Source organism: Schistocerca cancellata, chromosome 10, assembly GCF_023864275.1.
Source record: "Schistocerca cancellata isolate TAMUIC-IGC-003103 chromosome 10, iqSchCanc2.1, whole genome shotgun sequence".
NCBI lineage: Eukaryota > Metazoa > Arthropoda > Insecta > Orthoptera > Acrididae > Schistocerca > Schistocerca cancellata.
This window is the reverse complement of record NC_064635.1, coordinates 122,323,596-122,900,311: the sequence shown is the minus strand read 5'-3', so window position 1 is coordinate 122,900,311 and position 576,716 is coordinate 122,323,596. Positions and strand designations below refer to the sequence as shown.

Below are 576,716 nucleotides of genomic sequence, written 5' to 3'. Positions count from 1 at the left end.
GGTTGTGGTGTGTTTGACTCGTTTGCAAGACTCGGCCACGTAACCCGAATCGAGTCGTGCGGCCCTGACTGGGATCTGTAAAGGATTTCATAAAAGATTTGGTGAGAATTGCTTGTCATGTTTTTGGTGCGCATATTACACTGATCCTTGCTGCCCAAGTATCGGCACCATGACTGGAAACTGTTGTCTTGCCAACCAAAAGGTCCCCTCTATTTAGTGCTGTTTAAGTAAACACGTTGTAAGAGGTTTGTTGGAAAAGGAAGAGACCTATATATGTGCTTCATCGATCTAGAAAAGGCATTTGACAGGGGGGTTGGGACAAGCTGGCGACTATAATGAGGGAAACGATAATGGACTGGAAAACCAGAAGACTTTTAACTCATTATACCTTAATCAAAAAGTTTCAGTTAAAGTGAGAGGAGAAAGTACAGACTGGATCAGACTAGGAGAAGGAGTAAGACAAGGATGCTGTCTATCACCTACTCTTTTCAACCTATACTTGGAAAATATGATTGACAAGTGCTCATTAGATGACAAAGGAGTAGAAATTGGAGGAAGAAGAGTAGCGTGTTTGAGATTTGCTGATGACATGGTCCTTCTAGCCACAGGGGAAAAAGAATTACAGGATTTGGTGGACACCATTGCAACTAACGGAAAAAAATATGGAATGAAAATTAACACAAATAAAACAAAAGTATTGGCACTAGGAGGAAATAAGGAAATAAAAATTATGCTGAATGGAGAAATGGTGCAAAATTTTAAGTATCTTGGAAGCAGGATAGACACCGACTGGAAGTGCACCACATAAATTGAAACAAAGATAGCAATGGCAAAAGAGGCGTTTTATAAGAAAAGGAGAATATTCTACATCGCTCTGGACAGAGAACTCAGAAAGAGACTCATAAAATGTCTTGTATGGAGTGTTCTTCTATATGGCGCTGAAACGTGAACTATGGGGAAAACAGACAGAGAGAGGCTGGAGGATTTTGAGATCTGGACATGGCGGAAGATGGAAAGAGTAAGTTGGATGCACAGAGTAAAAAATGAAGAAGTACTGAGAAGACTGGGACAGAAAAGACAGTTACTAGATGTAATGAAGAGAAGAAAAAGAAATTGTATTGGGCATAATTAAGAAAGGTTGGGAAGGGAGTGAGACAGGGTTGTAGCCTCTCCCCAATGTTATTCAATCTGTATATTGAGCAAGCAGTAAAGGAAACAAAATAAAAATTCGGAGTAGGTATTAAAATCCATGGAGAAGAAATAAAAACGTTGAGGTTCGCCGATGACATTGTAATTCTGTCAGAGACAGCAAACGACTTGAAAGAGCAGTTGAACGGAATGAACACTGTCTTGAAAGGAGGGTATAAGATGAACATCAACAAAAGCAAAACGAGGATAATGGAATGTAGTCGAATTAAGTCGGGTGATGCTGAGGGAATTAGATTAGGAAATGAGACACTTAAAGTAGTAAAGGAGTTTTGCTATTTGGGGAGCAAAGTAACTGATGATGGTCGAAGTAGAGAGGATATAAAATGTAGACTGGCAATGGCAAGGAAAGCGTTTCTGAACAAGAGAAATTTGTTAACATCGGGTATAGATTTAAGTGTCAGGAAGTCGTTTCTGAAAGTGTTTGTATGGAGTGTAGCCATGTATGGAAGTGAAACATGGACGATAAATATTTTGGGCAGGAAGAGAATAGAAGCTTTCGAAATGTGGTGCTACAGAAGAATGCTAAAGATTAGATGGATAGATCACATAACTAATGAGGAGGTATTGAATAGAATTGGGGAGAAGAGGAGCCTGTGGCACAACTTGACGAGAAGAAGAGGCCGGTTCGTAGGACATGTTCTGAGGCATCAAGGGATCACAAATTTAGCATTGGAGGGCAGCGTGGAGGGTAAAAATCGTAGAGGGAGACCAAGAGATGAATACACTGAGCAGATTCAGAAGGACGTAGGTTCAGTAGGTACTGGGAGATGAAGAAACGTGCACAGGATAGGGTAGCACGGAGAGCTGCATCAAACCAGTCTCAGGACTGAAGACCACAACAACAACAACATGTAGAAGGGAAAAGGAAGCGAGGAAGGAAGAGATTCCAGATACTGGATGACATGATGGACGGTACAACATACAGCAGCCTTAAGAAGGAAGCAATGGATCGCAGAAAATGGAGAGGCAAAGGACCTGCTTATATAGCAGATAACTGATGATGATGAAGAGGTCCATGACTAAGTAATTTGTTGCTAGCGCACTCGATCAAATGTAGTTTCGATAGATTGCTCACGCGCTGCCTGCGATATGTAAGCTGTAAGAGACTCTCAGACCAGAGAGCAGTGTTGGCAGCATTAGGAACTGAGTAGCAGTAGGAGTTAGTTGTAGCTAGGACTCGTGTGTATCGAGTTGGCTTCGCCGGTCGTGGGGAGAGATGGCGGTGCCTGACCGATGTAGTATAAGGTAAAAGCAGCCTCGCGCATATGTACAATTGTTATATCAAGTCCCATTTAAATGTTAAAAAAAAATCCTAATAATAATCTTTCTTATAAAAATTAACTTTGGACAATCATTCATCTCAGTTTAAAGAATTTACAAATTTCTCCAATCCATGGTCATCCCGATTATTGTAAAGAAAAATCTGTTGTTTCTTTTATACATGACAAACCTATCGGCCAGCATTGCACTGGGCTGCGGCAGAAAAATTTCTTACAGGAGCAGATATATACGCGTTAACCGGCGACCTTATTGAGGTAAGAATTTTCAGTTTATTCAGTATGATCTTTCAGGGCCGTGACGCAGCACTGCTGACTTCCAAATTTACCAGTTTAGATTCACAGTCAGTCAATTATTGTAAGGTTATAAGTGAGCCACAATTTTATTGAGAGGTTATTATTGCAAGGTTACTGAATAATAAACTATTGCTAGTCATAGCAAGACGGCCGGCGTCTTCATTAATTAAAACTTCCGGGCTGAATTGCCGTGGTCCATATATAAAACGTCTTCTCCTTCCTGACGTTTCGTTGCCTGCTGCGGGCAACATCTTCTGAGGTGAGTCAGCGACTGGCTGCTAGGCGCTGGTGGTCCTACTTATATAGAGCGCTTAGATGGCGCCACCGCTCATCACGTGCTTTCGACTTAAACACTATCTCTGGCTAGTGCCATCTCTCTCGATTACGGGTAATCGATTCTCACTTCGTTGGTACAAAGTCGAACGCCATATCTTGTCTAGTTTTAATCCTTCTTCTTTTCTATTAAAATTATTTCCGTGCTTGTAGATCTCTATAGCTTCTCTATACATGCGAGTATAATAATGTGAGGTCCCAGTTATCACGTTTGTCCCGCTAAATTTTATTTCGTGATCACCGTCTTTGAAACCGTGTTCCGCTACAGCTGATTCATCAATCTGTCCCAATTTACAGTTCCTTTTGTGTTAACACTCCTTTTAGTTGTTGCGCCTAACGGAACTATTGCTAGGTTACGCTAAATGTGAATGATATATAATTAATTTAATTTTTCTACTGGGAGGTTACAACGTGTTATTGTGTTTTGTTAAAGGTTTATCTGGATTTTGTGTTGTGATACAGTCCGAGTAAGCGAGGTGTATTAATTGGTACTTTTGCTGTTCGAAGTGACGGACGCCACATGTCAGTATGGTGAAGCTGCAATGTTTTTCCTGGTACAGTGAGCCGTGTGGACGTTGTTATAGTTGGTTCAAAGCAAAGGCTTAACACTGAATCTGTACGTTCTGTGTTATCTACTTGTTCACTCTTAAACTGTGAAATGGTAGTCTTACTTGACTGTTTAAGTTTATCAGTATCCTGTAAGGGATAATCTAAATGATTTCCCCAGTTTCAGTGAGCATATGTTAATCTAGTAGCGTAGTTTAAATTACTAAGCTAACTTGGTATTATGCTACTCACCCTCGTCCTTTAATGATACGTCAAGGTCATTATTTATTGATTCACCCTTGACTATTAATTTCGATGTTCGTGAAATAGGCTGTTATTTTATACATCGTAGTTATTTTAGGATTGAGGAATGGATGTTTGCCGTTTTCTCCCCCCCCCCCCACCTTTTCTCTGAAATTGTATAGTAGCACGGGCTCTAAGACCTTTTTTTTCCACTGTGTTATAGTGTACTGTGAGCGGCACCCTGTCCAGCTCGCCCGCTTGCTGTGGGTTCGCTGGCCAGTGTGGCCGAGCGGTTCTAGGCGCTTCAGTCTGGAACCGCGCGACCGCTGCGGTCGCAGGTTCGAGTCCTGCCTCGGGCATGGATGTGTGTGATGTCCTTAGGTTAGTTAGTTAGGTTTAAGTAGTTCTAAGTTCTAGGGGACTGATGACCTCAAATGTTAAATCCCGTAGTGCTCAGAGCCATTTGAACCATTTTGCTGTGGGTTCTGGGTCTAGCCGTCTCTGGTCTGGGTCCAGTGGGTCCCCCTTCTGCTACTTGAATTTGCCCGTGCCTATGTGACGTCACCTGTTTTGAAAATGTGTCACGAAGGGGTGTATCTGTTGGTATTTTCTTTTGTGTTAAAAAAATTTTGTGATGTCCATTATTAGTTAAACTTTATCTCATTATTGTAGTTTCCTTTTGGGAGCTTTACTATGTATAGAATTTAATTAACTTGCAAGTCACTTAATGCCTGGTTAAAGATTACTGTTGTTGTTTGAATAGTGCGGTTGAATTTTAAAGATAAGATTTTATTTGGCCAAAGAAAAGTTTAAAAATAGTGTTATAAACTGCGAATGTTGCTTATGTGTCCCGGGCCTCCCGCTGAACAGCAATTGGCTGCTTAGGGTGGATTAACCACCACAAACTACATAGGTGCACAATCAGTGCATTCGAATGATAACTTTTTTGTGGTTTGTTCCAATATTTAAAACACTTAGATACGATACTTATTGATGTGTCAGTTTCTTACATTTTTCTTACTGATCTCCTCTTGCATCTGCAATTGTCGACTGCTTGCACATCTTTCAGGTATTCGTGTGTTGGGCGCTGATGTTTTGGCTCGATTTTATCTCCGTTTGCAGCATAACATATTTCTTGATGTGTGATACAACGTAATACACGCACGTGACAAAAGTCATGCGATATCTCTTAATATCGTGTCGCAGCTCTTTTTCCCCGGCATAGTCCAGCACCTCGACGTGCATCGACTCAAACAGTCTATTGAAGTCCCGTGCAGAAACATTGAGCCATGATGCCTTTCCAGCCTGTACAAGGTTTTGTGCAGGAACTGACCCTCGATTGTGTCAGATAAATGTTCGACGGGTAGCCTAATCATCCGCTCGAATTGTCCAGAACGTTCTTCGAACCAGTCACAAAGAGTTGTTACAATGAAATGAACATTCTTAGCTGCTTACAAGCGTTGACATACGAACTCTTACGGGAATCGGCAACGCGTCGCGAGTAATGAGTATAATGGGCAGGGGGCACTACGAATGTAGTGCGGGACAATACGTTGAGAATGTGGTTTTCGCGGGAGGCGTGCCAGAGATAAATCCCTGCAGTCGCGCTATCCTCTGTATCCTCGGTGGCTCAGATGGATAGAGCGTCTGCCGGTAAGCAGGAGATCCCGGGTTCGAGTCCCGGTCGGTGCACACATTTTCATTTGTCCCCGTTGACGTATGTCAACGCCTGTAAGCAGCTAAGGATGTTCATTTCATTGTAATTTCATTCTAAGAAAGAACAGATACCATCTTAGTATATATATACGGAGAGTTGTTGCCTGCTAACATGGCGCATTGTCATCTATAAAAATTCCATCGTCGGTTGTGAACATGAAGCCCATGAATGGCTGCAAATTGTCTCCAAGCAGGGAAACGTAACCATTTCCTGTCAGTCATCGGTTAAGTTGTACCAGAGGGCCCAATTCATTCCAGCCACGACCACCCTGCACAGGGCCTTGTTGACAACTTCTGTCCGTGGCTTCGCGATGTCGGATCTTACCGACTGAAAGCCGTTCTCATCTCACCAGCGCCGGCACGCCACTCGGGAACAAGAGAGCAGAGAGGGCTGTGAGAAGACGTCAGCCAATAGCACGCTGACCAACCCCTGTACAGGACGACAATGCGACAGCAACGACATCTATGCGAAGAGGACATAAGCGCCGCGCCAGACTGGTCGCGGCCCAGTCGAGCAGCAACCTCAAGACTAGCGACTCGAATAGCAGCGTCAAGGCTCATGAGTACACTTGTATTAGAACTGTTATAGTGAAGAAGCTTGTTCATGTCGGATGTCGCTCTTCGCTTCTGACACATTTAAGTAATTCTCACAGTCAAGTATTGTCATTTAATTTTCGTAATAGAACTCATTAACGCGATTTGCTTGATTTTTGTCCAGCGATCCTAGAAAGCATTGAAACGGTACAGTAGTTTCCGCTCTATAAGCAGCAGGTTTCGCTGCTCGCTCGCACCGAAAAATACAAACAGAGGCGGCTCTGCCGCCAATTTTATTGCACGACGCGACCGGCCGCAGGTGCAACAGAACCCCTGTGGACGGGTGGAAGGAAATGTGTCACGCTTCATAATACGTATTTACACTCCTGGAAATTGAAATAAGAACACCGTGAATTCATTGTCCCAGGAAGGGGAAACTTTATTGACACATTCCTGGGGTCAGATACATCACATGATCACACTGACAGAACCACAGGCACATAGACACAGGCAACAGAGCATGCACAATGTCGGCACTAGTACAGTGTATATCCACCTTTCGCAGCAATGCAGGCTGCTATTCTCCCATGGAGACGATCGTAGAGATGCTGGATGTAGTCCTGTGGAACGGCTTGCCATGCCATTTCCACCTGGCGCCTCAGTTGGACCAGCGTTCGTGCTGGACGTGCAGACCGCGTGAGACGACGCTTCATCCAGTCCCAAACATGCTCAATGGGGGACAGATCCGGAGATCTTGCTGGCCAGGGTAGTCGACTTACACCTTCTAGAACACGTTGGGTGGCACGGAATACATGCGAACGTGCATTGTCCTGTTGGAGCAGCAAGTTCCCTTGCCGGTCTAGGAATGGTAGAACGATGGGTTCGATGACGGTTTGGATGTACCGTGCACTATTCAGTGTCCCCTCGACGATCACCAGTGGTGTACGGCCAGTGTAGGAGATCGCTCCCCACACCATGATGCCGGGTGTTGGCCCTGTATGCCTCGGTCGTATGCAGTCCTGATTGTGGCGCTCACCTGCACGGCGCCAAACACGCATACGACCATCATTGGCACCAAGGCAGAAGCGACTCTCATCGCTGAAGACGACACGTCTCCATTCGTCCCTCCATTCACGCCTGTCGCGACACCACTGGAGGCGGGCTGCACGATGTTGGGGCGTGAGCGGAAGACGGCCTAACGGTGTGCGGGACCGTAGCCCAGCTTCATGGAGACGGTTGCGAATGGTCCTCGCCGATACCCCAGGAGCAACAGTGTCCCTAATTTGCTGGGAAGTGGCGGTGCGGTCCCCTACGGCACTGCGTAGGATCCTACGGTCTTGGCGTGCATCCGTGCGTCGCTGCGGTCCGGTCCCAGGTCGACGGGCACGTGCACCTTCCGCCGACCACTGGCGACAACATCGATGTACTGTGGAGACCTCACGCCCCACGTGTTGAGCAATTCGGCGGTACGTCCACCCGGCCTCCCGCATGCCCACTATACGCCCTCGCTCAAAGTCCGTCAACTGCACATACGGTTCACGTCCACGCTGTCGCGGCATGCTACCAGTGTTAAAGACTGCGATGGAGCTCCGTATGCCACGGCAAACTGGCTGACACTGACGGCGGCGGTGCACAAATGCTGCGCAGCTAGCGCCATTCGACGGCCAACACCGCGGTTCCTGGTGTGTCCGCTGTGGCGTGCGTGTGATCATTGCTTGTACAGCCCTCTCACAGTGTCCGGAGCAAGTATGGTGGGTCTGACACACCGGTGTCAATGTGTTCTTTTTTCCATTTCCAGGAGTGTATATGTAACGCGCATTATACATTTCTTGTACGTGAATGTGAATCTGCACATGAACTTCCCTAATCCTCCTCACACCTTTCCGTAAAGCGTGGCTAAATCTTAGTTGGGAAGTAGTTCTGTAGAATAGTAGCGCCAACCTCACTCCTGGGTAGGGGATCAGAGAGACATCACAGGCAGGTAAAAGTCAAAGACGTTCCAGTGTCACAAGATTTTGGGGTGGAGAGGTTGGTCACGGCCAAGTGGTTCGACCATCCTCTCCACCGGGGCCAAGGAAGACCTCCGGGTGCCCGCCATATTCGTGGAGTGTTACAGAAGACGGGTAAGTGAGCGGATGTGCCCTCAGTGCGTCTGTCTCAAGGTTCACGCATGGAAGAGAGGTATTTGAATATTTGTACTAATTCTTTTATTTCCAGCTTCGGATTGTGTAAGGAAATTAATGTTCTCGTTTAATTTCGGAAATTTGACCCCCTGTGTTAATGTATCTGGTCCCCAGTTTGCCCGTTATCCTCCTCACATAGTGGATGTCCCATGTAAAATATTGGGCGACTTTGGTGGTATACATTTGGTCAACGCAATTCCGTCTTGCCCGTAGACATGTGCGTGCAGATATACCTGAGGTATAAGTTGTAAAACTGTAATATCTGTACACTGGAACAATTGCTGCAATTGCTGTAAAGTCGAGTGATAATGTTTAAAATAAATAGGTAACCAATTGTCATCAATCTTTAACATACCTTAAAAAATCACAAAGAAGTCAAGTTAAAGAATTCATTTAAAATAAAAGCTATAGAATGCAGGGACCCACACATCAGCGTGTGAGCCCTCCAGCCCCTTGCCTAGTATCGTACAGAAAGGTAGCGCTCTCAAGCTCCCCTCCCCAGTTATCCGTTGCGCAATTTTCATTCAGGGCTTGACGACATCAACTTTTATCTGGCGTCCGTAGGCAAGGAGGTTAGACGGGAATCTTTCAGCATGTTTCCTGGAAACCCCGTATTCGATGACTAGGCACGATTCAACAAGTTCCACCTTATATTGCTGGCAAGGTGCGATCTGTTAAGAAGGTGGAGTTCTGTAGAACTCGTTTCCAGGTAGTGCTTTTTCGACTCCATCACCTATAAGCCCGAAGTCACGCAAGACACCTTGCCATAGGCGTCTTTAAGTGGAAAGAACACGAATTCAAAATGATACTTCGAAGGTTGCAGGGATTTGTCTTCCCTGTCGTCGCGAACTCTAGAGACTTTTCATATCCGAACGCGACAAGGGAGAAGCGTGGTTGCTGTGAAAGAGTGTGGCTGTGGGACAGACAATAGGATTCCGGAGGACTGCCCACCCTGATACTACAAAGGCCTAAAAGAGTGGCATGATGTGGTATCGTTTGCTTGACCTGGTTGTCAAATTTAAAAAGTAACCTGTAAATTCATCGTGTGCCTACATGTATTTGATCTGTTCGCCGTACGATAATTGCAGTAATAATAATAACAACGGTATGTCAGCAAACTGATGCGCACTTCTAAGTACCTACCACAGCCGCATCATTTACTTGCGGCAGTGTTACCTGGCTAGTATAGTCCACCATTTTTTCGACATTAGGTTGGTGTTTGAGAAGCCGTGACAGACGATTGCCTACAATGCTACATCCCTCCCTCCTCCCATTCAATTGCAGAGGTGGTAACTGCACAGCATGTATAGAAACCAGAATGCAGTTGGAGATGGAAGGAGAGCAGTGATTGCGACCAGAGTGAGATACTCAAGGGAAACTGCAAGACTCTTTCAGTGAGCACTAGACGGAGAAACGGTAAGCTATAGGCCAATACGTACTGCGTTACCCATTGTACAGGAAGGTGTACGCTGTTGAGTAAGTTTCATTTCAAGTGGATTTCCAGCAAAACTGAAAGAAAAAAAAACTGCGTGATAAGCTCCAAGTACTCACCGTTTTTGAGATGCCCTGCTAAACCCGGAGGACAGGACAGGTAGTTTACATTGTGGAAAGGGGCCGAAATAAGCGGCTCTCAGTTACACTCGAACATACAACTTTATTTGACCAAACATCACAAGAGGCAAGAATATCTAAAAAGAAACAGTTCATTAATTTTTGGAACTTAATAACCGGCTGAATACGCCATACAATCTCATGCCTTAAGAGCAAGACCACCTTAATTTAAAATCGGCTGAAAGCCAAGAACTTAAAACTCAAACCAAAATCAGAAATTTAAAAGGCAGAAGGCCCTATCATAAATCAGGCCCAAACGATCTCACACCTTAAGAGCAAAACAACTATAATTTTTAAAAAATCGGCTGAATGCCCATCTCTTAAGACTCAAACCAAAATAAAATTCTTAAAAGCACAAAGGCCTTACCTTAAAAGAATTCTTTAATTAGGCTGAAGGCCCAAACAATCTGACCTTAAGAGCAAAACAACTTTAATCTAACATCGGCTGAAGGCCCATCAGTTAAGACAACCAAAATTAAATTTTTAATAACGCCAAGGGCCTTACCTTAAAACAGTTCTTTGAATTAAGCTGAAGGCCTAGACAATCTTACGCCTTAAGGGCAAAACAACCTTAATTTAAAAATCGGCTAGAGGCCATACAAATACAAACAACAAGAACAAATAAGAAAAGGCAGTGCTCCCAAGGGCGCGCAGAAGTTTCCGAGGGTCGGCTTGGAATTCAAACACTAACACTCGCTTAGGTGAGACAGGCAGTCGGCCCAACCATTCTCGATCCTACGACAACCCACCGACAAGATAACTTCCGCTCCACCCGACCAGCACACAACAGGGAGTCCATTGGAACAACGGAGAAGGTACAGTAAACACTCTATTAACCGTCACTCTTTAAACCGTCAGTTTCTGTTAACCGTCACTGCTGTAACAGCATAATAATACTGTAATAACAGAATGCTGAAAGGTGCAGTGACGAGTTCGCTTTGTTTATTTACTCTATTTTAGTGGGAAGTGAATGTACCCGCCCGCCGTAGAATGGTACATAAAATATGACCTTCAGTTGACGTCCCCCTTTTCTTGTCTTTGTCTCACTTGTGAGTCAACAACCACCACTGGATCGGTTTCCAGTTGTGGCGAGAAGACAGTGTCTTACGAGTTAGGACCACCTGATCTGCCTCTGAACCTGATGAAATGTGAAAGGGGGCGGTCGTCATATATATGACGAAAGGGGTGGTTGTCATATGTCTGGTGCCATTCTGCTGATAGAACAGCTGAACTGCAGACGAGCTGGATACGGATGGCAGCGCCTGCTGCTGCTGCTGCAGTCATGTGTGTCGCTTAAGATAGACTCGAGAGCGCAAACACTATCAGCAACCGAACTGCTCCATGAAATAGGCGAATTCCACTTAAACATGGTTGCTGTAGGGGCCAAAATGCGTGGTCAGCGACTTAAGGCCTGTTAGTAGGTGAACTTTTGTGCCATGCTGGAATACATCGAATTTTTCTATACTATAAATGATTGTTAAGCCTGTTTATCAATCTGAGAGTAGTGCATCATTGCCACAGTTAATGTTCTAACATGTATGTTGTTGATACGCCCTGCTAAACGCGCAGGACAGGACAGGACAGGTAGTTGGAATTGCGGAAAGTGGTCAAAACGAGCAGCTGTCAGTTACACTCGGACACATAACTTTATTTATTTGACCAAACATTACAGTACAAATTCTTGAACTTAGTTATCGGCTGATTACGCCACACAATCTTATGCCTTAATGGCACAACCACTTTAATTTTTTAAAAATCGGCTAAAAGCCATTAACTTGTGCAGGGAGGAGACCCCCCGAGAGGGATCATTGCCGACAAAATTTTATTAAATAAATTTTCCATGCATAACGTTCGGCCGTAACCGGCTTGGGCATACTGTGTTGGAAGGTGCTGGCCGGAAGACCATGGTCGGCACATTCCTGCCACGTGCTCCTCGGTCAGACTCCACAGGTCGGTTGCGCTGACGGGGGTACGCTACTAGCAAGGCGCTTTGGCGGAATCAATCCTCCAATCAGAGACTAATCGTGTGATCACGTGGGGACGCGGCCGGGAGCGGCGAGGGCGGCTCGGAAACAGCTCCGCACTCTCTTAGCTTCACACCTCGGCCCCGAGTAGTCGCTCCTCTAGCCCCTGCCTCTCTGATGAGCAGACGGCAACCCCTCTCGGGGCTGCTCAGCCCTACGTAGGCACCAATCTATCATCGTTACAGGAATAAACTGGCTCCATTCCACTTCATTACTTTTCATTTTACAACGCCCTCCGCTCCTGACCTCAATCCTGACGAACAAGTGGTGTCAGGAGTGGGATGCGACCCACCTTACGGTCGTAAAATCAACTCATCAGTTGAGTATGAGTACTACAAAGGGGCCGAGGCTGAGTAAGTAAAGGAAACTACACTCCTGGAAATTGAAATAAGAACACCGTGAATTCATTGTCCCAGGAAGGGGAAACTTTATTGACACATTCCTGGGGTCAGATACATCACATGATCACACTGACAGAACCACAGGCACATAGACACAGGCAACAGAGCATGCACAATGTCGGCACTAGTACAGTGTATATCCACCTTTCGCAGCAATGCAGGCTGCTATTCTCCCATGGAGACGATCGTAGAGATGCTGGATGTAGTCCTGTGGAACGGCTTGCCATGCCATTTCCACCTGGCGCCTCAGTTGGACCAGCGTTCGTGCTGGACGTGCAGATCGCGTGAGACGACGCTTCATCCAGTCCCAAACATGCTCAATGGGGGACAGATCCGGAGATCTTGCTGGCCAGGGTAGTTGACTTACACCTTCTAGAACACGTTGGGTGGCACGGGATACATGCGGACGTGCATTGTCCTGTTGGAACAGCAAGTTCCCTTGCCGGTCTAGGAATGGTAGAACGATGGGTTCGATGACGGTTTGGATGTACCGTGCACTATTCAGTGTCCCCTCGACGATCACCAGTGGTGTACGGCCAGTGTAGGAGATCGCTCCCCACACCATGATGCCGGGTGTTGGCCCTGTGTGCCTCGGTCGTATGCAGTCCTGATTGTGGCGCTCACCTGCACGGCGCCAAACACGCATACGACCATCATTGGCTCCAAGGCAGAAGCGACTCTCATCGCTGAAGACGACACGTCTCCATTCGTCCCTCCATTCACGCCTGTCGCGACACCACTGGAGGCGGGCTGCACGATGTTGGGGCGTGAGCGGAAGACGGCCTAACGGTGTGCGGGACCGTAGCCCAGCTTCATGGAGACGGTTGCGAATGGTCCTCGCCGATACCCCAGGAGCAACAGTGTCCCTAATTTGCTGGGAAGTGGCGGTGCGGTCCCCTACGGCACTGCGTAGGATCCTACGGTCTTGGCGTGCATCCGTGCGTCGCTGCGGTCCGGTCCCAGGTCGACGGGCACGTGCACCTTCCGCCGACCACTGGCGACAACATCGATGTACTGCGGAGACCTGACGCCCCACGTGTTGAGCAATTCGGCGGTACGTCCACCCGGCCTCCCGCATGCCCACTATACGCCCTCGCTCAAAGCCCGTCAAATGCACATACGGTTCACGTCCACGCTGTCGCGGCATGCTACCAGTGTTAAAGACTGCGATGGAGCTCCGTATGCCACGGCAAACTGGCTGACACTGACGGCGGCGGTGCATAAATGCTGCGCAGCTAGCGCCATTCGACGGCCAGCACCGCGGTTCCTGGTGTGTCCGCTGTGCCGTGCGTGTGATCATTGCTTGTACAGCCCTCTCGCAGTGTCCGGAGCAAGTATGGTGGGTCTGACACACCGGTGTCAATGTGTTCTTTTTTCCATTTCCAGGAGTGTACAAAGGGGCCGAGGCTGAGTAAGTAAAGGAAACTAGACCGAACGTGGCGAGGCTGCAGCGCGCCATGCGCGTGCCAGCCGGTCGCCTGCGTTGCAGAATGTGCGTGGCCGCGCACTAGCGCGCCACAAGCGTGAACGCAGTTCGCCGCCGGACGCGAGCCGAGGAGGGTCCGCTATGCAGTCCCGCTCGCCGCCGCCGCCGTCGCCGCCGCCGCCGCTGTCCGTAGCTGCCACGGGTCGCCGCCCCGCCGTCGCAGCTGTCCGTGCTGTCGCCCGCCGCCTGCTGCGCCCGCGCGTGATCGACGCGCCTGCCGCCGCTCGTCGACACCGCCGCCGTCCGGCGTCTGCACGCCACCAAATAATGTAAGTCGCTAGCGACGCTACGGTGGTGTAGATGCCCACACTATTGTAACATGCCGATCACCAGGCAGCAATCGGAGGCAGGAGCAGCCGGAGAGGATGAAGATCCCCTCTTGGCGCTGCAGTCCCAATTAAATCAATTAATTTTAACTAACGCGGAGCTTAAGCAACTGATAGATGATCTGGTGCGCCTGACACATCTTGTGAATAACCTGTTAGCCACAACTAGACAAATACAAGTTGTAGCCGACAGATTAACACGACACTATGGTGCACTTGAACAATCCTTTAACCAAGAGTGGACTCATCTTCGCTCGGTATTACGTAATCTGACTATCACATTGGACATTGTGAAGACCACGCAGATTATTTTATTTAATATACACACAGCACAGTTACACGTGCACATGTTACACTCGGCCATTCAACTCTGACTGCAAGGAAAGCTCAGTCCACATCTGTTACCCTCAGAGCCCTTCTTGCACATCCTACTCAATGTGTCGTCGCAAATTTTGGCCCCTAAACGAATGCTTTATGCCGTGCGGGAAAGCAACCTCCACTTTTACTATGCTGCGTTGGAGGTCCGACTTACCCGTAATTCGGACGGTATTCGGATGCGAATGAGGTTGCCAATCACGTGCGCAAATTGCGAATACGAGTGCTATCAAATATACACTTTTCTAGTCTCTTGGGCTACCCTTCACCACCATGTTTGGCAGACTCGAGAATTTTTAATAGTTAGTCGGGATCGACAAACTCACGCCACTCTCTCTCGCGCTGAACTATCCAGTTGCTTCCACACAACACATTACTTATGCTCGACGCTAATTTTACACACTACCACTACTGAGTGCGAGATGTCACTGTTTTTAGCTGAAACTACTACACCTCCATGTCCTCGTCTTCTAGTCTCACTTCGTCAACCAATAATTCAGCCTGTTGGAACAGTTTTCTGTTCGCTGTTCCACAGACTGTCACCGCCACCCTGGTGTGCCACCGTTCAATGTCAGAGACTGAATCGTACCGGGTAACACTGAATAATAGTGGCCTAGTGTATAATCAAGATGTGACGTATACGCTGCTTCTATGAGGATATCAGCTCAATTGCACTCCACCTTTCATGTCACCATTCCCACATTTACCTTATACCTTCCTGAACTCTCTTTTAAACTCCATCACCATGAGAAGCTAAAGAATCTACCGAATACCAATGATCCAGATCTACTCCAATCGATCAATCATCTCCTTACCCAGGAACATAACCAAGTTGCTCTTGACAGAGTGGCCTCACATATTGCTGATTGGCACCAAACCAAGCGATTAACCACCGTTGTATCACCCAGCGCTGGTTCGGTAATCGTCATTGTAATGATTCTGATTATAGTATCCTGGATACTCTGTAAAAGAGGGTTTTGCAACTGTTTCACTTCCTTCCGAGAAGTAGTACCACCCCCACAACCTGAAGGTGAATATCACACCTGAAACTACCTGCCAACTTTGGTGCATGCGATCAGGCATGACCCCCCCCCCCCTCCCCCTTAGAATTAAGTTGTAGTCTAGGTGTCAGGTCAATGAACTAATTTTGTAATGGATTTGTATTTCTATGTAAGTCTATGGAATCACAATTTAACTGTCGAGTCTTAACCCTCATGTAAGTCATTTTGTTTTCTCTTTAAATTTTTGTCATTTTGTAATGTTCTCATTCACCCACTTGGGCAATTACCATTGTAATCCTAGATTTAAGAACTCAAGTAATATTACGGGGAAAAACCCCCTTGTGACTGTTAGGCCTGGGAGCATTCTCTCAACCCCACGAGGGTGGAGTGTTTCAGTGTGCTGTGCTCCGGTGCCCCTCATCATCGCCTGGGTACCCACCACCACTGATACCGCCGACACACACACACACACACACACACACACACAGCATGGCGATGCCCCACTGCCGTCGCACCAACTTCACAAGTTTGTTAGTCAAGAGCCTTCCTTCAGGCCACTTTGTAACTTTTGCACATATTGATATCACTATGTTATGGATGTTAATTTCTGGGACCCTTCATAATGATCTTATATTTTTTTAAATGGAATAATCAATTAGAATAAGCTCATTCATTTTCATCCAGAGAGCCTTCTTCGGAAGAGGAAAGGATGTGCAGGGAGGAGACCCCCCAAGAGGGATCATTGACAACAAAATTTTATTAAGTAAATTTTCCATGCATAATGTTCGGCCGTAACCGGCTTGGGCATACTGTGGTGGAAGGTGCTGGCCGGAAGACCATGGTCGGCACATTCCTGCCACGTGCTCCTCGGTCAGACTCAAGTCCCACGGGTTGGTTGCGCTGACGGGGGTACGCTACTAGCAAGGCGCGTTGGCGGAATCAACCCTCCAATCAGAGACTAATCGTGTGATCACATGGGGACGCGGCCGGGAGCGGCGAGGGCGGCTTGGAAACAGCTTCGCACTCTCTTAGCTTCAGACCTCGGCCCCGAGTAGTCGCTCCTCTAGCCTCTGCCTCTCTGATGAGCAGACGGCAACCCCTCTCGGGGCTGCTCAGCCCTACGTAGGCACCAATCTATCATCGTTACAGGAATAAACTGGCTCCATTCCACTTCATTACTTTTCATTTTACAACGCCCTCCGCTCCTGACCTCTATCCTGACGAACAAACTCAAAATTCAGACACCAAAAGAATATTTAGAAGGCAGAAGGCATCACGTTAAGTAAGTTCTATAATTTGGCTGAAGGCCCAAAACACTGACACTTGAAAAGCAAGATCCTTAATTTAAAGACAGCTGAAGGCCGATGATTTAAGACTCAAGGTAAAATAAAATAAAAAAAACACAAGTCAGAAGGCCTTATCTTCAATTAGGCTGAAGGCCCCAACATTCTGATGCTCGAAAGACAAAGATCCTTAATTTAAAAACGGCTGAAGGCCCTATGACTCGAAACTCATGGTAAAATAAATTTAAACAAAAAAGCCTTATCCTAAATTAGGCTGAAGGCCTAAGCAAGAAACTTAATTTTAAAGCGGCTGAAGGCCCGACTCAAAACACAACGAAAATAATTTTTAGTAGGCAGAAGGCCCAAGGCTTTATCTTCAAACAATATTTTAATCAGGCTGAAGGCCCAAACAAGGAACTTCAATTTTTTAGTAGCTAAAGGTCCATGACTTAAAAAACCACTAAAAACAATGCAACTTTATTTCAAAACCATCGGCTATGAGCCATACAAATGCACGCAGCAGAAAATAAGAAAAGGCAGTGCAGCTAACGGCGCTCAGAAGTTTCGGCGGTCGGCCAGCACTTGAAATACACTCCTGGAAATGGAAAAAAGAACACATTGACACCGGTGTGTCAGACCCACCATACTTGCTCCGGACACTGCGAGAGGGCTGTACAAGCAATGATCACACGCACGGCACAGCGGACACACCAGGAACCGCGGTGTTGGCCGTCGAATGGCGCTAGCTGCGCAGCATTTGTGCACCGCCGCCGTCAGTGTCAGCCAGTTTTCCGTGGCATACGGAGCTCCATCGCAGTCTTTAACACTGGTAGCATGCCGCGACAGCGTGGACGTGAACCGTATGTGCAGTTGACGGGCTTTGAGCGAGGGCGTATAGTGGGCATGCGGGAGGCCGGGTGGACGTACCGCCGAATTGCTCAACACGTGGGGCGTGAGGTCTCCGCAGTACATCGATGTTGTCGCCAGTGGTCGGCGGAAGGTGCACGTGGCCGTCGACCTGGGACCTGACCGCAGCGACGCACGGATGCACGCCAAGACCGTAGGATCCTACGCAGTGCCGTAGGGGACCGCACCGCCACTTCCCAGCAAATTAGGGACACTGTTGCTCCTGGGGTATCGGCGAGGACCATTCGCAACCGTCTCCATGAAGCTGGGCTACGGTCCCGCACACCGTTAGGCCGTCTTCCGCTCACGCCCCAACATCGTGCAGCCCGCCTCCAGTGGTGTCGCGACAGGCGTGAATGGAGGGACGAATGGAGACGTGTCGTCTTCAGCGATGAGAGTCGCTTCTGCCTTGGTGCCAATGATGGTCGTATGCGTGTTTGGCGCCGTGCAGGTGAGCGCCACAATCAGGACTGCATACGACCGAGGCACACAGGGCCAACACCCGGCATCATGGTGTGGGGAGCGATCTCCTACACTGGTCGTACACCACTGGTGATCGTCGAGGGGACACTGAATAGTGCACGGTACATCCAAACCGTCATCTAACCCATCGTTCTACCATTCCTAGACCGGCAAGGGAACTTGCTGTTCCAACAGGACAATGCACGTCTGCATGTATCCCGTGCCACCCAACGTGCTCTAGAAGGTGTAAGTCAACTACCCTGGCCAGCAAGATCTCCGGATCTGTCCCCCATTGAGCATGTTTGGGACTGGATGAAGCGTCGTCTCACGCGGTCTGCACGTCCAGCACGAACGCTGGTCCAACTGAGGCGCCAGGTGGAAATGGCATGGCAAGCCGTTCCACAGGACTACATCCAGCATCTCTACGATCGTCTCCATGGGAGAATAGCAGCCTGCATTGCTGCGAAAGGTGGATATACACTGTACTAGTACCGACATTGTGCATGCTCTGTTGCCTGTGTCTATGTGCCTGTGGTTCTGTCAGTGTGATCATGTGATGTATCTGACCCCAGGAATGTGTCAATAAAGTTTCCCCTTCCTGGGACAATGAATTCACGGTGTTCTTATTTCAATTTCCAGGAGTGTACTAACGTTCACTTAGGTGAGACAGGCAATCGGCCCAACCATTCTCGATCCGACGACAACCCAACCAACAGACAGTCAACGGACCCACCGACAAGGTAACTTGCGCTCCACTTGACCAGCACACAACCGGGAATTCAAAGCAATCGTAAAAGCCATGGACACCCACAACCAAGCATACATTAAGCTGTCTAACTACATACCATGCTGGACAGCGACAACGCAGTGAGGGAAGGACACTGCATAAATTTACGTCAACGGCCAGGGCAGGTAACCGGAACGTTAAGGGTGACAAGGCAGAAAATTCCGCTGGTGCACTTCAATTGCAAATAATGAAATACAGTTAGGCTCCACCCGACGGTGGCTAACCTTCGCCAACTCGGACACACACGTTGTACCTCGCAGGAATGTCCCAACAGCCAACAACGAGAACCAAACGGCACAATGTGAACAGTCTTGACTTGCTGGTAAATTAAATCCAAACTCAACTTTCGTGTCTAGGGTCGGTGAGCCACGGATCCTCGTAGCTATGGGAACAGCCCCACACACTCCGACACTGCATAGAGACCGCCAGCGGGCCCGGCCAAGCCACGCCCCGCAGAGATTTTGAAACGCCCCCTTAGAACAATTATACAAGACTGTGCTTAAACTGACACACAATATTTTTTAGCGCAACGCAATCTGACTTTCAAAAATCCCTACAAAAGAATGGCCCTGACTAGCATTAACCTATACCTTTCACAAATCACTTACCTCACCAAAAATCTTCGTTACTCGAACTACTGCAATACAGCGAGCGCCACTACTGCCAGCTAAATAAAAGATTCAAACTACTGAAGGCACTAACTACTGATAGGGATAGTTAGCAAATGAAAGATATTAATAGAGGACTAACAATGTATTTACCTTAATATTCATAATTGACATCCAGTCTTACAAATTTCAAAACTCCGCCATCTCTCTCCCCACATCCACCACTGCTGGCGGCTCACCTCTAACTGCGCAACGCTACGCGCTGTTAACATCCAGCTGCCCCTCTACAATGGCAGACAACAATGCAAACTAGCCACAGACTGCACACAGCACAGCCAGTGATTTTCATATAGAGCGCTACGTAACTTTGCCAATAAGAAAATATAAACAGCCTACTTACATAGCCCCCATGCTCCCCACAAAAAATTTTACAAATTGTTTTGGCCAGTCGCCAATACAGATTTGAAAAATTTTTTCATAGTTACAGTAAGAAAGATATCAAATGCACACACTGATTAATACAATGTTGGTCAAAAGCTAAAATTTTCTCACAGTCCATAAAGACAGTCCTGATCATTCACCACAGTAAAACTGCCGTTTCTTTTATCAAAGTCTGAGCAGTAAAAGACAATGCACACGGAAGTAGTGGATGTCCATGCAGTCTTGAAGAAGTAGTGTTGTCCTTCCAACAGAAAGACAGTGCTGACTCTTGACATGCTGACAGGTAATGGGCCACAACAGAGCAAACCCACAGCAGAGTCAGTCGAAGTTGATGAATATTGGTAGGTAGGTCATCACAGAGCAGACCCACTGCAGTCCTGGTAGAGAGTATTGGTATTGGTGGGCCACCAGAGGTGCAGACCCACTGCAGTCCTTGTAGAAATTGTGGACAGGCCCACTGTAGTCCTGGTAGAGAGTATGGTATTGGTGGGCCACCAGAGGTGCAGACCCACTGCAGTCCTTGTAGAAATAATGGTATTGGTGGGTCATCAGAGATGCAGACCCACTGTGGTCCTTGTAGAGATGGCCAGCAGCCATCTGTTGCGACTGTGCAGGTGCACAATCACCATCGAAGAGTCTTGCAGAGAAGATAGCAAGTCCATATACCCCCACTTGTGCACTCACAAAGTTTGTGGAATTGTCCTTAGAACCAGCAATGCTGTTATCCAGTCCCTTGCTGAATTATTAACACACGTGCAAACACTATCAGTCCCTACTTCTCACATATTGTCCATATACTATGACCAACAGAAAGGTGTGCAGTGAAATGAATGCTTACAAGTTAATAACTTGATGAACTGGTGCCAATTACAATTATATAACATAAGAATACAATTATAAAGATACAAAATACATCATTAAAGAACATAACAATACAGATAACATTTGTAGTAATAGGGGCTTTACAAAAGAATAGAAATAAACATATACATCAGTGTTACAAATTTCAAAACTCCGCCATCTCTCTCCCCACATCCACCACTGCTGGCGGCTCACCTCCAACTGCGCAACGCTACGCGCTGTTAACATCCAGCTGCCCCTCTACAATGGCAGACAACAATGCAAACTAGCCACAGACTGCACACAGCACAGCCAGTGATTTTCATATAGAGCGCTACGTAACTTTGCCAATAAGAAAATATAAACAGCCTACTTACAATTTCCTTACTGCTACACGCCAACCGACCGACTCCACACATCCATACATCAGCACGGAGACAGCGCTCAAATAACTGAGCAGTCGACATCACAAGCTACACACAGTTTCACGAACTCTTACACGAAGATCTAGACAATACTAATGGCAGCGACTATTCAATAATAAGGACGAATCACGAGTCGGCACATGCAAGCAACACATAAGCGATCGCTGGCCAACATACACGTCGTCCGACAAGACGACCGAACGACGACCAACCGAAGTGGTCCGCACTCAAGTGATAGGTATCGGCAACCGTCGGGCTGTCCGGACCTTACTGCAGCCGCGCCCCGACGGAACTTCTGCCACGTCCTAAGTCAAACACTGCCAGGTCCGAACTGCACTGCTAACGCATCCAAACTCACTGGAAGACCCGAACTCACTCCGAACACACGACAACCGGGAAGTAATAGCAGTCAGCAAAGATAAGACGCCAGGGCTTATATCGATAAACGCCGCTGCTGCCGCTAACGGAGAGGCAAGGAGGCAACTCGGTGACACCTGTAAATCAAATTAACATAACGAGGTGATCGTACAGTATAAACAGGATGTCAATGAGATATGGCACGAACACGAGCCATGCACAGCTCAGTTGTGTTGTGTTGTGTTCTGTGTTGGCACGAAGACTATGGGACAGCACTAGACCAATACCATATCCAGACGTATCAGTAGCTAAAGTGTGATGCATGTCTACATCTACATCTACATCTACATCCATACTCCGCAAGCCACCTGACAGTGTGTGGCGGAGGGTACCTTGGGTACCTCTATTGGTTCTCCCTTCTATTCCAGTCTCGTATTGTTCCTGGAAAGAAGGATTGTCGGTACGCCTCTGTGTGGGCTCTAATCTCTCTGATTTTATCCTCATGGTCTCTTCGCGAGATATACTTAGGAGGGAGCAATATACTGCTGGACTCCTCGGTGAAGGTAAGTTCTCGAAACTTCAACAAAAGCCCGTATCGAGCTACTGAGCGTTTCTCCTGCAGAGTCTTCCATTGGAGTTTATCTATCATCTCCGTAACGCTTTCGCGATTACTAAATGATCCTGTAACGAAGCGCGCTGCTCTCCGTTAGATCTTCTCTATCTCTTCTATCAACCCTATCTGGTACGGATCCCACATTGCTGAGCAGTATTCAAGCAGTGCGCGAACAAGTGTACTGTAACCTACTTCCTTTGTTGTCGGATTGCATTTCCTTAGGATTCTTCCAATGAATCTCAGTCTGGCATCTGCTTTACCGACGATCAACTTTATACGATCATTCCATTTTAAATCACTTCTAATGCATACTCCAGATAATTTATGGAATTAACTGCTTCCAGTTGCTGACCTGCTTTATTCTAGCTAAAGGTAAGGGATCTTTCTTTCTATGTATTCGCAGCACATTACACTTGTCTACATTGAGATTCAATTGCCATTCCCTGCACTATGCGTCAATTCGCTGCAGATCCTCCTGCGTTTCAGTACAATTTTCCGTTGTTACAACCTCTCGATATACCACAGCATCATCCGCAAAAGGCCTCAGTGAACTTCCGATGTCATCCACAAGGTCATTTATGTATATTGTGAATAGCAACGGTCCTACGACACTCCCCTGCGGCACACCTGAAATCACTCTTACTTCGGAAGACTTCTCTCCATTGAGAATGACATGCTGCGTTCTGTTATCTAGGAACTCTTCAATCCAATCACACAATTGGTCTGATAGTCCATATGCTCTTACTTTCTTCATTAAACGACTGTGGGGAACTGTATCGAACGCCTTGCGGAAGTCAAGAAACACGGCATCTACTTGGGAACCCGTGTCTATGGCCCTCTGAGTCTCGTGGACTAATAGCGCGAGCTGGGTTTCACACGATCGTCTCTATCGAAACCCATGCTGATTCCTACAGAGTAGATTTATAGTCTCCAGAAAAGTCATTATACTCGAACATAATACGTGTTCCACAATTCTGCAACTGATAGACGTTAGAGATATAGGTCTATAGTTCTGCACATCTGTTCGACGTCCCTTCTTAAAAATGGGGTTGACCTGTGCCCTTTTCCAATCCTTTGGAACGCTACGCTCTTCTAGAGACCGACGGTACACCGCTGCAAGAAGGGGGGCAAGTTCCTTCGCGTACTCTGTGTAAAATCTAACTGGTATCCCATCAGGTCCAGCTGCCTTTCCTCTTTTGAGCGATTTTAATTGTTTCTCTATCCCTCTGTCGTCTATTTCGATATCTACCATTTTATCATCTGTGCGACAATCTAGAGAAGGAACTTCAGTGTAGTCTTCCTCTGTGAAACAGCTTTGGAAAAAGACATTTAGTATTTCGACCTTTAGTCTGTCATCCTCTGTTTCAGTACCATTATGGTCACAGAGTGTCTGGACATTTTGTTTTGATCCACCTACCACTTTGACATAAGACCATAATTTCTTAGGATTTTCTGCCAAGTCAGTACATAGAACTTTACTTTCGAATTCAGTGAACGCCTCTCGCATAGCCCTCCTCACACTACATTTCGCTTCGCGTAATTTTTGTTTGTCTGCAAGGCTTTGGCTGTGTTTATGTTTGCTGTGAAGTTCCCTTTGCTTCCGCAGGTGCCAAGGTTGCAGTCAGGGAGCAGATTTGAGACAATTTTCTTTTTGTAGCTTTCATGTGGTTTGAGACAGATTTAGGAGTGTTCCTGCAGACATAATTCCTGTCTCAAATAAGTGAACTTCTCATGCTATTAACACACAAAATCTGGCTGTGAGTGAGTGAACAGTAATTGGAGGCTTAACATATCCTGCTCACCTGTGGCCACCATTTCAGTAACGTTGTCAGGAAAATTTCCACAGCTAGGATTACCTTGTAGTAAGAGCACTAATCCTCAGTGAATTATGCCTAGTGCTCTAGCCACGCCGAAAGGTAACGAGTTATGACAGCACATGCTAAACGGCATATTGATCACCAAGGTCTGTCGCATTTACTCATACAACGGTAGATAGCGTGCACCTTCGACATCAGTCTAAAGTCCGCCCCCGGTAGCTGAGTGGATGCCGGCACGGTAGCTCAGCGTGTTCGGTGAGAGGGTTAACTGCCCTCTGTAATAAAAATACTGAGCTAATATATCAACGATGAACTTCAATAAGTGTCATAGGACGTCCGCCACGAACAAATAGAACGATCAATATCGAATAAAATGAGATTTAAAAAAAAAAAAGTGGTCAGCGCGACGGACTGTCAGTCCTAAGGGCCCGGGTTCGACTCCCGGTTGGGTCGGAGACTTTCTCCGCTCAGGGACTGGGTGTTGTGTTGTCCTAATCATCATCATTTCATCAAGTATTGGCATTTTCAAACATACTTGCTGATATAGACGTAATAAAACCTCTATGCTTCTACATCTGTGCTCGCCAATCCACCTTGCTGTGTTTGGCGGACAATACTCGTGGTACCGTTGTCTCATCTCCTCTTCCCTGTTCTATTCGCGAATGGCGCGTGGGAAGAACGACTGTCGGAAAAATCTCCGTACTACCTCTGATTTATCGAATTTCCTTGTTGCGAGACGTATGTGGGAGGAAGTAGTATGTAGTCAGACTCTTCCCACTACATACTCTCGGAATTTCAACAGTAAATCTCTCCGTGGTGCACAACACCTCTCTTCTAGCCTCTGCAATTGGAGTTCGTAGGGCATCTCCAGAACGCTCTTGCGCTTACTAAACAACTCGATGACGAAACGATACGCTTTGTTTGATCTTGTGTACCTCTTCTATCACTTCTACCTGGTAAGGATCTCAGGCTGATGAGCAGTACTAATTTCCTTAAGATTCTTCCTATGACTCTCAATCTTGTATCTGTCTTTCATATTAATGTTTATATTGTCATTCCATTTGAGATCACTCTGCGTGTTCAATCCTAGATATTTTACAGTGGTTACGGTTTTCAACGATTTGACACCAAAAGTGTAACTGTACAGTAGTTAACTTTTTTTCTCCTATGTATGCGCAATACATTACATCTATTTAAATTCAGTATCAACTGCCGGTCCCAGCAACATTTATCAATTATCTGTAGGACTTCCTGCAGTTTGCTACGCTCTTATGACGTTTTTACTATCTTACACGCAACCTCATCATCTGCAAATGGCCTAATGGACCTTCCGAAGATACCCAGTTGATAATTTATATACAGTGCAAAGAGTAATGCTTCCTTGGGCTTCTCCTGGCAGTACCTACATATGTGTCGAGTTTGGTCCGCTAAAAGCGACGTGTTGAGTTCTGTCTGCGAGGGAATTCAGTCACAAATTTAGTGCATTTTTATCAGTAAACGACATTATGCGACTGTATCAGTCAAGAAACATGCCATGAACCTGAGCGCCGACGTCTTCAACTCTGCGGATATCAAGGAGCAACAGAGCGAGATGAGTTTAACAAGATCTCTGTTTCCGTAATCCACGTTGGTTTAAATAATTTTTATACAGATATTCGCGGACATCTCGTGATTCCCATGACGGTATTAGAACCAAACAACGAGAAGTCAGTCGATCGTTATCATTTCCTTCACAGGCTCTCTTCGTCTGATACGTATGTTTGTATTTCACAACGAACTACGGTGTAGGTGAGTGACATGTGGAAGTATAGGTCGATCCGGGTAGCCTGAGTGCTAAGGCGACCGTTCGCGATAAACGCGACATCCGGGTTCGACTACCGCTCGCGCACAAATACACTACTGGCCATTAAAATTGCTACACCATGAAGATGACGTGCTACATACCAGAAATTTAATCGACAGGAAGAAGATGCTGTGATATGCAAATGATTATCTCTTCAGAGCATTCACACAAGGTTGGCGCCGGTGGCGACACCTACACCGTGCTGACATGGGGAAAGTTTCCAACCGATTTCTCATACACAAACAGCAGTTGACCGGCATTCCCTGGTGAAAAATTGTTATGATGCCTCGTGTAAGGAGGAGAAATGCGTACCATCACGTTTCCGACTTTGATAAAGGTCGGATTGTAGCCTATCGCGATTGCGGTTTATCGTATCGCGACATTGATGATCGCGTTGGTCGAGATCCAGTGACTGTTAACAAAATATGGAATCGGTGGGTTCAGGAGGGTAATACGGAAAGCCGTGCTGGATTCCAACGGCCTCGTATCACTAGCAGTCGAGATGACAGGCATCTTATCCGCATGGCTGTAACGGATCGTGTACCCACGTCTCGATACCGGAGTCAACAGATGGGGACGTTTGCAAGACAACAACCATCTGCACGAACAGTTCGACGACGTTTGCAGCAGCATGGACTATCAGCTCGGAGACCGTAGCTGCGGTTACCCTTGACGCTGCATCACAGGCAGGAGCGCCTGCGATGGTGTACTCAACGACGAACCTGGGTGCACGAATGGCAAAACTTCATTTTTTCGGATGATTCCAGGTTCTGTTTACAGCATCATCATGGTCGCATTCGTGATTGGTGACATCGCGGTGAACGCACATTGGAAGCGTGTAATCGTCATCGCCATACTGGCGTATCACCCAGCGTGATGGTATGCGGTGCCGTTGGTTACACGTCTCGGTCACCTCTTGTTCGTAATGACGGCACTTTGAACAGTGGACGTTACATTTCATATGTGATACGACCCGTGGCTCTACCCTTCATTCGATCCCAGCAAAACACTACATTTCAGCAGGACAATGCACGACCGCTTGTTGCAGGTCCTGTACAGGCCTTTCTGGATACAGAAAATGTTCGACTGCTGCCCTGGCCAGCACATTCTCCAGATCTCTCACCAACTGAAAACGTCTGGTCAATGGTGGCCGAGCAACTGGCTCGTCACAATACGCCAGTCACTACTCTTGATGAACTGTGGTATCGTGTTGAAGCTGCATGGTCAGCTGTACCTGTACACGCCATCCAAGCTCTATTTGAGTCAATGCCCAGGCGTACCAAGGCCGTTATTACGCCCAGAGGTGGTTGTTCTGGGTACTGATTTCTCAGGATCTATGCACCCAAACTGCGTGAAAATGTAATCACATGTCAATTCTAGTATAATATATTTGTCCAATGAATACCTGTTTATCATCTGCATTTCTTCTTGGTGTAGCAATTTTAATGGCCAGTAGTGTATTCATATATCGCATTACGTAGCACTTCTATACCTGTTACATTGAAACTGAATTTCAGGAATAAATTTCTATAGTTATTTGCAGCTGGCCGCTGTGGACGAGCGGTTCTAGGCGCTTGAGTCGGGCACCGCGTTGCTGCTACTGTCGCCGGTTCGAATCCTGCCTCGGGCATGGATGTGTGTGATGTCCTTAGGTTAGTTAGGTGTAAGTAGTTCTAAGTCTAGGGGACTGATGACCTCAGATGTTAAGTCCCATAGTACTCAGAGCCAATTGAATAGTTACTTGCATCTGTCCTACGATCCTTCTTGAAAACGTGAATGACTTACGCTTTTTTCCAGTCGCTACATATCCCCTAGACTTAGAACTACTAAACCCAACTAACCTAAGGACATCACACACAACCATACGCGAGGCAGGATTCGAACCTGCGACCGTAGCAGCAGCGTGGTTCCGGACTGAAGCGCCTAGAATCGCTCGGCCACAAAAACCGATATTTTGCCAGAAACCTTCCCCCCCCCCCCTTGTCCCCAATTTTGAGGTCACGTAATTAATGGAAGTCCCCTTAATGTTATTAGCCAAAGCAGTTAGTAAAATTTTACTTTCAAGGTCACTGAACGCTTCTCTCATTGTTCATGTTATGCTCATTTTCAGTTCGTTGAGCTTTTGCTTATCTGTTAGGTTTTCACCTCTCCTAAAGCTGAGGTGGAGCTCTTTGTTTACATAGCAATTAGTTCTGGTTTAATTGCTTGTCGCAAAGCGAAGAAAACAGGACAGGGGCCGCAGAAGCAACGCTGGGCACTGTTTTAACGATATTGCTGCCTGAAAATTTGTGGGACAGCAGTGAGACAATTCAAATAATTGCTCACACTTTTTACACGTTTTTCACCGCCTTTCCACTGGAATCATCCAGGTCACCAGATTGACTTGTGTACCTATTCTGAGAAAAAATTTTGTGACAGCATCTGATCGAAAAATTTTAATGGCTAACGGCGAGTCAAACGGAAACCATGAGTGTACGGCCTGTGTCCCCATAACTTACCTGTTTAGTGTATTTTTATGGCCATTGCTACCTGCCACTTCCTTCAGTGACCAATGAAGCGGTGGTTAGCGGGTGTCCAGATTTATTGGCACACAATGGCTTAAATTTCGAATTGGAACTGCTCCTGCTGATTTGCGAAGATGAGACTGTTTCCAGTTTCGTCGGCTGCTGACACATACGAGGTGTGTGTGAAAAGTAACGAGGCGACAACGTTGTGAGCGATTTGGCAACGCTGCGATGTTCTACTTGTGTAGAGCAGTATGTTCATCCCTTCCAGATGCTCAGGTCGAGTTTCAGCTCCGTACAGCCATCACGTGATGTTTGAGAGCGCCATCAGTGGAATTGTGTTTTTGTTGCGTGTTACGAAAATGAAACAGCGGAATTTAGAGAGAAGTTATGCAATCACGTTTTGTCTTAAACTTGAGGAATGCGTGAGTACGATCTTTGAAAGTCTGAAACATATCTATAGGGAACATATCTCATCAAGAGCATAAGTATTTCGCTGGCACAAACCATTTTTGGGAGGCCGAGAACACGTTCAGAAAGACCCTCACTCAGGGAGATCTTCAACTTCAAAAACCAACGAATGCATCGAACGTGTGGATGTTGTTGTGAGATCAGATAGACATTTAACAATAATGATGATTGGTAAACTGTTAAACACTATCGCCGTACATCATATTTTGAGTGAAGATTTGCACATGCGAAGGATTGCGCCAAAATGGTGGCGAAAAACCTCACAAGTGACCGTAAGGACAATCGAAAAAAACGTGTATGCTAATCTTTTTGATAGAATTGCCAGTGACCTCGAATTGTTCAGTCGTCGGCTCACAGGTGATGGACCTTAGATTTTTGAGTATGATCCTGAAACAAAGAGGCAAAGTGAGGAATAGCTCAGTGAGACATCTCCTCAATCGAAAAAAAAATCGAATGAGCAAATCAAAACTGTGTAGATTTTCTTTTTTTGACAGCAAGGGTATTGCACATAAAGAATTTGTTCCTCCAGGACAAACTGTCAACCAAGATGTGCTTGTAAGGATCAGGAAAAGTCTGAATGGAGTGAAACCGAACACTGCAGACAAGTGGATGCTGCATCACGACAACGGCCCATATCACACGGCTATTTCCATCACGGATTTATTGATCTTAATAGGCATTCCTGTTGTTCCCCAAGCCTCATATTCAGCTAATCTGAGTCCTTGAGACTTTTTCCTTATCCTGAAATTCAAAAATATCTTAAAAAGTCATTTTGGAACTCTGGAGAGCACCCCAAGGAAAGTGACCGACATGTCAAAGTCTCTACCATTTGAAGCCTTTCAGTGCTGCCACCAAGACTGGGAACGACTCCGCCGGTGTGTAGCCTCCGAAGGGAACTAGTTTGAAGGGCCCAAAATTGTTTGAAAAAAATAAAAACCTTGGTAGATAAAAAACCCTGTCTCACTAATTTCTCGCACTTCTGGTTCCTGTGCAGAGGTGTCGTCCACTGTGACGTTGACGCTTGCTTGTGAAGACACACGGAACACCAATTTTCGGACTTCCTGTATACACAACACTTGGCCTCATGGTAGGAGAAGGAGGAGGAGGGGGAAACTAGCGTTTAACGTCCCGTCGACAACGAGGTAATTAGAGACGGTCCACAAGCTCGTAGTAGGGAAGGATAGGGAAGGAAATCGGCCGTGCCCTTTCAAAGGAACCATACCGGCATATGCCTTTAGCGATATAGGGAAATCACAGAAAGCCCAAATCAGGATGACCGGACGCAGGTTTGAAGCGTCGTCCTCCCGAATACGATGGCTCTGAGCACTATAGGACTCAACTGCTGTGGTCATAAGTCCCCTAGAACTTAGAACTACTTAAACCTAACTAACCTAAGGACAGCACACAACACCCAGCCATCACGAGGCAGAGAAAATCCCTGACCCCGCCGGGAATCGAACCCGGGAACCCGGGCGTGGGAAGCGAGAACGCTACCGCACGACCACGAGATGCGGGCCCCGAATACGAGTCCAGTGTGCTAGCCACTGCGCCACCTCGCTCGGTTGATGAAGTCACGATTCAGGGAGATGCGATGCTTTAAGGGGAGTTGGAGACGTTGCGGCGAAAGTGAGGTTTGCATTGGTTGTCACTTGCGCTGAAGGACGACAGTAGCCTTGGAAATTAATTTGAGAGCAGTATCCAAGTTTCGGAGGTGTAATTCGTCTACGTGTTGACCATTGATTCCGACGTCGTCTGCTTGGAGTGGCAGTTACTGTAAAACTCACTGAGCATAAAAACAAATTTAAAACTATAATCACAGGAAGTATATACAGGTACTTCGGTTGCACAAAATTTTGTCAGTTGGCCACGGTTTCCACTGCACTAGGGCAATCTTCATCAGAAAAAAAGTTACATGGAATATCTAAAAATATTATGACATGGACTGAAACAATATACACTTAACAGGATAATTTCCATAAATTATGTACAGACAGACTGTACTTACATGTGATCACATCATAGTTTAAAACGTCTGAGCAAAAGTGCTCTCGTCAAACAGAAATGTCATAGGAATAAAAACTAAAATGTAAAACTGTAATATGATTGTCAACTAGATAAAATACTCCATGGGATATAATGAACATTGGTGCCTTTTTCCCCCTAGAAGACGTTCCTTGAATCTTGTTGCCCTATGTAATAGGCTGGAAAATTCTGAAAATAATTTTATAAACACCAGAATCTTGCAAAGGGGAAACCGTTGGTTTCAAATTATGTATGATGTTACTTTTTAAAGAGTTATTAGTAGAAAAAGGCTTCTCTACAGTTATACCTACTTTGAAGCAGACGCAATATTTTGTAAAAAAACTGGACCCAGAAATGGTATAGAGAAAAATGTTTTTCATTATATTCATTACTAGATATGTTCAGGGTGGTGATTCTCTTATTGCTTATCTGAAAATATTATCTACTGTAGAAGGGTCATAACCATTATTCACTGCAATAGTTTCAATCAGGCTGATTTCAGATTTGAAATTTTTACTAGAAATGGAGATGAAGGTAGCTCTATGGACAGCTGAATGGAAAAATGGTTTCTTATGAAAATGCGGGTGTACTGAAGTGAAAGGTATAATTTGATCAGAACTGTTTTCTTTATGGAAGATACTGAAGCTAATTTTGTCGTTTACTATCGTAAGAGAGATCTAGATAGTTTAACTGCCGAAACTCATTTTCAAGTTCACAAGTGAAAGAAATATTTTCATGAAACTCATTAAAAATTTTGAAAAATCGATCAATACCGTCGTTATGTCCTTTGCAAATGATAAAGATGTAGTAGACGTATCTAGAGTATGGAAGAATGCCTACAGCTGATGCTGAGAAATTACTTAAAAATTTTATTTCTAAGGAATTAATGAACACATCTTCAAGGATTCCTGCTAAGGGGTTCCCCATTGTAAGGCCATCTAGTTGCTGATATATATTTCCATTAAAATAACTGCATTTCACTACGATAAATTCATAAGATCGGTGAATTGCTCGTCACATTAGTCTTTTTTGAATGAATGTAATTTTTTTTCTACTATGTCTAAGATTGCAAATACTGGCAAGCTTGTGTAGAGGTTTTTAATGTCAAAAGAAAGTCGTATTCCTGTCACAGTGAAGGTATTTAATTTCACTAACTAAATCTTGACTATTGGAAATTGAAAAATTATTATGAAAAATGAACGATTTTTTTAATATGTCTTGCACCAATGTGGCTAAGTCGTGATAGGCACTGTTCATACTGCTGGAAATCGCAACGGATGGTCTTTTTTATGGACTTTAAACTGAGCTCGTAACTTACGTGGTTGAGGATTCATGTTGATTAACTCCTTTTTTTTTGTAAAGTTTGGGAAGAGATTTGGCATCGTTAATTGCGGTTCTGACTTCTTTCTGCAAAGTTGGCGTGGGTCCTCATGTGGTTCGGAAATATCGTTTTCCTCAAAGAACTGTAGAGCTTTTGCGACAGTCTTCTTTACTAGCAATGACAGTGGTATTATCCTTATCAGATTTCGTTACCAAAGCATCTTTTTCTACAAGCTTGGTATTTATGATTAGTTTTTGTCAGAGTAAACAGTATTATGAGAATAAGTTAGGTTTCTGCTGACAATATTACAAACGTCATGTGCTACACTAGTCTGACGGGAACTGTCCATTTTTACACTATTTAGGCCTGATGTTAAATCAACAAGAAAATTTTCTAGTATAGTTTGGTTAGATAACCGAGGCTTGACATTATACTTTATCCCTTTCTCCAGTAGCGATATTTCAATTTTTGTAAAATTAATGTCAGGATTATTTAAAAACTTTGTCATAGAATTTATTATCAATTTTTTTAAACTATCCATATTACATGATTTTACAGGCAGAAGGCATTGCAGTTTGCTTCTTTTCATGTCTAATAAGAATGTTTTGTCTACAGTTGTCTAACCTATCGTTAATGTGGAACCAAAAAGGATGAATTTGAATATTATAATGAACCTTAAAATTTTTTGTTAATTCAAAGTACAAGTATTAAGCTTTTTCTTTTAAAGCATCCTTCATAGTATACACGGCACTTATTGCTTCAGACAAGATTTTTTGCATTAAACGTTGGAAAGTATGTGGTTCTTTTTTTGCGCTGCTGAAGGTTCAAATAACGCTTCACACAATTAGATTGTTTATTAGAATTAATTGCCATATCTGTAATCAGTATTTTCATTTTCCAGTCTTTGTAATTCGTAACAGCCATAGATACCTGGCCAGATAGAAATTTTGAAGCTTTAAACTTTTTTTTTTCCTGTGATACAGCAACCGTACGCTGTTTAATTACAGGAAGTATATACAGCCACTTCGGTAGCACAAACGCTTATCAGTTGGCCAAGATCAAGATTTCGATTTCACTAGGGCAGGAGCGCTGGCAAGGGGGGGGGGGGGGGGAATCTATGGGGGCTATACTTCACCCCCCCCCCTTCCAATGGAGAATCATATTACACTGGATAAAAATAATTCAGAAATCAGCGAATATATTACTTCAACAGATTCAATCATTTTTTTATAATTATGTAGCAATAAAGATTGCAATGTATTTCAGACACTTTTAACAAAAGAATAAGAGTGGCAAATAGCTTGCTATCTAAACCAATAAATATCATTTAACTTAAAATGGGCGTCTTATTATTTATTAATATACATTGTATGTATATTAATGTACCACTTACAATAATCAAGAAAGCTAAATACGCCGGGTATGCCTACCAAAAATTACTGAACCCAGACAAAAACTTCGAAATTGTCGGGCGTCAAATCTTATTTTCCTCCCGGGCACACACATTCTGTAGTTCATGTTATCTTTTGGATCCAGAAAATTAATGAAAAGTTATTCGTTGTAAGTTGACTTTTTTATGGTTTATGTAGTTTATAAAATCTCTCTTTTTTTTTTTACCCTGAACTCCAAACAGTTACCAAAAACTACTTTAAGGAATACTAAATTTCACCAATTTGTCGGTGGAGGATCCCAACTTTCCTTTTGTTAAGTGATATTCCATTCCCGCGAACCTCCTCCTTTCCCCCCCCCCCAATATCCCACCCCTTGACCAACCCCTAGAATCGCCCCTGCATTAAAGCAATCTTCATCGGAATAAAAAGCTGTATAGAATATCTAAAAATATAATGACATGGATTGAAATAATATACACTTAATAGGATTACTTCCATAAATTACGTACAATCAGAATGTACTTACATGTAATCACACATAGTATTTCCTTTGTAAAACAGACTGCTACGTTCTGTTGTAACTTTCATACACTGGTTCAAATGGTTCAAATGGCTCTGAGCACTATGGGACTTAACTTCTGTCCCCTAGAACTTAGAACTACTTAAACCTAACTAACCTAAGGACATCACACACATCCATGCCCGAGGCAGGATTCGAACCTGCGACCGTAGCGGTCGTGCGGATCCAGACTGAAGCATCTAGAACAGCTCAGCCACAACGAACACTGGTTCCTGTTTGTTACCAGCAATGTTTAAAATTGTCGTTGCAATGCCTTATTTGCTTGTAAGTTGTCTGTATTTAGATTACTTCCTGCTAGATGGCGCAAATCTGTTTTCGTATCCACTTCGTGGCTGCCTCGGCGTGTTAGACGTTTAGTTTGATCCTAGCGGTCGTATCATGCCGCTCTTGGTCCCAAGTGACCGTGCAATTGTCATTGTATTCCATGGAGTATTTTATCTGGTTGACAGTTATGTTATGCCTTTACAGTTTAATTTTTATTCTTATGACATTTCTGTTTGACGAGAGCGCTTTTGCTACAACGATTTATACCATGGTGTGACTGTATGTAAGTACATTCTGTCTGTACGTAATTTATGAGAGTAATCCTATTAAGTGAATATAATTTCAATCCATGTCATTATATTTTTTTCGTATTACATGTAGCTTTTTATTCTGATGAATATTGCCCTAGTGCAATCGGACACTTGGTCAACTGACCAAATTTTGTACAACCGGTGTGGTTATATATACTTCCTGTAATTAAATAGCATAGGCTGTTTTATCACAGCTAATTAAATATTTAAAATTTCACTTACAATTATGTTACTTAGTGCAAAACCTTAGTGGGTGTTGCTCAACAGTTTTGGAGCCTTACCAAGAAGGATTCATAGAAGAGGAGATCGAAAGAAGAGTGAGTGTTTCATTGCCAAAATTGTTTAGCAAAGCGCAAGAGCGTTACGGAGATGATCAACATAGTTCAGCGGTGGGCGTTACAAGAGAGGCGTTGTGCATAATACAGAAGTACACTAGAGAATTTGCGAGAGAGTACATTCTGAAAGAGTCGAGCGACGTACCATTTTCTCCCACGAACGTCTCGCGGACTGGGGACAACGAGAAAATCCGAGAATTCAGTGCTAATTCGGACGCTTATCGGCACGGCATTCGCGAATGGAATGGGGAAGCGGTGAGCAGAGAGTGTAACCAGAAGCGCCCTCCACCACACACCGCAATGTGACATTCTGTCAGTGGCGGTGACGTTCCTGATTAGCTTGGGTGCGCCGCTTTCTTCCCCAGTCTGTTAACCTTGACAGACGATAATGGAGCACTGCTTCTCCTTTGTGTGAGCCTAGGAATGCGTTATCAGAGGTGCCGTTATCAGCTAAGAAACTCAGAGACTGGCGTATACGGGCTTTCTGGGCAATCTCATTGCAGCAAAAGCTACCTGTAGTGGAAGGAGGAAACTAACACACAGTGCGGCGTCCATTTCACGAGCTTATCGGGGAACAACATGCTGCATGATACACATTCCCGTGTAACAAGCAGGCTTGTATTGTATACGGACTGTGAGATCCCTTTTCGCTGCTCACGTTCGTGATAATTACTCCTGTCCTTGTCGATGGCGGACTATTTTATCGTGAGTATTATTTGATGAACGTCGGCTGATGTTCATTAGGCACAATGACTTGACATGGCACTACTGCTTTATTACACTGGGGTGTCAAAAGTTACGGGCTACCTCTTAATATCGTGTCGGACCTCCTTTTGCCCGGAGTAGGGCAGCAACTCGACACGGCAAGCATACACTCATCAAGTCATCGGATGTCCCCTGCAGAAATACTGAGCTATGCTGCCTCTGTAGTCATTAAATGTTCGAAGGGGTTCATGTCGGGCGCTCTGGGTGGCCAAATCGTTCGCACGAATTGTCCGGAATGTTCTTCAAACCAGTCGCGGATCACCTTTGCTCCGTGACATGACACATTGTCATCGTAAATATTCCATTGTTGTTTGGGGACATGAAGTCCGCGAATGCATTGTCATCTGTAAATATTCCATTGTTCTTTTGATACATAAAGTCAGAGAATGCATTGTCATTCATAAATATTCCATAGTTGTTTGGGGACATGAAGTCAGAGAATGCATTGTCATTCATAAATATTCCATAGTTGTTTGGGGACATGAAGTCAGAGAATGCATTGTCATCTGTAAATGTTCCATTGTTGTTTGGGGACATGAAGTCAGAGAATGCATTGTCATTCATAAATATTCCATAGTTGTTTGGGGACATGAAGTCAGAGAATGCATTGTCATCTGTAAATATTCCATTGTTGTTTGGGGACATGAAGTCAGAGATGCATTGTCATCTGTAAATATTCCATAGTTGTTTGGGGACATGAAGTCAGAGAATGCATTGTCATCTGTAAATATTCCATTGTTGTTTGGGGACATGAAGTCCGCGAATGCATTGTCAGCTGTAAATATTCCATTGTTCTTTTGATACATAAAGTCAGAGAATGCATTGTCATTCATAAATATTCCATAGTTGTTTGGGGACATGAAGTCAGAGAATGCATTGTCATTCATAAATATTCCATAGTTGTTTGGGGACATGAAGTCAGAGAATGCATTGTCATCTGTAAATATTCCATAGTTGTTTGGGGACATGAAGTCAGAGATGCATTGTCATCTGTAAATATTCCATAGTTGTTTGGGGACATGAAGTCAGAGAATGCATTGTCATCTGTAAATATTCCATTGTTGTTTGGGGACATGAAGTCCGCGAATGCATTGTCAGCTGTAAATATTCCATTGTTCTTTTGATACATAAAGTCAGAGAATGCATTGTCATTCATAAATATTCCATAGTTGTTTGGGGACATGAAGTCAGAGAATGCATTGTCATTCATAAATATTCCATAGTTGTTTGGGGACATGAAGTCAGAGAATGCCTTGTCATTCATAAATATTCCATAGTTGTTTGGGGACATGAAGTCAGAGATGCATTGTCATCTGTAAATATTCCATAGTTGTTTGGGGACATGAAGTCAGAGAATGCATTGTCATCTGTAAATATTCCATTGTTGTTTGGGGACATGAAGTCCGCGAATGCATTGTCAGCTGTAAATATTCCATTGTTCTTTTGATACATAAAGTCAGAGAATGCATTGTCATTCATAAATATTCCATAGTTGTTTGGGGACATGAAGTCAGAGAATGCATTGTCATTCATAAATATTCCATAGTTGTTTGGGGACATGAAGTCAGAGAATGCATTGTCATCTGTAAATATTCCATTGTTCTTTTGACACATAAAGTCAGAGAATGCATTGTCATTAATAAATATTCCATAGTTGTTTGGGGGCATGAAGTCAGAGAATGCATTGTCATCTGTAAATATTCCATTGTTGTTTGGGGACATGAAGTCAGTGAATGGCTACAAACAGTCTCCAAGTAGCCTAACAGCCCACACTATTATGGAGCCACTGCCAAGTTTGCAGAGAGCCTTATTGACAACTTACGGCCTTGCCGCAGTGGATACACCAGTTTCCGTCAGATCACCGAGGTTAAACGCTGTCGGGCGTGGCCGGTGCTTGGATGGGTGAACATCCAGCCACAATGCACTGTTGCCATTTTTCGGGGTGCACTCAGCCTTGTGGTGCCACCTGAGGAGCTACTCGACCGAATAGTAGCGGCTCCTGCTCAAAGAAACCATCATAAAGACCAGGAGAGCGGTGTGCTGACCCCACGCCCCTCCTATCTGCATCCTGAGCTGAGGATGACACGACGGTCGGATGGCCCATTGGGACACTTGTCGCCTGAAGACGAAGTGCTTGTTGGCAGCTTGGGTCCATGGCTTCGTGGGGTCTGCGCCACAGTTCAACACTACCAACAGCTCTCACAAACTGAAAGCTGACTTCAACCAATATGGTCACGAACCCAGAAGAGGCACTGCAAGCAATGCCAAGCTGTAGGCAGTAGCGCCGGTCGTCTGTTGCCGTAGCCCATCAAAGCCAAATTTCACCTCAATGTCCTAAGGGATGTGTTTGTCGTACGTCCCGCATTGATATCTGCGGCTGTTTCACGCAGTGTTGCTTATCTGTTAGCACTGTTAACTATACGCTAACGCTACTGCTCTCGGTCGTTAAGTGAAGTCCGTCGGCCACTGTGTTGGCTCTGAGCACTATGGGACTTAACATCTATGGTCATCAGTCCCCTAGAACTTACAACTACTTAAACCTAACTAACCTAAGGACATCAGACAACACCCAGTCATCACGAGGCAGAGAAAATCCCTGACCTCGCCGGGAATCGAACCCGGGAACCCGGGCGCGGGAAGGAAGAACGCTACCGCACGACCACGAGCTGCGGACGCCACTGTGTTGTCCACGGTGAAAGATAATCCCTGAAAGTTGGTATTCTCTGGATATTCTTGACAGTGTGGATCTCGAAATATTGAATTTTTTGCTAACGATTGTAGCGTCTAGCTACAACTACCATTCCGTGTTCAAAGCCTGTTAATTCCTATCGTCGGAAGCCTTTTCAAGTGAATCACCGGACTATAAATGATAGCTCCGTCAGTGTACTGCCCTTTTTCACAATGTGGTCGTGATATTTCCGCCACCTGTGCATATCGTTATCCCACGCCTTTTAACACCTCAGTGTATATCCTTTGCCAAAAAGCATTTTTGAGTTATATAAGGAGCGATCACAAAGTTTCGATTTGATGGCGTTGTTACAGAGTATATGCGACGTAGCGCGACTAAATGGGGAAACGCCCAGGAAATCATCGATAAGACGTGCTGCTGCTTCCATGATAACGCACAGCACCACCTCGCAAATGTCGCAACGCAGAAGGGACGCCAACTCAGCTACATCTACATCTACATACATACTCCGCAATCCAACATACGGTGCTTGGCGGAGAGTACCTCGTACCACAACTAGCATCTTCTCTCCCTGTTCCACTCCCAACCAGAACGAGGGAAAAATGACTGCCTATATGCCTCTGTACGAGCCCTAGTCTCATCTTATCTTTGTGGTCTTTCCGCGAAATATAATTTGGCGGCTGTAAAATTGTACTGCAGTCAGCCTCAAATGTTCGTTCTCTAAATTTCCTCAGTAGCGATTCACGAAAAGAACGCCTCCTTTCCTCCAGAGACTCCCACCCGAGTTCCTGAAGCATTTCCGTAACACTTGCGTGATGTTCAAACCTACAACAAATCTAGCAGCCCGCCTCTGAATTGCTTGTATGTCCTCCCTCAATCCGACCTGATAGGGATCCCAAACGCTCGAGCAGTACTCAAGAATAGCTCGTATTAGTGTTTTATAACCGTTCTCCTTTACAGATGAACCACATCTTCCCAAAATTCTACCAATGAGCCGAAGACGGCTATCCGCCTTCCCCACAACTGCCATTACATGCTTGTCCCACTTCATATAGCTCTGCAATGTTACGCCCAAATATTTAATCGACGTGACTCTGTCAAGCGCTACACTACTAACGGAGTATTCAAACATTACGGGATTCTTTTTCGTATTCATCTGCATTAATTTACATTTATCTATATTTAGAGTTAGCTGCCATTCTTTACACCAATCACAAATCCTGTCCAAGTGATCTTGTATCCTCCTACAGTCACTCAACGACGACACCTTCCCGTGCACCACCAGTATCATCAGCAAACAGCCGCACATTGCTATCCACCTTATCCAAAATATCATTTATGTAGATAGAAAACAACAGCGGACCTACGACACTTCCCTGGGGCACTCCAGATGATACCCTCACCTCCGATGAGGACAACGTACTCCTTTCTATTACTTAAGAAGTCTTCGAGTCACTCACATATCTGGAAACCAGTCCCATATGCTCGTACCTTAGGAGTCTGCAGTGGGGCACCGAGTCAAACGCTTTCAGGAAGTCGAGGAATATGGCATCTGTCTGATACCCTTCATCCATGGTTCGCAAGACATCATGTGAAAAAAGGGCGAGTTGCGTTTCTCAGGAGCGATGCTTCCTAAAGCCGTGCTGATGCATGGACAGCAACTTCTCTGTCTCAAGGAAATTCATTATAGTCGAACTGAGGATATGTTCGAGAATCTTGCAACAAACCGATGTTAAGCATATTGGTCTGTAATTTTGAGGATCCGTCCTTCTACCCTTCTTATATATAGGCGTCAACTGCGCTTTTTTCCACTCGCTCGGGACTTTACGTTAGGCAAGATTGGTTGGTTTGTTTGGGGGAAGAGACCAAACAGCGAGGTCATCGGTCTCATCGGATTAGGGAAGGATGGGGAAGGAAGTCGGGCGTGCCCTTTCAAAGGAACCATCCCAGCATTTGCCTGGAGCGATTTAGGGAAATCACGGAAAACCTAAATCAGGATGGCCGGACGCGGGACTGAACCGTCGTCCTCCCGAATGCGAGTCCAGTGTGTTACCACTGCGCCACCTCGCTCGGTGTTAGGCAAGAGATTCGCGATAAATGCAAGCTACGTAAGGAGCCAATGCAGTAGAGTACTCTCTGTAAAACCGAATTGGAATCCCAACAGGACCCGGCGATTTATTTATTTTCACTCAAGTGAGAGACATTCGATCACCTCACATGTAGTCCTGATCTCTTCCCATAACGTTACCACCTCTTCGGCCCCTTAAAAAATGCCTTGAAGGATCGGCGACTCCCGCCGACCGAGGATGTGAAGCAGGCAGTTGCGGACTTCTTCACGCTAAGCAAGACATGGTGTTTCATCAATCGGATATATTCAACCGTGGTGCGTCAGTGAGATGGGTGTCACAATGCTCACGACTATTTTGCCTCACTGGCGATCCGATTCCAGACTGCACGGCCTTCGAACAGAAATTTTTTGATCGCCCCTCCTGGTAACAATATAATGCCACGGGATGAGAATGAAACATGAAATTTCACGAACGTTTTTCTTGGACGACAGTCGTAACTTGAGAATTACTGTTCAGTATTCTTCCGACACTCGGCCATCAAATTCATTATTCGTCTTTCTTGCAAATTTTTCCTCCTACATCGTCTAAAGATCCCTCTTCAACGACCCTCCGCGCTGCTGTGCGCTCAAGAACAAGCCAACGTAAAACTGAATATCAAAGACAGAGATGCTCAATCGCGTGTCTTCGCACCTCACCCAAGTTTTATTTGTTCTGTTGTCGATGGAGATGTAGGAGCAGTGACCTCACAGACCGCAATGACACTTGGAAGTAAACGAAAGTCGCTGGGGGTTACAACTGGTTGCTCGGCCGGTAATTGGCCTTATGCGGGCAATGCCATTACTGAGTGTACTCTCTGCCATGAACTTCAAAGTGGCTTGCACAGTGTGAGCATGGCTGTCGGTGTAGATTTAAGGGGATCCAAAAAAAATGTGTGTGAAATCTTATGGGACTTAACTCAAAAAAATGTACAAATGTGTGTGAAATCTTATGGGACTTAACTGCGAAGGTGATCAGTCCCTAAGCTTACACACTACTTAACGTAAATTATCCTAAGGACAAACACACACACCCATGCGCGAGAGGGGACTCGAACCTCCGCCGGGAACAGCCGCACAGTCCATGACTGCAGCGCTCTAAACCGCTCGGCTAATCCCGCGCTGCTAAGGGGATCTGATTGTGAGAGTAATTCCTATTGCTTACCTTACTAACACTGGGGCACATTGTTCAAATCATGCTGAATTTTAATCGTGCGTTAGTTGCTATAACGTATTCAAAGTGTAATACTTACATAAGAGTAACGTTGTTCTCACAGCAGAATTCACAGAAAATTATTACTTAAAAATAATGATATCTAAACATTGGCGCACCTTTAATTTGATTGCCATTATTTTAGCACATTTTAATGAAAGTGATGTAGTCATTTCTGATCCAGTTTCATTGACGTAGATCTATTAGTCTCATAGAAAAATATACCTAAATCTGAAAATTTCTTACTTTCGAGAAAATGCATTTTATTTATTTATTTATTGTTTTTTAGTCTGACCAGATTAGGCTCTTCAGCCACTCTCTGACATCTGACCACGAACAACATATACAGAAAATATTACATAGCAATCACAATGATAATAATAATAATAATAATAATAATAATAAGCTACTGGAGAATGATGAATACAAATTATACTGGAACAGAACCATTATAACAGATAAAACAACACCACATAACAAGCCTGACATCATACTCACCAATAAAAAGAAGAAATTAACACAACTAATCGAAATATCCATACCCAATACAACAAATATACAAAAGAAAACAGGAGAAAAAATTGAAAAATACATCCAACTGGCTGAGGAAGTCAAGGACATGTGGCATCAGGATAAATTTGACATTATACCAATTATACTATCAACTACAGGAGTCATACCACACAATATCCACCAGTACATCAATGCAATACACCTACATCCAAACTTATATATACAACTACAGAAATCCATAATTATTGATACATGTTCAATCACCCGAAAGTTCCTAATTGCAATATAACATATACCGTACAGTTAAAAGGAGTCACGCTTGATCAAGGTTTGTGTCATTTCCCATTTTTGACCAGACATAACGTCTGAGAAAAGAAAGAATAATAATAATAATAATAATAATAATCATCATTCTAGCGGTAATAATAGTGATAAAATAACAGATGAATTAAAAGTAATATTAATTAGTAATTACATAACAAATTTAATAATACTAATTTGCATTTTAAAAACAAGTAATAATAATAATAATACTAACAATAATAATAATAATAATTCTGGCATTAAGAATGATATTGATTGGTTTAATAATTTTGAAGCCTTGTTTGGTATTGGAAGAATTAGAAGGGGTAACGAAAGAGGAGAGGATTGAAATAAAAGTGGTAATGGCTGCTAACAAAGAAGAGAATGTCAGTAGAGAACTCTGTAGACAAGGGAGGGAGAAGTGGTGGGGGAGGGAGGGTGGATGAGAGCTGAAAAAAAGGAGAGAGAGCGATTGTGACAGAAGGTGGGCCGTTAGCCGTCTTTTGAAGTTTGAAAGGATTTTAGATTCTCTATCATTTTGAGGAAGATTGTTAGAATGTCAGGTTACTGATACAGAAAATGATATAGAGAACAAGTCAATGTTGTATAGTGGTACAGACAGGATTTCACTTTGTTGACAACGAGTATTTCTGCTGTGTTCTTCAGATATTAGTGTAAGGGTTGAAAATGAATAGGATGGACTGCAATGATTGAGAAGATGATGCAGCAAACACAGGGTATGATAATCTCTACGCGTATCGTCACGCAGCCATAATAACTGTTCGTAGGCAGCAGTGATATGGTCGAAATAGCGCACATCACAAATGTATCGCACACAAGCGTTCATCATCAGTTTCAATCGACGTGAGCTCTCGTACGGAAGTCCATTGAGCGTAGGATAAGCATAATCAGGCATGGGAGCATTAGTAACTCTAAGAGTTTCTTTTTTAGTTCGAGTGGAAATATTTTTTTTATATTTCTGTACTGGATGAAAAGATGCTGACACCTTCCTACAGGCAGCAGTTGTATGTTCAGTTCAATGTTGGTGATCGTCCAGAATTATCCCCAAATTCTTTGCAGAAGAAAAAAAAGCTGATTTCTGTGGCGTTTAGGAGTAAGGGTGAAAGAGATTCTCTGAACTAAGGGGTATAAGTCTATTGTAAGTCACTAAGATTCCTTGGGTTTTAGATGGGTTAAGCTTCAGACCTGCGTTTTGTGAACATTCTGATAAAGCAAGTAAGTAAGTATTTACGTTCTGGATTGCTGTGCGCAGGTTTGTTGGGCTTGCACTGAGGTATAACTGAAAGTCATCAGCATATAAATGATATTTTAATGGGAGATAATATTCGACACATAATTAACATATAATGAGAAAATTAATGGGTTAAATACTGTTGTGGGACTCCTGATACTATATTCTTCAATTCTGACCTCTTTGATCCCATCATTACACAATTGCACAGCACTTGAAGAAAAGTTTAGACTTTTGAGTTTAGCCAGCAGAATATCAAAGTCGACGGTGTCGAAAGCTTTGCTGAAATTCAAAAGGTACATAACAGACACTTGTTTGTTCATAGCTTGTTTCGGTTGGTCAGCCACTTCTATAGGAGCTCCGACTTTTGCGAAAACCAGACTGCTATTCAACTGGTAAGCTGATCGTAAACTACGTATTCTAAAGCCCTAGATACTGCTGCTAAAATGTAGATGGACCTGTAGTCGTAAGTTTCCTTGGCAGATTCCTTTTTGGGTAGAGATTTTATGAGTTTTTTTCCCAAGCCATTGGGAAGATGCTAGAGGTCAGAGAATACGTTACTATTGGTAATAATGGATCGACGATGGAACTTATTGCTTGTATTATTGTCACTTTCTGCAGCTGCAGAACGAATTCACGCAACTGGCTTTCTGACTGTGTAAAGACTCACTGCAGAAAAAAAGTTTTCGTTTGTACTAACTGCAGATATTTCAAGGGATTCGTTGGTTTGCGTCCTTGTGCTTTGGTTAAGTAAAGTTTTAGGCGTGGCAAAATACTCATTTAGATCCTCAATAGGAACGAGAGGTTCAGCTGCAGATTGCAGTTTGCCTATTTCTAGCTGGCTTGAGAAATTCCTCAGTTAACGAGCGAGCATAGCTGGGTTTTGTATTTCTCACTGACTCACTAACGCGTTTGTAGGCGAGATAATCCCCGGAGGGCGGGTTCCGTCTATATTTCCTGGGTGCTGCGTCTCTGATACAAGGTGTTGAATTGATCGACAAGACATTGAGCAGGTTTTCTCCCGACTTACACTTATTATCGGAGCGTGTTTATCATATAACTTATTGAGTCTCTCATTAAGATTAGTTATTTCATAATTCACGTCAAAGTTATAACCTATTTACGATTTTCAATATGATCTGTTCAGTCTGCATTGAAAGTTAAAATTCACAATTTTCGTAGCTGTCACTGTTGCAGGTTTCGGTACCTTTCAGCTTACATTTAGTGGTCCCCTTTTGAATTCTGACCCTTTTTGTTATTTGTATGATGCTTTTGTCAGACTCCTGCCCCGTCGGATAGCCAGTTGACAGAAGCGAATTCTCCATGTTGATCCCAGGTTCACTGCCCATATCACTGAAAAGTTTCAGCCAGTTGATTGGTCCATCATTGAGACACAACACCGCGTCCAAGGGACCAATTTTTAAGGTTTTGAGCACCCACAATTACTGTTTTGGCAAAAGTTTCAACTCACACTTTTCTAAACCTTCGTCGGAATTCACATTCTCCCACGGCTGAAAGCAAGGGGAAAGTACAGCCGTAATTTTTCCCGAGGGCATGCAGCTTTACTGTATGGTTAAATGATGATGGCGTCCTCTTGGGTAAAATATTCCGGAGGTAAAATAGTCCCCCATTCGGATCTCGGGCGGGGACTACTCAAGAGGACGTCGTTATCCGGAGAAAGAAAACTGGCGTTCTACGGATCGGAGCGTGGAATGTCAGATCCATTAATCGGGCAGGTAGGTTAGAAAATTTAAAAACGGAAATGGATAGGTTAAAGTTAGATATAGTGGGAATTAATGAAGTTCGGTGGCAGGAGGAACAAGACTTTTGGTCAGGTGAATACTGGGTTATAAATGCAAAATCAAATAGGGGTAATGCAGGAGTAGATTTAATAATGAATAAAAAGATAGGAGTGCGGGTAAGCTACTACAAACAGCATAGTGAACGCATTATTATGGCCAAGGTAGACACGAAGCCCACACCTACTACAGTAGTACAAGTTTATATGCCAACGAGCTCTGCAGATGATGAAGAAATTGATGAAATGTGTGATGAGATAAAAGAAATTATTCAGGTAGTGAAGGGAGACGAAAATTTAATAGTCATGGGTGACTGGAATTCGAGAGTAGGAAAAGGGAGAGAAGGAAACATAGTAGGTGAATATGGATTGGGGGAAAGAAATGAAAGAGGAAGCAGTCTGGAAGAATTTTGCACAGAGCATAACTTAATCATAGCTAACACTTGGTTCAAGAACCACAAAAGAAGGTTGTATACATGGAAGAATCCTGGAAATGCTAGAAGGTATCAGATAGATTATATAATGGTAAGACAGAGATTTAGGAACCAGGTTTTAAATTGTAAGACATTTCCAGGGGCATATGTGGACTCTGACCACAATCTATTGGTTATGACCTGTAGATTAAAACTGAAGAAACTGTAAAAAGGTGGGAATTTAAGGAGATGGGACCTGGGCAAACTGATTAAACCAGAGGTTGTACAGAGTTTCAGGGAGAGCATAAGGGAACAATTGTCACAAATGGGGGAAAGAAATACAGTAGAAGAAGAATGGGTAACTTTGAGAGATGAAGTAGTGAAGGCGGCAGGGGATCTAGTAGGTAATAAGACGAGGGCTAGTAGAAACCCTTGGGTAACAGAAGTAATATTGAATTTATTTGATGAAAGGAGAAAACATAAAAATGCAGTAACTGAAGCAGGCAAAAAGGAATACAAACGTCTCAAAAATGAGATCGACAGGAAGTGCAAAATGGCTAAGCAGGGATGGCTAGAGGATAAATGTAAGGATGTAGAGGCGTATATGACTAGGGGTAAGATAGTTACTGCCTACAGGAAAATTAAAAGAGACCTTTGGATAAAAGAGAACCACTTGCATGAATATCAAGAGCTCAGATGGAAATCCAGTTCTAAACAAAGAAGGGAAAGCAAAAAGGTGGAAGGAGTATATATACAAGGGCGATGTTCTTGAGGACAATATTATGGAAATGGAAGAGGATGTAGATGAAGATGAAATGGGAGATGTGATACTGCGTGAAGGGTTTGACAGAGCACTGAAAGACCTAAGTCGAAACAAGGCCCCGGGAGTAGACAACATTCCATTAGAACTACTGATAACCTTGGGAGAGCCAGCCCTGACAAAACTCTGTCATCTGGTGAGCAAGATGTATGAGACAGGTGAAATATCCTCAGACTTCAAGAAGAATATAATAATTCCAATCCCAAAGAAAGGAGGTATTGACAGATGTGAAAATTAACGAACTATAAGTTTAATAAACCACAGCTGCAAAATACTAACGCGAATTCCTTGCAGACGAATGGAAAGACTAGCAGAGGCCGACCTTGGGGAAGATCAGTTTGGATTCCGTAGAAATATTGGAACACTTGAGTCAATACTGACCTTACGACTTATCTAAGAAGAAAGATTAAGGAAAGGCAAACCTACGTTTCTAGCATTTGTAGACTTAGAGAAAGCTTTTGACAATGTTGACTGGAATACTCTATTTCAAATTCTAAAGGTGGCAGGGGTAAAATGCAGGGAGCGAAAAGCTATATACAATTTGTACAGAAACCAGATGTCAGTTATAAGAGTCGAGGGGCAATTTGTTAACATCGAGTATAGATTTGTCAGGAAGTCATTTCTGAAAGTATTTGTATGGAGTGTAGCCATGTATGGAAGTGAAACATGGACGATAAATAGTTTGGACAAGAAGAGAATAGAAGCTTTCGAAATGTGGTGCTACACAAGAATGCTGAAGATTAGATGGGTAGATCATACAACTAATGAGGAGGTATTGAATAGAATTGGGGAGAAGAGGAGTTTGTGGCACAACTTGATGAGAAGAAGGGACCGGTTGGTTGGACATGTTCTGAGGCATCACAAATTTAGCATTGGAGGGCAGCGTGGAGGGTAAAAATCGTAGAGGGAGACTAAGAGATGAATACACTAAGCAGATTCAGAAGGATGTAGGTTGCAGTAAGTACTGGGAGATGAAGAAGCTTGCACAGGATAGAGTAGCATGTAGAGCTGCATCAAACCAGTCTCAGGACTGAAGGCTACAACAACGAACAACAACCATGGATGCATTTATCAAGCAAGTTTTTGCGAGCTAAGTTTCTATAGATAGGTTTTATAACATCTACTACTGACATTGGTAGTTGTTAGTTATGTGTTCCGTTGATCAATCTCATGGAAACCGTTAGGATGCGGAACGTGTTAAGTGTATAAGAAATTCACACATGAATCAAAGTTTTTTTAAGCTTAAAATTTTTATTATGTAACCCATTGCCTTAAATGACACGAAATCCATGTATTATACCTAAAGATTTAGTTATTCCTATTCAATAATTCATCTATGGTATAGAGAGAGTTGTCAAGGAGATACGATTTCATTTTATTTTGGAAACTACTACTGCTGTCTGTCAGACATTTTATTTATCTGGTAATTTATATCTTTCTGTGTCAAAGATAGGTTGAGTAGAGGATGGTGTACGTCTTCCTTTCTTCTGGTTTTAAAATCATGAATGTCACTGTTGTTTTTAAACTGGTCAATGTTGTTCAGAATAAATTTCACTACTGAGTAAATGTACTGTGAGGTTGTTGCAAGAATTCCTAACCTTTTAAACAGATGCCTACAAGATGCACGACTATGAGCCCCATACATTATTCTAACTACTTGTTTTTGAGCAGTGAATACTTTTTGCCTAAGTGTGGAGTTGCCCCAAAATATTATTCCGTATGACATCAGAGAGTGACAGTATGCAAAGTGTGTTAGCTTGCTAATTTATATAACCTCAAAATTTGCAATTATCCTGGTAGCTAAAGTTGCTGAACCTAGTCGCTTTAGGAGATCCAATATATTAATTTTTCAATCAAGATTCTCATCTATATGTACACGCAAAAACTTAGTATGCTCTATCCTGCCTACTGACTTTTGTTACTGTGCTTTATTTGAGGGAACTGTACTCCTTGCAGTAGAAAAGTAGATATATTGTGTTTTTTTCGATGATCAGAGCAAGTCCATTCGCAGAAAACCAATAACTTTTCCAGAGACATTATTTGCATTATTTTCTGTTGAAGTTTATTTTGCTGGATTAGTAATGATGCTTGTATCATCAGCAAACAGTGACAGTTTAGCTTCTTGTCTCAGATAAGAATGGAGGTCATTCCCATATATCAAGAACAGAAGGGGGCCCATCATCGAATAATGTGGAACACTTAAAGTAATTTCACCCCATTTAGATGAAGTGGAAAACTTCCGTAAATCACTTAATCCATAGTAAGAACATTTTGCATCGTGTTCTGTAGATATGGCTTAAACCACTCATATGCTGCTCCATTTATACCGTAGAATTGTATTTTCTGTAACATAATGTCAATTTTCATACAATCAAATGCTCTGGATAAGTCAGAGAAAATTCCTATTGATGACATTTTACTATTTAAAGACTCTATTACGTGGGCAGTGAAACTGTATATTGCTGTTTCAGTAGAACAGCATTTTTGAAATCCAAACTGTCCCATTACTGTTGGGACGACTAACCACTCTTGAGCACATTAATTTATCGACGATTTTTGAAAATGCTGTAAGCAAATATACTGACCGGTAATTATTGACATCTGTGGTGTCCTCTTTTCTGTAGAGAGGCTTGACAATGCCTTATTTTAACCTGTCTGGGAAAATACCTTGAGTTGGTGACGGATTACAGATGCGACTCAGAACATCAGCTGTAACTGCTCCACATTGTTTTAATATGTTGTTAGAGATGTCATCTACTCACACAGAACATTTATTTTTCAAATATGTACTGATTTTCACAAGATGTTGTTGGATGAAAATTAATTTGACAAGGATCATTAAAAACTCATTCTTCCATGTACTGCTTGGCATTTTTTAAAACTATTGTCGCCAATTTTTTCACCTACATGTAAGAAATGGTTGTTAAATATATTAGCTACTTGTGTACTGTTGGTTAAGATGGTCTCATTCTCTTTAATAGGAATACCACCTACCCCAGTGGTTAATTTTCTTGTCTCTCTTCAAACAACATTTCATATTCATTTTATTGCCGGAGTTGTTCATTTCATCCCTAATATATGGCTTTTTTTTAAATTTTCTGACAACGTTCCTCAGTATGCTACAATAATTTTTATAGTTTAAATTTATTTCTGGGTCATTAGTAATTCTTGCTCTCTCATACAATTTTCTATTTCTTTCTGAAGACAATTTAATACCTGTAGCAGTCTTTAGTTTCTTTGAAAACTTTTTGATGTTACATTTAATAATTTTTTGGGGGAAACAATGTTTGAAAAGGGATATAAATTCATCAAGAAATATGTTGCATTTCTCATTATCATTTGGCTCATTATATACATCTTCCCAATTAAAAAATCTTAAACTTTCTCTTAAGTGGTCTGTAGATCCCGGGCTTACCAACCTTACACTTTTACTTAATGGTTTCTGAACTGTACACCCTGCTAGGTTTCGTAAGTTAATCAATAGTGCATCATGGTCTCATAATCCATTTATCACAGGGAAAACATGAGTTAGTTTTACACCCTCGTTCATTAGAAATACATTATCTACTACAGTGAGACTGTCTTGGGCTATACTGGCTGGGAAGTTCATCACTCACTCTAAGTGATATGTCATTAATAATATTTCTAGTTCACTTTTCCTGTGAGAATTGCTTAGAAAGTTTACACTGAAATCACCGCTGATCAATAACTTCTTTTTGTCTGACAGAAGGCATCATAGTGAGTCATACTTTTTTATGAATAACTCCCAATCTTCTAATGGGATCTGTACACTGTTTCTAATATCAACAGTACATTATCTAGCTGTAGTTCGCTTCAAAGTGCCGATGGACGCAAAATGTGCTTATTTCTACAGTTTTGTACTTATACCCTTGTTTTGTGTAAATGCAACTCCTGCGTTATCCATGCTAGATCTGCAAGTGTAAGATGCTGAATTATACCCGTTTATACGGACAATTTCCATCTTCATAATTACATGGTGGTCAAACATACGACGTATATCAATTTCATTATTGTTTTGAGATCATCTAAAAACACTAGCAACTCATGTATTATATTTTCTATTCCCCCGATATTTTGATGAAGTAAATTAATACTGCCGTTAGCTTTATCCCTATTTTGTGTACATCAAGTAGCTTTTATTTCATTTTTCTTGATTGTTATCTGTCTGGACTTCGGCTGTAACCGGAAAAAAAACTGTCTGCCTGGTCCCATTAATCACAGGGAAAGGTTGAGTCTATACTCACTAACAGTTAGCCCTCTGATTTACACGACGACTCGGAGCCCTTTGACAAGAGAGAATGTCAGGGGTTCTGGTCCGTAGTAATCCTGCCAAACAAGGTGGCCACACAGATTTTCTCATTTCTTGTACATTATTCAATTCTCCCTGTATTATCCTGTCCATACTTATGATCTATACGGGTGAAGTATAAGGATTATTAAAATGAAAAGGTACGAAACGTCATAACAACCAAACCGGTTGAAATTCGCATTTGCCGCATTGGGATAATGTAGTGCGCCTCCTCCCTCTGGCAAAACTCAAAGCTGTGTCCTCAACGGGCACGTTCACGCTCAGAGACTTTTTCAACGTCCGAGGTCCAATACTGATCGAATTCCTTGAGCACGGAGAAACCATTAAACAGTGACGTGTAATGTGAGACACTCCGCAGCCTATGCAACAAGTCTATCAAGAGCAAACACCCTGGGCTGACCACGGAGGGACTACTTGAGCTTCACGGTAATGTGAGGTCCACAAGTCTCCGAGAATAGTTGCGTTCAGACTTCTGGCGATTACTTTTGAATAAAGACGTCAGTTATACCCACAGTACTGTTTCGTATCTTTTTGTTATGAAATCCCTTCATTAACTACATACAAAATAAGATTGCTTCTTTGCCTTCAAACGGTTCGGTGTTTGGAGACGAAATAGACGATACCGTCGTGTATGATCTGACATGCTCTCTCTTCGATGATGTTTCTATGGATGTAAGTGCACAGTAAGTACAGAGTTGTTATACAATAATAAAGTTTATTAATAATATGTTACACGCCAATAGACCCTTTCGTAGCCTATAGTGGCTGTGAAATCCACCTACACAAAATAAAATACAATTCCTGTCTTTTTTGACATAAAACAAACTAATATAAAGAAAAAGTGAAATGTTTCCAGAAATAGAAAGGAATATCGTATATCTGTATCCTCAATATAAACTTCAGTCACGCACCTAACACGCGACACTGTTTTATGCTCACCACATAAACGTGAACTGCATTTAACACAAAATTCATTTCCCTTTCTGTCTTTCAAAGGACCACATAAGTTACATTCACAGTTGCGATGTTTTACATTCCGAAGAATTGTCTCAATGCCCACCTTCGGATTTTCTTTTTGGTAGCCTTGTCTTTGCAAAATTTGTTCAACCTGCCCACTCCATCCATCTTTCTATACTCCTGGAAATGGAAAAAAGAACACATTGACACCGGTGTGTCAGACCCACCATACTTGCTCCGGACACTGCGAGAGGGCTGTACGAGCAATGATCACACGCACGGCACAGCGGACACACCAGGAACCGCGGTGTTGGCCGTCGAATGGCGCTAGCTGCGCAGCATTTGTGCACCGCCGCCGTCAGTGTCAGCCAGTTTGCCGTGGCATACGGAGCTCCATCGCAGTCTTTAACACTGGTAGCATGCCGCGACAGCATGGACGTGAACCGTATGTGCAGTTGACGGACTTTGAGCGAGGGCGTATAGTGGGCATGCGGGAGGCCGGGTGGACGTACCGCCGAATTGCTCAACACGTGGGGCGTGAGGTCTCCACAGTACATCGATGTTGTCGCCAGTGGTCGGCGGAAGGTGCACGTGACCGTCGACCTGGGACCGGACCGCAGCGACGCACGGATGCACGCCAAGACCGTAGGATCCTACGCAGTGCCGTAGGGGACCGCACCGCCACTTCCCAGCAAATTAGGGACACTGTTGCTCCTGGGGTATCGGCGAGGACCATTCGCAACCGTCTCCATGAAGCTGGGCTGCGGTTCCGCACACCGTTAGGCCGTCTTCCGCTCACGCCCCAACATCGTGCAGCCCGCCTCCAGTGGTGTCGCGACAGGCGTGAATGGAGGGACGAATGGAGACGTGTCGTCTTCAGCGATGAGAGTCGCTTCTGCCTTAGTGCCAATGATGGTCGAATGCGTGTTTGGCGCCGTGCAGGTGAGCGCCACAATCAGGACTGCATACGACCGAGGCACACAGGGCCAACACCCGGCATCATGGTGTGGGGAGCGATCTCCTACACTGGCCGTACACCACTGGTGATCGTCGAGGGGACACTGAATAGTGCACGGTACATCCAAACCGTCATCGAACCCATCGTTCTACCATTCCTAGACCGGCAAGGGAACTTGCTGTTCCAACAGGACAATGCACGTCCGCATGTATCCCGTGCCACCCAACGTGCTCTAGAAGGTGTAAGTCAACTACCCTGGCCAGCAAGATCTCCGGATCTGTCCCCCATTGAGCATGTTTGGGACTGGATGAAGCGTCGTCTCACGCGGTCTACACGTCCAGCACGAACGCTGGTCCAACTGAGGCGCCAGGTGGAAATGGCATGGCAAGCCGTTCCACAGGACTACATCCAGCATCTCTACGATCGTCTCCATGGGAGAATAGCAGCCTGCATTGCTGCGAAAGGTGGATTTACACTGTACTAGTGCCGACATTGTGCATGCTCTGTTGCCTGTGTCTATGTGCCTGTGGTTCTGTCAGTGTGATCATGTGATGTATCTGACCCCAGGAATGTGTCAATAAAGTTTCCCCTTCCTGGGACAATGAATTCACGGTGTTCTTATTTCAATTTCCAGGAGTGTATAATTCAACAATTTCTGGCTCGCTTGATTAATCGTTTATTGTTCCTCTGTGGTGCATTTTTGATATTAGCATAACTTTTTATTTCTTCTAGGGGCGAAAGAAACCACAATTTTCTTGTCTTGATAGATGAACTTGACAGTTCCAGCTGGGATCATTGATAACATGGGTAGTGGTATCTGTCGCTTATTTTGACTTACTTAACCGATTAACGTAAGTTTTCTGTCGGTCAGTTCCTCTGCCAACTCATATGACGTGAACCAGTTATCAGTCGTCACATTTCGATTGCTCCCTGTCACTGAGTCAGTGTAAGAACGTACTGAGTCGGTATGGATAAATCGTGCCTATTGCTTTTTTTGCTCTTTTCCCTGTATAGGGGATGACAGAAATGAAATAGATGGTTCTGACGTCACACATGAAACTGTTTTTAGACAATACTGACCAGGTTTTGGTGCTATAAACATTCTGAAGGGACACCGACCACGGAAGTTCAGTAATGTTTCATCCAGCGTCAAAACCTCCGACGGGCTACAATACTGCAAACAATGACTTACAAAAGTATCCCATATTTCCCAAAACACAATAAATTTATCTGTGGTCTTTCTTGACTGCCTCGTACTTTTATCACGAATCTCAAATTTTGTAGAAGGAATGTAAATATTTTCTGTGGCGTAGTACATGGAAAGACAAGCGGTCCATAGTTTTCGGAAAACATATCATCCAGGCATAAGCGAGAATCTTTGAAGACACTACTGATGAACAGTTTTTATCTCAGTTACGTCTGTAGGATGTAAAAATGAATTGCACCGATCGCAATATTTGAGATTTGAGTGTTACACTTCGTTATTAGTATGACCAACAATGTTTTAAATCATTTCGTCGGTCATAAAAAGTGAAAATAATGTTTTCTTCATCTGTAATCCCTTGCACCTTCCCTTTAATACTGACAGAGTAATCACATTTGAGGAAGGGGTTGGTGAATATTTTGAACGTAAACGCTTGTCGATCCAGATTATTTGCTCGTCCATACCTAATCTATCTTCTGATGCTTCTTCTTCACCCCCGTACCTCTCAACCACATCATCACAGTCAAAAATATCTTCTTCTTTATCACTGCTCGTAGGACTTCCATCGTCAGATTCTGAGACAGACCCTTCCAGGTCAGGGCTACCGTCCTACTGGAGACGTAAATCAGCTAGAACTGCCTCAGGTGTGTGAAACAGTTGTTTTCGAGCTATTTTCGTATCAAAAGTGTGAAACAGATTCGTAGTAAAATTAGAAACGTCGCGTCGGATAAGATCCGGAATACACACAGCACGCCAAGTTCACTTACGAGATAACTACAGTCACTCCGGCAGCTATTGCACGGCCGCCTAGCAGGGTTCCTGTCCTCTTCGACTTCCCGCACTGAGCGGGCAGAGCGACGAAGGCTACGGTTGTGCTGTTTCCTATACGAAGGGCCCCTCAGTTGTGTCCGTCTGACTTCACAATGCGGTAGCGGATTTCGTGAAGGTAAGGAACTGGAGTTGCGTGTGTGTTGTCAGTGTATAATCTTGTGCTCGGTGTTTCACGTGTGTGTTATTGGTCGCTTACGTGACGTCTAAGAGTTAATTTCGGGTGTTTGTGAGAAGCTGCTAGTGGTTCTAGCCCTAAATTTTGAATGAGAATGTGGGGCGTAGTTTGTGTTCTTTCGTAAAACTTTGTGGATTTATCTTGAACAAGCGCGCAGATAGTGCGTTGATCTCAACGGTCTCTTATATGTGTGTTGGGGACGTGTCTGCCGGCGCCGGAGATGATCGGAAAACTTGGTTTTCGAAACGCTGCAGGCTTGTTAGTGCTGCATCTGTTGCCACAGATCACACTTCCGAGCCATACGGCATGACTAGAAGTATGACTGACGCTAGAGCATTTTTCGCTGAAGGATTAGTCCGTCATCTTTAAGGAGGCGATAAAACCTATAGAAAAGACCGCAGCTTTTGTTTGCTGCAAGGGTTGGATACTTGTTCCACGTTAGGCGTCGATCGATCTCAAGGCCCAGGCAGTCAATGGCAGGTTGACGATCAGGGAGCTTCATCTTGGGAGTAAAATAGATCGCCTGGGACTTTGAGGGCTTGATCTTGATCTTCCATAGATAACACCGCAGCGTCCGGTTATAAGTAGGCTGTTTATGGTTTTTATGTTGGTAACGTCACCTAGCGCACTGTATGAAAATCACTAGCTGTGCTGTGTGCAGTCTGTGGCTGGTTGGCATTGTTGGAATATTCGCCATTGTAGTGTTGGGCAGTTGGATGTGAACAGCGCGTAGCGTTGCGCAGTTGGAGGTGAGCCGCCAGCAGTGGTGGATGTGGGGAGAGAGATGGCAGAATTTTAAGAGCGGACGATCTGGATTTTTGTCCGCCGGAAAGAGTAAATTTGTAATACTGGATATCATGAACTGCTAACTATGCTTTCAGTAGTTAGTGCCTTCAGTAGTTAGAATCTTTTATTTAGCTGGCAGTATTGGTGCTCGCTGTATTGCAGTAGTACGAGTAACGAAGATTTTTGTGAGGTAAGTGATTCATGAAAGGTATAGGTTATTGTCAGTCAGGGCCATTCTTTTGTAGGGTTTTTGAAAGTCAGATCGCGTTGCGCTAAAAATATTGTGTGTCAGTTTAGTGTTGATCAGAATAGGTAAAGAGAGTAATGTCTGAGTACGTTCAGTTCTGCTCAGTTGTTTGAAAGTCAAATAATGTAAGAAGTATATCAGCACAGTCATTCATAAATTTTTCTAAGGGGACGTTTCAAGGTGTTGCTGAAGGTTGCAATGTACACTCTTTGACATAAAACTCGACCGGCGGCCGGCCGCTTCAGAGGCTAATTCCGCGCCGATCGCGACATGGGACAAAAAAACTGGCCAACTCACTAATTCTCTAAGTCCAGTTATCTGCACAATCTGGCAACACTGTAGACTGCGGCACTTCCTGGAGGAAAACTTGTCCCAAGATAGAGAGACTCTAGGCTGATTACGCCTGTGGTCTAGCGGTAGCGTGCGTTGTTTCTGTTCATAATGTCAGTGGATCGAGAGCAGCTGGCATAAAATATTTTTATAGCCTCTTCTGTCTGAATGCTCAAGACGTGAATGTAATCGTAGCGCAGATTCAATCTATTTCGCTTTGTGACACACCGATATCAAAATTTTATCTAGTAACGATTTTGCGGCAGATTTCCTGCAGACTGTCCTCCTCTGTTCGCCGTATGCGGCAAAGCTCCGGGATCCATTTGCTGGCTACTGGCAGCGGCCGTGGCGACAGCAGCGGCGCTGCACTCCCCCGCTCTTTATCGAAAGCTCCTGCTACCGCTCATCGCTTTTGATGATTTAAAACGCTTTATTATTAAATGTTGCTCCACAGAAAATTTCTACAATTTCCATTCACGCTCAAAAGCAACGGAGACAGACGCCCTGATTAGTAGGTGGGTAATCGGCAAGAGCTGAGTATGGCCCGAAATTAATTTTATAGACTGTGACGAAATTAAACCCCCTCACTACATTCGATGAATTTATAAATGCTTCATACCTCGTTTCTTTTCCTTTCAAACTTAATTATTTGTGCAACTTTTGGTCAATGTTTGGATGTTTTCGTCAAGCCAGAGTGAGCGTCTGTGGTGTAAAGTGTATTACAGTTCTTGTTTCATTCCTTATGGTAAGTCTATGCGATAAACTGTGTGAATACCTTGCAATGCATGCTCTGTAGCAGTGCAGGCACACTGCACATTTGGAGTTCCATGTATGGGTTCATCAAGTATTTATTGTTGATCAGAAGTGATAGTTAAGGTCATCAGATTTGAACCAGAAAAATTTGTCGTTTTGAAGGTTTCAGAGAACGGAAAGGAATTGCTAACGCCGGTGTTAGAAAACGTCTACAGTTAAATGCTATTGCAAATATTTAGAAGATGGGAACTATATTAATGAACATGTGCACTTCATAAACAACCTTCCGACATGTTAGACCTATATGACGAACAAAGCTCAAATTTATATCGTTGACAGTCGGTTTGAATCTTTTCAGGACCTATTTTACAGTGAAGCACCTTGGAATTTGCAAAGCAGAAATCCATGATATTAACTTAATTTACTAAGTCGAAATGACGAAGATTGATGTTTAAAGGCATTCTTCAGATTTCGCATAAGAAATTTTTACTAGCAGTTTGCAACTCCTAATTGTGTCATCTTGCAGTGGATTATATCGTACGAGTCTTCGATGTGGAAAACGAATGTCAAGTGAATTTAGCGAGGTAACGCCGACCTACACCCGGAAGTAAATGCACTATCAGAGTGTTGACAAATACTTGCTACGACGCTGCCATTTCTCGGCTCTCTGACGAGGCAGCTCTTAAGCGAAATGCTTGCCGTGATTCTCCGATACGGTTCTTCAGAGTGGAGACACGCGCGCACGTTTGGTTTTTATGCGGCGTTCTCCCTTGATGGTTTCTGACGTCGCCTTGTGGGCTATGTATACATATGAGACATTCAATTATCATTGATCCAGAATGATACAAGTTTCAGCTTCCGGCGTGGAAGAAGGCTGTTGACGTCGACGTTATATCATTTCAACGTAGGGAAAGCAAAACGGATCATTCAATGTTTCTCATTCAACATAAAGCATGTGAGATAAATTTCCGTAACGTTCATAATCATCTAAAAATACAAACGAAGTAAAAATACACCGGAAGCTTATTCGAATTGAATATAATGTAAGATACCAAACGCTTTGCACCTCGATGTCGAATTTGTCCACTTGCAATCGTTTGCAGCATGCACATAGAATGTCATGATTACCACGAGAATGAAGAAATATGTTGGTAAGATTGGAAGCAAGAAGAGACGCAGTCAACAAATATTCTATTCCTCATGGCATTCATTTCATTTGACACGTAAGAAGAGATAAAGCGGGAATTTACTTTCGTTAACATGAAAGATATGACGCACATATTGATAACGAGGAAGTCTGCGTCTTCATACGTTTCGTCCTTGAAATCTGTATGCTCTATTATATACTAAGTAGCCCGATCATTGTTTCAGTAATGTTACCCTCTTGTTTGACACCGTAACGATGAACAGATTCCAAATGCATGTCTCTGCGTGAAAGTAGCTGTTCGAACCCTTCCTGGGTTGTTTTTTGTGTTTTATTGCTTAGAATTCCTGAAGCAGACCACTGTGCCTTCCCCCTCGTCGGTTAGGTCTCAAAACTAAACCGCTTTGTATCCAATGGCATAATTTATTCATACTGCATCAGCATAAGACTCTTGCGAGTGAGAGAATGACAATAACAATCGTAACAAGAACAAGCAAATAATGAATGATGTTTATTCCAACGCAGAACGAGAATGGCTTTAAATATAAAAATTTATATCTATATCCATATCTATTGATCTTTGAGATGGCACAATGCAAATATATTCTTAGCATTTAGTTACTGAATTTAGTTCTGGATGTTTGCAGAGAAAAGGAAAAGTCGGTACTTCTCGCTAGTGTAATATAATGTGAACCAGCAACTACTCTTTCCTTAGAACACGACTCAAGCAGGTCCTCAAGTAGGCACTGCTGCATTCTGTTCCCTGACATTGCTCCGATAACGACACCTGTTGCGATTGTTGGCAACACATGAACAGACATTGAAATTGCGCGTTAATTTTCACTAGCAGGTGGGTGTGCACTTGATAAAGCTAGAAATGAAATTATGAATATTTTTGTACTGGATCAGGTTTCAGACCCACATACTTACCTTTGGAGGAGACCTAGAGAAGATTGCAGTCTTGGGAAAAGGAACGAAATGACTGAACTATACTGTTCCGAGAGATTCAGATCCTCGAAAGAGGAGATACGAATTCGAATCACAGTCCAGCACCAAATTTTTAAACGTCTCTAGTTCAATCAAGTACAAGTAAAATAAGAGCCCTGTCCCTTTAAATGGCTGCCGGTTCATCAAATAAAATAAAATTTTCTTATGTAAGTAAGCTTACTGGCGACTGTATTTCTTTTTGCCATGACTTCCGCTGTGTCATTTCCCAACGTAAACCGGCTCTGCCCAGTTGGTAATGAAGGAACGTGATGTTTAATGCGGATTCTGGATTATAACGTCTTTCTCTTGAGGTTACCAGAGGTAAAATAAATCTGTTTGTGCCTCTTAAAAGTAAATGCCTGAACCCACGCATTGCACCTGTGATAGCTCGTTCCACCAGACCATTGTGGCCACATTACCCAGCCCCAGGAGTGTGCTGTAACGGATGATGTGCTTAGCTTACAAAATTAGTCACGGTGGAAAAAATGCGAGTCTATTAAATGGTCAAGTAGAAGCAAGCTTCTGACGCAGAGATTATGCTATTCTCATGTCAGCAGGATGTAAAGACTCTTCTAGGCATCATAGGCTGGATGTGTAGCCATTTTGATTTTTCACAAATTCAGCAAATTTCTTAGTTCGAGAAAATCCACTGTGAAGTGTGAAGTTGCCGGATAATTCGATTATTACTGTTATTTTTAATGTCATTTTATTCTTACTGCTGCTGTAACACAAGTGCTTGAACATCATTTAGTGCCTTTTGGTCACTATAGAAGTAGTTTCCCAAGAGCAGGTTCTTTCCCTGTCTACGGAATCCTTTTCATGTTAATATCAAACACCAGCAATTACTCGTAGGTTACATTAAAACTAAAATAATTGACGAAGACGTTACTTGGTAACAAAAACGCACTGCCTTTCTTCATTTACTTTCGCCTAGAAATGGCTATCGAGTACTGACAAACCAAAAGGCAAGAGATCTTACTGCCTTCCGATATACGTTGCTGTTAGTTCTTCCACATGATTTGGTCGACATGACCTGTTTCAAGTAGTGTATGACAGACAGTGTTTTAGAAAATCTATTGTTTCCCTTTGCAATAAACAGAAGTATTTTCATTCTAAGCTGTCCAAGTACAAAATTTTCGCAATATTAGTGCAAATTTAATATTCGCTTCTATAATGTATAAACGTATTTCACAGTCGCAAAACTCGCATCCGAAACGTTGACCTTACACTTAGTCGCTGACCATAAATTCTAGCTCAGAGTGACACCAGTTTAAATAACCTAATGTAGCGAAGACTGTTTGCCAGTGCTCTTTCTCACCGGAAAATACGCAATTGACTCATTTGGCTCCATAAGTACACTGTAACAGTAATTTCTGTGTGAAATTTGTCAGTAAGCTTTCGCCTTCCAACCGGCAAAATACGGAAGAGTACGGCCGGTAAACAATTCACAAACCACGATTTAGTGCCGATAAGACGATTTCTTTAAACACTGTCGAAGCTGAGGGAATTTAGTTTCTGCTTGAATCGTCTTAAGCAGCAACGTTCACAGATATCTCAAATAGGAAAAAGCTGAATATCCAGGTACGAAGGTTGTAAAACAAACTTCCCACAGTTTGTGTCAGGTTGATCTTTTCGTCTGATAACACTGCTTAAGTATTTTGTCTAAGAGGTATCACAAGTAGTATCCCTGTAGCTGTGGGAATCATTGGTTGAAAACGAGTTTAACACCAATGGGTACAGTGCTGCTATATTTTCAAAATTATTATCAACCTAAGTCTGAGTTCATCCACAAACTGAGGCGTATTTATAATATTGAAGCTAGACTGTGTATCCTTGTCTTTCTTGAGTGGTCATTGGAAGGCGTTTACACACACGTATACAATACTATGAATACTTCGAACGCTATGGTTAACATTGCTCTCATAAACTACTTTTTTTTTTAAATTCTTCTGGGTCTTAAGCGTGCAATATGTGTTGTAGATACAGTCTCAGACCAAAAAATTGACCCCCGAGTCGTTCACGTAAGGTGGACAACACAGTCATGCTCCTCTCAGAATTATATGTCTGGCAATATGCTCGATCTAGCAACATGTAGACTGCGGCACTTCCCAGAGGAAGTCTTGACTCCAGTCTTAGAACATTACTCTTGACTACGACCGTAGTCTTGAGGTTAAACGCGAGACCAGCTAATATGATATTGTAGATTCGCTTGAATTACACTCATAGCTTCAGCACCGAGATAAAAGGGGCGATAAAAATTTTGTCGATATGTGCTTTCGGTCGCCAGACGTCATATTAGCTGGTCTCGCGTTTTACCTCAAGACTACGGTCGTGTTCCATCAGCGGTACGAATAAAATGATAGTAATAATAACAGTAATAATCGAATTATCCGGCAACTTCACACTTCACAGTGGATTTTCTCGAACTAAGAAATTTGCTGAATTTGTGAAAAATCAAAATGGCTTCACATCCAGCCTATGATGCCTAGACGAGTCTTTACATCCTGCTGACATGAGAATAGCATAATCTCTGCGTCAGAAGCTTGCTTCTACTTGACCATTTAATAGACTCGCATTTTTTCCACCGTGACTAATTTTGTAAGCTAAGCACATCATCCGTTACAACACACTTCTGGGGCTGGGTAATGTGGCCACAATGGTCTGGTGGAACGAGCTATCACAGGTGCAATGCGTGGGTTCAGGCATTTACTTTTAAGAGGCACAAACAGATTTATTTTACCTCTGGTAACCTCAAGAGAAAGACGTTATAATCCAGAATCCGCATTAAACATCACGTTCCTTCATTACCAACTGGGCAGAGCCGGTTTACGTTGGGAAATGACACAGCGGAAGTCATGGCAAAAAGAAATACAGTCGCCAGTAAGCTTACTTACATAAGAAAATTTTATTTTATTTGATGAACCGGCAGCCATTTAAAGGGACAGGGCTCTTATTTTACTTGTACTTGATTGAACTAGAGACGTTTAAAAATTTGGTGCTGGACTGTGATTCGAATTCGTATCTCCTCTTTCGAGGATCTGAATCTCTCGGAACAGTATAGTTCAGTCATTTCGTTCCTTTTCCCAAGACTGCAATCTTCTCTAGGTCTCCTCCAAAGGTAAGTATGTAGGTCTGAAACCTGATCCAGTACAAAAATATTCATAATTTCATTTCTAGCTTTATCAAGCTTTATCACCTGCTAGTGAAAATTAACGCGCAATTTCAATGTCTGTTCATGTGTTGCCAACAATCGCAACAGGTGTCGTTATTTCTGGTCAAACACGCACACATCTTACTGTTCATGAGTAAGCAACTGATACTTAAGCTATATTCGTGGATGCACGGTAGGTGTGCAGTTCGATTGTCGCTTAGGCACAAAAGTTTGTATCCTTATTTTAGATTCAGACACCTAGCGGCTCGTAAGAAAAACCGATACGTAACATTTGATTTTTCTTAGTTAACAATCGGATTACGTGTTGGGTTCGTATCTCCGTCACAGAACTTCACTTCATCTTTAAATGCATGCACACTTTGTTACTTCAGAATGGAGGTATATCAGACATCTTTCGTGGTTAGATAACAGGGATGAAAGGGTCTTGATAGGAGTCACGGTTTATTACAAAAATTGTCGTCTTTTATTTTCAAGTTTAGATTTGGTTACTGGTATTGGCAAAAATTTCGGTAATTCATGACTCTTCATGGCTAAACATCAATATGATGTGATTAGATTAGATTAGATTACATTAGATTAACTCTTGTTCCATAGATCATGAATATGACATTTCGTAATGATGTGGAACGTGTCATTTTAATGAAAGATTTCTTTAAATACCATGATTCAATTTCTTTACAACAATTTTTTACACTCTCTCTCATTGCTTTTTATTTCTCTCTCTCTCTCTCTCTCTCTCTCTCTCTCTCTCTCTCTCTCTCACACACACACACACACACACACACATTCTTTTTTATTTTTATTTGTATGTTGTGCTCGACTATCGGCGAGGCACGAAAACGCCTGTGAATGACTTTCTTAGTTTTGAGTGCACTTACGAAAGAAATATAAAAACAACAATGAGAGTTACTGATTTATGATGCTCAGTTTGCAGTCAGTTCTGAGTATTATTAGTAACTACGCTCCAGTCCCTAAACCTAGTTACAGAAAGCGAATCAGACGCATTACGTATTCCAGGCCGTAGCAGCCGCGACTTGGAGACACCAGCTATGGTCACTTCCCAGACCGCTGTAGGATCACATCGGTTCGTCTTCTTCCTGCTGGTACTGTAACTGAGATTTGGCAACAAGGCAACGTATGTTTGGCAACTCTGTGATCGACGAGTTACTTCCTGGTGTGCACGGAATTAAGCCTCAAAGTTCACTTGATTTTACCTGTCATTTCCATTGAATAATCTGAGTTATTATAGCTTGAAGGGTAACAAAAGATTGAAAATTTACGGTTTTCAGCCCAGGAAAGTCGTTGCAGGTGGAAATCGCAACTAATCTCGACCTTTAAATAGCGGTTTACGAGTTCTAGTTACTGTTTCCGTCGTAATAGGAAGCTGAGACCCATACCTCCTCGCCAGCTCTGTGGTAACGTGCTGACCTGTGAAACAGCGTCTGTTAGGGTTCGCAGTTCCAGTCTCACTGACTGAAATGTTTTTATCCCTTCTGTGAAAGAGCTACAAGCAGTCAGATCAAACACCAATAAGGAAATCGCAAGAAAATGCTTTCAGTTCATAGTGCAATGTTGAAAAACTTACAATGCTGCACAACAGGTAACGCCTCTTTCCACTGCTGACAAGCGAATTTTGGGTTTCTAGGAATACGTAACTATATTTATGAAATGCCACATTTGCATACCTCTTGAGTATGACACAGCATACTAATTAAACACAGACCCAATCAAAATCTAAGTGAGTAGTATTTTACTAATTCGTGTCGATAGAGGCATGCTTGCGTACAGATACTTTCGTCGTAAGGTTACCATGGTTAGTTTTATTTCATTTCTTATAATACAGTGCACAATTTTCGTAAGGTTTCCTTTAGTGTTGTTAAAACAATAGTAAACATGAGAGAGAAATTAATCATCAACGATATATGCGAATTCTCTAATGTTACCTATGACAGTCTGACAATGCACATGCAGTTTATTGATTACATGCATGTAGAAAATTTGTTCTGAGTTAAAGCTGCAATCAAAGTTTGAAGAAGAATAAAATATCACTACCACACGACGGCTAATGTAGAAAATACTTTTCTGACATATTATGGCACGATGCGCTCTCCCTGCACATCTTCGAGATGCATCTGCTGCCTGCTGTCTATTAAACCTGAATAGAACAAAATGTCACAGTAGTTAGTCCTTTTTCCACATGCGACTACTTTGGGTTGAGAAGTGAAGGGAATTATGTTCAAAGTTCCATTAGATTGATAACTTCAGCAGAGAGCAGAATTGCGTTTTAAAAAATGTAACACTGAATGTATTCGAACTCGCGACATCTTATCTATGCTACAAGCTGACACGTAGCTACAACAGCTCGGCAACTATTCCTCCAGAACTTTTGGATTCCACAGCACTGTGAGATTATGCATATGGCCAGGTCTTGACTTCTGAGAGACAAACAGTTACAGCTTTTCTTTTGGACTGAACGACGTTTTCTAGTAACAGATAGCGCAATAGAATAGCTCAAGTGGAAAGGAACACTTCCTATTTAAACTTCTGCATCCTACAATGTTGGCAGTTGTGTGTAGGTGGCAGTAACGTGATTTTATTTCTGTGATTACAAAATAGTCGAATGTATGCACTGGGTAGCCGAGGCAGCTAGTTCATGGTGATTCGGTCAACCAAGTAAATGAATTTACTGAACATGCTGCAAATTACTACAGGGAGCCTGTGTGTCAGAATTCTCATCCAGTGTGGCGCAACTGCGTTACGATAGAAAAATGACTCGCAGAGAAGAGGATTTCGTAGTCTGTTGGACGGATGGTAGGTTGTTATACCTATGGTGTGGGTTCGATTCCCACTTCTGTCAATGATTTTAGATAGGGAGAGACAGATTCCATTCTCTCCTGGCTACACCAAGTGAAGGAGATATAATGGCTGCGTGGTCTTAAAATTCACATTAAAGATGATATTCCTTCTTTACCAAGTAGACGGTAGGTTGAACCACAATAAAGTCTGGAGTGGCGACATGTAGAAACTCTGTCACCAGTAACCTTTCTTATACTAGTTATTTATTTCAAGTGACGACACAAACACTATGTATGGTCACAGGACGCTTATTCCATCTTTTATTTGAGTTTCTGTATGTCGATAAAATTGGTTCTGAACTGGGAATGCAACTCAGACCGCCCTTAACGCGGAATTTGATCCCTTCGTGGCAATACAGCTCGGCTACAATTTGTTGTTTGTTCAAAACTGCAGATTCCTCAACACCTTCACATATTATGCGTGAATGGGATCGAATCCTGGCCCGGCACTAAAGATTTAATTATGTATTATCAAGCTCTAGCATGAGAACACCTATCTGCTGGTGGATAATAATTTTGATTTTTAATGTATTTTCATTCGCTGTCAACACTAACGATATCTGACGTTTTTAACTCCCAGTGAGACACAGAACTATTTGCGAGATGACTGTAAGTTCAAGATGCTATTCTGAGCAGCTGGTGGAGAAAAATTCGGTAGCTGACGTCTCTTTGTGTGTAGTCAACAACGATATGTGTGGGGCTCTATTCCCAGTGAGCGCTGAACTCTTCGTCATATTATTTCAGTTCAAACATGCTCACATGTCACTGCTGGTGCAACAAGCCCATATTTAACGTTAGTTTTCTCTAGAATATAACAGCGATAGGTGCCGGGTTGGAGTCCTGGGAAGGAAAACATTAATGTTTCGTCTCGTCATTTCAGTTAAAACATCTAGTTACTGCCGCGAAATTCCGATATGTCACATTTGACTGTGCTTCGATAGCAATCCGATTAGGTTCCGGGTTCGAATCCGTGTCCAACAGACAGCTTTACCTCACGGCATTTCAAGTAAGTTACTTGTGAAGAAGCAATATTTAACATCTCTCGTAGTTCGTTAACAGGGACAATAGATGCTGGGTAGGAATTCGCGTCTGTTAAAAATGTTTGCGTTATGCAATTTAAAGTTGATATTTGCTAACTGATACTGTCTAAAATCGAGGTATATCACTCTCTGTATGCCTAATCAGGAATGACTGTTAGTTTCCGTCAGTCATGAAATCTTTGCTTAGTCTGCATGAGCTGGGTTTGAATCCATATGCAGAACAAGACGGTTCGTCGTGTCATTTAATGTTCATACATATTCTCAACTAGCTGCTCGTGAATAACTTAAATTTTTAATGTCATTTTGTGTTAAATAGTTCAAATGGTTCAAATGGCTCTGAGCACTATGGGACTTAACTTCTAAGGTCATCAGTCCCCTAGAACTTAGAACTACTTAAACCTAACTAACCTAAGGACATCACACACATCCATGCCCGAGGCAGGATTCGAACCTGCGACCGTAGCGGTCACGCGGTTCCAGACTGAAGCGCCTAGAACCGCACGGCCACATCGGCCGGCCCCCACCATCTGGTATCAATGCATTATCTTATAATCCATTATATATAATCATTTTCATAGTACACTTGATATTATAGATGAGTAGGACACAAGACAGGACATAGATAATGTCCGTTTGACGTCAACAGTGTGTAACATTTTACTTTTTTTGAATAGGACAATGTTCCTCTCCAATAATTTTTAGATTAGTTACAATAAGCTTACGCTGCAAGAGAATTCGCTTGTATTTTTCAATATGTGGTCTGTTGTCGGTTTGAAGGCCTTCCATAACATCGGCAACGTAGTGCAACTCCACCGAGAGCTGTCTGGAGTAGGGTGGAGATAGCAATGTGAAAGTTTCGAGCTGTCGAAGACGATCTTCATATTCCTAATGCGATTAGGACATCGTATACTCTTGACGACGTTTAGCACCTGTGCGGTCAGTCACCCAATTTCAGAATTCATTTTGAGTAATCCTACCAAATTCCCGAAATATTGTCTTTTTATATTGATGAGTAATATGGATAGTCGTCACGTTCATGTGCCGTCTACAACGCAAATTTAATGTTACTATCCTAGGAACTAACCTGCAATACGTTTTGTATTTCATAATCGGAACTATCTGCATTAACCGTCATCGGAGCAATGTCAGGGAACAGAATGCAGCAGTGCCTACTTGAGGACCTGCTTGAGTCGTGTTCTAAGGAAAGAGTAGTTGCTGGTTCACATTATATTACACTAGCGAGAAGTACCGACTTTTCCTTTTCTCTGCAAACATCCAGAACTAAATTCAGTAACTAAATGCTAAGAATATATTTGCATTGTGCCATCTCAAAGATCAATAGATATGGATATAGATATAAATTTTTATATTTAAAGCCATTCTCGTTCTGCTTTGGAATAAACATCATTCATTATTTGCTTGTTCTTGTTACGATTGTTATTGTCATTCTCTCACTCGCAAGAGTCTTATGCTGATGCAGTATGAATAAATTATGCCATTGGATACAAAGCGGTTTAGTTTTGAGACCTAACGCACGAGGGGGGAAGGCACAGTGGTCTGCTTCAGGAATTCCAAGCAATAAAACACAAAAATAACCCAGGAAGAGTTCGAACAGCTACTTTCACGCAGAGACATGCATTTGGAATCTGTTCATCGTTACGGGGTCAAACAAGAGAGTAACATTACTGAAACAATGATCGGGCTACTTAGTATATAATAGAGCATACAGATTTCAAGGACGAAACGTATGAAGACGCAGACTTCCTCGTTATCAATATGTGCGTCATATCTTTCATGTTAACGAAAGTAAATTCCCGCTTTATCTCTTCTTACGTGTCAAATGAAATGAATGCCATGAGGAATAGAATATTTGTTGACTGCGTCTCTTCTTGCTTCCATCCTTACCAACATATTTCTTCATTCTCGTGGTAATCATGACATTCTATGCGCATGCTGCAAACGATTGCAAGTGGACAAATTCGACATCGAGGTGCAAAGCGTTTGGTATCTTACATTATATTCAATTCGAATAAGCTTCCGGTGTATTTTTACTTCGTTTGTACTTTTAGATGATTATGAACGTTATGGAAATTTATCTCACATGCTTTATGTTGAATGAGAAACATTGAATGATCCGTTTTGCTTTCCCTACGTTGAAATGATATAACGTCGGCGTCAACAGCCTTCCTCCACGCCGGAAGCTGAAACTTGTATCATTCTGGATTAATGATAATTGAATGTCTCATATGTATACATAGCCCACAAGGCGACGTCAGAAACCATCAAGGGAGAACGCCGCATAAAAACCAAACGTGCGCGCGTGTCTCCACTCTGAAGAACCGTATCGGAGAATCACGGCAAGCATTTCGCTTAAGAGCTGCCTCGTCAGAGAGCCGAGAAATGGCAGCGTCGTAGCAAGTATTTGTCAACACTCTGATAGTGCATTTACTTCCGGGTGTAGGTCGGCGTTACCTCGCTAAATTCACTTGACATTCGTTTTCCACATCGAAGACTCGTACGATATAATCCACTGCAAGATGACACAATTAGAAAGTATATTTAATTTCTGGACTCCAAGAACGGCGTTCTTCACATAAGTAACACCTGTTTGTGTGTGCATTCGGGAGGACGACGGTGCAATCCCGCGCCCGGCCATCCTGATTTAGGTTTTCAATGATTTCCCTAAATCGCTTCAGGCAAATGCCGGGATGGTTCCTTAGGAAGGGCACGGCCGATTTCCTTCCCCATCCTTCCCTAATCCGAGCTTGTGCTCCGTCTCTAATGACATCGTTGTCGACGGGACGTTAAAACAGTAATCTCCACCTCCTCTGTTTGTGTGTTTAAGGTTGCGTTTTGAGGCTCAGGCAACATCGCAGTGACTATAGTCCGCCTCTGGCCGCCAGTGTGTCGTTAGCTCAGAGGTTCCCTTGTGCGTTGCAGTGCTTGTACTATAAGTTAGAATCACGGTAGAAGCTGCTGACTACAACCTGCTATTTTCCATTTTAATTAATGGAGTTGCAAACTGCTAGTAAAAATTTCTTATGCGAAATCTGAAGAATGCCTTTAAACATCAATCTTCGTCCGATTTCGACTTAGTAAATTAAGTTAATATTATGGATTTCTGCTTTGCAAATTCCAAGGTGCTTCACTGTAAAATAGGTCCTGAAAAGATTCAAACCGACTGTCAACGATATAAATTTGAGCTTTGTTCGTCATATAGGTCTAACATGTCGGAAGGTTGTTTATGAAGTGCACATGTTCATTAATATAGTTCCCATCTTCTAAATATTTGCAATAGCATTTAACTGTAGACGTTTTCTAACACCGGCGTTAGCAATTCCTTTCCGTTCTCTGAAACCTTCAAAACGACAAATTTTTCTGGTTCAAATCTGATGACCTTAACTATCACTTCTGATCAACAATAAATACTTGATGAACCCATACATGGAACTCCAAATGTGCAGTGTGCCTGCACTGCTACAGAGCATGCATTGCAAGGTATTCACACAGTTCATCGCATAGACTTACCATAAGGAATGAAACAAGAACTGTAATACACTTTTCACCACAGACGCTCACTCTGGCTTGACGAAAACATCCAAACATTGACCAAAAGTTGCACAAATAATTAAGTTTGAAAGGAAAAGAAACGAGGTATGAAGCATTTATAAATTCATCGAATGTAGTGAGGGGGTTTAATTTCGTCACAGTCTATAAAATTAATTTCGGGCCATACTCAGCTCTTGCCGATTACCCACCTACTAATCAGGGCGTCTGTCTCCGTTGCTTTTGAGCGTGAATGGAAATTGTAGAAATTTTCTGTGGAGCAACATTTAATAATAAAGCGTTTTAAATCATCAAAAGCGATGAGCGGTAGCAGGCGCTTTCGATAAAGAACGGGGGAGTGCAGCGCCGCTGCTGTCGCCACGGCCGCTGCCAGTAGCCAGCAAATGGATCCTGGAGCTTTGCCGCATACGGCGTCCAGAGGAGGACAGTCTGCAGGAAATCTGCCGCAAAATCGTTACTAGATAAAATTTTGATATCGGTGTGTCACAAAGCGAAATAGGTTGAATCTGCGCTACGATTACATTCACGTCTTGAGCATTCAGACAGAAGAGGCTATAAAAATATTTTATGCCAGCTGCTCTCGATCCACTGACATTATGAACAGAAACAACGCACGCTACCGCTAGACCACAGGCGTAATCAGCCTAGAGTCTCTCTATCTTGGGACAAGTTTTCCTCCAGGAAGTGCCGCAGTCTACAGTGTTGCCAGATTGTGCAGATAACCGGACTTAGAGAATTAGTGAGTTGGCCAGTTTTTTTGTCCCATGTCGCGATCGGCGCGGACTTAGCCTCTGTAGCGGCCGGCCGCCGGTCGAGTTTTACGTCAAAGAGTGTACTTCGAGGAGGCTGCGACCACTTTTTAGAATGGCGGTGTCATTGATATAGAGAGTAATCTCTCCTCCAATTTGCTTAGGAATGTCATTCATGTATGCAGTATAAAGCACGGGACCTAAAATCGAGTCTTGTGGACTTGTGTCCGTTACTGACGGAGGTATGACTTCCTCTAATGAAGCAGTCAATGATCCAGATTATGTGTCCTGGGCAGCCTATTTAATCTAGTTTGTAAATTAGGCCATCGTGGTAGACACAGTCAAATGCCTTCTCTATGTCCAGGAATACTGCTCCTGTAGTTTCTCTCCTTGCCGTGGCCAGGGAAGCGTGTTCTACCAAGCGGAGGGATTGCTGGGTAGCGGAATGCTCAGCGCAGCATCCACACTGCTCATATCCATCTGCATCTACATACATATTGCGCAAGACGCCGCACGGTGCGTGGCGGAGGCAACGCTCTTCCATTATTAGTTATTTCCTTTCCTGTTACACTCGTAGATAATATGACCTCCTTATGAGCCCTAATTTCTCGTGTGTTATCTTCGTAGTTCCTAAACTGGAAATTTGAGGTGAGGACTATGGGGCCAAACTCCTTAGGTCATCGATCCCTAGCTTACGCACTACTTAATCTAACTAACTTATCCTAAGGACAACATTTGCAAAAACAGACATAATGTCTTATGGGATAACAGCTATCAGTGATTTTATAATGTTACTTAAAATCCGTCTTGATTGCAAAATTTTTTTTATTATTCATATGACCGGTTTCGGTTCATTCAGAACCATCTTCAGATCTGTAAAAATAATTATACTAATTTACTATTTCACGGAAGCAAATCTTTTTCATCCTATCTAATCAACATCAAATGTACCAGAACGTACCTGATATTTCAGTTACAGGAGTAACACGTCCAAATCCAGCAACTTTCACATGCTACGTCACATAAAATTGGTTGGCAGAGTGCACGTCATTTATATTAATTATAACACTATTACCAACAGGTGGCGTCTGGTACATTTGTTACATTCCATTTGCACATACTGTATTCAGTAGATCTTTTTTATATTAAAAATATTTAATTAAAATATGTAGATGTCAAAGTTAAAATCTGTACTTGTCAGGATTAAAAAACAATAAAATTATCGTTTTTATACGATCTAAAAAGCATAGGGCGATTTATATATCTATGGTGCTGGTGTGAACTTGTTTTCCTCTACGGGCTGCTTCCGTGGTTCCCGCCATTTTGGTGTTGTGCCGCGGTCCGCTCAGTCGTCTGATGTCCATCGCCGCGGGCAAGAGGGCCGCACAGGGGGGCCCCGTCAACGACGCCAGGCGCTGCACGCGTCTTCCGGCTTCTCCACCGCGCACCATCTCTCATCCCTCGGCCTGGATCTCCACACGTACAGTTGTCATCTTAGTAGGTCGTCATAAATGCTAAAATAGGCGTTATGATTGAATTCACTTTGCTCGTTGAGGATTAAATCCGGATCTTTATTTTTGTGGGTGTATATTTCGATCTCCTCCAAAATTTTAAGAAACCGTCCCTTATGAGCTCTATGCAGGATGTCTAAATTGTTTTCAATATTCGTGACTGAGTGCTTTGTCGCAGCCATGTGCGCCCCAAAAGCTGTTTTGTTTTGAGAGTAGGTGTACTCCCTGAATCTGGTTTCAAAGTTCCTACCAGTCTGCCCTATATATTGTTTACAGCAGTCATTACATTTGATCTTATATACACCTGAAATTTATTCCTACTATTACATTTTCTATGCCCGAGCTTCAATTTTAACGTGTTATTTGTTCGGAACCCTATTTTAACGTCGGATTTACGAAAGCATCTTTCAATTTTGTCTGCAATTCTTCCATTGTAAATGAGAGCTACATATTTTTTCTTGTTGTTCCTTTTAACTGCTACTTGACTTCCTTCTGTTTGTTCCATTTGCCTCTTCTTTATCTTCCTATAAATATTCATCACCTGCTTACACGTATATCCGTTCGCTACGGCCACTTGTTTTAAAATACTTAACTCCTTTTCTACTTCGTGTTGGCTTAGTGGGAATCTTAGTAGCCTGTATACCATCAAAGTAAAATATGCCCATTTGTATCGCGGTGGGTGACAAGAGCGCTCATTGATAACTAGATCTGTACACGTAGGTTTTCTGAATATGCTAAATTCATGCTTCCCATCTTTCTTTATTAGTGTTAAATCTAAGTAATCTATACGGTTATTTTCTTCAAATTCCATGGTGAATCTAATTTTCGGGTGTTGAGAGCTCATTTTTTGTGCTAAGTTTTCGATATCATTTTTATCTCCTTTGTATAATAAAATGGAGTCGTCAACATATCTCCTGTAGTATACAATTTTCTCAGCGATATTAGGATTTTCATCAAAGAATTTGTTTTCTAAGTGATTTACAAAAATGTCAGCCAGCGTCCCAGCTAAACTGTTCCCCATCGCCAGCCCGTCTTTCTGTTGATAAATTTTACCATTGAAAGTAAAGTAATTGAACGACAAGACTTGTTCCAACATTTCCACTAGTTCAATCACTTCTCCCAGTGCCAATTTACCATGAGTGAGGAGATTGTTCTTAATGATCTCAATCGTTTCTTTTACGGGAATGTTTGTGTACAGATTGGTGATATCCAATGAAGCTAGTGACGCATTCTGAGGTATAAGTACGTCTTTAATTTGCTCGGCAAATTCGTAGCTGTTGCTAATGTTGAAAGTCCGACGATATGTATATGCCGCCTTCAATCTGTTATTTAGCTCTTTATTTAATTTATAACTTGGGCTGCTGGTGTTATTAACGATTGGGCGAATCGATTTTTCAACTTTATGGAGCTTTGTTTGTGACCGTAATTCGGGGATTCGCGGATTCATTATTTTCAGTTTAAACTTTTCCTCCTCTGTGAATAGAAACACACTGTTATCTATTTGTTTCCTTATTTCTGTTTGAAATTTCTTGGTTGGATCTTTCTTGTCTTCTACTATTCCGTTTTCCATAAAGAACTTAGCATTTATGACGACCTACTAAGATGACAACTGTTGCATGTGGAGATCCAGGCCGAGGGATGAGAGATGGTGCGCGGTGGAGAAGCCGGAAGACGCGTGCAGCGCCTGGCGTCGTTGACGGGGCCCCCCTGTGCGGCCCTCTTGCCTGCGGCGATGGACATCAGACGACTGAGCGGACCGCGGCACAACACCAAAATGGCGGGAACCACGGAAGCAGCCCGTAGAGGAAAACAAGTTCACACCAGCACCATAGATATATAAATCGCCCTATGCTTTTTAGATCGTATAAAAACGATAATTTTATTGTTTTTTAATCCTGACAAGTACAGATTTTAACTTTGACATCTACATATTTTAATTAAATATTTTTAATATAAAAAAGATCTACTGAATACAGTATGTGCAAATGGAATGTAACAAATGTACCAGACGCCACCTGTCGGTAATAGTGTTATAATTAATATAAATGACGTGCACTCTGCCAACCAATTTTATGTGACGTAGCATGTGAAAGTTGCTGGATTTGGACGTGTTACTCCTGTAACTGAAATATCAGGTACGTTCTGGTACATTTGATGTTGATTAGATAGGATGAAAAAGATTTGCTTCCGTGAAATAGTAAATTAGTATAATTATTTTTACAGATCTGAAGATGGTTCTGAATGAACCGAAACCGGTCATATGAATAATAAAAAAATTTTGCAATCAAGACGGATTTTAAGTAACATTACTAAGGACAACACACACACACACCCATGCCCGAGGGAGTACTTGAACCCCCGAAGGGGGGAGGGGGTGGGGCGCACGAACCGTGACAATACGTCCTAATACCGCACGGCTACCCCGCGCGCGTGGTTCCTAAGCGAGATGTATGTTGGCGGCAGTAGGATCGTTCTGCAGTCAGCTTCAAATGCCGGTTCTCTAAAACGTCTCACTAGTGTTATTCGAAATGAATGTCTTCTTCCCTCCAGGCATTTCCACTTGAGCTCCCGAAGCAATTCCGTAACACTCGGACGCTGATTGAGCCTACCAGTAACAAATCTAGTAGCTCGCCTCTGAAATGCTTCTACGTCTTCCTTTAATCCGACCTGGTACGTATCCCACACACTCGAGTAGTAGTCGAGAATAGGTCACACTAGCGTCCTATATGCATCTCCTTTACAGATTAATCACGCTTTCCTAACATTCTCCCAATAAACCGAAGATGACCATTCGCCTTCCCTACCACAATCTTCACATGCTCGTTCCATTTCATGTCGCTTCCCAACGTTACGCCCATATACCGGGTGATCAAAAAATCAGTATAAATTTGAAAACTGAATAAATCACGGAATGATGTAGATAGAGAGGTACAAATTGACACACATGATTGGAATGACATGGGGTTTTATTAGAACCAAAAAAATACAAAAGTTCAAAAAATGTCCGATAAGTTGGGCTTCATCTGATCAGAATAGCAATAATTAGCATAACAAAGGAAGACAAAGCAAAGATGATGTTCTTTACAGGAAATGCTCAATATGTCCACCATCATTCCTCAACAATAGCTGTAGTCGAGGAACAATGTTGTGAACAGCACCGTAAAGCATGTCCGAAATTGTGGTGAGGCATTGGCGTCGGATGTTGTCTTTCAGCATCCCTAGAGATGTCGGTCGATCACGATACACTTGCGACTTCAGATAAGCCCAAAGCCAATAATCGCACTGACTGCGGTCTGGGGACCTGGGAGGCCAAGCATGACGAAAGTGGCGGCTGAGCACACGATCATCTCCAAACGACGCGCACAAGAGATCTTTCACACGTCTAGCAATATGGTTTTTTTTTTTGTTCTAATTAAACCCCATGTCATTCCAAGCATGTGTGTCAATTTTTTCTCTCTATCTACATTATTCCGTGGTTTATTAAGTTTTCAAATTTATACTGACTTTTTGATCAGCCGGTAGATTGAAAGTAGGTAAACAGATAAAGTGACGAGCAAGTCAAAATAATACAATATCCAAAAATATGAATACGGGAGAGGGTCTAAAATCTTATAAATAGGTGAAAGTAGCTGTCCACATACGTAAAACATGCGCAAGCAGTATATAAGTGTAGGAACGGCGTGAAGTAGTAATAAACTTAGCATGGTGTAGAAGATTTGTTGGGATTAACTAGGTTATAAGATGTGCGTGAAGCAGTCCAGCAATTTCGTATTTTTACGGTCATTCTGGCTGGTTCCAAAACGCCCTATAAATTTCGATCCCTTCTAAATAATCAAGCTGTCTCACTTATCATATTCTATGGAGAATTTGTAAAGAGTTTTCAATGTTATACAACTTGTATTTAGTTATGTGAATACGGTCCACAAAGGATGATTTACAATTATCACTGGTGCTACTGTGGTATCTAAAGCGAATATTAAAACTTTTCCACTTTGTTCTATGTAAAAGTTATGGCATTCGCCACAGCTGATTTAATAAACTTCAGATTGTGTGTAAGATTTATTGTGTCGGATACTATGATGTATGGTCAGACCTAACGTGTTGTGAGTGCGGAAGCCTATTCTTCCTTTGGTACGAAACTGTTTACGTATTCTTTCAGAAACAGATCCGCTAAATATAAGTTTCAGGTTCTTCCTCTTTCTGCAATGTTATCTCACCAGTAGTACTGTGACCGAGTAATTTTGCAGCAAACATTTAAATTATTTGTGGAGGGAAATCATTTTTCAGTACTACATGTGTAAAGATCCCTAATTCTTCGTTAGTTTCGCTTTTTGATAGTGGAATCCAGATTAGTTTGGGAATCACAGAATGGAAATATGCCTTCCTGTGGGTTCATGGGTGGCAGGAATATGTCGAAATTGCATTCGCAATAAATAATATTTTGACAGCCAACAAAAAATTTCATAAATGCTGTGGACCCAGTTATCAAGAAACTTCCGTTTTTGTTTTCCATATTGGTATCCAGTTGCTATGTGTTTATTTATCGGTTGTCCTTTTTTTATCTTTAGCTCACTTTTACTATTTGAGTTTACATGTTGTCATTTTGCAAATGGTTCAAATGGCTCTAAGCACTATGGGGCTTAACATCCGAGGCCATCAGTCCCCTAGACTTAGAACTACTTAAACCTAACTTAAGGACATCACACACAGCCATGCCCGAGGCAGGATTCGAACCTGTGACCGTAGCAGCAGCGCAGTTCCGGACTGAAGCGCCTAGAACAGCTCGGCCACAGGGGCCGGCGTTATTTTGCCATTTGGGTGTAGTGAGTGGAGCTGTGGATGCTACAAAATGGATTTCCCTACAAAACGGATTTCCAAGTAAAGAAATCGGAGTATTTCTAACGTTTTATTATGATCCAGTTTAATCGTGGGGTAACAGCAGCGGAAACATCCACAACCATTTGCGCCGTGTCTGGGGATAATATCATTGGGCAGAGTGCGGCAAGAAAATGGTTTCTTCGTTTTAAGGAGGATCGTTTTGACATTAGTGACTCTCCACTTTCAAGAAGACCTTCGGGGTTTGACGAAGATAGTTTAAACACATTACTCCACAACGATCCTTGTTAGTGTACTCGAGAACTGGCAAATGTGGTAAACTGTTATTTCACCATCGTGCGACATCTGCATGCAACGGGGAAGGTTCAGAAATTGGGTGTATGGATACTACATACTCTAATCCAAAATCACCAAAATCGGTGGGTGGCCAAATGTGCACCTCTGCTTGACCGTCATCAATTGCTTCGTTACTGGTGACGAGAAATGGAGACTTTATGATAACATAAGAAAGAGAAAGGAATGGTTGACCTCCGGCCGCTGTGGTCAAGCGGTTCTAGGCGCTTCAGTCCGGAACCGCGCTGCTCCTACAGTCGCAGGTTTGAATCCAGCCTCGGGCATGGATGTGTGTGATGTCATTAGGATAGTTAGGTTTAAGTAGTTCTAAATCTAGGGGACTGATGACCTCAGATGTTAAGTCCCATAGTGCTTAGAGTCATTTGAACCATTTGAATGATTGACCCCAAACAAAGCAACAACTCCCGGTACAAAGAACTGCGCGCATCCACAAAAGATTATGTTATGCGTCTGGTGCGATGGGGTGGTGTACTAGAGATTGCTTCACCGAGTGTAATTCTGCTGACATTTATCGTCAACAAGTGAGATGGCTTGGAGATGCAATCCACGAACAGTAACCAGGAAGACGGCATGAAGTGATGCAGCTCCACGGTCACACCTGCCCGCATTCTGCTAGACTGAAAAAAGACGCTCTACAGGAGCTGGGTTGGAAAGTCATTCCACACCCACTTTATTCACCCGACCTTGCGGCCTCAGGTTTTCATCTTTGCCTCTCTCGATCGAACAGCCTTCAAGGAACTTTCCTTTCCGGATGAAAATGTGGTGTCACCGCCAGACACCACACTTTCTAGGTGGTAGCTTTTAAATCGGCCGCGGTCCGCTAGTATACGACGGACCCGCGTGTCGCCACTGTCAGTAATTGCAGACCGAGCGCCACCACACGGCAGGTCTAGAGAGACGTACTAGCACTCGCCCGAGTTGTACAGCCGACGTTGCTAGCCATGGTTCACTGAGAATTACGCTCTCATTTACCGAGACGATAGTAGCCTTCAGCTACATTTGCTACGACCTAGCAAGGCGCCGTATTCAATTGCTATAATACTTTTGTATCATCAAGAGCAATGTTCTACAAATGTGGATTAAAGTTAAGTATTCCAGGAGCTACGTACTTTTCTTTATAGCATTCATTACGTATCCTGTTTCAGACCTCATGCCAGCCTGCTTGATTTTAACGCGTGCATTTCGGCCTTCTCTAGCTATACAACAGAATATTCACTCCGAACATGCCTCGTCTTATTGTGCCTCTCACAAGAGAACCTCCCCATCGCACCCCCCCTCAGATTTAGTTATAAGTTGGCACAGTGGATAGGCCTTGAAAAACTGAACACAGATCAATCGATAAAACAGGAAGAAGTTGTGTGGAACTATGAAAAAATAAGCAAAATGTACAAACTGAGTAGTCCATGCGCAAAATAGGCAACATCTAGGAGAGTATGGGTTCAGGAGTGCTGTGGTTAGCGTGGGCAGCTGCGGAGCGAGAGGTCCTTGGTTCATGTCTTCCCTCTAGTGAAAAGTTTAATTTTTTATTTTCAGACAATTATCAAAGTTCAGGCACTCATACATAATCAACTTCGCTCTCCAAAATTCCAGGACATGTTCAGATTTGCTTGGAAATATGCAGGATTTGACGGTCTACACATGGAAAAATTTGAAAACGTTAAAAACATATGTTTTGACAGAGCACAGGGAAACTGTGCGACTGTGAAACTTTTGCATTCATTTGTTGCAGTTTATGTGACAAACTCTTACGTTTTCATCACTTTTTTGGGAGTGATTATCACATCCACGAGAAAACTTAAGTCGGGCAAGGTAAAAGAATCTTTTTACCCATTCGCCAAGTGTACAAGTTAGGTGGGTCGACAACATATTCCTATCATCTGACGAACATGCCGTCACCAGTGTCGTATAGAATATATCAGACGTGTTTTCCTGTGGAGGATTTGGTTGACTTATAACCTTGCGATCAAATGTTTTCGGTTCCCATTGGAGAGGCACTTCCTTTCGTCTACTAATCGCACGGTTTTGCGGTGCGGTGGCGAAACACAGACACTAAACTTATCACAGTGAACAGAGACGTCAATGAACGAACGGACAGATCATAACTTTGCAAAAATAAAGAAAGTACTCACTCGAGGGAAGACTTGAACCAAGGACCTCTCGTTTCTACATCTACATCTACATTTATACTCCGCAAGCCACCCAACGGTGTGTGGCGGAGGGCACTTTACATGCCACTGTCATTACCTCCATTTCCTGTTCCAGTCGCGTATGGTTCGCGGGAAGAACGACTGTCTGAAAGCCTCTGTGCGCGCTCTAATCTCTCTAATTTTACATTCGTGATCTCCTCGGGAGGTATAAGTAGGGGGAAGCAATATATTCGATACCTCATCCAGAAACGCACCCTCTCGAAACCTGGACAGCAAGCTACACCGCGATGCAGTGCGCCTCTCTTGCAGAGTCTGCCACTTGAGTTTGTTAAACATCTCCGTAACGCTATCACGGTTACCAAATAACCCTGTGACGAAACGCGCCGCTCTTCTTTGAATCTTCTCTATCTCCTCCGTCAACCCGATCTGGTACGGATCCCACACTGATGAGCAATACTCAAGTATAGGTCGAACGAGTGTTTTGTAAGCCACCTCCTTTGTTGATGGACTGCATTTTCTAAGGACTCTCCCAATGAATCTCAACCTGGTACCCGCCTTACCAACAATTAATTTTATATGATCATTCCACTTCAAATCGTTCCGCACGCATACTCCCAGATATTTTACAGAAGTAACTGCTACCAGTGTTTGTTCCGCTATCATATAATCATACAATAAAGGATCCTTCTTTCTATGTATTCGCAATACATTACATTTGTCTATGTTAAGGGTCAGTAGCCACTCCCTGCACCAACTGCCTATCCGCTGCAGATCTTCCTGCATTTCGCTACAATTTTCTAATGCTGCAACTTCTCTGTATACTACAGCATCATCCGCGAAAAGCCGCATGGAACTTCCGACACTATCTACTAGGTCATTTATATATATTGTGAAAAGCAATGGTCCCATAACACTCCCCTGTGGCACACCAGAGGTTACTTTAACGTCTGTAGACGTCTCTCCGTTGATAACAACATGCTGCGTCCTGTTTGCTAAAAACTCTTCAATCCAGCCACACAGCTGGTCTGATATTCCGTAGGCTCTTACTTTGTTTATCAGGCGACAGTGCGGAACTGTATCGAACGCCTTCCGGAAGTCAAGAAAAATAGCATCTACCTGGGAGCCTGTATCTAATATTTTCTGGGTCTCATGAACAAATAAAGCGAGTTGGGTCTCACACGATCGCTGTTTCCGGAATCCATGTTGATTCCTACATAGTAGATTCTGAGTTTCCAAAAACGACATGATATTCGAGCAAAAAACATGTTCTAAAATTCTACAACAGCTCGACGTCAGAGATATAGGTCTATAGTTTTGCGCATCTGCTCGACGACCCTTCTTGAAGACTGGGACTACCTGTGCTCTTTTCCAATCATTTGGAACCTTCCGTTCCTCTAGAGACTTGCGGTACACGGCTGTTAGAAGGGGGGCAAGTTCTTTCGCGTACTCTGTGTAGAATCGAATTGGTATCCCGTCAGGTCCAGTGGACTTTCCTCTGTTGAGTGATTCCAGTTGCTTTTCTATTCCTTGGACACTTATTTCGATGTCAGCCATTTTTTCGTTTGTGCGAGGGTTTAGAGAAGGAACTGCAGTGCGGTCTTCCTCTGTGAAACAGCTTTGGAAAAAGGTGTTTAGTATTTCAGCTTTACGCTTGTCATCCTCTGTTTCAATGCCATCATCATCCCGGAGTGTCTGGATATGCTGTTTCGACCCACTTACTGATTTAACGTAAGACCAGAACTTCCTAGGATTTTCTGTCAAGTCGGTACATAGAATTTTACTTTCGAATTCACCGAAAGCTTCACGCATAGCCCTCCTTACGCTAACTTTGACATCGTTTAGCTTCTGTTTGTCTGAGAGGTTTTGGCTGCGTTTAAACTTGCAGTGAAGCTCTCTTTGCTTTCGCAGTAGTTTCCTAACTTTGTTGTTGTACCACGGTGGGTTTTTCCCGTCCCTCACAGTTTTACTCGGCACATACCTGTCTAAAACGCATTTTACGATTGCCTTGAACTTTTTCCATAAACACTCAACATTGTCAGTGTCGGAACAGAAATTTTCGTTTTGATCTGTTAGGTAGTCTGAAATCTGCCTTCTATTACTCTTGCTAAACAGATAAACCTTCCGCCCTTTTTTATATTCTTATTAACTTCCAAATTCAGGGATGCTGCAACGGCCTTGTGATCACTGATTCCCTGTTCTGCACTTACAGAGTCGAAAAGTTCGGGTCTGTTTGTTACCAGTAGGTCCAAGATGTTATCTCCACGAGTCGGTTCTCTGTTTAATTGCTCGAGGTAATTTTCGGATAGTGCACTCAGTATAATGTCACTCGATGCCACGTTCCGCTGGTGCCCACGCTAACCACGGGACCACGGCGCTCCTGACCTCACATTATCCTTGATGTTTCCTGTCTTGCTCATGGACTACTCAGTTTGTATATTTTGCTTATTTTTTTCATAGTTCCACACAACTACTTCCTGTTTTCTCGATTGATCTGTGTTCAGTTTTTCAAGGCCTATCCACTGTGCCAACTTATAACTAAATCTGAGGGGGGTGCGACGGGGAGGTTCCCTTGTCAGAACCACGTGATTTCTACAGTCGTGGAATCAAAAAATTACTCCAGCGCTGGCAGACTGATGTAAACAGCGACGGAGAATATATTATTGATCTCTAAAGTCTCTGTAAAGCGTACATTAACTTTATGGATAAAAGCTACCAACTTGCCCTTTCAAAGGAACCATCCAGGCATTTGCATGGAGGGATTTAGAGAAATCACGGAAACCCTAAATCTGGGTGGCCGGACGAGGGTTTGAACCGTCGTGATAAGCACTCTGCATTTCGCTCGGTCTATCCGATCGACACTCATACTTTCAATATAGTGACAAATGGCTCTGAGCACTATGGGACTAAACATCTGAGGTCATCAGTCCCCTACTTAAACCTAACTAACCTAAGGACGTCACACACATCCATGCCCAAGGCAGGATTCGAACCTGCCACCGTAGCAGCAGCCCGGTTCCGGACTGAAGCGCCTAGAACCGCTCGGTCACAACGGCCGGCTAATATAGTGACATTCGTCTATAATGGTACATCATGATTTTTCAGAAATGTTTAAGAACTGTAAATTAAAAAGCCTTCTTTAACCACTGTATTTTAAAATTATTTTTTGTTTAAGGATAGGACGATAAAAGCGCTTTGATGAGACTTCTCTATCAGGAGCTAAGCGAATAAACACCTTCCTGATAGATGCCTACCCCCATGAACCATGGACCTTTCCGTTCGTGGGTAGGATTGCGTGCCTCAACGGTACAGATGGCCGTACCGTAGGTGCAACCACAACGGAGGGGTATCTGTTGAGAGGCCAGACAAACGTGTGGTTCCTGAAGAGGGGCAGCAGCCTTTTCAGTAGTTGCAGGGGCAACAGTCTGGATGATTGACTGATCTGGCCTTGTAACGTTAACCAAAACAGCCTTGCTGTGCTGGTACTGTGAACGGCTGAAATCAAGGGAAACTACAGCCGTAATTTTTCCCGAGGGCATGCAGCTTTACTGTATGATTAAATAATGATGTCGTCCTCTTGGGTAGAATATTCCGGAGGTAGAATAGTCCCCCATTCGGATCTCCGGGCGGGGACTACTCAAGAGGACGTCATTATCAGGAGAAAGAAAACTGGCGTTCTACGGATCGGAACGTCAGATCCATTAATCGGGCAGGTACGTTAGAAAATTTAAAAAGGGAAATGGATAGGTTAAAGTTAGATATAGTGGGAATTAGTGAAGTTCGGTGGCAGGAGGAACAAGACTTTTGGTCAGGTGAATATAGGGTTATAAATACAAAATCAAATAGGGATAATGCAGGTGTAGGTTTAAGATTGAATAAAAAAATAGGAGTGCGGGTAAGCTACTACAAACAGCATAGTGAACGCAATAACTGTGCCAAGATAGACACGAAGCTCATGCCTACTACGGTAGTTCAAGTTTATATGCCAACTGGCTCTGCAGATGACGAAGAAATTGATGAAATGTGTGATGAAATAAAAGAAATTATTCAGGTAGTGAAGGGAGACGAAAATTTAATAGTTATGGGTGATTGGAATTCGGGTAGGAAAAGGGAGAGAAGGCAACATGGTGAATATGGATTGGGGGAGATAAATGAAAGAGGAAACCGCCTGGTAGAATTTTGCAGAGAGCATAACTTAATCATAGCTAACACTTGGTCCAAGAATCATAAAAGATGTTTGGAAGACTCCTGGAGATACTAGAAGGTGTCCGCTAGATTATATAATGGTAAGACAGAGATTTAGGAACCAGGCTTTAAATTGTAAGACATTTCCAGGGGCAGATGTGGACTCTGACCACAATCTATTGGTTATGAACTGTAGATTAAAACTGAAGAAACTGCAGAAAGGTGGGAATTTAAGGAGATGGTACCTGGATAAACTGAAAGAACCAGAGGGTGTGCAGAGTTTCAGGGAGAGCACAAGGGAATAATTGACAGGAATGGGGAAAAGAAATACAGTAAAAGAAGAATGGGTAGCTCTGAGGGATGAAGTAGTGAAGGCAGCAGAAGATCAAGTAGGTAAAAAGACAAGGGCTGGTAGAAATCCTTGGGTAACACAAGAAATATTGAATTTAATTGACGAAAGGAGAAAATATAAAAACGCAGTAAGTGAAGCAGGCAAAAAGGAATACAAACGTCTCAAAAATGAGATCGATAGGAAGTGCAAAATGGCTAAGCAGGGATGGCTAGAGGACAAATGTAAGGATGTGGAGGCTTATCTCACTAGGGGTAAGATAGATACTGCCTACAGGAAAATTAAAGAGACTTTTGGAGAAAAGAGAACCACTTGTATGAATATCAAGAGCTCAGATGGAAACCAAGTTCTAAGCAGAGAAGGGAAAGCAGGAAGGTGGAAGGAGTATATAGAGGGTCTATACAAGGGCGATGTACTCGAGGACAATATTATGGAAATGGAAGAGGATGTAGATGAAGATAAAATGGGAGATATGATACTGTGTGAAGAGTTTGACAGAGCACTGAAAGACCTGAGTCGAAACAAGGCCCCGGGAGTAGACAACGTTCCATCAGAGCTACTGACGGCCTTGGAGAGCCAGTCCTGACAAAACTCTACCATCTGGTGAGCAAGATGTATGAGACAGGCTAAATACCCTCAGACTTCAAGAAGAATATAATAATTCCAATCCCAAAGAAAGCAGGTGTTGACAGATGTGAAAATTACTGAACTATCAGTTTAATAAGTCACAGCTGCAAAATAATAACGCGAATTCTTTACAGACGAATGGAAAAACTGGTAGAAGCCGATCTCGGGGAAGATCAGTTTGGATTCCGCAGAAATGTAGGAACACGTGAGGCAATACTGACCCTACGACTTATCTTAGAAAATAGATTAAGGAAAGGCAAACCTACGTTTCTAGCATTTGTAGACTTAGAGAAAGCTTTTGACAATGTTGACTGGAATACTTTCTTTCAAATTCTAAAGATGGCAGGGGTAAAATACAGGGAGCGAAAGGCTATTTGCAATTTGTACAGAAACCAGATGGCAGTTATAAGAGTCGAGGGGCATGAAAGGGAAGCAGCGGTTGGGAAGGGAGTGAGACAGGGTTGTAGCCTGTCCCCGATGTTATTCAATCTGTATATTGAGCATCTGTACATTGAGCAAGCAGTAAAGGAAACAAAAGAAAAGTTCGGAGTAGGTATTAAAATCCATGGAGAAGAAATAAAAACGTTGAGGTTCGCCGATGTCTTTGTAATTCTGTCAGAGACAGCAAAGGACTTGGAAGAGCAGTTGAACGGAATGGACAGTATCTTGAAAGGAAGATTTAAGATAGGGCGGGCCTATTAGTTATAGGGAGCTCCAACGTTAGGCGGGTTATGGAGCCCCTCAGGAAAATAGCGGGTAGGTCGGGGAAGAATGCCAGTGTGCACTCGGTGTGCTTGCCGGGGGGTCTCGTCCGTAATGTGGAGGAGGCCCTTCCGGCAGCTATTGAACGCACTGGGTGTGACCGGCTGCAGATAGTAGCACATGTCGGAACGAATGACGCCTGCCGCTTGGGTTCTGAGGCCATCCTTGGTTCCTTCCGGCGGCTGGCTGATTTGGTGAAGACAACCAGCATCGCACGCGGAGTGCAAGCTGAGCTTAATATCTGCAGCATAGTGCCCAGAGTCGATCGCGGTCCTCTGGTTTGGAGCCGTGTGGAGGGTCTAAACCAGAGGCTCAGACGACTCTGCGACTATAATGGTTGCAAATTCATCGACCTCCGTTATTGGGTGGAGAACTGTAGGGCCCCCCTAGACAGGTCAGGCGTGCACTACACACCGGAAGCAGCTACTAGAGTAGCAGAGTACGTGTGGCGTGCACACGGGGGTTTTTTAGGTTAGAGGGACCCCCCCTTGGGCGAAACGATAAAATACCTGACGGCTTACCAGAGAGGACATTATCATCGTTGATAAAGAACGTCCGTCCTCAGAGACCAAAAACAGGAAAAGTTAACGTAATATTGGTAAACTGCAGGAGTATCCAGGGCAAGGTTCCTGAATTAGTATCTCTTATTGAAGGAAATAGTGCGCATATAGTATTAGGAACGGAAAGTTGGTTAAAACCGGAAGTGAACAGTAACGAAATCCTAGACACAGAATGGAATATATACCGCAAGGATAGGATAAACGCCAATGGTGGAGGAGTATTTATAGCAGTAAAGAATTCAATAATATCCAGTGAAGTTATTAGCGAATGCGAATGTGAAATAATCTGGGTTAAGCTAAGTATCAAAGGTGGGTCAGATATGATAGTCGGATGCTTCTATAGACCACCTGCATCAGCAACCGTAGTAGTTGAGCGCCTCAGAGAGAACCTGCAGAACGTCGTGAAGAAGTTTCGTGATCATACTATTGTAATAGGGGGAGACTTCAATCTACCAGGTATAGAATGGGATAGTCACACAATCAGAACTGGAGCCAGGGACAGAGACTCGTGTGACATTATCCTGACTGCCTTGTCCGAGAATTACTTCGAGCAGATAGTTAGAGAACCAACTCGTGAAGCTAACGTTTTAGACCTCATAGCAACAAATAGACCGGAACTTTTCGACTCCGTGAATGTAGAAGAGGGTATCAGTGATCATAAGTCAGTGGTTGCATCAATGACTAAAAGTGTAATAAGAAATGCCAAGAAAGGAAGGAAAATATATTTGCTTAACAAGAGTGATAGGGCACAAATCGCAGAATATCTGAGTGACCACCATCAAACGTTCATTTCTGAGGAAGAGGATGTGGAACAAAAATGGAAAAAATTCAGAAACATCGTCCAGTACGCCTTAGATAAGTTCGTACCGACTAAGGTCCAAAGCGAGGGGAAAGATCCACCGTGGTATAACAATCATGTACGAAAGGTACTACGGAAACAAAGAAAGCTTCATCATAGGTTTAAGAGTAGTCGAATCATAGCTGATAAGGAAAAGCTGAACGAAGCGAAAAAGAGCGTAAAGAGAGCAATGAGAGAAGCATTCAACGAATTCGAACATAAAACATTGGCAAACAATCTAAACAAGAACCCTAAAAAGTTTTGGTCATATGTAAAATCGGTAAGCGGATCTAAATCCCCTATTCAGTCACTCGTTGACCACGATGGCACCGAAACAGAGGACGACCGAAGAAAGGCAGAAATACTGAATTCAGTGTTCCGAAACTGTTTCACTGCGGAAAATCGTAACACGGTCCCTGACTTCAGCCGTCGCACGGACGCCAAAATGGAAAATATTGAAATAAACGATATCGGAATTGAAAAACAACTGCTATCACTTAGTAGCGGAAAAGCATCCGGACCAGACGAGATACCCTTAAGATTCTACAGTGATTATGCTAAAGAACTTGCCCCCTTTCTATCAGCAATTTATCGTAGATCGCTGGAAGAACGTAAAGTACCTAGCGACTGGAAGAAAGCGCAGGTCGTTCCCATTTTCAAGAAGGGTCATAAATCAGATGCGAATAATTATAGGCCTATTTCGCTTACGTCAATCTGTTGTAGAATAATGGAACATGTTTTGTGTTCTCGTATTATGACGTTCTTAGATAATACAAATCTCCTTCATCATAACCAACATGGATTCCGCAAACAGAGATCATGTGAAACTCAGCTCGCCCTATTTGCCCAAGAAATTCACAGTGCCGTAGACACTGGCGAGCAGATTGATGCCGTATTCCTGGACTTCAGGAAGGCATTTGATTCGGTTCCGCACTTACGTTTAATGAAAAAAATACGAGCTTACGGAATATCGGACCAGGTTTGTGATTGGATTCAGGATTTCCTAGAAGAAAGAACTCAACATGTCATTCTTAACGGTTCAAAATCTGCAGATGTAGAGGTAATTTCGGGAGTACCGCAAGGAAGCGTGATAGGACCTTTATTGTTTACAATATACATAAATGACTTAGTTGACAACATCGGTAGCTCCGTGAGGCTATTTGCAGATGACACGGTTGTCTACAAGAAAGTAGCAACATCAGAAGACTCGTACGTACTCCAGGAAGACCTGCAGAGGATTAATGCATGGTGCGACAGCTGGCAGCTTTCCCTAAACGTAGATAAATGTAATATAATGCGCATACATAGGGGCAGAAATCCATTCCAGTACGATTACGCCATAGGTGGTAAATCATTGGAAGCGGTAACGACCGTAAAATACTTAGGAGTTACTATCCGGAGCGATCTGAAGTGGAATGATCACATAAAACAAATAGTGGGAAAAGCAGGCGCCAGGTTGAGATTCATAGGAAGAATTCTAAGAAAATGTGACTCATCGACGAAAGAAGTAGCTTACAAAACGCTTGTTCGTCCGATTCTTGAGTATTGCTCATCAGTATGGGACCCTTACCAGGTTGGATTAATAGAAGAGATAGACATGATCCAGCGAAAAGCAGCGCGATTCGTCATGGGGACATTTAGTCAGCGCGAGAGCGTTACGGAGATGCTGAACAAGCTCCAGTGGCGGACACTTCAAGAAAGGCGTTACGCAATACGGAGAGGTTTATTATCGAAATTACGAGAGAGCACATTCCGGGAAGAGATGGGCAACATATTACTACCGCCCACATATATCTCGCGTAATGATCACAACGAAAAGATCCGAGAAATTAGAGCAAATACGGAGACTTACAAGCAGTCGTTCTTCCCACGCACAATTCGTGAATGGAACAGGGAAGGGGGGATCAGATAGTGGTACAATAAGTACCCTCCGCCACACACCGTAAGGTGGCTCGCGGAGTATAGATGTAGATGTAGATGTAGATGTAGAACATCAACAAAAGGAAAACGAGGATAATGGAATGCAGTCGACTTAAGTCGGGTGAGGCTGAGGGAATTAGATTAGGAAATGACATGCTTAAATTGGTAAAGGAGTTTTGCTATTTGGGGAGCAAAATAACTGATGATGGTCGAAGTAGAGAGGATATAAAATGTAGACTGGCAATGGCAAGGAAAGCGTTTCTGAAATAGAGAAATTTGTTAACATCGAGTATAGATTTAAGTGTCAGGAAGTCGTTTCTGAAAGTATTTGTATGGAGTGTAGCCATGTATGGAAGTGAAACATGGACGATAAATAGTTTGGACAAGAAGAGAATAGAAGCTTTAGAAATGTGGTGCTACAGAAGAATGCTGAAGATTAGATGGGTAGATCACATAACTAATGAGGAGGTTTTGATTGGAATTGGGGAAAAGTGGAGTTTGTGGCACAACTTGACAAGAAGAAGTGACCGGTTGGTAGGACATATTCTGAGGCATGAAGGCATCACAAATTTAGCATTGGAGGGCAGCGTGGAGGGTAAAAATCACAGAGGAAGATCAAGAGATGAATACACTAAGCAGATTCAGAAGGATGTAGGTTGCAGTAAGTACTGGGAGATGAAGAAGCTTGCACAGGATAGAGTAGCATGGAGAGCTGCATCAAACCAGTCTCAGGACTGAAGACAAAAACAACTGATAGATGACTCATCAGAGGACCCGCCGCACTAATATTTCAGATAATCTGCGACACAGGTAACCATGCTGCTTATTACGATGACAATGTGTAATGGCACATGTCACTACAAGGCATAGCAACACGTCTCACATTGCCTTTACTAGACCAATTAAAGATGTGCGTGTGTAAAACGTGACTTTAGTTAGTAGTAGGGCAAAGAACATCTAGGGTGCTCGCTTTTTTTAGTATTTATGTGCACATATGAGAAAGAATAGTACGGTCACAGGGCAGAAAGCAACGACGGACGAGTAATTTGGAATTTGGACCCGACAGTGAGGGGTCACTTTGGTTTTGCAGCTGTGCTTTGGGGCGCTGTGGCGGCCGTTGTGGCCGAGCGGTTCTAGGCGCTTCAGTCTGGAACTGCGCGACCGCTACGGTCGCAGGTTCTAATCCTGCCTGCGGCAGGATGTCCTTAGGTTAGTTAGATTTAAGTAGTTCTAAGTTCTCAGGGACTGATGATCTCAGATGTTAAGTCCCATAGTGCTCAGAGCCATTTGAGCCATTTGAACTTTGGGGCACTGTGGATTCCAAAAAAGGAAGGGGTCTGACGATAATGGTCGAGCCTTTGTTATATAACTCTACGATATGCTATCTCGAGTAAGTACGAACTTATGGTTATGTTCAAGCATTGAAGCTTTATGTATGAACACATTGTCTGAAAAGCTTTGTTAATTATCAGTTGTTGTGAGTTGAGAACTTATTTGTATACAGAAGAACTACGGAAACCGTGTTTCGTGATTTCGTAGTGAGTTGTCTGCAGCGGTCAAATACGTGGCCCTGCATTGCAGGTCCATGTCCATTATAATTATCCGGGCTGTTATGCCGTGGTCGGTTGATGAATTCTGTGGTGATTCCCAACGTTTCGTCTCCGACTGCGGGAGACATCTTCAAGGGGGTCCGTAGCTTGATGGAAGGTCCAACACACACACTGGCTCGCTACTGACTGCCGCTAAATTCCGTGTCCGCGCGCCCCCGCGCCGCGGCGTGACGTCACGTGTTTTGAAAACGTCAGTGCAATTGGCCGCTGTCCGTCGCCGTCGATCGCCGTTGCCATCACCCAGTAGTGGACGAGTGGTACACATCTTCTTTAACACCGGCATCTATATACCGTTTAATTTGACGCCTTCCTCCTTTCGGTTGAAATTATTTGGGTGTTTAGCGATTTCGATTGCCTCCCTGTAGAGCCTTTGGTAGTATCCGCTCGTGGCCGCTAGTACTTGCGTCTCCTCGAAACGAATATTGTGGTTCCCTGGCTGGAAAGCATGCTCCGCAACAGCTGATCGTTCCGTTTCTCCTCTTCTACAATTTCCCTTGTGCTCTTCCAAACGTGTAGAAACACAAATATTTGTGAACCTGACTTGCTCGAGGCTGAGATGGAACATCTCGACAATGCACTAACGAAGAACGGATATTCGTCCGCCGAAATAAAACGTGCGTTGAGGCAGCCACGCAGAAATCATACTGACGTAGAGGCTACTGCAAAATCTAAGGTTTTCCTGCCGTTCGTTAAAAATGTAACGGAAAGAATAGGGAGGATCTTGACGAAGCGGAATATTACCGTAATTTACAAGCCCACCAGGAAGATACAGGAATATCTTAGGCCTGCGAAGGACGCTCGCAAACCACTGGAAAAATCTGGAGTGTATAGGATCCCATGCAGCTGTGGTGATGTTTATGTCGGTACCACCAAAAGAACTGTTTCTACACGTTTGGAAGAGCACAAGGGAAATTGTAGAAGAGGAGAAACGGAACGATCAGCTGTTGCGGAGCATGCTTTCCAGCCAGGGAACCACAATATTCGTTTCGAGGAGACGCAAGTACTAGCGGCCACGAGCGGATACTACGAAAGGCTCTACAGGGAGGCAATCGAAATCGCTAAACACCCAAATAATTTCAACCGAAAGGAGGAAGGCGTCAAATTAAACGGTGTATGGATGCCGGTGTTAAAGAAGATGTGTACCACTCGTCCACTACTGGGTGATGGCAACGGCGATCGACGGCGACGGACAGCGGCCAATTGCACTGACGTTTTCAAAACACGTGACGTCGCGCCGCGGCGCGGGGGCGCGCGGACACGGAATTTAGCGGCAGTCAGTAGCGAGCCAGTGTGTGTGTTGGACCTTCCATCAAGCTACGGACCCCATTGAAGATGTCTCCCGCAGTCGGAGACGAAACGTTGGGAATCACCACAGAATTCATCAACCGACCACGGCATAACAGCCCGGATAATTATAATGGACATGATATTTCCGGCCGTGAAAGTTTACATTTTAGTATTGCAGGTCCATATCATCAAGAGATGACGACCGGGAAATCCGCAGAAGAAAGTAATTGTTATTTTAGAGAATGGGTAAAGATTTGGCATTTCGCAATACATCGATCACTTGAAATCAGTGCATAAAAAGAGAAACGCGTCAAATCTTATCACTACTGCGTAAGTGCAGTGTCCTTATCTCTTGTCAGCAAACCGCCGGTTACACAACGTGGAAAGCTATCGGTATTGGCAAATAAAAGTAGCCAGAGAATACAGTTCCAGGGTACGAAGAGACACAGCACAAGAAATGAAGTGCAGTACTAACCTGACTATAGCAGATGTCGAAAATTACCATCATGGATCTCTTGGAACTTTTGGGCCCTGGTCACCAAGTTGCTGAAAGCACATCGAAGCTGGAATGGCGGAATTGCTGCAGTCTCATTCGAAATGTTATGCTGCAGTTCTTGAAGGCAGTGAGGGTTGTTCCAATACACCTTAGACTTCAGGGCTCCCTGCACAGAGTAATCGAACGCTGACAGGTCAGGTGACCTTGGTGACCAGATAGCACCGCGAACAGACTCACCTCTGTTAACAGCTCTGTCAGGCGTGATGATTGTGTAAATATGCTCCACGTTTCAGTCGGGGACTTTACCTCCTCAATTAATGCTGCCACAATTGGTATCCACTTGTCTGGGCCACTTTCATTTGCCCCACAGCCGGCCGGAGTGGCCGTGCGGTTCTGGGCGCTACAGCCTGGAACCGAGCGACCGCTACGGTCGCAGGTTCAAATCCTGCCTCGGGCATGGATATGTGTGATGTCCTTAGGCTAGTTAGGTTTAATTAGTTCTAAGTTCTAGGTGACTGATGACCTCAGAAGTTAAGTCGCATAGTGCTCAGAGCCATTTGAACCATTTGAACCATTTGCCCCACCCTGTACTAGGTTCTACCAACTGGCGGAAGTACTGCACTAGTTTGCTTAAGGTGTTAGTTTGTGAAAGAAGTAGAGCACGTTGATGCGTTGAATCCGTGCCACTTTCCTTACAGTGTAGCAGAAAATGTAGCAGGCACTTGCCACTGGACTCAAGCAAAAAAAAAAGAAAGACGACCGCTGCAACAGTGTGGATGCCAGATCCTGATGTTTCCACAGTACTTGCATCACACGTTTCTGCTGCATATCTTGTTGTTATTGTTGTTGTTGTTGTGTTGTTCTTCTTGTTGCTGATCCGCCAGGCGCTGTTTCCAAAGTCACGTTAATTCTGAATCCATGAATTATGAACATTCTTTTCACTAATGAGTGAGTTCCTCACCGTAAAAATTGGTATCCAATTATGAGATCAAAGTCCTAAAGACGCGGCTGATGGATCTGAGCTACGGGAAAAGGTAACAATTGGTTAGCGAGCGAACATCTTCTATGCGGACTTCTCGCCCTCCGCTATCGGGTGGAAAATTATAGGATCCTCCACCCCATCCCCCCTTCATATGTCATGTGAGCACTAGGCATAGGAAGCGGCTACTAGGCTAGCGCAATACGTGTGGCTGGCACGTGTGCGTTTTTTAGGACAGAGAAATCGCTCCACATCGCCGATAAGAAACGTTATTACACTACTGGCCATTAAAATTGCTACACCAAGAAGAAATGCAGATGATAAATGGGTATTCATTGGACAAATATGACATGTGATTACATTTTCACGCAATTTGGGTGCATAGATCCTGAGAAATCACCCAGAACAACCACCTCTGGCCGTAATAACGGCCTTGATACGCTAGGGCATTGAGTCAAACATGGCGTGTACAGGTACAGCTGCCCATGCAGCTTCAACACGTTACCACAGTTCATCAAGAGTAGTGACTGGCGTATTGTGACGAGCCAGTTGCTCGGCCACCATTGACAAGACGTTTTCAATTTGTAACCTCCGTTTGTAATTTTGTTTGTAATTTTGTTTGTCAATTTGTAACCTCCCCCTCACTTATCGACAATGAAAAATTAAACCGCGTGTACCTAATGGAAATTTGGGAAAAGCAATCGTCACCGAAGTTAATTTGTCGGTAAAGAGGGAGGAAAGGGTTATATCTAAATGAAAGGAAAAATGCTAATGAAACTAGTGGAAAGTAATTTTGAAAAGGGGTAAAGTTAATAAAGAAAGTAAATGTGCGGCCGTTACGTTAACAATTAACTAGCGGTAATAAGATATTTGAGATTTGGGGGAAATTACGGTCGCCAGTCCTAAGGACAATTACTATAGTAACTGAAAAGGAAAGGTTATTACACATATAATTAGCACTAGAAGCGTGGCAACTGAAGGTTGACACGTGTAGTGTGAAAACTGAAAGATTGTCAGAAGTAATAAATTTCGCTACACTCTGACTTAATTTAGCAAAAGAATTAATAAAACCGGAAAATCGAAAGTTAATTTAGTGACTGAAGGTAATAGTGAGCTTTCTTTCTGAAGCGCATCGAAATTCAGTAAAATACGGTTAGTCTTGGACTACCTCAACAATCATTTCAAAAGCTACTTGAATCTACGCAATTTAGAAATAAGAGACTTAACTTTGAACTTGAATTAAATGATTCTGAACAATTAACAATAGTAACATTTAGTACGTACCAAGCTGAGCTGCAGTCACAGGTAAGCTAAAATACGGTAACAAAACTCGCACTCTTAATTTGTGACTGTGTAATCTAAATATTGTAGCTAGCTGTGAATACCTTAACTGAACTTTGAAATTAAAGCAGTGAAATCGAATGATGCTGGCGTTTGAATTTCAACGACAGTCGGGTTCATTCCGGAAAAGGAAGGGACCCTGCTTGGTAATGCAATTGGGACAATGAGCAACAAAGGTTCATGCTACATTGCTGTAATTTAGTTATGAAAGTGGATCAGTTTGAAAAGCTGAGGTCTGCCATACAGTTCTAAAACTTTACGTGCTTCCAGTCTTCCTTGTTGGTTGATTGAAGGTTTGAAGCCGTCAATCGAGGAGGTGGCGACAGTCACTCATTGTCGGCCGTCGCTGTTGCGGAAGCTGGATGTTGGCGCGCCTTCTTCTCGACACTGTCACCAGACGAAACGGGCTCTTGATGTACGCCAGCTAATGCTTCCCGTCCGCGACACCGTGTCAGAAACTGTCATAGCAAGTCGAGCGCAATTACATGCTGCCAAACCCCGAAAGCGCGGCAACTCGCGGGAGCGTCACACAACCAAGACCACCTACAATACATCAGACCACAACACAGAAACCAAGATGGCGGCCGTCTTAGGCCAAATATTTCAGCGCTGCCCTAATACGAATAATTTACAAACTTCATAAATGGAAAGTAGATTCTAAATTGGGTAAGAAATGTATTGTTATGTATTTTTCTATCGTCAAACTTAAATAAAAAGTTGTCACTAAAGCCACAAATTACGTAATAAGACGAAGTAAAATTATGAGATGCAACTCAAAATCAAATCAAAAAAACTACTACAAAACACATGTAAATGCCATATTTGGACACTAATAATAATTTGCACAATAGAAGCTACATAGCAATAACAAATGAAGCGTGTACCTAAAGCTCAAAATTGTATTAAACAATATGCAGTTAATTCTAGTCATTGTCATTACGTAATATGTTATAAGTGTTGGATTTATTTGCCGCTCAGCTTGGCCACTTTGCGTTTTGTTATTTTTGCTGCAATGTCTTCATGAGTTCCTCTTTTTTGTTTGACTAGTGTTCGAGCAATTTCCTTTGAAACACACTTTTCATTCAACAGTTTTGTGTAATTATTAATAAAAATATTTGAAAGCACTTTAATACTTTTCTTGATTATTGTCTCTAAAGGAATGCCACATTTGCACACATCACTGAGGTTACTAATGGCATTTTCACAGAATTCAGTTCCTAAGGCAAGTACTGCATCTCTCTGATTTTCAAGTTTTAGTAATTCTGTTTTATATGTGCTGCTAATCAGAACCTGAAAAAGTTTATATATATTACAACACAAGGAAATCATTATAGAAGAAGGACACTTCGATCCCCCACGATTCAGTTGGTTGAAATAGGAAAGGAGTTCTTTGGTTTCACACTGCAACAAAATTTCATCCTGTGTCTGCAACATTTCTTCACAACCTGAACATTTTCCACCTTTTTGCAGCTCCTCAAGCACTGTTTTGCTGGTGTAGCTAGCAATACAAACCAAGACTTTCGAGTCTTCATCCATCAAGGGAATGTTCGCTAGTTCCTCTGGAGCAGGTTCTAATTTATCTAAATTTTCATACGTTTGGTGTTTTATGCTGTAATTTACTTTTGCTGCAAAATCATTTAATGTAAATTCACCATGTTTAGTAGATCTGAGCTTTAGTAGATTTATTACTTTCAGTTTCCTCTCAGATTCCAAGATGTGCTGAAATGAAACATTATTAGCTCAAATCTTGCTTCCAAAGCATCAGTTTGTAATTTTGCTGTAAGAATATAGGACCAGTTGTAAGTGTTAAAAATGTATCTGCATAACTGAACTGTTGTTGCAAGTGTGTGAGAGAAAGCAGTATATGTTTCATTGGTTAATTTTCCATGAGTAGGCAATGCATGCCAGATATCAAGAAATGTTTTAAATTTTCAAGAAACACAAGTTTGGACTAGTAGGTACAGTGATTGGACTAGAATTATGATCTGATGTGTATTTGCCTTTCATGGGGTGCTGTACATTAGAAACTGTCCACCATTTAATGATTAATTTCAAAAACTGAATAGTGCCATCAGAAATCTCATTCCCTGACTTTACAAAATTTCTAGTGCTACCACATTTTTAGAATCAAAAACACTGAGAGCAAGAGTAACATTCTGTCTCTCAATAGAAGTTGGATATACCGCCTTTCTCACCAGCTTTGGGGCAAGTTTCAACAGTTTATTTTTCTCAGAATGAAACAGGTTCCTCAACTCTGAAAACTTTGCTTCACTGACAGTATATTCACATGCAGCATTCCCTTCATCACTGTGTAGAAAGGTATTGATGAAAGCAAATGAATCCTCAATATTTGGCATTATGAAGGATTCATTTTTTCCATTCAACCAGTTATTTCTGATACACTTCAGCAAGTGCACATTGTCAAACAGAAGAAAGAGAAATTTGGATGGAGTGACTGGATTTGTAATACACGGCTGTAAAGTGCCACCACACATAAGCTGATACATTTTTCTATTAGTGCTATGGTTATCTGTTACCAGGCATATAACATCATACTGAAGCTCATGCATTAACTTTAATACATCAATTGTCATTTTCAGTGGAGTATCAGAATTAACATTTTTTTACAGGAAAGAGAGCTATCACTTCTTTATAATCAGAATGTAAAGATGATGCCATGAAAACCTGAATTGTACCTGCTGTTGTAGTATCTGAAGTATTCTCAGCAACACCAAGTATCTTTCCTGCCTTACAAGAGAATTTTGAATTAACATAAACTTCATCTAGCATCACTGAAATTACCTTGTCACTTCCCTGAAGAAATTTATTTTTTTCCCTCAAAAAAGCTACCTGTGATGGACCAATACAAGGTTTATTTGGACCCATTTTGCATAGAAACTGCCTTAAATAGACAGGATGAGGTAATATTAACACATTTGTTTTTCTCAAGTGATGGTAGACACCAGGAAATGAAAAGCAAATGGTTGCCGCCCATATCAAAAGCTCAGGAGAATATCTACTTTGCTTTGTTATTGCGAGTTGTAATTGCTCCAAAACAAATTCTATTTTAAGTGCTATTTCAGCGTCAAAATCACTACCAGCTTTTAGTGCTTGAGAACATTTACTAAAATTATAATCTTGTCAATGGTGCCAGTAGAGTTATCTGTGAAACCATTTAGGTGACTCACCAGATCATCAAATTTCATCCACTTGTCACATTTCAAGTTCTCTTCGTCCCCTGACTAGTAGCCATTTCAACGTTTCTGTAGGCAAACACACATGTTTGTGAAACACTTTTACTTCCAAGGAACTTGATATCTTGAAGCACACTGAAACTAATGGCACATCACTGACTGAATCATCCTTTAATTTAATGAAAGATACGTAGTCACCCTTTACTAAAATTGTAAATGGACAAACATTCCTTTTCTGCACTTCCTTTTAAAATGCTGAAAGTCAGGTATATTGTCAGTTTCGCACCACTTACTGAAACTACATTCATCACATTCCAGTAGCCGTTGAACACGATGTTCAGGATTCTTCCTTTGCTTAGGAACTGGTACTGTGTGATAAGAAGGTTGATTAGGAAAGATGTTGGAATTGAATCATTTGTTACTTTTGGTATTTTTCGTGGCACACGTATCGGTTCACTATTTTCCACAGGAAAAATGTCTTCCCTAACCACAAACTTAGGTTAAAAATGCTTAATGCATACCACAGCTTTATCGTTCACTTTCAAAATTATCTCTGTGAATTAGTTTAATCCATTTGTTCCTCAATGCTGTTTCCTTGGGAAACTTAGATGCTGGGGTATCATATGTTTTGCCGTAATTGGATTTACATCCTGGTACACAACAGCTACTACCCATCGCAAGAACAGTTTACACTTTAAATTATGCCGAACTTACTACAGAATCTAGAAAATAAATACTAGCGTAGCACTTTTGACGACATTTACAGCATATAGCATAAATAACAGCTAGTAATAAATGCTTTCGCTTCTCTTGAACGTCACATATACAATGTTACACACACGCGTTATGGAAACACAAGCACGCTGGTTTGTTTCCCCCACGATTGCCGCCATATTGTCAACTATCGATATCTGCCTTAAGGTCTGATTTATTGTAGGTGGTCTTGACACAACACACCTGCTCTGCCCGCGCTCCACGCGGCCGAGTTCACACTACCAAAGATCCTAAACACTTTGGTTCTCCACACGACCTATCGATGTATTCGTTCGATAGCATAGTTTTCCCTAGGCAAGACCCAGCATAAAAATACAAATAATATTCACAAAACAAACCAATTACAAATTCATAAATATACATATACAAACAGAAAAACAATTACAATATATAAAGACACAGAAATGTCATATCTTCAGGTAACAAAATAAGGAAAAAAATTTATAGTGCAGCAGATGGAAATAGGAGGATATGCATTTCCGGCGTTACAAATTGGTGAGAGATCTGGAGAATGTGCTGGCCAGGGCAGCAGTCGAACATTTTCTGTATCCAGAAAGGCCTGTATAGGGCCTGCAACATGCGGTCGTGCATTATCCTGCTGAAATGTAGGGTTTTGCAGGGATCGAATGAAGGGTAGAGCCACGAGTCGTAACACATCTGAAATGTAACGTCCATTATTCAAAGTGCCGTCAATGCGATTAAGAGGTGACAGAGACGTGTAATCAATGGCAACCCATGCCATCACGCCGGGTGATACGCCAGTATTGCGATGTCGAATACACGCCTCCAATGTGCGTTCACCGCGATGACGCCAAACATGGATGTGACCATCACGATGCTGTAAAAAAAAATTGGATTCATCCGAAAAAATGACGTTTTGCTATGCGTGCATTCCGGTTCGTCGTTGAGTACACCATCGCAGGCGGTCCTGTCTGTGATGCAGCGTCTAGGGTAACCGCAGCCATGGTCTCCGAGCTGATAGTCCATGACGCTGCAAACGTCATCGAACTGTTCGTGCAGATGGTTGTTGTCTTGCAAACGTCCCCGACTGTTGACTCAGGGATCGAGACGTGGCTGCACAATCCGTTACAGCCATGCGGATAAGATGCCTGTCATCTCGACTGCTAGTGATACGGGGCCGTTGGGATCGACCAACGCGAGCAGCAATGTCGCGATACGATAAACCGCAATCGCGATAGGCTACAATCCGACCTTTATCAAAGTCGGAAATGTGATGGTACGCATTTCTCCTACTTAGACGAGGCATCACAACAACGTTTCACCAGGCAACGACGGTCAATCGCTGTTTGTGTATGAGAAATCGTTTGGAAACTTTCCTCATGTCAGCACGTTGTAGGTGTCGCCACCGACGCCAACCTTGTGTGAATGCATTGAAAAGCTAATCATTTGCATATCACAGCATCTTCTTCCTGTCGGTTAATTTTCGCGTCTGTAGCACGTCATCTTTGTGGTGTACCAATTTTAATGGCCAGTAGTGTGTTTCGGATGAGGAAGAATACCAGTCCCACTATTAAAGAGAAGATCATACGTCAAGGCACACCGGAGAAAGAAAACATTAATGTAGTATAAGGTAATCACAGGAGTGTCTATGGAATAGTCTCAAAACTAGTCTCACAAACGGCAAAAACCCTACATACGAGGGTTGGAACTTTAATAGTGGCAGCTCGTACAAAATAGATACGTGTTTCAAAGTTTTACTGACCTTCAGAGTGGTCACCAGCATTGTATATCACCCGTTGCCAGCGATGTGAAGGCGTAGGATACTCTTAGCAGTGCCAGTTGTGTTGACAGTTCGAGCGGCGCAGTCTATTGCCCGACGAATTTATAGCAGTTCTGAAGCGAATGCCGTGAAGTGTTTCCTTCAGTTTAGAAATCGAGTTGAACTCACGAGGGCTATAGTCAGGGGAGTGCAGTACGTGGTATAGCACTTAGCAGCCCCATCAGTCAAACAAATCAGTAATATGTATGTTTTTGGGTAGGGTCCGCCTTTAGCAAAACACAATTTTGTTTTTTAACCCAAACATGTTTCACTGCAGTTGCAGCATCTTCAGTGGGCTTTTATTTTTTATCTGTTAAAGATAGAGAATGTTCCTTACTGTTTGTATACATGTAACTATTACTTTTTAAATCGTAATTACAGATATTTGAAAAAAAACACATAGATTATGAGTTCATACCTGTCTACCACATGGTGTGGTTTTTCTGATGTGTTGTGTTTCTACAGTGACTGTTTTGTTCCACTGTTTGTCATCTGCAACCACTTACACTTCAGAGTAGATAATAATTACGATTTGAAAGTTATTTCTATGCCTGAAATTAATTAATTTTGTGTGTGTGTGTGTGTGTGTGTGTGTGTCTATTTACGTAATATTTCACTCGCATTTTCTTTTTCCTCATTTTCATCACTGTCAAACACTATATACTGAGTTGCCGCTCTCACTATCACTCTCACTGTTTACCAGCTGCCAAAAAAAAAAAAAAAAAAATGGTGGTCTGTGGAACAGGTGAAGGTGTAAAAACAAGATGGCTGACAATGGAAAAGTTGAAGGTGTTCCTGGCGGTTGTTGTGAATCTTTCAGAGGTGTCTGTTTGTGTGTGTGTGTGTGTGTGTGTGTGTGTGTGTGTGTGAAAGGTGATAGACTGGGAAATTCGAGTTATTAAGACAGGCAACCGAGTAAATTGTTCTAAATGTCTCATCCTAAAATTACGTTGAGCAGCTAATCAGAGATCCGATTCGTGAAAGTAACATATTAGGTCTGACAGAGCGGAAAAGGGAAACCCATGATCAAAAGGCCGCTACAACATCATTGAATAGAGTTGTAAATATGAATATAAATGAATGTAAAGAAAACAGAAAGAAAGCAAAACAGTTGCGCTTCTCAAGGCGACAAGAAACACATTTCAGATAACGAACGATAAACACGAAAATCTTATCTCCAGCGCTGCCATTGTTGCGCGTCAGTGGACAAACAGCACGAGTACGGCACTGCACAAAGTATGCTCTGATCTGAACAAAGTGGTGAACATGGGAAAGAACCGCAGACGTGTCAACAAAGCTGCTACGAAAGCAAAGAGAAGTTCACTGCAAATGTAATAGTAGTAGAAACCTCACAGATGTACAAATACTGAACGAATACAAAATTAGCGTAAGGAGAGACTTTCGTGATTCGTTGAACACAGGTCATTCTCGCTTTTAAGAAGGATTCTCTGACAGAAACAGATAACTAGTCGGTATCGTGACATTTCTGAAGACCAAAATTCTCCTCTGCAGGAACCATCGTGGGTTTCAAAAACAACGATCGTGTGAACCCAGCTCAATCTGTTTGTCTAGGAGACCCAGAAAGCAGTATCAGGTTGATGCAGTGGTTCTTGACTCCCGGAAACCGTTTGATACAGTTCTGTACGGCTGACTGAAGAACAATATACGAACGCACAGAGTATCAGACCAGCTGTTTGATTGGACTGAAAGGTTTCTAGCAAACAGAATACAGCATATCATTATCAACGGACAGAAATCTCCAGTTGTAAGATTAATTTTGGGCATACTCTAAGGAGTGTTGTAGGATCCTTACTTTTCGCAATATGCATAAATGACCTAGCGGATAACGTCGACAGACCCATGCGAATATTCGCAGACTATGCTGTTGTAAACAGAGAAGTTGCAAGGCTAGAAATTTGTAGCGGATTGCAGGAAGACCTGCAGACGATCAAGGCATGGCCCATAGACTGGCAACTGAACTTCATCATGAACAAATATAATATGTTCTGCATAAATAGACAGAAAACCCGCTGTTGTATAATTACTTTATATTACGGGACAGTTATTTCAAAACTGCTCCACAACCTTATTAATAAACAATTATTTCAATGAAGAGACCTAATTCATTTAAACTGTTAACGCTGCATGAAAGTAAGCATGCAATTAAAATGTAGCACCAAAGATTACAGATGGAAGTAGTAATCTTTCCTTTAACTCTGTGTGGTAATGTTTGTAGTACTTTTCTGTAAACGTAGGGTGACCCACTGACTATGAGAACGAATTAGAGCTCTGAGGGGGAGCACAGCAAGCAGAGAATAAAAGTATTTCAACTGAAAGCTGCGAGTCAGTCAGGAATAGGCTGGGACCAGAACGCCGTTTTTCCAACAGACACTAAAACACCAAGCTGACACCCTGGATGCGGAAGGGCGAGTGAGAGAGCTGAGCATATTTAAACTTTCAGTATCAAGGAACTTAAAGGATAGCCTTCAGAAAAGATAAAATCCGTGAAGGCAGGGGTAAAAACATGATTCACACAGCGAGGGAGACAGCTACTGTGGGCCTAAGGAGGTAAGGGGTCCATGTCCGGCTCATCATTATTTCGTAGCGGCGGTGGAGACTTTGACGTGCATACATGCAGATGTTTCCGTTGGATGAAATTTAGAGACATAGGTATAGTGTAAGGGAATTTTGCCTGCTGCGTCACTCTAGGAGAGAACAGAGCAATATTGCTTAACCTCGACAGATTCATTAGGAGAGGGAAAATTGTTGCCATTGTTGCAAATTCTTCATAATTGGGAACTCGGAATGTATACTGATGTTGGCTATTAGTATTCTGGCGCTGGTAGATTTTGCAGAAGAGAGAAGGAGGACATTTCGTCTTAGGGCATGATAGAGAGCATTTCAGAGCTCGATAGGAGGACACCCTTCCTTTTGGTATCACAGGGACAAGACATTTTGTCTCACAAGAGGGCCATATGGCAATAGAATTTCTGTGTTTTTCTTATATTAATGGTATTATATTGTATTGTATTGTATGTTAACCGGAGGCCTCGTAACGACGGAGAGGGTCCGTCCACGCTGCAGCCGCAACCCCACGACGACTACCGCAGTCCACTTCACCCCTCCGCCGCCGCCCCACACCGAACCACTTTTTCAGGAGTTACTGTACGATTCGGCCCCCAGTGGACCCCCCAAGGGAACGTCTCACACCAGACGAGTGTAATCCCTATGTTTGCGTGGTAGAGTAATGGTGGTGTACGCGTACGTGGAGAACTTGTTTGAGCAACAATCGCCGACATAGTGTAGCTGAGGCGGAATAAGGGGAACCAGCCTGCATTCGCCGAGGCAGAGGGAAAACCGCCTAAAAACCTCCACAGACTTGCCGGCTCACCGGAACTCGACACAAGTCCGCCAGGCGGATTCGTGCCGGGGACCAGGCGCTCCTTCCCAATCCGGAAAGCCGTGCGTTAGACCGCACAGCTAACTGGTCGGGCTATGTTAATGGTACATGAAGTTAAACATCAATCAACAAAACCAGTTTCAAGGACCTTTCAAAAAATCGAAAAGGTTTTCCAACCACGTTTAATATGTTAAAAGAAGATCTATTTTTCTCAACAGGTTGTGTGTGGCAGTGTAGTAAAATGCTTGCCTACAACATGTATGGTACCTGAGTGATTCCCAGGTCTGCCAGAATTTTAAACAAAGTTGCATGTTTCATAAAGGTTTCCATGAAGCGTAAAATACGTAGGGATTAAAAAGGATTTAATTTGTATTTTTGAATTAAACAATTTTTATAAGAGTTCACTAATGAAGAATATTTACTTGCAATGAAAACAAGATTTTTGTGTGCATCATGTCATGAGAAATAGAATCATGCATTTCTCATAAAAACATTAATCACAAATCTACGCACATCAAAAAAAAGTTTGCGTCATCTCGGTTCCGAGAGTTACGGAACCTGTGCTGAAAACTGCAATAGAGATCAGCATAAACATCATTTCCGCCCTTTTTATTGCTCATGAAAACCACAAATTGCATGTTGTACCACCATACAGCGAGACTTACAGAGGTGGTGGTACAGACTGCTGTAAACATCGGTACCACTAATACCCAGTAGCACGTCTTCTTGCATTGATGCATGCCTGTATTCGTCGTGGCATACTATCCACTCCTCAGTGGGGATTCTTCATAGATCCTTCAGAGTGTTTCGTGGATTACGTCGTCCATGAAGAAATCTTTTCAATCATTCCCAGGCATGTTCGATAGGGTTCATATCTCGAGAACATGCTGGCCACTCTAGTCGAGCGATGTCGTTATCCTGAAGCAAGTCATTCACAAGATGTGCACGATGGGGGCGCGAATTATCGTCCATGAAGACAAATGCCTCGCCATCACGCTGCCGATATCATTTCACTATCGTACAGCCGTTACGGCGTCTTCCATGACCACCATGGGCGTACTACGGCCCCACATAATGCCACCCAAAAAACACTAGGGAATCTCCATATTACTGCACTCGCTGAACAGTGTGTCTAACGTTCAGTCTGACTGGGGTGCCTGCAAACACGTCTCCGACGATTGTTTGGTTGAAGGCATATGCGACACTCTTCGGTGAAGAGAAGGTGATGCCAACCCCTGAGCGGTCCATTCGGCATGTTGTTGGGCCCATCTGTACCGCGCTCCATGGTGTTGCGGTTGCAAAGATGGACCTCGTCATGGTCGTCGGGAGTGAAGTTGGGCATCATGCCAGCCTATTGCGCACAGTTTGAGTCGGAACACGCCGTACTGTGGCTGCACGGAAAGCATTATTCAAGTTGGTGGCGTTGCTGTCAGGGTTCCTCTGAGCCGTAATCCGTAGATAGCGGTCATCCACTGCAGTAGTACCCCTTGGGCGGGCTGAGCGAGGCATGTCACCGACAGTTCCCGTCTCTCTGTATCTCCTCCATGTCCGAACAACATAGCTTTGGTTCACTCCGAGACTCCCGGACATTTCCCTTGTGGAGAGCCCTTCCCGTCACAAAGTAACAATGCGGACGCGCTCGAACCGCGGTATTGACCGTCTAGGCCTGGCTGAACTACAGACCTCCTTCCTGGTGGAATGACAGGGCTGATCGGCTATCGGACCCACTCATAGGCGCTGCTCATGCATGGTTGTTTATATCTTTGGACGGATTTGGTACATCTCTGAACAGTCAAAGAGAGTGTGTCTGTGATACAATATCCAAAGTCGACACCTGTCTTCAGGAGTTCTGGGAACCGGGGTGATGCAACACTTTTTTTTATGTCTGTATTACATATATTCGGTGTCTGTTCTTTAGGACACGTCCGAAGGAACGGACACCACATATGTATACTTAAGGCGAGGAAGGCCATTGAACAAAGCAGTGCGGACAAGCGTCAGGCTCGAATCCTTACGGGAATCGGTGAAATGCTGCGAGTAATGAGAGTAATGGGCAAGGGTCACCACACTAGTAGTGTGTGGATGTTGAGAATTTGGGTCTGGCGGGAGGCGTGGAACGATACCGCGTACAGTTGCACTGGCTCAGTGTCCAGCTGTAGTATTGAGAGCACATGCCCAGTAAGCAGCAGACCTCGGCTCGAATCTCAGTCCGGCACAAAGTTGCAAGCTTCCTCATCGATTTAAATCAATGCCCACTCAGAGCCAATTTCTGTAATTCCTTTGTGTGTAAAGATATCTGTTACTTACCATATACAGGGAGTATCATAATTAATTGCGTAAACGCATACAGCTGGAAGTACACGATGTTGTTGTTGTTGTTCTTGTGGTCTTCAGTCCTGAGACTGGTTTGATGCAGCTCTCCATGCTACCCTATCCTGTGCTAGCTTCTTCATCTCCCAGTACTTACTGCAACCTATATCTTTCTGAAACTGCTTAGTGTATTCATCTCTTGGTCTTCCACTACGATTTTTACCCTCCACGCTGCCCTCCAATGCTAAATTTGTGATCCCTTGATGCCTCACAACATGTCCTACCAACCGGTCACTTCTTCTTGTCAAGTTGTGCCACAAACTCCTCTTCTCCCCAATTCTATTCAGTACATCCTCATTAGTTACGTGATCTACCCATCTAATATTCAGCATTCTTCTGTAGCACCACATTTCGAAAACTTCTATTCTCTTCTTGTCCGAACTATTTATTGTCCATGTCTCACTTCCATACATGGCTACACTCCATATAAATACTTTCAGAAACGACTTCCTGACACTTAAATCTATACTCGATGTTAACAAATTTCTCTTTTTCAGAAACGCTTTCCTTGCCATTGCCAGTCTACATTTTATATCCTCTCTACTTCGACCATCATCAGTTATTTTTCTCCCCAGATACAAAAATTCCTTTACTACTTTAAGTGTCTCATTTCCTAATCTAATTCCCTCAGCATCACCCGACTTAATTCGACTACATTCCATTATCCTCGTTTTGCTTTTGTTGATGTTCATCTTATACCCTCCTTTCAAGACACTGTCCATTCCGTTCAACTGCTCTTCCAAGTTGTTTGCTGTCTCTGACAGAATTACAATGTCATCGGCGAACCTCAAAGTTTTTATTTCTTCTCCATGAATTTTAATTCCTACTCCGAATTTTTCTTTTGTTCCCTTTACTGCTTGCTCAACATACAGGTTGAATAACATCGGGGATAGGCTACAACCATGTCTCACTCCCTTCCCAACCACTGCTCCCCTTTCATGCCCCTCGACTCTTATAACTGCCATCTGGTTTCTGCAAAAATTGCAAATAGCCTTTCGCTCCCTGTATTTTACCCCTGCCACCTTTAGAATTCCAGTCAACATTGTCAAAAGCTTTTTCTAAATCTACGAATGCTAGAAACGTAGGTTTGCCTTTCTTTAATCTATTTTCTAAGATAAGTCGTAAGGTCAGTATTGCCTCACGTGTTGCAGTATTTCTACGGAATCCAAACCGATCTTCCCCGAGGTCGGCTTCTACCAGTTTTTCCATTCGTCTGTAAAGAATTCGCGTTAGTATTTTGCATCCGTGACTTATTAAACTGGTTGTTCGGTAATTTTCACATCTGTCAGAACCTCCTTTCTTTGGGATTAGAATTATTATACTCTTGAAGTCTGAGGGTATTTCGCCTGTCTCATATCTTGCTCACAAGATGGTAGAGTTTTGTCAGGACTGGCTCTCCCACGGCCGTCAGTAGTCCTAATAGAATGTTGTCTACTCCCGGGGCCTTGTTTCGACTCAGGTCTTTCAGTGCTCTGTCAAACTCTTCACGCAGTATCGTATCTCCCATTTCATCTTCATCTACATCCTCTAGAAGCAAAAAGTTGCAGTAAACATAGGGTCGAAAATGTTTACCTTAAGAGCTACGACCAAGTTTTCATCTTCAATACTGTGAAAGAAATATCTTCTACTGCAAGTTCTTTGCTTTCCATAGTTTGGGAAGTGGTAGTATGGACCAAAATAAGAAAAAAATGTCCAGCAAACATGTGCTCTAAAACGCATACCTTAAAAGTTACGACCCCTTGATCATTAGAAGAGTTGTGTTTCAATGTAGCAAAGATGAACAAGCGTTCATAGCTCTTAATGAATGCATTTTGGAGTATATGATTACTGGACTCTTTTTTCTTGTTTTGGTCCATAATACCACTTTCCAAAATATGGAAAGCAAAGAACTTGCAGTAGAAGAGATTTGTTTCACAGTATCGAAGATGCAAAATTGCTCGTAGCTCTTAAGGTATGCATTTTCGACCCTATGTTTACGGAGACTGTTTTGCTTCTAGTATCGTATACTTTCGACTGCATGCGTTTACACCATTAATTATGATACACTCTGTATTTGATGAATTTTATGCTTCAAAAAATGGCTCTGAGCACTATGGGACTTAACTTCTGAGGTCAGCAGTCCCCTAGAACTTAGAGCTACTTAAACTTAACTAACCTAAGGACATCACACACACCCATACCTGAGGCAGGATTCGAACCTGCGACCGTAGCGGTCGCGCGGTTCCAGACTGTAGTTATACTTAAGTGCTGGTATTCGTATTGAAAGGGGAAAGAAGTCAAAAAAATAATGACTGAAACAAGACCAGTTTCCCGGCGTATTTCCAATTTGAACAGTTCTCGAGTATTCGACCGGGTAGCGTCGTATTTTCTCCGCAACATTTCGGCAGACGTACACGCTGCCATCTTCAGGTGGTTCCTGACGAATGTTTTGTCCTCTCGGCGCCCTATATACACTAGCCGTTACCCCCTCCACCGTTCCTCTCCTGGTGTCTTCGGTGCGGCCGGCGCGGCAGCTACTGGAGGTGATGGGGGAAGCGGCGCCTGGGTCTGAACTGGGGTCTGCCGTGGCTGACCATTGTATAAAGACTGGCCATACTATGGACTGTGAAAAAACAAAAATACTCTGTCAGTACTCCTACTTCTGGGACTGCGTTACCAAAGAGGCCATCGAAATGCGACTAGAGGACGATCTAATTAATAAAGACAGCAGCCTTCAACTTAGTCAGGCTTGGAACCCTGCACTCAGCCTGGAGAGAAAGATGCGGTCCCAGAGACCGATCGCCGCCCCCGACGGCGGCAGCAGGGAGACTGGAGACTGGAGACCCCAGTTCAGACCCAGGCGCCGCTTCCCCCACCACCTCCAGTAGCCGCGGCTCCTGCCGCACCGAAGACACCAGGAGAGGAACGGTGGAGGGAGGAACGGCTAGTGTATATAGGGCGCCGAGAGGACAAAACATTCGTCAGGAACCACCTGAAGATGGCAGCGTGTACGTCTGCCGAAATGTTGCGGAGAAATTACGACGCTACCCAGACGGATACCAGAGAACTGTTCAAAAAGATCAGTCTCGATTACTATTGTCTTTTTTTCTTCTTCATGTAAACTTTACGGAATTGCTAGTAAGACAGGCATCTCTGTTCAAAAATTTGCGGGCTGGAATCCAACCTAAAACCCACAAACCGCAAAGCCAAATTTCTTTTATCCCCACACAGCCTGTCGAGAAAACTCGACCTTGCTATAGCTTAATGAAGGCCACGAAACTTCAGTCGATTTTCTCCGACAATTTTTGAGATTTACATCGACTTATTTTTCGGTATTAACAGATGAGTCCTGAACTTCCATAGCATAAATGTAAAAAATTACAAGAATCCGATAGTCGCGTGGTCCTCTTGCCAGTCAGCGGGGCTTAACTTGAAATTCTGAGCCACTACTGCTGTCTTCCTCTGCAGTGTGATGAGCATAGGCCGCAACTGGTGACGAGTGGCCGCCAAGTTATTTGTTGCAAGTCGGAGCTTCGCTCCGCTGTACTAATTCATAGCCAGCTAGCTGGCTCTGAGCACAATGGGACTTAACATCTGAGGTCATCAGTCCCCTAGAACTTAGAGCTACTTAAACCTAACTAACCTAAGGACATCACACACACCCATGCCCAAGGCAGGATTCGAACCTGCGACCGTAGCGGTCGCGCGGTTCCAGACTGAAGCGTCTAGAACCGCTCGGCCATAATATATTCAGTCGCAAATTTGATAACCATTACCATAACCTTCTTTCCTTCATCCATTTCCGTTTCAATATTCAGTTAGACCCCTTAGGCATTTGTATCGAAAAATCAGACTGCGTGAACGCAATCCGGGTTAAATGTCAGATTCAAACCATCGTCGCGTAATCAAACACTACTCCCCCTGGACACAATCGAGAACCGATGCAACGTAGTTCACAAAATCTGCAAATCTGCTCTCTCTCTCTTCAACCTGTACCAAAATCGATAAAGAAATTACCATGAGTGCAAGATCTAGTATAATTACTAACGTCATACGACATTACATACAACTTATAAATTTATAAAAATATATCAAAAAATGTATACACACTTTGAAGCGTCATAGAAAATTTATTTCCCGTACTAAAATGTTAGAAATGGAAAGCTTAAAGTCCAATTGGAAAAATAAATGTGCTTTGGAAATGTAATTAATGTTCAAACTGGTGGCCTTCGGCATCAATACATTTCTGAGTATGTGTCACCACTGATTCGGTACATCGTACCAAAGTGTCCAATGAGATTTCTTCGCACACCGCCTGAATCTCATTCCAAAGTGTGTCCATGTTACGCGGTTTACATTTGTACACCTCATCTTTTACTGTGCCCCATAAGAAGAAATCCAGCGGCGTGAGGTCTGGAGAGCGTGCAGAAAATTCCATTGGTCCCCTGCGTCCTATGCACTGGCCTGGCACATTGTGATACAGGTATGCTCGTACGTCCCTGTGATAGTACGGCGGGCGCCATCTTGTTGGAAATAAAACTCATCATTACCGTATAATGCACGAATGGCAGGGAATATGGAGTCAGCAAGCATTGTTAGGTACGTTTCTCCAGTAACAGTACCTTCAAAGCGGAAAGTCCCCTTGCAGACAAACCAAACCACACATTTACACCAGGCAAATTCACAGCCTTTTCAACTGTAATGTGAGGATTATCTTCAGCCCATACACACAATTGTGCCTATTGACAGTTCAATTGTGTTTGAATTGGGCTTCATCCGACCAAATTATGCTACCCATAAATCCCGGTTCACGTCTCACCATCTCCTGAACCCATTCACAAAATTCTAACCTTCGATCTGGATCGTCGCCACTTAGCTGTTACACCAGCCTTGGAATGTACACACGAAACTTGCCTTTCTTCAGAATGCATAGCACACTACTAGCACTTACATTACTCTCACGTGCCACTTGCCTTGAAGATTTTTGAGGCGAACGCTGAAACAGTTCCAAGACCACAGTTATGGAAACATCACTTGTAGCGGTACGAGGTCGCCCTGATCGACCTTTATGCACACCACACACTGTTCCATGAATTTCGAATTTGTCTCGTAGACGTGTAATTGTTAACCTTGAAGGTGGTTCTGTACCATACTCATTTCTCCACTGTCTTCGAACCGCAGCTACATTCTCAAACTTCCAGTACCATTTAATTATCTGCTTCCGCGCTTCAAAGCTCAAACACACGAACGCCATGTTGCAGTTACTTCCTTGCCACTGCTGCCACCTGTTGAAGAAACATAACATTACTTTCTCGCAGATATTCAACCTTGTAGAACGGAAAATAAATTGTCTATGACAGTTCAAAGTGTGTATACATTTTTTTCACGCAACCTATATACACTCCTGGAAATTGAAATAAGAACACCGTGAATTCATTGTCCCAGGAAGGGGAAACTTTATTGACACATTCCTGGGGTCAGATACATCACATGATCACACTGACAGAACCACAGGCACATAGACACAGGCAACAGAGCATGCACAATGTCGGCACTAGTACAGTGTATATCCACCTTTCGCAGCAATGCAGGCTGCTATTCTCCCATGGAGACGATCGTAGAGATGCTGGATGTAGTCCTGTGGAACGGCTTGCTATGCCATTTCCACCTGGCGCCTCAGTTGGACCAGCGTTCGTGCTGGACGTGCAGACCGCGTGAGACGACGCTTCATCCAGTCCCAAACATGCTCAATGGGGGACAGATCCGGAGATCTTACTGGCCAGGGTAGTTGACTTACACCTTCTAGAGCACGTTGGGTTGCACGGGATACATGCGGACGTGCATTGTCCTGTTGGAACAGCAAGTTCCCTTGCCGGTCTAGGAATGGTAGAACGATGGGTTCGATGACGGTTTGGATGTACCGTGCACTATTCAGTGTCCCCTCGACGATCACCAGTGGTGTACGGCCAGTGTAGGAGATCGCTCCCCACACCATGATGCCGGGTGTTGGCCCTGTGTGCCTCGGTCGTATGCAGTCCTGATTGTGGCGCTCACCTGCACGGCGCCAAACACGCATACGACCATCATTGGCACCAAGGCAGAAGCGACTCTCATCGCTGAAGACGACACGTCTCCATTCGTCCCTCCATTCACGCCTGTCGCGACACCACTGGAGGCGGGCTGCACGATGTTGGGGCGTGAGCGGAAGACGGCCTAACGGTGTGCGGGACCGTAGCCCAGCTTCATGGAGACGGTTGCGAATGGTCCTCGCCGATACCCCAGGAGCAACAGTGTCCCTAATTTGCTGGGAAGTGGCGGTGCGGTCCCCTACGGCACTGCGTAGGATCCTACGGTCTTGGCGTGCATCCGTGCGTCGCTGCGGTCCGGTCCCAGGTCGACAGGCACGTGCACCTTCCGCCGACCACTGGCGACAACATCGATGTACTGTGGAGACCTCACGACCCACGTGTTGAGCAATTCGGCGGTAGGTCCACCCGGCCTCCCGCATGCCCACTATACGCCCTCGCTCAAAGTCCGTTAACTGCACATACGGTTCACGTCCACGCTGTCGCGGCATGCTACCAGTGTTAAAGATTGCGATGGAGCTCCGTATGCCACGGCAAACTGGCTGACACTGAGGGCGGCGGTGCACAAATGCTGCGCAGCTAGCGCCATTCGACGGCCAACACCGCGGTTCCTGGTGTGTCCGCTGTGCCGTGCGTGTGATCATTGGTTGTACAGCCCTCTCGCAGTGTCCGGAGAAAGTATGGTGGGTCTGACACACCAGTGTCAATGTGTTCTTTTTTCCATTTCCAGGAGTGTATACATATATAGGGTGCGTGAAAAAAAATGTATACACACTTTGAACTGTCATAGACAATTTATTATATACAAGCGATTACAATTTCAGAAAAATTAGATGATTTATTACAATTTCAGAAAAATTGGATGATTTATTCAAGAGGAAAAGCTTCAGTAAATGAGCACACCGATAACGCATCGGTAGAAATGTTCAAATGTGTGTGAAATTTTATGGGACTTAACTGCTAAGGTCATCAGTTCTTAAACTTACGCACTACTTAACCTAAGTTATCATAAGGACATACACACACACACACACACACACACACACCCATGCCCGAGGGAGGACTCGAACCTCCGCCGGGACCAGCCGCACAGTCCGTGACTCCAGCGCATTAGACCGCTCGTCTAATCAGCGTCGGTACAGTTCCACCCATTATGCGAACAGTAATTCGGCTCGATAGACTTGTTGGATGTCCTCCTGAGCGATATCGTGACAAATGCTGTCCAACTGGCGGGTTAGCTCGTCAAAATCCCGAGCTGGCTGGAGGACCTTGCCATAAAGCTCCGAATTTTCTCAGTTGGAAAGATATTCGGTGATCCTGCTGGCCAAGAAAGGATTTGGCGAGCACGAAGAAAAGCGGCAGAGGCGCTCGCCGTGTACAGGTGAGCACTATTTCGTTGAAATCGCTTGACGTAAAGAGCAACAAAACATTAGGTAGAATATCATCGACCTGCCAATGTGCTGTAAGGGTGTTGAGGACGACAACAAAAGGGATCATGCTGTAAAAAGAAAGAGCTGATATCCCACTACTGTTCAGGGCGTCTCCAGACACGACTTCCCTCGTCACTGGTGCTCAGTTCGAAGCAGAACTTATCACTGAAGACAATTCTACTCAAGTCAATGAGATTACAGGCCGTAGACGTTTCTGGAAAGTCCTACACTGAGATTCAGTTAAAATCCTCGGAAAGTGAAATACATCGTCAAAAAAGGTAGCATAGAAAACCAATAACTGAATATTGCTTATCAGTTGGGGATCCGTGCCAGATAGGAATGATAAAGGAAACAAAGAAGATCCAAAGACGAGAAGGACGTTCTGTTACGATTAATTTTGGTAGCACGAAAGCGTCACGAATATGCTTAGCGAACTGCAATCGCAGACGCAGCAAGAGAGGCATTGCGCATTATAATGTAGTTCACTGTAAAATACCCGAGAGTGTAGGCTCGTAGAACAATCAACCAACCTATTGTTTCTTCCTGTGTATGTTTCGCGAAAAGTCACTGAAGGTAAAATTAGATTCGAGGCCACACGGAGCATTATCAACAGTCGATGTCTCCGCAAACCATTCGCAACTGGAAGAGGGTCAAGTGACAATGGTAGACAGAGCACCCTCTGCAACACGCCATAATGTAGTTGGCAGACAACATATGTGGATCCGACCGTATCTGGGGGATGGGAGATTTCTCAAAAAATAAAAATAAAATAACTAAGGCTGAGACATACTCTTGTAATTAAAACGAATATTTTCGTTTAGAACACAGTATCGAAACATGTGAAGAATGTTATAGTGATATCATGCGATCGATCTTCTGATATAAACTTCTGCTTGTGAAGATGTCAGAAATAAATAGCGATCGATAAGAAGCGGGAATTGCACAGTTACCTGAGGCGGATGTCCTGTATTGAACAAGTTCATTGTGTAGAGGAAGATAACGAATATACAGGGTGGGCCATTGATCGTGGCCGGGCCAAATATCCCACGAAATAAGCATCAAACGAAAAAACCAAAAAGAACGAAACTTGTCTAGCTTGAAAGGGGAAACCAGATGGCGCTATGATTGGCCAGCTAGATGGCGCTGCCGTAGGTCAAACGGATATCAACTGCGTTTTTTTTAAATAGGTACCCTCATTTTTTTATTACATAATCGTGTAGTACGTAAAGAAATATGAATGTTTTCGTTGGTCCACTTTTTTCGCTTTGTGATAGATGGTGGTGTAATAGTCACAAACGCATAAGTACGTGGTATCACGTAACATTCCGCCAGTGCGGACGGTATTTGCTTCGTGATACATTACCCGTGTTAAAATGGACCGTTTACCAATTACGGAAAAGGTCGATATCGTGTTGATGTATGGCTATCGTGATCAAAATGCCCAACGGGCGTGTGCTATGTATGCTGCTCGGTATCCTGCGCGATATCATCCAAGTGTCCGGACCGTTCGCCGGATAGTTACGTTATTTAAGGAAACAGGAAGTGCTCGGCCGCATGTGAAACGTCAACCACGACCTGCAACAAATGATGATGATGCCCAAGTAGGTGCTTTAGCTGCTGTCGTGGCTAATCCGCACAACACTAGCAGACAAATTAGGCGAGAATTGGGAATCTCAAAAACTTTGGTGTTCAGAATCCTACATCAACATCGATTGCACCCGTACCATATTTCTATGCACCAGGAATTGCATGGCGACGACTTTGACCATCGTGTACAGTACTGCCACTGGGCACAAGAGGAATTACGGGACGATGACAGATTTTTTGCACACTTTCTATTTAGCGACGAAGCGTCATTCACCAACAGCGGTAACGTAAACCGGATAATACGCACTGTTGGGCAACGGCAAATCCACGATGGCTGCGACAAGTGGAACAACAGCGACCTTGGCGGGTTAATGTATGGTGCAACATTATGGGAGGAAGGACAATGGACCACCATTTTATCAATGGCAGTCTAAATGGTGCAATTTATGCTGATTTCCTACGTGATGTTCTGCCGATGTTACTACAAGATGTTTCACTGCATGACAGAATGACGATGTACTTCCAACATGATGGATGTCCGGCGCATAGCTCGCGTGCTGTTGAAACGGTACTGAATAGCATATTTCATGACAGGTGGATTGGTCGTCGAAGCACCATGCCATGGCCAGCACGTTCACCGGATCTGACGTCCCTGGATTTCTTTCTGTGGGGAAAGTTGAAGGATATTTGCTATTGTGATACACCGACAACGCCTAACAACATGCGTCAGCGCATTGTCAATGTACGTGCGATGTGAGAACATTGCTGTTGAGAGGAATTTCGTTACATGTATTGCCAAATGCATTGAGCGTGGCAGGCATCATTTTGAGCATTTATTGCATTAATGTGATATTTCCAGGTAATCACGCTGTAACAGCATGCGTTCTCAGAAATGATAAGTTCACAAAGGCACATGTGTCACATTTGAACAAGCTACGTTCTATATTTTTATTTAAAAAACCTACCTGTTACCAACTGTTCGTCTAAAATTGTGAGCCATATGTTTGTGACTATTACAGCGCCATCTATCACAAAGCGAAAAAAGTGGTCCAACTAAAACATTCATATTTCTTTACGTACTACACGAATATGTAATAAAAAATGGGGGTTCCTATTTAAAAAACGCAGTTGATATCCGTTTGACATATGGCAGTGCCATCTAGCGGGCCAACCATGGCGCCATCTGGTTTCCCCCTTCAAGCTAGACAAGTATATATATATATATATATATATATATATATATATATATATATATATATATATATATATATATATATAGAGGGTGTTACAGAAAGGTACGGCCAAACTTTCAGGAAACATTCCTCACTCACAAAGACAGAAAAGATGTTATGTGGACATGTGTCCGGAAACGCTTAGTATCCATGTTAGAACTCATTTTAGTTTCGTCAGAATGTACTGTACTTCCTCGATTCACCGCCAGTTGGCCCAATTGAAGGAAGGTAATGTTGACTTCGGTGCTTGTGTTGACATGCGACTCATTACTCTACAGTACTAGCATCAAGAACATCAGTACGAGGTGCATTCAAGTTCTAAGGCCTCCGATTTTTTTTTTCTAATTAACTACTCACCCGAAATCGATGAAACTGGCGTTACGTCTCGACGTAATCGCCCTGCAGACGTACACATTTTTCACAACGCTGACGCCATGATTCCATGGCAGCGGCGAATGCTTCTTTAGGAGTCTGCGTTGTCTTGGTGAAACAGCACAAGCGCAGCCCTTCTTGGACGTTTCTGTTGCAGTGCAGGAAGGAATTTGTTCTTCAAAACATTTTCGTAGGATGCACCTGTTACTGTAGTGCCCTTTGGAACGCAATGGGTAAGGATTACGCCCTCGCTGTCCCAGAACATGGACACCATCATTTTTTCAGCACTGGCGGTTACCCAAAATTTTTTTGGTGGCGGTGAATGTGTGTGCTTCCATTGAGCTGACTGGCGCTTTGTTTCTGGATTGAAAAATGGCATCCACGTCTCATCCATTGTCACAACCGACGAAAAGAAAGTCCCATTCATGCTGTCGTTGCGCGTCAACATTGCTTGGCAACATGCCACACGAGCAGCCATGTGGTCATCCGTCAGCATTCGTGGCACCCACCTAGATGACACTTTTCGCATTTTCAGGTCGTCATGCAGGATTGTGTGCACAGAACCCACAGAAATGCCAACTCTGGAGGCGATCTGTTCAACAGTCATTCGGTGATCCTGCAAAACAATTCTCTCCACTTTCTCGATCATGTCGTCAGACCGGCTTGTGCGAGCCCGAGGTTATTTCGGTTTGTTGCCACACGATGTTGTGCCTTCATTAAACTGTCGCACCCACGAACACACTTTCGACACATCCATAACTCCATCACCACATGTCTCCTTCAACTGTCGATGAATTTCAATTGGTTTCACACCACGCAAATTCAGAAAACGAATGATTGCACGCTGTTCAAGTAAGGAAAACGTCGCCATTTTAAGTATTTAAAACAGTTCTCATTCTCGCCGCTGGCGGTCAAATTCCATCTGCCATACGGTGCTGCCATCTCTGGGACGTATTGACAACGAAGGCAGTCTCATTTTAAAACAATGCGCATGTTTCTATCTCTTTCCAGTCCGGAGAAAATAAATCGGAGGCCTTAGATCTTGAATGCACCCCGTATGTAGCATCAACGTGGTTTTGCACTCAGTGCAATGTTTACAAATGCGGTGTTGGCAGATGCCCATTTGATGTATGGATTAGCACCGGGCAATAGCCGTGGCGCGGTACGTTTGTATCGAGACAGATTTCCAGAACGAAGGTGTCCCAACAGGAAGACGTTCGAAGCAATTGATCGGCGTCTTAGAGAGCACGGAACATTCCAGCCTATGACTCGCGACTGTGGAAGACCTAGAACGACGAGGACACCTGCAATGGACGAGGCAATTCTTCGTACAGTTGATGATAACCCTAATGTCAGCGTCAGAGAAGTTGCTGCTGTACAAGGTAACGTTGACCACGTCACTGTATGGAGAGTGCTACGGGAGAACCAGTTGTTTCCGTACCATGTACAGCGTGTGCAGCCACTATCAGCAGCTGATTGGCCTCCACGGGTACACTTCTGCGAATGGTTCATCCAACAATGTGTCAATCCTCTTTCAGTGCAAATGTTCTCTTTACGGGTGAGGCTTTATTCCAACGCGATCAAATTGAAAATTTTCACAATCTACACGTGTGGGCTGACGAGAATCCGCACGCAGTTGTGCAATCACGTCATCAACACAGATTTTCTGCTAACGTTTGGGCAGGCATTGTTGGTGATGTCTTGATTGGACACCATGTTCTGCCACCTACGCTCAATGGAGCACGTTATCATGATTTCATACGGGATACTCTACCTGTGCTGCTAGAACATGTGCCTTTACAAGTACGACACAACTTGTGGTTCATGCACGATGGAGCTCCTGTACATTTCAGTCGAAGTGTTCGTACGCTTCTCAACAACAGATTCGGTGGCTGATGTATTGGTAGAGGCGGACCAATTCCATGGCCTCCACGCTCTCCTGACCTCAACCCTCTTGACTTTCATTTATGGGGGCATTTGAAATCTCTTCTCTACGCCACCCCGGTACCAGATGTAGAGACTCTTCGTGCTCGTATTGTGGACGGCTGTGATACAATACGCCATTCTCCAGGGCTGCGTCAGCGCATCAGGGATTCCATGCGACGGAGGGTGGATGCATGTATCCTCGCTAAAGGAGGACATTTTGAACATTTCCTGTAACAAAGTGTTTGAAGTCACCCTGGTACGTTCTGTTGCTGTGTGTTTCCATTCCATGATTAATGTGATTTGAAGAGAAGTAATAAAATGAGCTCTAACATTGGAAGTAAGCGTTTCCGAACACATGTCCACATAACATATTTTCTTTCTTTGTGTGTGAGGAATGTTTCCTGAAAGTTTGGCCGTACTTTTTGTAACACCCTGTATATAGTTAAGGCTCACCGGCCATTTGACCATCTTCTTCTGTGCGGATGCACAAACAGTGCCCGAACTCTACGGGAATTGGCCAAAAGCCGCGAGTAATGAGTACAAAGGGCAGGGGCACTATGAATATAGAGCGGGAAAATAAATTGGGAATGTGGGTCTCACGGGAGGCGTGCCAGAGATAAGTCCCTGCAGTCGCACTATCCTCTGTGTCCTCGGTGGCTCAGATAGATAGAGCGTCTGCCATGTAAGCAGGAGATCCTGGATTGGAGTCTCGGTCGGGACACACATTTTCAACTGTTCCCGTTGACTTATATTAACGCCTGTATGCAGCTAGAAGGTAACGAAGGCACCCATAATCTCGCACCCAGACACACTAGGAGGCGTGATCTCCTTTCAAACCATGGGTAGCAAAATTCGTTTGACTGTACCCATGATCTGACCCTACGGGAGAAGAGAATCGTCATCAGGAAAAAAAGCGAACTGAAAATTGCAACAGAAAAAAATGGACAATTGTTTCTCGAAGTGAACTGAAGACAAGCTCTCGTATCCTGACATAGGTGGGAGAGGGAGAAAAAGGGTTGCTGGTCAGTCTGCGCTCCCGAGCGGTTCAGAGCAGAAGGTATTTGATTGTTTTCTTTTATCTGAGGCAACACTGGTACAGGCAATTACTAGAAATGCAGGTGGTGAGACTTGGTAGGGAACTCGTTGTGGAGACTTTTGGACAAACAGGGTTTTGAAATAGTTTATTCCAGACAGGAGTAACTAATACACTGGAGGGTACTTCTAGGGTTAGATAAAGCATGAATAACACTGTTACAACAGAAACCAGTACAGAAGTCTCAGGAGTGGATCCTAACCACAGTAGCAAACACTAGTAGCATCTTAAAGCAACAAATTAGTTGCAAAACAAAACATACTGAATGTGACATTGTTCACTGAGGCAGTTCAAGTGAGAGAGCAGACTTACGCGGAGCTGGACCGAGGCTGGAGTCGACGGACGCGGATTCGGCGCCCAGATCGTCTGAGAACTCCGCCAAAATGAGGAATCTAGGGGTTTTAAAGAGTCGCGTGAGGGCACTGTTTTTCCCACTTAAAGCCACCGATCCAATCCCGTAGGTCTCTTGTAGGCGCCTGCCAATCACGGTTTAGTTAGGTCCCCTCTACTGCTCCTAAGGCAGTTGCACTAAGTCCGTATTTGGTATCAACATTGTTCAGCTGAAAGCTAAACATAACTGCTCTGCCAAATACGGCTTGCAACATTATTGTTATACGTCATTTAGCCCCGCCACCCGGGCTCCCCGGTGTAGGGACTGCTAGGTCAACAGTTTTTTGGCGTTTCCGCTCTCTTTCTAACCCTTGTGAGCCTACTGATGTTGCTGTTCTCAGGACTGGTATCAAGCTGGTTTTATACGCTAATACGTGCCTGTCGGTTACAAAGTTCTACGGTGGCAACCTACCACAGCGTCTAAACGACATATGAAGTTACATGTTAATTCCTTGAAGAGTAACTAACGCCCTGGGACCGCGTCTTTTGGCGTCTACATTTTCGCAAGGCTCTCCCCTTACTGTTTACTTCATGTAACAATATCTCTCCTAGTTTCGTCTGCCCTCAGCATCGTCTCTGCTTCCGCGCCTTGGAGCGCCTGTCCTCCTTTCTCACAGCTTCAAGATAACACTACAGCAGCAAGGAATAATCAATATATTACAAAGCCATACGAAATACAGGTTGTTTTAAGTGTGTATGTAAGTTTCTAAATAACTCGCCAGTTCACGGCACACGTAAGTAATGCGATAGTGTAGTGCCTGTGTTTTTAAGAAGAACGATGCAGTCTTCCTTCCGACACGCAGACACTGCTGCTACTACAGCCGTTATGAAACTTACGAAATGAATTCGCACTTGCAAATACGCACGACCATCGGCTTTGTAAGGGAATGAGACAATCAAAATTTATGCAGGACCGAGATTCGAACCCGGCTTTCCCGCTTGTCACGAGCAGTCGCCTTGCCACTTGTGGTGTCACCGCCAGACACCACACTTGCTAGGTGGTAGCCTTAAAATCGGCCGCGGTCCGTTAGTATGCGTCGGACCCGCGTGTCGCTACTATCAGTGATTGCAGACCGAGCGCCGCCACACGACAGGTCTAGAGAGACTTCCTAGCACTCGCCCCAGTTGTACAGCCGACTTTGCTAGCGATGGTTCACTGACAAATTACTCTCTCATTTGCCGAGACGATAGTTAGCATAGCCTTCAGCTACTTCAATTACTACGACCTAGCAAGGCGCCATTATCATTTGCTATTTATCTTGTGATGCATGTACCGTCAGACCGATGTTCACCAATTATGAATTAAAGTTAAGTATTCCAATAGTTACTTACGTTCTTTGCTACTATAAATTGCCTTAACTGTTCCAGACCTCACGCCAGCCTGCGTGAGCTTAAACGCGTGCCTTTCGGCTTCTTCTCATAGTGGCTTGGCAGTCTTCCCAAGTCACAACACCACTAGTTTAACCTAACACGCTTGACAGCCACCCCTAAACGTCAGTCATGTGTGTACAACCTGCACTCGTACATAAATTATGTACATTCCCACACAGGAGACACATTTTAATAAACATTTTTTGGAACTGCGGTTAAAAATTTTTTTTAAAAAATTTCTTTTTAAAATTCAGTCTTGTTCGCACCATGTATGCTACAAGAATATAGGTGACCGGTTTCGGTCATATCACATGACCATCATCAGACCCATGTCATCCTTCGAAGATGGTAGCTGGAGCATTCTTCTCAGCTGCTGTGATGTCAACTGATCACAGCAGCTGAGAAGAGTGCTCTACCTACCATCTGGAAGAAAATGTTTTTGGTACAGTTTTCTGTTGTTGACATTTTAAAGTCGTGCTGTATGGAGTCATTCTGCAGCACAGTCGGTTTTCGGTCGTGGTGGCGTGCCGGCCGGTTCCGCGCGCCGGGCACCGCTCCGCTGGCGGTTTATGCTGCCCCGTCGCGGTGTTCGTGTTGTGTACCGTCCATTGATATTGGGCCCCATGGTGCACTCTTACCGCCGAGCGACACTTACGGCAACATTACGAGCCGAACATTGGCGACCACGAGCTTATGAAACCGGATAATTCATCTGTGAAGAGCTACGCCTAGACCAACAAGAAGTGGTGGGTATTCACATGTCTATCACTGGCGGTATTGTCAACATTAAAATGACGATGGAGGAAGCATGCGATGGCGTAGTTCGACAACGCGCACACGGGCTTAAGTTTAAACATTCTGAAGGGCATAATGGAGAGATGACGGTGGATCACGCTGGTTTCGGCCATCGAAAAATTCTGCAGGGTCTTGTACCGCAGGAATCAATGGAGAGAATGTTGTCATGAGTGGCTGTTATACTCTCTCTACAAAACAAATGTACATGTGGATTAATACGTTCTTCATTTACATGAACTATAAGTTTTTTGCTTAACTGGAATAAAGTCCGTGTGTTGCGGCACAAGCTCATCAGCAGTAATCCTCTTGCAGATAATATCGGTAATTCAGCTGTTGCACTAATGTGATCACTAGGCACTATCGTAACCTGCTGAGCTATGCCGCTCCGTTAATGGACAGACAGACGCCGACACGGAGTAGTGAGTCGAGTCATTGAGCTAACGCCTGAGGCCCTCCAGTCAGCGGCGACGAGTGTCGAGAGGGCGTTGGCGGCGTGTTGCTTGTGAGCGTGTCTCTGGTCTCTCTTGTGATAGGCGCTCTTGATCCAGAGCCTAGAATCGACCTTCGCACTACATCTTTGCTGTCCAGTGTGCTGGCTACAGCTTATGCCAGCACATTCCTACCTCTCTCCCCCAACCCCTCACCCCAAATAGCTGCACCGTTGTCGAGTAGGGGGTATGTGAAGGACCTCGGGAGGGGAGACAGGACGCTGGATGTAGAGGTGAGCTGGGAGCAGTGACTGTAGAGGATGGCGTACTTCCGACGGTACCTCACCATCTGTCTTGTGAGGCAAGAGGAACACCCTCCAGGAAACTGCTGCCAGGGCACACGTCCAGGCTGAGGGCGTGTGCTGGGGCGATGGCGACGACGGCATCGGCAATGGTGGGTCCAAGACCATTGAGTCAGGAGTGGGGTAGGTGGGGTCGAGGGCGCATTGTCTATCTGCTCTTCCTGGGGTGGCCTGGTGGCACCAGTGGACAGCTGCAAAGGCCTTGCTGTCCTGTGAAGCCGTGTATCTGGGGGAAGAAAAGTGGCAGAATCACAGGGCAAACGACATGCGCGAATTTGGTTCTGGTGGCGGCGCTGTAAACCGCCAGGACCTGCAATTAAGTACATATACACTCCTGGAAATGGAAAAAAGAACACATTGACACCGGTGTGTCAGACCCACCATACTTGCTCCGGACACTGCGAGAGGGCTGTACAAGCAATGATCACACGCACGGCACAGCGGACACACCAGGAACCGCGGTGTTGGACGTCGAATGGCGCTAGCTGCGCAGCATTTGTGCACCGCCGCCGTCAGTGTCAGCCAGTTTGCCGTGGCATACGGAGCTCCATCGCAGTCTTTAACACTGGTAGCATGCCGCGACAGCGTGGACGTGAACCGTATGTGCAGTTGACGGACTTTGAGCGAGGGCGTATAGTGGGCATGCGGGAGGCCGGGTGGACGTACCGCCGAATTGCTCAACACGTGGGGCGTGAGGTCTCCACAGTACATCGATGTTGTCGCCAGTGGTTGGCGGAAGGTGCACGTGCCCGTCGACCTGGGATTGGACCGCAGCGACGCACGGATGCACGCCAAGACCGTAGGATCCTACGTAGTGCCGTAGGGGACCGCACCGCCACTTCCCAGCAAATTAGGGACACTGTTGCTCCTGGGGTATCGGCGAGGACCATTCGCAACCGTCTCCATGAAGCTGGGCTACGGTCCCGCACACCGTTAGGCCGTCTTCCGCTCACGCCCCAACATCGTGCAGCCCGCCTCCAGTGGTGTCGCGACAGGCGTGAATGGAGGGACGAATGGAGACGTGTCGTCTTCAGCGATGAGAGTCGCTTCTGCCTTGGTGCCAATGATGGTCGTATGCGTGTTTGGCGCCGTGCAGGTGAGCGCCACAATCAGGACTGCATACGACCGAGGCACACAGGGCCAACACCCGGCATCATGGTGTGGGGAGCGATCTCCTACACTGGCCGTACACCACTGGTGATCGTCGAGGGGACACTGAATAGTGCACGGTACATCCAAACCGTCATCGAACCCATCGTTCTACCATTCCTAGACCGGCAAGGGAACTTGCTGTTCCAACAGGACAATGCACGTCCGCATGTATCCCGTGCCACCCAACGTGCTCTAGAAGGTGTAAGTCAACTACCCTGGCCAGCAAGATCTCCGGATCTGTCCCCCATTGAGCATGTTTGGGACTGGATGAAGCGTCGTCTCACGCGGTCTGCACGTCCAGCACGAACGCTGGTCCAACTGAGGCGCCAGGTGGAAATGGCATGGCAAGCCGTTCCACAGGACTACATCCAGCATCTCTACGATCGTCTCCATGGGAGAATAGCAGCCTGCATTGCTGCGAAAGGTGGATATACACTGTACTAGTGCCGACATTGTGCATGCTCTGTTGCCTGTGTCTATGTGCCTGTGGTTCTGTCAGTGTGATCATGTGATGTATCTGACCCCAGGAATGTGTCAATAAAGTTTCCCCTTCCTGGGACAATGAATTCACGGTGTTCTTATTTCAATTTCCAGGAGTGTATGAGCCAATGCGTTCCTGGATTACGCCTCTTTCCCGGCGCCCATGATTGCCAAAATCTTAAAAATTACAAAATCGCGAGGCATAAAGCGATACTAGCGGACCATTGGCGGCGCCAGATGCTGAGGTGGGTATACCAAGTGTAACAGCGTCTTGCGTAAGTTCGCCGACAATGGTCTGTCTCTCTGGTGGGAACGATATGAGGCGAGAAAGAGTTGCAGCGCCTATTCCCGTGTGTGGGTGGTGTTAAGCTTGGCCATCTGTTGTTTAAAAGCGCATACGAAGTGTTCTGCTTCTCTGTTGGCCAGGGGCTGAAATGGAGCACTTGTTGGATGACGAATGCCATTTCGTTCACAAAACTGTTCAAAATCACGTGAAATGAATTATGGTCTGTTGTCCGACACAAATACTTGCGGCAAGCCTTCGATGCAGAATATGGAGAACAACGCTTGAATGGTGCTACATGATGTGTTAGAAGTCACGGTTAGTGCAAATGGGAACTTGCTAAAAGAGTCTACCACTATGAGGCAACGAGTGTTCCAAAATGGTCTTGAACAGTCAACGTGCACTCGTTGCCATGACGTTTGAGTCTTTGGTCAAGTTGAGAATGTCTGTGGCAAATTGGTTTTCCGCGCATGCGTGACACTTCGACGTCATCTGTTCAATGTGGGTGTCCATGCTCTGCCAAGTACAGTGCCGGCGCGCTAACTGTTTTTTGCGAACAATTCCCCAATGTCCTTGGTGGACCAGTCGCAATACATCCTTTTGCAACACTTTGGGAAGAAGCACACGCGATTGCCCAGTCACTTTGACTTAGAATCACACCCTGTTGAACTGAAATGTTATGCCGACGTGCAAAATATCGGCGCACAACTGAGTTCTGGACACAGATCAATGCACGAGGCCAAGACGAGCGCATGTATTGCAACAAAATCTTGAGATGTCGTTCTTCTTCCGTGGCCTGTGCAATTTTTCTGCAGTCCAAGGGAAAAGATTCCAGCAATTCAGAGTCCCGCGTATCGATTTGGCAACAAGATGCGGCAGATGCATCAAAATCAGAGTCTGGACTAGTCGGAAGGCGAGATAGGGGGTCTGCATTGCCATGCTTTGCTGTAGATCTGTTCACAGTTTCATACGGAAACTATGAAAGCAACAAAGCCCAACATTGCAATGTTTGAGCAGTGCGTGTAACAACCAGTTTTGGCGCATGAAACGAGGACTACAAAGGCTTGTGATCTGCCACTAAAAAGAACTTGCGGCCATACAAATATTGATAGAATTTGGTCACACCATAGACAATAGCGAGAGCTTTTTTTTTTCAATTTGAGGATAATTACACTGAGTCTGAGTTAACAACTTTGAGGCAAGGGCAATAGTTCTGTCTTGTGCACCAATTGTGTGTGAAAGCACAGACCCCATTCCGTAGGAAGAAACGTCGACTTGCAAAACTACGGGCTTGGTAAAGTCAAAATGCACTAAAATGTCACTGAGCAAGGTATTTTTCAGTTTCCGAAATGCGTCGTGACATTCGTTGGTCCACATGGAAGCAACATATGTGAGCCGTGCGTGGCTTATGTCCGTACCATATCTCGTTTGACATCCTGGTTTTATTGTACTACCACCTCGTTATGTTAATTTCAATTACTGGTGTAACTGAGTTGCCGCCTTGCCGGCCCGTGATCGGCAGCAGCGGCGTTTGTCGACATAAGCCCTGGTCGGGTGGAAAGCAAGTGGTCTTGTCCGTGGGTGCGTTGACTGTCTTTTGTTTGGGTTGCCGGCGGATCGGATATAGTTGGGCCGACTACTTGTCTCCCCTAAGTGAACATTAATATTCCAAGTGCAGACCGACCCCCGAAAACTTCTGAGCGCCGCTGGCTGTGCTGCCTTTTCTTATTGGTGTTTGGTTGTGTATTTTAATGGCTTATAGCCGATGGTTTGAATCTGTACGCTTTTAGTTCGGTTTTAAATAATGGGCCTTCAGCCGCTTTAAAATTGAAAGTTCTTTACTTGTCAAGTCTTGCATTGTTTGGGCCTTCGGCCTCACTTAAAATATTTTTTTGAATAAATCTTTGGGCCTTCTGCCTTTTGAAAATTTATTGTAGTTGTGTTTTTCAATAATGGGCCTTCAGCCGCTTCAAAATTTAAATTGCTTACTTCTTAAATCTTAGATTGTTTGGGCCTTCAGCCTGTGTAAAATACACTCCTGGAAATTGAAATAAGAACACCGTGAATTCATTGTCCCAGGAAGGGGAAACTTTATTGACACATTCCTGGGGTCAAATACATCACATGATCACACTGACAGAACCACAGGCACATAGACACAGGCAACAGAGCATGCACAATGTCGGCACTAGTACAGTGTATATCCACCTTTCGCAGCAATGCAGGCTGCTATTCTCCCATGGAGACGATCGTAGAGATGCTGGATGTAGTCCTGTGGAACGGCTTGCCATGCCATTTCCACCTGGCGCCTCAGTTGGACCAGCGTTCGTGCTGGACGTGCAGACCGCGTGAGACGACGCTTCATCCAGTCCCAAACATGCTCAATGGGGGACAGATCCGGAGATCTTGCTGGCCAGGGTAGTTGACTTACACCTTCTAGAGCACGTTGGGTGGCACGGGATACATGCGGACGTGCATTGTCCTGTTGGAACAGCAAGTTCCCTTGCCGGTCTAGGAATGGTAGAACGATGGGTTCGATGACGGTTTGGATGTACCGTGCACTATTCAGTGTCCCCTCGACGATCACCAGTGGTGTACGGCCAGTGTAGGAGATCGCTCCCCACACCATGATGCCGGGTGTTGGCCCTGTGTGCCTCGGTCGTATGCAGTCCTGATTATGGCGCTCACCTGCACGGCGCCAAACACGCATACGACCATCATTGGCACCAAGGCAGAAGCGACTCTCATCGCTGAAGACGACACGTCTCCATTCGTCCCTCCATTCACGCCTGTCGCGACACCACTGGAGGCGGGCTGCACGATGTTGGGGCGTGAGCGGAAGACGGCCTAACGGTGTGCGGGACCGTAGCCCAGCTTCATGGAGACGGTTGCGAATGGTCCTCGCCGATACCCCAGGAGGAGCTACAGTGTCCCTAATTTGCTGGGAAGTGGCGGTGCGTTCCCCTACGGCACTGCGTAGGATCCTACGGTCTTGGCGTGCATCCGTGCGTCGCTGCGGTCCGGTCCCAGGTCGACGGGCACGTGCACCTTCCGCCGACCACTGGCGACAACATCGATGTACTGTGGAGACCTCACGCCCTACGCGTTGAGCAATTCGGCGGTACGTCCACCCGGCCTCCCGCATGCCCACTATACGCCCTCGCTCAAAGTCCGTCAACTGCACATACGGTTCACGTCCACGCTGTCGCGGCATGCTACCAGTGCTAAAGACTGCGATGGAGCTCCGTATGCCACGGCAAACTGGCTGACACTGACGGCGGCGGTGCACAAATGCTGCGCAGCTAGCGCCATTCGACGGCCAACACCGCGGTTCCTGGTGTGTCTGCTGTGCCGTGCGTGTGATCATTGCTTGTACAGCCCTCTCGCAGTGTCCGGAGCAAGTATGGTGGGTCTGACACACCGGTGTCAATGTGTTCTTTTTTCCATTTCCAGGAGTGTATTTTAGTTGTTTTAAGTAATCGGCCTTCAGCCGTTTTTAAATTAAAGTTCTTGTCTTTCAAGTATCAGACTGTGTGGGGCCTTCAGTCTAATTGAAGATAAGGCTTTCTGCCTTCTGTTTTTTTAATTAATTTTACCTGCAGTCTTAAATCATGGGCCTTCAGCCGTCTTTAAATTAAACTTGCTTGCTTTTCAAGTGTTAGATTTGTTGGCCCTTCAGCCAATTTATAGAACTTACTTACATGAGGCCTTCTGCCTTCTGAATATTCTGTTTGGAGTCCGAATTTTAAGTTAATGGCTTTCAGCCGTTTTTAAATTTAAGTGCTTGTGCCCTTAAGGCATAAGGTAGTGTGTTACATTCAACCAATAACTAAGTTCAAAAATTTTTGCTGTAAGGACAACTAAATAAAGTTATATGTGTTTGAGCTTTACTGACAGCCCCCTTTTGGCCTCTTTCTACAATTACAACTACCTGTTCTGTCCTGCGGACTTAAGCAGCGCGTTTCAATATCTGCGATGCAATGGAGCCGCGATCTGAGCGGCATTCGCTATGAACTGAATGTAGTATTGTTGTGTACATACTTCCGCGTAGTCAGTGCGTACACAACTTTCCCACTAGTGCGCGCCCGCTAAGCACAATAGCGCAGGCGCAGCGCTCGTCTGTCTCCGCTCTACAAGATGGCGCTGTCTTAGAGACGGACCAAATTCTGCTTCCGCCGATCCGCGTATTAATATGTAATGCAGCCAATGAGATTCCTGCTAACGTAGAACCTTTTCTCCTCGTGGAGCACACTCACACAGTGATACCTGAACGCGCGAGGTATTATAATGAGTGTACAGACCTCCGATTAGTGGCAAGTGGTATTTCTACCGTCTGACCTAACGGCAGAAGATAAACACGCCACGATAAGACCACGAGACATATTGCTGACACTCGCCTATTTCGTTAGAGCGACGAGTCAAATAATCTGATGGTGTGTGTACCGAAGGTCTTAGAGTACGCACGCCACAAGTATGTCATCTTGCCTAGTACTGACTGCAATCCTGACACATTGTGAGGAACAGGCACGGACTGGATGTAAATGAGATTGGAGGGGATGCACTCCCTGACGGTAGATCACGTGACCTAAGTACTGTAGTTCGGTTTGAAGGATGTCACACTTTTCGAGGCGACACTTGAGTCCTGATTCTGCCAACACTCGAGAAAGAGTACGCAGATTGGGAATGTGTTCCTCTGGTGTACAAACTGAGACGACTATATCGTCAAGGTAGTTTGAACATAATCGCACTTTTGCGGTCTGCTGTTCCAAGTAACGCTGAAAAATGGTGGGTGCGGAAGCGCAGCAGAAGGGGAAAAGCAAACACTTGAACAGTCCTAAGTGTGTATTTACAACAAACACATACTGTGAGTCTTCATCCATTGGCATTAGCAAATAGGCATCACGCAAATCTATCTTAGAAAAGTAACGTCTTGCACGAAGCCTGTCCATAAGTTCCTCAGGGCGAGCTAACTACACTACTGGCCATTAAAATTGCTACACCACGAAGATGACGTGCTACGGACGCGAAATTTAACCGACAGGAAGAAGATGCTGTGATATGCAAATGATTAGCTTTTCAGAGCATTCACAGAAGGTTGGCGCCGATGGCGACACCTACAACTTGCTGACATGAGGAACGTTTCCAACCGATTTCTCATACACAAACAGCAGTTGACCGGCGTTGCCTGGTGAAACGTTGTTGTGATGCCTCGTGTAAGGAGGAGAAATGCGTACCATGACGTTTCCAACTTTGATAAAGGTCGGATTGTAGCCCATCGCGACATTGCTGCTCGCGTTGGTCGATATCCAATGACTGTTAGCAGAATATGGAATCGGTGGGTTCAGGAGGGTAATACGGAGCGCCGTGCTGGATCCCAACGGCCTCGTATCACTAGCAGTCGAGATAACAGGCATCTCATCCGAATGCCTGTAACGGATCGTGCAGCCATGTCTCGATCCCTGAGTCAACAGATGGGGACGTTTCCAAGACAACAACCATCTGCACAAACAGTTCGACTACGTTTGCAACAGCATGGACTACAGCTCGGAGACCGTGGCTGCGGTTACCCTTGATGCTGCAGCACAGACAGGAGCGCCTGCGATGGTGTTCTCAACGACGAACCTGGGTACACGAATGGCAAAACGTCGTTTTTTCGGCTGAATCCAGGTTCTGTTTACAGCATCATGATGGTCGCATCCGTGTTTGGCGACATCGCGGTGAACGCATATTGGAAGCGTGTATTCGTCATCGCCATACTGGAGTATCACCCGGCGTGATGGTATGGGGTGTCATTGGTTACACGTCTCGGTCACCTCTTGTTCGCATTGACGGCACTTTGAACAGTGGACGTTACATTTCAGATGTGTTACGACTCGTGGCTCTACCGTTCATTCGATCCCTGCGAAACACTACATTTCAGCAGGATAATGCACGACCGCATGTTGCAGGTCCTGTATGGGCCTTTCTGGATACAGAAAATGTTCGACTGTTGCCCTGGCCAGCACATTCTCCAAATCTCTCACCAACTGAAAACGTCTGGTCAATGGTGGCCGAGCAACTGGCTCGTCACAATACGCCAGTCACTACTCTTGATGAACTGTGGTGTCGTGTTGAAGCTGCATGGGCAGCTGTACCTGTACACGCCATCCTGGCTCCGTTTCACTCAATACCCAGGCGTATCAAGGCCGTTATTACGGCCAGAGGTGGTTGTTCTGGGCACTGATTTCTCAGGATCTATGCACCCAAATAGCGTGAAAATGTAATCACATGTCAGTTCTAGTATAATATATTTGTCCAATGAATACCCGTTTGTCATCTGCATTTCTTCTTGGTGTAGCAATTTTAATGGCCAATAGTGTAATATCGGTGGGTTGACTGTAGACTTGATGTCAACACAAATGCGAATGCGACCAGAAGGCTTAGGCAAGAAAACTAGAGGGCTTGCCCTTTGACTAGCTTGAATGAGACAATTACACTATTATCTTGCATTTATTTCAAGACTTCAAGACACTGGCTACTTTGTCTCTTAAAGCAATTAGAATGGTGCAGGCCCGGACAAACTTAGGCTGTGCATTGTCTTTCAATGTAACATGCGCTACAAAGTTATTTGCTTTTCCCATTACTTCTAAAATAAATGAGCAAATTCTTTGAGCAAGCGATCTACAATGGCGTTTGCTGCAAATGCAGACACTGAAATTACATGCTAAGTCCAAACAAATCAAAGGCATCTAAAGCGAATATGTTTTGTCTCTTGATTTCAACACAGTAATATTCACTGTCCTAGTGTGAGATTTGTAAGTGGCAGGCAAACTACCCTGTCCAAGCACTGGAATTTCCTGTCTGCTGTAAGCAGTGAGGCGCTTGCTAGATTTAGAAAGGCGTTGTGATCCTAACTGCTCGTACGTAGCACGATTAACCAAAATTACTGTGGCGGAGCGTGCTCCTGCAGAAAAGCGGGTTTGAAATGTTCTTCAATTTGCAAGAAATGTATTGGGGTCAACAGTGGAAACGTGCCAAAATTTTTATATGAAGACAGTGAAGAAGATGTTATGGAGGATGTTGAGGAAACCTCTGACGAAGTCAACGAACTTGCTGAGGCTGACTCGCTGTTTAAAGAAGAGGTCAATCTGGGATCAGCTCTATGTACAGACCCTGAATCCGTAACTCCAGGTATTTCTGGTGACACTGAGGAACCTGGCCCATCAAAACGTTGAAAGTGATGCTCATATCTGTCTCAAGCGCGCTAAAGTGCGATATTACAAGTATTACACACCCAGAACTGTCAACATTTTTTAGTAACTGACAATGCATTTTAATTGTAATAAAGCTACTTATTTTTAATGTCAACTGTGTGGCTTTTATACACAAGAATAACTACCTAATTAAGTTGCCTATTGCAGCTAATAATAGTTCAGTTTCCTGAGACAATTTATTTTGTGTGTGTGTGTGTGTGTGTGTGTGTGTGTGTGTGTGTGTGTGTCTATGTCTCTTAATGATGTATTTTTATATTTACAGTTTTACAAATACCAAGGCTGAGATGGCCCATAGTGAACTTCAGGTAGCGATGTAAGAATCACAATAGTTGGGTGCCCAGCAATCCTCATGTTGCATGCAGAGAAATTGAATACCTGAAAGTGAGGTAGTAAATTCCAACATATAATATGATGTATAATGTATTTATACTACACAAACAGAAACTGAAAAAATAGTATTATAAATAAGGTATTTTGCCACTATGCTCAAAATTTGAAACATTGGTATTTTTTGAGGCGCTGTAGCGCCTTATATATTGGGAGTAGAAAAAAATCTAACATCTAGGGCGAGACTTCTTTAATTTCACAGGCCTGTTTACCTGCCTGCGTGTCTGCCCGCTCGGCTGTGTACGCGCTCCTTGTTCTGGCGGCTTGCAGCAGTCGCGAGCAAGGGGCGACTCGACCCGATAAATCGGGGTCTGGTCGAACTTACCGGTCGCTATGGCACCTGAATCATATTGTTCTAAGATTTGCAATACTTGGGAAATTGATGGATCAGAGCATTTTAAGAACTTTTCCCGTATTCCTCTATCTGGGACATTGAATGTTATTGCATCCCGTATCATTACATCACTGTAAAAGTTGACGAACTACACTTAAATTTACGCTTCCTAGTCATGCCCACTAATTCTGTGTACCACTGGCGGTACATCTCTTCAGGCTTATTCTGCAAGCGAAAGAACTGGTATCTAGCTGCAGCTACGTAAACTTGCTGGTCATGGTGCTTGGTTAATGCATCGATTACTTGGTCATAACCTTCGACCATAGATAAGAGTAGACTGGCCTTGCTGTGCAGAAGCTATAGGGCTGGTGTGGCTCCACCATAAACCACGTGACTATTGGCAAAACGTGGTGGGATTTCAAATCAGCGGTCTGCCATCCTATGTTTGTATCGTATTTTCCCCACATTTCTCAATTGACTGCCAAACGCTTCCAACAAAAATTACTTTTTTATTTGTGAAAAATTATGCCAGAACTACATTTGGCCTGGATTTGTTCACAGTACCATTTATAAAATCTAACAAATGCATCGAACGTCACTCTGGTGGGCAGCGGGACGAAATTACTATAAACTATCAATTAAAGTAAAATGTCGTTAAAATTCTTTTAAACAGTAAGAGTGGGCTCTTGTCAAAACTTTAAAAATTGGATTCGACGCGTTTTGAGCTCTAGTGACTTATAAAAGAAAATCGGATATGGGAATTATGTCAACTTTTTTCTTGTTTTGGTCATCAGTCTACTGACTGGTTTGATGCGGCCCGCCACGAATTCCTTTCCTGTGCTAACCTCTTCATCTCAGAGTAGCACTTGCAACCTACGTCCTCAATTATTTTGCTTAACGTATTCCAATCTCTGTCTTCCTCTACAGTTTTTGCCCTCTACAGCTCCCTCTAGTACCATGGACGTCATTCCCTCATGTCTTAGCAGATGTCCTATCATCCTGTCCCGTCTCCTTATCAGTGTTTTCCACATATTCCTTTCCTCTCCGATTCTGCGTAGAACCTCCTCATTCCTTACCTTATCAGTCCACCTAATTTTCAACATTCGTCTGTAGCACTACATCTCAAATGCTTCGATTCTCTTCTGTTCCGATTTGCCAACGTGCATGTTTCACTACCATACAATGCTGTACTTCAGACGTACATCCTCAGAAATTTCTTCCTTAAATTAAGGCCGGTATTTGATATTAGTAGACTTCTCTTGGCAAGAAATGCCTTTTTTGCCATAGCAAGTCTGTTTTTGATGTCCTCCTTGCTCCGTCCGTCATTGGTTATTTTACTGCCTAGGTACCAGAATTCCTTAACTTCATTGACTTCGTGACCATCAATCCTGATGTTAATATTCTCGCTGTTCTCATTTCTACTACTTCTCATTACCTTCGTCTTTCTCCAATTTACTCTCAAACCATACTGTGTACTCATTAGACTGTTCATTCCGTTCAGCAGATCATTTAATTCTTCTTCACTTTCACTCAGGATAGCAATGTCATCAGCGAATCGTATCATTGATATCCTTTCACCTTGTATTTTAATTCCACTCCTGAACCTTTCTTTTATTTCCATCATTGCTTCCTCGATGTACAGATTGAAGAGTAGGAGCGAAAGGCTACAGCCTTGTCTTACACCCTTCTTAATACGAGCACTTCGTTCTTGATCGTCCACTCTTATTATTCCCTCTTGGTTGTTGTACATATTGTATATGACCCGTCTCTCCCTATAGCTTACCCCTACTTTTTTCAGAATCTCGAACAGCTTGCACCATTTAATATTGTCGAACGCATTTTCCAGGTCGACAAATCCTATGAAAGTGTCTTGATTTTTCTTTAGCTTTGCTTCCATTATTAGCCGTAACGTCAGAATTGCCTCTCTCGTCCCTTTACTTTTCCTAAAGCCAAACTGATCGTCACCTAGCGCATTCTCAATTTTCTTTTCAATTCTTCTGTATATTATTCTTGTAGGCAGCTTCGATGCATGAGCTGTTAAGCTGATTGTGCGATAATTCTCGCACTTGTCAGCTCTTGCCGTCTTCGGAATTGTGTGGATGATGCTTTTCCGAAAGTCAGATGGTATATCGCCAGATTCATATATTCTACACACCAACGTGAATAGCCGTTTTGTTGCCACTTCCCCCAATGATTTTAGAAATTCTGATGGAATGTTATCTATCCCTTCTGCCTTATTTGACCGTAAGTCCTCCAAAGCTCTTTTCAATTCCGATTTTAATACTGGATCCCCTATCTCTTCTAAATCGACTCCTGTTTTTTCTTCTATCACATCAGACAAATCTTCACCCTCATAGAGGCTTTCAATGTATTCTTTCCACCTATCTGCTCTCTCCTCTGCATTTAACAGTGGAATTCCCGTTGCACTCTTAATGTTACCACCGTTACTTTTAATGTCACCAAAGGTTGTTTTGACTTTCCTGTATGTTGAGTCTGTCCTTCCGACAATCATATCTTTTTCGATATCTTCACATTTTTCCTGCAGCTATTTCGTCTTAGCTTTCCTGCACTTCCTATTTATTTCATTCCTCAGCGACTTGTATTTCTGTATTCCTGATTTTCCCGGAACATGTTTGTACTTCCTCCTTTCATCAATCAACTGAAGTATTTCTTCTGTTACCAATGGTTTCTTCGCAGCTACCTTCTTTGTACCTATGTTTTCCTTCCCAACTTCTGTGATGGCCCTTTTTAGAGATGTCCATTCCTCTTCAACTGTACTGCCTACTGCGCTATTCCTTATTGCTGTATCTATAGCGTTAGAGAACTTCAAACGTATCTCGTCATTCCTTAGTACTTCCGTATCCCACTTCTTTGCGTATTGATTCTTCCTGACTAATGTCTTGAACTTCAGCCTACTCTTCATCACTACTATATTGTGATCTGAGTCTATAGCTGCTCCTGGGTACGCCTTACAATCCAGTATCTGATTTCGGAATCTCTGTCTGACCATGATGTAATCTAATTGAAATCTTCCCCCATCTCCCGGCCTTTTCCAAGTATACCTCCTCCTCTTGTGATTCTTGAACAGGGTATTCGCTATTACTAGCTGAGACTTGTTACAGAACTCAATTAGTCTTTCTCCTCTTTCATTCCTTGTCCCAAGCCCATATTCTCCTGTAACCTTTTCTTCTACTCCTTCCCCTACAACTGCATTCCAGTCGCCCATGACTATTAGATTTTCGTCCATCTTTACAGACTGCATTATCCTTTCAGTATCCTCATACACTTTCTCTATCTGTTCATCTTCAGCTTGTGACGTCGGCATGTATAACTGAACTATCGTTGTCGGTGTTGGTCTGCTGTCGATCCTGATTAGAACAACCCGGTCACTGAACTGTTCACAGTAACACACCCTCTGCCCTACTTTCCTATTCATAACGAATTCTACACCTGTTATACCATTTTCTGCTGCTGTTGATATTACCCGATACTCATCTGACCAAAAATCCTTGTCTTCCTTCCACTTAACTTCACTGACCCCTACTATATCTAGTAGCCTTTGCATTTCCCTTTTCTGATTTTCTAGTTCCCCTACCACGTTCAAGCTTCTGCCATTCCACGCCCCGACTCGTAGAACGTTATCCTTTCGTTGATTATTCAATCTTTTTCTCATGGTAACCTCCCCACTGGCAGTCCCCTCCCGAAGATCCGAATGGGGGACTATTCCAGAATCTCTTTCCAATAGAGAGATCATGACACTTCTTCAAATACAGGCCATATGTCCTGCGGATACACGTTACGTATCTTTAATGCAGTGGTTTCCATTGCCTTCTGCATCTTCATGTCATTGATCATTGCTGATTCTTCCGCCTTTAGAGGCAATTTCCCACCCCTAGGACAAGAGAGTGCCCTGAACCTCTATCCGCTCCTCCGCCCTCTTTGACAAGGTCGTTGGCAGAATGAGGCTGACTTCTTATGCCAGGAGTCTTCGGCCGCCAATGCTGATTATTTATCAAAATTTAGGCAGTGGCGGGGATCGAACCCGGGACCGAAGACGTTTTGATTATGAATCAAAGACGCTACCCCTAGACCACGTGTACCCCTACCCTAGGTAGCCAAAATTTGTTGACTTTAGGAGGAGGTCCATTTTAGAGTATCAATTTTAGGTGCACTTCAAAGGTTCAGTTCCCAGTATTTTTACAAAAGTTTAAACTATCAGTTTAAAAAAATGATATTTTAGATGAAACGTGGGACTTTGAAGTTTCAGAAAATAATTTTGGAACCTAGATTTAAAAATGACAGACACTGTAAATATAAATTATAAATATACATTGTAAATAATAACTAACCTATCACAACACTTCGCGAAGTGCTTCGAGCAAAGACGCGTATGTGCAAATGGCTTAAAGTTTTTCCGTTTCAGGGCCTGTATTCAAAGCTGCCTTCGGTTTTCATCCTTAGGGAACCTATGAGTAGGAACGAGAAACAATTATACCTACTTCTGTAACGGAATTATCACAGATACCTTCCAAAATGTAATATGAGTCTGACTTTACAGGCATCACTTTCAACACTTTAATTAACGTGATACTCTATTTCAAGTGTAAAAAACGTATAAAGGTCACTTCAGCAGATTTCAATAAACGCATCTGCACTATCATAAAAACACTTACACGTGAAATGTAATGCCATTTCCCCCGACAAAACGCTGAGTACAGCCATAAGCGCAACACGAAACAACCATGTTTTGCCAACATTCACGTGACATCAGCCCAGAGATGTTGGAGCCACGAAAATGACGTCAGGGCCAGTCTATTATGTTTATGGTCGAAGATCATAACTGAGTTCGTAGAGAGACGCGGTTGGGAATAGTTTCTGTATTAACCTGAACACTGGGGACCCCGCAATCCATAGGAAGTACTGTAACTTTACAGTACACGACGAACTTGACAATATGCTTGGAACTGAGTCAGGCATTCGAGCCATTCCTCTTCTGTGTCGTTAACGTGCCGGAACGTTGGTATACTGGTTGGTGGCACTTGTTGGTTGGTCGGCTGTGGTTGTGCGGCAGACGCAGCTTGTACAGCCAGTAGTTATGGTACCGTCGTCAGTAGGATAGCAATTTGTCGGTTCTGAAAGGGAAAACCTTGTTTTAGGTCAATCACATTGGCCGTCTGCGGCTGAGGCGCGGAGTTAGAGTGTGGTTGGGGCAGGGAATTCATGGCTTATACAAATACTTTAAACTAAAAAGCAAGCAAAGTCTCTGAAAATAGAAATTTGATTAGTTCTGCGGCATCCCTTCTGGAATACATGCAACAACACAACAACAAATTAGCAAATAGAAACGAACACCCCTGCAAGCTAAAACATAAAAAAAGTTCAAATGTGTGTGAAATCTTATGGGACTTAACTGCTAAGGTCATCAGTTCCTGAGCTTACACATTACTTAACGTAAATTATCCTAAGAACAAATAGACACACCCATGCCCGAAGGAGGACTCGAACCTCCGCCGGGACCAGCCGCACGGTCCATGACAGCAGCGCCCTTAGACCGCTCGGCAAATCCCGCGCGGCGCTAAAACACAAGAGAAGCAAGCAAAATTTGCAGCCACGTTGATTAATTTTCGAACGTCACTGAATTATCCTCGTCGCCACTGTAGTATTCTCGTCGCCACTGTAGTATTCTCGTCGCCACTGTAGCATCCTCTTCGCTACTGTAGAGTCTTGTGGCGTAATGAATCAAGGGAGAGGATGTTGCTATGGGTGGCCATTATCCTCTTTCTACAATACAAATGCCCACGTGGATTAATATGTTCTTTATTTACATGAACTGCAAGTTTTTTACTTAACTGGAATAGAGTCCATGTGTTGTAGTACAAGCTCATTAGCAATAATTCTCTTGCAGACAATATTGGTAATTTTGCTGTTACAGTAATCTGGTCCCAATGCACTATCATAATCTGCTGAACTATGGTGTTCTGTGAATGGACTGTCGCCAACATGGAGTAGTGAGTCGAGTCATTAAGCTAGTGCCTGAGGCCATGCGGTCAGGGGCGGTGGTCTAAATACTTGCTGTCAAGAGGGCGTTGGCGGCGTGTTGCTTGAGAGTCTGACCTCTCTTGTGATAGGCGCGCTTGATCCTGCGCCTACTATCGATCTTCGAACTACACCTTTGCTGACCAATGTGCTGGCGACGGCTTATGCCACCACACCTGTGATGTGCCACAAGATGTGGCCATCGAAGCCTTCTGACCCTATTGCAATGTAGTGGGCCACATCGCAAAAAAAAGGCAGACATTCACAACATACCACATATTAAATGGTGTCTGATAGATCAAGATCAAACCGTCCAAACATTTACCCATCCTATCTGCTGATTGGTGGTGCCACCATGTATAATGACCAGCTGTGGATGTGTGGAGAATGGCGAGAAGAGGGCCATGTTAGATCCAATTGTCTCTGTCGCCATTTGCTACAGATCCCAACCAATGATACAGCTCCCAAATCGATGGTCACTTCTTTACCAAACACCTATGCCTCGGCCATGCACAACATGGACGTGTCACTTCAGGAAGCACGTGTTAACCTGCTGGCACTCTCCCTCAGAAACGGCAGTGAAGCCAAGACCTCACCAGTACCATCTCCTCTGACGGCGACAAGATGAACGGATCGCCTGCTGAAATGGACATGTGGTGCCTACTTCTACTTTCCTTCAGAGGGGCATGACTTTGGGTGAAAAATGTCTGGTTTCTAACATGGAACAGCGCTTCTGAAAGAAGCAGTCCCCCAAAAACGGAAGAGGTGAACGCCCTCTAACGGCACACTTCTTCGTATGGCATCACAGGCAATGGACTGGATACCAGACAGTATCTCCCTTCAAGTGCCCCAACGTTTGGATACCGGACAGTATCTCCCTTCAAGTGCCCCAACGACAGGAGGGCCGCTTGCAATGTGCTATCTGGGGAGCGATCTCCTGGGCTGACGATGTTGATGATGGAGCAGATCAGGATGCTGGCTTACTCATCGGGGCGTGCCCCATGGTGGCGCCTACCCAGCTTCCACCCAGTATTTGCGGCCACAGTGGCTGCACCGGATGCTTCACGCCAGTCACACATGTCTGCAGGACCCTATGTCCCAATAGGAGAGCATGTCCACATTGCTACGATGAATCTGACCCCCATTCAGGCACCACATAAACTGGCAATGTTCCGAGCCACCACTTATGTTGCTGATGTTGACATTGCTGTCCCCCAAGAAGCGATTGCTGCTGATTTCTACACCCCCACCAGCAACATGGCCCACACCTCCCATGTCTCTGACAACAGTAGCAAGTGGCCGTTCTCCTCCATGCAGGGCTCTCCACTGAAGATGTAATGTATCTCCCTAACGCTAGCCCTCACACTGTTCAGCGTCTGCATCCTAAATGTATACGCACTGTCTGGCTCCAGGCAATGTCATGTATGACACACCTTCTTTGCTGACGATGTAACGCCGCTTTTTGAGAGTCCCCTGGATGAAGTGGTCCTCAGTGGCGACTTCACACAAGGGCCGCCTATTGATAGTGACATCTCCTGTGTGAGGCCCTCTCTGTCATCTTCGACTAACTTCAGCTTATCGACACATCAACAGCTGGACAAAGGTTCATGGCGACCGTGTAGGTTTCACATACTATACAGCACAGTTGTCAGTCGCCTGGACTGTATAATACCTCACATGTTCTCATGCCGGTGGCACTCAACATGCCGATATTTGGCCTCTGGCTTTTTCTGACCATGAGGCCCACCCCTGCGATGTCACCCTCACCCACCAACAGCTGTGGCACAGTCATGGCCTGTGGAAATTAAACGTTTCTCACCTGACTGTCCCTGACTGCCGACAGCTCGTTGAGGATGCATGGGGCCTCTGTTGTCGACGTTGCTCCACTTACATATCCACCTATCCTGGCGGCTATCCTGCACAAAACTGGCTTTATGCAGGGCGATGATGGGGTACGGTCAAGACGTCAAGGATTGGTAGGGAAGCACCATGAAATTTTATTACGCTATCCCTCCCATCTGTCAGATGAAAGTGCATCGTGCTAAAGCATGTATCATTTCACTCATATGATAATACTTAGAAGGGACCCTCGTCAGGTCCCACACTCATGACCATATGCCTCACGAAACACCATCGAGGTACCGCCTCCTCACAGAACGCCGATGTCGTCGTCGAATTCTAATACACAGCCTCAGTGATGCAGAAGTATGACGATATACTACACAATGCACCATTGGTGACGCTTTCAAATCCCGTATCTCATGGCTGTACGTTGTGGCCCCATGTTAATCGCCCTTAATTCAGAAGGTAGTTGCACTCACCGTCCACACCATGCTTGGGAACAGCTCAAGAACTTCAGGAAGGTGACTACTGATGAAGTCCTAGAAGCCATCAAGCTGGGAGCTACCAATAAGTCCCCAGGACCTGATCGCCTCCCCTTCGAATTTTACAAAGCCGCATGGGCAAATCACGGATCTCTGATTATGGGTCCATCACCCTATTCAACAAAGACAAGACAATTTTCACCCATTTGTTGTCGTCATGACTCAAGAAAGCAGCACAATACATCATGTCCGTCGACCAGACTTTGCTGGGTGGTGACAACAATATTCATACAGCCCTTTGCCGTTACAGCAACATAATCACACTCACCAGATGGCGATATCTACCTGGTTCATTGGCTTATAGGCATCACTTGACTTCAGGCAGGTATTCGACCATGTCGACCACACCTTTTTGACGACGGTCCTCCAGTACATGTGTTTTCTGGTTCAGACACTAACTGTGGTAATGCGCCCCTTGAGTGAAGCGACTTCCAGAATACTATGTAACGGTCGCCCCACCTGGCTGCTAGCTATCAAGCACTCTGTCCGACAGTGTTGTCCACTCTCCACGATACTGTATGCTTTGGCCTTACAACCCGTACTCCAGGGACTTCGCCATTGCCTGGTGGCCTTGACGTTATATGGACACTGCTTCTGTTGTACAGCCTGTGCTGACCATCCGGTCGTCCACCTATGCAGAGAGGGTGATATCCATACTGTTAAATCTAGCCTTGTCGTCAAATATGGGGTGTCTAACAAACCTACTTTCTCGGATAGCTAGACAACATTCAAACAAATCGTATTAATGAGTTTTATTACAAAAGGATGTGATTACAATACTTGACTATTAGAATTGTCGCAAGCAAAGGACGACATGCAGAATATGAGGTGCATTCAAGTTCTAAGGCCTCCGATTTTTTTTCTAATTAACTACTCACCCGAAATCGATGAAACTGACGTTACTTCTCGACGTAATTGCCCTGCAGACGTACACATTTTTCACAACGCTGACGCCATGATTCCATGGCAGCGGCGAAGGCTTCTTTAGGAGTCTGTTTTGACCACTGGAAAATCGCTGAGGCAATAGCAGAACGGCTGGTGAATGTGCGGCCACGGAGAGTGTCTTTCATTATTGGAAAAAGCCAAAAGTCACTAGGAGCCAGGTCAGGTGAGTACGGAGCATGAGGAATCACTTCAAAGTTGTTATCACGAAGAAACTGTTGCGTAACGTTAGCTCGATGTGTGGGTGCGTTGTCTTGGTGAAACAGCACATGCGCAGCCCTTCCTGGACGTTTTTGTTGCCGTGCAGGAAGGAATTTGTTCTTCAAAACATTTTCGTAGGATGCACCTGTTACCGTAGCGCCCTTTGGAACGCAATGGGTAAGGATCACGTCCTTGTTGTTCCAGAACATGGACACCATCATTTTTTCAGCACTGGCGGTGACCCGAAATTTTTTTGGTGGCGGTGAATCTGTGTGCTTCCATTGAGCTGACTGGCGCTTTGTTTCTGGATTGAAAAATGGCATCCACGTCTCATCCATTGCCACAACCGACGAAAAGAAAGTCCCATTCATGCTGTCGTTGTGCGTCAACACTGCTCGGCAACATGCCACATAGGGAGCCGTGTGGTCGTCCGTCAGCATTCGTGGCACCCACCTGGATGCCACTTTTCGCATTTTCAGGTCGTCATGCAGGATTGTGTGCACAGAACCCACAGAAATGCCAACTCTGGAGGCGATCTGTTCAACAGTCATTCGGCGATCCCCAAAAACAACTCTCTCCACTTTCTCGATCATGTCGTCAGACCGGCTTGTGTGAGCCTGAGGTTGTTTCGGTTTGTTGTCACCCGATGTTCTGCCTTCATCAAACTGTCGCACCCACGAACGCACTTTTGACACATCCATAACTCCATCACGACATGTCTCCTTCAACTGTCGATGAATTTCAATTGGTTTCACACCACGCAAATTCAGAAAACGAATGATTGCATGCTGATCAAGTAAGGAAAACATCGCCATTTTAAGTATTTAAAACAGTTCTCATTCTCGCCGCTGGCGGTAAAATTCCATCTGCCATACGGTGCTGCCATCTATGGGACGTATTGACAATGAACGCGGCCTCATTTTAAAACAATGTGCATGTTTCTATCTCTGTCCAGTCGGAAGAAAAAAAATTGGAGGCCTTAGAACTTGAAAACACCTCGTAAGTAATGTTCTTCACTATAAACATCCCCTAGTTGCTGCTATACAAGTGTCTAATTTTGGAGCTACTATTCACCTCGCTAATGTTGAAGCTACTCTTCAACTGGGCCGCGACCAGTCGGGCGCGGCGCTTGCACCCTCTTCACATAGGGGCCACTGGTGTCGCGTTGTCGTCCTGGAGAGGGGTTGGTCAGCGTGCGATTGGCTGACGTCTCTTCTCTATCGTTCCCGACTGGCGTGCTGCCACTTTACTCTGTAACATTTCTCCCCCCTCCCCCCCCAAAGCGACAGACTGTCATCATATAGGGATCTGGACAACGGTGGGGAAGGCAGGAGTGTGGACTCTATGGGGTCGTCCCACGGTGTCGTGATGACACCCTCTGGAGGCTGCTGTGGCCGCACTGTCCTTTGGATCCGTTGAAACATCCCCTTTGAACAAATTATACACGACTGTGCTTAAACTGACACACAATGTTTTTAGCGCAACTCAATCTGACCATCAAAGATCCCTGCAAAAGAATGGCCCTGAGTAACATTAAACTATACCTTTCAGAAATCACTTACCTCACAAAAATCTTCATTACTCGAACTACTGCAATACAGCGAGCGCCACTACTGCCAGCTAAATAAAAGATTCAAACTACGGAAGGCACTAACTACTGATAGGGATAGTTAGCAAATGAAAGATATTAATAGAGAACAAACTATGTATTTACCTTAATAGTCATAATATATATAGCAGTTCATGACAATTTACAAAACTCCGCCATCTCTCTCCCCACATCCACCACTGCTGGCGGCTCACCTCCAACTGCGCAACGGTACACGCTGTTCACATCCCGCTGCTGCTGCCCAACACTACAATGGCAGACAACAATGCAAACTAGCCACAGACTGCACACAGCACAGCCAGTGATTTTCATACAGAGCGCTACGTAACGTTGCCAATAAGAAAACATAAACAGCCTACTTACATAGCCCCCATGCTCCCCACAAAAAATTTTACAAATTTTTTTGGCCAGTGGCCAATAATGATTTGATAAAATTTTTCATAATTACACTAACAAAGATATCCAATGCACACACTTATTGATATAATGTTGGTCAAAAGCAAAAATTTTCTCACAGTCCATAAAGACAGTCCTGATCATTCATCATAATAGTAATTACAGTTTTTTTTCACAAAGTCTCATTAGTAAAAAAAATTGCACACAGAAGTAGTGGATTTCCATGCAGTCTTGAAGAAGTAGCGGTGTCCTTCCAACGGAAAGACAGTGCTGACTCTTGACATGCTGACAGGTAATGGGCCACAACAGAGCAAACCCACAGCAGAGTCATTCGACATTTTGAAGAATATTGGTAGGTAGGTCATCACAGAGCAGACCCACTGTAGTCCTTGTAGAGGTTACGGTATTGGTGGGCCACCAGAGGTGCAGACCCACTGTAGTCCTTGTAGAAATAATGGTATTTGTGAGTCATCAAAGATGCAGAACCACTGCAGTCCTTGTAGAGATGGCCAGCAGGCATCTGTTGTGACTGTGCAGGTGCACAATCACCATTGAAGAGTCTTGCGGATAATATAGCAAGTTCATAACCACCACTTGTGCACTCACAAACTTTTTGGAATTGTCCTTAGAACCAGCAATGCTGTTATCCAGTCCCTTGCTGAATTATCAACACACGTGCTAACACTAACAGTCCCTACTTCTCACATATTGTCTGTTGTGGCGTAGCAAGACAGCCACGCCACTCGGAGGTAGCCGAAAGGCACGCGTACACACACGCCGGCTGGCGTGAGTTCTGGAACAGGATACTTGGTGAATGCTATAGAGAAAAATATGCAGTTCCTCAGATACTTAACTTTAATGCATCCTTGTGGTACATCGCTATTGACTATACAAATTAGACTATCTCCAGATACGGTTAATTACAATCACTGTAAGGCTAATGGCGCCTTGCTAGGTCGTAGCCATGGACTTAGCTGAAGGCTATTCTAACTGTCTCTCAGCAAATGAGAGCAAGGCTTCGTCAGTGTAGTCGCTAGCAAAGTCGTCGTACAACTGGGGCGAGTGCTAGTCCATCTTTCTAGACCTGCCATGTGGTGGCGCTAGGTCTGCAAGTACTGACAGTGGCGACACGCGGGTCCGACACGTACTAATGGACCGCGGCCGATTTAAGCTACCACCTAGCAAGTGTGGTGTCTGGCGGTGACACCACATTGTCCATATACTATGACCAACAGAAACGTGTGCAGTGAAATGGAACTTACAAGTTACTTAATTTGATGAACTGCTGTCAATTACAATTTTATAACATAAAAATACAATAACAAAGGTACAAAATACATCATTAAAGAACATAACAATACAGATAACGTTTGTAGTAATAGAGGCTTGACAAAAGAATAGAAATAAACATACACATCAGTGTTATAGGAATTATGACATAAGTAAATACATAAAAGATCAGAAGAACGTTTGAAACATCACCTTCACATGTGAGCAACCAAACAGTATAAATAATGTCTAAACATCTTTACAAAGTAAATAACAGAGTATTAGAAAATGTCTACAACATAGCTCTCATCAGCTAAACACATAAAGACAGGAAAAACACAAATACACAAGGGTACACAAACATATAGAGGGATGACACAAAAGGAAAGGACAGGGTTTGTTTTACTGCAGTATTTTGCATGGAGATCTCCCTTTGTTCATCATTATTCCCAAAAGTACTATCTAAGCCTGCTTTCTGTATTCTGTTCACATCCTCTTTCAAAATAGTTTTTCTCCACTGTACACTACTTTTTTTTGGCCAAACCATTTTCTTATAGCTTCTTAATGCATTTCGTCCAATTCATCATAGTTAGTTTCTAATATAGTCAACCCCCTCTTAAACTAACATAAATCTACTGAGCTCAGACGCTAAACTAAGGGACGAGGCAATGCAGCATCACATAAAACAATTAATACAAACATCAATGACAAAAATAGAAATGGCAAAGCAAGCAGCATAAATTACAACTAATATAAGGCACTGTGCAGCAAACAATAAAAATAAATCATTAGTAAAACTGGCTTAACAGAATAATACAAAGTCAAATTCAATAACACTATGCCTGGCAAACAGCAGCAGCAAATATAAAAAATATAAAACTTATATCTATACATGACAAAGCTCAAGCAGAAAAAATATTGCTGTAAAAATGGCCATGTTTAATACCTATGTCACATCTTAACACTAGAGTGATGCATCACGAGAACTTACACTAGCAGATAAGTTACCAAATCGTAAAGAAATTATTTATGCAATTCCTGTGAAGGGAAATGTCTATTTATGTGCCCTCGTTTTCTTGGAAGTAGATCATAAATTTCTTATTGACTGGATCTGTAGGCATAAAATAACTATATTAGTACATATATTAAATTTTATTTTAACCAATGCTGCAGTGCAGCTAGAAACTAGATATTAAAGAAAATGAGCAAATATGTACAAAGGACGGCATGAAACATCATTCATTAGCCATATGGCATTTCATAACGCAGTAAAAATTCCCTCAATTCTAGAGAAAGACGCTTGTCATAATCAGGTGTGCAGATGTAAGTATCTTTCCAAGTAATGAGGGTGTCGCATTTGCAATGTTTTCTCTAAAGGAATGTCAATGGCGAGGATAATGGCCTCCGTTTTTTTTTTCACCTAATGGCTTTCTTTTGTCAGACGTCTACCTCTCAGCTGGGCGCCCAAAACGCATTACGTGCAGGTGGTCACTCAACTTTCCTACGGAAATATTTATGACAGCAGTTTCTGCTACAGTGACAGTCTCATATAAAAATATTTCACAGGTCAAGAATTTGCGTTGCAAATGTGTAGAAACAAAATCTTATGAATATAACCGTGTCCAAAAAATTTTCGCCGGCATTGTGATACATTCATGCATTTACACACATTTCATAACTCTTAAAGTACGATTCTCGGTTTCCAACATCCTTTTTCACAAGTCAAGAGTCCCTACCCACTATTCATTACTCCTTACCTTATTACACATATACGTATTCATCGACACTCTTCAATATTTCATCATTATAAATATGAAGCATAATCAAATAACTGATACAGCCACAGCCTATTAATCATAAACATACCTCAGCAGCATAATAGACATCGTCGTCATAATAATAACATCATAACACCTCAGTCAAATCTCAAAAACGTCGTAAATTTCTGCAATAATTTCAAAACCTAAAGAAAATTCTCTGCTAATTTCAGTAGTGTCATCTACCTCAAACGTACTTTAAAATCATTCTCCCTTACCAAATACATCATTCAAAGCTCTCATAGTATCACAATGGTTCTGAAAAAATATGAACAGTTTACAAAGTACAGACAAAATACAATTTCGTAAGTGTGAAGTTACCCAACTGTGTAATTGCGTAAACATGTGCCACTGATGTAAAAAAAAAAAGTTTACCTCTCAGTTAAATGATCAGATAGCTGTGTAATTTATGTGTTAAAGGAATATGGTACCAATGTGTAAAGTTGTATAAGCAAATACCATATTAGCTAGGGCTCCTTGTGTTCGCCAAACACATGGTACACAAAGTAAACGTGTACCCCCCTGAGGATTAATGTAATTATAACCTCAGGTGTTACAAATTACAAGAATGGAATGAAATATATTACGGAAAACCTTTGTATCATTGTACTTCAAATATCTTTAAAAAAAATGACTTAAGAAAAAAATTAATCACTCAAATGCATGTCCTGTAGCGCTAAATGTGCGTCTTGCTGTAAGATAATCTCTGTGGAAGTGTCGTAGTTATCGTCCTCCAAAAGCTAAGTTCTGCAGAAGTCAATGTACTTACCTCATGATAAACAAAAGTGAAATGCTTTGCGTATAGATATCTTACTTATTACGCTTATTGCCGTGATGAAGAAAGTACTGTGCTGTAACGTATTGTTGTGCTACAGAAAAGGCTGTCTCCTTGTAGCTATACCACAAAAGTTACTACTAAAACATGTTTTACTTTCCAGAAGAATTCAGAAAGGCTGTGCAGATATAAAACAGATACACCGCAAAAGCAACATTGTAAATTGTCACTCATTAGTAACGTTGTGATATAATCGTGTAGCTGTCAACGAAACCAACCACTGTGTCATCTGGCATTTCACAGAAAGTACCTTAAATCCAGAATGTATTTTCAAGTAAACCAAAATGTTGCATTAGAATCTCATTAGCAGTACTGGTAAATGTTCTAAGTATGTGAGCCTTATAGTCATTACGTAATCGTGCAACTAACAAGCAAGAATGTACACACACAATAACACTGTGACATCTGTTCACAATAACAATGCATTCGTAATTTCTGTTTAAATAAGTTCTCTTGGTTTTTGATTTGATATTTAACTTCCAACATTGTTGCATGTTAACAGATTCTAACTCTGACAAAGCATACTAGTAATGTAAAGCGAAAAGTTATATGGCAAAGACAAAGTTAAAAAACAGTTTATCTCTTAATAAACGGTTTTACATGTGAGATGTGGTGTAACCCTTTGCTCTTCTCAGTACGCAGAGTTTCAACTCGAATGCAATTATCATGTGGTATATGTCGGTAAAGGATACTGGAATTTTTCTCAAGGTTAGCGTCTATGTTATTTTTCCCTGAGCCAGCGGGCGCAGGTGGCTGCCTGCGGTGCGAGTTATTGTCTGCTTCTTTGTTGGCGTGCGTTGTTACTGGGATTAGGAGACCTAGCTTCTACGAATTCGCCTTGCCGAGAGGGCTCTGCTCTGTTTAAATCCCGCCAGTTCTGATGCAATTCACGTCTGTCGTTACGATCACATCGTCTGTCGTCATGTCGGTAGTTCCTGTAGTTTCTTTCTTGTCGGTTAAGTGGTGGAAAATTTCTCCCTGAATTATCACTGCATGGTGGACTGTTGCGTCTGAAGTTATTCTGTCTCCCGTGATAATAATTGTTTTGGTTCCCATATTGTCTGTTTCTCTGATTGTCTCTGTGATAGTCATTACTACGGAAATGCGATTTTTCTCTGTAACTATTACTCTGCCAGTGGTTGTCGTATGGGTGGTGTCTGTTTTGTTCACGATTTGTATTGTGAGAATAGCCTTGCTGTGTCCAGTTATTATTTCTTTCATCGCGGAATTGCGACGGATGTGACCTGTACTGCTTGTTTTCCTGTTTTCGCATCCCGCGGCTGTCTGTGTCAATTTCTAATTCTTGTAAGAGTCCCTGAAAAGCTTCAATGTCGTCTTTGCAACGTCCTGCCAAAATAATATGCCGTAAATGTTCAGGTAAATTGATTGAGCAAATGCAGATGAGTTCTGAGAGGCTGTATGGGTTTGACAGGTACTGATTCTTGTGCAACATGTCTTCAAAATATTTGACAAGACTGGAAAATTCAGATTGTTCAAAGTGTTTCATCATCATGATGCTATGTTTTACTCGGTCTTGTGTAGCTTGTGACCAATATGCTGAGAGGAACGCATGGTAAAATTCTCCTTCACTGTGACAATCGTGAATGACCGATCGCATTCTTACAGCTGGTTCATTCTCCAAGTAGCCACACATAAAGTCTAACCTGTGCTCCAATGACCAGTTGGGAGGAAAACAATGAGAGAATTGATGGAGCCACGCTTGTGGATGAATGTCGTTGCAGAATTCTTAAACATTTTGAATTTAAGTGTAGTAATGAACAGCTTATAGTCAAAATCATCGTGTCAGCGAGTAGCATATCGGTCATTGTTACGCCATGTCGGCGGTTCCATCTCAAAATTCGGTGTACCTTGCCAATTCCTTTCATAACTTCCGAAATGCCCTGTGTTACTATTTTGTGGCTGTTACGTATTTCTATGTCCCTCTTCCCGTATTGGAGCGCGAGTGTACTCTGAAATACGTAATACTTGTATTACCTGTGTCAGCTGATCTTGTACTTCCCGGATTTCTCTTTTGTACTGTGTATTGATTTGATTTTGATTTTGTTTGAATTTTCTTATTTGTTCATACTCTTCTGTGTCAGTGAAGGCTACGGGTCTTGTGTCATTCAGATCATCATCTACCTTTGTAGATAAGTTAGTGACCTGATCCGAAAGTTCGGCTACTTTCTCCGATAGTGTACTTATTTCCTCCATGTGTCTTTCTGAACCAATTTTCAGGGTATCTACTGTGTCCTTTAAGTTTTCCTGAGTTTTTGCAAGTTGCGTAACCGAATCGGTAGATGCAACTGAGTCAATTTTAGCTTGCAAGGTCTCATGATTTTCATGAACAATAGTTTGCAGTTCTTTTATGGCTGCTTCGTGATTCTGTAATGCATTTTCATGACGCGAAAAAATAGGTTGGAAATGCTCACAAATTTGTGTTTTTACGTCATTACAGACCTTTTGACATTTCGATTCGATGTTATGTAACTCAGTGGTTAAATCTTCACGTGTTTGTGCAAGTGTGGTGTCTAACTTTTGAAGATTTTGTTCCATTGTGTCTAACTTTTGAAGATTTTGTTCCATTGTGTCTAACTTTTGAAGCTTTTGCTGTGTTTGTCTCTGATTTTGTTCCATTGTGTCTTTTGAAGCTTTTGCTGTGTTTGTCCCATTTGTTGTATTAATTGTAATAACAATGCATTGGTGTCTGAAACATGTTCCTCAGTGCTTTTCGGCAGTGAATTTGCACCGGCAACATTCACATTTTGACAAGCGGAAAATGTGTCGTGACTAATTTGAAAAAACGGTGAGAACCCAAAACCTGAGTCTACAGTATTTGCAATATTGTGTTATGTCATTCCCGATTCCTGAGGCGAGCTGTTGCCGACCGATCGATCGATAATGCTTCCCTGTTCAGTACCTGTTTCACTGTCTACACCATTATTTGACGCCCGCTCCATTTCCCTATGCACGGTTACCAAATTACTACTTTGAACATTAGTAAATTCATTACTCGGCGGCGCTGATAAGTTACGCTCGTCGTCACTATTATTTCTCAGTTTACTTTGGAGCCTAGTGTTACGTTTTTCACACGCCATTATTGTCACAATATTTCACACGATAACACATAAAAGCACAATTTGAAGAGTAAAATAAGATAACACATTAACATAGAAATGGAAATAATGTCTACTTAAATACTTGGTGCAAATCACAACTGTTTTACTGTACAACAATGAAAGACTGCAACTACAAAGGAGATTCTCTCTATAATTACGCGCTAGCAATAAACAAAAGCTACACTAATTGCACAAACTACAAGGAAAAAATCAGAAGATTCCAGTGAGGTATCCTGGCAGGGTCGCCATATGAAACGTCCCCTTTGAACAAATTATACACGACTGTGCTTAAACTGACACACAATGTTTTTAGCGCAACGCAATCTGACTATCAAAGATCCCTGCAAAAGAATGGCCCTGAATAACATTAAACTATACCTTTCAGAAATCACTTACCGCACAAAAATCTTCATTACTCGAACTACTGCAACACAGCGAGCGCCACTACTGCCAGCTAAATAAAAGATTCAAACTACGGAAGGCACTAACTACTGATAGGGATAGTTAGCAAATGAAAGATATTAATAGAGAACAAACTATGTATTTACCTTAACAGTCATAATATATATAGCAGTTCATGACAATTTACAAAACTCCGCCATCTCTCTCCCCACATCCACCACTGCTGGCGGCTCACCTCCAACTGCGCAACGCTACGCGCTGTTCACATCCAGCTGCCGCTGCCCAACACTACAATGGCAGACAACAATGCAAACTAGCCACAGACTGCACACAGCACAGCCAGTGATTTTCATACAGAGCGCTACGTAACGTTGCCAATAAGAAAACATAAACAGCCTACTTACACCGTGAATCTGGGGAAAGAAATACAGAAGGATCACCGTGCACATGACGGTGACGAATTTTATTGTGATGTCGGTGCTGCAATCTGTGTGGGACTGAAATGAGATACATGCATGTTCCAAGTCGACGGAGTCTCTCGCCTCGCGGCCAACGTCTGCTGCTGCTAAAATGCCTGTAAAAGACAATATCATGCAGCGCGAAGCAATGCTAGCAAGCAGGATGCGGAGGAGGGTGGAGCAGGTGGAGCAGCGTCCGATGGCGACGGTCGTAAAGCAATTCCACCAGCGATGGTCCATCTCGTGGATGCGAGCGATAGGAGGCGAGAAACAGTTGCAATGCTTGACCCGTGGTGTGTGCGGTGCGAAGTTTGGCCATCCGCTGCTTCTGACAAAACGTTCCACTTCGCCGTATGACTGTGGATGGTATGGTTCACTAGTTAGATGTTGTATACCATTGCGTTCACAGAATGGTTCAATTGGCTCTGAGCGCTAAACTTCTAAGGTCATCAGTCCCCTAGAACTTAGAACTACTTAAAACCTAACTAACCTAAGGACATCACACACATCCATGCCCGAGGCAGGATACGAACCTGCGACCGTAACGGTCGCGCGGTTCCAGACTGTAGCGCCTAGACCCGCTCGGCCATCCTGGCCGGATTCACAGAATGTTTCAAATTCATTTGACGTGAACTAAGGGCCGTTATCCGACACTATGACTTCAAGCAAATCTTCGAGGCAAAAAAATACAGGACAATGCCTGTACTGTGCTATGTGACGTTGTCGAGGCCATTGCAACAGCAAAAGGAAACTTGTTATAAGAGTCTACCACATTCAACCAATGAGTGTTCTAAAAAGGTTGCACAAAGTCTTTGTGCACACGTTGCCATGGTGAATGTGACTTAGGCCAAGCACAGAATTTTTGTAGCAGAGAGGACTGATTTTCCGCACATGCTTGTGGCGTCACCTGTTCTATTTTGGTGTCCATACCCTGCCAAGTACAGCGTCGACGCGCTAATTGTTTCGTATGAACAATCCCACATTGTCTTTTGTAGAGCAATTGCAACACTTCTTTCTCCAAACCTTAGGGGATCAACACACGTGACTGTCCGCTGCCATTTCGAACAAGAATCACACCTTGCCGTACAGCGAGGCTATGCCGACGTGCAAAGTTCGGCGCACTACAGAGTTCTTTATACTATCCAATGAGCGAGGGCAGGATGTGCGAATGTAGTTTAGGAAACTGTTCAAATCTCAATCAGCTTCCGTGGCCTGTGCAATTTTCCTGTAGTTCAGAGGAAAGAACTGAAGCAATTCAAAATCGTGAGCATCGATGTGACTACAAGATGCAGCAGAAGCGCAAAGTCTGTATAAGGGCTGGTATGTGAGACAGAGTCCATCTTTGCAATTTTCGGGCTGTTTATACAGGACGAAACAAGGGCTGCAATGATTTGTGATCCATTACTAAGTAGAATTTTCTGCCATACAAATAGTGGTGGAATTTGGTGACACCATACACAATAGACAGTGCTTCTTTCTCTATTCGTGAATAGTAACACTGACCTTTTGACAACACTTTTGATGCGAAAGCAATAGGCCTGTCTTTATCACCAAATACACTCCTGGAAATTGAAATAAGAACACCGTGAATTCATTGTCCCAGGAAGGGGAAACGTTATTGACACATTCCTGGGGTCAGATACATCACATGATCACACTGACAGAACCACAGGCACATAGACACAGGCAACAGAGCATGCACAATGTCGGCACTAGTACAGTGTATATCCACCTTTCGCAGCAATGCAGGCTGCTATTCTCCCATGGAGACGATCGTAGAGATGCTGGATGTGGTCCTGTGGAACGGCTTGCCATGCCATTTCCACCTGGCGCCTCAGTTGGACCAGCGTTCGTGCTGGACGTGCAGACCGCGAGAGACGACGCTTCATCCAGTCGTAAACATGCTCAATGGGGGACAGATCCGGAGATCTTGCTGGCCAGGGTAGTTGACTTACACCTTCTAGAGCACGTTGGGTGGCACGGGATACATGCGGACGTGCATTGTCCTGTTGGAACAGCAAGTTCCCTTGCCGGTCTAGGAATGGTAGAACGATGGGTTCGATGACGGTTTGGATGTACCGTGCACTATTCAGTGTCCTTTCGACGATCACCAGTGGTGTACGGCCAGTGTAGGAGATAGCTCCCCACACCATGATGCCGGGTGTTGGCCCTGTGTGCCTCGGTCGTATGCAGTCCTGATTGTGGCGCTCACCTGCACGGCGCCAAACACGCATACGACCATCATTGGCACCAAGGCAGAAGCGACTCTCATCGCTGAAGACGACACGTCTCCATTCGTCCCTCCATTCACGCCTGTCGCGACACCACTGGAGGCGGGCTGCACGATGTTGGGGCGTGAGCGGAAGACGGCCTAACGGTGTGCGGGACCGTAGCCCAGCTTCATGGAGACGGTTGCGAATGGTCCTCGCCGATACCCCAGGAGCAACAGTGTCCCTAATTTGCTGGGAAGTGGCGGTGCGGTCCCCTACGGCACTGCGTAGGATCCTACGGTCTTGGCGTGCATCCGTGCGTCGCTGCGGTCCGGTCCCAGGTCGACGGGCACGAGCACCTTCCGCCGACCACTGGCGACAACATCGATGTACTGTGGAGACCTCACGCCCCACGTGTTGAGCAATTCGGCGGTACGTCCACCCGGCCTCCCGCATGCCCACTATACGCCCTCGCTCAAAGTCCGTCAACTGCACATACGGTTCACGTCCACGCTGTCACGGCATGCTACCAGTGTTAAAGACTGCGATGGAGCTCCGTATGCCACGGCAAACTGGCTGACACTGACGGCGGCGGTGCACAAATGCTGCGCAGCTAGCGCCATTCGACGGCCAACACCGCGGTTCCTGGTGTGTCCGCTGTGCCGTGCGTGTGATCATTGCTTGTACAGCCCTCTCGCAGTGTCCGGACAAGTATGGTGGGTCTGACACACCGGTGTCAATGTGTTCTTTTTTCCATTTCCAGGAGTGTATGTGCGAAATCATTGCACCGATTCCATAAGAGAAAGTGCAACTAACAACACAACTAGTTTGTCAGGGTCAAAGTGAACCAAGCATCGATCACTGAGCAATGCATCCCTTAAGTTTTTGAAAAGCTTCTTGTAATTCATAGAGGACGTTCTAGCGGCGCAATCAATGCTGTGGAGCTGCGATTTGTGCAGCATTCGGTTGAATCGAGTATAACACTTCATTTTCCCTAAACCAGACTGCAATTCTGTGACATTGCGAGGAACTGGCAGGTCGCGCATGGCTGACAAAAGTGACTGTAGAGGGTATACACCATGACTGTTTATGACATGACCAAGACACTGCAACTCACGTTTAAGGGGAGCCGGAGGTGGTCAAATCCAAAAAAATTACGATTTTTTTTTTTGCTACCGAAAATTAATTGGAACATTCCTCTTTAATGTAAACTTTGAATTATTGTTCTACTCGCCCTAGAAGTGGAGTTATTACCATTTTCCCCCACGCCTGCAGAGGAAATGGGCGGCTGCTGAATGCATCTAACACCCTCTCGTGACTTCCTGGCGAACTGCTTGGGATTTTCTCGGCCTGTTACGCATACAGCGCCTTATGTTACGCATACAGCGAGTGTGCAAGGGTTGGCTACATTGTTTTCTGGGACAAATATTACCCGTATTTCCTTACAGCTATTTTCCTCAGAATTTCGAACATCTTGCTCCATTTAATATTGTCGTACACTTTTGTAATGGTTACGATGCCACGTTTTAGTAACCGTGTATATAAGAAGAGGAAGAACGTAGGGAAAACAAAATTAACACTAATACCAAGTTGCGATACTAGAATGAATAAGAGCGCGGAACATCGTCTCTTTGCTGTTTACCGTTTCGAATTAGTTCAGTGTTGCGTCTGTTGTTGGTAGTATTACACTTCTTGTGTAAAGCGGGTAATATGCAGTATGTATAAGAATCAGGAGCGAACAATAAAACCAATTTTTCATGACTTAGCACAGCCAGAATTGTTACACAAATGTCTACACGGAGAGACGCAGAATCCTAATGAGAGCGTAAACAATTTGATTTGGAAAGTGATTCCTAAAAAGGTGTTTGTAAGCATAAAAACACTGCACTTTGGTATTTATGATGCAATAGCAACCTACAACCAAGGGAACAGTGTGAAGTTTCAAGTTCTGAAGGCATTAGGATTTACAGCTGGGGTGAACACTGTACGAGCACTAAGAAATATTGACAGAGAAAGGATAAGAGGAGCAGAAAGAAGAGAAAGGCATATGAAGTATGATGGAACAACAGGCCAGAAAAGAAGAGGAAGCTTTTGGAGGATGAAGAAGAAGACTCTGATAATCCATCCTATAGTGCAGGAATGTATTGAGAAACTTTGATAGCCATTTCCCGTAAATTAGAATTTTTCGAATATAAGGAACATTTTATGAAAATCCACTCAAGCTAGAGAGATGAAATTTTTATACAGCACTCCTAGAGGTCAAACTTACATTGTAACTCAGCCATTTGGCAATATGTTCAGTAGTTTCATTTCAGTTTAATTATAAAGCAATTATTTGTAAAAAAATTGGGTCATTAATAAAAAAAATAATTGGAAGGAAAATACCTCTGTCATAACTGCAATGCCGGCCGCGGTGGCCATGCGGTTCTAGGCGCTGTAGTCCGGAACCGCGCGACTGCTGCGGTCGCAGGTTCGAATTTTGCTTCGGGCATGGATGTGTATGATGTCCTTAGGTTAGTTAGGTTTAAGTATTTCTAAGTTCTAGGGGACTGATGACCTCAGATGTTAAGTCCCATAGTGCTCAGAACCATTTGAACCATAACTGCAATACTAAACCACTCTGTATGTAAAAAAAAAAAAAAAAAAAAAAAAAAAAAAAAAAATTCTATTTGGTAGTTTATTCATAAATTTTCCTCAAACTTAGTGATTTTAACATGAGCAGCATAGGCACCTCCGGCTCCCCTTAAAAAATCACTCTTGTCCAGCCTACATTTTAGTCCGACATCAGATAACACACGAAACAAAAGCACGCAAATTTGACATGCGTTCTTCAGGGGACAGTCTGCTACGACAATATCGTCCAAATAGTTTTAACAGTTTGATACTTCAGCAGTCAGCTGTTCCAAATGCCGTTGGAAAATGGCGGATGTGGAGGCACTTCCAAAAGGCGAACGCAAATATTTAATCAAGCCTAAATGAGTGTTCACAACACACACGTATTGAGATTCTTCATCAAGTGGTATTTGAAGATATGGGTCGCGCAAATCAGTTTTTGAGAAGTAGCGACCAGCACCTAATCTGTCGCTGCGATCCTCTGAGCGTGGCACAGTTCGTGTGTTGACAGTAGGCTTAAAGGCAACACAGAGGCGGATGCGACCTGGGGAGCAAAACCAGCGGACGTGCCCACTGACTAGCGTGTATGGGTCCAATAGCTCCGCTATCTTGCAATTCTTTAAGTTCAGCAGCGATTTTGTCCTGTAACGCAATGGGATCAGTTCTGACCCGGCAAAATGTCGGCTAAGCATTGTCTTTCATAGTAATATGTGCAACAAAATTGTTAGCCTTGCCTAAACCTTCAGAAAAGAATTCATGGAATTCCTTCAGCAATTAAATTCAGCCTAGTCGTCAAATATGGAGTGTCTTAAGAAACCTGCTATCCCGGATCGCTAGACAACATTCAAACAAATCGTATTAATGAGTTTTATTACAAAAGTAAAGATTATGATACTTTGATTACTACACAGAAGTATCTCAAGCAAAGGGTGACATGCAAAATCAGGGCTTGCCTTGTGGATCACTGGCTTAGATCCCTTACCCGACAGGCTCCTGCTCAGCTCACATTCCAGACACTTTCATTCGAGGATATGATTTATTACCCAGCAACGAAAACTAATGTTGTGAATTAAAGACGCAGCCATATGGTCCGCTACCATTTTGGCCCCAACGGCAAACCCGAAGTGGGTCATTGGACGTACCTTAATGATCGACACTATGCACTTGTTCGCAACCCCAGAAACAAGCAATTCTTTTCCAATTTTCTATGCAGTACCTTTCATTACCTGCCTTCCAGCTGGATTATCCAACCCATGAGATGATGATGCTTATTTTGCTGATATGATGCTCTGAACGAACTACAAACGGAATCGCCATTAAAATTGAGAGAATACACGTTTGGATGTTCCACCATGTGAACGTGCGAGCAGCTCCTGAAATTCTGACGCTTAATAAATAAAATAAAATAAAAAATAAATATAAAGTAAAATATACAAAATAAATAAAACGACAAAATAAAAAGCCTCTACACAACTACTTCATTCTCATCTCTCATCTTTGTGTTTTCCACCCTACTTTCTTCGTTTCCTGCCCCCTTTTAGTAATAGGTTAGGTGTTTTGGGATGGACATAGATAGCTGCCAACGCCTGAAGAGTTGCAAATCTTTTCTTCTCGTATGATACAAGTAGCGGTGGCAACTTGATCTTTTTTTGCACTTCCCTTTCCTGACTAGGGACGAAACCAAAAATGCGTGGAAAAAAAAAAGAAGGCAAAGGTCCCGAATTAAAGCCTGCGTCCGGCACACAGTTTTAATCTGCCAGAAAGTCTCGCACCGCGATGTTGCCCGACAACTGCTGGTACTTATGAAGTGATGTTTGTGAGGCAAAGTATCGCAGGAAATTCGGGAAGGAAATATATTTGGGCATAATTATTCGATTTTCTCTGTTGTCTGTTATTGATTTCCTTGATTTCTTCCCGTGCTGGTAGTTTCTTGCTGTTCACTTCATAAATGGTTCAAATGGCTCTGAGCACTATGGGACTTAACAGCTATGGTCATCAGTCCCCTAGAACTTAGAACTACTTAAACCTAACTAACCTAAGGACAGCACACAACACCCAGCCATCACGAGGCAGAGAAAATCCCTGACCCCGCCGGGAATCGAACCCGGGAACCCGGGCGTGGGAAGCGAGAACGCTACCGCACGACCACGAGATGCGGGCTCACTTCATAAAGTCGTGTGGCAAGAGAGTCATTTTGCCTGATAAACATAATATATGCACTTCCCTAAAAGTTTGCAAATTTCATTATTATACGTAATCTGAAGCTGGTACAGAAATTCTTAAGTTAAAACTGAGTTCAGGGGCGAACTGCATTGCAGTAAAAGTGTGTGCTGTTCTTGTAACTGAAAAAAAAAAATATTTTCTTGTCCACTAGCGTAAACGTCATCTTTCTCTATGCCAGTTATCGGACAGCGATATGCACATATACAGAGGACGGTAGTATTCCGTGTACAGAGAGTAAAAGTGCAGTACATTGGCGGGGCTGTCATTTGTACTAAGGTGATTCACGAGAAAAGCTTTCCGACGTAATTATGGCAGCACGACGGCAATTAACAACCTTTGAATGTGGAATGGTAGTCGGAGCTAGACGGAGGAGTATGCCGACAATACCAAGTTTCAGGCATTACCTCTCACCACGGACAACGCAGTAACCGACGGCCTACACTTAACGACCGAGAATACCCTAATTTGCATAGGGTTGTCGGTGCTAACAGACAAGCAACACTCCATGAAATAACCGCAGATATCAATGTGAGACGTGCGATGAAAGTATCCGCTAGGACAGTGCAGTGAGATTAGGCGTTAATGTGCTGTGAGAACAGAAGACAGATGTGAGTGCCTTCGCCAACAGCACGACGTCGTCTGCAGCATCTCTCCAGCACTCGTCACCATATCGGTTGATCCCTGGTCAGATGAGATCCGATTTCACTTGGTGACACCTGATGGAGTGTTCGAGTTACGGACTCCACTAAGCCATGAACCCAAGTTGTCAACAAGGCACTGTGCAAGCGGTAAGCGACTCCATAATAGTGTGGCTGCATTTACATCTACATCTACATCTACATTTATACTCCGCAAGCTACCCAACGGTGTGTGGCGGAGGGCACTTTACGTGCCACTGTCATTACCTCCCTTTCCTGTTCCAGTCGCGTATGGTTCGCGGGAAGAACGACTGTCTGAAAGCCTCCGTGCGCGCTCTAATCTCTCTAATTTTACATTCGTGATCTCCTCGGGAGGTATAAGTAGGGGGAAGCAATATATTCGATACCTCATCCAGAAACGCACCCTCTCGAAACCTGGCGAGCAAGCTACACCGCGATGCAGAGCGCCTCTCTTGCAGAGTCTGCCACTTGAGTTTGTTAAACATCTGCGTAACGCTATCACGGTTACCAAATAACCCTGTGACGAAACGCGCCGCTCTTCTTTGGATCGTCTCTATCTCCTCCGTCAACCCGATCTGGTACGGATCCCACACTGATGAGCAATACTCAAGTATAGGTCGAACGAGTGTTTTGTAAGCCACCTCCTTTGTTGATGGACTACATTTTCTAAGGACTCTCCCAATGAATCTCAACCTGGTACCCGCCTTACCAACAATTAATTTTATATGATCATTCCACTTCAAATCGTTCCGCACGCATACGCCCAGATATTTTACAGAAGTAACTGCTACCAGTGTTTGTTCTGCTATCATATAATCATACAATAAAGGATCCTTCTTTCTATGTATTCGCAATACATTACATTTGTCTATGTTAAGGGTCAGTTGCCACTCCCTGCACCAAGTGCCTATCTGCTGCATTTCGCTACAATTTTCTAATGCTGCAACTTCTCTGTATATTACAGCATCATCCGCGAAAAGCCGCATGGAACTTCCGACACTATCTACTAGGTCATTTATATATATTGTGAAAAGCAATGGTCCCATAACACTCCCCTGTGGCACGCCAGAGGTTACTTTAACGTCTGTAGACGTCTCTCCATTGATAACAACATGCTGTGTTCTGTTTGCTAAAAACTCTTCAATCCAGCCACACAGCTGGTCTGATATTCTGTAGGCTCTTACTTTGTTTATCAGGCGACAGTGCGGAACTGGAATGGACTAGGTCCTTTGGCCCAACTGAACCGAGTATTCACTGGAAATCATTACTTTCAGCTACTTCGAGACCATTTGCAGCCATTCATGGAGTTCATGTTCCCAAACGATGGAATTTTTGTGGATGATTTTAAGTCATGTCAAAGGGCCACAGCTGTTCGTGGTTGATTCGAAGAACATTCTGGACAATTCGAACGAATGATTTGGCCACCCGGATGGCCCAACATCAATCGGTTTGATGAAAATTTATGGGACATAACCGAGATGTCTCTTCGTGCACAAAATCCTGCACCGGCAACACTTCCGCAAGTACGGACGGGTATAGAGCCGGATGGCCCAACATCAATCGGTTCGATGAAAATTTATGGGACATAACCGAGATGTCTCTTCGTGCACAAAATCCTGCACCGGCAACACTTCCGCAAGTACGGACGGGTATAGAGCCGGATGGCCCAACATCAATCGGTTCGATGAAAATTTATGGGACATAACCGAGCGGTCTCTTCGTGCACAAAATCCTGCACCGGCAACACTTCCGCAAGTACGGACGGGTATAGAGCCGGATGGCCCAACATCAATCGGTTCGATGAAAATTTATGGGACATAACCGAGATGTCTCTTCGTGCACAAAATCCTGCACCGGCAACACTTCCGCAAGTACGGACGGGTATAGAGCCGGATGGCCCAACATCAATCGGTTCGATGAAAATTTATGGGACATAACCGAGCGGTCTCTTCGTGCACAAAATCCTGCACCGGCAACACTTCCGCAAGTACGGACGGGTATAGAGCCGGATGGCCCAACATCAATCGGTTCGATGAAAATTTATGGGACATAACCGAGCGGTCTCTTCATGCAAAAAATCCTGCACCGGCAACACTTCCGCAAGTACGGACGGGTATAGAGCCGGATGGCCCAACATCAATCGGTTCGATGAAAATTTATGGAACATAACCGAGCGGTCTCTTCGTGCACAAAATCCTGCACCGGCAACACTTCCGCAAGTACGGATGGGTATAGAGCCGGATGGCCCAACATCAATCGGTTCGATGAAAATTTATGGGACATAACCGAGCGGTCTCTTCGTGCACAAAATCCTGCACCGGCAACACTTCCGCAAGTACGGACGGGTATAGAGCCGGATGGCCCAACATCAGTTGGTTCGATGAAAATTTATGGGACATAACCGAGATGTCTCTTCGTGCACAAAATCCTGCACCGGCAACACTTCCGCAAGTACGGACGGGTATAGAGCCGGATGGCCCAACATCAATCGGTTCGATGAAAATTTATGGGACATAACCGAGCGGTCTCTTCGTGCACAAAATCCTGCACCGGCAACACTTCCGCAAGTACGGACGGGTATAGAGCCGGATGGCCCAACATCAATCGGTTCGATGAAAATTTATGGGACATAATCGAGCGGTCTCTTCGTGCACAAAATCCTGCACCGGCAACACTTCCGCAAGTACGGACGGGTATAGAGCCGCATGGCCCAACATCAATCGGTTCGATGAAAATTTATGGGACATAATCGAGCGGTCTCTTCGTGCACAAAATCCTGCACCGGCAACACTTCCGCAAGTACGGACGGGTATAGAGCCGGATGGCCCAACATCAATCGGTTCGATGAAAATTTATGGGGCCATAATCGAGCGGTCTCTTCGTGCACAAAATCCTGCACCGGCAACACTTCCGCAAGTACGGACGGGTATAGAGCTGGATGGCCCACCATCAATCGGTTCGATGAAAATTTATGGGACATAACCGAGCGGTCTCTTCGTGCACAAAATCCTGCACCAGCAACACTTCCGCAAGTACGGACCGGTATAGAGCCGGATGGCCCAACATCAATCGGTTCGATGAAAATTTATGGGACATAATCGAGCGGTCTCTTCGTGCACAAAATCCTGCACCGGCAACACTTCCGCAAGTACGGACGGGTATAGAGCCGGATGGCCCAACATCAATCGGTTCGATGAAAATTTATGGGACATAATCGAGCGGTCTCTTCGAGCCGGATGGCCCAACATCAATCGGTTCGATGAAAATTTATGGGACATAACCGAGCGGTCTCTTCGTGCACAAAATCCTGCACCGACAACACTTCCGCAAGTACGGACGGGTATAGAGCCGGATGGCCCAACATCAATTGGTTCGATGAAAATTTATGGGACATAACCGAGATGTCTCTTCGTGCACAAAATCCTGCACCGGCCACACTTCCGCAAGTACGGACGGGTATAGAGCCGGATGGCCCAACATCAATCGGTTCGATGAAAATTTATGGGACATAACCGAGCGGTCTCTTCGTGCACAAAATCCTGCACCGGCAACACTTCCGCAAGTACGGACGGGTATAGAGCCGGATGGCCCAACATCAATCGGTTCGATGAAAATTTATGGGACATAACCGAGCGGTCTCTTCGTGCACAAAATCCTGCACCGGCAACACTTCCGCAAGTACGGACGGGTATAGAGCCGGATGGCCCAACATCAATCGGTTCGATGAAAATTTATGGGACATAACCGAGCGGTCTCTTCGTGCACAAAATCCTGCACCGGCAACACTTCCGCAAGTACGGACGGGTATAGAGCCGGATGGCCCAACATCAATCGGTTCGATGACAATTTATGGGACATAACCGAGCGGTCTCTTCGTGCACAAAATCCTGCACCGGCAACACTTCCGCAAGTACGGACGGGTATAGAGCCGGATGGCCCAACATCAATCGGTTCGATGAAAATTTATGGGACATAACCGAGCGGTCTCTTCGTGCACAAAATCCTGCACCGGCAACACTTCCGCAAGTACGGACGGGTATAGAGCCGGATGGCCCAACATCAATCGGTTCGATGAAAATTTATGGGACATAACCGAGCGGTCTCTTCGTGCACAAAATCCTGCACCGGCAACACTTCCGCAAGTACGGACGGGTATAGAGCCGGATGGCCCAACATCAATCGGTTCGATGAAAATTTATGGGACATAACCGAGCGGTCTCTTCGTGCACAAAATCCTGCACCGGTAACACTTCCGCAAGTACGGACGGGTATAGAGCCGGATGGCACAACATCAATCGGTTCGATGAAAATTTATGGGACATAATCGAGCGGTCTCTTCGTGCACAAAATCCTGCACCGGCAACACTTTCGCAAGTACGGACGGGTATAGAGCCGGATGGCCCAACATCAATCGGTTCGATGAAAATTTATGGGACATAATCGAGCGGTCTCTTCGTGCACAAAATCCTGCACCGGCAACACTTCCACAAGTACGGACGGGTATAGAGCCGGATGGCCCAACATCAATCGGTTCGATGAAAATTTATGGGACATAATCGAGCGGTCTCTTCGTGCACAAAATCCTGCACCGGCAACACTTCCGCAAGTACGGACGGGTATAGAGCCGGGTGGCCCAACATCAATCGGTTCGATGAAAATTTATGGGACATAATCGAGCGGTCTCTTCGTGCACAAAATCCTGCACCGGCAACACTTCCGCAAGTACGGACGGGTATAGAGCCGGATAGCCCAACATCAATCGGTTCGATGAAAATTTATGGGACATAATCGAGCGGTCTCTTCGTGCAGAAAATCCTGCACCGGCAACACTTCCGCAAGTACGGACGGGTATAGAGCCTGATGGCCCAACATCAATCAGTTTGATGAAAATTTATGGGACATAACCGAGCGGTCTGTTCGTGCACAAAATCCTGCACCGGCAACACTTCCGCAAGTACGGATGGGTATAGAGCCGGATGGCCCAACATCAATCGGTTCGATGAAAATTTATGGGACAATATCGAGCAGTCTCTTCGTGCACAAAATCCTGCACCGGCAACACTTCCGCAAGTACGGACGGGTATAGAGCCGGATGGCCCAACATCAATCGGTTCGATGAAAATTTATGGGACATAATCGAGCGGTCTCTTCGTCCACAAAATCCTGCACCGGCAACACTTCCGCAAGTACGGACGGGTATAGAGCCGGATGGCCCAACATCAATCGGTTCGATGAAAATTTATGGGACATAATCGAGCGGTCTCTTCGTGCACAAAATCCTGCACCAGCAACACTTCCGCAAGTACGGACGGGTATAGAGCCGGATGGCCCAACATCAATCGGTTCGATGAGAATTTATGGGACATAATCGAGCGGTCTCTTCGTGCACAAAATCCTGCACCGGCAACACTTCCGCAAGTACGGACGGGTATAGAGCTGGATGGCCCAACATCAATCGGTTCGATGAAAATTTATGGGACATAATCGAGCGGTCTCTTCGTGCACAAAATCCTGCACCGGCAACACTTCCGCAAGTACGGATGGGTATAGAGCCGGATGGCCCAACATCAATCGGTTCGATGAAAATTTATGGGACATAATCGAGCGGTCTCTTCGTGCACAAAATCCTGCACCGGCAACACTTCCGCAAGTACGGACGGGTATAGAGCCGGATGGCCCAACATCAATCGGTTCGATGAAAATTTATGGGACATAATCGAGCGGTCTCTTTGTGCACAAAATCCTGCACCGGCAACACTTCCGCAAGTACGGACGGGTATAGAGCCGGATGGCCCAACATCAATCGGTTCGATGAAAATTTATGGGACATAACCGAGCGGTCTCTTCGTGCACAAAATCCTGCACTGGCAACACTTCCGCAAGTACGGACGGGTATGGAGGCAGCATGTCTCAATATCTGTGCGGGACAGATTCGTGTCACAGACCGGCACGCCTTCCCACTCGGGAAGAAGTGCGTTAAACTGCACGACTAGCCAGGCGGGGTAATATGGCATGATATTTAATTTAGAGAGATCCGTTTCATTTGTACTCAGTTATTTATTCAAACTCAGACCAGTTTCGGGATTTTAAAATCCCATCTTCAGGTGCATGAAATTATTGTATTTGGTAGCAAATAACATGCAGTCGGACCAGTCACTGCAAAAGCTCCAATCACTCACTGCATGTTGGCAGAGACTGTCCGCCGCCGGGCAGCCGACTGCATGTTATGCGTTCCCAATTAAATAATTTTGTACACCTGAAGATGGGATTTTAAAATCCCGTAACTGGTCGTGGTTTGAAGAAATAATTAGTACAACTGAAGCAGATCTCTCTAAGCTAATTATCGTGCATCTCTGCTGTGGATGTAAACGTATCAAATCTTGTAAATGTGGCATCTTTCTCTAGACTCTAGACTGGTTCCCAACCTGGGGGTAATCATCCCTAACGGGTAAAACGAAATTTTATGAGGAGCAAAATAAAAGCATTCAATTGTGTTTTGGTCATGAAATGGAATTGTTTGTAAAAGATCATTCCCATAATCACTATTCCGTAAGGCTGTAATACTGATTACACAAATGTGATTTGTTCAAATGTGCGTGAAATCTTATGGGACTTAACAGCTAAGGTCATAAATCCCTAAGCTTACATACCACTTAACCTAAATTATCCTAAGGACAAACACACGCACCCATGCCCGAGGGAGGACTCGAACCTCCGCTGGTACACTGATTACACAGTCCACCCACAACACACATACTTTTTGCTTTGTACAATGCATCTATGGCAATAAAGTTTGACATATCCTTAAATATATTATGAAAATGACTTCTCTAAGTTATAGGTGGTTTCCAGAATAGACCAGAAAATGCTTGATTATTCATTTCACAGCAATAAATGAACTAACTGACCATACAACGGAACAGTAACTAGGGTAATGGTTAGTATACTACTGTAGACCCCACACATTATTATTGGAGTTAATATTAGTGGGCGTGGTGATGGGTAGGGCAAGGGCAGCCAGAAATCTTCCAGTTTCTGACAGTTCAGGAGTAAGAAGATCGGCAATCAAGTGATTCGCAAACAATAAGTACAGCGCACGCATTTTCATATGGCTGATTTTAAATGAGAGTGACGGATGTTGGTGAAGCAAATGTCACTAGAGAGGACTTGGACAGAAGTATGTTTTTGAACTATCGTCTGCCTTCACTGTGGAATGTTAGGTTTCTTTTCTGAGAAGGAATTATAGGTGACTCTCGCGACACACTGAGAATTGCTTCGTCGTCCTATAAAAAAGTAGTTAGAAATAAACAGTAGTAATTGTCACATTGAGTCCACAGTTCGTGGTTTAATAAAACACCCACAGAAAATTAAATATTATTTTCCTTCCATCATTTGAAAAATAAAATTTTTCGAAGAACATTCTTTTCCATTCTGAAGCTTAGTTAGGCACTCATGTTAATAATGGTGTGGAAAGGGAAAGGGGGGTGGGGTATGCCTAGGTTCTATCTGGTTGTAATCAGGCGTAATCGTCTCAGAAAAGTTGGAAAGCAGAGAGACATATTTTTACGAACACTATACATTTACAAGGACGTATGATATTCGTAGAGTGCATGATGTGTAACAAACACAAGAAAAATTGTTGTTGTCTACATCTACATCTACATTTATACTCCGCAAGCCGCCCAACGGTGTGTGGCGGAGGGCACTTTACGTGCCACTGTCATTACCTCCCTTTCCTGTTCCAGTCGCGTATGGTTCGCGGGAAGAACGACTGTCTGAAAGCCTCCGTGCGCGCTCTAATCTCTCTAATTTTACATTTGTGATCTCCTCGGGAGGTATAAGTAGGGGGAAGCAATGTATTCGATACCTCATCCAGAAACGCACCCTCTCGAAACCTGGCGAGCAAGCTACACCGCGATGCAGAGCGCCTCTCTAGCAGAGTCTGCCACTTGAGTTTGTTAAACATCTCCGTAACGCTATCACGGTTACCAAATAACCCTGTGACGAAACGCACCGCTCTTCTTTGGATCTTCTCTATCTCCTCCGTCAACCCGATCTGGTACGGATCCCACACTGATGCGCAATACTCATGTATAGGTCGAACGAGTGTTTTGTAAGCCACCTCCTTTGTTGATGGACTACATTTTCTAAGGACTCTCCCAATGAATCTCTACCTGGTGTCCGCCTTACCAACAATTAATTTTATATGACCATTCCACTTCAAATCGTTCCGCACGCACACTCCCAGATACTTTACAGAAGTAACTGCTACCAGTGTTTGTTGTGCTATCATATGATCATACAATAAAGGATCCTTCTTTCTATGTATTCGCAATACATTACATTTGTCTATGTTAAGGGTCAGTTGCCACTCCCTGCACCAAGTGCCTATCCGCTGCAGATCTTCCTGCATTTCGCTACAATTTTCTAATGCTGCAACTTCTCTGTATACCACAGCATCATCCGCGAAAAGCCGCATGGAACTTCCGACACTATCTACTAGGTCATTTATATATATTGTGAAAAGCAATGGTCCCATAACACTCCCCTGTGGCACGCCAGAGGTTACTTTAACGTCTGTAGACGTCTCACCATTGATAAGAACATGCTGTGTTCTGTTTGCTAAAAACTCTTCAATCCAGCCACACAGCTGGTCTGATATTCCGTAGGCTCTTACTTTGTTTATCAGGCGACAGTGCGGAACTGTATCGAACGCCTTCCGGAAGTCAAGGAAAATAGCATCTACCTGGGAGCCTGTATCTAATATTTTCTGGGTCTCATGAACAAATAAAGCGAGTTGGGTCTCACACGATCGCTGTTTCCGGAATCCATGTTGATTCCTACATAGTAGATTCTGGGTTTCCAAAAACGACATGATACTCTAGCAAAAAACATGTTCTAAAATTCTACAACAGATCGACATCAGAGATATAGGTCTATAGTTTTGCGCATCTGCTCGACGACCCTTCTTGAAGACTGGGACTACCTGTGCTCTTTTCCAATCATTTGGAACCTGCCGTTCCTCTAGAGACTTGCGGTACACTTATTTCGATTTTGGCCCTTGGCAACGGGTGTTGGCTAAGTACATCGACACGGGTTCACAGTTAGATGCCGTGTTTCTTGACTTCGATTCAGTTCCCCACAGTCGTTTAATGAACAAAGTAAGAGCACATGGACTATCAGACCAATTGTGTGATTGGATTGAAGAGTTCCTAGATAACAGAACGCACCATGTCATTCTCAATGGAGAGAAGTCTTCCGAAGTAAGAGTGATTTCAGGTGTGCCGCAGGGGAGTGTCATAGGACCGTTGCTATTCACAATGTACATAAATGACCTTGTGGATGACACTGGAAGTTCACTGAGGCTTTTTGCAGATGATGCTGTGGTGTATCGAGAGGTTGTAACAATGTGTAAAGGATGAGCCAGACAATAGGGGATTTTACTTTATTATATGAGCCTCAAACCGGTAACTTCATTTTTCCATTACGGCCAAGCCACGGCCGGTAGTGTTAGCTGCCTGTAAATCCTTTCGTCCCACGGTCTAGTAACAGGAAGTCAGCACCGAGGAAGGGCACCTTGGACACGCGCCTCTCTCATGTGCTTACGAGGTAACGCCGCCCCAGGCGTCGCTTAGCAGGCAACGCTCTGGAAAGTTCCATGCCGCCCGCACGGTTTGCTCGGTCCTGACCAATCAGGCCGGAGAAAGCCGCGTGGTGCGTCGAATATACCCGGCCGCCCGTCGCCGGGCCCGCTCTCTTGTGTTCTTGCTCACCCGCGAGTCGGATGCGCGCCCTGTAGCATTGAACATCTCCCGCTTATCCCGGTGCTGTGGCACTGTGGACTTAGTTTTGGCAGACAACCACTTTCGGTAGCTTCGCGAACTATGTTCGCCAAATTGTAAGCTCTGGCTCACCCTCACCTCCCTAGGCCTATGTAGCCCCTTTTCATCATGCTTTAGCCAATAAATGGCCTTTCTCTAAAAATTACCCTATTATTCCACCACGCCCACCGCCTGCCCATACCCGCCATCCTGTACAAATGGAAAATTGTACTCAAATGCAGGAGGATCTGCAGCGAATTGCAGGGAATGGCAATTGAATCTCAATGTAGACAAGTGTAATCTGCTGCGAATACATAGAAAGATAGATCCCTTATCATTTAGCTACAAAATAGCAGGTCAGCAACTGGAAGCAGTTAATTCCATAAACTATCTGGGAGTACGCATTAGGAGTGATTTAAAATGGAATGATCATATAAAGTTGATCGTCGGTAAAGCAGATCCCAGACTGAGATTCATTGGAAGAATCCTAAGGAAATGCAATCCGAAAACAAAGGAAGTAGGTTACAGTACACTTGTTCGCCCACTGCTTGAATACTGCTCACGGATATGGGATCCGTACCAGATAGGGTTGATAGAAGAGATAGAGAAGATCCAACGGAGAGCAGCGCGCTCCGTTACAGGATCATTTAGTAATCGCAGAAGCGTTACAGAGATGATAGAGAAACTCCAGTGGAAGACTCTGCAGGAGAGACGCTCAGTAGCTCGGTACGGGCTTTTGTTGAAGTTTCGAGAACATACCTTCACAGAAGAGTCACGCAGTATATTGCTCCCTCCTACGTATATCTCGCGAAGAGACCATGAGGATAAAATCAGAGAGATTAGAGCCCACATAGAAGTATACCGACAATCCTTCTTTCCACGAACAATACGAGACTGGAATAGAAGGGAGAACCGATAGAGGTACTCAAGGTACCCTCCGCCACACACCGTCAGGTGGCTTGCGGAGTATGGATGTAAATGTAGATGTAGACTGTTTTGAGTAAAATTTCTCTCCGGTAGGGGCCCTAATCTTGCCAGGTTAAATAAATCTTGCCAGGTTAGTTCAGCTTCCAAGCAAATAGGATAATTGCGATCCGTATCTGCAGCTATCTTATCCCATCATGCTGTGTGTGTGTTTTTTGTGGTTAGGCACGCGCTGATAAGCGCCTTATCGCATCACTGTTTCATCCGCCATCCGCCATTTAAATATATGTTCCCGCAGTCTCTCTCACAAGTCGATCAGTGTCTGTTACCGTTTGAACTGAAGATTCGTCAATAGGCAGGCATTCTGCTAACCGATTGCGATTGCATACATCGACGGTAAGAATTTTGTTACATTTCCATTTATCTAACGTTCTTTTGGCAAAGAGTAAGGTATTACTCCAACATTATGAGAGGTAAATACCGGTCTGTCGAAATTTTTTGCGCATGTTGCCTGAAAGGAAAATATTTGGTAATATAAACTTTGGTTTCAGGAAATTTGAGAGAGATGGACTTTTTGTGCATACAATATTACGGTGCTTGTACGTGAGAGTGCAACAGCTTTTCCGAGACTCGCAGCTACACAAATCGTCCCGATCAGAGGACACAAGATATCAGCCTACATAACCTGACGGTGTGCGGCGTGAAAAATTGAAAATGAGGAGAGCAGATTCTGGATTGGAAAAGGATCAGTAACAACGGACCTTAAAATAAGGACAAAGGTATGACAATAACGATTTTTGGTATATTTTTGAACCTATTTGTGTTGCGTGTGTAGAAAGGATAGTGCAGGTCGAGTAAAGAGTTGAAAATGTTTCGAAACCGGAATTGTTATCCAAGTATGTAGGGTATAGCAAATAATTATTTTGAAGGAGTGCAAGGTTCTGCTTTAGACAAAAATCATCAGCTGGAAGTTCGAGGGTCGTCCAATAAGTAATGCAACACCTTTTTCTAAGCCAATTTCGGTTGCAAAAATGCTGAATTTGTTGTGGGACATCGCGGAATACTCCCGCTTCAGCCCCTATAGTTTCACGAAATTCTGATAGGTGGCAGTACTACACGTAGCCGTCAAAATGGCGTCTGTAACTTAGATGCGTTCCAAGCGGAGAGCTGTCACTGAGTTTGTTTTAGCGGAAAACCAGAGCATCGCAGATGTTCATAGGAGATTGCAAGGCTGGCTACCTTCACAGCTGGTTTTCTGTATGTCGTTAACAATGGAACATAAATTTTAGTAATTTATTTCCAAGTCAGCTATCTCATGCAAATGTTAAGAGTTTACGCTATGTTAAAACATGTGTGACTTCTTGTATATTGTAAACTCTGTTTTTCTTTTGTTTTCTTATCTCTGGTGTTCTGAAAATTATTTTTTGCTAGAAGTATCGTAGTTGACATTCATGTACTTCTATCGCGACTAGTGTGAGGGAAAAAGATGAACAGGCATAATTAATTTGTTTTGCCTAAGAGATATGACTGCAATCAGGAATCGTTTTTTTTTTTTTTTAGTGAAGGACACACACAGCTGTAAATGATATCTTTCACTGTTAGATCTGAAATTTTATGGACAAATGAGCCCTCCACCAACTGACTGAAATTGCAGACATTGGTGGTAAGAGATACAATGCATTTTTGTTTTTTAACATCTGCCTGTAAGAAGATGTAAAAATCGCATTGTCGCTGCTGGTACAGAATTTCTAAAATAAGAACTGGGTTCATGTGCGAATTACCCTCCAGAAAAAGTGTGTGTTAAGCGTGTAACTGAAAAAAAAACAATATTTTTTTACTCGACAATGTAATGGCTGAAAATTCTATATATAGCCATCAGGCGATAAGAATACCATAGCTAAGAAATTGTAAAAATTACCGCTAATCTTTAGCAAGGTATTTACCGTACAAACAACTGTAAGGGGGACATTATGCAATAGTTCTTCCGTACTAAGAGACGAGAACAAGTTATAGATTTTCCTCTTTGATCTACAAAATTTTTGTAACTAGAGAATAGTACAATTCGCGTTCGCCAGTACTACTGAAGAACTTTTCTGAAAATTATGCCGAATATTGTTCGCTGTACTCGATGTGTAGTTTGTAACTAAGCCATATTCTGTACAATGAAACGTTTTGCGATGTCTTCCGCAGTCTCGAGAAAGACAGAGAGGTCGATTAAAGAGATCATCGCTTATTGGATAATACTCCAAATGTACATTAAACAAGGCGTCTACATCCATATCTACACACATTCTCCGCGAGCCGCCGCACGGTGCATTACAGAGGGTACCACACACCACCACTAATGACGTCCCTTCGTCCGTTTGCAAACAGACGGACAGAAAAATGACTGCCCAGAAGCATCCTTACGAGTCCTAATTTCTCTCTTCTTATCTTCGTGGCCCTCATGCGAAATGTGCGGCAGCAGAATCGTTCTGCAGTTGGTGCCAAAGGGCGGTTCTCTAAATTTCCGCACAGGTGCTTTGCGGAAAGAGCATCGTCTTCCCTTCAGGGATTCCCATTTGAGTTCACGAAGCTTCTCTATAATACTTATGTGCTGATCCAACCTTCCACTAACAAACCTAGCAGCACGCATCTGAATTGGTTTGAGGTCTTCGTTTAATTAGTCTTCACTGGCCCGCAGGTAGAAAGGCATCGAGCCAGCAACAGAAAACGTGCACATCCAGAGGGTGGAGGCTCTTATTTACATAGACATGTGACGTCAGTATAACACTTGAAGATACCCAAAAATAGACTCGACTGTCACCTGCTGGCTGTAGATGACAGTGTCCTGAGAGCAATGGCTCACATCCCTGTGTTCGTCGCTGCGGTGGTGGCTCGTATCCGTAGTCGACAGCGCCGGCACGCGTTTGGACCTTTGTAGGGAAGAGTTTGCTGATACGTCGTGGTTGACGATAGTTCGAAAGCGTTTTTTACGTGCACTGAGTGTTTGTGCACTCCATTGTTTTCGGCTGTTTAAGCGTTGTGAGCGTGTTTGCAGAGCCTTTCACATGCATTATTTTGACAATTTACGAGTTGTTTGCGTGTCTGTAGATCAGTGTACTGCATTATTTCGCTAATTTACGAGCTGTTTGCGTGTCTGTACACCAAAGTACTGCATTACTTGGATAGTTTAGAATTAGTGAGCGTGACTGCAGAGCATTTTACATGTGTTATTTTGACAATTTACGAGTTGTTTTCGTGTCTGGACATGAGTGTACTGCATTATTTCGGAGATTTACGAGTAGTTTTCATGTCTGTAGGCCATATAGTGTGACCAAAAGCACATCAGAGCGAGTGTTTTATATCAGTGTAATAAATAAACTACGTGAAATACACCCAAAATAAATTATTCCAAAATAAATAAAGTACAGTCCTTCCTATCCAGCAGCCCAGAACAGGCGGAGCTCTTTTCTCAACTTTTTTCCCCAAACTGCCATGGGTCAACGATTCCTCTGGTAGCAGTACTGTGTACTAGGTCAGTTGGACTCCAGACCTCAAGGTGGACACTCCAGATGGAGCTACTGCCTCAAATTGTTTAAATAAAGACTGCATGCAAAATAAATACTTACATCCATCCTATCCAGCAGCCTAGCACAGGCTTTTTCCCACCAAGGAAGAGGTGGCAGTCGGACGACTTACCCTTTTTTCCCCTCCAAAATTTGAACTTCCTGCCACTTTCTGGGCGGGATGAGGGGGAGGGGAGCAGTTAGATTAGTGGAGGTAGCCCAATTGACATCTCTTCCCCCAAAAATTTGAACTTCTCGCCACGACGTCATTGCAACGTTGCCATATCTATCAATGCCTCTTTGATAAATCTGGCAACAATGCAGATTGGGGTGGCGTTATTGTTGTTCCACTACTGTCATAATGAAGTGCAGCATGCCTGACTTTTAGCGCAGGAGAAGTGCAAACAACATGCTGCCTTCAGAGGAATGACCATAATTAGGTTTGGTGTAGCATTAGGTACGAACATACGGTTCATATGGCGCATTGCTTGATCGGAGACTCCAACGAAAACTGTTCTTCAACTTTGCCGATAGCAACCAAATTTCAAAATCGTATCTATTATGCAAAGATGTAGCAATACCCAAGATTTTTGAATTCAAATCAAATGGCTCTGAGCACTATGGGACTCAACTTCTGAGGTCATTAGTCCCCTATAACTTAGAACTAGTTAAACCTAACTAACCTAAGGACATCACAAACATCCATGCCCGAGGCAGGATTCGAACCTGCGACCGTAGCGGTCTTGCGGTTCCAGACTGCAGCGCCTTTAACCGCACGGCCACTTCGGCCGGCGATTTTTGAATTCCATACCTTCATTGGTTTTCCAGTTTTGAATTTTTAATATGATTTTATTGGTATTCTTGAAAACCAACTGTCGGTACACAGCCGGCCGGAGTCGCTGAGTGGTTCTAGCCGCTACAGTCTGGAACCGTGCGACCGCTACAGTCGCAGGTTCAAATCCTGCCTTGGGCATGGATGTGTGTGATGTCCTTAGGTTAGTTAGGTTTAAGTAGTTCTAAGTTCTAGGAGACTGATGACCTCCGCAGTTAAGTCCCATAGTGCTCAGAGCCATTTGAACCATTATTTTGTTGGTAAACACAACACAGCTTTCACATGCTGAATTTGGTATGTACTCGTACATTCACAAGATATAGTTCAACGGTTTGTGTATTGATGGTGTTGATGTTATGAGAAATATCAGAAATTAGTGTCCTGTGTCTATCTCAAATTTCAACCTTCAATTTTCTTTAAGTAGTGATGATAGAATAAACAAATTGTATTTTCGGTAATATTAATGCACAGACGTATGTAAACACATCAAGACTACTTCCTGCAAAAATTTCATTCAGGTGGGTTAATATTTATAATAAAAAAGTAGGCATTTATCGTAGAAAGGTAAACTTATGGCAAAATGAATTTTAGCATTTTATAAAAAAATGAATGTTGCTACAAGACACATACCCATTAAGAAACACCGTCACCACTGCGTTTTTCATTCCTGCTTATATGAGGCTGCTTCTTGTAATTTCAAACTCAGGGTACCTTTGTGTTGAATTTTCTGAATAAAAATCTGGTTACAGTCTACTTGAGGAGGGGCAGTGGTAGGGATATGTGATTGTAAACCAGTGCCTGTTTCCGTGGAGCTTGTTGTCTGTGCTGAACAGGACTTCAGTGAATTCCCGAAAATTATATTCTCAGAGTCAGCAACCAAGGTAATTGATTTCCAACGACTCGCTGTCAATCATTTCACCTCAGTTTTCCTGGAAATCTTGCAACTTGTTTTTCCTAGTTTGAGTTTATGCCAAAGTCGGAATAAAGTGGTTCTGTTTGATGGTGACAGAAATAATAAATTATCTTTTGCATATTTCGATGTGCCACAGCTCCTTACGCGGTCAGTAACGTAGATGCACTTGTAATTCGAATACAGCCAGACCGGCATCTAAGACAAAACACTCCAAAGATGTGAAACAGCCATTAACTCTTTCTTTAAGGTGGAATGTTCGCTTAAAATGAAGAGTCTCTGTTTTTAAAGGCATGAAAAGTAGCATGACGGTCGGTTTTTGGAACCTCAAAGCAGTCAGACACATGAACATTTATGTATCAGTGCTGGATGTCGAGTCTATATATTTATTGTATGTAATAGTGCCTTGAAACGCTTAGTGGTTTCTTAATGAGATTCAAAACTTTGAACACGACGAAAAAATTCAGTTTACAACAACATAGATTTCCCTGAGAAGCCAAAGTGCAGAAATAAAAAAAAAAAACTACGCAGTTAAGTAATATGAGTGGAAAAATGATTCATCATACAGGAGCAGCTTTACAATTTACAAAAACGATCTGGTTGATGGTACCGACAGCGGCATTAGACTGTTTGCTGATGATGCTGTAGTCTATAGGAATGTAGTATTACACGACAGTTGTGATCAAATCATTGAGGATTTGCAGAAAATAGATGCGTGGCGTTATGACTGGCAGTTATCTCTCAATATTAGTAAGTGTAACCTACTGCGTATAACAAGGTGAAAATCCCCATTAATGAACGAGAAAAAAAAAAAGGCCCAGTCTTTGGAAGCGGTAACGTCCTTCAAGTATCTGGGTGTGGCTATTCAAAATGATCTCAAATGGAATGGTCAGATTACACAAGTAACGGGTAAGGCAAACACTAGATTGCGGTTTATTGGTAGAATCCTGAGGCGATGCAGACCTCCAACAAAGGAAATAGCGTACAATACGTTAGTTCGTCCATTTGTTCGTCTGTATGGGACCCTTACCAGTTGGGTCTGATTCAAGAGATTGAGAAGGTCCAAATAAGAGCGGCAAGATTCGTGACTGGTACATTTAGCCATCGCAAGAGCGTTACAAATCTCATAGAAAGATTGAAGTGGGACACACTTGCAGATAGACGGCACGCTAAACGGAAGGGGCTGCTCACTAAATTCCGAAATCCGATCTTCACCGAGGATGTAGAGCATATATTATGACCACCAACTTTCAAATCGCGCAGTGATCACCATTGAAAGGTAAGGGAAATTAGAGCTCGTACTGAGGCGTTCAGACAGTCGTTTTTCCCTCGCGCGATCCGCGAGTGGAACAGAGGGGGGGAAATACGACTTTGGTGCCAATTGTGCCCTCCGCCACACACCGCTTGGTGGCTATCGGAGTATATATGTAGATGTAGGTGTACATATAGCAGAGAAACAAACGTCTCAATTACTTTCCCAACATTTTCGCTATGATTTTTCAGAAGGAATGCTCAACGAATGAATCTTCAGTTAGATCAAGTTATCATACTGCTTTTCAAGTTGCAAAGAATTGCACAGTTTCACTGATCTTCGGGTTATGTTGACAGTTTGGAAACTGCTCCCCAAATAGCAAAACTCCTTTACTACGTTAAGTGTCCTATTTCCTAATCTAATTCCCTCAGCATCACCCGACTTAATTCGACTACATTCCATTATCCTCGTTTTGCTTTTGTTGATGTTCATCTTATATCCTCCTTTCAAGACACTGTCCATTCCATTCAACTGCTCTTCCAAGTCCTTTGCTGTGTCTGACAGAATTACAATGTCATCAGCGAACCTTAAAGTTTTTATTTCTTCTCCATGGATTTTAATACCTACTCCGAATTTTTCTTTTGTTTCCTTTACTGATTGCTCAATATACAAACTGAATAACATCGGGGATAGGCTACAACCCTGTCTCACTCCCTTCCCAACTACTGCTTCCCTCTCATGCCCCTCGACTCTTATAACTGCCATCTGGTTTCTGTACAAATTGTAAATAGCCTTTCGCTCCCTGTGTTTTACCGCTGTCAACATTGTTAAAAGCTTTCTCTAAGTCTACAAATGCTAGAAACGTAGGTTTGCCTTTCCTTAATCTTTCTTCTAAGATAAGTCGTAGGGTCAGTATTGCCTCACGTGTTCCAATATTTCTATGGAATCCAAACCGATCTTCCCCGAGATCGGCTTCTACCAGTTTTTCCATTCGTCTGTAAAGAATTCGCGTTAGTATTTTGCATCCGTGACTTATTAAACTGATTGTTCGGTAATTTTCACATCTGTCAGAACCTCCTTTCTTTGGGATTAGAATTATTATATTCTTCTTGAAGTCTGAGGGTATTTCGCCTGTCTCATACATCTTGCTCACCAGATGGTAGAGTTGTGTAAGGACTGGCTCTCCCAAGGCTATCAGTAGTTCTAATGGAATGTTGTCTACTCCCAGTGTCTTGTTTCGACTCAGGTCTTTCAGTGCTCTGTCAAACTCTTCACGCAGTATCGTATCTCCCATTTCATCTTCACCTACATCCTCTTCCATTTCCATAATCTGGTCCTCAAGAACATTGCCCTTGTATAGACCCTCTATATACTCCTTCCATCTTTCCGCTTTCCCTTCTTTGCTTAGAACTGGGTTTCCATCTGAGCTCTTGATATTCATACAAGTGGCTCTCTTTTCTCCAAAGGTCTCTTTAATTTTCCTGTAGGCAGTATCTATCTTACCCATAGTAAGATAAGCCTCTACATCCTTACATTTGTCCTCTAGCCATCCCTGCTCAGCCATTTTGCACTTCCTGTCGATCTCATTTATATTTTCTCCTTTCATCATTAAATTCAATATTTCTTCTGTTACCCAAGGATTTCTACTAGCCCTCGTCTTTTTACCTACTAGATCCTCTGCTGCCTTCAGTACTTCATCTCTCAAAGGTACCCATTCTTCTTCTATTGTATTTCTTTCCCCCATTCCTGTTAATTGTTCCCTTATGCTCTCCCTGAAACTCTGTACAACCTTTGGTTTAGTCAGTTTATCCAGGCCCCATCTCCTTAAATTCCCACCATTTTGCAGTTTCTTCAGTTTTAATCTACAGTTCATAACCAATAGATTGTGGCCAGAGTCCACATCTGCCCCTGGAAATGTCTTACAATTTAAAACCTGGTTCCTAAATCTCTGTGTTACCATTATATAATCTATCTGAAACCTGTCAGTATCTCCAGGCCTTTTCTATGTATACAACCTTATGATTCTTGAACCAAGTGTTAGCTATGATTAAGTTATGTTCTGTGCAAAATTCTATTAGGCGGCTTCGTCTTTCATTTCTTAGCCCGAATCCATACTCACCTACTACATTTCCTTCTCTCCCTTTTCCTACTACCGAATTCCAGTCACCCATGATTATTAAATTTTCGTCTCCCTTCACTATCTGAATAATTTCTTTTATTTCATCATACATTTCTTCAATTTCTTCGTCATATGCAGAGCTAGTTGACATATAAACTTGTACTACTGTAGTAGGCGTGGGCTTCGTGTCTATCTTGGCCACAATAATGCATTCACTATGTTGTTTGTAGTAGCTTACCCGCACTCCTATGTTTTTATTCATTATTAAACCGACTCCTGCATTACCCCTATTTGATTTTGTATTTATAACCCTGTATTCGCCTGACCAAAAGTCTTGTTCCTCCTGCCAGCGAACTTCTCTAATTCCTACTATATCTAACTTTAACCTATCCGTTTCCCTTTTTAAATTTTCTAACCTACCTGTCCGATTAAGGGATCGGACATTCCACGCTCCGATACGTAGAACGCCAGTTTTCTTTCTCCTGATAACGACGTCCTCTTGAGTAGTCCCCGCCCGGAGATCCGAATGTGGGACTATTTTACCTCCGGAATATTTTACCCAGGAGGACGCCATCATCATTTAACCATACAGTAAGGCTGCATGCCGTCGGGAAAAATTACGGCTGTAGTTTCCCCTTGCTTTCAGCCGTTCGCAGTACCAGCACAGCAAAGCCATTTTGGTTAGTGTTACAAAGCCAGATCAGTCAATCATCCAGACTGTTGCTCCTGCAACTACTGAAAAGGTTGCTTTCCCTCTTTAGGAACCACACGTTTGTCTGGCCTCTCAACAGACACCCCTCCGCTGTGGTTGCACCTACGGTACGGCTATCTGTATCGCTGAGGCACGCAAACCTCCCCACCAACGGCAAGGTCCATGGTTCTTGAAGGGGGCCCTAGAACTTAGAACTACTTAAATCTAACTAACCTAAGGACATCACACACATCCATGTCCGAGGCAGGATTCGAACCTGCGACCGTAGCGGTCGCGCGGTACCCGACTGAAGCGCCTAGAACCGCTCGGCCACACCGGCCGTCTACAGCTGGAACTTACACATCTATAGTGTGATGTTTACGTGATTAGTTTCATAGGAAAATTAGTGTCTCAGACTTCTGTTTACACGAAGTAAGTTTTCACGACTTTATAAGTCTGTTGCTACGATTATGTTGATGTTTAGACTTATGTGTACATGCTGGTTTTTTACACAACGAAGAGAACAAAATCCACCCACAGAAGCTCACTGGCACTCACAAACACACAAACGCCGCTCAACGTCTCTTGGGCTCAGCTCACACGGGACCCAAGTTCCTTCTTTCTGAATCATGCCCATAGCCTTGAGATGTTTTGAAATGACTTGCTGTGCCACTCCCACTAATCGTGCCAATTCTTCTCGAGTTTGACGAGAGTCTTCGTTCAGCAATGTCTCCAATTCTGCATCTACGGAAACATTCTCTCTACCACCACTATGCCAGTTTACGACGTTAAAAGCACCGTTCTTGAAGCGTTGAAGCTGAAGTGTTGGCAGAAGAGCCAGCACCTTGTAGCTAGAGGAGGCCGAAAGGCACGCGTTAAAGCTCACGCAGGCTGGCGTGAGGTCTGGAACAGGTGAGAGAAATTATAGTAGCAAATAAAGTACGTAGTTGAAGTAATATTTAACTTTATTCCATAACTGGTGAACATCGCTCTTGATATCACATAAGGTTCAAATGGTTCAAATGGCTCTGAGCACTATGGGACTCAACATCTTAGGTCATAAGTCCCCTAGAACTTAGAACTACTTAAACCTAACTAACTTAAGGACATCACACACACCCATGCCCGAGGCAGGATTCGAACCTGCGACCGTAGCAGTCCCGCGGTTCCGGACTGCAGCGCCAGAACCGCTAGACCACCGCGGCCGGCGATATCACATAAGTGCAATCTCAATATCAATTGGTAATGGCGCCGTGCTAGGTCGTAGCAACTGACGTAGCTGAAGGCTATGCTAACTATCGTCTCGGCAAATGAGAGCGTATTTGTCAGGGTAGCATCGCTAGCAAAGTCGTCTGTACAACTGGGGCGAGTGCTAGTACGTCTCACTAGACCTGCCGTGTGGCGGCGCTCGGTCTGCCATCACTGACAGTGGCGACACGCGGGTCCGTCGTATACTAGCGGACCGCGGCCGATTTAAAAGCTACCACCTAGCAAGTGTGGTGTCTGACGGTGACACCACAGAAGCCACTCATGACACGTTATTTCACTAATAGCGAATTTACCATGCGTACTTGAAAGCATTCGATTAGACTCAGCCACTGTTTTCATCTTATTGAAACAATACAGTAACACCTGCCGCAAATGGTGAGAATTAGGCTCGTAAACTAACATTTTCAATCAAAACTTAATGACGCAGACACAAATTGACTAATGTTTGAATGAGGTTATGTTGACCGAGGTCCAAGCTAATTGCCTACGTGTGCGATCTGTATCTTTCGACCGCTGCTTATCGTTGTCACCACCTATCGGCAGACGGCGGATGCGAAGTTGTACACCTTGTAATAACATTCATTAACATTCTGTGTTTTTATGTTTTACATTTAAATAAAATTGTAACAAAATATAAATTTGTCAATTTAAATCTTGTCCTAAAAAGGCAGTCGTCATAAGGCTGCAACAGTCGTAAGAAGTATGTTCTTTCTTAGCTGCCCCCCGTTCTTTGCATCATCAAGATATTAAATGGCTCAAATGGCTCTGAGCACTATGCGACTTAACTTCGGAGGTCGTCAGTCGCCTAGAACTTAGAACTAATTAAACCTAACTAACCTAAGGACATCACACACATCCATGCCCGAGGCAGGATTCGAACCTGCGAACGTAGCGGTCGCTCGGTTCCAGACTGTAGCGCCTAGAAACGCACGGCCACTCCGGCCGGCAAGATATTAAAAAAGAGACGTTGAATTTCATTGTCAGTTCTCATTAAAGTGCTTGATGAGTCATCCTGAAGCGATACATGTTTGCACACTGCTGTGGTGTGAGCGCGAGCCAGCTCGCACGAGCAGCTGTGTTGAACCGGTAGACTTCTTAGTATGGCTGTACCTGTGAAAAGCCGGTTAGCCCGGCAAGAGCCCCAGGCTCAGCGCAGTGTAAGTGATCCAACCCCGGCAGCGGTGGTCAGACAATATTCGGTCGCAAGAAGACCGGGCCGCGGGCTGTTACGTGGAACTATCGAGACAGAAGACCACTGTGTTTGGCGTATGGCACTGGTGCATTGTACTGCGTCTGCAGCAGCAAATTCAGCAGCAATTGGCACCTCAGTGACACAACGAACTGTTACAAAACGGTTATTCAAGAACGGTTCCATAGCGTGCATCCCAATGATCCCAAATCAACGATATTTGCGACTGCAGTGGTGTTAAGCAAAAGCTCATTGGAGGGCAGGTTGGAAGTCTGTTGTGTCTTCCAATGAAAGCTGGCTCTGGCTCGGTGCCAGTGATGGCCTTGTGTTGGTTAGAAGTAGCCCAGTTGAGGTACTGCAGCCAACCTGTCTGTGTCCAAGACACACTGGAGCAACACCTGGAGTTAAATCTGCTGTGCGATTTCACATGACTGCAGGAGCACTCTCACGGTTATCCCACGTACCCTGGCAGCAAGTCTCTTCATAAGTCTGGTGATTTGATGGTTCAGATGGTTCAAATGGCTCAGACCACAATGAGACTTAATGTCTGAGGTCATCAGTCCCCTAGAACTTAGAACTACTTAAACCTAACTAACCTAAGGACATCACACACATCCATGCCCGAGGCAGGATTCGAATCTGCGACCGTAGCAGTCGCGCGGTTCCACACTGAAGCGCCTAGAACCACTCTGCCACAGCGGCCGGCTCTGGCGATTTGAACTGTTGTTCTGCCACTCATTGACAAGGTTCCAGCGGGTGTTTTCCAACAGGATAACTCTCGCCCACATACCCCTGTTGTAACCCAACATGCTCTACAGTGTCGACGCAGAGACTCGCTATCGTCCGATGTGATAATATCTCTCTACATGGATTGGAATCATTCGTCGATCGAGATGCCATCGCTTACAAGACCTAGCATTGTGGGATAGACGCTACGACCCAATCTAGACCTAGTTATTTATATAGTAATACGCCTTTTACATTGTATACCCGCTCCTGCCGTAAAGTTAGTAATGACGAAAAAATACATGTATGGATGAAAGGAGTTGGTGTACTTGCGGAGAATGTAACTGTAACTGGTGATCTAACCCAGTAGTATAATTATTAATAAAGTCTGATCTGCCTCCTCGATCACCAGATCTGTCTCGAATCGGGAGCATATGGGACTGTTTAGATTTCGATCTGTTTATAATATGGTAATAGCTCCTGCTAAAACTGGAAGTGAAAGAAGGAGAAGAAAGGCTGTAATAGCTACAGATCAAACAAATAATGGTGTTTGATCTACATCTACATCTACATTTATACTCCGCAAGCCACCCAACGGTGTGTGGCGGAGGGCAAAGTTATACTTTCTGATCGTATATTAATTGTTGTTGTAATGAAGTTTACTGCACCAAGAATAGATGATACACCTGCTAAGTGAAGTGAAAAAATAGCTAGATCTACAGATGCACCGCCGTGTGCAATAGCTCCTGCTAGAGGGGGGTAAACTGTTCATCCTGTACCAGCACCGTTATCTACTATAGAAGATGTAAGAAGAAGGGTTAATGAAGGTGGTGGTAATCAAAAACTTATATTATTTATTCGTGGGAATGCTATATCTGGTGCACCAATTATTAATGGTACAAGTCAATTACCAAATCCAACAATTATAATTGGTATTACTACAAAGAAAATTATTACAAATGCGTGGGCTGTAATAATAACATTATAAATCTGGTCATCTCCAATTATAGATCCTGGTTGACCAAGTTCAGCACGAATAAGTATTCTTATTTATGTTCCTACTATTCCTGCTCATGCTCCAAATAGAAAGTATAAAGTACCAACGTCCTTATGGTTTGTTGAGAATAATCATTTTTGCGGTAAGATGGCTGAATTTTAGGTGGTAGACTGTAAATCTACTTATGAGATTTTTCTCTCTTACCATATTTTGGTCTCATATTCAATTATGATTCCAGACTGCAATTCTAGAGGTGTAAATTTTTACTAAGGCCTAAAAGATTATTCTTTTAATTATAACTTTGAAGGTTATTAGTTTAATTGACTTAAGTTCTTGGTATAATGAGATTAAGGTTGGTGTTGAAATTAATCCTATTGTTGAAATTATCATCCACAAACAGCATTAACAGTCCGTGTATTGATGGAGCTAATGCAACAGGCATGAAACTCCATCCCAAAAACTGACCTCCTGCATCTGTAAAACACAATAGATGCACGTTTGCATGCATGCATTCAACATTCTGGTGGTTACATCGGTTATTAATGTACCAGAATTCCACATCTGCAATGGCTTATCTCGCTTTTACATTAAGCTGTGATCTGGGAATGCTGATCGCTTCAATATGTTATGTAGACAAATTTCGTTATTCTGCATTAGTTATTTTTTGGTACTGCGATTTTTCTGTCAGTTAGCGAATTCTGACACTTTTCCAGCACGTACTAGGATGCACCACACTCAACATTGTGACCGCGCGCTATGTTGATTTATGACTCGTGTTTCTCCTTCGTATTTCGTTTACGAAGTTAGTTACAATCACATTTTAAGTTAACATTGCATTAAAAGTTATTTTCATTTTGTAACTAGAGACAGAACATCCCGCGTCCAGTGGGAGAGTTAGCTATATACTGTATTCGTCAATTTTTCTGGTCCTAACAAATAATTTAATTCATCAAACCTTCATTAACTATTTTTGTTCACATACATCGAACAAATGACATGTGTACCAGCGAGCGATAATTGTGAAATGCGATTTTACTACTGATATAACTAAAGTTCACCGTGTTCTACATGTTTTGTGCTTACCTATTTTCTTACCTCTTTTATGCGTACCTATTTCGGCTTCCTTGATGCAGCAGTGTATATGAGATAAAACACCACTTTGCATATTTTTGTAAGAGTTATTACACATTACGTATGTTATCTTTGAACAATAGCACTAAATTTTTAATTTCCCTGTGTTAACAACGTTGAATCTGTGCAGTTTCAATGTTGTGCTGCCGAAACACTTTAGTATTTCTGTGTTACTTATTGCTGAAATGGAAGGGCTATTTTAAGAAGGTACATCACATGTCGTAAGACATAATGTTTACTGTAATACAAATCCGTACAATCCGCAGCAGAACATAACGAAAAATGTAACACTATTCCTGTTGCAGTTACACTAAACATGTACAGTCAGCATTACATTTTCTGTGCTCAGTCAGTGAGTCTTGGCGGTCAGACGTGCAAATGAGCCCTTCACTTGGTACTTCCTCAATTCCGTTGCTCAGCTGGGATATATTGTTACATATCGAGTAAGGCTTTCTTCTTGGGTCTTTTTACTGGCAAGAGTTTACCGTAGGAGATGGGCAAAACTGAAATGTTACTTAGTGGCACATTTCTTTTCCCAGTACACCTCAACTTCCTTGCGATGCTCTGGTAAATCCACGGCTGCTAGATGTTACGGCTTTTCCTTCCCCTTAGAGTCACATGAACTGTGTAGCCAGGCGTACTTACGGGAGGGAACACGACATTGGGATCACGGATTTATTTCAAACTTTGTACATCTGTAGTAGGCCATTAGAACAACATTCTGTACAAGTAGTAACGTGCTCTACTCCGGAAATTCCGAGAAAATTGCAACATAAATTTTACGTGTTTACTATGCAACTGATATATCTGTGCGCAGGTACAGGCCACAAGAAGTAGTGGGAAAGTGGTTTGCCGCCACGGTAGCTCAGTGTCTTCGCTCAGAGGATCAGCTGCCCTCTGATACACTACTGGCCATTAAAATTACTACACCAAGAATAAATGTAGATGATAAACGGATATTCATTGGACAAATATACTAGAACTGAAATGTGATTACATTTTCACGCAATTTGGGTGCATAGATCCTGAGAAATCAGTACCCAGAACAACCACCTCTGGCTGTCATAACGGCCCTGATACGCCTGGGCATTGAGTCAAACAGGGCTTGGAAGGCGTGTACAGGTACACCCTGCCCATGCAGCTTCAGCACGATACAACAATTCAGCAAGAGTAGTGACTGGCGCATTGTGACGTGCCAGTTGCTCGGCCGCCACTGACCTGACGTTTTCGATTGTTACATATCGATCTGGAGAATGTGCTGGCCAGGGCAGCAGTCGAACATTTTCTGTACCCAGAAAGGCCCGTACAGGACCTGCAACATGCGGTCGTGCGTTATCCTGCTGAAATGTAGGGTTTCGCAGGGATCGAATGAAGGGTAGAGCCACGGGTCGTAACACATCTGAAATATAACGTCCACTGTTCAAAGTGCCGTCAATGCGAACAAGAGGTGACCGAGACGTGTAACCAATGGCATCCCATACCATCACGCCGGGTGATACGCCAGTATGCCGATGACGAATACACGCTTCCAACGTGCGTTCACCGCGATGTCGCCAAACACGGATGCGACCATCAAAATGGTTCAAATGGCTCTGAACACTATGGGACTTAACATCTGTGGTCATCAGTCCCCTAGAACTTAGAACTACTTAAGCCTAACTAACCTAAGGACATCATACACATCCATGCCCGAGGCAGGATTCGAACCTGCGACCGTAGAGGTCACGCGGTTCCAGACTGAAGCGCCTAGAACCGCAAGGCCACACCGGCTGGCATGCAACCATCATGATGCTGTAAACAGAACCTGGATTCATCCGAAGAAAATGACTTTTGTCATTCGTGCACCCAGGTTCGTCGTTGAGTACACCATCGCAGGCGCTCTTGTCTGTGATGCAGCGTCAAGGGTAATCGCAGCTACGTTCTCCGAGTTGATAGTCCATGCTGCTGCAAACATCGTCGAACTGTCCGTGCAGATGGTTGGTGTCTTGCAAACGTCCCCATCTGTTGACTCAGGGATCGGGACGTGGCTGCACGATCCGTTACAGCCATGCGGATAAGATACCTGTCAACTCGACTGCTAGTGATACGAGGCCGTTGGAATCCAGCACGGCGTTCCGTATTATCCTCCTGAACCCATCGATTCCATATTCTGCTAACAGTCATTGGATCTCGACCAACGGGAGCAGCAATGTCGCGATAAAATAAACCGCAATCGCGATAGGCTACAATCCGACCTTTATCAAAGTGGGAAACGTGATGGTACGCATTTCTCCTCCTTACACGAGGTATCACAACAACGTTTCACCAGGCTACACCGTTCAACTGCTGTTTGTGTATGAGAAATCGGTTGGAAACGTTCCTCGTGTCAGCGCGTTGTAGATGTCGCCACGGGAGCCAACCTTGTGTGAATTCTCTGAAAAGCTAATCATTTACATATCACAGCATCTTCTTCCTTTCGGTTAAATTTCTCGTCTTTAGCAATTCACCTTCGTGGTGTAGCAATTTTGATGGCCAGTAGTGTAAATAAAAAAGGGTGGGGGGGAGAGTTAATGGATCATCGATGAACTTCCACCAGTGTCATAGGACGTCGGCTCCGGACAAATGCAACGAACATTAACGAACAAAATGAGATCAAAAAAAAAATGTGGTTAGCAATTTGCGCGTTGCAAGGGGCTAGCGAACGAGGCGGGGGTTTGAGAGCACTTACTTTTTAATCAGTATTTTACATCACTGGATATTTAATCTATATGACATTGAAGAGGTAATATAACGGAAAAAACACGCGCATTTTCATAAAATTATAGTGAATTTCAGACGCTATTTGACTATTTACTCTTTGTAATTAAATTTTGACGGACGAGGGACAGGCTTGGAAAGCCCAACTCAAAAATGGTTCAAATGGCTCTGAGAACTTTGGGACTTAACATCTGCGGTAAACAGTCCCCTAGACTTAGAACTACTTAAACCTAACTAACCTAAGGACATCATACACGTTCATGCGCGAGGTAGGATTCGAACCTGCGACCGTAGCAGCAGAGCTGTTCCGGACTGAACCGCCTAGAACCGCTCGGCCACAACGCCGGCGAAGCCCAACTCAGACGGCGATAAATACTGATGCGAGTGACGTTATTCACAGTCAGTAATATACTAAGACACAGTGTGCCAGACCACAGAAGTAATGTACAATTACTCGTCGGACGTGCTCTCGAAATCACACGTTACAGGATGGTATTCGTCATACAGACATGGAAAACGTAAATTGAACCTTCATGCTAATAAACTTGTTTTTTTTTTTTTCATTATATTGTTTCTTAAGTGTCATATAAATTAAATAATATGACCAGTGATGAAAATAGTAGGTCGCTATTTAAGTCTGCATGGCAGTTGAACGGTCGCTGCATACACGTTCATTTTACAAAGCTCGACTGTTAATCACGTGGCCACCGCGAACTCTAATACGCGGCACCTATGCGCAGATATGCAATCCACGTAACAGGCCGGTCGTGGTGGCCGAGCGGTTCTAGGCGCTTCAGACTGAAACCGCGCGACCGCTACAGTCGCAGGTTCGAATCCTGCCTCGGGCATAGATGTGTGTGATGTCCTTAAGATTAGATTAAATTAGATTTACTTTCATTCCAGTTGATCCGTAGTGAGGAGGTCCTCCAGGATGTAGAACATATCAGAAAAACAACAATACATGACAAATATTTACAGCTCAAACAAATATGCTAATGTACCATTCCACAGGTCCCAAGTGGCATGGTCATCATTTTTTAGTGAACGCTACATGAAAGAATCATTTTACAAATACTAATGAATTGAATTCAAAATAAAAAAGTTTTTTATTTATTTATAAGGTAATAAACGTGTAATACAACTACTAAATACTTATTTACAATGAACACATTACTGCACTGAACTGGTGCAGAAGTTAGATTGTACTTACACACACACACACACACACACACACACACACACACACACACACACACACTTATCTACACACCATTATTTGGTTCTACTGAGAAATTCATCAATGGACAATGGAGTAGAAGGAGTTGGCCACCAATAAATCCTTTTGGCTTCTCTTAAACTGAATTTCATTGGCTGTTAAGCTTTTTATGGCTGCTGCCAAGTTATTGAAAATGTGTGTTCCTGAATAATGCGCACCTTTTTGTACAAGACTAAGTGGCTTTAAATCCTTGTGAAGGTTATTCTTATTGCTAGTATTGATTCCATGAATTAATCTGTTGGTTTGAAAAAGTGATATATTTTTAATGACAAAGTTCATTAGGGAATAAATATATTGGGAAGCAGTAGTTAGTATCCCTAGTTCCTTAAACAGGCTACTGCAGGATGTTCTTGAGTTCACACCACATATAACTCTTACTGCACGTTTTTGTGCCCGGAAAACTTTAGCTTGGCTTGATGAATTGCCCCAAAAATAATCCCATATGACATTATGGAATGAAAGTAAGCATAGTATGCCAGCTTTTTCATTTTGATATCCCCTATGTCTGACACAATTCGCATTGCAAATAGAGATTTGCTAAGACGCTTCAGCAGTTCTGTGGTGTGCTCCTTCCAGTTGAATTTATTATCAAGCTGTAATCCCAAGAATTTAACACTGTCCACTTCTTCTATCTGCATGTCATCGTATGTTAGGCACATACTAGTTAGGTTTAAGTAGTTCTGAGTTCTAGGGGACTGATGACCTCAGTTGTGAAGTCTCATAGTGCTCAGAGCCATTTGAACCATTTTAAAGGCATAGAAAGTTTGAAGCAAATCTGTGACCCCAGCATCGTGGCCTCCCCTTGTGTGTTAGTTTGAGTCTCTGCGCTGCCCTGAAGAAGTTCTAGGGGACTGATGACCTCAGTTGTGATGTCTCATAGTGCTCAGAGCCATTTGAACCATTTTAAAGGCATAGAAAGTTTGAAGCAAATCTGTGACCCCAGCATCGTGGCCTCCCCTTGTGTGTTAGTTTGAGTCTCTGCGCTGCCCTGAAGAAGTTCTAGGGGACTGATGACCTCAGTTGTGATGTCTCATAGTGCTCAGAGCCATTTGAACCATTTTAAAGGCATAGAAAGTTTGAAGCAAATCTGTGACCCCAGCATCGTGGCCTCCCCTTGTGTGTTAGTTTGAGTCTCTGCGCTGCCCTGAAGAAGACGGATCATACACTGGCCTGTTCGAAGCCGACCGTCCATCACCTCTGCTTCAGTGCTCACTGCCCACGTCCCGTCCGGGCCGCTCCTCTGCCTCGCCACCGCCAGGCGTCCGAAACACGCCATCTCTGTGTGAGACGGGCCCAGACTGCTCCGAGGCGACACTTTCGATCTAAGGTTCCAAAACAGTTGTTTTTCCACTCATGCCGGATGTTGTATTCATAAGGCGCTCATCCTTTTTTACAGGTCCTCCGTTAGAGTTTTCTCAAAGCGGTGCCTGCCTTCACAGTTGGGGTTCAGTCTGTCACTGGTCTTTCGCATCTTTGGGAAACAGCAGAAGCTGTAAACAGCTCTCCAGACATTTCTTCTGTTAACTCGAACAGAGGTTCCAGTAGATGAAGGCAATCTTTCAAACCGCTCCATTCTTCTCCCGTCAGAACCTCGCAGATGGCATATAACAATGTCATTATGTGCGAATATTTGCCAAATACTACGCAAGGCAACGTAGGAAACGTAGAGCTTCCCATCCTGGACGTCTACTGTGGTGTCACCGCCAGACACCACACTTGCTAGGTAGTAGCTTTAAATCGGCCGCAGTCCATTAGTACATGTCGGACCCGCGTGTCGCCACTGTCAGTCATTGCAGACCTAGCGCCACCACATGGCAGGTCTAGAAAGACGGACTAGCACTCGTCCCAGTTGTACGACGACTTTGCTAGCGACTACACTGACGAAGCCTTTCTCTCATTTGCCGAGAGACAGAATAGCCTTCAGCTAAGTCCATGACTACGACCTAGCAAGGCGCCATTAACCATATCTGGAGAGAGTCTCATTTGTATAGTCAAGAGCGATGTACCACAATGATGGAATTAAAAGTTAAGTATAACCTAAGCTGCATACTTTTCTCTATAGCTTTCACAACTTATCCTGTTCCAGACTTCACGCCCGTCTGCGTTAGTTAGCGTGCATTTCAGCCTCCTCTATCTACAAGGTGTTGGCACATTTTCCAACGCATCATCTACTGTTTCAGCTTTAACTATTTTCTACAATAACGCTTTTGAAAAAAAACGACGATTTTTCGAGATTTCTGTTCCAAGGAACTGAATGTTGCTGATTCATGAATTTTGAACACAAGTGACACAACTAAGTGCGTGAGCAGCACAACACAAATAAACAGCATCCATTTTCCTTGCTGCACCCACGATTAACACTTGCTTTGTCATTGACAGGAGAGTAAACACCTTGCCACTAATTCAACATTCAGAAAAACATGTTTAAATACTCTCGGAAACGTTTTTGGAAGTATAACTGTGGTGTCACCGCCAGACACCACACTTGCTAGGTGGTAGCTTAAATCGGCCGCGGTCCATTAGTACATGTCGGACCCGCGTGTCGCCGCCATCAGTACTTGCAGACCTAGCGCCACCACATGGCAGGTCTAGAAAGACGGACTAGCACTCGCCCCAGTTGTACGGACGACATTGCTAGCGACTAGACGTACGAGGCCTTCCTCTCATTTGCCGAGAGACAGTTAGAATAGCCTTCAGCTAAGCACATGACTACGACCTAGCAAGGCGCCATTAGCCTTACCTACTTTGAGAGTTATAGTATAAATGTCTCAAGAAGAACGCTGTATTCATCAGAGAATAAAAGTTAAGTATAAAGCAACTACGTACTTTTCTTGCTACCATTCAATAGTTATCCTGTTTCAGACTTCACGCCCGTCTGCATTAGTTAGCGTGCCTTTCGGCTACCTCCGAGTGGTGTGGCTGTCTTGCTACGCCACAACAATAACCATCAGCGATGTGCACAGTGGCCACATCAGTGGACTTCATTTTTCACTGCTCAACAAATTCACCATCATTCTCTAAAACCCTTCTGTATTTACGTTCATCCCCACACCCGCAGCCAGTGCGACATATTTGCAGTGGTCAAAATAAATGTCAAATATTGCTTTATTGTGAACATTAAACATAATAGGAAACAAAACCGACTTTCTTCTGTCAGGTACAGTCATAATAATACAAAAATCAAGCAGATAAACACATTTCCACTTGTGATTCTTCAGCTTCTCCCGGCGTATTTCTTGCTCCAGCTGCCAGTCCATAGCGTCCAACGGCCACAGTATTTCGCGCGATCAGACATGTCACCATCTTCAGGTGCGCTGATGAACTGAGCTCCTACCGACTATGAAATGGCTGGTTTTGAAACCCATGTGTGTGCTTTGAAGAGCCAGCGTTCTGACAACGTTCTGTCTCACGAAATATTCGTATGTGTACGAATATGCCTTGTGTGTGGTATTGGCTTGGGGAGTATGACCCCAGGTGGAGGATGATAATGATGATGATGATGTTTATACTGATGGAGATGGAGATGAGTATATTGTTTTATGAGGATGAGATGAAGTTCACCGCGATGAAGTGTATTGATTGGAGCTCTGAGTTCAGGATGTGTGTTCCTTCCCAGAGTATTGATGAGATGATACGGTGATGAATGAGATGATTCAATGAATTTTTGTGATTTTCGCCAGATTAGGTGATAGAAAGAGGGTTGCCCTAGCATTGCCCTGATCTCCTCATTGCTGGTCAGTCTCGGTACGTCCACAATAATTATGAAGGTTTTATTCTGAACGACCTCCAGTTGGGCTAGATTTGTGTGTGCTGCCATGCTCCACGCCTCAGAGCTGTAGAGAATGACAGGCAGTATGATTGTATTCCATATTCTGAGCTTTGCTGGTATGGACAATCCCCTTCCCTTTAATAACGGGTATAGATGGTAGAGCCAGGCATGGCCTTTCTTCCTAGCCTCTCTGACGTGGTGCTTGAATGTAAGGTTTTTGTCTAACTTTAGTTATAGGTATGTGATTACATTCTTCCATGGTAGTGACTGTTCGTTGTAAGTGATGTTGGGTTTTTTGACTTTGTGGGAGAATAGAATCGTTTGACATTTGTCAGCGTTTATTTTTACTTTCCAGATGTTGCACCAGTTGGTTACTTTGTTAAGCAGTCGTTGGAGGCAGTAAGCTAGGTAATTAATATTCTTGCCACTGTGATAGAGTGCAGTATCATCTGCATATAAGGCTATATTTCCGCCCGGCTCTTTCGGGATGTCATTGGTGTACAGAAGATATAGGAGGGGTCCAAGCACAGATACCTGTGGGACACCTGCTTCTATATGTTTCGTGCCACAATTTGCCTTCACTATGCACGAGTAGAATTTCCTGTCGGTGGTCGCAGATCACCGTTTGTCCGAAAATCGCGAAATGGACTACCAACATACCAGGGTCTTGGAACAGACATCTAAATACTGGAACAGCGTCGTTAGATAGGCTATCGAAATTCGTACCAGGGACGAACTCATCAACCGAGATTGCGGCTATAATCTCAGCAAGGCATGGGAACCAGCACTGAGTCTAATTAAAAAGATGCTCAGCAAAGAAAACGGATATGCGACCAGGGCAGACGAGGCAATTACACGACGCCACCACAGACGCCGACGCCAACGCCTCAGCGACCGCCGACGTGCGGGCGCGGACTGCGGAGAGAACGCCTCGCAGGGGGAGGGGATTTAAGACGGCCGCCAGCTCTCAGGAATTCAGTTCGTCAGCGCACCTGACGAAGCTGACGTGTCTGATCACCGAAATATTGTGCCTGTTGGACACTATGGATCGGCAGTACACCCGTGGACTGTTCGAACATTTCTACACCAAAAAACAAAAAAAAAACGAAAACAAAATGTTACAGAAGATTCTACTGCAAACACTACAGTTTCTTCTCACTGTAATATTGCATAACAAATTGCTTATAACTGGCCCTCCTCCTATTTGGAGACACTTTTGAATACAGTTAGGCATAGACTGTTCAGATAAGCATATGGGATATTGTCACATTGCTCCACAGCGACCTTTGATCCCCTGTCAGGTCTCTGGAGGGACGGGATGACTGCAAAACTGCTCGTTTTACGACGGTCCTTACATTATCATTGCAGTGAGATCTGGAGAACATCGAGCCCATTCCATCCGACTGATTCTATGCTCCACTGGGAAGACTGTGGCGATGAGGAAGTCCACTGCCGTCCATCAGCGTGAATCCATTTGCAATATGTTCACCAAATGGAGCCTGTTTGTGTGTAAGGATCTCGTCTCAATACTTGATAGCACTCGTCCTCCCGTGTACGAGGGCTATGCCGAAAGTTTTTAGCAGAATGTGTGAAAAAAAAAATTTATTTGCAAGAAAACGTTTACAACTTTTCAAAATACTCTGCATTAGCATGTATACATTTTTCCATTCTCTGAAAACACTTAGAAAATGTGTCAGTCCAAGCATCTTTTGGGATGTCACTTAGTACACTCTCATACGCTGCAATGGCCTCTTCATCTGATGAAAACCGCTGCCCTCTAATTTTTTCGTTAGTCTTAGGGAACAGAAAGAAGTCACAGGGGGCCAGGTCATGTGAATAGTGGGGAAGGGGTAACACTCGCACTTTTTCCTTCTCCACAAAGTCCATCGTTCTGGCAGCCCTGTGCGCAGATGCATTGCCGTGATGTAGCAGAAGGTGCCCATTCTTGGACTTTGGATGCTGTGACTTCCATGTGGCGATGACTTTTGGAAGACAACCGTTCACGTACCATTCAGCATTGACTGTACGACGTGTGTCCAAGGTCACAGAGGTGAGATGCCTGATCTTTGTGAAAAAAGTTGCCACCATCTTTTTTCCAGACTCCGACTTCGTCGAACTTTTGTGGGTGGTTCCTCCCCTGGAAAGCACCACACAGAAGACTGTCTTTTCGTTTCAGGGTCATGATGGTAGATCCACGTTTCATCACCTGTGAAGATATTGTAAGTGTTTGTGGACTTTCCTCCATTGAATTTTTCGAGCATGAAACGACACCAGTCCACTCTCGCCCCCTTTTGCCTTTCTGTCAGGGAATGTGGGACACAACGTGCACATCTCTTAGTAAGGCTTCAAAAATGGTTCAAATGGCTCTGAGCACTATGGGATTTAGCTTCTAAGGTCATCAGTCCCCTAGAACTTAGAACTACTTAAAACTAACCAACCTAAAGACATCACATACATTCATGCCCGAGGCAGGATTCGAACCTGCGACTGTAGCGCTTAGTAAGGCCTAAGTGACTATGAATGATGCTCTGTACTGCTGTTGATCCAATATTCAGGGTCCCTTCAATGTCGCAAAATGTAAGATGTGGATCTTCTTTCATCATTTTCCTCACAGCATCAATGTTTTCGGGAGTCACAGCTGTTGCTGGCCGACCGGACGAGGTTAACTTCAATTGATTGTCGACCCCTCGAAAACTCGCGAAACCAATTTCCAACTGTGGCCCTAGAAGGGGAAGCTTCACCAAAAATATGCAGCAAAGAAGAATGGAATTCTTCGGCGCTTAAGCCCTTTTTATAATCGTAAAAGTGAAAGTCGCAGCGCGACAGCTCCATTCTGCACCGTCGCTGACTCAGCACTGCCTGTGCTTTATTACTGCGCTGTGGGGGGATCACCGCTAGCCAGGGGCTGCGTGCGCACGTCCCAAGGTCGAAAAACATCGCTCTTGCGAATGAAAACAACCCCATTGTCCTCCGCCTTATGGTTTCCGGGCTGCTAAAAGCTTTCGGCATAGTCCTCATATTGGCAGCACCCCAAAACATGACCAAGCCAAACCGCCTTGATACGGATCGCGGTCTAAGACACAGAGTGTAAACGTGGTCCTCGTCGCTTCCGCACACGAATATAAGTATTGGAAGGATGGAGAGTGATAAGGGTCTCATCTGTAAAGAGCCTTATGTCCCATTTCTGCCCAGCCCACAAAGAGTGGTTTCGTGCCTGTTCGACACCAGCCGCTCTGTAAATTCGATTTAGCGGAGGTGCCTTGGGAAGTGTCTTCTGCCACATAACCCCTGCTCGTAGAGACTGTATCGTGTCGTTCGTGTTGACACCCTCACTCTTGGCCAAGCGGTTAAAGGCGCTACAGTCTGGAACCGCGCGACCACTGTGGTCGCAGGTTCGAATCCTGCCTCGGACATGGATGTGTGTGATGTCCTTAGGTTAGTTAGGTTTAAGTAGTTCTAAGTTCTAGGGGACTGATGACCATAAAAGTTAAGTCCCATAGTGCTCAGAGCCATTTGAACCATTTGAACCCTCACTCCTGTAGCTTTTTGGAACTACCGCCGTAGGCTTGTAGCATTGTGTTGAGGGTTCCTGCTTGTTGTAATACGCAGACCTATTCTTTCCCTTCTGCGGCCACTTCTTCGACGATCCTCTACTGATCCTGTCTCTAGAACGTGTTTCAGATTCCAGAGACACCACTCTGAGTCACAGCGACATTCGATGCGACGTCCACCTGCCTCATTTCCTGCTCCATTTGAGTAATTATACAGTGCCTCTGGTTGTAAGTTGTTGTTGTCCGAATCATCCTAAAGCAACACAACTCTCGTATCGCCTCACAGCACAAGTATTGCAAAGTTTACAAGTAATACAGTTGTCATGCCCTGCACATACTGCCCTCTCACGGTAGAAACATGGTTTCCGCTTGAATTACATTAAAAACAAATAAAGTTACTGATATCATAAAGTATTTCTGGATCTCGATGTTCACTATTGAAATTTCGGCAATATGCATCATTTGTTTTGACTATTGTAGTTTCGGACAATATATTGCAAAGAGATGAATACACTAAACAAATTCAGAAGGATGTAGGATGCAGCAGGTACTGGGAGATGAAGAAGCTTTCACAGGATATAGTAGCATGGAGAGCTGCGTCAAAACAGTCTCTGGAATGAAGACCACAACAACAATGCCAATTATTCACCTAACTTCGAAACAAGGATCATTTATCAGTTTTTTTGTCATTGTCTTCATGAAAGACAAAGGAAATTGATAAATTTAACATTATGAATCGAAGAAAATGGTAGATAACTATTATTCATAGGATCCATGAGGAGGTTGTCTGTCTCTTTAATTTACCGCTAGAGTAATTTTCCGTTCTGAGTACGAAAAATCGTCTCCCGCCTCGGTAGTTTTCCAGACGTTTGTTGAACTGCGCTACTCGAACTATGAGAAATGTGGTTTCCTACTGTTGTTTTTGTCGTAAAACTTCTTGTGAATTCATGTAACTTACCGGACGTACCTGCTGCGTCGGTGAAAGTGGCTGGCCTATTCCATTTCAAATCGTATGAAAAATATTCGTATTTGTTAAAACTTTTAATAATTCTCACATGGTTCAATTACTGTAAAAGAAAACATATTTCATAAAGTAACCTCTTAAGTGTTTTCGAGTTAAAATTTGGTAAAATTTTAGTTATTTTCCGAATGGGACAATAGGTCTACCATGAAGCTGAGGAACCCCATATCGGATTTCAGTAAGCTACGCTTCTTTTTGAAGCTGAACATCTGTGGAGATATATAACAGTAAGATAAAATAATCAAAATAATTTTTAAAAACCTTTATTTCACGTATTAAGCGTAAACACAATTTTCATACATATTTTTAAAAATACAGATAAAAGTTAAGTTGAGCCTTCCAGAGAGAGACAGTCCGTGACCGGTCCAAATATCTCACGAAATAAGCGTCAAACGAAAAAACTTGAAGCTTGCCTAGCTTGTCTAGCCTGCAAATACCACATTAATGCAATAAATGCTCAAAATGATGTCCGTCAACCTCAATGCACTTGCAAATACGTGTAACGACATTCTTCTCAACAGCGAGTAATTCGCCTTCCGTAATGTTCGCACATGCATTGGCAATGCGCTGACGCATGTTGTCAGGCGTTGTCGGTGGATCGCGATAGCAAATATCCTTCAACTTTCCCCACAGAAAGAAATCCGGGGACATCAGATCCAGTGAAAGTGTGGGCCATGGTATGGTGCTTCGACGACCATTCCACCTGTCATGAAATATGCTATTCAATGCCGCTTCAACCGCACGTGAGCTATGTGCCGGACAACCATCATATTGGAAATACATCGCCATTCTGTCATGCAGTGAAACATCTTGTAGTAATATCCGTAGAACATTACGCAGGAAATCAGCATACATTGCACCATTTAGATTGCCATCGATAAAATGGGGCCAATTATTCTTCCTCTCATAATGCCGCACCATACATTAACCCGCCAAGGTCGCTGATGTTCCACTTGTCGCAGACATCGTGGATTTTCCGTTGCCCAATAGTGCATATTATGCCGGTTTACGTTACCACTGTTGGTGAATGACGCTTCGTCGCTAAATAGAACGCGTGAAAAAAATCTATCATCGTCCCGTGATTTCTCTTGTCCCCAGAGGCAGAACTATACACGACGTTCAAAGTCGTCGCCATGCAGTTCCTGGTGCATGGATATGTGTTACGGCTGCAATCGATGTTGATGTAGCATTCTCAACACCGACGTTTATGAGTTTCCAGATTGTCGCGCAGTTTGTCTGCTACTGATGTGCGGGTTAGCCGCGACAGCAGCTAAAACACCTACTTGGGCATCATCATTTGTTGCAGATCGTGGTTGACGTTTCACATTTGGCTGAACACTTCCTGTTTCCTTAAATAACGTAACTATCCGGCGAACGGTCCTGACACTTGGATGATGTCATCCAGGATACCGAGCAGCATACATAGCACACGCCCGTTGGGCATTTTGATCACAACAGCCATACATCAACACTATATCGACCTTTTCCGCAATTGGTAAACGGTCCATTTTAACACGGGTAAAGTATCACGAAGCAAATACCGTCCGCACTGGCGGAATGTTACGTGATAGCACGTACTTATACGTTTGTGACTATTACAGCGCCACCTATCACAAAGCGAAAAAAGTGGTCCAACTAAAACATTCATATTTCTTTACGTACTACACGAATATGTAATAAAAATGGGTGTTTCTATTTTAAAAAAACGCAGTTGATATCCGTTTGACATATGGCAGCGCCATCAAGCGGGTCAACCATAGCGCCATCTAGTTTCCCCCTTCAAGCTACACGAGTTTCGTTCTTTGCAGTTTTTTTCGTTTGATACTTATTTCGTGATATATTTGGCCCAGTCACTACCAATGGACCACCCTGTATATATATATATATGCAGGGAGTTACAAAAAGGTACTGCCAAACTTTCAGGAAGCATTCCTCACACACAAATAAAGAAAAGATGTTATGTGGACATGTGTCCGGAAACGCTTAATTTCATGTTAGAGCTCATTTTAGTTTCGTCAGTATGTACTGTACATCCTCTATTCACCGCCAGTTGCCCAACTGAAGGAAGGTAATGTTGACTTCGGTGCTTGTGTTGACATGCGACTCATTGCTCTACAGTACTAGCGTCAAGCACATCAGTACGTAGCATCAACAGGTTAGTGTTCATCACGAACGTGGTTTTGCAGTAAGTGCAATGTTTACAAATGCAGAGTTGGCAGATGCCCATATGATGTATGGATTAGCACGAGGCAATAGCCGTGGCGCGGTACGTTTGTATCGAGACAGATTTTCAGAACGAAGGTGTCCTGACAGGAAGACGTTCGAAGCAGTTGATCGGAGTCTTAGGGAGCACGGAACATTCCAGCCTATGACTCGCGACTGGGCAAGACCTAGAACGACGAGGGCACCTGCAATAGACGAGGGAACTCTTCGTGCAGTTGACGATAACCCTAATGTCAGCGTCAGAGAAGTTGCTGCTGTACAAGGTAACGTTGACCATGTCACTATACGGAGAGTGCTACGGGAGAACCAGTTGTTTCCGTACCGTGTACAGCGTGTGCAGGCACTATAGCAGCTGATTGGCCTCCACGGGTACACTTCTGCGAATGGTTCATCCAACAACGTGTCAATCCTCATTTCAGTGCAAATGTTCTCTTTACGGATGAGGCTTCATTCCAACGTGATCAAACTATAAATTTTCACAATCAACATGTGTGGGCTGACGAGAATCCGCACGCAATTGTGCAATCACGTCATCAACACAGATTTTCTGTGAACGTTTGGGCAGGCATTGTTGGTGATGTCTTGATTGGGCCCCATGTTCTTCCACCTACGCTCAATGGAGCACGTTATCATGATTTCATACGGGATACTCTACCTGTGCTGCTAGAACGTGTGCCTTTACAAGTACGACACAACATGTGGTTCATGCACGATGGAGCTCCTACACATTTCAGTTTCTCAACAACAGATTCGGTGACCGATGGATTGGTAGAGTCGGACCAATTCCATGGCCTCCACGCTTTCCTGAAAGCTCTTGTCTACGCAACCCCGGTACCAAATATAGAGACTCTTCGTGCTGGTATTCTGGACGGCTGTGATACAATACGCATCAGGGATTCCATGCGACGGAGGCTGGATGCATGTATCCTCGCTAACGGAGGACATTTTGAACATTTCCTGTAACAAAGTGTTTGAAGTTACGCTGGTACGTTCTGTTGCTGTGTGTTTCCATTCCATGATTAATCTGATTTGAAGAGAAGTAATAAAATGAGCTCTAACATGGAAAGTAAACGTTTCCGGACACATGTCCACATAACATATTTTCTTTCTTTGTGTGTGAGGAATGTTTCCTGAAAGTTTGGCCGTACCTTTTTGTAACACCCTGTATATTAAAATTGTAAATGTTTTAAATCGTTAATTACGAACGTTCTCGGCCGATTATTTTGAAATTTTCACAAGTTCAATTCTAATACGAACGTGTTTTGACGGACCTAATTATTTAATATGTGCATATTTTTAATACATATAATGTATAAGTACATGTATGCAGTATATAAGGGGAAAACATAGTTACCAAAAATCTGAAAATGTACCTTTTCGGTTTACGTCAAATTTTTACATGTTATTGCAACAAACTTTCAGACATATATACACTCCTGGAAATGGAAAAAAGAACACATTGACACCGGTGTGTCAGACCCACCATACTTGCTCCGGACACTGCGAGAGGGCTGTACAAGCAATGATCACACGCACGGCACAGCGGACACACCCGGAACCGCGGTGTTGGCCGTCGAATGGCGCTAGCTGCGCAGCATTTGTGCACCGCCGCCGTCAGTGTCAGCCAGTTTGCCGTGGCATACGGAGCTCCATCGCAGTCTTTAACACTGGTAGCATGCCGCGACAGCGTGGACGTGAACCGTATGTGCAGTTGACGGACTTTGAGCGAGGGCGTATAGTGGGCATGCGGGAGGCCGGGTGGACGTACCGCCGAATTGCTCAACACGTGGGGCGTGAGGTCTCCACAGTAAATCGATGTTGTCGCCAGTGGTCGGCGGAAGGTGCACGTGCCCATCGACCTGGGACCGGACCGCAGCGACGCACGGATGCACGCCAAGACCGTAGGATCCTACGCAGTGCCTTAGGGGACCGCACCGCCACTTCCCAGCAAATTAGGGACACTGTTGCTCCTGGGGTATCGGCGAGGACCATTCGCAACCGTCTCCATGAAGCTGGGCTACGGTCCCGCTCACCGTTAGGCCGTCTTCCGATCACGCCCCAACATCGTGCAGCCCGCCTCCAGTGGTGCCGCGACAGGCGTGAATGGAGGGACGAATGGAGACGTGTCGTCGTCAGCGATGAGAGTCGCTTCTGCCTTGGTGCCAATGATGGTCGTATGCGTGTTTGGCGCCGTGCAGGTGAGTGCCACAATCAGGACTGCATACGACCGAGGCACACAGGGCCAACACCCGGCATCATGGTGTGGGGAGCGATCTCCTACACTGGCCGTACACCACTGGTGATCGTCGAGGGGACACTGAATACTGCACGGTACATCCAAACCGTCATCGAACCCATCGTTCTACCATTCCTAGACCGGCAAGGGAACTTGCTGTTCCAACAGGACAATGCACGTCCGCATGTATCCCGTGCCACCCAACGTGCTCTAGAAGGTGTAAGTCAACTACCCTGGCCAGCAAGATCTCCGGATCTGTCCCCCATTGAGCATGTTTGGGACTGGATGAAGCGTCGTCTCACGCGGTCTGCACGTCCAGCACGAACGCTGGTCCAACTGAGGCGCCAGGTGGAAATGGCATGGCAAGCCGTTCCACAGGACTACATCCAGCATCTCTACGATCGTCTCCATGGGAGAGTAGCAGCCTGCATTGCTGCGAAAGGTGGATATACATTGTACTAGTGCCGACATTGTGCATGCTCTATTGCCTGTGTCTATGTGCCTGTGGTTCTGTCAGTGTGATCATGTGATGTATCTGATCCCAGGAATGTGTCAATAAAGTTTCCCCTTCCTGTGACAATGAATTCACGGTGTTCTTATTTCAATTTCCAGGAGTGTATATATATATATATATATATATATATATATATATATATATATATATATATATATATATATATAATAATGAAACGATGTTAGCAAACAGTAAATTCGTGTCTATGGCTTATCCGTTTACGACTGGAATACTGTTATAAAACCTGAATTTGCAATAACAATAAACAAAGCTCAAGAGCAGAGAGAGGGTGAGAGGAGACGGATGGGGCTGGGTGGGAGGTAATGGATATAGAAAACGGGATGATGGACAGAGAGAGGTGGCTGCAGGAGATGGAGAGAGAGATGGGTAGGAGGTGATGGGAAGAGAGAGGGGGAAGGAGGAGGAGGTGGATAAAGAAGGGAGGGAGAGATGTACAGAGCAAGGGGAGATGAGAACATACATCCAGTTCCCAAATATATTATAAACGTGTGCTTTCTCCTTTCTTTTTTTTCCATTGAAGCAGACTGAGCCATGCCTAAGTGTGGATCGGTACAGCTAGTATAGGATAAACCTGATTCCACCAAATATTTGTTCACGTATATTTTCTGAATATGTTGCCTTAAGAGGCTCTTTGTCTTTGTGTGGTGTGCGTACTGTAAGACATTCAGTACACACACCATCAGATTATTTGACTTGTCGCTCTAACGAAGTAGGTGAGTGTCAGCAATATGTCTCGTGGTCTTATCGTGGCGTGTTTATCTTCTGCCGTTAGATCAGACGATAGAAATGTCACTTCCACGCTTAGAGTAGCAGATTGGCGGTGACCAACTTTAAACAGAACTTGATTAATTTTCACACAAATTTATTAAAATAACAACAAGCATAAAAATTACTTAACTTGGTTCTGGATGCTATATACAATTGATAATCTGAAGTTCCTTTGGTATTGGTACGTTAATCGTATTCTCACATATATCTCTGATACTTGACAAAAGTGTCTATACATTTAACTTCATGGCTCTGTACAGGAACATGGTAATCTTATTAGGTGCAGACTGAAACTTGACTATAGACTGGTACAGACAATTGTAGACTGGTGCAGACTGGTACAGACAATTGTAGACTAGTGCAGACTGGTGTAGACAAATGCAGACTGCTACAGACTGGTGCAGACAAATGCAGACTGACTAACTGGAGGTCTGTACACTCGTTATAAAGCCTCGCGCGTTCATGTATCACTGCGCGAGTGTGATCCGCGAGGAGAAAAGGTTCTACGTTAGCAGCAATCTCAATGGCTGCGTTACATATTAATAAGCGGATCGGCGGAAGCAGAATTTGGTCCGTCTCTATGACAGCGCCATCTCGTAGTGCGGAGACGGACGAGCGCTGCGCCTGCGCTGTTGTGCTTAGTGGGGCGCGCTCTAGTGGGAAAGTTGTGTACGCGCTGACTACGCGGAACTATGTACACAACACTTCGGTTGCTCGTTACAGAGTAATAAAGTAATTATGATTTGTTCAGTTTGTTACCTAAATTGTTTCTGTGTAAATACTTTCAAACACCTTGGAAAAAACGGCCACATGTAATCCCCAAATTACAGCACACAAAACACAGAGCAATGCAGCAACCATTACACAGATCCAAAAGTACTGTGATGTGGTCGCCGTCGCTGTGGGAACGACTCAGTATTGTATCTTTGTGCAAATCTCCCATGAATACGTACATGGGGAGAATATCGACCAATTCTTCATCAGTAATCCTGTCCCTACTCATGTGCATCACTATCAATGAATAACTAAGGCTGAGACATGTCCCTGGCCATTTATTTGCTCATATCTCCGTTTTTATTTTTCAGAATGTCTGTACTAGGGGACATATTAAGTGCAGTGGACGAGTCTTGTGATGGGTGAGTATTCTATTTATTCCTTTAAAACATCTGCAAAAGATCTGTAGCAATCACACCAAATGATTAACGACAACTTTGGGACACGTTACAAGAACATATTAGAAGGAAGGTCTATTTTAGTAACAGTAATTGCATACCCATCCCCATCCCTGTGGACAAGGTTGGCATTGCATTGCTGTGATGCGACACGTGACTCATTGTCAGAGACACCGGATTAAAATACTGGTAGAAAAAAATTCCATCTCAGATATTTGGCCAGTAAGGCGGGAAGTGGTAGCAGCACACATTTTCCGATCACCAGACTTTCGTCCACTTTCCTTCTCAAGAAAGTTAGTACCTCTTGACAGTTACTCATGGAGTGGGGGAAGTGCCACTGTTCGTGGTCACCCAAATGTCGAAGGTGGACATTAAGCTGTAGTGGTTCCCTTAGAGTGGAGTAGACTATGGGTTTCACTATTTCTGTTCTTTTATTATCTTAAACTACAAATGCATCCCTTTGCAGAGTGTCTGAGAAGTTCGCATACCCCTATTGGCTTTTTTTAAACTGGAGAAGTGTATAGCTGTTTTACCTGTATTCCTGCTTTGGCAAGTGCCTACCTCATAAAACATCCTGTTTCAGATAGTGTCAACGACTGGCCATGCATTGGACATAAGTAAATGCGCCACGTTCAAGAGTGTTATTTTCTGATCAAGGTCCCATACCAGGTGTGTGTGAGAAGTAATGAGACTGATTTTTCACCTACCAAATTTTCACCTTTTCAGACAACGGTACTGTCCCTTCCAAAGTAGTTTCTTTGACAGTTACCAATTGGCTAAGGCATTGCTCCCAGTCTTGGTATAAGCCTGAAATGTTTCAACTGGTAGGGCCTTTAAAATGTTGGTCACATTCTTTTCAATATCCTCCACAGTCCCAAAATGACATCCTCTCAAGATATTTTTCAATTTCAGGAAAAGGAGAAAGTCACGAGAATTCATACAGGAGAATAGTGGGGCTGAGCAACAACAGGAAAGCCTCATGGGGTCAAAAATTCCGTGATGAAAGTGGCCGTGTGGCATGGGGCGTTACCCTTTCACAAAGATGTTCGTTGATAATTTGTCCTGGAGGAACAATCTCTTTATGCACAGTACCCCCGTGACCCAGGAGATGTTTCAGTGTGCCACTCCTCACTTTGCCGCTTTGTCTCAAGATCATAATAAAAAATCCAGAATTGATCCACCTGTGATCATAGGACTGAACCGTTCGTGGTCATCGCCAGTCCTCTTAAGAAGATCAGCGCACGCATCTCTTCGATTGTCCTGCTCAGTTTGGGGGTTTTTGGCAGCATTTTGGCACAAACCTTTGGTCTGTGCAAAAATTCGCCCAAAATTCGATGTACCGTGAAAGTGTTTAAGTTGAACAGCTCACCCCTCATCATTACTGTTAAATGTCGACAGTTTTTGAAGTTGAAGGTCTCCCTGAGCGAAGTTCGTCTTCAATATGTCCTCAGCTTTGCAATAATTATTTGTTCCCCGTAGGCCTGCTTTAGCTTTTCAAAGGTCACACTCACGCATCCCCAAGTTTAACACAAAACTCCATGACATAGCGCTGCCCTAAATTCCATTGATCCATTTTCTAACACAGAACAGAAACACAGATTCACTGACGGTGCTATCAAAATTATGTGCTGGATATACGAAGCTGAAACTCGGACTGAGCTTCTGGAAGGGATGAACACACCGCTCAACACAACTTGAGCAACGCAGCGTTGCCAGATCGCTTCCAGTGTTGTCAGTCTAACTACTTTTCTCAGACACCTTGTAAACTGATAGGAAAAAGTCCCAACATAAACTGAAGTTGGTAGGGGTGTTTCTGCACTTGACAGATGAAGTCTATTCAGATTCACACCAGTCGCATCAAAATGCCGCTAGTAACGCTGCTACGAGAATTCAGATCAGGCATGCTCTAGATACGCACTGCAACGGACGTGAGCGTTAGATACTTTAGTGACTGGTCGTGGTGAGTTGATGTTAGTCAAGAATGCCTTTAAACCTCACTGAGTTTGAGCCAGGTTGCCTAACAGGACTATGAGAAGCTGGATGTTCCTTCTGCGATATTGCAGAAAGACTTGACAGGATCTTAGTCACTGTGCATGATTGCTGGCAGTGGTGGTCAAGAGAGTGTACGGCCGCAAGAAGACCAGGCTCTGAATGGCCACATGGCACTGCCGAGTTGGGAGACCAACATGTTCGGTGCATGGTTCCCGCGCTCATACTGCATCTGGAGCGCTTCAAGAACAGTTCTGAGCCAGACACCCTGTAACATGCATTCCACTAACCCAAAACCATCGCTATTTGCGACTTGTATCAAGTGAGAGCTCAGTGGAGAGCAGGACAGAGGTCTGTTGTGTTTTCTGCTGAAAGCCGGTGCTGTCTCAGTGCAAATGATGACCATGTGGTGGTAAGAAAGAGGCGAGCCGAGGACCTGCAACCAACCTGCCTACGTGCTAGATGCACTGGACCTACACCTGGAGTTATGGTCTGGGGTGTGATTCCCTATGACAGCAGTCTAGTGAATCGACCTGTTGTGCTGCCAGTCATAAACAGTATTCCAGGAGGTGTTTTCCAACACGGTAACGCTCGCCCACCTGCCGTTGTTGTAACCGAACGTGCTTCGAAGTGTGTCGACATGATGCCTTGGTCTGCTCGATTACCAGGTCTGTCTCCAATGGACCGCATGTGGGACGCTATCGGATGGCAACTCCAACGTCATCCAAAAATTACATTGACCATCCCTGTATTGACCGACCAAGTGCAACACGCATGGAACTCCATGGCACAAAATGGCATCTGCCACCTGTACAACACAATGTATGCACATTTGCGTGCTCCCATTCAACATTCTGGCAGTTACACCGGTTATTAATGTACCAGCATTTCACATTTGCATTGGCTTATCTCGCAAGTACATTGACCTATGATCCTGCAATTTTAATCACTTAAATATTTTACCTAGACAAATGTATTCCCGAAATTTCATTGCTCCACGTATTTTTTTTTTTTTTTTTTTTTTGTGCTGCGATTTTTTTTCTGTCAGTGCATATTACTGTTCACACAGGAAGAATGTGGTTCTATGGTCCCCATAGGAAACGTGACTCGTGTCATGATACACAATGTCACGACCGCACTGCTGGACGCGTGTTTTTCGAAGGGCATGTGCATGGAAAATCTTACACAGACATCGTGCAAACATGTGTCGATTCTTCACCTCGAAAAAGAAGGATTTGTGGAACATAATGGGTCAGAGTAATTAGGTCTGAGCCTCCATGTTTCGAAATATTCATCCATTTTGATAAGGTCTTCCTCAATGATTCTTTCGGAACTGTGGAAGTCTTGATGTTGATATGTGAGAGCAATATCGTCTGCATAGATAAACTTCTTAGAAGATGTCTCTGGTAAATTTTTTTTTTTTGTGCTGTAATTACTGGAAGCACAAATGGGGACAGACTGACTCACCCAACTGCGACTGTGGGAATCCACAAACTCTACATCATATCGCAATGGACTGCCCTACGAGGAAATTCCCTGGCACAATGCAGGAGCTGCACCTCCTGGAGGGAGATGCTTCTGGCTGGCTGAGGGACTTGGACATACAACCATGAGTCTGGTCTACTCTTTTCCTTCTGAAAAACCTATTACTAGATACTATTACTATAATTTCTATGTATTTTTGTGTACACTCCTGGAAATTGAAATAAGAACACCGTGAATTCATTGTCCCAGGAAGGGGAAACTTTATTGACACATTCCTGGGGTCAGATACATCACATGATCACACTGACAGAACCACAGGCACATAGACACAGGCAACAGAGCATGCACAATGTCGGCACTAGTACAGTGTATATCCACCTTTCGCAGCAATGCAGGCTGCTATTCTCCCATGGAGACGATCGTAGAGATGCTGGATGTAGTCCTGTGGAACGGCTTGCCATGCCATTTCCACCTGGCGCCTCAGTTGGACCAGCGTTCGTGCTGGACGTGCAGACCGCGTGAGACGACGCTTCATCCAGTCCCAAACATGCTCAATGGGGGACAGATCCGGAGATCTTGCTGGCCAGGGTAGTTGACTTACACCTTCTAGAGCACGTTGGGTGGCACGGGATACATGCGGACGTGCATTGTCCTGTTGGAACAGCAAGTTCCCTTGCCGGTCTAGGAATGGTAGAACATTGGGTCCGATGACGGTTTGGATGTACCGTGCAGTATTCAGTGTCCCCTCGACGATCACCAGTGGTGTACGGCCAGTGTAGGAGATCGCTCCCCACACCATGATGCCGGGTGTTGGCCCTGTGTGCCTCGGTCGTATGCAGTCCTGATTGTGGCGCTCACCTGCACGGCGCCAAACACGCATACGACCATCATTGGCATGAAGACGACACGTCTCCATTCGTCCCTCCATTCACGCCTGTCGCGACACCACTGGAGGCGGGCTGCACGATGTTGGGGCGTGAGCGGAAGACGGCCTATCGGTGTGCGGGACCGAAGCCCAGCTTCATGGAGACGGTTGCGAATGGTCCTCGCCGATACCCCAGGAGCAACAGTGTCCCTAATTTGCTGGGAAGTGGCGGTGCGGTCCCCTAAGGCACTGCGTAGGATCCTACGGTCTTGGCGTGCATCCGTGCGTCGCTGCGGTCCGGTCCCAGGTCGACGGGCACGTGCACCTTCCGCCGACCACTGGCGACAACATCGATGTACTGTGGAGACCTCACGCCCCACGTGTTGAGCAATTCGGCGGTACGTCCACCCGGCCTCCCGCATGCCCACTTTACGCCCTCGCTCAAAGTCCGTCAACTGCACATACGGTTCACGTCCACGCCGTCGCGGCATGCTACCAATGTTAAAGACTGCGATAGAGCTCCGTATGCCACGGCAAACTGGCTGACACTGACGGCAGCGGTGCACAAATGCTGCGCAGCTGGCGCCATTCGACGGCCAACACCGCGGTTCCTGGTGTGTCCGCTGTGCCGTGCGTGTGATCATTGCTTGTACAGCCCTCTCGCAGTGTCCGGAGCAAGTATGGTGGGTCTGACACACCGGTGTCAATGTGTTCTTTTTTCCATTTCCAGGAGTGTATTTTGTGTTTTACTTCCTTTTTTAGATCTAATAATTGTTTGTTGCCTGTAACATATTGACCATTCATTGTTTTTATACGTTGTTTGTGTTATTACTTACTTACTGCTGTATTCTATTAGCCATACGAAATATATATATGGGCCAGAGCAGGATACCCAGAACTCTTTGTTAATCAGGTACAGGTATTCCTTGAAGGACAATTTCGAGGCAACTGAACTGGAAGTGTTTCAGCAACGTCTCCTGCTCCACTGAAATGGCGACCACGAATTCCGCAGCTTACCACGCCAGGCAAATCACTATGCGCGGTAACAACGTCCCTCGTGGATCAATGCTGGTACAAGGCTAACGAGAAATCGTGCAAAAACGTTGAGGCTGCTAGTCGTAGCATTAATTCCTAAGAGGCTGTGTGTCAGGTACGACATCGAGACGCACAGTGTAAGACGCGATGCCGCACATACAGATCACGTGATACATACTTTTCTGCATGGAAATACAACATTACACAACGGACTGTCTTCAGCTGGGTGCATGGGGACTTCTTTGACATACTGTACACACCAATTACAGTCACCAACGCCCAACATGTACGCTTATGAGACAAAACACACGGATAAAAGGTGTGTGCTGAAGACAATCCTTGCCAATTAGACCCCTGGGCTTCTTTCTGTCAACAATCCATGGCTTTACGAGGCTCACTCAGTAACTATTTGCCCTTTCGACATCATCGTCTTTAGATCAGCCGTGTGGCTTAGTGCACTCGCCTGCTGCTAGATGGCACAATTCTCTTCACCTCTGGCACGTTTTGGCGTTGTCACTTCTGTTAGCTCCGCACTCCTTCCAAGTGTACATCCTTCAGACACTCTCTGTTTGCACCAATGAAGAAAAGCATTCTGTTATCGGTTTTCGTGGTCTGAAGATGTACCAGGAGACGAAATCCATAGAAGACCTTCAGCACAACACAACTATGAAGGAATAGGAAACAGCAAGACTTCCCGTTACATCCGTTACAGATTTTCAACATGCAGCAAGTCCATGAGATAGCATTAGTTTGAATACCAGACGGGTGATTGTTAATGAAGCGCTAAACCAAACGAGCAATAGTCACGGTTCTGCAGATGACACTATCTGTAGTTGGCACAATTTTCGTTAAATATGTGCAACATTTGTCCCAAAACAACTCAATGAAGAACATATTCAGTGTCGTCTGAGTATCTGTCTCCAGCTATTGGACCTCCATGCCAATAAAACTGAAATGGACAGGAAACTCCTCGGATCTGTAGCAAAAAGAAATTCTAGAGTCAGCGTTCTGCAGGAACAATTTTGGGATGCACAACGGCCACTTCTGGTCTATTACCCGAAAAATTGGTCAACAGTAAACAGTCTCATTACACTGATATATTCTGCAACGAGTTGAAGCCAGGAAACCAGGGGATCGCTTTATTACCCCTCTATCTTAAGTTAAAAGGAAGGTCACCGTTAGCCGTAATATTGATGGTTTATTGATAGCAAAATCGATTTTCAATCACATAATGATCATCTTCAGTGCTGTGGTATACAAATTAAACTCATAGGCACTGGTATCAAGTTATTATCAGTAACCAAAACTGAGAAACGATCACAATAACTGCAAACAGAGAGTCTGTCTCTCTATCTGTCTGTCTGCACGTCTACTGAAAACCCTTTTTCTCAGGAACGGCGAGACGCATCAAGTTCAAATTTATGTCACTTACTAAAGTCAATGATCTCTTTGCTGCGTAAAAATTGTAAGCTTCTAAGTCAATGCAATCAAAAGATGCGACCGTTTGCGTAACATATTTGGACACCCGCAAACTCACTCATCAAAATCTATGGGGTACTTTACGATCACCTAGAATGATGAAATTTCGCAAGAAGCAAGGTTTTAGGGCATATGTAAAGGCAACAATCCGAAAATTGTCAATCTGCAATTATATCACACGAAAAAATATTTTTGTCTTATTTTAGCCGTCTGTCTGCGTGTGTGTCTGTTTTTTATGATATCTTTTTCTCTCGAACTGCTTGGTGTATCAAGTTCAGAATTATGTCACATAATAAAACCTATGGTCCCTTGACGCTGTAAAAAATTTAAGATTCTAAGTCAATGCGAACAAAAGATACGGTCAATTATGTCATACATTTTGATACTCGCAAACTGATTCATCAAAACCTATAGGTTAAGCTCTACTTCCCTTTGATGCAGGATCATTATATTCGGCAAGAAACAGGGTTACATAGTATAAGCAAAGTAAAAACTCTGAAACTTGCTAAATGGTAATTATATCACATAAAAATGTGTTTTGCTATTGCATTCATCATCTGTCAAAAGCATAATAGGAGAAAATTATTACATGCAAACATAAATTGTAAGCTGTACTCGCATTTTAGTAAATAAATAAAAATGTTTTATTAAATCTTGACTTTCTAAGTATATAAACTGAAGTCCCCTGTTCGTTTCGTTTTGTGTGCTTGGGCTAGTCTGAAGAACTACCTCAGAGATTTTGATACAGTCTCTGATTTCCCAGGAGGAATATATTGCCAATATCCATACCGATAACAGGCAAAAATTGTTGATATTCTCAATTCCCAGCATGTATGAACCACATAGTTGTATATAACTAAGTTTGTAAGGAACCCTTAATATGCGAGTCCTACTAGTACTTGGGCAGTTTTATTTCATTGGTTTGGGCCATTTAAAGGTGGATTAAAATAAAGCTATTTTTAGGATCTGTAGGTTCATAGGATGGCCATATGGCGCTGGTCCCACGTTGGGAAATTCTGCGATGATTGACCAGCAAAAATAGCACTTTAGAATAATTTTTGAATTAACAGCCTATAACGCAGCATTTAAGGTTTGTTACTTACTTGTATATAAATTATTTGATCATGCATTTACAATTTGCTAAACTGATGACACGAAAATTTAAAACAAATGAAATCATTAATATGTTTGACATGATTTATGAACATTCTAATAAACATCTACTTAATTTTTTTGATGAAAAGTTGCGATTTATGTCCACGAAGAAAGTCAGTGTTTCAATTTTAAAAAATTACATTTTGCAGCTAGAAGCACACAGGTTTGTTAGTAAAATACAGATAACCACGGGAATGTGGCCACCAATCAAATTTTACATGTACCGAATTCAAATTTAATACTTTCGCAAATAATCAGCATTAAAATGTGTTTCAAACTTACTGACCAATTGGTTTGTGCCTACACTTCTTAGCAATGAAGTTACTTATAATACGAAGGATGTTCTAAAGGTAAGTTTCGCCATTGTTTTTGGAAGAGAAGATGATATACAGGTGACGCAAACGAACGGCATATGAATCCACACACACTGCTGGTCAGACAGAAGGGGCATCAGTGCAGAGGAATGGCGCATGCGCAGAGCGCCCACGAAGAAAGAGCAGCAGCTGACCGGGTTGACCGAGGCTGCTCAACTGCACATCATGGTGGTCACGACGGCAGATCGATATGTACTGACAAGGCTAATGGAGATGCGTGCCGTTATACACTATGAACGGACATGTGGGACTAGTGTGTACGTCATCCATGAGTGCCTACAGACCGGTTATCGGAAAGAGGTCACGTTGCGTCAAATTGTTGGTCATAGATGTCGCGTGCAACATCGGATTTTCACCCGTTCACTGCATTGAAAGCTGAACTCTCTGCACGTCACTAGCAAACCAGTACTGAGGCGGAGCAGGCCGTGGGCAAGTCCTTGCATCACAGGGCACCGAGTTTTACCACAGTGGCGTTTTCAAACTGATTGCATGCTACGACAAATATCTCAGTGTTGCTGGCGACTATGTCGAAAAATAGTGCAAGGTGTATAGTTCATTATGTGATCAAAAGTGTCCGGACACCCCCAAATAATACGTTTTTCATATTATGTGCATTGTGCTGCCATCTACTGCCAGGCACTCCATACCAGCGATCTCGGTAATCATTAGACATCGCGAGAGAGGAGAATGAGGCACTCCGCACAACTCACGGACTTCGAATGTGGTCAGGTGATTGGGTGTCACTTGTGTCATACGTCTGTATGCGAGATTTCCACATTCCTAAACATCCCTAGGTCCACTGTTTCCGACGTGATACTGAAGTGGAAACGTGAAGGGACACGTGAAGCAATTCAGAACTGCATCAGGATCCACTGTAAGTACTATGACAGTTAGGCGGGAGATGAGAAAACTTGTATTTCATGGTCGAGCGGCTGCTCATAAGCCACACATCACGCCTGTAACTGCCAAAGGACGCCTCCTTTGGTGTAAGGAGCGTAACAATTGGACGATTGAACAGTGGGAAAACGTTGTGTGGAGTGACGAATCACGCTACACAATGTGGCGATCCGATGGTAGGGTGTGGGTATGGCGAATGCCTGGTGCACGTCATCTGCCAGCGTCTGCAGTGCCAGCAGTAAAATTCGGAGGCGGTGATGTTAAGGTGCGGTCGCGTTTTTCATGGAGGGGGCTTGCACACCTTGTTGTTTTGCTTGAGACTATCATAGCTCAGGCCTACCTTGATGTTTTAAGCACCTTCTTGCTTCCCACTGTTCAAGACCAATTCGGGGATGGCGATTGCATCTTTCAACAAGATCGAGCGTCAGTTCATAATGTACGGCCTGTGTCGGAGTGGTTACACGACAATAACATCCCTGTAATGGACTGGCCAGCACAGAGTCCTGACCTGAATCCTATAGAACGCCGTTGGGTTGATTTGGAACGCCGACTTCGTGCCAGGCCTCACCGACCGACATCGATACCTCTCCTTAGTGCAGCACTCGGTGAAGAATGGGCTGCCATTCTCCAATAAACCTGCCAGCACCTGATTGAACGTATGCCTGCGAGAGTGGAAGCTGTCATCAAGGCTAAGAGTGGGCCACAACCATATTGGATTCCAGCATTACCAATGGAGGGCTCCACGAACTTATAAGTCATTTTCAGACAGGTGTCCGGATACTTTGGATTACATAGTGTATTTGTTCCTTGCGGTAAGGTTTCCTTGAGAAAAGACAATGAAGCAAATTTCTTTCAGAATGTCCCTTGTACCTTCATCACTTTGTTATTATAAAATGTCATTTTCATTATTTATTGTTGAAGAAGCCAAAACTCCGATGCTTGTTTTCCAACAAGAAAGTTTGGAACAGTGTTTTGAGCAACTTCAGTATTACAATTACATTTATCGACTGCTATTTGCGTTCGTAAGTGACAAGTATGTTCTTAGACCGACCTCGATGTTAGGAAAGCAGTGACTGGCATCTTGTGGATCTTGGTTGGGATGGAATGACATACTGAAGAAATTTTCCTTCTGTAGTATAGAACTTATAGAAAACAGATAAAATTGCGTTAAGCATTCCTTTAAAAGTAGTGCAAATTTTCCAACCGAAGTGCGATGCGTTTAACTCGGTGCAAGTTGGAATTTGAAGGGGTGAAGTTTGAAAGGTGAATCTTGACTTAATTCGTGGCAGCTGTCCACCATTTAATTCAGCCAAATAAATCCATAGAAAATACCCTACACAACATAATTAAAGGGTCAGTTTTTGTAAACCATGTACGTGTCTTCCATTGTGACGTAAAAGTTTGAAATTTCGCTCGAAGCTACCACCAACCTGCCTCTGTAATTGAGCAAAAGTATGACGCTCTGCGTCGTTACCCTCACTATCGGTTAAGCTGCTGCTCTTACCCTGCTAGCGGGCATGTGGAATTGGAGGGGTCTCAGGGGGTCCATCACGAATTCTCTCTGTACAAGTACATTAGAGGAACCCATTGAAATTCTACTGATGTCATTGGTCATTGTCGTACACCTGCTCCCCCCCCCCCCCCCCCGACGCTTACCCTTTTGATCACACCAGTTGTTGTTGTTGTGGTCTTCAATCCTGAGACTGGTTTGATGCAGCTCTTGATGCTACTCTATCCTGTGCAAGCTTCTTCATCTCCCAGTACTTACTGCAACCTACATCCTTCTGAATTTGCTTAGTGTATTCATCTCTTGTTCTCCCTCTACGATTTTTACCTTCCACGCTGCCCTCCAATGCTAAATTTGTGATCCCTTGATGCCTCAGAACATGTCCTACCAACCGGTCCCTTCTTCTTGTCACGTTGTGCCACAAACTCCTCAGTTCTATTCAATACTTCCTCATTAGTTATGTGATCTACCCATCTAATCTTCAGCATTCTTCTGTAGCACCACATTTCGAAAGCTTCTATTCTCTTCTTGTCCAAACTATTTATCGTCCATGTTTCACTTCCATACATGGCTACACTCCATACAAATACTTTCAGAAACGACTTCCTGACACTTAAACCTATACTCCATGTTAACAAATTTCTCTTCTTCAGAAACGCTTTCCTTGCCATGCCAGTCTACATTTTATATCCTCTCTACTTCGACCATCATCAGGTATTTTGCTCCCCAAATAGCAAAAATCCTTTACTACTGTAAGTGTCTCATTTCCTAATCTAATTCCCTCAGCATCACCCTACTTAATTCGACTACATTCCATTATTCTCGTTTTGCTTTTGTTGATGTTCATCTTATATCCTCCTTTCAAGACACTGTCCATTCCGTTCAACTGCTCTTCCAAGTCCTTTGCTGCCTCTGACAGAATTACAATGTCATCGGCAAACCTCAGTTTTTATTTCTTCTCCATGGCTCTTAATTCCTACTCCGAATTTTTCTTTTGTTTCCTTTAGTGCTTGCTCAATATACAGATTGAATAACATCTTGGAGAGGCTACAACCCTGTCTCACTCCCTTCCCAACCACTGCTTCCCTTTAATGCCCTTCCACTTTTATAACTGCCATCTGGTTTCTGTACAAATTGTAAACAGCCTTTCGCTCCCTGTATTTTACCCCTGCCACCTTCAGAAGTTGAAAGAGAGTATTCCAGAACATTGTCAAAAGCTTTCTCTAAGTCTACAAATGCTAGAAACGTAGGTTTGCCTTTCCATAATCTTTCTTCTAAGATAAGTCGTAAGGTCAGTATTGCCTCACGTGTTCCAACATTTCTACGGATTCCAAACTGATCTTCCTCGAGGTCGGCTTCTACCAGTTTTTCCATTCGTCTGCAAAGAATTCGCGTAGGTATTTTGCAGCACACCAGCACACCAGAGGAAAATGCAAATTAGGAGATCTGCAAAACCATAAGCACACTTTGCTACTTCGGATCACGTTCAAATTTCTTCCATTGGTTTTCAACAGTCCCTAGTGGTTCCACACTATACTCGAGAGTAGTTGTGGTCGCATTGCATTCCAAAGGGGTGCGACCGCCATCAGTGGGGCTACAGGACTACAAAGTCCTTAGAGAAGGGTGAATTGTGCGGAGGGGGGGGAGAGTGAAACGTTGTCGAGGACGCCGTCTTGTTGGTCATCGCACTGCAAAATATGGTGTTTCTGTCAGCGGAACGTGTGAGAATCAACACGCCAAGGAAAGGTATGGTTTCATTGAAACTCTTTATGCCATCCACTGAGGCCTTTTAGTTTTGATTCTGAGGGCTGGTGTGTCAGAAATGTTTTCTTTGGCCTCCCATAAGAAAACCCCATGTGATTTCGACTTTGGTGCTCATCCCCACTTCAGAGGTGTCGAAGGAAAGGGTGAACTGTGGATAAGATGGGGTGCGACAGCCTTCCTATCGATTGACACATCCACAGTGACATTGGGCAGAACCGTGGTAAAATTTGAAGCCAGTGTGGCAGCATTAATCCACTTGACGCCTAGCATGGACTTCTGAACTCTGGCCGCATGTGTCGAAGCCGTGCTGTCTGAAGCCTCGACAAACCCGAGTCTCACGTCGCAGGGCGCACCGCCTCTGCACTGATACACAGGAAGGGCGTAGGTGCCCTTGAGTCAAATGTCAAATTTATACGTCCTTTAATTTGTTGCACAGTGTAGTTACACCTCCGCCTTACACGACTATAATGAGGTGCACACTACAGGAGTATTTTAATTTTAAATTACGAGGGCGGTTCAGAAAGTAACCTCCGATCGGTCACAGTGCGGGTTGTGGGGGGAGTAGCGACGCCATCTGTGCGTTCACGCACTCAACAGGTCAGTCGGCATCAAGCCGTGGTCGAATGAACGTCGTACCTGCGCTAGTTTAGTTTTTGTGGCAGTTTGAAATGTGTGCTGCAATAGAAAACCCCGCCAAATGTGAAGTGCGTGCTGTCATAAGGTTTTTTACAGCCAAAGGATATTCTGCAGCAGCTATTCATCGTGAGCTTTGTGCCGTGTACGGACCAAGAGTTATGAGTGGAGGAGTTGTCCGTGAATGGGTACGTTTATTTAAAAGTGGACGAGAAAACGTTCATGATGAAGAGAGGAGTGGTAGACCATCATTGGTGACTGACGAACTCGTTCAGACAGTTGATGCAAAAGTTCGTGAAAATCGACGTTTCTCAATGTCGGAGTTGTCTACTGGTTTTCCACAGATTTCTAAGACTCTCTTGTACGAGATAGTGACAGCAAGATTGGGTTACCGTAAGTTCTGTGCACGATGGGTGCCCAAAATTCTTACCGACCACCACAAAACTCAAAGAATGGCCTCTGCATTAGACTTTCTGTCACGTTATGAGGACGAAGGAGAACCATTGTTAAACAGAATCGTGACCGGTGACGAAACCTGGATTAAGTACGTGAACCCTGAGACAAAAGAACAATCAAAGATGTGGGCACGTTCAAATTCGCCTACCAAACCAAGAAAAGCCTCGCAAGATTTTTCTGCCAGAAAACTGATGGCAACGGTGTTTTGGGATGCCAAAGGGGTGTTGTTGGTTGAATTCATGGAACGTGGTACGACCATTAATCAAGACGTGTACTGTGAAACAATAAAAAAGTTACGACGGGCTATACAGAACAAACGCCGTGGTATGCTGACTTCCGGTATCGTTTTTTTTGCACGATAACGCCCGTCCTCACTCTGCTCGCAGAACAACGGCCCTTCTTGAGTCCTTCAAGTGGGACGTTATCAACCATCCACCTTACAGCCCAGACCTGGCGCCAAGTGATTATCACCTCTTCACGCACTTGAAGAAATGGCTCGGGTCACAGCGGTTTGATGACGACGAAGAGCTCAAAGATGCGGTCACAGGCTGGCTCCAGGCACAAGCGGGTGATTTTTATGCAGAAGGAATTTCAAAGCTTGTGAAGAGATACGATAAGTGCCTCAATCGCTATGGAGACTATGTAGAAAAATAGTGCAAAGATGTAGTTGTAAGATGTATATATTAAAATATTTTTATTTAACTTGGTGTATTTTTTTTAAATCAACCGGAGGTTACTTTCTGAACGGCCCTCGTATTACTGGCCAGCTGGTTGCAACCTAGGTAGCAGTCCTGTTTTAAGAAGCCGTCGGTTCACTTTCAGTGAAGGAAGAGGTGAAGGAAGCGAGTGGTGTATATGTCGTTTGCTGCTACACTGAAAAGTTGTTTCTGATGTTGCTGGAAAACCTGGACAATGACGGAACGTATGAATTTAAAAGGCAGGGTGCCTATGTAGAGAAATGGTGCCATTGAAGAGTTTTTATCGTTGTAATAAATTATAAAGCTGATGTGAAGATTGTATTGTATTGTATGTTAACCAGGGACCTAGAAACGACGGAGAGGCTCCGTCCCCGCCGCAGCCGCAGTGGTCCACAACCCCACGACGACTACCGCAGTCCACTTCACCCCTCCGCCACCCCACACCGAACCCAGGGTTATTGTGCGCTTCGGCCCCCGGTGGACCCCCCAGGGAACGTCTCACACCAGACGAGTGTAACCCCTATGTTTGCGTGGTAGAGTAATGGTGGTGTACGCGTACTTATCTTAGAAGAAAGATTAAGGAAAGGCAAACCTACGTTTCTAGCATTTGTAGACTTAGAGAAAGCTTTTGACAATGTTGACTGGAATACTCTCTTTCAAATTCTAAAGGTGGCAGGGGTAAAATACAGGGAGCGAAAGGCTATTTACAATTTGTACAGAAACCAGATGGCAGTTATAAGAGTCGAGGGACATGAAAGGGAAGCAGTGGTTGGGAAGGGAGTAAGACAGGGTTGTAGCCTCTCCCCGATGTTATTCAATCTGTATATTGAGCAAGCAGTAAAGGAAACAAAAGAAAAATTCGGAGTAGGTATTAAAATCCATGGAGAAGAAATAAAAACTTTGAGGTTTGCCGATGACATTGTAATTCTGTCAGAGACAGCAAGGGACTTGGAAGAGCAGTTGAACGGAATGGATGGTATCTTGAAGGGAGGATATAAGATGAACATCAACAAAAGCATAACGAGGATAATGGAATGTAGAAGTCGGGTGATGTTGAGGGTATTAGATTAGGAAATGAGACACTTAAAGTAGTAAAGGAGTTTTGCTATTTGGGGAGCAAAATAACTGATGATGGTCGAAGTAGAGAGGATATAAAATGTAGACTGGCAATGGCAAGGAAAGCGTTTCTGAAGAAGAGGAATTTGTTAACATCGAGTATAGATTTAAGTGTCAGGAAGTCATTTCTGAAAGTATTTGTATGGAGTGTAGCCATGTATGGAAGTGAAACATGGACGGTAAATAGTTTGGACAAGAAGAGAATAGAAGCTTTCGAAATGTGGTGCTACAGAAGGATGCTGAAGATTAGATGGGTAGATCACATAACTAATGAGGAAGTATTGAATAGGATTGGGGAGAAGAGAAGTTTGTGGCACAACTTGACCAGAAGAAGGGATCGGTTAGTAGGACATGTTCTGAGGCATCAAGGGATCACCAATTTAGTATTGGAGGGCAGCGTGGAGGGTAAAAATCGTAGGGGGAGACCAAGAGATGAATACACTAAGCAGATTCAGAAGGATGTAGGCTGCAGTACGTACTGGGAGATGAAGGAGCTTGCACAGGATAGAGTAGCATGGAGAGCTGCCTCAAACCAGCCTCAGGACTGAAGACCACAACAACAACAACGCGTACGTGGAGAACTTGTTTGCGCAGCAATCGCTGACATAGTGTAACTGAGGCAGAATAAGGGGAACCAGCCCGCATTCGCAAAGGCAGATGGAAAATCGCCTAAAAACCATCGACCGACTGGCCGGTTCACCGGGGACCAGGCGCTCTTTCCCGCCCGGAAAGCCGTGCGTTAGACTGCACGGCCAACCGGGCGGGCTGCTGTGAGGATACTTTTGACTTACTTTCGTACTAAATAGATACTTTCATATTTAGCAAAGCCGCTTGTACTCTTGCCATTGAGCAGACTAAAATTATGATCATAATAATAATAATCATCATCATCATTGTTATCGCCGGCCGAAGTGGCCGTGCAGTTCTAGGCGCTGCAGTCTGGAACCGCGTGACCACTACGGTCGCAGGTTCGAATCCTGCCTCGGGCATGGATGTGTGTGATGTCCTTAGGTTAGTTAGGTTTAACTAGTTCTACGTTCTAGGGAACTAATGACCTCAGCAGTTGAGTCCCACAGTGCTCAGAGCCATTTGAGCCATCATTGTTATCACCATTCTTGTTGCAGGTCTGTCGCCCTGAAATACAATAAGAGACCACACGCTACAGGAGAAGGTGATAGGTACGAGGAGCGCGTGCTAGCCTTGGTCTTCCTCCGCTGCTTGAAGCGCAGGCTGCTCTTTCAGTTGTCGGCCAACAATGGCGATGCAGGCAGGTTCGACGACTTGGTGCTGGGGTGGCGACCCAAGGAAGACACCAAGGCTCACACCTTGCTGGTGCAGCTCAAGCACAAGACCTCCAATAACATGCACATTGACAGTAAAGAGTGGTTGTCTGAAGACCCCAAACGCAACTTTGGAATCAGGAAGTACTGTGACTCCTATGCAAAAGTTACAGGGTCCCTGAATAGGGACAGAGTCACATTTGTGTTGCTGACGAATGCCTTTCTGGATGACAGTAAGGATAACATATTTGTAAGTGAGTGTGTGGACAGTGTCTCAGGACTAGAGCTGCTGCACGCTGGTGGTGACCTGTACAAGCTCAACTGGGACAACCCACAGGTGCAGAAGGCAGTGCGTCAGGACCCCAGCTTTGTGAATCATTTCCACCTGCTGTGCAAGCAGAGGGATTGGGAGGAGATTCTGGGCGACATTTATGGAGAGCTGAAAGAGTTGCTGGGCGCGGGTCGCCTCCTATGCGAATCCATCTCTGAGAGTTTGTGCAAGAATCTCAGGCAGTGGATGAACTACGAGACTGTGTGTTTGACAAGTGGCTGGAGCGAGTGGCAGAAACTTTTAGACGAATATATCAGGAAGGAGGTGAATGTGTGCAGGTCGGTGACCACCAGACTCAAGTATTACAGCGTGGCAAATGTTCGCGGCTACATAGAGTCCTGTAACCCAGCGTGGGTGAGACCTCCAGAAACAGGAACTGCAGCTCTCTCTGCTACAAAGATCCACCAAGCGCTGGCTCCAGAATCACACATCATGGTGGCTGTGGAGCAGTTCAGAGAGCTGGAACAGCAGATTCTCTGCTGTTGGGGACCATTTTGTCGATGGCTGGTAAGTTTTACAATGTTGGTAATTTGAAATGAAATTTCAGGATGCACTTATATGAAGGGCTTATTTCAATAGTGGTACAAGTCCATTTTTGTTTTTTTGTTTTTTTGAGATACAGAGTCCTAAAGTTAAATGAGCGCTGAAAAATCTGCAGTTGAGATACCAGAAATATTCAAACCTATAGCTTCTTGCTAGAGATGAAATTTTCTTTCTGTTTGTTTGGATCATTAATTTCAGAAGCATTATAGGCAGAAAAATGGAGGTAATGGACCTGTACCACTATTGAAATCAGCCCTTCATATCGAGGTCCAAACTAGTGGACATGTTTGTCTGATGATTTGTTAGCGAACATGCACACAAGCTGGGTTGTGTTCCTTGATGGATTTGGTATACTGTTTGGAAGCTAGTCAGAAATGCTCTCGTAGGTGGTGAGTTGCTGTGCAAGTTCTATGTGTGAATACCTACACCATTTGTGGACGACTGAAATGTTGTTCTGTCTAGTGGCAAGTCTTCCTCCATAGCAGCTGTATACTGGTGTATGTTATGTTTGGTAAAAAAGTATCAACCCTGCTGCCTGACACAGCCCAGTTCGACAGGCAGTGCAAAGTTACTACTGTACTGTCTCTGACATGTGGTGCCAACTTCTAAACCTTGTCACTCTCACATTCATTTAAACACCAACACATACAAAGAGAATGAGGTAAAGAACAAACTTTGAGTAACTGAAACAACCAAACAAAGATCATTCACTCGATCTGCAGGGGCTCAGCATATCTGCAGCAGCGTGAAACGAGACCTACAGGCAGCTCATTACAAACTGCACGCATGAGAGGTCGCAAAGTGCCCTTAACACCCATGAAAGGGTAACAACAGTCATCTTTCAACGTGCCGTGTGTGGTCAGACGTAGTCCTACAGAAAAATGATATAAGGATACTGTAGCATGAGAGGAGGGACATGAGAACACAGGATGTCCGTGAGGTAAAGGTAGGGTCTCCACATCTGAAAATACACAGACCGAAAGAAATCGCAACACCAAGGAGTTGAGCGATACAAACGAAAGTTGGTAGGCGTGTTTCTACATCTGAAAGACAATCTCTGTTCAGATTTCGCGCCATTCGCATAAGAGTGGCGCAAGTAGCGCCACAATGAGGATGCAAATCATGTTAGCTTTAAATACCGGGTGATAAAAAAGTCAGTATAAATTTGAAAACTGAATAAAACACGGAATAATGTAGATAGAGAGGTACAAATTGACACACTTGCTTGGAATGACATGGGGTTTTATTAGAACAAAAAAAAAGTTCAAAAAATGTCCGACACATGGCGCTTCATCTGATCAGAATAGCAATAATTTGCATAACAAAGTAAGACAAAGCAAAGATGATGTTCTTTACAGGTAATGGTCAATATGTCTACCATCATTCCGCAACAATAGCTGTAGTCGAGGAATAATGTTGTGAACAGCACTGTAAAGCATGTCCGGAGTTATGGTGAGGCATTGGCGTCGGATGTTGTTTTTCAGCATCCCTAGAGATGTAGAGTAAATATGATGTTCTTTACAGGAAATGCTCAATATGTCTACCATCATTTCGCAACAATAGCTGTAGTCGAGGAATAATGTTGTGAACAGCACTGTAAAGCATGTCCGGAGTTATGGTGAGGCATTGGCGACGGATGTTATCTTTCAGTATCCCTAGAGATGTAGGTCGATGACGATACACTTGCGACTTCAGGTAACCCCAAAGCCAAGAATCGCACGGACTGAGGTCTGGGGACCTGGGAGACCAAGCATGACGAAAGTGGCGGCTGAGCACACGATCATCACCAAACGACGCGCGCAAGAGATCTTTCACGCGTCTAGAAATATGGGGTGGAGCGCCATTCTGCATAAACATCGTACGTTCCAGCAGGTGTTTATTAGCCAGGCTGGGGATGATGCGATTCTGTAACATATCGGCGTACCTCTCACCCGTCACGGTAGCGGTTACAAAACCAGAATCATGCATTTCCTCGAAGAAAAAAGGCCCGATAACGGTAGATGTGATAAATCCAATCCATACCGTAACTTCCTCGTCGTGCAATGGAGTCTCCACGACAGTTCTAGGATTTTCGGTAGCCCTAATTCTGCAGTTGCGGGCGTTGACAGACCCTCGGGGCGTGAAATGTGCTTCGTCGGTCCACAACACGTTACTCAATCAATCGTCATCTTCCGCCACACCGCAAATGCCCTGCGCTTCACTAAATCGCCAGGTAACAGTTCATGAAGCAGATGGATTTTGTACGGATAGCATCGGAGGGTACACCCCATTGCCAACCAAACAGTAGCGTATGGAATGCCGGTGCGACGTGCGACTGCACGAGCGCTGACTTCCCCGTGCATAGACGAACCCGCTACTGTCTCCATTTCTTCCTGAACTGTCTCAGTGCATTACGCCTTGTGCTCGGTCGGCCAATACGTGGTCTATCGTCTGAACAACTCATGGCTTCGAACTTCGAAATCATTCTCGCCACAGCTGTATTTGTCAACGGACCTTTACCCGTCAACATGCTGCGACTGCTGGCGCATCTGATTCCCTGCTTTTGCTCCTTTTGTACACGATTGTCATGCGCAGTCACTGATGTTTTGCTGTCCAGCGCCATCTGTCAGGCATTTTGTGAACTTTGTTTTTTTGTTTGTTCTCATAAAACGCCATGTCATTGCAAGCATGTGTGTCAATTTTTACCTCTCTATCTACATTATTCCGTGGTTTATTAAGTTTTCAAATTTATACTGACTTTTTGATCACCCGGTACATGCTGTAGTGATCGTGAGCCTTAGTTACCTCTGCGATTGTTCGTTGTGAGTTGATGTTAGTCAAGAATGCCTTTAAGGCGACAAAGACGTCATTATCAGTACCTCACTGAGTTTGAACGGGGTCGTGTAATAGGACTACGAAATACTGGGCGGTCCTTCTGCAATAGTTCAGGAAGACTTGGCAGGAGCGTAGCCTCTGCACGTGATTGCTGTCAGCGGTGGTCACGTGAATGTACGGTCGCAACAAGACCAGGCGTCAGACGGCCACGTGGCACTACGAGAGGCGAGACCATCGTGTTCGGCGTATGGCTACAGCACATCACATCGCATCTGCAGCAGCAGTTCAAGCAGCAGTTCCCACCACAGTGACATAACGAATTGTTGCAGACCAGTTCCTTCAAGAAGAGCTGCGAGCCACACACCCTGTAGCGTGCGTTTCGTGGACGCGAAACCACCGCTACTTGCGACTCAAGCGAGAGCTCATTGGAGAGAAGGACAGTGGTCTGTTGGGGTTTCTGCAGAAAACAGTTCTGTTTGGGTGCCAGTGATGCCGTTGGTGGGGAGGCCAGACAAACGTGTGGTTCCTGAAGAGGGTCAGCAGCCTTTTCAATAGTTGTAGGGGTAACAGTCTGGATGATTGACTGATCTGGCCTTGTAACACTAACCAAAACGGCCTTGATGAGTTGGTACTGCGAACGGCTGAAAGCAAAGGGAAACTACAGCCGTAATTTTTCCCGAGGGCATGCAGCTTTACTGTATGATTAAATGATGATGGCGTCCTCTTGAGTAAAATATTCCGGAGGTAAAATAGTCCTGCATTCGGATCTCCGGGCGGGAACTCCTCAAGAGGACGTCGTTATACCATCTGGTGAGCAAGGTGTATGAGACAGGCGAAATACCCTCAGACTTCAAGAAGAATAAAGTAATTCCAATCCCAAAGAAAGCAGGTGTTAACAGATGTGAAAATTACCGAACTATCAGTTTAATAAGTCAAAGCTGCAAAATACTAACACGAATTCTTTACAGACGAATGGAAAAACTTGTAGAAGCCGACCTCGGGGAAGATCAGTTTGGATTCCATAGAAATAATGGAACACGTGAGGCAATACTGACCTTACGACTTATTTTAGAAGAAAGATTAAGGAAAGGCAAACCTACGTTTGTAGCATTTGTAGACTTAGAGAAAGCTTTTGACAATGTTGACTGGAATACTCTCATTCAACTTCTGAAGCGTAAAATACAGGGAGCGAAAGACTATTTACAATTTGTACAAAAACCAGATGGCAGGTACAAGAGTGGCAGGACATCAAAGGGAAGCAGTGGTTGGGAAGGGAGTGAGACAGGGTTGTTGCCTCTCTCCGATGTTATTCAATTTGTATATTGAGCAAGCAGTAAAGGAAACAAAAGAAAAAATTCGTATTAAAATCCATGGAGAAGAAATAAAAACATTGAGGTTCGCCGATGACATTGTAATTCTGTCAGAGACAGCAAAGGACTTGGAAGAGCAGTTGAACGGAATGGACAGTGTCTTGAAAGGAGGATATAAGATGAACATCAACAAAAGCAAAACGAGGATAATGGAATGTAGTCGAATTAAATCGGGTGATGCTGTGAAAATTAGATTAGGAAATGAGACACGTAAAGTAGTAGACGAGTTTTGCTATTTGGGGAGCAAAATAACTGAGAGACAATGGGTTTCCTCTTAGCAAAACGTGGAATCCCGTATTATCTCGCATCAAAACTGAACGTTCTTCGGTGCGGCATGGATTGCGATATATCGCTGCCAGCAGTGTTTCACTAAGGGCGGCGCCACCTCCCTGTTTTGTAAGGCAGAAACCGTGATGGGCGGCGCATGCGCCGTGTACTGAACGGTGGCCTATATAGGACGTCGAATTGCAATCTTGCGTCAGTTCTCAGCGGGACTCATCAGCAGAAGCAGCATATCCTGAAGATGGCGAACAGTTGGATCGCCGAAATATCGAGTCAAGTTGATTTTAGGATCCGGAAGCAAACCCGAAGAGACTTTCAAAACTGATAGTGGTCGAAGTAGAGAGGATATGAAATGTAGACTGGCAGTGGCAAGCGAAGCGTTTCTGAAGAAGAGAAATTTGCTAACATCGAGTGACAGGAAGCCGTTTCTGAAAGTATTTGTTGACTGGAAGTGAAACATGGACGATAAATAGTTTGGACAAGAAAAGAATAGAAGCTTTCGATATGTGGTGCTACAGAAGAATGCTGAAGATTAGATGGGTAGATCACATAACTAATGATGAAGTAGTGAATAGAATTGGGGAGAAGAGGAGTTTATGGCACAACTTGACTAGAAGAATGGATCGGTTGGTAGGACATGTTCTGAGGCATCAAGGGATCACAAATTTAGCACTGGAGGGCAGCGTGGAGGGTAAAAATCGTAGAGGGAGACCAAGAGATGAATACACTAAGCAGATTCAGAAGAATGTAGGTTGCAGTAGGTACTGGGAGATGAAGAAGCTTGCTCAGGATAGAGTAGCATGAAGAGCTGCATCAAACCAGTCTCAGGACTGAGGACCACAACAACAACAACAACAACAACAACAACATGCCAGCAGGAGCACTCTCGTGGTTATCTCGTGTATTGTGACTGCAAATTTGTTCGTCACTCTGGTGATTCGACCTCTTGTGATGCTGTTCAGAACAGCATTCCAGGGGGTGTTTCCAAACAAAATAACGCTCGTCCACGTACCGTTGTTGTACCCCAGCATGCTCTGCAGGGTGTCGACATGTTGTCTTTGCCTGAACGCTCACCAGATCTGACTCCAATCGAGCACATATGAGTCATCACAGCACGACTCAAATGTCATCCACAGACACTATTAACTGTCGGTGTATTGACTGACCAAGTGCAACAGGCATGAAACTCTAACCCCCAAACTGACATCCAGCACCTGTACAACATAATGCATGTAAATTTTCATGTTTCCATTCAACATTCTGGCGGTTACACCGGTTATTAATGTTTCACATTTGTAATAGCTTATCTCGGACAAACATTAATCTGTATCTTGCAATGTTGAATCCTGAAATATATTACCTTGACAAATGCATTCACGAAATTTCATTAGTCTACATTAATTATTTTTCGGTGTTGCGATTTTCTTCCGACAGCACAGAAAAGCCTGACCCTGCGTTACACTTAGTCAGACGTTATGCTCTAGAAGCTGGATTTTGCGTAGAAATATTCTGCTAGGCATTTTGAATCGTTTATTAATAACCCCTTACAGTATGTGTTTTGCGAGATCAGTCTTGAACGTGCTTAAACTATCAGTTAATATTCTTCTGATTTGGAAATTATGATTGCAACTAAGTTGTCAGTCTTCTTAACTGCTCAGTCCTCTTCCGAACAAAATCGTATGTCCAAGTATACTAAAAGTTCATTAATCAAAATAAAAAACTATCCAATCTCCTGGGACGCTAGACGTGAAGATATTCAATAGCTTTGGTAATTTCAATTAGACATATAAAGAGATAATAATAATAATAATGTGGCCGGCCGGTGTAGCCGAGCGGTTCTAGGCGCTACAGTCGGGAACCGCGCGACCGCTACGGTCGCAGGTTCGAATCCTGCCTCGGGCATGGATGTGTGTGATGTCCTTAGGTTAGTTAGGTTTAAGTAGTTCTAAGTTCTAGGGGACTGATGACCTTAGAAGTTAAGTCCCATAGTGCTCAGAGTCATTTTGAATAATAATGTGTTGCTAAGCACCGGTACTGAAATTTCTGTTTTGAACCCAGCTTATCACGAACGTTATTTTTGTTGGAAATCATTTCACATAAGTCTTGAAAGCATAATTTTAAATTACATAACAAGAACATCTTTGTGACTGTGTCGGTTTGCAATTTATTGCGTTACTTTCTCCATTGGGCATTTATGAAATCGAACACCCTTTCAACGTTGCCAGTATCTCCTGGAAATGCAAATTAATATTCTGCCAATTTCAATAACTCCGAATAGAATTCTTCATCACGCTGTTATCTGATGCAAGATGTCCACTTTTCGTATGCCAAAGTTTTTTAAAGGCTGAGCTGTCTTTTTTTCCTTATGAATTTCGTGAAATTGTGCTACTGATGAAGTAAATTACTGCCCTCCAGCTTTACGTTCCTCTAGGCAAAAATTCTGAAGTTTCATCTGCTTTTCGCAGGTTGGCATATCCTACTCTGCATCACTCGCTGTGCGCATAGCGTGGTTGTAACGTCGTGCGTTACTTTTTTTTTCTTGTATTTTCATTTAAACACCTTTACATAAGGTGGGCTGGTAGCAGCATATTACGCTGCTCTTCAGCCACAAGTTTAACAATTGAAAAAACAATGGAGACACAGAATAGACAGAACAAAATTGTGGGGCAAAAAACAGTAGACACATAAACAAAGAACATGTAGTCGTTCACACGTGAAGATACCAAAAGAAACTGTTGGCACTGCACATGGACACTGATGAATTAGACGGTACAGGTGAACGAAGGAGCGTGACGGCAAAAACACTAAAGCACAAACACAATGGCACACACACGATAAACTGATGGCGATCATCTCTGGCGCGCGAATGTCCACTGAGTGTGTGCGAGTCCGGGGACCTGCCAAGAGGGGAGGAAGGTGGTAGGGGTGGGAGAGGGGAGAGGAGGGATGCCAATTGCAGGGGGATGGGGGTAGGAATAAAGCGAGGAGGGGGTAGGGGAAGCCCGCTGGAGGAGGGGGGGAGGAAGGGAGGAGAGAGAAGGGACAGAGGGTGCCCTAAGAAAAAAACACAGGAAGTGGGAGGGGAGGATCAAAGTTGATAGGAGGGGTAGATGGAGGGGAGGAGGGCATCATCAGGGAGGGGGAGGTGGCGGAAGCCACCTTGGGAGAGGGTAAGGAGGGTGGAGAGATGGAGAGCAGGTGGGACGTGGAAATACAGGCGCGGCAGCGGACGGGGGTGGGAGAGGATGTGAGAGACAAGCGGGTGAGGGGGATCTAGTTTACGGGAGGTGTATAGGATCCGTATCCATTCGAGGAGGAGGTGGGGGAACGGAATAATATTATACAGGATCCGCGTGGGGGAGGGGAGACGTATACGATAGGTGAGGTGGAGAGCATGGCGTTCGAGGATTTGAAGAGATTTGTAAAAGGTAGGAGGGGCGGAGATCCAGGCAGGATGGGCGTAGCAGAGGATAGGGCGGATGAGGGATTTATAGGTGTGGAGAATGGTGGAGGGGTCCAGACCCCACGTACGGCCGGAAAGGAGCTTGAGGAGACGGAGTTGGGAGCGTGCCTTGGCTTGAATTGTCCGGAGATGGTGGGTCCAGGAGAAGCGACGTTGACCCCAAGGTACTTAAGGGTGGGGGTGAGGGTGATAGGACGACTATAGATGGTGATATAGAAATCGAGGAGGCAGCGTCGTGCGTTATGTTCATTCGGCTTAAGAAGAAAACCATAGGACACATACATAGCAATAGTATTCGTTGGTATTATCTGTACATTGTGAGATGACAGGCTCTGGGGGGGGGGGGGGGGGGTGAAGACTGCAGTTTCTGTAGTAAAAATTGCGACAAAGTGGCAGCCGAAAATCTGGCGTGTTTACATCTATGATGGGTGTGTATCAGCCGTCTTGACAGCAGCAGAATCATCCTAGTTTCGGCACCAACCGACAGATGGCGGTACGGTACTATAAGATGAGTACGGTCAGTTTGGCGTCCCAGCCACGTGACTGGGAAACGTAACGGCCGGCGGGCTTTCTCCGGGCCGCTTTTAGCATAGAGCTAAAGTGAATGTATGATGTAGAAATAAGTAAAAACTCATTCCAATGTAGCACGAAAGAGCTTGTAGCCTCAGTTTAAAGCAGAAAATTAACCGGTTGTGCTCATATAAAAGCGCCTCCAGTCGCCCTGGTTGTTTTGGAATTATAATAAATTGAATATTTTAATAACTAAATAAAATTGGAAGTGGGTATCTTAGAGACGCTTTGACCAAATTTTACGAAGGAGGTGTCAAATGAAAGGTCTGAATGAGTGGTACAAAGATATCTATGTAACTTTTTTCACATGTTCTGAAAATTCAAATAAGGAGCCGGAATGCTGTTTTCGTGATTAAAATGCAGATTTTTGATAATTAAAAATAGGAACTATAGAAATAGCGGTAGTAAGGAAAAGTAGACACAAGGAAATAGGTAATACAATAATAATATCAGCTATTTATGCATTGAGAGTATTTTAAATAACGAGAAGTTCTATATGAAGAACACATACATTTTAATAATATGAGAATAAGAACCCGTACAGAAATTCTGATGATGAATCGTAATTCAGCGGAAAATTTCCGTCTGAATAGAAGTGCTACTTGCATTTTATTGTATCTATATTAAGTGCAAAAGTAAATTTTAGTGCAAACAAACTTGATTTGACTTCAGACTGTTCAAACAGGGGGCTTTCAAGGGCAGCCATTTTCTGTGGTAGGGCAGTCTTTCACTTGAGTTGAAACGGGTAGCACGTGTGACTGGCGAAAGTCCGTGCACGAATTGGACGTAGAACATTTTTCGTACAGCGAAGTCGCATAGAACTTGTGATTCTAACTGTTGTGCGCTGTTGGATTCTGAAGAATTCTCTGTGGTGCGTTTGTGAGACTTACGAAAATTTCGCGCACGAGTTGAACTTAGAATATTTTCGTACCGCGAAGTCGTGACGAACTTTAACTCTGAATAACCGCTGTGGGACATAGTGATTTCAGCTTGCGGTTGGACTTCGGATTGTGTTTGTCGTATTATTATTTTTCGAGAAGTATTCCCCGCTCGGAACTTTGTTCATCTTGGGGTTTCAGCTATTTTAAAAGAAACATTAAATGAAAAATTGCTGAAGGATTGTGAGTAATGAAACTTCCTGGCAGATTAAAACTGTGTGCCCGACCGAGACTCGAACTCGGGACCTTCGCCTTTCGCGGGCAAGTGCTCTACCATCTGAGCTACCGAAGCACGACTCACGTCCGGTACTCACAGCTTTACTTCTGCCAGTACCTCGTCTCCTACCTTCCAAACTCTACAGAAGCTCTCCTGCGAACCAGGTTCCCGTAAGAGTTCCAGCTTGGTGTACATCCACACTGAAGAGATCATTGGCCATCCTCACCTTAATTTTGTATACATATACATCATCCTCACCTTAATTGTATATATCCCCCCTACCCCCCACCCCCAAGAACCATGGACCTTGCCGACAGTGCCTAAGCGATATAGGTAGCCACACTGTAGGTGCAACCACAATGGAGGGGTATCTGTTGAGAGGCCAGACAAACGTGTGGTTCCTGAAGAGGGGCAGCAGCCTTTTTAGTAGTTGCAGGGCCAACTGTCTGGATGATTGACTGATCTGACCTTGTAACAGTAACCAAAACAGCCTTGCTGTGCTGGTACTGCGAACGGCTGAAAGCAAGGGGTAACTACAGCCGTAATTTTTCTCGAGGGCATGCAGCTTTACTGTATGGTTAAATGATGATGGCGTCCCCTTGGGTAAAATATTCCGGAGGTAAAATAGTCCCCCATTCGGATCTCCGGGCGGGGACTACTCAGAAGAACATCGTTATCAAGAGAAACAAAACTGGCGTTCTACGGATCGGAGCGTGGAATGTCAGATCCCTTAATCGGGCCGGTAGGTTAGAAAATTTAAAAAGGGAAATGGACAGGTTAAAGTTATGTATAGTGAGAATTAGTGAAGTTCGGTGGCAGGAGAAACAAGACTTCTGGTCAGGTGAATACACGGTTATAAAGACAAAATCAAACAGTGGTAATGCAGGAGTAGGTTTAATAATGAATAAAAAAATAGGAACGCAGGTAAGCTACTACGAACAGCATAATAAACACATTACTGTAGCCAAGATAGACATGAATCCCACGCCTACCACAGTAGTACAAGTTCATATGCCAAGTAGCTCCGCAGATGACGAAGAGATTGAAGAAATTACTGACGAGATAAAAGAAATTATTCAGATAGTGAAGGGAGACGAAAATTTAATAGTCATGGGAGACTGGAATTCGATAGTAAGAAAAGGAAGAGAAGAAAAAGTAGGAGGTGAATATGGAATGGGCTAAGGAATGAAAGAGGACGCCGCTTAGTAGAATTTTGCACAAAGCATTACTTGCTTAAGAATCATCAAAGAAGGTTATATACGTGCAAGAGGCCTTGAGACACTGGAAGGTTTCTCGTAGATTACGTAATATTAAGACAGAGATTTAGGAATCAGGTTTCAAATTGTAAGACATTTCCAGGGGCAGATATAGAATCCGACCACAATCTATTGATTATGAACTGCAGGTTAAAACTGAAGAAACTATAAAAAGGTGTGAATTTAAGGAGATGAGACCTGAATAAACTGAAACAACCAGAGGATGTAGAGAGTTTCAGAGAGAGCATTATAGAACAATTGACAAAAACAGGGGAAAGGAATACAGTATAAGAAAAATGGGTAGCCTTCAGAGATTAAATAGTGAAGGCAGCAGATGATCAAGTAGGTAAAACGACAAGGTCTAGTGGAAATCCTTGGGTAACAGAAGAGATGTTGAATTTAATTGATGAAAGGAGAAAAGATAAAAATTCGGCAAAAAACAGTACAAAAGTCTCAAAAATAAGATCGACAGGAAGTGCAAATTGGCTAAGCAGGGATGGCTAGAGAATAAATGTAAGGATGTAGAGGCATATATACTGCCTATACTGCCTACAGGAAAATCAAAGAGACCTTTGGAGAAATATCAAGAGCTCAGATGGAAAACCAATTCTAAGCAAAGAAGGGAAAGCAGAAAGGTAGAAGGAGTATATAGAGGGTTTATACAAGGGCAGTGTACTTGAGAGCAATATAATGGAAATGGAAGAGTACGTAGATGAAGATGAAATGGGAGATATGATATTGCGTGAAGAGTTTCACAGAACACTGACAGACCTAAGTCGAAACAAGGCTCCGGTAGTAGACAACGTTCCATGAGAGCTACTGATAGCCTTGGGAGAGCCAACCATGACAGAACTCTACCATCTGGTGAGCAAGATGTATGAGACAGGCGAAATACCCTCAGAGTTCAAGAAGAATATAATAATTCCAATCCCAAAGAAAGCAGGTGTTGACAGATGTGAAAATTACCGAACTATCAGTTTAATAAGTCACAGCTGCAAAATACTGACACCAGTTCCTTACAGACGAATGGAAAAACTGGTAGAAGCGGACCTCGGGGAAGATCAGTTTGGATTCCGTAGAAATATTGGAAGACGTGAGGCAATACTGACCCTACGACTTACCGTAGAAGAAAGATTATGGAAAGGCAAACCTACGTTTCTAGCATTTGTAGACTTAAAGCTTTTGATGATGTTGTCTGGAATACTCTCTTTCAAATTCTAAAGGTGGCAGGGGTAAAATACAGGGAGCGAAAGGCTATTTACAATTTGTACAGAAACCAGATGGCAGTTATAAGAGTCGACGGACATGAAAGGGAAGCAGTGGTTGCAAAGGGAATGAGATAGGGTTGTAGCCTACCCCCGATGTTATTCCATCTGTATATTGAGCAAGCAGTAAAGAAAACAAAAGAAAAATTCGGAGTAGGAATTAAAATCCATGGAGAAGAAATAAAAACTTTGAGGTTTGCCGATGACATTGTAATTCTGTCAGAGTCAGCAAAGGACCTGGAACAGCAGCTGAACGGAATGGACAGTGTCTTGAAAGGATATAAGATGAACATCAACAAAAGGAAAACGAAGATAATGGAATGTAGAATTAAATCAGGTGATGCTGTGGGAAATAGATTAGGAAATGAGACACATAAAGTAGTAGACGAGTTTTGCTATTTGGGGAGCAAAATAACTGATGTTGGTCGAAGTAGAGAGGATGTAGACAGGCAATGGCAAGGAAAACGTTTCTGAAGAAGAGAAATTTGTTAACATTGAGTATAGATTTAACTGTCAAGAAGTATTTGTATGGAGTGTAGCCCTGCATGAAAGTGAAACATGGACGATAAATAGTTTAGACAAGAAGAGAATAGAAGCTTTCGAAATGTAGTGATACAGGAGAATGCTGGAGATTGGATGGGTAGATTAGGTAACTAATGAGGAGGTGCTGAATAGAATGAGGAGATGAGGAATTTGTGTCAAACTTGACTTGAAGAATGGATCGATTTGCTAGGACATGTTTTGAGGCACCAAGGGATAACTAATTTAGTACAGGAGGGCAGCGTGGAGGGTAAAAATCGTAGAGGGAGACGAAGAGATGAGTACCTTAAGGACTGAATAGCATGGAGAGCTGCATCAAACCAGTCTCTGGACTGAAAAACACAACAATCTGTGTGTGTGTGTGTGTGTGTGTGTGTGTGTGTGTGTGTGTATGTGTGAGAGAGAGTGAGTGTGTTGTGTCTGCTCACTTGGACATAATAGGATTGGGCTGTGGATAAGTTGAGAATTTAGGTCTGGCGGGAGGCATGCAGTTGCACTGACCACTGTGGCAGATAGCTTACTGATCAGAGCATCTGCGTATTAAGCAGGAAACCCAGGTGCAATGACTGTAAATCTTTTGTGCCTTGATTCAGGTGAGTTGCATATCATGTACTTTTTCTTTAAAAAGTTTCGAAAACATTTGTATTTAACTAATCTGTTTCAATCATTTACAGGTGATTGTAGACGATGATAAAGAAGACAATCCTATCATTTTGGATGAGCTGGTAAGCCAGACAGAAGATGAGCGGCGTCTCGTCATTGTGTCATCGCAGGGAATTAACTGCTTGAATGACAAACACAAATCATCTGACGTTTCCGACGACAGCTGGAATGGTTGCCTGAACATCAAAGTCAGACTGAACGGGGACAGCTACGAATGCCACCTGCGGGACCTGGTGGCAGGAGTCGATGCACTGAAGTCGCTGCTGGACGAAAAGCCGGCGCTCTTGCTGGCTCTGGCACGGCTGTCGCAACCTCTGAGGATGGGCCGGGAGCTGGAAACGCTGCCAGCACACTACGTAGCAAGGCAGTTGGCGGACCAGAGGCTACTGACGGACGAGTTCTTCTCGTCTCTGGATAGGATTCGCGAGTATGAAAGTAAACAGCAAAAAGTCCAGCTCGAAGCACAGGACACTGGTAGAAACACAGTGATCGTGGTGGGCAGACCCGGAGTGGGCAAGTCGATGATGCTGTCGTATGTGGCGAAGAAAATAAAAGAAAGGGTCCCCGACTGTTGGCTATTGAGAGTTAATCTTTTGGATTTTTACACGGTTTTAGAGCATAGTGATAGCGACGAGAAAGCTGTGGAAGGCATCTTAAGGGGGTCAGTCTTTAGGGAGGACGAGTTTGGTGAACTGGAGTACGCACTACTTCGCTACAACCTGCTAGAGTCCCCAAGAGTGGTCTGTCTCGTGGATGGCTTCGACGAGGTGTGCCCAGATTACGTCAGAAGGTGTCTCGGGGTGTTGCCTCTGCTGTCACCACGCGAGGGCAAGCTCCTGGTGACGACGAGGCCAGAAACTGTCAAGCTCTTGAAAGCTCAGATGGGTGTGAATGCACACCTGCTGGAGCCTTTCAGTAACCCAGAGCTAAAAGAATTCTTCAGACGCCACTCCTCAGCGGGAAACATCGAGCGCTTCCGTAGTCTTAACAAGGGCGTGAGGAATCTTCTGAGAACCCCTCTGTTTGCTGAAATGTTTGCAAATCTGCCTCAAGAATTCAGTGAGAAATACGACATTGTGACGCTGTACGAAGCTTTCTTTCGAAATAAATTCAGGAGGCTTTACGAGGTGAAATATGGTGACAACTTTTCCGCTCCTGGAAAGAAGATAGAAGTGAAGGAGGCACAGAAGAAACATGAGGAACAGTTGATGCTCCTCGCAGCATCGATTCTGTTGCGCGGTCCAGACATACCGGTAAAGCTGTCATTGAAGAGGGACTACTTCGTGAAGGCCGGAATTGTGTATCAGTTTGTCGATGGGAAACCCGCGTTTCTGCACAGGACGTTCGCCGAACACTTCCTCGCCAAATGGTGTTTCCTCGGGGATGGAAAGCAGAGTCGTGCGGCACTGTACCGCAAGGCCTACGTGCGCAATCGACTGGAGTTCTTTGTGGAGTCCTTCAACCGCAGGGCAGTGAGGGGTCGGCCGCTGCTGGAGGCGGTACTGGACGGCGACGAGGACAAGGTGAAGGCGCTGATGGCCGAGGGTGCCGACCCCGGACAGACAGACGAGTGCGGCCGCAACGCTCTGCATCTGACCGCAGCCACCGATACGGTAGGCTACGGTAAGGGCTTCTCCGTCTCTGTGCTGCGGCGACTGTGGGGAGACGCTTGGGAGGCCACGTTGTCTGCTGTGGACGGCCTGCTCGGGTGGACTCCCGTGAGGTACGCCGCTGAGGGTGGACGCTGGTTCGCCTTGTACGAGCTGCTGTTGGCTGGCGGTGACCTCAGCCTCCTCGGGGACTTCCAGGCGGGGCTGCACGACCCTGAAACGCTGCAGGGCATATTCGAACAGTATGGATACTGGATGCTGTACCAGCATGTCATCGAGGGGAAACATCCCATAAAGGAAAGCATGGAAGAACAAATCGAGGTAAATCAAAATGTACCATGTACCATATGATATGTAGCTGTAACTAACCTGAAACTTTCTGGCAAATGAAAATTGCGTGCTAGCCGGAACTGGATCAGGAACTTTTGCATATTGTGGGTTAACGCTTCATTGTCAAGTCACACTTTTGTGACCACCTGTCAAAAACCTGTATAAGCACTTTTTTCAGTGTGGACTGTACAGAGACGTATAGGAAGAGTGTCAGTGAGGTTCTGTAACGTACTGATAGGGACATGGATCCATGCCGACCTCAGTGTTGTGGTCAGCTGCACTAGGTCTCCTGGTTGAGGCTCCATGATGCGAACAGCCTGATAGAGGTGGATCAGAAGATTTTCATTGTGGGGACTTTGTAGCTCATTCTGGTGCTCATTGAATCACACATACGCCCTGCCTGCTGTACGACATGTTGCATTGTTCTGCTGGTATATGCCATCATGGCAAGGAAAAACAAACTCCATGTAGAGGTGGACGTGGTCCCCAAGGATACCTACAATCTTTTGTCGGTCCACTGTGTCTTCGAGAATCACTAGATCACCCAGTGGATGCCACAAAATCATTCCCAGACAATAAGGCTTCCTCCTCTGGGCTTGACATTTCTGATGATTGTTAAAGGATGTCTGCTTTCATACATTTCAAGGTGTACATGTCAACAGACATTTGTTAGATGGAGAAAAAAATGTGATTCATCTGAAAAGGATGCGTGTCCCCACTCACTGGACGTCAAGTTGCAGTACTGACGTGCTTACTCCAGCCTTTGTCACTAACCCACAGCAAACAGCATGGGCGCACCAACCAGGTGCCTGCTGCAGAAGCCCATATGGAGAAACATCTACTGAACGGTCATTGAGGAGACACTCTTGGTGGCTCCTTGGTTCATTTGGGTGGTTAGTTGCTCAACAGTTGCATGCTTATTTGTCCATACACATCTCTGCAGCTGATAATCACCCTGTACCCTATGGTCAATGGTGCACCACATTTGCCTTGGCAGCGGTTTTGGATGGGGCCATTTTGCCATGCACAGTATACTTTATCCATCCTGGTAAGCAGCCAGTTTACGTATTTAGCCAGCTCGGAAATTCAACCACCAATGGCTCGAAACCCAATATCTTGGGCTTTGGGATGGCAGATAAATCGCTCCATTTGCGCATTAACACTATCACTGCATCGTTTTCCATGTTCCCCTCTCTTCCAGATATGCTTTACATACCCATACCCTCCACTGCTATTGCGTTGACATCATAAATAGGCGGTGGTAACTTGAATGTGACTGGTCCTTGTATTATAGAATGAGCTATCCAGGCACGACTCACAATCTGCCATCACAGCTTTACTCCCGCCAGTTCCTCGTCTCCTACTGTCCAAACCTAATTGAAGGTTTCTTGCAGTCCTGGCTTGACTGTTACTCCTAGAAGAAAGTATATTTCTGGCAAATGGCTCACTCAGACTGAATTTTTTTCTCTGTAGTGACGTTGCACTGACACGAAACATGATTTCTTCCAATAGTATTAGTTCTGCAAGGTTAGTGCAGTTCTCCTGTGATGTTTGGGAAATAGTACTATGAGAGCAAGAACCGCCAGTCTCCTATTGGAGTGGTAACGCGACGAGGGAGGAGGAGGAGACAGACAGACAAAAAGAGGAAAGGAGGAGACGGCCACAGATATTGGAAGGGGGGTGGGGTGGAGGGGCAGGAGATGGTCAGAGAGGAGGTGAGGCGGAAATGGACTGAGAGAGGTGAGAGGAGGAGTTGGGCAGAGGGGGAACGAGCAGATGGACGGAGAGAGGAGAAAGGGCTGATAGACAGAGAGAGGGGTAGGGGAGATAATCACAGAGAGGGGCTGGAGGAGGTGGACAGAGGGAGGTGCAAGGAAAATACGTACTAACAGAAGATTGAAATACACTACTGGCCATTAAAATTGCTACACCACGAAGATGACGTGCTACAGACGCGAAATTTAACCAACAGGTAGAAGATGCTGTGATATTCAAATTATTAGCTTTTCAGAGCATTCACACAAGGTTGGCGCCGGTGGCGACACCAACAACGTGCTGACATGAGGAAAGTTTCCAACCGATTTCTGATACACAAATAGCAGTTGACCGGCGTGGCCTGGTGAAACGTTGTTGTGATGCCTCGTCTAAGGAGGAGAAACGCGTACCATCACGTCTCCGACTTTGATAAAGGTCGGATTGTAGCCTATCGCGATTGCGGTTTATCGTATCGCGACATTGCTGCTCGCGTTGGTCGAGATCCAATGACTGTTAGCAGAATATGGAATCGGTGGGTTCAGGAGGATAATACGGAACGCCGTGCTGGATCCCAACGGCCCCGTATCACTAGCAGTCGAGATGACAGGCATCTTATCCGCATGGCTGTAACGAATCGTGCAGCCACGTCTCGATCCCTGAGTCAACAGATGGGGACGTTTGCAAGAAACAAACCATCTGCACGAACAGTTCGACGACGTTTGCAGCAGTATGGACTATCAGCTCTGAGACCATGGCTGAGGTTACCCTTGACGCTGCATCACAGACAGGAGCGCCCGGGATGGTGTACTCAACGACGAACCTGGGTGCACGAATGGCAAAACGTCATTTTTTCGGATGAGTCCTGGTTCTGTTTTCAGCATCATCATGGTCGCATCCTTGTTAGGCGACATCGCGGTGAACGCACATTGGAAGCGTGTATTCGTCATCGCCATACTGGCGTATCACCCGGAGTGATGGTATGGGGTGCCATTGGTTATACGTGTCGGTCACCTCATGTTCGCATTGACGGCACTTTGAACAGTGGACGATACATTTCAGATGTGTTACGACCCGTGGCTCTACCCTTCATTAGATCCCTACATTTCAGCAGGATAATGCACGACCGCATGTTGCAGGTCCTGTAAAGGCCTTTCTGGATACATAAAATGTTCGACTGCTGCCCTGGCCAGCATATTTTCCAGATCTCTCACCAATTGAAAACGTCTGGTCAATGGTGGCCGAGCAACTGGCTCGTCACAATACGCCAGTCACTACACTTGATGAACTGTGGTATCGTGTTGAAGCTGCATAGGCAGCTGTACTTGTACACGCCATCCAAGCTCTGTTGGACTCAATGCCCAGCCGTATGAAGGCCGTTATTACGGCCAGAGGTGGTTGTTCTGGGTACTGATTTCTCAGGATCTATGCACCCAAATTGCGTGAAAATGTAATCACATATCAGTTCCAGTATTATATATTTGTCCCATGAATACCCGTTTATCATCTGCATTTCTTCTTGGTGTAGCAATTTTAATGGCCAGTAGTTTAAATACATATCCAGGCGACATTGGGCTCTCAGCTAATAATAAAAATTTGTCAAATCCTTAAAAGCGGACCCCTGCTAGATGGTATACACTGTAGGGAAACGAAATAATAATCAGATTACCTTTCATTACGATCGTGGGTACACTCAGCGACTGTGATCTGATTTATACATAATAGAGCATAACAATCAGTCGTCCTTTTTTGACAAATCCAGATTTCAGCTAGTGCCTAGCCATTATCCATTATTTTCTAGTCTCAATTCATAATAATGATTAGCACAACAGGTTATCCGTAGCTATGCTCTATCTCTCCTAGGCTCGGAAAAAGGTACTTTAGAGGGTGAAATTTAAGACACACGAGTAACTCTTCGTACGAGGAGAAGGATGTAATTGCGACCTTATGAGTGGCGGAGGGAAAGGGCGGATTATTACACTTGGCTTACAACACCTTACCTTTGACCGTTTTGGTGAACTCATTGTTATATATCATTAAGTATCGAAACATATTATTATGTAGCACATTTGCTGAAAAAAAATCTGATCAACACGTAAAGCTAACAGTTCGTTCAATCTTCCGCAACTGTATAAAAACAACTGATATTAAATAAATAGTGCTTGGGTTCACATGGACCTACATAAAAACTGAATTAGCGACCACTCGCTATGCAGATTTCATTAAAAGTGTATAACGTGCGGTTGCCATGTAATCACGTAATTTGGCCGGACTCTGAATGTTCATTGACATAAGATGTCATTCGTGCAACTGAAAGGATCTTGTGTTACATAGAACCACAATAGTGATATACGCGGATCTTACATACAGTTCTTTTCGTACTTTTGGTCGGACAGAAACAACTCTGTGACGCTGTAGCCATGTTGATGGTAAAAAATTTGTGGTAAGGTCTTATGGAACCAAACTGCTGAAGTCATCGGTCCCTAAGCTTACACACTATTTAATCTAACTTAAACTAACTACTTACGCTAAGGACGACACACTCACACTATGCCCTAGGGAGGGGAGGACTCGAACCCCCGTTGAGGGGGGGGGGGGGGGGGAGCCACGCGGACCGTGACAAGGCGCCCTAGACCGCACGGCTACCCCGCGTGGCATTGATGGTTTTCAACACCAGATCAAACTGTGTTACAGTTGAGACGACAGTGTGCGTTCATTTGATTGATGTGGAGTCTATTACGTACGCCACTTGTCTCCTCTTGTCTAGCTCACAACTTAACTCCCTTTTTACTTTATATAATAACATGACAGTTTCCTTCAAATGCTACATAGACTTGTGCGCTATAGTACGGATCTTGTAGTATTCGGTTTTTGTATGCGATTTCATTTCATTATTTTACTAACATACGAAGCGAATTCGGAACGTAATGGCGGTTCGATAACAGAAAATTGAAGCTTAGTTAGAGAAAGTTTTTATTCGCAGTTTTATTTCTCTGCGAACATACTTCACATTTTCACGTAATCGCCTTTCACTTCCAAAAAGGATAGAAACACAATTACCGGTAAAACGGCTAAAACCGAATAAAAAATGATTTTGAAATTCGAAGACGTGTCTTTCCTGCCACCCATCAAGGATATTCATCTATCAATGTTGCATTGTGTGCAGTAAATGTTCGAAGGTTAACCTATCTAAGGAGTACACACAGAAGCCTGCTGAATATACACAGAAGAGCCAAAGAAACTGCCTAATATTATGTAGGACCACCGCGAGCACGCAGAAGTGCCGCAGCACTACGTGGCATGGATTCGACTAACGTCTGAAGCAGTGCTGAAGGGAACTGACACCATGAATCCTGCAGGGCTGTTCTTAAATCCATAAGAGTCTGAGGGGGTGAAGGTCTCTTCTGAACAGCACGTTGCAAGGTACGTTGCAGATGTGCCTAATATTCATGTGTGGGGAGTTTGATGGTCATCTAAAGTATTTAAACTCAGAAGAGTGTTCCTGGAGCCTTTCTGTAGCAGTTCTGAACGAATGGGGTGTCGCATTGTCCTGCTGGAATTGCCCAAGTCCGTCGGAATACACAATGAACATGAATAGCTGCAGGTAATCGTACAGGATGCTTACGTACGTGTCACCTGTCAGAGTCGTATCTAGACGTGTCTCGGGTCTCATATCGCTCTAGCTGCACGCGCCCCACACCATTACAGAGCATCAATCAGCTTGAACAGCTCCCTCCTGATATGCATGGTCTATAGATTCATGAGGTTGTCTCCATACCAATACACGTCCTTCCGCTCGGTACAATTTGAAACGAGACTCGTCCGACCAGGCAACATGCTTCCAGTCATCACAAGACCATTGTCGGCCCAGGCGAGGCGTAAGGCTTTGTGTCGTGCAGTCATGAAGGGTACACGTCTGGGCCTTTGGCTCCGAAAGCCCATATCGATAATGTTTCATTGAATGGTTCTGACGCTGACACTTGCTGATGGCTCAGCATTGAAATCTGCAGCATTTCACGGAAGAGTTGCACTTCTGTCACGTTGAACGATTCTCTTCAGTCGTCGTTGGTTCCGTTCTTGCACGATCTTTTTCCGAGCGCAGCGACGTCAGAGATTTGATGTTTTAGCGGATTCCTGATAATCACGGTATACTCGTGAAGTGGTCGTACGGGAAAATCCCCGCATCACTGCCTCGGTGATTGTGTTTCCCATCGCTAGTGCTCCGACTATAACACCATGTCCAAACTCACTTAGATCTTGATAACCTGCCATTGTGTCAGCAGTAACCGATCTAACAGTTGCGCCAGACACTTGCTGTCTTACATAGGCGTTGCCGACCGCAGCGCCGGATTCTGTCTGTTTATATATCTCTGTATTTGAATGTCCATGCCTATATCGGTTTCTTTGGCGCTTCAGTGTACATTTCCGAGTAACAGACAATTATTAGAACTATCGGATTTACATAAATGAGCTCTTATTTCGCAAAAAACTTAACATTTTCTTGAAACAGTACATATTAACACAGTTTATGTGTTTATGTCAGAGACAGCAAAGGACTTGGAAGAGCAGTTGAACGGAATGGGCAGTGTCCTGAAAGGAGGATATAAGATGAACATCAACAAAAGCAAACCGAGGATTATGGAATGTAGTCCAATTAAGTCGGGTGATGCTGAGGGAATTAGATTAGGAAATGAAACACTTGAAGTAGTAAAGGAGTTTTGCTATTTGGGGAGCAAAATAACTGATGATGGTCGAAGTAGAGAAGATATAAAAGTAGACTGACAATGGCAAGGAAAGCGTTTCTGAAGAAGGAAAATTTGTTAACGTCGAGTATAGATTTAAGTGTCAGGAAGTCGTTTCTGAAAGTATTTGTATGGAGTGTAGCCATGTATGTAAGTGAAACGTGGACGATAAATAGTTTAGAGAAGAAGAGATTATAAGCTTTTGAAATGTGGTGCTACAGAAGAATGCTGAAGATTAGATGGGTAGATCACATAACTAACGAGGAGGTATTGAATAGAATTGGGGAGAAGAGGAGTTTGTGGCACAACTTGACTAGAAGAAGGGACCGGTTGGTAGGGCATGTTCTGAGGCATCAAGGGATCACTAATTTAGCGTGGAGGGTAAAAATCGTAGAGGGAGACCAAGAGATGAATACACTAAGGAGATTCAGAACGATGTAGGCTGCAGTAGGTACTGGGAGATGAAGAAGCTTGCACAGGATAGAGTAGCATGGAGAGCTGCATCAAACCAGTCTCAGGACTAAAGACCACAACAACAACATGTTAACACTTGCTTACAGAGTCATATTCCACAAAACAGAAGGTGCTGTGTTGTTCGTTCCTTCATTATTCGTTATCAGAGTGCTAATGTGGGGTGTGTTTGAATGATGTGACATAAACGCAGAGGACAGGAGTAGATCCACACTTGACAAGGTCAACACGCGGACGCGTTATATCATTTTCGGTGTATCCGCACAGCAGTAGTCCTACAGAAAAGGACACAGTGATCACGTTATTGAGAGCTTTGCGAGGTTTTTCATATATAATGCGCCGCACATTCGAACTACTACAGTAATGCGGCAAGTCGTTGTTTACCATTCTTACCGAAAAACTCGAAAAGTACTTGACTGGTTTGCTTAGGATTTTTACACGGTACTCAGATGAATCTTCGGACAGACGTAGGCTGTATATATATATATATATATATATATATATATATATATATATATATATATATACATGTGTAACGTATAAGTAGGAAACGTTGTTACCAAAAATTGCGAAAGGTTTTTGTCCGTATTACTTCAAATTTTTACATGATACTCTAATGAACTTTCGGACGGATAGAGGCTATATATAATTCAAATATTCATAGTATATATATATATTTTTTTTTTAACGGGAATTTTTTTCTTAAAACCGACTCCAAGAAACAAAATGGAGTGCTGCAAAAATGTGTACTTTAAGTTTCTTTTTTCTCGCGGACATTTTCAACTACGATAGGGGGCAGGTAAACCACTAGGCAAACTTTTTTCTCCCATGTATACTTTTGCTCCTTATATTTATATCAAACAAAAATTCTACACATAACAGTGTGATGTTTTGTTTCATTCCTCGCCATCGTTTTTACAGAAAGCTGTATTTAGGGCTTATGATTAGAATACTACTACGGAATTTGAATCATCCGAAAGCTAGTAATCCTATCCATTCACAGATTAAAATGCCATCACTGAAGGTGCATGCTTCTCATATACTTTAGCTGGAGAGGTGTTCGCATACCTCGTAGTACGCCGATGGTCTCAGCTGATTTACCCGTTCACTTTAAGCAACTTCAGTATGCAGTCAAGGTTTCGTTTGCAACAACAATAAACAAGGCTAAACGTCATCAGAGAGGGGTAAGTGGACAGGCGGGGGAGTGGGGGAGAAGTGAATATAGAGAAGGTGGAGAAGGACAGAGAGAGGGGGAAAGGAGGAGGAGGAGATGGTAGAAAAGAGGGGAAAGAGGGTCGGAGAGGAGAGGGGGGGGGGGGGGAGGAGCATAGGATGTATATCCAATTCCCAAGCATCTTTAGCAGTTGCGGCGCTTTAACGGGTTTGCTTGTTCCGTACAATTTCAAGGGTGCTTTACGACCAGATTGGACTCAAAATACATTTCCATTGATGGAAAATATGTTACGTGTAAAGTAGCTTATTTGTTTCTCTGTGAAATACTGCTAAATGTTTCTTTTATTACCATCAAGACAGTAAAAAAGCATTGACATAGTATCATGGTTTGCAGTTTGCTGTATCCTTGATCTCTGCAAAGGTGCGAAGAAAATGTCTCAATCTCATCTGCCCCAAGGCCAGGAAGAAAGGGCATTTGACGGTAAGTGCGACGGTTGTTTGCAATAAATGTTTTTTATCTGTGATCGAGATGTCACACTAAGATATGAGGAGCTTTTTTTTTATGACTGACACAGTCTGACCATTTGTATAAAAGTTGTATTCTTATTGCGTTTTTGCACAACTGATACTATAATGAAATTTTTCATTGGTCCATGCATATTAAAAATTTACAGTATTTTGTTTGAGTAGAATTATAATATTAAACGTATTTGCACGAAACTGTTCTAGTGTTACCGAGGGGATCAATTTTAGTTTCTTCACTTCACCCTTTACAGTTTTACAGTAAAACATTAACAACAAAATATTCTGTGTTCACTTATACTACCGAAGATAATGATAACTTTGAAAGACTAAACCGAAACATTTGAACAAATGTATGTCGTTTAATATCTGAGAAGGGTGGTTTTCTAAATGTAGTACATGAAAGATAACGCTAAAATCACCATTGAAAGTGTAAATGAAGTGTTTTATGCCCTGTGCGAAGTCAAAGATCAAATATACCCCTAGCAAAAGCAAGACGGGCATCTGTAGATCACTTATACTGCAGTTTTAACATATGCGGTGCGAAGGATACTGGAGAGGAAAATAGCAAGTATTTCATGTAACGAAGGGCCATGTCACTAAGGGATGGCGCATGCTCAAGAATTAATTAAAGAACCTAACATTATAGTAAAGCTAAATGCTAGAACATTAAATGGATTGATAATGTAATTAGATTACACGTATACACAATCACGAATATTGCGGTAAAATAATCCTAAGAAGGAAGAAAATGAGGATAGCTGATTTTATAATAATGTCGACAAAAATGTAAGATTTTTGAGAATTAAGAATTGGAGAGACAATCTGAATGAGAGACAAGTCTGTCTCAACATTGTCGCGTCAACTTCAAACTATTTAAAGCTATGTAAAGCTTATAATTACGTCATAATAATAATATAAAGATAACAGTAATAGTAATACCAAAATGTTTGACTGTCCTGTAACAATGAAACGTGCATGGCCACATTCAATCACATATTCAGATACGACAAGAATAACAGCTGCAATATCACAAAAAGCCAGACCTGAAAATATGCATTACCTTTGACACCTGATGAAGCCCATTGTTACCTCACATTCAATCCGATTCCTAAGTATCGAAGAAGAAACCCAACTGACCATGAATACCCGTCGGTTGTCTATAAATTCCTTCTGCTTTAGTACGGTTCTAAGAATCAGTGTTGAAGCGCAGAGTCCTGAACTTAATCAATACGATTAGTCTGTCGATGACATTCGCAGTAATTACCGCAATGGGAACTATTTTTAACTTATCTACGCGACTCGTAGAGCGAGAGTCTGGAAAAAATTATCTTAGAAGTCGTATGCTCAAGAGATAGGAGGTGTAGGAGGATATGCCTTTTAATTTATTGTGACGTTAGGTACGGAGCAGGGGAAGAAAATGGTTCAAATGGCTCTGGGCACTGTGGGACTTAACTGCTGAGGTCATCAGTCCCCTAGAACTTAACTACCTAAACCTAACTAACCTAAGGACATTCCACACATCCATGCCCGAGGCTGGATTCGAACCTGCGACCGTAGCGGTCCCGCAGTTCCAGACTGAAGCGCCTAGAACCGCTCGACCGCACCGGCCGGCGCAGGGAAAGGAATATTGTACTACAGTTATGAAACGTGGGACACAGGGAAAGCAAGAAAAGATGTGGACTGGGCCTAATCAGTTGCCAGCCGGTGTGGCTCTGAGCACTATGGGACTTAACATCTATGGTCATCGGTCCCCTAGAACTTAGAACTACTTAAACCTAACTAACCTAAGGACATCACACAACACCCAGCCATCACGAGGCAGAGAAAATCCCTGACCCCGCCGGGAATCGAACCCGGGAACCCGGGCGTGGGAAGCGAGAACGCTACCGCACGACCACGAGATGCGGGCCAGCCGGTGTGGCCGTGCGGTTCTAGGCGCTTCAGTCTGGAACCGCGTGACCGCTACGGTCGCAGGTTCGAATCCTGCCTCGGGCATGGATGTGTGTAAAGTCCTTAGGTTAGTTAGGTTTAAGTAGTTCTAAGTTCTAGGGGACTGATGACCACCGATGTTAAGTCCCATAGTGTTCAGAGCCAGCCTAATCAGTTACCGTTGGTTGCACAGTAAACACATACACTTTACTTAAGGAAATAATATTTTTTTAAACAATATTTTTTTTAAAAAAAGTTGACTGGAACACAAACTACACTGACGGCTGAAGGCCTTATTACGAGAGAATCCAAAATTATGTGTCGGCTGAAGGCCACAAGCAACAGGGATAATTTAAACAAATATTATTCTTAAATAATTAACACAATCAGTCCAAATAAAATTGGAGTGATCCACAGACAGTGCCCCAAGAATCGACCTGAGAAAGGTCCCTACAGCTGCGTAAGCGGTGAGACAGGCAGCCAAGAGTTATGATCACCTAATAGGATGGCAACTCAAACTAGGGACCGTATAAACGCCGATCAATCCTCTTAGCCAATCCATCTAACGTGTGATAACTAGTACAACGATGGAATAATTCAAGTGTGGGCGAAGTGACAGACAGCACTGCGTCTTCAGAATCCAGTGTTTACATCTACATCTACATCTACATCCATACTCCGCAAGCCACCTGACGGTGTGTGGCGGAGGGTACCTTCAGTACCTCTATCGGTTCTCCCTTCTATTCCAGTCTCGTATTGTTCGTGGAAAGAAGGATTGTCGGTATGCCTCTGTGTGGGCTCTAATCTCTCTGATTTTATCCTCATGGTCTCTTCGCGAGATATACGTAGGAGGGAGCAATATACTGCTTGACTCTTCGGTGAAGGTATGTTCTCGAAACTTTGACAAAAACCCGTACCGAGCTACTGAGCGTCTCTCCTGCAGAGTCTTCCACTGGAGTTTATCTATCATCTCCGTAACGCTTTCGCGATTACTAAATGATCCTGTAACGAAGCGCGCTGCTCTCCGTTGGATCTTCTCTATGTCTTGTATCAACCCTATCTGGTACGGATCCCACACTGCTGAGCAGTATTCAAGCAGTGGGCGAACAAGCGTACTGTAACCTACTTCCTTTGTTTTCGGATTGCATTTCCTTAGGATTCTTCCAATGAATCTCAGTCTGGCATCTGCTTTACCGACAATCAACATTATATGATCATTCCATTTTAAATCACTCCTAATGCGTACTCCCAGATAATTTATGGAATTAACTGCTTCCAGTTGCTGACCTGCTATTTTGTAGCTAAATGATAAGGGATCTATCTTTCTATGTATTCGCAGCAGATTACACTTGTCTACATTGAGATTCAATTGCCATTCCCTGCAATTCGCTGCAGATCCTCCTGCATTTCAGTACAATTTTCCATTGTTACAACCTCTCGATACACCACAGCATCTCCCGCAAAAAGCCTCAGTGAACTTCCGATGTCATCCACCAGGTCATTTATGTATATTGTGAACAGCAACGGTCCTATGACACTCCCCTGCGGCACACCTGAAATTACTCTTACTTCGGAAGACTTCTCTCCATTGAGAATAACATGCTGCGTCCTGTTATCTAGGAACTCCTCAATCCAATCACACAATTGGTCTGATAGTCCATATGCTCTTACTTTGTTCAATAAACGACTGTGGGGAACTGTATCGAACGCCTTGCGGAAGTCAAGAAACACGGCATCTACCTGTGAACTCGTGTCTATGGCCCTCTGAGTCTCGTGGACGGATAGCGCGAGCTGGGTTTCACATGACCGTCTTTTTCGAAACCCATGCTGATTCCTACAGAGTAGATTTCTAGTCTCCAGAAAAGTCATTATACTCGAACACAACATCAAAAGGCAGAATGAACCACTACAAGCAAGGTAGACAGGAGAAACCACACTCCACACCGCAGTCAAGGAGGCTGCCGAACTACACGTCACGCCGGACAGCATCGGCAAGACGAGGAAAAGTACACTGCCGCAAATTACGCCAACTTCCAAGGCAGGTAACTGCGGCGTTAGCCGCCACTAGGCAGCAAAATACCGCTGGTTGCATCTCACCAAATAATAACACAAAATTCAAAAACTAATAATAGGCAGTAGAAGATGGCTAATAGATTCCGCCAACTCGACACGCTCCACTTGCTGCTGTTCGTCTCACGGCGACCGTACGAGCAGCAAATGGCGTGATCACAAAACGGTGGAGGTTTCACTACTGGATTAATGTTCACTCAACTCACCGTGCTGGGTCCGGTGGACAACGAGGTTGTGGCCCTCGCAACTACAGCCCCTCGATCCGGCAGTGCCTGCGTGACGGCAGCGGTTCCGGTATGTCCCCGCACTGCTGGACCTCCCTCCACCTCCGTCCCAACCGAACTCCCGACACACGCGACCCGTAAAATCTTTGACGTCCTTCAATAGACAGTACGACAGTACTAGATATCGATCCACGCATGCAAACCAGCGGCCCCTGATTCACGGGAATTTCGTGAACTGTGACTATGTGACTGGTGCCACGTACCTCTGGAGACGTACCAAGCAGTGGCCGAGCAGAATCGCTGCTGTATTGCGTCCAAAATGCGGGCTTTTTTTTTTTTCTTTATTGAATTTCAATTCTCCCCGAAGGGGGCGGGCTGGCAGCAGCTTAGTATGCCGCTCTTCAGCCTACAGACTTTGTGAGAAAGATCAAGAGAATAAATAATAAAAAAACAGGCGATAAAATCGGAGACTTAAAGAGTAACATGGCGAAAAGAAATCGTGGAACTTAAAACAAAGAACAGAGGGATGATGATGCTAATAAAATACATACGAAGCAGACAGGTAAAACAATAGACAGAAAATTAAAAAACACGGCGACAGTCTGGATTCTGTTCGCAAAAGACATAAAATTCACACCTAGCGACAGCATGGTTTCTTTCACGAGAAAGACGAACAACACTGAATAGTCACTGGAACACTGCACTAAAAAGTTGGCAAATGTGACATACCACAGTCGAGAGCAGGTGGGGGGAAACTGGACAGAAGATGGGAAAACAAAAAAAGGGGGGAAAGGAGAGTAAAAGCGAAGGGGGGAACCGGGAAAGGAGGTGATGGAGGATGAGGACCCATAAGAGGGGTGGGGGGCAGACGCGACAGGGAGTGGGGTAGGCAGAGGAGGGGAATACAAAAGGACTTGGGGGGGGGGGGAATGGAGGTAGGGAGAGGTTTAGTGGGGAGAAAACAGGACGGAAGGGGGGGGGGAAGAGGGAGCCCAGGGAAAGGACAGAGGAAAGGAGGGGGAGTGAGGATCAGAGTTGATAGGAAGGATAAAGGGAGGGAGAGAGGGCATCGTCCGGGAGGGGGAGTTGATGGAAGCCACCTTGGGAAAGGAGATGTAGGGTGTAGAGATGGAGGGTAGGGGGGGACACAACGGTGAAGACGTGGCAGTGGGCGGGGATGGGAGAGGAGAGGAGCAACCAGGGGGTAAGGGCGTTCAAGACGGCGGGACGTGTAGAGGATGCGGATATGTTCGAGGAATAGGAGCAGATGTGGGAAAGGAATGAGATCATAGAGGATCCAAAATGCGGGCCAACGTGATATCAAGCAGATACTTATAATGTTCTGGCACATCGATGTACATTCAAATACATAACCAGGTGTCGTTTAAACAACATCTGAACAATACATAGTACTGATAACCCGTTCAAACTATTGTAAATTGGGAGAAAAACTAATATGAATCAAACATCAGACAATGTGGAAATCAAGTTAGGATTCAGAATCTCTTCATGGGCCTTGTTGTGTACATAGTTCCGCGTAGTCATCGCGTACACACCTTTCCCACTAGAGCGCGCCCCGCTAAGCACAACAGCGCAGGCGCAGCGCTCGTCCGTCTCCGCTCTACGAGATGGCGCTGCCATAGCGACGGACCAAATTCTGCTTCCGCCGATCCCCGTATTAATATGTAACGCAGCCAATGAGATCGCGGCTAACGTAGAACCTTTTCTTCTCGCGGATCACACTCGCGCAGTGATACCTGAACGCGCGAGGTATTATAACGAGTGTACAGACCTCCGATTAGTCAGTTTGCATTTATCTGCACCTGTCTGTACCAGTCTGCATTAGTCTGTACCAGTCTATAGTCAAGTTTCAGTCTGCGCCTAATAAGATTACCATATTCCTGTATATAGCCACGAAGATAAATGAATAGACACTTTGTCAAGTATCAGAGATATGTGAGAGTAAGATTAACGTACCAAGACGAAAGGAACATCCGATTGTCAATTGTAAATAGCATCCAGAACCAAGTTAAGTAGTTTTTACGCTTGTTATTATTTTAATAAATGTGTGTGAAAATTAATCAAGTTCTGTTTAAAGTTGGTCACCGTCGATCTGCTACTCTAAGCGTGCAAGTGGCATTTCTATCGTCTGACCTAACGGCAGACGATAAACACGCCACGATAAGACCACGAGATATATTGCTGACACTCGCATAGAGCGACAAGTCAAATAATCTGATGGTGTGTGTGCCGAAGGTCTTACAGTACGCACACCACAGGTCTACACACGAAATGATCTGTCGATCAACGGCAACATATTAGGTTGGTGAGTAACTTCGTAGCGTTCTTGTTTTGCATGTTGGTATTCCTTCCTTTTGTAATTCATTGTTGCTATTTGAGTTTATATATTGTCATTTAGTCATTTGGAGGTAGTGAGTGGAGCTGAGGATGCTAGAAAATGGAGCGTCAAGTGGAGAAATCGGAACATTCTCAACATGGAATTTTCACTCTGCGGCGGAGTATGTTCTGTTGTGAAACTTCCTGCCAGATTAAAACCGCGTACCGGACCGAGACTCGAGCTCGGGACCTTTGCCATTCGCAGGCAAGTGCTCTGCTAAGTAAGTTATCCAAGCACTACCCACAACACTTCCTGTGTTCGAGTCTCTGTCGGACACACAGTTTTAGTCTGTCAGGAAGTTCCATATCGGAGCACACTCGGCTGCAGATTGAAAATTCCCTTCTCGAAACATCCCCCAGGCTGTTGCTAAGCCATGTCTGCAGTATCCGTTCTTTCACGAGTACTACTCCTGTAAGGCCACGAATTCGAGTTCCGGTTCGAATGCAGTTTTAACCTGCCAGAAAGTTTCATTATAGACATACTCTTCTGTTTGAGCTCAATAGAAGAGTGACAGCAACGGAGGCAGTCACGAACATTTGAGCCGTGTAGGGCGATAACACCATTGGATAGAGCAAGGAAAATGATTTCCTCATTTTAAGGAGGATCGTTTTGACATTAACGACTCATCTCTTTCAAGAAAATGGTTCAAATGGCTCTGAGCACTATGGGACTTAACATCGGAGGTCATCAGTCCTCAAAACTACTTAAACCTAACTAACCTTAGGACATCACACACATCCATGCGCGAGGCAGGATTCGAACCTGCGACCGTACCAGTCGCGCGGTTCCGGACTGAAGCGCCAAGAACCGCTCGGCCACCGCGGCCGGCTTTCAAGAAGACCTTCGGTCTTTGATGAAGATAGTTTAAAGGCATTAATCCTCAATGATTCACGTCAGTGAACTCGATAACAGCCAAATGTGATGCACTGCGATCATTCCGACAACGTGCGACATTTTTATGCAGTGAGGAAGGTTCACAAAGCGGGTGTATGGATACCACACGGTCTAAGCCAAAATCAGAAAATCAGTGGGTTGCCATAAGTGGGTCTCTTCTTGGGCGACATCAATTGGTTCAAATGGCTCTGAGCACTATGGGACTTAACTTCTGTGGTCATCAGTCCCCTAGAACTTAGAACTATTTAAACCTAACTAACCTAAGGATATCACATACATCCGTGCCCGAGGCAGGATTCGAACCTGCGACCGTAGCAGTCGCGCGGTTCCAGACTGAAGCGCCTAGAACCGCACGGCCACCGACAGCATTTGGCTTACGAACAACAGCGACTACGCTAACATAAGGAAAAGAAAGGAATGGTTGAGCCCAAACAAAGACCAAAACATCCACAAAGAATAATGTTATGTGTCTGGTGGAACAGCGATGTTGTGCTGTGAGACAAATTGCTTCTCCGAGGTGTAAAAATCACTGCTGACATTTATTGTCAACAAATAAGAACACAAGAAGACATAAGAAGACAAGAACAACGACCAGAAAGACTGTGTGAAGTGATGCTACTCCACGGGAGCGCACGCTCGCATTCTGCCAGACTGACAAAAAACACTACACAGAAGTTGGGTCGGTAGTACTTGCTGTACACCTCATCTTGCTCCCTCAGATTTTAGTCTTTCCCGCTTTCCATCGAACAACCTTCAAGGAAGTTCTTTTCCGGATAAAAATGCGCTCCGGACATGGCTCGAAGCGTCCATCGCCTCAAAGCCACGTGATTTCTGCAGTCGCTGCATCGAAAAGTTATCTTAGCGTTGGCAGATTGTTCTATATAGTGAAGGAGAATAAATCATTGATGAATAAATTCTATGTTATGTGCACTTATTAAAATTACGGAGAAATGCTACGAACTTCTGCACCAGTCTGGTATATTTCACTACAAGCGCATAACATGTGGCACTTTCCTAACCACAATATCCATGTCAGAAATTTGACCAGCTTTCGAATGTAATTTCTCCTGCTAACCAGCAAAAGATATCAGCACGCACACTACGACTACTACAACTCGTCCCACAAAACAAGGAATAACCTTTCAATTTGGTTCTTTCAATTTGCTATCTGTCAATAATTTTCCTACTCGGTAGTAAAGGACAGCAGCACATTGATAGATAGCACTTTTATAGATCAAGATAAGTTAGAAACATAAATTCTTGTCCTGTTGAGAATGGCCTTTCTGATGATGGTGCTCAGCTAGTTACAGTATACGACATAGCTCCATTCAGTAATTCAAAACTAACCTCCAAAGTTGTGCAATCAATTAATGGCTCAACAATTAGAAATTTCAGGGAAAATCTTCAGCAGTTAGACTGGGATGAGGTGTACAAGGAACCCGATGGTAATTTAAAATATAACTTATCTCATGATACACTTGTAAGAGAATTTGAAAACTGTTTCCCAAGAAAGTAGTTAAATCTAATTATAAGAAACCACGCAAAAAACCTTGGCTTTACTAAAAGAATAAAAATATCTTGTAACCACAAAAGGGAACTGTATCTAATAACAAGAAAGGGTAATGTCCCACAAACAGCCAAATCTTATAAAAACTACTGTGCTACATTAAGAAAGGTTATTAAAAATTCCAAAAGCATGAGCATCATGTCTGAGATTAATACCTCTGATAACAAAATCAAAGCAATTTGGAATATTATTACAAAGGAGACAGGGCAACCAAGCGTACAGGATGATGGCATTACCATTAAAGCGAATGGAAACTTGACAAACAACAAACTGGAAGCCGAAAACATTTTGAATAATCATTTTTTAAATGTTGTAGAGAAAATAGGATCTAAATGGTTATTAAAAGAAGCAAGGCAGTTAATGGAAGAGGCCTTACCCACACAATTTGATACAATTCAAATTCCGCCCACCTCTCCTTCTGAAATTAGGAAGATAATAAACTCTCTCAAGAATAAAAGCTCACATGAAATTGATGGCATTTCCAGCACGACAATAAAAGCTTGTTCCCAAGAGATAAGTGGGATTCTTAGCCACATATGTAATAGCTCTCTGAAGCAGGGTTTTTTCCCAGATAGCCTGAAGTATGCCAATGTTAAACCACCACATAAAAAAGGGGATACGTCTGATGTCAACAACCACCGCCCCATCTCTCTTCTGACTGCCTTATCCAAAATTCTTGAGAAAGTAATGTATTGTAGAGTAGCTTCACACCTTTGTAAAAATAAAGTTTTAACAAAATATCAGTTTGGTTTCCAGAATGGTTTTTCAACGGAAAATGCTATATACGCTTTCACTAATGAAATATTAAATGCTCTGCTTAACCGGAAGTTACCCGTCGAGATTTTTTGTGATCTCTCAAAGGTTTTTGATTGTGTAAATCATGGAATACTTCTAGATAAGCTCAAGTACTATGGTATTAATGGGACAGCGCTGAAATGGTTTAAATCATACCTAACTGGAAGAGTGCAGAAAGTTGAAATAAGCAGTTCACATAATATGCAAAAAACTTGTGATTTCTCAAACTGGGGAACAATCGAGAATGGGGTGCCGCAAGGTTCGGTCTTGGGTCCTCTGCTATTCTTACTATATATTAATGACTTGCCATTCTATATTCACGAAGATGCAAAGCTGGTACTTTTTCGATGATACAAGTATAACTATCACACCCAACAGACAAGAATTAACTGGTGAAATTGTAAAAGATGTTTTTCAGAAAATCATTAAGTGGTTCTCTGCAAATGGGCTCTCATTAAACTTTTACAAAACACAGTATATACAGTTCCATACAGTAAATGGAATGACACCATTAATAAATATAGACTTCGATCAGAAATCGGTAGCTAAGGTAGAATATTCAAAATTTCTAGGTATATACATTGATTAGGGGTTGAACTGGAAAAAACGCACTAAAGATCTACTTATGCTATTAGGGTCCTTGCAAATTTTGGCGATATACATCTCAGTAAATTAGCTTACCACGCCTATTTTCATTCTCTGCTTTCGTATGGCGTCATCTTCTGGGGTAAGTCATCATTGAGTAAAAGAGTGTTCATTGCACAAAAGCGTGTAATCAGAATAATTGCTGGAGCTCATCCAAGGTCATCCTGCAGACACTTGTTTAAAGAGCTAGAGATCTTCACTGTATATATATATTCATTTATGAAATATGTTATTAACAATCGGAACGAATTCAAAAGTAATAGCAGTGTACATGGCTTCAACACTAAGAGAAAGGATGATCTTCACTACTCAAGGTTAAATCTAACTTTCGCTCAGAATGGGGTAAATTATGCTGCCACAAAAGTCTTTGGTCACTTAACTAATGGGATCAAAAGTCTGACAGATAGCTATATAGCATTTAAAAGGAAATTAAAAGAATTTCTTAATGGCAACTCCTTCTAATCATTAGATGAATTTTTGGGTATAGTAAGTGGGTAATTTCCCCAGCACACACGAAAAGAACAAAAAATAAATAAAAAAAGAAAAATATTAAGTGTCATGTAATATTTGGTGTAATGTAATATCTTGTATAGACACCTTTTATTACCCTAACACGTTCCACATCATTACGAAGTGCCGTATTCATTATCTATGGAACAAGTACTAATCTAATCTAATCTAATCTAAAAACAGCACTTGTGCTTGCCGAGAAGTGGCGTGAACAAAGAAGCAGTGGTTGCAAGACAATATAGAAGCTAATCACAGTATTTATATTCATTTCAGCTCAAACGAGAAATAGAGTAATGGCCTTACTACAGTACTAAGAGCCGTACATATTTTCTCCATCCACCCAATGCCCTACCTCATCCAAACGGGGCAACACGTGCAACAAGTGTCTGTGTCCCACGAAAGAATCTACCGGCCTAAACGTTATTTCATGTTAAATCGTCTAATTTCGGAACATTTTCCTGCTCGCTCACGGATTTCGTCGAAATGTTATGCAAATATTCGCATATGCCTCCAATGAGCACTGATGTTCGTCAAAGCAATACTGACCGAGATATATAGTGACTTGTACGGCTCCATGCGTGACTTTGGGCAGAGCGAGCGTGAATTTCTAGCGAATTTGAACTCTTATATCTCAAGATTTTAAACATGGCTGCAACAGCAACTGTTGAAATTCTTCACGATAAAGGATGACAGCCCAAAACAGTTTGTTGAAAGAAATGAAATTAGGGCAACTTGCACAACCAAAAGCTTTCTCTTAAGAATAATAATGAAAAGAATTTTATGAGTCATTTTCAGTCGGAAAAATTTTAGAAAAATCCCACAAAAAATCGAAGTCCGAAAAAATTTCAAAGTTTGGCTTCTTATATCTCCGGACCTAAAGATGAACATTGGCGAGTAGTAACCCAATAACACCAGGATCTCAAATATAAACTTTCATTTACGTACCATTTTCAGACACCGAATAAATCAAGTGCAAGTTGAAGATTTTGTAAGAAGGTAAAAAATGCGCTCTTCTCTATCTCATTTTGCAAAAAGCTGTTTTCTATAAAACTCTCCAAACTGGACTCACTAGAAAGACCATTATTTTACCCGCCTAAAAAATTATATTTGATTATCCAACGCGAGCAAACAATACTACGTAATTTGAATCAAAGTTGGGCGTGAAAATTGCGGCATGAAAAAAATGTGTGGTGTCACCGCCAGACAGCACACTTGCTAGGTGGTAGCCTTTAAATCGGCCGCGGTCCGTTAGTATACGTCGGACCCGCGTGTTGCCACTATCAGTGATTGCAGACCGAGCGCCGCCACACGGCAGGTCTAGAGAGACTTCCTAGCACTCGCCCCAGTTGAACAACCGACTTTGCTAGCGATGGTTCACTGACAAATTACGCTCTCATTTGCCGAGACGATAGTTAGCATAGCCTTCAGCTACGTCATTTGCTACGACCTAGCAAGGCGCCATTACCAGTTTCTATTGAGGCTGTAAAACATTGTACCGTCAAGAGCGATGTTCACCAATTATGGATTAAAGTTAAGTATTCCAGCAGCTACGTATTGTTTTTGCTAGTCTCATATCCCTGACCTGTTCCAGACCTCACGCCAGCCTGCGTGAGCTTAAACGCGTGCCTTTCGGCTTCCTCCTAGTGGATTGGCTGTCTTGCCAGTGGAGGTGAAAATAGTTTATTCGACATTGCTTTTATCAACACCGTTTTCTACTATTCTTCAGAACCAGTTTCATTCGAAACAACGTATTTTAAGCCCCCCAGGACACTTCGTCAAATTTCCAACGTAGGCTAACAATGCTATTACAAACTGAGGCAAACTAGTCGGAAAAATAGCGCTGTGAATAAAGTTTTAACTTTGCCTTCTTACATCTCCTTGATTAAAGGCATGATAATCATGACACTTTGGACACAACAACTTAGTAACATAAGGATTTCTAGTATAAAATATCATTCATGTACTGCTTTCTTGAGCCCTAAAAAATCAGTTCAGACTTGATTTTTGTAAAAATTACAAAAATTACGAGATTAAATCACATTCAATTTGCTTTTAGTAAATCTCTTTTGCATAACTGATTTCAAACTAACCTCAGTCGGAAAGAGCATGTTTTGGAAAATTTAGAAAATAGTGGTCGATTTTCCAACGTCCTCTAGCAACACCTGAAAATGACAGACAAATTTGAGGGAATGTTCCAGGTAACAGACAATTGTCTGTGTCTGTGTTTCACTGCACGTTGTATTTATTTTGAAATTGACACGTAATATCTCTTTCTACTGCGTTGATCCATGGTGACATTGTAACTACTGGTTCAAGAACAGGAACCGGCAAACCCCATCGCCGTAGGGGTCACACCTGGTAACCGTTCAATATCTGGAAGAGGTAGGTTTCTTTATTCAGGCTCCCAAACCTTTGATTTGGTTTCTTAATTTAGGTTCTAAAGCCTTGTAGTATCCGTCTGCTAAAAAGCCAGTTGCTAAGTACCTTTATCTCCAGTTCACAAATCTGTAGGAGCGTCTCACATATGTGGCAAGCAAAAAGTAATACCAATTTTTATTTTAAAATTCTCAACAATGCACTTTACCAAACATGTTTCGGCACCTCTGCGCCGTCATCGATGGGTACTTTTACTCAGTTCTAAAAAATTCAAACATGTTTTAAGTAATAATTAATGTAACGAAAATTATGCATAACAACAGTTAATGTCTGACGTGATTATTGCCTTATTTTGTGACTGTTAGTTTCTGTAGGACATTCCCTACTTTACTGTATAGCTTTCTATCTGCAAGGAAATGATGATGTCATTGTAAGTTTGAGAGGGAAGTTAAGAAGTTACTATATCTACAAATGTAAATTTGTAGATGAAAAAAATTTTCGCGACTATATTTACTTAGAGTTACTTTCATAGTGTCCGTCGTCATATACAATCATCTGTTGTGGAGCTACACAAGACATTATCCGTTCCATTCACTTGATCTTCCTAGTTCTTTGACGTCGTTTCTTCTCTCTGAACTTTAATTCCATTTTCAAATTCCTCCTTGGTTTCCTTTTATCCATGCTCTGTGTACAGAAAGAAAAACATGTGAAATACAACCCTGTATAGTCCCTTCTGAACTACTGTATCATATTCTTCATCTAGAACTGCAGTCTGGTTTGGGCACACACTTAGGCACAAGCGGCGTCCATCAGACTGCTTAAACACGACGGTAATGAGTCCACAATCTTTTGAAAAAGTCCATTTGGGATGTCTCGTGTAGCTTATTCTACCTCTCCTCCGACTCATTTCGTGCATCCAGTTTTGGACAATATACTTTTTTTGTCAAATACCACAAAAGCGTGAGACCAGAGCTTCTGTTATATTTTTCTTACATTCTCGTATTAGCAGCTAATGTTTGAAGCAGCTCGTCCAATCAAGTGTGAAGACGTGGTGCACAGTCTAGCATGAAAGCTAGTTTATTGACATTTCGCCAATCACGTATCATGTACCGAACATATTTATTTAATACTAGAAATTAATAGTCGACATTCGTGGGGTCATGCAGCAGACTGGTCAGTTTCCCCTCGGGCTGTCACTGTGCTTTCCCTACAGTCACGTTACAAGATTTTATTCAGAGCACAAATGTCACTTGCACCTACTTATGAAACTACCGGCGTGGAAATTATCTCCACCAGTTAATATAACATTTTCCAGGAAACGTTTCCAATTCTTGTCGTAATTCAACATTTACTCCCAAATTCTATTCCGCAATGAGTATTTTTATGTGCAACTTCCTGTAAATCAAGGCTTCCTCACAGGTAAAACTTTTGATCCGTGAGGACTGCAGGTACAGTGTGTCTATTTTGCTAGTTTCGTGATTGACCTTTAGCTATTTATGGCGGCCAAATAGCCAAATATTAGCATCTTCCGAACGAGTCCCTTGTTTTCCTCAGCCTGCGATATCGAGAGAGGGTGAGTTCTCCACACTTCATTAATCTATTAAATCAAACTTCTCTGTTTGTATGAGATTTCTTATTGGTGCTGAACGTCTTTACATATAAATAACGAAATTAATGCTCCATTGGTGTTCGGGCTTCGCGTCAGTTAATATGGATGCTGCACAGTATTTCAACGAGACAGCTGCTCGTCATCGTCAGGCGCTTACTGACGCGTTGCTGCAGTGGCTCGCCAATATACACTATGTGATCAAAAGTATTCGGACACATGGCTGAACATGACTTACAAGTTCGTGGCGCCCTCTATCGGTAATGCAGGAATTCAATATGGTGCTGGCTCACCCTTAGCCTTGATGACAGCTTCCACTCTCGCAAGCATACGTTCAATCAGGTGCTGGAAGGTTTCTTGGAGAATGGCAGCCCATTCTTCACCGAGTGCTGCACTAAGGAGAGGTATCGATGTCGTTCGGTGAGACCTGGCACGAAGTCGGCGTTCCAAATCAACCCAACGGCGTTCTATAGGATTCAGGTCAGGACTCTGTGCTGGCCAGTCCATTACAGGGATGTTATTGTGGTGTAACCACTCCGGCACAGGTCGTACATTATGAACAGACGCTCGATCTTGTTGAAAGATGCAATCGCCATCAACAGTGGGAAGCAAGAAGGTGCTGAAAACATCAATGTAGACCTGTGCTGTGATAGTGCCACGCAAAACAACAAGGGATACAAGCCTCCTCCATGAAGAACACGACCACACCATAACACCACCGCCTCCGAATTTTACTTTTGGCACTACACACGCTGGCAGATGACATTCACCCGGCATACCCACACCCTGCCATCGAATCGCCGCATTGTGTACCGTGATTCGTCACTCCGCTCAACGTTTTTCCACTGTTCAGACGTACAATGTTTACGCTCCTTACACCAAGCGAGGCGTCGTTTGCCATTTACCGGCATGATGTGTGGCTTATGAGCAGCTGCTCGACCATGAAATCCAAGTTTTCTCACCCCCCCACCCGCCCCCCGCCTAACTGTCAAAGTACTTGCAGTGGATCCTGATGCAGTTTGGAATTCCTGTGTGGTGGCCTGGATAGATGTCTACCTATTACACGTTACGACCCTCTTCAAGTGTCGGCAGTCTCTGTCAGTCAACAGACGAGGCCGGCCTGTACGCTTTTGTGCAGTACATGTCCCTTCACGTTTCCACTTCACTATCACATCGGAAACAGTGGACCTAGGGATGTTTACGAGTGTGGAAATGTCGCATACAGACGTATGACACAATTGTCACCCAATCACGTTCGAAGTCCGCGGAGCGCCCCATTCTGCTCTCTCACGATGTCTAATGACTACTGAAGTCGCCGATATGGAGTACCTGGCAGTAGGTGGAAGCACAATGCACCTAATATGAAAAACGAATGTATTTGGGGGTGTCAGATACATTTGATCACATAGTGTATGTGCTGGCTCGCTAGAAGAACCGAGATGCCAAGGGATGGAGCTATAAATGAATCTTGGACCAATCACAGAGCGCCGCGACATTCGGAGCACCCTGTCGAAAAACGAGTCATAGTCTGCGCATGCACGATGCGACTAAAGCGTGACCTCAAATCGCGCCCCAGGGCGCACGCGGGCAGTGTGTTGGCGCCCAGTTTAAGTGTGCGACTCCGATTCCCCGGCTGTGTCGACTCGTTTGATTCCCTGGTCTGCGGCCGACAGTGCATTAGTGCTGCCACTGCTGGTTGCTATGCCTTGCTGAGTTGAAATCCCCTGACTATATTAACATCCCCAGATCTATGATATTTCTGAACTGGTCCAAAACTTGATAGTTGAGTCCCCCTCCCCCTTTCCGTTCTCGAACACCCCCGCCTGGAGCGTTTGAGATCAAAGCGTCTGAAACCAAAAATTTTTAAAACATCAATTTTTCAAAAATATGTTCATTTTGTAGCTCACATCTTTCTGAAAAGTTTGATATACGAGGGTTATTCCAAAAGTAAGGTCCGATTCGCCGTAACTATTGAAATTTGGCGCCAATGACAAAACACGCATGCGCGCCGACTCCCGGCAAGCCTTGCGCGTCAAACGCCGCCATTCGCTTTGTTACTGTTGCTGAGTGTAGTTCACAGTGTCACTTTACAATGTTTAAGACAATTGATCAGCCCGCCGATTGTGAAGTAAGGGCAGTGATACGGTTTTTGTCTGCAAGAAACAATTCAGCGGCGGAAATCCATCGGCAGATTACTGAAGTGTACGGTCCTAACATAATGAGCGACAGTAAAGTGCGCAAGTGTGTGCGAGCTTTTAATGAAAGACGGGATAATGTGCACGATGAACCACGGTGTGGCCGACCATCAGTGATTTCAGACGATTTGGTCAATGCGGTTGACAAAAAAATTCGTGAAGATCGCCGATTCACTATTGCAGACGTAGACATGCATTTTCCGAATGTGAGTAGAACAACTTTGTACAGAATTGTGTCTGAACATTTGAAGTTTCACAAATTGTGTGCCCGTTGGGTTCCCAGGCTGCTTACTGAGCCCCAACGAATGAAAAGAATGGCTTTTGCTCTTGATTTTTCGGAGCGATATCATAAGGAAGGTGACAGTCTTTTAGACAATGTTGTCACAGGGGATGAGACATGGGTTTCTCACATCACTCCAGAGTCTAGACGTCAGTCAATGCAATGGCGTCACACGTCATCGCCAGTCAAGGTCAAGGCAAAGCAGACAATCTCAACACGTAAGGTTGGCGACTGTGTTCTGGGATAGACGTGGAGTATTGTTAGTCGACTTTATGGAGAGAGGAACAACGATTAATAAAGCCGCCTACTGCGCTACCCTGACTAAACTTCGACGTGCAATCCAGAATAAGCGACGTGGTCTTTTGTCGTCTGGAATCTTGTTGTTGCATGACAATGCCAGACCCCACACTGCAAATGAAACGCAAGCTCTGATCAAGAAATTTGTATGGGAACAGATGGACCATCCTCCTTACAGTCCGGACCTGGCGCCAAGTGATTTCCACCTGTTTCGTTACTTAAAGGAGTTTCTCGGCGGCAAGCGCTTCGACACAGATGATGAAGTGAAAGAAGCAGTTAAGGACTGGTTATCGTCACAGGCGGCCGATTTCTATAACATGGGCATTCAAAAGCTTGTTGAACGATGTGACAAATGTTTAAATAAGTATGGAAGTTATGTAGAAAAATAGATAAAGATGTAAGGAATGTAAATAAAACAATTGTTTTGAAAAAACATTTTAGTTTTGATTTTTTTTTATAACCGGACCTTACTTTTGGAATAACCCTCGTAGAAATATAAGTTCGAGGAAATGTAAGACATGTTATGCGATCTTGCATGTGCCAAAGTGCAGTGCCACGTCTCTGCACACAGGATTCTTCAGTCGCACGTAACTGTATTTCGTTCTGTGAAATTCAAACGTGTATACTTTGCAGTGGGAGCCGCCAACCTGTATTTAGGAGGGTGGAAATTAAAATGTCCTGTGGTGCTCTCCTGTTCCCAGTTTGACAGCCTGACCTCCTTAAAAAAACTCACAATGAATACTGGTTAGGATTATTTGTAAGTGGCAGAATAAGAACTTTTCTAAAATTTGCACTCTTCATTGCCTATCAGCTAACAACTTTGTCTTTTTGGTGACATAAAATTAAATATAGGAAACATAATACCAGTAAAGACAAGACACAGGCAAGACAGTACGTACACATTTCTTCAGCGCTTTGGTCGCTGCATTTTTTCTCTCTAATCTTATTACAGCTTTACACGGCGTGCTTTACTTTCTGCGGTGTCCGCCCCGATAGCTGAATGGACAGCCGGCATGGTAGGTCAGCGTGCTCGGTCAGAGAGCTGGCTGGCCTCTGTAATACGAGGGCTATCCACAAAGTACATTACGTTTTGGAATTAAAAATAAATAAAGTATTAGAACTTTTTTTACTATCTACAGATGAAAGCCACACTTAAATACTACTTTTCTACATAGTTGCCATTTAAATTAAGGCACTTACCGTAGCAATGAAGAAGTGGTTGGCTATGCAGCGTTTTGATGACGACGCACAGCTTCAAGTAGAGGCAACAACGTGGTTGAAGGCGCAGGCGGCCGAATTTTACGACAAAGGAAATTCCAAGCTCGTCCATCGCTACGGTAAGTGCCTTAATTTAAATGGTAACTATGTAGAAAAGTAGTATTTAAGTGTGGCTTTCATCTGTAGATGATAAAAAAAATATCCCATACTTTATTTATTTTTAAATCCAAAACGTAATGTACTTTGTGGATAGCCCTCGTAAAAAAGGTGTGAAAGGATCAACAACGAACTTCAAAGGATGTTATGTGACGTCCGCAACGACCAAACACAACGATCAACCACGAACAAAATGAAAAAAAAAGGTCCTACGGGGCCGGGTTCGATTCCCGGCTGGATCGGAGATTTTCTCCGCTCAGAGACTGGGTGTTGCGTTGTCTTCGTCATCATTTCATTCCCATCCGGCGCGCAGGTCGCCCTATGTGGCGTCGAATGTACACTACTGGCCATTAAATTTGCTACACGACGAAGATGAAGTGTTACAGACGCGAAATTTAACCGACAGGAAGGAGATGCTGTGATATGCAAATGATTAGCTTTTCAGAGCATTCACACAAGGTTGGCGCCGGTGGCGACACCTACAACGTGCTGACATGAAGAAAGTTTCCAACCGATTTCTCATACACAAACAGCAGTTGACCGGCGTTGCCTGGTGAAACGTTGTTATGATGCCTCGTGTAAGGAGGAGAAATTCGTACCATCACGTCTCCGACTTTGATAAAGGTCGGATTGTAGCCTATCGCGATTGCGGTTTATCGTATCGCGACATTGCTGCTCGCATTGGTCGAGATCCAATGACTGCTAGCAGAATATGGAGTCGGTGGGTTCAGGAGGGTAATACGAAACGCCGTGCTGGATCCCAACGGCCTCGTTTTACTAGCAGTCGAGATGACAGGCATCTTATCCGCATGGCTGTAACGGATCGTGCAGCCACGTCTCGATCCCTCAGTCAACAGATGGGGACGTTTGCAAGACAGCAACCATCTGCACGAACAGTTCGACGACGTTTGCAGCAGCATGGACTATCAGCTCGGAGACCGTGGCTGCGGTTACCCTTGACGCTGCATCACAGACAGGAGCGCCTGCGATGGTGTACTCAACGACGAACCTGGGTGCACGAATGGCAAAACGTCATTTTTTCGGATGAATCCAGGTTCTGTTTACAGCATCACGATGGTCGCATCCGTGTTTGGCGACATCGCGGTGAACGCACATTGGAAGTGTATTCGTCATCGCCATACTGGCGTATCACCCGGCGTGATGGTATGGGGTGCCATTGGTTACAGGTCTCGGTCACCTCTTGTTCACATTGACGGCACTTTGAACAGTGGACGTTACATTTCAGATGTGATACGACCCGTGGCTCTACGCTTCATTCGATCCCTGCGAAACCCTACATTTCAGCAGGATAATGCACGACCGCATGTTGGAGGTCCTGTACGGGCCTTTTTGGATACAGAAAATGTTCGACTGCTGCCCTGGCCAGCACATTCTCCACATCTCTCACCAACTGAAAACGTCTGGTCAATGGTGGTCGAACAACTGGCTCGTCACAATACGCCAGTCACTACTCTTGATAAACTGTGGTATCGTGTTAAAGCTGCATGGGCAGCTGTTCCTGTACACGACATCCAAGCTCTGTTTAACTCAAAGCCCAGGCGTATCAAGGCCGTTATTACGGCCAGAGGTGGTTGTTCTGGGTACTGATTTCTCAGGATCTATGCACCCAAATTGCGTGAAAATGTAATCACATGTTAGTTCTAGTATAATATATTTGTCCAATGAATACCCGTTTATCATCTGCATTTCCTCTTGGTGTAGCAATTTTAATGGCCAGTAGTGTAGTAAGAGCTGCACCGAGGCGGCCGGACCTGCCCCGCAAGGGGCCTCCCGGCCAATGACGCCAAACGCTTGTTTCACTTTCTGCGGAAGAATCAGTTACCTCATCAAAGTTCGTCAAACGTTTTGCTACATTAGAAATCAAAATATCGTTGTCTAATACTGAAAAGGCTGTTAATACGAATATTACCCAGTACTTGTATCGTGTCTCGATTTGATTACGCCTATTTCGTCACTGCTGGATAAAATTAAATAAGCCTTCCTGATACAGCAGCAATTGTAACACACGCCAAATAAGAGAGACTGTCTTGGCACAAATGGTCATTTTTATCTACCTCATTTACATAAATAACACGCCAGAATATAATTCACGAAGTACCAATATGAAATGCCTATTAGGCCTACCACAAACAAAAAGTTTTATGCATAGAAATAGTTTCACATTTCATTTATACACTGCAGTTTTTCAAGCATGAGATCGAAAAGCAGTAGTACGAAATTTTTATTTAAATTTGGAATCGCCATATTTTTCTCCTTGTTCATTCTAAAAACAATCTTGTCGCCACTAATTCTGTAACTATTCCTGCCATTGACGAAATTTATCTCCGCTTAACTTCACTAACCCTGCCAGAATCACCAGTTAGTTATCCCGCGTTTATTCACCGGTTAGGCTTTATTAAGTTTTCGTACAAGCCGTTTTCCGCGCTATTCCGCGTATAGAACTTGAGTGGATGCTAAGTGACCCTTAGTAGTGTAGCAATCTGGCAAATATTTTCTGTCAAAATTTCATTTTCTTGGATACAACGAGGAGATCAATACGTAATTTTTCTTGCCAGTTATTCTTTACCAATTATTCGTTTATTTCCATTCAGGTAGTCGGTATCTATTGTTTTCGCTAATAATTATAACAACGCGGATCATTCGCACTCCGAATCAACCACATAAACAAACAGCTATTGGGATTCATCTGCTTGGATTTATTCCGCTCTGCTCGTATAGCCCCGTCCCCATTTGTCTGTGGGAAAGTTTTTTTTTATTTTTAGACGCGACTGGGATTCCCCTGGCAGAGACATCACGTACACTAAGCGCACATTCAAGAATCAACTCATGATTCGTTTCTTCAAGAAATGAATTTGGTGCCCCTTGAAAATCCCGCCCGGGGCAGATACCCCCCCCCCCCCCCTCCCAACTCTACACCAATGGATCCGTGCCTGTCTATTAACCATGTCGTTACTTATACATTTTTCGACTGATTCTTTGATGATGGAGTCCCAGCACGTGGAATCAGACGAAAGGATCGTTGTCTCTCTGTAATTCATGCTGTGTCACTTCTCAGCGTTCAGAACAGCGGACTTTTCTGGCTCAGCCGATCTGATATCAAGTCTATATGTTCAGCACAGCTACCTTTAACTGGGCGACAGTCTGACCAATGTATGATTTTCGACACTGGCACGGGATCTTATACATCCCTAGTTTTCTTACGCCTAGATCGTCTTTAACAGAGCCCAGCACCAATTTCACTCGCATTGGAGGACGGAAGACACATTTTATTTAGTGTTTTCTGAACGGCCTGCCGATATTAATAGACACGCCACCAATATACGGTAGAAAAACTATCTTCGTGGGGTTCTCCATTTATTTTGGCTATTGCTGAGGTTTAGTGCGTGCAGGTTGAAATGGATTACGGATCTGTTTATCAGCGTATCTGTTTTGTACAAACACAGGGCAAAGATGGCTAAGGTCTGCTGATAAGCTCCCTGCAGCTGAGACAATTCTAGCCTTATGAACGATAGTCCTCAAGCAGTGTCAGTTGGTTTACAGAACACAACGCGACTCTAGGAACCGTCTCCTTTACTGAGGACCAAGACATCTAAGAATGAGAAGTCTTCATTTCTCTCCACTTTCATGGTGAACCAAATACTTGGATGGAGGGAGTTGAGGTGCTCCAGAAATGCAGGAAGCAGGCGTGGCAATACTGCGAAGGTGTCGACCACATATCTCCAGAAAAATTTACGTTTCAACACCGCTGATTAAAGTGCTTTTCCGTCGAAGTGTTCCCTAAAAAGGTTAGCTACTATGGGAGACAAAGAGCTATTCAAATATATAAAATATAATTTTATACAGCGACTGAAGACTTTTGCGTCTCAAACCAGCTGACGTATTATTGAGTTTCGATGTGGTCTCTTTGTCCACACGAGTACCTTTGGTGGATTCACTACAACCTATAAGAGCTAAGATGGAGGACGACATCTTACAGCTATTGAAACATGTGCTTACCTTGACTTACTTTTTATTTAATGAACAATATTTTGAGCAAACTGACGTTGTCTCCAATAGTAGATAATCTTTTTAGGGAAGATGAGACCTGGTAGTCAGGGGGAGGCAGAATTCGGTTATGATTGTGGATGGGGCCGTAGTCAGTTACTATTGGTTGCCTTTTATAGCAACATACATTTATTTCAAACCAGTAATTTCAGACTCAACAATAAATAAAAACTCACACGTTATTAATGAAGAAATGAACAACTGTGTAAAACAATAGTGTTTTCAGTGCGTAACGATTCAGCAAATCACCATAAAATACAGATACAACAGATAACGTTTTAAAAACAAGCCGCTGTGATCACCGCTGAAGGCCTTATACGCCAAGAATGGCAATAAATTAAGGATGTTTAAGAACTCGCTGCAATTTACAACTTACAAATATTAAAATATTGCGGGTAAGTACCCACAAAAACAGCAGAAGGCATCAAACGCCAGGCATGGCAGTAAATAAGGTTTTAAGGCTTACTGCTAAAAATATCAATACCAATTTAGAATTTTAACGCAGATAACCACAATTACTGCTGAAGGCCTTATACGCCAGGAACGGCAATTATACAAAAAAAAATTTAGGAACCTGCCGTAAAACAGCAAATACAATAGCAAAGGTTAAGAAAACAAGCAACTGATCACCAAACGGGTGAAATAAAATGATGGTAAACCTTGTAAGGCAACCCTTACACTGCTAGATTTGTTGCACAAGGCGACCACAACTATTAACTACGCATACATAACCTTTAATGTAGGCATTAAATGGTATTATAATAAATTATACAATAATAAAACACAAGGACCAGTCACAGACGGTGCTCCAGGAATCGACCTCTGACAGCAAACACTTTCGCGAGCGATGAGATAGGCAGCCAAGAGTTGCATTCACTTCACAAGATGGTAGCCCAGACTAGTGGCAATCCAACGAATGACTAATGATAATCTTGCTGAAGCTACGTGTCGTCCGACAAACCAAATACAACGATGGAACAATACGCCAAAGCCGGAACCGGCGGTCTGCACTACGACCCTAGAATACAGTGTTTAGAGCGCCCCGAACGAGAAAGGAATTACTACCACCAGAGTAGAAGGATCACCAATCGGCCCCAAGGGCAGGTAACTGGGGCGTTAGCGGCCATCAGGCAAGAAAAATTACCGCTGGTTGAACTTAACAAATTGTAACAAAATGAAAGCAGTAAATAATAATAATAAGAAGTCGAGGAAAGCTAATCAGATCCGCCTTCCCCAAATAGTCCACTCGCTGCTCTTCACCTTGGCGACACTACGAGCAGCAACACGACCCAAGTCACTGGAAAATCGCGAGATATAACAATGGTGGAGGTTTCTCTACTTGATTTCAAATGCACTCATCTTAAAGCTTGCAGGATCCGGTTTACGACGAGGTCGTGCACCCTCGTGACCACAGCCCTTCCATCCGGCAGTCCATGCGCGCCGCCAGCGGTCCTGGCGTTTTCACGCACTGCGCGGACCTGGCTCCTTCTCAGTCACGACCCGGAAAAACAACCACGTCGCCCCAGAGATATGGCCACAGTTACTACATATCGATAACCGCCGCTGCTGCCACTAGCGGACAGGCGACGCTTGTGAAACCGAGTGGTGCCAGTCAATACGAGACGAGGACAAACAACTGCAACCATGCCAACTAAACGATACCGTCTGGCCTCCAACAGAGGGCGGAAACCTACAAACAGCACCAACACGACCCGCAGCGCTGCTCAGAAGACTTTGAGGAAAAAGTACTTCAGTGAGCTTCATTGGAATCTACGACATTCTGGAGATACATGGACGACACCTTTGTAGTATGGTCACATGGGACAGCAACACTTCCCGCATTTGTGAAACACCTTAACTCCCTCCATGCGAACATTTGCTTCACCATGGAAGTGGGAAAAAATGAAGATCTCCCCTTGTTAGACGTCTTGGTCCACAGAAAAGAAGACGTTTCCTTGGGTCACAGTATGTTCCACAAACCAACTCACACTGACGGAAATCTAGATACGAGCTGCCACCACGCATCTCAACACAGTTGCGTATTAGGACTGTCGTTCATTGGCCTACTGTTATCTCATATGCAGGGAGTTTGTTAGTAGAGCTTAGCCATTTTTGTTCTGTTTTTGTACAAAACGGGGACTCTCATAAACAGATTCATAATGTGTTTCAATTTGTAAACACTAAACCTCAGGACGAACCAGAAGAAACGGAGAACTCCACGAGGTTGATTTTTCTGCACTATAAAGTGTCTTTTAATATAGGCACACTGTTCAAGAAACAACAAATAAAATTTATCTTCTGCCGTCCAACACGAGTACAAACGAAGATAGGTTCTGTTAAAGACGACCTTGGGCTAAGGAGATCAGGGATATCTAAAATCCAGCGTGGGAAATCATACTTTGGCAAGACGTGTCGCACTGAACATAGACGTCGCACCAGATCGGGTCAGCCAGAAAAGTCTACTGCTCTGAGCACTGTCTTCAGGACATAGCATGAACTACGGAGAGGCAGAGATCCTTTCGACTGCCTCTACGTGCTGGGACTCTATCATTAAAGAAGCAATCGAAATGTGTGTAAGTAACTACCTAATAGAGACACGGGATTTCTACTCAGCAAGGGGTGGGAACCAGCAATGGCGACACTATGGCATCGTCGGCCGCAGACCAAGGAATCCAATGAGTCGACTCAGACGGGGAATCGGCGTCGGCACTTACACCGGGTGCCAACACTCTGCCCACGCGAATTCAGGGCTGCAGCTTGCGAAAGCGTAGACCGTGGTCCATTTCTCTGGTAAGGGGCTCTGGTCGATTTTGCGCTCTATGGTGACGTTATAGCCCCACCCACCGGCGCCTGCGTTTTTCTAGCGAGTTTTCTGGCGAGCCACTGCAGAAAAACACCAGTAAGCACCTGAAGATGACGAGTGGCTATCTCATTGAAGTACCGTTCAGCTTTCACAACCGTACAGCGTTCCCGTCAGATCACCGGAGTCGGGCTCGGGTAGCACTTGGAAGGCTGGCCACCCAGGTCCTCCGAGCGCTGTTGGCAAGCGGGGATCACTCAGGCCTTGTGAGGCTAACTGAGGAGCTACTTGACTTAGAAACAGCGGCTCCAGCCGCGAAAGCTGACTACAGCTCGGAAAGTGGTGTGCTGACTGTGTACCCCTCCATATCCGTATCCAGTGCGGCTTATAGTCTGAGGATGACACGGCGGTCGGTCGGTAAAGTTGGGGCTTTCGAGGCCTGTTCGGACGAAGCGAAGTTTCACAACGTTATCCGACGCGGTGACCGTGAACCATTGAAGCAGTAATAAATCAGTAATGTCTCAAACAGCACAACGAAGTTAATTTTAAAATATGCGCTATTACGGAAAACAAACTGCTAATTTTTGAACTAAACTACACTCCTGGAAATGGAAAAAAGAACACATTGACACCGGTGTGTCAGACCCACCATACTTGCTCCGGACACTGCGAGAGGGCTGTACAAGCAATGATCACACGCACGGCACAGCGGACACACCAGGAACCGCGGTGTTGGCCGTCGAATGGCGCTAGCTGCGCAGCATTAGTGCACCGCCGCCGTCAATGTCAGCCAGTTTGCCGTGGCATACGGAGCTCCATCGCAGTCTTTAACACTGGTAGCATGCCGCGACAGCGTGGACGTGAACCGTATGTGCAGTTGACGGACTTTGAGCGAGGGCGTATAGTGGGCATGCGGGTGGCCGGGTGGACGTACCGCCGAATTGCTCAACACGTGGGGCGTGAGGTCTCCACAGTACATCGATGTTGTCGCCAGTGGTCGGCGGAACGTGCACGTGCCCATCGACCTGGGACCGGACCGCAGCGACGCACGGATGCACGCCAAGACCGTAGGATACTACGCAGTGCCGTAGGGGACCGCACCGCCACTTCCCAGCAAATTAGGGACACTGTTGCTCCTGGGGTATCGGCGAGGACCATTCGCAACCGTCTCCATGAAGCTGGGCTACGGTCCCGCACACCGTTAGGCCGTCTTCCGCTCACGCCCCAACATCGTGCAGCCCGCCTCCAGTGGTGTCGCGACAGGCGTGAATGGAGGGACGAATGGAGACGTGTCGTCTTCAGCGATGAGAGTCGCTTCTGCCTTGGTGCCAATGATGGTCGTATGCGTGTTTGGCGCCGTGCAGGTGAGCGCCACAATCAGGACTGCATACGACCGAGGCACACAGGGCCAACACCCGGCATCATGGTGTGGGGAGCGATCTCCTACACTGGCCGTACACCACAGGTGATCGTCGAGGGGACACTGAATAGTGCACGGTACATCCAAACCGTCATCGAACCCATCGTTCTACCATTCCTAGACCGGCAAGGGAACTTGCTGTTCCAACAGGACAATGCACGTCCGCATGTATCCCGTGCCACCCAACGTGCTCTAGAAGGTGTAAGTCAACTACCCTGGCCAGCAAGATCTCCGGATCTGTCCCCCATTGAGCATGTTTGGGACTGGATGAAGCGTCGTCTCACGCGGTCTGCACGTCCAGCACGAACGCTGGTCCAACTGAGACGCCAGGTGGAAATGGCATGCCAAGCCGTTCCACAGGACTACATCCAGCATCTCTACGATCGTCTCCATGGGAGAATAGCAGCCTGCATTGCTGCGAAAGGTGGATATACACTGTACTAGTGCCGACATTGTGCATGCTCTGTTGCCTGTGTCTATGTGCCTGTGGTTCTGTCAGTGTGATCATGTGATGTATCTGACCCCAGGTATGTGTCAGTAAAGTTTCCCCTTCCTGGGACAATGAATTCACGGTGTTCTTATTTCAATTTCCAGGAGTGTATTCACACTAGCCTATCTCCAATTTACTAGCGCAAAACATTCCTCTATTCGCTGTAAAAATGCGCCATATTTTGAAACACTCTTTGCACATGACAGCCGTGTGGGATTAGCCGAGCGGTCTAGGGCGCTGCAGTGATGGACTGTGCGGCTGATACCGGCGGAGGTTCGAGTCGTCCCTAGGCCATGGCTGTGTGTGTGTTTGGCCTTGGGGTAATTTAGGTGAAGTAGTGTGTAAGCTTAGGGACTGATGACCTTAGCAGTCAAGTCCCATAAGATTTCACACACATTTGAACATTTTTTGCACGTGACAGTAGTACAAACATTTACAGTGAGAGTTTTTATTGCACTAATACTGTGTCGCGTTTATATACTAAAGACTGGTGTTGTTTTTCAGGTGTGCAATTTCCTCCTGGCAGTTGAGAACTTGAGAATGTCAGAAGAAGTTATGTCTTTTGGCCAGAAGAGAGAAAGCAGCAGTTTGAGCCACAGCTCTGCTACGGAGGTTCCAGATGGTGGCGCCACACCCCAGACAGACGTGCTGTCTTCAGCTGCCACCAGTGGCAGTGGGCAGTCAGAGGCACAGAACACGGGGACAGACGAAAGTGGCATCGACTCGTTTCTGAGCTACTGAGCCAGCTTCTCTCGACACAAATAACGTATCTTATGTCAAAGAGATACAGGGGGGGAAAACTATATTTGTAAAATGAAGTACACGGTGTTTCAAAAAGAGTACCTGATTTCAAAACTCAATATTTATTGATAAAAATATACTACAAACATGGGATTAATAGCAAAATACTCAAAAAATGTTAAAGTTTTAGCTAAGCTATTACAAATGCCCTATGTATCCAGCAGCAGCTGCGCGAGCAAATCCAGACAATTGTTAAATTCGTCATAAACTTTACACAACGTATCTGCTTTTACAGAAATACGGCGGCTGTTATTCTGTTCTTCACTTCTTCTGCGCCACGAGCTGGAGGGGAAATGAACACACTTTCCTTCACACATTCCCACAAGACGAAACCGCATGGAGTCATGTCTGGCGATCTTGGATGTCAAGAATGCAGGGCGGTGTATGAGGGTCCCATGCGCCCTATGCAGCGTTGGGGCTGAGCGTCACTGAGGAACTGATATACGTTGTTGTGCCCTGTGGTGGAGCTCGATCCTGTTGGAAAAATGGTTCAAATGGCTCTGAGCACTATGCTACTTAACTTCTGAGGTCATCATTAGCCTAGAACTTAGAACTAATTAAACCTAACTAACCTAAGGACATCACACACATCCACTCCCGAGGCAGGAGTAGAACCTGCGACCGTAGCGGTCGCTCGGCTCCAGACCGTAGCGCCTAGAACCGCACGGCCACTCCGGCCGGCTCCTGTTGGAAAATGAAGTCGTTGTAGTCGTAACGAGTAGAGTTTCGTGGACTCCGCTCAAACGTTCGCCGAATTCTTTCCACCATTTCATCACCTGGACTCTTACTTTTGTCGAAGCAACCTCCCTTTACACTGGCGATACCAACGACGAATATTGTTGGGTGCAAGTGGCTCAGTCCCAAAGCGCTGACGTAAAGCACGCTGGACCGAAACTCCTTGCAAACTACAGCACACAGACGCTTTCTGTTGAGCTGACTTTAAACTGATAAGACGCTTTGAATGACAAATACGTGATTTTCTGAAGCTCTAGGTCACGCCAATTCCAGGCGACACAGATTTCATTGCTGGCACGTCCCACGTTTCCTAATTATTGCTGCCCAAAATCAGGTCAATCTTTTCAAACCACTGTGTACTTTCTTAATTCATGAACTGCATTTATTTACTTAAATATGAATTTTTCCTACTTCTGGTGATACATATCAATTTTTGGTTGCTTTTTAAAATTGGTAAGTGGTACGAAACTGTAAATTAATATTTAAATAAAGGAACAGTTGTTATTTTAATTCACTGACGATATGTTGAGGTGTGCACCTCTTCGTCCAAAGCAAGTCAAAAGTCACGGCGCCACAATTAACGCGCAGTGCACAGTCGTACGTGAACACTTTGCAAAAATTGAAGAGCGCCAACAAGTTCAAACGCCCAGGAATGTTGATGGGCCGCATCACTCTGCTGCAGGATAATGATCGGCCACATGTTGCCGAGGTTGTTTCAACTAAGTCCTTACACATCCTCCATGAAGTCCCGATCTCTCGCCGCGCGATTTCGAGATTTTTTGAGCGCTGAAGATGCACAGCTGGGTACAATCGTGGCCTGCCTGGCAACCACGAACATACTCCCACAAAAGTATTGACCACCTTGTCTCACAGGAGGATAAATCTATTAACAGTAATACCCATTACTTTTTAGTAATAAACAGTTTGATAATAAATAGTTGATGTACTTACTTTTTTCCACCTGCCTAGTTTTCATTTTAATGCTCCTTAAACACTGAAGAGCCAAAGACGCTAGTACACCTGGCTAATATCGTGTAGGGCCCCCGTGAGTTCGCAGAAGTGTCACAACACGACGTGGCACGGACTCGACTAATGTCTGAAGTAGTGCTGGAGGGAACTGACATCATGAATCCTGCAGGACTCTCCATAAATCCGTAAGAGTACCAGGGGCTGGAGATCTCTTCTGAACAACACGTTGCAAGGCATCCTAGATTTGCTCAATAATGTTCACGTCTGCGGAGTTTGGTGGCCATCAGAATTGTTTAAACTCAGAAGAGCGTTCCTGAAGCCATTCTGTAGCAATTCTAAACTTGGAGGTGTCGCATTGTCTTGCTCGAATTACCCATCTACGTCAGAATGCACACTGGATATGAACGGATGCAGGTGATCAACATGATGCTTACATACGTGTCACCTGTCAGAATCGTATCTAGACGTATCAGGGATCCCATATCACTCCAACTGCACATGCTCCACACCTTTACAGAGCCTCCATCAGCTTGAACAGCTCCCTGCTGGTATGGATGGTCCATGGATTCATGAAGTTGTCTCCATACCCATACATGTCCTTCCGCGCGATACAATTTGAAACGAGAATCGTCTGACGAGGCAACATGCTTCCAGTCATCGCCAGACCATTGTCGGCCCACGTGAGGCGTAAAGCTTTGTGTCGTGCAGTCATCAAGGATACATGAGTGGACCTTCAGCTCCGAAAGCCCATATCGATGATGTTTCGTTGAATGGTTCGCACGCTGACACTTGTTGATTGACCAGCACTGAAATCTGCAGCAGTTTGCGGAAGGATTGCACTTTGTCACGCTGAACGATTCTCTTCAGTCGCGGTTGGTCCCATTCTTGCAGGATCTTTTTCCGGCCCCAGCGATGTCAGAGATTTGATGTTTTACTCAGTTCGTGATATTCATGGCACAGTCGTGAAATGGTCGTACTGGAAAATCCCCACTTCATCGCTACCTCATAGATGCTTGATACGTCGTGGTATGGGAAAACTTAACCAAAACGTAAGGTAAGCAGAACTCAAAGGCTGCAGGAAGTGAAAGCGTAGACCCAAATGAGGTTACAGTTTCAAACACAGTTTAAGTTTATTAAACATTAAAAAAACACTTGTTCACTGGTACAAATATAACACAATAATTTTTTTTTTTTCAATTCCAGGCCTGAAGGGCCGCTGAACATTCACAACTGTAATGTCAGAATGACAACCTTAAGATTCAAGATAATCACGGTCTGAAGGACCCAACACTTTTGATTAATTATTGACCAATACAATAAGTTACTGAAAGGAATGCCTTTAATCATTCGGTTAGAAGGGCCAGTCAAATATAACCAAAAATGCTGTTTTGATAATGCTACAAGAATGCAAAACCAACTGTTAATTTACTTCGTCCAAAGGAGCAGTAAAGACCAAAAGACAAATTCATATACCAAAGGTTTTTTTTTAATAAAACAAGCTAACAAGATAAAATTAATAACCAAAAAGGGGTAGTGGCGTCGCCACTCGGCCTGAAGGGCCTGAATATCAGTAGTAATAAATATTTGAAAATGGTTGAAGTTAGTGAGTTAGCACTTAAAACCAGCCCATGCTCCTCACCACTAGGAAAAATTTACAATCAGCTGTGCTAGGACTGCCTGCTTTAGCAATATGGCCCAAAGCAGCAGAACAACTAGAAACTTCACGAACGTGGCGAATCGTCCACATAGGGCATGACAGCAACTCTCTAAAACACATAAAATAAAAATTACTAAACATTGAAACACATGGTTCAAAATATAACACCTATCTAGGTAGGAACTGTTAATGACACCCACTGGCCTTCGCAAATCTTCGACTTAGTAATTGTGATGGCCAGTACTAAATAATAATACCACTCAAATTGTAGAATACAAGATCAGTATTGCACTTGGGTCAGAATAAAATTTCAACCACAGATAATATTTTAGGTTCAGTTATTAAGGCACAGAGAGTTAAAACTCTTCTCTAGTGATAGTTACAGTTGACAATATAACATCAGATCACTGAACCAGGATTTCGAGCATGTCTGAGCCTACTAAAATTGCGAAACACCATGGCACACGACCTTAGAACAAAACACGCCTGACGACACGGGCAGAAATTGAGTGAGACACATCAAGTCAACAAATTCTCACCGTTAGTCCAGAAGGCAGACAAGCATTCGGCGACAGGCTGCAACCAGCACCAACTCGAGTTATGTCAATCGCCCCAGTTCCGCCATAGCAACGCGGACACGCCGCGTCAACAGTTGCCACGCCGAGCTTCCTTATCACACAGCTCGTTCAGAACGACTGCCACCGTCTCGAGTACACACGCTCGTAGCAATAACGTGCGTTCACAGGAAGTTATACCACCTTTCCCGCAACATTGCGCTGCCACAAAACCGGAAACTAAACTCCCCGTCACACTCCGACAGCAGCACTCTATACTCTCGTCGTCAGCAGGTCTCTCCCCAGAACGCAGCCCCCTCCGAAATTTAAAAGCAAACGGACCAATCGCGGCAGAGCAAAGCCAAGGCTCCGGAAGACGACACACCACATCTAGGCAAAGATAAAGATGATACTGTTCACTGCTGTGTCCTACCGCCCATGCGCCGACTATAACACCACGTTCAAACTCACTTAAATCCTTGTATCCGGTCGTTGTGGCAGCAGTAACCGATCTTACAACTGCACCAGACTCTATTCTTATACACTCCTGGAAATGGAAAAAAGAACACATTGACACCGGTGTGTCAGACCCACCATACTTGCTCCGGACACTGCGAGAGGAGGGCTGTACAAGCAATCATCACACGCACGGCACAGCGGACACACCAGGACCCGCGGTGTTGGCCGTCGAATGGCGCTAGCTGCGCAGCATTTGTGCACCGCCGCCGTCAGTGTCAGCCAGTTTGCCGTGGCATACGCAGCTCCATCGCAGTCTTTAACACTGGTAGCATGCCGCGACAGCGTGGACGTGAACCGTATGTGCCGTTGACGGACTTTGAGCGAGGGCGTATAGTGGGCATGCGGGAGGCCGGGTGGACGTACCGCCGAATTGCTCAACACGTGGGGCGTGAGGTCTCCACAGTACATCGATGTTGTCGCCAGTGGTCGGCGGAAGGTGCACGTGCCCGTCGACCTGGGACCGGACCGCAGCGACGCACGGATGCACGCAAAGACCGTAGGAACCTACGCAGTGCCGTAGGGGACCGCACCGCCACTTCCCAGCAAATTAGGGACACTGTTGCTCCTGGGGTATCGGCGAGGACCATTCGCAACCGTCTCCATGAAGCTGGGCTACGGTCCCGCACACCGTTAGGCCGTCTTCCGCTCACGCCCCAACATCGTGCAGCCCGCCTCCAGTGGTGTCGCGACAGGCGTGAATAGAGGGACGAATGGAGACGTGTCGTCTTCAGCGATGAGAGTCGCTTCTGCCTTGGTGCCAATGATGGTCGTATGCGTGTTTGGCGCCGTGCAGGTGAGCGCCACAATCAGGACTGCATACGACCGAGGCACACAGGGACAACACCCGGCATCATGGTGTGGGGAGCGATCTCCTACACTGGCCGTACACCACTGGTGATCGTCGAGGGGACACTGAATAGTGCACGGTACATCCAAACCGTCATCGAACCCATCGTTCTACCATTCCTAGACCGGCAAGGGAACTTGCTGTTCCAACAGGACAATGCACGTCCGCAAGGAACCCGTGCCACCCAACGTGCTCTAGAAGGTGTAAGTCAACTACCCTGGCCAGCAAGATCTCCGGATCTGTCCCCCATTGAGCATGTTTGGGACTGGATGAAGCGTCGTCTCACGCGGTCTGCACGTCCAGCACGAACGCTGGTCCAACTGAGGCGCCAGGTGGAAATGGCATGGCAAGCCGTTCCACAGGACTACATCCAGCATCTCTACGATCGTCTCCATGGGAGAATAGCAGCCTGCATTGCTGCGAAAGGTGGATATACACTGTACTAGTGCCGACATTGTGCATGCTCTGTTGCCTGTGTCTATGTGCCTGTGGTTCTGTCAGTGTGATCATGTGATGTATCTGACCCCAGGAATGTGTCAATAAAGTTTCCCCTTCCTGGGACAATGAATTCACGGTGTTCTTATTTCAATTTCCAGGAGTGTATATAGGCATTGCTGATGACAGAGCCGTATTCAGCCTGTTTCACATCTCTGTATTTGAATAGTCATGCCTATCCCAGTGTCTTTGGCGCTTCAGAGTATAATAGCAATACGTGATTTTATTTCCACTCCAGAGTGTTGGGGCTGCATAGAGAGCTTGCTTGTCTGCAAGATGACTTACTTTCTGCTGCTTGAAGTATTTGATTTCCATTTCAACCTGTTAGGAGCTGCATCAGGGAGTGTGTCTGGTTGCTGACTTGATCTCTGCTGCTGCTTCTGCTCAAATGTTTCAGGCACAACATTGTCTATACATTGTCTATATCATGGACCTGTTGAACTCAGGAAGAACTAAAAGAAAACCATGAAAAACACACACACACACACACACACACAGATATATATATATATATATATATATATATATATATATATATATATATATATATATATGTGTGTGTGTGTGTGTGTGTGTGTGTGTGTGTGTGTGTGTGTGTGTGTGTGTAACGACCAGAAATTATTGAGAGAGATGAATAATTTAGTTCTTACAATCCAGTGTGCGAGTCAGTTTCTTCTGCCTGGAGGTTTTAGATCTCTGATGTCTCTTCATGATGATGGTGATGATGATCGACTTTTCACTACGGAGTAAAGATCACAAGTGGTCTGTTTGCTTGATGTTCAGTAAGCCCGCACTGACGACGTGTGGTGATGGGAGATGACTGCAGTGCCACCGGAATTCAGACAACTATTTTGGTCTGCATTCATCTCTCAGAGTCAGCCATTTTGGAATCTGACATCATTGAAGAAATCATGGATTCTAAACTTAGAGCCATTCAGGTTGCACCTGCAAGGTGACGCCATATAAATATCGTTACTTTGCTCAGTGGTTTACTGTATTGGAATGTCAGATGTGAATAACGTGTTAGAAATTAATAGCAGAGACTTCACTCTTGATGGGTCGTAATCCTGGATGCTACAGGTGAGTAGTGGATAGAAATCTGCTGTAAATCTTAAATGTTCTATACACAACGTAAAACACTTTTAATTACACTACTGGCCATTAAAATTGCTACACCACGAAGATGACGTGCTACAAACGCGAAATTTAACCGACAGGAAGAAGATGCTGTGATATGCAAATGATTAGCTTTTAGGAGCATTCACCCAAGTTTGGCTCTGGTGGCGACACCTACAACGTGCTGACATGAGGAAAGTTTCCAACCGATTTCTGATACACAAATAGCAGTTGACCGGCGTTGGTTGGTCAAACGTTGTTGTGATGCCTCGTGTAAGGAGGAGAAATGCTTACCATCACGTTTCCGACTTCGATAAAAGTCGGATTGTAGCCTACCGCGATTGCGGTTTATCGTATCGCGACATTGCTGCTCACGTTGGTCGAGATCCAATGACTGTTAGCAGAATATGGAATCGGAGAGTTCAGGAGGGTAATACGGAACGCCTTGCTGGATCCCAACGGCCTCGTATCACTAGCAGTCGAGATGACAGGCATCTTATCCGCATGGTTGTAACGGATCTTGCAGCCACGTCTCGATCCCTGAGTCCACAGATGGGGACGTTTGCAAGACAACAACCATCTGCACGAACAGTTCGACGACGTTTGCAGCAGCATGGACTATCAGCTCGGAGACCACGGCTGCAGTTACCCTTGACGCTGCATCACAGACAGGAGCGCCTACAATGGTGTACTCAACGACGAACCTGGGTGCACGAATGGCAAAACGTCATTTTTTCGGATGAATCCAGGTTCTGTTTACAGCATCATGATGGTCTCATCCGTGTTTGGCGACATCGCGGTGAACGCACATTGGAAGCGTGTATTCGTCATCGCCATACTGGCGTATCACTTGGCGTGATGGTATGGGGTGCCATTGGTTACACGTCTCGGTCACCTCTTGTTCTCATTGACAGCACTTTGAACAGTGGACGTTACATTTCAGATGTGATACGACCCGTGGCTCTACCCTTGATTCGATTCCTGCGAAACCATATATTTCAGCAGGAGAATGCACGACAGCATGTTGCAGGTCCTGTACAGGATACAGAAAATGTTCTACTGTTACCCTGGCCAGCACATTCTCCAGATCTCTCACCAATTGAAAACGTCTGGTCAATGGTGGCCGAGCAACTGGCTCTTCGCAATGCGCCAGTCACTACTCTTGATGAACTGTGGTATCGTGTTGAAGCTGCATGGGCAGCTGTACCTGTACACGCCATCCAAGATCTGTTGGACTCAATGCCCAGGCGTATGAAGGCCGTTATTACGGCCAGAGGTGGTTGTTCTGGTTACTGATTTCTCAGGATCTATGCACCCAAATTGCGTGAAAATGTAATCACATGTCAGTTCTAGTATAATATATTTGTCCAATGAATACCCGATTATCATCTGCATTCTTCTTGGTGTAGCAATTTTAATGGCCAGTAGCGTATGTGAGGTATCACTTAAAAATGCAGTGCCAGCCCTGACAATAGATCACAATCTTTTTATAGGAAGGATTGTTGGATTTCAACGTTACATCTGCAGCAACATAAAATTTCTATCACACCAAGTCATGTCTACAGAGAAAATCGGCGTTAGTTAAAAAAAGTTGTACTCCTATCCATCAAAAGAATGTGAGGTTTGCTATGGTACTGCTACCTGAGAATTCTACAGTTAGCTGGGAAAGTACTGCAATCTGAATTCGCCATGGGGCCTACTGTTTGAAGATACCGAATTATACTACTACACTTGCTAGTATTGTACCATATCAACTCAGTCAAAGCGACTCATTTCTGTATGAACTATTACAACAGGTTCACCTGCCCAAACACAGTTACAGTTCATCAGTTCATCAGCTTCCAGTGTGTGTGGTAGTGTTAAAGACTTTGATGCTACTTCTGCCAGGCCTCAAACCTTACAAAGATGGGTATGTGTATTTGGTAAACCTGCATACTTGTTGAGCATACCTTACATCTCTGCTGGTCAATTCCTATTGCTATTTCACATACATATGGGGTACTGTGAGGACGAATATGTGCCTCTGTCAAGTAAATTTAAGCATTCATTCGTGGCGAACGCGTGTCACTTGTAGTCTGCAATATGGATCGCTATGGAGAGACTCAACCTATGGCGGACACATCTGTTCTTCGTATATGTTGTCAAGTTTGTGCTGGGCCATAAAATTCCTGGGTTGTAGCCGGTGTTAAACACAAGGTGCACTGAGGCCTGTGCCTGGAACTGGCGACTGTTTTCCGTGTTGAAATGTTATGGATATGAAACTAATCGACAATTACTCTCGTATGATGTTCGTATTTCGTCAGGTACATTTATCATCGCTGACGATCATTTTATAGGAATGATGTGAACGTACCATACTTCCCAAACTGTAATCGGATGTGAATATCGTAATAAGTCGATGTTATACACCTCTCGAAACCTATAACTGGTTTGTGCCAGAGAGAATCAGCATTGCATTTGGAGTCCAAGGTGATAATTTCTGCGATCATAGTGTGTGGACCTTGCAAGCGGAACATATGTTTAAGGACTGTTGGATGGCTATTATTTTCCCCAAACTACATTTGACAATTGTAAGCGTGTTTGACAACCATATAGACTGCATCAGTTGGCTGTTCAGTTTTGAAGTTAGGATGAATGCAATGTACTTTGACAGGCAGCAGACTTCGCATCCTATTAAACTTACGGTACATGGATTTTCTCATAATTTGAACTTATGGTAGTTGTTGTCGAGGCTAAATTGTTTAAACTGTGATGTCAGAGGGGATGTGGACGGTTGTTGCTTGGGGGGGAAATGAGCCAGCATGGGGCAGAGGGGCCTTCCTCTTCCCAGTGTTTCTCTTTTAAGGTATATAGTGGAGAGATCCAAATTTAGTGTTAGGAGAAGCAGTATACTTGCCCATAGATGTCTGAGGGACCTGTGTGCTGGAATTCTGTGCTGTTATAAATAGCCCAACAGGACTGAGCTGCTCTGTGACGTCATAGACTCAGTGCTAGTACTCCACGTTTCGCGTTCTGACATAACAGAGCTGCGTTAGTATGGCCCCAGTTGCCATGTTCGGCCGCGCTCTTGTATTCTGACGTAATAGAGCCTGTACCAGTAATCATAGCCTTTGACTACAACATCATAGAGCTAGTATTCCCGGTCCTCAATCTCGCAAATCTATCTTCATTTTCAAGTCTGACATGGACCCAGTGGAAACGTTTGATGTCATGATACTTTGCATAAAACATATCAGACCATAGAGTAACGATACTTTAGCAGGGTCCTTACGTGAGACGTGTATCGCTCACTGCATGGTATTTTCGCTGTTGATGTATGTTTCACTGTCCTTGGTTGATATTACACATTGTAATGCTGTAACAGTACCACCGTTTGAGAGCTGAACATCGCTTTACTTGCGCTGATTTCCGATCCTGCCCTGTTCTATCCTACAACAAAATCAAACACACACACACACACACATACACACACACACAATCGTTAATAACATACTCTGTAAAGGAAGATGCTAGTACTATCGGTTTGCCTACCTGGCTAGCCGCGCTGTCTAATACGCTACTTCCCGAGCAGGAAGGCGTGCCGGTCCCTAGCACGAATCCTCCCGGCGGATTAGTGTCAAGGTCCAATGTGCCAGCCAGCCTGTGGATGGTTCTGAAGGCAGCTTTCCATCTGCGTCGGCGAATGCAGGCTGGTTCCCCTTATTCAGCGTCAGTTACACTATGTCAGCAATTGCTGCGCAAACACTGTCTCCACATACGCGCATACCGTAATTACTCTACCACGCAAACATTTGAGCTTACACTCGTGTGGTATGAGATGTTCCTGGGAAGAGTCCAGTGGGGGCCGAACCGCACGATAACAAGATAAATGCCCTCCTTAGTAAAGAAAAGTGGACAGAGATGTACACAGCCAATGATGTCAACATGAAATTCAACATATTTCTTGACAAAATGATCCACCACTTTGAAGAGGCCTTTCCGCAAAAACCAGTAAGAATAAATAATAATAGAAACAAGAGTTGGATTACACCAGCTATAAAAATCTCTTGCAAACATAAAAGAATACTCCACATGTTATGTAAACAAAGTAGTGACTCTCCCCAATTAACAGAATACTATAAAAACTACACATGTATCCTAAGAAGAGTGATAAGACAAGCAAAAAGGATGCAGAATGATGAGTACATTGACAAATCCAGCAATAAAGTAAAAGCAATGTGGAATATCATAAAAAGGGAAAGAGGGGAAATGAAAGCTTCACATACGAACATAGAAATCAAACTCCACAATGAATCTATATCTAATCCCGAAGTTGTGGTGAACTCATTCAACAATTTCTTTACAAGCATAGCTGAAAAACTGGTCCAAAATAATCCTAACACAAATTACCAACCAGCAAACCAAAAATATCACACATGTGCAGAGTCAATTTTCATTACCAAAGTCACTGAAAATGATGTTGCAAAAGCCCTCAGAGAGCTAAAAAATTCATATTCAGCTGGAATTGATGGTATCCCAGCAGCTGTAATCAAAAATTGTGAACACACAATTGCTGAACCATTAACTCACCTCTGTGACTGTTCTCTCCAGGCAGGTATCTTCCCTGAAACTCTGAAACTTTCTAAAGTAATTCCTGTCTTCAAAAAAGGTGATAATAAAGATATGAATAACTACAGGCCTATCTCAATCTCATCCTGCTTTTCTAAAGTTTTTGAAAAAATAATGTCCAAAAAAATGATGGACTTCATCGGAAAAAAAGATTTACTAAGTTTAGCTCAACATGGGTTCAGAAGCAACAAATCTACTGAAACTGCAGTATATGATTGCATAAATACGCTTTTAGAACTGTTAGATAGAAAACAACCCATAACAGGCATATTTCTGGATCTGTCAAAGGCTTTTGACACTGTTGACCACAAAATATTACTGGAAAAATTAGAACACTACGGTATCAGAGGAATTGCAAACAACTGGATTGCTACATTCCTAACCAATCGGATGCAGAGAGTCGGCATGAAATATACTAATAGACAAAGCAACTCAATAACCGAAATACTATCAAGTAATAAAACTGTAAAGCAAGGTGTTCCACAGGGCTCAGTATTGGGACCCCTACTTTTCTTCCTGTATATTAACGACTTGAGCCTGAATGTTGATGCACACAAAACAATAATATTTGCTGATGACACAACTGTACTCCTGAAAGGGGAGAATACAGAGGCTGTGCAAAAAGCTGTGAACTTGGCTACTGATCAACTCAGCAACTGGGCAAAAATCAACAGATTAACTATCAGCGCCAAAAAGACAGCTTCCATGAACTTCCACACAACACAAAATGCAAATTCCTCTCAGCCATCTGTCACTATAAATAACTAGTCAATAGATACCGACGCTGTTTTCAAATTCTTAGGTCTGTGGGTTCAAGATAAACTGAAATGGAATACACATACAGGAAAGGTAAATGCCAGGATTTGTACTGGCTGTTATGCATTGAGTGTACTGAAAACATGTGCTAGCCTGAAAACATTAACCAGTGCATACTACGCTTATATACAAGCCCACCTAAAATATGGTGTAATATTCTGGGGAAATGCTCCAACTGCTCTGAGCACATTCAGAATCCAGAAGAGAGCAATGAGGATTATTACTGGGAGCAAACCCAGAGACTCCTGCAAACCCATCTTCAGAAAGTTGGAAATCCTTACACTGCCTTGCCTCTACATTCTGGAGACTCTAAAATTCTTCAGAAAACACATAGTGCCAACTGACCTGGGTCGTAAAAAATAGTGTAATACATGAACACAACACCAGGAAAAACGCAAACCTGCATGTTATACGCACAAACACTCAACTGTGTAAGAAGGGAGTTTTCCACATGGGCCTCCAGCTGTTCAACAATCTTCCCACTAGTATTAAGTCCATCGAAGACAACATAAAATTTAACAAAGCCGTGAAGTCATATTTGTTGTGTCACTGTTTTTACTCTGTAAATGAATACTTAGAACAATAATCTTGCTGTTTGTGTTAAATTGAAAACATTGAGCAATATAATACATTAGGATACTATAGGCTTACGTTAATATATGTTAACAATGTTAAATGATATTTTCCGACATCTGCAACACACTGTGTACCATCAGATCACATGAAATAAATAAATAAATGTGTTCGGTGTGTGTGTGGGGGTGGGGCAGCTGGGGAGGGGGGGGGGGGGACTGCTGTGGCCTATTGTGGGGTTGTGAACCACTGAAGTTTACGGCGGGACGAAGCCTCTCTGTCGTTTCTAGGTCCCCGGTTTCAATACACAAAACACAATATGCACTACCGGTTTTAGAGAGCACGACAAGCAGATATTGAACTACATCATAGACATCCTGTTATGATTATAAAGTTTATGTATAGTCCAGACGAAACTGTAGTGGCATAAAGCGAAGTTCACTTCTTTCGGTAAAATTTTCATCGACATAAACACAAAACTCGGTGATCAGCGGCGCCGACCCGGCCGGGGAAGGCTACATTCAATTGTGTTAATACTATGTAGAACGCAGAAAATGGCAGCTAATTTCACAACGCAAAAGAAAAGCATCGACGCAAATCACAGCACACTGCACTGCTAGACAATAAACAGGATTGTAGGCATTCTGCACAGCACACTATTCTTTATTTAACTTGTCTTTGGTATGTTTACTTTTAGTTTGCATCGACATCTATGAACAGCTGGTTGTGAACTTCAAAGGTTGTGAATTAAATGTCTATAATCTTTCGTATTTCTCTTGCAAGTGCTACAATTTTCAACAATTCAAATGACAGCCAGCGGTTAAAAAAAGTCAGCGTATGTACAATGCGTTACTAATATTGACAACAGTCAGTATGTCAGACCAGGGTATTAATGTACATCCAGAGGTACCGAGCAAGGTGGCGCAGTGGTTAGCACATTGGACTCACATTTGGGATGATGATGGTTCAAACCCACGTGCCGCTATTCTGACTTAGTTTTCCCGTGATTTTCCTAAATCGCTTCAGACAAATGCCAAGATGGTTCCTTTGAAAGGGCACAGCCGATTTCCCTCCGCATCCTTCCCTAATCCGATGGGACTGATGACCTCGCTGTTTGGTCCCCCTCCCCCAAATCAACCAACCATCCATCCATCCAGAGGCAGCCTTCCATTGAGAAAAAAAGCAGAACACAGATCACATCATTTGACTTAAATAGTGCAGTGTGTTAGTATTTCTGCCGTTAAAATAATAGAAAATGGACAGCTCAGCTCATTGATCACTGATTACATTAGATTAGATTTACTTTCATTCCAATTGATCCATAGTGAGCAGGTCCTCCTGGATGTGGAACATGTCAGAAAAACAATAATATATGACAAATATTTACAACTGAAAAAAATAAGCTAATGTATCTTCCACAGGTCCCAAGTGGATTTATCGTCATTTTTTTAATGAACAGTATATGAAAGAATCATTTTACAAACACTAATGCACTGAAATTAAAATAAAAAAGTTTTATTTATTTATGAGGTAATAAACATGTAATAGAACTACTACAATACCTATTTACAAAGAACACATTACTGCACTAAAATAGTGCAGAGGTTATATTGTACTTCAGTTGGTTCTACTGAGAAATTCGTCAATGAAGTGGAAGGAGTTGGCCACCAGTAAACCCTTCAGGCTTCCCTTAAACTGAATTTCATTGGTTGTTAAGCTTTTTATGGCTGCTGGCAAGTTATTGTAAATGTAATGTACACCTTTTTGTACAAGAATAAGTTACTTTAAATCCTTGTGAAGATTTTATTACTAGTATTGATTCCATGACTTGAGCTGTTGGTTTGAAAAAGTGATATACTTTTAATGACAAATTTCATTGAGGAATAAATATATTGGGAAGCAGTAGTCAGTGTCCCTTTCCCTAAGCCGGCTTCTGCAGGATGTTCTTGAGTTCACACCACCTATAACTCTTACTGCACGTTTTTGTGCCCAGAAAACTTTAGCTTGGCTTGGTGAATTACCCCAAAAAATAATCCCATATGACATTATGAAATGAAAGCATAGTATGCCAGCTTTTTCATTTTTATATCCCCTATGTCTGACACATTTTGCATTGCAAATAGTGAATTGTTAAGACGCTTCAGCAGTGGGGCACCCCTTACAAGTTCTGAACTGCATGTAGTGTTTTTTTTTTCAAAGTTTAGTGACATATGAATGCGTGGAATTATAGGAATTCGTATAACTGATTCCCCTAGATGGGCACTTCAGTGCGGATACACAAGTACGTCCGACTTCCTATGGGAATCCAAGAGTAGCAAGCGTGGAGGAAATGCACAAGGAGTGCGCATGGGCTCAGTGGAAATGTGAGTTGGCCTTGTGGCATGCCGAGATAGTCTGCACAGTTGCGATAACACCATGCACGGATGGAGCAGTGGTTAATGCACCTGCCTTAGTAAGTAGAAGATCCTGGGTTCAAATACACCTTCACTTGTCCCCGATGATTCCGCATAATGTTCTGAAGCAGCTGGCCTTCCCTTTCTTTCCCTCCTCCCCCCTTCAACGTACATACACTGAGGTACTGTCAGGATGTTACAGTCAACAAAAACTCAAGATTATAAGACAAGGCTTCACTTAAACATGAGTTGAAAGATATGACGCATTTTGCAGTAATACATAATTATCTTGCTAAAATTATAGTGAGTTATGGTAACACTTTTCCTCCCATTAAAGAAAATGAGGTAATGCCATTGTGGCCTCTATGGTGGCATTTGGGAACAGTGTGACGTGCCTGGAGCAATATTCATTGACTCAAATGAGCTGTTAAATGATAAATGTGTGGTGGAAGATTGCCTCTACCTCATCTGGGTAGGCTCTAGAACGCCAAAAAAATGCTTGCAGACATATATAAAATCCAGAAAAGCAAGGAAAACTGGTACATTCTCACGAGGTGACAAATAAAGGTGTAAATTGAAAATTAAAGTTTAAATACCAAAGAGACGGCGCACGTCAAATAACACAGTAAACACTAAACAACATAGATGTGCAGCAGTATCAAACAACTTCAAATTCTACTTAGAGAACAAGTAAACATGAATCAAAGATACATATCAACCGAGCTGTAGACGGCAAGTCAACATTTAACAGGCTTTAAAACAAAAAAGGAATCATCGAAATAATTAATTGTGAGGGTGAGTGATTAAGTAAGGTTAAACCACAGTCCAGGCGCGGCTCGTGGTTTCTATACCGGGGAAGGCTGCGGCATTTATCGATCGGAGCCAACATAGACCTCGGGTTACACTACAGATTAGTCTGACATAAACAACTAAAAATTCAGGGGCAGGGGGGTGGCAGATCACTCTCTACCCATGATTTTACGTACTGCATCTTCTATAATCAGGTATTAAATATGATTAAAAGCTAACTTCGAATTAAAATCTTTGGTTAGTGTTTTTATAAGTCATCATTACATATTCTGACACTTTGCAGCAAATCATATGAAAAGACGCGTTTCGGAGAGATCTTTAATGCGATGAATGTTATCTTTGCGACTGCTTAATATTTTTGGTATTTTCAGTACTAAACTTATGGCGTTTATTGTGGTTAACCTCCAAAGCTCGAAGTTTACGAGTTCGCAAGATGATACTGTGATGTTTTCGTGACGTCACAAGTCTTGTGCTGTGATTGGGTGGCATGAGCAATCCGTGCAACTGCCATATTAATTCACATGTTTGAGAAGCGAACAGTTCGTATTTATTGTGTATTATGAAAATATGTATTTATATGAAATAGCGCACTAAAGATCTCTCCAAAATACGTCATTTTTAGTACGGTTTGTTGTGCTAAAGTACACAAATGTGACACTGTAGCGCAACACACTGTACTGGTACCAAAAGTGATTCGTTTCGGAAAATTCCATCACGTTTATGACTGACTAAACATGACACTACACTCTTTTACTCACTTCACTTAATAGGCTAAGTAGGACTTAATATAAAGAAATTACCTCTTATCAATTATGAACGCACTTTTGCTTACCTCAATTCATTTGTTTATAGAAGAAGTCAGCTCGTCTCCCCTTCTGCACAGCAAAATGGTCTATGACCATTTCATTGAAATTTGGCCGATTCAATAATTCTTTTTCTAGGGATCACATTGCAAGTGCACAAAGTCTGTCCTCATTCATAGTGTTGCGCATGAATGTTTTCACTCGCTTTAACGTAGAGAAGCAGCGTTCTGCCTCGCCGGTCGTCATAGGGAAGGTTACTATTATTTGCAGAAGTTTTACACTTTCAGGAAAAGCTTTAGCCAGATTGTTATCGTAAAGAAAGTTCAACAAGGTCAAAGCACCTGACGCCTTCATAAAATCTTTTCGGCTGTGCAACACGTTCTGCTCATGACGTAGATCAGAAGACTGTAAATTGAACAAATTAACAGCTATTTTAAGCTCTTTTTCCGGAAAAATAGTTTGATGTTTTGCAAACAACGATGGATCAAACAGCTGTGCAATCAATAAGTGATCATTGAAACTGAATCGTTCTCTGATCTGAGTTGTGATGAGGTCGCAAACGTTTCGTGCACACACTATTCTTGATTCTGTGAAAAGTGCCCGTTTTGCAGTTGGTTCTACCTGTTCCAAGTGATCGTCAGTTTCAAGTGAGGCCCTAAATTTGCTGGACAGAATCTGCAAAGTGCGAAACATATTCAACAGTTTTCACTGCATCAAAATTCCTCTGCTGCAGTTGATTAAAGAGAATGTCACAATGAGGCATGACTGTATTGAAAAAATTTAACAAGAAGAGTAAATCTTCGTCTTGCAGGAAACCCTTCAGTCCCGTGGCCTTGTTTATTGTCTTGTAATCACTGGCATCATCATCAATAATTCTTCCTAGACACTCAACAATTTCCTTTTGGTATTTGTACACAGTGGTTACGCTCCGTGATTTAAAATTCCATCTGATGGACTGAGGACAGGTAGGAATACGCTTCTTCACTACTTCGTCAAGAATGGCTGTATGGCTAGAAGACCAGGAAATAAAGGTGGAAATTCCTTGCAAGTTGCTAAAGAAGATCCGCACTTGTTTATTGCCCGTCACACAACGTTCAACAATTAAATTTAACTGATGGGTGTAACAGTGAATAAAGTGAGCATTCCTGTACTCTTCTCTAATTCTAGTTCGAACTCCACTTTTATGGCCACTCATAACAGGAGCATCGTTGTAACACTGAGCTATCAGTTTTTCAGATGTTTCATGTACATTCATTTTCTCTAGCTCGCAGAGAACAGCTACAGTTACATCGTCAGCACTATGACTTTTTGGGCGTACAAAGGAAATAAATCTTTCATTTATTTGTCCCAGTAGCTCCTAGTGAATTATTAGGGCCAATTGTGACAAATTTGCACAGTCAGTAGTTTCATCAACTTCTATTGCGAGAAAGTTTGCCTTGGACAGTTCACTCCTGATGAGATTGAGGCATACCTCATAAATTGATTCCAGGAGTTCATTTTGAATTGTCTTTGATAGGCCTAAGAAAACACGGTTTTCTGATTTCTCAATGTGCTGCTTCAAGACGCAGTCCAGTTCTGCCATAAGACTGACTAATACTCGAAAAATTCATGGGTTTTTGAAATCTTCTGTTTCGTCGTGGCCCCTTAAGGCAAGCTCGAATTTGCCGCAAAATTTAATACAGTCTATCAGTTTACCCAGAATATACCGATTTTTTGATACATTTTCATTATATATATTGACTCTCTTCTTTCTGATCATCATGGGATTGTTATACATGTAAACGTGGATGCAATGATTTTGAATGTCGCCAAGCCTCCTGTGATTTATAAGACACAATGTACTATTAGTGACTGTAATATATCCGTTTTTCTAAACTGTCTCAGAGAAATTAATTGGTTGTGTGTGTATGGTAACACTGGAGCAGAAAACCAATTCAACAACTTTCTTGAATTATTCATGTGAGCAGTTAACATTGGCCTGCCACTAAAGAACAAATGTGTTAAAATGAGCAGGGTATTGACTATCAATAAAAATAAGTGGTACACACAGGAACTACGAAAACTTAAGGATCAATGCAACAATTTCTACTACCTAGCTAAGAATTCATCTTGTCTGCATGCAGAAGTAAGATATAAAGAATGCAAATATCAGTACAGAATGGGTATTAAGAAAGCTAAACTAGAATATAATTGCAAATTGGTTGCACAAGCTATTAATAAACCAAAGGAAATGTGGAAAATCATTCATGAGAATCTAGCATTGGATAGCAAAGAATTTGTATCTAGATCCAAAATTAGTGCTGATAGTTTTAATAATTATTTAGTAAACAGTGTAGATAGTGTAATTACTAAGATACCTGACAGTAAACATGAACCTAGCTACTATTTGGATGTTGCCTATAAAAACCAAAATGTTATGGAGAATGTGTTTTATTTTGAACACATTTGTGTAGAAGATGTACACTCTGTCATTCTTTCTCTTAGCAAAAGTGATTCAATGGATATTTACAATATCAGCTCTAAAATATTGAAACTTAGTAGTCATAATATATCAGAGGTTCTCTGTCACATCATAAACTACTGCTTTGATGAAAGTTGTTTCCCTGAAAAAATTAAAAGTAGCTAAAGTAATCCCAGTCCACAAAAAATGTGACAATAATTTGCCTAGCAATTATAGGCCAGTTTCTCTTGTACCACTTTTATCCAAAGTCATTGAGAAACTAATGAGTATTCAAATAATCAATTTTCTAGGTTCTTATCAATTACTTTCAAATAGCCAGTTTGGGTTTAGGAAAAATCTATCAACATGTGATGCTGTTATGAGCTACATATGTAACTGTCTTGAAGCAAAAGAAGAAAACTTTATTGTAAGTACAAAGTTTTTTGATTTATCAAAAGCATTTGACACTGTGTGCCACAACACTCTGCTGCTGAAATGAAAAACTGTAGGTTTCTCAGTCTCTGCTGTTAAAATTATTCAGTCATGCTTATCTAACAGATCTCAAACTGTTTACTTCAATAACCAATATTCTAGTTTCCTACCCGTTAACCATGGTGTTCCCTCTTGTTCATATTATATATGAATGACCTACCTAGCAATATAATAGATGATACTACTACAAACTGTTGCTTGTATGCAGATGATATCAGTTTAAATGTTACAGTGCCTACAAACAATAACATAAGTAACTCTACCTCACTCAAGGTAGATATACTTTCTGACTGGTGCAATGCCAATAGCCTGTCTATGAACATAAATAAAACACAGGAATTAAACATTTCTTTTAACAATAGAATCACCTTAGAGACAGTTCCTGTAAAGTTTCTTGGCATTGTTTTGCAAAACAATTTAGGGTGGCAGGCACATGTGAATTATTTAACACCAAAAATTTCTAAAGGAATATTTATGCTCAGAAAATTACAAGCAACAGTAGATGAGAAAATTTTGCTTTCTGTCTATTATAGTTATATTCACTCTCATTTGACGTGTGGGACAATCTTGTAGGGAAATAATTGCTACTCAAAATGCTTATTTACAGCCCAGAAAAAAGCTGTCAGACTGATATGTAAAGTACCACCTAGGACTCACTGTAGAGAATTATTTATTAAACTTAGTATCATGACCTTGCATGTATATACATATTTCAATGTCTCTTGTACATTAAAATGAACTTGTCTAGTTTTCATCTGAATTCTGATGTACATAGTTATAACACACGACACTGTAATGATGTAAGAAAAGACTACTGCTCATATACCAAAACTCTAAACAGCTTCAAGCACACATCTGTAAAGCTATTTAATAAACTACCAGAGTCAGTTAAAAGTCTGCAGCTGAAAAAATTTAACATATTTGTAAGAACTTTATTAATTCAGAATTGTTTTTGTACAATGGAAGATTTCTGTGAGCATAATTTTTAACATAGATTAATTATTTGTGTATTTATTGTCATTGTTGTTTGTACATTTTTGATGTTGCTTATACAAGCTTTACATCTCTGTAAACGTTTTGTTTTTGGGCAATAAAAATCAATCAATCAATCAATCAATTTATATTACAGCGGTAAGCACTGTCTAATTGGCACATAATGTCCACTTTCCCTAGCATTGAAAACTCAATGAACCCATTTAAATGTTTTTCGCTGGAATTATGTTTTTTCACCTTTGCGTGAAAATTCTTTAAGTCAGCAATACCAGTTTCACTCCAGGCACTATCAGTACTATTTGTAAGAAGACAGGTGAAACAGAAAAATGCGTTTTCACTTCACAACCACACAACCACTCAGCTGCATCGTACATTGCTCTATTAAAACTGCGTTTGTATCCTTGCCTAGATTTGCACTGTTTCTGATTGATCGTTAGATCGGGTCTGGGTGCACCAAGTTCTTTCACTTTCATCCTGTGGCCGTGTTCCAAGCTTTTAACTATTAAATTGCACACTGAATTCATATTGCGCTGGTTTCACACTCATCGTATGTAGCAGATATTCACAAGGAAGTAAAACTCACTAAAATCTTGCAAAATACACTGCGAAATAGAAACTTGCTAATATCACACGGTATCAACAAAAGCAGTCAGCATCAGCAAGCAAGGAAAATAAAGTAAGGGGCAAATTTCGCGCGCTTTGTCCTCTAATCACTTACGAAACTCTCGCTAGATGGCAGTACTGTTGTGTTACTGTAGTCTAGTGCACTCTGGCGGGATATTTGCAAACTTTAAACTTGCTCTAAATGTGGATAAAATAGCCAATGGCAGAAACAAAACTACTATGTAAAACATTATCAAAACAATAATACTAAACGTCGATTAATGACGCATCGAGGCGTAATAGAGATGTGCAGAGACAGAGATTGGATAGCGAAGTTTCGGCCACTCTACATTCCTTTATTACATAGATAGTGGAACGTGAAAAACGTGTGGTGGTTGGTATGACACCCTTAGGCTGCAAGCTCTGAGCCTTCGGATCGCCCATAACGAGCGGTGCTATGTAGAAGCCACGCCCCCAAACCGCTACTACATGCAGCTTACGGACTTTCCAAGGCGCAGCCTAAACACTACTAACCGTTCAGAAAACATCCATCGATACAAACAGTTCCAAAAACGTTGACCGTCGTTATTTCAATTGGAATGTGAAATATGCGAAATTCGTCATGATAATTTAAATTATGTAATACATTCTTGCGAAATTTACTTTAACATATATTTAAAGGCAAGAAAACATTTTATTAGCTTTGTAATTACACCCTGGATACGGAAAAAACAACACATTTACTGTAAGAAAAAACACAGAAGTTACACACAAGCCAAGAATAAAGATATTGACAGCAGAGTCCTGGAGCAGCACATAAATATAGACGTCAAGGATTTTTTTCTTTTCTTTTAACACTTCCTCCAAAAGAAAAAAAATCATGAAATTATTGCTTTGTCTCTTGCATGCCAATTTCTGAACATAGAAAATTAAATCGAACTCGTTCAAGAGGTTTCGTCAAAATATCTGCCAACTGGTTGTGTCCATCAATGTGTTCCAAGAAAATCTCACCGTTCAGATATCTTTCATGAACATAGAAATGTCGGACCTCTATATGTTTAGAACGTCGATGATATTCTGGATTTTTTGCCAACTTCAATGCACTAGCATTGTCAATGTAAAGAACTGGAGGCTGCCCCGACATTTCCACTAATTCTGATAGCAGACGACGTAACCAAACTAACTCTTTTGCTCCTTCACTAGCTGCAATTATTTCCGCCTTGGTTGTGGATGTGGCCACTACTTTCTGCAACTGACTTGTCCATGACACTGCACCACCTGAGTACTTTGCAAGAATTCCAGTTGTTGAGCGCCTTGTCCGGTTATCACCTGCGAAATCTGCATCAGCGTAAATCTTTAACTCTTCTTTTTTATTATATACAATTCCAAAATTTAAGGTCCCTTTCAAATACCGGAAAATGCGCTTTATTCTGTTCCAGTCTTCAGTGGTTGGTTTCTCCATAGCTCGAGCAGCTTTATTGACTGCAAAAGTGATGTCTGGACGAGTTACTGTTGAAAGGTACATGAGACAACCAATTGCTTCACGGTAGGGTACAGATGACGAAACTTCTTCGTTTTGATTATTGTCCTCACGTCCAATAGGAGTTGAGATTGTATTGCATTCTGCCATTCGAAGTCTTTGCAGAATTTCTTCTGTGTATTTCTCTTGACTTATCATTATTGCTCTATCTTCATATTGCTTTATTTTTATGCCAAGAAAATTGTCAAGACTGCCAGTTGTTATTTCGAATTCATGTTGTAAAACATCCATAAAAACAGCAATTTCTCTCTTGTTACTGCCGACAATCAGGCCATCATCAACGTAGATTGCCACATAAAGGCTATTTCCATTTTGTCTACGATAAAATAGGCATGGGTCTGCATCACTGTTTGAAAAACCAGCTTTCTTCATGAACTCAACAAAACGTTTGTCCCAGCAACGTGGCGCTTGCTTCAACCCATAAACACCTTTTTTTAAGAAACATACTCAGCCTGTACCATCTTCGAAACCTTCTGGTTGTTCCATATATACTTCATCTTCAAGTATTCCATTCAAAAAAGCTGTCTTTACATCGAATTGTTCTAGCAGCATTTTCTTTGAAGCAGCTACAGCCAACAGAGTTCGTATGGTGTCATAACGTGCCACAGGGCTAAAGGCGTCGTCATAATCAATTCCTGCTTTCTGAATACAGCCTTTTGCAACCAATCTGGCTTTAAAGCGAGTACCTCCATTGACTGCGACTTTTCGCCGTAGAACCCAGCGGTTTTGCAATACTTTGGGATTCTTCGGACGGTCAACCAGCACCCAGGTATTGTTTTCCTTAAGTGATTCAAGTTCTTCACTAATAGCTTGCATCCATTCTTCCTTCTCGTTTGACTGCAATATTTCTGAAAAACAGTTTGGATCTTTGTATCCAAATGCATCAACTTTTGTTGCCATACAAAATTCACCACTTTCCATCCAGGTTGGTTTTCTTCGTTGTCTTTTATTCTTCTGTTTCTCTTCATTAGAAGATTCAGCAGCTTCTGCTTTTAGAAATTCTGTTAATTCTTTATTTTCTTCAGATTCACTCGACTCTTGACTTCCTCTAGAATCGAGAGCGCCAATTTTTTGTTGAGTTTGGCTTCCTCCAGAAGTGTACAGCCTAGGAGATTTACATTGGTCATCTTTAGATGAATTTGGATCATTAAATTCTTCCCGAGGGACTTCAAATTCAACATGATCACTATGTAAATCACAAACAATATCTGGCTTAAATTTTACATCGTGACTCAACACCACTTTTCTTTTAGATGGAATCCAAACTCTGAACCCATCTTTGTCATTAACATATCCAACAAGTCGTCCAAAAACTGCCTTATCATCAAACTTGGAACGGAATTGTTTGTTAATGTGAATATAGCAGCCTGTGCCAAAAATTCTGAGATGATCAAGTCGTCCTACTGGTCGATTAAACCATAGTTCATAAGGGGTTTTATTTTCAACTGAAGATTTTCCAGTACGATTTATTAGGTAGACTGCTGTGTTACATGCCTCTGCCCACAACCCTTTAGGTAATTTACTCGGATTTAGCATTGACCGGGCAGCTTCAACAATGGTCCTATTTTCCCGTTCAGCCACACCATTTTGTTCAGGAGTGTAAGGAGGAGGAATCAGTAGCTCTATTCCCCTGTATGCAAGCAGTTCACTGACATTCTTATTGTTAAATTCTTTGCCACCATCACATCTAAATTGTTTGACAACATGTCCATTAGTTCGTGCTTCATTTAAAAACTGCTTAAGCACAGTACACACTTCACTTTTGTGTCTTAAAAAGAAAATTCGACGAAATTTACTAAAATCGTCTTTGAAACATACATAATAATGCTTGCCTCCAAAAGATTTCGTGCTCATTGGTCCATTTAGATCCGCGTGGATTAATTCACCAGTACTGGTAGCGCGTATTGTTCGTGTTTTGAATGGCAGCCTATGCATCTTTCCAACCGCACAGCCGTCACAAAATTCATTCTTGGCATCTTCCACATTAATGTTCATTTCTTTTAAAATATTCTTCACATGTTGTTTATTCTGATGACCAAACCTTTCATGGTACACTTGCAATGTTTTGGATGAAGTCATCAAGCTCATACGATTCATTTTTACATTTCTAACAACACGCATGTTCAACACATAAAGTCTATTTTTCACATAACCTGTCATAACAATATTGCCACTGACTTGTTTTCGAACACAGACATTATTATAACTAAAATTAGTACTGTAGCCTCTGCAGGCAATGGCTCTCACAGAGAACAGATTAGCACTTGCATCAGGGACGTACAAAACATTGTCCATTCTAGCATTGTACCATTTATTGTTTCGTCGGATTTGGATGTAAGCTGTTCCTTGACCGTACGCACACATTTTGACATCTTGTTTTCCCAATGAAATTACTTGAGGAACATCAAATTCACTATACGAAACAAAATACTGTTTGTTGGGAGTGATATGATTTGTAGCGCCACTGTCGCAATACCATTTATTTGGGCTACTGTGATTATTGGTACACACACCCATAGCGTATGAAGTAAATGCAGCGTGTTCACTGTCTCGCTTCTTCTCTTTTCTTTTATTGCTGTCACGAGTGTTCTGTGGACACTCTGCTGCCCAGTGACCTAATTGTTTGCATTTATTACACGGAAACTTCTGTTTTAATTGTGACTTCGTCATCTTTACTTGCTGATTACTTGTTTGCCGTTTTCTTGTTTTAGAAACGACAAAAGCTGCACTTCCATTAACGTCTTGTTCACGCAGTTCAATAGTACAGAGTTTTTCAATCAATAAATTCAAGCTTTGCTTTTCTGTCGGTATCGTATCCCAGAGATCCTCAAAATTGTCGTAGTCTTTTCCCAGTGTAGACAAAATTCGACCATTTAAGATTCTTTCAGATAGCGTATTTTCTTCATGTTTTGCTAATTCATCGTTCAGGTCCACAAATAACTTTTGCAGTTTGGCCACATGTGCACTATTATCTTCCGATTCATCACGTTTAACACGGAAAAATGTTTCAATCAACATATTCAAACGCTGAGTACTGCTACGTTCAAATCGGCCGCGTAATTTGTCCCAGATTTCTTTAGCATTCTTGCACGTTAAGACGACTTCTGCAACAGGTTTACTTAGCGCACTTGCTATAAGACTTGCTGCCTTTGCGTCGTCCTTGAGCCATTCCACATACGCTTCTTTTTGTTTACTTGTCGCATCTTGCGGCAACTCTACACGTTCACGTGTACCGTTAATAATATCTTCTAGTCCATATGAACGTAGCACCATAGAAATATGCCATTTCCATTTGGCCCAGTCGTCAGGTCCTTCAAGCTTATCAATACTGACCTTATAATCGCCGCTAGCAGTCATGTTTCTTTACAGACATACGCTCATTTCAAATATTGTTTTAATTAAACTGTGTTGTTTGCCTTTACACGTGGACTGGGCCCATAACCTAATGAAAAATATTATTTAAAGGCAAGAAAACATTTTATTAGCTTTGTAATTACACCCTGGATACGAAAAAAACAACACATTTACTGTAAGAAAAAACACAGAAGTTACACACAATCCAAGAATAAAGATATTGACAGCAGAGTCATGGAGCAGCACATAAATATAGACGTCAAGGAATTTTTTTCTTTTCTTTTAACATAATTTAAATTATGTAATACGTTCTTGCGAAATTTACTTTAACATATATTTTGGGGCGGCTCCGCCTCAGAGCCTTTAATTACGAGCCGCGCCTGCCACAGTCTACAGTTAGACTGTTGTTAAACTGACGCAAAACAATTATCCGTATATCGATTATTAAGACAATCTCGATTAACTGCAACTAATCGCGTGTAGCTACTACTCGTTTTAGTTTACAAACAAACGTGAAGCCGCAGACGAGTCAGGGGGGGCTCATAATGCGTGCGCAGAACAGAGATTTTTCGTCGTACTGCGCATGACGTCAGCGTCGAGAAACTCCGCTCAGTTCGCGCGCTTTCTTACGTGTTGAAGCAAGTAAGTTTTGTGTTGTTGCTGTTTGTTATCGTGTTGAATCGTGTTTATTCTTTCTGCGACACTTTAACAATGCCGAATTGTGCCGTGGCTATGTGTGAAAACTATAATCAGAAGACTAAAGGGAGTAGTATTTCCTATCATAAGTTTCCGAAAGATCCTGACACCTGTGCTCGGTGGGTTCAGCTCTGTAGAAGAAGTGATAGTATTAACATTAAAAATGCTACTATCTGTAGCGTACATTTTAAAGAAGACGATTATTTACGGGATCTCCAAGCTGAATTAATGAAACTTCCGCCAAAGAAGATCTTAAAGCGGACTGCAGTTCCTTCTTTGCACCTCATTAAAGCCACATCTGCAGCTGCTGCTGCTGCTTCGTCTTCTGTCCAAGAAAGAAATGACAGAAGGAAAGATCGTGAAACACGAAAACGTGCACTTAACAGACTAGCTTCACTGTCACCGAAGAAAAAAAAAGTGGATCAAAGCACAGAAACTGAAAAAGGCCGCATCGAGGATGAAATGAAGAGGCTTCATAAGGAATTATCGCTACAGACAGAAGAAAATAAGCGTTTGATAGCTGAAAACAACACGCTGAGAACGAGAAACAAATTACTGGCTCATGCATTAAGCAGACAGAGAAAGCTATGCCAAAGCCTTCAGTATCAACGAAGTACTAAAGTGACAACTAAAGTACACCAAGTTTTAAAAAAAGTGTTTACGAACGCACAAATTGAATGTCTTCTTAAATCAAAGAAGAGCACCCATTGGACCCAGGAAGATATAAGCAAAGCCTTGCTTCTGCGCTCTCTGTCCAGAAAAACTTATATTTATTTAAGAAATATAATGGGAATACCATTACCTGGACTTTCTACGTTAAAACGATGGATATCCAATTCTTTTCGTTGTGTTCCCGGAATTTTGACTGATGTATTGTACTTAATGAATAAGCAAGCAACAAACTTAAGTCAAGCAGAGAAGCTGTGTGTGTTAAGCTTTGACGAAATGAATGTGGACAGTCGCATATGCTACGATCAAGAAACTGACACCATATACGGACCACATAGCCAGGTACAGGTTGTTATGGCACGTGGTTTGTGTGGAACCTGGAAGCAGCCCGTATATTATAACTCTGACAGTACGATGAATCGGGATTTACTGATCAGTATCGTCAGAGAGACGCAGAAAGTGGGATTTGTCGTAGTTGGTATAGTGTCTGATTTGGGGGGTAAAAATGGGAAAGTGTGGAAGGAATTCCACATCGACTACACAAACACGTGCTTCACCAACCCAGATGATGAAACGAAACGTGTTTGGGTATTTGCTGATGTACCACATATGATGAAACTTCTCAGAAACCACTTTTTAGATGATGGTTTCTCATTAAGTGACGGAAGAACGATAACAAAGGGCGTAATCGAGCAGCTATTGTCGAAAGATAATGGAGAACTGAAACTGTGCCCTAAGCTTACTGCTCATCATCTGACTGTTTGTGGAAGAGATCGACAGCGCGTTCATCTTGCTTCCCAACTCTTTTCTAACACTGTATCAGAAGCAATTTCTTTTGTAATGACTGAAGAAAAAGACACGGCAGAATTCTTCAAATTGGTGAACGACACTTTTGATGTTATGAATTCGAGGGTACCTGTCGGCAAACGACCAATTTCAAGTGATTTTGGATTGTGTAAGAAGATGCAGGAGGAAGTTCTTCGCAGATTCTACTCCGTCTGTGAAAAAATGAGAGTGGGAAATCGTAAAACTTTACTTCCTTTCCAAAAGGTATTACTCACCTCGATTCGGTCACTGCTGGGTTGTTTTTCGGATTTAAAACATGGCTACGGTTTGAAGTATGTATTGACCTCAAGGTTCAACCAAGACTGCCTTGAAAACTTATTTTCCCAGATAAGAGCAATTGGCAGAGCCTATGATCATCCCTTACCAGTGGAATTTAAAAGCCGTTTGCGTATTTTAGTTATGAACAAAAGTATCGCTAACATTCAGTTACGCAGTTCTTGTCCAGTCTCAGCGGAAACTGATACAAATTATTTGACTTCCAACCTGTTTGCAGGACTTGTGCCGGGCATTGAAGAAGCGTTGTCAATGATAGAAGGTGACCAACAAATGAGGGACATTACACTACATGACTTAATTGTCCCACCTTTGATAGAAGATTCAGAGTGTTCTCTAGAAGGTCTCCGCTACATCGCTGGATATATTGCCTCCAGGTGTGTCTCCACTGATAAATCACTTGGTCATCCTAGTGGTAAGACACTCGAAGTGTCGAAAGACCATGCAAGTTCTGGGTGGATTGAGAAACTGTCTCGTGGTGGCTTAATCATCCCTTCAGATGAGTGGTTTGATGTTGTTAAGCAGTTAGAGGTGCTTTTTTTAAATTTTCATGGCAGCAGTCTGTGTAAAGACGGCAATGTGATCAGAAACGTGACGAGACTTTTAATTGGGAAGTTTCCAACTATTCCTCAAGAGGTCATCACAGTGTACGCTAAAACCAGAACCTTCATCCGGTTAAGGCACTTCAACACGTCGGCAAAGGCACAGAGGGCCAAACAGCAGCAGCAGAAAGCAGCACACAGGTGGAGAGCTTCTGCAGTCCCTTCCAGATCTGATTAAGGTATTTAAATTCTTCTTAAAATTTTTGAATGTGAGTTCATTAAACCAGGCTGCTGTATCATTATGTGTAGTAATGTCTCATCTAACTAGACGTACGGTTGCTGCTTAATACCTGCATGAAAAAGATGGTACAAACTATTGCCGACTGTGATGCACAAAATGTGTTTAGTAAACTGAAAGCTCTTGTTGTAATTGTTGCGTTTCCAGTACTATTAAAAATTGTAAAATATATAAAAAGGGACTTTAGCATACCAGATAGTTGTTATCTAACAAAAAATATTGAGTAATAGAATATAAATTGAGGGGGAGCCACAAATCTGTAGTTTTACTTTTGTCATTACCAGAGAGACAATATAAGAGTTTGACAGTCGTAGCAGGTATTAACATTCAGTCCCTGTATTGGTAAGCTTCGATCGAATCCATAATTCATTATATTGCCCTTCACTTTTCGTAAATTAATGTTAGTTTAAGCGCAATAGTGCCGTATGCGAACGTCTCGCGCTGCTGACGCTTCTCGACAGTGACGTCACACGGAAGCGCCCGATCGCTGCCGAACACATTGGCCCAACCTTCTATGTAGCAACCTTGCAGACGAGTAATGAATCGTAGGAGTGACTTGACGTTTGTGTAAGAGAAGTGATATGTTCAAAGAAAAATCGTAAACTGATCATCGGAACGTTCACGCTGGAAATGGTTAGTTTTATCGAAACGACAACCGTTGTATATCTTTATTTATTTTGCCCATATGATCTGGTATTGTACACTGTGTAAAGGTGAATAAAATTTTCTAATTTTGTGTTGGATAGTACATGATTTACAACACAGTGCCACAGGTTTACAAAATTAGCTTTGCTCAGTAGTTCATTTGTTGCACGTAAATGCAACCAACACATTTACTTTTCGAGGTATTCTTTTATGAAGTATAAACAGTAACAAAGTAAATAATAGTTTGTATGTTTACAGTGTTGTTTATTGCCTTCGATAGACTTTATACTGTACTCGTGGGAATCTTATTGATCAGCTGAAGACCAATATTAAATTCTGCCTTATGGCAAAGTTGTGCATTAGCACCTAACACTTGCAGATTTGAATTTATTCTAATGTAATTTATGTGAATTTACAGTTTTTCTTTACTCTGCTTTTGTTGGCAATATGCATATATTTCTTTTTTGAAAACGATTTTTGTGTTGCAAGGAGGGTTAAGTTCTCCAGGTTTCTGGAAATGGGTTTTGCAGGTCTCTTCAGTTTTGTTTGCATTAATGATTGTCATGGCATTCTCCTGCATTCTTCACGTCTTAAGGGCAGATGGAGAATTACGTAAGTATGCATAGATTGCACTTAACCAAGCAATAATCTCCCTGTTTTTATAGGAAGTGCTGTATATACATATAACATTTAACATAACTCGGCATTGGAAAAAAAATCATTGACTGATAGGGCCTAGGCCTATATCAATTGTACATTGATCCGTAGGCTATGATGTTTGTAGGAAACTCCTAGCTTTGTTAACAAACTAAATACTTGTATTAGCCCAGTTCTGTAAACTTCAGATATGTTAGGAGGATCATGTTTGTGTTATGTTTAACCTTCACATATGTTTATTTTATTTAATTACGCATAATGTTGTTCGGGTTGCTGACTGTCTTCTGTAACATAGTTGTTATTTCAATATATTTTGTTAATTACAAGGTTCTGTTGCTGCTTGGTGTTTCACTGTGTCAAAACTATATGAACTATATTCAGAACACATGTACTTCTTAACTCTTTATGCTACAAGAGAGAAAACAAGAAGTTGTATTGCATAAGGCAGAATTTACAAAAAAATTTATAGCTAATGCAAACATGAATGCTGACAGCAAGCTTTTACACAAAAATAAAATTGAGCCAGGCAGCACAGTGGTAGGCACACTGGGTTTGCATAAGAGATTATGGAAATACGGAAGCGTCCGATCCCACCCGTCTGCTTTGACCCATGACGTCACAAATATGGCGGAAACGACCATAAACCACGTTTCCAATATGGCGCATATAAAGTCGTTATGTACACATTATAAACACAAAAACACATCGAAAAAAAACACACACACGTTCCACAAAAAGCCTAATGACACTAACGGGCCAAGCGCGGGAAATTGGGGGTTTTTGGGTGGGGGCAAACTAAATATAAACAAATTTAGACACCCACCCCCATACAAAACCACGCGAAACGACGAAAAAAAAACCAACAACACAAAAGTCCCCAAATTCCACTAGACACAATATCATCTGGAATCGGACACTTCGCTTGATCTATATAGCTCAACAGCAGCTCCCGATCTCATAAATTAGCATCGAACACTTCCCCTGGCCTATATAGCTCAACAGCAGCTCCCAATCCCATAAATTGGGATCGAACACTTCCCTTGGCCTATATAGCTCAACAGCAGCTCCTGATCCCATAAATTGGGATCGGACACTTCCCAAACAGCTGTAAAACTTTATCAGCTTCAACACGGTATTTCTCATCATTTCTTCCAGACGCGCACTGTTAATTTTATCCTTCATATTCAACCGATTAATTTACTCAAATTACTACATGACCTACAGCAAACAACATTAAATTAACCTCAACACAAAACCACTAAATCGTTAACTCACTGAAACGAATTCCACTACAAACACAGCCAACACTCGAACAATGAGCAAGACCAAACTGGGCCCATTACACCACACAAACGAAAGCCCTGAACATACCACCAAAGGGCACAACAAACCACAACACGACGACATCTACAAATACGCCGCACTCACAAACCAAACTCCACGCCATCATGATGTCACACACCACAATACTCTTACGTCACGGGTCAAAGCCGATGGGTGGGATTGGACGCTTCTGTCGACCCGAGAGGATAAGGGTTCAAATCCTCATCTGGCTATCCTGATTTAAGTTTTTATGATATCCCTAAATCACTCCATGCAAATGCCAATATGATTTCTTTTTGTAAAGGGCATGGCTGATTTCCTTCCATCTTCTTGAAACAGTCTGAGCTGTGCGCCATCTGTAATGACTTCAGTATTGTCAAGATGTTAACCCTAATCTTGTGCCCTTCCTCCTTTACAGAGAAAAATCACATAAAGAGGAGTGTGTAAAATTGATTTAGCTTACATTAGCTGTGTTCATACTGCATCACATTTGAACTTATGTTCAGATTACTCCTCAACCTCACCAAAATCTCAGGCTACACTATGTTTCAATTTCTCACTATAATTTTCATTCCACAGAACACTATGTGGGGCCTATGATAGTGAGAAAACCTAGAAACAAACAGTTTGGCCTTTCTGTGAATGCTGTTATTGGGTGCTGGATGAGTTAGCTCCGTTTGTAAACAGATGGAACTGCCTGAACTGCTGTCAATGATTGGAAGCTACGGTGAATGACTGTATTGGGTGAACTACAAAAGAGATAACAGAGGTACTTAAGTACTGTTCTCTCCCTTAGAGTCTCTCTTCTCTCCACGGTTTACAGTAACACCACTATTTGTTGGCTTGACTTTGTGGCGAGTCAGTGGTAGGTTTGAGCACCTGTCCAAGAGTGCTGGTACCAAGAACAATTCAGGGTACCAAACTTGTACTCCTTTCTGTCAAGTCTGAGGGGCTGTCTTCCACTGAAGCTGAGCTATTGTGACAAACTTCACCTGCTAGGAAGTGTGCTGTTTAAGGGGAAAGCATGTGCAGATGGGTGTAAATCTGTTAATTGTTAGTAATTTGAGTGTACTGTTGTTAATGCTACTCCTTTGGGAAATGGCAGTGAGGGATGTGAAGGATCACATAGTGCACCCAGTGTTTATGCCTTGGGGGAGGAGGGGAGCATTCAACATGATGAAGAGACTGTTGAGAAGGCAATGAGGGAATGGGGTGCAATCAGTTGCAAATTGTGAAGCGTGTTGCACAAATGATGTCTCTTGTTTGGGCTCCAAGGTCATTCTTGGATTATTCCAGCAAGTGGCAGATAAGATGAAAAAGACAAGGATTGCTCATGGGGTTTCCATTTAAGTTCATAATCTAAACCTTATCATTAGAGCTGATTGTGCTGTTTGGGTTACTTCTTCTTCTTCTTCTTCTTCTTCTTCTTCTTCTTCTTCTTCTTGGTTGGCTCTACAGTCCTTGAAGAACCTTGGCCTCCTGTATCACCTGCCTCCATTCTTCTCTGTCCATTGCCTCCCTTCTCCAATTTCTTATTCCCATCGCCTTTAGATCTCCTTACATATTGTCCAGCCACCTTTTCCTGGGTCTACCTCTTCTCCTTCTCCTGTCAGGTTTCCCCTTAAAAACTTTCTTGACGCTCTGAGTTTCTGGCATTCTCTGTACATGTCCTGCCCATCTTATTCTTCCCTGCTTAATTTGAACAACAATATCCTTCTGGTTACTAGTTGAGTTAAAGGCTTAAACCAGAGACTTTCAAGGTATTGTCACAAGTCATACTGTGCCTTTCTAAAGTTAGCCATAAGCTTGAGAACTGTAGGATCCCCTTACACAGATGAGATGTATACTACACAGCAGAGTCTAATACGCAGGTGGATGACTGCTTGTGAAGTGCGTTCAAGGATTTTTCTAGTTAGGTGTCTTTCACCCAGTTGAGATAACAACAGCTTTAGGAGACCCCAAAGTATTCATGTAAGATCCAAAGCTATATCCCCCACAGGTGAAATTACTAAAAGCCTAGCAGTCAACAACTGAAGCATTCGTAATGAAGTCTTAGAGCTTGAAGCAGTAGTAAAAAAGCAGTGGAACTCACATAATACAAGATACAGAAAATTGGCCAAAACCCAAAACTGACAGCAATGATATGTTTGGTAAAAGTCTTAAGTCTATGTCAAAAAGATCACCAGACTCATCCGTATGTGTAACTGAAAATTTTAGGGAAAACCTCAGCTGACTAAGTACATATGTTCCCCAATCATTATGACATTGTTGGAGGAGACTAATCATCCAACAAATGATTCGAATGATTCAGTTTTGTAAGTGGTGGCCTAGTCCAAACAGCCAGCAGAACAATGCTAAGTGGCCCCTCTGAAAAGTACCTACAAGAAATAGTTCAGAAGGTCACTCTTGACAGTAGTGTGTTAGATAGGACTAATGGTAACAAACTGATGTGACCTTGATGATGTCCAAATTTAAACTGGTGTCAGTGACCCTGAGGTAGCTGTAGCTCAGTTGCCACTGGAACAGTGGATAGGGATGCAGTAGTATCAGATCTGACGGATGAATTTGATACATTTACATCTGGGGCAGGAGCATATAAAGGAACTGCAAAACAAATTTAGGAGAATAGTTGATCAAACATTGGGTGGATATATGTCTAGGAGAACAGTTCATGGTAGAAAGGACTCCCCACTTATAAAGAAATAGTGACTATTCATTCATTCATTAACACACTGCATTCTGTCAGTCCCAGCATGAAGAGGAGCCTTCAGGGATGTGGACTGAGTCAAGTTAAAAACACTAACAGCCAGATGCCACCATTGCCAGATACTTAATTAAAGTGTACTAACTACAAATTATGGCTAGCACTATTCTACTCAGACTGATCATCATGGTAATTACTTCTGGGTGAATGGTACATATGTTGACAATTTTTCAAAAATATACAATTCATGAACTTATAAAAATACTTTCCTTTTCAACATATACACTGTTTATATCTGAGCCACTCTCTGTGTCAAAAATATAGAATATTAAAATAAGATCTCCCATGAAACATTACTAAATGCCTTCTCTGAAAACTTACCTAGAACTGATAGTTCAGAACCCCACTCATGTTGGAAACATATTGAATCTAATGACAACAAATAGACCTGACCTCTTTGAGGATATCAGTTGCCATGACACGGTTGTGGCAAGAGTGATTACCAAAGTTCGAAGGACAACTAAAACACAGAGAGATGTAAATTATTGGTGAACTAGATTTAAAAAAATCAGTAGTGCCACATCTCAGTGAGGAACTTGAAACTGTTGGCACAGGGCAGGAGTGTTTAGAGGAACGCTGGCTCAAGTTTAAAAGAGTGGTTGATCATGCACTGGATAGATTTGTATCCAGTAGAATAGTTCATAATGGGAAGGAATCTCCATGATATACAGTCATTGTAAATAAAAGCATTGGGCTGTAGATAGAGAAATGCTGAATGAAACACATTTGGCTGTCAAGAGAGCAATGTGTGATGCCTTCGACGACTATTGTAACAGAATATTGTCAGCTGATATTTCACAAAACTCAAAGAAATTGTGGTCATAAGTAAAGCACCAAAGACAAGTGTCCACTCCCTAGTGAATGAGACAGGAACTGAAACTGAGGGTAGCAAAGCAAAAGCTGAAATTCTTAAGCCTGATTTCAAATGTTCCTTTACAAAGAAAAACTCAGGAAAATTGCTGCAATTTAATTCTGATATCACAGAGAAGATGAATGAAATAACCATTAGTGTCAGTAATGTTAAACAATCGAAATTATTAAAATTAAACAAAGTTCCGGGCCCTGATGGAATCCCTGTTAGATTGTATACTGAATTTGTGGCTGAGTTAGCCATTTTCTAACTATAATCTATCGTAGACACCTTAAACAAAAATCAGTGCCCAGTTCGTGGAAAAAAAGCGCATGTCTCACTTGTCTGGAAGAAGGGTAGTAGAAGTGATCCACAAAACTACCATCCAATATCCTTCACATTGATTTGTTCTGCGCTGAACTCAAACATAATGAGATATCTTGAAGAGAATGACCTCCTCAGTGCCAGCCAGCATGGATACCGAAAAAATCAATCATATGAAACTCAACTCGCACTGTCTCACAGGACATACTGAAAGCTTTGGATCAGTCATGTAGACACAGTGTTTCTTGATTTCCGAACATCGTTTGACTCAGTACCACACATACACTTAATGTCGAAAGTGCAATCATATGGGTTATCAAGTGAAATTTATGTCTGGATTGAGGACTTTTTATGCAGTGTGTTATCCAGGATGGAGAATCGAACACAATATTAATATTAACATCAGATTTTTTGCAGATGATGCAATCACATATAACGAAGTATTGTCTGAGAAAAGCTGTATAAATATTCATTCAGATTTCAAAGTGGTGCAGAGATTGGCAACTTGTGTCAAGTGTTCAGAAATGTAAAATTGTACACTTCCAAAAATGAAAAAGCATAGTACCTTGTGACTATAATATCAGTGAGTCACTGCTGGAATTGGACAACTCTTAGAAATACTTGGCTGTAGCACTTTGTAAAGATATTAAATGGAATGATCACGTAGGCTCATTCATTGGTAAAGCAGGTGCAGACTTTGGTTTCTTGGTAAGTTAATGAGGAAATGCAATCGGTCTGCAAAGGACATTGTTTACAAATCACTCATGTGACTGGTTCTACAGTACTGCTCAAGTGTGTGGGACACATACCAAATAGTAGTAAAAGGAAATACTGAATGTTTACAGAGAAGGGCAGCACAAATGGTCACAGGTTTGTTTGATCCATGGGAGAGTGGCACAGATATACTGAAGGAACTATACTGGAAGATTGTCAAAGACAGATGTAAACTATCCCTTAGAAAGTCCAGTTACAGAGTTTCAAGAATGGGCCTTAAATGATGACTCTTCAAATACAGTATAACCTCCTACATATTGCTCACATAGGGAGATTCTCAAAGATAGATGTAAACTATCCCCTAGAAAGTCTATTAACAGAGTTTCAAAAATGTGTCTTAAATGATGACTCTGTGAATACACTACACACTTGTATGTATTGCTCACATAGGGATCATGAGGATAAGTTTAGAGTGATTACTGCACACAGAGGCATTCAAACTGTCATTTTCCTCCACTCCATTTGTGAACGGACCGGGAAGAAACCCTAATAACTGGTACAATGAGACGTACCCTCTGCTGTGTACTCCACATTGATTGGCAGATTATAGATGTAGATCTGCAAATTGGCTTATACCTATGCCATTCTAAGCCAAAAATTTAAAATTTTACAATTTTCTCTTATATTTCAGAGACTTCAGATTTAGCAACTATTTAGATTACTCTGTTGCAGTTTTCTGGTGGTGGAAAACATTTTTATCTGTACTTGTTTAGATTGAAAGTTTTTCTTTACAGACTAAAAAACATCAGTGTTCGATTTACTCATTATCATTCCTTAATTCCAGTATGTAATTACAACATACTACAAGAAATTGAATTCAAAATCATGCAGTGTCAATTTAATTGACAATGGTGCAGGAGTAAAGACAAGCACTCAACAAAGAGTAGAAGTGATGAGCCGTCCCTTTACTACAGAGGTGGTAGTGGAGGGGGGTTGGGGGGGGGGGGAGCGCGAAGCAGTCTGGTTATAACTGCGACAGGGCGGGGGGGGGGTAGATGGAGTAAGAGGTGGGAAGTGAGAGGAGGAGTCAAGGAGGGATGTCTGGTGATTTGGAGTGAAGGAGCAGGTGTGCGAGATAGGAATGTGGGAGGGAGGGAGGGGCAGCGTGTGCACGGGGTAGTGATGTGACACCAGGCACCAGAACTGCTGAGTTTGTGTGGCAGACGGTTGTGACGGGTTTGAGTTGTGGGCTGGGATGGGGTGACAGGACAGAGGAAGAGGAGACTATTGGGTAAAGTGCGTGAGTGCATTGGGTTACTGGAGATTGAGGCCGGAAGCATTACGGGAGCAAGGACAACTCCCACCTGCGTAGGTAAGAAAATATCCAGATCACATGCGTTGTGAAGCATCCGTTGAACTTGTGCAGTTGTGCTGAGTGGTGTGTACTGCCACTGGGTGGTCAGCTCCTTTCTTGGCAACGCAATGGTGGCTATTCTTTTCTTGGACAGCTGTTTTGTGGTCACACTCTCATAAAATGCTGTGCAGAAATTGTAGCAGAACTTGTATATGACATGGCTGCTTTCACAAGTGGGCTTGCTGTTGCTGGGATTGGACAGATGCATCTGAAATGTACTGCTACAGAAGAATGCTGGGGACTAGATGGGTAGATTATGTAACTTATGGGGAAGTAACGAGTAGGTTTAGGGAGAAACAAATTTGTGGTGTAACTGGACTAAAATAAAGGATCAGTTGATAGGACACATTCGGGGACATCAAGGAATCATCAGTTTAGTATTGGAGAGAAGTGTGCAGGGGAGGGTTTAGCAGCAGGTGGGGGGGGGGGGGGGGGGGGATTGCAGAAGGAGACCAAGAGATTACCACAGTAAGCAGGTTCCGATGGGTGGTGGTTGTAGTAGTCATTGAGAGATATGGAGAGCTGCATCGAACCAGTCTTTGGATAAGGAAACAACATTTTATATTTTCAAACTTTGATTATTTTTCTTCATACTTACTATTACTTTAAAAAGTTTTGATGTACTCTCTCTAGCTGCAGTTTTTTGTAATTTTTTGTTTATTTATTTATTTTTGTGCTGGTGCTTGTGATGGGTGGGGAAGGGGGGTGTTGTGAGATCAAAGTATTCCTTTTGTGAGAGGGGCTAAAATGTTTATATGAACATACCCTATGATTTTAATATATATTTTAAGTTGATATATTCTAAGTTAGTTGCAAAGCCCCAGTAGTATACTTCAGAATCCCTATTTCTTTTGATGTCCTGTAGAGTCAGTGTGTATTCTAAAATAACTGTTGGTTATTGACACTGAACGGACTGTTTCTTCATATAATTGGTTTTCAAGTGAGTTTTGTGGGAAAAGGAGTTGTGTGACTCTTGAGAAGTTAGCACTTAAAGGAAGGTGGAAATTGTCGTCATGCACATACAACAACGAAAGGGTGAGCAACGGAAATTATGCAAACTATAATGAGACTGAATGTTGTCAAGACTAGAGAAAGGGGCTCATTCAGACAGCATGTTTTGAAGACCCTTTCATTCAATAGAATCCACAATAATGTAAATGAGGTAAATATACATTCCTATACTATGCTTCTTTGAAGAACCACTAATAACTGTAATTAAAGATAGACACCTTCCGTTATCAGTTAGAAGAATTTTCTAATATCCTCTTTACATTTATACATATTTAGCCTAGTGTGTTGCATTATTAATAGTTGCTACTCAGCAAATACTAGATCCCTCATTGTTTCTGTTGAACAGAAGATATTTAATGCTGTATCATGAAATATTAAATCCACTGAACATTCTTTACTACAATTCTAAAAGTGCTTCGCAGATCAGTAGTTTGGGTCTTGAAACAATTTATGGAATGAATGGCTAACAAGATATTCATTTCATTTGGTTTTGAATTTCTGATAGATTGCACATTCATGTTTTACATCTAAGGGCAACAGATTTTTTTTTAAAAATCTATATTCTTGCAAACAGAAAATAAAGCACCCCTTCAAACCCATGCTGGAATTCTCCAGCACACAGATCTAGAACTGTCCACCTACTTTTATTATGGTGCATGGTTCAGCCTTAAGTTGTTCTTTGTAGCTGCAATTCACTTATGTTTTTCTTTTTCAGAAGATGGCATCAGTAAAACACAAAAGTTCTGTTCATGGTGCTACTGTCATCAAACAAGAGCCAGTAAGTAATGTTAAAATGAACATTTTTTATGTCGTTTGTTATCATTCAGACAATAAGTAAAAAATAAACCAATAGCTATTTATGAAGATAGGAAAAAGAATAGGTCTTACTAAAAGGCTTTTTTCTTTCAGTGCAGTCACATAAAATTTCAAACAGATCTTCAGATATTTTATTGTTCATATCTGTTTTGGCTCCTATGCACCAGCTTCATTGAGCCACACTTTTTTTTAAATTTGAAACATAGTACATGTTTGACTGTTATTTTAGATGTAAAAGCAGTAATATGTGTATCTACCGTACCTAAGACTTGGTTTTTCTAAAGTGGCATGTTGTACATTTTGTGACTTGTCAGGAGATTTTGTTTTCTGCCACATTGCACTTTCCCGGTGTGTTGTTTGGAGAATGTTTGCAACTCATATTGGAATTTCTGTGGTGTCTTGTTTCAGCAGTTAGTGGCAACAGAATGAATTACAATTTTGTTGGGTTAATCTGTGAACTGGTTCTTTGTCTTGATATGTTTCTTCATAATTTCAAATCCCACAAATCTTTGGCAGACAGAAGTGTCAAGAGCTCTTTTGTGTTTGTGGTTGATATTATTCAGGTGTTTTACTAGTGTCAATGCACTAGCAGTTTATTTACTTGGTAAATTAATTCCATAGATCCATATATGCAGGCATGTTGCATGTATGTGGGACAAGTCAATAATACTATATGGCAATACCCCCTTGAACAAGAAAACAGGCCCAAGAAACATAGGATTAGAAATGTGTACCTTGTGAGATCTGAACATTACTTCATAGGAGGAGCTCAATTTGATAACCATTCAAGACATTGCATCCCCTGGCCTTTCAGAGCTGAAATTATACATTCTTTGAAGCTGACACTATTGTTTTACGTGCTGGCATATATTGAATGAGTGATCTTGTTGTCACTGGATGCCATTGATCGGTATTAGGTAGACCAAGTGTCTGCACAACCAGAAGTGTAGAGCACTGATATCTGTGAGTTAGGAGGCTGATATGTGGGGCCTGTCTGAGAAATCCAGTACTCCTTAATGTAACAGCCTGGTGTTCACACATACTGCTGTGAGAGTGTGCCATACACCATCATGCGTGAACATTATTCGTAGTCTTTGTTGAGCTGGCACATTTTTGACCATTGTAGGCAAATATGTTACTGAGAAAATCCTGAAAAGCGCGAAGCAGTCTGGTTATAACTGCGACAGGCAAAGGATGCGGTGTCATTGCTACCGGATAACATTCAGTCTTGCTGTGGGCATTCTTCCCGATGTGGCACATCAGTGTATACAGTATATATTGTGAAGGCTACATGTTCTTGGATGTATACTGCAGATGATTCTCACAGGTTTTCTCTATGTTGTGAAGATTTTCTTCAAAATTGTCATTTTGCCACAGAAACTTATGCCATAACACATCGGAGAATGCAACTGGCCAAAACATGCTGTTTTAGAGACCATAATATTACCAAGATGTGATGTAATTCCTAGAGAAATGTTGCTAATGATAATTTTTAAGAGCCAATCATTACCTTTGTTCATGCTTTTTGACTGACACAATTGTGATTATGTTAATTAGTTGCTGTTCTATGCCTTTTAAATCTTACAGATTGTTACTATATGAACTGCTGACACATTATAATTGTTATGTCACCCTACTGTCATTTATGGTACCTGGATAGAGAACTGTGGTCTAGGAGCATCTCCAAGGTTCTGTCAGTTGCATCATCAGCAGTAATATTGCAGCTAGGCAAAAATTTTGATCAGTCCACAAGCAGATTTGGACTATACACATCAAAAAATGTTTTGCATCACCCCAGTTTCCAGAACATCTGAAGACAGGCGTTGACTGTGGATATTGAATCACAGATACAGCCCCTTTGACTGTTCAGAGATGTCACTAAACCTGCCCAAAGATGTAAACAACCGTGTATAAGCAGCTCCTATTAGACGGAGGGGATCCGACAGCCGAGCAGTTCCAGGCATTCCACCAGGAAGGAGGTACATGGCTCGTGTTGTTTGTAGTTCAACTGTGCCTAGACGGTCAATACCGCAGTTTGATCATGTCCACATTGTTATTTTGTACCAGGAAGAGCTCTCAACAAGGTAAGTGCCCAGGCGTCTTGGTGTGAACCAAAGGGATATTGTGTGGACATTGAGGAAATACAGAGAGACAGGAACTGTCGATGACATGCCTCACGTAGGCCGCCCAAGGGCTATTACTGCAGTGGATGACCACTGTCTACAGATTATGGCTCGGAGGAACCCTGACAGCAACACCACCGTGTTGAATAATGCTTTTTGTGCAGCCACAGGACATCATGTTATGACTCAAACTGTGTGCAATAGACTGCATAATGCGCAAATTCACTCCCGACATCCATGGCAGGGTCCTTCTTTGCAACCACGACACCTTGCAGTATGGTACAGATTGGCCCAACAACATGCCGAATGGACCGCTCAGGATTGGCGTAGCGTTCTCTTTACTGATGAGTGACACATATGCCTTCAACCAGACAATCATCAGAGGCATGTTTGCATGTTTGGAGGCAACCTGGGCAGGGTGAACACCTTAGACACACTGTCCAGTGAGTGTAGCAAGGTGGATGTTCCTTGCTGTTTTGGCATTGTGTGGGACCAATATACACCACTGTTGGTCATGGAAGACACCATAACGGCTGTACGATACGTGGATGCCATCCTCCGACCGATAGTGCAACCATATTGGCGAAGGATTCTTCTTCATGTACGACAATTCGTGCCCGCATCATGCACATCTTGTGAATGACTTCCATCAGGATAACGACATCACTCAACTAGAGTGGCCAGCATGTCTCCAGACATGAACTCTATTGAACATGCCAGGGATAGATTGAAAAGCACTGTTTATGGAAGACATGATCCACCAACCACTCTGAGGGATCTAAGCTGAATCTCCGTTGAGAAGTGGGATGATCTGGACCAACAGTGCCTTGATGAACTTATGGATAGTATACCACGACAAATACAGGCATGCATCAATGCAAGAGGATGTGCTACTGGGTGTTAGAGGCACCGGTGTCTACAGCAATCTGGACCACCACCTCTGAAGGTTTTGCTGTACAGCAGTACAACACACAGTGTGTGGTTTTCATGAGCAATAAAAAGGGTGGAAATGATGTTTATGTTGATCTCTATTCCAGTTTTCTGTACAGGTTCCAAAACTCTCAAAACTGAGGTGCTGCAAAACTTTTTTTAATGTGTGTATTTATTTATTTCTGTGAATAAACTTCATCACTGACAGCAACACGATCGGATGTAAGACCAGAAGTAACAGGCTTACCAGATCAGTATGAGATAGTGATACTTTATTGGATGTTCCCTGCATAACCAAAATAAATACTTCCATCACATAAGCTAAGAATTTTTGTGGTTTTGTCCCTGAAAATTATAACTCAAAATTATCATTAACTTATTAAATTAAAATTGTGAATGTAGTTGTACAGCGTTTAATCTGGAGGAAAATCACAGGTATTTGCAACAATATTTCCGAATTCCGTTATCTGTCATGTTGCACACATAACGTTGTTGATAAAATAGACCACATTTAGTATTCGTAAGTTCTGTTTATCTTCTTGAAGATGCAAAATTTAATACCCTTTTTCGGGGAAATAGGCCGTCACATTTACAGTATGTTTGACAGTGACACTGAGTGGCAACATAAATGCTGGCAAGTGTTGCACTACTTCATATGTTGACTACTTAGAAACATATTTCACTCTATGCTGTGAAGCAGGTGGCTCTAAATATGTCGATATCAGATTCTGTTTATGGAGTACACTTACAACCATATTCTGCAAAACATTGTGAAGTGCATGGGAGACTGTACTTCCCATTGTACCAGTTATTAGGGCTTCTTCCCATTCCATTCACATATGAAGCATGAGAAGAATGATTGCTGAAATGCCTCTGTACATGCTATAATTTGTCTAATCTTGTCCAGTGGTGTCCCATTGTTTGTTCTGCCTGTGCTTATGAGAGTTTTAGTCTGCCATTGTTTTTTAGACGGGTGGCCTCTTTTTCTCTATGTTTTGTCCGGTCTTTTATGTTGTTTTGTTTCCCATTTTCTTTTTTCTTCTTCCCCTGGTGCTGCCCCCTTTGTGTCGTGATCATGGTGTGGTGTGGATATCGCCAAGGGTCTGTGGCAGTGCTGGTGCCCCATAGCATGTAGTGTTACTGAGGTGCCCCTGCTCTCACCATTTCTCACCACCACCTCTTGTTCTCTCCTCTTCCTTCTGCCCTGATGTTGATGTTACCTCTTTGTTTGTCCATTTCTTCCTTCCTCTTGACTGGAATGTGCTGTGCTGTTCGTGTTGTTCCTCCCTCGGTTTCTACCAACTTAGATCATGGAACCAATGACATCGCTGTTTGGTCCGCTCCCCCCCATCTGCCAACCAACCTACCATCAATATCTGCTGTTAGGTTTGTTTGGTATGAGTCCCATACTCATGAGCAATATTCTAGGATGTGTTACATGTGTGTTTTCTAAACAATCTACTTTGTAGACTGATTTCATTTCCGTAACACTCTACCAGTGAAGCGTGTTCTTCCGCCTGCTCATTTATGAATGAGGCTATGTATTGGCCCAGTTCACATCCCTACAAATTGTTACACCAAAGTATTAGTGTGGTTTGGCCAGTTCCTACTCTGACTCACTGATAATGTATTCAAAGAATACTGCATGTTTTCATTTTGTGAAGTGCACAATTTTAAATTTCTGAACCTTTGCAGGAAGTTGCTAATCTGTGAACTGTTTTGAAATCTTATCCAGGTGTCACACTGAATATTTGTGCAACTTTTCTCACCAGTACTTCATTACAGATAATTGCATCATCTCCTAAAATTCCAAGAATGTCTTATCAGCTAGGCAACATGAACAGCAAGGTCTCACACCACTTCCCTGGGGCATATTTGAAGTTATTGCTGTATCTGTTGTCAGTTCTCCGTCCAAGATAATGTGCTGTGTCCTTACTACCAAGAAATTCTCACAGGTCACAAATGTCACTTGATACCTCATACAATTATGCGGCAGCGAGTCAAATACTTTGTAAGGCAAGAAATATGCCGTCCACATAATTGCCATGATCCATGGCTTTCAGGATGTCATGTGAGAAAAATGTTAGTTGGGGTTCTCGTAATCTACACTTTCAGAGTCCATGCTGGTTGAGGTGGAGAGACTCACTTTGTTTGAGATAGTCCATTGCATACAACTTCAAATATGCCCTAAGATTGTACAAGAAATGGATGTCTTTGATATTTGAAAATAGTTTTCTTGCATCACTTCTGCTGCCCTTCTGAGCTTTTCTCCACCCACTAGGCATGGCTGTTCATTTGAAAGATCTATATTGTATCATTGTTAGAACAGGGGCCCACTCAGCTACAACTTCAGTACAGTATCTGATTCAGTACCGTTGGGCTCTGGAGCTTTGTTCAGTTTCAGCTACTACAGCTGTTTCTCAATGCTCAATGGCACTAATACTAATGTCTATTTCTCTCACATTGTGATGGGACAGAATTAAATGGGTGCAACATTCATGGATTTTCCTTTGTAAAGAAACATTTTAAAACAGAGTTGAGAATTTCTGCCTTTGCTTTGCTACCCTCAATATCAGTTCCTATCTCATCTATGATGTCTGGACACTAACTTCAGTACCACTAACAGCCTTTGCATAGGACATGAGTTTCTTTGGGTTTCATGAGAGATTTTCTAATAATGTTTTGCTGTGGTAGTCACTGATGGCTTTACACATTGCCCTCTTGGCAGCCAAACATGTTTCATGCACCAGCTCTGTACCTATACTTTGTTTTACTTATGCTATGCACTAGTGTGTGTTTCCTAAGAAATTTCTCTACAGTAACTTTGTACCATGGGCAGTCGCTCCCACCACCAACTGTTGTACTAGGTACAGATTTGTCAAATGGATGGTTAACCATTCTTTTACACTTGAGCCATAGTTCCTTTACCTGGCTGTGCTCAGCCAGACACTGTGACTGAGCGGTTCTAAGCACTTCAGTCTGGAACCGTGCAGCTGCTGTGGTCGCAGGTTCGAATCCTGCCTCGGGCACGTATGTGTGTGATGTCCTTAGGTTAGTTAGGTTTAAGTAGTTCTAAGTCTAGGGGACTGATGGCCTCAGATATTAAGTCCCATAGTGCTTAGAGCCATTTGAACCATCTTTTTGCCGAGAGAGGGAGCAGCATCACAGCCCATTCACACAAGACATGCAGTGCCAACTGAAGGCCTTATGGTGGGGGGGAAGGGGAGTCCTGTTGCATACAATCCCAAATTGCAGCTGCTGTGTGTGTAAGGCACTGTGTCCAGTGTGACCTACGTGAATGACATCCTGTGATCTGTAGCCATACCCTTTCTTCACATCACCACAGATGCCATTTTTGAGCAAGACAGTGCACGGTCACATGTTGCTGCACAACACGTACCGGCCTGCCAGATCACCAAATAAAAATGTGTGGGATATGGAAAACAGATGGGTGCAGTGCTATGACTGATTTGGATTCAGCTCGTAAAAATCTATAAAGATCAGCTATCAAAGTAAAAATAGTTTCTCAACTTTTCATTGGCCTGGGTAATTGTTATCCTCGTGTTGTTGAATTAAATTTGTGAAGTCACATTTTAGTTATTATTCTAAGAGTACCCATATCATTTCTGCTATGTGGCGATGTATTTGTATTGCATTAAGAAAAGATCACCTGCAAAAATATTCTACATAAAGAGCAAACTGGATGGACAGGGTAAGCGACAGCCTTCCACCAATTGCATTTCTCCGGCGATGTACCCCATTTGAGAACCTCTGGTAGCAGAGTTCAGAAATCACAGGTGGAAAAATTGGTGATAATGGAAGAAGAATCAGGGTGGGAAGTGTGCTCAGATAGCTTAATGCATAAGGCATCTGCTCATGATAGCTTAGAGGGCACAGAGTTTCTGTTGTCACATTGTAATCATTTATATTCTGTAGACTGGTTCCATAAGCACTGCTTGTACTTAGTGTTGTACCTGTACTTAAATAATTTGCTTTCATTCAGGTTGAGGCTGACCCACTTGCATCCCCAAAGCAAGAGATGGAGTACATATCTGTTAAGGAAGAAACTCCAGTAAGTACTAAAATTCACCTGTCTTCAGAGTGTTAAAAAGTAATGTGACGCTGCACAGAAACAAATTGTCTTCTTGAGTGCTGGGTGATTCTGTGCTGTGCCCCAAAGGGGTGGCTGCTTCATTTTAAAGTTGTTTGCTGAGCTGCACACTTTGAGCATTCTCATTGCTATCTCTTTACAACATAACACTCCACTGCAGTCTTCGCACACCTTAGGTGGAGGGAAGCTCATCATAACCAAACACATGTGGTCTTGTTCAAAATCAACCCATGGAAAACCCAGGATGGAATAAAAAGAATCTATGAAAATGGTAGATGGCTACTCACATACTGAAGATGTTGAATCACAGGCAGACACAACAAAGAGACTGCTAAACAAGAAAAGTAAACTTTCAGCCAAAGGGCATCCTTCAGTAGTGCACAACACATGCGCACACACATTCTCACAACTCATACACACGATGCTGCAGCATTGTGGTTTTAAAGTTCAAGGATTGTTTGATGGAATGACTGTGCCAGACATCAGATTTGTTCAACTACAGATCCTGCCATAGTGATGCCATTCTGGAAATCTAACAGTATCTCCGGTCTCTTCTCAAATTCTTAGACCCATCACATAGTCTTTCCCCTGAGTCAGTCTCTCTCCTCACCTCTACCACTCCTACCTTCTATATGCTTCCTAAAATTCATAGACACAACCACCCAGGACACCCTATTGTCAACAGTTATTGTGCTCCCAGTGAGAAAATCGCCATTGTCAAAGACCAACACCTTCAGCCTATTAGCTCAACCTATCCTCCTATATCAAAAATATTAACCATTTCCTCCACCAACTGTCTACAGTTCACGTTCCTTTACTACTTAGTGCCCTACTCATTATTGCTGATGCCACCTCTCTTTTCAATAACATTGCTAATTCCTCTGGCCTTGCCACTATTGAACACTACATTTCCCAATGCTGACAGATTCCAAACCTACAGCCTCCTTCCTGGTCACCTTCACAATTTGAAATTAACCTCCCAATGTTGTACAGAAAAAATATCTCTATCTCTCCAGTTAGGCCAGTATTACACTATCAGACTTCTTTGTCAAATATCTTTGTCAAAGAAATTTGATGGTGTAATAGGGAACTTTGTCGAATGTCGTCAGATATTTGATCAAATCTAGGGCCTCGCTGTAGATTACCATGTGGAGCGCTAGCATCGCTGCAGCGTTCTGTCATCTGTAGCATTTTTAAAACACTGCCGGTAACTACAATTGGTGTGTACCGACAACTACAAAATTAATAGATATGTGTGAAGCTGATGAGATGCTTTACAATGTGAGGCACCTTGAATACAAAAATAGATTAAGAAAATCAGAAACCTAACATAACCTAACTTGACCTAACCATATCTCTCCTGTAGCAAGGAAACGGAGTGTTACAGTGAGCCTGTCTTCTGCAGGTATAGCAGTTCTTAAGTGAGTATTGTGCTTTGTGATAAGAGGATACACTTCACTGAGCACATACAGAAATGTATGCTCGTCCATTCTTAAGTAATTGATGTACGACTTCATGTCCTCCACTATAAGCTCACATAACAAGTTTCGTTTAATGCTTTTATCATGTCATCGTAAAACCCACGGCTTCACCCAGGTACATTTACTTTTGTTCCCCCACTTCTCTTCCGCAAACGCTGCGGTTAATAATAAGTTGTTGTTGTCAGCCATCTTGAACTTTGACTAAAATATGATGACAGTGTAATACCCCTTCTTAGCACCATGTCAAAGATCTTTGTCAAATATATTTGACGAATATTTGATCACATCTTGTCCAGTGGTGTCCCATTGTTTGTTCTGCCTGTGCTTATGAGAGTTTTAGTCTGCCATTGTTTTTTAGACGTTGACAAAGAAATTTGATAGTGTAATACCAGCCTTACCCACCACCTCCATAATTCCAACTGCCTGGCCACAGAGGGGCATTCACCTTGTGACTCAGTACCACCTAAGACTGGAGTAACTGAATCACACTCTCTGCCAGGGTTTCAACTACCTCCTGTTATGCCCTGAAATGAGGAATGTGATATCCACTATCTTTCCCACCCCTCTCACAGTGGTGTTCCACCTCCCAGCAAACCTAGCCAATATCTCGCCCATCCTGACTCTACCCCAGCTCCCAGCCCCTTACCTCATGACTCATAGCCTTGTAATAGATGTGGATACAAGACCTGTCCCTTGCATTCTCCCACCACCACCTACACCAGTCCAGTCATAAGCATCACCTATCCTGTCAAGGGAAGGGCGACCAGTGAATCAGTAACGTTATCTACAAGCTAAGTTGCAGTGCTGTGTTCTTTATGGGCATGACAGCCAACAAGCTGTCTGTCCACATGAATGGCCACCAACAAACTGTAGGTAAGTTACAGCTGGAACACCCAGTAGCTTAGCAAGCTGCCCAACACAACATTCTTTACTTCAGTGACTGCTTCACAGCCTGTGCCATGTGGATCTTTCCTACAAACACAAACTTTTCTGAACTGTCCAGTATATCATAAGTTACCATGATCCCCCTGGCTTCAACCTCTGTTAATCACTGTCCTTCACCAACTTTTCCCATTCCTCATTCTCACTCCAGCATCACACAGTCTTCTGTTCCACCACACACCAACAGTCTTTTTACTTCTCGCCTTTTCCTCCCACCACCCCTCCCCCCCCTCCCCCCCCTCCCCCCTGTCCCCCTTTGCCATCTGTATAATCTCCTGAATGCACTCACTGCTCTGTCCTGTCGCCACCTTGTCACTGTATGCTCCCACTTTACTGTCCCCCACCCGAACCTGCTATCTCTTCCCCTCCCCACCCCAGGCACCTCATTATCCCCATCAGCCAGACTGCTTCTCCCATCATGTGCAGTTGCTCGCAGTCTACCTTGGTGGCCTGATTTGGTGCTCACATGTGTGTGAGCTGCATTTGCATGGTTTTGTGTGTGTGTGTGTGTGTGTGTGTGTGTGTGTGTGTGTGTGTGTGTGTGTGTTTTGGAAGAAGGCCTTCTGGCCCAATGCTTACATGATAAGTGGTCTTTTTGTTGTGCTAATCTGTGACTCAGTGTCTCTGCAATCTATCCTTCTCGTAATATTGACATGTGATTATGTGCACTATATATATCACTTGACTAATATGAAATAACATGCTCTCATAAAATTCAGTAAATATCATCTCTCACAAAGTTACTAAATTAAATCAAAAGAAACTTCAGAAGGATTTTTCATGTTTTTTATGGCTTCTTGATGTTGTCTTTAGTCCGAAGGCTGGTTTTATTTAGCTGGCCACATTATTCTATCCTTTGCAAGACTCTTTATCTCTGAATAACTACTGCAGCCTACATCCATTTGGACTGATTACTGTGTGCATGCCATGGTCTCCCTCTACTGTTTTTATCCTCCACACTTCCTTCCATTACCAAACTGGTGATTCCTTGACACCTGAGGCTATGTTCTATCAACCAGTTCCTTTTTTTAAGTGAAGTTGTGCCATAAATTTTATTTGTTCCCCATTTCAACCCAGTACCTTCTTACTTGCTATTCACTCTACCCATCTAATGCTCAGCATTCTTCTGTGGCACCACATTTCAAAAACTTTTTTAATTTTCAGATCCTATCATCCATATTTTGCTTCCTTACAAGACTACGCTATAGACACGTACCTTCAGAAAAAACAAGGCATGTTCAATGAGAACATGGACATAAATGATAAAAATAAAAAAAATCTTCTCACTACAAATCTGACTACATATTCTACTAGCTGAAACATTAAATCCAGGGTTGTGACAAATTTTGGAAATCAGGGAATATGTGGGAATTTCAAATGTGTCAGGGAAATTGGAAATATCAGGGAAATTTGAAGACAATACTGGAAAAATCTCATTTTTGTAGATGAAATGGTTTGTTTACTGAGATGTCGTGCATCATTGCTGGCTGGGCGCAGCTGAGTACATGTGCCACCTCCCTACTCTCTCAGTCCTACTGCTTCTCCACTTCCTACCACTCCCCCCCTCCGCCACTTGAGTCAGTGCTGCCCTGCCACCACTTCTCACCGTTAGCCATGCAGCTGCCGACGGGAGGCAGGAAACAGGGAGGTGTGAGGAGTGGTTTGTTTGGACCTGATTCTCAGAGATTGTTGACACAGCAGCCGGAGATGGTGGTCATGTCCGCATGACTTGTGTCTGAGTGTTTGTGTGAATGACTGTATGCTCTCGTTTTCTGACAAAGGCTCTGGCCGAAAATTTAGTTCTGAAGGTGTGATTGTCATTTTTATGTTCCTGTCTGTGGTTCAGCGATCATGTTTACAGCAAGTTGCTACCTATCCTCAATAGTTTTGATTCTCAGAGTATCTGCGCAAGTCATCTGTTGCATGGATTGATCACCACGGTCTCATTTCATCAGCACGGTGTCTGTGACTCATGAATAGCTGGCCACATGAGTGGATTTCTGCTACGGTCCAAAACCACAGGCCATTTCTGTGGGTATCTCTAATGGATTGAGCATGCCAATCTGAAGCCCGTTATTTCCCACTAATTTGCAGGCCCTGCCCATCGGATCTAGTCTCAACAATCTGCAATCTGTCCACAGCCCGGGTCTGTGTGTGGTGTATTGCGGTGGATTTTCATGGTTTATGCATGGAACCAGGACTTTGGTGCTCCATTTTTGGCTGCCCAGAGACCACGGGCAGTGGGTTTCAGGAATTGCGACTGTCTCACCACAAGTAAATTGCACAGAGCGTCATTTTATAGACATTTTATTTATTGTAGCACATTTTACACCTTGAAAGTAGTTTATATATTAGAAAGTGTGGACTGTAAAAAGAAGAAAATTGTGGCAGTCACTGATGATTTGTATGCTATGTACTCATATATTTCTCAAAAGAAAACTCACACAATACCTGTAAAATAATAGATATAATGCAGTGGGTAATAACTGACAAGAAGAAACTTAGTAGAACCAACATTTTATTAGCTGTCACCTATGGTGTTGGTTTACACAACTCTTCCCTTTCTTATACACTTCTTTCAAGAGTCCTACTTTTTTTGACGTTATTTTGAAATCAGTGAAGGCATTCTAAATCTGTCTAGTGACTTCAAGGAAATGCTTATGTTTGTCACCAAATGGGTTTTTGTTTTATTGAAATAAAATAACAACAGTGGTCTTAATGAAAACACATCTACCATTTGGCTTGCTTCGTCCATCTAAAAAATACACAGCTCTTATATATTTTTTAGATCTCAACATTTGTCAGGGAAAAATGTTAGAACTTGTCTGGAAATCAGGGAAATATCAGGGAATTTCACTTGGTGAAAGTTGTAGCAACCCTGAAATCTTCTAATTTGAAGCTCTGTTTTCATATTAAGAATTGCTACAACTGAAAAAATGACATTATAACTGTCTAAAATTTCAGCTTCTAGTTACTTGGAAAACTAATTTCTTAAAGCAATGCAACAAATAATTTTAAAGGTGTATTATTGTTGTGGTCTTCAGTCCAGAGATTGGTTTGATGCAGCTCTCCATGCTACTCTATCCTGTGCAAGCTTCTTCTCCAGGTACCTACTGCAACCTACAACCTACAAAGCTGCCCTCCGATACTAAATTGGTGATCCATTGTTACCTCAGAACATGTCCTACCAACCGATCCCTTCTTCGAGTCAAGTTGTGCCACAGATTCTCATCTCCCCTATTCTATTCAGTACCTACTCATTAGCTACATGATCTACCCATCTAATCTTCAGCATTCTTCTGTAGCACCACATTTTGAAAGCTGCTATTCTCTTCTTGTCTAAACTGTTTATCGTCCATGATTCACTTCCATACATGGCTACAGTCCATACAAATACTTTCAGAAAGGACTTCCTGATGCCCGGTAAATATATACTTGATGTTAACAAATTTCTCTTCTTCAGAAATGCTTTCCTTGTCATAGCAAGTCTACATTTTATATCCTCCCTACTTCGACCTTCATCAGTTATTTGGCTCCCCAAATAACAAAACTCATCTACTACTTTAAAGTGTTTCATTTCCTAACCTAATTCCCTCAGCATCACCTGATTTAATTCAACTACATTTCACTATTCTTGTTTTGCTTTTGTTGATGTTCATCTTATATCCTCCTTTCAAGACACTGTCCATTCCGTTCAACTGCTCTTCCAAGTCCTTTGCTGTCTCTGACAGAATTACAATGTCATCGGCGAACCTCAAAGTTTTTATTTCTTCTCCATGGATTTTAATTCTTAGCCCAAATTTTTCTTTTGTTTCCTTTACTGCTTGCTCAATATATAGACTGAATAACATCAGAGTTAGGATATAACACTGTCTCACAACCACTGCTTCCCTTTCATGCCCCTCGACTCTTATAACTGCCATCTGGTTCCTATACAAATTGTAAATAGCCTTTCGCTCCCTGTATTTGACCCCTGCTACCTTAAGAATTTGAAAGAGAGTATTCCAGTCAACATTGTCAAAAGCTTTCTCTTAGTCTACAAATGTTAGAAATGTAGGTTTGCATTTCCTCAATTTATCTTCTAAGATAAGTCATAAGGTCAGTATTGAGTCATGTGTTCCGACATTTATATGGAATCCAAACTGATCTTCCCCGAGGTTGGCTTCTACCAGTTTGTCCATTCATCTGTAAAGAATTTGCATTAGTATTTTGCAGCCCTGACTTATTAAACTGATAGTTGGGTAAAAATCAAACAATGGAAAATCCAGGATGGAAGGTAACAATACCAGAGAAGGAAAGTTACTACTCACCATATAGTGGAGATGCTGAGTCGCGATAGGCACAATAAAAAGATTCACACAATTAAAGCTTTCGGCCATTAACGCCTTTGTCAGCAGTACACACGCGCGCGCGCGCACACACACACACACACACACACACACACACACACACACACACACACACACCTACAGTCTCAGAGAGCTGAGACCCCACTTTGTTCATAGTGGAGTCTCAGCTCTCTGAGACTGCAGATGTGTGGACAAGTTTCGTTTATGTGAGTGTGTGTGCATGCGTGTGTGTATGTGTGTCTACTGCTGACAAAGGCCTTAATGGCTGAAAGCTTTAATTGTGTGAATCTTTTTATTGTGCCTATCGTGATTCAGTATCTCCGCTATGTGGTGAGTAGCAACTTTCCTTCTCTGGTATTGATAGTTCGGTGATTTTCACACACCTGTCAACACTTGCTTTCTTTGGGATTGGAATTATTAAATTCTTGAAGGCTGAGAGTATTTCGCCTGTCTCGTGCATCTTGCTCACCAGATGGCAGTGTCTTATCACGGCTGGCTCTTCCAAGGCTATCAGTAGTTCTAATGGAATATTGTCTACTCCCGGGCCCTTGTTTCGGCTTAGGTCTATCAGTGCTCTGTCAAACTCTTCACGCAGTATCAAATCTCCCATTTCATCTTCATCTACATCCTCTTTCATCTCCATAATATTACCTTCAAGTACATCACCAGGGTGTATATGACCCAGGACAACCGGGAGATCCGGGAAAAACCCAGGAATTTTTTCATCCGGGAAAAAACCCGGGAACTTTTTAGAATTCCGGGAATTTTTCATTGTTTTAGTTTTCAGCTAAATTTTTGTGATTTTGACTGATAACCAATACTCTAACAGAGAATGTTACTGTATCCCGCTATTGCGGGAAAATACTGCAGCAACAAGAGAAAAAAAAACGAAAATAAAGCTTAAGTTGCAAAGAAAATGCGCCGTATAGAACATCAAAACACAGTGCTCATACAAGCGTCTGCCAACAGCAAAGTGTGTCAAAGGCTTTAGGAAGACTATGCAATGCTTCCTAACAACAAATTGCCTCCGATGACCGTGATGTGACAACTGTTTAAATTAGATTCGTTGGAGCAGTGGCGGGCGAGCTCTTGCGCATGCGTAGTTGAGTCGTGTTTGAATAGTACCTTCTTTCGCTTCTGGTTACAGAAGTATGGCTGGGCGCCACTACTTAATATTGCCACGGTTCGGAAATATAGTAAATCTGGCGCTGATGCCCAGAACAGTCTGAGTTGTGGTGGGGAGATGAATCGTCTCCACCTGACTTGTGTTTACGTCCAGTGATTTTGTTGTTTCCCCTTAGTTTATTGCTTTCACGTTAAACGATGACAAACGGATTTTTGCGGCCGGGAGTTATCAAATGAATTAAAATACTTTCGCATAATTACGGAAGTCTGAAATATGTTATAAGTTTTAGATTTTACTTCCACCTTCCTGACAGTCAAGCATTAATCACCTTGAAGCACAATGAAGTTATTTTTGTCGGTTTGCTAAAGAGATTTGGCTTTCATTAATCTTTTCTGTTTTATTTGAGATGAAGTGTTTAATTTCACACTATTGGCTAGTTTCAACTGTTCGCTGCATTTCAAGTGCACGTATGGAATTATGCCATAATAAAGAACCAACCATGAGATAATACAGTACTGGTACTCCAAGAAAATTTACATACAAATCTGGACATATGAATGTGCATTTTAAGCCGAATTATGCATTTTAGCATGGTTCACGAAATTCCGATGCTTTTGAAGTATCCTCTGCTGTCTTGTTTCTTTTATGACATAATGTAAATCTTTTAATGTTTTACCCGTACGAACATATGGGCTTCCTGCGTCATCGTAGTTGCGAAAGCGCGGTGACGCCTATTATCTGGCGCTCTCTTCCAACTGGAAACGAACCTATTTCTAACAGGTCGCAGGAAAATATTGCGAATGGTAGTTTGAGAAGCGTTCGTTGAGGACGACCATTTACAAGAATTTCGAGGCCAGAAGATCAAACATTTACATCGTTATTAAAAATTTTGCTGGCATATTTATGTGATGCATCTTAAAGCGTAACAAGCGCAAAAAAGATCAACATTATATGTGGAAGCTTAGTTCTCTTCCAGCTTACTAATCTTAAGAGACCAATATTATATGTGAATGCTACGTATATTAATTTAGACCATTAACTTTTCTTATTTGTGTGCTCGCGCCTTAAGAGTGATCTTGCTGTTTTTTACTACATCACGTGTGTGTGCTGCCATCAGCTGGCGAGATCACGTGACAATGAGCTATGACTCGATTTCAATGCTTCGGAAAGTTACATGCGGTGTTTGGTGGAATTCAAATTTATACCTTCGTAATACGGAAATATGCAGCATACATGTTGCTGCACATCAAAGGTCTTTCAAAACTTCGGTATATAAAAACATAAACATTCAAAGAATTGATGAGTTTTACAGTGCCAAGAAAGAGTATACTGTCACTTAACACGGAAAAAGTGTATATTCACCCGGGTGAAAGTGTATTTTTAACCGGGAAATCCGGGAAAAATCCGGGAATTTTTTTTCCTTGTCCACGTATACACCCTTGCATAGACCCTCTACAGACTCCTTCCACGTTTCTGCCTTCCCTTCTGTTCTTAGAAATGGTTTTCCATCTGAGCTCTTGATATTCATACAAGCAGTTCTCTTTTCTCGAAAAGTCTTTTTAATTTTCCTGTAGGCAGCATCTATCTTATCCCTAGTCATATATGCCTCTCCTTACATTTGTCCTCTAGCCATCCCTGCTTAGCCATTTTGCACTTCCTGTCGATCTCATTTTTGATACGATGGTGTTCCTTTTTGCCTGCTTCATTTACTGCATTATTATATTTCCTCCTTTCATCAATTAAATTCAATATATCTTCTGATACCCAAGGATTTCCACTAGCCCTCATCTTTTTTTACCTACTTGATCCTCTGGTGCCTTCACTATTTCATCTCTCAAAGCTACCCATTCTTCTTCTACTGTATTTCTTTACCCCATTCCTGTCAATCGTTCCCTAATGCTCTCCCTGAAACTTTCTACAAACTCTGGTTCAGTCAGTTTATCCAGGTCCCATCTCCTTGAATTCCCACCTTTTTGCAGTTTATTCAGTTTTAATCTACGTTTCATAACCAATAGATTGTGGTCAGAGTCCACATCTGCCCCTGGAAATGTCTTACAATTTAAAACCTGGTTCCTAAATCTCTGTCTTACCATTATATAATCTATCCCGAATAGTGTAAATTCGCGTAGTCATTTGTCTTCTATTTTTGGTTTGAACAGCCAGTGTCGGTTGGTCACAGCCAGTGTGCTCCCTGCCGCCTTTGGATAAGCAGCTGCCAGGAGCAAGTCGTATACTCCTAGCTCACTTATTTGTTACATAGTTTCGTATAGGAGGTGTAATTTCGAGTTTTAGTTACTGTAATCATAAATTCAGGCGGATTGTAGTGCAGTCGTTAGGCATTTGTACAGGTTAGTTCATACATTCTTTGCGTGTTTCCCTTGCGTTATCTAGGCACGGACTCGTGTTTCAGTAACTGTTGTTCAACATCGATTAGAATGGACAGGGACTGTGATTGCTGTGTTCGGATGAGGGCTGAGTTGGCATCCCTTTGCTCACAGCTGCAGGCGGCGCTGACTTCGGTCGCGCAGCTTGAGGCTGTTGCCAATGAGCACCACTGTGGGGAGCCGGACTTGGGTATCACGGGGATGTCAACCTCGTCCCTTCTGTCCCCAGATCGGTCTGCCACTGTGGTTGCCCCGGTTGCTGCCCGCAGTGGGGCTGAGCCCTCGCCTGTGGTTGATTAGGAGGTTGTTCCAAGGCATGGCAGGCAGCGAAAGATGTCCCCGGGGGCTGATCAGAAAGCCTCCCCGGTGCGTCTGACAAACAGGTTTCAGGTACTGTCTCTGGCTGAGCCAGATGCAGCTGCCTGCCCTGTTTCAGAGGATGATTCTCAGCCTTCAACGTCCGGGCAATCGCAGAGGGTGGGCTTATTGGTAGTTGGGAGCTCCAATGTTAGCCACGTAATGGGGACCCTTAGGGATATGGCGGCTAAGGAGGGGAAGAAATCCAGTGTGCACTCCGTGTGCATTCCGGTTGGAGTCATTCCTGATGTGAAAAGGGTCCTTCCGGATGCCATGAAGAGCATAGGGTGCAGCCAGCTGCTGGTGGTGGCACATGTCGGCATTAATGACACGTGTCGCTTTGGATCTGAGGAAATTCTCTCTGGATTCCAGCGGCTATCTGATTTGGTGAAGGCTGCCGGTCTTGCTTATGAGATGAAGGCAGAGCTCACCATCTGCAGCATCGTTGACAGAACCTGTAATGGTACTTTGACTTCCGCAAAGTTATAATTTACGATCGCGCACGCCGAAGAGCGCTGCGCCAGCGACCGATTTTATAAATAATTTTGTTCTTTTTTTTACTTTTGCGTAGTTGTTTGTTTTTAAGAACTAATGGAGGACTCTCTCTCTCTTGTCTTGAGACGAAAGACGTGTATTTTCCCGCTGTGTTGAATGTGCTTTTGGTGAAAATTAAAATTACATGTCAAAGTGATGTTGTTTCAATAATTAATGAGAAGAAGATAAATAAAAAGGTAACACCACATGATCCCCCATGGTACACAAAACAGGTCTGAACGCTGTTGCAGAGGCAATGGAAAAAGCATGCGAAGTTCAGAAGAACGCGAAATCCTGAAGATTGGCTAAAATTTACAGACGCGAGAAATTTGGTGTGGACTTCAATGCGAGATGCCTTTAATAGGTTCCACAATGAAACATTGTCTCGAAATTTGGTAAAAAATCTGAAGAAATTGTGGTCGTATGTAACGCACACCAGCGGCAAGACGCAGTCAATACCTTCGCTGCGCAGTGCGAATGGTACTGTTACCGACGACTGTGCCCCTAAAGTGGAGTTATTGAACGCAGTTTTCCGAGATTCCTTCACCAGGGAAGATGAATGGAATATTCTAGAATTTGAAACACGAACAGCTGCTAGCATGAGTTTCTTAGAAGTAGATACGTTAAGGGTTGCGAAGCAACTCAAATCGCTTGATACAGGCAAACCTTCAGGTCCAGATTGTATACTCTACATCTACATCTACATCCATACTCCGCAAGCCACCTGACGGTGTGTGGCGGAGGGTACCTTGAGTACCTCTATCGGTTCTCCCTTCTATTTCAGTCTCGTATTGTTCGTGGAAAGAAGGATAGTCGGTATGCCTCTGTGTGGGCTCTAATCTCTCTGATTTTATCCTCATGGTCACTTCGCGAGATATACGTAGGAGGGAGCAATATACTGCTTGACTCTTCGGTGAAGGTATGTTCTCGAAACTTTGACAAAAGCCCGTACCGAGCTACTGAGTGTCTCTCCTGCAGTCTTCCACTGGAGTTTATCTATCATCTCCGTAACGCTTTCGCGATTACTAAATGATCCTGTAACGAAGCGCACTGCTCTCCGTTGGATCTTCTCTATATCTTCTATCAACCCTATCTGGTACGGATCCCACACTGCTGAGCAATATTCAAGCAGTGGACGAACAAGCGTACTGTAACCTACTTCCTTTGTTTTCGGATTGCATTTCCTTAGGATTCTTCCAATGAATCTCAGTCTGGCATCTGCTTTACCGACGATCAACATTATATGATCATTCCATTTTAAATCACTCCTAATGCGTACTCCCAGATAATTTATGGTATTAACTGCTTCCAGTTGCTGACCTGCTATTTTGTAGCTAAATGATAAACAATCTATCTTTCTGTGTATTCGCAGCACATTACACTTGTCTACATTGAGATTCAATTGCCATTCCCTGCACCATGCGTCAATTCGCTGCAGATCCTCCTGCATTTCAGTACAATTTTCCATTGTTACAACCTCTCGATACACCACAGCATCATCTGCAAAAAGCCTCAGTGAACTTCCGATGTCGTCCACCAGGTCATTTATGTATATTGTGAATAGCAATGGTCCTATGACACTCCCCTGTGGCACACCTGAAATCACTCTTACTTCGGAAGACTTCTCTCCATTGAGAGTGACATGCTGCGTCCTGTTATCTAGGAACTCCTCAATCCAATCACACAATTGGTCTGATAGTCCATATGTTCTTACTTTGTTCATTAAACGACTGTGGGGAACTGTATTGAACGCCTTGCGGAAGTCAAGAAACACAGCATCTACCTGTGAACCCATGTCTATGGCCCTCTGAGTCTCGTGGACGAATAGTGCGAGCTGGGTTTCACATGACCGTCTTTTTCGAAACCCATGCTGATTCCTACAGAGTAGATTTCTAGTCTCCAGAAAAGTCATTATACTCGAACACAATACATGTTCCAAAATTCTACAACTGATCGACATTAGAGATATAGGTCTATAGTTCTGCACATCTGTTCGACGTCCCTTCTTGAAAACGGGGATGACGTGTGTCCTTTTCCAATCCTTTGGAACACTACGCTCTTCTAGAGACCTACGGTACACCGCTGCAAGAAGGGGGGCAAGTTCCTTCGCGTACTCTGTGTAAAATCGAACTGGTATCCCATCAGGTCCAGCGGCTTTTCCTCTTTTGAGCGATTTTAATTGTTTCTCTATCCCTCCGTCGTCTATTTCGACATCTACCATTTTGTCATCTGTGCTACAATCTAGAGAAGGAACTACAGTGCAGTCTTCCTCTGTGAAACAGCTTTGGAAAAAGACATTTAGTATTTCGGCCTTTAGTCTGGTACCATTTTGGTCACAGAGTGTCTGGACATTTTGTTTTGATCCACCTACCGCTTTGACATAAGACCAAAATTTCTTAGGATTTTCTGCCAAGTCAGTACATAGAACTTTACTTTCGAATTCATTGAACACCACTTGCATAACCCTTCTCACACTACATTTCGCTTCGCGTAATTTTTGTTTGTGTGCAAGGCTTTGGCTATGTTTATGTTTGCTGTGAAGTTTCCTTTGCTTCCGCAACAGTTTTCTAACTCGGTTTTTGTACCACGGTGGCTCTTTTCCATCTCTTACAATCTTGCTTGGCACATACTCATCTAACGCATAATGTACGATGGTTTTGAACTTTGTCCACTGATCCTCAACACTATCCTGTACTTGAGACAAAACTTTTGTGTTGAGCCAACAGGTACTCTGAAATCTGCTTTTTGTCATTTTTTTCTAAACAGAAAAATCTTCCTACCCTTTTTAATATCTCTATTTACGGCTGAAATCATCGATGCCGTAACTGCTTTATGATCGCTGATTCCCTGTTCTGCGTTGTGAAGATAATTTTTGGTCAAAAATGTGTTATCCCGGACGCGTATACAGGTCGCTTTAGGTATACGTGCCTCCGGGTACGATAGGCAATAATGTCTCTATCAACAAAACTTTCAAGTCCAGGAACACTAGGTACACCTGTACCTCCACGTACAACGGCTACAGTGAGCCAACCATTACCGTGTGAAAATGTATCATTAATGTCAATACGGACTTGGAAAAATTCAGCGCCGGCGACCATATACTATATAAGCGAGCGAGAGCCGCGCAGAGGCTCAGTCGTGCTGCTGCACAGGCAACTGCATTGGACGCTGCCACGATGCCTTACAGGAGACTTCGGCGTCGTTCAAGACAGACAGTTTATAAAACCATCAAGAACATAGAGTTCGCGACAACAGCCGGTGATAAGAAGAACCGCATACCAGTCAAGAGTGTTGCTGCCACTGCACTTGTCGACAGACCTTGTGTTTTCTGTGGGTGTAGACTTAATTTTAGTATTGACATTAATGATACATTTTCACACGGTAATGGTTGGCTCACTGTAGCCATTGTACGTGGAGGTACAGGTGTACCTACTGTTCCTGGACTTGAAAGTTTTTGATTAGGTTCCTTTCAGATTACACTGATACAATAGCTCCCTACGTAGCAATCATATACAACCTGCAGATTGGAAAATTGCGCAGGTCGCATCAGTGTTTAAGAAGGGTAGTAGGAGTAATCCATGGAACTACAGACCTATATCATTGACAGCAGTTTGCAGTAGGGTTTTGGAGCATATACTGTATTCAAAAATTATGAATCACCTCGAAGGGAACAATCTATTGATACGTAATCAGCATGGTTTCAGAAAACATCGTTCTTGAGCAACGCAGCTAGCTGTTTATTCGCACGAAGTAATGGCCACTATCGACAGGGGATCTCTAGTTGATTCCGTATTTCTAGATTCCCGGAAAGCTTTTGACACCGTTCCTCACAAGCGACTTCTAATCAAGCTGCAGGCCTATGGGGTATCATCTCAGTTGTGCGACTGGATTCGTGATTTCCTGTCAGGAAGGTTGCAGTTCGTAGTAATAGACGGCAAATCATTGAATAAAACTGAAGTGATATCAGGTGTTCCCCAGGGAAGCGTCCTGGGACCTCTGCTGTTCCTGTTCTATGTAAATGACCTGGGTGACAATCTGAGCAGTTCTCTTAGGTTGTTCGCAGATGATGCTGTAATTTAGCATCTAGTAAGGTCATCCGAAGACCAGTATCAGTTGCAAAGCGATTTAGAAAAGATTGCTGTATGGTGTGGCAGGTGGCAGTTGATGCTAAATAATGAAACGTGTGAGGTGATCCACATGAGTTCCAAAAGAAATCCGTTGGAATTCGATTACTCGATAAATAGTACAGTTCTCAAAGCTGTCAAATCAACTAAGTACCTGGGTGTAAAAATTGCGAACAACTTCAGTTGGAAAGACCACATAGATAATATTGTGGGGAAGGCGAGTCAAAGGTTGCATTTCATTGGCAGGACACTTAGAAGATGCAACAAGTCCACTACACTCGTTCGTTCTCTGTTAGAATATTGCTGTGTGGTGTGGGATCCTTACCAGGTGGGATTGACGGAGGACATCGAAAGGGTGCAAAAAAGGGCAGTTCGTTTTGTATTATCACGTAATAGGGGAGAGAGTGTGGCAGATATGATACGCAAGTTGGGATGGAAGTCATTAAAGCAAAGACGTTTTTCGTCACGGCGAGATCTGTTTACGAAATTTCAGTCACCAACTTTCTCTTCCGAATGCGAAAATATTTTGTTGAGCCCAACCTACATAGGTAGGAATGATCATCAAAATAAAATAAGAGAAATTAGAGCTCGAACAGAAAGGTTTAGGTGTTCGTTTTTCCCGTGTGCTTTTCGGGAGTGGAATGGTAGGGAGATAGTATGATTGTGGTTCGATGAACCCTGTGCCAAGCACTTAAATGTGAATTGCAGAGTAATCATGTAGATGTAGATGTATCTGAAACCTTCCACTGTCTCCAGGCCTTTTCCATGTACACAACCTTCTTTCATATTCTTAAACCAAGTGTTAGCTATGATTAAGTTATGTTCTGTGCAAAATTCTACCAGGAGGCTCCCTCTTTCATTCCTTATCCCCAATCCATATTCACCTACTACTTTTTCTTCTCTTCCTTTTCCTGCTATTGAATTCCAGTCACCCACAATTATTTAATTTTTATTTCCCATCACTATCTGAATAATTTCTTTTATCTCATCATACATTTCTTCAATCTCTTTCTCATCTGCGGAGCTAGTTGGCATATATACTTGTACTATTGTGATAGGTGTGGGCTTTGTGTCTATCTTGGCCACAATAATGCATTCACTATACTGGTCATAGTAGCTTACCTGTGCGCTATTTTTTTATTCATTATTAAACTTACTGCTGAATTACCCCTATTTGATTGTGTATTTATAACCCTTTATTCACCTGACCAGAAGTCTTGTTCCTCCTGCCACCGAACTTCACTAATTCCCATCATATCTAACTTTAATCTATCCATTTCCCTTTTTAAATTTTCTAACCTACTTATCTGATAAAGGGGCCTAACGTTCCATGCTCCGATCCGCAGAATGCCAGTTTTGTTTCTCCTGATAACAACATCCTCCTGAGTGGACTCCGCCAGGAGATCCGAATGGGGACTATTTTACCTCCGGAATATTTTAACCAACAGGATGCCATCAACATTTAACCATACAGTAAAGCTCCATGCCCCCAGGAACAATTTCAGCTGTAGTTTCCCCTTGCTTTCAGCCATTTACAGTACCAGCACAGCATGGTCGTTTTGTTTAATGATACAAGCCCAATTCAATTGTCCGGACTGTTGCCCCTGCAACTACTGAAAAGGCTGCTGCCCCTCTTCAGAAACCACACGTTTGTCTGGCCTCTCAACAGATACCCTTCCGTTATGGTTGCACCTACGGTACGGCTGTCTGTATTGCTGAGGCACGCAAAGCCTCCCCACCAACGGCAAAGTCCATGGTTCATAAGAGGGAACGGGGTGTAAAGGTATACGTTAACAAAAATCTCTAGAAACTATACAAATATCTTAAGCTAGTCCTTTTTAGTAGCTATTATTCAATTAGTAAGGTCCTGCAAGAGGCAGTTGTTTAGAGAGTGGAAGCAGAGATGGTTCAGCCTTGCCAATTTTCCTCAGAACTAGTTGGTGATACCTTGTCACCTGTAGACGCAGTGAAAGAAGATTCAGAATTGATTATTTATTTCTATAACTTAGAGTTAGTGTCTTGACTCACTGTTGACATTGACTTTCGATGCCTGTCACGGATTTGCATTGTAAGAGCCTGCAGCCCGCTAAAGACAGTTGATGCCCCCCCCATTCGTGGCCAGCTTCTGCTGGCGGTTTGCCACTCTTGGTGGCTCAGGCACTGGCCGTACTGCAATGCTGCAACAGTGAGTGATGACATGTGTTGGGTTTACATATGCTGATTTCAGAGGTTCTCTGTCCATTCTCGCTCACAGCCATTCTACATTATCTGTCGAACTGCAATGATTGTAGCCGTGTAGACAACGATCATGACATGCCATTAAGGTAGGTCCAGATCAGTCTGTTGGAGTCTGGTGTCGTGACCCGAATTATAGGGAAGACTCATTTGTATCAGCAGCAGTTTGTGGTGTTGAACTCTGCAACTGGTCATTATGGTGAAGTAGCCATCACTCTTAGTAGAGGCTGTTGTTGATCAGTATTGTGCAGGCAGTCTACAACAGACTTATGCCAGACATTACTTTGCTGTAATCAGGGAATTGAGTGCAAATGTAATAGTGACTAATGTTTATCTGACATTACTTGTCATGACAATATTATTCTTAGTGCTATGAAGGTATCAAACAAGTTTGTTGTAGTATAGGACTAGTTTGTAAAAGCTCTTGGTTGCATTGTTGCATTAACAACAGCATTTCCTCCATCATGTAACTAAGGTGACATGATCCTGTCCAGCTGCTCTGTCCCATTATGTTTCTGCAGAGGTCCGCTGTCTGCTTCACCAGAAGTGTCAATGCTGTGTTTCACCTGATTCAGTCTTGGTGGTGTAATATTATTGTTTGTGCGTGCCTCATGTTGACATTACTGTATTGTAAATGAGGTAGCGTCACTGTGGCATTTCAGCAATTTTAACCGCTTGCTGCCTTGTTCAAGGTTGGTATGCTACATATTCCAATCCACTTAAAAAATTCATCCTGAATTTTAGGAAAAACAACAACAACAAAAAAACATGAATATAAAAATCTTACTCTGCTTACAGAATTCTTTACCACCTTAACCTGTGTTACAATTTCTGTTTTTCTTTCTGCTACAATCCATTCCAGAAGATCTTGTGTGTGGTTTTTAACCCTGTTTCTGTTATTTTATGCATTAGGGAAGGTATGACTGTTATTAGTGCGATCATACTAGTGGCTGTTATACTAATGGTAATCATGTTCTGGTTTCACTCATGGTGATATTCCTGAACATTTATTGACATTTGATCGATAGCGATTTTCCCATTATATGCACAAGTTAATTTATCTATGCCTTGTAGTGCCAAAGCATCTAGTGTATGATTTAGAAAAGAATTATTCTGAGTAGGTAAAAATGCTGAAAGGATTTTCTGGCCAGTATGATATTGGTTGTACTCTTGTAATTACTGTAGTACTCGTGATGTTTGCCGGGAATTGAAAGTCTACTCTTGCTATATCACATTCTGTTCAATTGATTAAATAGCCCTAAACTGCAATTACACTTTTGTCATTTCTTTAAAAGTTTTTTTAAACCAATTACGTATTACTGTTTGTGGCTTGTACACAGAATAAACCCAATGATTTCAGACTCGCTGAAAATGTGTTTGTGGCTTTATGACTACCTTCTTACATTCTGGCACATTCATATTCCTCAAAAATAATTGTACCCCACATGACACATGATCCATTTGAACTACTTGTGGAGGACAAATAGTAATAATTTCATTTATATGCTTACCAAGATCTTCTGCTGATAGAACTATGTGCAATTCCAGTCATTTAGATACAAGTAATACTTTATTAACTGAGAATTTAATCCATCTTTCAATAAGACTCCATCCAATTAGAAATGCGTGACTCGTTAACATTCAAATTGTGACTTAAAGCTAGTTACTGGGAATTGTACATTAATGTATATATGTGATTTATCAGAATAATTTTTTAACTATGAAAACATGATAGTAAAAGGCTACATTGCTATTATTTATGGAAGTAACATGCTGCAGACATGAGGGAAATTCCTTTCCTGCCTCCAGTGATCCTTGGAAAAATGTTTTGGTCTTAACGGCGTAGTGTTTAATTGTTAATCTGTAGCATGGTTGGTAGCTTCTTGAATTTTTCCTACTCTGCTTTGTCAGTTAAACTGTTTGCTAATACTACTTTGTTATGTAATTTTTCAGGTGATTCTGTATTATACATAAATCCTTATTCAAGGTTATCTTTGTGCTATTAGCATATTGCTGCAATTCAGTTGTTATTTTATGCATCATTTTAGTTATATTTAACAATCCTTGCTCCATACCCATAATCTAAGTCATATTCCAGTCAAATATTGTTTCTCTGTGTCCTGCTACTTCTTGCATTTGACTTGTTTTACTATCAAACTTGAAATATCATCATTTGCTGTGCCAGACATGGTTTATAATAGTTTACCACCAGCATTCAGCTATCCTCTCTTCCTCTGTACTAGAGAATATGGGATTGTACCTCCTACTTTCTGCAACTACTCTCTCAGCTTATTATAGGAAAACTTAAGTTTATAATGTTCACTCCCTACATCCCATATTGTACTGCCTTCTTTTGCTTCCTTTAGCACTTTTAAGATGCAACCTTCTCACTTGGTTCCGTACCTCCAAAGTATCGAAGGTCAGTCTCAATGACCACCTGTGATTCGTGAGGAGTATCTCCAGCTGCTGCATGAACAAAACCCTTTTCCACAAAGGATGCTTCATAATTCCTTCTGCTCCAAAGATGAGCAAGATCATAACAGTTGCTAAACCCCATTTAAATGTAATACTCTTTGTTGTGGTTGGCAGGAGAGCCAACACCGTGTTACTAGAGGAGGCCAAAAGGCACGCGTTTTAGCTCACACAGGCTGGCGTGAGGTCTGGAACAGGACAAGGAAATTAGAATTTAGAAAAAATGGACGTAGCTGGTGGAATACTTAACTTTAATCCATTAATGATGAACGTCGCTCTTGACGGTACATGATTCACAATAACAATAGTAACTGAATATGGCGCCTTGATAGGTCATAGCAAATGACGTAGCTGAAGGCTATGCTAAACAATCGTCTCGGCAAATGAGAGCGTATTTTGTCAGTGAACCATCGCTAGCAAAGTCAGTTGTACAACTGGGGCGAGTGCTAGGAAGTGTCTCTAGACCTGCCGTGTGGCGGTGCTCGGTCTGCAATCACTGATAGTGGCGACACGCGGGTCCGACGTATACTAACGGACCGCGGCCGATTTAAAGGCTACCACCTAGCAAGTGTGGTGTGTGGCAGTGACACCACATTCCTCCCCCGCAAATCGGCATACGGTTGTGGCATAAGGCTTCCGCCCGCCGTGGGGAGGACCCCATGTTGACGTATGTGACAAGGTGGGGAGCCTAACAACAGGCGAGGCTGTGCCACCTGCACCCTGCCATTCGGACCGTGGGGAGCTAGGAAATGCCTGAAAACCTGCTCCAGAGTGCACGCCAACATGCGGTGTATGCGCCCGCAGAGAAACGGGAGGGGCTGAAGGGTCGACCTCCATCGGGCCGGGGCACCCTGCAGGCAAATACGACATATGGTCCGGAGCAGGCAAGAGTTCCATGTCGAAGGACAACTGGTCATGGGAAGTGATTGGCAGCGTGTGACCCAGGGAGGCGCCCGGCGGTTGCAGCGACGCGTCCACAGTGGGCGTCGCCGATGGGAGAACAGGCGGCGGGGGCGGTGGTGGCGGCGTGTCACCATGGGGCAAAATTGAAGGCAGTGTCGATAATACCTGGGGCTGAGGCAAGCCAGTAGATGAGTCCCCAGGGCGTTGACCGAACTGCACCGTCGCTGAAAGCAGACAGGGAGCGGCAGATCCCGTGCGACGACAGAGGTGCAGCTGGTTGAGATGCTGGCGCACCTCACCAGAGGCCCCCAAAACCAGATACATAGCGCGTCCGAGGCAGCGAAGAATGTGCCCTTCGAGCCAACACCGTGAACCTCGGTAGTGGCGGTAGTAGACAACGTCGCCTGGGGCAAAAGCAGGTGTCTGCCGCTGTACAGGAACCTGATGCGGCGAATGTAGCAAAGACATCAAGGTTCGATAAGGGCGACCTTGGAGCAACTCAGCCGGCGAGCGACCATTCCGGGGCTGAGAGCGATACGAGGACAAAAAGAGCAATAACGCGTCCTCCCGAGAATGTGACTCTTTTAACTTCAACATCTGTGACTTGAAAGTCCTGACCAATCGTTCAGCGGCACCGTTTGACTGTGGCGAAAACGTCGTGGACATCAGATGTTGAATACCATTGGCCTTGCAGAATGACTGAAATTCTGCGGACATGAATTGTGGGCCATTGTCGGAAACAATAGGCTGTGGAAGACCTTCAATGCAAAAGATAGCATATAACACTTCAATGGTGGCAGATGACATCGTGAAAGACATCCGGACAACAAAAGGAAAATTACTGAATGAATCTACCACAACCAACTATTGAGCATTCCAGAACGGACCAGCAAAATCGATGTGTAAGCGTTGCCAAGGGGAAGTGGCTTTCGGCCATGCAAAGAATTTCCACGGTGGTGCTGATTGTTGTTGGCCACACACCATGCAAGAAGAGCACATATTCGTAATCGCGGCATCGATTCCGAACCAAGTACAGTGCTGACGAGCAAGTTGCTTCATTCTCACTATACCCCAATGTCCTTGGTGGAGAAGCTGTAAGACAGAGGACTGTAACGAACGTGGGACCACGACCCTGGACTGGTCATTATCAGAACGCAACAGCAAAACACCACATCGAACAAAAAGTCTCTCCTTGTGAGCAAAAAATCGGCGAACCAACGGATCCCCGATCCGTGACTTTGACAAGGGCCATTGCGTAGCAACAAAATGCAGAACGGTAGCAAGGACAGGGTTGGCAGCTGTGGCAGTAGCTACACGACGAAAATCAATCAGAAACGATTCGACCACGTCATCAGTTTCCGAATCAATGAACATGCAAGCAAGTTCAGAGGAATCAAATGCCCTATCCTCAGCAACAGGCAAGCGGGGCAACGCATCGGCGTTTCTGTGCTTAGCAGTGGACCGATACAAGATATCGTAGTGGTACTGCGAGAGGAAAATAGACCAGCGAATGAATTTCTGCACTGTATGTGGAGGTACAGGCTTGTTCGGATGAAAAAGCGATGTCAAAGGTTTGTGGTCTGTGATGATGGTAAAGTGATGACCATACAAGAAATCATGAAACTTTGTAACACCAAATACGAGAGCCAATGCTTCTTTCTCGATCTGTGAATAATTTCTTTGTGCAGACGAGAGCAATTTGGACGCAAAGGCAATAGGGCGATCGTGTGATCCATATTTGTGCGCAAGCACAGCACCGATCCCGAAATCCGATGCATCCACCATCAACAAAAGGGGCTTCTGGGGATCGAATGGCATAAGGCAAGTATTGGAAAGCAACGCCGATTTCAACTGGCGAAAGGCGCGTTCGCATTCCGTCGTCCAGATGAACGGAACACACTTACGGCGTAAGCGATGAAGCGCAGCTGAAATGGAAGAGGCATGTGGCACATATCTGTTATAGTAATTTATTTTTCCTAGCACACTCTGTAGCTGCTTCAAATTCTGCGGCGAAGGCAAGTCTTGTATGGCACGAAGGTGTGTGGGACTGGGATGTATGCCTTGGGCATTGAGTACATGTCCCAGGTAGGGTAAGTGACGAGCAAAAAACACACATTTGTCCTTCCACAAACGAAGACCATTTTGTCGCAAGACCTGAAATAATGTTCTGAGATTGGCCAAAAATTTGTTGCAGTAGGGACCGACGCACAAACAGTTCGTAGATATTGCTGAAACAATGCAGGGGCGGATGCACACCCGAATGGCAGTCGTTTGAATTGATACAACCCAAGATGCGTGTTAACCACCAAAACGCGCTGGGATTCTTCGTCCACCGGTATTTGCAAGTACGCATCTGCTAGGTCCAACTTCGAAAAATATTTACCCGGGCACAGTTTGTCAAAAAGATCTTCCGGGCAGCGTAAAGGAAAAGTTGCAATCGCTAATTGTGGATTCACTGTTGCCTTGAAGTCCACACAAAGTTTCAATTTTCCCGAAGGTTTTGGCAAAATTACTAAGGGTGATGCCCAGAGAGAAGCCTGCACACGTTCAATTACACCTTGTGATTCCAAATTGTGTAATGTTTTTGCGACCTTATCACGCAATGCGTGGGGAACATTGCGCGCTCTGAAAAATTTCGGTTGCACGTTTACTTTCAGTTCCAAATGTGCTTTATAGTTCCTAGCGCAACCGAGGCCCGGTGCAAAAATGTCTGCAAATTCTTCACATAGATGAGAAACACTGTCTGAAGGCACAGTCTGGTTCACTGATAGGACGTGATTTACTATAGACAAGTTAAAAAACTGAAATAAATCGAAACCAAACAAGTTCACTGCAGAAGAAGAATGAAGTATGTAAAATGACACAAGTTTCGTTTGTCCTTTGTATGTTGCAAGAAGGCTGCACTGTCCTAACACAGGGATCCCTTGACCTGAATAGCTAGTTAACTTAACATTTGCGGCACACAACGGAGGTGAGCCCAGCTGTCTGTACGTGTCTTGATTGATAAGTGAAACTGCAGCTCCGGTATCGAGCTGGAATGGTATCACTTTGCCGTTAATGTCCAAGTCTACAAAAAGTTTATTGTCCTGCTGATGACAAGAGCGACTGTCTCGTGCAACGTGAACTGACACTGAGGGCCTGGTTTTGAGCTTCCGATCTGAGCTTTTTCTGGCAAACACTCTGAACATGTCCTTTTTTATTACAATAAAAGCAAATAGCTTGGCGTGAAAGGCAATTCTCACGCGAATGTCTAGTAGCGCACCGGGTAGGATTTGAGCACTGCATTTGCTTGCCAGTGCGGCACACGAGGCTGAGAGCCTGGCGGCAGCGGCGCGGCCGGGCGCAAGGGCTGTTTACTACTCCGTGCAACTCGCCGGCGGGCCGGTTAACCTGACACACGACAAATGATTCCTGAGCAAAGTCAAGTGTGTCCTGCCGATCCAATATGTCCATCACTTGTTGATGTTAGGGATTGACTAGTTTCAAAATCTGTTCCCGTATACGAACATCAGAAACGTTCTGTGCAATTGCATCACCACCATAGTTTCTGAACAAGGGAGTCCACATCGACACTCAAAAGCACAATCCCTAGTAAGGCCTTGCAAGGTTGCAACCCACTCCCGATTAGTCTGACCTGCCGTACGTTTTGTACGAAAGAAGGTATACTGTTTCGCAACTACATTGACTGATTCTTTGAAATATGTATCTAATGCAGACAAAATTTCTTTGTAGGACAGAGTTGCTACGTTGCGTCGGGGAAATAATTTGACTATCACACGGTACGTGTTCACCCCGACTGATGATAACAAAAAAGGCTGCCGCTCGTTACCTTGAATTCTGTAGGTGGCGAGATGGAATCCAAATTGCCGTGACCACTCCATCCAGCTTTCCAGTGCAGCATCAGAAGTTCGAAAAGTTGGTGCAACAGCGTGTTGTGGCTGCATTGGCGGTGGAGCGCCGGCTGCCGCATCGTTTTGCATTGCACGTTGACCCTGGACGAGCTGTCCAAGGGCATCTAGTAAGGCCTGCATCTGCTGACTCTGTAAGCGATAAAATTCGGACAGTACATCTGGAGATTGTGGCAAAGCCATTACACAAGTAAATCAGGGCAGTTTAGAGAAGAACGTGATTTTGCCTCGTCGCCAATGTTGTGGTTGGCGGGAGGGCCAACACCGTGGTACTAGAGGAGGCCGAAAGGCACGCGTTTTAGCTCACGCAGGCTGTTGTGAGGCCTGGAACAGGACAAGGAAATTATAATTTAGAAAAAATGGACGTAGCTGGTGGAATACTTAACTTTAATCCATTAATGATGAACGTCGCTCTTGACGGTACATGATTCACAATATCAATAGTAACTGAATATGGCGCCTTGCTAGGTCGTAGCAAATGACGTAGCTGAAGGCTATGCTAAACTATCATCTCGGCAAATGAGAGCGTATTTTGTCAGTGAACCATCACTAGCAAAGTCAGTTGTACAACTGGCGCGAGTGCTAGGAAGTGTCTCTAGACCTGCCGTGTGGCGGCGCTCGGTCTGCAATCACTGATAGTGGCGACACGCGGGTCCGACATATACTAACGGACCGCGGCCAATTTAAAGGCTACCACCTAGCAAGTGTGGTGTCCGGTGGTGACACCACACTCACCATCACCCAGAGGGAATAATTTGCATGTACTCCCTGCCTCCTTATAAAAAAAGTACGAATACAACAAAAGTTACCTATAGTTCTAAATACGTGACATGAATCAGTGAAAACAAAGAACATAACCTAAAATTACCAATGTATCTCTACATTTCCGACTACAGACTCCTTGGTCTCAACGTCCATGGGCTATTCTGCAGTACTTCTTTATTCTTTTACATTTCTAATTTGTGCGACACTCCTGGGTATAGCTTTGTAAAGGAACATTTTGAAACATAGTTGAAAATTTCTGCTTTTGCTTTGCTGTCCTCAACTTCAGTTTCTACCTCATCTTTGAGGGCTGGACACTAACTTTAGTACCACTAACACCCTTTACATATGACTAGAATTTCTTTGGGTTTCATGGAAGATATTTTAATAATAATTTGCTGAGATAGTCATTGATGGATTCACGGATTGTCCTCTTGACAGCCAAACGTGTTTCATGCACCATCTCTGTACCTGCATGCTATGCTTTTTTTGTTTACACCTGTTATGCTGTAGTTTCTGGTTATTTAAGAATTTCTTTATAGTGACTGTACAAGGAGAGTCGCTCTCACCATAAACTGTTGTGCTGAGTACGGTTTTATAAAATTGATGGTTAGTTGTTCTTTTACCCTTGAGCCATAGTTCCTTTACCTGCTCCTGCCCATAGCTAAATATTTGTAGTTCCACAGTGAGATATGACAGTAGTGTCTCTGTATCTAGAGATACAGAGACACTACTGTCTAAATAAAAAAATATAATTATTTCTGCTTTTTTTTAGTTGATCTCTCTTGGTAATCAAATTGTGTTGTTAAAAAATGTGTAAGTAGTTCACGCACATGTAATAGATAACAGTGAGTCAGAACCATCCAATATAAAATAATATGATGTAACATAATATAATGTAATTTTTTTCAATCTACTTGTAGAGTAGGTATTAAAATCCATGGAGAAGAAATAAAAACTTTGAGGTTCGCCGATGACATTGTAATTCTGTCAGAGACAGTAAAGGACCTGGAAGAGCAGTTGAATGGAATGGACAATGTCTTGAAAGGAGGATATAAGATGAACATCAACAAAAGCAAAATGAGGATAATGGAATGTAGTCGAATTAAATCGGGTGATGCTGAGGGTATTAGATTAGGAAATGAGACGCTTAAAGTAGTAAATGAGTTTTGCTATTTGGGGAGCAAAATAACTGATGATGGTCGAAGAAGAGAGGATATAAAATGTAGACTGGCAATGGCAAGGAAAGCGTTTCTGAAGAAGAGACATTTGTTAACACCAAGTATAGATTTAAATGTCAGGAAGTCTTTTCTGAAAGTATTTGTATGGAGTGTAGCCATGTATGGAAATGAAATGTGTATGATAAATAGTTTAGATAAAAAGAGAATAGAAGCTTTCAAAATGTGGTGCTACAGAAGAATGCTGAAGATTAGATGGGTAGATCACATAACTAATGAGGTGGTTTTGAATAGAATTGGGGACAAGAGAAATTTGTGTCACAACTTGACGAGAAGAAGGGATTGGTTGGTAGGACATATTCTGAGGCATCAAGGGGTCACCAGTTTAGTATTGGAGGGCAGTGAGGAGAATAAAAATCACAGAGGGAGACCAAGAGATGAATACACTAAACAGATTCTTACAGAATTAGAAAATCAACGAGAAATCTCAAAGTGTTTATTTCTTGTCCCTAAATCTGAATTCCTTCTTTATATTTTTCTTAGGCTCCTTTTACTGCTTCATCAGTGTACACCTACTTTTGATCAGATGTAGGCCACAATTTTGTCCCACTCCCTTCTCAATCATTGATTCCCTTTCATGTCTTTTGACTCTTATAACTGCACTGCAGTCTCATTTCTGTATAAGTTGTAAATACTCTTACGGTCTGTGTATTTTACTCCCACAAGCTTCAAAACTTGAACGAGTATAGTCCAGTCCATATTGTCAAAAGCTCTCCTTAAATCTAAAAATGCTATAAACATAGGTTTGCCTTTCTTCAAACTAATTTCTAGATGGGTCGTACAGTCACTATTGCCTCACATGTTCCTACATTTCTCCAAAACGCAAAAGGATTGTCCCCAGGGGTGGCTTCTGTCACTTTTTCCATTCCTTTAAATAATTCATGTCAATATTTTGCAAGCATGGCTTATTAAACTCATAGGTCAGTAGTGTTCACCTCTGTCAGCACCTGCCATCTCTGGAATTGAAATAACTACATTCTTCTGGAAATCTGAGGGTATTTGACATTTCCCACATATTTTGCACATCAGGTGGACAGTTCTTTCCCAGACATCTCAGTAATTCTGAGGGAATGTTGTCTATTCCAGCAGCCTGTTTTCACTTAGTTCCTTCTGTGCTCTATCAAATTGTCACAGTATTGTATCTCCCATCACATTTACATCTACTTCTTCTTCTCTTTGTATAATATACCGTATTTACTCGAATCTAAGCCACACCTGAAAAATGAGACTCGAAATCAAGGGAAAAAAATTTTCCCGAATCTATGCCGCACCTGAAATTTGAGACTCGAAATTCAAGGGGAGAGAAAAGTTTTAGGCCGCATCTCCAAATCGAGACAAAGTTGGTCCATTGTAATATGAGACACAATTTAGGTTGAATGAATGGCGAGACAGCTACAGTGGTTTGGTTCGAGTGGTAAGCTTAGCAGTTAAGCTTTACCAGGTAGCCATTGCTATGCGTCAGGCGCTCCGTCCGCATTTATACAGGTACCCTTCCTTTTTCATGTGCTTTGTCTGGTTTAAATTGATCACTTATTTTTCTTTGATCTGATAAGTGCCGTTTTCTTTGCTGTAGGTGTTTACGTCACTCTAAGCTGAAAATGCATTATTGTACTGTCATGCATTGTTTGTCGCATTCTGATAGTGCGTGTTTACAGCCTGTGCGCGATACCGCCGCTTTTTTAAAAAAAAGAAAAAGAAAAAGGAGAAAGAGAGAGAGAGAGAGAGAGAGAGAGGGGAATCATCTCATTAGTGAAACAATGTCAAGAGACTGCCATTTGTTGCTACTTACACTGCTGCTTTCTTCGATAATGATCAACAAGAACCAAATAATAGACTGCGTATGATAGAAGATGTTCTGAACGAGAGTTTAGCGAAAATTTTTCCCCTTTGAAAATCCTTGCAGGTGCCTCTTTAGTGCATTACATTCTGCACAGAAATTAGAGTCATCTTAGATTTAAAAATCTAGTCAATTGCCGTGTTTCATTTCTGACTGTATCACTATTAGGCACAAGAATAATACGAATATAAACACGACATGATATGTATATTCTTCCGCGTTTGCTGTTGTCTCACTCTAGTTTCATACTTTATTAGGCAGACAGGATTTAAATGAGATAGCAGCAAACACGAAACAATACATGGCAAAATGTTTATATTCGTATTATTCTTATGGTGAAGAGAATACTGCATGTGATTCACAATTCATAAAAGTTCCTATTAGCAACCATCTCTTCTCACAGGTAAGAAAAAATTCAGAACGTAGAGTTGGCCATATTGACAAACATCCCAAACAGTCTTGCCAGTCGGATTTTTGTAGTACATTGAAATGCTGCTACATTCGAAGATGAACAATACAGAATTTGTATTTACTTCATTGGATAATGTATGAAAATGCAGTGGTCGAAACTCGGGGCAGAGAAAAAAAGCTCGTCTTCCAATTTATTTTTTTTTTTAAATTTATTTACTGACGCAGAGGTTTTGGTGCCAGTATTTATCTTTGTGCCTACAAAGCATGCCTGTGTAGCGCTACATAAATTCTACGGCAGAAGTTAGTTGTGGCGGCACCCACCAACATTTTCCAGAACTTCCGCTTGCTTTGCACTCGATTCTAAGCCGCAGGCGATTTTTTTGGATTACAAAAACCGGAAAAAAGTGCGGCTTAGATTCGAGTAAATACGGTATTCCTGACATTTGTTCTTGTTTTATGGAGACACTATATATTCATCTTTATGTATTTCTCTTAATACTGGCTTCTCTTTTTTCTAAAAATGTTTTTAATTTTCCTATAGGCAGAGTCTATATTTCACCTAGTTACCCATGCTCCTGTGACCTCGAATTTGTCTGCTACCCTAATCTATGCAGCCATTATGCAATTGCTATCAACCTAATTTTTAGATGTCTGTATTCATTTTCATCTGCTTAATATTTATTTATTTATTTATTTATTTATTTATTTATTTATTTTTTGCTTTTTATCTATTAAATTCAAACAATGGAAACTCCAGGTAAGAATATTAACAATGTAGGAAAAAGACAAATTGCTACTTACCGTAAAAAGACAAGTTAAGTTGCGTTCTGGCACAAGATGTTGGTGGTAATGTGTGCATGAGATGTACTTGTTTGTGTGTATAAACAGTGTGTGTCTCTCTTTTACTGATGGAAGGGTGTGGCCAAAAAACTTGACATAAGTAACTTGTAATTGTGCCTGTCTGCAACTTATATGTCTTCTTTATGGTAAGTACCAGTTTGTCTTTTCCTACATTGTCTATTAAATTCACTATCTCGTGAGTTCTCCAAGGATTTCTACTAGGCCTTGTCTTTTTACCTATGTGATCAACTGCAGTCTTTCGTATTTCATCTCTCAACCCTATGCATTTGTTATGTATTGTGTTCCTTTCCCCTGTTCCAGTCCAGTGTGTTGAATATTCCTTCCGAAACTATCAACAACTTTCGGTTCGTTCAGTTTATCCAGATACCATTTCTGTAATTTGCTACCTTTATGTAATTTCTTTAGCTATAGTCTGCAGTTAGTTACCAATAAATTTTTGTAAGTGTCCACATGTGCCCCTGGAAATGTCTTGGCAGTTTAAAATTTGGTTTTGAAAGCTCTGTCTTACCATTATGTAACCAGTCTGAAGTTTTCCTCCATCCCCAGGTCTCTTTTATGTATAGAATCTTCTTTGCAATTCTTAAACCAAATGTTAACAATGATTAAATTATTACCTGTGCAAAAATGTACCACACAACTTCATTTTTCATTCCATTCCCTGTCCATGATCTTCTCTTTTTGCTACTGCCAAATCCTGGTCACCCTTTGCAATCTACATCACCTGCAGATCTAGTTAGCATATAAACTTGTATTACTTTGGTAGATGTTGGCTTTGTGTCTATCTTTGCTACAACAATGCATTCTCCCTGCTGTTCATAGCAGTTTACCGTCATTTGTATTTTCTTATTCATTACTATACCTATTCCTGCATTATCCCTCTCTGATCTGATTAAAAGTCCTGTTCTTTCTGCTGCCAAACATCACTAATTCCCATTTTATCTGACTTCAACCTATCCATTTCCGTAGAGAAATGCACACTATGCACTGTGCTGTCATAAAGTATATTTATTCACAACTGGTATTGATCATTTATCACCTTCATTGTGAAAAATTTCTATTGTGATTACTTCACATGCCATATGTGCTATTTAACCAAAAAAATATACGCCATTGCTGACTTGGAAAAGTCAGAATGATGCTTAATGCCATAATACCAGTTTAAGCAAGTAGAAAACATTGAAAATATGTAACAGCACTAAGTACACAGCACTGTTGCTCAGGCACAACAACACCCAGTAGGTTAACAAAGTGACCTCTCAATTATGTCCCATAAATCTTCAATGGGATTCATGTCGGGCAATATGGATGGCCAAATCATTTGATTGAATTGTCCAGAATGTTCTTCAAACCATCTGTGAACAGTTATGACCCAGTGACATGGCACATTGTCATCCATAAAAATTCCAGCATTATTTGGTCTCCAAGCAGCTGAACACAACCATTTCCAGTAAATGATTGGTTCAAATGGAGCAGAGGACCTAGCCTATTCCATGTAAACACAGCCCACACCATTATGGAGCCACTGCACAATGCCTTGGTGACAACTTGGGTTCATGGCTTTGTAGGGCCTGTGCCACACTTGAACCCTACCATCATCTCTTACCTACTGAAATCGGCACTCATCTGACCAGACCACATCTAGGGATTAGCCAGTATAGTCATGAGCCTAGGTGAGACACTGTAGGTGGTCTCATGCTGTTAGGAAAGGCACTTGGATCGGTCACCTGCTCCCATAGTCAGTTAATCGCAAATCTCACCACACTGTCACTGGACACATTTGCCATACATCCCACATTGATTTCTGTGGTTCTTTCATGCAGTGTTGCTTGTCTGCTAGCACTGACAACTCCACACAGTCATGTAGCAAACATAATTGGCGGCCAATGCAAAACACATTATTGCCACTCCAAATGGTTGGTTCAAATAGCTCTGAGCGCTATGCGACTTAACATCTTAGGTCATCAGTCCCCTAGAACTTAGAACTACTTAAACCTAACTAACCTAAGGACATCACACACATCCATGCCCGAGGCAGGATTCGAACCTGCGACCGTAGCAGTCCCGCGGTTCCGGACTGCAGCGCCTAGAACCGCACGGCCACAGCGTATTGCCACTCCACCCCTACCAGTCGGCACTGGGGAGCAACACTTTATTTCCTCTTTCCACACTTAAAAACGCTATGTCACTTAGGCTGCGTTCACAGTGGCACTGACAGTGGTCATCAGACGCTGTCACCAGAGGTTGCCCCATAACATTGGCCGACAGTTTGGTCACTGTGCTTCAGATCTCATTCATCAGTTTTTGGTGGGGTTGAGGAGGTTAGGTTAGAATCTATTCTGTGTATGAAGTAGGTTAGATTTTAACGTCAGAATGGATGCCGTGATACTTCTGTGCTTTGAGTCGAGTACTGCAGTGTGGCATTTGCTATTGAAAAGATGCCGAATGCATGTAAATGAGCGACAGGGCTGTCTCAAAAAGAATGTGGCAAGTACTGTAAACTCCATTGCACTTTTAAACACTTGCCCAGTGGATATGAGAAAGGAAATAACAAAATTTTTTGTGGCAGTGTTATTTTATGTTTAGTGTGGCTTTTAATTTTTAAAAAAATCAACTACATTAGAGCAGCCTTGCATGAGGTACAGCTCCAAAATATAGTACAGAACAAATTTAAAAAATTCGTAGTATTTGGGATCCAAGAGTTAAAATATTAGCCTTTAAGTTAGTATTTAGGGCACAGTGAATAGTGTTCAACATATGAGGTATATTTGGAAAGTAAGTTCCGATCGGTCAAGAAATGGAAACCACTGTGAAAATCTAATAAAGCTTTGCACATATGTGTTCGACAATGTCTCTAGTATGCCTGTCGGTTACATCACTTCACTCTTTTGAGTTCTGAGTACATGGTGAGCACATAAAAATGCATAGAAAATAGTGTCTCCTGCCAAGTATGAGGTGCTGGTGAGAGATTTCGCCTGATGTTATGTAGCCCACATTACAGAACTGTCATACGGTTCCTACTTTGTGACAATTCCCGGTCTCAATCTGCAGGGGCAATGAAAATGGTCCTGCAGCGTTTTCGATGGGAAGTGTTTGATCACCCGCACTACAGCTCCCTCTGTGTTTCATCTCTGCTCACATTAACCACTGGCTGTGAAGACAACATTTTCGCACATACAACGAGGTATAGATGACTGCAGAGAATCGGCGACAAGCACAGGCAGCTGCCTTCTATGACGAGGGTATTGGAAAGTTGGTACAGCGCTACGACAGATGTCTTAAGTTGGAGTGGTGACTGTGTAGAGCAGTGGCTCGAAGCTGTAGATAACTGTTGTACATAAAATGTTTCTGATTTTCAAAGTGATTTCCATTTCACAATCAATCGCAGCTTACTTTCTGAATAGCCCTAGTATCACAGAAAAGCTTGGTAACTGTACTTTTCAGAATGTGGTATAGGTGCAATTATTGGAAAGATGTAATCGCCAGGCTTCAAATATCAAAGTTTCACTTCTAGCTTTACTTGAGCCAGAGCTGTATCTTTAATGTGGGTATTGGATTTTTAGTAGAATTGAATCACAATTGTATAAGTAATGAAAATCTATTCTGTTAAATTTATTTGAAATTGTGCAGTTATATGTCAATTAACCTTCAATGACTGTCATTCAGCATATGTGTGAGAGATAAATGAAGTTTATAAAAAGATACTCTGAACAGCTAAACCACTGGAAAGTGGAAACACTAATTGTTTATCCACAATAAGTTGACAATTGGGGAGGTGGCTGTCGGGAACATCCGTGCCCTCGCATTATGGTTGCTGAAGGTAGAGGAGCCGTGAGGGGAAGGCAACTACCTGTATTCTGCACTTAATATGAAACTGCAGGCAGCACTCATGGAAGTATTGCCCACTTAAGTGATGCTTCTGTCAGATTGGAAATCACCTAATTTGTTGACATATCCTTGATCAAGAGTTTTACCTATAATTTATGTGGTATTTGTGTATCGAAAAAATGAAAAATGAATATAGATAAATGTGTGATTTACGACACTATGAATCAAAATTAAAAAGCTGATTTTTGGAATCTGTTTACACACTGCATTTATTAAAGGCAGGAAGCAGTAATGTTTACAGAGTATTATTAACTGTGCCTGAAAGAACTGTCAAAATGTTGTTCACTAAAGATCATTGTCATTTTTGGTTGTTTCAATATCAGCATCGTCGTCATCACTTAAGGGCACAGTATAGGTGATAACTTCACCGATGGCCGCTTTCATTATTCCATCTCGTGTCCAGTAGTCTTGCTCCAGCTGCTGCCCATTCTGCAGTAATCTTGCCAGTCCTGTGCAGTAACTGAAAGGAAAGCAACATTAAGAACTCTCTGTAATCTTTCATTCGACATCTTACCAGCGACCTTCTTCTCTCTGAAATTTTGTTTTATTTTGGCCTATGCCAGTACTGTCTGATTTAGATCACAGTTGCACAATTGTAGGGCAGTAAACACATCGGTTTATCCACAATGTACACTTTTGTGGCTTGTTTGTTTTCCATTTTGAGGATAACAGTTCAGCCTTCCTCATTGAGTCATTGCAGTTTCTTTGCCCATCTTGCAACCACTCTAACATTGTAATCCTGAGATCATACATATTAGCCATTCTGTCGATCTTCCTGCTGTGGTAAGGCACATTATCCATACAATCACAGAATTGGGTGGAATATTACAAACGGCCACATCTGCAGCCCCACCCCCATCCCCCTCCCCCAGCTACATCCACTAGTTTCGTCAAATTCAAAAAGTTTGCAAGTTAATTGAAACAGTTTCTTGCATGAATCTTCCTGACAAATTAGAACTGTGTGCCATGTCGAGTCTGTTGGGTGAAAATTTGTTCTAGTTTCTTGCATCTTACTGCAAGTACTTTCTGAATTTTTCTTTTTGTGGAACTTCTTATCAAACTTACAGAAGTTATGTGAGATCAGTGCTGGTGCAAAAGAATCATTGTCAAAAAGAAGGGCACAAAGACAGATGGGCTGAAACAAATGTACCGTTGTAACCCGTAAACACACATAATTGGTACCATGAGTCAATCAATTTGTTTCACCAGAAGGTAAAGCAGAATGGCAGTACAAACAACTTTAAATTTTAGCTATTTTTTTAAAGGTGTTGTAAACATTAATGCATTACATTTGTGATAAAAGTAGTAATTAAATACGTCAGACCCGCGTGTCGCCACTATCAGTGATTGCAGACTGAGCCCTGCCACACGGCAGGTCTAGAGAGACTTCCTAGCACTTGCCCCAGTTGTACAGCCGACTTTGCTAGTGATGGTTCACTGACAAAATACGCTCTCATTTGCAGAGACGATAGTTAGCATAGCCTTCAGCTACGTCATTTGCTACGACCTAGCAAGGCGCCATTGCCAGTTACTATTGAGATTATGAATAATGTACCGTCAAGAGTAATTAAATGGCAGTCTCTTGGTGAGGTACCGCACAGCATATTTTTGTTTCCTGTTATTGAGTACTTGATTATGCACTAGACAAGGGATGTTAAAATTTGTATATGACATTCTCAAAAATTTTAATCCAAATGAAGTCCTCTGGTTTTAGTCAATTGAACAGTGTTTCTTGGTAACATCAATATGTACTCCTCTAATATTTTTTTCTGGTTTTATTTATTTTATTTTTTTTATTTTTGTGTTTTGTCACGATTTTTATTCATTAATAATAATGCAACAACCGTGGTGACTGCTCTGGTTTTTAAGAATAACTGCACTTCTGTAACAAGTACTTGCAGCGAGTTCCTGAAATAAACTTGTCCCAGTGACTTGAAGTAAACTTGAGTAAGTTTATGTTCTAACGTAAACACCTCAGCAAGTGCTGACAGAAGGTATTTGTTAGTGGATGCAAGCCTTTTGTAATACTTTGCATCTAGGGTCAGCTTGACGTTGACAGAACTTGGAGACAAAGAAATATCTTTCAAGTAGCGCCAGTTTTCTCCACTTCTGGCAGCACTAGCAAAATCGTCGAGTTATCATGGCCACACAGTATGTACATCACATTTGCAAACCACTTCATGTGACATATTCACCACCCTACTGGCATAAAAAAATCAGTAAGAAATAATAATGATTTGTAGATAGTTAATGCCCACCCAACACAGCCCAAAAAGATCCTGTACATTATCTTAAGCATAGGTACACCATTCTTGTCACTTGAATGAATTATTTTTGAGGTTATAATCTGCACCAAAATTTTTGATAAAAATTTTGCCTACTTGCTGTTTCCAGTAAACCTACAATTTCAGTCCACAGAGTCCAAACTATATCCCAATTATGAAATTTTTCATCCTCAGGATGCCACAGACTCCTCCTTTGCCTAAAGTTCTCAGTTTCTCACAGTCCAAAGGCTATATAGTGTTACGTCGGCTATTGTGACTGAAAGAAACAAACTTGTTTGAATTTCACTGATTGTCATCCGAAATCTTTACATTCAGGTGATGAGCTCGGCTGCATTGTGACTGCGCACATAGTAGTGTAATTATTTGAAAAGATGGCCATCTTTGACCGATGTAAGTCATCGGTGGAACCCACCAATATTGGTGTCACTCTGACTGTAGCCTAAGGCGATTAGGTCAGATTAGAAACTATTCTATGCATGAAGTGGGTCAGATTTTAACCTCTGAGAGTGGGGTGGATATCACGATACCTTTGTGTTTGGATACGAGTGCTGCATAGCGACTCCTGCTATTAAAGGAATGCTGAATGCATGTGAATGAGCTTTCCTGTCTCTGAAAGAATGTCGCAGGTACTATACACTCTGTCCACGGTTATCAGGATAACCAAACAAGTTTAAGGAATATATGAGATATGGGGGGAAGCGTTCTGTTAAATACTTGAGATAATTTATGGTGACCTTCAAAAGCAAGATATAAACACTGTTTCGCAGTATTTATTTAAGGTTCTACTGATGTACATCAATTAACCTTCAGTGACTGTCATTTAGCACACAAGTGGAAGACAAGTTTAAAATGTAGCATAAGGAACTCTGGAAACCTAAAGTACTTACAAGTGGAAATACATATTGTACACCACATTTGCAAACCACTTCATATTAACAGAATCACTATCCTACTGGCACAAAATGTCAGCAAGCAGCAATAATAATTTGTAGACAACTAATAACAGCCTACCACAAAAAATATTCAGTACAGTAGCTAGAAGCATATAAGATACACCACCCTTTTCAGTTGAACAAATTAATTTTTAGGATTATAATTTATATCTAAAATTTCCAATAAAGATTTTGACCATTTGAGGTTTCGAATAAACCTGCAATTTCAGTCCATAGATTTGGGACTCTATCCTGATTGTAATACATTCATCCTCAGGATGCCAAAAAATCCTCTTTCTTGAACTAAACTTATCAATTTCTCATGCTCCATATTTAATGTGCAAGAATATCAGTCAATTTGACTGAAGAAAACAAACTGATTTGAATTTCATCAGTTTTCATCGTAAGTCTATACATTTGGGAGATAGTCGACTATGTGTGACCATGCACATAGTGGTGTACTGATTTGAAGAAGATTGTCCGTCTCCAGCCGATGTCAGTTGTCGTCGGAATCCACCAATATCAGAGCTACTGTGCCCGACTCCATAGGTAATCTTATCCCATCGTTGGTCGTAGATATGTGAAAATTAATTTCAGTTTGCTTAACTAAGGCTCACAGATAGCAGTTGATACTAAAATATTACGAAGTATTTGAAGTGTGACTCTCAGGTTTGGAAAAACACCTCCATACAAGATTATAAAGGGAAGAAGCTCCAGTGGAACCTTAGGTTCAATGTCTTTTATGCTGCTGAGTATCATCTTGCAGTCAGCTACTTTGACATAGAGATCTGTTCCATTAAAATCTGTATCATAAAGCTCACACAATTTTCTGCAGTTCTTTTCAAGACTGTTATCATTATAAGCCTTGTTTAATAAATTTTCAACATCCAGTAAAAATCCAAATTTGGAAATAAGTTCACATATTTATGTAAATTGTGTACTTTTTTCTTGCTGCAGACAATCAAGAACTCTTGTCATAACTCGAGAAATTTCACTTTCTGCAGTAAGGCCAACATCACTAGCCAATTCTCCAGGCATTATTCAGCATCTTCTAACACAGATTATTAAATCAATGTCTTACTTTTCACGTGGGGACGTAGCCTTTCCTATTGCCTCTTCACTTATCTCATCTTGAATTTCTCCAGTGCTAATGATTCAAAATCGTGGAATGCTTCTCTAAAATTCGCTGTAGGAGCTTGTAATACGACCTGCACACAATCTGTCCTCCTCAAGGTTTCATGCCAGAAATGGACTAGTTATGAGGTTGAAATTCAGTGTCTTTTCAATAAAATTGTAGTAGCTTCATTTCTGGTGTCACTTGTGCTAGTACTGTCCTCAGACAATTTTTCTAATAGTTCTACTGACTCTTTCAGTCCATCGACAATAATGCAAACTGCTTGTGACCTGATGCTCCATCATGGTTCAGAGTCATTTTTAAGTTTTCCTTAAAGCATTTTTAATGATTTCCATCTTAATATTGAACTTGAGAAAAAGAGATGTGTGTTATCAACTACTGATATTCCACAACAAATTGCAGAGATTGTATCTTGCTTAGCTGCAGTAACTCTTACCAAATTTACAGACTGGTTATCACAATTCACAAATAACGTTTATTATTTTTTTCCATGATATGTGAGAGCTGACATCACAACAGCGTTATCATACCTTTGTGACCTACAATTCCTTAATGAAATCTGATCGGAATTTAGTTTTTTTTTTTTTTTTTTTTGATTGTACCATATTTTCAATTGAATGCATCTTTAGCATGTATTTAACAAATTCCAAAAAATATTCTTTGACAGAAACTTTTCTGTTGGTAAAATCAGTGTCTACATATCAACGTCCAACATTTGTTCTCATCAGTTGATTTCAATCTGTGAATGCCAGAAGATTCATTTTGAATTTGTGGTGAGAGGTATGAGACAGTTGTTGGCATTTCCATGACTTTTTAAGGTGATTTGTTAATAGTGGATCAAACTGATCTATAAGTTTAAGTAAGGATTATAGGTTTCCGACATTTAGACCATCTTGAAGTGCTAGATTTTCAACATGACCATGTAGAGGAAGATTTTGTATGTCCAGATACTTCTTGCAAGCTAATATTCGTTGCAGTAATTTCGCCACCATTGTTTTTCCGTCTGTATATTTGTTTCCAGTGATGCGTTGATTCTGGTTTTATTAATGAACCTTCTTTCTGTTTCTTTCCAAGTTATAAGGGACTTTCAATGATTTGGAGTTCTTTCAAGGTTAATTGATTAATTTTTTGCTCCATTTGTTAAAACAAGATGAAGTTATGAAATAAGATTGTGTACCACAATTTGATTTAATAAACAGTAAACAACAAAATCAGTTTTCTGTGTCTTTTTTGCTGAATATAATAACAAAGATTGGTTAATTGCAGTTCCTTCTTCATTAGAAACCCATCCAGAAAACCAAAATTTTGGCATCAAGCGATTAGCTGATATTGCTACCACATTTAGCCTGCAATCATTTTGAAATATGCGGGATCCACAAATATTCATTTCTGTGCGAAGTTGGTTCGATATTATTGGAAAATTATTACTGAATTTTAAATAAGAAACACCTTTTAACTCTAGAACACATGGAATTACAATGGGAGATTTTGCTGTAGTTTCTGTGCTGGAACTTCAACTGAACATGGGCCCTGATATTCGTCATCTTCAAAGTCTTGTACTTGTTCTGTTGTGTTACTGCATAAAAGTTTATCAGTAGTGTGAGTAAAACATGAATCCAATTCTGACTTCTTCATCTTTTTATCTGTTGGTTTTTCTTCTTGTGATTTTTTTCTACTTTACTGTACTTTTTATAGTCCATTGTTATTTTGGCTGTTTGGTCTTCTTTTCCTTGCTTCAGTATTCTTTTTTGATTCTAGGAACCCCTGAGTTTTTTTTCCAGGCACGGACGTAATAAAAATAAAAAAATATTTTTTATTATATTAATTTAAGGTGTTATGTTTGACCAATGCAACAATAAATAAAATATGAAAAGGAGAAACTGCAAACTGCAAAGAATATAGAAATAAAATTTGAGTGTTGTGTATCTCTTCAATTATTTTATTGAACATTGTTATAAAAGTTTCACTCATTCAATTTTTATTGAGTACACAGATACAGCTGTTAGTCTCTAATGCAAACAGACTTAAAGCAAAGGCAAATGAGGATGTTCACAATCGATTTTCAAAAATTCCTCCACCAAGTTCAATGCACTTTTGACTTCTCTTGATAACACCACGTGTAACTCTTCCGAGACCACCTTTGTGCTCTTTTATGAGGGCTGCACTAATCATAATCCAAACAATCAACTTGACTCTTGTGGTTACTTTTTCTTTGCAGCCCCTCCTTTCAGCAATCCCCACAGGCATAAACCAAAGGGGTAAGGTCCAGGGACCTCATTCTTCTAGCCACAGGAATCTCTCCCAGTAATGATGGAAACTCATTTTCAAGAAAGCGTAGGTAAAAAAAAAGGTGATGCTGTGGTACAACAGACCCAATCAACTGATTGTCTCAAACCACACCACACATTTACAGAGAAGTGTACTTCAGAAAGTGTCTCCACAATGGCACGTGGGTTTCCTTCAGACCACTGATGTAAATTACAAGTATTATTGATGCCGTCACGAGTGAAAGTGGCTTATCCTTGATGGGTAAAAATGGGACTACCTTGCAATTTTCAAGTATCCAATGACAAAATTCCGATCGTCTACCTTCATCTCCTGGAGCTGTTAATGATACTGATGGAACTTGCGCATACATAATGTCTGCCATACTCTTGTATGTGGAACACCAATACACGCAGAAATTCTACATGTGCTTGTTCAAGGACACATTCTACAGACTGAATAGTGTCTTCTACTTCATCCACATACTGTTCAATTGCATATTCAGACACAATATGACTGCTGGGTGCTTTAATAGTGTCATGCAGTGTATTGAACACACAAGTAAACACTCTTGTATCCAGTAGTTTGTGCTTAGGAAATCATATGCCGTATTCTCTACAATCAGCAGCAGCATTTCCATTACAAAACCCATCTACAAATATCATATTGAGATACTCGGCATTCTTAAATAGTTGCAGCATGTTTACATGCTATGGTACAGTAGACTTGGCCAACAAATCACAATGAAAACTTAAATGTAAACTGAAGCACAACTTCACAACATGAACATCAACACTCTACTATTGACTTTCAATAAATATACCCATAGCAACCAGCATACCAACACATGAAACAAAAATGTATTGAACTCTGCTGTATCTCTGTGCTCAATAAAAATTGGACACCTGTTATATGGCATTTTTAATTGCAGTTTGTCTATACTACCACCCCCTAAAATATTTACCATTCCTCCTGAAACATCATGTATAAATAAAACAAATAAGACATAGGAAAAGGTGTGTTCCTTCCCTCACCAATGTAATCTGCTTTTGCATGATGTGAAATAACAATTCATAATAGAGTTACACTAACAATGGACATTGGTTTTAAGCAATCATAATTATTTCAGTATCCATTTTCTCATAGATCAAACAATTGTTGTGCTATAAGCTACAGTACAGACTCACTGTTTCTAATTGTAATACATGCCTTATCCTATTAAACTTAATGTAAGATTTTACTTTGTAATGAGTAGATTACAAGAAGCATTTTAAATTTGGGCAATAATAACACAAAATATTAAACTACATTTTTCTCACAAAGTTTGCAATTGTAATGGGCAATGGCTTGCACAAACTGGGTGTTGCCATAGTCATTGGGTAATATAGATCAGTGAATCCATCACTGTAACATTTTGAAATGAAACCTGTAGACACTGATGGTGTGATAGCAACAAGGAACTTTACTGTTTAAGTACTTTTGTAGTGAAAGAAAGAACCTTTTGTATATGTAGATATTTGGTTGATTTACTGCAAATATTATTTATAACATATTTTTTCAGACTAATCAAAAAACAAAATAATTAATAATGTCACAGTGATTATTAATTTAAAATCTAAACTAAACTCCATCCAAACGAGCCTTGGAAGGCATCACTGGATGCGGATGTGGAGGGACATGTGGTCAGCACACCGCTCTCCCGGGCATATGTCAGTTTACGAGACCCGAGCTACTTCTCAATCAAGTAGCTCCTCAGTTTACCTCACAAGGACTGAATGCACCCCACTTGTCAACCACGCTTAGCAGACCGGATGGTCACCTGTCCAAGTGCTAGCCCAGTCCGACAGCACTTAACTTCGGTGATTTGACAGGAACCGTGTTACTACTGCGCCAAGGCCATTGGCAATTTAAAATATAGTTCACAGAAATCAATCAAAAATTCAATTGAATTTTTCGGAAATCTGATTTGTCTTGGACACCATTAGGCGTCCTGTGCAAGTGGTGCTTGGGGCATGATAGTCCCTCTGATCTCATCAGTCATCTCCCCCTCCCCCTCCCCAAAAGAAAAAAAAAGTATGAGCCCCCCTCTCCCCACATGCAATGCTACGCCACTGACTTGACGTAAATGATGCTGCTCTTGGTCACTAAGTGAAGATTGTTGGCTACTGTGTTTCCCCTGGTAAGAGATAATACATGACATTTGGTATCTTCGGCACACTGTTGACCCTGGTGATCTCAGAATATTGAATTCCCTAATGATTTCCAAAATGGAATGCCCTGTGTATCCAGCTCTAACTACAATTGTGCATTCAAAGTTTGTTAAATCTCATTGTGCAGCCATAATCACATTGGGAGCCTTCTCACGTGAATCGCGTGAATACAAATGACAGCTCCACCAATGCAATTTGATTTTATACCTTGTGTAAATGGTACTACTGTCATCTGCATGTATGCATATCACTATCCCATGACTTTTGTCATGTATAATTCAACACTCTTGTTTCCTAAAATATGTAAACAAACATTTTTGAAATTTTCCCAGGGGGCCTTCTTATCACATAGTATTATTTCTTCAGATTGCTTGTCTTTGGAAAGCTCTCAAGTCCTTGGGCCAATGAAGATACTCCTTCAACTTTTGGTTCACTCAGTCATGGGAATTTTGCCAAGTGCTCTTGAGTCATGCTCCTCTAATTCATTTTCATTACAACAGGTTTTGTGAGACCAAGCTTTATGTGTAAAGAATGAATTAACATTATTTTGGATCTACTAATACCTCAAGTAATACATTCTTCTGACCAGGCTGTAGTGAATTTCTTCTTTGCCAGTCAGCTTTGGTAAAGTGAGATGCTTGAACCCTACTGTCCCATTAAAAAATGAAAAACAACAATATTTACTCTCACTGAATTTCACTTTACTTGATGATTTCAGATAAGCATGTCATATTTACATAAAATTCTTCCGTGTGATCAACATACCTTATGAGAAGTTAATGAAGGTTATTACTAATATACTGAGTAAGTATGTGGGCAATGACTTTCTTCTTTTCTTTGGGGGAGGGGGGGGGGGAGGAGACCTTTTTAAAAAAAGACCAGAGCTAAGTTTCAATTTTCTTTGTGACGTTCATTATCAGCACAATGAAACTGATAAAAATTATGTACGTTCACGTAATTTACATATTCACTGTTGTACATTGTTATTTGCTTACTTGTGTATATTAACTACGTCATTACTGCAACAGAAACTAAATAAGCAGCTGTCAGGTTATACAAAATAATGATACTTCATTAGATGATGCCCACATAATTAGAATAATAATTATTTTCTTCATCTAAGAATTTTTGTGGTTTTGTCCCTGTAAATTGTAAATAATAATTATATGCAATATAATGGAAAGGCAACCACCCACCTACAGCAGACTGATGTGTGGCACGTAGCAATACACAACAGAAAATGAACTCTTGCTCTTTCTCTAACAAAAGTACATACATTCACTCACACAATCGTACAGACACCCAAACAGAGACATTCGCAGCTGTGTCGAGTGTGGAAGAATCGTAAAAATATACTGTAGCCTCACCTTCATTCAGACTCCCATATGGAGGACATAGTAATAGGTATTCTTGATGTAGAAAAGCAAGAGAAAGAACTGAAAACAAATAAGTTGCCATGCCTGGACGAAATCCCAGTTTTGTTTTACAGAGAATTCTCTTCATCATTGGCTCCTTAGTTAGCTTGCACTTATTGGAATCTTTTTCCCAATTCAAAGTCCCAAATGACTGGAAGAAAGTGCAGGTGATTCCTGTATATAAACAGGGTAACCGAACAGACCTGCAAAATTACAGATCAGTATCCTTAACATGGGTTTGCTGCAGAATTCTTGAACATATTCTCAGTTCTAGTATAATAAATTTCCTTGAAATGGATAAGTTTATGCCTGAAAATTGGCACATATTTAGAAAGAATCACTTGTGTGAAACTTAGTTTGCTGTTTTCTTGCACAATGTCCTGTGAATCATGGATGAAAGGCAGCAGACATATTACATATTCCTACACTTCTTTAAAGTGTTTGACACAGTGCTCCACCACTGCAGACTGTTAACAAATGTCTGAGCATACAGATTAGCTTCCCAGATATGCGAGTGGCCAGAAGAGACTTCTTAAGCAATAAAAGCCAATATGTTATCGTCAATGGTGAGTATTCATCAGAGACAAGGGTATTGCCAGCTGTGTCCCAGGGTAATGTGATAGGGCCACTCCTGTTCTCTATATACATCAATAATCTGATGAACAAGGTGAACAGCAATATGCAACTATTTGCTGATGACACTGTGGTACACTAGTTTTCATCATTGAGTTACTGCAGGAGGGTAGAAGGTGACTGAGAAATCATTTTTAGTTGGATGTGATGAATGGCAGCTTGCTCTAAATGTAAGTAGGAAAAACATTCCTATAATGAAACTTCCTGGCAGATTAAAACTGTGTGATAGACTGAGACTCGAACTCAGGACCTCTGCCTTTCACGAGCAAGCATGGGTCATGCTTGGGTAGCTCAGTCTGTAGAAGACTTTAACTGTGAAAGGCAAAGGTCCCGAGTTCGAGACTCTTTCCAGCACACAGTTTTAATCTTCCAGGAAGTTTCATATCAGTATACACTCTGTTGCAGAGTGAACATTTCATTCTATAATTCTGTAATGTTCGAGTATAGCATTAGTAGTGTGCTGCTTCACACAGTCATATTGATTAAACATCTAATTGTAACACTACAGAGTGATATGAAATGAAATTATCATGTAATGATAGTAGCAGGGAACGCAATTGGTCAAATTTTAGGGAAGTGTAGCTCATTTGTAAAGGAGACCACATGTAGAACACTAGTGTGACCCATTGTTCTCGATTATTTGGGGTGCCCACAATGTCGGATTAAAGAAAGGCATCGAAGCAAATCAAGAGGGTGCTGCTAGATTTGTCACCAGTAGGTTCAGTCAACTTGCAAGTATTACAGGGATGGTTCATGAACTCAAATGGGAATCTCTGCAGTGGGAAGGGGGAGACGGCGTACTTTTCAAGAAATGCTCTTGAGAAAACTTATAAAACCAGCCTTTGAAACTGGCTGCAGAATGATTCTACTGCTGGCTATGTACATTTTGTGTAAGGACCATGAAGATAAGATATGAGAAATTAGGGCTTTTACGGAGGTTTATAGATAGCCATTTTTTCTTTGCCTCATTTCAGAGTGGAACATCAAAGGAAATGACTAGTAGTGGTAGAAGGTACCCTCCACCATTCACCGAATGTTGACTTGTGGAGTATATATGTAAATGGAGAGGTAGTCACAAAAAATATGGTATCTGTGTGTTCTCTAGTCATCACAAAGTGAATGTCATGGGTGTTCACCTTTAACCAGTAAACAAATGTGTGGTTCAACACTGTGTAAGGAAATTACAGCGTAATCCCTCTATACAGCCACACTCTCCTTGGTTGTCTCTGTGTGTGGGGCTTTGGTAGTTAGAGGTGGCTTTCTCTGCTCCCTGCACACTGTCCAGCACTCAGCCAGCATATTGTGAACTATCTACATGTTTATCTTTGGCACCGAGTGGGAACACAAATGCTGATAGGCAGTGTGTCACATCAGTTATGAACAAAGTAGAAATGTATTTCACTCTAGATTGAAAAGAAGCTGTCCCTTCTTATATTAGTATCAGGAGGACTTCCGTGGTTCATTTGTATTTTCATCATTGTTAATAGCAGCTAGTCTGCATAAAAAATGTCGACTTTGCTCGAGGCATTTGTACCAAGCGAGGTGGCACAGTGGCTAGCATTCTGGACTCATATTTGGGAGGACAGCAGTTTTCCGTAAATCATTTAAGGCAAATGCATGATAGTTCTTTTAAAAGGGTACAACAAATTTTCTTCTCTACCCTTTCCTAATTAAGCTGGTGACCAGTCTCTAATGATCTCGTTGTCAATCTCCTCCTCCTCCTCCTCTTCCTCCTCAAGAGGCACCTGCATTTTTTGGGACCTTTGGTGTTATGCATTACATGTATTTAATTGCTTGGTTAGTGTTGTTGTTGTGGTGGTGGTGGCTTTGAGTTTGTAGACTAATTTGATGCAGCTCTCCACTCTCCTGTATCCTGAGCAAGCCTCTTCTTCCCAAATGAGCTACTGCAATGTATATCCATTTGAACCTGCTTACTATATTGATCTCTTGGTCTCCCTCAACAATAATGCTGCCACCGCCACCACTATGCACACACGTGCACACACACACACACACACACACACACACACACACACACAGTATTTCTATCCACCTAATCTTCAGCAATCTTCTGCAGCACTACATTCCAATAGCACCACATTCCAAAAGCTTCTATTATCTCCTCCTAAACTATCAGCCATGTTTTGCTTCCATACATGGCTACACTTCGAACAAATACTTTCAGAAAAGATTTTCTGACATTTAAATTTACGTTCCTATTATTCATATATTTATATTCTGGTTAATAAAATTTTCCTTTTTCAGAAACATTTTTCTTGCTATTGCCAGTCTGCATTTTATATCCTCTCTACCTCAACCATCCTCTGTTACTTTGCTGCTCAAATAGTAAAACTTACGTGACATTATTAGTGTCTGATTTCCTAACCTAATTCTCTCAGCATCACGTGATTTAATTTGACTACATTCCATTACCCCATTTTATTTTTGTTGATGTTCATCTTGTAATCTCTTTCAAGACACTGCCCATTCCATTCAGTTGCTCTTCCAAGTCCTTTGCCATGTGTGTGACAGAATTTCAGTTTCAAGGTTTTTATTTCTTCTCCCTGAGCTATAATTCTGTTTATAATTTTTTCCTTCATTTCAGTATTATATAAAGGATAGTTGCTACTCACCGTATAGCAGAGATGCTGAATCGCAGATAGGCACAGCAAAAAGACTGTCAGAAAATGAGCTTTCAGCCAACAAAGACACACACACACACACACACACACACATGCGCGCTCGCAAATACAACTCATACATGACTGCAGTCACTGGCTGCTGAGGCCAAATTGCGAGCAGCTGTGTATGATGGGAGATGCAAATGGGTGCTGGGATTAAGTAGGACGCTGAGGTGGTGAGGAGGAGGGATGGCATGGTAGGAGAGGGGGATGGTAAAGTGCTGCTTGTGGGAGCATACAGAGATGAGATGGAAAGAGGGTAAGGCAGCTGGGTGTAGTCAAGAGTTTAGACCCAGGTGGGTGTTAGCGGAAAAGGAGAGACATAGAAAGACTGTGGGTACATTGCTGAAAGAATAGAGGACTGTTTGTTGCTGGAATGAGAACAGGGAAGGGGCTAGAGGGACAGGACAAAGACTAAAGGGAGCTTATGGGAATGTATGATATATTGAAGGGGGAGTTCCCACATGTGCAATTCAGAAAAGCTTGTTGGTGGGAAGGGTCCACAGACCAACATAGTTAAGTTACACACCGCCATGTTTCATGTTGGAATTCAAAGCCCTCTAGTGACAGAGGGCTGAAAATAAATATGTAAACACGAAGAAGAAAGACACAGAATGTTAATAACTTTTGTTGTATTTGAAAAGCTTTAAGAGTTTTCAGATAAAAAATTTGGATGTGTTACCCTTCAGAACAGCTTCGTATGTTGGTTTGATAGGACTTTGAATGTAGTTCATCAGCATACGTTATTACTTCAACACCTTGACCAGTGATTTACTTTATTCTGTTCTAGATCTTTGTCTGTAGCTGCAGCCATACTCGGCAAACGACTTGATTTTGTGTGGCAACAGGTTCTTTACATACCACTATTTCCTGTTACAGACCCCAGTGGTCCAGGGGCAAAACTATTTTTGGTAAACATTTGTGAGAGCTCGAATTTCTTTAATCTTACAATCATATTGAGGCTGTGAAGCAGTCATTGAAGTGAAGAATGTCGTGTTGGGTGCCATGCTCAGCAGTGGGGAGGTCTAGCTATTTCTTGGCCACAGTTTGTTGGTGGCAACTCGTATAGACAGACAGCTTGTTAGTTGTCATGCGAACATAGAATGCAGCACAGTGATTGCAGCTTTGGTTGTAGATCACATGACTGGTTTCACAGGTAGCCCTACCTTTGACAGGATAGGTTATGCTTGTGACAGCACTAGAGTAGATAGTGGTGGGAGGATGTATGGGACAGGTCTTGCATCTAGGTCTATTATAGGGATATGAGCCATGAGGCAAGGGGATGGATGCAGGAGCTGGTAGGGATGGACGAGGAAATTGTGTAGGTTTGGTGGGGAATACCACTGTGGGAGGGGTGGGAAGGATAGTGGTAATACATTCCTCATTTCAAAACAGGACCAGAGATAGTCGAAAACCTGGCAGAGAATGTGATGCGGTTGCTCCAGTTTTGGGTGGTACTGAGTCATGAGGGGAATGCTCCTATGTGGCTGGGTGGTGGGACTTCAGAGGGTGGTGTGTGACTGGAGAGATAAGGTATGGGAGATCTGCTTTGTACAGTTTTGGGGAGAGGGGGGTAATTACAATCTGTGACAGCCTCAGCAAGAACCTTGGTGTATTTCATGAGGGACTATTCATCACTACAGATGCAAATGACCATGGGTGGCTAGGCTGTATGTAAATGACTTCTTGGTATGGAATGGGTGGCAGCTATCAAAATGGAGGTATTGCTGGTGGTTTAGGAGGTTTGATGTGAACAGAGGTATTGATGTAGCCTTCTTTGAGATGGGGTCAACATTGAGGAAGGTTATTTGTGGGTTGAATAGGACTAGGTGAAGTGAATGGGGGATAAAGTTTTGATGTTATGGAGGAATATGGATAGGGTGTCCTCACCCTCAATCCAGATCATGAAGGTGTCATCAGTGAATCTGAACCAGGTGAGGGGTTTGGGATTCTGGGTGTTTAGGAAGAATTACTGTAGATGGTCTATGAATAGGTTGGCATAAGATGGTGCCATTTGAGTGCCCGTAGCCTGTACCTTAGATTTGTTTGTGGGTAATGCCTTCGAAGGAGAAGTAATTGTGGGTGGGGATATAGTTGGTCATGGTGATTAGCAATCTGGGTCACAGACAGGCATAATAAAAAGACTGTCGGAAAATGAGCTTCCAGCCAACAAGGCTTTCATTGGAGGTGTAACACACACACACACACACACACACACACACACACACACACACACACACACACACACATGCTAACACATTTCAAGCAATGACCACAGTCTGTTGTTGCTGAAGTCACACTGCAAGCAGATGCGCATAATGAAAGATGCAAATGGGTGATGAGAATAATGAGGAGGATGGAAAGTGGGGTAGAGGTGGGGGATGGTAAAGTGCTGCTTGTGGGGGCATACAGGGATGAGGTGGAGAGAGGGTAGGGCAGCTAGGTGCAGTAAGGAGGTTAGTTGGAGGGCGAGGAAGGTGGAGATTACCAGAAAAGGAAAGAGATAGAAAGACTGTGGGTGTGTTGGTGGAACAGAGGAACAGGGAAAGGGGCCAGAGGGTAAGGACAAAGAATAATGAAAGTTGAGGCCAGGAGGGTTACAAGAACACAGTATATGTTGCAGGGAGAGTTCTCCATCTCCGCAGTTCAGAAAGGCTGGTGTTGGTGGGAAGGATCCAAAAAGCACAGGCAGTGAAGCAGTGACTGAAATGAAGAATGTTGTGTTGTGTTGGGTGGCGTGCTCAGCAATGGGGTGGTCCAGCTGTTCCTTGTCCACAGTTTGTTGGTGGCCATTCATGTGCACCAACAACTTGTTAGTTGTCATGCAAACATAGGATGCAACACAGTGGTTGCAGCTTAGCTTGTGGATCACGTGACTGGTTTTACAGGTAGCCCTGTTTTTGATGGGATTGGTGATGCCTGTGACAACACTGGAGCAAGTGGTGGTGGGAGGATGTATGGGGCAGGTCTTCCTTCTAGGTTTATTACAGGGATACGAGCCATGACGCAAGTTGTGTTGGGATAGATGGGCATATCGTATGGGTTTGATGGGCAGTGAAATATCACTATGGGAGGGGTGGGAAGAATAGTGGGTTGGACATTCCTCATTTCAGGACACGATGAGAGGTAATAGAAAACCTGATGGTGTATTCAGAGAGAGAGAGAGAGAGAGAGAGATTTTCCCTACAGATGCGACAGCATGGGTAGCTAGGGTGTATGTAATGGACTTCCTAGTATGGAATGGGTGGCAGCTGTCGAAGTAGATTCAAATGGTTCAAATAGCTCTGAGCACTATGGGACTTAACATCTATGGTCATCAGTCCCCTAGAACTTAGAACTACTTAAACCTAACTAACCTAAGGACAGCACACAACACCCAGCCATCACGAGGCAGAGAAAATCCCTGACCCCGCCAGGAATCGAACCCGGGAACCCGGGCGTGGGAAGCGAGAACGCTACCGCACGACCACGGGATGCAGGCTGTCGAAGTAGAGGTGCTCCTGGTGGTTTGTAGGTTTGACATGGAAAGAGGTATTGATATAGCCATCTTTGAGGTGGAGGTTATCATCGAGGAAGGTTACTTGTTGGGTTGAGTGAATAGGGCCAGATGAAGTGAATGGGGGACTAAGTGTTGATGTTCTGGAGGAATGTGGATAGGGTGTCTTACCCTCAATCCAGATGAAGATGATGTTATCAGTGAATCTAAACTATGTGAGGGGTTTAGGATTCTAGATTTTTTTGAAGGATTCCTCTAGATGTCCCATGAAGAAGTTGGCATGGGATGGTGCCATGCGAGTGCCCATAGCTGTACCCCAGATTTGTTTGTAGGTAATGCCTTAAAGGAGAATTAATTGTGAGTGAGGATATAGTTGGCCATGGCGATCAGGAAAGAGGTTGTAGCTTTGGAATCTGTGAGGATTTGGGAAAGTAGTGTTCAATAGTGGTAAAAGACCATGGGTATTAGGGATGTTAGTGTAAAGGTAGGTGGCATCAATAGTGATGAACAGGAGCTGTGGAGAGTCGGTGGAAGAAATGATGGTATCTTTTATATAGGAGGATAGGTTGCTGGTAAGAGGCTGAAGGTGTTGCTCTATGAGAGCATAGAGTCTGTCAGTGGGAGCACAGTAACCGGCCACAATGGGGCATCTGGGTGATTGGTTTTGTGGACTTTAGAAAGCATGTAGAAGGTAGGAGTGAAGGGAGTAGTGGGGGTGAGGAGAGAGAGAGAGAGAGAGAGACTCCATGGAGAGGTTGTGGGATGGACCTAAGGATTTGAGGAGAGAGTGGAGATCCCCCTTGGTTTTTGGAATGGTGTCACTGTGGTACCGTTTGTAAGTGGATGACTGACTGCTGGCAGAGTCCTTCCTCCAGGTTCAAAACAGCAGTGCTGGAGCCTTAGTCAGCAGGTTGGATTAAAGGTTGGGAAAAGTTTATAGTTGATGGATTGTGGTTCTTTCCATGAAAAGTTAGCAGCGAGTGATGTGAGGACAGTGGGGTGGATCACGGTTCGATGAAGCAGTAAACTGAGTCTAGTAGGGTTCAACATTGGTCTTTGCTTGAGTCTGATTGGTAGGGTTGGTAGTGAAAAAGTGTTTCCACTATAGGGACCAGGCGAAGGAGAGAAGGTCTTTAACAAGTCCTGCATGATTGAATTTGAGAGTGCAGTGCATATCCAAATTCCTGGATCCCATAACACACAACGAAGCTCTTGCCCGCCAGGAACTAGAGCAACATACGCAACACAACTTCAAAAAACTCTCCAACCGGCTCACTTTGTACTCCCAACTTGGGCTACCACTGTCCACCACCTCTAAAGCAACCTCCAAAACTCCCCCACATCCCCTCATAGCTGACAAACCGTGCTCACTGCCTACTACATTTACCCCTCCCTCCAAAACTTTCTCCCACCACCACACAGATTCCAGAATGTAAACAGCCCAAAACACAGTCATGAACATTTCCTCCAAAAGCTTTAACCCTGCAGAAGTACCAGTCCTTTCCAAAGACCTCACCTTTTGTCCCAGTCCCAAATTAAATCATGCAGTGCAAAAAGTTTTTCGCCACCAACTCCACCAATCAGACTCAAGCAAGGATCAATGTTGTATCTTGCCTGACTCAGTTCACTCCTCCATCCAACTGATCCACCGCCACTGCCCCCAAATCACCCCTGCTAACTTTCCAGAATTTCTTAACCTCAAACCTTGCCTCACCATCATTATCTTAATCCCTCAAATGCAAACTAACCTTTCATCTATGGAATGAATTGTAATCCAACCCATAAAAACTTATCCCAACCTTATAATGCTACCTGCTGATAAATGCTACACCAGCGTTGTTTATAAACACTACACCCTGCTGTAGTGACCCTATTCCAGAAAGCCAGCAGGATCTCCAGTCTCTCCTCAAATTCTCAGACCCCTTCCATAACTTCTCCCTGGAATCTATACCTCTCCTCGCTCCCATTACTCCCCGCACTCCTACCTTCTACATGCCTCCTAAAGTCCATAAACTCAACCACCTAAGACATGCCATTGTGGCTGGTTACTATCCTCTCATTGAGAGAATCTCTGCTCTTGTAGACCAACACCTTCAGCCTATTACCAGCAACCTACCCTTATATGTATAAGATACCAACCATTTCCTCTACTGACCCTCCACAGTTCTTGTTCCTTTACAACATGGTGCCCAGCACATAACTATTAATGCTACCTCCATTTATACTAACATCCCTAATGCCCATAGTCTTACAGCTATTGAACACCACGTTTCCCAATGCCTGACAGTTTGCAAACCTACATCCTCTTCCCTTTTCACAATATTGTTACATTGCATCCTCGATTTTCTATTGTTGAATTTTTTCGTGGTTTCGTTTTCTACTTGCCCAGTTTACAGATTATATAGCATGAAGGAAGGCAACAACAATGCCTCACTCCATTCTCAGCTACTACTTCCTATTCATGTTTTTCAATTCTTGGAACTGTAACCTACTTTCTGTTCAAGTTATAAACAGCATTTCACTTCATGAGCCTTTTTGCTGCTGCCTTCAGAATTTCAAAGGGTGTATCACAGTCAACATTGTCAAAAGCTTGCTTTTAATCTGTAATTGCTATAAATGTGGGTTAATGTGTCTTTAATCTATCTCCTCAGATAAGTAGTTGGATACATATTATCATGTGCATTCCTACATTAACCCTATCTGATTTTCCCTGAGGTCAGTTTGTTTACATTTTTCCATAAATAATTTGTGTCAGTACTTTTCAACCATGACTTATTAAAATGAGACTTCAGTAGAATTTGCACCTGTCAGCACCTGCTTATTTGCAATTAGAATTATTACATTCTTGTCGGAGGATATTTCTCATGTCTCATCTACCTATAGTTCCTAATTTATGGATTTGTACTGCTTTCCATGCCATTGTTTTTGTGTAACAATAGAATAAATCAGCAAAATGTAGTGAAAATGAACTATAAGCAGTTTTATATTCAGGCTGTCAGTTTCTGGATTACGCTCTAGTCTTGAAATGGTGCAATTGAATTATCACTATTTTTTTCCTGTAGCATTGAAAGAAATCAATTTCATTCATGTGCAGAAATCTGGAACACACAACATAATGGCCTCATGCAGGTGCAGAATCAGAAAGTGTTTTCTCCTGCATTTGAGTGCCACTTCCACATCCCCTCCTGAACCACTGGACCAATTTCAACCAAACTTGGTACATATATCCCTTACTGTCAAGCTACGATGGCTGTCTGAGTAAGACTCAGCTGACTAACATAGTTAAAGACATAAACAGTGAGATGCACAAAAAACCTCCACAACATGCATGACATCTAAATGTACTACTTCTGTGCTATTAACTGTATTCTCAATAAAATTTCGCAGGCAACATCCACTTATGACACTAAATGCTTCTACAAAAGTATACCATGGTACCACACATAGTTAAAGAGAGATGACTTCATTAACACTGAGACATGTAAAAAATTTCTGCATCATGCATGCCATTTAAATTAATTACTTATTTGTAACACTTCTTGCAGACAGTATCCACATATGCCACTGAATGTACAAACAAAATTATATCATTGTATGACTCATACTGAAGGGATATGATGTCGTAAGCAGGGAGATATGTGAAAAAATTGTCACATCTTGCATCACGTTTTAATACATTTATTCTTTACTACTAAGATACTCCTGCAATTGAGCCAACTTAAGAAAATCCCTAACATCTGGCAGTGCTTTTGACATCCTTCAATTGTGAAGCCCAAGTGGTTGTAGACAGCAATGACAGCAGTCTGTAGAGCTGTAAAGAGGCATTGCCATAGAAAACTTTACAAAATTACTGAGCAGGTAGTGCAGGGGTTAGCACACTGGATTTGCATTTGGGAGGACAACAGTTCAAACCAGCATCTGGCCATTGTAATTTAGGTTTTCCATGATTTTCTTCAGTTGCTTAAGGTAAATACCAGGATTGTTGTCCATCCTTCCCTAATCCGAGCTTGTGCTCCATCTCTAATGACCTAATTGTCAGTGGGGTGTTAAAACACAAGTCTTCTCTTCCTCAGTTTACAAAATCAAACAATGGAAAATCCAGGATGGAATGTAACAATATTAGAGAAGGAAAGTTGCCACTCACCATATAACAGAGATGCTGAGCCGCTATAGGCACAACAAAAGATTCACACAATCATAGCTTTCGGCCCTTAAGGCCTTTGTCAACAACAGACACACACACACACACACACACACACACACACACACACACAGATGCAACTTGCACACACATCTGCAGTCTCAGGCAACTGAAACCACACTATTGCCTATCGTGACTCGGTTTACAAAATTGCGTTCATAGACATGCAAAGCAGCTATGCCTGATGTACCGATGTACAGAAATTGCCAGGATCATGTTTCTTAATCTGGATCCTGTACCTGTACATTTGTACATGATGCATATTTCTTTGTACAGCTGTTTCATAATTTTAAAGATCTTTTCACGAATACGTGGAAATGAAATTTTTTCTATACTTCACCACAAACACAATTAACTTTTTGTTTTTGTTTCTAATAGCAAATTGGCAAAATGAATAGACAGATAATGTCAGGTTAGTCAGCTAGTTACCTATATATGGAGCATAAAATTGAATCTTACATTTTTGTTAGCCCCTCCCTTTTTGTATAAAACTGTTAATTGCAAAGGTCACTAAATTAGAAAGAACTGGCTGGCTCTGTGTACATCATTTGCTGTCCATTGTAGAAGGAAAATAAGTTGAATGATATCCATGACATGACTTAAGCATTATGCACCTACAAGAGTAACTCTTTTTACTACTTTTCATTGTCTACAGGAGTGGGAGGTGCCGGATGGCCACAATAGTATGCAGGATCCACTAAGCATTGTTAAAGAGGTGAGTTGTTCTTAGGCTGCAGTGGATAATTACATTGTGTAATGTAGAATAGTAACTTATTTATTCACATAGAGAATTTGGATGTTGGACATATGTTAAAAGTCATGCCATAACTTGCTAGAAACAGTTACGAACACACAATCATCTAAGTTATGTATGGCTAGTATGGCGCAAAGGTAGATAATCTACTCATTTAAAATAGATTCAGTAATACTATAAAAACACTTATTACTAAAATATTCTTGCAGGTTGACTTCCCTGTAGGTACTTTGGGAGCTTGTTAAACAATTTGATCTCCATACAGACATTTGTCTGCACCTTTCGTGTAATGCCTTGTCAGGTGATACACACAATCTCCCCTAGGTTATAAATATGTACATCTTTATTTAAACTGTTATGCTGCCTGTATTTTAAGATTGGTTGTACAATTTTAGAAATATATATTGACAGTAGTGGAAGTTATTTCTTATTCTTGAACATCCTTTTGTAACGTCGCGAGTCAATACGCAGTAGCATTTTATTGCAGTAATCTACATTGAAGTACTGGCTCGTAGCTTTGGAGCCGTTGGCAGTGGCAAAATACAGCCACTGGTATCTTAGTGTGACTCACTTGCACCTGTCGCTAGCCTAGCCGTAGGAAGCACAACCAGTGTTAGTTCAAGTGACAGAATATTCAAGCCTCTAAGAATCTAAATAAACAGTATTAAATATTATTCAGTATACAGTCCTTTGTTATTAAAAGGGAAGTTGTATTAAAATCTCAGCTGTCTAGCTGTGGTACTTTCAGATTTAGAAACAATTATCTAAAACACCAAAAACCGACATGTATAAGATTAAAGCCAGTTAGGATTCATAGCAGTTTGTCTTTTAGTATCATTTGGAATTACTACTGAAATTTATTAAATGGCAGAACAATTTATTTTGATTTTTTATAATTAAAAACGTTCACCATTTTTCATTTTCATAACATAGAATTCAGAGAGGATTAATGTTTATTTAATAACTATTTGTTTTGTTGTGTGAATAAATGAGAGAGAGTGAGAATGTATATGTGGGACATATGTAAAGATTCATTATTATCTGATGTTAAACATTACATAATTATGTCATGGGAAAGTGTGAAGCAAGCAGTTGCAATGAAAATGTAATTTTCCTACCTTGCCAATGATGAACGTCCAAGGGTACTTGCTTTTGTCAGAAGGCGGCCAGAATAGCCATTTGCAGAGTAATGATTTTCTAAAGTCATTTCAAGCTTAGTTTTCTTTTCATTTGATTTTGTTAATCATTTTATTAAGATTTGCATGATGAAGTGATGTAAGTGCATCTGTGAATAGTGATTGGTGTAGGACTGTTTTGGCGTGAGAATGATCTCGAACAACTGTTCTGATTGGCTGGTCATTTTGATCAGCCATTCAGAGTTTAGCAGTTCCTGCACACTGCCAGGTAGTTATAGGCTGTGGAAGAAGCAGCATTCAGGAGTCGTTTACCAGCTATCAGACGTATAGGTCATGTTGGACGTGTCCGTCTACGTTATGAGTAAAATGAAGAAGTTACTGGTATTTCACATCCGAGTGGTATTGCCTTGAAAGCAGTAGCATTTATGGACAGATTGTGGTAATTTGAGCTTTGTGAAATGTTTATTTGGAAAGATAAACGCATGTGAACTTTTGGTCTTTGTAGAACTCCGCATGCCATGTTTCATATTCATCTATGGAATAGCTGGCGAGCAGTTTCTTTATTAGAAATCCACTGAAAAAAAGAGACTGAATGTGAAACTCATATATTGTAGCAGAGTATCGACTGGAGATCACATAATAATTCAGGTCGGTCTTAAGTACATTTCTGGCTGTCTTTCGTGTATACTGGGTTGTATGAACTGTGAGCTGAGGACATTGATGTTGTTATTGTTGTGGTCCTCAGTCCAGAGACTGGTTTGATGCAGCTCTCCATGCTACTCTATCCTGTGAAATCTTCTTCATCTCCCAGTACCTTCTGCAACCTACATCCTTCTGAATCTGTTTAGTGTATTCATCTCTTGGTCTCCCTCTGTGATTTTTACCCTCCACACTGCCCTCCAATACTAAACTGGTGACCCCTTGATGCCTCAGAATATGTCCTACCAACCAATCCCTTCTTCTAGTCAAGTTGTGACACAAATTTCTCTTGTCCCCAATTCTATTCAAAACCTCCTCATTAGTTATGTGATCTACCCATCTAATCTTCAGCATTCTTCTGTAGCACCACATTTTGAAAGCTTCTATTCTCTTTTTATCCAAACTATTTATCGTCCATGTTTCTTTTCCATACAAGGCTACACTCCATACAAATACTTTCAGAAAAGACTTCCTGACATTTAAATCTATACTTGGTGTTAACAAATGTCTCTTCTTCAGAAATGCTTTCCTTACCATTGCCAGTCTACATTTTATATCCTCTCTACTTCGACCATCATCAGTTATTTTGCTCCCCAAATAGCAAAAATCATTTACTACTTTAAGCGTCTCATTTCCTAATCTAATACCCTCAGCATCACCCGATTTAATTCAACTACATTCCATTATCCTCATTTTGCTTTTGTTGATGTTCATCTTATATCCTCCTTTCAAGGCAGTGTCCATTCTGTTCAACTGCTCTTCCAAGTCCTTTGCTGTCTCTAACAGAATTACAGTGTCATTGGCGAACCTCGAAGTTTTTATTTCTTCTCCGTGAATTTTAATTCCTACTCCAAATTTTTCTTTTGTTTTCTTTAGTGCTAGCTCAATATACAGATTGAATACCATCGGGGATAGGCTACAACCCTGTCTCACTCCCTTCCTGACCACTGCTTCCCTTTCATGCCCCTCGACTCTTATAACTCCCATCTGGTTTCTGTATAAATTGTAAATAGCCTTATATTTCACCCCTGCCACCTTCAGAATTTGAAAGAGAGTATTCCAGTCAACATTGTCAAAAGCTTTCTGTAAGTCCACAAATGCTAGAAACGTAGGTTTGCCTTTCGTTAATCTATTTTCTAAGATAACTCATAGGGTCAGTATTGCCTCGGTCAGCTTCTACCAGTTTTTCCATATGTCTGTAAAGAATTTGTTTTAGTATTTTGCAACCTTGGCTTATTAAACTGATAGTTCGGTAATTTTCACGTCTGTCAACACCTGATTTCTTTGGTATTGGAATTATTATATTATTCTTGAAGTCTGAGGGTATTTCACCTGTCTCATACATCTTGCTCACCAGATGATAGAGTTTTGTTAGGGCTAGCTCTCCCAAGGTTATCAGTAGTTCTAATGGAATGTTGTCTACTCCCGGGGCCTTGTTTCAACTTAGGTCTTTCAGTGCTCTGTCAAACTCTTCACGCAGTATCATATCTCCCATTTCATCTTCATCTGCATCCTCTTCCATTTCCATAATATTGTCCTCAAGAACATCGCCCTTGTATAGACCCTCTATATACTCCTTCCACCTTTCTGCTTTCCCTTCTTTGTTTAGAACTGGGTTTCCATCTGAGCTCTTGATATTCATGCAAGTGGTTCTCTTTTATCCAAAGGTCTCTTTTAATTTTCCTGTAGGCAGTATCCATCTTACCCCTAGTCATATACGCCTCTACATCCTTACATTCGTCCTCTAGCCATCCCTACTTAGCCATTTTGCAATTCCTGTCTATCTCATTTTTGAGACGTTTGTATTCCTTTTTGCCTGCTTTGTTTACTGCATTTTTGTATTTTCTCCTTTCATCAATATTTGAGTATCTCTTCTGTTACCCAAGAATTTCTATTAGCCCTCGTCTTTTTACCTACTTGATCCTCTGCTGCCTTCACTATTTCATCTCTCAAAGCTACCCATTCTTCTTCTACTGTATTTCTTTCCCCCATTCTTGTCAATCGTTGCCTAATGCTCTCCCTGAAACTTTCTACAAACTCTGGTTCAGTCTGTTTATCCAGGTCCCATCTCCTTGAATTCCCACCTTTTTACAGTTTCTTCAGTTTTAATCTATGTTTCATAACCAATAGATTGTGGTCAGAGTCCACATCTGCCCCTGGAAATGTCTTACAATTTAAAACCTGGTTCCTAAATCTCTGTCTTACCATTATATAATCTATCTGAAACCTTTCAGTATCTCCAGGATTCTTCCATGTATTCAACCTTTTTTATGATTCTTGGACCAAGTGTTAGCTATGATTAAGTTATGCTCTGTGCAAAACTCTACCAGGTGGCCTTTTCTTTCATTGCTTACCCCCATTCCATATTCACCTCTTACGTTTCCTTCTCTCCCTTTCCTTACTATCGAATTCCAGTCACCCGTGACTATTAAATTTTTGTCTCCCTTCACTATATGAATAATTTCTTTTATCTCATCATACATTTCATCGATCTCTTCATCATCTTTGGAGCTAGTCGGCATACGAACTTGTACTACTGTGGTAGTAGTGGGCCTCGTATCTATCTTGGCCACAATAATGCGTTCACTGTGCTGTTTGTAGTAGCTTACCCACATTCCTATTTTCCTATTCATTATTAAACCTACTCCTGCATTACCCCTATTTGATTTTGTATTTATAACACTGTATTCACCTGACTAGAAGTCTTGTTCCTCCTGCCACCGAACTTCACTAATTCACACTATATCTGACTTTAACCTATCCATTTCCCTTTTTAAATTTTCTAACCTGCTTGCCCGGTTAAGGGATCTGACATTCCACACTCCCATCCGTAGAACGCCAGTTTTCTTTCTCCTGATAACGACATCCTCCTGAGTAGTCCCTGCCCGGAGATCTGAATGAGGGACTATTTTACCTCCAGAATATTTTACCCAAGAGGACGCCATAATCATTTAACCATACAGTAAAGCTGCATGCCCTCAGGAAAAATTACGGCTTTAGTTTCCCCTTGCTTTCAGCCGTTCGCAGTACCAGCACAGCAAGGCCGTTTTGGTTAGTGTTACAAGGCCAGATCAGTCAATCATCCAGGCTGTTGCCCCTGCAACTACTGAAAAAGCTGCTGCCCCTCTTCAGGAACCACACATTTGTCTGGCCTCTCAACAGATACCCTGCTGTTGTGGTTGCACCTACGGTACAGCTATCTGTATCGCTGAGGCACGCAAGCCTCGCCACCAACGGCAAGGTCCATGGTTCATGGGGATGGGGGGGGGGGGGGGACATTGATATTAGTCATTTAAATAAATACGAGCTGATGGCAAGTTCTTTAATTTTGAACGTAAAGAAACAAAGAATTTTTTATGGAATTTTGACATTTTTTTCTATAAGATATTACAGGATAGCTTGCTACCAGAGTTTAGGCGCACTTTGCAAATGTAAGTATTGACGATCTTTACGTATGCAGAGAATCGGGCTGGTGACCAGACGCCGTACTGAGGTAGGTGGAACATTTTGTAGTGCACAGTACGACAGAAGGCACTGGTCAGACCATTACGCAACACAACTTATAACCCGCCATGCCACACTTTACAAGAATGGGTTAACTGAAGCCTTTGTCACTTCTCTGTCCACTTGCAATCATACTATCAGCTTTCAACATAACCTACGCCTTGGGCTATACTACAAATCAGTGTTCCACCTCAACTAAGATTTCGTATTCAATTTTGTTGGCTTCACCTATTCAAAACCAAATTGTCACCTTTAAACCTAACCTACACCTTGTTCTATGCTATAAGATTACCTGTCACAACAATCTAAATCCTGAAAAATAAAAAGGATGCCCAAAGTTGTCAATGTTCTGTTCTCTTCCTGTTTGCACCTGAGTGACGTCACATAACATTGTTACACCTGCAGTGTTAGTAAATTTGGGTGAACGAAATGAATCCATATATCTGGGATGACTGCGTGGAATTCCAACTGCCATTTTTTGGAGGATAAATGCTCTGTTTATATGCTTGGCTGCTGCACACTCCCTGACCTAAGTTGCAAATGTGCAAAACACCTTTCTCCTTTGGTCATAATTCGGAAGTTTTGACATTGTTCATATTGCATTAACAGATTTTCCTAATTTTTGGCATAAAATATCAATCTGATGTTTCCAAGACATAGATGCCCATCTAACACGAGACTGTGGAAGGGAATTCTGTCATCCAGTTTCAGTGTTGCATCATCATTATTCATTCATTGTTGGGTAATTGAATAACTGAAGAAGAAATTTGATACAAACTTCCTGGCAGATAGAAAATGTGTGTGAAAACAGAGTTGGGCCCCAGAATTTTGACTTTTGCGCACAGCACTACTTCAAAACTGTTGTCTGCCTCTCTAAAATTGACAACTGAACATGTAATGAAGAAACCTCAGCAAATTTTGAAACCTGGTGGCACCCACAAAATAACACTGATGATGGCATATTGAGAATTAAGTTTGATAAACTTTTTTGTTTATTTTTTTGCTTTATCAGTCATAGCTCCTTCTATAAATGTACAGTAGAAGAAACTTTCCACATTTAGAAGGCATTAGAAAAAAAAAAGCAGGTGATAAATGACTATTCTAGACTATGTGGGGGCACACTATTTAACACATTAAACATACATGACCCAACCAGATAAAAACATCCCCACAAAACACGCACGCGCGCGCACACACACACACACACACACACACACACACACACACACACACACACACTTACATGTGGAGAGAGAAAGTAAATAACTTCAAATGTCGCTCCAAACTGATATGGAAACAAATGAACATCAGTGGTAACTACACACATCAGCAACTTAAACACTGTGTTTAATGAAATGAAAAAGTGTAGCTTGTGAGTGGAGTTCCACAAAATGCTTATTGTTTTCGTCCATGCATTTCCACAACAGATGAGAATGGATGTATCAAAACTAACTGCACATCAACACAAAATATAGTCATGAAATGTTTTTGTACAATAAAATTACATTTCACAGATAACATGATTTACTAACAGTAAACTCACAGTAACATCTAGTGGTTGGAGATGACAAGCTACCAGTATGCAGAGAGGACCTACAGAACTCCAGTATTTCAAAACAGTACTTTCAATCAGCATCAAAGCAACAGCTCACAAACTCGATGTTACTCAGTAGCTTGTTTGAAACATTGCATAGGAAAATGGTTTATATCCTTGTCATGCAGACACTTCAAGATGGGAAAGTAGAATATTATCTGTGGCAAGCCAATTTTTGTGCCTGAGCCTGAGGGCAGCATCAGTGTTCAATAATGTTGATATTCCCTATGTCATCTTGTTTATGGATGACACTATTTTTTTTGTGGAAGCAGTATTTAATGTCCAAAACTGTCATCAATATACATATTAAAATCCTTATCAAAATGAAAACCCTTATCAAATTCAGGAAAAAGGTCACTAGGAAAGTATTTTTGAGAAATGCAGAGAGGACCTACAGAACTCCAGTATTTCAAAACAGTACTTTCAATCAGCATCAAAGCAACAGCTCACAAACTCGATGTTACTCAGTAGTTTGTTTGAAACATTGCATAGGAAAATAGTTTATATCCTTGTCATGCAGACACTTCAAGATGAGAAAGTAGAATATTATCTGTGGCAAGCCAATTTTTGTGCCTGAGCCTGAGGGCAGCATCAGTGTTCAATAATGTTGATATTTCCTATGTCATCTTGTTTATGGGTGACACTATTTTTTTTGTGGAAGCAGTATTTAATGTCCAAAACTGTCATCAATATACATATTAAAATCCTTATCAAAATGAAAACCCTTATCAAATTCAGGAAAAAGGTCACTAGGAAAGTATTTTTGAGAAATGTCTTGGCTGAAATTGTCAGTGACACCTTAATGTAACCTTTCTTTCCACCTCCTTGAATAAATGGACAGAATTATTGACAGTTTTGCAAGTGGAATTTCCTATAGTGTTAGAAAATGTTCCTCTTCTGAAGTAACCCATTTTTGTTTGTACACAAAATTTAACTTTCACATGATTTTTCTTGGTAACATAACTCAAATGTACCATCACATCACTATTGTTAGAACAATAATAATATATATTGTACTCAACTTGGATGCAGGATACAGAAGTCCAACATTGTAGTTGTTATTCAATAAGCTGACACACATTTTCTAATAATTTCTGTTTATTTATGTATATATTTTTCGTGGCAAAACATGGACACACATATCTTCTCAGTTAGCTTGTTTCATTCGTTTCAACAAAAAGCAGTGTAATGCCCTGTCACATGCTGTTCATGAATGCTACCTGACCAAATTTGTACATCAGTTACAAGTGTGTGGGCTGATAATGAAATTTTTAATAATACAGAGCAATATTCTGTTGTTAGTAATCTTAACCACAATAAAAGTTGTCAATTTACAAAGAGTAATCAACTTCCAGTGGTGTTTTTGTTTGGTCAAATCTTAATCTTAATGCTTGGAAGTACAACATTTGAAGAACTTAGAAGAATAAATAATAAATTACAAAACAGTTGACAAATACTAGCATTGTATTTTAAATTAGTAATTTCATAACTGAATTCAGTCTATAATTATTGTTAACATTTTCACATGTATTGTAGGTCATTCTTTACTGCACTGTGCAACTGAATCACAAATAATATTTTTCTTATTCTTATAAGTTTTCACCTAAACTATTTACACAATGAGTGTCTTTTATTTACAAGCAACTATTAACAAACAGTAAAATGGTATAAAACTGATATCAGCACAAACAAAATTAAATAATGCAGAAGTCATTTAATTATAGCTCAGCATGGTGAAATGAAGTATTTTTTCTTAGTAAATTAATGTAAGTACGAAAAAATACACATGGTATCGTGTTGTTTACTACATGAGAATCATGTCCACTAACACTACCAAACTTTTGCAAATACATTACACTCTCCACAGACCTCAAAGGATGTTGTTGCAACAGGACAGTGTTCCATCACGTACCAGTATAGCGGCCTGATGACATTCAAACCAAGTATTTGAATACAGGTGGGTCAGGTGTGGTGGTCCGTAAGAGTGGCCTTCTAGATTACTTCACTAGACTTCCTTGTGTTGACTTTAGTGAAAGACCACATCTACCTGAGATCAGTCAAAATTCATGAAGAGGTGGTTGCAATAATTTTTTGAGACAGTATGCATCATATCAGATAATTTTGAGAGGCTGTATCAATTGGTGATGTTAACTTTGCACCAGCATTGAAGGCAGCAATTTTGTGGCATATGGGTAGATTAAATAAATAGTGAGGATGTACTGAATCAAATGAAGTGGGGAGGGGGGGGGGGGGTTGTATCTAAAACATTGCTTGACTAAAAGGAGAAATTAGTCAGTAGGACACATTCTAAGATGTCAAAGAATAGTTAATTTGCTGGTGGAAGGAAGTGTCAGTGGAAAATATTGCAGAGGGAGACCTAACTGAGAATGTGGTAAGCAGGTTCAAATGAATGAAGCTTTCAGTGGTTGTGCTGATATGAAGAGGCTTGCTAGGATAGGTTATTGTGAAGTGCTTCATTGCCCTTGGTGCCTCAGATTGTAGCCTATGAGCAGATAAGTTTTGCTATAAATTTCTTCTCTCCACAATTTTATTCATTATCTCTTCATTAGTTATCCAACCTTCTCTTTAATCTTCAGCATTCTTTTGTAGCAACACATTTCAAAAGCTTATTTTCGTTTCTGGATGGTATTGTGTATCTTTCACATCTCACTTCGGTACAAAGCTAAACTCTAGACAAATTCTTTCAGAAAAAAAATGTTTGTATCCTCTATACTTCTACAGTTGTTGGTTGTTATACTCCAAAATTGCAGAACTTTTCTACTATTTTCAGTATCTCACTTTACGTTGTAATTCTCCCAGCATCACCTGATTTGGTTCAACTTCATTCTGTTACTCTTCCCCAGCTGGACACATTAATCCATACTTATGTTTTATTTCTCAGCTCCTCTTAGCTGCTGTACCAGTTGAGTTGTTGACAGGCACATGACAAAGACTAAAAACTTTGGTAGCTTTAGAACAAATCCTGTTTTGTGTGAGTACACAAAACACCCAATGAGCACGCCCTTTCCTCCCCCCCCTCCCCCTCCCCCTCCCCCTCCCCTTCCCCTCCCCTCTTAAACACACACACACACACACACACACACACACACACACACACACCTATGACTACATTGTGCCAGCTCAAGTGAGTGAGGGGAGAAAAAAGGCAGGGAGTGGGAGGGCAGCTTGGGAGGGATGACTGATGGCTCGCAGGGAGGAAGCAGGTGTGTGTGTGTGTGTGTGTGTGTGTGTGTGTGTGTGTGTGTGTGTGTGTCAGATTTGGGATGGTGGCACACATTGACACACAACATGTGGTGACATGGAGGGGGTGACACACCAGAGAAAGGGAGAGATTGCAGAGAATAGGATGTTCGAGCAGAATGAGTGAATTTAGGACACGGCACTTTTAAATTATTTACATTTTAATATCGCATATGTCCACCTGTCACAGGCCCTGCAGACCATGTACTGATTCCACAAACTGCCTCCATTCCTTTCAGTTTTGTGTTCATTTCCTCCAGATGCCTTCTATCCCCAGGGCTGCCACATACTTCAGCAGGCTGTCCATCCAGTATTGCCTCTGTCGTCCTATGGAGTGTCTTTTGTTTGGTTCCCCCTCAAGTGCTTTATTCATCTCTCTTCCTTCTGGCATACGGGCTGCATGGATCACCCATTGGATTCTTTTGCTTTTCAGCTTCTGTAGGATTGTTCGTTTTTGCATCAAGAGGTAGATTTCCTCATTCCTCCTTCTCCATTCTCCTTTATCTAAGATGGGCCCCGAAATCTTTCTCATTACTCTTCTTTCAGATATTAATAGTTTTTCCTTTTGTTGCCTAGTCATACTCCAGGTTTCTGAACTCTACATGGCTGCTGGGCGTATCACTGTGTTAGATATTCTCAGTATTCACTGATATTGATTTTGAGCTGAGTGTTCCCCTGAGGGACTACATGCACTTTATTCCCACTGCTGTTCTATCCTTGTTTCCCATTTCTATGCTGTTATTGCTGGTAAACCATGATCCCAAGTATTTGAACTGATGAACCCTCTTGAACCTCATGACTTATATCTGAAAAAAATTCTTGCTGCTCTTGTCTGCTTCCTAATTGCATGAACTCTGTTTTGTTTTGAGTCACTTCTACTCCAGCCTCCTGTATTTAGTTGTCCATTTTATGGTATATTTCTTTCAACTCATGGATTGATTCACTTAGCAGTACTATCATCTGCATATGCAAGAAAAGTGAAATTACCATCCATCTGCACTGTAGCCCACTTGTATTGCTGACATTCCCTTATTCCTTGTGCTAAAATGACATTGAACAGAACACCTGAGAGAGCCCCCCGTGTCTGAGACCTGTCTCAAAGCATCTTATACCAACTTCTTAACTGACATCTTGCCGGGACCCATGTGCAGCAGTTTGCTAAATTTAAATTTTATGATTGATGTCATCAATTTTTGCACTTTACTGTACTTGCAAATACTTAGCTTAAAATAGTAGAAAAAAGATCTCGATGAATTGGCAATTCAGATTATTGAGGGCCGAATGAGTGAAGTTTGCTGTATTTGCTAATGTAAGTGTTTGGAATTCAGTTAATTCCACACCGATAAAATCCCAGCATACTGACATAACACATTGCTCTTTCCACAAAGAAGTGATCTGAATATAATGTTTTTCCCTACATCAAAGCTATAGAAAAAAGGAATCTCCTTAATAAGTAATGACTCTTTCATAACATAAATAAAAACTACTTCATTGATGTTTTTGAATTGAGTTAATTGAAAAACTGTTTAAAACATTTTATAATACTTCCATTTTTTCATGACATAAAATAGTTCATACGTCTGCCGTATCATGCAAAGTTAGAACTAAGAGAAACCATTTTCATTTTTGTGCTAGGCCATAATAATTCATATTATTTATTTAATTAATTATTCCCCTTTAGGTGAGCAATTGAACTTTAATTCATGATTTTATTTTTATGTGTTTTCCCTCTTCCTCTTCCAGAAACTCTTCATCCTTTCAGAATGTTGTTTCTTCTGTTCGTCTTTCCACTTTTTACCAGGTTGTTGCATTGTTCTTTGCTTGAACTTGACATTCCCGATTTTACTCCGGCAGTCATTGCGGTCTTCGAGATTTTCTATGTTGATCTGTTGCATGTCCCTCTGGACCTCTTTTAGCCACTCTGTGCTGAATTCACCCTTTGTTATAGATGTCAAGTAGTTTCTTTGCTGTTCTGGTGTTCTCTATCCTGTAGATGTGTGTGGAGAACTTACTTTGTTCGGCGTTTCATGTTTTCTTTGGTTATTGTGTTGGTCTTTTGATAGAGTTTGTTCTGAGGTCTCTTCATCCAGATGTGATTTTTGTTGATTGCTCTGTAAATCTTTCTAAGAATTTTTCATTCCTGTTTTTCTATTTCCCTAATTTTGGAGTGACTGCTAATTACCATTGTTTCAGCTGCATATGCTGCATCTGAAATAATCATTGCACATTCTGCAATTAACACTAGGCTGACCCTTGACAGGATGTTTGACGGGTGTTTCATAGGATGTGGAGGACGCATAACTTGGCCAGCCTGTTCTTCTGATCTTACACCTCTGGACTTCTTTCTGTGGGGTACGTTAAAGGAGAATGTGTACCATGATGTGCCTACAACCCCAGAGGTTATGAAACAACGTATTGTGGCAGCCTGCGGCTACATTACACCAGATGTACTGCGGCATGTACGACATTCATTACGCCAGAGATTGCAATTGTGTGCAGCAGATGATGGCCCCCACATTGAACATCTATTGGCCTGACATGTCGGGACACACTCTATTCAACTCCATAATTGAAAATGGAAACCACGTGTGTATGTGTACCTCACCCCTCATGGTAATGTACATGTGCGTCAGTGACAAAGACCAATAAAAAGGTGTTAGCATGTGGACGTAATGTGCTGTTCCAGTCTCTTCTGTACCTAAGGTCCATCACCGTTCCCTTTGGATCCCTACGTAATTCAGTGCTCTCCGATACACATGATCGAACAGCGGAGGAGTGGTACTCAAGCGTCAACTTTATGTTACAATATCTCCGGATATGATTAACATTTTACAATGCAACAAATGGCACTGATTACGTATTTGTTTGTATGTTAAGATGTGCTAACAAAACTAACGGGGTTCCATTTAAAAAAACATAGGTTCGTGTTAAAAAACATACTTCCGTGCATTTTTTTATGGTTTGTATTAACCAATTACACGAGCCCCTCTCCTCACGTTCGGTCTGTGGAATCGATTCGTCAGTATTTGACGTGGTTTACGAAATATATCCAGCGGTAATGTTAAGTGACTCACCCTGTACATTTTTATATGCCTGGAAATGATCAGTGAAAATAACTGCAATCTCCAAACCAACTCAAGCTACCATGATCACAATACAAGGCATTGTAAAGACTTACACATTCCCTATGTAGCAAAAACTAGAAGTCAGAAACATGTTAGCCACTTAGGAATAAAGCTTTTAAATGCACTTCCATTTCAAGTTAAAGAATTGAAAGGCAAAAATAATTTCAAGCATGAAGTAAAAAAATACTTGATGGGAAAATGCTACTACAGTGTAAATGAATACCTGTCTCAGACTGTGGATTGAAACCTGTACTTATTTTTTAAAAATTCAAACTAATTTAATTACGTTTTCAACTTCGCAATTATGGTACTTATGAAAAATCTGTTAAATATCCATAATATGTTTTGTGTATAAGGCGTAGTTCATGATTTATAATTGTTTATCATGAGTACGTACTTTTGTTTTTGTGTAATAAGTTCTTGTACACTACTTATGTACTATGTGTATGTAATTTGTTTTGCTGTTTGTATATGTTTGTCCATTTATTATGTGTATACGTTGTTATGTGTTACGTGTGATCAAATGACAAATCTTATATCACATGTGTGATCTATTGGATGCTAAATAAATAAATAAATATTACAGCAAGTATTGCCTCTGCAGACAGAACCTGAACTGGACAGTTTAGAAGAAGCTCTTACTTATGATGAAACTCCCCTATTGGTATGGCTTGAAACTTTAGGAGCGGGAAATGCAAATTGCCTAAACTATACGTGGATATGCAAGGATCTGCAGGCTATGGATGTTCAGTGTGCTGTGCAATTTTTGGATCCACCAAGTGAAAAACCTTCTCCCCTCCAATATTTTGAAAGTTTTATTGATGAGACTATAATTGGCAATTTAGTTACACAGACAAATCTATACTCTACTCAAGTGTTAGGACAAAGTATAAACACAAGTGCCAATGAAATAAGACAGTTCATGGGCATTCATTTACTAAGAGGTATTGTGAGTGTGCCGAGTTACAAGATGTATTGGGCAAATGAGACAAGGTATACTCAGATAGCTGACATGATGCCACTCCATCGATTTTACAAGTTGAGGAGGTATTTGCATGTGAATGACAATGCAGATATGTTACCCAGGAATGACCCTCATCATGACAAGTTGTTTGAGGTCAGGCCATTTTTAGATCAACTAAAGAACAATTTTCTAAAAACCGAAGTTGAAGAATACAACAGTATTGATGAACTTATTATTCCGCTAAAATCACATACGTCTCTGCACTAGTATATAAAATCAAAGCCACACAAATGGGACATAAAAGTATTTGCCCAAACTGGTGTAAGTGGCTTCATTTATGGTTTTGAAATGTATGTTGGGAATGGAACAAACACTGCAAGTAATCCTGAGTTAGGAATGAGTGGAAATGTAGTGATTCGGCTGATTGAGAACTTGCCTAGGCACGCCAATTTCACTCTTTATGAACAACTTGTTTACTTCCCTCAGCCTACCAGTAAAGCTTAGAAATGAAGGAATATATGTTGTGGGAACCATCAGAAAAAACAGATTGGGTGGATGCCGTCTGGAAAGTGATGCAGAGATGAAAAAAGAAGGCAGAGGATCCTCTGATTACCGTGTAGATGAAAATAACAAAATTGTAATTTTGAAATGGTATGACAATAAAGCTGTCCACCTGATTTCTACTTGTAAAGGCAAGGAACCTGTTGAAAATATGGAACATTGGAGTAAAAAAAAATAAAAAAACAGATCGTATATAGACATTCCACATCCCAACATTGTGGAGGAGTATAATATGCACATGGGAGGAGTGGACCTCCATGATATGTTGGTCCAGATATACAGAATAAACATAAAAAGCAAGAGGTACTACCTGAGAATTATTTTCCATTTCGTTGTGTAACATTACATGAGTATGTCCTATATAGTCGGATCTACTTCGCATCACATGAGTGTAGGGGAGTTGAAGCCAGTAGTGACCCATGATGTCATATCAACTTGAGTTTTTTTTTTTTTATATACATGTCATTCATTTCTAAATTTTATTGATTATTTACAGAGTAAAGAATTTAATTATGTACAACATTTAATAGGTAATGAGTTTTAATGAGATAGATATAAATATGTTTTGACATAACAAATGACCTTGTTGCATTACGCATGATATGTTTTCTCTTTGTAAAAAAAAAAAACTTCCGTGTTGCTCATGTAGTCGTCAAGTGCGGATCTGCTGTAACTTTCATGAATGGGCATAGAAATGTTAATTTACAACCCGCAGTTGATTTAAAAATTATTCTAGCGAACCATGGCCTGACTGTGGTGCAAATAAATCACGCGTGAATTCTCAAATATCAGCACTGAGTTCAAGATACGTGGCTGGAGATCGGGTGTTATCATTGCGTGTGTGATTCAGTAACATTAACCACAATTTATGGACATTAGCTTAATAGTAACTATCAAAGATATATGAGCAGCATAGTAATCATCTTGATGCTTAAAGCAAGCGAGAAGCGATTTACTGTAGGGACACGACAAATATTAATCATTGCATAGTCAGTCAGCTTGTTGATACATTGCTTAGCAACTCATAAACGGACAGTGATAGAATTACTGAACGATCTTTCAAGTATCAATGCCCACTACAAACACAACAGAAACTAATTACTCTATTTGTGAGTGACTTCTTGATTGGTTGAGTTCTTTTTTAATTATTATTTATTTCAGTAAATTGGTATTAGTAAACTTCTTTCGAGGTTGAAATTTCATCAATGATGTCGCGCTCATTCAGTTTAGTAGAATGATAGATAGTACTAGCTATGCTACTATTTATAGTTTTAAAAGAAAAGAGAGCATGTACCTGTCTTTCATTTGAGAAATGTTCGTACTTCAGCCATCAGTAATCTCAAACCAGAGGCACGAGTGACGCTCCCTCACAGCACTACGATATCGTGAACTACCACACACATGTGCCCCCCTTCTCACTACATTTCTGCATTGGAAACCCTGAGATATAGTCGTGGTATGAAGAAGGAAGAAAGAAGAGGAAAGATCAGCAAAAGAAACGGAGCAAAGAGAAAAGGGGAGGTCACAATAGACATGGCTTGTGTGAACGCTTGGCTGTTTTACAGGTGACATTGTGCTCAGAAAAATGAGAAATATACTGCCAGCAGAAATAGCAAGTACCTTGCTGAAGTAAGGAATTGGTACACCTGCAAGAAAGAGGGTCCGTCCAGCCGCAGACTCTCCAAGTCTATCTGCTCCCAAAAGAAAGCCTAAGGCAATTTGCCCAGTCGCTGACATGCGCTTTGACCAAATAGGACACTGGCCAGAGCATTTAGAATCAAAATCAAGTTGCAGACTTTGTATAAAGACATATTAAAGAGTTAAATGCTCCAAGTCCAATGTTGCGTTGTGTTTTAACAGACAAAACAACTGTTTCAGAAATTTTCATTGTATATAAATCAGTAAAAAATCAATTTTGTAGCATGGTTTTGTGTTAAAAAAAATGAAAGGTTCAAATAAACATTCTGTTTTATTCCTTAACAAAAATAATTAGTAATAAAATAAATAAGTAATTAGTTTATGTATTTATACTGACTACTTTACACCTAAGTAATACTTATGGTGAACTTCTGTGACAATGATGCCATTTGGAATCATTATTTTATTTATTCACCAATAGCTTCAAAAGAACTTTTGCAATGGCTATGGCATATGTGCAAAATATACAGTAAATGTTCATCGCAAAAAAGTTTTCCCCAATTTTTTTCTAAATGTGATGCACAAAGGGTTAAAGTGGCTGACTTGTGTGATGTTGCTAAGTTTCATGATTAGTGGGGACTTATTTTCTGGCTGTTTTTTCCGTATACTGGTTTCTTTCATATGAAATTTGCAATCCAGTTTTCTATGCAGTTTCACGTAGTTTTTCTACTGCGTGTATCACTTTGCGCTGTTGTTTGTAATAATCGCAATATCATCTGCGAAGCCAAGGCATTTTACTTTAGTGCAGTGTTTTTCTTTTCTGATACCAATTTGGACACTTTTACACGAGGATCCCATTCTCTGATGATCTTTTGTAGAACAATATTGAAAAGAATTGGGATATTCCGTCCTCCCGCCATACTCCCATTCTAATTTCAAAGGGTTCTGATATCTCACCCATGAATTTCATTTTGGAAGTTGTTCTTCTAAGTGTCTGTTCTATGATTTTCCGGGTCTTTCAGTCGATTCCAAATTCTTCCATGGTTTGAAAGTTGATTTTGCAGTCTGTTAAATCATAAGCTTTCCTGTAATCGATGAATATAATTACAAAAACTGAAATACCTCCTCCATCCCCCAACAAAGTTTCCCATGAAGGGGATGGAACATTACATGTATCAAGAAAATACATTTGCGCACATGATAGCCCAGAATTTATGAATAATTGCAGCATTCCTAAATAATAGAATTACATTTTGTGAGGTATTTCGTTACCATGCAGTTAAATGTCAGCCTTTATCTTTTATTGAAATGCAGAGTTGTCAACAGGCACGCACTAAGGAAGAAAAACTTGCTAGATTTCGGAGTTATCCTTTGATGAGCTAGAGTACATAGAACCACACATCTCTCACGTGCACACACATACACCCAGTTGTGTCCCTACATGTTGACAGCTAGACTGACAGTGCCAATGCTATATTGCAGCAGGTGGACTGGTTGTGGTGGGGGTAGTGTCAGGTGGAAGGGAGAGGGAGGCAGGGAGAGGGAGTGACGGTGGGTGGCTGGCGGCTTGGAGGGAGGCTGTTTTTTCTGCAAGGAATGTGCGAGGGCGGGGTATCAGATATAGGTGTTGCAGCCGGTGGGAAGAGGTACACACTGTAGGTGATGTGGGGATGTGAATTGGGGGAGCAGAAAGGGGGGGAGGGGTGATAGGATGGAGGAAGGGGAAACAGTTGTTTCTGCTCTTCTTGACGACACCTCCAACCAGTTGTCTGAAACCTAGCCTCCCACATCAAAGATACTAACCTCTTCCTTTACCAGCTTTCCACCACCCACACACCTTTACCGGTATCTCCCAGATCCCTGTCTCTATTGATGCCACCTCCCTGTACATCAACATCTTTCATGCCTGTGGTCTTGCCACTATTCAGCACTATTTCTCCTGACATCCTTCAGACCCCAGACCCCACCACCTTGCTCCTTATACATCTTACCAACTATATGCTGATCCACAACTACTTTTACTTTGAAGGGAAGGTTTAGAAACAAATCCGTGGCACTGTGATGCACACCTGCACGGCACCCTCCTATGTCGGCCTGTTTATGGGTCATCTAGAGGAAACCTTCCTAGCCTCCCTAACCTCCCATCCCCTATTCTGGTTCAGTTTCATTGATAATGTCTTCATGATCTGGACTCGGGACCAAGATACCCTATCCACATGCCTTCACAACCTCAGCACCTTTTCTCCCATGCACTTTACTTGGTCCTTCTCTACCCAATGTGCCACCTTTCTGGATGTCGACCTCTGATGACTCCATCCACACCTCTGTCCACATTAAGCTCATAAACCACCAACAATACCTGCATTTTGACAGCTGCTATCCCTTCAACATAAAAAAAAGAATCCCTCTCTTAAAGCATAACCACCTGCGGGTCACATGTGCAGTGATGAGAACTCCCTTGCCCAGTGTGCTGAAGTACCCCCGAAACCAAGTCCATAAATACATTTCCCATACCATATTCTCTCACACACCCCAATCCTCCCCCCCCCCCCCCCCCCGCAAAAAAAAAAAAAAAAAAAAAAAATCATCTATGTAGGAGCACCGATATCATCACCCAATATCATCCTTCCCTGGAACAACTGAGTCAAACCCTTCACCGGGGCTTCAATTACCTCATCTTGTCTTGAAATGAGGGACACCCTACCCAGCATCTTTCCCACCCCTCCTAAAATGGTGTTCTGTCACCCACCCAACCTCCATGACATGCTAGTCCATCCCTCTGCCACTTCCGTGCCCGACCACTTGCCACAGGGATCATATGCTATCCCATCAGAGGCTGGGCCATCTGTGAAAGCAGCCATGTAATATACCAACTCTGCTGCAAACACTGCAAGCCATTAATGCTGGTATGCCTACCAACCAGCTGTCCACAAGGATGAGTGGCCACTGCCAAACTTCTGTCATGAACAAAGTTGATCAGCTGGTGGCACAACATGCAGCTGAGCATAATGTGCCCAATTTCAGTGGCTGCGTCACAACCTTTCCTTCCACCACCAGCTTCTCTTGATTACACATATGGGAGTTATCCTTGCAACACATCTACTCCTGTAATTGTCGTAACCTCAGTTACAGGTAACCCACTGGTCCTGCACCCTCCAGCCAATTGCCTCTCTTCCTCCGTCCTGTCAACCCCTTCCAATTCACGTCCCCACGTCTCCTTCACTATGTGCTGCTTCCCTCCAGCTGCTACAAATTTACCTGCCACATCTCCCTCCCACGTTCCTGGCTGGCAAACCAAACTCCCTCCTCTGAGGCACTAGCCACCCTCTTCCCCCCTAGTCCCTCTCCTTCTCCCTCTACCCACCCCACCACACTACCTCCACTAGAAATAGTCCACTTGCCAAGAAATAGCAATGTTAGTCATGCGGTCACCATGTAGGAACGTAGGTGTGTGTGTGTGTGTTTTACTTTAGCTCCTCCAGGATAGCTCTTTAGCTAGTAACTTTTCCTTCTTTTGTGTGTGCCTATCGACAGTTCATTTCTGCAAGAACTTTCCTTTTTTTATGAATCATTTATTATTATTGCAACATATGTAGATTTGAAAAAAAAAAAATACAAAAAATCTTCTAACACTGTTGACTTGAACGCCCTGTATAATTCTGAAGTTGTAGTTGTTGTGTTCTTGATTCAGAAGACTGATTTGATACGTCTTTACATTTCCCATGTGTGTGTGTGTGTGTGTGTGTGTGTGTGTGTGTGTTTTACTTTAGCTCCTCCAGGATAGCTCTTTAGCTAGTAACTTTTCCTTCTTTTGTGTGTGCCTATCGACAGTTCATTTCTGCAAGAACTTTCCTTTTTTTATGAATCATTTATTATTATTGCAACATATGTAGATTTGAAAAAAAAAAATACAAAAAATCTTCTAACACTGTTGACTTGAACGCCCTGTATAATTCTGAAGTTGTAGTTGTTGTGTTCTTGATTCAGAAGACTGATTTGATACGTCTTTACATCCTAGTGTATTCCATGCAAGACACTCCAGCTCTACGAAGCTACTGCAACTTAAATCTATTTGATCTTGTTTACTGTATCGAATCCATGGACTGCCTGTATCATTTTTACCCCACAAACAACTTTCCACTACCAAATTGTTGATTTCTTAATCCTTGTGGATGTGTCCTGTCAACTGAGTCCTTCTTTTAGCCAAGTTGTACCACAAATTTCATGCAAGACTACACTCCTTACACTTTTAGGGAATATTTCCTGACACTTAAATTTATATTAGCTGATAACAAATTCCTCTTTTTCATAAATGCTTTTCTCCCTATCGCCAGATAGCAGTTTATATCCTGTCTAATTTGACAATTATCAGGTAACAAACTGCCTATTGGCTTCTGTCTCGGGTTCTTCGGCCGACGTTCATCTAATGATTTTTCTGACTTAACAATTTTGAATTATCAGGAATCTTTTTCCCTAATAGAAAAACTTGCCTGCTATTATCTAATCTAATTCCCTCAGCATCACTGATTTAATTTGACTGCTTTCCATTACCCTCATTTCATTTTTATTGATATTTTGGCTATAATCTCTTTTCGAGACAGTATCCTTTGCATTCAGCAGCTTTTGTAAATTTTTTTCTGTCCCTGACAGAATTAAAATGTAGCTGACAAACACCATGAGCTTCAATTCCCTCCAAATTTTCCTATGTTACCTTCCCTGTTTGGGCAGCTTACATGCTGAACAACATCAGGGAGAAGCTACGATACTGTCTCACTGTCTTCTCAACTATTACTTCCATTTCATGCCGTTCAACTCTTATAACTACAGTCTGGTGTCTGTACAAGGTGTAAATAACTGTTCATTCCTTGTATTTTATCCCTCCCATTTTCTGTGTTTCGGAAATTGTATTCCAATCACCATTGTCAGAAACTTTCTCTGAATGTTCAAAAGCTTATTCTTGCACAATGTTGTACAGACAAAATATCAAAAGTAACACCAAGCAAGTTTTATTCTGCTGCCACATGAAGAGATTCATAATGACAGTGAATGAAGTATAGAACCGTGCAAAGTATCATAACCGTAGAACACATCAGTATACCTGTACAGACTCATAGATAATCATACAATAAGTAAGTAAATATAAGTGAAGTCAAGGGCCCGACTTGCTAGGCTGATGGTCCAGGTTGTGTGGTGACCACTTCAGGCTGGATGGCTGTTTGATTATGCGCACTCACACTATAGGGCTACAACTCTCGTTTCTCCCCGGGGAAATGTGTTCACTGTGTAGAGATGTCCATGTCTTCATCTGTAGGTGACAACTTCTGGAGCAGGTGCTGTGCTCTCCCAGGCTAAGGTCACGAACTGGTAGAAGTCATATGAGCTCGAGAACCTGTCGAGAGCTTCCTTGGAAGAACATTGAGTGATATATTTTTTTCATCTTGGTTTTGTATTTATGGACCAGCCACCTCACCTCTTTGTTGGACTGAGGATGAAAAACAGGGGCCGTAACATGCCAGATGGCACTCTTTCTACAAAAATCTTCAGAAGTTTTAAGACACAAACTGTCGGCTGTTGTCTATCACAAGCTTATATGACAGTCCTTTTAGAGGGCATTGACCATAACTGCCATTGATGTGGATGGACAATGAACCACATAGGGAAATTTGGAGAAAACATCAACTACCACAGGTGAAAAGGAATTGAGGAACGAACCCACAAATTAACCATGAATACCTTCCCAGGGGCACTGGGTGGGGGACTGAGGGGAAAGAGAGTCCTGTGTTGCTTCTTGATGGCTATTATAATGCACCTGATCTTGTTGTTAATACCTGGCCAAAACATTGGGCAGTGGGCCAGCAATTTTGTATGAGAAACACCCCAATGGGCCAGATGGAGATCACAACCCTATGCACCAACTCTTCAGTAGCCAACAGTAACACAGCATCAATAGCTGGGAGAGGCAGTGGTGGAGAGCATAATAATTACACAAAAGATCTGACACTTGACCTCATGGTATCTGGACAGCTGTGGTGGGGAAATTGAACAACCTGACATATGACAGAATCGGCCGTGCCAGCTGCCGAAATCTGAGAACTGGTAATGGGAAAATCATCTACGGTGCTTTGGACTTTGACATCTAAATGGAAATGCAAGAGTTCATTCTGATCAAATGCTATATTAGGGCCAGTCAAGAATTGAGAAAGAACATCCACATTAGTATGTTGTGCTGTGGGTTAAAATCAGTGCCCAATGTTGCAGGCAATGGGGTGCTTTGTCCACCAAAGATGCTGAAGGATTGAAAAGAGGAACCAGAGATATATGATCCACAATAAAATGAAATTTAGACCCACATAAGAAAATATGAAAATTTTTGAGTGCAATCAAATGAAACTTAGACCCACATAAGAAAATATGAAAAATTTTGAGTGCATACATAATAGCAAGAGCTGCTTTATTTTACTATCTGCAGATGTGGACGCAATGGGGCATTTGGAACCATCACATATTTGTGTACAAGAAGGGCCCCAAGGCCATGCTGGGAGGCATCTGTAGCCAAAACAAGGTGTTGGCCTGGTTGGAAGGTAACCAAGCAAGGTGCCGAGTGTAATTTTGACCTTAATAGGGTAAAAGCACTACTCACCTGTTGAGGAACCTGAGACCAAAATATCATCCAAGTAGTTAATGCACACCAGCATGGGACTGTGAGTTGCTTCAGAAATTGTTGGAAAATGGCAGAAGCGCTAGCCACATTGAGTGGCAGGTGCTGGTATTGATGTAACCCAAAGGGGGTATTCACTACAGGGACACATTTGGAATCATCATCCAGATGCAGTTGCAAGCAGGCTTCAGACAGGTCTATCTTGGAAAAATATCCACAGAAAACTGTGCTAAGAGTTCATCCTAATGGGGTAAGGGATAGGTACCAATAATAGATTGTGAATTTACAGACACTTTAAAATCACACCGGAGCTGAATATTGCCATTAGGTTTTTTGGATGTTACTGATGTATCAGACCAGTCACTAGAGGAGACAGGTGTGATAACACCCAAAGACATAAGTTGATCTAGTTCCAATATAACTTGCTCCTGTAAAGCTATTGGACTGGGTGGGCATGGAAAAAAATGGGGGTGCATCGTAGGTTTCACTGTAAGTGAGCCTTGGAATTGGCAGCACATCCTAAACTTTCTAAAAACAGGGAGGAATATTCTGAACAGAGCTTGTCCAGTTGTTGGTATGGAACCTGATCCAGTACCAGATGCATTTCATTAGAAATAAAGAACCCAAAAATTTTGAATGTGTCACCCAAATAAGTTTTTAGTGTTGGCATCATCCACTACTAGAAAGATCAAAGGCGGAACAACTGCTTTTTTTACTACAGAAGTAGAAAACTGTCCCATTACCTGTTGTTTGTTATAACTGACCAACTGACACGAGATGAGGGAAAATGCCGGTGATCCGAGATCCACATAGGTGTGAGATTTTAACAAAGTCACAGCTACAGCTGTGTTCATTTGCATTTTTGATATCTTGTCCATCCCCTGTATTTCAGTGTAGAATTTGATTGGGGCCACCATCACTTGGGAAACAATGTTCACATTTGTGTTCATGTCTGCTGAAGTAGGCTTTTTTTTTTTTTTTTTTTTTTTTTTTTTACCATGGTTTCTAATCGTGCAATGCTTTCGGAGTGCGGCTCACTCATGTTGAACAAAACAGTAAGGGCGTGTCATTGGCCGCCGCACAGCAGCCGTCAACTCGGCATGGTGTGCAACAACACGCGCGGCACACAGCGAGTACCGCTGGCGCCGCACACGATGTCAACAACTGGTGCAAGTGAACGCGTCGTCGTGGGGTTAGCAGCAGCGTACACATCACTATCGATACGGATTACCCTGGCAGCGCTGCCCTTGCCACCAGAGTGAGCAACCGTATAAGGGCGCCATCTACCAACACTCTGATTGGCCGGACCTACGGATTTAAGCGAGCTCCCTGAGCCCATTTAACCAGTTTAATCTTCGCCAATGACTGTGTTACTACCCGGCTGCTGGATTCACGACAACCGAACTGTACTGTGGCCTCCCTGGCTGGAAACTTGCGACACGTTGGTATCAACTGGTTGGCAGTTGTTTGGACTTGTATTCTCCACTAGTGACTCTGATTTCTCCTTGGCACTACAGCCAGCAAGTGTTGTGTAGTTGAACTTAGGTTTTGTTTTGAGTGACAGAAGGTCAAATAAATTTGGTTATTACGGAATATTTGTTGTGTTATAGTGCGGACATAACACAACAGGGCACAATAGGAGAGGAACATTTGGCCACTGTTGTGACACTGACTACTGCTGCTGCTACTCACCACGGCGCAGCTCCGTGAAGCACGGAGGCTACTGTTGCACGGCCGCGACATCGTCTTCCCCTCCGATTACAGCTATGGAGGAGAGGAAGCAGTGGTGGCTACTTCACACCATGCTTCTATCTGATTTCCTGTTGCCTTAGATAATTCAGAAGATTAAGCAGTGTTCAGAACATCTGTCAGAGAGGGATTTTCACATTCTAAAGCACATTCAGAAACTTCCCTATTCGTGGCCAGGTGTCAGACACTTTACCCCAGTAGGTACACAGAATGAAAATGTTGCCAGAGGCATTTTTCATGTGTGTCACAGTCTTCCACAGAATTTTCATACTGAGGAGACTGTGAAGGTTGCATCAACGGCAGTGGATACTGCGTCAGTGAGGCTGCCAAATGGTTTAGTGCCACAGAAAGAGTCTGCTGCCGGTCAGTGAGAGCTCGCTGCTCAGCAATAGATTGAAAAATTTCTTCCTCTGACTTGTGGGCCATATATCGAACTGAGAAACAAAACACTTGGAGTAGAGTACTGCACTCATCAGCAAGTATCTTTTAACGTAAAACACACACACACACACACACACACACACACACACAAAATATCAGAAGTAATACCAATTGGGTTTTATTTTATTTCCACATGAACAGATTCAGAATAACATTGAATGAAGTATAGAATGATACAGTCTTAAACCATGGGACCTATCCATATACCTGTGCAGCCTTGTAGTAAGTGTACAGTCGGTAAGCAAACATTAGCGAGACCGAGGGTGTGGCATGCCTGGCTCGGGTTGGGCTGTTGTGTACATGGCACAGCACTTGCTGTGCCATCTGTCCAGGTTGTGAGGTGACCTCTCTAGTCCAGCTGTGGAGGCCCTCGTATCACACACTGTCTGATATGCTTGCTCACACTATAGGGTTACAACACCTGTAAATGTAGATTTGCCATTCTTCAACCAATCTTGCTATCTTGTAAGGTAGGAATCCAAATTGGTTTTCTCCGAGGCTGACTTCTGTCAGTTTTTCCATTCCTCTATAAGTAATTTGTGTCTGTATTTTTTAACTGTTATGTATTAACCCTCTTAGTACCATGATTTTTTTCTCTCACTGAGCACCAACGGGGTCATGTAGACCCCAAGTAATTTGCACTGAATGTATTCACAGTATTTTAATGAAGTAACATAAAAACATGTCTTACAGTTGTTCTCTTTAACGGTAACGAGTCTATTTTCATGAATGTTATGTCCTAGAAACAAAAAGAAATTTTGTTTGGGTCATGTTGATCCCAGTGGCAGTGGCATAAATTTTAATGTATTGTAAATATAAAACTGAGCAAAACATTATTCAGTGCAATTGATTCAGAGAAAGTCCTATGTTTTGAGGGAAAAAAGCTTTTTAAACAAGGGAGATATATATTTCCAGTATGCTTATGGTGTCCTACTGGTCCCAGTGGTACTAGGAGGCTTAAACAAATAGTTCGGTGATATTCACATCTGTCAATACCAGCCATTTTGGGATTTGAATTATTACATACTTCTGGAAGTCTGAGGGTATTTTATCTGTCTGATATATCTTTCATACAAGGCGGAACAGTTATGGCTGGCTCTCCCAAGAACAGAAGATAAAAAAAGGTAGCAATGAGTCATCTGCAACCTTTACAGAATTTATACTATAATTCAAAGGATCAAGGAATGTGAAAGGCGGACAAAGAATTTGCAAAATGCAATGAATAGTATTTGAAAAAAGAGCCCTAGGTGAACATAACAAAAGGAAAGCAAAGGTAATGGGGTATAAGTTGATTAAAATCAATGATGGTTAGGGAGTTAGATTGGGAAATGATACATTTAAATGTGGTGGAAAAGTTTTTCAGTTGGTCAGCAATATAACTAATGAAGCAGAAGTAAGGAGCCTATAAAATTCTGAGAAGTCTTTTCTGAAAGTATTTGTGTGAAATTTTGCCATACATGGAAGTTATTTAAAGGTGGTTGATGATTAGTACAAACAAGCAGAGAATAGAAGGCTTTGAAATAGGCTGCTGAAGATGGTAGCTGAGTAAACAAAGTGTTATTAAACCCATTTTGGGAGGAAATAGCTTAGTGGCACAACCTGACTAACAGAAGTAATTGGTCAGTAGGACATATACTGAAGCACCATGGAGTCATCAGTTTGGTAATGGAGGGAAATATGAGTCATAAAAATTGTAGATAGAGATGAAAGCTTGTCTGCAGTAAGCAGGTACAATTGGTTGTAGGTTTCAGTTGTTATTCAGAGATGAAGAGGCTTGCACAGGTTAATTTAGCACAGAGGGTTGCATATAACTAGTCTTCAGACTGAAGACCACAGCTACAATATTACAAGGGACATTCAGTAAGTAATGACCACATTTTTTCTCAGGACATATTTATTGTTAAGAGTCAGAATGTGGTGACAGTGTACATCAACATTTCTTGTTGATGTCATATTTTTCTACGTATTCTGCATCAAGTTCTATGGTTTTATGCCAATGTTGTGGATTGGCATGTATTCCTTGCTGGTAAAAGCTCTTGTCGTGTAGGTGTAGCCATGTTTTCACTGCATGACTGACACTCTCGTCATCTTCAAAATGTTTCCCGTAGAGCCCCTGTAAGTGGCCTGAAGAACCGGGTGTTCAAAAGTGCCAGGTCTGGACTGGGAGTGGGTGAGACAGTGATGTCCAACCCAATTTGGCAATGTGTTCCCGGTTTCTCAGACTTGTGTGTGGGTGTGCGTTATTATGTTGGAGCAAGATTTCTGCTGGATTCTTGTGCAGCTGAATACGTCGGAAATTGATCTTGAGTTTACACAGAGTCTTCATATATGCCGCTGAATTGATGGTTGACCCTCTTCGTATCATATCCATGAGAATGACACCATCACAATCCCAGAAGACTGTCACCATGACTTTTCGAGCAGAGGGGATTGTCTTAAATTTCTTCTTTTGTGGTGAGTAAGGATGATGCCACTCCATGGACTGCCTTTTAGTTTCCAGTGGAAAGTGGTGCACCCATCTTTCATCCCCCATGATGATCCATGACAGAAAGGCCTCTCTATCAGTCTCAAAACACCCCAACAATTCAGATGAAATGGCGTTTCTCTTAATCTTGTGGTCTGTTGTGAGCATTCATGGAGCCCATTGTGAGCACCTCTGAATATCAGACAGTTTTGATTATTGCAGACGCACATCCAATGCAGACCGACAACTGTAGAGCCAATTGTTGGGTTGTGATATGCCGGTCGGCACGGATAATGACATCCACACGATTCAGCATGTATGGAGCAGTGGCTGTGACAGGATGTCCTGATTGTGGCTGATCATGGAGCTCTGTTTGTGCACTTCCTGAGGCTGTAACTTTATTTGCCCATTGCCCAACTGTACTCCATCAACTGCAGCATCGCCACACACAGCACACAAACATTTATGGATGTTCACCACTGTTTCGTTTGCTGCACACATGAGTTTAATAACAGCTCACTGCTTGTAATGTGAGTCATGCGTAGACACCATTTTTGACCTTGTACTACGGCTCTGCCATCTGCCAGAATGGTTCAAAACTTCACCAGCGCACAGAACAAACATCAAATGTGAAGCACCAACAAGAACGTTTGTCTATATATATTAATGACTATTTTTAAAAAAAATGTGGGCATTACTTACTGAACAACTATCGTATTTAGATTCACTATTGTTCAGACAGTTTTGCAACTTAGCAGCACTCTTCTGGAACATACCCCAAAAACTCACAGATCAATGCAATAACTTGTACTCACAATATTTGTTGTGGAATTAGCGTTCCATAGCTACACTTATGACTAGTTATGAGGTTGCTGGTCATGTAAACATTCCATTTCTTAAATGTCAGAAATTTTTATGGATTTTCAATATTTTTTAATTAAGAAAACTAGCCAATGTTCTGCTGTGACATTAACCTTTAATGAAAGCCTGGAACTACCACTACCACAATGCATATTTCCAGCTTATATGGGTATTGAGACTCTCTTCCTTGCGCAGTTAAGGAGCACTAAGCCATCATGATGATAACCTGATTGTCTGTTTCCTTAAAAATCTGCAGTGCAGTGGCTTTATAAAGCAGATTAGCTCACATGTACTGTGTCTGACCTTACTCAAACTTTGTTGGCATTTCTGTCTAGAATTATGCCATTTTGTAATGTTTTACTATCGTTTGTATTTCTCTGACAGGGCAGCAATAGTCACAGCGCCTCAATAGCATTGAGTAGAACTCATTCCATTTCTTGTCAGACCCTTTCCCCCAGTTGGTATGCAGAATCCCATTTTTCCTCTGCTAGTTTGTGTTTCATGGTGATAATGTTAGACATGTTTGGAGTTCGTTTCTGCAGGGCAGCTTTTCTTGCTTTTGGCACAGCTGAATTTAGGCACAAGTGCTCAAACAATGAAAATCTAAATTACCATAATTTACATTATCTACATTTTTGCTGATTATAGTATAATCAGTTATAGTGGAGCATGTGCCTGCTCCCTTAGTGTCTGAGCTTACTATCTTTAACATATTATACAAGGTTAATATATCAGGGAGTTTTGTGTTGATTATACTATTTGAATTTAAATCTGTTTTAAAGTCACCAGGTCAGTCTGACCAACTACACTACTAAGTCTATTCATGAAGACATTACATCAGCATTTGGTGGTTGATGCACCTCCATCAGTATATGGGTTGCTAACATAAGATGATCACTACGCATCACAAAACTTGTCATTTCAATTGATCCTTCTGTGGTGGGCTATTCAAGAAGAGGTTTTATATCTACATGCATACAAATTCTGCAAGCCTCCATTAGATGTGTGGCAGAGAGTACCCTATACCACTACAATTTGTTTCCTTCCCTGTTACATTTGCAGATAGAGTATGGAAAAATTACTGTCTGCCTCCATATGAGCCCTAATTTCTCATATTTTATCTTCTTTGTCCTTAGACGAAATGTATGTTGCAGCAGTAGGATCATTCTGCATTCAGCTTCAAATACCAGTTCTTTAAATTTTCTCAATATTGAGCCTCAAAAAGAATATTGCCTTCCCTCCAGGGATTCCCATTTGAGTTTCTGAAGCATCTCCGTAACACTTGCATGTTGTTTGAATCTACCACTAAGGAATCTAGCAGCCAACCCTCAAATTGCTTCAGTCTTCTTTTAATCTGATCTGGTGTGGATCCCAAACTCTCAAGCAGTACGCAAGAATAGGTCAATTAGTGTGCTATATGCAGTCTCTTTTACAGATGAACCACACTTTCTCAAAATTCTCCCAGTGAACCAGTGTCAACCATTCGCCTTCCCTACCACAGTCCTCACATGCTTGTCCCATTTCATACCACATTGCATTATTATGCACAGATATTTAAATGATGTGTCTGTGTCAAGCAGGACACTACTAATGCTGTATCCAAACATTATGGGTTTGTTTTTCTTACTCATCCACATTAACTTACATTTTTCTACACTTAGAACTAACTGCCATTTATCACACCAACTGCAAATTGTGTCCATGTTATCTTGCATCCTCCTAAAGTCACTCAACTTCGACATCTTCTCATATGCCACAGCATCATCAGCAAACAACCACAGATTGCTGTCCACCCTGTTTGCCAAATCATTTATGTGTATAGAAAATAACAGTGATCCTATCACACTTCCCTGCGACCCTTCTGATGATAACCTTGTCTCTGATGAACTCTTGCTGCCAAGGACAACATACTGGGTTCTATTACTTAAAAGTTTTTGAGCCACTCCTATATCTAGGTACCAATTCCATGTGCTCATACCTTGGTTAACAGTTTCCGGTTGTGTACCATGTCAAATGCTTTATGGAAATCTAGAAATATGGAATCTGCCTGTTGCCTTTTGCCTATAGTTAACAATATATCTTATGAAAGAAGGGCAAACTGAGTTTCACACAAGTGATGGTTTCTAAAATCATGCTGATTCGTGGACATAAGCTTTCCAGTCTCTAGGAAATTTATTACATTTGAACTCAGAATACATTCTAGAATTCTGCAGCAAAAGCAATGTTAAGTATTTTGGTCTGTAGTTTTGCGTGTCCATTCTTTTACCCTTCTTATATGTAGGAGTCATCTGTGCTTTTTTGCAGTCACTTGGTGCTTAGTGCGGGGCGAGAGATTCATGATAAATGCAAGCTAAGTAAGGGGCCAATGGCATACAGTACTCATTGTAAAACTGCATTAGGATTCCATTTTATTTAACTACTTTATGTTTACAAACATAAATTACTACATCACCACCTATATAATAGTGCCTACAATAACTGTTTGCTGTACCCTTCTAATCTATAATATATTACATCACTGGATTTTAGTCAGTGATCAGTTACTACTAAAACAAGTGGTGAGTATTCCTCTATGAATATTTGTAATAAGTATAGTCTATTTCTGAGATATTGTACATTTAAATGGAATGTCTTTGAGGAAGCTATGCCTGTGTGTCGATTTCCACTTTGCACAAGTCACATTCATCTAAGTTACATTTTTTTAGAGTAACTTTCTTTCAATTCTTCTACAAAAACATCATCTGTTTGCACAACTCTAATTTTTTCAGCTAAGGGCATCAGCATTTTCTTGCAAATGGATAGGTTTATGCCAAACTGTATAATCATAAAACTTCCTGGCAGATTAAAACTGTGGGCCCGACCGAGACTCGAACTCGGGACCTTTGCCTTTCGCGGGCAAGTGCTCTACCAACTGAGCTACCGAAGCACGTCCCACGCCCGGTCCTCACAGCCTTACTTCTGCCAGTATCTCATCTCCTACCTTCCAAACTTTACAGAAGCTCTCCTGCGAACCTTGCAGCTCAGTTGGTAGAGCACTTGCCCGCGAAAGGCAAAGGTCCCGAGTTCGAGTCTCGGTCGGGCACACAGTTTTAATCTGCCAGGAAGTTTCATATCAGTGCACACTCCGCTGCAGAGTGAAAATCTCATTCTGGAAACATCCCCCAGGCTGTAGCTAAGCCATGTCTCCGCAGTATCCTTTCTTTCAGGAGTGCTAGTTCTGCAAGGTTCGCAGGAGAGCTTCTGTAAAGTTTGGAAGGTAGGAGACGAGATACTGGCAGAAGTAAGGCTGTGAGGACTGGGCATGAGTCGTGCTTCGGTAGCTCAGTTGGTAGAGCACTTGCCCGTGAAAGGCAAAGGTCCCGAGTTCGAGTCTCGGTCAGGCACACAGTTTTAATCTGCCAGGAAGTTTCATATCAGCGCACACTCCGCTGCAGAGTGAAAATCTCATTCTGGAAACATCCCCCAGGCTGTGGCTAAGCCATGTCTCCGCAGTATCCTTTCTTGCAGGACTGCTAGTTCTGCAAGGTTCGCAGGAGAGCTTCTGTAAAGTTTGGAAGGTAGGAGACGAGATACTGGCAGAAGTAAGGCTGTGAGGACCGGGCATGAGTCGTGCTTCGGTAGCTCAGTTGGTAGAGCACTTGCCCGCGAAAGGCGAAGGTCCCGAGTTCGAGTCTCGGTCGGGCACACAGTTTTAATTTGCCAGGAAGTTTCATATCAGCGCACACTCCGCTGCAGAGTGAAAATCTCATTCTGTATAATCATACTCTGATAATTTTAATGCCCACGTAGTCGAATGACTGCTGGGATCCTTTAAACTCAGCATCCAAACTAGTGTGGTGTGGTATGTAACTGCAGTGAATTGGCATCCATACAAACATAATTGAAGGTAATTTATACCAAACATGAGAGCTAGCAACTCTTTCTCGATATTGCTGTAGTTAATTTCTGCAGAATTCATTTGCCTGGAGGCATAACCTATTGATCTTTACTCACTGTCAATTTCCTGGCTCAAAACAGCCCCAACCATGTAATCCGATGCATCACTCGAACAGATGAATGTTTTTTTCAAAGTCTGGATATAATAATAGAGGTGAACTAGTCATTACATTTTTAATTTTTCTCATCTCTGCCTCACACTCCTTTGTCGATTCGAATACTATACCTTTCTTTAATAGATTTGTCAATTGTTTTGTTATTGTAACATAATCTTGTACAACTCAATGATAGTATTGGCTAAGCCAAGAAAAGATTGTAACTCTTTAACATCTTTTGGCACAGGGAAATTATCTACTGCCTCACTCAGCCCAGGATCTGGCTTAACTCCGCCTGAACTAATGACATGTCCCAGGTACTGAACCTGTGACTGTGCAGAAGAACATTTTTCTAACTTTCAGCTCAAATTGCGTTATGAATGTGAGGCAATACATTTCTTAATCTTTCTGCCAGCTCTTCAATTGTTTTCCCAAAAATTATGGTGTTTTTTAGATACACGAGACACACAGTATGGTTAAAACTTCTTAATAACAAGTCGACAAATGTTTGACAAGTGGTGCACACATTTTCTTAGACCAAAAGGCATGCACAAGAATTTATACACCACAGACAGAATCACAAACACAGTTTTAGGTCTGTCTTGTGGTGCAATCAGAATCTGATGATATCCAGAATTCATGTCCAGGGTGTTAAAGTATTTGCAGTTTTACACTCTGTCTAAGGTCACGTCAATATATGGCAGGAGGTAGGTATCAGGTGTGGTAACCTCGAATAACGCCCTCATATCGACACATATGTGATAGGCTTTTGTGCCGCTGATTAATTTTTTGGGAACAACAATGATAGAACGTGAACAAGGACTTGCAGAGGGTTGAATTAGCCCTGCAGCCACCTGCTGTTGAATAGTGTCTTCAACGACAGGCTATAGGTGGTATGGTATTCAATAGCCTTTCTTTTTTATTGGTCTTGTGTCCCCCACGGGAATTTCATGCTGTGTGAGGTCAGTAGCTGGCAAACACAGCCTTTCCTCAAACAGTTGTGCATACTCCTCGAAACTGGGTATAAAAGATTTTGCTCTGGCTCTGGACAGCATGCCAACTTCTTCTTTAACTGATCTCTTAATGAAGGTACTATCATGCAAACCTTCCTTACTGATTCTTTCTTTTAACCTGTTTTGGTTTTGCAACTTTTGGGTTCTATAACCTCATCACCACTGGACCACAGTTGTACTTTGTGGTATTTCTATATCCTGTTGACCAAAATTGTCAACACACTCAGATATTTGAAACCTGTTCTCTTAATCTCTAATTTACTCAAACCTCTTTTAACATGTACTTGCAACTTGTTGAGGAAGTCATTCTGCTGGGCGATCAAATCGACCAGAAAGTCCGATCTTAGTGGTTCCTTGTCTTTGATATCAATCCAGGGAACTCTTCCCATTCTACCGCAGACTTTTGCAGTGTGTGATACTTTTCAACACCCTTATGCACAACTTGGTTGGAGCTTGTGAGGTGGGCCCTCTATCGCAAGTTTCTCGCAATTGTGATGCATCCTCACTGTTCAAACAGTGTACAGAATCATTGAATTGGACACCGAGCATGTTATAATCTACATCTACATCTACATTTATACTCCGCAAGCCACCCAACGGTGTGTGGCGGAGGGCACTTTACGTGCCACTGTCATTATCTCCCTTTCCTGTTCCAGTCGCGTATGGTTCGCGGGAAGAACGACTGTCTGAAAGCCTCTGTGCGCGCTCTAATCTCTCTAATTTTACATTCGTGATCTCCTCGGGAGGTATAAGTAGGGGGAAGCAATATATTCGATACCTCATCCAGAAACGCACCCTCTCGAAACCTGGCGAGCAAGCTACACCGCGATGCAGAGCACGTCTCTTGCAGGGTCTGCCACTTGAGTTTGTTAAACATCTCCGTAACGCTATCACGGTTACCAAATAACCCTGTGACGAAACGCGCCGCTCTTCTTTGGATCTTCTCTATCTCCTCCGTCAACCCGATCTGGTACGGATCCCACACTGATGAGCAATACTCAAGTATAGGTCGAACGAGTGTTTTGTAAGCCACCTCCTTTGTTGATGGACTACATTTTCTAAGGACTCTCCCAATGAATCTCAACCTGGTACCCGCCTTACCAACAATTAATTTTATATGATCATTCCACTTCAAATCGTTCCGCACGCATACTCCCAGATATTTTACAGAAGTAACTGCTACCAGTGTTTGTTCCGCTATCATATAATCATACAATAAAGGATCCTTCTTTCTATGTATTCGCAATACATTACATTTGTCTATGTTAAGGGTCAGTTGCCACTCCCTGCACCAAGTGCCTATCCGCTGCAGATCTTCCTGCATTTCGCTACAAGTTTCTAATGCTGCAACTTCTCTGTATACTACAGCATCATCCGCGAAAAGCCGCATGGAACTTCCGACACTATCTACTAGGTCATTTATATATATTGTGAAAAGCAATGGTCCCATAACACTCCCCTGTGGCACGCCAGAGGTTACTTTAACGTCTGTAGATGTCTCTCCATTGAGAACAACATGCTGTGTTCTGTTTGCTAAAAACTGTTCAATCCAGCCGCACAGCTGGTCTGATATTCTGTAGGCTCTTACTTTGTTTATCAGGTGACAGTGCGGAACTGTATCGAACGCCTTCCGGAAGTCAAGGAAAATGGCATCTACCTGGGAGCCTGTATCTAATATTTTCTGGGTCTCATGAACAAATAAAGCGAGTTGGGTTTCACACGATCGCTGTTTCCGGAATCCATGTTGATTCCTACATAGTAGATTCTGAGTTTCCAAAAACGACATGATACTCGAGCAAAAGACATGTTCTAAAATTCTACAACAGATCGACGTCAGAGAGATAGGTCTATAGTTTTGCGCATCTGCTCGACGACCCTTCTTGAAGACTGGGACTACCTGTGCTCTTTTCCAATCATTTGGAACCTTCTGTTCCTCTAGAGACTTGCGGTACACGGCTGTTAGAAGGGGGGCAAGTTCTTTCGCGTACTCTGTGTAGAATCGAATTGGTATCCCGTCAGGTCCAGTGGACTTTCCTCTGTTGAGTGATTCCAGTTGCTTTTCTATTCCTTGGACACTTATTTCAATGTCAGCCATTTTTTCGTTAATCTATGACAACATGATAGCATGTTAGAAAATCATTCCCTAATATAACATCATCAAGTCCTGTCGACATTTCCGTACTACTTCCACATCAGAGACATACTTTTTCCTTTCAGGTGCAAGTCTGTTGTGCAGTTGCCTGCAGGAATTATTATCTCATCTCTAAGTCCACTTATATTGTAATGTGACAGTTTTAGTACGTGCTTTTCATTATTAGAAGCAAAAAGAACACTAATCTGAGTTCTGGTATCCACAAGAATTTTGACAGTTTTCCATCTGAGTGTGCCCTGTTAAACTAAATTTGCCACCTCAGTGAGCTCTCCCCTTTTTATAGGGTTCATATATTTAATTGAGGGCAAGAGTGGGTGGCAGAACCTGCCCCACACTCATTTCCCTATGTATTAGTACCCCTGTTTGACTGATCATTTTTCTTGTTGCCTGCTGGCACATACCTCTTGGGGGAATTTGGCCACTTATTTTGTGGACAATGGTCCTGTTTGTGTCCGATGGTAAGGCATCTCTTAAACAGGAGGCCCAGCAGCACTGAGCTGTATGTTTGGGCATCTTGCATCTTTGGCAATTCATGTCATTAATGAACACATGTCACACTTCACTGGCATGCTTGGGACAGATACAAATCTTCCCACTTCTTCACATAATAGAACAAGTTTGACTGCTACATGCAAGGAGGTGGGGGAGGCTATCTTTACCTCACTATCTATTTGTGGATTTATTCCACATATGAACACATGGTTTGCTCTCACTTCAACTTCTTGAATTATTATTTCTTCAATTATTGTTTTTAGTGAAATATTTCAGTAAAATTTTCATTCAATGTTTTAACTTCATTGAGTGTTCCAGTGGCCACTGGAAATTTTGGTTTTTGCTAATAGTTTTGTGAAGTTTTGTTGGTATTGGTATTAGCAGTGGTGTAGTAGTGTTAATACAAGTAGTTGCTTTCTTAGTAGACAGAGAATTTTGAGACCACTATTGTTAGTTTTATAAATAGTTCTACTGGTGTGACTGAACTTAAATAATGTAGTTTATTTTCAGTAATTGTAAAATTTTACCATGAGTGAGAAGTGTGGGCTCTGTCGTAGGTTTGTGAGTATTGGGTTATGGTGTGGGATTTGTTCAAAGTATTTTCATTGGGGAGAATGCAGTGGGGAAGCCAGTGGGCATTATAGTGAGATACTCTCCTGGGAATGCAGAATCTGTAGTAGAAATAAGTTGATAGAGGAGCAGCAGCAAAAGATCTGTGGTTTTCGGGTGCAGTTACAATGAGCAAAGGAGGAACTAGATAGTTTGAGGGGGGTGAAGGATGGTAGGGAATGGGAACTGGCAGTCGCCAAGAAAGCTGCTAGGAGGAGGAGGAGGTATTCAGGCAGTTATACTTTGCTCATATACAACAGATTTGACCAACTGTCAGAGTTGAGTGGTGAGGAGCCTCATGTAGCTGTAGATGTAGGGAACATGCAGCAGTCCTTAGCAGTTAGGAGACCTAGGTCAGTTGCAAAGTCTAACAGGAAGGAGAAGGTTCTGCTAATAGGTAGTTCGCACAGTAGAGGTGTAGGTCAGCAGTTGCAGGAAGTGTTGGGGACTGAGTACCAGGTCACCAGCATTGTGAACCCTAGTGCAGGGTTGGCTCAAGTGACTGACAGCATAGGGGAGATATGTAGGAATTTTAGGAAGGAGGATCAGGTAGTGATAGTGAGTGGAGCAGGGGACAGTCTTGATAGGGACAGGGAATACGATGTAGGTGGTCAGCTGGTAAAGACAGCTACTCAAACTGGTGCCACTAATGTATATTTTGTGCAACTGTTTCAGCATCATGATCGACCTCATCTTAATGGGGCTTTTAGGCACGTTAACATGGGGCTGGAGAGGGTGCTGATGGCAGAGGGCATGGGTCACATTTCAGTGGTGCCACTTGGGTCTATCAGTTGATCGGGCATCACTAGACATAGCCTGCACCTCAATAGTATGAGAAGGGGAAGCTGGCAAAGCTAAAAGGTGACAGTGTAGTGGATGGTGGTGGGATCACTCATGGAAAAGTTCCTGTAGTAGTTGGTGTTAGTGCTCCACCTTTTTTGGATTGAAGTCAGCTGATAGGTATACCTGCTTAAAGGAGGTCCCTCTAACTAAGGGCTCAGCTTCAGAGGACATCATGTTTCCAAGTAGAAAAGGAATTAGCATATTTCATCAAAATATAAGAGGTATTAGAGATCAAATTAGAGATGTTGACACTGAAATTATTGGTAGGTCAGAGCAGCACTTAAATAATTTGACAATTCAGAGGCTTCATTTACCAGGATACAGATTAGCTGGCTCTATTTCAAGGAGTTCCTTTGTGGGATGGGGTGTGGCTGTGTACGTAAAAAAACAGTATTCCATTTGAGTCCATAGACGTATCATGGCACTGCACTGGACAGATATTTGAATGTTGTGCAGGGGCAGTTGAATTTAGTGAAACTAAACTTCTAATTGTTGTTGTTTATAGGTCCCCTAAATATGGCTTCGGAGAATTTCTGCTCAAGTTGGAGAGATACCTAATGTTTGACAACTCTGGCATAATGTTCGTTAGTTATCACTTCAAGCTGCTCCTTTAGCTCTATTTTTTCAAATATCAAGATTCATATCTGTTGTTGCAGTAAAGTAATGTGACCAGGCTCATCCATGACTACAGCTGCAGCATTGGGAGCCAATCCAGACCTCTCTGCTAGTTGCCGAGGACATAAATCAGGCATGGTTATAAAACTGGGTCTTAGACCAGACAGGTGTACATAAAAGAGGTCTTGCTCTATTCTACGCAATGAAAAGATCCCTTGGTGGAAGTGTACTGGAGTTGTTAACAAGCAGAATGCATTGCAGCAGCATTTACGTCACATAGGCACCGGCGAAGGCAATGTCAACCTCAGCAACAACATGGTATTGGCAGCGGTGACGAAGGTGGTGACAGCATTGGAGGTGGCACCTGTGTCCATCAAAGTGATGTGGCTTGCAGTGGTCCAGCAGCTGACAGTGGCTTGCCTCTGTTTGTCTCAGGCAGCAGTGGCACATGGCTGATAGCGCACTAGCTGGCCCGGTTGACTGCTGTGGGCCCGGTTGACTGCTTTGGCAAGTGTGATTGGCATGCGAACTTATGCACGAGCACACCAGGCACACATGTGGCACAGGCAGGCATGTAACCTGTGGCAAGCTACCGCAGGGCGCATGTGTGTCTACCAGCTCATGTCAGAGAGTGATTCGCTGCTGTGGCCACTGTCTCGCTGGCCAAACTGCACACCCCTTGTGACTGATCTCTGCTTGCCCATTGGTTGGCTTTGAATCTTCTGAAAGCATTACTTGCTCAGCAGTAGCATGAAGTGTGTTCAACCCTGTGAGCGCAAAACTTTAAGATATATGAGAAGAGAAGAAATGCGTAAGGAATTATTTTGCAATCTCCCATACTCTACAAGCGGAGACTCCTGCCGAGTGATGTAACGGGTTGCTAAACAATGAGAGCGCACTAGGCCAGCTTGAAGTACCTTACAAGCAGAAACTGCTGCGTGGGGTCCACCCCTGGTGCTGTAGAGCTGCTTATTTGACATAAATCATTCCACTGAGCTGCAGTGGTAGCCACAAGAAAGATATTGCAAAATTTGAAAAAAAGAGAGAATGATCCTTTTTACCCTTAAGACCCCTTCCAGTTGCACAGTGCCACAGTTTTTCTGTTCCCTTGGTTCCCAGCAGTGTGCAAAAATTACCTCACAACTTTCATCATCAACATCTGTTATTAATTTTGCTTTAGCCATTAACAAATTGCAGTATTAGTGCCAGTTGCTTGGTGTAAATTCTGTGCTCCGACTTTTTGTAAGACCCAGTCTCTAAGGACCTCAATGTCAATGAGACATTAAACCCTAATCTTCCTTTTGTAAGATGGGCAGTGTTCCCGTATGCTCACTTTCACTGTTTCGTAATATGCTGAGGAACGTAATGCAGTGTTGATGTTCTCTCTCATGTAAAGACACTACCCTTCTCTATGACATGAGATTGCATCCCCAACTGTGTGACTTGCTGTTAAACAAACTGTAGTTGTTGACATTTAATGCATTTGAACAAGGACATTATCTGCTGCACTGATTATAATATGTACATGTACATTACAAATTTTCTATATGATGTTTCTGAACGCCATGCATATAGCTGTAATCACTTCCATAAAGGCATTTGTTGGATGCAAAACAAAGGAAGTGGACAGAGTATTTGTGGTTTTGTCTGAAAGTTTGCTGTAGTCTAGTGCTTGTATTGTGTTTTGTGGTCTTCAGTCCAAAGACTAGTTTGATACAGCTCTCCATGCTAGTCTATCCTTTGCAACTCTCTTCATATCTGCATAACTATATCCATTTCAACCTACTCTATGTATTCATGCCTTTGTCTCACTCTGCAATTTTTACCCCAACCCCTCTGCAACCAAAAGTGTTGACTGCTTGATTCCCCAGGATGTGTCATATCAACCAATCTCTTCTTTTATTCAAATTTTATTATAAATTTCTTTTTTCTCCCGTTCAGTTTAGTAGCTCCTCACTAGTTATTCGCTGTAACCACCTAATCGTCAGCATTAACAACACATTCCAAAAAAATCTATTCTCTACTTGACTGAGCTGATTGTTTGTCCATATTTCACTTCCGTAAAAGGCTACACTGGAGACAAATACTTTCAGCAAAGATTTCCTAATGCTTAAATTGGTATTAGATATTTGCAAATTCCTCTTTAACAGAAATATTTTTCTTGTTATAGCCAGTCTATGTTCCCTTCAGCCATCATTAGTTACCTATCTTCCCAAATTCCTTCTCCTAATTTGCTCAGTATCACATGATTTCATTTGACTACATTGCACTAACTTTGTTGTGCCTCTCATCTTATGAAGCATTTTTTTAAAAACTGTTCCAGGAATGTTCATCTTCAGAAAATTTTCTCGGCCCTAGCACTCACAGTATTGAGGAGGAGGAGGAGGACGACGACGAGAAAGACGAGGATGCAGTGTGTGAGGATGACTTTGAGGTGAGTCATGTTCCCGATGCCATGTCAACCACTGTTGTTGACAGCTGTGTACAACTGAGGAAGGTCAAGCTATGTATCACATACAGTCCGATGTATGACCAATGGCGGTTCGTGCAGGTTGAAGCCTGGATGGGGACTGCATTGCTGCCAGTTCTGAGTTACAGTTGCATTACATGAATACATGTATGTTGCACTTGAAGAAAGCCTATATCCTGAAAATTATGCCATGTGCTTGTTTATTCAGAATTTGTCACTTATCACCAATATTAGTGATGATAACTCGCAAGAAATGGAATAAAAATTCAATAAATAGCTGATTAAAATCATGTTTAATGCTCGCATTGGCTACAACATTCATAGCAGAGTGCTAAGAATGCTACTTAATGCTGATCGGCTGTCAGAAAATGCGTGACATAGATGTTCAGAATGTGCCTAGCTTACCTACCACTATTTGTGGCCTCAACTGTAGCTGTTGAGTGTTAAATTTGCTTGTGAACCTTCGTGCTAATGTAGTCTAGTGAATAGGGAATTTTAGCAACAAAAAAGTGCACCACTTAGTGCATCATATGGCATATAATGAGGTGTGTAGCGTGTTTAAAAGGTTCTCATATTTGTATTGTAGACAGTACTGCCAAAGCTAGAAAGAAAATGTCCTATAAATCTGTGTCTGGACATAAATACTTATCGAAGTATGAGCTGTTTTACATCTCTCTGGAGTGAACAATACGCAGTGGTGGAGGCTGTCTTCCTGCTGATGTTAATTGCTCATTTCTTGTTGAATCTGTCTTAGTTCATACAAGGGGAACTCACAGCCTGGTGCTTCTTCATATTTGTAGGATTTGAAGCTCATTGCCAGGGCATCAGTTTCCTAATAGAGTGTAACAAAACACACAAACACAACTTGATAAATTTATCTTTAAAAATTATAAGAGCTCCAGTTGCTATTAAGTACAAAACATTTATTATTAGTTAACATAATCGGCAGTATCTCAGCCCATACTGTAAAAGTCTAGCAGTTGCGGAATTGCTGTATTGAATCTCAATTTCTTTTTACTTGTTCCCCAAATTTCATATTTAGTACCAAGTAGAAATGTTACTTATCAAATATTGAATCATACCTTTAATAAAAATAACATATGTTTGCTTTTAATTATGTATCACATGCATTTAAAATAAAATTTGTTACAGTCATCAGAAATGCATTACTGTTCAATGAAAAAAATTTACATTCTTCAGTGGTAATGAGCTTCTTCTTCTTCTTCCTCTGCTGCTGCCAATCCAGTATTAGACCGTATGGCCAATTCTGGCCTTACCATCTCATCCTTTGCCTTCCGACAGACCTTCAACCAATAGGATTGTATTCTATTATTTGTCAAGGGATTCTCTGAGGTGATGTATGCAATAAGTGCTTTTTCCAATCCTACTCTCCTTTTTCCGTTAATAGCTGTATCACCAGTTCACAATAATGATCAATTCCCATAAATAGAAAAATATTTTATTGCCCATTTCACACTTTGCATTTTTGCATCAAATTTCAATTCACTGTGAATTCTGTAATTTTCGTTTAGTTATTAATTAAAATGAAAATATGTTTTTTTTTAAGATTGTTATTCCATATTTGTTAATAAACATTTTTATTTGTTAATAAATGTAAACTTTAAGTCATAGTAAATAAAGGTGCAAAAATTATATTCAAACCAGCAACTTTATGATTACTAGAGTTTCATGGTATGTGCTCAGCTTGTAGTGACAGGATTAAAACATAACAAATGTTTTGTTCTTAACAGTGCTCAGCAGTCTTCTAATTTTTATTGGCAATTTTTTAGAGTTTATTTGAGATTTTCACTTTACTGCTTTAGGCATTGCATTATATACTGTAAGTACGAGGGGGGTATCCTGAACACTAACAGGTGGTAGGACTGGCCCTGTGCTTCTGCTATGCTTAGTTGGAACCGTCAGAAGTGAAGAGAGCATTCTGTTAGATATTTCCTGCCATTTCATCAGTAATGCTCATGATGTCTGAGCAACAGGTGCAACCCTCCATTGCACAACGCATAATTATCATATTTCTTGCTTGTGAAGGAGTTACAGCAGTGGAAATTTGCCAAAGATTGACCGCACAGTCAGTGATATTATCAAGGATGCGTCTGTTTGCCTGGCATAAGAAGTTCAAGGAAGGACAAGAACACAGGAAAATCAGCAACACAGTCACTGTCCTTGGACCAGCATTACAGACAAAAACATTCGCACGGTTAAAGACATTATTGATAACGATTGACAGGCGAGATTATCAGAAATGCACAAAAAGTCAGAATCGACTATGGGAGGTGTCGAGCAATCAACATACTTTTCATTTCAGTAAAGTATGTTGCAGATGGGTCCCTAAACTTTTGACCAAAAATCTGAAATTGAGACGATTGGAGGTCTGTCAGAGATTTACAGCAAGGTTTGCAGAAGAAGGTGATGCATTTTTGAGTCAGATTGTCACCTGCGATGAAACATGGGTTCAGCACTATGCTCCACAATCAAAACAAGCCATTAAGAAGTGCCAGAGGAAAGGGGAGGCAGCACCAGTGAAAGCCAAGACTCGACTGTCAGCTGGCTCAACCATTTTCTTCGATCACCGAGGCATTTTGCTGATTGAATTTTTGCATGAGCGATTCACAATAAATGCTGTTTACTACTGTGAACTGTTGAATGAGGCAAGAGTTGCATATTGCCACAAAAGACGAAACCAATTGATTCAACAAGTCATCCTCCTCCATGACAATGCGCATCCCCATATTGCAGCTCTGTCTCCAAGCTACAGAAAATGCACTGGACTACACTTGATCATCCTTCTTACAGTCCGGATGTATTGCTCTGCTATTTCCATTTATTTGGACTGCTTAAAGAAGCTCTAGGAGGGCGACAATTTGAAGATGATAAGTATGTCGAAGACTTCATGCACAATTGGCTGGTGACACGACCCAGTTCGTTTTATGTTGAGGGCATCAAAAAGCTGCCCATATGCTTGGACAAATTCATTTCCAAAGCAGGAGAATATGTGGAAAAATAAATTATAATTGCCTTGAGTTTTTCAATAAATGAATTTAAATAAGAAAATAAATTGGTTTATATTTGATCTGCTCTCGTATGAAGAAAATCAAAGAGGGCAGAGCAGTCTGTAAGGTTCCCTTGTTAGGGGTGTGATTGTCATGCTGTTGTCACAACTGCCTCCTAAATCAGCTTAGATCAGTGTCTGTTGGAATTAGAATAAGATTAGTGATTCTGTGGACTGAAGAACATCATAAACAGAGGAATGGAGCCCTGTTATTCCACATGGGAAAAGGCAGACAAAAGGGCAGTCATAGTATAGTGCTGCAGTTTATCTACTTGTGTTAACTGATGTGTATTTTGTGCACATTGAGTGACCTCTTGAATACTGAATTCTGTCTGGAAAAATGTTCAGCAAATTCTTCCATCACCTTAACAGACATGTGATTGTTTGCAAGTAGGATAAGGGATTGCAGTAGAATCCTCTTAATTTACAAAACAGATATAGAGGAGCAAGTGTTGGGATGGGAAGAAAGTGATCTTGAGACAAGTTTGCAAAGAATTGAAGCTTCTGAAGCCGTAAACCGTGCCCTTGCATAGCCAATTGTCCATGAGCACACTGTGCAAGTCTTCTAGCTACAAGACCTCAGTGCCAGATTACACTTCTGTTAATGTATTCTAAGACAGTTAAAGATCTGTAGCTCACAGTTTACATTTTATGTATGGATGAAACTAGGGTCACATTTATTGACAAAATAAATTACTTCAATAGCCATGTGTGGACACGTCTTTGAACAATTGTGAAAGCAAGCCATCAGGTTCACTTTAGTATCAATGTTTGAATAGGCATTGAGATTGACAGACTCTTAGAACCATATACTTTACCAGACTATGTAAGAGGTGTTCTTTAATGCCTATTTTTCTGCAAGAAATTACCCAGGCTGCTGTTGTTATCCTGCAGAGAATAATAAGTACAGCCTTTTGCAATTGAATTATTATTATTTTTGTTGCAAAACTTGTTTCACCTAGTAGTAGTAGTAGTAGGTATACTCAGTCAGGGTGTGTACGACCCGGAACAACCGGGAAAAACCCGGGAATTTTTTTGGAATTCCGGGAATTTTTCATTGTTTTAGTTTTCAGTTAAATTTTAGGGATTTTGACTGGTAAGAACCAATACTCTAACTAAGAATAATACTGTATTCTACTTCTGCAGAATAATACTGCAGGAACAAAACATGAATGAGAGGGGAAAAAAACGAAAATAAAACTTAAGTCACAATGGAAATGCGCTTTATACAACAAAACACAGTGCTCATACAAGCGTCTGCCAACAGCAAAGTGTGTCAAAGGCTTTAGGAAGACTATGCAATGCTTCTTAACAATAAATTGCCTCCGATGAGCGTGACGTGACAACTTTTTACATTAGATTCGTTTTAATGCAAGATCTTTTAATGATTTATGCATACGAACATACGGCCTTCCTGCATCGTTGTAGCTGCACCAAGTGCAGTGACACCTGTTATCTGGCGCTCTCTGGCAACTGCTGAACCGAACCTATTTCTAACAGGTCACAGGAAAATATTGCGAATGGTGGTTTGAAAAGTGTTACTTTGAAAGTTAATTTCCTTTTATGCAAGATGAACTATGTGCGAGAATGTACGACAAATTTCTTAAATCACAGAGCGTTTGACTCTCATTTAAAAATCAACTCTTTGGGGACGGCCATCTAGAAGAATATCTAGCCCAGAAGATCAGACATTTACGTCATTATTAAAATTTTACTGGCACATTTATGTGATGTATGTTAAAGTGTAACACGCGGAAAAAGAGATCAACATTATATGTGGAAGCTTAACTTCTCTTGCAGCTTATTAATCTTCAAGACCAATATTATATGTGAAAGCTTCGCTTTTCTTGTAGCAACAATCTGTATACTAATTTAAACCATTAACTTTCCTTATTTGTGTGTTTGCACTACTTAAGAGTGACCTAGCTATTGGCTGACTACATCACATGTCCTATGCTGTCATCAGCTGGTGAGATCACGTGACATGAGCTGTGACTGGCTTACGAAAGTGCGTCGCTATCTCGATTTCAATGCTTCGGAAAGTAACATGCTGTGTTTGGTGGAATTCGAATTTATACTTTCATAACATGAAAATATGCAGCGTACATGTTGCTGCGCATCAAAGGTCTTTCTGAAACATGTTTTTTCCCCCTGAGTCTCATTTTCTAAAGTGCCGGGTAATTCTACGTCAATGTATAAAACCATAAACAATCAAAGGATTGATAAGTTTTACAGTGCCGACGAAAAGTATATTGTCACTTAACACGGAAAAAGTGTATTTTCATCTGGGAGAAAGTGTATTTTCAACTGGAAAATCCAGGAATTTTTTTCCTTGTCCATGTATACACCCTGTCAGTGGTCTAAAAAATAGTAAAAATAGAATTGTTTGTGTTACTGTAAATATTTAGTTTTGAGAGAGACATGGAAACAATACAATAGAAGATGAATGAGTAGCTTTGAGAAATGTAGTAGTGAAAACAGTAGAGAATCAACTAAGTAAAAGTCCTACATCTAGTAGAAAGACTTTGATAACACAGGAGACATTGAATTTGATTGGCAAAAGGAGAAAATATAAAAATGCAACAAATAAGCAGGTGGAACGATTTGCAGATGCCTAAAAATGATATTGATAGAAAGTTCAGAATGTTAAGCAGAAATGGCTGGAGCACAGATGCAAGGCTGTAGAAAAATAGATATGTCGGGGAAAGATAAATGCCGCCTTTAAGAAAATGAAAGAGATGTATGGAGAAAAGAGAGGCAGCTGCATGAATATCAAGAGATTAGATGGCAAGCAAATGAAAAAAAGCTGAAAAGTGAAAGTTATGGAAGTAGATGAGGATTAGGTGGAAACTATGACATTGTGGTGAGAATTTGACAGACCGTTGAAAAACCTAAGTAGAAACAAGACCCATGGAGTAGACAATATTCCCTCAGAATTAGTGAGACCTAGGGAAAGCCAACTATGACAAAACCTCATTCACAAGATATATTCCAAGTAAAATGCCTGCTGACTTTGAGAACAACGTGATAATTCCAGTTTCAAAGAAGACTGTGGCTGACAGGTGTGAATACTACTTAACTATTAGTTTAATAAACTGTACTTGTGAAATACTGATGAATTACTTACAGAAGAATGAAAAACTGGTAGTAGCCAACTTCGGGGAAGATCAGTTGGGGACACACAGTGCAGTATGGGCCTTGCGACGTATGTTAGAAGATAAGTTAAAGAAAGGCAATCCTACATACACTGAGTCAGTATATTTTAGAGAAAGCCGTTAAAAATGTTGAGTGGAATACACTCTTTGAAAATTCTGAAGATTTCGTGGACAAAATACAGAGAGCAAAAATTTATTTACAACTTGTTCAGAAGCTACAGTTATAAAGATAGGGAGGGTAGAAACACATGAAAGGAAAATAGTGGTTGAGAAGGAAGTGAGACAGTGCTGTAGCATATTGCATATGTACTTAAATCTGTATATGAAGCGTGATCAAAAAGTAACTGGAATTTTTGTTTTTCTTAAAGAATCTTCATTTATTCATCATCAACATCCACTTTGTTCCCTTCGAAGTAATCCCTTGTAGTACTCTTGTGCCAATGCTTTTTCCAGCCTTGGAAGCCCTTCTGGGACTCACTTTTCATTATGGTGTTCAGCTCCTTCAGTGATTCTGTTTTTGTCTCATCAGTGGTGAAAAAACGATGTCCTTTCATGGTTCTCTTTGGCGTCAGGAATAGAAAGAAGTTTCAGGGTGAATACGGTGGCTAAGGCAACATGATTTTGCCAAAAAATCACGAACAACCAGTGAGGTGTGAGCTGGGAGCATTAAAGCGGCCCAGTTTTCCATGACTGGTTTTGCGACAATTTTGGTTGTTTTCTTTGGATACCATCATCCAAATTGCTCATAACTTCCAGAAATTATTCATTATTGACCGCATAACCATAAGATAGGAACTGATGATGCACTATTCCATTGTAATCGAAGAAAACTGTGTGAAGAGTCTTGACACGTGATTGAACTTGTTGAATGTTTGTCAGTCTTGGCTCTTCAGGCAGTTTCCATTGGCGTGATTGGACCTTAGTTTTGACATCACACCCATATACCCATGTTTTGCATTTCATCAGCAATACCCAAGTGATGTCTATGCGACATCATTTTTGCTTGAAATTAAACAGTTTCAGAACAAACTTTGCTGCTACACGTTTCATGCCCAAAAATGCAAAAAAATTGCTTGGCATGAGCCTGAGGATACGGCAACATCATCAGCAACCTCTCTGATGGTGAGTGGGCGGTTTTCCAGAACCATTTTCTTTACTTCTTCCATACTCTCATCAGTAATTGATGTGCTAGGGTGTCCAGGGGAATTGTCATCTTGAATGTCTTCTTGACCCTCTTTGAAACGTTTATACCACCAGTAAACTCTTTTCTTATTCATAGCAGATTCACCAAAATCCATAATCAACAGTTTGAATGCCATGCTGCACTTTATTCCATTTTTCAAACAAAATATAATCAAATTCTTTGATCCATCTTTTTGAAAAGTAAAATTTCACTGAGCATTCAGAAACACAAGTAACCTTTCCAACTGTCAACAGTCAACTAAATTTTCAAAATAGCAGAAACTGAAAATGTATTATATCAACAACATGTATACCAACGAGGTACAAAAAAATTTGAAAATGGAAAATATAAAGCCTGCGAAATCAAAAAATTTTGTTACATTTTGATCACACCTCATATTGACCAAGCAGTGACCAAGGAGAACTTAGGAAATGGAATTAAAGTTCAGGAAGAGGAAGTAAAAAAAAAAAAAAATGGAATGTTATTGACGTTATAATTCCAGAGACAACGAAGGACTTAGAAGAGCATGTGAGCGGAATGGGTAGTGTGTTGAAAAGATGGTTGCAGTTGTCTTGAACAAATGTCCATGGGGTTAAATGGACATATGTGTTACTTATATACAGCTACCATTAGTGATGAAACAAAGTACATCAGATAACAGTTTTTCCAATTGTGCAAATGCAAAGCTGAGATGTTTTTTGCACCCGATGGTGGTCTGATCGTAGACCAAAATCGATCGTCTCTAATATACTGATACACTAAGGCATGTCTTAATCTTAAGAAGAGATTCTAAGGTGAACATCAAAGAGGTGTATATTCAACATAGAGAGGCAGTGTATGCATTTACAGCATTTTGGATGGCAGTGAGATGCCTCAAACACTCTCATGGCTCACTTGGAATTACTTGGAAGTGATTTCAAAATGATGTGTAAGCATAAGCCTTGTGTGCATGCCATGAACAGTACCTCTCTGGGAGGTGTTATACTGCATTTCGTATTTGATTGCTTTAGTATTATTACTTGTGCGTTACCATTTCAAGGCAATGATGTACTGAAGAATTGTCAAAAATGTATCATTATTAGTACATTTTGTTATGATCAGATGTCAGTTGATGCCATATGAGCATTAAAGACATTCGAAAATGACTACATCAAACTTGAGACCCCATAATGCAGCAGTTTGCCAAGGTGTAGTGCCCAGAGGCGTCAAGATACAGTAGTGGGTTTATGGCCCACTTTGTCCACTTTTTCGTATGTTCTGTAATATTTGATGTTATTTAGGAACACAGTAAGGAAGTTCATATCGATGTAGGTTGAAGTAGTTATTCAGAGATGAAGAGGCCTGCACAGAGTAGACTCGCACGGAGAACTGCATCAAAGCAGTCTTCAGAATGAAAACAGCAACAGCGACAACAGTTTTTCATGCCAGCACTTTTCACTTGTTTGCAAACACAAAATTGTGATTTATCACTTGCTTTTGGGTCTCATACATTTTATATGTGTGCATTGGCTGTTGTGCAGGCTCTTCTTGACTCAAACATCTTTGCTAAGTTTTAAATTTGCTGCATGTTGCAACTGCACTTAACCTAGGATTAATAGGACAATGTCTGCAGGTATCAAGTGGTACTCAAACAGTCACATGACATTTCATTCGAGTGGCACAAGTGCAAGCAGTACATGGGAAGTTGAGAGCTGGCTGCAATAACAAGCTAGCGCTCTGCTCAAAGTTAAATAAGTTTGTGCAACATATGAGAAAATAAAGTCTCCCACTGACGTACACAGTGGAAACTTATATCATGTTTCAACTACCTTACAATAAGGGTTCTCATACAGTATATATTTTAACTTCAGTACCCCATCAAAATATATTCAAATATAATTATTTTATGTATATTATGTCGTGAGTAAATATAAAGGCCCAAAAACCATATTTTTTAGTATCGTAATACCATGTGCCAGTGATGGGAGTTGTAAATGTTAAACATAAAATGTCAATACTTAGCTTTGCTAGTAAGATGACATAGTCATTCTCATAAATTATGCTTTAATGTCTGAGGCAAAAATTATACAGTGCCCAAATCAGTCCAAAACAATAACTAAGTCAGCAACCAACAAATCAGTACTATCTGCCTTGTGCCCTCTGCCACTGACATATTTATATTTTCTCAACAACTCTTCTTATGCATTTCTTTGTAAGAGTATTAATCACAGTTTTATTACATATAAACAATTTCATGAAGTTGTCCTGGTTCTATTGAGCATTGCTGAAGCTGATTTAAACATAAGAGAGAGAGAGAGAGAGAGAGAGAGAAATAGCTTGAAAAAGAGGCTTGATAAACTTCTATGATGCCCTGTTTTCAAGATATTTTTGTCACTCTTTGGCATCTTATACATAAATTCCAGGACTCAGTGGAACCAAGAGCAGCTCTGAAAATGTCTAACACAGGTGTGAATGAAACATCAGGAACAATAAATATTCGCCACCAAGTAAGACAACCAGGTTGTGAAAGCTGTCATTGTACAATTTCATAAGAGATTCTACATCTTCATCACAGCTCTGCACTTCACACTTAAGTACTTGGTAGGGGGTTCATTGAACCACTTCACACTATTTCTTAACCCTTCTTCTCTCAGACAATGTATGACAGAAAAACAAATACTTAAATCTTTCCATGTGAGCTCTGATTTCTTTTATTTTATTGTGATGATCATTTCTCCTTATTTTTATGGGTGTCAACAAAGTATTTTAGCATTCAGAAGAGAAATTTGATTGAAATTTCATGAAAAGATCTTGCCTCAACAAAAAATGCACCAACTTGCCTATCATATCTGTGACAATCTCTCCCTTATTCTGTGGTAATACAAAAGCAGCTCTCCATCTGTGTGAACTTTCCCAATGTCCTCTGTTAGTCCTGTTTGATAGGTATCCCTTACTGCACAGCAAAACTCTAGAGGATGGACAAGTGTAGTGTAGGCAGTCTCTTTATTGAATTTGTTGGATCCTGTAAGTGTTCTGCCAGTGAAATACCGTCTTTAGTTTGCATTTGCCACAACATTATCTGTGTGATACTTCCAATTTAAGTTGTTATCCATAGGTATTTGTTTGAATTGACAGCCTTTAGATTTATGTGATTTACCATGGAACTTGTAGTGTTGGCAGAAGAGCCAACACCGTGTTACTAGAGAAGGCCGAAATGCACGCGTGCAAGCTCACGCAGACTGGCGTGAGGTCTGGAACAGTTAACGGATATTATAGTAGCAAATAAAGTATGTAGTTGAAGTAATACTTAACTTTATTCCATAATTGGTGTACATCGGTCAGATGGTTCATGCTTCATCAGATACATAGCAAAGGATAAATGGCGCCTTGCTAGGTCGTAGCAAATGACGTAGCTGAAAGCTATGCTAACTATCGTCTCGGCAAATGAGAGCGTATTTGCCAGTGTAGCTTCGCTAGCAAGTCGTCTGTACAACTGGGCGAGTGCTAAGACGTCGCTCTAGACCTGCCGTGTGGCGGCGCTCGGTCTTCAATCACTGACAGTGGCGACACGCGGGTCCGTCGTATACTAGCGGACCACGGCCGATTTAAAGGCTACCACCTAGCAAGTGTGGTGTCTGGCGGTGACACCACAGAACTGAAATTTGATGAGTTGCTTGTAACACTCAAGTGAGCGACTTCACATGTTCCATTTTATAGAGTCACTTACCACTTTTTGCACCTCGTAGATATCTTGGATAAATCATCTTGCAGTTGGTTTTGATCTTCTGATCACTTTAGTCCATGGGTGGCCCAGGGACCAGATCCAGCTCCCAATTGGTTTCGGTCTTTTGCACAGAAGAAATTTGTGGATGAGAGTGAGAGGCATTCACATCATATTCCTCCTGGGATGCATTTTCAGATATTTCGACTGATGCATGGCATCCCTTGGGTTTGCACCTCATGACACAGACCAGTGAAAATTTTTCTTATTCCATGCACAATGCCAGTTTTACAACAGAAGTTTTTAAGACAGCTTTTGTAAAGCATTATAAGTAAAGAAACAATGTGCATGATACACAAATAAATGTAAACATGAAGATGCAGTGAACATAAATGAATGCACTCTCAAGACATGTTTTTTAAGTTCAGTTTGTTGATGTGGCATGTGTGCAAAAGGATGTTGTGCATATCAGTCTTGTTCACTTTATGTGCTAGGAGCACTGTTGTAATTTTATGTGACAAGGTGGTTCATGTGCTTAACTGAGAATGTGAATCAGGCCTGCGGGTTACCAAAGGTTACCTATACCTGCTTTACTCGATGGTAAATGACAGCATTGTTTGTAAATAATGTAATATGGATGCTCACATTGTCTCCTAAACCATTTATATATATTACAAACAGAAAAAGGCCTACAATACCTCTTTGAGGAATGCCAGATATCACTTCAGTTTTTCTTAATAACTTTCCATCAATTACTATGAACTGTGACCTTTGTGATACGAAATCATGAAATAAGTTGTGTTGATGTTCCATAGGCATGCAGTTTGCTTAGAAACCACATGTGAGGAACAAAGCTAGTTGTGTTGCACAAGAATGATAGTTGGTGGTTCTGTGCGGACAGTGTGTCAGTAGATTGTTTTCTTCAAGGGGATCCATAATGTTTCAACACAGAATATGTTCCAAAATCCTACTGAAAAATGACATAAGTGATATGGATCTGTAATTCAGCAGAGTACTCTTATTTTGTTTCTTGAATATTTGTGTGATCTTTGCTGCTTTCTGTCCTTTAGGTATGGATCGTTTGTCAAGTGAGGAGTTGTTTATGATTCCTAGGTATGAAGCTATTGTTTCAGCGTACTTTGTAAGGAATGTAATTGGTACAAAATCTGCATTGGAAGCCTTACCTTCATTAAGTGATATGAGTTACTTCATTGCACCAAGGATTTCTGCTTCTAAGTTACTTATATTGGCAGCTGTTCTTTATTTAAATTCTGGAATTTTTACTTTGTCTTATTTGGCAAAGGAATGTTGGAAATCCGTATTTAGTAACTCCACTTTAGTGGAAATATGATTGATAACATTAACATTGCTATTGTCCAGTAACAGTATTGATCATGTCTTACTTTTGGTGTGGTTTATAAATGACCAGAATTACTCTGGATTGCCAGATTTTGAGATAGAGTTTCATTATGGAAACTATGAAAAGCACCTCAGACTGAAGTTTGCATGAAATTTCAAGCTTCGGTAAAACTTCGCCAATTTTGGAGATTTTGTGTTCTTTTAAATTTGGCAATGTTTTGACTTGTTTGTGTGCCATGGGGGATCAGTTTCATTTCTTAGTAATTTATTTGCTATAAATCTCTGGATTGGTGTCTTCTCTTATTTCTTTGAATTCAACCCACATTTGGTCTACACTTGCATAGTTAATTAGAAATGAATAGAAACTGTCTCTTAGGGAAGCATCAAGCAAATTCTTATGTGCTTTTCCACACGAATACATTTTGTGTTTAATTTTGGTCAACTTGGACGTAACAGTTTCTGTCACTGAGCCCTGTATCTGTCCTGATGCTCCCTATTTGCTCAGAATTATTTGTTACTAAGACATCAAGTATGATTTTGCTATCATTTACAAATGCATGTGGGCTCCTGAACTAATTGCTCAAAGTAATTTTTGGAGAAAGCATTTAATAAAATTTTAAGTGATGATTTATGCCTACCATCAACTTTGATCATGTATTTTCGCCAAGATATTGAGGATAGGCTGAAGTCACCACCAACTATAAATGTATGAGTGGGGTACCTGTTTGAGGAGATACTCCAGTTTTCTTTGAACCTTGAGCAACGGTATCATCTGAGTAAGGGGATTGGTAGGAGGAACCACTTATTAATTTATACTGGTTCTTGGTGAAGTTCAACATAATAATTTTCATACTCATTAATGACTAATACTTGTCCATATAAAAAGTCAATCAATATCAGACTAAATTTAGAATCAAATTCAGTGTTTGTAAACAAGTTAAACTTTCTTTAAAATTTTAGAATTTACTCTATGTAAATGTGAAAGTGGAAAGAAGAATTCTCCAGAGGATGTTGGGACTTCGAAGAACAGGAGATGGTCAGTACAGGAGACAGGTGAACCCTGAACTGTATATCCAGTTAGGGAGAATCTCGGACACCAATAGAAAAAGAAGGAGCGTGTTGTTTCAACACATCCATTTAATGGACAACTGGAAATTGAAACTAAACATAAATCAGTTTCTTGTGTACAAGAGAACCAAAGAAATGGAAATACAATAAACAGAAAGTTACAACAGAATAACTTCTAAGTAAGAAGTTCAAGCTCTCACAGATTTTTGGGACAGAATTAGACCCATCACAGAATCATCATGGGCAGAAGAATGAAGAAAGTTGCAAAATATGAGAATGAAGAAATATTGGAGAAGCATAAAGACCAGAAGAAATTAAACTGACTTAAATTAATATGGGCTTTTAAACGCCAAAATGAGAAGAAGAAGAAGAAGCTGTATTATCAAAACCATATTGCAATGCAGAAATCCTGCAAATGCAAATTATAAATGGTAAAATACAAATGCATCAGGCTCTACATAATTCAAAGTAAAGTATATTTTAATACTGCTCAGTGTGTCAGTTACATATCAATATGTGCTGACTTTCCTTAATTTGTGTTATTGTCTTGTATAGAAAAACAAGTAGGTTATACAATATATACAGGCTGTTTTCGTAAGAGCATGCATATATGAGGAGGATACTCCACTGAACAATTTGAGGTAGGGAACCTGGGGTCAGAGGAGCCAGCTTAAGGAGATAGTAAGAATAAAATCACATTACTGTGTACTTTTTCTGTACATTAGTTACGGTTACAATGAACCTACCTTTCGTGCTGTATCATACAAAATGTGCTGAAACTGATGGCCATCAACCTCAATGAAAACGTGACATCAACGAACAAGATTCTGGTGCACCCTGACAGATATCCCTGGTGTGTTTTGAATTGCATCACAAGCAGCGAAAGTTCTGGCAATTAATTCCATCTCCATATCCACTGGGGTCTCATAAACAAGTGACTATAGATATTCCCATTGGAAATAATCAAAGGGATATAGGTCAGGTGACTTCACAGGTCATGGACTATGATCTCCCCTTCTAATTCAGTGACCAGGAAATACAGCATTGTGATGATAGTGGACATCCATGCTAAAGCAAGGTGTTGGACTGTCATGTTATACCCACATTCTCTGACGAACAGCCAAGAGTACATTCTCCAACAACTCAGGTAAAGCTTGTAATCTTCCCCTCCCTCCTTTGTTGTTACTAATGACTTTATGGTTAAGTCTTTTCATAAGATTCGAGACGAGTAAGATTTACGATAAACTTTTTACTTATCTTTTCTTGCACAGTTGGCCCCAGTATTTCATGTGATTCTTGAAGCTGAAATTTGCACATTTTAGGTCCTCATGCTCCAATTGATCTAGATTAATTTGAAGAATGTCTGTGCAGAATTTTTGGTTTTTCAATGTTTATTTGTGTCACATTTTACTATATCACATTGTCTTTTGAATGTTCGCATTAACAAAGCCGAAATTACATTGTTATTCCAAAATATAAAAACACGTCCAATCACATCAAAGGCATGCCCATTACTACTTCACTCTGTGTTAATAACAATATTCTATAGGCTTTACAATCTTTCTTGACAAATGAATTTGTATTAGTTTATTATTGAATAAAACGTTCTCAGTTTTCAAGCCGTGTCAATTCGAATAAAATCCTAGATCTTTCAATGACCATCTTCGCCATCCTCCTCAGGAGTTCACTGATTGCCAGGGCTGCTATGGTTTCTCGCTTGTATAGGCATGATGAGATCATCAGCAGCCAATCAGATAGACCCACTGTGGCACACGCGCATAAATTGACCTGGGCAGTTAGTGGAGCTATTGCCCGTGGCAGCATCGGTGACATCAGGTGGTGCCAGGGGCAGGTGCCACATTTAAACTACTGCTCCCGCATCACACATCTGTCTTTGCTTTCTTTCGAATTCCAATGCCTGCCCCCATGCCCTCCAAGGACACATAGTTTATTATTATTATTTTATAAATGAATCCAGAAATAAACATAATAAACAGTACTAGACTGTGTAATTAAAAATTGAAATTTTAAGTGTGCCAAATATTTCGTAATTTCAAATGTTTCTACAAAAAATAATAATAACAATTTTAGTCTTAACTGTACATCCATAGCTAGAGCATATTTATTGTAACAATGAAAATAAAATCATTCCTTTTCATAGATTTTAGGTTGAAATATAACATATTGCATACAAAATTATATGAAATTTTTCAGAAAAGCATCTGAGATAATATTGAGCTGTCCGAAATTCCAAAAATATTTCTGGTATCGACTACTTCTGTTGAGGAAAAGTAATGCTAGAGGAGGATGTCCCTTTACAACATCCCCCTCACAAAATGTGGAAGCAATGTTTTATGACCTACTATAAGATTTGCCAATGGTGTTCAAAATGATGCCAAAAGATGGAATACAGATGTATAGAAGTATCCGATACATAACATATTACAGAAAACATAAGAAAAATATCTGCTATACAAGTCATAATCTATACATATATCAGGATATGACATTCAGATTTCCAGATCTGTAGAACACTCTGTCACAAGACAAATGATACAACATTAAAACACTAAACTATAGAAATAAGTGCAGAGACAATGTCAATTACTAGGATTACAAATTGAAGGTTTACATCTATAAAGTAAAATCTTCAAAAGAGAAGAAAAAATTCAGAGCCAAGTGTATGACAAGTGAGCCGACTTGAAAAACTCACAACGCCGGAACAGAAGAATATACTCAATCATGAGTAGGAATATAACACAAAATCAATCAGCCATATAAACCAGAGTATGCAAGGATATGTTGACTCATAAAAGGAGAAAATAATGAAAAAATAGTAGGGCCTAAGCTTATAATGTTGGGACCCACCTACGAATCTAAACCACACTGAGTACAGTCTGGAAGAAATTTTTTGACACAAGAAAATGAATACAGTTCATAATCATATCAATAAGTTCAATTATATGTAAAGAGTAATTAGAAGAAGCATCTAGCCTCAGTCAGTAGTTGCACACTCCCCTTGAGTACACATACACAGTCATGATGACCAGGGCTACCAAAAACAGAGTTAAGCATGAGTTTGCCACAACTCAGGTTCCAATGGGATACAATAATGCAGTACTCAGGATAAATACAGGTAATCAGAGTCATAAATAGCTTTGAATGATGACATAATTGAGTAGCTTGAGGACCAAAATCATTGTGTGAAATCAGAAATGTATACATCTTGTTATACTGTCTATACTCGTAAATGTCTTCCATGCTATTTGCTAATTGTTTATACAAAATAACCTACATACATGGAGGCCTAGAAGATTTATTTACAATTGATAAAAAAATACTGATTGAAAGTTACATAATGTATTGGGAAGTTAATCTCCCTACTTGAAAAAACATACATTTATGTGGAATAACACTGTCCATGGCAATGACGACTTTTCTTGACACATAGTTCCATGAACACTTCATATAGAATAATTTCTTGGCTAACAATTTACAAATTTCAGTCACAACACTTATGTAATTGACAGATGCTTGAGTACATTACCCAGCAGCTGTGATCTCTTGTAAGACGACTGGACCAGCGAGGGTGCAGCCATACAGGAGTGTGGGAGAGGATCCACCCACATCTTTCAGTTTCCTCCCTAGATTTCTCATCACACACTCCAATGGATAGGTTACTTCCTGTGTAGCATTCACATCAAATCTTGCAACATTATTTTGTGTACTAAGTATACTATTCAATATCTCCCTCACATCACATTGCGTATATTTTGCCTATTTATAGGGTCTATTGAAGAAACAATAGACCCAGAAGCGATTAAAAAATGTTCACATATGAATCTTTAATAAACAGAGCTAAATGCAATGAAAAAATGAACTAGTAAGTTGATATACACAGATAATTTTTACAGTACAAGATATGAAAATTTATTGCTAGATATAGCATTGCCCCTTTTTAAAGTTGGAAAAGGATCTACTCATTTAGTATCATAGTATATCTGTATCAAATTCTAAAGCACAAATCTATTAAAAAACATAATTGAATGGTTGTATGAACCTGTAATTATAGTGTAGCATAGATTTAAACTCAGCATAGTGTAGCATAGATTTAAACTAGGAATCACATCATCTTACATACTACATTCGTGATGTACAAAACAGAATTATATAGTTGTATGAACCTGCAAACATAGTGTAATTTTCTTCCAGACTTGGGATAACTAAGCATCCACATTCAAAGGTATTGTCTTCTATACTAAAAGTTAAAAGTACCTGGTATTTTATGAATTTGCTTTGCTTACCTGTAGCTCCACTTATCTTTACACCTACAATGGGCATTACCACAAAATTCTTTCTATACTTGATCTTGTCCCTAAATTATTCAGACATACCACAAATCAGGCTACCTATATCACTCAACAGCTACCTCCTGACTGATCAATCTTAATTTTAATGTGAGGACACCGAAAATCTGAATGTTCAAAAGTTTGTGAATTTCTGAGGGACCAAACTGCTGAGGTCATCGGTCCCTACTTACACTACTTAAACTAACTTAATCTAACTTATGCTATGAACAACACACACACACCCATGCCCAAGGGAGGACTCGAACCTCTGGTGGGAGGAGCTGCACACACTGTGACATGGCACCTCAAACCACACGGCCACTCCACGCGGCTCCCAAAATCTGAATCTCTGTTATCAGAAACTTCATGTAAAAGATCACTCTCACTTTCATCAAATGCTACATCCATACTGTCTTTACAGGGTTTTATCAACTTTACTGGTATCATAGCATTACTTTGGTTACTCATGTTGTCAGGTAAAGATTGAATGCAGTGAATAGATTCCATGGCACAACTAATGTCATTTGTTAGAGAAGGAACACAAAACAAATTACTGTCAAAATTGCTCTTCCTGCTTAAATCCTCTTTCACTTCATTTCACCAATTGCTATACAAATTCTGACTAAACATAGCTAGCTTATTCCAAAATGCACATTTATCTACGTTATCATCAATCTGGTCCCAAACAAACTTCAAAAAGTTTCCACCTTTATTCTCTAGGCTCACAGGTTACTCACCTTTACTGTTTGGATCATTACTCTACATAACATTAATGCAAAACTGTTTTGACTGGACTGGTTTTCCATGACTCCCACTTACATCACATACATCACTTACCTTACCTGTATTGTCAACATAATTCACAAGTAACTCTGAAACTTCATTATTGTTAAACTCCACAAATACGTGATACTCATCATCATCATATTCCTCCAAAATTACTTCATCAACAACATCACTAACAATACAAGTCTCATCTCCATCAAAGTCACTTACTTCACCTACATTCATTTGCAATAAGACGCCAGTCTCAGACTTATCAATGTCAGTCATTTCACAGATCTTTCTCACATCTGCATCAAAAATATCACCTAGTTCAGATCCAATAGTCATCACCTGATTTACATACATCAATAACATTGTTTTCTGACCAAGAGTAGAAATCATTCATACATACTATATCAAAGTTCTCACTACTCTCACATCCTGGTTTGTGATTAGCACCTACATCACCATAATTAAACATAGAACCCCAAAACTTTTGATCAAAACATAAATGAGAAATCTGACATTCCTTCTGTTCAATTCCAGATACACATGCCATATCATTAACGCTGTTATTATTGTGTGATTGCAAGTGTTACTTAGGGGTCCTTTGCTTGTTATGTTTCCTCTCCTCAAAGCTGTGGACCTCCATTGAGGCGAACTGCCGTTTCCTAAGTAGTTGCTTCTATGATTGTTTCTTCTATTAAAATGCCCATGATTATCCCCTTTATTCTTATCCTGCTGATGTTCAAAATTTCTCTCTCTATTGACATTTTGATTCCTGATAGAAGTTACCATTATCTCTGTTTCTGTAATTACTCTGATTGTGAATTCTATCATTCTGATTATTATGGTACATACTTCTTTCTACTACCCTATCCATCCTGTCAACATATCATAAAAATTGTTCAAGACAATCATCAGGTCCATGTGCTAAATCCCACTGCAATCTTTCTTGTAATCTCCTTTTAAGTGCATCTGTTAAGGTCTTTTCATCAAATGGTTTGTCAAGGTTTGCTAATTTTTTAAGTTGGTTCTTCAAAACTCTTTCAAAGTGCCATCCCTATTCCTATAACTAAGACCTTTCAAAAATTCACTTTTAATTCTTCCTTGTTCAGCTTCTGACCAAAATTTATTTAAAAAACTTTTCTTGAAACATTGATATGTTTCCCACTGACTTAAATTTAAATTTACCCATGACAGAGCTTTGCCTTCAAGACATATTTTAACAAATTTAACTGTCTCCACAGTGATGCAGAAAATCCACTGGGTGAAAATTGTCTGATGGAAAACTTTTGATAGGATTGTTGGACCACACAATACCATCGTTTGCACACAGACTTTGGTTCACATGAATTTCCTGAACTGCTGAAATTTTTTGTTCTAAAACAGTTACATCAGTTTGCATATTGTTTTTGACATTTAAAATTTTTTGGTTTAAACTGGCAATATTTTGTTCCATTTTTTCCACTACGGCCTTCTGTTCAGCTCTTGACATCATCAACATTCTTCAATTGCCTCACTGACGCAACTACCAACTCATTTTCCAAAACAATAAATTTATTTTCTAAAACCCCAACTTTTTCATTCACACTTTTTAACCCCTTAAACAACCCATTTCTTAACTCTGAAACTTGATTACTAAGTTGACCCATCTGATCCTTTACTCTGTCTATTTTGCTATTTTTTTCAGTTCTTATTTCAGTTAACTGATCATTAACTGCATTAATTTTGCTATTCTTATCTGTCTGCATTTCCTCTAGTTTTGCCAAAATTAACTGCAAAATATCAGTTTTTACTGTTTCTTTACTGACTATGATTTCACTCACCTCAGACATGTCCTGACTGGATCCCACAGCTTTCATTTCTACCTCACTCCTACCCATGTCCCTATTCATTTTGTTAACAAGCACATGAGCCCACAAACAAATTAACTTCACAAATAGTTTGTACTTATACCGTGTTTTTGATGTCCCTGCTTGTAGTTGTAAAGTCCTCTTTCATTCGATCTGATCCGTCATTATTATTAGAAGATCATCACTGTTGGTGTGATTTGCTTTGTTGGACCACTTTCCATTTTCTTGCTTCATGCAATCGAAAGTTGATTCACACATAAATTGAACATGAAATAAATCACTTAACTTTTTTGTAAGAGACAAAATTTCATTATTAGTCATTTAATCCCAGATGAAGCCCACACTTCTAATCTTCCCCTCCCTCCTTGAAATATAGCATATTGTGTATAAAATTATATGAAATTTGTCAGAAAAACAGCTGAGATAATATTGATCTGTCCAAAATTTGAAAAATATGTCCAGTATTGACTACTTCTGTTGAAGAAAAGTAATCCTAGAGGAGGACGTCCCTTTACAAACTCTTTGCATGGACCTCAAGTACAGGTGGGCATTCAGATGGCAGGGCAGAAGATATGCCCCAATGAGATTGTCACCTACAGTGTTGGCCCAAATATTCACAGCAAAATGTACTTGATGGTGTGACTCTACTAGAGTGTGAGGTTTTTCCACATCTCACAAATGGCTATTCCTGCTGTTCGAAACCTTCACAATAAAATGTGACCTTGTCAGTAAATAGCATGAATTAGAGGAAATCTGGTTGATCAATCAGTTGTTGGAGCAATCACTGACAGACACAATGCGACCCTTCGTCCAAAACCAGTGAGAAACATTGCATGTACTCATTGTGGGTGATATGGGTGTAATTATTGTTTTTTTGTTTTTGGAGTACTTGCCACATGCTGCTCATGCAATACAACAAGTACTTGTAGAGGGGGGGGGGGGGGGTCTGCTGCATCACATTCCAGCACCATCTCTTCAAAATCGCTTTTGCAAGTGGTCCTCACGTTGCAAGGTCCCACATTTCTTCTTTCCAATGAACCAGTGTCTCACATTCATTGATCAACAGAAATAAACACTTGTGATGGATGATGCCTGTTAGGAAATTGTCATCCCCTGTATAGCCTTTCAGCAGCGAGAGCATGCAACATACTTCCCTGTACACAAGCCACATGTCAGTCAGTTCTGCGAAGCTGTACCGGTACTGCTCATCGCATTTTACTGCACATCTCTGAATAGCACTGAATAATGAATGGGTCTGTCATTGATTCGTAGTACGTTCTGTCATGGGACTATGTAAATACAATCCAGGAGAGCCGCCTTATGGACAAGTAAAGTAAACAAAACCTGCATCATGACTTCCTAGTAATCAGGCTAATTCTTTTCCTTCCCATGTAGGAAATAAAGAAAGTACACATAAATAAACAGCACAGTATGTGTAAACTGGTGTGCATGTTATTTGTAAATAAGCTGGAAAACAGTAATTCAGACAAAATAGTAGACAAGTTTACTTCCATATCTCCTTAAGCTGGCTTCTCCAACCCCAGGTTCCCTGCCTCAAGTTATTCAGTGGAGCATTGTCTATGTCCTGTTACATTTTTCATGCTCTTATGGAAACACCATGTATAACACACATTTAAAGGAGAATGTACTGTGCTATTCCGGTTTCATTTTATTCCAGATTTGGTAAGACTAATATTGCCACATAAAAATTTCTCCATTGTAGTATTCCATATCCTTTAACTGTAACATTAATCCCTATCAGTGTCTTCCTAGTACATCATTCTGTGGACCCTCTACTTTTTGGAAGAAAAATAGAAAGTTGATATCGAAGTGTATTCTTGCTAGAAAATTAGTAAACTATACAAGCAGAAATAATATTTGCAAAGGCAGGTTGCATTTCGAACAAGAATCAGAACTGAGAATTGTCTATCTGAGACTGTAGCTGGTGGTGTAGCATTCTTGAAACTAATGGTGTCCAAGACTTGTGCCTAAAATTTTTGTTTCTATGTTTCATAATGTTTGACATCAGTTGTTTTTCCTTTAAATAAAAGAAGAAGAAGAAGAAGAAGAAGCATTCTGTGTATTTATCAAATGCTGTAGATTTTTTTGTTAAAGCCTTTAATTGCCAAGATCACAATAAGAAAATAGTGCCTACTGTTTTCAATGGTCAAATGGTCATCTTGTTATATGGAAGTTGTTATAAAAAGTCACAAGTTAGGAATACTTCAGAATACAGTAGCATTAACAAGAGTAATTCTACAAAAGCTATTAGGAGTACATACCAGGATACATACATGTGATGTCTACATCAAGATAATAGATATGACACTTAAGTCATTTCATTGTTAACATCCTTAAGCAGATGTCAACTATGGAACAAAACAGAATGAAATTATATGGGGTTAATCTAAATTCAATGGCATGAAGCGACATGCAATAAATTTCTGGTAAAAACACCTTACAGTTGTACACTGAAGATCCAAAGAAACTGGTACGCCTGCCTATTATCATGTAGGGCCCCCGTGAGCATGCAGAAGTGTCACTACATGGTATACCATGGATTTAACTAATGTCTGAAGTAGTGCTGGAGGGAATTTACTCCATGAATCCTGCAGGGCTGTCCATAAATCCATAAGAGTATGAGGGAGTGGAGATCTCTTCTGAACAGCACATTGCAAGACATCCCAGGTATGCTCAATAATGTTCATGTCTGGGAAACTTGGTGGCCAGCGGAAGTGTTTAAACGCAAAAGGGTGTTCCCGGAGCCAGTCTGTAGCAATTCTGGATGTGTGGGGTGCTGCATTGTCTTGCTGGAATTGCCCTAGTCCTTCGGGATGCACACTGGACATAAATGGAAGCAGGAGATGAGAGAGGATGCTTATGTACATGTCGCCTGTCAGAGTCATATGTAGACATATCAGGAGTCCCATATCACTCCAGTTGCACATGCCCCACACCATTACAGACCCTCCACCAGCTTGGAACAGTCTCCTGGTGACATGCAGGGGCCATAAATTCATGAGGTTGTCTCCATAACTGTACATGTCGATCTGCTCAATACAATTTGAAATGAGACTCGTCTGACCAGGTAACATGTTTCCAGTCATCAACAGTCCAATGTTGGTGTTGACGGCCCCAGGCGAGGCATAAAGCTTTGTGTCCTACATTCATCAAGGTTACACGAGTGGGCCTTCGGCTCCAAAAGCCCATATCAATTATGTTTCATTGAATGGATGATCCAGCATTGAAATCTGCAGCAGTTTGCATAAAGGTTGCACATCTGTCATGTTGAACGATTCTCTTTAGTCATTGTTGGTTCCTTTTTTGCAAGATTGTTTTCCGGCCACAGCGATGTCAGAATATTTTTTTTTAGAGGATTCCTGATATTCACAGTACACTCCTGAAATGGTTGTAGGGGAAAATCCCTGCTTCATCGCTATCTTAAAGCCAAAGGGCAACAGTCATTTTCTTCTACTGTAGTTTAATGAAAAATAGTTTGTGCCCTTTTTACGAGCATATGTCCTTATACGAATTTTAGGAATAACTTAATGTGAATGATTTGTCCATTGTATTCCTCAGTATATTCTTAGTTCTGATTCTGAAGTATTTATAAATAACAGACCGCATAATCTCACATTTTACTTAAAGTGATAACAAGTTTCAGTTTAGTGCATCTTATTTCCTAACTGTTTGTGCAGTTCATACGATGGCCTAATAGGTGTGGTTTGCCTAAAGAAAATATACTATTTGGTTTCTTTCCATACTATTTTATGGGTCACAATGAAGAATGTTATGATGTCTCTATGTTGTCCCCTTTTATCAATCCCCTCTTTTGGCTCCTTCCTTTCCCTCATTTCCTTCTCCCCCCCCCCCCCCAATCCCCCTCCTCTGCCCTGTTCTCTGTTCTTGGGAGTGATACCAGTCCTTGTCTCTTCCTGGGATTGCTGTTGCCCTTTGGCATTATTTCTTTATACTTCCATTTTATGTATCTGCCACCCTTACTATAATGTAGGGTTAGATAGATACATCATGTTGGCTTGTACTATTATGAGCTCTCACTTTTGATGCAGGGTAAGACACAATCTAGTGTTCTAACTTCTGTTTGCTCCAATGAAGTGACAATTTGAAGGGAAAAAAAATGGATTCCTGATGTTGTCATTAACCATCATTGGCTCTAGCATTTTAACATCTGTTTGCACCAATGAAAAAAAAGTTTCTGTGGTCATACATTCTGTTGGGCATGTTTGTGATTAAGTCGTTTACGATGAGGTAATTTGAAAAGTGGTGACGACTTTGATTGTCATACTAATTTGGTTTCTTTCCACACTATTTTATGGTTCGAAATAGTTGGTGTTATGTGTTCCTGTAGCATGTGACTTTTGTTTGTATGTGGTGCTGCTGCTGCTGACTGTTGTTTTTAAATGTCCTGTTGTTTCCAAAAACATTTAACAGAGCATACATATGGTAGTTGATTTGTACTATATTGTATCTGTTGTTTTGTCTTTGATAATTGTAAATCATAACGAAGATATTTCTTGCATTCTACACACCCCCCCCACCCCCCCCCCCCCCACCCCCCCCCCCCCATAAAGAAATAATTCCCTCACTGCCATGCTCAGTTCTTTCTCGGGAGTGATTCCATTTCTTGCTTCTCTTTGGCATGACCGTAGCTTTTTGGCTTTAATTGCGTACATACTTTAAGCATCCGACATGGCTTCTTCACTTTTGGATTAAACAGGTACATACACCATGTTGTATTATGCCATTATGGGCCCAAGTGTTTGGTACAGTGGAAGAAAAAAACAGGTCTTTTAATTTTTGTGTTACCTGTTTTCCAAGGAACATATTCTGTACAGTTTTCTTCTAGTTAAGTGTTTTACAAATATGAAGTAATTCAAAAGATAATGTTTCTTTTCACACTATTTGTGTTTCACAATGAACAATCTTATGTGTTGCTATAGCACATGATTTTTGTTTGTATGCGCCATATGTGATTCTGCTGCTGTTTACTGTTCATTGCTTTTAAATGTCTTACTGTTTGTGTAACATTTTAAAAAGCTGAAATGTGTTAGTTGGCCTGTACTTTTGTTGTATTACTTTATTGTCCTTGATGAATGGAAATTGTAACGAAGAAATTCACTGCCTCCTGATGGGGTGCACCCTACCAGAGGTTTCCTTGTGCCAGTGTAGGAACAAGATTATCAGTTGTGTTTGCCCTGCCAATGTTTGTAGAAAAATTTGACTTTGATATACATGTATGTACAATATTAATGTGTTTTGCATGCTGTTACAGAATACACCATTTTATCTGTTTGGTAAATATATCCTGGTATGATACGTTCTGTATCCTGTAATATGCACCCAAGTCTTTTAACAGTTTATTGCGTAAATTGTAATTTTAGCTTTCTGTCCCACACAATGATTTGAAAATGGGTTCAAGTAATCTGAAACTAGTCATAAATTAAATGAAAAAACTGAATCTTGCTAATTTGGCTGTTTTCTACATGAAACTAGTTAACACAAGTTTCTGTCACATTATTAACCCAGCATGCCGGAAATCCATGTAAATAATATTTTCAGTACGAGATAATAATTGATTCTTCATTAATATATCATGAAAAAAGCAATGAGCTCAATATTGATCCTTATGGGAACTCTGCTATCCTCTATTGTGATCTTTTTGCTTCAACCACTGCTCACTGTTAGCAGAATGTAAATGTTAGTGGAATCATTGGACAGCACTTGAAGAAAAATTTGACTTTTTAGTTTAGCAAGTTGTCACTATTGAAAGCTGTGCTGGACTCCTTTTGTGCTTTTGCACATAATAGCCACCTCTTGTTCATTCATAGTTTGTTTCAGTTTGTCAGTCACTTTATAAGAGCATTTGTTGTACTACACTTTTTCTGGAAACTAGATTGGTATTCATCTAAAACGTTATTTCTGCAATTATTTTCTGGACCAAATTAAAGCTTGTCAGTTGCAGAAAAAGCTTTTTTACCTAAGAAGCACTGATTCTTTAAGGGAATGGATGGTTTGTACTCTTATGCCTTGGTGAAGTGAAAATGTAAGTGTAGTGAAATACTCATTTAGATCTTCAATAGGAGCTACAGTTTCAGCTCTGGATTTGCGTTCCCTAGACCTCTTTGATTTTTCCACTAGATGAATGGTCTGTAAAAGTCCTCAGTTAATGAGTGGGCATACCTGAGTTTTACAATTACATACTTTCTAACTTCATTCCATAGTTACTTTTAGGTGTGACGATTATCAAGGTCAGGTGCCATTTATATTTACTGTGTGCTGCCTCTCTGGTGCTCATAAGGTGTTAGAGTTGATCGGTAAGCCATAGTGCCACTTTTCTCCTGATTCTTGTGGTTTTTGTAGGAATGTGTTTATTGTAGAAATCACTGAATCCCTCAGTGAAATTAGCTACTTGATAATTCACAACAAACTTATGTTCTGCCATTTCCTACCAAGAAATATCATAGGCCTCACCTAGAAGTTTGAGCATATTCAAGCATTTAAAATCTCTAAAAGTAATCACTTGCAGTTTATTCTTTGGACATTGCAATGAGTAAGCCATGTATCTTACATCATGAGCAAACCAGCCAGGTGCAGAGATTTGATCAGTGAATTATTTTAGTTGGAGACTTGATTGTAAATATTTCAGTAAAGGTATGAGTGTCTGCTGTGTGATGGTCTGATCAAGAAAGTCTACATGTAAATTTTGATATGGGGGGACTGTTGTTTACAAAATGTATGTTTGTATCTCTGGCTCCAATAGGAGATTGGCATGAAAGCTGAGGTCCTGAAATATCCAAATGATCTCACTGAGATGGGCTGTTAAGGGTTCCACATTTGCATGGGCGAGTTGAAGTGTATTGCCATTGTGAATTATTTCTACTGCAAGCCTGCAGGTAGGAAGAACAGCTGTTGTGCAGACAGGCATGGGCTGTGCCTTGCACTGTGTGATGAAAAGAAGTGGTGTAGAGAGTGAAACAGGCAGGTAGGAGGCTGGAGAGTGTGGGGAAGTTCCAGGTCAGGTATGCTTGCCTAGTGTGGAAGTTGAAGGTGTGTGTGAAGTTATGCAGAAAGACCTGTTGAATACAGGGGAATGGGAAACAGAGTATTCATTGCAAGGAAATATGGTTTAGGATAGTGTTGAAATAAAAAAAAAACAATCATCTGTACTAAAACATGCAAAGTAGTGCATTGTACAGTTATTGTAGATTCTCTTAATCCTTTTTGCAGGAGCTGAAACATGAAGTAGAGTCAAGTGGCAGTGAACCAGAAAGGTTTGTACAATTTTTTATATCTCTTCTTTTTCATTTTGTGTGTGTATTGTTTTACAGTTTTATGTTGTAAGCATTGTGACAGAGAGTAATGTTATACACAGAATATTGAACACTGGAGACTAGTACCTGTAATTTTTAAACACTTGATTGGCTGTGACATATTCAGCCCTGTACTCCTTTTCTGCTCGCAGCTTGTGTTCCTCTAATTAATTTTTATGTGTAGGGCTGTAGAATGTCAAATCTTTGGAATTACTCACATGCACCTCTGGTAAAATTGCGAATAGTGATGAAGGTTTTGAGGCAAAGCCTTTGGACTGTGGAAGTTCTCAATCTGTCATCTTTTGAAGGTATGTGAATGACACTTCGGTAGAGGGCCGCACTGTGAGGAGAAATTTCATCAGTTCTTGAACCATCTGAATTCCATTCATGGGAACATCAAATTTACCAAGAATCTGCACACTGTTGTAGATCGTGGTTCAGATAAATAAGTTAAGCACACTAAATAAGAAATTCCTGTGCAAGGAATGTATGCTGATGACACAAAACATTATGACCTCCTGCTTAAAAGTATGCTGTGCCTTCATTGGAATAGAGTGCAGCAGCAATTGTGTGTGACATCGATTTGACCATTCCTCCAAAGGTTTCCGGAGATATGTGGCATCACATATGTATGCATGAGGCATGCAAAGTAGTGTAGCTATGGGCATCTGGGGTAACTTTTATGCAAATGAACTGTCAGGCTCAAGGTCACAAGATCGTGGCTGACATCACACAAGATGACAGCAGAGAAAATATGCGAACAATTATGTCACATAGTTAGTGCCTCTGCCCCCCTTTTTGAGGCTTTTGTGATATGATGACACTACGTGCTTTCTAGAAGAAGAAAAAAGTCTGTCTGTTATCCTGTTGTAATTTAAGAAGTGTGTTAGCTCTGCTATCAGCCATATAGTCATCAGAAACAGATAAGATACATTCAAATTACCATCAAAGGATGCCATATATGAAAAAAAAAGAGCAATGAACAATAGAGTGTCAGAGTGTCACATAGCTCAGCTGGTCATGTGATCATTGTACATTGATCAGATACATCTGAGTGTATAATAGGACAAAAAAGATCAATAAACAAGAAAGTTTCAAATTGGTAATTATCCTTGCTGGAAAGTGTCAGAAAGGAGTAAACTGGGATTAATTATAAACAATTATGAGTGTGGAGACATTAGATTAGATTAGTACTTGTTCCATAGATCATGAATACAACACTTCGTAATGATGTGGAATGTGTCAGGTTAATAAAAGGTGTCTATACAAGATATTAAATTACAAAAGATATTACATGACACTTAATTTTTTTTGTGGAGGTTGGGAAAATTACCCACTTACTACATTCCAAATTCATGTAATGAGTAGAAGGAGTTGCCATATGAAAGCAGAGAATGAAAACAGGTGTGGTAAGCTAATTTACTGAGATGTATATCGCCAAAATTTGCAATGACCCTAATAGCATAAGTAGCAGATCTTCAATGTGTTTTTTCCAGTTCAACCCCTCATCAATGCATACACCTAAAAATTTTTTGTAATATTCTACCTTAGCTACCGATTTCTGACCGAGGTCTATATTTATTAGTGGTGTCATTCCATTTACTGTGTGGAACTGTATGTATTGTGTTCTGTCGAACACTTAATGATTTTCTGAAAAACATCATTTACAATTTCACCAGTTAATTCTTGTCAGCATTATATTATGACACTGACATTACAAAAAGACTATGTGAACCCAATACACACTCTAACACAAAAATATTACACACCACAAAGGAATTATCTAAGTTGGATGGAAATCAGTAGATGTGATTTACATGTACAAACAGCTAAATGGTTGCAATCTAAAAAAATAAAAAAATGAATGTATTATTCAAGAGAATGAGGTTCACAAATTGAGCAAGTCAGTAACCTGTTAGTCCACCTCTGATCATTACACAAGGAGTTATTTGGCTTGGCATTGATTGACAGAGTTGTTGGATGTCCTCCTGAGGGCTGTTGTGCCAAATTTGGTCCATCTGATGTGTAAGTGTGTCAAAATCCTGAGTTGGTTGGAGGACCCTGCCTATAATGCGCCAAATGTTCTCAATTAAGGAGAAATCTGGCAACCTTTCTAGCCAAGATAGTGTTTGTCAAGTATGAAGAAAAGCAGTAGAAACTCTCACTGTGTGTGGGTGGACATTATCTTGCTGAAATGTAAGCCCAGGATGGCTTGCCATGAAGGGCAGGGGTGTAGAATATCATCAACATGAAAACAAGGAGTCCTGATATGAAAAGAGTGATGCTCCAGACAATCACTCATGGTTTTAGGGCCATATGGCAGGTGACAGTCAGGTTGGCACCCCACTGCTATCCGGAGTGTGTAGAGACATGTCTTTGGCTAGAAATCTAATAGACTGAATTAGAATTATCTTCTGTGGTGAGTCGTGTGTGTGTGTGTGTGTGTGTGTGTGTGTGTGTGTGTGTGTGTGTGTTTATATTAGTGTTTGAAAGAGTGCCATTAGTGTTCTAATCATGAACATTAGCCCTTGGGGCCTGCACTATGCTCATTCAATCAAACACAATTAACATTACAGGTACAAGTGATATGTATGAAACTTCAACATTGGTTTTCATTAAAAATTAGGAGTCTTCACATGAGACACCACTCGCCATGTACTCAGGACTTGTCCCTCGACAACATACCTAGGACTCATTGAAATCCATGCTTCTTATGTACCATGTGATTAAACGACATTGCACATATGGATGATGTGACATGACTGTCTCTAGGACACTGCAGATGGTTCTGTGTGTTGACTGTCAGATATGTCGGAAGAGAGAGATGCAGTAAAATCTTATAGGGTGACATTAGGAGGTTCTAGTACAAGGAAAGGTGTGACTGGTTACAGTTTGGATGCACATAGTTCATAACCTTTCTTTTTAATCTACTCTGGATGTTACTAAATAATGAGGAGGAGGTCTCTTGAATGTAATACACTCCTGGAAATGGAAAAAAGAACACATTGACACCGGTGTGTCAGACCCACCATATTTGCTCCGGACACTGCGAGAGGGCTGTACAAGCAATGATCACACGCACGGCACAGCGGACACACCAGGAACCGCGGTGTTGGCCGTCGAATGGCGCTAGCTGCGCAGCATTTGTGCACCGCCGCCGTCAGTGTCAGCCAGTTTGCCGTGGCATACGGAGCTCCATCGCAGTCTTTAACACTGGTAGCATGCCGCGACAGCGTGGACGTGAACCGTATGTGCAGTTGACGGACTTTGAGCGAGGGCGTATAGTGGGCATGCGGGAGGCCGGGTGGACGTACCGCCGAATTGCTCAACACGTGGGGCGTGAGGTCTCCACAGTACATCGATGTTGTCGCCGGTGGTCGGCGGAAGGTGCACGTGCCCGTCGACCTGGGACCGGACCGCAGCGACGCACGGATGCACGCCAAGACCGTAGGATCCTACGCAGTGCCGTAGGGGACCGCACCGCCACTTCCCAGCAAATTAGGGACACTGTTGCTCCTGGGGTATCGGCGAGGACCATTCGCAACCGTCTCCATGAAGTTGGGCTACGGTCCCGCACACCGTTAGGCCGTCTTGCGCTCACGCCCCAACATCGTGCAGCCCGCCTCCAGTGGTGTCGCGACAGGCGTGAATGGAGGGACGAATGGAGACGTGTCGTCTTCAGCGATGAGAGTCGCTTCTGCCTTGGTGCCAATGATGGTCGTATGCGTGTTTGGCGCCGTGCAGGTGAGCGCCACAATCAGGACTGCATACGACCGAGGCACACAGGGCCAACACCTGGCATCATGGTGTGGGGAGCGATCTCCTACACTGGCCGTACACCACTGGTGATCGTCGAGGGGACACTGAATAGTGCACGGTACATCCAAACCGTCATCGAACCCATCGTTCTACCATTCCTAGACCGGCAAGGGAACTTGCTGTTCCAACAGGACAATGCACGTCTGCATGTATCCCGTGCCACCCAACGTGCTCTAGAAGGTGTAAGTCAACTACCCTGGCCAGCAAGATCTCCGGATCTGTCCCCCATTGAGCATGTTTGGGACTGGATGAAGCGTCGTCTCACGCGGTCTGCACGTCCAGCACGAACGCTGGTCCAACTGAGGCGCCAGGTGGAAATGGCATGGCAAGCCGTTCCACAGGACTACATCCAGCATCTCTACGATCGTCTCCATGGGAGAATAGCAGCCTGCATTGCTGCGAAAGGTGGATATACACTGTACTAGTGCCGACATTGTGCATGCTCTGTTGCCTGTGTCTATGTGCCTGTGGTTCTGTCAGTGTGATCATGTGATGTATCTGACCCCAGGAATGTGTCAATAAAGTTTCCCCTTCCTGGGACAATGAATTCACGGTGTTCTTATTTCAATTTCCAGGAGTGTAAATGACTGTATAGATGCTGATCTGTATCAGTATTTCATACATCAGAAATGAATGTACTGCCCTCGTGCATGACAGTTTGTAATTTGAACAAACAGAATGCCCTCAAACTACACCAATTTGCTCTTAAAACTAATTAAAATTGACTGTATCTATTGTCATGGAATCATGACTGTTTTTGTTATTATGATTGTTATATTGTGTGTTTAAAAATACGTATTATTGAAAGTTCTGTGTTATTTCATACTCCATAACCTCTAATTATAATTTAGCCACCGCTTCAATTGTAGCTTGTCGTGGAAGCTAGAAATGATAGTGGTTTTCCCCACATGTGAGTAGTTTGTGTGAAACAAGCTGTTCTGCGATGACCAAATTTCTATTAAATAATGTAATGCCACACTGTTCCCTCATATCTCACTATCAGTCACTGCACACACTATACACACATTGTTTCATAACACTTCACTCACTACACACACACACACACACACACACACACACACACGCATTGGTGATCTCTGGGCCATTTTCTGTATTGCAACTTCCCGTTTGATATCCTGAAAAACTGAGTCAGAATTCCTCTATAATGAGTGAGACATTGAGCTCATAAAGAGAAAGAGGTGATAGTACTGTGCTATGCATAGCTTAGGGGTAAGTTTTTCCAGAAAAGGAAAAAAGAAGGAAGAAGGCTTTATGTGGAATGTTGAATGTTTGATAATCACTATTATTATTTATTTGTAAAACTTTTTTTATCAAACTCCTACTCAGTTTTATCTAAGTAATCCTTTGATGTACAAAGTGTATAGCATAACAGGTACTTTTTGGCTGCCTTTTTAAATGAGAGTATTTTTGCAATTTCTGTAATCTCTTTTGGTAATTTATTGTACAGTTTTATTCCTTGGTAGAAAATGCTGTTTTGAGTTTTATGTTTATTTTTTCTTGGTAACTGTAAGTTGAGTCTAGCTCTCATTCCATGGTCATGTACAGAGCTGTTTTTGCTGTAATAACCAATGCTATTTTCGATGTGTACAACTGACTGGTAAATGTATTCACATGGAACAGTTAAAATCACCAGTCTTTTGAACAGATCCTTACCATGAGCTTGACTAGTATTTTTGGTTATTATTCTTATGGCTCTTTTCTGGAGTTTGAAAATTGTGTTCATAGTTTGTGCATTTGTTCCCCCCAAAAACAATGCCATAGCTGAGAACTGAGTGTACATATGAATAATATGTTACTAAAAGACACTGCATGGTACACACTGATGATAGGATTCTAAGGGCATAACATGCTGATGACATTTTGTTTGCAAGTACCTTTGTGTGTTCACACCACTTCAACTGAGAATCAGTATTCATTCCCAGAAATTTTGCATTTGTTACACAGTCTATAAAGGTGCCATCTACATGTAATTGAACATTGTCATTTTCCCTCTTCAGACTGAAATTTATGCCATTACTTTTCTTTATAATCAATGTCACTTTATTGCTTATTGACCAATCATAAACTTCCTTGAGAGTTTCATTTGCAAGGAGTTCTCTTGTTTTCTCAGTGACTATAATGGTGCTGTTCATCATCGAATAGAATTTTTTCACCATGAGTAACACTACTGGGAAAGTTATTGATGTATATCAGGAATAGTATTGGTCCTAATATGCTACCTTGCAAAACCCCTATATTAATGTATTTTGGTTCTGATAAGTGTTTTATTGAATGTTTAGATCTATTTGAAGTAGGTGTTACCTCTACTCTTTGTCCCCTATCTGCTAGGTATGATCGAAACCAGTCATTAGCTACCCCTCTTATTCCTAATGCTTCTAATTTATTTAATAGAACCGTGTGGTTGACTGTATCAGAGGCGTTAGCAAGGTCCAAAAAATATGCCTGTGACAAACTCATCTTTGTCAAGAGCATCAAGTACAACTTTTGTGAATTCTACTATGGCTGGCTCCTTATTTTTGCCACTTCGGAAACCAAACTGTGATACACTTAAAAGATTGTATTAATTCAGGTAATTCATTAGTCTGTCTTTCATAATTGCTTCTCTTATTTTTGAGAATGGTGACAGCAGGGAAATGGGCTGGTAATTTTTCATTTATTATATTAGTTAAGGGCCCTTCTATAAACTCTATGCATTGTTTCAGTATACACATTGGTACTTCATCTAAGCCTATTGACTTTATTTTTTCATTCTCTGTGGTTGGAAGTAACATCATTGTATAATGTGGAGAATCTAGAGAATTTCGTGTTCACATTGGCTTCCTTATACACTTCATTCCAGCTTTGTTTTGCTAGTTCTTTTGAAAAATCTTTTATTGTGATTTCTGATAGAAGTCGTTTGTAGGCTTGTAGTTTAGAGAATGATTCGATGCCTTGATTTTACTGTTGATATTTGACAGAGATGGTCTGATAATCCGAGATATTTTAAAGCTGTATCACATTCTTCCCTGTCCATATTTGTGGCCACATGGTCAATTACTGATGCAGTCATTGTAGTAGCCCTTGTTACACTATTGACCAATAGGGACATGCCAAAACTTTGAAGGATATTTATGAGGGTGCTGCTGGATTCATTTATGATATTAGTGTTAATGTTAATGTACCCACAGAGAATAATGTTGACCTTTGTACTGGAGACTTTATCTAGAACTTCTGTTAATTTATTGAAAAAAGTTTCCACACTACCACTGGGAGATTGTGTACACACACAAAATGATTAATTTCTTGGTGATATCAAGCCTCGTTAATTCAGTAGCTGATATTTCAAAGTGTTTGTCTTCACTTACTGTACCAAGTCGTGTCTTGATTTGAACTGTGCTCCTTTTCTGGTATAAATACATATCCTCCACCCCTTTGAAGCAGTTCTGCAGTAAGAGTTTGCCCTTTCATACAATGATAATACAACATGGTGGATTTCTTGTCTCTGCACCAGTGCTCAGCAACACAAGCTGCTGTGCAGTTCAAAGATTGTAAGTGAACTTCTAATAGTTGTATTTTATTTTTTATTGATTGCATGTTTTGATGGAGGATTGTTAAGTCTGTGAAATGCCCCACGTTACTCTTTCCAATGATTTGTTTTTCTTTGTGATGTCTGGTATGTGTGATATTTGGAGTGTTAAAATCTTTCTTGTGAGCAATTATTTCAGTATTTTTTAAACTGCTGGAGATACTCTTTAGGTAGGGGAACCTTATGTCCGGTGGTGTGAAAAACTGTATTCTATAATGTTATTTCACATGTCTGAAATGTTCTTAATACATGCGTGCATGAGAGTTTATTTACAGACATTGATTTGAAGGCCAGGGACGCTGTCAAACCATGTAATGGTGTCCTTCAAACTGAAAGAAATTCCGTAACATAGGCATTCCGTTGGACTGTATGTTTTTTCTTCTTCAGATTTTAAATTCTCGCTTTTTATTTACTCTGCGAAAGCTTCAAAATAATGAGGACATGGATTGTTCAGTTTGGAACTGGTATAGGGACTGATGGAAAGAAGGGTTGCAGCCAGAGATGGGAACTTTAAGTGTGAGGCCTTTGGGGGTTATGCCAAATTTCAGACAAGCCGGAGAAAATAAAATATGTGAGCGTAATCTGGCTAGGGTGAAGGCATGTTTGCGGAGGGAATGTAAATAAAACTTAATGGGGTCATTGTGGGGGTGTTGTGAGAGTGACATGGTATTAGAAGGTGGAAAGTTTAACATGAGGTTGAAATGAAAAAGAAAGATAGAAATATATGGGGAGAGATAAAGGTGAACCTCACCCACCTAATCCTTCACCTACACATCAACTCAGCCAATGAAGACACCCGTCAACTCCTATCCTTAATAAAAGTCCTCAATCTTTCCTCTCCCACATCCACACCGGCTATTCAGAGCATCCTCCTACAGGCCAACCGCCAATTAGAACAGCATGCCACCCTTCACCTCAAAAAACTATCCAATCTCCTGGTTTCCCACCTCCGGAAAGGCAACTCACTCACCCTTCACAACCTTTCCAGCAAACCTCAACCACCTCTCATTGCACACAAACCCAGTCTCTCCCATCTACTCAATCTCCCACTTCCAGCTCCACTCCCTCCAAAACCTCAAAATTCCGATCAACACAATCTGGCACCACAACACCCTAATTCAGTAGTTAACCTTTCCTCCAAACCTCTCTCCCAATCCGAAACCTCTGTCCTATCCAAAGGCCTCACCTTCAGCCCCACTCCCAGATTCAACCAAACAGCCCTCGTCAAAGATTTACTGTCCTACACTCGTACTCTCTGCTGGAAGTATCACTTTGCCACGAAGAAAAATGATCCTAATCCTACCCCTAATGATCCAACTCCCCAAGACACTATCCAGATTGAACCCTGCCTGGAACAGTTCCGTCCTCCGTCACAGCGGGACCCACCTCCTCTTCCTCAAAATCACCCTCTCCAAACCTTCCAGGAATTTCTGACTTCCAGCCTTGCCTCTCAATCCTTCTTAAAAAACCTTAATCCTACTCCCAACATCACCACTGCTGAAGCCCAGGCTATCCGTGATATGAAGGCTGACCGGTCCATCGTCATTCTTCCGGCGGACAAGGGTTCCACGACCGTGGTACTTGATCGTTGGGAGTATGTGGCTGAGGGACTGCGTCAGCTTTCAGACAACACCACATACAAAGTTTGCCAAGGTAATCCCATTCCTGATGTCCAGGCAGAGCTTCAAGGAATCCTCAGAACCTTGGGCCCCCTACAAAACCTTTCACCTGACTCCATCAACCTCCTGACCCCACCGACACCCCGCACCCCTACCTTCTACCTTCTTCCTAAAATTCACAAACCCAATCATCCCGGCCGCCCCATTGTAGCTGGTTACCAAGCCCCCACAGAACGTATCTCTGCCTACGTAGATCAACACCTTCAACCCATTACATGCAGTCTCCCATCCTTCATCAAAGACACCAACCACTTTCTCGAACGCCTGGAATCCTTACCCAATCCGTTACCCCCAGAAACCATCCTTGTAACCATTGATGCCACTTCCTTATACACAAATATCCCGCACGTCCAGGGCCTCGCTGCGATGGAGCACTTCCTTTCACGCCGATCACCTGCCACCCTACCTAAAACATCTTTCCTCATTACCTTAGCCAGCTTCATCCTGACCCACAACTTCTTCACTTTTGAAAACCAGACATACCAACAATTAAAGGGAACAGCCATGGGTACCAGGATGGCCCCCTCGTACGCCAACCTATTCATGGGTCGCTTAGAGGAAGCCTTCTTGGTTACCCAGGCCTGCCAACCCAAAGTTTGGTACAGATTTATTGATGACATCTTCATGATCTGGACTCACAGTGAAGAAGAACTCCAGAATTTCCTCTCCAACCTCAACTCCTTTGGTTCCATCAGATTCACCTGGTCCTACTCCAAATCCCATGCCACTTTCCTTGATGTTGACCTTCACCTGTCCAATGGCCAGCTTCACACGTCCGTCCACATCAAACCCACCAACAAGCAACAGTACCTCCATTACGACAGCTGCCACCCATTCCACATCAAACGGACCCTTCCCTACAGCCTAGGTCTTCGTGGCAAACGAATCTGCTCCAGTCCGGAATCCCTGAAGCATTACACCAACAACCTGACAACAGCTTTCGCATCCCGCAACTACCCTCCCGAACTGGTACAGAAGCAAATAACCAGAGCCACTTCCTCATCCTCTCAAACCCAGAACCTCTCACAGAAGAACCACAAAAGTGCCCCACTTGTGACAGGATACTTTCCGGGACTGGATCAGATTCTGAATGTGGCTCTCCAGCAGGGATACGACTTCCTCAAATCCTGCCCTGAAATGAGATCCATCCTTCATGAAATCCTCCCCACTCCACCAAGAGTGTCTTTCCGCCGTCCACCTAACCTTCGTAACCTCTTAGTTCATCCCTATGAAATCCCCAAACCACCTTCCCTACCCTCTGGCTCCTACCCTTGTAACCGCCCCCGGTGTAAAACCTGTCCCATGCACCCTCCCACCACCACCTACTCCAGTCCTGTAACCCGGAAGGTGTACACAATCAAAGGCAGAGCCACGTGTGAAAGCACCCACGTGATCTACCAACTGACCTGCCTACACTGTGATGCATTCTATGTGGGAATGACCAGCAACAAACTGTCCATTCACATGAATGGACACAGGCAGACAGTGTTTGTTGGTAATGAGGATCACCCTGTGGCTAAACATGCCTTGGTGCACGACCAGCACATCTTGGCGCAGTGTTACACCGTCCGGGTTATCTGGATACTTCCTACTAACACCAACCTATCCGAACTCCGGAGATGGGAACTTGCTCTTCAATATATCCTCTCTTCCCGTTATCCACCAGGCCTCAATCTCCGCTAATTTCAAATTTCCGCCACTCATACCTCACCTGTCATTCATCAACATCTTTGCCTCTGCACTTCTGCCTCGACTGACATCTCTGCCCAAACTCTTTGTCTTTAAATATGTCTGCTTGTGTCTGTATATGTGTGGATGGATATGTGTGTGTGTGCGAGTGTATACCCGTCCTTTTTTCCCCCTAAGGTAAGTCTTTCCGCTCCCGGGACTGGAATGACTCCTTACCCTCTCCCTTAAAACCCACATCCTTTCGTCTTTCCCTCTCCTTCCCTCTTTCCTGATGAGGCAACAGTTTGTTGCGAAAGCTTGAATTTTGTGTGTACGTTTGTGTGTCTGTCGACCTGCCAGCACTTTCATGTGGTAAGTCACATCATCTTTGTTTTTAGGTATATTTTTCCTTCATGGAATGTTTCCTTCTATTATATATATATATATATATATATATATATATATATATATAGTTGCGTTTTTTTAAATATATGCTCACTTATAAGAACTGTGCTGACATTAAATTTAACTGTAACACGGAAATGTTTCTCACATAATGGTGGGCACCAGCAGAAGCAGTTGGTTGCAGCAGGGAGAGTGCGACGCAGCTGCAATTTTTCGCAAACAACATGTGATTGTGATAGCTGTCATTTATCTCGCTTTCTTCTGTGTCTCGTTGATCTCTCAGACCACCTACTCAGCCATACAGCGTCTGGCGACGGCTGGCTGAAAACTCTGCTCCCAGATATAGCAAAAGCAGTGGGAGCGGCAGTGGCAGCAAATCGTTTCCCAACCATTGGACGTTAGAAAATGTGATCAGGAAAGTTCTTTGGAATTTAATTGTTGTTCCAGTGGTGTCAGCCCTACCTAGAAATACATTTAACAGCTTGAATGAAGCATATCGTTCTTGAGTCGTTTGTCCATCTGTTAATGATTTCTGCAGACTGGAGACAGTTTTTCATTGCCACCAAATGGATCACTTTATGGACCATCGAAGACGGGCCGGAACAATCCTGTATTGCTACCTTTGGAACTATACTGCTCATCCACCATCAGACTCCATCAGGAAAACTGTTTAGTTTACCTCACCAATATCCTTACATGGTCGTTCATGGTTGTTGTCATTTTGTCACCCACCAACTGGTTTCTCTTCCAGCACTGTTGCATGTTCTGCTTGGTAGAGGCTACAGCTGCCACACTGCGAGAATTCCATTCAAAGCTGACGTAATTTCTGGCCTTGGTGCAGTGCGTGTGTGAAGAGGTTGTTTGCCAAAGTTTTATATCTACATACATATACTCTTGAAACTACTGTTAAACGCATGGCAGAGAGTACATTCCATTGTGCCCTTTATTAGGTCATCTTCCCTTTCCATTCACATTTGAAGCATGTAAATAATGTTTGCTTAACCCCTCGGGTTAATAAAATTAATTTTGTACTTTCAGTCCTAACAGGAGCAGTATGTAGAGGGTTTTAGTAAATTCGGAGATTCATCACTTAAAGCTGGTTCTTGAAATTTTGTAAATAGGCTTTCTTTGGATAGTATACGTCTATCGTTAAGCATATGCTAGTTCAGTTTTTCCTGTGTCGCTGCAATTTTCTTATGTGGGCGGAAAAAAAAGTGTTACCCTGCTTCGTATATGTTAAATGTATCCTACTATTCCTACTTGATATGGGACTCACAGCCTTCAGCAACATTCTAGAATGGGTCAAATGAGTGTTTTGTTACCAATATTATTTACAGACTAATTGCGTTACCTGTACCAATGAAGCAATGTCCGACACCTCCTTTACCTGTGTCTGAGGCTGTGTGATCTTTCCAGTTTATATTTGTAGATACAGTTACATCCAGGTACTTGTATGGGCTGATCGATTCCAATTGTGACTCACTGATATTTAGTCATAGAATGCTACCTGCTTTCATTTTCTAAAGTTCAAAATTTTGTATTTATAAACATTTAAGGCAAGCTGCCAATGTTTGCATCACTTTTGAATCTTATCAAGTCACGAGTGAATATTAGGGTACTTTTTTTGCAGAAGTTATTTCATTATAGATATCGCATCAAATAGTAAAGTATGATATAATTGTTGATATTGTCTGCAATGTCATAAATTTATAATTTCCTTGAGGACACACCTGACGTAACTTTTACACATGTTGATGACACTATCCAAGATAACATGCTACATCCTCCGTATCATTAAATCCTCAATCCAGTCAGAAATTTAGCTTGATATCCCATTGGTCACAATTTAGATAAAGAGTGAAGGTGTGAGACTGTGTCAAGTGCTTTTCAGTAGTCAAGAAATAATGACCTTACTGCCTTGATCCTTGCCTTTCAAGATGCGAGAAAAGTGCAAGCTAGGTTTCCCATCATTAGTGTTTTTGGAATCCTTGCTGGTGTGTGTGTGTGGGGGGGGGGGGGGGAGATTCTGTTCAAGATATCTCATTATGGTTGAGCTCAGACTATCATGTAAGATTCTACAACAGATGAATATCAATGACTGTGGACAGTAGCGTTGTGGATCACTACTGCTACCCATCTTGTAGATGAGAATGAACTGTGCTTTCTTCAAACTACTGGGCATGGTTCTTTGTTGAGGGATGCACTATATATTATTTTTAAAAGAGGTGCTATCCCAGTTGAATATAAGTTTAGAATGTAATAGGGATTTCAGTGACCCAGAGCTTTGTTAATTTTTTGGAGATATCTGCAATTTCTCAACTCCAGTGGCACTAATATCTATATCACTGATCTTTGCAGTAGTGTGAGGATTAAATCTGGACAGCATTCCTGGATTCTCCTTTGTAAAGGAACATTTTAAAATGGAGTTCAGCATTGCAGCTTTTACTTTGTCCATAAGAGTGTGGTGACTAACTTTGGTACCGCTAACAGCCTTTACAGATGACTAGAATTTCTTCCGAGTTTCTATCTTTTCTGGGTAGCCATGTTTGTGATGATCATTTTGTGTATACAATCGTCCTAACTCCAATTTCACGTCCTTCACGTTGTTGTTGGGTATTGCTACTAGCTTCTCTTGCACCTGTTGTGGTAGCTTGCATAAAATTAGTGATATGGTTACCTTCATTCTTAGTGTTTTGTCCAGGTACAGGTTTCTCTCAGAGCCTTCAAAATACTTTTCATGGTCAGATCAAATTTTCTGCATAGATAAAAACTTTTTTTAAACCCACTTTGTTCCTTAGTGGCGGCTGTGAAACTCCTTTCCGAGTTCTGCGTGTTTTTGTTCTTATTGTTGTGGTCATCAGTTTGAAGACTGATGTCCTCAGGGACTCGGCATTCAGTTGTTGGGTACAGGCTTGGCTACCCTGGAGTTACTGAACTGAGGTCTAGTAAGTGCCTCCAGTTCTCTGTCAATGTAGCCTCTGGACATGCTTCAGCAACCACGGTATGACACAGAAGCCATATGTTGTGTGTCACAGAGAGCAGGGATCTTGGCTCGACTGCCTGGAGTGTGAGGCCTGTGAAAAGCTGTACAAAAGACACCTCAGTCTCAAGGTATACTGCACGCTGATGCAATACATGGCTGTTGAGGCAGAACAGTCATTAGTGAGCAACCTCTGGGGTGTCAGCCACATCTCCATTGTATAGGACTTAACCAAGCAAGCAGGGCTCTGTCTGGATGGATATATGTTCCCTAGCTTCTTGTGGGATGGCCTTGTAGCCTAAATTCTTTCTTCTACTCCCAGTACTTCGGGTCGTCCGTTGGGCATTATTACTACCGAGTGTCAAAGACACCTTGTGTGGCTAGTCCACCTGAGATGCCTTTGGATGCCTCCATTGTTAGTAGCAGACCACTTCCTGTGGTTAATAATGTATTTATTGCCTTAAAGTGTGTAGTAGGTTCATTTTGTAAATCTATAAACCTCTGGAGGGACTTTTGCAGTGCACCTTAAATCTATCAAGAGGATTCATAATGGTACTCTCCTGATTGAGACAATGTAGCTTAACCAAGCAAACAAGTTGTTGAATTCTGTTGGACAAAATCATCTTGTTACATTATAGTGCCCACCCTTCAGAATGCCAATTGGATGATAGCTACAAGTCAGAAATTTGGCTGGGAAACACTGCAACATCCTCCATATACTTTGGATCTTTCACCATATTATTAATCACATTTTTGGCGACTTGAAGAAAGACGTGCATCAGTTTCAATCAGATGAGGAAGTGCAAGAGTGGGTGCACCACTTTCTGCAAAACAAATTGATTGTCTCATCTCCCATTGGGACAAATGTTTTAACAGGTGTCCATTTGAACATGCTGACTGTATTGGCTCCCTGGTCTCCATCCATAAGTTTTACCCTCCACACCTCCCTCCATACCAAATTGTTGAGTTCTTGATACCTTACGATGTGTTCTATCAAACAGTCACTTCTTTTAGTCATATAATGTGTTTTCTTAAATTCATTTCAGTGTATCATCATTAGTTAGATGGTCTGTTCTTCTATACCACCATATTTTTCTACTCTTATATTGTCTGTTTCCACACAACAAATATCTTCAGGAAAAGCTTCCTAACATTTACATTTATAGTCAGTGTTAACAAATTTCTCTTTTACAAAAGCTTTTCTTGCTTTTGCCAGTCTGCATTTTATATCATCTCTACTTCAGCAGACATAAGTTATTTTGCCGAGCATATAGCAAAACTCTACTACTGTTAGTGCCCCATTTTCTAATCCGATTTCCCTGCATTGCCAAGCGAGGTGGCGCAGTGGTTAGACACTGGACTCGCATTCGGGAGGATGACGGTTCAATCCCGCGTCCGGCCATCCTGATTTAGGTTTTCCGTGATTTCCCTAAATTGCTCCAGGCAAATGCCGGGATGGTTCCTTTCAAAGGGCATGGCCGACTTCCTTCCCCATCCTTCCCTAATCCGATGAGACCGATGACCTCGCTGTCTGGTCTCCTTCCCCAAACCAACCAACCAACCTGCATTGCCCTTTTTAATTTGATTCCATTTCAGTGTCCATGTTGCCTTTTCATAAATGAGCTTCGGGTTTGTATCCTAGTAATATCAGAAATATTGGTTATTGATAAACCCACTGAGATAAAAATTTGCCTCGTCAGGCATTACAAGATTTGTCAGAAATCCGTCATTCTGGTCTTTTCTGTCCATTAATGTAATTGTACTTACTCCGTTTACCTCCTGATTGTAACTGATGAGCCACTTCCAGTATATGAGGTTAAAATATCAAATCCGGTTTTACAATTCTTTCAAGGTTGTACAAGGGATTTGTAATGTTATGGAATGGGGAGAGGAGGATCGCTGTGTGCTTTGTTGCTCAGCTGTTGAATCTTTTCGCCCCACCAAATTTTTGTAGTAATTCCTCTCGTTTTTGTGGCCTGTCGCTGTGTAGCAGTGTGACTGGGTTTACTGGGCACACACCCAGCACCAGCCATACATTGCCGTCAGTCTTCTCAAGAAGAAATTGCAGATTATTGTACTGAAGCTTTGGTCAGTATACAGATTGAAACCACGTGTCCAGACACTCGATGACCTTAATGTATTGAAAGACAGCACAACCCAGAAAAGGCCGAAGTAAAGGGTGGCGCACATAAAACCAGCCCGAACTGGAATGCGAACGTGCGTGAGTAGCGTTACTAGCGTGTCAGTTCCTTTGCCACCTTCCACCAGCAGTAGCGTGTGAGTAGTTCATACGGATATGGTCAGATAGGGCTCGTGCTCTGTGAACCAGCGTCCTAAGTATGCCACTTCGTTGCGAAGGATGGTGACAGCTGGTGACCTGTAAGTATAAGTCCGTGTGTGTTGGTTTACGGTGCACTGCGTGACCTAATGTACCATCTTGTTTTCTCCGTACCAACACGTCCGAGAATGGAAGTTCGCAGTTTTTCTCCATTTCCATAGTGAACTTGATGTTGGGATGAAGCGAGTTAAGATGCTCAAGAAATACATTCAGCAATGCAGTGCCGTGAGGCCAGATAACAAAGGTGTCGTCCACATATCGCCAAAAACACGTAGGTTTCAAATCCGACGACTGGAGTGCTCTCTCTTCGAAGTCTTCCATAAAAAGATTAGTCACAATGGGTGACAATGGACTACCCATTCCGACGCCGTCAGTCTGTTCAGAATATTGTCCAGTGAATAACAAGTACAGAATATTGTCCAGTGAATAAGAAGTACGTCGAGTTGAGCACATGTTGGAATAAGTCTAAAAGTCCCCCATCCAGCTTCTCGCTAATGAGCAACAACGGTTCCTGCAGTGGTACTCGAGTAAAAAGTGACACTACGTCAAAACCTACGAGTATATCTGATGGTGCGAGTCGTAAGTTCTTGAGCCGACGAATAAAGTCTTGTGAGTTACGGATTTGATGCTCACACTTTCCTACTAAAGGGTTCAGTTGCGCTGCCAGATGTTCCACGAGATTATACGTTGGTGCCCCAATATTACTCACAATAGGCCGCAGTGGCACATTATCCTTGTGAATTTTGGGCAATCCGTATAGCCTGGGAAGTACGGGCGCCTGTGTACGTAGTTTCTTAGCAACCACATCGGAGATCGTGCTGTTCTTGAGGAGCTCCAAAGTTTTTCGCCGAATTTTGGCTGTGGGGCCCTTATTTAGTATGCGATATGCAGAGTCGTCCAAAAGCTGGTGCATCTTGCTCAGATATATTGACGTGGAGAGGATAACAGTCGCATTTCCCTTATCCACCGGTAAAATCACAATATCAGGATCTTCTCGTAGGTATCGAACCACTGACCTCTCTGCAGCTGTTATATTGTTCTTAGGCACTTGAGCACGTGTCATAGCACGGCAAGTCTCCCGCCGGATCTTCTCGGCAGATTCCCTGGGAAGCCTTGTTCGACGGAGCTAATGATGTCCACAACATGTGGTGTCCTCGGAGTGGGTGCGAAGTTCAGTCCCTTCTCCAAGATCGATACCGCCGCGTCAGGCAAAGGTTTGTCCGCTAGATTGTATACAGTTCGTCTACGAACTTCATTGTTCTCTTCTTGTGGTAAACGGTCTCTGAATTGATGAAACTTATCAATTTGACGTGCTGCGTCTTGTTGTCGTTTCCAGTCCCAAGTAGCGCTGTCAACCCACGTCCAAGAATCTGCGGACAGTCTTGACGATATCTTCAAATGAAGTGCCAAGAGCTCTCTGGATACGAAGTCCAGTTCCCTCCCAGTATAGTACTAATTATTTGGTGGTGATTAGTTTATGAGATTCGTTCAATTAGTGAAGGATAATGAATAAATAAGTATATTAACACCTTAATATTTTGAATGTAGTACTTAGGGAGTATGTTACAAGGGCTAGATTCTTCGTTAAACTACGTTTGTTAATTTGAACGCTAATTTAGCTTTCCATTCTTTTCAAGACGAATAATTGTGCAAACTTTTTACCAAAGCCTAGTTTTGAAAGTTTTTCGACCTCCCACTTTCATTTAAATAGCTTTCTTCCAAAGATCTGCAAGTTTTACATAGGATTCTCTTCGGTGCAATATCTCTTCCGTGGCCCATCACTCTGTGAACATTTTTATTCACCAGTGTTCCACGAGAAAATTCGCTCATTCGTTTTGGTGATCAATGACTCCTGGGTGGTAAGATAGGTATGAAAATATTTTAAAACTATCGCATCGTATCACTGATGTGAGACAAAAGGAATATCTGAAGTTAAATTTCCGTCACCCATCATCGGTGGCTTGCAGAGTGTATGTAATGATGTAGAAGTTACTGCAGTATGGATTAGAGTTCTATAGTCCCTCTCAGTCAATTTCTTACATCTGCTGAAGGAATTATTGTTGTTCATGTTATCGTGATGTCTCACTTTGCAATAATCTGCTATCATCGAATTTGTCTACATTTAACTGTTATGGAAGACTCTCTGACAAGTTTTTGGGTTCTAAACAAATATCTCAAATTAACTCAACTCTCTTTGCTGCTAATTGAAGACAAGCAAAAAATTATGTTAATTCAAAGCAGTGTGCTCGTACTTTATAATCTAGTTTGCTGGAACTTTAGAGACATTTGTCAACCTAGCTTTTGTTAATATAATTTTTCATCCTCATACTTGCACTGTTACGAAAATAGTTTCTGACACAGTTTTCTCCACTTTCTGCAGTACTATTGCTGTTGGTGTGGAAGACGACAAGACTAACGGTGATTGCAGAGGTTTGTTTAACTGCGTTCCAGTGGCTTCAGAGACATGCAACATGATACAGTGTACCACCAGGCAGGAAGCATTCTGTGGGAATAAAATTGATACAAGACATTTGGGGCACAGATGTGGCATCTGCAAAACAACGTTTGCACAGTTGCAGGAATTGAAGGAGCATACACACTTGAACCAATGTGAGCTTCAGCATTCATGCAGCGTGTGTCACAAGATGTTCACAAAGAGTAGCACTTTGAAGAGGCACTTCCGAGTGCACAGTGGTGAACGCCCTTACAGCTGTGGCGTTTGCAACAATACATTCACACAAAGTTGTCACTTGAAGCAGCATTCACGAATGCACACTGGCGAGCGCCCCTACATCTGTGGATTTTGCAAAAAGACATTCATTGCCCAAACCAATCTGAACAAGCATTTGTTAGTGCACTCTGGGGAACGCCGGTACAGCTGTGGCCTTTGCAACAAGAGATTCGTGCAAAGTTGTCACCTGAAACAACATTGGCACACACACACTGGCGAACGCCCACACAGCTGTGAAGTTTTGCAGCAAGACATTCTTACACAAAACTAATACAAAGGAGCATTTGCAGTTGCACACTGGCAAATCCACCTACAGCTGTGGCGTTTGCAACAAGACAATGGGTCAAAGTTAGGCACTGAAGCAGGACTCGCAAATGCACACTGGGATCGCCCATGAGACTGTCAAGTGCGTAATAAGTGGTTTAGAAGCATCAAAAAGTTGAAGAAACAGTCATGACTGCACACTTTTGAAAAGGCATACATTTGCAACATTTATCAACAGAAATTCTTCTACTACAGCAACCTGATACTACACCTAATTCTTCATGCAAGGGAACATTATTATACTTGTGTTGTTTTTCTACAGAGATTCGCAAGCCACATATTGGAGAAACATTCACATTTGATAACAGTACACGTAAAAGTATCTGAAAATACACCTATAAATGCACAGTGTTGAATAGTGGTATTGATCCGATTGTGCCATAAGTAGCTGAAGAGCAGATACAGCTTGCAAAGTGCTAGTGAAATCTCACATCTAGTGTAATTCAGATTTCACTTGCTCCAGTAGGATTGGTCTCTTTAACATAGTCATCAGTTACTGTTTAGTATTACTCATGGTTAGTGCTGATTCAAGTTTGAAATACGTTATCAGCAGCCAAAATATGTAATGCAGCTTAATTTCTTGTGCACTAATTGTTACTTGTCTTGCACCCATAATCCAATAAACAAGGAATCTTAAATAATGACAGAAATTCCATTAAAAATCATCACAGAACCCATGCCTTCAGTAAGGTGTTACCAAGTGTCGTTTTAGGTTTTCAGCTTGATCTAAACATCTGTACAAATGATACTGCGCTCATGCTGTGTCCAAAATTGTGTGTCTAAAATATATGGTGACATGTGAAAGCAGTATATTTTCATTTGGTTATTCTGAGGTCTAACGGATATTCACTCCCCTGTAAGATATAGGTAACTGCTTTACACACATTGCCCCTACTGAAAAGTGAAACTGAAGGTTATTTCTTAAATAGCAGTTCACACAAATGGCTTCCATCACTGAGGTTGCACTGCTGGAAGATGTCTGGGGGAAGGTCATCACTACGTTTTCAGTCATTTCTTGAGGGAAAACCTCTCTCTCTTCGCATATAACAGCGTTAAGCTCATCAGTGTTGTGGAGCTGCCATGAGAAAACATGTACTGGAGATGACTTTACAGAAAGAAATTAACGGATGGAGGATCACATCACTTATCATGATCATAACTGATTTGGAAAGTGGTGCCGCAGTTTACTCATTGAATTCAGGGCACTTGGACTGTAGCCCCTTCTTGGTGAAACCATATCGTGTTTAGATGCTATGTTCCCACAGGTGTGGAATGAAGAAATTGTTAATTATGGTCGCATACTGCTCTGATTTGACACCCACTTGCTGGCCACTCTTAAAGCAAAATGGCCCAACAATTACATAGGCACACCAGACAACCTCTTGCCTACATCGGGCCTTTTCATAAATGAGCTTCGGGTTTGTATCCTAGTAATATCAGAAATATTGGTTATGACAAACCCACTGAGATAAAAATTTGCCTCGTCAGACATTACAAGATTTGTCAGAAATCCGTCATTCTGGTCTTTTCTGTCCATTAATGTAATTGTACTTACTCTGTTTACCTCCTGATTGTAACTGATGAGCCACTTCCTGTATATGAGGTTGAAATATCAAATCCGGTTTTACAATTCTTTGCAAGGTTGTGCAAGGGATTTGTAATGTTATGGAATGGGGAGAGGAGGATCGCTGTGTGCTTTGTTGCTCAGCTGTTGAATCTTTTCGCCCCACCAAATTTTTGTAGTAATTCCTCTCGTTTTTGTGGCCTGTCGCTGTGTAGCAGTGTGACTGGGTTTACTGGGCACACATCCAGCACCAGCCATACATTGCCGTCAGTCTTCTCAAGATGAAATGGCAGATTATTGTACTGAAGCTTTGGTCAGTATACAGATTGAAACCACGTGTCCAGACACTCGATGACCTTAATGTATTGAAAGACAGCACGACCCAGAAAAGGCCGAAGTAAAGGGTGGCGCACATAAAACCAGCCCGAACTGGAATGCGAACGTGCGTGAGTAGCGTTACTAGCGTGTCAGTTTCTTTGCCACCTTCCACCAGCTGTAGCGTGTGAGTAGTTCATACGGAAAGTAGTCGTTATAAACCATATACTTCATTGTCATGCCTTACTCCATTGAATAACATGTGTTCATTGTTGAAGAATATGTGCGGCCTGGATCCATTAAAGTTGTTCGTAACACTTTTCATGAAAGGTTTCCTGAAAGTAATATTCCTGCAAAATCAACGATTTAGGATCTAGTGAGAAAGTGGCGTTCAACAGGCAGTGTTGTTAATTCAAGGAGAAATAAGGCACCGACTGTATGTTCACCTGAAGTTGTGGCAAACGTGAAGGCACGCATTGAAAGAAGTCCCAAGTCAACACGGCGATTATGACAGCAGCGTGGAATATCACGCAGGTCATGTAAACGCATCCTTTATTACTTACAAGTGAAATCGTGCCGTGTGAGTGTTGTTCAGCAAATAAAAGAAGTGGACAAGGGTAAGAGTACACATTACTGTAACTGGTTGTTGGAAAATGTCGTTGGGGGACATCTTGATCCGTTCCTCCTTTTTTCGGATGAAGCTTGGTTTCATCCGTCGGGTTTCGTTAATTCACAAAACACAAGACACTGGGCTAGAGAGAATCCCCATGGCAAACTGCAAAAGCCGTTACACGATTTAAAAATTGGTGTATGATGTGCTGTATCTGGTAACAGAATTATCGGGCAATTGTTCTTCAACAGAACTGTCAACACACATTTTTACTTGTAACTCTACAGTGAATTTTCGGCTCTGTTAACTCCAAACGAAAAATGTTGTGCATATTTCCAGCAAGATGGGGCAACTTCTCATACGTCGGATTTGTCCTTAGCTCGCTCTCCCGACTTGTCACCGTATGACTTTTACCTCTGGGGATTTCTAAAGGCTAGGGTCTACCGCAACAATCCCAGAACACTTGACGTATTAAAAAACAACATATGTGAAGAAACTTGGAACATTCCTCAAAGAGTACTGAAAAGTGTTTTCCTTAACATGCTTCGACGTGCACAACTTTGCTTGGATGTTGGCGGAGAACATTTTGAACACAGACTTTCAATTCCTTTCTGAAATATGCTTGTTAAAGTAATAAAAGTAAAACTTTTCCTTAAACTGTTAATTACATAGATAATAATGAAACTGTACAGTAGAAATGTAAGAAAGCGATGACGTACGTTTATTTTCTTCATTTATATTCCTTTCAGCGCAGGGGCGGGTTTTATGTGTGCCACTCTGTACAAAACGTCTTTTTTCCAAAACTGTTTCGTAGAGGAAGAGTGCATTGTAGTTCTTCCTTTAACTTGTCTCACGAGTGAGAAAATCATAGATGTCGGAATAAGTGACCACATGAACCATGGACCTTGCCGTTGGTGGGGAGGCTTGCGTGCCGCAGCGATACAGATGGCCGTACCGTAGGTGCAACCACAACGGAGGGGTATCTGTTGAGAGGCCAGACAAACGTGTGGTTCCTGAAGAGGGGCAGCAGCCTTTTCAGTAGTTGCAGGGGCAACAGTCTGGATGATTGACTGATCTGGCCTTGTAACATTAACCAAAACGGCCTTGCTGTGCTGGTACTGCGAACGGCTGAAAGCAAGGGGAAACTACAGCCGTAATTTTTCCTGAGGACATGCAGCTCTACTGTATGATTAAATGATGATGGCGTCCTCTTGGGTAAAATATTCCGGAGGTAAAATAGTCCCCCATTCGGATCTCCGGGCGGGGACTACTCAGGAGGACGTCGTTATCAGGAGAAAGAAAACTGGCGTTCTACGGATCGGAGCGTGGAATGTCAGATCACTTAATCGGGCAGGTAGGTTAGAAAATTTAAAAAGGGAGATGGATAGGTTAAAGTTAGATATAGTGGGAATTAGTGAAGTTCGGTGGCAGGAGGAACAAGACTTTTGGTCAGGTGATTACAGGGTTATAAATACAAAATCAAATAGGGGTAATGCAGGAGTAGGTTTAATAATGAATAAAAAAATAGGAGTGCGGGTCAGCTACTACAAACAGCATAGTGAACGCATTATTGTGGCCAAGATAGACACAAAGCCCATGCCTACTACAGTAGTACAAGTTTATATGCCAACTAGCTCTGCAGATGATGAAGAAATAGATGAAATGTATGACGAGATAAAAGAAATTATTCAGGTAGTGAAGGGAGACGAAAATTTAATAGTCACGGGTGACTGGAATTCGTCAGTAGGAAAAGGGAGAGAAGGAAACATAGTAGGTGAATATGGATTGGGGGGAAGGAATGAAAGAGGAAGCCGCCTTGTAGAATTTTGCACAGAGCATAACTTAATCATAGCTAACACTTGGTTCAAGAATCATGAAAGGAGGCTGTATACATGGAAGAAGCCTGGAGATACTGACAGGTTTCAGATAGATTATATAATGGTAAGACAGAGATTTAGGAACCAGGTTTTAAATTGTAATACATTTCCTGGGGCAGATGTAGATTCTGACCACAATCTATTGGTTATGAACTGCAGATTGAAACTGAAGAAACTGCAAAAAGGTGGAAATTTCAGGAGATGGGACCTGGATAAACTGAAAGAACCAGAGGTTGTAGAGAGTTTCAGGGAGAGCATTAGGGAACAATTGACTGGAATGGGGGAAAGAAATACAGTAGAAGAAGAATGGGTAGCTCTGAGGGATGAAGTGGTGAAGGCAGCAGAGGATCAAGTAGGTAAAAAGACGCGGGCTAATAGAAATCCTTGGGTAACAGAAGAAATATTGAATTTAATTGATGAAAGGAGAAAATATAAAAATGCAGTAAATGAAGCAGGCAAAAAGGAATACAAACGTCTCAAAAATGAAATCGACAGGAAGTGCAAAATGGCTAAGCAGGGATGGCTAGAGGACAAATGTAAGGATGTAGAGGCTTGTCTCACTAGGGGTAAGATAGATACTGCCTACAGGAAAATTAAAGAGACCTTTGGAGAGAAGAGAACCACTTGTATGAATATCAAGAGCTCAGATGGCAACCCAGTTCTAAGCAAAGAAGGGAAAGCAGAAAGGTGGAAGGAGTATATAGAGGGTTTATACAAGGGCGATGTACTTGAGGACAATATTATGGAAATGGAAGAGGATGTAGATGAAGATGAAATGGGAGATAAGATACTGCGTGAAGAGTTTGACAGAGCACTGAAAGACCTGAGTCAAAACAAGGCCCCGGGAGTAGACAACATTCCATTAGAACTACTGATGGCCTCGGGAGAGCCAGTCATGACAAAACTCTACCATCTGGTGAGCACGATGTATGAGACAGGCGAAATACCCTCAGACTTTAAGAAGAATATAATAATTCCAATCCCAAAGAAAGCAGGTGTTGACAGATGTGAAAGTTACCGAACTATCAGTTTAATAAGTCACAGCTGCAAAATACTAACGCGAATTCTTTACAGACGAATGGAAAAACTGGTAGAAGCCGACCTCGGGGAAGATCAGTTTGGATTCCGTAGAAATGTTGGAACACGTGAGGCAATACTGACCTTACGACTTATCTTGGAAGAAAGATTAAGAAAAGGCAAACCTACATTTCTAGCATTTGTAGACTTAGAGAAAGCTTTTGACAATGTTGACTGGAATACTCTCTTTCAAATACAGGGGTAAAATACAGGGAGCGAAAGGCTATTTACAATTTGTACAGAAACCAGATGGCAGTTATAAGAGTCGAATGGCATGAAAGGGAAGCAGTGGTTGGGAAAGGAGTGAGACAGGGTTGTAGCCTCTCCCCGATGTTATTCAATCTGTATATTGAGCAAGCAGTAAAGGAAACAAAAGAAAAATTCGGAGTAGGTATTAAAATTCATGGAGAAGAAGTAAAAACTTTGAGGTTCGCCGATGACATTGTAATTCTGTCAGAGACAGCAAAGGACTTGGAAGAGCAGTTGAACGGAATGGACAGTGTCTTGAAAGGAGGATATAAGATGAACATCAACAAAAGCAAAACGAGGATAATGGAATGTAGTCAAATTAAGTCGGGTGATGCTGAGGGAATTAGATTGGGAAATGAGACACTTAAAGTAGTAAAGGAGTTTTGCTATTTAGGGAGTAAAATAACCGATGATGGTCGAAGTAGAGAGGATATAAAATGTAGACTGGCAATGGCAAGGAAAGCGTTTCTCAAGAAGAGAAATTTGTTAACATCGAATATAGATTTAGGTGTCAGGAAGTCGTTTCTGAAAGTATTTGTATGGAGTGTAGCCATGTATGGAAGTGAGACATGGACGATAACTAGTTTGGACAAGAAGAGAATAGAAGCTTTCGAAATGTGGTGCTACAGAAGAATGCTGAAGATAAGGTGGGTAGATCACGTAACTAATGAGGAGGTATTGAATAGGATTGGGGAGAAGAGAAGTTTGTGGCACAACTTGACTAGAAGAAGGGATCGGTTGGTAGGACATGTTCTGAGGCATCGAGGGATCACAAATTTAGCATTGGAGGGCAGCGTGGAGGGTAAAAATCGTAGAGGGAGACCAAGAGATCAATACACTAAGCAGATTCAGAAGGATGTAGGTTGCAGTAGGTACTGGGAGATGAAGAAGCTTGCACAGGATAGAGTAGCATGGAGAGCTGCATCAAATCAGTCTCAGGACTGAAGACCATAACAACAACAACTGTAGAAGAGCAACTAAAATCGCTCAAATGGACCCGAAGGAAACCCATTCTATTCTAGAATATGCGACAGACCTTCCGGATCTCCTAGCGGCATTGTACAGTAGCCTCTAGAGGAACGAAGTGTTCTAGAGATTGTAAAAAAAATTCAGGTCATATCCGTTTGCCGGAAGTGTCGTCGAACCGATGGACAAAGCTGCAGACATGTATCTTTGATGTCGGGCGACTGTATAGTCTTGAAACATGTTTTATGCTCGCGTATTATGACATTTGTGGAGAGAGAAAATCTCCTCTGTAGAATTCGATATGGGTTCCGGAAACATAGATCGTGTGAAACTCGACTCACTCTGTTTATCCGCGAATGATACATGTGGCAATGTAGTTGCTGTGTTTCTTGACTTCCGGGAGGCGTTCCCTACAGTTCCGCACTGTAACTTAACGAACAAAATACTTGTGTATGGAATATCTGACCAGCTGTGTGAGTGGACTGATCAGTTCCAAGTGAACGCAACACTGCATGTCATTCTCGTTGGAGAGAAATGTTCAGCCGTGAAAATAACTTCGTGCGTTCCCGAAGGGAGAGTTATAGGACCATCCTTTTTCCCTATATATTGCAGGACCTAGTAGATAACATCGGAATTTCAGTGAGACTTTTCGGAGGTGTTGCTGCTGTACAGAGAAATTTCGCAGTGCTAGAATATTGTAGCAACTTTTTTCAGGCAATGCTTCATTATAGATAATTGCGTCACTTGCGATACACTCGAAGAGCACTATTGATAGTGTCCGCAAGATCATTAATGCCCAGCATGAACACCGAGGGTCCCTACAGACTAACCCCGAGCAAGCCCGAATTTACTCCAACATATGTTGATGACTCTCCATCTGCGATCTCTCTACCAAAAAATCCTCAATCAAGTCACAAATTTTGCTTGATACTGGTTGCAATTGTACTTTGAATAATAAGCGTAGGTGTGGTATTGAATCAAATGCTTTTCGGAAATGGAAAAATACTGCGACTACCTGACTGTCTCGATTCAAAGCTCTGAGTAGGTTGTTTGAAGAGTGGGAGTTGGGTACCACATGTTCAATGTTTTCTGGATCCATGCTGGTTGACACAGAGGAGGCCATTCTTTTCGGGATACCTCATTCTGTTTGAGCCCAGAATAGGTTCAAATATTAGACAACAATCGATGTCAAGAATATCGGAAGGTAGTTTTGCGGAACACATCTACCCTGCTTGTGGGCAGGTGTGATCCGTGCTTTCTTCCAGCTACTTTTTGTTTGACGGATCTACGACAGATTACAGTTAACAGAGGAGCTGACTGAGCTGCAAATTCAGTATAGCAACTGATAGGGATTCCATCAAGTCCTGGAGCTTTGTTCAGTTTTAACTATTTCAGATGTTTCACAAAGCCACTGAAATTAATACTAATTTCGCTCATCTTTCCAGTGATGTAACGAAATTGGGGTGATTCTTCCAGATTATCCTTTGTAAAAAGACATTTGAAAACGAAATTAACCGTTTCCCCTTTTCCTTTGCTATCCTCAGTTTTACTTCGTATGTCATTCGCAACTGACTGGACACTTACTTTGGTGCCACCTTTGCATATGTCCAGAATTTTTTTTTTTTTTGTATTTGTTGAATATCATTTGACAATATTGTGGTGTGCTAATCATTGAAGGCTTCCCACATTGCTCTCTTGACAGCCAAGTGGGTTTCATTCAGCATATCTCTATCTCCAGCCCTATGATTTATTTGACACACATTACCCAGAAGTCTGTGTGTCATTAGAAGCTTATTTGCAATGGCTGTATACCATTTAGGTCCCTTCCAATCATGAATTGTTCTACTGGTTACATATCTATCGAGTCCCTATTTGGCCGGCCGAAGTGGCCGTGCGGTTAAAGGCGCTGCAGTCTGGAACCGCAAGACCGCTACGGTCGCAGGTTCGAATCCTGCCTCGGGCATGGATGTTTGTGATGTCCTTAGGTTAGTTAGGTTTAACTAGTTCTAAGTTCTAGGGGACTAATGACCTCAGCAGTTGAGTCCCATAGTGCTCAGAGCCATTTTTTTTTTTTTTTGAGTGCCTATTTAGCTATTGTTTTAAACTTGAGCCATAGTTGATCTGAATGCTCCTGTCCTATGCTAAGAGTTTGAAATTTCGCATTGACATATGACACTACAGGTTTCTTTTCTTAAATCTTGTTTTTCAACATATTAAGCTTTCCATTTGTTTTTTGATGCGCTTTGCACTTTGGCTGTCATTGTTGCCGCAGTTACCTCGTCTGCCTCATGGTCACTGGCACCAGTTTTGGAGTGGACAGGCGTATTTGTTGCCATTAGGGCTAATATTTTTCTGTCGTGAGTGGATTCCAAACTGTCTGTTCTAAATACGTTTCAAAGAAGACATTTAGTAATGTTTCACAGGATGGATTGTCACGCCCGCCACTGACAAATCTGTAATCATCCCAATTGGTTTTTGGATAATTTAAGTCTTCATTGATGATTGCAGTGTAATTGTGGAACTTACGTAAAGTGAACTCAGGCTTTCTCTTAAAGTTTTCGGTTGCATGTGGAGGTGACTCCGGTGGCCAATAGAAGGATCATTTACAGTTTTATGCCCATTGCTGATACTGAGACTTTGCCAGACACTCTCATGAAGTTTCAGTTTCTGTCTCAGCATGTAATAATTAACTGAAACCACGGAAAAACTGAATCAAGTTGGCTGGATGAAGACTAGCCCTTACCCTTCTGAACACAAGGCCAGTGCTACCTAATTCAGTTTATCTCTAGTGTATAATACTGTTTGACAAAGAACCTATTTAATATAAAAGGCTAGTGCTGCCCCATTCTTTACTTTCTCACTCCCAGACACTGCACACATTACACCGCCTATATACACATTGCTCCATAATGTAACACTACATACACTATCAGATGGCTCCGAATCATAATGACAATGGCTGATTTTGTGTACCTTACTTCCCATTCATTAACATATAAACTGCGTCACCATCCTCCTGCAACGAGTGAGACGATGAGCTCAGGAAGAGAATAAGGTATTAGTATTGTGCCTTGCACAGTTTCAGGAGAAAGTTTTCCAGAAAAGGAAATAAAAGAAGGAAGAAATGTAGTGTGAAAATGTTATGTGAAATGATGTTTGTATTATCATTGTCATTATTATTTATACGTGTTACATCCTTTATAATATCTGTACTCTGTATTCTCGAATTAAACCATCAATTTATAGAATGTATTGCGTAACAGGTACGTTGTAACTGCCTTTTTATATAAGATTCTTATAGTAATCTGTTTAAGCTCTTTCGTCAGTTTATTGCACAGTTTTATTCAGTGGTAGAAAGTGCTGTTTTAAGTTGTATGTTTTCTCTTTCCTGATAAATGTAACTTCAGTCTGACTCTCGTTCCGTGGTCCCGGACAGAGCTGTCTGCGCAGTCGCTATCAAATGTACTCACAAAGTGTAGTTGAAACCATGTTTTGAAAATATCATTACACTGACCTGTAATACTATTTTCGTTTGTAATTCTTATGGCCCTCTTCTATAGATGGAAAACTGTTTTCATATTTTGTGCATAGATCCCTCAAACAAGAAGCTATGCTGTAAGAAAGCACATGTCTTTCCTGTGTACAAGGAGGGTAGCAGAAGTGATTTACGAAACTTCTGTCCAATATCTTTTGTTCTTCCACATAACCGTTGTAAAATCACAGAACACAGCATGAGCCCGAACGCAGTGAGCAACCTAGAACATGAGAACCAGTATGGATTCCAAAACACTGTTCTTGTGAAAGCTCACTCTGACGTGAAGCCATGAAACCCATGGATCAATGCAATTTGGTAAATGCAGTACACATTATTGTTAGAGACATCATCACTTCTTTCTTCCTCCACACGGATGTGTGTAACGTGCCACACTGTATGCTTTACAGTTTTTACTGTGATGTAAGTAACAGAGTTGTGTGAACTTTTTTATATATCTATAGTTCTGATTTTATTTCCTGTTTCGTCCTGAAGCTGCTGTAATTATATTAATATTTAATAAACAATGACATATTGGGCAAACACATTTACATCCTTCAACAAGACAAGTCTGCTCTCTTCAGTAGTCAGACTCAACATTATGAGACCATCCTTGGCTGTCAGAGGAAATCGCTTCTATGAGGAGCGTTTGTCAAGTAAGTTTCACTTTATTATAAAAAACATTGAAAGGAAGAGAACTCTGTGAGGCAAAATTCCAGGCCATTTCCTTTTGCTGGCAGCTCGCAGATTCCTCAAGACATTACCTCTCTACATTCATTGTAGCATTGCACGACAACTAGTGAAAGTGTTAGCCCCCCGTGTCAGCAACAAAAAATGGTTGTCATAACATACCTTTGTCTTCCTTCGATACTTTCACCAGGCTTATTCCACGCAGTGCTCTGGCGTTTTGTCTCAGGGATCGAATGATGGGCTCACATCTCTTCCCCATTTCAGTGCTCATACAGTCTTCACTATAAATAGACGTTAACTGCTCGTGCATATCGACAGCAGGTAGTTGTTTTTCTAATCTCTTTGCTGATGATACAAGTATAGTAATCACACCTGACAAACAAGACTTAACTGATGAAATTGTCAATACTGTCTTTCAGAAAATTACTAAGTGGTTCCTTGTAAACGGACTCTCACTGAATTTTGATAAGACACAGTACATACAGTTCCGTACAGTGAATGGTATGACACCATTAATAAATATAGACCTTAATCAGAAGCATATAGCTAAGGTAGAATATTCCAAATTTTTAGGTGTGTCCATTGATGAGAGATTAAATTGGAAGAAACACATTGATGATCTGAAACGTTTGAGTTCAGCTACTTATGCAATAAGGGTCATTGCAAATTTTGGTGATAAACATCTTAGTAAATTAGCTTACTACGCCTATTTTCACTCGTTGCTTTCATATGGCATCATATTTTGGGGTAATTCATCACTGAGGAATAAAGTATTTATTGCACAAAAGCGTGTAATCAGAATAATAGCTGGAGTCCACCCAAGATCATCCTGCAGACATTTATTTAAGGATCTAGGGATATTCACAGTAGCTTCTCAGTATATATACTCTCTTATGAAATTTGTTATTAACAACCAAACACAATTCAAAAGTAATAGCAGTGTGCATAGCTACAATACTAGGAGAAAGGATGATCTTCACTACTCAAGATTAAATCTAACTTTGGCACAGAAAGGGGTGAATTATACTGGCACAAAAGTCTTTGGTCACTTACCAAATAGTATCAAAAGTCTGACAGATAACCAACAAGTATTTAAGAAGAAATTAAAAGAATTTCTGAATGACAACTCCTTCTACTCCATAGATGAATTTTTAGATTTAAATTAAAAAAAAAACAAAAAAAATATTAATAAAAAAATAAATATAAAAAATTAAAAATAAAAAAAACAAAAAATGAAAAAGTTGTTATATTAACTTAAGTATGTTGTTAAATTAACTTAATTATGTCTTGTATTGGAAAATTTGACTCGTTCCACATCATTACGAAATATCGTATTCATGATCCATGGAACTAGTATTAATCTAATCTAATCTAATCTAATCTAAGAAAAAAATAATGACGGAGCACAACGTACAAGTGGACGCACTTTGTAGTGGTAAGTACATGCTTAATTACATCATACTAGCAAGATACTGCAGTATGCATCGTAGGCCAGTGTGAGGATTGTCAACACATACCAGACGAACTCGCCTGTTGTAAAGGTCATGGGTACAGTGCATTTTGCAGGGAAATAAAACTTACTTAATGGGCGCCCCTTTTATATCTACAGATGTACCCTGAAAGCCACAATTAAGTGCATAGCAGAGGGTACTTAATATGGTACCAAATGTTAGAGGAATATCTGGTTCCAGTTTTTCTAATAGTGTGGCTTTGTGCTGTCAACTGATGATTAAAAATAAAGATTCGAGTTATTGTTAAAAGTAGAGTAGTTCTGAGTAAATGGAATTTGTATTAGAGCAACAATAATACAGAGTTCCTACGTAAAACTGGTATTTCTCATGTATGGCTCGTCAAGTAACAATGAAGTAACTAAAAAGAATATGTAATAATAACATTAAAAACATGTGTTATCTGTTCATGAGAGGTGCTGGAAGTGGTGTCCATGGTCGTCCACGCATCTTTGACTTTGTGCAATGACATTACCAGCAACATGTTGTTCTTCTGCAGGCATAATGTTGTTAAATTCTCTACTAATTTCTGTTTAAGATTGTCTATTGTGTAAGGATTTTTATCATAAACTTTGCTTTCTAGAGTGCCCCATAAACAAAAATCACACGATTTTAAGCTCAGGGACCTTGGGAGGAGTGGGGAGGGGGGGGGGGGGGCGGCAGAGACCTCTACGTACAGGCCTGTCTTCAGAGAACATGTTGGTGGTATGAGCCACACGTAGGTAAGATGTGTGGGTGGTTGCTCCATCTTGGTCGAATGTTGCATACAGCTTTTCTATATCTGTTAACTGTGCATAAAAAAGTAAAAAATCTCCAGATATCTGGGACTGAGCGGTCGCTCCATCTTCCTGGAATACTGAATACAGCTTCTCTGCATCTGTTAATTGTGCATAGAGAGAGTCAAAGGTCTCCAAATATCTTGCTCTATTTAAGGTATATTTAAAAAATATATGGCCAATAATGCACGCGCTGGACAATGCACACCAAACACCTATCTTCTGTTAGTGGAGAGGTTCTTCATGCACAATATGTTGGTTGTCCTCCGACCAGTATCTGCAAATTTGCGAATTCACATAACCTAAAAAATGAAACCAGGCCTAATCAGGCTTGAAGTGAAGCAGGGGATCCAAGTAACTCTTAGCAGTTGACGTTGACAGCCAGTTACAATAATGAACTCTTTTTTTTTCCTGATCCTCAAATTTCAACTCTTACACTACAGTCACACATATCTTTTGGTACACAATGACATGATATACGAGATGCACCAAGCTGCTGCAAGAACATCCTTACAAACTTGCAGCGACTTCTCATAGTGTCCATACGAATTCTGTCTGTAGTTTCAGGGGTCCTCACTGTTGGCTACATGTTCCTCTGCACATTTTGAACGGATCCCACAGCCCTCCATTTCTTCTACAGATTTTAAATAGTGCTGGTCTGGGGATTTTCGTACCAGAATACTTCACTTAAAACATTTCTTTGCATTCCTTGATGGAGCCTGTCTTAATGTAACACTCCACAATATCAATTCACTGTACTAACAGAAACTGCCCCATTGCTGTAACAACTCAACAATACGAGTTTCTAACAACAACAGACACATGAACACACAGCTGCACTCAACATTCTGATAAAATGTGGTGTGGCCAACTTTCTGGACACTTCACAAGCAATCGACTGGAGATGATAAACTGGTGCATGAGGAGCACCGGTTTTATGTGAGATACCCTGCATAATAAAATGTGGAATAAGATATCTAACTATAGTAATAGGATCTCAACCAAGTGGATGAAAATCCCAGGACAATCTTTCATATGTTAGCGAGTTTCAGTCAGTAGTAGTAATAAGTCTTTCAGCCGAAGAAGGAGTCACTTTTTCTCATTAGTAATGGGGTCACACTTTTTCAAAGTGGGAAGTGATTGATGTATGCCATTTAATGTGGGTACGAGAAGAAACTTCTTGTCATGCAAAATCGGAGTGTTTTATGTGAACAGAAGTTGTCTCAGAGAGTAAGCAATTATTCCAAGCCTGACATTTGTTTCGAATATTGGAGAATCAAGGAAAACATGTAGAAGCTATACTGATTATAAGCGCAGCTTAAAAATAATGTTTAAGAAGACTATCTTGTACACATGAATCTCTCATACTCGAGGCACATATTAGGTCATGTGCACTGCAAATAGTTCTTCAAGCTGTTGAGATATGCATTTAGGTTAACTCAGACTTCATAGAATATAGTACCATCAGAAAGATACATTTGTTTCCTAGATCATACTGATGACGATTGTTCTTTGGGTCCAAGCGGGTACAGGAATCGGCAGAACTATTATTCCTTTTTATTCAAATTATTGGATGGTTATGAATGAATAAATATGCTAATCCGTCAACGTTTGGAAATAGAAGCTACGATGTATACAACACAAAAAGTCTAGATATTTTATTCCCTATTTATTGTTAACCTGAGGACTGTCTTAAGTTGCGATTTTCTTTTTGAGACGAATACTTGTGAAAATTTTCAACCAAATTTTGTTTTGAATTTTTGCAACCTTCCACTGTCATTTAAATAGTTTTTTTTCCAAACATCTGCAAGGTTTACATATACTTCACTTAGTGCGACATCTCTTCAAAGGTCCATCAGTCGGTAAATCTTTTTGTTCACCACTGCTCAGCGAGCAAAGTGCATTGTTTATAATAAACTGACGAAAGTCGCTCATTCGTTTTTGTGACCAATGTCTTCTTGGTGGTAGGGTAGCTATGAGAATAATCTAAACCTTTCTCATCATATCACTGAGCTAAGACAAAAGGAATATCCGAAGTTAAGTATTCATGACACACCATCAGTGGCTTGCAGAGTGTATATGTTGATGTCGAAGTATGCGTTAGAGTTCTATGGTCAATCTCAGTTAATTTCTTACATCTGCTGCAGTAATTATTGTTATTTGTGTTATTCAGATGTTTCATTCGCAGTAATCCCTAGAGATGGGGGATCCGCTCTTGAACTAATTCATAGAGTTGAATCTTTCAAAGGAGCGAACAATCAGTGATTCAGAAGAAAAGAATGGTAGCTCCAAACGTTTCCCACGGCAGAGAGAGAGAGAGAGAGAGAGAGAGAGAGAGAGAGAGAGAGACGGAGCATATCAGCAGAGCCTCTGCTGGTCAGAGCACAGTGCACGCCACACAACACAGCCAGCGCCGGCCTCTGCCCTGCTTCTACCTTGGCTGCCTGCATTGTGCAGTGCCCCATTGGATTTTGTGTTTCACATATGCCGTGCCGTCTCTGTGCGTCGTCTGCCGCGTGCAGTGAGTGTCTGACGCAGCTTAACTTCGCATCGCACTCTGTCGGCGATCGTTTCAGTCGCACGTCCTGCCCTCTGGGCAGTTGATGCGAGCAACAGGACAGAGAGCCACCTAGCAGATAACATAGGAACTACTTGCAACAACCTGCTCGCAAGGGAACGGACGATTTGTCTCGGAGCGGGTGAGTTCACCGCTCCCCCCACCCTCAGAACTCGCCCACTCAACGCTCACCCCACCGTCTCGACTCTAGCCAGAGTGTTGAGCAAAGCGACTCAGGTGTCACTCTGGTCTCTGCAGTCTTAGCTCACGCAGTAATACAGCTCGCGGCTCGACCTGCTTGACTCAGCGCCTCTGCATCGGAGTTCGTCCCTACTGGATATTGTTCTTCGTAGTAATACCGCTGCGTATATTACATTATTATGTTATGTATACATCAATTGTTTTTATTTTATTTTTATTTGTTTAAACTGATTAGATTAGGTTCCTGATGACTCCTCTTACTATAGGATTTTTATTATGGACACTCGAATTTACGCTTTAATTACGAGCGAACCGATAAACGTATCGCAAAATGTGATACACCAATATTTTCCTTGTTTTATTCTGCGTAAGGCTATATGCAGCACTTTCGTTTTACAGTCAAATTTATATTTTTTTTCTTATTCTGGTACGGATTTTGCGATTTTAGGCGTCTTCGGAAGGAAACGTTCACTTTAAAAATATATGGCTTGCGATGTATTTGTATGAGGTTAATGAAATTTTAATACATTATAGCCAAATATATTGTTAATGTAAATCTCAAGTTACAACATTTTCCGATCACCCAAACAACCACGATAGTGCAAAATAAATCAATAATCAAAAACTTTGTCATATCGTGGAAATTTCAATAAACAATACAAAATTCTTACTCATTATCTGTGTTACTTCAAAATAGGATCAAATAAGATCAAAATACAGGTATAGTACTGGAATAAACCAAGTTTAAAGGGCAATGTGCCTTCCATTTATTTTCTATTGTAAATGAGTGGTGAGTCATGAAAAAGAGCTAATTCATTTCAGGGAGTGAACAGTTCTGATCCAATCTCTGAAAAGAACAGTTTTGCCCATCTCTAGTAATCCCGCTGTCAGTGAATTTGCGTACATTTAATTTCTGTGGAATGCTCTCTGACAAATTTACAAGATTTTGTGTTCTAAAGTAGTGCCTCAAATGAACTCAACTCTCTCTGCTGCCTCTTGAAAAGGGACTACAATTAAGTTGATTCAATGCAGTGTACTCCTATTTTATAATCTAATCTTTGAGACATTTGGAAACGCAGTATTTGTTATTGTAATTTTTCATTTCCATATTTGTACGGTTACGAGATTAGTTTATGACACAGTTTTCTCTGCTTCCTGCAATACTATCCCTGTTGATGTGGTGAATAACAAGACTGATGATGACAGCAGCGTTTTGATTACATACAATCCACTGGTTTCAGGAACAGGCATTAGGATACAGCGAACCACCAAGCAGTAAGCACCCTGCAAAACGACGTTTGCACAGTTGCCCGAACTAAAGTAGAATACGCACTTGAACAGTTGTGAACTTCTGCTTTTGTGCAGCGTGTGACAGAAAACGTTCATAAGGAGTAGCTTTTCGAAGACGCATTATCGTGTGCACGGTGAACAACGCCTATACAGCTGTGACATTTGCAGCAAGACATTCACGCAAAGCTCAGATTCACACAAAATTCTGAAGCAGCATTCGTGGTTGCACACTGGCTGTGGGGTTTGCAGCAAGACATTCGTGCAAAGTTCTCACTTGGAGCAGCATTCATATTTGCATACCGTGAACGTCCATACAGCTGTTGAGTTTGCGGCAAGACACTTATACGAAAAAGTACCTGAAGGAGCAATTGCGGTTGTATAGTGGCCCTACAACCGTTTCGTTTGCAACGATACATTCTGTCATAGTTGGCAAATGCAATATCATTCAATGCTGCATATACGTGAACGCCCGTACAGCTGTGGGGTTTGCAACAGGATATTCTTACGAAAAATGTAGTCGGTTTTCAGGAACCTAGCAGAAATGAAATCCTGCAGTGCGAGTAAGTAGGCATCCCTAGACAGCACCGTAGCCTACAAACTTTAAAAATCGCTCACAAACAATTCAGTAAGCTCTTTTATGAGAACAGTGTATACAGGCAGAGGTACAGTCGCAACGGCAGGAAGCAGCCATCCGGGAACTGGGCAACAAATGTATACAAAGAAAGGTCACGTTGACTGTCCGGCTACGCACATTTGCTACGTCAACTTTTCCAACTACACAAGACGTTCTATAACGTTTTCGAGTGAGCAGGAATTTGTGATACTGTCAACTATGACAAGTAACAATTCCAAATTGAGCAGCCCATTTGCATTTTATCAGTTATCTGTACCATATTCTGTTCTGTTCGGTGTGCTACGGCAGTTTCGCACAGCGATTTCAGTGCACACCAGAATTGCCGATTAGTGTTGCAACGATTCAAAACAGCAATTATCGAGCGTTAGTTTTTCCGTTCTCTTTCCTTTTGATCTGATTGAAGAATGTGTTGTCAGGTAATATGATGCAGTGACACTTGGCCACCTTTTATATCGGAAGTGCCACTAGCATTTATCGACTGCAAGATGTCATTATCATCAAAGCTCACTTGTTATTGAAGTTGTACTTGATGGTATGTAACGCTAAATTTTTTTAGAAATTTGCTTTTCGTTTTAGTCATAAGATTTTGAGTAAAAAAAGTTTTCATTCAGCTGATAATTTGCACCATCAGACATCACAAGATTTGTTAGAAATGCGTCATCCTGGTCGATTATTTCCAGTAATGTAATTGTGCTTAGTGTATTTATTTCCTGACTGGACTTGTGGGGACAATTGCAGCTTATAAAGTTGAAATTATAAATTCTGTTTTACGAGCCTCTGGGAAGATGTGCAAATACACTCCTGGAAATGGAAAAAAGAACACATTGACACCGGTGTGTCAGACCCACCATACTTGCTCCGGACACTGCGAGAGGGCTGTACAAGCAATGATCACACGCACGGCACAGCGGACACACCAGGAACCGCGGTGTTGGCCGTCGAATGGCGCTAGCTGCGCAGCATTTGTGCACCGCCGCCGTCAGTGTCAGCCAGTTTGCCGTGGCATACGGAGCTCCATCGCAGTCTTTAACACTGGTAGCATGCCGCGACAGCGTGGACGTGAACCGTATGTGCAGTTGACGGACTTTGAGCGAGGGCGTATAGTGGGCATGTGGGAGGCCGGGTGGACGTACCGCCGAATTGCTCAACACGTGGGGCGTGAGGTCTCCACAGTAAATCGATGTTGTCGCCAGTGGTCGGCGGAAGGTGCACGTGCCCGTCGACCTGGGACCGGACCGCAGCGACGCACGGATGCACGCCAAGACCGTAGGATCCTACGCAGTGCCGTAGGGGACCGCACCGCCACTTCCCAGCGAATTAGGGACACTGTTGCTCCTGGGGTATAGGCGACGACCATTCGCAACCGTCTCCATGAAGCTGGGCTACAGTCCCGCACACCGTTAGGCCGTCTTCCGCTCACGCCCCAACATCGTGCAGCCCGCCTCCAGTGGTGTCGCGACAGACGTGAATGGCGGGACGAATGGAGACGTGTCGTCTTCAGCGATGAGAGTCGCTTCTGCCTTGGTGCCAATGATGGTCGTATGCGTGTTTGGCGCCGTGCAGGTGAGCGCCACAATCAGGACTGCATACGACCGAGGCACACAGGGCCAACACCCGGCATCATGGTATGGGGAGCGATCTCCTACACTGGCCGTACACCACTGGTGATCGTCGAGGGGACACTGAATAGTGCACGGTACATCCAAACCGTCATCGAACCCATCGTTCTACCATTCCTAGACCGGCAAGGGAACTTGCTGTTCCAACAGGACAATGCACGTCCGCATGTATCCCGTGCCACCCAACGTGCTCTAAAAGGTGTAAGTCAACTACCCTGGCCAGCAAGATCTCCGGATCTGTCCCCCATTGAGCATGTTTGGGACTGGATGAAGCGTCGTCTCACGCGGTCTGCACGTCCAGCACGAACGCTGGTCCAACTGAGGCGCCAGGTGGAAATGGCATGGCAAGCCGTTCCACAGGACTACATCCAGCATCTCTACGATCGTCTCCATGGGAGAATAGCAGCCTGCATTGCTGCGAAAGGTGGATATACACTGTACTAGTGCCGACATTGTGCATGCTCTGTTGCCTGTGTCTATGTGCCTGTGGTTCTGACAGTGTGATCATGTGATGTATCTGACCCCAGGAATGTGTCAATAAAGTTTCCCCTTCCTGGGACAATGAATTCACGGTGTTCTTATTTCAATTTCCAGGAGTGTAGATCTCGCCGCAAAGAAAACCGCCTTTGTTTCAGTGAATGCCACGCCAACTCGCGTTTCATCTCAGTGACACTCTCACCCCTATTGCGCGATAACACGAAACGGGCTGCTCTTCTTTGCACTTTTTCGATGTCCTCCGTCAATCCTACCTGGTAAGGATCCCATACCGCACAGCAATATTCCGGCAGAGGACGGACAAGTGTAATGTAGGCTGAATATTTAGTGGGTTTGTCGCATCTTCTAAGTGTTCTGCCAGCAAAGCGCAGTCTTTGTTTCGCCTTCCCTACAATATTATCTGAGTGGCCTTTCCAATTTAAGTTGCTCGTAATTGTAATTCCTAGGCATTTAGTCGAATTGACAGCCCATAGATTTGTGCGATTTATCGTACACCCAAAATTTATCGGATTTCTTATAGTACCCATGTGGATGAGCTCGCACTTTTCTTTGTTTAGTGCCAATTGCCACTTTTCGTACCATACAGAAATTCTCTCTAGATCATTTTGTAATTGGAATTGATCGTCAGATGATTTTACTAGACTGTAAATTACAGCATCATCTGTAAACAACCTATAGGGGCTGCTCAGATTATCACGTAGATCATTCGACGAGGGCTCAGAAAACAACGGTTGTGTGAAACTCGGTTGACTGTTCATCCACAAGTAGGTACAAGAGCTCAGGTAGGAGCCGTTTTCCTTGACTACTGGAAGACTTTCGATCCAGTTCCGCTCTGCCGCTTAATGAACAAAATACGAATGTATGGAATATCAGACCAACTGTATGATTCGACTGAGCAGTGTCTAGTAAACAGGATACAGCATGTCGTTAAAAATGAGAGAAGTCTTTGGGCGTGCCCCAAGGGAGCGTTACAGGATCATTACTTTTCAATACATTTGAGTGACCTAGTACATAGCGTCCATGAGGCTTTTCGGGGATGATGCTGTTGTACTCAGAGAAGTCGCAGTGTTAGAAAATTGTAGCGAAATGCGGGAAGACCTGCAGGGGATCGACGCTGCGTTCGCAGAGCGGTAACTGACCCTCATCATAAACAAATGTCAAGTATACATAGACGGAAGAACCCTTATGGGAAGATCACGCCATTGCGAAACAAGCACTGGAAGCAATTACCTCCGTAAAATACCGGTGAGTATTTGTACAGAGTAATTTGAAGTGGAACGGCCACGAAGCAAACAGCTGACAAAACATTTGTCCGACAATACCTAAATACTGCTCGTTAGTCTGGGATCTGTACCATTATAGAATTGATCGAGGAAGTAGAGAAGATGCAAAGAAGAATAGCACGTCTCGTTACAGGTTCATTTAGTAAGACTGGAAGCGTTATGGAGATGCTCAGTCAATCCTAGTGGCAGACGCTTCAAGAGAGGCGTAGTCTACTGTCAAAATTCGTATAGCACACATTCCTACAAGATTCAATCTGTATATTTCCTCCCCCTACGTATTCCTTGCGAAAAGATCCTAAAGATAAGAGAGATTCGACACCACACTGAGGCTTTTCAGTAATCGTTCGTCCCCTGTACCACACATGACTGGAATAGGAGAAAGGGGAAGTGATGCGGTAGACAAAGTCCACCCCCCTCCCCCACACACACAATGTAGAGTGACTTATGGAGAGTAGATGTAGATGTAGATTAACTGTTGAAGCTGTCACTTATTACTAATTCCAACTTCTTCAGTATTTCTGTGTCAGCTGTCTTGCACCACTTCACTTGTTGAGTAGGCCATAGCTGTACGAAGAGTAACTCTTGTTCCTTCACGTGTACCCTACATTCTCCAGTCGCTATGATCATTCTTTGATTAGAAAAATCTTCTTATGCCTGTGCAAAACTTCAACAACATTGTTCATACTTTCCTTGGTCTTCTGTCCGATGTGGGAGGTTTCTTTTCTACAGCCAGTTCGAGATCATGTCGTTTCCTCTGCTTTGACATCCCCATCGTTTTCTGTGCAGAGCCATAGTATCTGCCTTCATAGTGTTGGGTGCTGCTAACTACGAACGTCAGCCAACATAATTGTCTTCTCTGATATCTCAGCTTCCTTTGAATTCCTCCTTTTTCTTAATTCCTCGTTTTCTTAAATGCACACAATTTTCTTCAAAATTAGTCCTGTATGACTACTGCTGAAATATCTCGGTCCTTCCCATTCGTCCTCGCTGTAATTAAGATCTGCTCATTGCTTATTTTGCTTTTTGCACCTACAGCACTCATAATACAAATGCCTAACACTGTATGTATTGGTATAGTTCTGCCACATTCCTGACATTTGCTTTCTGATATCAGCGAAACTCCATTAATATAACTAGCAGAATCCACTAACTAGAGTTAATATAATAAATTTCGAACTCTACAGCTTGTTCTACTGGCTCGGTAGGACTTTCTTCATTTTTTCATAACAGGTTTCTCGTAACAGTCGGTGTTATTGTCCACTTCATTTCTGTATCACCGTTACCATTATATAATTTGCCCCCTCATCGGACCTCATCAGCAACACTACTTAGTTTTCCACACCACCGTCGCAACACAGTGAGCCATGGTTGCCGTTAAACCTTGTTTAGCCGGCCGAAGTGGCCGAGCGGTTCTAGGCGCTGCAGTTTGGAGCCGCGGGACCGCTACGGTCGCAGGTTGAAATCCTGCCTCGGGCATGGATGCGTGTGATGTCCTTAGGTTAGTCAGGTTTAAGTAGTTCTAAGTTCTAGGGGACTGATGATCTCAGCAGTTAAGTCCCATAGTGCTCATAGCCATTTGAACCATTTGAAACTGAAAGGAATCGAAGCGAACACAAGCGAACGAGCGTGAACACATAATTCGCCAGTGTACACTACCACTCCCTGTATTGTACTTGTTTGAAGTGGAGGGATCAGAAGAGAACATGAGATAATGACAGTAAGTCTGAACATTCTACAAACGATGTGTTATTGTTTCTTGGGGCTAATAATCGCCACACAGGTATCACTACATACATTTCCAAGTTATAACTGTTTCCACGTGTTAAACGCCTCAATAACCACCTTTGGCAGTGTGGATGATGACGACGATGTTTGGTTTGTGGGACGCTCAACTGCGCGGTTATCAGCGCCCGTACAAAGTCCCAACCGTTGCTCAGTCCAAACTCGCCACTTTCATGATGGATGATGTGGTGATGAGGAGAACACAAACACCCAGCCATCTCGAGGCAGGTGAAAATCCCTGTCCCCGCCAGGAAGGGCAGTGTGGACCACTGAGTGACATGTAGGAAGAAATTCAATGAGGTTCTGTGTACAGGACGGGCGTATGGGCAGGCGGTGGGCATTATGGAATGATTTGGATTATTGTTAGAGAAAGGCCATTTATTGGCTAAAGCATGTTGAAAGGGGCTACATAGGCCTAGGGAGGTGAGGGTGAGCCAGAGCTTAGAGTATGGCGAAACATTGTTCGCGAAGCTACCGAAAGTAGTTGTCTGCCAAAACTAAGTCCACAGTGCCGCAGCACCTGGAGAAGCGGGAGATGTTCAATGCTACGGGGCGCGCATCCGACTCGCGGGTGAGCAAGAATACAAGAGAGCGGGCCCGGTGACGGGCAGCCGGGTATATTAGACGCACCACGCGGCTTCCACCGGCCTGATTGGTCAGGACCCAGCAAACCGTGCGGGCGGCATGGAACTTTCCAGAGCGTTGCCTGCTAAGCGACGCCTGGGGCGGCGTTACCTCGTAAGCACATGAGAGAGGCGCGTGTCCAAGGTGCCCTTCCTCGGTGCTGACTTCCTGTTACTAGACCGTGGGACGAAAGAATTTACAGGCAGCTAACACTACCGGCCGTGGCTTGGCCGCAATGGAAAAATGAAGTTACCATTTGGAGGCTCATATAATAAAGTAAAATCTCCTACTGTCTGGCTCATCCTTTACACTCCTCCCCCTTCCGTGGGAGCGGAGAACGTACATGAATTCGCTCAATGTAATTATTATTTGAATGTAAACAAATTTAGCTTGCAAATCAAAGTAGACATTACTTGATTAAGAATGGCCCTCACGGAAGACGGCAGGGGTCTTAACCTATGGGAGGGTGTATAGACTCTAAAGACCTCCTACGGGTCGCAAAGGGACTTACATCAACAATATTGTGTGTATACAAGAATCAACATAAAACATCATAAAACATCAAAACCTCATAAAATATCAAAACAAAATTAGAACAAAACATAAGAGTGTGAGTTAGGTAAACATGCCAAGTGTTCTTGTCGCTAAGATGAAGTAAAAACGTCTTTCTTTCTTGCTTTTGTTTAAATAAGTTGAAAATATAAACATATCACCACTGATGAGTCACTGCGGGGACGAGTGGCGCGAGGCGGCGTGGTGTGTTGTCCTCAGCGGGCAGCGCGCAGGCTGCTGGCGGGAAGGGGGCGTGGCCGTGGCCAGGTCCGTGCACTGGAATTCAGCGCAGGAGGGGGTGGGGGGTATGAGTGGAGATTCACACGCTCCAAACACATTTACCTCCCTAGGCCTATGTAGCCCCTTTCAACAAGCTTTAGCCAATAAATGGCCTTTCTCTAAAAATAATCCTAATCATTCCATAATGCCCACCTCCTGCCCATACGCCCGTCCTGTACAACTGGTGTCAGAAGTGGGATGAAAGAATTTACAGGCAGCTAACACTGCCGGCCGTGGCTTGGCCGCAATCCAAAAATGAAGTTGCCGTTTGGAGGCTCATATAATAAAGTAAAATCCCTTATTATCTGGCTCATCCGTTACATCTGGATGGTACTGTCTGGGAGTGAACCCATGCTGACGCCAGCGCCATTCTCAGCTGCACTGGGTTTCTTGAGTGAGGATCCACAGCACGAGCAGCCCTGTCGAAGTGACCCCTCAAGACTCTCGATTAGGTTTTCAATAACCAGGGGTGTATAGCAAACCCATCGTAATACTCTTTAAACTATACATGTATACTGTGAACTTGCTCTTCGAACTACGCATATACACTGTGATCTGTGAGACACGTTGCATTGCCCTGCCAGTAGATGCGATCGTGCTGAGAAAATAACAAGGTGCATGTGGGGTTTGACTTGGTCCCGGGGATGATACATACTGTGCCTTCCAGAATAACAAGATCACCCAGGAAATCCCACGAAAACATTTCTCAGATCATAACGTAGATGAAGATGAAATGGGAGATATGATACTGCGTGAAGAGTTTGACAGAGCACTGAAAGACCAGAGTCGAAACAAGGCCCCGGGAGTAGACAACATTCCATTAGAACTACTGACAGCCTTGGGAGAGCCAGTCCTGACAAAACTGTACCATCTGGTGAGCAAGATGTATGAGACAGGCGAAATACCCTCAGACTTCAAGAAGAATATAATAATTCCAATCCCAAAGAAAGCAGGTGTTGACAGATGTGAAAATTACCGAACTATCAGTTTAATAAGCCACAGCTGCAAAATACTAACGCGAATTCTTTACAGACGAATGGAAAAACTAGTAGAACCCGACCTAGGGGAAGATCAGTTTGGATTCCGTAGAAATGTTGGAACACGTGAGGCAATACTGACCCTACGACTTATCTTAGAAGCTAGATTAAGGAAAGGCAAACCTACGTTTCTAGCATTTGTAGACCTAGAGAAAGCTTTTGACAATGTTGACTGGAATACTCTCTTTCACATTCTGAAGGTGGCAGGGGTAAAATATAGGTAGCGAAAGGCTATTTACAATTTGTATAGAAACCAAATGGCAGTTATAAGAGTCGAGAGACATCAAAGGGAAGCAGTGGTTGGGAAGGGAGTGAGACAGGGTTGTAGCCTCTCCCCAATGTTATTCAATCTGTATATTGAGCAAGCAGTGAAGGAAACAAAAGAAAAATTCGGAGTAGGTATTAAAATACATGGAGAAGAAATAAAAACCTTGAGATTCGCCGATGACATTGTAATTCTGTCAGAGACAGCAAAGGACTTGGAAGAGCAGTTGAATGGAATGGACAGTGTGTTCAAAGGAGGGTATAAGATGAACCTCAACAAAAGCAAAACAAGGATAATGGATTGTAGTCGAATTAAGTCGGGTGATGCTGAGGGGATTAGATTAGGAAATGAGACACTTAAAGTAGTAAAGGAGTTTTGCTATTTGGGGAGCAAAATAACTGATGATGGTCGAAGTAGAGAGGATATAAAATGTAGACTGGCAATGGCAAGGAAAGCTTTACTGAAGAAGAGAAATTTGTTAACATTGAATATTGATTTTAGTGTCAGGAAGTCGTTTCTGAAAGTATTTGTATGGAGTGTAGCCATGTATGGATGTGGAACATGGACGATAAATAGTTTAGACAAGAAGAAAATAGAAGCTTTCGAAATGTGGTGCTACAGAAGAATGCTGAAGATTAGAAGGGTAGATCACATAACTAATGAGGAGGTGTTGAATAGAATTGGGGAGAAGAGGAGTGGCACAACTTGACTAGAAGAAGGGATCGGCTGGTAGGACATGTTCTGAGGCATCAAGGGATCACCAATTTAGTATTGGAGGGCAGCGTGGAGGGTAAAAATTATAGAGGGAGACCAAGAGATGAATACACCAAGCAGATTCAGAAGGATGTAGGTTGCAGTAGGTGCTGGGAGATGAAGAAGCTTGCACAGGATAGAGTAGCATGGAGAGCTGCATCAAACCAGTTTCAGGACTGAAGACCCCAACAACAACAAACGCTCCCTCCTCTGGACAGCTGCGGTATTGGCGTGCAAATTCGAGGCTCGTCGCCGATGAACATCAGTCAGATGGGTGCACAAACCAGGCAGCTGCTGCAGAGGCGCATACGCAGCAACGTTCCCTGAATGGTCTTTGAGGAGACTCTGTTGGTAGCCCCCTTGCTTCACCTGGGAGATCATTTGCTCAGCAGTTGCACCTCTTTCTCCCGTACACATTTCTGCAAGTGTGTGTTCATCCCTTCCATCTAGGGACCGTGATGCAGCACAGTTACCTTGATGCCTGTTTTGGATAGCACCACTTTTCCATGCGTGGTCTAATTTAACCACTGTGCACTCAAACAGTTTACAAAGTTAGCCATTTTCGAAGTGGTTCCATCCTTAGTGTGAAAGCCAGTGATCGTGCCGTTTTGGAAGTCAGATAAACCATTTCGTTTCCACATTACGACAACGACTACATTCTGCGTGCCACTACGGCCTCTACATATCCTCCCCTGCTAGTGTTGCCACCTGCCATCGGTGGGTGGTTATTGCTTGTTGACGTCCAACACAGGCGGTCGTCACGTTAAGGCGATTGGATTACAGACCCATATAACTGACCTCAATTTTCAGTAGGATTTTGGTGCATATACTGTATTCGAACACTATGAATCACCTTGAAGAAAATGACTCATTGATACATAACCAACATGGATTCAGAAAATATCGTTCTTGTGCAACACAGCCAGCTCTTTGTTCCCATGAAGTAATGAGTGCTGTCGACAAGGGATGTCAGATCGATTCCATATTTCTAGATTTCCAGAAAGCTTTTGATACCGTTCCTCACAAGTGACTATTAATCAAATTGCGTGCATATGGAGTATCGTCTCAGTTGCGTGACTGGATTTGTGATTTCCTCTCAGAGAGGTCACGGTTCGTAATGATAGACAGTAAATCATCGAGTAGAACAGAAGTGATATCTGGCGTTCCTCAAGGTAGTGTCATAGGCCCTCTGCTGTTCCTGATTTACATAAATGATCTAGGTGATAATCTGAGCAGCCCCCTTAGATTGTTTGCAGATGATGTTGTAATTTACCGTCCAGTAAAATCATCAGACGATCAATTCCAATTACAAAATGTTCTAGAGAGAATTTCTGTATGGTGCGAAAAGTGGCAATTGGCGCTAAACAAAGAAAAGTGCAAGTCATCCACATGGGTACCAAAAGAAATCCGATAAATGTTGACTATACGATAATTCGCACAAATCTAAGGGCTGTCAATTCGACTAAATACCTAGGAATTACAATTACGAGCAACTTAAATTGGAAAGACCACATAGATAATATTGTGGGGAAGGCGGAACAAGGACTGCGCTTTGTTGGCAGAACACTTAGAAGATGCGACAAACCCACTAAAACAGCCTACATTACACTTGTCCGTCCTCTGCTGGAATATTGCTGCGCAGTATGGGATTCTTACCAGGTACGATTGACGGAGGACATCAAAATAGTGCAAAGAAGTGCAGCTCGTTTCATGTTATCGCGCAATAGGGGTGAGAGTGCACTGATATGAGACGCAAGTTGGGGTCGCAGTCACTGAAACAAAGGCGGTTTTCTTTGCGGCGAGATCTATTTACGAAATTTAAATCACCAACTTTCTCTTCCGAATGTGTAAATATTTTGTTCACACCCACCTGCGTAGGGAGAAATGATCACCATAATAAAATAAGAGAAATCAGAGCTCGAATGGAAAAATTTAGGTGTTCCTTTTTCCCGCGCGCCATTCGAGAGTGGAATGGTAGAGAAGTAGTATGAAAATGGTTCGATGAAATCTCTGCCAGGCATTTAAGTGTGAATTACAGAGTAACCATGTAGATGTAGATGTAGACCTTGTACAACGCTAGACAGGAGTGATGCAAAATTTTGATATATTCAGAAAGCTTTTTTTTTGTTTGTCTTTTGTTTGAAGAGCGCACTGCTTTTCGTGACTTAAGCAAAACAGCGTAGGAATAGAAAAAAAATTGGGTGTCTGAATTTATACATAAGCGTGAAATGTGTGGAGGTGGTGCATTTATTCCCAAACTCAGCTCATATGTCTGGCGACGCATTTCACAGGCTTCTCATTACAGAGGAAAAAAATTTAAAAACAGAACATGAATTGCCGACGATCAAAATAAACTGATGAGGGCCTTGCGTGTACATTATGGATGTTAGTATCTGGAGACAAAGTAATTCTTTCGCATTTTAATGGCTGCTACTTTCAGAAATTTCCTGAAGTCTTTAGTGACATATGCAAAGCATTTAAATGATTTTATTAAATTACTTATAACGAAGATGATGCAAATATATATATATATATATATATATATATATATATATATATATATATATATATATATATATGTGTGTGTGTGTGTGTGTGTGTGTGTGTGTGTGTGTTTATGTCGTGTGACGAGGGCCTCTCGTCGGGTGGACCGCCCGCCTGTTGCAAGTCTTTCGATATGACGCCACTCCGGCGACTTGCGCGTCGATGGGGATGAAATGATCATGATCAGGACAACACAACACCCAGTCCCTGAGCGGAGAAAATCTCCGACCCAGCCGGGAATCGAACCCGGCCCTTAGGATTGACAAGTCTGTCGCGCTGACCACTCAGCTACCGGGGGCGGACTATGATGCAAATGAAATGTGATTAAAGAAATGTTAAATCTACGTATCTATCACATATTCTACTTGATAAAATCTTCTTTGTTAGAGGGAAGTACCGTGACCGTGCAAAAACGATTTTTATTTATTTGGTTCGTACACAAAAATGTCTAACGTAAAAATAGTGCATCATCCATGCAGCTACGTCCACCATGATCGTAAGCGACGAAAATAACCAGTCATTTCGTGTATTTTTAATTTCAATCAACGTAATAGATACAATTTCGAATTACTTTAGTTTCAAGGAAACTGACCTACTCTTTTTCAGAAAAATAAATACACTCATGTTCAGAAAAAAAAAAAACAGAACACCTTATACGACTAAAGATAGGACGTTTATATTCACCAGACATGTACATTAGTATGTTCTGCAGAAATAATCAGCATTTGAACCATGTCGGACTACGGGCTCAAGGTCAACATCGATATCGCAGCGTAATCCCACCTACCGCTAAAATGTGACTGCGGCGCTCGTTTACATTATATGGTTCAAATGGCTCTGAGCACTATGGGACTTAATTGCTGAGGTCATCAGCCCCCTAGAACTTAGAACTACTTAAACCTAACTAACCTAAGGACATCACACACATCCATGCCCGAGGCAGGATTCGAACCTGCGACCGTAGCAGCAGCGCGGTTCCAGACTGAAATGCCTAGAACCACTCGACCACTCCGGCCGGCGTTTGCATTATAAACGGAAGGTAATGGATCAGTGTGACTTTGAGTAGAGACGCAGAATGCCTCGCTGATATATGTTCGAACCGTACCATCAAATCAGTGGGCCTGCAAGATGCCGCATTATTGGGATGAGAGAATGTGATGCATCCATCCGGGAAATTGCTGCTCTTGTGGGGCGAAATGTTTCGGCAGTGCAACGGGTGTGTACAGAATGGTTCACGTTAGGACATAGAACACGGAGAAGTGGGTCAGGTCGTACCACCCAGACCATCATCCGAGGAGACTGACACCTCATCCGAATGGCATGTAGGACAGATCTTCGTCCTCCTCGGCTCTGGCGCAACTGTGGAACAGTGTGACACATCGTACTCTATCTGTCGCTGTTTGTTACCGTGTCGGTTATGTGTGTGTCGTCCACTTCTCTGCCTACCTTAGAGGAATATACAGAAACATGCTAGACGGCTATGGTGTATGGAAAGACGTCACTGGGTACAGGAATGCCATCAGATACTGTTTCCGCACAAATCCAGGTTCTGTCATCATCATCATCATCATCATCATCATCATCATCATCATCATCATTTAAGACTGATTATGCCTTTCAGCGCTCAGTCTGGAGCATAGCCCCCCTTATACAGTTCCTTCATGATCCCCTATTCAGTGCTAACATTGGTGCCTCTTCTGATGTTAAACCTAATACTTCAAAATCATTCTTAACCGAATCCAAGTACCTTCTCCTCGGTCTGCCCCGACTCCTCCTACCCTCTACTGCTGAATCCATGAGTCTTTTGGGTAACCTTGCTTCTCCCATGCGTGTAACATGACCCCACCATCTAAGCCTGTTCGCCCTGACTGCTACATCTATAGAGTTCATTCCCAGTTTTTCTTTGATTTCCTCATTGTGGACACCCTCCTGCCATTGTTCCCATCTACTAGTACCTGCAATCATCCTAGCTACTTTCATATCCGTAACCTCAACCTTGTTGATAAGGTAGCGTGAATCCACCCAGCTTTCGCTCCCATACAACAAAGTTGGTCGAAAGATTGAACGGTGCACAGATAACTTAGTCTTGGTACTGACTTCCTTCTTGCAGAAGAGAGTAGATCGTAGCTGAGCGCTCACTGCATTAGCTTTGCTACACCTCGCTTCCAGTTCTTTCTGTTTGTTTGAAAATTATTTCCGCATTTTGGTTCGCCAGAAAGGGGGAGAGGCATCACAGTGATTGCATACACACAAAACAGACAGCTGAAGGCCTTATGGTGTGTACTGGGTACAACCACAAATCACAGTTGATGCGTGTCCAGGGCACTGTACCCATTGTGACCTACATGAATGACATACTGTGACCTGTAAACACACCTTTTCGGCACGATACCCTAGACCCCATTTTTCAGCAAGACAGTGCACGACCGTCCGCAGCTCGTGGTCGTGCGGTAGCGTTCTCGCTTCCCGCGCCCGGGTTCCCGGGTTCGATTTCCAGCGGGGTCAGGGATTTTCTCTGCCTCGTGATGACTGGGTGTTGTGTGCTGTCCTTAGGTTAGTTAGGTTTAAGTAGTTCTAAGTTCTAGGGGACTGATGACCATAGATGTTAAGTCCCATAGTGCTCAGAGACATTTGAACCAGTGCACGACCACATGTTGCTGCACGAACACGTGCCTTCTTGGTGTCACAGGATGTCAGCCTTTCACCCTTGCCGGCAAGTCACCAGACTTGTCGCGAATTGAAAATGTACTGTATATGGTGAAACGACAGGTGCAGCACTGTGATCAAATGCCAACCACCACAGATGAACTTTGGAACCAGATGAATGTAGCATGTGTTGTGGTTGGCAGGAGAGCCAACACCGTGTTACTAGAGGAAGCCGAAAGGCACGCGTTTTAGCTCACGCAGGACAGGGAAATTAGAACTTAGAAAAAACGGATGGAGCTGGTGGAATACTTAACTTTGATCCATTAATGGTGAACGTCGCTCTTGACTGTATATGATTCAGTATCAATAGTAACTGGTAATGGCGCCTTGCTAGGTCGTAGGAAATGACGTAGCTGAAGGCTATGCTAACTATCGTCTCGGCAAATGAGAGCGTATTTTGTCATTGAACCATCGCTAGCAAAGTCGGTTGTACAACTGGGGCGAGTGCTAGGAAGTGTCTCTAGACCTGCCGTGTGGAGGCGCTCGGTCTGCAATCACTGACAGTGGCGACACGCGGGTTCGACGTATACTAACGGACCGCGGCCGATTTAAAGGCTACCACCTAGCAAGTGTGGTGTCTGGCGGTGACACCACAGCATGGACGGCTATACCACAGGATGCCATTCGCTCCTTATCATGCCATCACACATGGAACAAGTTATCAGGGCTCATGGAGGAAGCTGAGCATACTAGGCAACATGACACATGCTGAACTGAGGTGACTGAAATGTTAATCATTTCTGCAGAACATATTAATGTACATGTCCTGTGAATATGAACTTCGTGTCACACACACACACACACACACACACAGTACTTCAGCAGTTTCCTACCAGTCACACTGTTGTGAATGTATTGGAACTCACAATTGCTTGTAATATCTACATTCGCATATTGCCAACTTTAATCTCTCATATACAATAGAATTAGCTGCTTTCTTCTGTAACAGATTCCAGCTGAGCAAGCAGGTTGCAGGCCACAGAGAAGTTGCTGCGACCAGGTACTGGCCCTAACAACTTTCATAGATGCTGGATTCCAAGAAAACGTGGAATCATCTGTCACATTTGCAGACATAACCACAGCATATGACATAATCTGGAGAGAAGGGATTATGTACAAATCGCTAAAAACAATTCAGTGCCGAAAAACTGTAATTCTCGTCAGCACCATGATAAACAATAAGCATTTACGCGTTCACTTGGGAGAAAATGTGAGCAAGGAGAGAAAATTAAGTAATAGTCTACCACAGGGCTCCGTCCTAGCCCTCTTACTATTCAACTTATATATCTCGGATCTCCCCAGTCCCAGGTCAACAAAATTCTATGGCACAGACGATATCGCTCGTGCTTGCAGAAGCACAGATCTTGGGTAAGCGGAGACAGTTCTCACAAAAGATCTAGCCATTATGATCTCCTATTTTAGAAAGTGGCGATTTGAACCCAGTACAATTAAAACTGAAATACGTTCATTCCATCTGAGCAACAACCAAGCCAATACAGAGCTGAGGATGAAACTGAATAAGTACCCTAAGTACCTTGCTGTTCACCCTTGACCACACCCTTTCATATAAAAAACATATTGAAAATACGGCTGCCAAGATGAAAACTCCCAACAATATTATTCAAAAATGGTATAGAATAACATGATGAGCTTCGGTATATAGCTTGTGCGTATCATCCATTGTGCTGGTCTTCTCAGCTGCGTAGTATTGTGCCCTGATGTGGATAAACAGCTACCGCACCAACTTGATCGACGTCCGGTTTAAGCACGCTATGAAGTTAATAACTGGAACAATGTGACCAACACACAATTACTGGATTTTTCTCATGAGCAACATCTATCCACCTGCAATCTGCAGAAGCGAAGCCTTGCTGAAGGAATACCGTAGCTACAGGAGGAACTGGAATTACCCATACAGGAAGACGTACCAAATCTATGTTGAAATAGACTTAGTTCAAGAAACACACCGTTACAGCAAGCAGAACCGCTAGATGCCAGTAATACCTGGGTGAGAGACCTGAACAGAGCTCGCACTGGGCATTGTCGATGCGCAGACTCACTTTACAAATGGGGTGCTACAGAGTCTCCAGTTTGTATACTGTGGGGCTCCAAACCAGTCAAGCACACTAGAGAGGAATGCCCCTCATGTACCTATCAGGCGGGTTAGAACGACCTCACGGTAGCTGATGCTGCAGCTCATATATGGATTAGGAACTTAGATACTGACATTTAGTTAGTCTTATATATGTAGTTTTGTCTTTCTGTGTTCTTTGTTATACACATATACAAGTGTTATATACCTGTATTTTTGCACTGCATGTGATCCATACAATTAAATAAATAAAATAACTCTCTCATATGACCACCTAATTGCTCATGCAACTCATGTAAGTTCTCAACAACAAAATTAATTCACACAAAAAACACAAATGAATCCTCTCAATGCTCCTAGCACTGAAACGGGGAGAGCGTTGAGTTTTTATGTTCACTAAAAGACCGATAAGAAGTGGATAATGAACGAACACCAGTGAATGCAGACCGAATACGACAGAACGCATTTCATTCGCGTTCAACTGCTTTTTGCACTAGACAAAATTCTAGTTTGGTGGTTATCGTTTACCTATGCCTGTTCACTTGTGTTTGCTGTTTGCTCCAGTTTAAACCACACTTTATTTTACCGCCCATAAACCTACTCCACTTCCGATTTGTCACTGTGTGCAGTATGTTCACACTATGTGCAGTATTTAGCGTGACCACATGGAGATTTCCTCTCAAATCTAACATAGTGATTTTTTGAGCCTCATTGCAGGTCATCGTAACTGCCCATATGCAGACTCTGTCTGTCAAACATCTACCTCCATACCCTGAAAACCACTGTGAAATGTATGGCGAATGGTACATCCCATTCTACCATTTACTAGGGCTTCTTCCCAATCCATTCGTCTATGGAGTGCAGCTAGAATGATTGCATAAACCTCTGTGTGTGTGTTGTGATTAATCTTATACTCGCAATAGTCATGCGAGCACTATGTAGGAGCTATGGTACATGTAGCCTCCGCAGGATTGATTATGTCTATTTTCAGCAGTCTATAAGTTCAGTTTTTTCATCATCTCTGCTACTCGCCTATGTGTCACGATCCTCTTCAATGGGTTTATTTACCTGTGATCATTTGTGCTGTCCTTTTTGTATGTTCAATATCTCCCGTTAGTTTCATTTCCTATGAGCGCTACATATTTGAGCAATATTATTAATGATTGAATTTATTGGCCTTTATGTTACGCTATACAGCTAGGTCATGGTTATATAAAATATACAAGTACCGATAAAACATACAAGAGCTGAATAAAAATATGGAAACAGCATGACAGATGCATGGTTGAACATCAAAACAGATGCTGGCCAAGGCTTCAGGTTGCGCTGCTGTACGAGGTGCATTCAAGTTCTAAGGCCTCCGATTTTTTTTTCTAATTAACTACTCACCCGAAATCGATGAAACTGGCGTTACTTCTCGACGTAATCGCCCTGCAGACGTACACATTTTTCACAACGCTGACGCCATGATTCCATGGCAGCGGCGAAGGCGAGTCTGTTTTGACCACTGGAAAATCGCTGAGGCTATAGCAGCACGGCTGGTGAATGTGCTTCCACGGAGAGTGTCTTTCATTGTTGGAAAAAGCCAAAAGACACTAGGAACCAGGTCAGGTGAGTAGGGAGCGTGAGGAATCACTTCAAAGTTGTTATCACGAAGAAACTGTTGCGTAACGTTAGCTCGATGTGGGGGTGCGTTGTCTTGGAGAAACAGCACACGCGCAGCCCTTCCCGGACGTTTTTGTTGCAGTGCAGGAAGGAATTTGTTCTTCAAAACATTTTCGTAGGATGCACCTGTTACCGTAGTGCCCTTTGGAACGCAATGGGTAGTGATTACGCCCTCGCTGTCCCAGAACATGGACACCATCATTTTTTCAGCACTGGCGGTTACCCGAAATTTTTTTGGTGGCAGTGAATCTGTGTGCTTCCATTGAGCTGACTGGCGCTTTGTTTCTGGATTGAAAAATGGCATCCACGTCTCATCCATTGTCACAACCGACGAAAAGAAAGTCCCATTCACGCTGTCGTTGCGCGTCAACATTGCTTGGCAACATGCCACACGGGCAGCCATGTGGTCGTCCGTCAGCATTTGTAGCGCCCACCTGGATGACACTTTTCGCATTTTCAGGTCGTCATGCAGGATTGTGTGCACAGAACCCACAGAAATGCCAACTCTGGAAGCGATCTGTTCAACAGTCATTCAGCGATCCCCCAAAACAATTCTCTCCACTTTCTCGATCATGTCGTCAGACCGGCTTGTGCGAGCCCGAGGTTGTTTCGGTTTGTTGTCACACGATGTTCTGCCTTCATTAAACTGTCGCACCCATGAACGCACTTTCGACTCACCCATAACTCCATCACCAAATGTCTCCTTCAACTGTCGATGAATTTCAATTGGTTTCACACCACGCAAATTCAGAAAACAAATGATTGCACGCTGTTCAAGTAAGGAAAACGTCGCCATTTTAGGTATTTAAAACAGTTCTCATTCTCGCCGCTGGCGGTAAAATTCCATCTGCCGTACGGTGCTGCCATCTCTGGGACGTATTGACAATGAACGCGACCTCATTTTAAAACAGTGCGAATGTTTTTATCTCTTTCCAGTCCGGAGAAAAAAAAATCGGAGGCCTTAGAACTTGAATGCACCTCGTATTTGACCAGGAAAGGTAACTGTGCAATGGCCTCAATACGTTGTACGTGTCGATCGTGGTCAGAACACAGTGTTCTGCTAAGTTATTAGAGCAATTCGTCAGAACAAACTGAATGCAAACGTGTGCAAATTGTTAGTCCTCCTAATGTGGGTTATTCCTTAAGGGAGACGAAGTGTTTGGTGTTTCAAGAGACACCATGTTGAAGGTTTTCCTGCCTAAGGGACTGGGGGATAACATCACCTGCTAAGTCACAACGCAGACGAAATAATTGAGTGATGATGACAGAGTGCGTTGAAGAGGATTACCATGAAAAATAAGGCGACGACAGATGCAAAATTACAGAACTGAATTCCACACTCGCGAAACCTGTCATCATCAAAACAACATAAAGGGAGCTTCGTAAGCAGGAAATCGTAAGGCGAACTGGCATTCGAAAAGCACCCATCAGTGATGCAAATGGCTATTACAGCAAAAATTGCTTCTGAAGGCATAAGACCTGAACTGTGCAGATATGAAAGATTGTCATTTGCTCAGATGAGTCTGGCTTCTCACTGTTTTCAAATTGTCGCCGAGTTTACGAAAGAGTGAAGAACGCCGGATTATGTTGATTATTTGGGCAGCTATGTCACTCTATTCCAATGGTTACTCTGCAAGATGGTATTAGTGCCAAGGGTTATGTACCAGTTTGGCTGATCAGGTCCTTCCCATGGTGCAGTGTTTGTTCCCCAATCGTGATGCTGTGTTACGAGACGACAGAGCCATGTACACACATCTCATGTTGTCCAGTACTACTCTTGTGAGCGTGGGGATGAATTGTCGCATCTCCCATTGGCCACAACAATCAACATATCTCAGTATTATTGGGCCTTTATTGTGTACTTTGCAGCGGAGTGTGCGTGATCGCTGTCCACCTCACTCATAGTTAATTTGTCCGCCTCCGTAGCTGAGTGGTCAGTGCGACAGGCCCTGGCTTCGATTCCCAGTTGCGTCGAAGATTTTCTTCGATTGGGGACTAGATGTGTATGTTTTCCTCATCATCACTCCGGCGTCATCGACATGCAGGTTGTCGAAGTGGCGTCAAATCAAAATACTTGCACCAGGTAGCCGAACTATCGAAAGGAGACACCTGGCCACATATGTCATTTGGACATCGTTAAGAGATCTTGCCACAGTCTTTGTGGAAGGAAGATATAAGATTCCTATGAAAACCATACAGGATCTGCATTAATCCATTGATAGACAACTGGAAGCTGTTCTGTACGTCAATTGTTTTCCTACAATGTGTTAGACATGGTAATGTTTTGTGTTTTTAGTATTCCCATATTATTGTCCAGCCCCTGAATATAGTTACAGATAGACCAATGCCATATAACAGATGTAAACTCATATATTACAGAAACAGAAATTAGTTACAATGAGGATACAGTAACAGTAAATCTGTAGATAGCCTGATCTTCTGTTGCTAACGAAGTCGTGACACCAGTTGGCAACTGATGGCAAAGTTTCACACGATCTTGTAAACGGACTCTAGGACCTCCATGTAGCCTGTATCTACGTCCTCTCCTTCTCCTGAAGAAAAGTGTCCCAGCAATGTGCAGTCTGTGAAGATGTATGAGGAAACATTTGTGGTTAAATCTATGTCTGGCTGTTAGACAGCCGAGGTGTCAATGCACTAAATTTGAATATGATTTTGTAGAATGGGTTATCTAGATGAATTATTAGGTACTTCCCGCCTTTGTGTCTCGTTGTTTCCTCCTCATTCCATTCCCAGTCTTCTGCCATGCATCTGTCTAGAACATATTATAAAACCTTACCTGGGACTGCAGTTCTAGTAGTTGACCTCTCACAGCAGCTTCTTTGGCTAAGCGGTCGACAATCTCGTTGCCAGTGATCCCACAGTGTGATTTGACTCAAGCAAAATCAACGGAATGACTTTCTTCACGCATCGATGTCAGCACTTCAGTAATCGAGCATACAATGGGGTTTTCAGTCAAACAGTTGTCAAAATTTTTAAGTACTGTTAGAGAAGGAAAAGAGTAACTGAATAGGAAATATAGAGAAGCTGTCATCTGCGCGCAAAATCAAGTGCCTTAGTATTCCAACGAGTTTTGTCGTCATGATACTTTTTTCTGTTGGTAAAATTCCAGCAGCCCAGACTTATGCAGGCATTGTATGCAGTACATGCTTCTGATACAGTCACCAAATTTGGAACCATCAGTATGGATATGTATTGCTTTCGTATACTGTCTTAAAATTGCACCAAAGTTTTGTTGTCAAATTGAGGCCTCAGGATGAAAGATGATGCCAGTCATTACGTTTATCTTCGACATTTTCGACTGGACTGAGTCGCTAAAACTATTTAGTCCAGGTGCTCTTATGGTCTTTCTTGAAATCTCCTGTGTATCTAAATACTATTGGACCAGAGGAGAAGAGCTGCAGTGTTTCAAAAGCGTCCATCTAGGCAGTGTATGGTTACGTTTGAGGCGATCGGTTTCAGATTGATGGATGTGTATTAATTTCTCTTAATGAGAAATTTGGTGCAGATATACATTCAATGTGATGGGTTGGAATAGATATGCTCAACCAATGGTACATTGCTAGGGATAGAACACAACGCTCCCAAACAAGTTCTTGTGGCTCTTAATGTTATCGTTTTTCTAATTTTCCGCTTTTTGTCAGCATATTGTGCAAATTTATGTCTGGGATTAGGTCTCTATCATGAAGTGATTCGTATGATCTGCATGATACAGCATACACTATTGCCCATCCTCATTCTACTGACTCATAGAAAGTACATGTGCAAAGTTGTTCATCACAGCAGCAGATTGAGAATTCTTCAGTTTCAAAACGAGTTTCAGAATTTCGAGAGAATGTTTCAGTGCTTTATACGCTGTTTGAAAGAACACTGCCTCTTTGGCAGTCAAAAAATGAGTAACTGAGATTGGAAAGCCACTGCTCTACCTGTGTGTATGCCATGTTGAAATACCACAGACCACACACACACACACACACACACACACACACACACACACACACACACACACACACAACCACCACCACCACAGTTTGCCATGGTTTACTGTCAGTGTGCCATCGGTCTGCCACAGTCTACCATCTTGTCTGCCACAGTCCATCACCTTGGCTACCATCTTGCGTGCTATCATCTTGTGTTACATCATAGTCAGCCATTGTGTGACCTTCAGCTCGAGGAGGGAGGGGGTGCCTTCACCTTGACAACCCATTTGCATCAAGCTCATTTGCCTAAAAGTGGCATAGGATGCCCATAGCTATACTACTCTGCAATTCCTCTGAGTTTTGGGCTAGCGATTTTTTAGTGTGGAGCTGGGATGTGATAGTGTTCCAGATATGTTGCATGGTTCAGATCAGATACATTTGGTGGCCAAGACATAGCGCCATTCACTATCATGACTTCATACCAGTGTAACACAGTTCTGGCCTTATGATACAGACTGTTATCCTACTGGCTCATGTATGGACAAGTGTTTTATTAATGCATGTACAATGACAGTTGTGCTAAGGTCACTGAAAAACTAGCTCTAATTATCTGAATGTGTAAATTACTGCTAGCTGCAGGCAAAAGTGCTAGGAGAGCTTCTCTGATACGTAGAGGAGATAAGCAGTTACTAGCATCTCTCTTAGACAGTGATTGGCATCACTTAGTTCCAGTAAGATCGATGTAAAGGAATTATGGACAAAGTTTGAGTTTATGGAAAAGAGCCACAATGGTTTAATAACGAAATTTGGAGGATACTGAGGAAGCACAGGCTGTTGCACTCTTGATTCAAAAGTGAACGTACAAATGACAACAAGCGAAGGTTTGTACAGATTCGTACATCTGTGAAAAGATCTATGCGCGAAGCATATGACAACTACCACCATCACATTAGCAAAAGATCTGTCAGAGAACCCGAGAAAATTCTGGTCGTATATAAAATCGCTATGCGTGCCTAATGCTTCCATTCAGTCCCTTGTTGACCAGTCTGGTGCTTTAGTTGAAGACAGAAAAATGAAAGCTGAGGTTTTAAATTTCTCTTTCAAGAAATCATTCACACAGGAGAACTGTACAAAAATACCGTCATTTGACCATCGGACAGACTCCCATATGGACGACATAATAATAAACATACCTGGCGTAAAGAAACAACAGGAAGATTTGACAGCAAATAAGTCACCAGTTTCGAATGGAATCTCAGTTCGATTTTATTAATGGCCCCTTACCTAGTTTGCATTTATCACGAATCTCTTCGCCCAGCACTGAGCCCCAAGCGAATGGAATAAGCGCAGGAGTCTCCAACATAAGAAGATCAAAAGAACGGACCCACAAAATTACAGACCAATATCCTTAACTTCTCTTTGCTGCAGAATCCTTGATCATATTCTCAGGTCGAATTTAATAAACTTTCTAAAGACTGAGGAGCTTATGTCCACGAGTCAGCATGGTTTTATCGAGCACCGCTTTTGCGAAATCAGCTTGCCCTTTTCTCACGTGATATACTGCGAACTATGGATGAAGGAGCCGGCCGCGGTGACCGAGCGGTTCTAGGCGCTTCAGTCCGGAACCGCGCGACTGCTACGGTCGCAGGTTCGAATCCTGCCTTGGGCATGGATGTGTGTGACGTCCTTAGGTTAGTTAGGTTTAAGTAGTTCTAAGTTCTAGGGGACTGATGACCTCAGATGTTAAGTCCCATAGTGCTAACAAGGGAACCTCCCCATCGCACCCCCCTCAGATTTAGTTATAAGTTGGAACAGTAGATAGGCCTTGAAAAACTGAAGACAGATCAATCGAGAAAACAGGAAGAAGTTGCATGGAACTATGAAAAAAATAAGCAAAATATACAAACTGAGTAGTCCATGCGCAAGATATGCAACATCAAGGACAACATGAAGCCAGGAGCGTCGTGGTCCCGTAGTGAGCGTGAGGAGCTGCTGCGCGAGAGGTCCTTTTTATTTTCAGACAATTATTATCTGTCCGTCCGATGCGAGGTAACTGCGCCGTAGTATGGGGACGTTGTATGAAAACATTAAAAACATATGTTTTGACACAGGGAAAACTGTGAAAACTGTGCGACTGTGAAACTGTTGCATTCATTTGTTGCAGTTTATGTGACAAACTCTTATGATTTCATCACTTTTTTGGGAGTGATTATCACATCCACAAGAAAACCTAAATCGGGCAAGGTAGAAGAATTTTTTTTACCCATTCGCTAAGTGTACATGTTAGGTGGGTCGACAACATATTCCTGTCATGTGACGCACATGCCATCACCAGTGTCATATAGAATATATCAGACGTGTTTTCCTGTGGAGGAATCGGTTGATCTATGACCTTGTGGTCAAATGTTTTCGGTTCCCATTGGAGAGGCACGTCCTTTCGTCTACTAATCGCACGGTTTTGCGGTGCGGTCGCAAAACACAGACACTAAACTTATTACACTGAACAGAGACCTCAATGAACGAACGGACAGATCATAAATTTGCGAAAATAAAGAAAGTAAAGAAAGTAAATTTTTCACTCGAGGGAAAACTTGAACCAAGGACCTCTCGTTTTGCAGCTCCTCACGCTAACCACGGGACCACGGCGCTCCTGAGTTCACCTTATCCTTGATGTTGCATATCTTGCGCATGGACTGCTCAGTTTGTATATTTTGCTTATTTTTTTCATAGTTCCACACAACTTCTTCCTGTTTTCTCAATTGATCTGTGTTCAGTTTTTCAAGGCCTAGCCACTGGGCCAACTTATAACTAAATCTGAGGGGGGTGCGATAGGGAGGTTCCCTTGTAAGAGCCATTTATGGATGAAGGGCAACAGGCAGATTCCAAATTTCTAGATTTCCGGAAAGCATTTGATACGATGCCCCATTGCAGGCTGTTAACGAAAGTACATGCATGTGGAGTAAGTTCACAGATATGTGAGTGGCTCGAATACTTCGCAAACAGTAGAACCTAATATCTTGCACTAGATAGTGAGAGTTCATCAAAGGTATCGGCAGAAGTGCCCCAGTGAAGTGTGATAGGACCGCTGTTGTTCCCTGTAAACATAAATGATTTGGCGAACAGAGTGGGCAGCAATGTGTGGTTGTTCGCTGATGATGCCATAGGGTATGGTAAGATGGCGAAGTTGCGTGACTGTAGGAAGACATAACACGGCTTAGACAAAATTTCCAGTTGGTTTGATGAATGGCAGCTGGTCCTAAATGAAGAAAATGTAAGTTAATTTTGGTAAGTAGGGAGATCAAACCTGTAATGTTCAGATACAGTATTACTAGTGCCTGCTTGATACAGTTACGTCGTTTAAATATCTGGGCGTAACGTTGCAAAGCAGTAGGAGGTGGAACGAGCATTTGAGAACTGTGGTAGGGAAGGCGACTGGTCGACTTGGGTTTATTGGGAGAATTTCAGGAAAGAGTGGTTCACCTGTAAAGGAGACCACATACGGGACGCAGGTGTGACCTATTCTTGAGTACCACTCGAGTGTTTGGGATCCATACCGGGTAGGGTTGAAGGAAGACATCGAAGCAATTAAGAGGTGCGCTGCTAGATTTGTTAGCGAAAAACAGTTACTTAGATGCTTTTTGGACTCAGATGGAAGTCCCTGGAGCGAAGGCGGCGTTCTTTTCGAGAAAGACTATTGGGGAAATTTAGAGAACCGGCATTTGAAGCTGACTGCCGAACAATTCTACTACCGCCAACATACTTTGCTCGTAAGAACCACGGAGATAAGATACGAGGCATTATGGCTCGTACGAATGCCTATAAACAGTCGTTCCTCCCTCGCTCTTTTTTCGAGTGGAACTGGAAAAGAAATGACAGGGCACCCTTCGCCATGCACCATACGGTGGCTTGCAGAGTATCGATGTAGTTGTAGAACTAGGTTTTTTTTTTCCTTCAACTGGATTAGGCTGTACGTTTCTTATGTCGTTCAGGAAGGTAATAAGGACAAGCACTCTTATTACAGATTCAGTAGGCTATAGTTTCCTTTATACAGGGTGTTACAAAAAGGTACGGCCAAACTTTCAGGAAACACACAACGAAAGAAAATATGCTATGTGGACATGTGTCCGGAAACGCTTACTTTCCATGTTACAGCTCATTTTATTACTTCTTTTCAAATCACATTAATCATGGAATGGAAACACACAGCAACAGAACGTACCAGCGTGACTTCAAACACTTTGTTACAGGAAATGTTCAAAATGTCCTCCGTTAGCGAGGATACATGCATGCACCCTCCGTCGCATGGAATCCCTGATGCGCTGATGCAGCCCTGGAGAATGGTGTATTGTATTACAGCCGTCCACAATACGAGCACGAAGAGTTTCTACATTTGGTACCGGGATTGCGTAGACAAGAGCTTTCAAATGTCCCCATAAATGAAAGTCAAAAGGATTGAGGTCAGGAGAGCATGGAGGCCATGGAATTGGTCCGCCTCTACCAATCCATGGGTCACCGAATCTGTTGTTGAGAAGCGTACGAACACTTCGACTGAAATGTGCAGGAGCTCCATCGTGCATGAACCACATGTTGTGTCTTACTTTTAAAAGCACATGTTCTAGCAGCACAGGTAGAGTGTCCCGTATGAAATCATGATAACTTGCTCCATTGAGCGTAGGTGGAAGAAACTAAAATGAGCTCTAACATGGAAATTAAGCGTTTCCGGACACATGTCCACATAACATCTTTTCTTTATTCGTGTGTGAGGAATGTTTTCTGAAAGTTTGGCCGTACCTTTTTGTAACACCCTGTATAGGGTGAAGAAAAATTTGTGTACTGACATTTTGCAGCACGAATCCTCACATACTAACATCAGAAAAATGTCTGTCACAAAATTTCGTCCAGTGAGTAGTTCCGGCAGCAAATGGACATTAAAGATGGGCAGTCTGGCAACACCATAATCACGTGTGCGGTAACTACCTCCGTCAGCATACAGTCGTGGTGCTGTGCAGTTGGTGCAGTGGATAGCGTTTTGGGTTTGCATGCAGGAGGTCGAGCGTTCGATTCTGCGTCGTGTCGTATTTGTTTTTATTTGCCAGTTTCATTCTTCCATATAATACTGTAGTATACACCATTTATGAAGCCCCACGTATCCAACATTTACGTAGTACAGTGTTTTGTAATGGCGAAAATAACAAAAACGTGGTCACATAAGTCAGAAATAGACAGTTGAAACAAATGACCTGTCATAGAACAGACTAACCACAAAAGAAATTTCAATTTCGTCATGATAAAGATGATTGTACAGTTAAATCACTCAAGATCTACTAATCATTCACACTATGTGCAGGATGTCCACTCAAATGTAACACATTAGCAACCAATGAGAATAACAATTTCTATGTTAGTGACTGTATGACCTTTTCAAAAGAGCAGATGCACAAAGTGACCTTCCTGAACATCTAGACATTGTAGAACCATCTGGGTCATACAGCTCTGGACTCTTTGCAATGTGGCTGCATCCACAGATACAAAAGCAGCATGAACATATACTATTATTTGTTCCACATTTGTCAGCACAGTAGAATATGCATAATCCTTCAAGTGTCCCCACAGGAAATAATCCTGGGATTTACGTCAAGTGCACACAGAGGCCATACAATTGGACCTCTCCATCCCAGCCATTTCCGTGGAAATGTTCTGTCTCAATACCGTTGCACATTAATTCCAAAGCGTGGAAGTTTTGTTGTTGGAACCATTCACAGAACTGCATCCACAGACAGCGACCTGCAGGATGCATATGTTGCATTAAAGAATAATGATAGCGGTGCAGTGCATGTTCATCCATCTGTGTTGTGAGACATACAGCTGCCTTGCTATGCTACGTGTATTTCGCTGGGGTTCTTATTGTAAGACCTCCAGAATAGACTCAGTAAATGTAGTACAGCGAGTCCGTGGACAATCAACACTAAATGATGGTGGAAGGAGAGAACCTGTCTCTCTAAGGCAAAGCTCCAGATGACGAAACACAGTTTTATTTGGATGATGTCGAGCAGAATATCTAGCAGCATATTCATGAGTGGCAACATCAGCTCGATTAACAGATGCACCAAGGACCAAAAGCACATCCACATATTCATTATTTGTGTATTCCATACGTTTTCCACATTGTTTTAAAATAATACAAGAAGAAAATACGATATGTGTATAAACATACTTGGAATCTGTCATGGGCGCATTACTCCAATAGCAACTAGTTCCTGTCTGGTGAACTGTGCATACACTATAGACACAGTGTCAGTGGGCTGCTCCACCTAACATACATCACCTCTTTTATAGCCTTTGGTCTGCATGATTCATGCTGATACTTCTAAATGTAAAATGTTCATTTTCGAATTACGCTGTTTCCGTAATGGTAGTGGACGTAATGTTTCTATCGATTATAATAATAAGAATAATAACGGTAACATATGTCGATACTTACTAAACAGCGTGAGCTTATCAGACTCACTGTTGAAAGGCATAATTAGTGGTTCCATGATGATAGTACATACAAAAGGTACTGTATATCCATACAATGCCTCTTCCAACGTACACAATCACAGATGAACGGGATTAAAAGGACATGCAAAAGAATTTGTGGAACAAACGCATGTATGCATGGGTGTTCTCGTGTCCAGACATTGCCTCATTGCGAAAGCAGTCAGCTATGGATCCTCTGCTTTGCATGGGAGCTTGTGTTGCGTTTATTGTGATGAAAGGGCGACAAAAAAGAAAACGAAAAAGTGACTGTGGGCAAAGAAGTATATAAACAATAGAAATACAAAGTGATGACAACATTTTTTATGCAAATTTCAGAAGGAGGTCACACAGAGGTCGTAGATTTTCTGCTTGGAAAACTGTAGCGATAAGGCTGGCAATAAAATATTGTTAGCTGGTAACTGGCAATTTATATGATCTTTCGAATTACTTATTCCTCATTTCAAAACAAAGCATTTCATTTCTATCGAATTTGTAGCTTGTAATGAGGAATAATTTTAATTTATTATTTATTTGTCTTATACCTCTCTTCACTGTAGGAAATGCATAAATTTGTTATTATTAGCATATTTTGTTCCTATACACATACTACAATTTGTATCTAATAGCATCCCTAAGTACTGTTCTCATGTGTAATTATGACTCGTTCCATAGCCATGTTATTCTCTTGTATACTGGATCAAACATGAATACATAACTAAAATAAAAGTGTTTATTGCTGAAACTGAGAAATACTTAAGGGTGTTTCTTCGTCGTTACGTGAAGGTTAATCAGCTTTCAACACGTCATTTGTGTTTAATCGTGAAATATGATATGCAGATTAACATCCTCAGACTCGACGAATTTGGGAATTTCATAGACGCCAGAATCCAATAGAACGGAGATTGCATTTTTCAGTTTCATATTGTTGGCATCATCATACGCCTCATTTCTATTTTGAGTAGTTTTCTGAGGAGCTACACATGCCTCATTTCTTCCTTTGTTCAGATTTCAGGCTCCAGTTGTCTGCTTTTAAGTCTTCACAGCACGAATATTCGTCCACAGTTTTCGTTTACTCTTTTCATAAATTTTTGGCTTATTCTTCTTAGTTCTTCCGCTTCGAAACTTACGGTATCTTATTCTTTAAAGAAATATGATCGGGGACTTTTTAATCTATAAGGGACGTTCAAAAAGAAGTAAGCTGGAGGCATAATTAAAGAAACCAATACCTGTATGTTAGAAGTATTGACCCTGGCTTTTGAGACACTTGTCCCACTGTGACACAAGGCGCTGAATGGCTGTCTCATAAAATTCCCGGGCCTGCGATGTTAACCAGTTCCACATGTACAGCTGGATGTCGTCGTCAGAGCTGAATCGTTTGCCCCTCTGTTGATGTTCTTCTTTGACCAAGATGGCCCCCATCTGATTCACTTCCTGCAGTACGGGACAACAGTGAATGCCCAGCGTTACTCGAAACCTTGACCACCCTTCGCCAAGCGATCAAATGAAAACGACCAGGCAGTCTCACCCATGGGGTCATTCTGCTCCACGACAATGCAAAGCCTCATACGGCCAACACAGTCGCGGCACTCCTGTAGAAATTCAAATGGGAGGTTCTCGGCCACCCTCCATACAGTCCAGACCTCTCTCCCTGTGATTACGACATGTTTGGTCCCCTTAAAAAGGCTCTGAGGGGCAAACGATTCACCTCAGACGACAACGTCCAGCTATACATGCGGAACCGGTTAACATCGCAGCCCTGGGAATTTTATGAGACAGCCATTCACCGCCTTGTGTCATAGTCGGGCACGTGTCTCAGCAGCCAGGGTCAATACTTCTAACATACTGTTGCTTGTGTCTGTAATTGTGCCTTCGGCTCGTTTCTTTTTGAACGCCCTTAATATGTGACGCTCAGGGCAACACATCTCTCATTTTTATTCAAATAACCTTCAGAAGCGGTATTCCATACGACTTTTTCTTTGCCAGTAATCATCTATAAACTTAAGCGTGTTTCCATTAGAGCCAACAGACATTACTGCATATATATCGCTTCATGTTGTTGTTGTTGTTGTTGTCTTCAGTCCTGAGACTGGTATGATGCAGCTGTCAATGCTGCTCTATCCTGTGCAAGCTTCTTCATCTCCCAGTACTTACTGCAACCTACATCCTTCTGAATCTGCTTAGTGTATTCACCTCTTGGTCTCCCTCTACGATTTTTACCCTCCACGCTGCCCTCCAATGCTAAATTTGTGATCCCTTGATGCCTCAGAACATGTCCTACCAACCGATCCCTTCTTCTAGCCAAGTTGTGCCACAAACTTCTCTTCTCCCCAATTCTATTCAATACCTCCTCATTAGTTATGTGATCTATCCATCTAATCTTCAGCATTCTTCTGTAGCACCACATTTCGAAAGCTTCTATTCTCTTCTTGTCCAAACTATTTATCGTCCATGATTCACTTCCATAGATGGCTACACTCCATACAAATACATTCAGAAACGACTTCCTGACACTTAAATCTATACTCGCTGTTAACAAATTTCTCTTCTTCAGAAACGCTTTCCTTGCCATTGCCAGTCTACATTTTATATCCTCTCTACTTCGACCATCATCAGTTATTTTGCTTCCCAAATAGCAAAACTCCTTTACTACTTTAAGTGTCTCATTTCCTAATCTAATTCCCTCAGCATCACCCGACTTAATTCGACTACATTCCGTTATCCTCGTTTTGCTTTTGTTGATGTTCATCTTATATCCTCCTTTCAAGACACTGTCCATTCCGTTCAACTGCTCTTGCAAGTCCTTTACTGTCTCTGACAGAATTACAATGTCATCGGCGAACCTCAACGTTTTTATTTCTTCTCCATGGACTTTAATACCTACTCCGAATTTTTCTTTTGTTTCCTTCACTGCTTGCTCAATGTACAGATTGAATAACATCGGGGACAGGCTACAACCCTGTCTCCCTCCCTTCCCAACCGCTGCTTCCCTTTCATGCCCCTCGACTCTTATAATTGCCATCTGGTTTCTGTACAAATTGTAAATAGCCTTTCGCTCCCTGTATTTTACCCCTGCCACCTTTAGAATTTGAAAGAGAGTACTCCATTCAACATTGTTAAAAGCTTTCTCTAAGTCTACAAATGCTAGAAATGTAGGTTTGTCCTTCCTTAATCTATTTTCTAAGGTAAGTCGTAGGGTCAGTATTGCCTCACGTATTCCAATACCTCTACGGAAACCAAACTGATCTTCGCCAAGGTCGGCTTCTACCAGTTTTTCCATTCGTCTGTAAAGAATTAGCGTTAGTATTTTGCAGCTGTGACTTATTAAACTGATAGTTCGGTAATTTTCACATCTGTAAACACCTGCTTTCTTTGGGATTGGAATTATTATATTCATCTTGAAGTCTGAGGGTATTTCGCCTGTCTCATACATCTTGCTCACCAGATGGTAGAGTTTTGTCAGGACTGGCTCTCCCAAGGCCGTCAGTAGTTCCAGTGGAATGTTGTCTACTCCCGGGGCCTTGTTTCGACTCAGGTCTTTCAGTGCTCTGTCAAACTCTTCACGCAGTATCGTATCTCCCATTTCATCTTCATCTACATCCTCTTCCATTTTCATAATATTGTCCTCAAGTACATCGCCCTTGTATAGACCCTCTATATACTCCTTCCACATTTCTGCTTTCCCTTCTTTGCTTAGAACTGGGTTTCCATCTGAGCTCTTGGTATTCATACAAGTGGCTCTCTTTTCTCCAAAGATCTCTTTTAATTTTCCTGTAGGCAGTATCTATCTTACCCCTAGTGAGATAAGCCTCTACATCCTTACATTTGTCCTCTAGCCATCCCTGCTTAGCCATTTTGCACTTCCTGTCGATCTCATTTTTGAGACGTTTGTATTCCCTTTTGCCCGCTTCATTTACTGCGTTTTTATATTTTCTCCTTTCATCAATTAAATTCAATATTTCTTCTGTTACCCAAGGATTTCTACTAGCCCTCGTCTTTTTACCTACTTGATCCTCTGCTGCCTTCACTATTTCATCCCTCAAAGCTACCCATTCTTCTTCTATTGTATTTATTTCCCCCATACTTGTCAATTGTTCCCTTATGCTCTCCCTGAAACTCTGTACTACCTCTGGTTCAGTCAGTTTATCCAGGTCCCATCTCCTTAAATTCCCACCTTTTCGCAGTTTCTTCAGTTTTAATCTACAGTTCATAACCAATAGATTGTGGTCAGAGTCCACATCTGCCCTTGGAAATGTCTTACAATTTAAAACCTGGTTCATAAATCTCTCTCTTACCATTATATAATCTATCTGATACCTTCTAGTATCTCCAGGATTCTTCCATGTATACAACCTTCTTTTATGATTCTTGAACCAAGTGTTAGCTATGATTAAGTTATGCTCTGTGCAAAATTCTACCAGACGGCTTCCTCTTTCATTTCTCTCCCCCAATCCGTATTCACCCACTATGTTTCCATCTCTCCCTTTTCCTACTCTCGAATTCCAGTTACCCATGACTATTAAATTTTCGTCTCCCTTCACTACCTGAATAATTTCTTTCATCTCATTATATATTTCATCATCTGCAGAGCTAGTTGGCACATAAACTTGTACTACTGTAATAGGCATGGGCTTCGTGTCTATCTTGGCCACAATAATGCGTTCACTATGCTGTTGGTAGTAGCTTACTCGCACTCCTTTTTTTTTATTCATTATTAAACGTACTCCTGCATTACCCCTATTTGATTTTGTATTTATAACCCTGTATTCACCTGACCAAAAGTCTTGTTCCTCCTGTCACCGAACTCCACTAATTCCCACTATATCCAACTCCAATCTATCCATTTCCCTTTTTAAAATTTTTAACCTACCTGCCCGATTAAGGGATCTGACATTCCATACTGCGATCCGTAGAACGCCAGCTTTCTTTCTCCTGATAACGACGTCCTCTTGAGTAGTCCCCGCCCGGTATTCCGAATGGGGGGACTATTTTACCTCGGGAATATTTTACCCAAGAGGACGCCATCATCATTTAACCGTACAGTAAAGCTGCATGCCCTCGGGAAAAATTACGGCTGTAGTTTCCCCGTTGCTTTCAGCCGTAGCAGTACCAGCACAGCAAGGCCGTTTTGGTTAGTGTTGCAAGGCCAGATCAGTCAATCATCCAGACGCCCCTGCAACTACTGAAAAGGCTGCTGCCCCTCTTCAGGAACCACACGTTTGTCTGGCCTCTCAACAGATACCCCTCCGTTGTGGTTGCACCTACGGTCCGGCCATCTGTATCGCTGAGGCACGCAAGCCTCCCCACCAACGGCAAGGTCCATGGTTCATGGGGGTAAGATATATCACGTCATAGCATAGCTTTAACACTCTACACAATGAAACACGTGTGTTCCAGCTGCCTGTCGTCCGCTAACAAGTGCAAAGATCCCCACCGAAGGCGAGTAGCAATGTACATGACGCACGGCCGCTATTTCCAGCAAATTATGCATGCTAAAATGCTCATGCATAGTTGCACTGTTGGAAATTCATCCGCATGTGCAAAATTGAATACAAAAAAAGGCATCGTATGGACGCTTGTGAATGGTAACAGAGTTTGAAAATTACTTGCAAAGCACGTTGCTAACCCTACTGGTGACTTAAATCCCTAACGAAATGTAATGGATCTGAAAGTGGTAACAAGAATAGTTAGTACTAATGTATGGGACAACTGGAGGAGTGTACACTGAAAATAGGTTTGGAATCTAGTAGAAGCAGTGGTGTGAAACAATTCACGTCCACAACGTGCAAAAGGCTTCTTTAAAAGGTGACCAACGAACGCGATTGTACTTCCATTTCTGTGTTCATAGTGCGTAAGTGCAAATGTTTTGTAGAAGAACCACTGTAATCGCTGTATGCCGATTAAGACGGCAGATACTGTACCGTGCAGACGTCGCGCGGGTGTAGCCGAGCGGTCTTTGGCGCTGCAGTCATGGACTGTGCGGCTGGTCCCGGCGGAGGTTCGAGTCCTGCCTCGAGCATGGGTGTGTGTGTTTGTCCTTAGGATAATTTAGGTTAAGTAGCGTGTAAGCTTAGGGACTGATGACCTTATCAGTTAAGTCCAACAAGATTTCACACACATTTGAACATTTGAACCGTGCAGACTGCATTTAGCAAGTATAAACTAATACGCCTCAGTCCAGCATTTAACCTTCGACCTCCTGTATGCTAACCCAAAATGTTGCCCACTGCACCAACTGCACAACAGTGTTGCTGGATGCTGACAGAGGTAGTTACCATACATCTCATTGCAATATTGCCGGATTGCCAATCTTTAACGTCCATTTGCTGCCGGAAATACGTGCAGAACGAAATTTTGTGAGAGACGTTTTTGTATTGCTAGTATGTGAGGAATCGCGCTGCGAAGTCCGAGTGCACGAATTTTTCTTCACCCTGTATATGCTGTTGCAGACCTAGATGAGAGCCTAATTGTCTGGATTAGGTCCAGCAGATACTATGACACATATATAGAACATTAGTTCAGTTTAATAAAGCTCTTTAATACAGTAACTCGGGTACAATCCATGTCCACAGGGACGACAATATATATATTTAGCACTGTCACAGAAAACAGTAATACAGTCTTACGCCAACAACAACAAAAATTAAAAACCTCCGTGAAGGACTACCTGAATGGAACTGCAATGGGTAGATGTGACATACATGTAGTGACAAGCAAATGATTACAATTTCAGAAAAAAATGTATGATTTAAAAATTGTCAACATTTCGCGGCCCTGTCAGCAACTGTATAAATTTTAATTTTAATTTCTGTGCTAAGTCAATAACATTTACGTCTCAAAGTAAATAAATAAATATTTAGACCTAGCCATAATAATGACGATGTTGGCTTCGTATTATCCTTCCCACTCCTTTTTAAGTTCTTTTTAGGTGATTAAACTTCGTGCTTAAGCACAAAATTTCCCTAGACAGGCTATACGTTGTAAGCACGTGATGTCTTCCTCATATCATGACCAACTAATACTTCATAAATGATAAGACAGTCGATCTAAGTACGTTCTGCTCAGGATAACATACACACCCTTTGCCTCAGCTGTACCTTTCTTTTCTTTCACTTTACTAGTAAATTCAAGGTCAGGAGTTAGGTTCGCGCCTTGCTGCTGCACAGGCAACTGCATTGAACGCTGCCAAGATGCCTTACAGAAGATATCGTCGACGTTCACGACATACCATATATAAAACAATTGAAGACGTTGAAATGACAACATCTGCTGCAGACAAGAAGAAGAATACTATAAAATCTGTCGCTGCACACTCTCTACTCGATGGACCGGCAGTCTTCTGTGGATGTAGACTGAACTTCAGCATTGACATCAATGATTCCTTCACACATGGCAACGGATGGTTAACCGTCGCTATTGTACGTGGTGGTTCAGGTGTCCCAAATGTATCTGGCCTCGAAAGCTTTGTCGACCGAGATGTCATCGCATACAGAACCTTTCATGTTACTGAAAATGCTAATAAAGACTTTGGCAAATCTACCTATATGTCACCCTCGCCCTTTATTTTATATACACGTAGTAGACGTAAGTCATCATGTAATGAAACTGTATTTATTTGGATCAAAGGCAAAGGTACCTGTGAATATGTAAAGTTTGTTGGCGATTGTACTTTGCGCAGGCGCAAGGTATTGTGTCCGCTGTTGTGGTTGGCAGGAGAGCCAACACCGTGTTACTAGAGGAAGCCGAAAGGCACGCGTTTTAGCTCACGCAGGCTGGCGTGAGGTCTGGAACAGGACAAGGAAATTAGAATTTAGAAAAAACGGACGTAGCTGGTGGAATACTTAACTTTAATCCATTAATGGTGAACGTCGCTCTGGACGGTACATTATTCACGGTGTAAATAGTAACTGGTAATGGCGCCTTGCTAGGTCGTAGCAAATGACGTAGCTGAAGGCTATGCTAACTATCGTCTCGGCAAATGAGAGCGTATTTGTCAGTGAACCATCGTTAGCAAAGTCGGTTGTACAGCTGGGGCGAGTGCTAGGAAGTCTCTCTAGACCTGCCGTGTGGCGGCGCTCGGTCTGCAATCACTGATAGTGGCGACACGCGGGTCCGACGTATACTAACGGACCGCGGCCGATTTAAAGGCTACCACCTAGCAAGTGTGGTGTCTGGCGGTGACACCACATCCGCCTAGGCCGCCCTCATGACGCTACGGTCAGTTCCAGCACAGCACTCGTGGCTGCCGCATCGCGGTCGCGAAGTGGGGCAGAGGCAGTTTCAGATAAGTTTTTACAGTCTGACAATAATTCATGGATTTTTAGTTTTACCTTGACGATGTCCACTATGGACAAACGGTAGTTACTTTTATTCTGAAGAAGGTTTGTTATCCCGACTGAAACCTAGGTAAATCTAGGTAAACTTTGCAGCTGAGGCTGTTGGTTTTTAAAATTAAAATTAATATATGATTTATTCAAGAGAAAGATCGTTACAAATTGAGAAAGTCAGTAACACGTTGATCCACTTCGGGCCCTTGTGCAAGCACACAGCTCGTCACTAATTCATACAGTTGTTCGATGTCCTCCTGACGGACATCGTGCCAGATTCTGTCCAACTGGCTGTTAGATGGTCGAAATCTCAAGCTGGTTGGAGGACCCTGCCCATACTCTTCCAAATGCTCTGAGTCGGAAGAGATCTGGCGATCTTGCTGGCCAAGTTACGGTTTGACAAGCAAAAACGGCTGACATCGAAATAAGTGTCCAAGGAATAGAAAAGCAACTGAAATCACTCAACAGAGGAAAGTCCACTGGACCTGTCGGGATACCAATTCCATTCTACACAAGGTACGCGAAAGAACTTGCCCCCCTTCTAACAGCCGTGTACCGCAAGTCTCTACATCTACATCTACACGATTACTCTGCAATTCACTCACATTTAAGTGCTTGGCAGAGGGTTCATCGAACCACAATCATACTATCTCTCTACCATTCCACTCCCGAACAGCGCGCGGGAAAAACGAACATCTAAACCTTTCTGTTCGTGCTCTGATTTCTCTTATTTTATTTTGATGATCATTCCTACCTATGTAGGTTGGGCTCAACAAAATATTTTCGCATTCGGAAGAGAAAGTTGGTGACTGAAATTTCGTAAATAGATCTCGCCGCAACGAAAAACTTCTTTGCTGTAATGACTTCCATGCCAATTCGCGTATCATATCTGCCACACTCTCTCCCCTATTACGTGATAATACAAAACGAGCTGCCCTTTTCCGCACCCTTTCGACGTCCTCCGTCAATCCCACCTGGTAAGGATCCCACACCGCGCAGCAATATTCTAACAGAGGACGAACGAGTGTAGTGTAAGCTGTCTCTTTAGTGGACTTGTTGCATCTTCTAAGTGTCCTGCCAATGAAACGCAACCTTTGGCTCGCCTTCCCCACAATATTATCTATGTGGTCTTTCCAACTGAAGTTGTTCGTAATTTTAACACCCAGGTACTTAGTTGAATTGACAGCCTTGAGAATTGTACTATTTATCGAGTAATCGTATGCCAACGGATTTCTTTTGGAGCTCATGTGGATCACCTCACACTTTTCGTTATTTAGCGTCAACTGCCACCTGCCACGCCATACAGCAACCTTTTCTAAATCGCTTTGCGACTGATACTGGTCTTCGGATGACCTTACTAGACGGTAAATTACAGCATCATCTGCGAACAACCTAAGAGAACTGCTCAGATTGTCACCCAGGTCATTTATATAGATCAGGAACAGTAGAGGTCCCAGGACGCTTCCCTGGGGAACACCTGATATCACTTCAGTTTTACTCGATGATTTGCCGTCTATTACTACGAACTGCGATCTTCCTGACAGGAAATCACGAATCCAGTCGCACAACTGAGACGATACCCCATGGGCCCGCAGCTTGATTAGAAGTCGCTTGTGAGGAACGGTGTCAAAAGCTTTCCGGAAATCTAGAAATACGGAATCAACTTGAGATCCCCTGTCGATAGCGGCCATTACTTCGTGCGAATAAAGAGGTATCTACTGTTCGTGTTTCAAATTCTGGAATATTCCATTCGTCTTCCCTGGTGAAGGAATTTCGGAAAACTGTGTTCAATAACTCTGCTTTAGCGGCACAGTCGTCGGTAACAGTACCATCGGCACTGCGCAGCGAAGGTATTGCACAAGAACGATGTTTTCTCAATCCATGCTGATTACGTATCAATAGATCGTTCCCTTCGAAGTGATCCATAATGTTTGAATACAGTATATGCTCCAAAACCCTACTACAAACCGACGTCAATGATATAGGTCTGTAGTTCGATGGATTACTTGGATTACTCCTACTACCCTTCTTAAACACTGGTGCGACCTGCGCAATTTTCCAGTCTGTAGGTACAGATCTATCGGTGAGCGAGCGGTTGTAAATGATTGCTAAGTAGGGAGCTATTGTATCAGCGTAATCTGAAAGGAACCTAATCGGTATACCTGAAGATGGACCTGAAGACTTGCCCGTATCAAGCGATTTGAGTTGCTTCGCAACCCCTAAGGTATCTACTGTTCGTGTTTCAAATTCTGGAATATTCCATTCGTCTTCCCTGGTGAAGGAATTTCGGAAAACTGTGTTCAATAACTCTGCTTTAGCGGCACAGTCGTCGGTAACAGTACCATCGGCACTGCGCAGCGAAGGTATTGACTGCGTCTTGCCGCTTGTGTACTTTACATACGACCAGAATTTCTTCGGATTTTCTACCAAATTTCGAGACAATGTTTCGTTGTGGAACTTATTAAAGGCATCTCGCATTGAAGTCCGTGCCAAATTTCGCGCGTCTGTAAATTTTAGCCAATCTTTATGATTTCGCGTTCTTCTGAACTTCGCATGCTTTTTCCGTTGCCTCTGCAACAGCGTTCGGATCTGTTTTGTGTACCACGGGGAATCAATTCCATCTCTTACCAATTTATGAGGTATGAATCTCTCAATTGCTGTTGCTACTATATCTTTGAATTTGAGCCACATCTCGTCTACATTTGCATAGTCAGTTCGGAAGGAATGGAGATTGTCTCTTAGGAAGGCTTCCAGTTACACTTTATCCGCTTTTTTAAACAAAATTATTTTGCGTTTGTTTCTGGTGGATTTGGAAGAAACGGTATTGAGCCTAGCTACAACGACCTTGTGATCACTAATCCCTGTATGAGTCATGATGCTCTCTATCAGCTCTGGATTGTTTGTGGCTAAGAGGTCAAGTGTGTTTTCGCAACCATTTACAACGGAAGGTTACAAATGATTGGAAAAAGAGCACAGATAGTCCCAGTTTTCAACAAGGGTCGTCGAACAGATGCGCAAAACTATAGGCCTATATCTCTGACATCGATCTGTTGCAGAATTTTAGAACATGTTTTTTGCTCGCGTATCATGTCATTTCTGGAAACCCAGAATCTGCTCTGTAGGAATCAATATGGATTCCGGAAACAGCGATCGTGTGAGACCCAACTCGCTTTATTTATTCATGAGACCCAAAAAATATTAGATACAGGCTCCCAGATAGATGCCATTTTCCATGACTTCCGGAAGGCGTTCGATACAGTTCCGCACTGTCGCCTGATGAACAAAGTAAGAGCCTACGGAATATCAGACCAGCTGTGTGGCTGGATTGAAGAGTTTTTAGCAAACAGAACACAGCATGTTGTCCTCGATGGACAGGGGAGTGTTATGGGACCATTGCTTTTTACAATATATATAAATGACCTAGTAGATAGTGTCGGAAGTTCCATGCGGCTTTTCGCTGATGATGCTGTAATATACAGAGAAGTTGCAGCATTAGAAAATTGCAGCGAAATGCAGGAATATCTGCAGCGGATAGGCACTTGGTGCAGGGAGTGGCAACTGACCCTTGACATAGACAAATGTAATGTATTGCGAATACATAGAAAGAAGGATCCTTTGTTGTATGATTATATGATACTGGAACAAACACTGGTAGCAGTTACATCTGTAAAACATCTGGGATTATGCGTACGGAACGATTTGAAGTGGAATGATCATATAAAATTAATTGTTGGTAAGGCGGGTGCCAGTTTGAGATTCAGTGAGAGAGTCCTTAGAAAATGTAGTCCATCAACAAAGGAGGTGGCTTACAAAACACTCGTTCGACCTATACTTGAGTATTGATCATCAGTGTGGGATCCGTGCCAGGTCGGGTTGACAGAGGAGATAGAGAAGATCCAAAGAAGAGCGGCGCGTTTCGTCACAAAGTTATTTGGTAAGCGTGATAGCGTTACGGAGATGTTTAGCGAACTCAAGTGACAGACTCTTCAAGAGAGGCGCTCTGCATCGTGGTGTAGCTTGCTGTCCAGGTTTCGAGAGGGCGCGTTTCTGGATGAGGTATGGAATATGTTGCTTCCTTCTACTTATACCTCCCGAGGAGATCACGAATGTAAAATTAGAGAGATTCGAGCGCGCACGGAGGCTTTCCGGCAGTCGTTCTTCCCGCGAACCACACGCGAGTGGAACAGGAAAGGGAGGTAATGACAGTGGCACGTAAAGTGCCCTCCGCCACACACCGTTGGGTGGCTTGCGGAGTATAAATGTAGATTTAGACGTAGATGTCTCACTGTGGGATAAATGTATTAACAGTTCCGACGAATACTTTTGAAACAATAAACAGTTTACTTACTTTTTCTCCACCTGTGCCTTTTTCATTGGACTGCCCCCTAGGCTAAGATTTTAATACTGTCGCCTGTGGGATTCACTGATTTGGACTTGGGCAGATACTTCCAGGTCTCCTACAGCTGTCGTTATCTGTTCTGCATTGAGAGCTGCCAAATCTAAAAGACCCATGTGTGCACCCTACACACAGTCAGCTACCTGGGTAGCAGCACACCTGACCAAATTAGGTGGGTCAACACTGTGGCACAAGTCCAAAAAAGTGCAGCATAGCTGATCACAGAAGCTTCAAAACCTCTGTTTCTTTCCTTGAACTTGTCTCAGATCCAGGCGACCACGATCAGTTCTGGGGAAAATACCGCAAATTACGAGCTTCGTTTAAACTCCGTATGCAGGGTTGGTCTTCTCAGTCTTTTTTGCCAGTCACTGAAATAGTCCAAGTATGACCTTGGAACTCAGATGACAGGTATGATGATTGTTCCACAGTGAACAACAATCTGTAGATGTTTCTAGGTCCACAGCTAGTCACATAGTTTGCAGGGAACCGTATGGTACGTGGCGGAGGGTACCTACTACCGCTCTAGTCACTTTCTTTCGTGTCCCACTCGCAAATGTAGGCCTGAAAGCCTACTGGACTAGGATCTTCAGCGTGTTGAATGGCATTCAGTGGCGTCAAAAAACTCTATCCAGAGACTCAAGGATGATGGATGACATAGCATCTGGAAGAGAGAGTAGCAGTACAAAACGGAACTGCTGACCTCCGTTTCCAAATGTTCATTTGCAAAGGAAATTCTGTAAGTGCTGGCTCAGTGTGACTTCCGCGTTACTGCAAAATGAATGATCTAGGTATTAATGTCTAATGTGTTTAGAAATCATTTAAATTGCTAAAATTAAATAAGGTCCCAGGAACTTACGAAATTGTTGTCAGATTCTATACAGAATATGTGTCAGAGTTATATTCTTTTTGAAGTTTAATAGTAGGAATAATGGTAGCTGTTTTATCCATCGAAGATCAAGTTTACAAGGACATTGAACTTGAATTCATGCTACTATTTAGTAACAAGAAAAATGATTTAATTCATATATGCAGTCATTTGCAACTTACAGGCCTAGTATGACAAGAACTGGACAGGTAGAAGGCTAGAGCCTTACACTAGGAACCATCGCGGTATTTGCCTGAAATAATTTACAGAAACCATGGAAAACCTAAATCAGATGGCTGGATGAATACCAGAGCCTCCACCCTCCCGAATACATCTACATCTACACATATATACTCCGCAATCCACCATACGGTGCGTGGCGGAAGGTACCTCGTACCACAACTAGTATCTTCTCTCCCATTCCCTAACAGAACGAGGGAAAAATGACTGCCTATATGCCTCTGTACGAACCCTAATCTCTCTTATCTTTGTGGTCTTTCTGCGAAATTTAGTTGGCGGCAGTAAAATACAAAGCTAGTCTGCTTAAAACCGTGATGTCTCATTCGGTTTAGCCCTAGTTTACAATACTGCTTTACAAAGAAGCTATGTAATAACGTAAAAGGCTAGTGCTACAATGTTCATTCATTTTTTTCTTACAGTCACTGCACACATTACACATTGTTTCATAATGTAACACTGCACACACTATCATATGACTCATTTCAATGGTGACGATGCCTGGTTTCCATTCTCTATACTGCAGTTTCCCATTCGCTAACCAGAAGAACTGAGTCAGCATCCCGCTATAACGAGTGAGATATTGTGCTCACAGAGATAATAAGGTATTATACCTTGTAGAGCTTTGGATGTAAGTTTTTCCGGAAAAGAAAGAAAAATAGCTTAATAATGGCCAAGGGGCGAAATTAGCTATGTCTGAATTACCAAATAAAGTGACCATTTTGAAGTAAAACAACAAACTACACATGACATTATACAAGACATGTACAGCAGCTGTAGACCTGTATATACAAAAGATAATCAGTTTCCTCATAATAGGCAAACAGTTGTGGGCCCGTCTGTAAATGTTGGATACAATGCCTTCACCAGGTCTTCATGTATCCATGTCCAGAAAGTAAGTAAAAGAGCAACGTTAATATTTAATATACGATTAAATGCTAGGCAGACATATTTACAGTAAGATAAGTCTGCTTGGCTCAGTAGTCGAACACAACTTTGTGAGATCATCCTTGGCTGTGAGAGAAACATCATTTCTCTGAGGAGTGTCTAATAAGTTAGTTTCACTGTTTTATAAAGACATTACACCAATTGTTTTGAAATAATTTTATTGACATTCTGCGATGCTTCTGTTACTTTTCTATATAGTCGCCATATTTTTCCAAGAATTTTTGGTAACACGACAAGTTTTTCCAAACCAGTGTTATACCAGATGAAGTCCGGTGCTCGGAACCAGCTGTTCACTGTTGATCTGATTCATCATCAGTGTTAAAGGGCTTACCTCCAAGATGGTCTTTAAGTTGGGGCAACCCATGAAAATCACTTGGGGGCAAGATCTGGTTAATATGCAGTATGCAGGACCATTTCAGAGTTGAATCTGCCGATCCCTGACAAGGTAATTCGAGCTGTATGAGGCAGAGAATTGCCTTAATGGAAGGGAATTTTCTGAAGCAAAATTCCTGAACGTTTTGTTTTGATGCTAGTTTGCAGATACTTCAAGACACTGCAGTACCTCTCTGCATCCTTTGTAATGTGCCCCTGACAGTTCCCAAAAGACAATTACCAGTACTTTCCCTGCAGAATGTGTTACCTTTGCCTTTTTTCGGGAATTTCACCAGGTTTGTTCCACACAATTGTCTGTTGTTTTTTTCTCAGGGGTCGAATAATGATGTCTTATCTCCATTCCAATGCTCATACAGCGGTCTTCATAATCATAGATTAACCTCTGGTGGATATTGACAGCGGATATTTGTTTTCCTGCGAAAAAACGAATGACAGAGCACAGCATAAAAGCGGAAACACTTTACACTGGTAGCTCCATGCTAACTGGCAGCATACTTGTAAGATACTACGATATTCTTAGTAAGATAGTGTGTGTATTGTCAACAGACACTAGTTGAACTTGCCAGCCCTCACAGGTCATGTGAAAAGTTTATTTTGCAGAATAATGAAATAGGGAAACATACTCATTGGATGACCCCGTACATCTACATAAGTCCCCTGCAAACCAGTGTTAGGTGTATGGCAGAGGTTAATTAGTGTGGCAGGGATTTTCCTGTTCCAGTTTTTCTAACATTGTGGCTTTGTACTGTAAACCTACAGTTAAAATATAGAGTCGGGTTATTATTAAAACTAAGGTATTTTGAATGAGTGAGATCCGTAGGAGATCAACAAATATATAATAAAATATGGATTAAAACACATAACCGCAGTCTCAAGATATCAGCCCAATAGACGCAGATTCTTGTACAATCTTTCATATGTTAGCGAATGTTCAATCGATATTAGCAGTAAGGCTCCTTCAGCCAATAAAGGGGTAAATTTTTCTCATTAGTCGTGGGTCCACCCTTCGTCAGCGAGGGAAATGGTTGACGTGTGCCATTTAATGTGAAACTTCTGGACTTGCACTATTTGAGTGCTGTATGTGAACAAAAGTTGCCACAGAGAGTAAGCAATCATTACAAGGCTGAATACTGTAGGCATACTGTTACAATCATCAGCACAGCTGAAGAAAATGTTCAAACAGGCTGTCCGCTACACGTGCATCTCACATGTTGGAACTACAGATTAGGTCATGAAAAGCAAAGTAGTATCTGACAGTCCCGAAGTAGATATTAAAGCGTTAAGGTTGTCTTATCGTTCTTAGATTATAATTTGTATAGTATTAATAATTATTTGGTGGTGATTAGTTTATGAGATATGTCCAATGAGAGGACAAAAATGAATGAATAAATATATTAATCCAACAACATTTTGAATGTGGTACTTAGGATACATACAACACGAAAAGTCTAGATTCTTTTATACACCATTCTTTGTTAATCTGAGAGCTGTTCTAGGTTTTGGTTCACTTTTCAAGAGGAATAATTCCACAAAATTTTTATCGTATTCTAGTTCGCACTTTTTCTGTCCTCCCACCGTCATTTAAATAATTTAGTCCAAACAACTGCACGATTTACATAGGTTTTTAGAACATCATCTCTTCCATTGTCCATCATCACATATTTGGAATGAATTATCCTGAGAAGTTTGAATTCTTTATACCTCTAGAGTTATTAATATTTATGGCTATTGGAAAGAACAGGCTCATAAATTTTCTCCAGAGTTCCTCCAAGCCACAGAAAGCTGTATAGGATAGTACTAGTCTGCACGAACAAAGGAAGGAGTAGGATGAAGAATTAAAGGTAAAGGATGAAATGTTTTAACATTTTTATTCACCACTGCTCTACCAGCGAGTGGGCATTCTTGATAGTGATCGAACTAAAGTCGCTCATTCGTTTTTGAGACTGATCACTTCTGAGAGGTATGGTTGCTATGAAAATAGTTTAGACTTGTCCCATCACATGACTGCGCTAAGACAAAAGGAATACCTGCACTTAAGCGTCCATTATGCACCATTGGTGGCTTGCGGATGAAGGTGTAGAAGTTCATGTAGTATCCACTACAATTCTATTGCCCCTCTCAGTTAATCTCTTACATCTATTCGAGAAATTATTGACGTTTGTGTTATCCTGACGTTTAATTTTGCAGTAATCCCACTGCCAGCGAGTTTGCCTTCATTTAACTTCTGTGGAATACTCTCTAACTACTTTACAAAGTTTTGGATTCTAAAGTAATGTCTCAAATGAACTCAACGCTCTCTCTCTCTCTCTCTCTCTCTCTCTCTCTCTCTCTCTCTCTCTCTCTCCTGCCACTTGCCACTTGAAGAGGGCCTAAAATTGTATTAACTGAAAGCAGTGTGCTCCTACATTATAAGATAGTTTGTTGGAACTTTTGAGACATTTGTCAATCTAGTATTTGTTAATATAATTTTTCACATTGATACATGCTCTCTTATGTGAACAGTTTCTGACAAAGTTTTCTTTGCTTTCTTCAGTACTATTCCTGTTGCTGTGGACGACGACAAGACTAACAGTGATGGCAGAAGTTTGATTGCCTGCACTCAACCGGCTTCAGGAACAGACAACAGGATACAGTGTACCACCAGGCAGGAAGTATTCAATCGGAATAAAATTGGTACAAGACATTTGGGGCACAGATGTGGCATCTGCAAAACAAGATTTGCACAATTGCAGGAACTGAAGAAGCACACACACTCGAACCGATGTGAACTTCAGCATTCGTGCAGCGTGTGTGACAAGATATTCACAAACAGTACTGATTTGAAGGAGCACTTCAGAGAGCACACTGGTGAACGCCAATACAGCTGTGGCGTTTGCAACAAGACATTTGCACAACGTTGTACCCTGAAGCAGCATTTGCGGTTGCACACTGGCGAACGCCCATACAACTGTGAGTTTTGCAGCAAGACATTCATACGAAATACAAGTCTGAAGCAGCATTTGCGGGTGCACACTGGCGAACGGCCCTACAACTGTGCCGTTTGCAACAAGACATTCACACAAAGTTATACACTGACGCAGCATTTACGGTTGCACACTGGCGAGCGCCCCTACAGCTGTAGGGTCTGCAAAAAGACATTCACACGAAGTAGTACACTAAAGGAGCATTCGCTGCTGCACACACTGGCGAACATCCCTACAGATGTGGCGTCATTCATCTCCAAAAATAGTCTGAAGAAGCATTCGCGGCTACACACTGGTCGTACATCTGAGGTGTTTGCAACAAGACATTTGGACAAAGTGGGGAATTGAAGCAGCCCATCTGCACTTCACCAGTACCCCTCGCAATTTTCTGTTCCCTCTTCTAGCGGTGTGCTGCAGTACTTTGGCACAGGGTTTTCAGTACACGATAGAATTGCGGATTTGTATATGCAACGACTCAAGACAATAATTACCTAAAAAATCGCAGTAGCATTTATTGGGTGCAAGATGTCATTATCATTGCAATTAATTTGTTACTGAAATTGTGCATGATATTAAGAAATAAGAGTGATGGTGGCATTTTTTAGAAATCGTGCTTTTTATTTTAGGTGATAAGGTATTGAGTATTAAAAAAAGTTACGAATCTGTGTTACTGCACATTTTATTGAAAAAGATTTCATTGCTTATCAGTAAGATTTGTTCCCCTTTAATTTCCACAGTGATAAACTACTGGTATATATTTGTTTTGATTGTTCTGTAATATTAAACATTACATGCATTTTATACCCAGGCTAATAGCTTAGTAAAATATTAACAAAAGAGTCACTATGTGTATGCGCTTACTCGTGTGTGTGTGTGTGTGTGTGTGTGTGTGTATGTGTGTCTCTGTGTGTGTGTGTGTGTGTGTGTGTGTGTGTGTGTGTGCGTGTGTGTGTGTGTGTGTGCGTGCGCGTGCGCTCAAAGGTTACCATTAAAACTCATTTCTGTTAACCTCATCGTCTATTACTATTTAACATTACTAATGGTTCCTGCTAAGTCAAGTTTGAAATACCATGATACACACTAAAATATACTAATACCTACCGTATTTTTCCATATCTTAATCTAAATTATGTGGTGCAGTTTATTTTCTGTTTGAAACATCTGTCTTGCTCCTGTAGTGGTATAAACAAGGAATCTCAAATAATGAGGAAAATTCCTCTAAAAATTCCTCACCTTCAATAAGGAGCCAGGAGATGGAGTTTTAGTTTTCCAGCATGATCTTAACAGTCGTATAAATAAAACTGCGCTCTTGCTGTTTCCAGAATTAAGTGTCGAAAATGTAGGGTGGCATTGGAAGTAGTATTCGCACATTGTAACGTTTGATGTATATTTGCACCCCTGTACCATATAGGTAAGGGTTCTAAAAACTTCGTCACTACTGAAAAGTCAAATTTAAGTTGATTTCTTAAAGAGCACTTCACACAAACGGCTTCCATAATGGTTGCTGCACTGCTGAAGTTGTTCAGCGATGCTCATCTTTACGATCTCAGACATTTCTTGAGAGATAGCCTCTCTTTCTTCCTGGATTACAGCTTTCAGCTCATCAGCACTGTGGAGTGTCTCAAACGTATAGTGTGTGTAAGGGCCAAAAAGATAAGATTCGAGAAATTAGGGTTCAAGAGGAGGCATACAGACACTGGTTTTCCGTCGCTCCATTTTCAAGTGGAACATGAAAGGAACATGAAAGGAAACATGAAAGGTACAGGGTACCTTCCGCGAAGCACCGTACAGGGGATTGCTGATAATCTAAGTCGATGTAATTGTAAAGAAGAAACTGTGTGCTGGATATGACCCCACAGAAAGAAATCAGGAGGTGGAAGATCAGACGTTCTTGCTGGCCATGAGATATCACCATATTGTGAGCATAATTGATGTGAGACGTGATGCCTCATTGTAGTCATTAAATTACGAGCCACCAGGGCTGTAGGCCCACTTGCTGAAACCATATCGCGTTTAGGTGCAATGTCCCTGCAGCTGTGAATGAAGAAGTTGTTGATCATAGCTGCATGCTGTTCAGAATTGACACCCACTTGCCGGCCGTTGTCAAAACAAATTGGTCCTAACAGTTTTATTGGCACAGTAATGTTTGGTCTACACTGGGCCTCTTCATGAATGAGTATCCTAGTAAGATGAGAAATTCTGTTTATTGATAAACGTCTTCAGATGAAAATTTGCCTCATTAAACATCACAAGATTTGTCAGAAATGTGTCATCCTGGTTTGTTCTGCCCAGTGATGTAATTGTGCTTTCCCAGTTTACCTGCTGGCTCTAGCTGTTGAGCTACTTACATTTTGTATCGTCGAAATTTTACCCATAGATTACCGTTGTGGTGTCACCGCCAGACACCACACTTGCTAGGTGGTAGCTTTAAATCGGCCGCGGTCCATTAGTACAAGTCGGACCCGCGTGTCGCCACTGTGTGCTGCCTAGACCTAGCGCCACCACATGGCAGGTCTAGAAAGACGGACTAGCACTCGCCCCAGTTGTACGACGACTTTGCTAGCGACTACACTGACGAAGCCTTTCTCTCATTTGCCGAGAGACAGTTAGAATAGCCTTCAGCTATGTCCATGGCTACGACCTAGCAAGGCGCCATTAGCCTTACAGTGCTTGTAATTAAAGTCTCATTTGTATCGTCAAGAGCGATGTACAACAATGATGGAATAAAGTTAAGTATCCGAGGAGCTGCATACTTTTCTCTATAGCATTCACAAAGTATCCTGTTCCAGAACTCACGCCAGCCGGTGTGTGTGTACGCGTGCTTTCGGTTACCCGTCACTGTGGACTGGCTGTCTTGTCAGTCCACTACAACCGTTGTTCATCTCAAGAAGAAAATGGAGATTATTATATTGACTTGACAGAGAATCATTGGTCTTAGTTGAAATCAGTAAACAGAGCGAAGCCATCTGTCTGGACATTCTGTGACCATTGTGTATGTACAGGATGAAAGACCCCCAGGATGCCGTAAAATTAAGATTTATTAAAAAACAAAAAATGAAACACCAAGCGACCAGAGTGTTGATAAAGACGTTAATTATGAATGCGCCGTAAGGCGCAAACAAATGAAAGAAAAAAAACATTCAATTTTTGTACAGTTTTTTGTTTTTACTCCTACACTCTCACATATGTAGAAGGACGATGAAGATGTGCGATTTTAGGTATGAAGTATTGCGATCTCTATGTATCACATGTGTGCGTGAATAATATTATATTGAACAACAGTATCAAGTATTTTTTTTATTTACTGAAGTGAAGAGAACAACATATAAGGAGGATTTTCTTGATTACGACAAGCACCACTGTTCACGGAGTTCGCCGCTTGCAGCTACAGTTAAAATGTAAGCGAAATTCGATGGCTAAAAGATACAAATAAACACAGAACATTTTATTAATAACGTAGTTGTATTATATCCAACAAAAATGTGTCTTCATACGCTTATTCAATAATATTTAGTAATATTTAATTAATTTATTCATTTCCTTTTTTTATTACAACTGTCGACTTGTGTGCCAGGACTTCAAGTGAAACAAGATATGAGTACCAAAATTGATAGTTTGACACACAATCTGAACACCGTCACACAAGATTCAATGAAACAAGAACAAAAACAAGTATCCAAGCATTTGCAAGATGCGGGTCCCCAGAATATTTGTTTACTATTGTTATAATAACAAATTTCTATGACATTGTTATGAATAATAAAAACTAATTGCCTGTATTTTGTTTGCATGAATCACGACAGGGAGCAAGTATTACAAAAAGGCAAAAATCGAGGAGAAAAATTTTGAAAGGAGTAAGAACTAGACCCAGGTCGCGTAAAATTTTCCGTAGTAAGCTGTTTTGTTTTTCATAGCAAAGGTAGGGCGGCTACGCAAGTTGCTTGCATGGTTAAGCGTGGTAGCGCCTCTTTTGATGTAGAGAGAAACCTTTTCCTCATTATTCGCTTTCTTGAATTTTATTTGCGAAAAATTTACAGAAATTTTTCAGTGTGATACATATTATCAGAAAAATATAAAAAATTGTGACACAATAGTTTGCACATCATAATAGACGTAATACAGGCTTTGACATCACGTGGATTGCATTTGTCAAGTGTAACGGTTAGCATATGAAATTTTTAACATTTTTGTGAGAAATTTATTTTTTTGCATATTCATACAACATGGCCGAAAAGTATATGCCCATTGTTGATAACAATGGCGAAAACGCAATCAGCCAAGATGGGGTAGAATTGCGAGATCGAACAATTGAAGTTCAGGCGCCGTGCATGCCTCCTGTAGAAAGTTTAAGTAGATCAGAGATCAGTGTCGCAGGAGTGACAAATGATAGCGACGCTCCACGCAGAACAACCTTGACGACACAATGTTTACTATTGACGAGACAATGTCATTATGTCACGCATCTCCCAGAGCGACATACCGCTCATGAATGAAACAATGGAGAGCGATTCCAATATGAATTTTGACAACACGTTACAAACACCACTTGCGCACGAACATTAACTTGGAAAGTACAGCTGACAGCAACCACATTGGTAAAATTGAAGCACTACTATGGCAGTTTTTATCTAACATAAACGTGAAATTTGATGATACGAAAAACAATATGAGCACCAATTTCAGTAATATGAAACAAGATATGTGTACCAAAATTGATAGTTTGACACACACTCTGAACACCGTCACACAAGATACAATGAAACAAGAGCAAAAACGAGTAACCAAGCATTTGCAAGACGCGGTTTCACAGAAATTCGATGACTTAACCAAAAATTTTCGCACTGAAATCGACGAAAAATTGAATGATATGAAAACACAGGTAAAGCGTGAAGTATTTTCTGAAGTTAACAGTAACATTACGGAATTAAACCAGAAGGTAGATTCTTTTAACGACCATAATGATCTAGTAGAACAACAGATAAAGAAAATCACAGACGCAAACACAAACACTTAAGCCACACGACTCACAAGATAATTGTACATAGTGTACATAATTCTAAGTGTAATTTTTCTTCTGGAGTGTGTCTTAAGATAAAGTAATGTGTATAGGCATAATTAATTCTTTTGATTTGTACACGTAGGCATAAAAATTAACAGCAATGAGAAGTAACACACCGCTTCATGCGACGCGAAAGTATAAACGAAATTAGCTTATGGCTCAGCTGTTGCGCGCTCAGCAATGCGCGCTGACGCCAGTAGCAGAAGAGGAGACATTGACCTGTGCGCATGCGTGACAGATTGTCAGAAGGCACAACCAAAATACGAATGCAATATGTACCTATTTAAAAACAAAGTTAACGGAAATACTACGCAAATATATCTACTACCTAAGAACTAAGGAAACTATTGATATATGTACACAGAGATTTAATTAAATACTAAGCTATGTACAAATGAAATTTTCACTCTACAGCGGATTGTGCGCTGATGTGAAACTTCCTGGCAGATTAAAACTGTGTGCCGGACCGAGACTCGCTAAGCCATGTCTCTGCAATATCCTTTCTTTCAGGAGTGCTAGTTCTGCAAGGTTCGCAGGAGAGCTTCTGTAAAGTTTGGAAGGTAGGAGACGAAGTAGTGGCAGAAGTAAAGCTGTGAGGACGGGGCGTGAGTCGTGCTTCGGTAGCTCAGATGGTAGAGCACTTACCCGCGAAAGGCAAAGGTCCCGAGTTCGAGTCTCGGTGCGATACACAGTTTTAATCTGCCAGGAAGTTTTATGTACAACATATTTACAACCAAAAGGAAGCATTATGAAAAACTATAAGAGACGTGTAAGCTAAGATCTAATGACAAAATACCGTCCGAAATATCAAATAATTTTCTTTGCAGAGTAAATGACCATAATGGGTGGCAGAATAAACGAATGTCTATGAATTTACTCAAAGTATGGAAATATTTGCGGAAGATATGCAATGACCAAATGTATCGGTGGCCACCGAGCTACGAAATGCAATTGATTTTAAGTTATGAAACTTCCTGGCAGATTAAAACTGTGTGCCCGACCGAGACTCGAACTCCGGACCTTTGCCTTTCGCGGGTAAGTGCTCCACCAACTGAGCTATCGAAGCACGACTCACGCCTGGTCCTCACAGCTTTACTTCTGCCAGTATCTCGTCTCCTACCTTCCAAACTTTACAGAAGCTCTCCTGCGAACCTTGCAGAACTAGCACTCCTGAAAGAAAGGATATTGCAGAGACATGGCTTAGCGAGTTATCCCCCAGGCTGTGGCTAAGCCATGTCTCCCCAATATCCTTTCTTTCAGGAGTGCTAGTTCTGCAAGGTTCGCAGGAGAGCTTCTGTAAAGTTTGGAAGGTAGGAGACGAGATACTGGCAGAAGTATAGCAGTGAGGACCGGACCTGAGTCGTGCTTCGGTAGCTCAGATGGTAGAGCACTTGCCCGCGAAAGGCAAAGGTCCCGAGTTCGAGTCTCGGTCGGCACACAGTTTTAATCTGCCAGGAAGTTTCATATCAGCGCACACTCCGCTGCAGAGTGAAAATCTCATTCAGGAAACATCCCCCAGGCTGTGGCTAAGCCATGTCTCCGCAGTATCTTTTCTTTCAGGAGTGCTAGTTCTGCAAGGTTCGCAGGAGAGCTTCTGTAAAGTTTGGAAGGTAGGAGACGAGATACTGGCAGAAGTATAGCTGTGAGGACCGGACCTGAGTCGTGCTTCGATAGCTCACATGGTAGAGCACTTGCCCGCGAAAGGCAAAGGTCCCGAGTTCGAGTCTCGGTCCGGCACACAGTTTTAATCTGCCAGGAAGTTTCACATCAGCGCACACTCCGCTGCAGAGTGAAAATCTCATTCTGGAATTTTAAGTTAGTTTTAATTTTTTTCTTTCAGTGACCAGTGCATCGTCACGGCGGAGAAGAGAATTGCGTCTAGAGCAGCAGGTACCAAATGAAGAAACGGGCAGCACCTCGAGCAAACAATTTAGTTATAAGGATATTTATACAGAGGTCATAAGGCAAACGAAAAATGCAGCATCGCATTTTGTCTTCGTGACAATTATCCGTACCTGTTCGCTGCAGAATACACACAAACATTGAAGCATGAGGTTTTACAAAAACCTCACATGAAAGCTTGAATAATGACATTTCCCGGTATTTGAGATAGGTAAGTCTGCGATGGTTAAAATATCAGATTTCACACTAAGCTACACGTGGATTGAAGTAAACAGCACTAACACATGAAGAAATAACACGATACTGTTTGGGTGATCAGTCGGTACACATTATTTCAATGAAGCAAAAGTTCCTTGGCAACTAGTGCATCACTGTACGAGTAACATTTCCTCATAAATCCTTGAACCAGTAGATGAGTTACATTTCCCTTCTTCCCTCCCAAACAAAGTTGGCGGCGCCAAGCGTAGTTAGGCCAGCAATGCGCGATTTTTTAGTTCTATTTCCAAGGTTTTTGTCCCTCTTCTAAGGAGGAAATGAGCTCCCATAAGTGATAAAAGCCTATCTATAAAATGAAACATAAATATATCATATGCTTGCATCGTGACATAATAATGTGATATGTAATTAATTTGTGCATGCGATGTGAATGAAGATAAGTTGAAACTAACAAACAAACTGTAGTAACAGAAACCAGTTAATGAAAATTTTATGACGTTTTAAAACTTAAGAAATTTATGTTCGTAATATAAGCGATGGATGGAATGCCAGCCATAGGTATAAGCTATCATGTTAGGTATGTCGTTGTAGGTCAATACTTGTATGAATCTTCATTGGAAGCCAAACTCTATATGAAGAAATGAACGTTATAAACAAGCAATACAGACAATGTTTTGGACGGCTGTATGTGTCTTTCAACAAGTGGACGGTCAAGTGTGGCGACATGCACATGCGTGTGCAATGAAATAACTTCCGAGTATCGTGGCTCACAACGCTTGACACACTGACAAGTGAACTATAGTTGTTCGAGACCGTACTTACCTCATCGACGGATGCCGTTGGTCAGGGTTCTCTTCGCTGAAAATGCGAGTACGAAGAGTAACAATGACGCCCGGGCCGCAAAAATGGAGATCTTCTGCCACAACGTCGGATTTTGAACAATAAGCACACACCCACTGCACCCAGAATGAAGACAAAGCCACAGCAATTCTTCGATATGTCACACTCAGGTGAAAGTATGACGCTCTGCGTGAAATCAACACTAAGAAAGCGAGTGCACGCACGTGTGACGGTAGCTTCTAGCACGTTGACCGTTAGCGTCTAGCACTTGGCCAAATCGGTCAGTGCGCCAGCGCGAAACGCGGCAGCGAGAATGAAGCAAACTGAACATTATTGTTAAAATTCAAATATATAATGGACTGTCACATTATGTATATAATCTTTTAATTTCTTGTAGAATTCTAACATACATAGGATAAGCTGACATACCCATTCCATTAAACAAGAAAGGAAGCCGACAATAAAGGGCATCGACCCTTATCGGTAAAATAAATAAATAAATAAGTAAAACACTACGTTTCCATACCATGTCAACGTAGGCCCCAGGATACCGCAAAATCAAGATTTATTAAAAAAGAAAATCAATAAACACAGCGACCTGAGAGTTGGCAAAGACGTTCATTATGAATGTGCGGTAATTCATTTTTTGTACAGGTTTTTTTGTTTTTACTTTTTTACTCTCTCGTACGTAGAAGGGCAATGAAGATGTACGATTTTATTGCGAGCTCTATGTATCATAGGTGTGCGTCAGTAATATTATACTGAACAACATTATCAAGTATATTTTTTATTTTTTGAAGAGAACAACATATAAGGAGAATTTTCTTGATTACGACAAGCGCCGGTGTTCACGGAGTCCGCCGCCTGTAGGTACAATTAAAATGTAAACGAAATCCGATGCCCAAAAGATACAAATGAGCACAGAACACTTTTTTAATAACGCAATCGTATTATATCCTACAAAAATGTATTTTCATACGCATAGTCAATAATATTTAGTAATAGTTAATTAATTTAATCATTTATTTTTTTTTATTAACCATAAAGGCATTGGAACAGAGGAGACTCCAAAAAGGCCAAAATATTAAACGCCTTTTTCGATAACTGTTTCACAGAGGAAGACCACAAAGTAATTTCTCTTTTAAATCGTGGGACAAATGAAAGATTTCGAAACAAGTAAGCAAGGAATAGAAAAGACGCTCAAATCGCTCAATGGGACCTCACGTTACACCAGTTATATCCTACACAGAGTTCAAATGGCTCTGAGCACTATGGGACTTAACATCTTAGGTCATCAGTCCCCTAGAACTTAGAACTACTTAAACCTAACTAACCTAAGGACATCATACACATCCATGTCCGAGGCAGGATTCGAACCTGCGACCATAGCAGTCCCGCGGTTCCGGACTGCAGTGCCTAGAACCGCACGACCACCGCGGCCGGCTACACACAGAGTATGCAAAAGAATTTGCTCCTGTTCTAGCAGCAGTGTGCTCTAGATCTCTAGAAGAGCGGATTGTTCCTAGCAGTTGGAGAAGCACTGTTCATATCCATTTCCAAGAAGGCTCATCGAACAGACCTAAATCTTCGATGTTGCCCTAATGTAGGATTTTGGAACAGTTTATGACAGTTCTGGAGACAGAAAATCTCCTCTGTAGGAATCAACATCCGTTCGTCCACTAATAGGCAAAGGCGGTAGTTGCTGTGTTTCTTGTCTTCCAGAAGACACTCGATACAGTTCCGCCCTGCCGTTTAATGTAGAAGATACGAGTGTACGGAATATCAGACCAAATGTGTGATTGCATTGAGTAGTTTCTAGCAAACAGAACACAGCATGTCATTTAAATGGAAAGAAGTCTTTTAGACGAAAAGTAACTTCGGTCGTGCCACAAGACAATGTTATAAGCCCATTTCTTTTCATAATACAGTGTGCGTCAAAAAAAAGTATACACACTTTGAACTTCATAGACAATTTATTTCCCGTTCTACGAGGTTAAATATCTGTGAGACAGTAATGTTATGTTTCTTCAACAGGTGGCAGCAGTGGCAAGGAAGTAACTGCAATATGGCAGATGTGCGTTTGAGCTTTGAAGCGCGGAAGCAGATAATTAAGTGGTACTGGAAGTTTGAGAATGTAGCTGCGGTTCGAAGACAGTGGAGAAGTGAGTATGGTACAGAACAACCTTCAAGGTTAACAATTACACGTCTACGAGACAAATTCGAAATTCATGGAACTGAGTGTGATGTGCCTAAAGGTCGATCAGGGCGACCTCGTACAGCTACAAGTTATGATTCCACAACTGCGGTCTTGGAACTGTTTCAGCGTTCGCCTCAAAAATCTTCAAGGCAAGTGGCATGTGAGAGTAATGTAAGTGCTAGTAGTGTGCTACGCATTCTGAAGAAAGGCAAGTTTCGCGTGTACATTCCAAGGCTGGTGCAACAGCTAAGTGACGATGATCCAGATCGAAGGTTAGAATTTTGTTAATGGGTTCAGGAGATGGTGAGACATGAACTGGGATTTATGGGTAGCATAATATTGTCGGATGAAGCCAAATTCAAACTCAATGGAACTGTCAATAGGCACCATTGTGTGTACTGGCCTGAAGATAATCCTCACATTACAGTTGAAAATGCTGTCAATTTGCCTGGCGGAAATGTATGGTGTGTTTTGTCTGCAAGGGGACTCATTGGGCCTTTCCGCTTTGAAGGAACTGTTACCGGAGAAACGTACCTAACAATGTTTGCTGACTCCATGTTCCCTGCCATTCGTGCATTATACGGTAATGATGAGTTTTATTTCCAAAAAGATGGCCCCCTGCCGCACTATCATAGGGACGTACGAGCATACCTGGATCACAATGTGCCAGGCCAGTGGATAGGATGCAGGGGACCAATCGAGTTTCCTGCACGCTCTTCAGACCTCACGCCGCTGGATTTCTTCTTATGGGGCACAGTAAAAGATGAGGTGTATAAACGTAAACCACGTAACCTGGACACACTTTGGAATGAGATGCAGGCGGTGAGCGCAGAAATCTCATTAGACACTTTGGTACGATGTACACAATCAGTGGTGACTCGTACTCAGAAAAGTATTGATGCAGAAGGCCACCAGTTTGAACATTAATCACATTTGCAAAGTACGTTTATTTTTGGACTTTAAGCTTTTCATTTCCATAAATTTAACATTGTAGAACGGGAATAAATTTTCTATGACGCTTCAGAGTGTGTATACATTTTTTGAGGCACCCTGTATATGTATGAACGACCTAGAAGATAACGTCGAAAGTTCCATGAGGCTTTTCGCGGATGATAGCGTTGTACACAGAGAACTCGCAATGTCAGAAAATTGCAATGAAATGCAGGTAGATCTGCAGGGGATCGATGCCTGATGCATAGAATGGCAACTGACCCTCAGCATAAACAAATGTAACACATTGCGAATACATAGACAGAAGAACATTTATCATATGATCACACCACTGCTGAAAAATCAGCGGAAATAGTTACTTTCATGAAATACCTAGGAGCATGTTTATGGAGCAATTTGCATTGAAACGAAATAGGATTGATAGAGGAAATAAGGAAGACCCAAAAAATAGCGCGTTTACGTACTTACTAGTTCATTTAGTAAAATGTGGAAGTGTTGTGGAGATGGTCAGTCAACTAACACTGTTCATATTTCCCTTGGTCTTCTGTGCTGGTTGAAAGGAAGTTCCATTGTTTTGTATGCAGTGACACTGCATCTACCTTCATAATGTTGGGTGCTGCTAATTGCGAATACACCATCCAGCATATCTGTCCATCTTACTACTTCTCTCACATCTAGGCTTCCTTTCAAGCAAATAGTCTTCTTAATCCCTCCTTTTCTAAAAATGCGCACAACTTTACCCAAAATTAATTATGTACGACTACAACTGAATCATCTAGGTCTCTCAATTCATCCTCGCTGTGACTGACTTGTCCTCATGGATCATTTTGCATTTTGTAACTACAGCACTGATAATATAAATGCCACTCACTAGAAGGACTGGTACGTTGTACCACATTCCAGGCATTTGTTTTCTGATTTCTGCAAAACTCCATTAATGTTACTGCTAGTGTCCACTAATGGACGTCTATAGTTAGCTGTGCTACCTTACTAGGATCTTCTTCATTTTCTCATCATAGGTTTCTCATAAAAGTCAGTATTATTGTCCACTCTTCATCTCTGTATCAACGTTGCTGTTATACAGTTTGTCTCCTCATTGGACCTCATCAGGAACACTGCTTAATTTTCCTCCCCCAGATTACATCAGAGAGGGCTATGGTTGTTGCTAAATCTCGTCTGCACCTATGAGAATGGAAGCGTGTGCAGGCAATTCGTCATTGTTCACTACCACTCCCTGTGTTGTACCTACCAAGCGTTTACTCTTGTTTCTACAGAAGAGAAAGTGAGATATTGGCAGTTAAGTCTTATCACACCATGAATAATTCATTATGTTTTTTTTCTGGAGTTAATAATCGACAAAGAGATTTTACTACATACACGGTAGACTGAATAACCACCTTTTACTGCTGTGAAGCGCTCAGGAAGAAACTCGGTGAGGCTCTGCTCTGTACTGACAGGGATGTGCTTGCTGATTCTATTGTCGTTGCCAGGTCCACTGGGTTTCTTGGTTGAGGATCCATGAAATAAGCAGGCCAATCGAGGTGGCCCCTTATATTCTCGATTGGGTTTAAATCCTGGGAGTCTGGTGACCTGGTAAGTATGGTAAACTCATTATTATATTCTTCAACCTGCACACGTAGACTGTGAGCTGTGTGACAGTTTATATTGTCCTACTGTTAGATGTCATCGTGAAGATGAAAAAACAAATCGCATATGGGGGTGTACTTGGTCCCCAAGGATAGATACATACTTCTGTTGATCCAGTGTGCATTCTAGAATGACGAAATCTCCTGGGGAATGCCTTGCAAACATTCCCCAGACCATGCCTAAAGACTGGAAAGTTGCACAGGTCACACCAATATTCAAGAAAGGTTCAAATGGCTCTGAGCACTATGGGACTTAACATCGATGGTCATCAGTCCCCTAGAACTTAGAACTACTTAAACCTAACTAACCTAAGGACGGCACACAACACCCAGCTATCACGAGGCAGAGAAAATCCCTGACCCCGCCGGGAATCGAACCCGGGAACCCGGGCGTGGGAAGCGAGATCGCTACCACACGACCACGATTCAAGAAAGGTTGTAGGAGTATTAAATTACATGCCCATATCATTAATGTCGCTATGCATCAGGATTTTGGAACATATATTTTCAAATTCTAAAGGTGGCAGGGGTAAAATACAGGGAGCGAAAGGCTATTTACAATTTGTACAAAAACCAGATGGCAGTTATAAGAGTCGAGGGACATGAAAGGGAAGCAGTGGTTGGGAAGGGAGTAAGACAGGGTTGTAGCCTCTCCCCGATGTTATTCAATCTGTATATTGAGCAAGCAGTAAAGGAAACAAAAGAAAAATTCGGAGTAGGTATTAAAATCCATGGAGAAGAAATAAAAACCTTGAGGTTTGCCGATGACATTGTAATTCTGTCAGAGACAGCAAAGGACCTGGAAGAGCAGTTGAACGGAATGGACAGTGTCTTGAAAGGAGGATATAAGATGAACATCAACAAAAGCAAAGCGAGGACAATGGAATGTAGTCGAATTAAGTCGGGTGATGCTGAGGGAATTAGATTAGGAAATGAGACACTTAAAGTAGTAAAGGAGTTTTGCTATTTGGGGAGCAAAATAACTGATGATGGTCGAAGTAGAGAGGATATAAAATGTAGACTGGCAATGGCAAGGAAAGCGTTTCTGAAGAAGAGAAATTTGTTAACATCGAGTATAGATTTAAATGTCAGGAAGTCATTTCTGAAAGTATATTTACGGAGTGTAGCCATGTATGGAAGTGAAACATGGACGGTAAATAGTTTGGACAAGAAGAGAATAGAAGCTTTCGAAATGTGGTGCTACAGAAGAATGCTGAAGATTAGATGGGTAAATCACATAACTAATGAGGAAGTATTGAATAGGATTGGGGAGAAGAGAAGTTTGTGGCACAACTTGACCAGAAGAAAGGATCGGTTGGTAGGACATGTTCTGAGGCATCAAGGGATCACCAATTTAGTATTGGAGGGCAGCGTGGAGGGTAAAAATCGTAGGGGGAGACCAAGAGATGAATACACTAAGCAGATTCAGAGGGATGTAGGTTGCAGTAGGTACTGGGAGATGAAGAAGCTTGCACAGGATAGAGTAGCATGAAGAGCTGCATCAAACCAGTCTCAGGACTGAAGACCACAACAACATTGTGTTCGAACATTATGAAATATCTTGAAGCAAATGATCTATTGACACACAGTCAACACGGATTTAGGAATCATCGTTCTTGTGAAACACAACTAGCTCTTTACTCACACGAAGTGTTGAGTGCTATCTACAAAGAATTTCAAATTGATTCCCTATTTCTGGATTTCCAGAAGGCTTTTGACGCTGTACCACGCAAGCGGCTTGTAGTGAAATTGCATGCCTATGGAATATCGTCTCAGTTATGTGACTGGATGTATCATTTCCTGTCATAGAGGTCACAGTTCGTAGCAACCGTCGGAAAGTCATAGAGTAAAACTGAAGTGATTTCTGGATTTCTCCAAGGTAGTGTTATAGGCACTTTGCTGTTCCTTATCTAGATAAACGATTTGGGAGACAATCTGAGCAGCCGTCTTAGGCTGTTTTCAGATGATGCTGTCGTTTATTCTCTAGTAAAGCCATCAGAAGATCAACACAAATTGCAAAACGATTCAGGAAAATTATCAGTATGGTGCGAAAATTGGCAATTGAGTCTAAATAACGAAAAGTGTGACGTCATCCACATGAGTGGTAAAACGAATCAGTTAAACTTCGATTACACGGCAAATCAGTCAAATCTAAAGGTCATAAATTCAACTAAATATCTAGAAATTACAATTACAAACATCTTAAATTGGAAGAAACACATATAAAATGTTGTGGGGAAGGCTAACCAAAGAAGGCGTTAAATTGGTAGGACACCTAAGGAGACTGTCTACACTATGCTTGTCCATCCTCTTTTAGAATACTGCTGCGTTGTGTGGGAACCTTACCAGATAGGATTGACGAAGTACGTGGAAAAAGTTCAAAGAAGGGCAACACGTTTTGTATTACCGCGAAATAGGGGTGAGAGTGTCACTGAAATGATACAGGACTTTTGATGGACATAATTAAAACAAAGGCGTTTTTCGTTGCGGAGGGATCTTCTCAAGAAATTTCAGTGACCAACTTTCTCCTCCGAATGCGAAAATATTTTATCGACACCTACCTACATGGAGAGAAACGATCACCATGATAAAATAGGGGGAATCAGATCTCTTAGGGATAGATATAGGTGTTTGTTCTTTCTGCACGTTATATGAAATTGAAATAATGAAAAATTGTGTGGTGGTTCGATGAACCCTTTGACAGGCTCTTAAATGTGATTTGCAGAGTATCCATGTAGATGCAGATGTTGATAACACTCCCTACTCTGGCCTGGACCCTTCTGACAATTGTTCCAGGTCAATACATGCCAGTGGTCACCACTATGATGGAGCGTGAAACATTATTCGTCTGAAAAACATCTTGTCACCATTCAGTGGACGTCCAGTTACAGTATTGGGATGCAGATTTGTCGCTGATGAAGAGCAGTCAGTATTGGGGGACGAGGCAAGCAGCTGCTGCAGAGTTCTCTTAACAGTTCTCGAAGAGACGCTGTTAGTAGCCCCTTGCTTCATCCACGCTTTCATTTTCTCTCATGTGTTGCTCATTTATTCCCAGGAACAATTTCCGCAGCTGTTGTTCAGCCCTGTCATCTATGGCCTGTGGTGCACCACAGTCGCCTCAGTGCCCATTTTAGACAGTGCCCTTTTGTCATGCATAGTACAATTTTACCACATTTTAAATCAAACACTTTACAAACTTAACTGTTTCGGAAATGGTTCGACCCGTGGCTTGAAAGCTAGTAATCATGCCGTATTGGTTGTCAGATGATTCAATTATATTCTCTGGAGAAGCCATGGTTCTGTTTTATTGGTGTATATCCTATCACCCATGGGGTGTTTTCATTTCCGGCCATGTCTTCCTGCTGTGTGGAGGACCCTTTACGTTCTGCTGCCTGTGTATGTTGTTATGACTGTCAATGTCCACCCCACCAGACGGCCCAGTTTAAAAGAAAGAAAAGAAGATACAGGAGTATAACTCTCTTCATTGTTTATCCTAAACTAAGGTTCACGAGAAATATGACCATCTTCATCCTGTGTCGATGACACCTAACTTGTCTCTGTTATGACCTTACTCTCCCTTCTCCTTACGCCAATCGCACCCCCTCTCCTCTCCTCGTCCCCTGACATTCCATGGTCTTTCCTCCTATTGTCGGTTCCCCTCCCTGGTTAGAGAAGCGTTCCCTTCTCCAGTGCCCATTGGTAATGTAGCTTCCTTCCAGCACCCCTTGACTGGGTGTCTTCCTGGCTAAAGGCTTACTGCCAAACTCGGCCATGGAACCCAAAGTACATGGTTTGCAAAACCTCCAGCTCTCTCTCAGTTCCAGATCTTGCAAAAGCCTGCTCTCTCTCTCTCTCTCTCTCTCTCTCTCTCTCTCTCTCTCTCGGTCTCTCTCTCTCTCTCTCTCTGCCTCTCTGTCTTCCTCCATTCCCTCCCCTCTGTGACATTTCACACGGAGGAAGACGAAACATAATTTCCAGGACAAGGCCCCTTCGGTGCCTCCCGACGAACTGCCTGCCTCCTCTCAACTTGAGTGTTAACCTCCTATGTATCGATGTCACCCTGTCCATGTTGGTGATGGAGGGTGACTTGTGATGACTTAGTGGCATGATTGGCTCCAACTCGTTCGCCTTTCAAGTGGATCATTCCATACTTATTCAAATTAATTCTCCCTTACTGGAGTTGCAATTCATTATTTCCTTTTACTCTACAGCTTGTATCATTCTCTGGGAATCTCATTTTATTGATGCTCACTCATCAACCTTTCATGGGCTCCATGCATTCTGTCAAAACCAGGTCGGCCCTTTGAGAGCTTACAGTGGTGTTTGCATATTGGTCTATATGGGCATTACTAGTACATGGGCCCCTTTGTACCACATTGGAAGCATTTTCTCTCCATGTCCATTTGGACTCTGTGGTCATGATTTAAATCTTCATCTCCTTTCTGATGGGTCACCTACACTTGATGCCCAACTGCCCTCCTTCAGCAGCTGCCCCCTCTATTCTTCCTCCCAGGGAATTTTAGTGTCCATCACTCTTTGGGGGATAGTGCTTTTTTTTCTAGTTGGCGGCTTCTAATTTACCGTTTCTTACAGACCATGACCAGTGCCTTCTTGATGTTGTTTCCCCTACTTGTTTTAGTGTCGCCTATGGCACTTTCTTTGTAGTTGTTGTTTTACTCACTTCCCGTCTCTTTCTTCATTCCTTACACTGGTCGCCAAACAATGCTCTCTACCACAGTGACCACCTTCCATCGATTCTCATATTCCCTTCCCACTTCCAGATGGCCAGATTACCCCACTAGGATTTCCATCGTGCTGATTGGCCACTCTGTACCTATCAGGTCGTATTTATGCCTTCTTCATTAGGTTGTATTGATGAAGTATGAGTGATCTCTGCAATAAGATATTTCATGCTGCAACATTACTGTTCCTCACTCGACTTGTTGCTGAACAGTTCTGTGATGGAGCATGGCCATTGACACCGCCATCCATGCTCGCAGTCAAGCCTTGCAACATCTTAAATGGCAACTGTCCCCCACCAGTCATATAACCTTTAACCATCTTCACACCAAAGCCCGTTACATAATCAAACTTGAGATCACGTTGTCTCCTCCCTAGGTTCTGTCCCTTTGTCACAGTTATGGGTGACATTCAGCACCCCACCCCCTCCCCCAAGACTGTTAGCAGCTATTCAGGGCCTTCTGCTTTCAGGTAGTGGATAGCTCAATGATTTCCCACAAAACATGTCATGACCCATTTTGCAATGGATCAGCATCAGTCTCCTATCCAGCTGCATTCCTGTTTAGGAAACAGAGGGATGAATCTTCTCACTTATATTTTTCCCCTGGTCAGGTTGAGTCCTACATTGAACCTTTGACTGAATGGGAATGTCTTCTGGCCCTCTCTTCCCACTATTCAGCACCTGGCCCTGTTCCATCCATAACTAACTGCTTCAGAACCTCAGTCGTCCACAATGACAACATCTCCTCCAGGTTTTTAATCCTATTTGGTTCCAAGGCATTTTCCCCTTTCAATGAAGAGACAGTATTGTGATTCCTGTCCTTAAGGCAAGGCAAGGATCTATTGTTCCTCGATATTTACCGGCCAATATCCTCTGCAATTTATCTGAACAGTTGGGGGCTTGAGGGCTCAGTTCGTTCCTCGATTCTTGGTATCTTTTACTCCTTGTCAGTTGTCGTAAAGGCAGATTAGAGGCCATAGGTGGGGGAGTGTTCATAGCAATTAACAAAAGTATTGTCTCTATTGAGTTGGATGTTAAGTGTGACAGTGAAATCATCTGGTTGTTTGTAACAGATGTTGGTGAAGCGAAGTTAATTGTTGAATTTTTTACCGCACATCTGATTCTGCTGTGACAGTTCTAGAGTCATTCAAAGAAAGTCTATGGTCGATAGCTCGTAAATACCCAGATAATGCAATACTAGTTGGAGGCGACATTAACCTGTTAAGTATGGATGTCTCTGGATTCATTGCGAGGGTTACAGATAGTCATGCGAAATACTTTACGTTTTCTGAAAACTGTCTTGAGCAATTAGCTCGGCAGCCCACATGCAATGGATATATCTTAGACCTTGTAGTTACAAATAGGCCGGATCTTATCGACAATGTCAGTATAGAATCGGGGATTAGCGATCATGAAATCATTATAGCGACTATGAATACAAAAGTTAATAAATCAGTCAAGAAGGCTAGGAGAGTGTTTCTGCTAGATAAGAGTTCCAGTAAAATACATCTAGAGGAATTATGGGCAAATTTTAAGCAGATAGTAAATCATGGTATAGAGAGTTATTTGCCTAGAAAGTGGATAAAGGGTGGGAAAAACCCACTGTGGTTTAGTAACGAAATTCAGAGGATGCTGAGGAAGCTGAGGCTGTTGCGCTCTTGGTTCAAAAGGGAACGAACAAATGACGATAAGTGAAGGTTAGTAGAGATTCGTGCGTTTATGAAAAGATCTATGCACGAAGCATACAACAACTACCACCGTCACACCTTAGCGAAAGATCTGGTGGTTAACCTGATAAAATTCTGGTCCTATGTAAAATCGCTATGTGGGTCTAAGGCTTCCACTCAGTCTCTTGTTGACCAGTATGGCGTGATATTTGAAGATAGCAAAACGAAAATCGATGTTTTGAACTTTATGTTCCAGAAATCGTTCACACAAGAGAATCGTACAAACATACCATCATTTGACCATCGGATAGATTCCCGTATGGACGACATAAAATAAACATATCTGATGTAGAGAAACAACTGGAAGATATGGGAACAAAAACAAATCACCAGGTCCATGTGGAATCCCAGTTCGATTTTATGAAGAGTGCTCTACAGCATTGGCAGCTTATCTAGGTGGTATTTATCGTGCACAAAGTCCCAAACCACTGTAAAAAAGTGCAGGTGACTCCAATATGTAATAAGCGTAAAAGAATGGACCTGCAGAATTACAGACCAATACCTCCACTAACTTCTCTTTGCTGCAGAATCCTTGAACATATTCTCAGTTCGAATACCATAAACTTTCTTGAGACAGGACCATATGTCCACGAATCAGCATGGTTTTAGAAAGCATCGCTCGTGCGAAACTCAGCTTTCCCCTTTCTCACATGATATACTACGAGCTATGGATGACATGAACCATGGACCATGGACCTTGCCGTTGGTGGGGAGGCTTGCGTGCCTCAGCGATACAGATAGCCGTACCGTAGGTACAACCACAACGGAAGGGTATCTGTTGAGAGGCCAGACAAACGTGTGGTTCCTGAAGAGGGGCAGCAGCCTTTTCAGTAGTTGCAGGGGCAACAGTCTGGATGATTGACTGATCTGGCCTTGTAACAATAACCAAAACGGCCTTGCTGTGCTGGTACTGCGAACGGCTGAAAGCAAGGGGAAACTACGGCCGTAATTTTTCCCGAGGGCATGCAGCTTTACTGTATGATTAAATGATGATGGCGTCTTCTTGGGTAAAATATTCCGGAGGTAAAATAGTCCCCCATTCGGATCTCCGGGCGGGGACTACTCAAGAGGATGTCATTATCAGAAGAAAGAAAACTGGCGTTCTACGGATCGGAGCGTGGAATGTCAGATCCCTTAATCGGGCAGGTAGGTTAGAAAATTTAAAAAGGGAAATGGATAGGTTAAAGTTAGATATAGTGGGAATTAGTGAAGTTCGGTGGCAGGAGGAACAAGACTTCTGGTCAGGTGACTACAGGGTTATAAACACAAAGTCAAATAGGGGTAATGCAGGAGTAGGTTTAATAATGAATAGGAAAATAGGAATGCGGGTAAGCTACTACAAACAGCACAGTGAACGCATTATTGTGGCCAAGATAGATACGAAGCCCACACCTACTACAGTAGTACAAGTTTATATGCCAACTAGCTCTGCAGATGACGAAGAAATTGAAGAAATGTATGATGAAATAAAAGAAATTATTCAGATAGTGAAGGGAGACGAAAATTTAATAGTCATGGGTGACTGGAATTCGAGTGTAGGAAAAGGGAGAGAAGGAAACGTAGTAGGTGAATATGGATTGGGGCTAAGAAATGAAAGAGGAATCCGCCTGGTAGAATTTTGCACAGAGCACAACTTAATCATAGCTAACACTTGGTTTAAGAATCATGATAGAAGGTTGTATACATGGAAGAAGCCTGGAGATACTAAAAGGTATCAGATAGATTATATAATGGTAAGACAGAGATTTAGGAACCAGGTTTTAAATTGTAAGACATTTCCAGGGGCAGATGTGGACTCTGACCACAATCTATTGGTTATGACCTGTAGATTAAAACTGAAGAAACTGCAAAAAGGTGGGAATTTAAGGAGATGGGACCTGGATAAACTGAAAGAACCAGAGGTTGTACAGAGTTTCAGGGAGAGCATAAGGGAACAATTGACAGGAATGGGGGAAAGAAATACAGTAGAAGAAGAATGGGTAGCTTTGAGGGATGAAGTAGTGAAGGCAGCAGAGGATCAAGTAGGTAAAAAGACGAGGGCTAATAGAAATCCTTGGGTAACAGAAGAAATATTGAATTTAATTGATGAAAGGAGAAAATATAAAAATGCAGTAAATGAAGCAGGCAAAAAGGAATACAAACGTCTCAAAAATGAGATCGACAGGAAGTGCAGAATGGCTAAGCAGGGATGGCTAGAGGACAAATGTAAGGATGTAGAGGCTTATCTCACTAGGGGTAAGATAGATACTGCCTACAGGAAAATTAAAGAGACCTTTGGAGATAAGAGAACCACTTGTATGAACATCAAGAGCTCAGATGGAAACCCAGTTCTAAGCAAAGAAGGGAAAGCAGAAAGGTGGAAGGAGTATATAGAGGGTCTATACAAGGGCGATGTACTTGAGGACAATATTATGGAAATGGAAGAGGATGTAGATGAAGATGAAATGGGAGATATGATACTGCGTGAAGAGTTTGACAGAGCACTGAAAGACCTGAGTCGAAACAAGGCCCCCGGAGTAGACAACATTCCAGTAGAACTAATGACGGCCTTGGGAGAGCCAGTCCTGACAAAACTCTACCATCTGGTGAGCAAGATGTATGAAACAGGCGAAATACCCTCAGACTTCAAGAAGAATATAATCATTCCAATCCCAAAGAAAACAGGTGTTGACAGATGTGAAAATTATCGAACAATCAGTTTACTAAGCCACAGCTGCAAAATACTAACACGAATTCTTTACAGACGAATGGAAAAACTAGTAGAAGCCGACCTCGGGGAAGATCAGTTTGGATTCCGTAGAAATACTGGAACACGTGAGGCAATACTGACCTTACGACTTATCTTAGAAGAAAGATTAAGGAAAGGCAAACCTACGTTTCTAGCATTTGTAGACTTAGAGAAAGCTTTTGACAATGTTGACTGGAATACTCTCTTTCAAATTCTAAAGGTGGCAGGGGTAAAATACAGGGAGCGAAAGGCTATTTACAATTTGTACAGAAACCAGATGGCAGTTATAAGGGTCGAGGGACATGAAAGGGAAGTAGTGGTTGGGAAGGGAGTGAGACAGGGTTGTAGCCTCTCCCCAATGTTATTCAATCTGTATATTGAGCAAGCAGTAAAGGAAACAAAAGAAAAATTCGGAGTAGGTATTAAAATCCATGGAGAAGAAATAAAAACGTTGAGGTTCGCCGATGACATTGTAATTCTGTCAGAGACAGCAAAGGACTTGGAAGAGCAGTTGAACGGAATGGATGGTGTCTTGAAGGGAGGATATAAGATGAACATCAACAAAAGCAAAACGAGGATAATGGAATGTAGTCGAATCAAGTCGGGTGATGCTGAGGGTATTAGATTAGGAAATGAGACACTTAAAGTAGTAAAGGAGTCTTGCTATTTGGGGAGCAAAATAACTGATGATGGTCGAAATAGAGAGGATATAAAATGTAGACTGGCAATGGCAAGGAAAGCGTTTCTGAAGAAGAGAAATTTGTTAACATCGAGTATAGATTTAAGTGTCAGGAAGTCATTTCTGAAAGTGTTTGTATGGAGTGTAGCCATGTATGGAAGTGAAACATGGACGGTAAATAGTTTGGACAAGAAGAGAATAGAAGCTTTTGAAATGTGGTGCTACAGAAGAATGCTGAAGATTAGATGGATAGATCACATAACTAATGAGGAAGTATTGAATAGGATTGGGGAGAAGAGAAGTTTATGGCACAACTTGACCAGAAGAAGGGATCGGTTGGTAGGACATGTTCTGAGGCATCAAGGGATCACCAATTTAGTATTGGAAGGCAGCGTGGAGGGTAAAAATCGTAGGGGGAGACCAAGAGATGAATACACTAAGCAGATTCAGAAGGATGTAGGTTGCAGTAGGTACTGGGAGATGAAGAAGCTTGCACAGGATAGAGTAGCATGGAGAGCTGCATCAAACCAGTCTCAGGACTGAAGACAACAACAACAACATGGATGACAGGAAACGGCCAGATCCCATATTCCTAAACTAATGGCCATTAAAATTGCTACACCAAGAAGAAATGCAGATGATAAACGGGTATTCATTGGACAAATATATTATACTAGAAGCGACATGTGATTACATTTTCACGCAATTTGGGTGCACAGATCCTGAGAAATCAGTACCCAGAACAACCACCTCTGGCCGTAATAACGGCCGTGATACGCCTGGGCATTGAGTCGAACAGAGCTTGGATGGCGTGTACAGGTACAGCTGCCCATGCAGCTTCAACACGATACCACGGTTCATCAAGAGTAGTGACTGGCGTGTTCTGACAAGCCAGTTGCTCGGCCACCATTGACCACACGTTTTCAATTGGTGAGAGATCTGGAGAATTCTGGCCAGGGCAGTAGTCGAACATTTTCTGTATCCAGAAAGGCCCGTACAGGACCTGCAACATGCAGTCGTACATTATGCTGCTGAAATGTAGGGTTTTGCAGGGATCAAATGAAGGGTAGAGCCACGGGGCGTTACACATCTGAAATGTAACGTCAACAACGTCCACTGTTCAAAGTGCCGTCAATGCGAACAAGAGGTGACCGAGACGTGTAACCAATGACACCCCATACCATCACGCCGGGTGATACGCCAGTATGGCGATAACGAATACACGCTTCCAATGTGCGTTCACCGCCATATCGGCAAACACGGATGCGACCATCATGATGCTGCAAACAGAACCTGGATTCATCCGAAAATATGTTTTGCCATTCGTGCACCCAGGTTCGTCGTTGAGTACACCAGTGCGGGCGCTCCTGTCTGTGATGCAGCGTCAGGAGTAACCGCAACCATGGTCTCCGAGCTGATAGTCCATGCTGCTGCAAATGTCGTCGAACTGATCGTGCAGATGGTTGTTGTCTTACAAACGTCCCCATCTGTTGACTCAGGGATCGAGACGTGGCTGCACGATCCGTTACAGCCATGCGGGTAAGATGCCTGTCATCTCGACTGCTAGTGATACGAGGCCGTTGGGATCCAGCACGGCGTTCCGTATTACCCTCCTGAACCCACCGATTCCATATTCTGCTAACAGTCATTGGATCTCGACCAACGCGAGCAGCAATGTCGCGATACGATAAACCGCAATCGCGATAGGCTACAATCCGACCTTTCTCAAAGTCGGAAACGTGATGGTACACATTTCTCCTCCTTACACGAGGCATCACAATTACGTTTCTCCAGGCAACGCCGGTCATCTCCTGTTTGTGTATGAGAAATCGGTTGGAAACTTTCCTCACGTCGGCACGTTGTAGGTGTCGCCACCGGCGCCAACCTTGTGTGAATGCTCTGAAAAGCTAATCATTTGCATATCACAGCATCTTCTTCCTGTCGGTTAAATTTCGCGTCTCTAGCACGTCATCTTCGTGGTGTAGCAATTTTAATGGCCAGCAGTGTAGATCTCCAGGAAGCATTTGACATGGTGGCCCATTGTAGGCTGTTAACGAACGTACAAACATATGGAATAAGTTGAGAGATATGTGAGTGCTCGAAGACCTCTTAAATAATATACACAAGGGTACCAACAAGAGTGCCCCAGGGAAGTGTAATAGGAGGGCTGTCGTTCTCTATTCAAAAATGATTTGGCCGACAGGGTGGGCACCGAGCTGCGGTTGCTTGCTGACGATGGTGTGGTGCACGGTAAGGTGTCGAAGTTGAGTGACTGTAGGAAAATGCAAGACGACGTAGACAAAATTTCCAGTTGGTATGATGGAAGGCAGCTAGCCATAAATGTGGAGAAATATAAGTTTACGCAGATGAGTAAGAAGATCAAACCTGTCATGTTCGGACACAGTATTACTAGTGTTCTGCTTGACATGTCAAGTTGCTCAAATATCTGGGTATAACGTTGCAACGCAATATTAAATGGAACGAGCGTATGAGAACTTTGGTAGAGAAGGCGAATAGTCGACTTCGGTTTTTTTGGGAGAATTTTAAGAAAGAGTGATTCACCTGTAATGGAGACTGCATATAGGACGCTGGTGCGACCTATTCTTGAGTACCCCTCGAGTGTTTGGGATCCGTACCAGTACAGATTATAGGAAGACACAGAAGCAATTCAGAGGTGGGTTGCTGGGTTTGTTCCTGATGGGTTCGAAGAACCCATAAGTGTTACGGAGTTGCTTCGTGAACTCAAATGGGAATCTTTGGAGGAAAAGCTATGCTCTTTTTGGGAAACACTATTGGGGAAATAAAGACAACCGGCATTTGAAACTGACTGCTTAAAGATTCTACTGCTGGTAACAAACGTTGCACGTAAGGACCATGAAGGGAAGATAAATTAAGGCTCATACACAAGCATATAGACAGTCGTTCTTCCCTTGGTCTATTTACGTGTGGAACTGGAAAGAAAATGTCTAGTAGTGTCACAGGATGCCATCCGCCACGCACCATATGGTGGATTGCGAGATATCTATGTAGATATAGGTGTAGATTTTCGAGAGTGACAGTCTCTGATCGATCATCTTGATCATCTGCTTCGATTGGAAACTGAAATTCGACAGGCCTTTTCTCAGCACCACCATCTTTTAGCAGTTCTCTTCAATCTCTGTAAGGTTTACAACACAGTTTGGCGGTGTCAGATCCTACTTACACTACATCAGTGGGGCCTTTGGGACAATCTCCCTACTTTTATTCGCCAGTTCCTGTCGCACCAATAGTTCAGAGTTTGGGTTGGCACCGTTCTCAGCTCTCTGCAGACCCAGCTCTCTGATCGATCATCTTGATCATCTGCTTCGATTGGAACCTGCAGCTCGACAAGCCTTTTCTCTGCACCACCATCTTTTCGCAGTTCTCTTCAATCTCTGTATGGCCTACAACACAGCTTGTCGGTGTCAGATCCTACTTACATTCCATCATTGGGGCCCTTGGGACACCCTCCCTACTTTTATTCACCAGTTCGTGTCGCACCAATCGTTCAGAGTTTGGGTTGACACTATTCTCAGCTCTCCCCCGACCCAGGAGAACAGTATTCCAAAGGAATCCATATTAAATGTCCTTCTTTTTCCCATTGATATTAATGGACTTGTGGCCTCCACGGACTGTTGGTCAACCCTGCTTTGTATGTAAGTGATTTCTGCATTTGGGCTAGCTCCTGCTCACTAGCCTCTGCAGAGCGGCAGCTCTGTGGTGCTATCTAGCATGCTTCTGCATGGACATTCTCGAGTGGTTTTCAGCTCTTTCTTCTTAAGTTGGTGGTGCTGCATTTCTGTCGCCATACTATGGTCTATCCTGAATTCGAGCTCTACCTTGTCAACCAACATCTGACCGTGGTCCCCATGATCCATTTCTTGGATTTTTTTTTTTTACCACAGTCTTACTTGGTTGCCCCGTATCTGCTTTCTGAAGATTGGCAGTTTTTGTAAACTCAGTCCTTTGCTTCCTCGCCCACACATCTTGGAGCATGGATCGTTTGATTCTTCTCTACCTTTGCTGGGCATTATTTCTGTCTTACTTGGGCTATGGTTGTTAAGTTTATGGATCAGCTGCTCCTCCCATGCTCCTCTTCTTGCACCAGGTTTTCTATCGTGGTATCCTTTTAGCCACTGATGCGTTTCGCACTAGACCTGTTGCTGATGTTGTGGTTGATGCTGGGATCCCTCCGCTTTTGGTTTGGCGGTCTCATTTCCTGGTTTCCTATGCCAGTGCTACCCAATCTTCCCCTGCACACACCCCCTATTCTATTCTTTTTGCAGCTCTGGGATGTTGCCACTAATCCTCAGGCATGTTTACTGATTAGGCACTTCCTGACTTTTCACTATTTCCATTTCCATCTCCCTTCCTTCGCTTCGCCACCTTCTTTCCCGACCCCCCACCCCTCTTGATTAGTTTCTCGACCCTGGACACAACTGAATTTCATCTGGAGTTCAAAGGCCGCCTTTGCCACAATGGTGTTCTGCTGTTTGTTCCACTAGCTCTTCGAGAGTTTCAGGATGCTGTTGTTTCTTGTACTGATGGCTCTGAATCCACCAGTGATGTGGGATATGCCTTCACATCTTCTGTTGGCGTGGAACCGCATCTCTTCCCTGCCATATGAGGGGTGTTTACTGCAGAGCTGATGGTCATCTATTGAGACCGCTTCCATAACCTGTGTTTTCTTATATGTGAAGTCAATAAATGGCCTTCAGGCTATGTCACTGCTTTTCCCACCACCACTTGACGCTGCCATCCACAACCTTCTTGCTGATCTTGACACTGCTGCTTCTTCATTTGATTTCCTTTGGACTCCCAGGTAATGAACTTGATGATGTGGCTGGCATCCCTCCACCTCTCTGGGGGTGTATTTGTGGCTTTATGTCAAATACCTTTTTGCTCAGTTGTGGGGAGATTCTTTTAGGGGAGGGGGGGAGGCACCTCTCCCCACCTCTCCCCCCACCTAATCCCCGCCTCCACCTACCTAATAAACTTCGTGCAGTCAATAAAACTTCCACAAAATGGCGTTCTATGCTCCACCTCTCCTGGCAGGAATCTACCACCCTCTGATGTCTTTGTATGAGCCAAACTAGGTTGACCATGGCTTTTTACTCCACAATGAACTGACTCTCATTTGTAATTGTGGGGTCCTCTATCAGTGATGCATATTTTGCTGAATTGCTCCCACCTTTTTGCCCTTCACACTAAATACACCCTCCCACCTTTCTTGTCCTAGGTGTTAGTGGATAAGTGATTTGTATTCGCAGACTGGAGCACCTGATTTCCCTCTGTTATTGGAGTCTCTTAGTTAACATTGGCGTTGGTTATGGAGTCATTGGGCATGCCTCCACACAGCCAATTTGTTTCCCCTTTCCTTGTGTCTGCTTTCCCTGGTGTTGTTCCTGTTATGATCGTGGTATGGTGTGGGTTCAAATGGCTCTGAGCACTATGGGACTCAACATCTTAGGTCATAAGTCCCCTAGAACTTAGAACTACTTAAACCTAACTAACCTAAGGACATCACACACACCCATGCCTGAGGCAGGATTCGAACCTGCGATCGTAGCAGTCCCGCGGTTCCGCACTGCAGCGCCAGAACCGCTAGACCACCGCGGCCGGCTATGGTGTGGGGATCAGGAAGAATCAGTGGCAGTGCTGATGCCCCTATGCACATAGTGTCTCTGGGGCATTCCTGCTCTCGCTGTCTCCTCCCTCCTGCTCTTTACTCTTCCTGCAGCCACAAAATTTCTTTTACCTCTTTGTTTGCCCGTTTTCCCTTCCCCTTGATTTGACTGTGCTCTTTGTCTAGTTCCTCCCTTGGTTTCTGCCGCCTTATATGAGACTAGTGAGCACGCTGTTTGACCCTGTCCACCAATCACCCAACCAACCAACCATCTTGAAGGCGTGTCTTTGCAGACATCTCTTATTCATGGCTGTGTGTGTCAGTGAGTGTCCTTAGGATACGGTTTTGCGTGTGATGTCACTCATCAGACAACACTACATTTACATATAATTAAAAACCTACTTCTGAGTTCTTGTGTTAGCTGTCTCTAAACTGTATCCCATACAAAATAAACAAACAGACACCATCCTTACAAGTCTTGAAGGCCCAATGGTACCGATCGACTACTTTGTCATCCTCAAGTGCCACCAGATGCAGATAGAGAATGGCACGTTGTCAGCACACCACTCTGCTGCCCATTGTCACATTTCGTGACTGGTGTCGCTACTTCTTAATCTGGTAGCTCCTCAATTGGCCTCACAAGGGCTTAGTTCACTCCACTTGCCAACAACCCTCAGCAGACCTGCACGGTGACCCACCTAAGTGCTAGCCATGCCTGACAGGGCTTAACTTCGGTAATCTGACGGGAAACACTGTCAGCACTGCGTCGAGGCCGTTAGTGTATACCACATAAAAAGAAATAACTGTTGTTCTTGTTGTCATCAGTCCTGAGACTGGTTTGATGCAGCCCTCCATGCTACTCTATCCTGTGCAAGCTTCTTCATCTTCCAGTACCTGCCGCAACCTACATCCTTCTGAATCTGCTTAGTGTATTCATCTCTTGGTCTCCCCCTACGATTTTTACCCTCCACGCTGCCCTCCAATACTAAATTGGTCATCCCTTGATGCCTCAGAACATGTCCTACCAACCGATCCCTTCTTCTGGTCAAGTTGTGCCACAAACTTCTCTTCTCCCCAATCCTATTCAATACTTCCTCATTAGTTATGTGATCTACCCATCTAATCTTCAGCATTCTTCTGTACCACCACATTTCGAAAGCTTCTATTCTCTTCTTGTCCAAACTATTTACCGTCCATGTTTCACTTCCATACATGGCTACACTCCATACAAATACTTTCAGAAATGACTTCCTGACACTGAAATCTATACTCGATGTTAACAAATTTCTCTTCTTCAGAAACGCTTTCCTTGCCATTGCCAGTCTACATTTTATATCCTCTCTACTTCGACCATCACCAGTTATTTTGCTCCCCAAATAGCAAAACTCCTTTACTACTTTAAGTGTCTCATTTCCTAATCTAATACCCTCAACATCACCCGACTTAATTCGACTACATTCCATTATCCTCGTTTTGTTTTTGTTGATGTTCATCTTATATCCTCCCTTCAAGACACCATCCATTCCGTTCAACTGCTCTTCCAAGTCCATTGCTGTCTCTGACAGAATTACAATGTCATCGGCGAACCTCAAAGTTTTTATTTCTTCTCCATGGATTTTAATACCTACTCCGAATTTTTCTTTTGTTTCCTTTACTGCTTGCTCAATATACAGATTGAAAACATCGGGGAGAGGCTACAACCCTGTCTTACTCCCTTCCCAACCACTGCTTCCCTTTCATGTCCCTCGACTCTTATAACTGCCATCTGGTTTCTGTACAAATTGTAAATAGCCTTTCGCTCCCTGTATTTTACCCCTGCCACCTTTAGAATTTGAAAGAGAGTATTCCAGTCAACATTGTCAAAAGCTTTCTCTAAGTCTACAAATGCTAGAAACGTAGGTTTGCCTTTCCTTAATCTTTCTTCTAAGATAAGTCGTAAGGTCAGTATTGCCTCACGTGTTCCAGTATTTCTACGGAATCCAAACTGATCTTCCCCGAGTTCGGCTTCTACTAGTTTTTCCATTCGTCTGTAAAGAATTCGTGTTAGTATTTTGCAGCTGCGGCTTATTAAACTGATTGTTCGGTAATTTTCACATCTGTCAACACCTGCTTTCTTTGCGATTGGAATTATTATATTATTCTTGATGTCTGAGGGTATTTCACCTGTTTCATACATCTTGCTCACCATATGGTACAGTTTTGCCAGGACTGGCTCTCCCAAGGCCGTCAGTAGTTCCAATGGAATGTTGTCTACTCCGGGGGCCTTGTTTCGACTCAGGTCTTTCAGTGCTCTGTCAAACTCTTCACGCAGTATCGTATCTCCCATTTCATCTTCATCACTATAACTATAACTATATAACTATAACCATATAACTTTAAATTTAGTGCCAGCCTATACTAAACAAGGAATCAGAATCGTATCTAGATGCAGTTTAAGCCTCTCAACCCAACTTTCAAACCCGAAACTGTGAATTGACAGGTATGTCTCCTCCACTTCAAAGCGAATACTGCATCTCATGTCTTAGTGTCAACTCCCAACGCACTAAAAATGCTCTAGTTCCTGTACAATATTTACTGACAATAATTTATGGTTGCCTTTCTTCCTTTCTAGTTCAAAAGCGGCCAGGTATATCTGAGTGTCATTGACACAGCTTTCTTTTCAGTTCTGAATTTCGTACGACTATGTAGTTAGCTGTAGGTGGATGGGTCACAGGTGTCTCTGCTCGTCAGCTGCAAGTGCCACGTATTGAACGGCCAGCATGCAGCAGTCCCGCCGATCTATGAACATAGTAATACACTTTTTTAAACTACTTATGTAACACTGAAATATCTAACTTCCATTCATGACGTCGACTGATTTTCGTTGCAGGGATGTCCGTAAAGCTGTCGCCACTGTACTGTGTCTTCATACACCTCCATTAAGGAAAAAAAAAGATCGTTGCAACGAGTCGTTCTGTCAGACTAGTATCATGTTGTATTTCTCGTAACACGTAATTCAACAAACCACTCCTGTTGTCCACTAACCCTGTCAACATCCTCACTGGAACGGTACTGTTCATCCACCATCAGGCCTTATCAGGAAAACTGTTTAGTTAACCTCACCGATATCGTGACGTATCCCGCCATGGTTGTTGTTACACTACTGACCATTAAAATTGCTACACCACGAAGATGACGTGCTACAGGCGCGAAATTTCACCAACAGGAAGAAGATGCTGTGATGTGCAAATGATTAGCTTTTCAGAGCATTCACACAAGGTTCGCGCCGGTGGCGACACCTACAACGTGCTGACGTGAGGAAAGTTTCCAACCGATTTCTCATACACAAACAGCGGTTGACCGGTGTTGCCTGGTGAAACGTTGTTGTGATGCCTCGTGTAAGGAGGAGAAATGCGTATCATCACGTTTCCGACTTCGTCAAAGGTCGGATTGTAGCCTATCGCGATTGCGGTTTATCGTATCGCGACATTGCTGCTCGCGTTGGTCGAGATCCAATGACTGTTAGCAAAATGTGGAATCCATGAGTTCAAAAGGATAATACCGAACGCCGCGCTGGATCTCAACGGCCTCGTATCACTAGCAGTCGAGATGACAGGTATCTTATCCGCATGGCTGTAACGGATCGTGCAGCTACGTCTCGATCCCTGAGTCAACAGATGGGGACGTTTGCAAGACAACAACCATCTGCACGATCAGTTCGACAACATTTGCAGCAGCATGGACTATCAGCTCGGAGACCATGGCTGCTTTTACCCTTGACGCTGCATCAGACAGGAGCGCTGTGACGGTGTACTCAACGACGAACCTGGGTGCACGAATGGCAAAACTTCATTTTTTGGAATGAATCCAGGTTCTGTTTACAGCATCATGATGGTCGCATCCGTGTTTGGCGACATCGCGGTGAACGCACATTGGAAGCATGTATTCGTCATCGCCATACTGGCGTATCACCCGGCGTGTTGGTATGGGTTGCCACTGGTTACACGTCTCGGTCACCTCTTGTTCGCATTGACGGCACTTTGAACAGTGGACGTTACATTTCAGATGTGTTACGCCCCGTGGCTCTACCCTTCATTTGATCCCTGCGAAACCCTACATTTCAGCAGGATAATGTACGACCGCATGTTGCAGGTCCTGTACGGGCCTTTGTGCATACAGAAAATGTTCGACTGCTGCCCTGGCCAGCACATTCTCCAGATCTCTCACCAATTGAAAACGTGTGGTCAATGGTGGCCGAGCAACTGGCTCGTCACAATACGCCAGTCACTACTCTTGATGAACGGTGGTATCGTGTTGAAGGTGCATGGGCAGCTGTACCTGTACACGCCATCCAAGCTCTGTTTGACTCAATGCCCAGGTGTATCAATGCCGTTATTACGGCCAGAGGTGGTTGTTCTGGGTACTGATTTCTCAGGATGTATGCACCCAAAATGCGTGAAAATGTAATCACATGTCAGTTCTAGTATAATATATTTGTCCAATGACTACCCGTTTATCATCTGCATTTCTTCTTGGTGTAGCAATTTTAATGGCCAGTAGTGTATTTTGTCATCCGCCAACTGGCTCCTATCCCAGCATTGTTGCGCGTTCTGCTTGGTAGCGACTGCAGCTGCCACTCTGCGAGAATTCCTCTCAAATCTGTCGGTATTTTTGGCCTTGACGCAGGGCGCGGTAGCTGCAGGCTATCGTAGTTGCCTGTGTTAAGAGGCCGTCTGTCGAAGCTCTACATCTACATCCATACTCTTCATACGCCTATGGAGTGCATGGCAGAGACTACATTCCGTTGTACCTGTTACTTGGTCTTCTTCACTTTTCATTCACGTATGAAACAAGTAAATAATGTTCAATAAATATGTTAACCCATCAACGTTCGGAAATAGTAGCAAAAAGGTCCATGTCCTTTTATGACAATTGTTTGTTAACCAGAGGTCTACTTTAGGTTTCGATTGTCATTTCTAGGTGAATACCTGTGCAAATTTTCAGCAAATTCTAGTTTGAGCGTTTTCCGTCTTTCTGTTGTCATTTAAATAGTTTTTTCGAAACATCTGCAAGGTTTACTTAGACTTCTATTAATGGAACATCTCTTCAGTGGTCCACCACTCTGTAAAAGTGTTTATTCACCAATGCTCCGAAAGCAAGGTAGCGTTGTTTTGTGATCAATGACTTCTGGGTGGTAGGAGAGCTATGAGAAGAGCTTAAACCTGTCTCCTCATATCACTAAGACAATAGGAATACCTGAAATTAAGTATTCTTCGCACACCATCAGTGATTTGCGGAGGATATATGTTGATATAGAAATATGCATTAGAGTTTTATGGTCCCTCTCAATTAATTTCTTTCATCTGCCAGGGTAATTATTGTTATTTGCGTTATCCTGATGTTTCATTCAAAGTAATCCTGCTATCAACGAATTTGTCTAAATTTAACTTCTGTGGAATGCTCTGTGACAAATTTTACGAGATTTTGGATTCTAAAGTAATGCCTCACATGAACTCTGCTTCCTGTGCTGCCACTCGAAGAGGCCAAAAGATTATGTCCATTGAAGGCAGTGTGTTCCTACATTATAACCTTGTTTGCTGGATGTTTGAGACGTTTGACATCACAGCCAATTTTTCATTTACAAACTTGCAGTGTTATGACAATAGTTCATGTCACAGTTTTCTCTGCTTTCTGCACTACTATCCCTGTTGATGTGGAGGACGACAGGACTGATGATGACAGCAGTGTTTTGATTACCTGCATCCAGTAGCTTCAGGAACACGTAACAGGATACCACGAACCACCAAGCAGGAAGCAATATACGGGAATAAAATTTGTGCAAGACATCTGAGGCACAGATGTGGCAGCTGCAAAAAGATGCTCCACAGTTGCAGGAACTGAAGGAGCACACAGACTTGAAAAGATGTGAACTTCTGCAGTCGTGTAGCATGTGTCACAAAACGTTCACAAGAATTAACAGTTTGAAGCGCACAGTGGTGAACGCCCATACAGCAAAGGCGTTTGCAACAAGACCTCGACTCAATATTCGCAGCTGAAGCACGTCCGCGGTTGCACACTGGGGAACATCGCTACAGCTGTTGGGTTTGTAGCAAGACATTCTTACAGAAAATTAACCTGAACAAGCATTTGCAGTTGCACGCTGGTGAACTTCCATATAGCTGTGGAGCTTGCAACAACACATTCGTGCAAAAGTTGTCACCTGGAGCAACAGTCGCTTATGCGTTCTGGCATACAGCTGTGGGTTTTGCAGCAAGATATTCGTACGAAAAACTTACATGAAGAGCATTTACGGTTACACACTGACAAACAGTCCCCCATCTGTTTCGTCTGCAACGAGACATTCAGCCTTTGGCAACTGAAACATCCCTCACAGCTGCACACTGGTGAACGCTCCCATAGCTATGGGGCTCGTAGCAAGGCATTCGTAAAAAAAAAAAAAAAAAAAAAAAAAAAAAAGTCATCTGAAGCAGCATTTACAGTTGCACACTGGCGGGCATCCGTACATCTGTCGCATCTGCAACAAAATATTTGAACAAAGTTGGGCACTGAAGCAGCCACAGCTGCAGGCTAGTTCATAAAGGTGTTCAGGATTACCAGCAAGTTGAGGGAATGGTCGTGACTTCACACTGATGAAAAGACATAGATTTGCAACACTCGCCAAATGTACGCAACTTTAGAATATACCTACTTTTTCATGTTTATATAGTTGTGACGTTATTCTGCAGAGATTCGCAATGAGCCACAGACGAGAAATATTCACATTTTCTCACAGCACACGTAAAAACCATCAGAACCTAGACTGTGAGTGCACAATGGTGGTATTGATGTGATTGTACTGTAAGTAGCTGGAGAGGAGAAACAGCTTAAAAAGTGCTTCTGTAATCTCACATCAAATGTGATTCAGATGTCTCTATGTCCTGTAGGGTCAAAAGTTTTCATTATCTCATCTAAAAAGTAATGTTATATTGTTACTTTTCTTCGTGTAAATACCTGGTACACATGGAGATCTCTGTGCCACAATGCAGTTGCAACTAGAGCACACAAAACAAAATTTATCAGCCTATCTGCACTTTGTCAGTAGCCTGCGCCACTTTCTCTTTTCTCCTCTAGTGGTGTGCTACGGCATTTTGATGCATGGATTTCAGCGTATACCAGAATTGCAGATTTGTACACACACGAAAGATGATTTGCATCACCTCGGATTCGGGAGTTCCGGAACCTGTACAGAAAATTGGAATAGAGATCAACCTAAACATCATTTCCGCCCTTTTTATTCCTCATGAAAACCACACATTGCACGTTGTACCACCATACAGCGAGACCTTCAGAGGTGGTGGTCCAGATTGCTGTACACACCGGTACCTAATACCCATTAGCACTTCCTCTTGCATTGATGCATGCCTGTATTCGTCGAGGCATACTATCCACAAGTTCATCAAGGCACTGTTGGTCCTCCACAGCGATTCGACGTAGATCCCTCAGACTAGTTGACGGGTCACGTCGTCCATAAACAGCCCTTTTCAGTCTATCCCAGGCTTGTTCGATAGGGTTCATGTCTGGAGACCATGCTGGCCACTCTAGTCGAGTGATGTCGTATCCTGAAAGAAGTCGTTCACAAGATGTACACGATGGGGGCGCGTATTGTCGTCCATGAAGACAAATGGCTTGCCAATATGCTGCCGATATGGTTGCACTATAGGTCAGAGGATGGCATTCACGTATCGTACAGCCGTTATGGCGCCTTCCATGACCACCAGTGGTGAACGTCGGTGCCACATGATGCCATCTCAAAACAGCAGGGAATCACCACCTTGCTGCACTCGCCGTACTGTGTGTTTAATGCGTTCAGCCTGACCGGGTTGCCTCCAAACACGTTTCTGACGATTGTCTGCCTGAAGGCATATGTGACACCCATTGGTGAAGAGAAAATGATGCCAATCCAGAGCGGTCCATTCGGCATGTTGTTGGGCCCATGTGTACTGCGCTGCATGGTGCCTTGGTTGCAAAGATGGACCTCGGGACGATGGGGTTGCACACAGTTTGGGTCGTAACACGACGTCGTGTGGTTGCACGAAAAGCATTATTCAACATGGTGGCGTTGGTGTCAGGGTTCCTCCGATCCATAATCCGTAGGTAGTGGTCATCCACTGCAGTAGTAGCCCTTGGGCGACCTGAGTGAGGCATGTCATGGACAGTTCCTGTCTCTCTGTATCTTCTCCATCCCCCAACAACATCGCTTTGGTTCACTATGAGATGCCTGGACACTTACCTCGTTCAGAGCCGTTCCTGGCACAAAGTAACAATGCGAACGCGATCGAACGGCGGTATTGACCGTCTAGGCATGGTTGAACTACAGACGAGCCGTATACCTGGACAATACGGACTGTGTAGAAAATGTTGAGTGTCACAAGGAGTTTGTGTATTTTAATTTGATTACTGTGAGGCTTAATATTATTTACACTCTTGTAACGTATAGACAACTGTTCTAAGGACATCACCATTATTGTATAGCGAATCTCAAGCTTATTTCGTAAAAAGTACTTCACACAAATGGCTTCCATCGTTGGTGCTTCACTGCTGAAGATATTCAGGGAAGCTCATCATTACGGTCTCAGACATTTTTTGAGGAATAGCCTCTCTTTCTTCCTGTATTATACACTCCTGGAAATTGAAATAAGAACACCGTGAATTCATTGTCCCAGGAAGGGGAAACTTTATTGACACATTCCTGGGGTCAGATACATCACATGATCACACTGACAGAACCACAGGCACATAGACACAGGCAACAGAGCATTCACAATGTCGGCACTAGTACAGTGTATATCCACCTTTCGCAGCAATGCAGGCTGCTATTCTCCCATGGAGACGATCGTAGAGATGCTGGATGTAGTCCTGTGGAACGGCTTGCCATGCCATTTCCACCTGGCGCCTCAGTTGGACCAGCGTTCGTGCTGGACGTGCAGACCGCGTGAGACGACGCTTCATCCAGTCCCAAACATGCTCAATGGGGGACAGATCCGAAGATCTTGCTGGCCAGGGTAGTTGACTTACACCTTCTAGAGCACGTTGGGTGGCACGGGATACATGCGGACGTGCATTGTCCTGTTGGAACAGCAAGTTCCCTTGCCGGTCTAGGAATGGTAGAACGATGGGTTCGATGACGCTTTGGATGTACCGTGCACTATTCAGTGTCCCCTCGACGATCACCAGTGGTGTACGGCCAGTGTAGGAGATCGCTCCCCACACCATGATGCCGGGTGTTGGCCCTGTGTGCCTCGGTCGTATGCAGTCCTGATTGTGGCGCTCACCTGCACGGCGCCAAACACGCATACGACCATCATTGGCACCAAGGCAGAAGCGACTCTCATCGCTGAAGACGACACGTCTCCATTCGTCCCTCCATTCACGCCTGTCGCGACACCACTGGAGGCGGGCTGCACGATGTTGGGGCGTGAGCGGAAGACGGCCTAACGGTGTGCGGGACCGTAGCCCAGCTTCATGGAGACGGTTGCGAATGGTCCTCGCCGATACCCCAAGAGCAACAGTGTCCCTAATTTGCTGGGAAGTGGCGGTGCGGTCCCCTACGGCACTGCGTAGGATCCTACGGTCTTGGCGTGCATCCGTGCGTCGCTGCGGTCCGGTCCCAGGTCGACGGGCACGTGCACCTTCCGCCGACCACTGGCGACAACATCGATGTACTGTGGAGACCTCACGCCCCACCTGTTGAGCAATTCGGCGGTACGTCCACCCGGCCTCCCGCATGCCCACTATACGCCCTCGCTCAAAGTCCGTCAACTGCACATACGGTTCACGTCCACGCTGTCGCGGCATGCTACCAGTGTTAAAGACTGCGATGGAGCTCCGTATGCCACGGCAAACTGGCTGACACTGACGGCGGCGGTGCACAAATGCTGCGCAGCTAGCGCCATTCGACGGCCAACACCGCGGTTCCTGGTGTGTCCGCTGTGCCGTGCGTGTGATCATTGCTTGTACAGCCCTCTCGCAGTGTCCGGAGCAAGTATGGTGGGTCTGACACACCGGTGTCAATGTGTTCTTTTTTCCATTTCCAGGAGTGTAGCTTTCAGTTCATCAGTATTCTAGAGTAGCCGTGAAAAAACATTGCTCTGGAGATGACTCCACAGAAAAAATTAGGGTCTGAATGATCAGATGATCTTGCCGGCTATATCATCAGCATAATGTATGTGGAAAGTGGGGCCTCAATGTAGTCATTGAATTTCAGACCACCTGGGCTGTAGGCCTACTTGCTATAAACATATCACATTTAGATGCAATGTTCCTGCATCTGTGGAATGAAGATATTATTATGTGCGAACACACACTGTCGCAGCAAAACCCATTCATAAAATATTCTCAGGATGAAAGCTGCATCAAATGGTTTAGTGTCCACGAGCTTCCGCGAGAGGCCTCCTCCACCATTGTCCAGAGTTTCACTGTCGTGTGGGTGCCGCAGCCGTGCTTACACAGCAGCACCATCGCCAGTGACGTCACCGGTGCTCAGTCCCACACCATACACGGTAATGTTTCGGTGGCGTGACTGTCATGCTCACTTCAACTACTCAGTCACAGAATCCTAGGCCTTACTCTACTGCAATCCGACGCCTTTATTAAGGGTGTTGCCCAATATTTTGATCTCTGTTGCCTCGTTTATTACGCTTTCCCAGCAGCCTTTGCTCCATTCAGAAACAGAAGTCTCGTCGAACCCAATTCTGTGTTCATTTTCCAGTGTATGTTCCGTTACAGCCAACTTTTCGGCATAGTGCATGTTCTGTGCAGTGCTATTCTTTAGTACGGACAGTCTGGCCGACATAAAACTGAGAACACCCAAACGGTATTTTGTATATTACAAGTGTTCTAATGCCTACATCGTCATTCAAAGGGTTTAATGTTACCGGATTTACTGGTGTTGAAGGCTGTATCGATTTTATGTCTCTTCAGGAGCCGTCTAATCTTCCCTGTTATTGAACCACAAATAGGTAAAAACGCAATCTTGTTCGTGTCTTCTTCAGAGGCTTTCTGCTGTCGTGGCTTAGATGAAACTGCTTGCGAAATTTGTCTGTTGTTGTAACCGTTTTTCGTAAAAACTTTACGTAAGTGTCTGAGTTCCATCAGCAGATTTTTGGCATCTGAAATGGTTTCAGCTCGATGTACGAAGGTCCTCAGAACAGACCGTTTCTGTACTGCGTGGGCTTGTGGTAACGCCGTAAACCAATAGGTGCTGTTGGTTTCACAGAAGACAAGGACGTTCAGGAATGGCAAGCAACCCTTCTTCTCTACTTCCATCATGATATCATATAGCCTCACGGACATGAAAAGCTGGAAGAATTCCTGCAACACATCAACAATATCGACGACCACATAAGATTATATAAGTTATACAACCACAAAAACAGCATCCAAACGACAGTCAACCACTTGACAGTGGCAGAGGAGTTCTCTGCCAAAAAGTCTCGTACAGCTAACCACTAGACATGGCTTAAAAACCAGAGAATATTTCATTAAAAGAAGATATTGTTAACCATAGCCACCTACTGCTCAGAAGAGACAGTCGCCGGCCGTTGTCTTCAAAACGGAGGTCTAACAATTTCAGTGGTAACCATACAACGACTTTTGGTCTACAATGTGCGTTTTCGGGAATGAGCTTGAGGTTCCTGTCCTAGTAATATCAGAATTTTTTTTACTAATAAACCCATTCAGATGAAAATTTGTCTCGTCAAACACCACAACATTTTTTTCATAAATGAGTCATCCTGGCTGTTCTGTTCAGTAATGTAATTGTGCATTCTCACTTGCAGCCTAAAAGACTGAGATCTTAAATCCTTTTTACAAGCCTCTGCAAAGATGTGCAAGAGACTTGTATTGATCTGGAATGGCGACAGACAGATCCCTGAGTGCTTTGTTGCAGAGCTGCTGAATTTTTTCGTCCACAAAATTTTTCTACTAATACCTCTCGTCTTTGTGGCCTGTCCATCTGTAACAGAGTGATTTGGTTTACTCGCATGCATCTAGCACTACCTATACATTACCGTTGTTCTTCTCAAGTAGAAATTGCAGATTATTGTATTGACTTGACAGAGAATGCTAGAAGTTTTGACCTTAGGTTAAATCAGTAAACGGGTCATAACCATCTGCCCAGACATTTTGTGGTCATTATGACAGTGAAACAGATGAGACGCAGAAAATGCTAGCCGCCTTTTTCGAAAACCGTTTCACAGAGTAAGACCACATTGTTATTAGTCCATTGAATCGCTGGACAAATGACAGATTTCTAAATCAGTGAACAACGAATGGAAAAGCAACTGAAATCGTGCAACAGGACCTGGAGGCATACTATTTCGATTCTGCACAAAGTATGCACAAGAATGTAACCATCTTCTAGTAGCAGTGTACTGGAGGGCTCTGGAAGTGCTCCTAGTAGTTGGAACAAGCACAGCCACTCCTGTTTCCAAGATGAATCGTCAAACAGCCGCGCAGCTGTAAACCTAAATCTATGAAGTTCGTCTTATGTAGAATTTTGAAATATGTTTTATATACACTTATTAGGACACATCTGGAGACGGTAAATCCTCTCTATGGTAATCAACATGGGTTCTGAAAACACCGATCGTGTGAAGCCCAGCTCACTCTGTTCGTCCACGAGCAGATGCAGATGCCCATGTAGTTGCTGTGTTCTCTGAATTCCGGAAGGCATTCGATATAGTTGTGCACTGCCGCTTAGTGAACAAAATGCAAGTGTACCAAATATCAGACCAACTGCGTGATTGGATTGATTAGTTTCTAGCAAACAAAACGCATTATGTCATTCTGAATGGAGAGAAGTCGGACATATCTGACTCAGTCTGTGATCTGTACGACGGCTATGCCGATAGTTTTTAGCACCCCGTAAACCGTAAGGCGGCGGACAATGGGGTTGTTTTCATTCGCAAGAGCGATGTTATTCGACCTTGGGACGTGCGCGCGCAGCCCCTGGCTAACGGTGATCCCCCCACAGAGCGGTAAGAAAGCACAGGCAGTGCAGAGTCAGCTGCGACTTTCGCGCCATGATTGTTTACGATTATAAAAAGGGTTTAAGTGCCGAAGAATGCCATTCTTCTTTGCTGCGTGTTTTTGGTGAAGCTTCCCCTTCTAGGGCCACAGTTGGAAATTGGTTTCGCGAGTTTTCGAGAGGTCGGCAGTCAATTGAAGTTAACCTCGTCCCGGTCGGCCAGCAACAGCTGTGACTTCTGAAAACATTGATGCTGTGAGGAAAATGATCAAAAGAGATCCACATTTTGCGACATTGAAGGAATCCTAAATATTGGATCAACAGCAGCACAGACCATCGTTCATAGTCACTTAGGCCTTACTAAGAGATGTGCCTGTTGGGTGCCACATTCCCTGACAGAAAGCCAAAAGGAGGCGAGAGTGGACTGGTGTCGTTTCATGCTCGAAAAATTCAATGGAGGGAAGTTCCAAGACACCTACAGTATCGACACAGGTGGTGAAACGTGGGTCTACCTTTATGACCCTGAAACGAAGAGACAGTCTTCTGTGTGGTGCTTTCCAGGGGAGGAACCATCCACAAAAATTCGACGAAGTCGGAGCTCTGGAAAAAAGATGGTGGCAACTTTTTTTCACAAAGATCGGGCAACTCACCTCTGTGACCTTGGACACACGTCGTACAGTCAATGCTGAATGGTACGTGAACAATTGTCTTCCAAAAGTCATCGCCACATGGAAGTTACAGCATCCAAAGTCCAAGAGTGGGCACCTTTTTCTGCATCACGACAATGCATCTGCGCACAGGGCTGCCAGAGCGATGGACTTTCTGGAGAAGGAAAAAGTGCGAGTGTTACCCCATCCCCCCTATTCACCTGACCTGGCCCCCTGTGGCTTCTTTCTGTTCCCTAAGACAAAGGAAAAAATTCGAGGGCAGCGGTTTTCATCAGATGAAGAGGCCATTGCAGTGTACAAGACTGCACTAAGTGACATCCCAAAACAAGCTTGGACTGACACATTTTCAAAGTGGTTTCAGAGAATGGAAAAATGTATACATGCTAATGGGGAGTATTTTGAAAAGTTGTAAACGTTTTTTTGCAAATAAATTTTTTTTACACATTCTGCTAAAAACTTTCGGCATAGCCCTCGTACTAGAGAGGATTGATACAGGAAAGAGAGAAAATCCAAAGAAAAATAGAACATTTCGTTAGAGGTTGGTGCAGTAGGCGTGGAAATGTTGTGGAAATGCTCAACCAACTCAAGTGGCAGACGGTGCAAGAGAGGCGCACAGTCTACCTGCAAAATTCTGAGAGAATACATTCCTAGAAGAGTCAGTCTGCGTATTTCTTCCACATACGCAAATCTAGCGAAAAGACAATTTAGTTAAAATCAGAGGAATTCGAGCCCACTCTGAGACTTCTTCCCACTTGCGACTGGAATAGGAGAAGTACCGTCCCCCACACAGTGTAAGGTGGCTTGAGCAGAGCGGATGTAGACATAGACTGACTCTTTGAGCTCTCACTTATCCCCGATTCCAACATCTTCAAAATTTTTACTGTCTTGTACTTTGATTTGGTGAATTGGGCACAGCTGTACGAAAAGTATTGTTCCTTCGCATGTACCTTACATTCTGCAGTCGTTATGATCATTGTCTGGTTAGAAAATATCTTCTTATGCCTCTGCGATATCTCAGAAACACTGTTGATACTTTCCTTTGTCTTGTGTCCTGGCTGACAGGCAGTTCAGGATCATGTCGTTTCCTCTGCCCTTCCATCTCCATCGTTATGTATGCAGTGTCACTGCACTTGCCTTCATAGTGTTGGGTGCTGCTAATAGCGAATACGTCAGCCAGCATATCTGTCAATTGTACCACCTCTCTCCTTCTAGGCTTCCTTTGAAGCTAATAGTCGTCTCAATTCCTCCTCTTCTCAAATGGACATAATTTTCTTCAAAATTAATCCTATACGACTACTGATGAAATATCTCGGTCCTCTTCATTCACCCTGCTGCGACTAAGATCGGCTCATACATCATTTCGCTTTTTGCACCTAGGGCCCCCACAGTATATATGTCACTCACTGGTAGGATTGGTATCGTTGTGCCACATTTCAGGCATTTGCTTTCTAATTTCTGTGAAACTCCATTAATATTACAAGCAGAGACCACTAATGGACGTCCATAGCTGGTTGTACTACCTTACTAGGATCTTCTTCATTTTCTCGTAACAAGTTCCTCATAACAATCAGTATTAAAAATGGTTCAAATGGCTCTGAGCACTATGGGACTCAACTTCTGAGGTCATTAGTCCCCTAGAACTTAGAACTACTTAAACCTAACTAACCTAAGGACATCACACACATCCATGCCCGAGGCAGGATTCGAACCTGCGACCGCAGCGGTCGCGCGGTTCCAGACTGAAGCGCCTAGAACCGCTCGGCCACTTCGGCCAGCAATCAGTGTTACTGTCCACCCTTCATATCTGTATCTCCATTGCTGTTCTACAGTTTTTTCCCATGAGCGGACTTCATAAGGACCCATGTTTAATTTTTCTCACCCAGATTGCGTCAAAGTGGCTATGGTTGTTGTTAAACATCGTTTGCACCTGTGGGAGTGGAATCGTGTGCAGACAATTAGACTTTGTTCATTACCATTCCTCGCAATGTACCTGAAGTGTTTACACTGTAGGAAACAGAGGAGAAGGTGAGAAAATCACAGAAAGTCTGATCACCCTACGAACGATGCGTTGTTGTTTTTTGGAGCTAATAATCGTCAGACAGGTTCACTAGATACACGGTCTAGCCACAGAACTGTTTCAACCTGTTAAAAGCCTGACTAACCACCTTTTGATGCATGGACCTCTGTGAGACATACAGGAAGAGAATGAACGAGGTTTTGCCTGGTACCAACAGGGAGTGAATCCATGCCAACTTCAGTGTCACTGTAGTGGCGGTGGGTTTCTTGGTTGGAGATCCATGATGCGGGCAGCCGAGAAAATCCCTCAGTGACGATTTTGTTTGAATCTGCCAAGTTTGGTGACCAGGGGAGTATGGTAAACTTATCCTGGTGCTCTTCAAACTACGCACGTCAACTGTGATCTGTATGATAGGTTATATTGTCCTACTGGTAAATACCATTGTGTTGAAAACATAACAAAGTGCATGTAGGGGAGGTCTTGGACCACAAGGATAGGTGCATATTTGTGTTAATCCATTGTGCCTTTCATAATGACGAGATCATTCAGGGAATTACATGAAAAAATTTATCAGACAATAAGGTTTCCACCTCTGGCCTGGACTCTTCCCACGATTGCTTCAGGGCAATACACGCCACGGCACATCTACATCCATACTCCGCAAGCCACCTGACGGTGTGTGGCGGAGGGTACTTTGAGTACCTCTATCGGTTCTCCCTTCTATTCCAGTCTCGTATTGTTCGTGGAAAGAAGGATTGTCGGTATGCTTCTGTGTGGGCTCTAATCTCTCTGATTTTATCCTCATGGTCTCTTCGCGAGATATACGTAGGAGGGAGCAATATACTGCTTGACTCCTCGGTGAGGGTATGTTCTCGAAACTTCAACAAAAGCCCGTACCGAGCTACTGAGCGTCTCTCCTGCAGAGTCTTCCACTGGAGTTTATCTATCATCTCCGTAACGCTTTCGCGATTACTAAATGATCATGTAACGAAGCGCGCTGTTCTCCGTTGGATCTTCTCGATCTCTTCTATCAACCCTATCTGGTACGGATCCCACACTGCTGAGCAGTATTCAAGCAGTGGGCGAACAAGCGTACTGTAACCTAGTTCCTTTGTTTTCGGATTGAATTTCCTTAGGGTTCTTCCAATGAATCTCAGTCTGGCATCTGCTTTACCGACGATCAACTTTATATGATCATTCCATTTTAAATCACTCCTAATGCGTACTCCCAGATAATTTATGGAATTAACTGCTCCCAGTTGCTGACCTGCTACTTTGTAGCTAAATGATAAGGGATCTATCTTTCTATGTATTCGCAGCACATTACACTTGTCTACATTGAGATTCGATTGCCATCCCTGCACCATGTGTCAATTCGCTGCAGATCCTCCTGCATTTCAGTACAATTTTCCATTGTTACAACCTCTCAATATACCACAGCATCATCCGCAATAAGCCTCAGTGAACTTCCGATGTCACCCACAAGGTCATTTATGTATATTGTGAATAGCAACCGTCCTACGACACTCCCCTGCGGCACACCTGAAATCACTCTTACTTCGGAAGACTTCTCTCCATTGAGAATGACATGCTGCGTTCTGTTATCTAGGAACTCTTCAATCCAATCACACAATTGGTCT

General features: G+C 42.6%; 1 protein-coding gene across 10 annotated transcripts; it reads left to right on the top strand.

The window, feature by feature from the left end:
• The first annotated feature begins 302,273 nt into the window (after nt 1–302,273).
• LOC126106687 (zinc finger protein 501-like) lies at nt 302,274–531,931 on the top strand. 10 transcript variants are annotated; one of them, XM_049913058.1, is made up of 8 exons: nt 302,277–302,395; nt 305,727–305,822; nt 315,607–315,669; nt 322,764–322,832; nt 378,589–378,648; nt 419,415–419,531; nt 447,318–447,361; nt 530,626–531,931. In XM_049913058.1, the coding sequence occupies exons 2-8, from the start codon at nt 305,820–305,822 to the stop codon at nt 531,401–531,403; spliced, it is 1,134 nt and encodes a 377-aa protein (XP_049769015.1). In that variant the 5' UTR covers nt 302,277–302,395; nt 305,727–305,819; the 3' UTR covers nt 531,404–531,931. The 10 variants fall into 10 exon arrangements, with proteins under 10 accessions (XP_049769018.1, XP_049769020.1, XP_049769015.1 ...); XM_049913065.1 differs by lacking the exons at nt 302,277–302,395; nt 530,626–531,931 and adding exons at nt 306,365–306,446; nt 466,256–467,552 and having other exon boundaries at nt 305,728–305,822; XM_049913056.1 differs by lacking the exon at nt 302,277–302,395 and adding an exon at nt 306,365–306,446 and having other exon boundaries at nt 305,736–305,822.
• Nucleotides 531,932–576,716: the final 44,785 nt, after the last annotated feature.

What these genes read in the sequence shown, in the direction of transcription:
- LOC126106687 (XM_049913056.1), top strand. An exon ending in TGTGTGAGGATGACTTTGAG is followed by an intron (nt 419,532 to 447,317) that starts GTGAGTCATGTT and finishes TCCTTTTTGCAG; the next exon opens with GAGCTGAAACATGAAGTAGA. An exon ending in AGTGGCAGTGAACCAGAAAG is followed by an intron (nt 447,362 to 530,625) that starts GTTTGTACAATT and finishes TGCTTTCTTCAG; the next exon opens with TACTATTCCTGTTGCTGTGG.